The following is a 574,822-nucleotide window of genomic DNA, read 5'->3' on the forward strand; positions in this document are numbered from 1 at the left end:
GCACTTCTTCAATGTCACACAGCTAGTAGGTAGAGGAGTCAGGATTTGAACCCAGGTCTGCATGACTGCAGAATCCAAGCTCTAACAATTACACCATCCTGCCACTTGAGCTTTCTTTCTTTGACCCACAGTAATGGCAGTAGCAGCTGCGGGCTTTCAGCCAGGGCATCTAAAAGACTCCTGCTGGGGAGGTGGGGACACTGAGGAACCCTCCCTCTCTGCCCCCAGCTCTGCTGTTCGGGTGGGCGGAGGAGAGTCTCTGGGCTCCTGCTTCATACAAGCCTCCCACTGAGGAAGAGCCAGCCCCGAACACCTTGTAACAGAGGGCAGGGTGTTTCAACCTTGAAGGAGGAAGCAGGAGGCTCCACTCAAAGAGCTCACAAAAGAAAGCACCCCAGAACTACCTAAGCTCTATTTTCAGGAGGCCAAACTGGGTCTTTCTTCATTTCCACCTTTCCCTTCTTGCCAAAGAGCTAGTGCAGAGCTGAGTGTTCAGGCAGGGAAAGGAGGCAGCACCGCACCCAGGCCCCAGTCCAGAGGGTGTCCCCTCGTTAGAGCCATCAGGCTCAGCACCTGGCTGCCAGGTGGGAGGAGTACTGTCCCACCTTCCTGAGGAGCTGGGACTTGGGGCTCCTCCTGCACCCCCGCACCACATGGTATGGGTGCTGCAGCGGGAAGTGGGGCTGGTGGCATGGCCCCGAACTTCCTTTCCTTCCAGTTCTGACTAAAAATAAACATGGCAAGGACACAGCTCATTCTGTCAGACAGTATGGAGGAGACACCTGTGCACACGTAGCTCCCCCTTCTTGGCACGTGAGACCCAGCCCCCAGTTTTCCCCACATACACCCCTATCTCCCATAGCCTTCCTCTCCTGTGGCTGTCATTGGCTCAGGATCCAGGGTGGGGGTGGGATTTGCTGTTTTCCCCCAAAGTCTCAGGGAACATTCTCATTGGTCTCTTTCAGAAGGGTCCAGGTCAGGGCTGCAGTCTAGAGGAGCGGAAGACCTGATTTCAGAGCTTTCCTCTCCCTTTTACCCCAAGCCATGTGAGGGGGTGGGCAGGGCTGTCAGGACTAGGGTTCCTTCATATGTTTCAATATTGGATTAATGCCCAGAAGCCCAGGAAGCTAAGCTGAGCTGGGGGGGCAGGGGAAGGGAGCATGTACTCTCCGAGTGTCTTATACTTCTCAAGAGGATGACTCTCAATCCTCAGGGTCCCTCCTGCCTCTTGGCCTTTCTGCAGGTCTCCTCCTCGAGTGACTGAGAGAAACCATAGCCAACTAAGTCTCTTATTTGGGTGCTTGGTTCCTGTAGGCAGCATTCCCCACACATACACAGCCTTCCAACAGAGAGGCCCAGGAGGGGTCTACAGTAGGGGTTGAGGGAGGAGCCTGGCATCCTCTGCTGTTCCCCTCTTCCACCCACACCCCACCCCAGTTACCCAGTCTGAGCTCTGCTCAGGGAGAAACACACACACACACACACACACACACACACACACACACACACTTTCCCCGACACGTATGAATATACAAGCGCACACCAGGTCCTGAGGGCATGAGGAGCTGGTGCTGGGGCTGGGGACAGGCACAAAAAAAATATCTCTACCATAGTTCCCTATAACCCAAGGAGATGGTTTCCACCTGAGGCAAGAGCCCACGCCTGAGACCTATTCTGATCTCCCACCTCCACCCCAATCCCATCTAGGCACACAAAAGGCCCCAGATCTCTGCTCGTTCCATCGTACCATGGGGTGCTGAGCAATGGGAGAGAGGAAGAAGTTTGCTGTTGCATCCCCAGCGCTTGGACAGTGCCTGGCACACAGTAGGTGTTTAGCAATGTCTGTTGAATGAGTGAATGAAAGGATGAATAAATGAATGAACAGGAGGCAGTCATGACCCAAGATGGGAAAGGAATCATTAAAGTCATCATTATGGTATTTTTGCAACAGGGCTGGACTGAAAAATGAGAGCGCCAAGGGCAGGCTAATAATTTGGTGCCTCTTCAAACCGACGCTCTTCCAATATTTGTCCAATGTGTATTTGGAGGAGAGGCTGCACAGGGACTGGGCAGGAAGGGGGCCTCCCCAGCTGCAGCCCTCAGCCTCTCCTCCATCCGCCCGAACAATTCAGCTCTGGCTCCGACCTAGCCAGTTAGTTCCACTAAGCTACACCTAAACCTCTGGCTTTCCAGGTCCCCCTCCTCTGCAAGGAGCTTAATGAACAATTGTTGAAGCCTGAGCACCCGTGGGACCTCACCTCTGTGCCCAGCAGCTTATGGAAGTGTTCCTGCCAACCCCCATCCCACTCGAGGCTTGTGCCTGGTAAATACTCTTTTCTCCAACTCATTGAGTGACCAGTGAAGCTTTAGCGCCCCTTAGAGATGGGTGCCCCGGGCAGCTGCCTGGTGGGCTGCCCTCCATTGGATCTCTTCTCTGGGTGACTTTGGAGGGGGGCAGCATGGAGGGGGTCTACTCAGTGCCTCTTCAGCTCCTCATAATCTCCTGCCCCCTCACCTAGGAGGGAAGATCAGGACGGGTAGTGTGTGGAGGAGTCAAACCCCATTGTTTGTAGCTCCTGGCAGGTGAGGGGAGACTGACCAGCAGCTGGAAGGGACTCCCACTCCGTCCCAGTGAGCTCCCCAGACAGGCCTCTGCTCTCTGCCCTGTTCTGCAGTGCAGTGTCCTGGGCCCAGCAAGCGCCGGCAAGCCTGGGCTGGGTGGCATCAGAGGCTCTGAAGTCATGCTGTCTGACTCCCATTCCCCAGGGGATGCCTGGGAAAACCAGATGTCTGGCCAATGAGGCGATCACCGGAGCAAAACCTTTATGTAAATACAGTCACTCACTTCCATGTCCTCCACTCTGCTTGCCCCTGCTTTCCGCACCCAGCACCCCCTTCCCACCGCAGCACACCTGCTCCCGCACCCACAGCCTCCCTGCAGCTGCCTTCCCAGCCCCACCCCCGGACCAGCTTCTGCACCCTCTCCAAGGCCCCTCCTACCTGAGCAGCATAAATAACTCTGAGCACCTGCAGCGATGAATAAATAGTAATGACACGAACGCTTCCTATTTCCTGAGCACTCCCTGTGTGCCAGGCACTGGGCTAAATACTTTATGTATATTATTCCTTTACTCCTCACGGGGGCCCTGAGACATGGGCACCACGTAGCCCTCAGGGGAAGGCTTTGGGGTCAGAGCCCCAACTTTGCCATTTACCAGCCGTGTGCAGGAAAATCACTTAGCCTCTCTGAGCCCTGTTTCCTCATCTGTAAAATGGGGAGATGACAGTACACTTACCACACAGGGCTGTGAGGATATAAAGAAGAAGAGTGGGCCTGGCATATAGTCAGGCTGGCTTGTGCGTTACTATTGTCTTCTTTTTAGATGAGGAAGCCAAGGAGGTTAAATCGTGCCACGTGTGGCTAGAACATGGAGAGTCAGGGTCCCAACCAAGGCCTCCCAGTCCCGTCTGAGCAGCTGCATGTTGGGGCCGGGTCAGATATCTCCCCATCTCTGACTCTGCCCACCCCCAGGGCCACAGGCCCTCGCCTGAGGAAAGGGAACTGGAGCTGAGGAGGTGGAGGGAGCCTCCGTGGCTCCCTAGTGACCGCCAGCGTCCCACAGTGCTCTGGGGAATGTGTGCACACGCCCACCGGGGCCTGGAGGAATCCAGGCCTTAGACCTGAAAGGTAACCCAATCCGCATGGTCCCTCCCCTCCCCCGCAGGGCTGGGTGTTCGAGACGACAGGGGCCCAGTTTCCGGGGAGCAAGTGCACAGCTGGAACGCTCTCCCCTGGCTCCTGGAACCTCACAGCCCGTCCCTGGCCTCTCATACCTCCTCTGACCGTGACAATTTCTACCTTTTCTTTAGCTCCCCATGGTCCAGGCTCCTTGTCCTTGTGCCTTACCCCACCCTGGGGAAGTACTATCTCCTTAGCTGTCCCTTTTCCTGTCCCCAGTCCCCAGACCCAGGGTCACTTCTCATCAGAGTGGACACTCAATGACTGCCCCTGTGTATTCCCCTTCACCTGCCACCTCCACCCCACCACCCCCGCTTCTGTCCACCCAGTGGCCTGCCCAGCTCTGAGCCTGGGGCCCAGCACTTGGGCCGGGGCAGGAGGAAGCTCCTGGTTAATTAGTAATGAGCAATATGTCAACGTGTAATTAGAGGATGCGGCACGTGGCTCAGCTCCGTGGACTCTGCCCTGGGGGAGCGGGCTGAGCTTCTTTCCACAAGCCACTGCGTGCCTCCAGATGCCTCTCCTGCCAGATTCTCCTCTCCCCACCCTCCCAGGTTCACATGGGTCCTGTGGCCAGCTCTCCGGCAGGTGGTCCCCATTTATTCAGCTCTCAGAACCATCCCTACTCAGTCCTGCTCCAGAAGGGGCCCACTCCCTGCAGTTGTGGGGATCCCAAACTCTCGTGGCATCACAATGTCCTGAGGGGTCAGGCTGGTCCCCTATGAGGCCTTGAGTACTTGGAACAAGAAGTCCCCAAAGGAACCCAGAGCAAGTCAAGCCCCACACCTCTCCTGCCTCCCCGATTTGGCTTCTATATTCTGTCCCCTTCCATTCTATTCTCCCCACCTGCCCAGCAGGGGTCCAGTGATGCCACTCCAGGGACTCTCTCCATTCCATCCAGTCCCCTGTCTTCTTCCTCTCTAACTCCTGAGGGGTGACAGGAAGGCAACACCCCTCCCCACAGTCCACACCCCATTGTCCATGGAGAAGCGTGTTGGCCCCCAGTGGCTGTGGCTAGCTGTGGCCTGGGAACGAAAGGGTGTTTGGGTTCTTTGGAGTCCAGTCTGTCCAGGGTGGGAGCTGGGGCTGCAGAATCCCCCCATACACACTGCCAGGCATTTACAGACACCTCTCTAAGGCCAGGAGCTGCCCAGTTTCCCCAGTAGCCTAGTTGGCGCTTATCCCATTACTGTCACCTACCCAATGGACCTGCTTGATCAGGTTCATCCCTGACCCCCCCCCCTTGCAAATATTTTGAGTAATCTCACCAGCTTTTTAGATTTAACACATACTCTACTCACACACTCCTACCAGCACAAAGTATCAATTAACCACAAAGTAACATCAAACCAGATCAACCTTCCCTGGAGCGCATTGCACGTCCTGTGTGCTGGGCAAGGGCTTCCCAAGCCTCGGCCTGCTCAGGCCTCACAGCAGCCCCAAAAGAGGGAAATTTGTTAGCCCCATTTTACAGATGAGGAAACAGAATCTCAGAAAAATTAAGGAATTTCCTGGCTCACCCAGCCAGGAGGGGCTGAGTTAGGAGCCTGATTCTAGAACCCAGCTCCTCATCAGGAGATATTTGGCCCTGATGGCCATTGACAGAGGGCTATAAGTAAGTGAGGTGGGGGTTAGGGACAAGGGAGGGACGTGGCTCCTGTAGGTGCATGAGGAGTGAAGTGGGAGGTGACGGAGTGTCAGGAGCAGGAGAGGGTTCCAGAAAGTAAGGTGAGGAGGGTGTGTGCAGGGTGGATAAGGGGTGAGAAACGGAGGGAGAAAGTGTGTCAGGGTGAAGGAGGTGAGCTAGGGAGGGGTGAGGTGTGAGGGTGAAACGGGAGGGGAGGAGAGTGTCGGTACGTGAGAGGGTGCGTGGGGCAGTGGTACAGGACCAGGGGTATGAGGGGACCGAGGAGGCGAGGGGCAGAAGGGCAGTGTGAGGACACAGTAGGAGTTTGGAGAGTGTCAGGTGCGTGAGGGTGTGTGAGGTGGAGGGTGGGGGAGTAAAGGTATGAAGGGTGAAAGGCAGTGTGAGGACAATTGGGAGGTGGGGGGGAGTGTCAGGTGTGTAGGGGTGTAAGAGGCACGAAGTAGCTGAGAGAAAGTGAGAAGGTATAAAAGGGAGGGAGGATTGTGGGGGTCCCTGAGGGTCCAGAGGCCCTGAGCTGGGGAGAGGAGTGGAGGAGGCGTGTGGGCAGCATTGGGAGGCGTGGGTAGATCTAAGGGACTCTGACAGTTTGGTGTTAGAGCCTGTCCACATCCCCAGCTGCCGCAGCCCCACCAGACCTGGCCTCACTGCCAGGCTCATTTCAGGGATGGGTGGAAATTTCCATTTCAGCAAAATCCATTTGTAAAGCCCTGGAGCTTTGAGCCTCACTCTGCTCTGCCCGCCTGGCTCTGCCTGCCTGGCTCTACCTACCCAGAAGGCCCCGCTCTGTACCCCAGAACTCTCTCTACTCCCCCCCCAGCAGGCAGAGTGTGGGCTCAGGGCCTGGCCTCCCCCTGACCCACCACAACCCACCACTATAGCCTATAGAGGAGCCCACCCCAGCAGAGCATCTTGACATCCTGGGATGCCTGAGAGTCTCGGCTGTGGGGGATTGGTCACTGCCTTGCCCTCAATTTGAGTTCCATTAGCACAGTCTGTGCCCACTGCCCCATTTCCCAGCTTTGAGTGTGTTGTGATGTCATAGGACAGCAGAAGGGTACAGACTCTTCTTTTTTTTTTTTTTTAATAGATCTTTATTGATTTCAGAGAGAGGGAGGGAGAGAAAGAGAGAGAGAGAGAGAGACATCAATGATGAGAGATCACTGATCAGCTGCCTCCTGCACACCCCCGACTGGGGATCGAGCCCGCAACCCAGGCATGTGCCCTGACCGGGAATCGAACTGCGATCTCCTGGATCCTAGGTCAATGCTCAACCTCTGAGCCATGCCCAGCCGGGCCAGACTCTCTTGATAATCCTCTTTAGGCCTTTTAATTTTTAGATGGGGAAGTGGAGGTCCAGCAAGGGAAAGGTACTTGCTTGTCCAGAGCTACAAAACTGGTGGGCGGGCAGAGCCAGCATGACCACACTGCCTAGAGGAAGAATTGCAGGAAAACAGTCCTGCAGACCTAGGTGCAAACCCTGGCTCTGTTGAAGACATGCACCTTCCATGGTGATTTTACTGCTCTGCACCTCAGTTTACTCATGTCCATTTGCTCATGACCATTGTCCCAGGCTGGTGAGAGGATGGTGAGTTGACCACAGCCAGATGCTCCAGTCTGTGGACAGGCAGGAGCAGACACCAGTTGTAGACTCTGGACCTTCACCTTGTTCCACACCTTCCCGAGAACCACAGAAACTGCTGAACCAACAGGGATGACGTGAGGCTCTGGGAAGGAAGATAAGCTGGGGGTTCTGGGATAGAAAGTGAGGGGACAGGTTGGGCCATTTCACTCAGGCCTCTGAGCAAGACTATCCTCCCCCAGTCCAGAAGCAGTGGCCACTCTGGATGCGGGGCAGGGGGCTGAGTTTCTTGGGTTCAAGCCAAAGCTCTACATTGGGAGAAGACTGAGCTCCCCTAGGGCAGGGTCTGCCTTGCTCACTTCTGTATCCTGGCACAGCATGTGGCAGGCAGGGTACACTGCGCTGCCAACAGGAGAGGCAGCTCAGGACAGATCTCAGTATCCAGTATAGGGAAAGCACCCAGGGCCACCTGACCCAGCCTGCTCTCTGCCCAAGTCCTGAATCCTGGGCACACCCTGTAGCACATGCCCGGCACATTGGAGCCAACCTCAGCTCTAGCACATGCCTCAGCACATCCTCCAACTGCTTCCCTCCTCCCTCCAGCCCCCACAGGAATCCCAGGCCCCATCTGCTCCACTTGCCTGCATCTCCCCTGAACAGCTGGACTGCTCCTGAAATCTGGCTTCAGGCTCCATCCAGAAGGAGCTGATGGAGGGAAGAGGGGACTCCTGGGTCCAGCAGACCTGAGCTGGAGCTAGGGAAGTCTCTGCCTGACCTCCACCTGCAGCTGCCAGAATGAACAGGCCTAGCAAGACCCTGGTCCCTACCTCCTACTACCCCTACCCTTGGGCACCCCCTCACCTGTAGAGTGATAACTGTCCCCTCTCTCATGCACTCATAACACACCTTACACAGCCTCCCCAACTACTGCCCAAGGGTCACTCCACTCTCTTGAAGGAAAAGTTTAATCTGAATTTAATATCACTGAATTGTACTCTGAAAAATGGTTAAGATGGTAAATTTTATCTTACGTGTACTTTACCACAATAAAAACAAACCCAAACCATAATCTCCTCATGTGTTTAGCTTGGAACTCTATATGCAAAGGTTCCCAGGGCTTCCTAGCAAGAGCTGTGCTCCAGAACTACACACCCGAGCACAGGCTGCTCCTCCGCCTCCCGCTCTCCTTGGTGGCAGTTGTGGGGTCCTCTGATCTAGGGAAGCAAAACTTCTGAGTCCCAGTTCAGAGTCACCCGGCCCAGGAGGGGCACGGTGGCCATGACCCTTGCCTAAATTCTTCCCTTTTCTCATCTCTTCCCTACTTCCACCTGAACCAGCTTCCTACCCCCTGCAGGCCATCCAACTTCTTTTCCTGTTTTGGGAGAGGGCCTCTGCCTCGCAGGATGCTCTCCATGGTCCTGAACCACAGGTCTGGGGCCGAATCACTTCTTTAACCGTGAGGCCTCTTTCCCCACCTTATGCAAACGGAAGCTCCAGTTACCTTCCCGTTCCTTCTCTCACCTTCAGTTTCTTGCCGGTCCCTGACTTGGGGTTTCTGTATGTTGGGGACCACTTCCTGCCCTGGCCCTAACTGCTCAGCTGTTGCTACCTCCCTCCTGAAAGCTGAGAGAAGGGACTCCTCTCCAGACTTCTGTCCAGTGCTTCTCCAAGAGCAGATTGGGGAGGGGGCTCAGAAGGCCTGTTCAGTCGCCCTAAGAGAGGCTTCACCACCCCCTACCAGCCCCAGCCCCCTCCTGGGTGGATCGGCTCCAGCAGCTGGGGTGAGGGAGGGAGGACTCTTACAGACTGACCCAGCCTGGGAGCCCCTGGGACCGCCCTGGAAGGAAGGAGCTGGGGAAACAGAAAAGAGAGGAAAGCAGTTTCCCGCTGTTATGGCTATTATTTATTTATTCATGTATTTTTTATTAAGGAGTAGATGTCAGCCTAATGAGCGAGGAGCCCAGCCAGCAGAGCTGGGGGTAATTGCGCTCTGTCCATGTGTGCAGAGCCCCTTCTCCAGGCCTCTGGGGACCATCCCCAGCTCAAAGTCCTCCACAGCCTGTCCTTCCTCAGCACTGCTCCCCTCTCCCTTTGCACTGCGTCTACACCCAAGCCATAGGGCCCCTAGCATAAAACCCTCGCCCTACCAGGAGGGGACAGTTCTCTCTCTTCCCCTATTGGGTTTTGTGGACATGAAGCCAGAGCTGGAGCCTCAAAGGCCCCTCTCCTTATCCACAGAGAGCTCCCTTCCCACACCCTGCCTGTGAGTCCCATACCTGGCCATCCCCCTCCCAGCTCTTCCTCCAACCACAGCTCCCAGCCTTGGCCAGGTAGGGGACTAGCTCGGCTCTTACCCCTTAGCCAGGGGTCACCTCAGCCATCATCTGGGACAATATTTAGCTTCAGTTTCAGCTTTCAGTCAACAGCAGGCTTCAGTCCTAGGTACACCCTGAGTCTTAAACCCAATTCCTAAAAGGGGCTAGCCTCAGACCTGGAAAAATCCTTAGGCTCTGGAAATAGAGACAATGGCAGTCTGGTCCCAACTCTGAGGTTCTCCCTGGGAAGCTGGCCTCAGACCCAGATCCAGACCCAGCTCCTGTGGGAGGGTTAGCCTTAATCCCAGTCTGTACTTGTGGAACAGCCTCAGACCCAACCACTAGCCCTGAGCCCAGCCCCAGGGTTCAGGGCAGTGAGGGAGGTGAAAGCTTTTAAATAAGCTTGGTTGGTTAAAGGACTATGGACAGTGAGGGTGGCGGGTAGGGGGATGGAGTTGGGGGCACAACTGGTTGTTCCCTTTGGCTGCGACCACTGCAGCTTTACCCCAGTGGCAGAGGCTGCCCCCTGCTTGTGGCAAGGACTCAATTGAAGGCATCCCTTGGGGGTTCATGGAGAGAAATTGGGGGCTCTAAGGGACCCTCTACCTATGTGAGCACAAGGTCACAAATTCCATCGTGTTTCCCTCCACATCCAACAAAAGCTGAACCAAGGGGAGTGATTTGTTCTGCAAACATCAGCAGAACCCTGCTCTGTGCCAGGAGCTGGGACAGGGAGAGCATCCCCAATAAGCCAGGTCTGTCTAAATGGAGTGGGTGAAGGTGGAACATCTTAGCAGCACCTAACTATTGGCATGTACTTATGCCAAGTTGAATAGCATTATCTTACTGCATCATTACAGCCCTACAAGGTACACACTGTTATTGTTCCCATTTTATTTATTAAATAACATTTTATTATTACAGAAGCAATACATAAGCATTGTGCAAAACTTTTGAAAGACAGAAAGCAAATGTATAGAAATTTAAAAATCGCATTTCTACCATTATTAACACCTTAATGTGTATCCCTCCAGCTCTTTTTCTTACATATAAGAATCTTTTTACCAAAATGTGACCACATTATACACATGGCTTCATGATCTGCTTTTTGTCAGTCAACAATCTTGACCTTTCATCCCTTTGAATTCCCAGATCATACCCAATCTCCCCAAAACATCCTTCCCAGTTGGTTTGTCAGAACCCAATACAGGGCCACACATGGCATCTGACATCAGTGCATTAAGTTGCTTAAGATGGTGCATTCCCCCATTTTTTGGCCACTGACCCACAAAACACCCACTTTTCCTACAGAATATCCCTCCTTCCAGATGCCTGGTGGCTACTTGTGCTAGTTCACTTTCTATAAACTAGAAGTGAGATCTAAAAGCTCAAATGATTCAAGTTCAATGTTTTTGGCCAGAACACATGTGTGGTGATGGCATAAACTTCACTCTGCTTTTCATCAGAAGACATGTAATATCTAATGCATCCACCATGGGAGATGCTCAGCAATGACAGTTATGATTTTCTCCCCACTTTGCTTCTAGAAAATAATGTGTTAGTTACTCTAGTGCCGAACCAATGTCGATTTCCCCATCAACCATTCCCCTAAGGGTGTTTAATGCTAATCCATGATCCTTGTCTGATTATTGATTTTTAAAGATAAGAAAATTTGAGACTGGGATTGGGGAAGAGAGTCACTTAAACTCACACCATCAGCAAATTAAGACTCTGACTAGAAATCAAGGTTTCTGTGTGAGGTGCACATTCAGTACCTGGTACACATTTAAGTGCATGAAAGTCTCTGGGGAAGGGTTTTCCCTTCTTGTAGGCTAGGCTGAGCAGAGGTGGGAAAGTTCTGGGGAGGCCCAACCTGCCTCCTGCGTCTGAGTGCTGATGCCACAGGTAATGCAGGCTCAGCACCTGCTACACCACAGCAGCCATGCTAAGTGCTTTACTTACATTAGCTTCTTTGATCCTCTCCACAATCCTGCAAGGTATGCATGGTTACTACCCCTCCCTGCATTTCACAGGTGAAAAGCAGGAGGCTCAGAGAGGTAAAATACTTGCCTAAGGCCACACAGTTTGCGATCAACAGAGCCAGAATTAGTTCTTCTGACTCCAAATTCCAGGCTCTTTACTGTTACCCTAACCTGGCCTCTCAAACTGGTCTCCTTCCCAGTCCTGAGACCACAGAGTAAAACTAGCAACAGAGGCTTTGAGTGTCCATATGGGCTGGTTCTGACACTGGATCTGTCAGCATCGATGGGTGCAGAGGGTTCCCTGGGGCTCCTCTGCTGGCCTCTACCCTCCAAGTAGCCTTCTGCAGACTGAGAAATTGCCAGAATCTGACCTGGTTACTCTAGCCTCATGCTTAGTTAATCCCTCCAAGCTCCACCCCTCCCACACACACCTACCTCAGAGCCCTTCACACTTGCACAGCAACCCACAGTGCATAAAGCCCTTCCTTTTTCTCGCATTCATGTAGTTGGAGCCCCATAACCATTCTGTGAAAGATAAGGGTATCGTGGGCTCCGTTTTACAAATGCAGACATTGGGCTTTGGGAGGAGAGCTCTGGGCCCAGGGCTGCCTCCTTCTTCCCCTAGCCAGACCTAGGCCCCTGAACCAGGGTAGGGCCTATGGCCTGAGCCCGGCTGGGCCTGGAGCAGGGTCAGCTTTGCATCCTCCAGCAGGGTCTCTGAAATGTCACCAGCATTGAGGGCATCCTGGGAAATGTCAACAAATGCTGATTTGGGTCCCCCAGCAGAGGGTGGAGCCAGCCTTTCCCTGCAGAGCTTCCCTCCACCATCTCCCTGTTCCCAAGAACAGAAGGAAGAGAAGCCAGAGAGCCCTTAGAGCTGGTCCAAGCCCACCAGCTGAAAGATGGAGGGACTGAGACCCAGGCTCACAGAGCAAGCTGCTGGTTTGTTCTCTGGAAACACTGAGGATCAGTGACGGCTCTCTCCACTCAACACTCCCTCACTTCCTATCTTCCCCCGAGCCCTGGAGCCTGCACCCCGTTGAATCAGGACACTGATTTCCAGAAGCCAAGGAGCAGAGGGAGGCTGACAGAAGTTCAGGGCTGTGAGCCTGGCATGAGAGGCTACAGTAAGAACAGCTTGAGCCAGCGCCATGTGGCCTCTGCCCTCGCCACCCCTTCACAGCACTGACACCTGCACCAGGCTCTTCCTGCCGCCCCCACAGAGAGAAAATAAAGGTCCCGCTGAGTGGCAGAACGTGGGCTGAGGCAGCAACGCAGTAGCCTCCACGAGCTCTGGGAGCCTGCCACCCTCTCCAGGTCCTGTGTGGCTGGCGCTCCTGCCGTCTCTCACCTTCTCTGTGGGAGCCCCTGATTCATCATTCCTATACCCCAAAGGGGGGAGGTTGCTTTTTTTGTCCATTCATTTTCACCTGTACTGGGTGCAAAGGACCCCACCTGCCATCTCCAGAGCCCGGTGGAGTCTGGACCCCTTGTTTTCAGCTGCAGAGTCTGCGCCTTCTGCCTCTCGGCCCCCTCACAGTGAGAGCCTGCAGCGAGGGCCGAGTCCTCTGCGCTGTCTGTCTCTGCTGAGGACAGGAGCGGAGCGAGGGGAGGCCCTGGCTGCATGCTTGTCCTCCAGGCCTGCATGTCAGGTGCAGCGTACACAGTCATTGAGGAAATAACTGCTGAGATTGGCCCCGGACTGTGCTTAATAATCTGCACCTCTGCCTTGAAACACTCCGAGGTTGGTCTTGCCCGTAGACTGTAAGCTGCCCGAGGGCAGGCGCCATGTCTTTCTGATTCGCTTCTACATTCTTAGTGATTAACCCAGTACCCACGGGAGGCACCTAATAAATCTCCACGGGAGGAAATCTGCAGCTGGACGACGGGATGGGTGGATGGATACATAGGTGAATGAGTGATCTAGGGAGGCTATTTCTGTCCTCTTATTATAAAGGGAAAGGAGACAGAGAGGAAGGAGACCTGGAAGAGGAGTCCCCGAGTAGAGGCAGGATTTTAATGCAGGGGAAGCTAGCCCGGGAGGCTTGGACTACTGACTGGGGAGTGGGTGATGGGGGTAGGGTAGGAGGCTGGGTGGGGAAGTCTCATGGCTGAGGTCCAGGCTGATGGACCCTCTGCCAGGAGGAAGAACTTTCCTGGAATTATCCCACCTCCAGGTAGAGGAGCAGGAAAGCCTAATTAGTTTTTTCTGCTCCTGGAGTCGGGTCCATAAATCATGGCTCCATTTAAGATGCGGGTCCCCCTCTCTGGAGACCCAGTGTGACATGATACATATTCCCAGTGGCACAGGAGGCTTGCAGCCTTCACGTGCAGGTGCCTGTGCCACCTTTGCCCAGAAGAGAAGACACCATTCGATGGGGCCTGCCAGTCAGCTGCTGTGTTCAAGGTGTGCAGCCCCATGGGAGGAGTGGGGGTGGGGTGGGGTAGGGTGGGGGATGAGGGAAGGAGGCCAGGAAAGACAGTGAGCCTTGCTGGGGCGTGGGGAGCGCAGGAGAGTGGCTAAGGCCCGTGGTCTCCCTTTTGTGAATTCAATCCATTCACCATTTATCAAGTGCTTCCCTGTGCCAAACACTGTGCTGGGCACTGGGGACCCTGGGATGGCTTGGATGCGGGGGAGAGAGAGGGGGAGAGGCAGCTACGGAGACAATAATCACAACACGGGTGATAAGTGCTTGAGAGGGATGATGTACAAAGTGCTCTGGGAGCTCAGAGCACCAGGCCATTAATTCTTTCCCTGGTGGAAATGGATTTTGGAAGTCTTCACAGAGGAGGAGGTGTTTCGGCTGGGTTTGGTCAGCTTGGAGGTTGGAAGAGGGAGAGAAGGGCATCTCAGTTAGAGGTGAGCATGTACAAAGGCAGGGGTATGTATGGGAGAGGAACCAGAAACTTCTGCAAGGGCTGGAGCGGAGGGGAAGCAGGAGGAGAAGCTGGACAGGGAGCCTCGGGCCAGAATTTGCAGGGCCATGAATGGTCCTACTAGAGACTTTGGACTTAATCCAGCCGCGGGCAAAGGGGAGCCATTGAAGAATTTTAAGCAGGGGTGTGACAGGACCAGACTTGTGTTTTAGAAAGCCTTCCCTGGGGGAGACAGAGTGAGCCAGGACTGTGGCCAAGGGGCAGAGAGAAGGGAATAGATTCTGGGGACATTTTGGAAGAAAACGGACAAAACTTTTTCCTTCCTAAGTCATTATTTTGGACCTTGCCTTTCTACTCAGGGTCCGAGATCCCCTGGGGATGGGGGCCGCTCCTTCCTTTCTGTGTCTGGTGCAGGCTTCTGCATTCACCAAGCTGAATTAGAGGGTCTGATTGACGGACAAGAACAGAGCAGCAGAATTGGATCCCAGTGGTGATGGGAGAAGGGGGAGGGGGAGGGGTCCTGCTCTGAGGATGAGCTGATAACCTCACTTCAACTCAGTCCCCAAGCCCTGGAGCCAGGTGAGGCTTAGCCTAGGCCTCTGGGGAAGGCCCATGAGGTCCTCCCCTCTCTCCTGTCCCTTCTCTCTCTCTGTCCTCTCCTCCTCCTCCCCAGAGCCCAAGCTTTCTTGCTGGGAGGCTCTCAGAGCCAGCAGAGCTGTGGATGAAATGGTTCGGTGGCTCCAGCCCAGCTGCTGCCTTGGCAACCAGGCTGCCTGCCAGACCCACAGAAGCAGATCCAGCTTTTCTGCTCCAGAACTACGGTTCCCAGAATGCAAAGCACCTGGGGCCCCAAGAGAAGCTCATCTCCTGGACTGTGTCCAGCTAGAGCTTTCTAACTTGGAGGAAGACATGTATGGGTGCCCCCCCAGGGGAACACAGTACAGAATGTGGGAACCTGGGGGGCCAGAAAGCAGGGATACTTCTGGGGGAGGCCTGGGAACCCTTCCTTTATGGTGCCCCACTGGACATCCCAACAGCTACAGGAAGGTGCAAAGGCTGGGAATGGTCACTAGTCTCAATTTTGCCACCAACCTGTGGTGCTGCTTGAAAACTTTCTCTCAAAAACTGTCCAATATTCTCCAGCAGCCTTCATGGTCTGAGCCTGGATGGCTGCAACACTCCCCTCATTGGTCTCCTTGCCTCCACTTGAGCTTCTCCTTCCTTCTTCATTCTGAAGCCTGAGTAACCTTCTCAAAATGCAATTCTGATTATATCACTGCTGCCTCTGCCTTCCCCGCAGCTGCCTAAACTCTGCAGTGTTTCAACTCTTTGCTCTTAGATAAAGAAGTACTTCCTTACCTCACCCGATAAGGCCTTGCCTGGTCTGGCTTCCACCTACTTTCCAGCCTCCCATTTACCACCCATGCTCAGAACTTAAGGACTTTTACTTCTTTGTAGAATCCATGCTTCCTTTCTACCACAGGGCCTTTGCACATGCTGCTCTCTCTCCAGAACCCCCTTTCCTCCACTGGTATTCTACACAACCTCCTCTACTCAGAGAAATGGCAGTCTCTCAGGAAACTTCCCTGACCTTGACTTGGCCAACTCCCCCTTTTATGGGTTCTCATTGGCACCATGAACCTCTATAAGCACTTGCCACCTTGCTGCATTTACAGTAAAGTGTATGATTATTGGACAGATTGCAGCTCTGTAGATTGGAAGAGGGAAGAGGAAAGTGTGTGCCTTTTTGCCTCCTTAGGGTCTAGCACTGTGCCTGACACACAGCAGATGCTCAGGAGCCACTTACTGAAACAAATGACTCTGTCTGAGCTTCAGTCTTCCTGGCTGAGTGCCCACCTTGTGCCAGCTAATGTGAGTGGTGGTGCCAGGGACATGGCAGTGGACAAGACACACAGGTGTGGTCCCTCCTGCCGTGGAGCTCGCAGCCAAGTGGGGAAGATGCACACTGAATATGTAATGATGAGAGTGCGGAGTATTGTGAACAGTAAAAGATGTAGAGCCATGAGCACAGAGCCAGGGGATCTGGGAAGAACCACTGAGGAAGAGAGGTAGGCGTTATCAGAGAAAAGGTATGGAAGAATGTGAAATAGCCTTGCAGGCAGAAGGAACAGCAGAGTGAGGGTGCTGCGAGGCAAAAGAGTGCAGGGAGTGTTCACCGCATAAAGTAAGGACAGAGTAGCTGGAGCGTAGCGTGGACAGGACATGGTGTCAGCTCCCTCTACATGCCTCTGAGTTTACTAGGCAGATGTGGCATGCTGTCCTGGCCTTTTAAACTGGTTGGCCCTCTTCTTCCATACTTCCTCCTGATCTCAGGCTGGGCGGAGATCCTGCCTGAACACACCCAGGCCATTGCTCAGGCATACTGTCCAGCACCTCTGAGCACCCACTGCTGAGTTTCAGGTGTCCTGTGTGGCTCTGCCTGTCTGCTATGATGGGGATGTGACATTTGGAGTGTGTGTGTGTGTGTGTGTGTGTGTGTGTGCGCGCGCGCGCATGGTGGGGCTATATGCTGGGATAGCAGTCAATCAATCCTGGAGCACACATTGCTGACAAGTCTGGGAGAAGTCCCCTGAAGAGGCAGGGAGCCTGGCCTGGGGCTTGGGGGTGGGTGCACAGCTTGCCTGGGAAATGAGGCATGACTTACCAGCTGCAGAGCCTGCAATGGGTGGGGGAGCAGAGGCCCCTGGGCACAGAGCGGGGACGGCTCCTTCTCCTCACATCTGTTGCTGTCTTCCTCTTCCTTTGGGGTCCTGTGTTGGGTGGGGGAACTGTCCCCAGCAGACTGAGCCCTTCCTTTGAACATGGGTGCTCTCTCACAAATAGCTCCCAGTGTGCGTGTAGACTGAGGTGGCACCTGGCTGGAAATAGTGCTAAATGTTCATTCCACTGCAAGTATTTCAATTACTACCCTTCCGACAAACACACACACACACACACACACACACGCACGCACGCACGCACGCACACACTGAGCAGCCAGATCCCTGGTTCTGCTGGGATCTCCCTGGAGCAGGAGCCCCCAGCTCACCCATTGCCCAGAACAATGTTTCTCAAGGTGTGAACTTCAGAGCCACTGCCTCAGAATCACATGGAATGATTGTGGAAATGCAGGCTGCCAGGGGACCCTGATGTAGTGGTTCACAGAACACATTTGAAAAGCTTTGTCCTGGAGGACACCTAATTCTGTCCAAAAAATTACAGAAGCACTCCCTTTCCCAGGAAGGTCTCCCCAAATCCAGCCAGTGATGTTATCATTGGCCGGCTAACCCTGGACCCTGCACCCTCCCCTCCACCACCAGGCCTCTGCAAGAGGACAAGCCAGCCTTGCCCCCTCAGACCTGTCACATCATGCGGTCAATAAACATTTACAAGGACCTCCTAGGCACTAGGTGCTGCAGTCCTGGGAAGAACAGGGCAGGCATAACCCCTGCCCTCATGGGTCTTCTAACTTAGGGGTGAGAACAAAGGTTAGAAGCAAGTAAATAAATAAACAAGACAATAATGGTGAGTGCTCTGAAGACAGTAAAGCGGAGTTATCTGAGAAAATGCCCAAGGGGGCTGCTCAATTCAGGGGTTCAGGGAAGGAGGCTACCTCAGTGCTGGTGGAAAACAAGGTTCTGGAAATGAAAGAAAAGAAACCCTTCCCCTGCCTTTGCCACTGCTTTTGCCTCTCTTCTTCCTTTCTTCTCTTTGCCTTGGCTTGGCTTTCTGTTTCTCTTTGTCTCATTTCTTCTCTCCTCCTCTGCTTCCCCCCTCCTTCTGCCATTGCCTCCCTCTTCTTCCTGCCCCACCCCCCTCTCTTCTGCTCCCTCCAGAGAAATGGAAGAAACCAGATCCCCTCGCCTCCTGGGCTAGCCAGTGGTAATCGAGCCCTGGGCTTGCTCAGCAGCCGGGCCTGAGAGCAGGGCTAGAGGAGGGAAGCATGGAGGTCAGAGGAGAGCTGGAGAGATGGAAGCAGGGAGGGGTCTGGGGAGGGAGAGGGCACTCCAGGGGCTAGAGGTGGCTGCTGAGCCAGGTAATCTAATCAGGGGTGAGTCATAAAGATCACTCACTCCCGTGCACAAGACCGGCCTAGGAAATCACATTAATTTGAAGAGGGTGTAAAATCCAGGGAGAATTCCCCCTCTCTCCACCATATACATGAAGATAAACTGTCTTCAGCTTCCAATATGATCTTACAACAGCTTGTCAGTGACAAAACAGCCTCAAATCCTCCCATTTATCAAACGGCCAATCCTGTTAGCAGTTTAAAAGAGACATAATTACCTGCGGCCTTTTGTGTGATTCTTTATACTAACGCTGCTTCCTTCTTCCTGGCAGCGTTCCAGAACATGAGCTCAGAATTCGTTCCTGGTGACTGGGGAGATCATCAGAGATGTTAGAGTTGGGGGGAAGGGGCATGGTTGGGACGAGAAGTTCTGCACTGTGTGGGAGTCTCAAGCTAAGATGTGGGCTAGCACCACGGACAGGGCCAGTGCGGCGCCTGGGAGTGGCAGCTTGGGGGGGGGGGGGGCACAAGCCCAACTAGCGTGGGCACCTCAAGGGCTAGGTTCCAGCTGCCTTTACTGAGAAAGCAGTGGAGCCCTGGCCCATGGCGCATCAGTGCTGACAGTGAGGGCAGGGCATAGAACCCAGCATGACCTGTAGATCTGTAATTTGGGTAGAGTTATCCACCTCAGGCACAGCCAGGAGTCCCCTCTCTTGACTCCAGAGGGGCTGACACATTTTAGGTTTTCATGACTTCAGAACCTGCCATGCTGCTACTGGGGAGAACAGTAATGTTCCCAGCTAACATTTACTGAGTGCTCGTATGGGCCAGGCGTTGTATGGGCCACACGGTCCTAATTAACATAAACCGCATGCAATCTTATTATACCATTTTATGGATGAGAAACCAGAAGGTGAGTGAGGTGATGTCACATGCCCAAGGTCACCATGGGGGTTCAGACTCATGGTCTATGAGCTGGGCTGCCTCTAAGTCAGGCTCTGGCCATGATGACCGATCAATCTGTGACTCTGGGTTGGTCTCTCTCCCTCTCTGCACTTCTTGATATTTCCCAGGGAGCCCAGTCAGGGCATGTCTTCGCTCACCCTGCTTTGGGGAGAGGGATAAGAGAAGCACATGATGTGACCTTTCTCTCCATGAGAAATAGGCCATTCTGGAAACTGGCTTCTCTCTGGTCAGGGCTGCTCTACAAGCTCATACCTGCATTCCCCCAGCCCCTCCCTCTCTCTGCTGACCAGGTCCCTCACCTCCACCCATTCTAAGAGGCCACCTCACCCCTCTCCTCTCATTTCCCACTGCCAAGCCTCTACCTGCTCCTAGCCTTCCCCACATGCCTTCCCATATTCCAGAAGGCCTGAAGGAATCCTCTCATGGGAGGAAACCATCACAGTCCATTTGGAAACCATATAACTAGGCAGACAGTGAGACAAACAGCAAGAGACAGACAAAAGATAGACTTAAAATGAGTTTTGAAGCACTGTTGAGTTAATGACCGTAGTCAAACCCTGTTGAGAGAAAAGGCTAGGATTAGTTATCCAGGGCATTGCATAGACTCTCTAGAACTCAGCTTTAACTCAGCTGGCTCCCTCTGCCCACCAGCCCTTCTCCTTCCCTGGGCTGCTGCCCAAATTAGCATCCTCCCCCCCACCCCAACCAGCCTCAGGGCATTCATCACTTGGGTTAGTGATTTATCAAAGACTCCGACAGTCCCTGTTTGGCAAAAATCGATCAGTGAAGAATGGGACCAACCCAGGCCCCCCTGTTCTCCTGAGCCCCCACCTTCAATCTGCCCAAAAGGCACTCCATGGCCCTGAAATCAGCACTGCCCCCCCATCCCCCCCAGCCTTGGATGGGTCTCTAGATCCCTTCCTGTTCTTAGAGAGAAGAGAGAAGGAGGAGGGGGAGGGGAGAGAGAGAGAAGTGAGTTAGTGCTTTCTCTTAGATGTTTATTTTGTTGTTTTTAAGTGAGAAAGTCCCAGCTCTATTAAATGCAATCAATACTTGGCCCAAGAGAAGCTTCCCTTCTCTGAGACATTTGAAATCTGGTCAAATCATTTTGCCCCAATACAAAGTAATTTATCAATTTCAAAGCCTTTCTAATCAGTAGAGGCTGTAGAGTCCCCATTCCTGCCATCTTCTGCTGCAGGACACACACGTGCACACACACACACTGACACTTGTGTGCACAAGCACACACAGCTCTGCACAAACTCCTCTATTCTCTCTGCAGACTCCTCTCCCTCCCTCCCCCCTCCCTCCCTTCTACCTTCCAGGGACTGCAGAATGCCCCCCGCCCAGCTCAGCCTCCAGGCCTGGTGCCATCCTCAGCATCTCCAGCCCAGCCTATGTGCTTCTGGCCCAGAGAGGCTGCAGGCCCCTGCAGGTCTGTGGCACTCAGCCCTGGGGAAGTGGAGGTGGGCACCAGGCCAGCCACAGTGCACTGCTGAGGGCGCCCCTCTTCACCCAGTAGGTAAACATCGGAGCGGGGGAGGGGTTCCTGTTCAAAGACAGAGCCCAGAATGGGAGCCAGGGGGCCCGAAAGGGGCCTGAGGCCACTAACGCCATCCCTTAGGACCTTGGCCCAAGTCTCCAAGGCGCAAGTGGATCAGCTGGCTGGAGAAGGGTTTGCTGGCTGCACCTGGGGGTGATGTCACAACACTCTCCTGCCTCTGAAGCTGCTATTTTTGCCCTCGAGGACAGCCTGGGTCTAAGGGGAGATAGAGACAGCAGTGAAATCACCTTGCAACTCACCCTCCTGCTCCCAGGAAGAGCAGCTAGAGCCTTTGCCTCTCCATTAGATTGGATTTTCGGCAGGTCTTTTGTGGCCGCCAGCTGCAGTGGCCAGATAGGCCACTGACCTTTGAGGGGGGCCACTCACTGAATGGCTGATTCAAATGCTCTCCCTACAATGGACCATGCACATTCCTCTCTCAGAGAGTGACTGAGAAGAGTGACTCAGCGAGCCAGAGGCCTGCCGCGCACGGGAGCTCAGCAGCATAGATAGCATCCGAGCTTTCTGAGACCTCTATTCACAGAACAGTCCATCCAGGGCCTCACCTTGACCTTCAAGGTATAACCTATACACCTCCAATAGGCCTAGGAAAGCATGCCTAGTGTTCCTTAAATACGTGTTCAATCAATGAATGGGCAGAACTCTGTGTCATTTTCCCCCTGCTTTGTGCCTTCTGCCCCTAAATCTCTCACAATTCCTCTAGAGCTAGGACCAAGGACTTGGCATACCTTTGGAGCCCTCATAGTCCTTCATCCAGGGCTCTGCATAGTGTAATATTAAACTAGAATGAGCACAGTACCCTACGGTGTGTGAGGCATTTTAATATTTACTATCTATTCTGCAATAAGGCTGGGGGCAGGTGTTATATTATTTTATACTGGGAGAACCCCAGGTTGAGAGAGGTGAAGGCACTTGCCCCCAGCCACACAGAAACTAAGTAATAAACCTGTGATGCCAATCCAAGTCTAAAATTTTTCCACATCATTCGTTCATTCATCATATAAATATTGAGCATCCTTCTTATGCTAAATGTTAAGCTTTCTTCATGGCAATCTAAAACTAGGCAACTTGACTCCCTTTCTATAGGTTAGGAAGTAGAAACTTCATGGTGAAGTGATTTGCCCAAGGAAGCAAAGTAAGTAAGAGATAGAAGTAGATTAAACTCTGGTCTTCTGATCTCAGATCTGGAGTCTTTTCCATTGTCTATACCACACATAATTTTTATAGCAATATTCATGAAGGGCTTGCTATATGGCAAGCATTATCCCACTTAATCTTCACAACATCTGACATGGTTCTATGATCACCCCCTTCTTACAGATGAAGAGAAACCAAAACTTTAAAATCCCAGTGGTTAGAGCACAGGCCTGTGGACGGAAGGGTCCCGGGTTTGAGTCCAGCCAAGGGCATATACCTTGGTTGCAGGCTCGATCCCCAGCCCCTGTCAGGGCATGTGCGGGAGGCGATCAGTTGCTGTCTCTCTCCCTCTCCTTCTCTCTGTCTCTCTGTCTCTCTCTCTCTCTGTCTCTCTCCCCCTTCATCTCTCTGTGAAAAGCAATGAAAAAAAAATATCCTCGGGTAAGGTTTGAAAAAAAGGCAAAAAAACTCCCATGTCTAGTGGCCAAGCTAGAACTTGAACTCTGTTTCTCTAACTCCAGAATCTGAGCTCTAGGTCATGCTGGCTTTGTGATGATAATAAAATACACTCATTACACATCCAAATAATCAATGTTTATTAGTTGAATGACTGGTCACTGTGGGTATAAGGTTCATAGCACAGCTGGGAAGAGTAGTTGTAAATTCTGGGCTTCCAAGCCGGCATCTGGCCCTTGGTTCACACTATGCCTCACAAACCCCTGTACCTTGTAATAGTTTCTCTCATTTCCTGAGCACTCACTTCACATCAAGGGCTGTGCTGAGGCCCTATGTGCACTCTCTTTGTATCTTCACATAACCTTATGACATAGCTATTATTTTCCCCATTGGAGAAACGAAAGCTCAGAGAGGTTCAGTCTCTTGTCTCTGGCCACACAGTATATCAAAGAGATATCATTGTAAGGGTGCCATCTCTCTCCTTGGTTCTGTAAACCATGTGGGGGCAGCTGCTCTAGTCCTAGCTCCCCACCAGGACCACACGTGGGGATTCTGGACATCATTTCCCTGGAAGTTTAGAAAAAGAGTAGAAATATGGCACCAAGGGCCACATGGCAGCTGGAGGCGGTCCCCAGTGCTGAGTAGAGAGGCACATAGATGAAGGGTTAAAACCCTGCTGGGAGATAGGTGGGACCCAGGAGTCACTGGGGAAGTGGTTGGGTGAGCAGCTGACTCCTGGGAACTACAGTGCCGATTACTGGCTTGGACCCCCCAACCCCACACCCCTAGAGTTGCGAACTGCTCAAGCCTCCTCCAGGAGGGGACCACCCCCCAAAGAATGGCTGCAGCACCAACAGCTTCAGACTTGCCCCTGTTGCTTCCCGCACTGATGGATGAGTGCTCCTCCATAAACTGGAAAAATAGCTAACGTGCTGCTCCCAGATCCTGCTGCCTAGGAGTGGAGGGGGCTCTTCTGGGTTAACCCGAGAACTGGGAGGAACCAATCCCCTGAATAACAATCAGAAGCTCCCAGCCTGGGGGAGGGGTGGAATTACACTTCCTACAGGGTATTCTCCATGTCACCTCTCATCACCATAATATTTACATCAAATGCAAAAGGCCTCCTCGGAATAGAACCCTGAGGTTGTAAATGCCACATCCAAGAATGTCAGCGAATGCAAAAGATCAGGTTCTTTGAGCAGCATCTCTCCCTCCCCACAGGCCACATGGGCTGTGTCTGCTTTAACCCCCAACCCCCAGGGGCAGGCAGGGTGGGCTCCTCAGCAGCCCTGAACCTCTCGCAAGGTGGAGAAAGGCTGGGAGCAGGCAGGGAGCCCATGGACACCCATCTCTGGGTCCAGGCTTGCCAGGCAGCCTTGTCCCTTTCACACAGTCTGAGGAAACCGGCCGGCACATACTCCCTGTGCGGAAAGGGGGGCCAGATCACCACAGGGACAGACAGATAAATTCTCTTCTATGAACCCCAGAGCCTCAGTGATCAGGCCTCAATTTGGTCAGCAACCCAGTGGCCAAGTTCTTGGCCCAGCATGCCCCCATGCCTCTAGCTGCCTCTTTGGGGCCCGGGGAGGCTTTTCTGAGGTCTTTCACCCATCAAACATTTATTGAGCACATACTTAGTGCCAGGCCCTGGGAACACAACCATGCAAACCCTGAAGGGTCTTATGTTCTAGTGGGCAAAACACAATAAACAAGTTAACAAATAAACAACTTCAGATGCTGTTAAGTGCTGAGAAGAAAAGAAATTGGAATGAAGGGATAGAGAGGGGTAGAGGAAAGCCACTGCAGCCTGGATAGTCAGGAAAGCCTCTCCAGGGAGGTGGCATTTCACCTGAGGAATGAGCAGGAGCCTCCCCCATGATCTGGAGGGAAAGTATTCCAAACGGGGAAACAGCAAATGTGAGAGCCCTGTGAAGACAATGAGCATGTCTGCCAGAGAAAGGGGCAGAGTGCCCGGCCGGGCGTGGCTCAGTGGTTAAGCATTGACCTAGGATCCAGGCGATCAGGGTTGGATTCCCGGTCAGGGCACATGCCCGGGTTGTGGGCTGCAGCCGATCAATGACTCTCTCATCATTGATGTTTCTATCTCTCTCTCTCTCCCTCTCCTTTCCTCTCTCTGAAATCAATAAAGATGTATTTAAAAAAAAAAAAAAAGAGAGAAAGGGGCAGAGTGAGTGAGGTTAGAGGTGCGGGGTCTTGGCAGCCATGGAAAGGAAACGGACCTCATGCTGAAAACCCTGGGAAGCCATGGGAGTGGTTTAGGAAGGGGGGACACTCTCTGATTTGCATTTTTAAGTTTTGCTCAGAGAATAAGAGTCTTGGTCTAGTTCTGACTTTACAACTTACTCACTGTGGGATCTTGGGCCAAGTTCCTTTCTGAATTAATAAGCCTTAGTTTCCGTAAGTATTTCTTGGGGAGTCAGAAAGATGACATGAGTTAACGTGCATCGTGTGTTTAGCTCAGGGCTTGGTTTCAGCGGGTGCACAGTTAATGTCCCATATTGTCTCTCCCACTCTGTTTTCCTCTGAGCCCCAGCCTAGGCCCCATCTCTTCCCAGCTGTCACACACTAAGTGTACCCAGGGCCTAGCTGGGGTCCTAGAGCACTTGTGGGCACCACCTCTTGGGATGCAAGAGATCAGGCTACAAGGGGACTCCACAGGGGCTGCATGCTGCTCCTGGAGTGACCAGGATGCCGGGCACATTAGCAGTCAGACACTTAGCATGTCCATGCATTTGCATGTCCTCTGCTGTACCAATAGGGCAGGCACAGCGTCCAGGGGAAAGGTTATCATTGCCACCCAAGGCTGTGCTCCTCTCAGCTCATCTGCATTCCTCCCCAGGTCCTTTGTGCCTGATCTCTGACCCCAGAAATTGCCTTGGGAGGATTAGAGAAAAGGGTGGAAGCAACTGGAGGGAGCACAAGATAAAGGCCTTTGTCATACCATTTGGAAACTCAGCCAAGGCGGAGAGCAGAGAGGGTGACCCTCACTTCTTCCTGGAGCAGGGCTTACACTGCAGCCAGTTCCAGAGTGGGGAAGGGGGCCCTCAGAGAGAGAATCCCCCAACAGCTCTCTGAGGAGCTATGTGTCCACTTGACTGTCCTCAAGGGACAAGGCACTTCTCCCGCCCTCTGTGCACTGGGCTCCACAGAAAGGAGGTGAGGAGGTTAATTAATTACTTGTAGAAAGTTCTTTGGCAGGGAGAGAGGGAGCAAGAGAGCCATCCATCTGGAATCCAGAGGATCCCAACCCAGCGTCAGCAGTGAAGTCCTGTGGGCTACAACAGGGGGCGCAGAGGGCAGGGTGGGGGTTCATGATGGCAGAAGGCAGGCACAGGAAGGGGGTGGGGGTCCCACAGAAGGAAAAGTGTTGTCTGGGCAAGGGTGGCAAGGCCTGGGTTGGCTCAGCCCAGTGCCTGAGGCAAGGGGCAGGAAGGACAAGCCCAGCACAGGCACTTCCTCCCCCTCCTCCCACTGACTGAGTCTGAAGCCAGGGGCTCCCCCACCATGCCTCCACTCCTCTCCCAACCCCTAGTCCTTAAAGATCCTCCCCCCTCATTCTTTTGTGGACCAGTGCACTTAGTTACCCATGAGTGGCCCTCCTATGTTCATCCAGCTTCTCCAAAACTTCTATAGTCCCAATGAAACCCCAAACTATAATCTGAATTTTTCACTCAGGTCCATTTTGCTCAGCATCTCCACCAAACCCAGAGGATTAACATAAGGCGGGCTGGGGACTGCAGAGAAATCCCGTCCAGCAGGAACCCAGAGGGTACTGACCAAGGTGCTGAATAGCACCAGTTCCTCCTACAGAACCTTCACAGTTCTCCCTGTGCACACTTCTGCCCCCATCCGCACCCACATGGCCACCCGGCTGCACCTCCAAGGCTTAAATGTGAGCCAAGTAAGGGCTGATTAGTCAGGTAGCTGATCTCAAGGAGATCAGCTAGGTTACGAGCCTCCTCCTGAAAGCAGCAGTCTCCACCCCTCCCCTCCTGGCCTTAACACTGGCTCCGTCTGTTCCACCAACCCCGTCAAGGACAGCCCCCTGCAATCTGACCACGGTAGCAGCTGGCAGGGCCCAGGGCTGCACTTGACATCCTGATCCAATCACATTCTCAGAGAGAAAGCAGGTTGGGAGTTCCGCATGCTTGCACACACCTGCTCATACCATGCACACACCCTCACACCCTTACACCCTCACACCCTCAACACCCTCAATGTCAGCCGAGACTAAAGAAATGGTCCTCAGATCTCCTGAATTACGGACCCTCTGCCCGTGATGAAAACCAGGCACCCTTTCCCCAGGAAAAATGCACACAACCTTTTGCATGTCCTATCAGGAATGCTTGGGGTAGGGGTGACCCTTTCCCAATTCCTGCCCTCAGCAGCAACTCCTGTTCCCTAAGAAGATGTGTTCCAGGAAAGTGGGAATTTGGCCAAATCACAGGGTGCCCTTTCATGGACTGAATTTTGGGGACTCCCCACGAGCAGTGCCAATGGGGCTGGGCTAAGGGGGCAAGAGGCCTCTGAACTATGTCCAAGGCCACCTTCAGCTCTCAAACTTAAGGACCCAGCAGTTCTCTCACACATGCCTCTTGCTAACCAATGCAGTCCAGGTATCATCCTCCCTGCCATGGTCTAAGCTCTGAGCTCCTGATAACTCATGACACAGTCTGACCAAGTTTTGCCATCCACAGTGTGCACCAAGGAGCATCTCCCCATAGATTCTGGGCTCTGCCTGGCTTCACACTTCCTGTGACTAACCCACTGTTTTGGGCCCAATGCACACCTGCAGATCCTCCACACTCAAGCACTGACAGCAAAGCACACAGAGATTAAGACACACACAAACCATGTGAGAGCATGCAGACACACACAATCATAACAGGATGAAACATGCAAAACTCCAAAAAGCACATGCATGAACACACAAACTATTCATGCACACACAATCAGTCATGCAAACCATATGTACATGCACGCACTCTGACATGTGACCTCCCATTCCCACCTCCTAGAGCATTCTGGCCCTCTGAGCTTTCGTTTCTCTGCTTTGCTCTCTCCCTCCTCCATGCCTTCGCATAGTCTGTTCCCTGTGGTGGAGCCATTCTTTCTTCCTTTTCCCCACCTGATGGGTGCCTAATTAGCCTCGTGAGCCTCTGGGTCAGGGCTTTCCCAGGGCTGCCATAACAAAGTACCACAAATTTGTGTGGCTTATAACAACAGAAATTTATTCTCTCAGCAGTTCTGGAGGCCAGCTGTCCAAAATCAAGGTGTCCACAGGGTTGGTTCCTTTTGGGGGCTCAGAGAGAGAATCTGTTCTATAATTCTCTCTCCTGGCGGTTGCAACACTTGGCATCCCTTGACTTGTAGACACATCACCCCCATCTCTTCCTCTGTAGTCACGTGGCCTTCTTCCTATGTTTGTGTCCAAATTTTCCTCTTATAAAGACATCAGTCTTTGGATAAGGGTCCGCCCTAATCCATTATAATCTCATTGCAACTTGATAACATCAGCAAAGACTCTATTTCCAAATAAGGCCACACTCATAGGGAGTTAGGACTTGAACATTTGTTTTTAGTGAGAGGACACAATTCAACCTTCAACAGATTCTAAGTCATAGTGAATTTTTTCCTTTCTCCATGTGTCCTTCCCTGACCTGTCTCCCTAGACCTGCCAAAGTGAGTGCTCCCACCATGTACTGCTCCATCAGGACACTTAGCTCACATTATGGTTATTGCTTCTTTAATGGCCTCTCCTCCTGGCGCCGAGGGGCTGGAGCAGTCTATTTCTTTACTCATCACTGTGTCCCCAGCACTTGGCACAGTGCCCAGTGACAGGGTCTCAATAAATGCTTGTTGAATAAATTAAGCCACTTATACACATGGTAAAAAATGTGAGTCATATTCACATGCATGAACACATACACTCTACATGTGTGTACAAACATGTAAACCAAGCAGGCACATGAAAAGTATATAGACACACAACTGCCAGGCTCTGAACACAGTCCAGCGGGTTCCAATTGGTTGGTCAGTAATGACTGAGTTTCAAAAAAGTTCAACTCTTTTCTAAGTCCACTGGGAGAGGCATAAAGGGGTCATCTATAGTCTCCTGTCCTCAGGGGACTGACAGGCTAATTGGAAAAACAAGACTAATATATGATGAAAGATACTATAGAATTTAGTTGTAGTTTGTGAGCTGAGGGCTTAGAGGAAAGAGCTCTTATTATGAGCTGGAGTAGTCAAGGGAGGCTCCCTGGGGGAGGTGAAAGTTGAGCTTGGTCCTCCTGTGTGGACAAGATCTAGACAGAAGGAAAGGAGAGGGAAGCAGAGGAGAGGGGAGGGATGGGGGGGGGGGAGGACACAGCATGTGTAAAGGCCAAGGGGCCTGTTCACAGGATCAGTCTGAAGGGAGAAACCCATGAGAGTAGTTGGAGTGTGGAGGGGAGATCTAGATGCTGAGGCCTGCAATGCCAGGCTGAGGATCTCCAGATTCAGGTAGTCAAATCTCTTCCTGCCAGGTACAGGGAGCAATTTCTCCAGAGTCTTGTGACCCAGGCTTCCAGGAGCTGGGGGTAGGCAGGGATGTGCTGTGTATCTCTAACTATGTTAACATGGGGGCAGCCCCTGGCAGGTCTCTTCTCTTCCCTCAGAAGTTGGGAAGCTGTGGGTAGCAGCAGCGCCTCCTGGAAGGAGAGGGTCAAGAGCAATGACTGGTCCCTTCACCCACTCCTTCCCTGGGAGAGGTAAGTGACAAGCTAGCAGAAAGCTTCAGTAACACCTTAGTTGGCAAAGCAGCCCTGTCAGCTACTAATGACAGGGTGGGGGTGGGTGGCCAACGGGTAGAGAGGAAGCCTCTCAGCTCCTTCCCAGCTCTCAGCCCTAACACCAAAGGTCCCCTAAGGGACCATCCACACAGAGAGGAAAGACTCAGCAAGGACGGGGGGTGGGGGGTAGGGGGGTGTTGCAGGGGACAGTAGTGCCTGTCCCCACCAGGGAGGACGGAGAGGTGGTGAGCTCCTTTTTTTGGTACTGTGAGAAATGATAATTTCTTTTTTCATCCAGCAGGGACAGAGAAAGGCTGGTTCTGAAGCTTGGGGAGCAAATACAAGACCTCTATCACCTGCAGCCCTCCTCTCTAACCTTGAACTTGTCATTTCCTAGGGATTTGGGCCAGGAAGTAGTGGTTGTCAATGGAGTTTGAAGAAGCCACTAAGAAGAGAGTGGAGCCTGGCCAGCTGAGCGTCAACCCGTTAACCAAGAGGCCATCAGTTTGATTCCCAGTCAGGGCACATGCCCAGGTTTCGGGCTCCATCCCCTGGGTGGGGGTGGGGGCATGAAGGAGGTGGCCAATTGATGTTTCTCTCTCATCAATGTTTCTATCTCTCTATCCCTCTCCTTTCCCCTCTCTCTAAAATCAATAAAAACTTTTTTTTTTTTTAAAGAAGAGAGAGTAGAGATTACCAGGAAGAGGAGAGGGGCTGGGGGTTCGAGCTTGGGAAATTCAGCCTGAGCACCTTCTTTCTGTAGACACCCCTTCCCTGTCCCTCCACGTGTGGCTCAGAAAGGCCCCCAGTGGGGAGTAGAGAAGAGTAGGACAAGCTCTAAGTTTGGAAGGTTAAGTGATTTTCTTGAACCTGCAGTGATTGGGTTCTGGAAAACCATTCCCCTGGGGCACCTGGGTGAGTCACTGAAGAGCAGCTGGGCAAGCAGGTGGAGCAGGAGACAGCAGCCAGGGAAGGGACGAGCTCTGACTGGCTCCCGGGCGTCATCTACGGCTGCTCCCTCTACAGTGACTGGGGACAACCCTCCTGCAGGAACCCAGAGCATGGTAGGTGGTCCAGCCCAAGTGAGGGCAGGAAATGTGAGAATAGATGACCACCCCTGCTGGAGGGCTGGCCTGCCATGCAGACTCTATGGAGAGAGATGGACAGGAGGCAGCCCACATTTGGACAAAAAGGACAGATCGAGGGGGCAACATGAAGGGGCCAGAGGGCAAGGGAGGGGACTTTGGGGGAACAGGCAAACAGGAGAAAGCTGGGCAAGCTGACATGGGGCCATCTCTCAGGCCACAGGGACTCGGCAGGCCTTTGGCCATGCCCATCCGGGAGCCCAGTCACAGCCTCACAAAGGGGCAATCAGGTCTTTCTTGGCAGCCCCCTGCCCAGCTCTTCACAGAATTTAGTCTGCTAACTTGACAGCATTTACTCAAGTTTGTCCAACCACCAGCCATTGACCATGAACAACCAGGGAGTCTGAGGCTAATTTTCTGTGCTTGCTTTAGGATGGAGGAGGGTACTCCACCCTACTCCCTGGATAACCCTAGATAGAGGAGCTCCTAGAAGAACTCTCCCCTGCGCCCCACAAGCCCAGGAATGTCAGAGCCCACTCTCTGCCCTTTCCTCTCTCAAGAACCAGTCTCCCAAGTCACAGCCAGGACACAGTGAGACTTGGGGGTAGGGAGGCAGTCCTACATGTCGCCTTTGTTCTTCTTTGTTTGGCCCCAGAATGTCCTGCCCTTGCAGCTGCTGGGCCCCACGAGCCTCTGTGAAACCCCATTTCCTCTCCATTCAGTGACACAGTCCCTGCCTCAGACTCTCTGACTTCCGTCCCACATCCTGAGCATTTCTGGGCCAGAACCTCTAGCCACCAAGATCACAGAAGCCTGCTGACCCCGCAGTTCCAAGGAGGCAGGAACGCTAATTGGCATTAACAGAAACCAGGCCAGCAGCTCACAAAAGATCCTCTCTTCCTGACCAGAGCCATGCCTGGGGCACAGCCAGCTTCTGGTGTCTGCTACTGGGGGGAGGGGCCCCTTCTGTTGGAGGGGAAGAGAGGGGACCTCTCACTGGAACTCTCTTCCTGGGGCTCAGATACAGTCAGCAAGAGGCTGGCCCTTCTTGCAGTCTCTCAACACAACTCTTCAGATAGCACAGCTCACCCTAGGGACTTTGTCCCCCCAAAGGCCACCACCCACCCTATATGCTCCTTTTAATTTGATCTCACCTGGAACAGAAAACACTGAAGTCAGACTACCTGCGTTGATGTTGCAGCACCACACTTAATGTGTATGACCTTGGACAAAAAAACAGTGCCTCTGTTTTCTTGTCTATAAAAAAGGTTATCATGAAGATTTCAGCATAGTTCCCAGTATGCAGTAAACACTCACTTAATAAATGGTAATTGCAGTTATATGATTATGATTAGTCTTTCCTGGACTCGGTACCCTCTGTCGAAGGAAGTTCCCACTTCAGGACTTTGACACTGAGCATAGAGATGGAACAGAGCAGGCACCCCAGAGAAATTTGTTGAATAGATGGAAGGACGGGAGGGAAAGAGGGAAGGAAAAAGAAAGTGGATGTATTTATTGCAGGTAAAACCAGTTTTATGAGTAGACAAGAAAGACCCTCATTCAATACTGCATCTAACAGGCTCTCTGCCTTGAATTTCACCAACGTTGATTCATTCCTTTAAAAAAAATCTTTTTAAAATTTATTGATGAGAGAGAGAGAGAGAGACAGGAAGGAAGAGAGGGGGGGAAAAAACATCAGTTTGTTGTTCCACTCATTTATTCGTTCATTGGTTGACTCTTTTATGTGCCCTGACCAGGGATTAAACCCACAACCTTGGTGTATCAGGATGATGTTCAGACCAACTAAGCTACATGTCCAGGGCTGATTCATTCTTTTGAGTAAAGCACCACCTTCTTCCCATTGGTCCTCATTGAGATGCAAACAATCACACTTTAGTTTAAATGAATTATAAGACTGACTGATGAAAAGAGGTAGTTTGAAAGCACTAGAGCCTCAGTGGGGAGGAAGGGAATTTTGACATGGAAGGTGTCAAAGGGATCATACAATTTTGCAGGAGGCTGGCCATAAGAAAATTGAGTGCAGGATGCTGCAATTTCCCTTAGCAACAGTTCAGATGTGACTGAACCTCATATTCAAGAATGTCTTCCTTGTCTCCATCCTAAATCCTTCATGCTATGGATTATAGAACAAAGTGATCATTTATTTCTCCACATTCTGGGCCCAGCACAGAATGTATGACTGTATTTGTTACTGAAGATTTTCTTTCTCTCGAGGTAGGAACTAGCCATATGCAATCTCAATCCTAAAGCGATTTTCATTTGCTGGGAAAATTTGAAGACTCCCTCTTGTCAGTCTGAGGTTAAACACAGAGGGAAATCTAAATGCAATTTTCCTGTTTGAGAAACAGTTACAATATTTTTAAGCAATTGAAGCTTCAAAATTTCAAATTTAGCATGCAGTTAGGCCTCAACCTCAAGAACTACAGACTTTGCAAAGTTTACAAAACAGTGGAATATCTCAGTGGCTTCCTCCCCCACCCCCTTTTTCCCACCCCCACCCCCGCCCCGTTGCTAAGAGAAATTGTCGAGTCTTTAAGTGTTTCACAAACTGAGAGGTTCTGGGAGGCTAGGTGCAGTCTCATTGTTGTTGGCTTTGGGCTGGGGCCTTTTAAAGTAAATGTTACATGGGGGAAAATAAGAGGAAAGATGTTATAGCAAAGCGCCGGAGCAATGATACATTTTTAATAGCATTATATATCAACATTTATTGGCGTTTGGAGTTAACAAACTCTCTGGTCCATCCCCATTGAGCCTCTGCAGTAAATTTAAAGGACTTGTCTTGCCTTAGGCACAGTGAAGATGACCCAACTAGAGTCTTTGTGCCATTGGCAGAGGCAGACTGTTGGATGCTGGGGTAGAGAGCACAGATACAGAGACAAGAGCTGGCCCCTACCCTTCCCTAGTCCATTCGCCAGGCCTGGAGAACCCCGTCTGCTTCATGAGTTTCCCCGGGCCTCCTCACGAACCCATCCACTGCAGCAAGCAGACAGAGGGCCCCAAACACGCGAATCACACTGCCTGCTCCTCCAAGGCTACCAAAGGGGCAGTAGCAGGGGACCCATCTTTGCAGCCACCGCTGATCAGGTCATTACCAGGAACCTGATAGGTGCTCCACAGGCCAGGAACCTCTACTGGGGCCTGGTGAGAGGAGAGAGGTGAGCTGAGTCAATCAGACTTTGTCTTCAGGGAATCTAAATAGGCAAGTATAGGGACTATCATTTGCATGTGCAGCACTCGTTTCACACTTTTCTGGTGATAGCACCCCCATCTTCCTTGGAGAACTCTTCCATTCTACCTCTTTCACTCCCTAGAGTTTAAGTGAGCTGGTCCCAGCCCCAGACTCAGGGATAGAGTCCCAACAGATTTTACCTCCTGATCACAATGATGGGTTCAGGAAGGGGAAGGGAATTAATGAAGGTACCGGTCTGGCTACTGTAACAGAGAGACCCACAGAGCAGTGACTTAAGGTACAAGCTTGTTTCTTTTTCATATAAAAGCCCAGTGGATTCAGTAGCTGTGCTCCGCTGAAGTCCTTTCCCTCTCTCTCTTTCTCTTCCTTCTTTCCTTCTTTTTTCTTTCTTTTTCTTTTTCAAACTACTTTGATTTGGGTTTCTGGCACTGAGCCTCAAGAGTTCTGGCTAATTCATGGCAAGATCAAAAGGTAAATGGCCGTAAGGAACAAAGAAGGCAAAGGGACCATGAAGGGGAAGCCAAAGTCATAAGGAAACAGGACCCTCAAGGCAGAGAAAAGCAGAAGCCACAAGACATAGAAAAGGTACAGAGAGTCAGTGGGTGGTGAGGGGGAGAGGAGGGTGCGCAGGGAAGCAAAGCTGCCTGACCTACCTCCTCCTCGGAGGTCCCTCCTGCCAAGCCACTTCGAGGTTCAAATTACCTTCTGGTTCAGTTGCAATGTGTGGAAAGTTGTATTATTGCTCAAAATAGTGGCTGTCCCTGAGATCCCTCAGTCTGTTCCATGCTTCTATGTCTCTGGATCCATTTTGTTCATCAGATTATTTTGTTCATTAGATTCCACATATGAGCGAGATCATATGGTGCTTGTCTTTCTCTGCCTGGCTTATTTCACTTAGCATAATACTTTCTAGTTCCCTCCATGCTGTGCCAAAGGATAAAAGATCCTTCTTCTTTACAGCTGCATAGTACTCCATGGTGTAAATGTCCCACAGCTTTTTTATCCACTCATCTACTGATGGGCACTTGGGCTGTTTCCAGATCTTAGCTATTGTAAATTGCGTTGCTATGAACATAGGGGTGCATAAGTTCTTTGTGATTGGTGTTTCGGGTTCTTTAAGATATATTCCTAGAAGTGGGATCACTGGGTCAAAAGGCAGCTCCATTTTTAATCTTTTGAGGAAACTCTATACTGTTTTCCATAGTGGCTGCACCAGTCTGCATTCCCACCAGCAGTGTACCAGGGTCCCCCTTTTCTCCACACCCTTGCCAGCACTTGGGTTTCATTGATTTGTTGATGGCAGCCTTTCTGACAGGTGTGAGGTGATACCTCATTGTGGTTTTAATTTGCATCTCTCTGATGATTAGCAACGTTGAGCATTTTTTCATATGTCTCTTGGCCATTGGTGTGTTCGCTTTGGAGAAGTGTCTATTCAGGTCCTTTGCCCGTTTTTTAATTGGATTGTTTGTCTTCCTTTTGTTAAGTTGTATGAGTTCCTTATATATTTTGGATATTAACCCTTTATCCTGTGTCGTTGGCAAATATGTTCTCCCATACAGTGGGTTTCTTTTGTGCAGAAGCTTTTCATTTTGATGCAGTCCCATTTGTTTATTTTCTCCTTAGTTTCCCTTGCCCTAGGAGACGTATCAGCAAACATATTGCTACAAGAGATGTCTGAGATTTTGCTGCCTATGTTTTCCTCTAGGGTTTTTATGGTTTCATGTCTTACATTTAAGGGTGCTCTTTCTGAAGGAGGAATACAATTCCTGCCCATTGATGTCAGGCTTGGTCATGTGATTTGCTTTGGTCAATAAAATGTCAGGGGAAGCCCTGGCCAGTTTGGCTCAGTGGTTAGGGGAAGTTTTTTTGTTTTTTTAAATATATCTTTATTGATTTCAGAGAGAGGAAAGGAGAGGGAGAGAGAGAGACAGAAACATCAATGATGAGAGAGTTATTGATCAAGCCCACAACCGGGCATGTGCCCTGACTGGGAATCGAACCCCGATCGCCTGGATCCCAGGTTGACGCTCAACCGCTGAGCCGCACCCGGCCGGGCAGTTAGGGGAAGTTTTAAGACCCAGTGGGCTCCTCTGTCAGCCTGGGCTCCAGAGGAAAGAAAACATGGAGCAAATCTTCAGCTGACCATGACAGGCATGTAACATAAGGGAGAAATAAGCATTTGTCATAGGCCTCTCAGATTTGGGGATTGTTTGTTACTGTAGCATAACTTAAGCTGCCTGACAGACACAGTGTCTATAAGACCTGTATTTACTACAGCTCCGGCTGGGCTTGAAGTTTTATCGTTCATCTTTTCCTGGGTTTTTAGGCACATATTTCCTTATAGTACAACCTCTCCTTATAGCTAACAGGGAGTAGCCTTGAACAATCACCCTGATATATAGCGACCTTGGAGAGCAATATCCATTAAGCCAGAAATGACAGGCTGGCGCTTCATGACCAAGTACCCCTTATTACCAAGGCCCTTTCCAATTCCTACCCCCCCAATACTTCCTGTAGCCCTAAGAGGACATGGAATAGATCTGCATATTATAAAACTGAGTAATTGAATACTTTAAGTAATTTCATATTTGTAAATTTTACAGAATTTCTCTAAAACAAAATCAGAAATGGGTCACTTTACAGATGCTGACTTTTCAAACTTAAGGCTGTTTTAGGTTAGAGCACATGCCGCACTCGTGAAGATCATGGTGACTGTGACAGAAATTTGTGCAGCACGTTTATATTTCCAAAGCATGTCACATATTTGCTTGCTTGTAGTTCACAATAGACTGCAAATACCCCCACTTTACATACATATAGGGGCACTGGGAATGAGAGGGCTGGAGAGACTACAAATTACAGAGCTGATTCTAAATCTCCTGTCTCCTTGGCCTGCTTCTCCCCTACCTGCTACATTAGTCATAGCAGGACAATGCCTACCTCCATGTCAGGAGCTTGGGAAGGGCAATCAGGGACACCCCTGATTTGAATAAATAGCTGAATGCGTGAAGATGTGACTAAATGAATTGATGGATGGGTGATGAATAAATGGATGAGTAAATGGATGGACAGCTAAATGGGTGGATGGGTGCATCCATGATGAGTAGGTGAGTGGCTGGGTGGATCTCTTTTGTACGGGTGGATGGGTACATGGATGGGTGGAATTTGTGGGGTCCGAGGGAAAGGCCAACAGTGCTCGCTCGGAGTCTGGAAAGTGCACAAACCCTCCTCATACTCTCCCACCCAGAAGGCCCCACACAGTACTTGGCCAATATCTTAACCCTGCCTGCCCAAGTATTTGAATTCTCCCCCCCACCCCAGAAGATGGAATGTTTTACCCACAAGGCTGTCTGTTGCTACTGTCCAACTCCTTAGTCACGTTCACTTTACCTCCCCCTGCCTTAGTTTCCTCATTTGTAAAATGGAGGGGAAAACATCTCCTTCACAGGGTTGTTGCAGGAATACATAACAGATAGAGATCATTTAGTAAAGTGCTTAGCATATTACAAGTTCTCAATAAATAGCAACTATTAGAATTATTATACCCTGGAGTTCAGGATGGTTGCCTGTGGAAATCAAGCTAAGTCCCCACTAAGCCTACCATATTGTGATTACGGCCTTTAGCCTTTTTTCATTAGTGGTTGAATCTGTAATAATACAATAACCTTTATTTTATTACACAGCCCTTGGAAATTGAGGGTTTCATCCATGTCAATTAATTCCTCCGCAGCCCACGTTGGCAGTGACAATCAGAATGTCAAGATGTCTCCGAGGATTCCTGGGAAATCTGAGGCTCTTCAGGAGGAGCCTGCCCAGGTGAGAGACCAGCCAGAGTGAATCCTTAATGCACTTCACAGGAAGGGGGACTCTTTGGAAATGCTAATACAATCAACCTAAAAGGCAAACTTGGAGCTTCCTATGCAGGGTCAGAGGGGCGCTTCAGGTGCTGGGGCGCTCTCCCCGCAAGGAGGCCAAGGGCTCCCTTCCTCACCTGCCTGCGGGGAGCAGCAGCTCATCCTCTGCACTTTGCAGCTGCCAGGCAGGGCCCGCAGGTACTTCCCGTCACAGCCAGGGCTGTGCCCAGACTGGCTCTGGCCACCACGACCCAGGTCTGCTCCAAGGAGACAGCACATTTCTGGGGGAGGCTTAGCCAAGAAATCCCCGTGGAGTGAGGAAGGAAATCTATGTCCGGCTGAATGAGGAAATGCCTAACTCCCAGTGTTTGCTCCTGGGATGCAGCTGGTAGCATCCTCTGGTGCTTCGGTTCAAACCCTGCACCCACTCTCCCTAGCTGCGTGGCCTTGGGTACATTGCTTAACCTTGCCTGCCTTACTTTTCTCATTTGTGAAATGCATATAATAACAATACCGACCTCCTAGGATTGCATGAGGATTTAATGATTTAATAAAACACTGAGAACAATGTCTGGTGCATGGAAAGCACGGTATGTTCTCTGTTATGATTTATTCTTTCTTATATTCCTTCATTCATGCATGCATTAATTCCTCCACCCATTCATTTACTCCTGCACTCATGCGCGCATCTATCCAACATCCCCACTAAACCTCAGATGAGGCCAGGTGAAAAATGAATTATAAATACCAAGGTTAGGTCTGAGAGACAAAGAGCTACTCCGGGGAGCTTGGGGAAGGTATCCTAAGGCTCCACTTTGTGCAGGCAGCATTCCACAAAATCTCCAACAGCATGCCTCTGCTCGTGTGGTTTTCTCTCTTCCGATGCCTCTCTCCCTCTTCTCCCCTCAGAAAACTCTTACTCATCCTTCAACGCCCAGTTCAAGGATCACCTGCATGAAACTTTTCTGTCTCCCAGGTCTAGCTAGTCTCCATCTCTTCAACGAATGTTTGCTTTAATGAGTAAATGATTGATTGAATGAATAAAGGCTCCCAATGCTCTTTGTTTGCATTAATATTATAGCCTGTACCACCTTGTATTGTAATTTGTCACTTGTGCTCTTCCTTCTGCCTGTAACACTCTTTCCCCCACAAGTGGGCCATTCTGATTTATCATTCAGGTCTTGGTTTAGAAGTCACTTCTTCCAGGAAGTTTTCTTTGACTTACCAAATGTAGTCTTGGGGCTTCTCCTGAAAGCTTTCACAGCCCCACACTGGTCACACTGAGGTAATTCCTGATTCATCAGACTATCACCCCTATGGACACCATCTTCCCTGAGGTTAGGGACCAGGTAGTCTTGCTTACCATGGCATTCCCACCACCCAGCACCCAGTAAGTGTGAAGTAAACGTGTCCAGAGGGTTGGGTGTTGCACAACTATGTATGGCAGCCCTGCCCTGGAATGGTGCCCAACACCCAATATTTAGTGAATTCATAGATGGTGGCAAAGCTCAGCAATCCCCAGGTCCCTGGGCCTTGTGTCCTCCATTGCTGCCCCGCTCCTGCCTCCAGCTCTGACAAAGGGCACCTAAAGCCCCTCCTGCTCAAAACATTTATGCATCCCTGGACTGAACCCACAGAAGGCAGAACAGAGGAATGGTTAGAGCAGACCCCATTTCAAATTCCAGCCCACCTCTTATTAGCTGTTTGGCTTTCGGCAGGTTTCTCAGCCTTTCTGAGCTTCACTCCCTCAACTGTTTAAGGATAATACCTCACAAGGGAAGTAGGAGGATTCAGTGGAACAGCACACGTCACGTGCCTGCCACAGGGTAAATGCTCCGTGAACGTTTGCTGATATTATTGTTGCTGTTGTTAATCATCTGCTGAGAGTTAGATGGGAGCTCAGAGCTGATGTAGGACGTGGCATTGATCCATCCATCCCCACCTCACCCCAGCGCCTCAAGGAGGCCCAGAGGAAGATTGGGATTTGTCAGAACCACAGTCCGGCAGCCCCACCAGAACCTTCTGATACCTCACATTGAGTGGGAACTTAGCTTGTTCCCACCTGCACCTGGAGGCCCAGGAACACAGAGTGGAGGCGAGACCAGAGCCTGGGCCTGGGCTGGCTCTGCATCTGTCGGGCCCTGACCAGCAGCGGGAACTTAGGTGAGTTGCTTCGCCTCCGCGAGCTCACTCTCCTGGTCTACAAGATGGGAGTAATCGGAATAGTTTCTGCCGTAATGTGGAGAATCAAAAAGATAATCAGGAAATGCAAGGAGAGCACTTAGGACACTCTGGCTCAGAGTAACAGAGTAGAAACTGTTCTTTATTATTTATTTTATTAGCAAGTCTTAGGCTACATGATCATGGGGAAAGGGAACAGTTAAACTATCCCTGATGGAGGCTGCTTTTCTTCCTAGAAGTCCAGGCTCTGGAGCTTCTGACCTGGGCACACCCTGCCTACTCCCTTCCACACTGCATCCCCTACTCCACCCAGGCAAGCTATCACCTGTCTCTCCTTTTCTGATGACCCCACCAGGGGACACTAATCTCAGAGCCCTCCCTCGAGCATTCCAGGGTCTGTGAATGCAGTTCTTACCCAATGCAAGAGGGAACCACGCTGGGCTGACTTCTGGCACTTGCTCTGTCTCCCAAAGGCCAGCAGAAACCTGCTCGGACCGTGCTGAATGCAACACACTACTAGGTGACTTCTCTGTGCTTGGTTCTACCTCTCTGCAGCCAGAGCTGGTGGCTGGTCCTCCGGGATGTCTAATTGACATGGGTTTTGTTCCTAAGCTGTCATCACCACCCTCACACCAGTGTCATCTAAAGAATTGTTTGTCCCCTAGGTCCCAAAGCAACCTGGAGATGTGAGGGCCCCTCCAATCTGTCATACCTGGGAGGTGGTACCCCACAGTTGGGGGGTTGGAGGGGAGGGGAGGACTCCTGGCCCCACCCCTGGTCCTCACATGTCCCACCAGCTTCTTTTCCAGGAGCAGATCTGCGGGCCCCCACCTCCAGGTGCCCAAAGGCCTGAGGATTTGTCGGAACCGCTGAACCTGACATGTATAACTGCAGGAGACGCCAGTCGTCTCTTCCAGATGCAGGCTAAAAATACAAAGGAGTAAGGGCCCTTGGTAATGGAGACTTTAAGAGCCTGTGACATGCGGCAATGGCTGTGTGGCTGCTAATGAGCTCTGAGCCGGTCGATGCAGGAGCCCCAAGTGAACACGTGGGCCGGGAGCAGGGACCGGGGTGTCACTCAGCATTTGTCCATCCTGGCTCAGAAATCTGAAGTGTCGGTATGGGCCAGGTGCTTAGGGACCAGCTCGAGCAACCCCTTGATGTCTAGATGGGGAGACTGAGGCCAAGTGACAGGAGGTTGGAAGACATATCTAGGAGAGGCAAAAGCCTCAAGGGACCCTGGCCAGACCTCTGCTTCTTTGGCTCCCTGTCTTGCCCCAGCCCTGTGCCCTAGAACCCAACACAGAACCTGCACCGGGAGACCCTGGAAAATGGGTGAGAACTGACCAGCTGAATTAACAAATGAATACATATCTTCCTCACCGCAGGGTGAGCTCCCCACTGATGCGGACTGTAACTTAGTCACCCTGCTGCTCCAGGACGCCTGGCACAGGATAGGCCCTGAAGCCCTGCTTGCTGAATGAAATGAACACCGATCTGCTTCTCGATCTACCCCTTCCCTAGGGTGGAGATAGGAGGTCTGTGAAAACTGCCTGGAGTCTCTTCCGTTGGTCCTGCCACTCAAAGAGCCGAAGGGTAGTCCCATCGACCAGAGAAAAACCAAGACAATACTGCAGACAAGTCTTAAATGCTTAGTAGGCACAGTCCTAAGAATTTAGCACAGATTATCTCTTTAGTCCTCACATCAACCTTATGAGTTAAGTTCGATGATTATACCCATTGTACAGAGGAGAAAGCTGAAGGGCACAAGAGCCTGCATGACTTGCCCTGGGTCACAACTCTAGGAAGAGGTGGGACCAGGATTCAAACCTGGACCAGCCTGCTCCAACCCCTCCTTAACCTTTGCGCCACCCTGCCTCCCCTAAAGTACAGCAGGAGAGGAGAGGAGAGTTGTGGGCCAGAGAAAGCCACACAGAATGGAGGCAAAGATACCTCCAGGGCCCATAAAGTGTTCGATAAATTCTGGGAGAAGAACAGGACGAAATAATAAGCATTTGTCAGAGTCTTTTATAGCATAAGACGTTTTCCCCTGCATTCTCTCATTTGATCTCCTCCACAGGACTGGGAAGAAGGGATTATCATTATCTACATTTTATTGGTGAGGAAAGTCAGGCTCCCACACCACTCCGCTTGGCCTGGGCAGGCTCCATACCTGGGGGCAGGGGGATGGATAGTGGTGCCGTGCTAAGGACTTGCTTCGCATCTCCCGGCATAAACCCTTCCCAAATTGTCATTGGCTCAAAGGGCAAATCTAGGCTGAAGCCCATCTGACATTTCTGAGCTCTCTATAATCACAGGGGAAAGGCCAGCAAGGGCAGAGGCCCCAAGCAAATGCCACTTCCTCCAAGGAGCCTGCCTGGACCTGCCCGCCTCCGGAATTTGACTCTTCTTTGAGCTGCCCATCTCTCCCATTCCCATGGCAGCCCCTCCCAAAGCAGGGCAGCACTTGTTAACTCTGCATCATCACAAAGGTATTAGCCAGCGACCAGTTACCTTGGCTGTGGGAAAGTAAACACGTTACTTGTTTGCCGGTGGTTTGTGACGGCTGTAAGGACAGAAAGTATGTGTGGAATGAAACCACAGCCCCTCACCCTCTCCTGGCCCCTCTGGCTTCCCAGCTCCTCCGTCAGCTCCTTGACCATCAGATCATGTGGCCAACGATGGGCATAAAATGGGTGTGGTGACATCTTTCCTAATGCCCCCCCATGAGAAATGTAAATTCAGATATAATCTGAAGGAAGACTGGGCGGGGCTCCTGTCCTACACCCTGTCTCAGCCGCAGTGAATGGGGGTGTCAGGAAGTGCCTGCCCGTGATTATCTGGAACTTTCTCAGTTCAATACAGGGTCAGTTCTGTATAGCATAAGTCTTACCATCTTTACTTTTTGTACCAATTCAGATGGATGAAAAATATTGGTTTTCACTAACCCTGTAAAAATGAGAACCCAGATTTTATGTGATTGAATTCTGGGGACCCTACTTAGAGCATACATTAAGGTTTTACAGTCCTTGTGATTGTAAAGGGGAGCCAGAGCAGGAATGTGCCTGAGTAGGATTCATGCAAGCACTCAACAAACACCTTTGGACCCCCTGCTGTGTGCCAGGCACTGTGCTAGGCTCAGAGGACACAGGGGTGGGCCAGGCAAACACTTCCTGTTGTCAAGAGGTCCCAGTCCAGCAGGAGACTGGCAAGCAAATGTCACAGGGTGGTAGGTGCTCCTAGGGATGGGAGAAAGTTGCAGCCAAGCACAAGACTCCATGGAAGCCCACAGGAAGCTCCTGACCTGACCAAGGAAAGAGGAAGCTTCCAGGAGGAGGTGGCACCTAGACTTAGCCCTAAAGGATGTACAGGAGGCAGATATCACAGTGCTGATGAACTCCTGAGCTGGAACCTGGGTTCTGCCACTTCTAGCTGGTGACCCTGGGCAAGTCAGCTCTGTGCCTCAGTTTCCTCATGTGTAAAATAGGGGTAATCATGGTAATGGAGCCCAACTGGGGTTGTAAGGATTAAGCGCGTTCATACATATAAAGCACTTAGAATGGTGCCTGGCAAATGGCAGGCACCTACTACATGTCAACTGTGATTATTTTTACCTTGTAGGTTGTTGTGAAGATTAAATAAGATAACATTTGGGAAGCACTTAGCACAGAGTGAGTGCTCTGTAAATGGAAGCTGCTATTATTTTTGTTTGCCAATATTAGCCAGGTGGGCAGGAGGGGTGAGGAGGAGAGGAATCCAAGGCAGAGACAACAGCATATGCAAAGGCCTGGAGGCCAGAGAGAGCCCGGTGCACTGGCCAAGTTTAGGAGTTCAATTAGACTGGCGCATAGCCTGGGTCCCAGGAGTGATGCAGGATGGGGCTGGAGAGGTGGAGCCAGGGGCTGGATCTGGAGGCACCGGGAATAATGAGCCTCCCTTCCCTTACAGACAGCTCTGCTGAGAGTTCCCAGGCTGATGAAGGTTTGTCTGGGGGCAGGGAGTGGAGGGCAAGGCAGCGTGAGGTGGGCTGCTCTGCCTCTCTCCCACCCTGCCCAGTGTCACTGTGCTGGGAGCCGCTGGCTGTCAATTATGCAGCCTCAACGCAAGAGGCTCTCTTTCCTCATGCAATACATGTCACATCCTGGAACGATCAAAACAGCTTTGCTTTGGCAAAATGTCTTGTGCTGTGTGTTTGTTCTTTGGTGTCTGAGTGTAACTCCTGTTGTTCCTGAGACACCTGTGATTTGCTGGTCCCTGACAGCCATTACCCGCTCAAACGCTCTGCCTGCCACACAACCCACCTGGTGGCACCCCCATTCCTTTCTCTGCCATCCCCGGAGCATTGAATGCCTCTCCGAACCACAGGGGCTGAGGCTGGCCCTGAGTCAGACACTGAGGCAAGACAGCCAATTTTAGTAATACTCCCACCATTTGGCAATACCTATTGTGTGCCAGGTGCTTTGAATGCCTTGTTAATCTGCCCAGCACCTCACACTTAGGCCTTATTATCTCTATTTAACTGAGGCACAGAAAGGCGAAGAAATTGGCCCAAGTCCACCCAGTTGATAAGTGGCAGAGGTAGAATTTGAACCCAGATCTCTTGGCCACCACAGCCTGCACATTTGCTACCACACCAGGCTGCCTCTCTCTAGCCCACTTGCTCCACAACCCGATGATGATTCTGAAGGGAGGGGCTTGGAGATGGCTGGGCTTCAACACAGTCAGGAGGTCAACAGGTGAGAGGACAGCTCATCTGACCCCAGGGGGGCCCTGACCTTTCAGTTTCAGATCCTGGGCCCATCCTTGGGTCTGCACTACCCACCCACCAAGTCTCCCTTTGAGTTCATACATGTCAAGCATTCAATTCAAGTTAACTGTTATTATTATTATTATTGGTGCAATTACAGCCTATGTAAGGCTAGAGGTCCCTTTCCTGTCCCCTCTTTTCCCACTTTCTGGGATCTCTGAGAGAGCAGGAGCCATAGGAGGTACATTCTGTGATCAGCTCCTTGAGGGCAGAGCCCTGCCTCTCACTCAGCCTTGTTTTCCCAGCGCCTTGAACCACAGCAGGCACTCGGAAAGTGTCTGCTGAATGATCATATCCACAGCTGCTCAGACTGGGCTGCACTGAGCACTTTGCTTACATGACTCCACTTAATTGTGATAGGGATAATTTAAAGGGGGGATTATTTTCCCTGCAGATGAGGAAACAGAGGCTGTGAAAGATGAAGTGATGTGCCATGCGCCACAGCTAGGAGGTGTGGAGCCCAGATTCACAGCTCAGGGCTGCCTGGCTCTAAGGTTGTGTTCCTTACCACCCACCCCCATTCTCTACTCCCCCTTAACGTAATCAACTAATGAACAATCAATCAATCAATCAATCAATGCCCTCTGCAATCAGCTGCACCTGGCCTGATCCCTCTGGAAGTCTATTAGGACGCTGGAGTCCTCTGCCCATCCTGCCCCCTTCCCTGGCCACGGGCTCAGAGCAAAGCCTCTCCCACCAAGGCTTATTATTTCTAATCTGCCTCAATTCAAAGACATTTCAATCCCAAGTCAAGGAACAGTTCTCACTTTGACTCTCTGACCCCCGCCCCCACCCCCACCTACTCCTCCAACTGGCGCCAATAACTAAAGATAAATCTTTCCTCAGAAATATAATAGTTGCTTTTCCTCTTCCCGAGGGAGCCTCTGCCAGGTAATTAGCATACGCTGACACCTTGATAGACGAAAAGAAAGGCGTGAGATAATCCCCTTTTTCTTTACCCGTTATTGTATGAAGCAGCTTTCAATTTGCCAGCTACCCAATCGGGCACTCAGAGCGCAGCCCACTGAGTGACATGTTACTCTAGCTGATCCCGCCAGCTCTGGTATTCACCACCAACCCCAGGTCACACTTGACGGAGCAAAGTCCCCCCTTTACACTGACACCTCTCTGGTAGGGGGGCGGCTGGGGTTCCCAAGCTCTGGAAATTGCAGGATGACGCCGTCATAGTTGGTTGGGCGCCCCCAAGGGGCAGCCTGAGGCCTTGCCGGGGCTGCATGCCTACAGGGCCACCTTCAAAATCCCTTCCTGCCTCTTTCCTCTCTAGAGGACTGTCCGTCCCTCCATGGATAGATTTATATATATTCTTACATATGTGTGATTTTTTCCCTTGTCCTTTTTGAGGGTGAGTGATAGGGGGATGTATTCCTTCATTCACTTCATTTCTTCATTTAAAAAATAATTTGTAGAGTGTCTACATAACCCTGCCAGGCAGTGTTCCAGGAATTGAAGACAGAAATGAACGAGACCAGCGAGGGTCCCAGCTTCATGGATCCAGTCCAAGGAAGCATGCAAGGAATTATTAATAACCCAGTAAAAGATATTATTTCAGATGGTAACATGCCCTTTTTAGGAAACAAAACAAGTGAGGTGAGAGACCGGGTGAGAGGACTCTCTGAGACAGGTGGCCAGGGAGGGTCTGAGATTTGAACTGATAAATGGATGAAAGCAAATATGCCAGCTATGTGCAAGCTGGGGGGAAAATTCCTGAAAATGGGAACAAGTGCTCGCAACTCACAAACCAGTCTGAGGACCGGTCATCCTGCAGCCTGTCATCCTGCATCCGGTCATCTGGCCCACCCTGACATAGCTTTGATCTTCCCTAATACTAGGGCAGATGGGGCAGGGTGGGACATACAGTTTCTTTCTCCATTTGGTAAGGGAGGGGAGAAATAGCTGCCTGGGTCTTCCAGTCAACCAGCCCACCCACAGGGCTGGGAGCCAGACCCCCACACCTGAGCAGAAACCAAAAACCAGACAGAACCCATCGTCCTGGCAATGGCTGCCCAAGGAAATCTCCAGCCCCCCATCCCTCAAACTCCTTCCACTCCAGGCAGGAGGCTCAGTTCCTCTGTGCCCATCTGTTCCTCCTTTCATTTGGGGCAGATTCCTGACACCCTCACTCTGGGCCCAGGGGCTGGGGTGGCGAGTGGGGGAGGGCCTGCCAGCCAACCTGGGCCAGTGCAGATGCATCTCCTTTCCTCTCAGTTCAGCTAAGATAAGGTAAGAATTTGTTAAAAGGAAATTCATCTAGCAAACAGAGGGAAGACTAAAATAGAAAGAAAAGGGAAGAATGCAGAAGCTGGGAAAGGTGTCCGCAGAGCTGGGACTCACAACTCTAAAGGAATTTGAGCCTCGCCATAGCTCACTTGGCCTTCTCAGAACCAAACATAAGCCACCTGCCGCCACTACCACCACCACCACCACCCTTGTGGCTCAAGACGCAGAATGGCCTTGGTACATCACTCGGATTGCAAGGGGACTTGTTAGCTGTTCTGTTGCGGGTGGGGCAGTGCATAGGCTCAGAGCCCAACTGAGCCATAGGGAGACTCCCTTTCCCCTGCTTCACAGAGATCCTGTCTGCACTCCCAGCTGCCTCAGCCTTTAAGCCTATTCTCTAGACATGAAAACCACTGATTAAAAAAAAAAATTATATATGAATCAGATTGAATGTTTTATGATTTAAAACCTCCACTGAATAAATACTAGGACAGGCAAAAGAGAAAGGCCTGAATACATGGGAGGACAATATGTACTGCCAGCCAGACCTCCCTACAGGGAAGGGCAGGTGGCCACAGCTCTCAGTCCCTCCAGGGACTGGCTGAGCTGCAGAGAATTACTTTGTCCAAGGCCCCGCTCCTTCCTGTGGTCTCCACATTCAAGAATAGACTCATGTGGGACAAGAAGGACAAGCCCTTGGCCCAACTCTGAAGGGTCATTCTAGCCCAGAGAGCCCCATAGGATTGGCCAAGCTTGTCCTTGGACCTGTACCCAGTTCAGCTTCTCCCACTGCCCATGCCTACCTCCTTCCACAGGTGTTGATCCCAAGGGAACACCTTAATAAGGTCCTACACACTAAAGCAAAAACCAAAACAAAAATTCCACTGGCCTCCCATAGTATTTTCATTTAAAGAAAAATTTTAATGAGGGCCAACAAGGCCTTGCATGCATTCCCTGACCTGCCTGCCTTTCTCCCCTTGTGTTACTGAGGTCTTCCCTGGCTACCTTGTCTAAAATTTCAACTTCATATAGCCCTAATATTTTTTCCTTACCATTTATCACTACCTATCATTATATATATATTTAAACCTATTTATCTTGTTTATTTTCTGTCTCCCCACTAAAATATAAGCTCTAGGGAGGCAGGGATTTTTGTCTGTTTTGTTCCTATTGTACCTCCACAGCTTAGCACAGTGTCCAGTACATAGTAAGTGCTCAATAGTTAGTTGTTCAGCAAAATAATAAATAAATCTCCTACCCATTGCTGTCTCACACAGTGCCTGGAACATAATAGGCATGAAATAAATATTAATAGAACAAATGAATGAAAGAATGAATGAAGCTGTGTCCACCAGTGGGTCTCTCTCTAAAATCCTCTTTTTGCTCTTAGGGGCTTCTTCTGTTCCCCTAGTTTCTCGAGTTCTCTCTGGTGATCCCTCCAGGGGTCCAAGATCACAGGGGATCTGGTGACAGAATCACACATGCTCATCCCTCACCACTTAGTAGGCGCCTGATACATTGGACAGTGAATTTCTGTGTTTTCCACTGTATGTGGCACCCGATGTGTACATGCGGCAGGCATGGCAGAGGCAGACCCCAAATGGCTACGCTCAGAGGGTTTCTGCCCTATCACCCAGGATTTGCCGTCTTCCTCCCTCGCCTGAGAATTTCCACTCTTCTCTCATTTGGTAGGTGGAGGTGAGCAGGAGAAAGTCCAGTGGTAGACATCACCGTCCATCCCATGCCCAGGGGTCCCTCTGTGCCCCTACATCTCCAAGCTCCCTGCTGCCTCTCTGCTCATGGGCCTCTGACAAAACCCCAGTCTTTGCTCTTACCTGTACTCCTCACTGCAGAATTCAGCCAAGTCCCCCTCTGAACAGCCTCCGACAGCTCAGGCTGCAGTGTTCGCTCCCTTCCTGACCACCCACTGCATATATCGACTGAATCGTGCTTTCTGGCATTTGCTTCCACCTAGGCTGGCATTTGATTAGGTTCTGGCACAGGTTCTCATCTCACTTGCTTGTCAGATCTCCCCAAATCGACTTTAGTAATAATAATAATGCTCCCTCACATCTGGGAACCCACTGGGCACTCATACAAAGGGCTTCCATTTATTTTCTCTCTCTCTATCCCCACAACCACCTCAGACTGTAGAAAGGGGGGGTGCAATCTTCCTTATTCTACAAATAAGGCAGCCGAGCCTCAGGTAAGCTCACAGCACAAACTCCTCACCCCAATCCACTCCCTCTTTCCAGCTCAGCCAGCGGCACCATTGTCCAAGATCTCCAAGCCAGAAACGGGGGCAACATCACCATCCTTTGCCTCATGCTTTCTCTCACAGCCAGGCAGTTCCCAAACTCTGCAGGTGATACCTAAGTCTCTCTCCAGACCACTCATTGCTCGCCAGCTCTTGTGCTTTGGCCCATGTGAGCTGGCCCCCCACCCTCCCCAGGAGGACTGCAAAGATGTCCCTTCCCATCTCCACGATTTCCCACCCCATTCGTTCTTTACACTTAATCAGAGCAGTCTTTCTCTGATGCATACTCATTCATTCATTCATTCATTCAAAAAATAGTCATTGAGAGCGTAGAGCAATGAACAAAACAAAGCTCTTGGAGGAAACAAGATGGCGGCGTAGGGAACCACTGCGCCCGCTGCGCCCGCCGCCTCCCACAACCACATCAAAATCACAACTAAAATACAGAACCACCAGCACTCAGAGCCTCCTGAAATCTGGCTGAACAGAAGCCCCGCAACCAGGGAGCTGAAGAAGCACCGAGAGCGGTAGGAGGGACGGAGACGCGGGTGGGTCGGGGCTGAATCTCGGAGACGCCGCCCGGGGCCCACACCCGGTGCTGCTGTTGAAGCCCGGGAGGGAATCTCGGCGGGGGGGTTTCTCAGAGGAGTGAGGGGTCCCAGCCCCACAGCAGGCCCCCAGCCCAGGGCTCCAGGGCCGGGAAGAGATGTCCCCACACCTTTGGGCTGTGAAACCAGCGGGGACTGTCCCTGAGGGTCGCGGAGGCTGCGGGAGCCCCAGCAGCTCCTCTAAAGGGCCCGGCACGGACTCACTCGGACGCTCCCTCTGAGCCCAGCGCCGGGCAGCAGCCGGAAAGGAACCTGGGACACTAGGCGGGGGGCACTAACCTGCCTGAAATCCGGGCGAGAGGTGGAGGGGCGGCTTCCTCCCAGGCAGAAGAGCTGGCGGAGGCCATGGCTCCTTTGGCGAGTCCTCCCTGCACACAGCGGGCGGGCAGGCGCCATGTTTGAATCGCCAGCACCTGACTCCCACCTCTGGCCCCGCCCCGTGATTCCCGGAGGCCCCGCCCCTCCCCACCTGCAGCTCATCCGGGCCATTTCCAGGGGCTTTTCTATGCAAGTGGCCTCTCGAGCCTCATGCTTAGGACTTTCCTAAAATCTCTCAAACAAGCAGCAGCGGGCCCCATACGCTTGATAAGCGGCCCCAGGCCTGGCACTAGCAGCAGCCTGCATTGGCTCATAGCTTGGCCTCTGCTGGACACCCCAAAGCCCAGCACAAGTAGCAGCCAACTATGGTTTGCTGTGTAGCTCATGCTGGGTGGCCCTGGGCAAGGCACTGGCACAGGCTGACTTTGCACCTCCTGGGAGGCCTCAGAGAGAGTGCACCTGGTGGTCAGACTCGACCAGGCTGGACTACAACCCTACCACAGCCACGAGTGACACACTCAAGGGGTGCACTTGGTGAACACCAAAGCTCCACTGAAGTAAATCCTGCTCCACAGGGGTGTCTCCAGCACAGCAGCTCTTTGGCTGTAGTTGCAGCTGGTCCTCACAGCTGATTGACCTGGGGGTCAGTTCCTCGTAGGGAAGCCAACAGCAACCAAGACTCAACTACAATAGGACAGTGCACACAGCCCACACAGGGGAGCACCTAGAAGGCCCAGCTCAGGTGACTGGGGAGGCTGAGCAGCTGGACCCTACAGGACACCTACTACACAAAGCCACTCTACAAATTCCAGGAGACATAGCAGCTCCACCTAATACACAGAAACAAACACCTGGAAGCAGCCAAAATGTGGAGGCAAAAAAACATGTCACAAAGGAAAGAACAGAAGAAATCTCTAGAAGAGGAACTAAATGAAATAGATACAAGCAAGCTAACAGATACAGAGTTCAGAATTTTGTTTATAAGGATGTTTAAGCAGACTGTTAGGGAAATAACTGAGAAAATCGATAACATAATAAAGCACCAATTTGAAATGAAGACTTCAGGAACTGAAATGAAGAATAATTTACATGGAATCAACAGTAGAGTAGAGGACGCTGAGAATCAAATCAGCAATTTGGAACATGAGGAAACAAAAAACACCCTACCAGAAGAACAAAAAGAAAAAAGAATCCAGAAATATGAAAATAGTGTAAGGAGCCTCTGACACAACTTCAAGAGGCCCAACGTTCGTATTATTGGGGTGCCAGAAAGGGAAGAAAGAGACCAAGGAATTGAAAACCTATTTGAAAAAATAATTACAGAAAACTTCCCCTACCTGGGGAAAGAAATAGACTTACAAGTCCAGGAAGCACAGAGGGTCCCAAACAAGAGTAATCCAAAGAGGCCCACAGCAAGACACATCATAATTAAAATGCCAAAGGTTAAAGACAAAGAGAGAATCTTAAAAGCAGCAAGAGAAAAGGAATTAGTTACCTATAAGGGAGCACCCATACGACTGTCAGCTGATTTCTCAACAGAGACTTTGCAGGCCAGAAGGGAGTGGCAAGGAATATTCAAAGTGATGAAAAACATGGAACTACAACCAAGATTGCTCTACCCTGCAAAGCTATCATTTAGAATTGAAGGTCAAATAAAGAGCTTCACAAATAAGAAAAAGCTAAAAGAGTTCATCACCACCAGACCAGTGCTACAGGAAAAGTTGAAGGGTCTTCTTTAAGAAGAAGCTAATGAACAAAAGAATCTGACTAACTAAATAGATCCAGAGACATTGACACATGCAACAGATGATCATATCTCAGAGGAAAGAGGGAAGGGGGGTGAAGGGTGGGAAGAGATTAACCAAAGAAGTTATATGCATATATGCATAACCCATGGACACAGTTAATAATGGGGTGAAGGCCTAGGAAGGGGGTGGGAGAGAAGTGGAGGGGATCAGTTGGGGGGGGAAATGGGATACCTGTAATACTCTCAACAATAAAGATAAATTAAAAATTAAAAATAAAAAAATAAAAAAGCTCTTGCCCTCATGAAGCTTATAGTCCAATGAGGAGGTGGAGGACCAGTAAGAAATATCAAATAAATATATAGTATCTAGAGAGCAATAACTGTCATGAAAAGAAAAAAAGCAGAGGAGGGAAACAAGGAGTGCTTAGGCCGGAGAGAGGCTTGTTATTTATGGGGACAGGGAAGGAAGCCCTCACTGAGTAGACCTCTGAAGGAAGTGAGGGAGTGAGCCTCACCACGCCTGGGGCTGTTCCAGGCAGATGGAACAGCAAGGGCAAAGTCCTCAGCTGGGGTTGTGCTTGGCAAGTTCATGCCTGAGGAAGTGCACAGAGACCAGCAAGGCTAGGGAAATAGGAGAGGAAGAGATTTGGCAGGAGGCCTCGCCTTGCAGGGTTTGCAGGCCATTTTAAAGACTGACTTTGACTCTCAGTGAGACGTAGAGTTATTGGACGGTTTGAGCAGGAGAGTGACATGATATGATTTACATTTTAACAGGATCCCTCTAGGTGCGTCATGGAGAATAGACTGTGGGGGGACAAGGGTAGAATCTGGAAGACCAGTTAGGAGGACACTGCGGCAATGCTGATGGCTTGGGCTAGGGTGGTGGCTGTGGAAGTGGTAAAAAGTGGTCAGGCACCAGATGATTTATGAAGGTAGAGCTGACAATATTTACTAAATGAATTGGATGTGGAGCGTGAAAGAGAGGAGTCAGGAATGACGCCAAGGATGACTGCAGATTTGATCTTGTCACTCCACTAGTTTCTCATTGCTCTTATGTTTGTCGAAACTCCTTAACATGTATTATAAGGTCCTTCATAATCTGAACCCCTACTCACCTCCCCATGCTGTGATCTAATCTTCAGCAACAGTGAATAATTTACTGTTTAGCAGTTGTTGAATGGTGACCTCCTGCCAGGCCTGGGCTAAGCCCTGTACAGAAGTCATCTCATTCATTCTCCACAACAATTCAATGAAAGGGGTACTATTTTTAACCCCTTATTATGAACATACCCATTTTGCAGAAGAGGAAACTAAGGCACAGAGAGATTAAATAACTTGGCCAAGATTAAATAACAACTGGTAAATAGCAGATCCAGGATTTGAATCCAAGCATTCGATCCCAAAGCTGTTTCTTTGACCAGCGTGAGAGATTCAAGTTTCAGTTCTATTCTGCCGTGAGCTCATTCTCTTAACCTCTGTGCCTTCCAAGAGGAGTTCCATGTGCCTAGAACATTCTCCCTCCCATCCCTCCCCCACCCCTCTCCCCCACCCTCCACTCCTTTGTCTGGCTGAATTGCCTTCCTCTGGGAAGCCAGTTAGGATGTGGTAGCCCTGCTCCGGGAAACACAGCTGCCTGTATCTGCTGTGTTTCTGCCCACCCTGCCACCTAAGGGCCTGTTTAGGGACCTGCTATATCCCCTACTAGGCATGAGCTTTCTGTGCACAGAGGCCAAGTCTACCTGTCTCCCAGCTGTATCCACAAAGCCTAGAACAGTGTCCGGTACCTAGGCACTCAGTGATTTTCTGTTGATAGATGAATGGTACCGAGTTCAAATTCAGACATTCTACCTCTAAGAAGGGTGTGCTTTGTAGCCACTCTCTAATAAATGCCTAGGTCTTTGCCTTCTCGCTGCTTCGCCTTCTCACAGCCCCTACACAGCTAGCTTCATAGATAATAATAATAGCTAGCATTTATTGAGTGCTTACCTTGGGCCAGGCACAGTACTAAGCACTGTACATGCACTATTCCATGTAATCCTCCCAATGCATGTATGATATAAACATGCTCATTACCTCCATTTTACAGGTGAGAAAAATTGGCTCTCAGAGGTTAAGTTCCCCAAGGTCAAAACAGGGTACTGGGATGCTACACAAATAGTTGCTGAATTGCACTGATGTCATTGGCATTAACCTGTGCCTGCTTTCTCCGTGTCCATGGCTTTCAGCGCAAGGCCTGGCACAGAATGGGCACTGGCTCAACCAGCGAGCAGATCCGCAGTCCAGATTTCAGCGGGAGAGGAAGGTGGTGTGTCTCCCGCCCCCGCCCCCCCCCCAGCTTCCCGAGCTCCCCTTCAAGCCTTTAATAAAAGCCCCGAGAGTGACCGATGGACCCGTGCGATTTCCTCGGGAGAGCAGCAGCATTTACATGGGAACATTCAAACGGGAACAGAATTCTTCCGCGAGGGCACAGGCTTCAGAAGACAGCTGGGGATGGAGAGTTGCTGTTGGGCGGGGGGTGGGGGGTGCGGAGGGACGGGCCGATCCTTTATTTATTTATTTCCCCCTCGGAGCCTTCACCTTTCATTAAAACAGCCTCCGGAGGTAGGTGCAATCAAACATTCATTAGACAAGCAAGGTACGTTTTTTAAAAACTAACAACGCCCCCGTCCCCACCACACACACACGCACAGCCATAATCAATCCGCGAGATGAAAACGGTCCTTCGGGCGAGAAACGCAGGCTGTTTCCCTGCGCGCAGGGCTTCCCGGGCCCCGCGTCTGCCCCCTGGCGACAGCGGCTCTCTCGCCCCGGTTCCTGCGTCCCCGGCCGGCTCCCTCGGCCGACTGCGCTGAAGCGATGACCCCGGGAGCTGGCACTTGTGAGCAGCCGGCCCGCGGAGCTGCCCCTCTGCCCCTCCCCCCGCGCCCCTCGTGTCCCCTGTCCCCGCAGCCAGAGAGCCTGACGCGAGGGGGTCGGCCAGGCCCCGCCACCCCCGGGCAGGCTCGCCGGCGGTCTGAAGCGCACGCAGGGTCTAGCGCGCATCTGTTCGCACGTCCCGACTCGAGGTTCAGAGCTTGGCCCCGGGGGTCGCCTGCACTGGGCACTGCCCCAAAGCCGGGTGGCTGGAGGAATGGGGAATGGAAGGCGGCCGCCTGGGAGGTCCCCCCTCCTCCTCGCCTCAATCACGACCGGCTTCCCGGAGGAGAGGACGGCGGCGGAACGGGGAATGGGGACGGGGAAGCGGCTCACCAGATGGGCAGTGGGAGGTTCTTCCCAGCATATGGAGCCGCGTGGGTGGAAGGAGTCGGGACCGGGCGAGGGGGAGGGGACACAGGGCTGCAGAGACCGTCCCGCAGCGGGAACGCGCACTGAGTGGGGGTGGGCGTGCGAACCGGTCTTAGAGGGGAGGACGTAAGACCCCCCCAAAGATGGGAGGCCGGGGGATGGGGGCGGCCTTGGAGGCGCTCACCCGCGAGCCTGCGGAGGAGGCAGCACGCCCAGCGCCTTGCACAAGGGCGCCCCCTGATGGCGCGTCAGGAGTCAGTCACGCTTTCCATGTTCTTCTCCAATCAATTTAACAGTCAGGCGCTGGGCTGAGACCTCCTTTGGAGGATACTACCGTGCCCATTTTTCAGCAAAGGGGACAGAGACCCAGCGAGATCGTACAGCTCGACGTGAGTAGCAAGAACCGGGGTTCCAACCTATGCATTCATTGACTCAACAGTTATTAGGAAGACCCTACTCTGTGCTGAGGACACTGCAGTACATAGCACAGACAAGTCCCCAGGCCTCGTGGGTCTTATAATCTAGGTGAGGAGACAGCACACAAGTAAACAAATAAATGAACAAAATCATTTCAGCGCTGTGGAGGAAATAAACCAGGGTGTGGAGCTAGGCAGCAACTGTGCTCTGGCTTCCCCCAGCCTGCCTCCCTCTCACTGCTCCCCGGGGACTGGGATTTGTCAGCCTTGGCTTCAAGGCAGGCAGCAAAGGAAGGTGGCTCTGGGGGTGACACTAAGGTGTGTGTGGGGGGTACAGATTCCCTAGGCCAGGAGCTGCTCCGTTCCCTGGCACCCCCTCACATGTACCCACCACGAGCACCTGCAGCCCCAGGCTTTCCCACTGTGGCCAACCAGCTGAATTATTTCCTCATCTCAACCGGATGAGTTTTTAATCTGTCTTTATACAGAAGCCTGGCTGCCTGCGCAGGGATTATTACTGAGTTTTCTGCACATCGATCCTGGCCTCTCCTGACTGTTCTGATCAAGTGAGGCTCTGAGATGGAGGCAGGAGAGGTCTGGGAAGATTTAGGGGCGCACCAGTGCTGGCTGTGGGCAGAGGCCTGCAGTATTCAGGCATCAGATACTCAGGATTTCAGGGGCACTGCCCTGCAAGGTGAGGGTGCAGCCAGGGTGTAGGGGTGTGAGTATGAAGGGGCAAAGCTCACCATTTGAGCTCAGGAGATCGGGCTGCTCCAGCAGTACTGTGTTACTGTCTGCTTAGGCAGTTTTACAGCTCCAAAAGGACAGGTGAAAGGAGATAAGGAGAGGTGAGATGGCCTGGGACAGGGACAAGAGGTCAGGCCAGGAGGCCAGGAAAACAGGGTTCTGGTCCCAGCTCTGCTATTTACAAGCTGTATGCCCTTGGGCAATTACTTCATCTCTCCTCTTCTGTACAATGGGGGTGTTTACTGAGGATATTTAATGAGATTGTGTATGCACCCCGTCTTTACACAGAGAACACTCAATGTCATCTATTGTTATTAATGTCATTGTCTGTAACTGGGAGTAGTAGTACTGGCTCTGCTTCTTGGACAGATCTGTTGTGAAACTCAAGGGACAGAGACACCAGGCCCATGTGAGGACTACTGTTGGTCCACGGCCAGCTCAGTGACGCTAATAAAGGTCTGCGGAGGAGTGAGGCCGACACATATATTCAGTTACTCCTGTGTGGGGTCACTGACATGCTCAGTCTGACAGCTGTTTAGACATGCAGCCTGGATACACCCTTGTTGCCTGCATACCTGGCCTAACAGCAAGGAATGTGGGACAAAAGTACCCATATGTGACTTTTCATCTGCCCTGGTGCCAATGGATACCTGAGAGTGGCCTTTCAAAATGGGGACGGTCTGAGCAGCTAGTTCAGTGCCCTAAGACAAGCCCCAATGCCCTCCACAGCCTGGGTGTGTCTTCTGTCCCCACCTTGTCCCTTACCTCTCCTGCCCTTCTTACCAGAGCTCCCTGTGGCTCCTACAGAATACTGGGCCCCTCTTGCCTCTGCCTTAGACATGCAGTTCCTTCTTCCTGGGACACTTTTCTCTTCAAACTCTAACCTCTTGGGGACAGAGACTTGATCTATTGGTTCATCAAAAGTGAATGATCAGTAAATATTAGTTGAATTGAATTAAATTGAACCCACCCCCATTCTAGCTGACTAATTCTGGTCTCAGCTCAAACCTCACTTCTCAGGAAAAGCCCTCCTGCTGCAGAGGCTGGGAAGAGCCTTTAGTCTCAACTCCTGAAGTCTCTTGCACTTCCCTGGGAAATGGGTGTGTTTGGTGTCTGTTTCCTTTGCTAGACATAACTCCACAAGCCAGGGACAGCTCTTTCTTGTTTACTCCTCTATCATCAGTTACCCAACATGTAGTCGGTGCTCAAGACATATTGTGAACAAGTGAATGAATGGATGGATGGCACTGGGACTCCATGCTCCTGTTTTAGCCCCTCCCACTGACCCTCCTTCCCCATCTGCAGAGAAATGACTTCTGGTATCTCTGACAGGGTCTTTGCTCTCCAACTTCTCTTCCTTCAATCTCCTTCCTCCACAGCCACCCACTCCCAGGCCATGCCCTGGCTCCTGGGGCACCCCACTGGCTGGGCCCCTTCAGCCTCGATTGCCCCTCCCTGATGAAGAGTAGTGCCTGCTCTGAGTTCCTGAGGGCAGGCCTGGCCCTGGGCACCCTGGATCCACCTCCTTTACACCTTACAAAGAACACAGCTCTGGGTCTACAGACACAGTGAGGCTGGACACCTCTCTCCCCTCACCAGCCAGCCAGGCCTAGCAAATGCCGAGTCATTGCTGGCTGCTGCTGCCTGACTCCAGCTCCTCCAGCCTGAGGAGCTGCCAGGAGCAAACCCAGCAGAGCCGCCCCTGGCAGCATCTGAAGCACTTCACAGCTGAAACCAAGGAGTGTCTGCTCCCTGTCTGCAGGCTCCCACCTCTGCAAGGGGAGATGGAGGCCCTGGAACCGGGTATAGGCCCGGGATGCAACTAACAGTGCTGTCCAATCTCAGTGCCACCTCCCTGACCTCTCTCCACTGTCAAAGCCCTCTGGACACATTCTGACAAGCCAGTCTCAGTTTCTCCACAGGACCCTTCCTATTAAAGGAGCTACCAAGGGAATATTTGCAGAGCTGTGCCAAAGCTTTGGTGCCTGTGAATGCTGACTAATAATTAAGTCCCTACAAACTGCCTGTAGATAAGCATAATCCTTCGCATTTATACAGCCCTGAACACATTTCAAAGCTTTTTCACATATATTATCTCATATGATCTCCCACAATAATCCTATTGGGTAGTTGCTGGGAAGGAAATTAATGTCCTTATTTTGTAGAGAAGAAAACCAAGACTCAGAGAGGGAAGAATCTTGTCTAAGGTAACACAGCTTGTGGAGACCAAAGATGGGCCCAGGACATTGGTTCCTAACAGTCCATGGCAATTACTTATCCTCTTGCCCAGGATCCTGGAGTTGCCCATATAGCACAAACCCTCTCAGCTCTTCTGCCCATTCCAATGGCAACAACAAATAGTTGTGAAACATATATATATATAACTTGAATTATGTTATCTCATTCAAACTCCCAACACAGCCTTATGATACTGTCAATACCTATTATTAGCACCCATGTTACAGATTGGGTGCCAAAGCTCAGAGATGTTAAGTAACTTGCCTGGGGTCACACAGGCCATTCTGATCCAAGACAAAATGCTGGTCTGTTTGGACAATCTGACTTTAACCCCTATCCTTAAGGTCTCCCTGGCTTAATTGAGGCTCCTCCTTAAAGTCTGGGATTTTTAGAGATCCTCTTTTCTGTGGCTAGCTGTACTCCCAAGTCACTCATTCATTCACACATCCATTTGGCAAACATTCACTGAAGCCTTTCTTTGTGTTTGATGTGAGGAATAGTACAACGGACAGTGGCCCAATCTTCTGCTCTAAAGTAGGTAGCCCAGGCTGGAGAAACCTGAGAGGGCTTCCTGGAGGAAGGCATCCCCAAGATAAATCTTGAAAGATGAAGGGGGGGCAGACAGCAGAGAAAGAAGGAGGGAAATTTTTTCAAGCACAAAGAGCTAGACAGGACAGCACTTGTTCAGGGACCCCATGAGTGAGACAGTTTGGCTGGAGGTAAGAGAGAGGTGAGGCTTGTACTGTGTTGGAAAGAGCCATGTGGCATGTAGTGACCTGTCAGGCCTGTGTTAAGAATGCTGTGGAGGCTGTGTGGAGGGTGGAGCCGGTACTGGAACACTGTTCACTCTAGTACAAGATCGTTCTCAGTCACTTCTTATTCTAGACCCTTGGATCCAGCCATGCAGGCTGTGGGGATGTGGGAGGGCTACCTTCAAGGGCACTCTTAGCCGAGTTTAGGGGAGACTTTGGAGACTGGGGGTGGGGATGGGAAGGAGTTTGTGGATGGAGTAAGATATGAAAACCAAAGCTTTCCCCCAGTGGTCCTCAAGGAGGTACCCATCTGAGAGCAGGCAGAAGGAAGAGCGTTCTAGACAATGGGAACAGCACCTGCAAAGACAAAGAGGCAAAAGAGATCAAGACTAGCTGTGGAGCTAGAGTTAAATATGGCTGAAACCAGGCTCTGGGCTGGGTGCCATGGGAATGAACTCAGGCCTTAATGGGTAAGAGTCTAGGGGCTCTGTGGATGGCCACCTAGCTTCAAATCTCTGCTCCTAATAGCTATGTGTCCTTGGGCAAATTACTTAATTTCTCTAGTTCTCAGTTTTCTCATCTGTAAAATGGGGGTGTGAAGATTATACAATACACTTAGCATATTATAAATGCAGCCTATATTATCATCACTAGCATTAATACTCTCATTATTAACAGTTCTGCAATGGGAGAGCTAATGTGGATACCACTTTGTAAGGAAGGAATCTCATTTTAAAAAGTAAAAACAAGTTGCAAGGTGTGCTTCTCTGTAATTTCCACATCCACAGATATGTGTGATATTTCATCTGCAACTGTTTTCTCAGAGTGTCATCCCATCCCAAATCAAATGACCTTGGATGTTGGATGTCTTAGGAACATTACAGGAACTGACAGCAGACTCCTGGCTGGGAGCAGTGCAGAGAAGGGAGGGGGTCCCTCTGAGCTGGGCTGGTATGGGGCACTCAGGGATTGAGAGTGGCTCTACCTGCCCCAGTTAAGATGAGCATTAGAATCAGTCAAGTTTTTTTCTGAAGTGAATGCTGTGAGCAGAGTCTGAGACACAGTCCCTGCCTCCAGAAGTTTACAATCTTCTAGATTTACGAATTGATCTCTTAGAATCTAAATTTTTTAAGCTTGGGGATTAAAATTTCCAGGTGTTAACCATGAAACACATGGCTCCAACATGGTGAGACAAGCAAAATCAGGACCCAGAGGGCTGTGTTCCAGAGTCCTGCTTGGGTGGAATCCTACCCCCCACCTATGGAACCTTGGGCCTCAGACAAGTCACCTCTCTGGGCTTTGGTTTCCTCACCTATACTACTACACCGATCATTAGACCTACCCCAGAGCTTGTGTTAAGATTTAACGAAATGATGCATGTGGAGTGCTTGACACAGGGCCTGACACCTGACCAGGGCTCAGAAACTAGCGGTGGTCATTGCTGATAACGAGATGCTTCTCCTTCTGGGCAGCTTGATGACCAGTCTCACTGCTCCAGGTGGGCTGCCCATGGAGGGGGGCAAGAGGCAGGGACTTGGGGATGACATGTGTCTCATCAACCAGACTGCTGTCCCCTTAGGCAATGGTAGGTAGGGGTTCAGGCCCAGAAAGACCAGTGTGCCCACAAAGGTATAAGAACCTTTAACTGCAACATGGGAACAAGTTGTGCCTTGGCCTCAGCGTGAGAACAGGGAAAGAGGTCAGATCTGCAGTAGGGCTGCCTGGACAAAGACCCCTGCCCAGTGCATAGGGTGTGAAGCTAGGGGCAGGCCGAGGTTGTACTGGGAGCAACTGGTGTGCGATCTTGGTGGAGGCAGCAAGCAAGGCCAGTGATTTTCCAGGCCTTCTGAAATACAGAAATGGGAAATTTTAAAAATCAGCACACACACAAAGAAATGTCTTTTGCAGCTGTTTTGGCATTTGGGGAGTCATTTACCAACTTCGAGTTCAACTTAATGAAGTTGGGGGTAGGCAGCTTCCATGGGAGTCCTGCTTCCTAGCAATCTGCAGTCGCCCAGCCGGCAAAGAGGGCTGAGCGGGCGCTCGGCGGGGAGCGGTAACAGTAACACGTTGTGTATTTGTCATCAGAATGGAGCCCCCGGGCACAGGGGTAGTGCCCATTGCTGCTCAATGGTGTATTTGTCATGTGGCCGCTGACACAATCAATTGACCCCCTTACACACCGGTGTTTATTAGCCATTGTATAAATATTTCACCCCTCCCCAGCTGACACATAATCTCTTCTTTGCTGCCTCTGACAAATGAACATTTCTCTGTAGACTCTTAAATGAGTATGTGTCACAGCTATGTCACTGATTAATTTTTTTTACCACCACGAACAACGATGCATAGAAATGTAACTTATATTCATTTCCCGGCTTGAGCCCAGCTGTCTAAAAAATTCCACCGGCAGCTACGACTGACAGACAGCTATCCCTGCACTTGGGCTGCTGGCATGTGGTTGTGTGAGTGCCAGCTTGTTAATTAAGGGCTTTCTCTTCCGGCCTGGCTGCCGAGGAACCAGCCACAAGGACTTTAATCACTGCTGGGGCCGGGAAAGGCCTGCTTCCGAGGGCTCCAGGGGCCTCCTCCCCAACCCAGCCTAACCACACACGTTTTTTCCTGCAAATATTGGCCACCTTTTCCTCTGGGCCTTGGTTTGGGAATGCCCCTGAAGTCACCCCAGGAACACTCATTGCCACCTTAAACTCTTCACCCACTGATCTGTGAGATCATGAGGGGAGGGACTGGGTCTTATTTGCTAAGCGCAGGGTGGATGCTCCAGAAACATTTGCTGACATTAAATCAGTTAAGGTGCAATTATTGAACAATGTACCAGCCACTGGACATGTACTGTTCATTTCATTTTTTCAGTGAATATTCTTGGAGCCCCTACTATGCAGGCCTATAGACCTGGAGCCAGAGGAAAAGGTGACCATCGCTTAGACTGGGGTGGGAAGTCTCTGGAGCCTTCTAAAGCTAGCCCCTCCTGGGCCCTACGGCGATTGAGGTTCTTGTGGCTGCTAGTCAGCAGCTAGGCCAAAGTGAAGTTTAGATGCTAATGGTGGAGGATTAGAGGCTCTCGGGAGGCCTTATTTGTACCCTGGTTTGCAGCTGAGGAAACTAAAAGACAGTTTTTGCCATTAAAGTTGGGCTAAGAGCCTGTGTCATCTGACCCCAGAGCCTGTACACCTACCCATTCTCGGTCAACCTCCCCGACCCACAGTCCTTTCCCTGGGCTGCCTCAGTTTCTCTTCCACTACAGCTCACCTCCCATCCTCTCCTTCCTTCTCCTTCACACTTTCCTCTTCCTGGCAGATTCTCGAGTCACCTTGGGCTTCAGAGCCAGCTCAGCATCCCTGCCCCCACCCTGACCCGTCCATCTGCTGCTTCCCCCTCCTCACCCACCCACCTACCAGCACAGGGCTGAGTCTTCAGCAGGTGTCTAGGCTGCCTCCCCCACCCTCGACCTACATGCACCTGTGTCCCGTGCACCTGTGTCCCTTCCCTGATGTCATATAACCTCTGGCTGGAAGCCAAGTGCACACACCTGGGGACACTTTCAGTAGATTAACTAGCTCACAGCAGCTCTGCCATTGCCCACAAGGCCCTCAAGGGACTGACCTGAGACAAGGAGACCCCTCCCCCTGCACATCCAAGGAACTGATACTCAAAAACACTGATGTATGTGGTAAGGTACAAAGTCTGGAATGGGATTCAATCTGAATCCCAGTTTCTCTGTTTGTCCTCTGTGTGTCCTTGGACAAGTCACTCACTTTCTTCTTGTCTTGTACATTGGGGATGCTGGCACCTATTTCACAAGGTTGTTGTGTGGGTGAAAAGGGCTCCTGTGGAGCAGCACCCAGCATGGTGCCTCACACATAGTAGGTTCACAGTAAATGGCAGTGTTTCCTTTCAAGGAAAGGACTTTCAAGACTCTGTCCCATCTTGACCAATCATCTCCCAGTCAGAGAAAAAAAGCTGATTGAACCTGGCTCCAGAGACACATGTAAGTGCCTGGTAATATCCCAACCTACACTGACCCAGAAGGTAGCCCTCTGTGACCCCATATAGCAGGCGGCTCTGCCTCTCTTCTTCCCTCCTGGCCTGAGTGGTATGGGGGGGGGGGGTTTCCAGGGAATGAGATGAAACTGCTTCCCAGAAGATCTGCTCTCACCTTTAATGAGCATCATCCAAAACAATGACCACATATGAACCTTCAGTCCACACAGCAGTGAATGAAGTACATGTTTATGTGCATTATCTCTGTGAAAAGGCACAAAACCCCTGAGTTATGTATAACAGAGTTCATTCTACTGGTAAAGAAATTAAAACCCAAAGAGGTTAAGGAAATTATAAAAGGTCACACAGAGCCAGGACTTAGTTGAACTTGGGTCTACCTCCTTCCCAATTAAGGGCTCTTAACTACCACCAATGTCACCTTTCTCTGACCTCCGTCCCCACTACACTCACGAAGTTCCCAGGGTGTCCTCCAGGGAGCAGGTACCACTAGCTCTATGATGTCATCGAGGACCTACGCTATGATGTCAAGGCCCCAGTGGGCCTGTCCTGCCCCACCTGTGGGGATTTAGTGGAGCTGAGGGCAAGGTCAGACGAAGGAGAAACCCAGATGACACAGAGCTGGGTTGGGACCAGGATGATAGCAGGCCTGGGGAGGGGGCTAATGCAAGAAAGGGGCCCACACACTGGCCCTTCACTTGGAAGCTAGGATGTGCCATCCCCCATACATTTCCTTGTTCAAAATGGAGCGTGGAGCACCGGAAATCAGGACAAAAGCACCACCCACAGCTCTGGTCCCGATGACTCAGATTCCACCTCCCACAGCCTCCTCCTGTGTGTGTTTCTGAGTGTGTGTGTACCCAAGCATGCGCCTCACTAGTCCGTGAGGCTGTCAGCTGTGCATGCATGTGCGCACATGCATGCACAGGGCTGAGTCCACATGTGCGCACAGCCAAGCGGTGTCATCTGCATACCTGTCTGCAAGCCCAAGGCCTCAGAATATGATGACCAGCGGGGTCAGTGGTAATCATAACGTAAACAGCCAACACGCTTCCTGTGTTCAAAGCGCTTTTCATGCAGTATCACGTGGAATCTTTACAAAGGGGGCCTTAGGAGGTGAGCACTATCGTTATTCCCATCCCACTAATGAAACGGAGGCTCAGAGGAATTCAACTGCTTTTCCGTGGCCACACAGCCAGGAAATGGTGTAATTTTCAGATGCCAAAGTCTGAGCCCAGTAAGATGTGCCTTCCCCCTTGCTCCCTCTAGGGAGTCTGGAGAGAAGACCCCAAGCATTCTTTAGAACCAGAAACCAACCAGGGTCCGGGAAGGAAAGGGAGTCAGAGCCAGAATCTTGGAGGAGGGCAAATAGCAGATAGATGCCTGAGCAGGAGGGGGCAGGGCAGTTGTCTCTCAGAACAGGTGTCAGAGAAGCTGTGACAGCCACTTAGAACCACAGCGGCAAGCCTCCTTTACATGGCTATTTGCATATATTTGCATGTATTTGCATCACCAAATCTGTGGAATCGGCCTTAATGGTTCCTGCCTTGTAGACTGGCAGAAGCTGAAGAGGGTGGGAGTGACAGGAGGGCCTGGGGAATTCGGGGAGGGAGCAGAGGGAAGAGGCAGCGCTGTGGAGGCCAGGGGAGGCTCTGGGCACACTGCCACGAGGCAGTTTCCAGGGGGAAACAGGGAGCTTCTCCCCCAAGTACCCATTCCCTGAGGGCAGCAGGAAAGGGTTAGGGGAATTCAGAAATCAGGAGAGCGGAGGGAGGTTTGGGCCCTGGGTCTGTCTGTGGGCAGCGCCCGAAAGGAAGGCCCAGGCCCAGGCCTGGTTCGGGAGCCCCAAGCCCTGGGCCCTGGGAAATGCTGGCTGGAGGGGAACCGGGCGTCTCGCTCTGCGTTTCACCCCTGGGGCCGCCTACTTGGCCTCCGGAGCTCAGTGGCTCGGTGTTGGGGCGCCATCTAGTGGGCACATTCGGGAAGGCGACCCCTTCCTGTGGGCTCTGGCCCAGGCCCTTCCCCCGGCGGCCTGCGCAAAACTCTGCGCAAAACCCGTGTCCACCTCGCCTCTGCGGAGGAAGCATGTGGTGGAAGCTGGTCCTGCAACCTCCCGTCTGCATGGGCCTTGGGATTGCGACTTTCCCGAGGATCTCCAGCAGGGGCCTCCCTGGGACTCAGGTACAGGCGAGTGATGAAGAGCTTAGGCTTTAAAGTCAGAAAAACAGGGCTGTGCCAGCACTGACAGTGGGACTTCGGCAAGTTAACCTCTGAATCAGTTTCCTCTTCTGTTAAGTAGGGGTGACACTATTTACTTGTGAACATGAAAGGACATAACATGCTAAGAGCTTATTAATAGGGTCAGGACTAGAGAAAAGCAAGTGAGGGGCCTAGGTTGCAAAATTTAAAGACAGGACTCGCAGAGCACAGAGACCTCCTTAAAGTTCGTGCGTGTCCTAGGTTCTTCATTCTTTTCGCCCTAGTCTTGGCCCTGCTTATTAACGCATGACCTGGCACATGAAGGGCACTGCTGATGTTATTTTGTTATCAGCAGGAGCTACTGCTGATGTTATCATACTGTTACTGCTGTGAGGATGTTAAGGCCTTGGGAAGGTGGCACCCTGCCCCCAGGGCCTAGAAGGAAGTAGCACCCAGCTCTCATCTGGCCTGGTCTGGCAAGGGTGTGAAAGGAGACTGAAGGCCAGAGCGGTGAGGGGCCGCTTCACAGTGAGTCAGGAATAGAGAGGAAGTCCCAGGCAGATAGGAGTGGAGGGAGATACTGGGTCACAAGCCTTGTGTGGCTTCTCAGATTCCCTGTGACCAACTGATAGACAAGGATGGGACTCAGGCCCGGTTCACAGATGATCAGTGTGATAGTTGTTGAAGTGACTGTGCTACATCACAGCCCTCTTGGGGTGACCCTAAAGGACAGTGGTGAAGGGAAGTCCCATCCAGCTTGCAGAGCTTTGAACAGTGCACTCGGTCATCAGCTTTGTGTAGAAGTAGAGGTGGCCTGAGGGGTGGATATTCCCTGATTCCTGGGAAGTAGTGAATGGCTTGGCTGGTTGCTCAGGAGCTGGAAGGCACAAAGGGGGTGTGTGGATAGACTTCTGGGAGTGGGCACCTGAGTGTGCAAGCCTCCAGGTCTCAAGTAAACACAGCAAAGCATCCACTGCCAGGAAGCTCTGAACCAGGCAGATAGAATGACTCATCAGGTGGGTGAATCTCCTGTCCCCCCCACAAATGCCTGCACAATAGCCCTTGAACAGAGAGTGGTCACGGTGCCAAGGATGGGGGTGATGTAAGGGCCAAGAGCATCCCCGCTCCCCCATCAAGGCTGAGCTATCTCTGAAGGCTCAGCTGCCTACATGGAGACCTACACAGACCCCTTAGTCCTGCTCTCTTCCTTAGAAGAGCAGCCAAACTCCTGGTGGCAGCTGGATTATACTGAACCCATTCCTTCCACCCTGGAGGGGACAGTGAGTGCTCAGGATTTGGGCCGGTGTTCCTTGTCCACTGTGCCTCCGCAAAGACAGGACAGTAATGGGGTCATCTAAGTCTTTAGCTTTCAGCTCTTACATTTATGTCTTTGGTCTACTTTGACTTAACTTTTGTATATGGCATGCGGTAATTATGGGACAGTGATCAGCAGATTCCTTGGTCAGACTCCATTGTACCTCATCTCCCAGAAGCAGCCTGTTGAATTCTCAGAAGATTCCAGCAGGAGCGCGACACCCTTAGATTTGGGCCCTGAACCCCTAGACATGATGTTTGTTTTGAATTAGCACTGTGTCCCCTGACCCTCAAAACTATAGGAAACAATGTAGAAATGGAAGTGGCCCATCTGGCTCTCAGATTTGCACAATTTTTGCTTCCTGTCCCCAAATCTTTAGGATCTGCCAGTTAGAGGTCCTAGGTCTCAGGGAGAGAGAACTTGCACCAGGGCACACAGCAATGTTTCTACTAAACTGGAAGCTGTGCTGCCACTTGCTCATGCCAGTGGACCAATAGTAAAAAAAAAAAAGCATAACTGCATTGGTCATGGCCATCGATCCCGATTGCCATGAGGAGCCAGGGCTGTAGATAGATGCAGGTAGATACAAGGAAGTCAGGGGAGGGGATGTCTGGACCCAGCCAGGGGGTCACTGGGCATCTCTTAGAACCTCCCACCCAGGAGTAATTGACAACAGACAACCTCACCAATGACAATCCCCAAAGGGCAGGTAACACATGGATCAGATCTCTTGGGATGAAAGTCTTTGCAGATCTGGGCTATTTGCAGTTCAGGCAAATAGCCCAGATCTGCAAAGGGCTAGCTGAGGGTAAGAGAAGGACAGAGATACTATCAATTACAGACTCAAGGCCAGCTGCAGCAGGGCGGGCTGTGGCTTGCTTCATTGCCATCTTGTTTTTATCTTCCTCGAGATCACATCTAGCTCTATCTGGAAAGGGACTGTTTACAGTGGACTGTCCCTCCCTTTTTGAGAAAAAAAGTTATGACATGTTTGAAAAAAACAAAACAAAACCCAAACACACACACACACAAACCCCAGAGGCCCCATGTTGTGGTAGAGAAGTCAGATATAATGGACGGGTGTGAGTGGCATGGGGTGTGGACCAACCACACTGAGAAGCAAACCTTTCTTCTCCAATGCCTTGACTACCTCCTTGCTCTCTGATGCTGACCCTCTACTTTCAGACTTAGATGAAAGACCACACACTGTGCAATGTGGTATCTGGTATTCCAGTGCTACCAAGGGCTGGATGACAAAACCCAGGACCTTGGGGTGAACCCTGACCCTTGGGAGTAGGTTGTGGGTGGCAGCTGTGGGCTACCTCCTTGCAGCTTCCAGAGAAGTCCCACCACGTGAGCACATGCTTTGGCTGCACAGCGTGCTTATGTCTCTCTGTGCAGTGTCTCACTGTGGCCCGTTGGAAGTGCAGGCAGGACGGTAAGGCATTGCTCCACCTTGCCCTGCGTCTTCCCTGCCTGTATTTCCCTTTCCTCACCTTCAGCCCCCTGGGCTTTCACCAGAACCCTGGCCACAAGAGGACCTAAAGAGGACCTGGCTTCTAGAGGACCTAAGAAGAGGACTTCCTTCCTTCCTTCCTTCTTTCCTTCCTTCCTTCCTTCCTTCCTTCCTTCCTTCCTTCCTTCCTTCCTTCCTTCCTTCCTTCCTTCCTTTTAATATATCTTTATTGATTTCAGAGAGAGGAAGGGAGAGGGAGAGAGAGAGAAAACATCAGGGATGAGAGTCATTGATCAGCTGCCTCCTGCACGCCTCCCCACTGGGCATGGAGCCTGCAACCCTGGCATGTGCCCTGACTGGGAATCAATCCGGGATCTCCTGGATCATAGGGCAATGCTCAACCGCTGAGCCACACAGGCCAGGCGACAAGGGGTTTCTGAGCGCTGTCTCTCCCTGTGTGTCCCACACCATGGTCACTGCTGGAGCCTGAATCTACACCAGCACCACTCCTGAAGCCAAAGAAGCAGAGACCTCAGGGAGACAGGGACCAACCAACTATTTTCCAGATGGGGGACCAAGAGGGTAGACATCTGAGAGATGAAGGATGAGCGGGCAGACGGGGACAGGAAGGGAGAGGAGTGCAAAGGGTGGAAAGTTAAGTCTCAGTGAAAGTTATCCCCTATAAATGGGTCACTACAGGGAGCTTTCTGGGAAGGAGTGGCTGGGTCCTGGAGGTCCGAAGTGAAGACAATATCGCCTCCCCCCACTTGAGCGGACACACCCATCAGTGAAGGACTGGGAGAGAGTTCTGAGCCTTGTCAGACTTCCATATTCCTGGGTGTCTGAGCCTCAGATCTGGACCGTGAAATATCAGGAGTGAGTGAGTGTTACTGGGGACCAGGCAGAAGGAACAGTGACTGTGCCCTTTTCCAGTGCAAGGACAGGAGGGGCTGGACTGGGGCTGAGGGAACCCCCTTCTGGCGCAGGTCTCCCACCTTTGGTTACTCCTAATACCCCAGCTCATAAACACTGCAGGCCATGGCACAGGCCATCTCCAGAGCATAGCCTCACACTCCAATGGAGATGTGTGCCCCAGGAGGGACAAGCTCAGTGGCAGTTTGGTGATTTGCAGGCAGGCAGGGCAGGAGGAAGTTCAGCCAGATACTGGGAACAAGCATCTTTAATGTCACTCCTGCACCTGCTCTGCTGTTCACCACCCTGACTTTAGATGTGTGGTGAGTGCACAGGGCTGGGGCAGAAGTCCAGCTCAAAACTGCGGTCTGCTAGTTTCTGGGGCCATCCCAGTCAGTTTTCTATTTCCAGTCAAGGCCCCACTTTTCCTAACATTTTCAAGGCAGAGAAAGGGGCAGAGTAGATGAGGTCCCATCTGTTATAGAGTGTGTGGATATTTTTCTAAGGAGGAGTCTGTAACGGTCATCAGATTCTCATAAAAGTTTAAGACTTGCCTGGGCTGTTCAGTACGGGAGCCACTAGTTACACGTGGTTCTTTAAGTTTAAATTAATTATAACAAAGTAAAATAAAGTAACTCAGCGACTCATCAACCGCATTTCAATGTCTCAATGGCCACATATTGGACAGTAGAGACAGAGAACACGTCTATTATTGCAGAGAGTTCTACTGGACAGCGCTTCCCATTGAGGTTAAAATTTTGTCTAGCTTTATTGAGGTATAATTAACAAATAAAATTGTATGAATTTAAAGAATACAGTGTAATGATTTGATATACACATATGTTGTGCAGTGATGACCACAATGAAATTAGGTAACACATCCATCAGTTCACATAATTACCATTTTCTTGCGTGTGTGGTGAGAACATTTAAGATCTACTCTCTTAGCAAATTTCAAGTGTACAATACAGCATTGTTAACTATAGTCACCACGCTGGAATTAGATCCCTGCCCGTTAGCTTTATGCACAGGGGAACTGAGACCTAAGAAGGGGTAACCTGCTCCAGGCCCCAGGGGAGTCAGTGGTAGCAACAGGTCTAGATGCCCTTCATAAAACGTCTTGCAGTAAAATTGTATAAAAATGTCTTCTCGTAGATACAGCCCACATCAACAGCCTAGGATGGAAGGAGACTGGACTGCAGTTGGGGTGGGGATGGGTGGAAGCGAGGCCTTCTGTGTTTGTTCCTCCCCAGCCTCCAGGATAAAGGAGGCTTCCAGGCCTCAAACTCTGTCCTATCCCCCAAGATGACCTCATCCTCACAAAAAATTTGAGAGGGGCGTTGGGGAGGGGCTGCATGGAGGGAAGCTGGGGTGGTGGGGTGTGTGTGAGGGGGAGAGCTGGCACAATCTACTCACCTGGGAAATTGAGGGTGGGAAGGGGGTGCTGATCCTAACCAAACTCCATGCAGCCACCTTTCTAAAATCCCCATCTTAAACTCTTCTTGGACTGGAGACCAAATCCCAGCCAAGGACTACAAGGGTCTGAATGGCCTGGTCCTGAGGTCCCTTAATCTCAGCTGGCCCCAAACTTCCCCTCTCTTTGCTCTGTCTCTCTTACTCACCTCAGGACCTTTGCACTTGTGGTTTTTCTGCCTAGAATGCCTTCCATCCCACCCTTGATGAACTCCTACCCATCTTTATGATCTCAGCTTAAGCACAGCTTCCTCGAGAAGTCTTCCCAAACCCATAGGCTAAGTCATCTTCCTCTCTGTTATGTTCTGATAGAGCTTCCTTTTAAAACACTCATCTCAGTGTGTAATTATACACCTATTTTGGGGTTTTTTGTAAACGTCTCACTCCCCTAGCACACCACGCTCTCCACAGTCTGCTTCTGCTGAATTGCTATATCTCTAACTCCTTGAGCAGTGGTTGGCCCAGAAGAGATGCTCAATAAAAATATTTTCATATTCTCATGATTGAATGAAAGTGCTTCTTCCTGCAAGAAACATACTCCTCAAAGCCCACCCCTACCTCGACTGCCCATGTCATCAGGGCCATGTGGGTGATGGCTGTGCCCTCTACACCCAGAGAGAGAAGGCAGGAGAAGGAGTGAGACCTGGAGGCCCCAGAGACAATGGAGGTGATCAGGAGTTGCAAGGGTAACAGGAAATTGTATGAGTGACGAAAGTGGTGGAACTCACAAGGTGACAACCGGCGACCTTGGTAGAACTACAATGAGTACAGTGTGGTCTAATTTGACAATAAGAGGCCATGGCATGATTGATTAAAACAAAATCATGGAAGGTACCCTGATGATGGGTTAATAGGCAAGCTGGTCTTAATCCAGAGACACCATGGAAGTGACTGGTAAAAAAAGTAACAAGGGCTGGGAAATATTTATCGAACACTATGGTGCATCGAGCCCTTTTCCACATATCCATGTATTTCCATGGATTAATCTTCACCACAACCCTGTGCGGTAGGCACTATTGTCATCTCTGTTTTGCAGCAAAGGAAATTTAGAGAGATTAAGTAACTTGGCTCAGGTCACATAGCTGGAAGAGGTGGGGTCAGGATTTGACTTTGGAGACTTCGCTCTTAATTACTACACCATCCCATCACCTTTGGGTGAATGAAGTGGTCTCCTGAGTGGCTGTGGTAGGCGAAGGTTGGGGGGGGGGGCAACAAAGAGACAGATGGAAGGGGCCAGTGGAAAATTCCCTCCGCCTCTCCCTCTGCTAACTCCCTTCTGCCCTGTGTGTTGGGGTGAAGGCTGACTAATGTCATGTTCCTTCTTACTCTCCTTCCCTGCAAAGGCCCACAGAGGCTGAATCAAACTGCACAGTGAAGAACATGGGACAGAGAAAGACCGGGCTGGCTATGGGGAGAGGGGTTCTGAGGGGGGAGACAGGGCGTTGAGGGGGGAGACGGAGTGTTAAGGGGAGAGACGAGGTATTGAGGAGAGAGACATCCCAGAAACTGAGGTTTGTGAGCCACACAGAAGTGCTGCTGTAGGCTATGAGGTCTTTTGAGATGAGATGCTGGAGAACCTGTCCATTCTCTTTGGTTTCTGGGCAGGGCCTTATTTTTAAACTGTAATTCCATGCACACCCCAGGTCACGTGAGCCATGCAGTTTATACTGGGATTAGACCAGAGCAGAGACATTAGATGCTGATGGTCAGTAATGCAGTCTCTCTGGCCAAAGGGAACTGGTGGGGCCCAGGGTTAAGGTTTGTAAAGGGTCCCTTCCTAGTGCCCTTTGCCCATCAGGCCCTGAAAGAGTCAGAGACGATAGCCCAAAGCAGGCAAGACAGCCCAGCCCAGATTACCAGCCAGGGCTGTCCCTGGTGTGAGTCCCGGCTCAGCCTCACATGGCTTATCTTGCTGTAGGTGGACTCCTTGGACAGTGAGTATGAAGGAGACCTGGCTAAGGAGCGGGACCCGAGACAGCTGCCGAGAGAAGCCCTTCCAGGGGACCTTAGCCGCCCAGCCAGCCGCACTTTCATTCCTGTGAACTGGCTCACCTCACACACTACCATTCCCCCCGCCATCTCTTCCTAAGATGACTTTAACTCTTTCAGGACATTCGTGACCAGTCTCTGTCCCCAGTTTCTCAGACCAACAGCCTTCCCCTCATCCAAATCATCTTAGGAGGCATACCTCCCCCCAAGGGAACATTGACCTGGTTCTCTACCCCATTCTTAAATATTCAGAGAAAAGATCAATCTCAGAATCCCATACTCCCCTGCCTTGAGGCCCCTGACCTCCCTCCTGACCATTCATTAAGTGACAGGGCTGACATCTGCACCCTCATATAAGGCCTGGTCAGTACTCTCTCCCTTCCCCAGGCTTGCAGGAAGACAGAGGACAGCCTCAACAACTGGATTCCTGGCCCACAGCTCCACAGGGTGGAGTTTCAGAAAGAGCCAGAGACACAAGTTCAGGGTCACAGAGGCTTCAGCCCTTGTCTTCAGAAGCCTGGGAGGGCTCAGCTCCCTGTCTTTGTTCTCACTTATCTCTGTCTTGACCTGTTTCTGCCCTTAAGAAGGCTGAGAATGGAAGAGGGGGTGCGGAAGGAAAGACCCTGCCTCCCTGGCCAGAGCGTGAGGCCCAGGGACACTCCCTCATCTAGCTCCCAATGACCCTAGATTTGAAGAGTTCGTTTTGCTCCACTGTACACAGGCCACCGGCATCCCCTGTGTCTGCCCTGTCTTCTCAGGGACAGATTACAGGGATACACAGAGAGGCACCGACGCAGCAGAGGTACAGAGAGACAGAGACAGGCAGAGGCAGAAAAAGAGATAGGCATGCAAAGAAAATCACGAGAAGATTCAGTAAAGAGAGACAGAAATACATTCAGAGCAAGGCAGGAAGGCAAAGAAGAAAAGACACCCAAACAGAAACACAGAAACAGAGATGGGGGGTGGAGGGGTGGAGAGAGACAGGGACAGGGACAGAAATAAGAGAAGCTGAAAAAGAGTCAGGGAGAAAGAGTAGGAAGATAAAACCCAAGGGCCAGAGGCTCCACCCCGCCCCCGCAAAGGGTTAAGTCTGAGGACTGGAGCTGGGCCCCTCTCCGGAGCTCTGCCCTGATTCTCGGGCTCAGAGGCCCTCAGCTTGGAGTCACTGAACTTGGATGGGGGGGGGGGGGAATCACATTATTTCCACTAACCTCTAGCTATATATAAATTTAGTATTTCCTTCAATTATGACAATAGCAATAAACCAGTGATATCAGTCATAACTATGGTTTTGTTACCAACAGAAATCACATATATTTTTGTATCACATTACAGTATTGCAGGTATTTTGAAATGGCATTTATGCTCATCACCACCTCAAAATTAATTATGTGTTACCAGTCTGCGGCTGGATCTTATGTAAAGCATTAATAGAGAAACGCAGACGGCTTTTTTTTTTTTTTTTTTCAACAAGACGGTGGCAGGAAGCCGCGGTGGTAGCGGCCAGCTCGGCGCAAAAGCGCAAAGCGACGCGCCCCGGCTTCCTGGGGCTGCGGCCCCCTCGGTGGACCCGGGCTGAGGCCGCGGCGAGGCCCGAGGAATAAGAAACGCGCCGCTGGGGCTGCACGTTGATCGGTTCTTGAGGACGTGCGGCTGCGGGAGCGCAGGGGGCGCGGAGTCTCGGTGTCCGGAGGCCCCCGATGAAAACTCTTCTGTGGACCCTGGCTCCAAGGGCAGAGGGCTGAACAAGAGCAGGACCAAAGGCCAGAAGAGGTCACTGCTCCTCAAGAAACCCCTTCAGGCCGATCTCCTTTTAGAGAACACGTCCAAGATCCCCGTCCCCAAAGACATCGTAGCCCACCAGGTACCCGCCGCCAAGAAGCTCGAGGGAAGGCGCAGTTATGGGAGAAGTTGGCAAAGCAGGCGCGCGGCCCCGGGGGTGCGCAGGGCGCAGGCCCGACTCCTCTGCGCTCCTGTGGCCAAAGCCAAGCCCAGGCCCCAGGACACTGCGGAGCGGCCCTTCTACGGTCTCTGGGCCAAAGACAACCCTCCGGGGCGGCCGTGGGCTGGCCAGGACGCATTCTTCCTGGAGCAGACCAAGAAGAGGGGCGTGAAGGGGCCCCCGCCTCTCCACACCGGGCCATCCCAGGCGCCTGCTGTGGAGGAGACACCTTCCTGAGCATCCCATAGCCCATCCTTTGAGGACCACCGGGCCCTGCTGTGGGAAGCCCAAGAGGTCGACCTGCAGCGGCAGAAGGAGGCAGGGAAGCTGGAGGGGCAGCTGGCCCTGCCCACCCCAGAGCAGGCCACCCCCCAGGAGTCGACCTTTGAGGAGATGTGCCAGGCACTTCCAAAAGAGTCAGATGGGGAGGGGGAGCTGGGCGAGGGCCAGGACAAGGGACCCGAGGTGGCCCAAGACCAGGCCGGAGATGACCAGGCCGGAGGAGGCAAGGCCTCAGCCATACCTGCCCACCTGGCCACTGTGGAGAAGAAGAGGGGAGCAGCAGCGTCGGCGGGAAAAGGCTGCCGGGATGCTGCGGGTGCAACAGGCCGCGGTGCGGGCTGCCCGGCTGCGGCACCAGGAGCTGTTCAGGCTGCGTGGGACCGAGGCCCAGGTGGCACAGTGGCTGACGGGGCTGGCACAGCGGCTCGCTGAGGGCAACAAGCCCCGCAGGCTGGGGCAGCTCAAGTATCAGGCCTCAGACATCCAAGTGCAGCTCAGCTCAGAGCTGTCTGACTCGCTCCGGACCTCGAACCCCCGGGCAACATCCTCCGTGACCGGTTCAAGAGCTTCCAGAGGAGAAACATGATCGAGCTCGGGGAGAGAGCCAAGTTCAAGTGCAAGTACAAAGTGAAGCTTGTGGAGAAGCAGACGTTCGGAGAGATCCAGTTGTAGCTGATGCTGGATGCCAGAGCCCTCACCCTTCAATAAACCACCTTCGGACCAAAATGAAATAAAATAAAATAAAAAACACATATGTTCCTATATCACATTGAAATAGTTTGTAACTGTACTGCAATATAATTGGTTTCCTTTGTAATGCTCCATATTTCATTTTATGCATTTTAAAAACATTATTCTGAGACCAGTACTGTAGGTTTTACCAGATTGCCAAAGGGGAACATGACAAGAAAGGTTCGTAACTCCCACACCTGATCTCTTCCCAGGACTCCCCAGCACCCATCCCTGCAAGCTCCCTGTGCCCTGTTCTAATTTACCCAACTCACCTCTCTTGCCCTGTTACTCTGAGTCCTCCAAGAAGAAGCTGCCAAGGTAGGATGAAGCCTGCAAGGATCTGATTAAGGGAATTCCTGTGAGAGAGAAAGGGAGCCAGGGGCTGGGAGAACTATGAAGGAGAGAGGGAAGGAAGGTGGGGAGGAAGCGTCCTGGACCACCATGCAGTAGAAGGAAAGTTCAGCAGGCCCCGGGGGGAATTCTCGAGCCCACGTCTGCTGTCAGAGGATTTCCCTGTCTCCTAGGAATGGGCCTGCCTTGGGATCTCTGCTGAGCTTTATCATGGGCTCATGGGCTGGGAGCAGCCCAGTGGGAAACTGGCCTGAGAGTAGGAGCTGATGAAGTTCAGAGAGAAGCAGCTGAGGCCCTTGGTCAGTTTCCACTCCTGGAGTTGGAGGTCTGTGAGGAACATTCTCCTGGCCCCACAATTGCCCATTCAGAGAAATGTCTCCTTTATCTGTAAAGTGGAGGCGACAAAATTCCCTATCTTAAGGGTTGTTGTGAGTATTAACTGAAGTTTGCAGATCATTGTTTGCACAGGGCCTGAGATAATCATTCGCAATAACTGGTAGCCATTTTAATTATTATTATTACCATTCTCTTTCTCAGAGGGAAGAGCTCCAGGAGACTGAAGGTGAGTTTCAGCTGGGAGAGGTGGGGACCACTTCCCCACACTCCCCTCACCTTCCCCTGAGGCAGGGGTCTTCCCCTAGCTACTGACAGTTCCTGTGTCTGCTGACTCACAGCCAACTTCCTCTCATGCAAACAGGAAAACACAGTTGGCCAGCGGGGGCCCCCCGCCCCCCTCCCCCTAACACTAAAGGCCAGCCCAGCTCCGAGGGGGAAGTGCAGCAGACTCTGGAGTACAGGTTTCAAGGCTGGGGCTCCAGGACAGATGGGGGAGGGGAGAGGAGCCATTTCCCCTCTGGCACCCCTAACCCCCACAGACAAATTTGCAGCAGGAGAATAGGGAGAAGGGGCTTCTCCTAAGGAAGAAAAGGCAGTTTGCTGGTGACTGTGCTCGCATGGTGCCAGCCTATCCTCACATGGGTTTGGGAAAAGAAATGTTGCCTTGCTGACCTTCATGACCTTCATGACCTTCATGACCGTCATCCCTGGGAAGAAGCCTAGGCCAGGACCTTGGGGATGGAGAAGCAGATGGGGGTCTCCTCTGCTGGGCCTCGGTCCCCACGGTCCCTACTCCCCTAGGTCAGATAGCCGGGCTGCTGAAGGGCTTCCCAGCTTGGAAGGCTGCGGTCATCCCTGACCTCTGGATGCCAGCTTCCGTCCCCCCCTTTCATGGGCGGCGAGGGTCCAGCCACCCCCCTGGATGCAGAAGTGCCACGGAGGCTTAGGGCCGGACCCTATTGCCCTTCCCTTCTGGCAGGACGAGGAGGGGGTGCACAGCCGTCGGGCACAGCGCCGTCTTTTTCCCTCGGGTTCTCTCCCTGTCCCCATCTCAGTTCTGGCCTCGGCCTCTTTGTCCAGCCCTCCAGCCCTGCTCTGGCCCCCAGGAGGACACAGTGGGGCAGCCTCGAGATAAGCGCCGCAGTTGGGTAAGGAGCCCAAAGCTTTGGACGGCCGGCGCTTGCACAAGGAGTGGCCGGGGCGCGGCGGGGGGACGGCGGGAGGGGCGGGGCTGGGCTCCGTCGGGGGAGCGCTGCGGGAGGCGGGGCCGGTGCGGCGGGACCCGGAGCCTCGGACAGCCCAGCGGGCACCGGGCAGCGGACGGCGGCCGCGCAGTGAGGTGAGGACCCCCGCGCCCCCGGACCCCTGCAGCCCAGACTCCTCCCCATCACCTCCTCGAGGGCCTCTGTGGGAATCCCAAGCCCCTCGGCGCTGGCGGTCCTCCCCTACCCCTCCCCGCCGCGACCCGCCCCTCCCGCGGGCGCGCGGCCTCTGCCCCCTCCCTCCTCGCCCCCTCCCTGCTCGCAGCCCTCGCCGCCCGCAGCTGCCCGGCCCGCCCCCCGCGCTCCTGCCCCGCGCACCTTCTGGTTCCCCGTCCCGTGCCCTCCGCCCGGCCTGAGTCACCGGGAAGCTGGGCTCTGAGTCAGGGCCCGAGGCGCAGCCCTCCGGCCTTAGCTTGGGGATGGGGCCCAGCCAGAACTGATGCTGGGGCGAGAGGGAGTCCCGGTCACCAGGACTGCGTACTAGAGAAAGACAGAGACAGGAATCTAGAATCAGAGGCGGCCAGAGGCACAGATGCAACTAAAGATCTAGTTGAAGTTGGAGACTGAGACAAGGAGAGACTGACAGAGCAAAACACGGAGAGGGTCAGAGATGGATTTGGAGGTAGAGACTGGGTTAGAGACAGGGCCCAGACCGAGATAAAACTCGGGGGAGGCAGAATCAGAGGTAGGTCCAGGGAGGGGACCAGGGTCAAGGTGAGGCTGGAGACCTGAGCCCAAGGGCATGGGCAGGGAGAAGGAAGGCTTGGAGAGAGCAGAGGTGAGGGGGATGTCATTTCACATCGCTGAGCCGCCTGCAGGGTGGGTGCTGACTTGTGCTCATGCACGCGTGTGAACACACCGCAGGGGAGTGGAGAGTAAGACCCTGGGGTACCCCCAGGCTCTGGTCCCTCATCTCTCTGGCCCAGTTCTCCACCCCATCCCCACTGTGCCCAGGGCCAGGATCCCACATGCTGGGACTAGTTAAGGCTCTCTTGGCAGCCTGACCAAAGCAGGCAGGATGTGTGGGTGGCCAGGCTGGAGGGACAGGAAGGAAGTCTGAGCTGAGACAATAGGTGGAAGGGGAGGAGGAACTGGGAATGACCAGGATTAGGATGGCTAAGCCTGTACCTCAGCTCTGGAAACCAGTGGGAGTGGGATCTGCACCTCCTCCTAGGCCACAGCTGCAGCTGTCCCCACCTTGTGCAGTGGGAGGGTCAGGCCACATCATGGGCCCCCTCCTCTCTACTCCATCTCATCCCTGCAGGGTTCTAGCATCTTGTCCTGTTCTTACTTAGTTGACTGTGCAGTCACTCAGGGGCAGAGCTTGGACCTTGACCCAGGGTGGGCAGGAGCTTGGGGACCAACATTAACATACTTTTTGTGAGCCTGGGGTGAGCCTCTTCCCCTCTCTGGGCCTCAGTTTCCTCATCTGCAAATGAAGGGGTTCTCTTATAATAAGAAAGCCCTTTCCGATGTCCTGGGATAGGTCTGCCTCCAGAGCACAGGCCTCTGATTCCTTTTCTTTGGAGGGAGACTGGAGTCTGGTATCCTCATCCAGGCCTCAAACTTTGAGACAGGGAGGGGGAATCTCAGCCTGAGCCCTCCCTTCACCCTGCCCCTCCCCCCAGCAATGGCCTGAGCCCCCATGGCTGCCCCTCAGGACCTGGACATCGCTGTGTGGCTGGCCACGGTGCACCTGGAGCAGTATGCAGACACGTTCCGGAAGCATGGCCTGGCTACAGCGGGTGCAGCCCAGGGCCTGGGCCACGAGGAGCTGAAGCAGCTGGGCATCAGCGCCACAGGGCACCGGAAACGCATCTTGCGCCTGCTGCAGACGGGCACTGCAGAGGGCTCCCCGGATCCCCAATTGGATAGTGCCATGGAGCCATTACCCAGCCCAGCCCCCCAAGCCCAGCCCCCCAAGCCTGTGCCTAAGCCCAGGACAGTATTTGGTGGGCTCAGTGGCTCCACTGTCACCCAGAGGCCTGGGATGAGCCCAGCCCTCTTGAGACCAGAAGTGCCCAGGAGCCCAGAGTCCAGCCCGAGGTCCCTTCCTCTCCCCACCTCATTCTCTGAGCAGCCTTCAGCCTTGAATGCCGTGGAGATGATGCCCAATGCCATCTACTTTGGCCTGGATTTAAGAGGCAGGGCACAGATAGCTCCTGACAGGTGAGTGGGGACAAGTCCCTGGGGTCCATGCTGGGTAGAGCAGAGAGAAGCAGGGCAGGAGAGCTTGTCCTTCCTTCCCTCTCCCTTAATGACCAGTAGACCTTTCCCTCAGGGCTGCAGACAGCTCCCAGACAGCTGCCCCAACTCCTGCCCTCAGGCCCACCACAGGCACAGGTAGGTGGGTTAACATGGGCTGGGGGGAGAGGGACAGTGCCCTTCAGGACCTCAGACAATCCCACCTGATCTCCTCTTCCCGTCTCCTCCATCTTCCCCAACAGTGCACATCATGGACCCTGGTTGCCTGTACTATGGTGTCCAGCCTGTGGGGGTCTCAGGGGCGCCCAACAGAAGAGAAGGCAGAGCTGAGCACAGGTGAGTAGTCAGTAGGGTGGTGATGACAGGAATTGGGGAAGCTTGAGGAGCTGGTGGTGGCCATGTATCTAGTTATTCATCAGATGTGCATTGAACGCCCACTGCCCTCCAGCCAGTGGGTCTGTATCTGTATCTCAAATACAGGACAAATATGACAGACCTAGTCCCTTCCTCAGGCAGCTTGTGACTCAGTGGTGCAGACTGGAAATAAGTTGACAAATTGACTTATAATTTAAAATGGGAAGCAGTGCTTGCCCTGTCCAGTGTGGCTCAGTTGATTGGAGCATCGTTCCATATACCAAAAAGTGGCGGGTTCGATTCTTGGTCAGGACACATACCCAGGTTGCAGGTTCCATCCCAGGTCAGGCACCTATAGGAGACCACGTGCCCAGGGACACACAAGAGCTGAGCCAAGGCAGGCAAGGACAGAATAGGCTAAGGTGAGAGGAGTGGGAAGAGATGATGTCAGAGAAGTGAAAGGGACCAGATGGGGCAGACCTTGTGTGGACTTTCAATTTTACTCTAAGTGAAATGGGAAGCCACTGGAAGGGTTTGGCGTACATTTTAAGAATCCCTCTGGTTGCTGTGCTGGGAATGATCTGTAGAGGGCAAAAGCGGAAGCTCAGAGACCCATTAGGAGGTTACCACAGTAGCCTAGGTGAGACATCTCTGACTAGGTAGCGGAGATGGTGAGATTGGGTTTTGATTGTATTTTGAAGGCAGACTGTCCTAGTAAATTGAGGTGTGAAAGAAAAAAGAGCAGTTAAGAATGGTTTGAAGGGTTTCAGTCTGAGCCTGCGCTGTCCAGTGTGGTTGCCACTAGCCACATGTGACTACTGACCAAATGTGGCGAGTCTGGAATGAGATATGCCGTGACAGTGAAACAACTACCAAAGTCCAAAGACAGTATTTTTTTAAAAAGCAATACTAGATTAATATAACAGATATAGGTATAAATTATCTTAATTTTTATACTGATTGCATACTAAAATGTTAATGTTTTGGGCATGTTGGGGTAAATAAAAGATATTAAAATTTATTTCACCTGTTTCTTTTTTTAATGTTAGTACTAGGGAATTGTAAATTACATACTATGTGGCTTTCACATTGACTTCCTTTGGACAGTGTTGTTTTGAGCACTGATAGTTCCTGGAGTTGCCATGGTCTGAGATGGGAGGAATGGAGGTTAGATCAAGAGTTTGGTTTTGGATGTGTTGAATTTGAGGTGTATATTATACACCCAAGAGGAGATGACAGGCCACTGGGTATGCAAATCTGAAGTCCGGGGAAGAGGTCCAGCTGGAGATCTAAATTTGTGAGCTGTCAGCACTGAGATGGGTGTGTGTAGCCGTGAGTGTCCATGGAGCAGAGGACCGAGCTCAGTTTCCTGGCACACTTCAATATCAAGAGGTTTGGGAAAAGAGGAAAGATGGGCAAAACAGGCTGAAAATAAATGGCTAGTGAAGAAGGTGTCACTGGAGAGTGAGATGTCGTAGGAGCCGAGGGAAGGACATTTGTATAAGGGGGAGGGAGAGGTCAGCTGTGTCAAATGCTGCCGAGAGTCAAGTACGTTGAGGACTGGGAACTGACCTCTGGAGCTGGCAACATGGAGGTTGATCAGAGTGGGCTCAAGAAAGAATGGAAGGAGAGGAGTTGGAAACGTGTAGACAACATTCTTTAGAAATTTTCCTGCAAAGAAAAGCAAAGGTGGAGTGGTTGTTAATAGTGGAAGTGGAGTCCAGAAAGGGTTTTTTATAGGCTGGAATGTTCTACATGTTTAAAGGTGAATGGATATGATCTGATAGAGAGGGAAAATCAGCTGATGTGGGCGAGGGAAAGGGGAGGAAGTCTGGAGCGGTGTCCTTGCGTAGGTGAAGGGTATGGGACCAAGCACACAGAGGAGAGTCTGGCTTTAGACAGGGGTGTTTATTATATTAACAGGAGGAAAGCAGAGTATGTGTGCAATTGGGTAGATGAGGTGCCTGGAGTCTGGGGGGGTTCTTGTCTGATTGTTTCCATTTCTCAGGGAAGTAGGGAACAACTAGGCAGAGGAATGGTTTGCAACCTATAACCCAGGGGACTTTTAAAACTACAGATGCCTGGGCCCCAATCTCGGGAGTTCAAATTTAAGTGTCTGGTATGGGGCTCATATTTTTAAGTTTTCCAAGTGATTTTGTGTTGCTGAGATTAAGAGCCATTGGAAAATAATAGAAAATAATAGAGGACTTTCTGAGAAGATGGAATAAGCAAGTCCTGAGGATGAGAAAAGGCAGCCCAAGGAAGCACATTCTGGGCTGAGGGAACAGCATGTGCAAAGGCGCTGAGGGAGGGAGGGGAATGTGGCTGATCCGTAGTAAGCGAAGGTACGGGTGATACAAGATGAGATTAAGGGAGTACGAGATGAGCTGTGGGCCTCACTGTCCAAGGTCTTACGGCCCATGGTAAGGAATTTGGATTTATCTTAAGTACAAATGGGAAGTTATTACAGGGTTTCATGCAGGGGAGTGAAATGATCTCATCTGTATTTTTAAAAGAGCAATCTGGTGGTGGTGGGAAAATGGATGTGGGAGGGAGGGCCGGAGTGGAAGCAGGCGACCCGTTAAGCAATTACATCACCCCGGTGAGAATTGAAGCGAACTTGATCCAGGGAGACAAAGTCAAGAACTTTGTGGAGAAAGAACCAATAAAAGTTATTGCAACTGTGACAGGGAGCCATCTACTAATGGCAGAGGAGAGGGACTGGAATTTTTCGTGTGCTCTCAGAAGAAGGTCCATGCTAATCCATGGGGTTCCCAGCCTCCCTATCCCCCCGATTGAAAAGCAGATCCAGGACCTGCCAGGCATTCTACTAGGTGCTATGGGTAGGGTATCCAGGGAACTGGGTCTAATGTGTGTCCCTCTCTGTCTTGGCTCCCACAAGGCTCAGCAGGCAGGATCTGGAGACACGGGAGGATGCTGGCTATGCCAGCCTTGAGTTGCCTGGGGATCCCACCTTCTCACTGCCCACCATGGACACAGAGACCAGTGATGACCTCATTTCGCCCTATGCCAGCTTCTCCTCCATCGCAGACCGCCCAACGCCCCTGCTCAGTGGCTGGCTAGACAAGCTCTCCCCTCAGGGGTAGGGCTGCTGGGAAGGGAAGGGGAGGGAGGCTGGGAGGTGGGGTGGGGGTCAGGTCCCAAGTGCTCCCATGCCCTAGGAGCCCCCCCAAGATGCAGCCTCCACTACTCATTGATCTTAGTTCCTCCCTTCCTTAGAAACTACGTCTTTCAGAGGCGCTTTGTGCAGTTCAATGGGAGGAGTCTGATGTACTTTGGCAATGACAAGGTGGGGGTCCAGAAGATGCTACATGGGACCTGGGGAGAGGGAGAGGGGAAGGGGGAGGGGAACGGGAGGGGGAGGGAGAGGGAGGAATAGCTGAGAGAGGCTCAGGACTGGAAGGCAGAAGCCCCTGGTGGGGGCACAGTCACTACATGACCCATGTCAGCTTCTAAAGAAGCCAGGATAGCAGCTGTACCCCACTGCTGTGGAATGAGTGCTGATCTCGTTAAAAGTTGGTGCTGGCCCCTGGTGTCAGCACACATGACTGAGTTCCTGCCCCTGTGGATAATGGTTGTCTCTCCAGGACCCCTTCCCCAAGGGTGTGATCCCTCTGTCCGCCATTGAGATGACCCGCAGCAGCAAGGACAACAAGTTCCAGGTCATCACCAGCCAGAGGGTGTTTGTGTTCCGCACGGAGAGCGAGAGTGAGGACCAGGGCGCCCTGGGTCAGGGCAGCGGTGGGGAAGCCATGTGCGCACACAGCCCACCGCTCTGCTTCCCTGTCCTCCACCAGCTCAGCGGGACACTTGGTGCTCCACATTGCAATCCTGCCTGAAGGAGCAGCGTCTCCTGGGCCACCTGAGGAGCCCCCAGCAGCCCCGACCTCTCCGCACAGGCATGCTGGAGCTGCGTGGACACAAGGCCAAAGTGTTTGCAGCCTTGAGCCCTGGAGAGTTGGCGCTGTACAAGAGTGAGCAGGTGAGGAGGGCTGGCCAGGAGCCTGGCCTAGCTTATTCGGGCACCTCACTGAACCTCCCCCTGACCCCACCAGGCCTTCTCCCTGGGCATCGGGATCTGCTTCATTGAACTGCAAGGGTGCAGTGTCCGGGAGACCAAGAGTCGCAGCTTCGACCTGCTCACACCCCATCGCTGCTTCAGGTGGGGCCCAGATAGCAGGAGACAAGGCTGGGGAAGGGGTTTTTGAGGGAGGCACAGGATGCAGAGGACTGGAGGCCTCCTCAGTAGGATGTCTGTGGGTGTGCACCGATGGGAGTCCAGGGAGCAGGGTCCAGGCTCTCAGGAGGGTCTAGGCTGGCCTGTGGTGGTTCCCGCAGGAATGGCCAGTGGGATGGGACAAGTGGGGAGGGTGTCCATGCCCACAGACTGGCTGTCCACCCCTCAGCTTCACAGCCGAGTCTGGGGGTGCTCGGCAGAGCTGGGCGGCCGCTCTACAGGAAGCAGTAAGCGAGACCCTGTCTGACTACGAGGTGGCTGAGAAGATCTGGTCTAATCGGGCAAACCTGCACTGTGCGGACTGTGGGGCCTCCCGCCCAGACTGGGCTGCTGTCAACCTGGGAGTGGTCATCTGCAAGCAGTGTGCCGGTGAGGGCTGGAGCCTTTAGCTGAAATGGGGAAAAGGAGGGGATTAGGGCGGGAGGCCTCAGGGTACCCATGCCACATGCCCCTCACATCCTAACAGGTCAGCACCGGGCTCTGGGTTCCGGGATCTCCAAGGTGCAGAGTCTGAAGCTAGACACAAGTGTCTGGAGTAATGAGATAGTGCAGGTGAGGAGGCTGAAGTGGGAGAAAATGGGGGATGGAAGAACATCCCCAAAAGGCCTTGGACCCACCTAGGGACGGGATTGGAATGCCTGGGGACTCTTGAGTTCCCATCACTTGCCTCTGCCCTTGTCATCCTGCAGTTGTTCATTGTCTTGGGAAATGATCGAGCCAACCGCTTCTGGGCAGGGGCCCTACCCCCAGGCGATAGGCTGCATCCAGATACACCCCCAGGCCCTAGGGGAGAGTTCATCTCCCGGAAGTACCGGCTGGGTCTCTTCCGGAAGCCCCACCCTCAGTATCCAGATCACAGCCAGCTTCTCCAGGTAGGAGGGATGGGTTGGGGCTGAAGGGGAGGGGGAAAGCAGTTTCTGAGTTGAAATGCCTAGACTTGTGGGGGAGGAGGCTGTTTTTGGTGACCAGCTGACTGTCCCCAAGACTGTCAGGTTGGGTCTTGGGGCTGACAGAATCCCTGCCCTCCCTGCAGGCACTGTGTGCAGCTGTGACAGGACCCAACCTGCTGAAGAACATGACCCAGCTTCTCTGTGTTGAAACCTCTGAGGGTGAGGAGCCGTGGTCTCCCTTGGCCCTCGATGGCAGCTTCCCTGGTCTCCTGCCCTCAGGTAATCCCCATAAGTGCCTCCTTTCCCTTCCCCCAACTATTCTCAGCCCCAGCCTGCCTTGGTTCTTCTAGGGAGCTGCATTTAGCCCCTGACCAAGTCCATTACAATGACTTAGCTGGTTGGTTTCCCAAACTTCCAGATCCTCTGGGCCTATTTCCTGATGTTATGAAATGACCGATGCTGGGCACTGCCTGGGGTGTGGATCTGGATATTTGAAGTGTTAGTGCTGGTCTACCCCTGACATGGTTAACCCAACTCCCTGGGGGCAGTCTGATCATATAAATGGTCATCTAAAGATGCTGGTGTCCAATGGTTAGGCCACAGGGGCTGAGACACTTACAGATGACCTATGCTCTGAGACCTCCACCCAGGACTGAATGCCTGGTAGGCTGGCTAGTGGGGAGAGGCAGTGGGCAAGGACTGGGTTAGAAGCCTCATCCCACCCTCTTTTCTAATCTGAGTAGTGAGTGGTCCAGCCTAACTGGGCTCTACTGAGTCATGCTGCCAGTGGAGTTCGGTCCCACTGTCTTCCTCAACTCAATCCCTTCCCTAAGGGGCTCAGACCATCCCATTGCACCAGTCTGACCTGACCACTGCTCCTTCCCCTTACAGACTCCTCCCTTGGCGTGTACAATGAGGTGGTGGTGCCTGCCACTTACAGCAGCTTCCTGTACTGTGGTCCCATCAGCAACAAAGCCGGACCCCCACCCCCTCGCAAGGGCCGGGATGGTAAGGGGGGAGCCAAGGGATGGGAAGAGAAGGAGAAACTAGGATGGGTGCAAATGTACCACAGAGGGACAGGGAGGGGAGGGTTGGGATGGGAAAGTGGGGTCGTGCCCAGGAGTGGGCTGGGTGCAGGGGGTAAGAGAACTATGCCAGGGGGCAGCATTGTGCTTTGAAGTCAGACTGTCAGAGTCAAATCCCAACTCTGCTACTGATGAGACTTAGGCAAGCTACTAGAACTCTGAGCCTCAGTTTCCCCATCTGTAAAACAGGAGTGAATATAATTCCCTCCTCATAGGGTTATTGTGAAGATTATGTGAGATCATACATAGCCAGAGGGCTTGGCGTAGAATAGAGATCTGGTGAAGGAGTTCTGACCGTGGAGACCGTCTTCTGCCTGCTGACCATCGGTCTTCCCCTTAGCTCCTTCCCGGCTGTGGTGTGTGCTAGGAGCGGCTCTGGAGATGTTTGTGTCAGAAAGCAGCCCCGAACCCCTCAGCCTCATTCAGCCCCAGGATGTTGTATGTTTGGGTGTGAGCCCTCCACCTACTGACTCAGGTGACCTTGACAGGTAACAGCCCTCCATGCTCACTGAACTCCCTTTTCCTTTCCCAGCCCCAAGCCTGAAGCCCTCTCCTGGGCCCCATTCTCTTCACTGACCTCGCCTTCTCCCCAGGTTCCCCTTTTCCTTTGAGCTCATCCTCATGGGGGGCAGGATCCAGCATTTTGGCACTGATGGAGCTGACAGTCTGGAGGCCTGGGTCAGCGCTGTGGGCAAGGTAAGATAGCAGAGACCCTTCCCTGGCAGCACATGGTTTTCCTGTCCCCACTTGCCCCCATCCTGTCCTCTTTATTCCTGTAGCCACTCCTATCCCTTCCATGAACAGCTAAGGTAGACTGAGCATTTATTCTGTGCCAGGACCTGGGGTAAACACTGCCCATTCAATTTCTCATTTATTTTCACAACAACCCTCAGTGGTAAGGGTGATTAATATTTCACACATAAAGAAACTGAGTCTCGCCCTGCTGGTGCGGCTCAGTGGTTGAGCGTCAACCCATGAACCTGGAGGTCTTGGTTCGATTCCTGATCAGGTCACATGCCGGGGTTTCGGGCCCCATCCCCAGTAGGGGGTGTGCAGGAGGCAGTCGATCGATGATTTTCTCTCGTCATTGGTGTTTCTATCTCCCTCTCCCTTCTTCTCTATGAAATCAATACAAACATATTAAGAAAAAAGAAAAAGAAACTGAATCTCAGAGATTGCACGTGGTCACGGTCACAGAGCTAGAAGGCAGCAGAGCACAGTACCAAAATCAGGCCTCAGTTACCAGAGCTCATGGCCCAAACCTCGCTGGGCCCCTTCATGCCTCCCACTTCTCTTCCCCTAGCCCTCCAGGCAGAGGCAAAGCTGCCTTTATTTTTCCCAGCTTCTCCATTGCCAGGCAAGCCAATCTCTCTCCATCCTGCACCCTCTCCCTGGAATTAAAAGTTCAGATCCTGGAGTCAGACATCCTGGGATCTGAGTCCTCCAACTCTTAGCCTTGTGAGCTTTTCCATAGAGGTAAGACCCTAAGGCTAAGAATTAGAGACATGTGAGGCCCACACTGCCTGGCATCCAGCAAGTCCACCATCTGTGGGCGCTGAAATAGTGATGGTGATAATGATGACAATCACTCCCATCCTTAAGCAGCGCTTCCCTCAGCCCTGGTTCATCTTCAACTCCTCACTTGGTGCTCTCCTGGCAGCTTCTCAGAAAGTCCTGTGCCCTGGCAGCCTGTAGTTCCTCCTAACCCCTTGCAGCTGCTTTTACTCCTAGAATCCCCTAGAATCTGCCATACTCTTCTGAGCTGTTACCCTGTGGGTGACCAGTGGCTTCCCATTGCCAAGGTCCAAGGGCTTCCTCCTGGCCTCCCCAGGTCATCTCTACAGCATCTGACACTCCTCTGACCCCACTCTGCTGGTTCCCCTATAACTCCTCATACCAAGAAATTGTTCCACGTGTCCTTTAAGGGTGCTGTTGTGGCCCTCCCAGCCAAGTCCAAGTCTCCTCTTATTATTATCTACACTTTCTAAAAATTTAGCCCATTCTTTAGGCGGTGGTGCTGCCCAATGTGTGGGCTGCAGACTGTGTCACTTTACTGGCCTGTGGACTCTGTCATGGCCCATGACAGGACAAGTTAAGAACTCGAGAGTCAGCTTTTAGAATCTTTCATAACAACTTGACAGAGTGACTTTATGTGTGGAATCTTATTATAAAAATTGGGGCCTTAGCCTGGCCAGTGTGCCTCAGTGGTTGAGAGTCAATCCATGAACCAAGAGGCCCCTGGTTCAATTCCCAGTCAGGGCACATGCCTGGGTTTCCAGCTAGATCCCCAGTAGGGGGCATGCAAGAGGCAGCTGATAGATGATATTTCTCTTTCATCATCAATGTTTCTATCTTTCTATCCCTGTCCCCTTCCTCTCTCTCTAAAAATCAATAAAAACATGTTTTTTTAATTAAAAAATTGGGGGCTTATATTTTGTATGTACTTCTTTTTTCATTTCACTTTTCTAATAATTCATTTTTATTGTTTTTTATTAAAGTAGTTGTTAGTGACAGTTTGGAAATTTTAAAAAATTAATTTTATTGTTGAGAGTATTATAGATGTCCCCCATTACCCTCCACCACCTGGCTTCCAACCTACCCCAGGCTTTCACTGCTCTATTGTTTGAAAAGCACTGCTTTCAGGTCCACCTCAAATAGTCCCTTCTCCACAAAGCCTCTCCCTGGCCCCTTGGTGTTGGGGGACTTCCCAGGGCATCATGATTCTGTCATTAGAGCATTTTTGGCTACCCATTCCTTCTTACCCTTGCATCCCAGTTAAGGGCATAAGGCGGTCCCACAGGGGTCTTCTCTGTTGGTTGGAGCAAATTGAATTGAACTGAGTTTCTTCCCTGTCTTTCTCCATCATCTCTGTCTTCTCCTTGGGCCTTTCCTCCACTCCCTCCCCACCCCTTTTCATTCCTGTCTTTCTTTTGCTTTCTTTTCGCGTCTTCCTCTGCCTTTCCCTGGCCCTCTCACTTTCCCCCGCCTCCTGTCTTTCCCCACCTTTCTCTCTCCCTATGTTCTCCTCCTGCCTCACAGTGGTTCTCCCCGCTGAGCTGTCACCAGCTGCTGGGCCCTGGGCTGGTGCGGCTGGGCCGCCTGTGGCTGCGGTCCCCCTCCTATACAGCCCTGGCTCCCGGCCACTGGCTGTCAGGGTTTGGACTTCTTCGTGGTGACCACCTCTTCCTGTGTCCAGCACCGGGCCCTGGCCCTGCAGTCCCTGAGGACATGGTACATCTTCGGCGGCTACAGGAGATCAGTGAGCAGGGGTGGGGACAGGGATGAAGGGTGGCCATGGAGGGGGAGAGGAATGGACCTTCATCTGTCCGGGGGTCCCTATGGGAAACACAGTAGATTCAGGTACAAGCTCTGGAGTCAAACTGCCCTTATTTAGATCCCCTACACTCCATCAATTCCTAACTGTGTGATCTTGGACAAATTACTTTACCTCTCTGTGCCTTAGTTTCCTGATCTTTACAGCAGGCACAATAATAGGGTTGTAGTGAGTGTCAGATAAGGCAATGCATGTAAACCACTTATCACAGAACCTGGGAGGAGGAGTCTCTTAAGTGTTCAATAAGTGCTATATGTTATAAATGTTATTATCATTATTTGGAGTCACTTGCTGGTTGGGGACTGGGAGAGGGGACTGAGTACTCTCACTTTCTCCTAAAAGAGGAACAGTGAAGGGTAATGTTTTAGGGCTTTGGAGATAAGAGACCTGAGTTCAAGCTTAGCTTTGCCATTTTATAGCAAGTAATCAGAGGCAAGTTTCTTAACCTCCTTGAGCTTTATGTGTCGCCTGTGAAATGGTAATAATGTGTAACTCACAGGATTCAATGCAGTGCTGTCTGTATGGCTAGCCTGGCACCTACATACCTTAAGTGTTTCATAAATATTAGTCACGATGATGAAAACAATGACGATAATCTCCATGATTCTCCTCTCAGGTGTAGTCTCGGCAGCTGACACCCCAGACAAGAAGGAGCATTTGGTTCTGGTGGAGACAGGAAGGTAAGTGCTTCCCCTACCCTTGACTCTGAGTCCCCCTTTCTAGAGCTCAGCCCACACCCTTTCACCCTGGCCTGCTGGACAGCTGTCCACTTCCTCAAAGTCTCTTCCCACATTCGAGGTCCTATCTGGGTTGGATGTTGCTGCCCCCTGCTGGTGCCTCTGGGAAATCTGGTCCTTGTGATTCTGGGCCTTTCAGAGGATCCTCTGGAGATGGCTCTGACGGGGGCCTCCTGGGTCCCAGGACCCTGTATCTGCAGGGAGAGGGCCGGCTGGACTTCTCAGCATGGAACACAGCCATTGGGGGAGCAGCCGGTGGGGGTGGCACAGGGCTGCAGGAGCAGCAGATGAGTAGAGGTGACATCCCCATCATCGTGGATGCCTGCATCAGTTTTGTCACCCAGCATGGTGAGTGGGTGCTGGCCAATACTGAGCCAGTGAGGGATGGGGAACAAGGGTGGAGCCAGGGGGCAGTGAGCTGCCTATGAGCTTTGCCTCCAGAGCCTGCTGCCTGGCAGCCTCTGCTCAGTGACCTTTGGCAAACTGCTCTGCCTTTCTGAACCTGTTCTTCATCTGTACAATGGGGTTACTACCAGTCCTCATTTTCCAGAATAGTTTTGATAGTAAGATAACACTTCTAAAGCATTTAGCGCAGGACCTAGCGGGTAGTAATTGTTCGAAGGTAGCTGTTTTTGGGATGTGGGCATGGAGAGAAAGTGGCACTGAAATGTGACTAGAGATGGAGAGGCAGGGAGAGCAAAGAGGAGGCAGCTACAGAGCCAGAGCCAAGCTGTGCAGCCAAATCCTTGAAGGTTTGAACACAATTATTCTGTGTGGGAGGTTTTCCAGGCATAAAAGATCAGCTGTGCAAGTGGTTCCCAGAATTCTTTGTGAGCTTTTGGCCTCTGCTTTGTTGTCCAGCCTAAGTAAGGACCAAGTAGAATCTATCTTCCCAGGGAATCCCCACTAGAAGACTGAACTCTTGAGAAGGAAAATCCACAGAAAACTGAGGGCAGTAAAGGGGGGAAAAGCACATCCACGAACCTACAAATAGTTGTGCTTACAACAAGGACAGCAGAGAGTCAGCAGCTAATGACGTTCTCCATGCATTGGCGGTTGCCTCGTGCAATGACTTCCCCCACTCACTAGACCCCTGTTCTCTTCTCAGCCTCCCTTGTGTTCAAAGGAGGAATTAAGTCAGAGGCCCAATGAGAAAGCCCTGGAGAAAGAGAGTGGGTGTTCATGTCTGCTCCACAGTTCCCGCACTGCCACTCTATTCAACAGACACTTGTGGAGCTGCTCCCACGTGCCAGACATGGGGAGATGGCAGCGAACAGGGGACGGCCTGTGAAGCTCAGAGGCTAGTGGGCAACGAGTAAGAAAACAGATGCGATCAGTTTACTTCGAGGTAGTTACAGTCTGTGAGGTTACTGCTGACGCTGAGTGAGTGCCCGCTGAATTAGTGCCCCAGTGGAAATGCAGGGCTAGCTTCCTGACAACCTCTAGTCGCATTTTCACCAACCAATCAATACATGACCATCTTTTATGTGTGTTTCTGTTTAAAGATATTTTATTTAATATGTGTTGGTGATTTGTTAACATTGAACTCATGGCCAAGAAGCGCTATGTCCCCTGCCTGAAGGAAGCTTATCTGACACACGTGTTTTCCCCAGAAGGCGGGTCATGGCCTTCTTGCACTTAGGAACACCAGACACCCATTAGCATTACAATTGGGGGCCATTTTAAATGGAATTACACCCCCACACAAAAGCACGAGAATGCAAAAAACATGGCTGTAAATATACCATGAAAGAGACATTTGTTTACTGTATGAAACTTTATAGGGGAATGTGTCCAACAGGCAACTCAAATTTTCCCCTGCCCTGTGCATGTTCACAAATGACTGAAAAAGTGCCACCGGTATTGATTTGGGGGTTACGAATAAATTTTAGCAGGTAGATGAATTTGCAAATGCAGAATCTTCAGATAAATAGGACCTGTAAAGTGATTTCAGAGAGTGCTGTTTAAAAATAAAAGTGATGAGGAGACAGAGTGATGGGGGCTGCTACCTGGGCTAGTGTGGTTAGGTAAGGACTTGCCAAGATGAAGACTGAGCAGCATCCTGAAAAGCAAGACCGTGGAGGCAGATTTCCTTCTCCATGGTCCCCCACCAGTCCTGTACCATGTAGGGGGACGTTGGGTGGGGTGGGGTGTCTTTGGGCAGCTGTGAGCAGAGGCGCTGGCTCTTCTCAGGGCTCCGGCTGGAGGGCGTGTACCGGAAAGGGGGCGCGCGTGCCCGCAGCCTGCGGCTCCTGGCTGAGTTTCGGCGGGATGCCCGGTCGGTGAAGCTCCGACCAGGGGAGCACTTCGTGGAGGATGTCACTGACACACTCAAACGCTTCTTTCGAGAGCTCGATGACCCCGTGACCTCTGCACGATTGCTGCCTCGCTGGAGGGAGGCTGCCGGTACTCCCACGATCCCTAAGCACTCCTCTGGGCAACCAGGAACTCCACCCACCCCACCAGAATCCCTGAGGCTCTCTTGTGGGATTGAGCAGCCCCCCAACCCCTCCCCCCACTGGAGGACCACCCAGGGACTCAGTTCAGGGCAAGGTGGGAAGAGAGCAGAAACACATCCATCCTGGGTTTTTTTCTCTAAAAATCCCTCCACTCTCCCTTTCCCGATCCTCTCCAACCCTCCCCCATCTAATCCCAGAGCTGCCCCAGAAGAATCAGCGCCTGGAGAAATACAAAGAAGTGATTGGCTTCTTGCCAAGGGTCAACCGCCGCACACTGGCCACCCTCATTGGGCATCTCTATCGGTCAGTATGGCAGACCCCCCACAAGCCCTCTCACTGACCCTTCGTCACTTCTGCCCAACCCCTTCGCTTGCATTCATTCATCCATCCCACAAATAGTTGTTACGTGAAGGTATTATAGCGTAAAGCTTCAGTGTGAACTCTGGAGTCAGATGGATCCAAGCCTCAGTTTCTTCACTTGTAAAAGAAAGAGGATATAATAAATAGTATCTCCCCCATGGTGATATGAGAGTTAAGTGAGACAATCCTTGTAAAATTCTTAACTACAGCAGCTGGCATGCGTGCAGTAAGCACTCAGAAATGGCGAGCAGTCAATATTATTTGGTTTTATTATTCCATGCCAAGCAAAGGAGTAGATGTAGGAGACAAAAAGAGTAGGATTTAGATCTGTCTTTATCTACTGGGGTGACAGGTCTTTAAATGACTCTTGGGTGAACCCCAACTATATTGTACTAATCATGCTGTATCACAGAGACTGGCCAGTTATGACCTGTGGGCCAAATCCAGCCCGCTGCTTGTTAATCAAGTTTTGTACATAAAGTGTAAAGCCATGCCCACTCATTTATATATTTTCAATGGCTCCTTTCACGTGACAACTGCAGAGTTGAGGAGTTGTGCCAGAGACTGTATAAAGCCTAAAATATTTACTATCCGTTCCTTTACATAAGAAGTTTGCTGAACCCTACTATATTTATAATCACCCGTTCCCTGTCTGTCTCTCCCCTAGACTGGGAGCTCCTTGAGGCCAGTATTATATCTTACTCACTGTTGCATTCCAAGTGTTTTAGCTCAGGGCCTGCATACAGTAGGGACTCAATACCTGCTTGCTAAATGAATAGATGTGTTGACAAATGGGTGAGCGCAAACTGCATTCCTCATGACCCTCATGACCCTCTGCAGGGTGCAGAAGTGTGCAGCTCTAAACCAGATGTGCACACGGAACCTGGCCCTGCTGTTTGCACCCAGTGTGTTCCAGACGGATGGGCGTGGGGAACACGAGGTGCGGATACTGCAGGAACTCATCGACGGCTATGTCTCTGTCTTTGATGTAAGCTCTCTCAACCCCTGCCCCACAATCCCTCCTCCTGAATTCTGCATCTTGCTCACCCCACCAAGTCCCCAGCCCTCTGAAGGCCCTTAACATTAAGAACCACCTCCTAGAGCCCTGGGCCCCTCTCACCCATAACCTTGCTCCTAACATCCTTGCCTGATTGGTTCTTAGCTCTTCTAGCCTCTGACCCTCTCGCACAGGTTCTCTGGTGGTTCACATCTCTCCTTGCTCCCCTCCTTTCCCAGTATCCTTCCAACCTCCACCACACACACTCCCTTTGGCTCTTCCACAGATCGACTCTGACCAGGTAGCTCAGATTGACTTGGAGGTCAGTCTCATCACCACCTGGAAGGATGTGCAGGTAATTTGTACTGACCTTGGCTCCAGAGTGGGCCAGGAGGGGACATCAAGATAGGAAGCTGATCTTCTGCTTCTGGACAAGGGGAAACCCAAGGAGGGGAGTGCTTTTGGGGACAGGGGTTTGGTTTAAGATTTGCTTCAGTTATTCCTCTGTGAGGATTCTCCATTACGAATAGTGGCAGAAACCCTTCAGTTCCACGTGTAAGAGATCCAAGGAAGAGTTCGCTAAGTTAGACACAGAGGTGAGAACTATAATAAACACCGTAGTAAATAGCTGAGGACTTATTCTATTCCAGGCACCTGTAGTCTCACGTTAGCATCACACAACTCCATGAAGTAGGTAGTCCCATTTTTCAAATAAAGAAACAGGCTCGGAGGGTCACTTATGCAAGGTCATACTATGGTGAGTGGCAGAGTTGGAACCCAGACAGTCTGACTCCAAACCTATTCTCCCAAGCACAGTGCTGAGCTCTCAGGAAGCACCTATGCAGCCTGAAGATGCGGGCCCGCCACCCCCAAGGGCCCCAGCCATGTTGGGGGTGAGGGTTGGGAGGAGACTTTTTTGGGGGGGGATGCTTATAAGGCAACATGAGGAGTCCTCTGGCCTTCATTCTTTACATCCTCTGTGACCTCCTGACTTCTTTTCCCCTCTTCTCAGCTGTCCCAGGCTGGAGACCTCATTATAGAGGTTTATATAGAACAACAGCTCCCAGACAACTGTGTCACCCTGAAGGTCAGTCCGGAGGGGAGGGGAGGGGAGGGGAGGGGAGGGGAGGGGAGGGGAGGGGAGGGGAGGGGAGGGGAGGGGAGGGGAGGGGAGGGGAGGGGAGGGGATAATATGGGACAGGGGCAATGGCCTGATCAGCAAGGATCCTCTGCTTTCTCTCTGACCCCAGGTATCCCCAACACTGACTGCGGAGGAGCTGACTAACCAGGTACTGGAGATGCGGGGGACAGCAGCTGGGACTGACTTGTGGGTGACATTTGAGATTCTTGAGCACGGGGAGCTTGGTGAGTATGGCCATGTGTGTGCACGTGTGGTGGGCGGGTCAAAGTCACCAATGACTTCCATGTTCCAAATACAGTAGACACTTCCCCATGCATATAATGGGACAATCCACACAGCTGGCTATTCCCTTTCTCAATACTGTCTCCTCTCTTGGTTTTCGTGGACCCCACAAATCCTTGGTTTCCTTTCCATCTTGAAGGAGGCTTCTCTTCCTCCTTTGTCCAGATTCCAAATGTTGAAGTGACCCAGGGCTCAATCCTAACTCTTTTCCTTTCTCTATCTACATTTCTCCTTGGATGAGCTCATCCCTCCCCACAGCTTAAATGCCATTAATAAGCTGACCCCCCACTTTTTATCTCTGTACCAGACCCCTCCTCTGAGCTCCAGACTCACATGTCCAACTGTTTACTTGGCACCTCTGCTTGTACATCCCATACACCTCTCAAATTTATTATTTATTTTTTAAAACAAGGTACCTGCTATCAGGGAAATCTCATTTTTTTATTATTATTTTAAAATATATTTTTATTGGTTTCAGAGGGAGAGGAAGGGAGAGGCAGAGAGAGATAGAAACATCAATGATGAGGAGAGTCATTGATCGGCTGCCTCCTGCACACCCCCTGCTGGGGACCGAGCCCACAACCGGGCATGTACCCTGACGTGGAATCAAACCTTGATCTCCTGGATCATAGGTTGATGCTCAACCACTGAGCCACGCCAGCCGGGCATAAGCCTCTCAAATTTAAAATGTTTAAGACCAAACTCAATTCCCAGCCCCCTCCTCTAACAAAAAGTCCAGGCCATTTCCCAGTTTTCCCTAAGTCAGTCACTGGCACCATCATTCACACAGTTATCAAGGCCAGACACTTGGGAGTCCTCTGGGACTCCTCCCTTTCCTTCATCTTCATACCCAACCCAACCAACTAGTTCTGTAGATCCTATTTAATCTATCATTCCATCTCCACCATGGTCACCACCCTGATCAAAGTCACCATTATGTCTCTGCTCCCCAACATTAACCACTGAAATGCACAGTCCCAGAAAAGAAATAGCTGGGATAGCAGTATTCCATTCTTGCCTCCTAACAATCCATTTTCCACACAGCAGCCAAATGGGCAGCAAGCATAAGTCAATCAGGTCATGCCATTCCAATGGTTAAAACCTTCCAACAGGCTCCCATTGAACTTAAAATTCCTTTGGACTTAAAATTCGGGTTCCTTATTGTGTTCCAAAAGACCCTGTGCACCTGGCCCTTGCTTATTCCTCAGACCTCATCTCACATAGTTCATCCTCTCATCTATTCTCTTTGTCCCAGCCACACCGGCTGTTAGTTCCTCAGACACATCTATCCTGACTCAGGACCTCTGTTCTTGCACTTTGCCATGCCTGAAATCTTCTTCCCCATGACCTTAGCGTGGCTGCTTCCTAATCCTTCAGGCCTCCGAGTCTCATCTACAAACGCTCCCTCAGAAAGGCCTCGCCTGATCACCATATCTCAGTAGCTGTCCTGTTACTCTCTCCTTCAGTTTCTTATTGTTTCTTTCAGAATAATGATTGCCTTTAATTATTTTGTTTACTTACCTGTTTACTGCCTGCTCCCTCACTGGCTGAGGGCTTTGTGAAGGCAGGCCATGTGTTTCATGTTCACCACTGCATCCCCAGGGCCAGCACTGTGCCTGGCATAGGCTCAGTGCTAACACAAATGTCTGTGGGCTGGATGAATGAATGAATGAATGGTAGGACATGAGTTGGGGGCTCCAGGCCATGGATGGATATTCTGGTTGATACCCACCCCACCTTGCCCCTTAGAGCGGCCACTGCATCCCAAGGAAAAGGTCCTGGAGCAGGCCTTACAATGGTGCCAGCTCCCAGAGCCCTGCTCGGCCTCCTTGCTCTTGAGAAAAGTCTCCCTGGCCCAGGCCAGCTGCCTCTTTACAGGTGAGCAACCTTCTTCAGCCCAGAACCTCTAGGCCTCTCCCCCAGAACCCTCCACCTGGTAATGGCCATTTGTACCCAGGTGTCCAGCGGGAGAGCCCAAAGGTGGGGCTCTTGCGGTGTCGAGGGGAACCGCCCCGCTTGCTGGGAAACCGCTTCCAGGAGAGGTTCTTTCTGCTTCGTGGTTGCTCCCTACTGCTGCACAAAGAGAAAAAGGTGGGGCCCTGGGGCTATCGGGGAGGGACCCTGGGAGGCCATGTGTGCAGAGCCAGGACCACACTGACCCTCTCCCTCCACAGCCCATAACCTCATCTATCTCACTTCGTCCCTGGCCCTTTGACCCTGTGATCACATAACCCCAATGCTTCCACGCGATCCTTCTCTCACTTGTCAACCCCACTGCCTCCGTCCATGTTCCCAGAGCTCTAAACCAGAACGGGAGTGGTCTCTGGAAGGTGCCAAGGTCTACCTGGGGATCCGGAAGAAGTTAAAGCCTCCAACGCCGTGAGTTTTCTTCCCCAGCCCACACTCTCAGGCTTTCCTACCACCACCCCTCTGGTTCTTCTGCTCACCCCATCACTGTTGTCCTTTGCCTCCCAGGTGGGGCTTCACATTGATACTGGAGAAGATGCACCTGTGAGTACCTCCCAGCCTGGCTTCTCCTTTGGCCAAACCCTGCTCCCTGTCCTTCATCTCCTCACTTTTCCTGTCCTCCATCCCTATAGCTGTGGCCTCTTTCCTTTCCCTAAATTCTCCTCCTATCACCCCCAGCTACCTGTCCTGCACTGATGAGGATGAGATGTGGGACTGGACCACCAGCATCCTCAAAGCCCAGGTGAGGGGAAGGAGAGAGTGGACGGCTAGGTCTGCAGTCCCAGCTCTAACCCTCAGTACCTCCCATGCCCACCTGTGCCAACCTCTTTCCCTCCCTCCAGTACGATGACCAGCAGCCAGTGGTCTTACGACGCCGTTCCTCCTCTGACCTTGCCCGTCAGAAGTTCGGCACCATGCCTTTGCTACCCATCCGTGGGGATGACAGCGGGGCCACTCTCCTCTCTGCCAATCAGACCCTGGTGAGGTCCCAGCCCACCTCAACCCCTTCCTGATCCCTGCCCACACTGCAGAGGCAATGTTGCACCTGTCAGATTGGTGTCCCCCTCTGCCTTCTCTGTGCCCCCACTCCCCACTTCCTGTTGCCAGGCCTCACTATGTCTCTGTGTCTTTCTCTCCTCGAATCCCCACCCCACCTGTGCGCAGAGGCGACTTCACAATCGGAGGACCCTGTCCATGTTCTTTGTGAGTACTGTGCCTGCTCCAGCTGTGCTCCTGTCAGCGCTGTGTTCTTCTGTGCTGCCTGAGCTGGTGTGCTTTCCGTACTTGTCCCGATGCAGGCCATCTGTGTGTCTGTGTGTGTGTGTGTGTGTAAGAGAGAAAAAGGGTACATGAGAAAGTTCTGGGGCCAGAAAAAGTAAAGAAAATGAGGGATGGCAAGATGTGGTGAGGAAAGGAGGAAGTGGTTACAGGATCTGAGAAAGAAAGAAAGTGGTGACATGAATGCATTTTGGAGTTAGACAGACCAGGGTTCAAGCCCCAGCTCTACCATTTGGCAGCTTAACCCCTCTGTACTTCAGTTCCCTCACCTTCAGTGTAACCCATCGTTCAGAGTTGCTTTGATACCATATCGGCAAAGTATTCTGCAGCACCTGGCTGAGAGCAAGAGCTCAATAAATAATAGTGATAAATAATCCAGCAACTCTAACTCTGCCTCCTGCCAATCCATTCCTATCCAGCCAATGAAGTCATCCCAGGGGTCTGTGGAGGAGCAAGAGGAACTGGAGGAGCCTGTGTATGAGGAGCCAGTGTACGAGGAAGTGGGGGCCTTCCCAGAGCTGACCAAGGACACCCTCACCTCCTTCTCCACCATGAGGGGGCAGACAGCCAAGTCAGAGAGCCCCCCCGCCAGCCAGAGGTCCTCCGATCAGCCCCTTCTCTCCAAGACAGGCCGGGAGGAGAGGCCACCAGAGCCCCCTCCAGGTCCCCCTTCAAAGAACAGCTCCCAGGCATACGCATCCTTGGAGGAGCAGCTGCTCCAGGAGCTCAGCAGCCTCATCCTGAGGAAGGGAGAAACCACCCTAGGCCTGGGCAGCCCCTCTGAGCCCTCCAGCCCCCAGCCCCCAAGCCCCAGCAGCCATCTGACACAGACACCTGGCTTCCCCACCCCACCTCCCTGCACTTCCAGTCTACCCTCCAGCCAGCCCCTCACATGACCAGCAGTCTGAGGGGTAGGTAACCAAAAGACCAAGCTCTCACCTTGGCAGACATTGTTGGGAGCTTCCTCTGCCCTGGCTGGAAAGACTCTAGAATCCAGTGTGGTACTGTGGAAGTAGCATAGGAACTGGGGGCTCCAGAGGCTGTGTCCTGCCCAGAGAGGGGCAGGTCATGGCCCCTCTTTGGGCCTCTGCTCACCTGTCTGTACCTTGAATTAACTGAAAGTAGAGCAGTGAAAGTCACACTGTTTCTCAGGGCTGTAGGCCCCACATATGTTTCCTTCAACAAGGGCAACACCTGCTTTATATATTTGATATGTTGGGGTTCTGTGAGAGATTTGGGGTTTGAAAAGAATGGTCTTACTGCATTAAATTAAAAAAAGGATTTGGAAGCCAGAGATCTGAATGATCTCCAAGTCTGTCCTACTCTGCCTCCTACGTTTGGGGACTACATTGAAGCCCAAGAGTGGAGAGGTCGACTAGAGTTGGGAGCTGGGGCAAAGACAAACCAAAAAGGATGGGTCACTGTTAATAAACCTTGGAACCAAAAGGCTACCATTCTTTTATTCATTTATTTGTTCATTTGTTCACTCAACAAATATGTATTGAACACCCAGTTGTTGCTAGGAGTTGGGGATAGAGTATGAACAAAACAAATGGGGTCCCTGCTTTTATGGAGCTTCCGCTGTAGAGGGGGAACAGAAAACAGAAAATACACTCACAAATTCAGTGCTGTGAAGAAACTAAACCAAAGTGATGTGCTTGTGGAGGCAACCTTTAGGCTGGGTGGATGGGGAAGGCCTCCATGAAGAGTAAGGGTAAGAAGCAAGACATGTGGAGAGCTGAGAGAAGGAGCACTCTAGGAGAGGGAAAGCAGGAGGCATGAAGGCTCTTGGGCTGCCAGTGGGAAGGGACTTGGCATGCTAGAGGAACAGCAAGGAAGCTGGAACACTGTGAGTAGGGAGTAGGAGAAGAGTATAGGCTGATGAGGGGAAAGATGGGCAGGGGCCCAGTTATGCACAGCCTTGTAGACTATGCTAGGGCATTTGTATTTTATTCTGAAGCAACTGAAGAGTTTTAAGGAAGAGAGTGATGAGATCTTATTTCCTTTTTTTTTTTTTTTTTTAAAAGCAATTACTCTGGCTGTTTATGACCAATGGGTTATGGTAGGGGGTGGAGACTGGAGGCAAGAGACCAGATATCAGACTAGGAGACTGATAATGAGGGCTTGGACTAGGTCAATGGTTTTAGAAATTGAGGGAAGTAGATCAACAGAAGATATTTTTTAGAAACAACTTATAGGACTCACTGATGGATGGAATGTGGGGGTAGGAGAAGGGGCACACTGACCCTGGGTTTCTGACTTTCCCAACTGGATGGAGAGTGGTACCATTTAGTATGTTACCTGAGGGAGGTGACTGGAGAAGAATCAGGTTGAAGGATCTATTTTAAAAGTTTGAGGTACTGCCCTGGCCAGTGTGGCTCAGTTGTTTGGAGCACTGTACACCAAAAGGTGCTGAGTTCAATTCCCGGTCATGGCACATAACCAGGTTTCAGGTTGGGCCCCCAATGGGGACCTGTGCAGGAGGCAACGGATGGATGTTTCTCTCTCATATCGATATTTCTCTCTCCCTTCCTCTCTCTAAAATAAATTTTAAAATAAAAAATAAATGTTTGAGGTACCTATTAGATATACAAGCGGAGGTGTCTGTGGGCTTCTAGAAATGTGAATCTGGAGTTTGAGGCCACAGATCACTGCCTTTTCCAAGTCGGTGGTGTGGTGATGGGTGTGGGCCAAGGTAAGGGGGTGAGGAAAGGATGTGTGGAGCCTCAGAAAGCTGTGCGGGGGTGAAGGGCAGACCCTAAAGGTGACTGGGGCATTCTGGGCTGCAAACCCTGCGCTCATCTCCCAGCTCACACCCACTCACTGGTGTCTTCTAGTTTCCCCCGGCCTTGGATGTAACCTGTCTTCTGGGATTGGTTCCTTTCTGGCTCCAGGCGTCTTCCTCACCTCAGCTCACTCTGGCTTTTCCAGTTCAGTGGGAAGTGGGAAAAGGTCTGGGACCAGCCCTGTTTCCCTCGTCAGACGAATCTTCACTCAGGAATCCAGTGACTCAGTTTCCCCGTCACAGATTGAGTTCCTCGCCAGTGTTCACCCTTGGACCCGGGAACTGCAGATCTGCATATGTAAATGAATAATTAGAAATAATTACGGGCTGAGTCAGCAGCTCCATTAGAAATAGAACCCAGGCGTCTTGACTCAGAAACCTGGGGTTCCCCCTACCGCCCAGCGGACGCGGCGTCCACCCAGCGACCCGGACCCTTTCTGGGGAATTGGAAGCTGCAACAGAGGTTCAGCTGCTCCGCGGCACCCGCGCGCCTCGCCGCCCTACGCTCAGCCCGGCCAGACGTGGGCGGGGCGGGGGCGGGGCGGGGGCGGGGTTTCTGCGTGGGCGGGGCTTCCTGGAGTTCCGGAGTCGAGTCGCTGCCGGGGCTGGAACGGAGATGCAGCCGCCCTCCCGGAAAGTGAGCTTGGCCTGGGAATGGGGACTCTCGGCGGGCTGGGGGGAGTGGCGGGGATCAACGGGGCACCGGACTCGCGGTGGGGGACGAGCGGTGGGAAGGGGTCAGAGCCCGACCCAGAAGCACCCGAGGAAACAGCTCAGCCCCGCCCCGCCCGGCCCCGCCTCCTCACCGCTGCCTGCGCGGAGTGTTTTTCAGGTCCCCACGCCAGGGGTCTTCATCCTTTACTTACCTCCTAAGGTGAAGCCGGCTCAGGAGGTGAAGCTTCGCTTTCTGGAGCAGCTGAGCATCCTTCAGACTCGGCAGCAGAGGGAGGCGGATTTGCTGGAGGACATCAGGTAGCCTCCGTCCCCCTCCACATACCCCCATCTTCGCTGTCGCGCCCCGCCTCTCCTCCGGCGTACGTGGGGCGTTGCGGGGGTGGGTGGGGGTGGGGGTACAGGAAGCAGGGATGTGGAGCTCGCCAGACTGCCCATTCACAGCCCTCACCCTAGGCCTGCCTCTCCAGACATACTTCCTCCCACCCCAAACACACGTAAACACACAGGGACCCTCCCTCAACCCTCTTGATTCCACATCAGTCCCTCCACCATCCCCACCCACAGTCACTCTTAGGGCAGAATCCCCCTCCCTCTTCCAGACCTGTTGGAAGGCTGGCGGACACTGTACCCAGGCCCCCATCAATCCTCACTTCCAAGTCCACAGATGGTTCTCCCGGGGTGGGGAGGATCCCGCTGAGGCTATGAGCAATGAGGTGAAGTTGACCTGTCTTCCGGCTGCCTAAGGTGATCTCAAGGACTCTGTAGTCTCATTGCCTTCTGGTGTAGTCTCACTGTAGGCCTGGCTCCCCTCTTCCTCCTGCCCTGGCTGAGGAAAGGATTGGGGGTAGAAGAAAAGAACCAAGCAGTAACACCACCCCACCCTCCTAATCTCCACAGATCCTACAGTAAGCAGAGGGCAGCCATTGAACGGGAGTATGGGCAGGTATGGGACTCTTTTCTCTAGACCTACCCTTTTGTTCTAGCTTCCTTTACACCTTCAGCAATGTTCCTCCACGCATACCCCTGTTCTGGTCAAGAGCCTAGATTCAGGCAGATTTGCATCAAATCCCTGTCGTGCTAACATTTATTAGATGCGTAACCTTAGACAAGTTACTTAACCTTTCTTGGTCTCAATTTCTTTCTCTGTAAAATGGGAATAACAATGATTGTTCCTTCATGTAGGATTGTTGTAAGGGTGGAATAAGTTAGTGCATGTAAAGCGCTTACAAAGTGAGAGGCACATAATACACACCTGGTGAGTGGCATTATTATACTCTGATCCCATATTCTCCCTATTGGGAGGAGTCTTTGAAAGGGAACTGGGTCTATGATGACTTTTCCACCAGGCACTCCAGAAACTGGCTGGGCCATTCTTGAAGAGGGAAGGGCACCGGAGTGGGGAGATTGACAGCAGGTGGGTCCCATGGTGGGGGAGGGCAAGGAACCAGAAGGGATGAGGAGTTCAAGCCGAGGAACCTGTGGGGATGAAGGCCCAGTGAGGGGGGAGGGCACCTGAGCTGACACAGCAGGAGAGGAGCTGACCTAGCAAGGACACTGGAGGTGGGGGTGGAGGACATGAGTGATCCTTGTGGCTGAGTTAATGGGCTGATCGATTGAGGGCTCCCAGACGAGGGGGATGGGAAGGCACTCTGTCTCCCATGGTATTGGTGGTGGGGGGCTGTCTTGTGAAGCTTTGGAGTGCTCCCCTCCTCAACACAGACTTTCTCTGGGGGGAGGCAGGATGGTGTTTGGTGCCTGGCGCTGCCTGCTGGATGCCACCGTAGCTGGGGCCCAAGCCCGTCTCCAGGCTTCTGACCGATACCGTGACCTGGCAGGGGGCACAGGGCGGAGTGCCAAGGAGCTGGTGCTTAGGAAGGTATGGCTCAGTAGATGGGGTGAAGGAAGGGCTTGCTTGGGGCTGGAGGTGGTCTGGGTCAGGACTCTGTGTGTCCATGCCCCTAGGGAGCAGAGAACCTCCAGAGGGCACAGGCTGAGGTGCTGCAGTCTGTCCGGGAGCTGAGCCGAAGTCAGAAGCTGTATGGGCAGCGGGAACGTGTGTGGGCCTTGGCACAGGAGAAGGCTGCTGATGTCCAGGCCAGGTGAGGTCATAGGGAGTTAGTAAGCCTGGGGTGGGGGTTGAGGGAGATAGAGCTAAGGCACCTCTGGTGACCTAATCTTGACTTCTCTCCCTTGCATGCACAGGCTGAACCGAAATGACCATGGGCTCTTCCATACTCGGACCAGTCTCCAGAAACTCAGCACCAAGGTTTGGGGATGCAGGCATGAGTAGGGGTAGGGAAGGGGTGGGTAGAGTAGTATAGTGGTTTGGAACCCAGGGGCATAAGTCTGAGAGACTGGGATGAATTCAGGCTTCCCTACTTCTTGGGTGCATGACCTTGGTTAACTTGATTTCTCTGAGCCTCATTTTCTTCAACTGTAATATGAAAATAGTGCTTTTCTTTTTCATTCCTTTAATATGCACTTATTGAGGACTTCCGTGTACTAAGCACTGTTCTAAACACTGGGATTCACTGGAGAACACTACCAGTGGAGTTCCTGCCCTCACAGCCTGGTCAAGAGAGACAGATAGTAAAACAGTCAGATTAAGTGTAAATAAAACAAGGTGCTATAATACAGGGTAACAAGGGGGTATAATTTAGAGGGATAGCCTCTCTGAACAGGTGGTCTGAGTGTCAAGAAGGAGCCAGGCATGCAAAGATCTAGGGAGGAAATGGTACAAAGGCCCTGAGGCTAGAATAACTTTGTAGGCTCGGAACTCAGAGAAGGCCATTGTGGCCAGAGCACTGTGAGCAAGGGGACAAACACTGTGAAAGAGGTCAGAGAGATTGCAGGGGCCAGCTTCTGTTGGACCTGGTAAACCACGGGAAAGAGCAGCTGGGATTTTATTTTACATGTACCCAGATACCACTGGAGGATATGTAAAATTTTTAGTGTTAGGCGTCTCAGTAATGTTAGAACCCATTCTGGAGCTGGTTGGTCTTGGAAGAACCCCAAAGGTCCAGAGTTCCCTGTTGACACTTATTTTCTCCTCCTAGCTCTCCACACAGTCAGCCCAGTACTCCCAGCAGCTGAAAGCGTCCCGCAATGAGTACCTGCTCAACTTGGTGTCCACCAATGCCCACCTCGAGCACTACTACCAGGAGGAACTGCCGGCCCTGCTCAAGGCCAGTTCCAGCCTAGATCCCCCTGCCTCTCAGTGGGAAAGGATGGGAGGGCCTCCCCCTGCTTCCCACCACCAGCAGGCTGGGTGGTGTTAGGGACCTAGCCTGCTTAGAGTGGGTACAAAATACATACTTGGGTTCTGGTTCTGCTTCTGACTGGTTGCATGACATCGTGCAGAACACTTAACCTCTCTGAAACCTAGTTTCTTCAACAGGAATAACCCCTGCTCTGCCTCCTTTTAAGACTAATGACTTTGGTTAACTTGATTTCTCTGAGAATGAATGTGAAAATACTTTTTAAATGGTTAAGTACTGTGCACACGAGGGCCTGTTATCAGAATAATGTCTTACTCCTTTCCTCTTTCTTAACCTCATGCCCATCACCCATTCAAAACTGCTTTGTGGTAGAGGCCTGGCAGAAGGGTGGTGTCAGTATCTTGGGGTTCTTTCCAGGCCCTGGTCAGTGAGCTGTTGGAACATTTGAGGGACCCCCTGACCTTATTGAGCCGCACTGAGCTGGAAGCAGCAGAGACAGCCCTGGAGCATGCCCGCCGTGGGGCACAGGCAACCTCCCAGGTGAGGGCCGTGTCCTGTAAGAGCTCCCCAGAGATCCTCTTGACTCTTCTCTCCTGAAATAGACCACCCCACTGCGTGTCTGCCCCTTCTCACCTTGTCCTTGGGCTTGGAGAGGGAGCCAGTTCATGACTGACGTGGACTTCTTCTGGCCCCTAGGTAAGCTGGGAGCAGGATCTGAAGCTCTTTCTTCAAGACCCTGGGGTATTTTCCCCCTTACCACCTCAGAAGTTTCAGCCAGCAGGGAATGATCAGGTGAGACCTCCCCGAGTGTTGGAACCGGCCAAATGTGAAGGAGACTGTAGTTTAGGCCCATCCCCGATCCTTCTCATGATATTAACTTAATAACTGTTAAACCGTGGAGAGGGCGTTTCAGACTCCAGTTCATCTCCTTCCCACCAGGAAACAAATTAACACACTTCATTCCACTTTTCTGCCCCTTCACTGCACTATCCTTTTCATTCTACCTCTGTCCCTCAACCTGGATCTCATTCCTGGGACCCTGTGTCTTCACATGAATGCACACCTGTGTCCACGGTCATAGGTGTGTACCCCCACCTTTTTGTCTCTGTCCCTGGAGGTCAGGACAGAGAGAAGAAAAAAGGGAACTGGAGGGAAGGGGAGTAGAGAAGGAGCAGCATCAGGTCCTCCTCACAGCACCCTGTTCATTCAGGTATGTGCCCTGGAGCTGGAGGGGGTTACCGCAGGTGTGACTGGGGAGAGTGACTTGGAGAAAGAGGTTCAGCGCTGGACGAGTCGAGCTGCCCGAGACTACAAGATCCAGAATCACGGGCTTCGGGTGAGGTGGGGGGGTGTAGGTGTCATGGGTGGACAAGAATATCTGAGAGATGGGGTTCCTAGAGTCACTAGGGATGTCCTAGTGCAGGCAAGAGGGGAGGGAAAGGTATTTTAAGCCAACAGTGTGGCAAAGTAGTTAAGAGCACAGCTTTTGGAGCAAGACCCACCTGGGTTCAGATCCTGCTGTGTTGCTTCCTAGTTATGTAACCATGAGTAAGGGAGTGACTTAACCTCTCTGGACTTGTTTCTTCATCATTAAAGCAGGGCTAATAATAGTACCCACCCCATAGGGAAGATCAAGTGATATAATGCATGTGAAGCCACTAGCAAAGTACCAGGTCGATAGTAAGTTGTGTCCCATAGTATCTTCATCCATCCCATTCTCTGCTTCCCATCCAGGTGCTGCAGCGGCTGGAGCAGAGGCGGCAGCAGGCTCCAGAGCGGGAGGCTCTGAGCATAGAGCAGCGGCTGCAGGAAGTGAGGCAGAGCATCCTGCGGGCACAGGTGAGACAGAGCCCTGGGGGTTAGGGTCACTGAGATCCCACCTCCCCAACCAACACCTTCCTCCACTCCTCTGTCTGGTGGTGGGGAGGGGGTAGGCAGGAGGTAGAGGGTAGACACACTTACCTCCCCAAAGCAAGCCCAGCCGTAGACCTAATCCCTCTTCCCCATGTCAGGTGAGCCAGGTGAAGGGGGCTGCCCGGCTGGCCCTGCTGCAGGAGGCTGGCCTGGATGTACAGCACTGGCTGAAGCCAGCCATGACCCAGGCTCAGGATGAGGTGGAGCAGGAGCAACGGCTCAGCGAGGCCCGGCTGTCCCAGAGGGACCTGTCCCCCACGGTGAGTTCCTTCTGCTCCCTCCTACCCCCACACACCCAGGAGGGTCAGACTCCCTAGTGGAGGGCAGGTCCTATAAAATGGGAGTCACAACAGTACCTAAATCAACAGGTTATTCTGAGGCTTAAATGAAATCATTTAAGTATAATTCTTTGCATAGTTTATAGCATAGACTTGTATAGCAACAAACTTGTATTGAGTATAGGATGGTGGTTATGAACTAAGTTTCTGGGGGCAGACTGTAAGTGGTTGAAGTAACAGCCAGTCACTTATTAGCCATGTGATCTTGGAAAGTGACTTAACCTAAAATGAGATTAATCGTTCTATAAAATAACACTGGGTTATGATGAAGATTAAACAAGAGAATATACATAAGATACTTAGCACTGTGCCTGGCACATAGTAAATGCCCAGGACTCTAACTCTGCAGTCATCGTTAGTGTTATCCTGCCCTGTGGTGACTTTTCTTGTGATATCTGGTGAATGGATGGGTGGTACTACCTTGGAGGAGGATCCCGAGTTCTTTAAGGGTAGGATGGAGGAGTGGGAGATACAGTGGTACTTGAGAGTGACACTGATGTCTGTTCTCTGTCCACCCCCCACCCCCCTTCCAGGCTGAGGATGCTGAGCTCTCTGACTTTGAGGATTGTGAGGAGACTGGAGAGCTCTTTGAGGAGCCTGTCCCCCCAGCCCTGGCCACCAGACCCCTCCCCTGCCCCGCACATGTGGTGTTTGGCTATCAGGTGTGGATGGGGGTGGGGACCTCAGATGGGCAGGGATGGGGGATAGCCAAGTCCTGAATCCTTCCTTGTGGGGCCCAGGCAGGGCGTGAGGACGAGCTGACTATCACAGAAGGCGAGTGGCTGGAGGTCATAGAGGAGGGAGATGCTGACGAATGGGTCAAGGTGGGTATGGACCCTGGGCTCTGATCTTGGGGGGTGGGGGCAGTGGGAGGGACTTCCTTGTGGCCCTCAAGGACTCAGCCAGGCAAAGCTAGGAGCCTGAGTGGAGGAGGGCCAGGGTCATGGACGTTATCTGTTTGCTGGGTGAGTAGGCTCGGAACCAGCACGGCGACATAGGCTTTGTTCCTGAGCGGTATCTCAACTTTCCCGACCTCTCCTTCCCTGAGAGTGGCCAGGACAGCAACAATCCCTCGGGGGCAGAGCCCACAGGTAAGAAAGGAAAGTTCTGGGTCAGGGGATACTGGGTATGGAGAAGAGTGACTGAATGGTTGTAACCTAAGGTGTCGTGGTCCTGAGCACGACCATTACCTCCGCCCCTCACCATCTCTCCTGGGTTTCTGTAGCATTCCTGGCCCGAGCCCTGTACAGCTACATAGGACAGAGCACAGAGGAGCTGAGCTTCCCTGAGGGCGCACTCATCCGCCTGCTGCCCCGAGCCCAGGATGGAGTGGATGATGGCTTCTGGAGGGGAGAATTTGGGGGCCATGTTGGGGTCTTCCCCTCCCTGCTGGTGGAGGAGCTGCTTGGTCCCCTAGGGCCACCTGAATCTTCAGACCCTGAACAGGTAAGGCTCATTCTCTCTGGGTCTCCAGGCACCTCTGGGTTGATCCTCCCACCCCACTGACACCCCATGTCTATCTTAATGCTCCCTCCCCTCCTATAGTGGCTTGGGCTTCCCATCTCCTTTGGCTGGGCTGAGAAAAGGGAAACCAAGGCAGTCTTCGTAAGAGTTTGGTGGTGCTGGTTTAGTGCTGGATAGATCTGAGTTCAGATTCCTATTGCATTACCTTGGGCAGTGATTTGACCTCTCTGAGCTTTTTCCTTCATATGTAAAAAAGGAATAATGCCTACTTCAGCACGCCAACTATCTTGATGAGGGACAATGGAGGTAAAGCCCTTAGCACAGAGGCCCACAGGAGGTGCTTTAAAATATAGTACCTATTGTTACAATGCAGCAGGAAGAGCATAGGAGTGGGAGCCTGGAGACCCTGGCTCTAGCCAGGACTTTGCCACTAACTGGCTCTGTGATTTTGGATGGATGTTTTAACCTGAGTCTTGTTCCTAATGTGGAACTCATAAAGATCCCTTTCTCATGGGGGTGTGGTGAGGAATGAATGAATTGATGCATGTGGAGTGCTAGCAGAATGCCTGGGACATAGTGTCAGTACACATTGGCTGTTGAAATGTGTATCAGCTGTGACCACCATCCCGATACAAGCATTTGGCCACTCTTGGTATTGGGGAGTGATGGGATAGGAACTGAAGATGGGATGAGAGGACAAGTTGGTGAAGCCTTCCCACATTCCAGAAGTAACTATGCCCCTTCCTCCTCAGATGCTGCCATCCCCTTCTCCTCCCAGCTTCTCCCCTCCTGCACCCACCTCTGCCTTGGATGGGCCCCCTGCACCTGTCCTCCCTGGCGGTGAGTAGAGGGAACTAAGGGTTCTGGGAGGAGAAGAGGCTGGAAGGAGGAGGAATCTTGGGATGCTTGGCTCTTCTGCCTGCCCTTGGGAACTTCTGCCATCAGGCTCATTGAAGCATGATAGAAGAGCTTGGGCTGTGGAGCCAGGCCTAGTGTTCACACTCCACTCTATGACTTCCTAGTGTGTGATTTGGGGCAGAATGTTCAACCTGTCTGGGTCTTTACAGAGTGGAGTTATGAGTTAAAAAGATGTCTGTAGAGTGCCCAGCATTGTGCCTGGCACGTAGCAAGCATGCTAGCAGTAGCTGTGTTCTCATTATTTTAAAAATTAGCCAGTGTTTTCCCAATACACATTCTCTGTTCTTAAGTGTTTTTGAATTATGCAAACACCTTGGTTTGTGTCATCATTTTCCTTCTTGGAGTGTTCACATTTTCTAAAGTCTTTTGGTACTTGCACTTTCCTCACAGAGCCTCCCTCCATGACCCTGGAGACCTCTGTGAGCACTTTCCGCACCCCCTTCTCTAGCACCGTAGTTCACTTGGAATGATTTAGTAACTCAGTCATTCATTGTGCTTGTTGTGTTTCAGTATTGGGTTCCTGACAGCCACTGAGGGTGGGGTGCTGTGGACCCCACCTCCTCTTCCCTGATACCTTGAGCAAGGCTGATTATACAGCAGGTGCCCCATAAGTGTTGAGGATGGATAAACTGACGTATTTTATGGCCCACGTTGGTGACTATTTGTTAATTCAACAAGTATTTATAGAGTGCCACTGTTTTAAGTGCTGGAGATATAGCAGTGAACAAAACAAAGTCTGAAGACTGACTTGTGGTTCTTGTTTCCAGACCCAGACCAAGACCTGGACTGCCCTGGACCCCTGGACATGATGGCGCCCCGACTCAGGCCGGTAAGGGCCTCTTCCTTGGAGGAGATTATAGAGAAAGGGATCATTCCAACTTGTCCTGTTTTGTCTGTAGGGCTGAGGGAATGAACAGGTATATCCCCAATAGAGGCCTCTGGAGCACTGACTGTGTGTTCCCTACAGGTGCGTCCACCGCCTCCCCCACCAGCTAAAGCCCCGGATCCTGGCCACCCAGACTCCTTCACCTGAAGCCAGGGGCATCACTGCCCCCCAGGATGCTGCTGCTGCCCCTGTCTCCATGCTGTCAGAGACCACCCTTCAATGATCTGGAGTGACACAGCCAAAAGCTGGAATCTCCCCCATTTCTACTCTCACCTCTAGGGGTAGAAACTTCCCCCATCCCACTTACGGGGCTGAAACTCCTTTTCTCCCATTATCTGTCCTCTTGCCGACTCTATGGCTAGAGCTACCTATTTCTTTTCTGCCACCACTCCAGCTCTAGGGTGGTGAACTGCCTGGAAATATCTGGAGCTGGACCCCATTCCCCAAAGTTTTGAGTGGCTCTGGCCCATCTGTGACCCTGGCTCTATGACCCACCCCACTCCAGATGCCATGGCCACTGGGGTTGGGGGCCAGGACGGGGTAGACCTGTCAGAAGGAGTTGGAGCCAGTATGTGAAGCAACTGTAATGGTCTGAGCGGATTTATTGACAGTGAATAAAGGGCATGATGCCCAAGCCAGGGCCTGGGCCTCTTGTGCCAAGAGGGCAGGGGGCCTAAGGTGCTATTGCTTTAGGGGCCCACCAAGGGCAGGGGCCTGCTCCCAGTTGCCGCGCTCTAGCATATGGAGCGAGGTGATGGGGAAGGTGGGTCAGGCAGCCTGTTGGCAGGCAGGGGAAGAGGAAGCTTGAGGGCCAGGGGTGGGAGTTGGGGTCTTCTCCCAAGGTCCCCCAGCCTGAGACCGTGCGACTCCAGGTAGAAGTAGGGCTGGTCCCTCAGCTGGGGGGCAGTGCTGTGCAGTGGAAAGGAGGGGCTTCATAGCCACCCACACCCTGGCTCTGCAAGCTGGTAGTTCTTCAGCAATGAAGAGGAGGCTTGGAGGAGAGGAAGAGTAATAGTGTTGTCTCCTAGTCAAGCGCTATTCCAGCTTTTCCCTGGGGGCTGCAGGACCTTCCCTATCCTCTGGAGCACATGCCTGCTCCCCACACCAAACCAAAGAATATGCATCAAAGGCTAAACCTGGGGTACAGGGAGCCAACCAGTGGGCTTAAGTAGTGTAAGCAGAGGGTGGGAGGATGACATTATCTGACTTGGAGCCCAGGCACACTCACCTCACATACCCTTTGCTCCCCGTGCAGGAGACACCTGAATGAGAGGAGGGGTCAACAGTAGGAGAACAGGATGTGGGTCATATCAGTGCACTCCCATCCCCAGAGTAGGGGGCAATAGGAGCTCAGCCCTTCACAGCCCTGGCCATGTCTTCATACCTGGTGATCTGAGGTGTCCGGTTTGCTTGGCTGTCCATTTGTTTCTTGACTGGTCATCCCTGGGCTTGCGCCCCTCCCTTCAGCCCCCAGCATCGGCTCTGCAGAGGCTCCAGGGTTCCCCCCAAGTGCACAAGGGACCAGGCTGCTGTCCCTGGGTCCTCCATTCTGCACTGGGGGGCTGGTGAGGGCCTGGGGCTGTGGCCTCTCAGGGGGCAGGCTCTCAATGGCTGGCATCCCTGCCCTGGACTGCCCTCCCCCAGACCCTTGACTGCCCCCTGGGTCCTGCCCCCCGCTAGACCCCCAGCTCCTGTCCGTGGGGGAACCATCGTGATGCTCATGCAGCCCATAGCGCTTCTCAATGTGTGTCACCCGGAACCTGGGAGGGGAGGGAACACTGGGGTTTAGGATCACAACTCAGAAGCTGCTTGGCCCTTCCCTCCAACCAGGGACATCCTGGGTTTGATGGCCACTTCCCTCTGGCCTAGGGCAGGGGAGCCCTCTTTAGACTGTGGGGCACATTGTGTACCCCAATTCCTGCTGTAGGTCACAATCCAGGAGAAGACAGCAGTGCCCACCTTTGGAGTTAGGGGCCTGATCATTGGGTCCCCCACCTCCACCTCCCTTGCCCTGGGGCACACTATCCCCACCTTCCCACAGAGAACACAGTGGTCTCCCCAGGCCGGGGGCGGCTCTTTCCTTCCTTGGAGCGTCCCTGACGGACAAGTGGGGGCCTCTTGTTGCGGCTGCAGTGGATGCAAGGGGCTGCAGAGCCCAGGTGCACTGTGTGATGATGGGAGGGGGCTCCATCCTGCAGGCTGGAAGTGGCATCCACACTGGACAGTAGGGAGGAAGGGAGCAGGGGTGACATTTCCATTTCCCTTCTGTTTGTTTCTGTTCTTTCAGTGTGCTCCTTAACCTCCAGATGCCCACTTTCCCTAGGCCCCAACATTCTTTTCTGTCTTTATCTAATAAATTCAGTATTAAGATGGTAGCGATCATGTGTTCTTCCTCCCAGAGATGTTTTCTAAGATGCTTAATCCAAAGGAGTGGCACAAAGGGTGAATGTTAGGCTTGATGATATCCAGATGGGAGGTATGGTTTGAAGGACTTGAGATTTGTGCAGAGCTTCTTTCTTCCTATAGGTTAGCTAGCCTTGCCCTCCCCCCCACCCCAAACATGCAAGGAGACTGGGAGAGAGGATTGTGCTGGAGGAGAAAGTACTCTCCAAGGCAAGCTAAATCATGCCGGCCCTTGTTTCCAGCTCACCTGGACAGCTGTACTGTCCCTTCTCCTTCACTGTCCCCCAGCATCTCCTTCAGGGCCTCAGCATTGGCTGAGGGGAGAAGGAAAAGAAGGAGTCAGTGGAGGTGGAGGTCAAGGCAAGAGAAAGTCGGGGGTGGGGAGCCTACACCCACCTTCGTTTTGGATGATGCAGCGAACAATCCTTTCTACTGTGTCCTCATTCATGTCATCGTCCTCAGCTGAAGGATGAAAGAGGTTGGCAAGGAACTGGGAAATGAGTCAGCTTTGGGGGACATTACCAGGTGCCTTTTGTGGCTTATTGCTCAAGACATACCCATGTGCCTATTTGCCACTGTGCTGGGCATTAGCATTTCAGGGGCCAGGGCAGAAAAGATGAGAAAATCAATGAGAACCCAAGATGATCATCAGTGGGCCCTACCCACCCATGCTGCCCTCTCTAGCCTTGCTTTCGGGGTGGTGTCACCCCACTTGCTGACTCAAGAAAGCATCACTAGGCTTCCTGAAGGCTTGGTTGGGATTTGACCTGGGCCTGTTGGCCAGGAAGGCAGCGGTGTGGGGAGAGGTGTAGGAGGACAGGTGACTGAGCCAGGTTCTAGGCTCCTCACTCACGGGGCTGGAGCTGGGTGTCATCAGGCTCCGAGCCCCTGGATGTGCGGCAGCGGTAGCCCTTCTTCTTGAGCACGTGGCAGATCATGAAGCCTACGAGGCCCATGAGGAAGAAGACCAGCACAAGCAGGAAGAGCATGTACAGCCCATGTTGGGGTGGCTCCAGGTCAGGCTGTGGTTCCGACATGAGGCCCTGGGGGGCGAGCGCGGGCCAGGGTGCCTCCTGGTGTTTGGGGGCTGCAGCTAGGGTTGGGGGAGGGATAGAAATGCGGTCCTCAGGATCTGAAATAGGCAAGCCTAGGAGGTCCGGCCCCACCCACCAGGGAGCTGTCCCGGCCAGGGGTGCTGGTCAGGACCAGGGGTGCCAGACCGCGGCTGCGCAAACCGTCTTCCCTGGTCCCGCTTCCCCGACGCCCACAGCGTTCCCCTTTCCAGTTTGTCCTGCGCTTCCGTCCCTCCCAAGGACACTACGGAGCAAGATGGGACGGAATTCTCAGGCGGCCAGAGCTAGAATCGCGCCTGAGTCAGCGTCCGCACCTCCTTGGCAGCGGCCTGAGCCGGGCCTCGGCAGCCCCTCACCTGCCTGTACTCCACCACCCTTCCCCCCCTTCGGTTCCTCCCATCCTGACCACCTGGCCCACCCGGTACCGGTGGTTTGGTTCTGGCTCCGGCTCCGGCTCCTCCTCGGGTTCCGGCTCCAGGGGCGTCCTAGTCCGGCTCAGGGCCCGGGACGCCCTCCCGGCTCTCATCCCTTGCTTCCTTCCCCTCCCCCCTTCGCCGCACCGGCTCCGGGCTGCGACTGCAGATACCGGTGCCGCGGCAGGCGGGGGGGAGGGAAGGATAGAGAGGGATGCAGGCTGGTTGGGAGCGGCGGCAGGTTCTGGACAACTCTGGCCCGGGAACCGGGAAGAGATGGGGGTCGCCGCCGCAGCCACCCGGGGTTCCTAAATGCCTTCTCCCGTCGCGAGCCGGGGACCAGGAGGCGGAGCGCAGGTGTGCGGGGCGGAGAGCGAGGGCCTTGCGCACTTGTGAGCGCAAGTGTGGTGCGCGCGTGACTGCGCCGGGCCCCCCCCCCCACCCCCGGGGGGAGTGTGCAGCGCCGAGCCTGGGTCCGGGTGGGATGGATTGGCAGTCAGGAGAGCGTTCTTCTCTAGTCTATCCGGCACGCCTGGCGCGGCTCCTGCCCTCAGATGCCCCGGCGGGGTGGTTAGCCAGTCTTCCCAGTGAGCCGGGGGAAGCCAGCTTTCTCCACCCGCGAGGGGCGGCGTGGCCGTAACTCCGGAGCCTCCTAGAGGGGTGACCACGGCCTGCACCCCGTTTGAGGGAGGTGGCTGGACGGGATGGCTCGGCTTCTCGAGGATTTGACCCCCGCCCGGAAGGAAATGGCCCTAGCATTCTAGAACGGACGCTACCTGTCCTCTGCCCAAGCCCAGACGCTCAAGCCCCAGAATCTGAAGGCGAGGCGAGGAAAGGAAACGCTCTCCGCAGGGGGCGTGGTCTGGGCGTGGTCTACGGGAGGCGGGGCCTGGGCTCCAGGTTCCGCAGAGGCAGGCTGCGCGCTGACGCAGCACGTACGACGGGAGGTGGGCCAGGCAGCCGGGCGGGTGGCTGAGGCGCGGGGCCTGGTCCCGCCCGCACCATGGCCAAAACCGTGGCCTATTTCTACGACCCCGACGTGGGCAACTTCCACTACGGTGAGGGAACTGGGTGGTACGCGAGGGGTCTGGACGCTGAGGTTTCGAGGCTGTGGGTACAACGCCAGGGAACTGACGAACTCTTTTCTTCCCCCAGGGGCTGGGCACCCAATGAAGCCTCACCGCTTGGCACTGACCCATAGCCTGGTCTTGCACTACGGTCTCTATAAGAAGATGATCGTGAGTTTCGCCGCCTCTACTGGGGATTGAGGGTGGGGGCGAGCCACGGCCCTAGAGCTAGGTAGGCCGCACTGAATTCACCAAATGAGACCCACCCCAAGAGTGGGGGTGGGGGGAAGGCTGGATAGAAGGAACCAGGAACACCATACCCCCCATATACGGAGTATTGGTTAGTGCATCCACCGACTTAATGGGAGTTACTCTTTCACCTCAGGCCAGCCACCCTTTGACCTCAGGTGGACTAACACTTGGCTTAGAGTTACAGTGGAGTGGGGCTGGTTTGAGGACAGAAGGTGTTTTTCTCCCTAGCACCTTAGGATGCTGGACAGTGCTGTGTCGTCACAGAAGGGAGAGGGCTCTGTATTACTGTATCTGGATGTGAGGTTTACCCTCACTTTCCACCCCTTCTCTGCACCCCTTCTCCACCAACAAGGAGCTGGAGCTCCAGGGAGGACTATAGTCCTATGTATAAATGTGTATGTGTGTGTGGAGGAGAGCAGAAGATACCCTGGGTATCCCCTTCTCAACCTAGAATACCCCTACAGGGGTAATCACTACCCAACCCTTTATCTCCCAGATACACACATGCTGTCTGTCCCCAGCTTGGCATTTGTAGCAGTGATATGCGGTTATAACAGTTAAGCTCAGCCCTCATGCCTTGCAAAGGGAATTAGTCAGTATGAATGAGTGTCCACTGCTTGTGTTGAGGCACACACAAATGAATTGGTCATAGAAAAGATTGAGGTGATGTTAGTGCATGAATCTATGAATTCTCAAAATCTTTTACTGGTATGTACTTGTGTACACTTTCTGGGGAGAGAAAGGTTTTTTGATCTTGCCCAGTTTCCAAAGAAGTGTGTGAATCCCCCCAAAAGATGAATCTCTGGCTTTGCACTTGGGTACTTGGAGTTTTAATTAGAAGATTGTCATATATCCCGTATTTGATTCTAAAATTAAGAACTCAGAGACAGAAAGGGCAGAATCAGAGCCCAGGGGAGGAGATGAGTATGGAGAGAATCAGGAGTCGGAGATCCAGGGAACAGGGCAGGTAGATTGGGGTTTACAGTTGAGAAGGTAGGAAAGGCTGGGCTGGAGGTTGGGAGGAAAAGGCAAGTCCAGTGGTCTTTAGGGGGCTTGATCTTAATAAACCATCTGGCTTATTAAGAGCCTGTCTTCTTCACTGACCTTTGCCTCATAGCATAACAAGGATTGGGGATAAGGGTGCTGGGTGTGGTTTTGGATAGTCCCCAGGGCTGGTTCAGTGTGGGTGGTTTCAGCGCCGTGAAAGGGACTGACCTTGCTTGGGTTCACCTTGTGTTTCCATCCTGAGGTCTTCAAGCCATACCAGGCCTCCCAGCATGACATGTGCCGCTTCCACTCTGAGGACTACATTGACTTCCTGCAGAGAGTCAGCCCCACCAATATGCAAGGCTTCACCAAGAGCCTTAATGCCTTCAACGTGGGCGATGACTGGTGAGAAGACTAGGACTTTTGATGCCAGGAATTTCAAGAACACTTGAGTGAGGTCTTGCAGGCAGTAAGTGGGAAGATTATGAGTCATCATTTGCTCATTGGTTTATTCAACAAATATTTATTAGTCATTTGCTCTAGGCCAGGCCCTGTGCCAAATGGTAGGGATGCAATGATCAACAACAACAGCACAATTTTATTATTATAGTTGTGCTAAGTCCTATGAAGAGGTACGTGACAGTGGATGAGAGTGTATATGAGGGAGAATTACCCAGCTTTGGGAGTCTGGTCAGTGGAGGCTTCCTAGAGGAAGTAATGGAGATTGAGCTGAGATCTGAAGAAAGAGTGAGAGGTAATTAAGTAACAGATGGTTGGGAGGAGAGAGGGTGAGGGGAAGAATGTCATGGGTAGTAGGAATAACCTGTGCTAGGGTCTGTGTGGTAAGATAGAGTATGACTCATTTGAGGAACAGAAAAATGTCTGACCGCAGAATATGAAGAGAAGAGTGATCTGAATTGAGGCTGAAGTGATAGGCAAGGCCTTTAAAAAGTAGACAGCCCTTTGATGAATTGGAGTTTTTACTCCTAGAGTAGAGGAAAGTCTTCTAAAGTGTTTTAAAAAGCAAAAGACTGAGTAGATATGATCAGGTTTACATGATTGGGCTTGTACCATAACATGAAGACTCAGTTTTAAACCCTGTGGGGAAGGGAGTGGACAAGAAAGATAAGTCGTGATCCTTGCTTACATTCTAGTATAATATAGTGACCATAACAGCTACCATTTACTCTTATTTTTAAACTTTTTATTAGGGAAAATTTCAAACATTTCTGAAAGAATAGTACAGCAAACCCCACACATCATATATACATCATTCAGCTGCAACACTTACAAGCAAATGCTAATCTTCATCTGTATCCTCTCATGGTAGATTGTTATTTAAAAAAATTTTTTTTAATCCTCACCCAAGGATGTGTTTTATAACTGATTTTAGAGAGAGAGGAAGGGAGAGAGAAAGAGAAACATCAGCCTGTTGCCTCCTATACACACCCCGATGAGGGATCAAACCCACAACCTAGATGTGTGCCCTTACTAGGGATCGAACCTGCATCCTTTTGGTGCATGTGGACAACCCTCCAACCAACAGAACCACCCGGCCAGGACTCACGTTAGATTATTTTAAAATAATTCCCAGTCCTGGCCAGTGTGCTCAGTTGATTGGGCATCCTCCTGTGCACCAAAAGGTTGCTGGTTCGATTCCCAGTCAGGAGTCAGGGCACATGCCCAGCTCAATCCACAGGAGGGGACGTGCAGGAGGTAGCTGATCCATTTTTCTCTGCCTCTCCCCCAACCCCATCTCTCTAAAAATCAATAAAAATAAAAAACAAAAACAATTCCCAGACGTCACGTTCTCTTATCTATGAATACTTTATGTATCTTCATATGATACTCTTTTTTTTTTTTTTTTAAATATATCTTTATTGGTTTCAGAGAGAGGAAAGGAGAGGGAGAGAGATAGAAACATAAACGATGAGAGTCATTGATCGGCTGCCTCCTGCACACCCCCGACTGGGATTGAGCCACAACCTGGGCATGTGCCCTGACCGGGAATTGAACCCTGATCTCCTGGATCCCAGGTCGACACTCAGCCGCTGGGCTCCATATGATACTCTTTAAAAATGCACAATATTGTCCTTGGTGGGTGGCTCAGTTGATTGGAATATCCTACTGTACAGCAAAAGGTTGTGGGTTTGATTATCGGTCAGGGCATATACCTAGGTTGTAGGTTGAATCCCCGGTCGGGACATGTACCAGAGGCAGTTAATGGGTATTTCTCTCACATCGATGTTTCTCTCTACCACCCCTTCTTCTCCTCTAAAATCAATAAAAACATATTAAAAAATTCACACTGCCGTTATCACACCAAAAAATTAGTAACTCCTTAATATCATCAAATATGTAATCAGTATTTAAATTTTTCCAGCACTCTTATAATTTTTCTTTATCACAATTGATTTATTTAAATTAGGATCTAAACTAGGTTCACACATTACATTTGGTTGATACGTCTCTTAAGACTTCTAATCTGTAACATTTCTTTTCCTTGAATTTAATTCTTGAAGAGACCAGGCTGTTGATCCTGTAGTTTCCTACAACAGCTACCACTTTTTGAGTGCTTACTCTGCCATGCTGAGATTGCTGCTACATCCACGCAATTCTCACACTAACCCTGAGATGTAATAGTCCTTTTCCTGGTGTTGAGCGTACTGAAGTTTGAGGAGATTTAGGTAATTTAGCCTGAGTCATGTAACTGGTCATTGGAGATGGCAGAATTCAGATCCAAAGCCCAGGTTTTTAAATACTGCACTAATCTGTTTCCCTAAAATATCCTACCAATAGAAGTAGCCTGGGGTGGAGAAACAGACGCCAACGCCTCAGGCTGACATTGAGTACCTCCTGGAATGCCTTATGTTCCTGTTTCATCATCTTCAAGACCTTAACACCACCAGGAAGATTCACACCACAAAGCCTTTCTTTTTTAAAAAAAATTTTTTGTGTCTTTATTGATTTCAGAGAGAAGAAGGGAGAAGAGAAGAGAGAGAGAAACATCAGTGATGAGAGAGTCATTGATCAGCTGCCTCCTATACTCCCTCCACTGGGGACGGAGCCCACAACCCAGGCATGTGCCCTGACCAGGAATAGAACTGAGATCTCCTGGATCATAGGTTGATGCTCAACCACTAAGCCATGCCAGCCGGGCCACAAAGCCTTTGTTGACCACGCCAGCCGCAGAGGTCTGTCCTGCACACATTGCACTGTCACTTAGTGTCCAGTCACATGCTGTCTTGGGAGATTTCTTGGTTTTTTTTTGTTGCTGCTGCTGCTATTTCTGAGTTCACTTTATAGGTCTGCAAATGCAGAGTCAGCCCCCAGGCCACAGCTGGGACCCTGTGAAAGCTCTTTGCGCTCTTAGGGAACACTACCACTAGGCCCGTTGGGCTTCATTGGTCATAGTGTCAAACTTAGGTCACAGTTGTGCTTATCTGTGTTTCAGATGAGAATCAGGGACTTTGATTTTAATTAATTTCTGACTGTTTTCAAAGTAATCTAATATAAAAAGCAAAATTGTACTATAAGGCTTTTAATGAAAAAAAAAAAAAAAAAAAAAAAAAGCAGTCCCCAAACTGTCCCTTCCACCCATAGATTCCTCTCCCCAGTGGCAGCCACTTTCAGCTCCTTTAGTTATTTCTTCTGATATCTTTGTATTTCAAAATAATAGTACTAATTTACTACTGTTAGTAATAATCTGTAATACACTTAAGTAATGCCTACTGTTTGTCAGGTACTATTCTAAATGCCTTATAGCCATTAGCTCATTTAGTCTCAACTACCCCTGTGAAGCAGAATCTATGACTCCTTTATTTTTTTATAGATGAGGACACTTAGGCACAAAAAGGTTAAACATCTTGCCCAATCTCACGATTATTAGGTGTTAAAAAGTCAAGGTTTGCCCGGCTGTTGTGGCTCAGTAGTTGAGAATCGATCTGTGATCCAGGAGATCGTGGTTCAATTCCTGGTCAGGGCACGTGCCCAGGTAGCGGGCTCGATCCCCAGTGGGGGACAACATGCAGGAGGCAGCCAGTCAATGACTCTTTCATTATTGATGTTTCCATCTCTCTCTCTCTTCCTCTCCCTCTATCTGAAATCAATAAAGACATATTAAAAAAAAAAAGTCAAGGTTTGAACCTAGGTAGTCTGGCTCCAGAATCTAGACTTAACCATGCCACCATACTATATTGCCTCTTATAACATGCTCATATTGCTATTTCTTCATTTAGCAATTTTCTGTTAAACTCTTAGTATGGGAGATGAGTACTTAGTCTTCCTATATCATCACCCTGGCTCCCCGCCACCCCCAGCTTCACAATATAGTTATATAACAATTTTTTTAAGTAAGTATTCTATATTTATATTTTTCTAAGTTTGAAAAATTCATTTACCATTGAGCCAAATAGTATACTCTGAATTAATGTTTTTCTCGTACAATTTTCATTTTTCTAGAGTTGATAATTGCATTGTTTATTGATTTGCTTACTTGTCTAGGTGTCGATCACGAATCCTTCCCAACTCTTTGAGAAACTATAAAACTCCCTACAATTTTCTTTTTCACAGAGTCAAATGTGTCAGCTGCGCTATTTTCTTGGAGATCTAAAGTGAGGGATTTTTAAAAGCATTTCCTTTTCTGAAGGTCAGGTTTATGAAGGTATAATTTGCACTTAGTAAAATTCACCCTTTTTAGATATATAGTTCTGAGAGTTTTGATAGAAACTCTCAGGGCTTGGTACATGGTTTGGTCCAAAATATTTGTTGAATAAACTTGCAGATAACTTGAGTGTGTAGGAGGTGGAGAACAGATTATTAAAGACTGGAGATTGGAGGGGTTGGGTGGGGGGAGAGGTGTAGGAAGGCCCCAACAGAGGTAAAAGGGCTTCAGCTTGTTCCTCTTCCCTGCAGCCCAGTGTTTCCCGGGCTCTTTGAGTTCTGTTCCCGTTACACAGGCGCATCTCTGCAAGGAGCAACCCAGCTGAACAACAAGGTGACCACAGCCTGGAGTCCCCTTCCCCCTTTCTGTGGCCTACTGGACTCAAGGCCTTCACCCTGACCATGAGCTTCTATCTTTGGGGGTGGTCAGGAGGAGGACTGTGAGTTGGGTGTTTGTTTTTCAGATCTGTGATATTGCCATTAACTGGGCTGGTGGTCTGCACCATGCCAAGAAGTTTGAGGTGAGTGAGGAGGTCATTGGGGGGGGTGGATACAGTGACTACCCAAGGGTTGGTGTTTAGGATGACAATTGGGGGCAGCTGGGTGGAGGAATTGTTCCTTTCTTTACAAGACCACTGTCTTGCCATAGGCCTCTGGCTTCTGCTATGTCAATGACATTGTGATTGGCATCCTGGAGCTGCTCAAGTAAGTAGCCTGGGAGGAGATGAAGGAACTTAATGAAACTCTTAGCTGAGGAGATCTCAGACTGCGTTGGCCCTGACCCTGACCTCCACCCCCATACCAGCTTCTCCCAAGTTCTTCATGCTTTGCTCAGGCTGCCTCTTCCTGTGCTCTGCTGCAGATTCCCTGTTGCCTGCTCACATTTCAACCTTCTCTGCACATCCCTCTCCTGTCCCTGCATCCAGGCTGGAGCCCCAGGGTTGCCCTTAGGGAACTGGTGGTGTTAGGTTTCAGGTGACTTTGGTGGAATTGGGCGGAAGCAGACTCTTTATAATCCCAGACTTGTGTTTGGGAGGAGTGGTTGGGGGGTTTTCTTTCTGGGATTCACCTGTGCCTCAGACCCTGGCTTTTGCCTTCACCCCAGGTACCACCCTCGGGTGCTCTACATTGATATTGACATCCACCATGGTGACGGGGTTCAGGAAGCCTTCTACCTCACTGACCGGGTCATGACAGTGTCCTTCCACAAATATGGAAACTACTTCTTCCCCGGCACAGGTATGGGAATAGAAATGTCTACCCCTTCACACCCCTCAGCTCTTCACCATGACTGCTCCTTCTCAGCCTTCAGGTCTCAGCTCAGATGCCCCTCCTCAAAGAAGCCTCTCCTAACCACCCAGTTAAAGTACTTATCTCCTTCCCCACTACTCTCCCACATCACTGTGCTAGTTTCTCACAGAGTACCCACTGCTATTTGTGTTTATTGTGGTGTTTTGTTTACTGTTTCCCTCCTTGTTATGCTCACCCCCAAAAATATAAGCTTAGTGAGATTTCCTTCATTGTATTAGTTTTCTTTATTGCTGTATCCCCCATGCCTAGTATATAGCTTGGCTCCAAGTGGTCCTCAGAAAGCATTTGTTGAATGAATGCAAGCTACAGAAGTCTCAGTGGCTCTAGGTAGGGTGTGGTACAGGTACTTAAATGGAGGGAGAGGCCCTCAATGTTGGTTGTGGTTGAAGCAGTTGTGTTGTGGATGCCTCCCATGCATGGCTGCCAGCCCCCACTTCCCACTTCCCTGTAGGTGACATGTATGAAGTTGGAGCAGAGAGTGGGCGCTACTACTGCCTCAATGTGCCCCTGCGGGATGGTATTGATGACCAGAGTAAGTACTAAAGTCTTCTCCCTGCTTACTAGACCCCTTGTTTCTTTCCTTGAATTAACCTCTTCTGTCCAGTGTTGTCTACTGTTGTGCCAGGTGTCCTTAAGGATGAATGGCTTTCAGAGGGACCATTAACACCCCCCCCCCCCCCCCCCGGAAATTGTATGCAACACATTATGTGTATGTGCATTTTTCTGGGAAAAGGGTCATTGGCTTTCATCCGTCACTCCAAGAGGTCTGCGACCTCCTCTAGAAGTTCAGAACCATTAGTTTGGTTCCTTGGGTTGCCCCTTTCCTGGGCTATATGCTCTCTCAACCCCCTTTTTCCTTTTGTTCCCTGTCTCCCCATCCCCTTGGGGTGCCAGGTACCCATCTTTGGCCCTCTCCCAGGTTACAAGCACCTTTTCCAGCCGGTTATTAACCAGGTGGTGGACTTCTACCAACCCACGTGCATTGTTCTCCAGGTAATACTGCCCCTGCCTGATCAGGAGGGCTCTGCCTAGGCTTGGGGGAAGAGAGCAGGGAAAAGGAGAGCCTCTAGGTTGGTGAGGAAGGGAAGGGAAGAGAAGGAGGGAAGGACACCTGGGACATTCTGATCAGTTATCTCACCTCAGCTGGCTGGGCTTTTGCTTTATGCAGTGTGGAGCTGACTCTCTGGGCTGTGATCGATTGGGCTGCTTCAACCTCAGCATTCGAGGACATGGGTGAGACTTGCCCTCCTGCGACTCCCCCACATTTTCAAGTGGCCTTGGACCTCAATACAGGGAGAGGGGTAGTTGGAGAATGGGTCTCACCTCTTCTTGGGAATCAAAAATAGCTCCAAATAGTACTTGAACCAGAAAGGTCATCTTGAACAGGGTTGCCCAGCTGGTCATTTATTCACAATAGGTTTTTATTAAGTACCTGTTATGTTCCAGGCATTGTACAAGGAGATGGGGAAACTCCCATGGACTTTACAGTTTAGTGTAGGAAAGAGACAAAACATGAGTAAGCAAACCAAGTAGTTTGTTATAAAGCCTATGAAAGGAAAAGATAGGAAGCTGAGATACAGGATAACAGTGGGGAACCCTACTTTAGATAGCACAACTTGGAAAGGATTTTCTGAGGAGTTGAAATTTGGGCTGAGAACCTGGAGGCTGAAAGGAGCAAGCCATAAGAAGAACAGAGAGAAGTCTGTCCCAGGTGGTGGGCAGGGCCCATGCAGAGGCTCTGAGGCAGGGAAGAGCTGGTGTGCGGAGGAGATGAAGTAAAGCCAGTGAGGCAGGAGCACAGGGAGCAAGCTGGCAGTGGTTTGAGGTGAGGTCTGAGAAGTCGGCGGTGGCGAGGCTAACCTGAGCCTTTAGAACCTGGTAAGGAGTCTAGATTATATTCAAATATGATGGGAAACCATCGAACGATATGAAGCAGGAAGGCCCATGATCCACCTCATGTTTTAAAGTGATTGCTCTGACTGCTGCTTAGAGAAAGGTTTGAGTTGGGGAGACAGGAATGGAAGTGGGAAGTCCAGTTAGGAAGCTGTTGGTGTTGTCTAGGCAGGAGATGTGGTGCCTGGGCTAAGGTGGAGGAGGTGGCAATGGAGAGAAGTAGATGATTTGAGTTCTATCTTGGTGTTAGAAGTGATAGCTCTTGCTGGGGCATGGATGAGAATAGTTGATTACCAGGTAGGGTGCCAGGGTGGGTGTAGAGCAGGAGTGCACTTGATTTTTAAATTTTTATTGAGACACAACAGAAACATAATATAGTACACATATCTCAAGGATATAACTCAAGTGAATTTCACTGCCTAGATCAAGATACAGAACCTATCTAGTTTCCTTGTACCCCTTTCCAGGCGATACCAACAGGTGTGTACTTTGGCTTCGCATAACTACCTTCACCTCCTCTTTTGGTTTCTTTTAACAGGGAATGTGTCGAATATGTCAAGAGCTTCAATATTCCTCTACTGGTGCTAGGTGGTGGGGGCTACACTGTCCGCAATGTCGCCCGGTGCTGGTAAGCACACTCCCTGCTTTTCATTCCCTCCTCTGTCCAGTGAGCTAGGGGCTCCTGAGAGAGGGCCAGATGGGCCCTTCAGGCAACTTGTTCAGTCTGGCCCCTTCTGCTGGTTGGTTTCAGGACATATGAAACATCGCTGCTGGTAGAAGAGGCCATTAGTGAGGAGCTTCCCTACAGTGGTAAGGACCACTTCATGATACCCTGACACCAGGAAGGCCATTCTCACAAGATCCCACAGTGGTTTGGTTTGAAGGCAGAGAGGAAATTGACATTCTCAGAGCTCTGCAGACTAGACCCCTGAGCTCAGAGCAGTGAAAAGATTAGGCAATTATAATGTAGGGATTTTGGATGGGAAGGAAAGAGATTGAGAAGTCTTGGGACCTGTCTTGTCTGAGCCATACCCTCTCCTTCAAATCTGCTTTTCCATCCTAAGAATACTTTGAGTACTTTGCCCCAGACTTCACGCTCCATCCAGATGTCAGCACCCGCATCGAGAATCAGAACTCGCGCCAGGTCAGTAGTTTGGAGAGCTGAGCACAAGGGTCAGGGTGGGGGGTGGGGTGGGGGGCAGGTAGAGGGCCCGGGAGAGCTCCAGGACATGGGAAATTGGAGAAACCAGAGAAGAAGTTTCTCAGCCATCACTCTCACTGCTATCAGCTAGGAGGCAGCCCAGGTTAAAGTAGAGGCAATCAGGGGTAGGAGGAAGAATGCTTATCAGTTGGGGGTCTCAAACTAGGATTCAAAATGGGATTGAAACTAGGACAGGACAGTAGGGGTGAAAGGCAGCTAGAAGGGTGGATGCCCTGAATCACTGGGAACTGCTCACTCTCAGTTCCTCATCCTCAACCAGTATCTGGACCAGATCCGTCAGACAATCTTTGAAAACCTGAAGATGCTGAACCATGCGCCTAGTGTCCAGATTCACGATGTGCCCGCAGACCTCCTGACCTATGACAGGACTGATGAGGCTGATGCAGAGGAAAGGGGTCCTGAGGAGAACTACAGCAGGTCTGGGGCAGGGACAAGAGAGGGGGCTTCTAGCAGGATTGTCAGGGAGGTGAAGAGGGGAAAAGTAAACTGAGACATTAGCTTTATTGTCCCTGGCTTACCTCCTTTATGCCTACTCTTTGGTCTGCTGCCATTTCCCACTCTTTTTTTGCCCTGTTTTTAGTGACATAAGTAACATATATTTATTGTAAATTATTTTTTAAAATTTTCATTAAATATATCTTTATTAATTTTAGAAGAGAGGAAGGGAGAGGGAGAGAGAGATTTGAAACATCAGTGATGAGAGAGTTGTCACTGATTGGCTGCCTCCTGCATGCCCTCGACTGGGGATCGAGTCTGCAACCCAGGCATGTGCCCTGACCAGGAACTGAACTCAATCTCCTGGACCCTAGGTCAATGCTCAACCACTGAGCCATGCCCAGCTGGGCTATTGTAAAAATTTTAAACTGCACCAAAATATGCTAAGTTTGCACAGTCCAAGACCCATTCCACAGAGTAACCACTTTCAGTTTGATTTGTATCTTTTCAGATAGATTTTTTTCTATAGATTACAAATATATTGTTCAATAGGCACAGAGAAACACAAATGCACACACACACTCATTCTCAGAGTTTGTGTAGTTTTTTTGTTTGTGTGTGTTTTAATACAATTTGGGTCATTCTATACGGGTTTCTCTACAACTTACAACTCTTACAAATGGTTCTTTCTTTCTTTTTTTTTTTTTTTACAAAGCAATGTGTGTCTTCCCATGGCAGTATATATAGATCTGCTTCATTATTTTATCAGCTCTATAATATTCCATTGTGTTGATGTAGCCTCATTTAACCAAGTACCATTGATGGACATTTACATATTTCCCATTTTTTCATTATTACAAAGAATGTGACAATGGACCCCCTTACATGTACATCTTTGCATGTTTGTTTGAGTAGATTAGATTCCTAGAATTGTTGCTGCTAGGTCAAAGGCTGTGTGTGCTATATTTTTAAATATTTGCTGACAAATTGCCTTCCAAAAAGTCTGTAACAGTTTATATTCTTGCCAGCATCTTAATTCCAGGTTCTGAGCTGGACAGGTCACTGCCCATATACTGCTCTCTAAGACCCTTTGATTTCTTTCCTCTGTTAATTTTTTCAGGTACGGTAATTGTATTGTGGTGTTTTTTTTAAAAGTCTTTCTTTATCTTTCTGAGATAGATACTAAAATATTTACAGATGCAATGAATTAGGGGAAAAAAAGACTAGGATAGAATTTCTTTTTAATCTCGAAATAGGCTTTTCTGGAAAATGAAGGGGAAAGACAATAGAATCCAGAAGTACAGGAACAGATGCACTTAATGGAGAACAGATTTCCTTACATGACTGAAGGATAACCACAGCTGGACACTTGCAGTACATCTGGTCCTGCTCCCACACAGTGTTAGAGGTTTGAGCTGGCTCTACTGCAGAGTCTGATGGGCTTCTCAGTCCCCTCCAGAAGCTGCTTCTCTTAGAGTTCAAGCTTCCAGAGTTCAGTCCATCCTCTGGACCTGGGCATTACTGCTCGGACTCTTGGGACTACTACAACCTTCCTCCTCCTTGAATGCCCCCCTTATTCCCACTCCTGGTTGAGGAAGTATCTGAATCTCTGGCCTCAGGAATTCCTTTTTGACCCATTATCTTCTTCTCAACTTCTTTGGGTCTCTGAAGCTTACATTCTGGAAATTGACTTTGTCTTAAAAAAAGGTAAAAATCTGTGTTTAAGTTCTTCCTTTTGGCAAAGTGTGACCTTTTTATCTATGGTTCTGGTCTGGTATCTAGGCCTAGTCTCTGCATTGTATTCTCCCCTCTCAACAGCCAACAGAAACCTCAGGCCTCTTCCTCTCCAAGCCCTGCCTCACTGTAAGACTGCCCACTGAGTTCCTGTTCTTTGATGCCTATGTCTCCCGCTTGCATATTATTTGCAGAATAGTGAGATAAGAGTTACCAATTTTTGTGAGCTTGCTAAGCACCAGGCTCAATACTAAGTGTTTTGTAGTGATACATACATATCATCATGGCATCATTCTATTGCCGTCTGACAACCCTAAAAGGTGGCTCTTATCCTGAAATTACCAGAGGAGGATTCTAAGGCTCAAAGAGGTTAAATAACTTTCTGAAGGTTTCACAGCTAGTTTAATATCAGGGCTGACATTCAAACCTGAGTCTCTGACTCCACATTGTGAATCTTTGTGCACTTAGACGTAACTGAGACATTGCCTACTAGGCAAATAGAGCTTTTCCTGACTTAGTTCCCCAGCTTCTCTTTGATGACTTTCTCCCTTCTTAATTATCAGCTGTGAGCAAGATAATTCAGTTATCAGTCATTCATATTCTCCTAGAGAATAATTTTCAAAAAGAAATAAACCAGTATTGAATACTTACTGGGCTGTGTGTCACTTTCACATCCCTCCCCTCTACAAGTTTATAATATCATGTCGCTCTTCTGCTTAAAACTCTCCTTTCTATTGCACTTAAAAGAAGATCCAGATTTCTGACCATGACTTTCAAAAGCCCTGCATGCTCGCCTCACCTACGTCCTTGGTCTCATCTTTTTACTGCTCTCCTCCATGCACACTACTTTCAGACATCCTTGTCTCCTTGCTCTTACTGGAATTCATCAGTCTCCTTTCACCTTTGTAACTTTGGTACTTGGTTCTTTTGCAGCTCCGAATGGTCTTCCTGGTCTTTGCTGGCCAGTTCCCCCCAGACCTTAGGCCTTACCTTATCAGAACAGCCTTCCCCGTAATCCTGTCTGAAATGTTATCCTCCTCCTTCACCGCGCTCAGTCACTCCTCCCTTTATTTCATTTTATTCATAGCACTCTGTCGTCTGAAGTTATCATGTTTATTGATTTACTTTTTTAGTTATTGTTGGTCTCATTTATTAGGTAAGTTTTTGAGGAATGTCAGAAATTCTGTCTGGCTTATTCTCTACTGTGTTGCTGAGACTCATGACAGTGTCTGGCACAGAGTAGTCTCCATCAGTGCTTACCGACTGCATGAATGGAGGAATGACTAGTGATCAGTCTCTACCAACAGGAGGGGAGGAGTGGCTCCCTGACAAAAGGGCTTGGGAAGTGGCTCCAGAGAGGGTGCCTGTGTGGGAAAATACTGGAACTTGGAGAGTGGGGCCCTCACCTCTCTCCCCTTGCTTTGCAGGCCAGAGGCACCCAATGAGTTCTATGATGGAGACCATGACAACGACAAGGAAAGCGATGTGGAGATCTGAGAGCAGCGGGCTTGCTGTGTTCCCAGGGAATTCCTTTTCACCTCTTGATTGGGTGGGAGGGAAAAGGTGTGGGTCCCCCAACTCTGGACCGGTCACCTTCACTGGTTTTACCAATGCTGGGGGACTGTTTGGAGACCACATCTGGTTCTCAAACCAACTATCCCCTTTCTTTTCCCTCCCAAGGCCTGACAATGGTACCTGTTGGGATTGGATAGGGACAAGGATAGCTATCTCTAGTACATCTTGGGCAGTGGGCCCTAGATGCCAGTCCCAGCCCCTCTGGTCCCCTTATTCCTTCCTTGCTTCCCTCCAACCCAGAGACTTTTAGGGATGAAGGAGTAATCTGCCTTGCTTCCAGTGCAGGTGAAGAGTGAGGGATTTTAGGGGGCTATGGCTCCCTAACATCTTAATCCCAGATGATGGGAAGTACGTTTTTGAGTTGGGGGAGGATATGAAAATGTCCTGTTCTAACTTTTGGCTTTATGTCCATTTTACCACTGTTTTTATCCAATAAACCAAGTTGGTATTTTTTGTACCTTTTGCCTTTCTGAGAATAGTCTTACTTCTTGCTAGCTACGTATGTGTGAAGGGAGAGGAAAGGGGGATGATGATGTATATAATAAAAATCATAGTTGACATTCACTCAGTACTTAGCTTATGTTAAGGCCCTGTGTATGTAGTCTACATGGATTATCTTGCTCATATATAGGCAATTAATAGAGCATTCTGGTTAAGAGACAAACCGGGGCAGATTACTAGCTTAAGAGAGGAAGTAGAAGAGGATTTCAGGTTTTTGGACCTGGGTGTTTGGAATGGTGATGCTAGTTGGTGATGAGGCACAGAGAGAAAACATGTCAAGTGCTTACTTAGCACAGTGCCTGACATAGTTTCTCATTATCTTAACTTTCTATGTGAAGAATGATGCTAGTAGTCACAAACATGGACCCTTCCCTGGAGGAGTTTACAGTCCAGTCAGGAGTGAGATAAATGCAGGTGTAGATAGTGGTACAAGAAAGAAGAGTAGTAGATGGGTCACTCTTCCATGCTTTGATCCTGTCTGTTTCTCAGCTCTTTAGTTTAGAAAGTAACTCTTGAACTGTTTTGGACAAACTGAGTTTGAAGTGTGGGCTGGTCAGCTCTATGCAAATTTTCGTCAGGCAATTAGAAAGTGGAACATAAGAGATGAAGGCCAGATTTAGGAGCCAGCCAGCTTGGCAGAGTCCCTGTAATCTTATCAGGCCCTAGACTGAGAGCTACAGGGCTACAGAGTGAGAGTTACTGAATCTGCCCTCCAGAAACATACATTTGAAATCTTTCGCCAGCTGTGGGCAAAATAATTCAGTGGATACTTTGAGGGCCCACTGGGTGCCGCATATTTTTCATTCAAGGAACAGTTGTAGCTGGGAGAACGAATGAAATTACTGAGGGAGAAATCAAACTAGTAGGACAAATAACATACTTTTGGAGAACACCTGTTCTTTTCACTAAGGTTTGGTTTATGTCAGTAGGGAATCCTGGTGAAACATAGGGCTTGGCAGTCAGACTAACCTTGGTTTAAATTTTTATCAATTATGTGTCCTTGGGCAAGTCACTTCAACTCTCAAAGCCCAAATTTCCTGGATGTAAAGTGGTGAGACTAGTGGAATCTATGACTTGGCGTTGTGAGGATTCAGTGAGAAAATACACACACAATGTTTGATATAGTGCCTGGCATACAGCAAGTGCAGGTAAATGGTTATTTATTACTGTTTAGGCACACATTGGCAATAACTAGCTTTTCTGAATTAGAAACACAAGTAGAAAGGAGCAGACCTGGGATTCAAAAGTAGGTAATCTAACTCCAGAGCTTATATTAAGTTCCATCTAGCACTTGACCTAGACTAAGAGCTGTTCTTGGCACATAGCTTTTAATGAAGGATAGCTGTCACTCCCCCCCTCCCCGTGTGCTCCATGGATATTGCACACACGAAAACTATTATGCTAGAAAGAATGGCACTACATTTTTTGCCAAGATAACAGTCTCTCATTCGATTTTTGGTTCCTGTAACGTCCTGGTCTAGGGTATTAGAAAGTCCAGGCTTTACAGCCACGTGGGCCCTGCGTGGGAGTGGGGAGGTCTTCACGGCTTCTCCCGGCAGAGGGCGGTGTTCGCGGTTGCAGCCACAGAGACGCAGCACCTCTCCCTCGTCACCCGCCACGTGGGTCTGAATGGTTAGGCCCGCCGGGCAGGTAGCGAGCTTCCGCGGCTCCCCTCCACCCCCCCTTCATCCATTGGTAGGGGCTGCGGGTCAGGGCGGAAGTGGGGCAGGTGGGCGGGAGCGAGGCGTCACCGTTGTATATTCATGAGGCGCGCGCAGCCCGGCATGCTAATGAGGCGAGGTGGGGCGGGGCGGGGCGGCGGGCTGAGGAGGTGCTGGGCGGCGGCGGCGGCGGCAGCGGCGGCGGCAGCGGCGGCGGCGGCGGCTCAGGGCTCGGATCTACCCGGCCGGAGCCTTGTAGGCTCGGGTCACCAGCCAGCGCGAACCTGAACATGGAGCCGCCCGGCGGGGGCCTGGGACCCGGCCGAGGGTCCCGGGACAAGAAGAAGGGCCGGAGCCCGGACGAGCTGCCGGCGGCGGGCGGCGACGGCGGCAAATCCAAGAAATTTGTGAGTGTCCTTCCCACCCCATTTCCTCAGCCCTGCCGGGTAACCGCCGTCTGGACCCCGGAGATCCCCGCAGTCGGCCCGAGGGATGCACGCCTGTCTTTAGGGAGACGCCCCCGCGCCTCCTTTCCTCGTTTGGCTGGGTCCTGGGCTCCACAGCCCGACCCCCTACCCCTCCAGCACCTCGGGAAGCCCCGGAGTCCCACCCGGCTCTTGCCCCCGCAACCTCGGAGCTTCCTTCACCCCCCAGCCCGCACGCTCTGCCCTTCGCCCCCAGAGCCCGGGCGGGTCTCAGCCCCATCTCTTTCCTCTCAGCTCCACTTCCTTTCTTCTTCCTCTATTACCCGGACACGCCTTCTCTATCTTGGTCCACGGTGCTTTTCTGAGTCCATTTTCTCCTATTTCTTCCCCCTCTTTTTTTGTATTTTATTGGCTTCTCCTAAAGGTCACTTCCTTCCCCAAGACTGATTGCTTTCAACCTGCAAACTTTGCTCCCGCCCGGTCCTCTCTGGGCCCTCAGCCGGGTGTCACCTAATAACCCTTCCTCTCAGGAATGTTACCTGACTTGGGCCCTACCTTCCCTCCTCCCTTGGACGTTTGTCCTTGTGACTGCTGGAATGGGTTCCTGTGGTCGTTGGGCATGACGTTAATTTTCTTCCCAGTGTTTCTCTGTCCAGAGAACCTGTCACTTTACCCTGTTGCTTATCCCTTTTCGGAGGTTAGGACTTCTCATGATTATGCCCTTCTTGACCTAGAATGGTGACAAACCTCCGCCATGGGGAGGAAGTTAGACTGCAAGTCCAAGAAGTTTGAGTGATTGAATTGCTTTCTTTACATTTCCCATGATAACCATCTCCTCAACTCTTCTGCCACCTCCTGTGTCCCAACACTACTGGCATCCCTTTTCCTACCTGTAGAAAAGTATAGCTTTCTTCAGGTGCCCATTACTTCCAATTGGAATCTGAAGGAATATTGATATTCATGTAACCCTGTCATGTTTCATTACCCTGGCTCACACTGAACCTTTTTATCCCTCTCTCCAGGGAGCCATTTGTTTGCTTTTTACTGTAAAAGCTTTGAAAGTTATGGAACACTGTCCAAGAGAGGGAAAGGGTCTTGGATCTTAATAATCATTTGCTAGTTGTAATGCTAGTTATTTAGTCCTCTCTTCCAGGTAATTACACCCCCATCCCAGGAGCTCTTTCTACTAAACTAATGGGTTCTAACTCTTCCCTCTTCCTTTCTCTTTTCTCTTACCTCCAGCCCTTAGCACCCTGACCGATCCATAAATTTGGGGGGGAATTGATAAAGTGATAGAATCAGGAAGAAAATGTTGCTTTGGGACCTAGAGGGTTGAAATGTGAAGAGTACTAAACAGAATTAAAATAGTGACTCATCTCTTCTTGCATATTTCTAGCAAGACAGGTGCTTCTGGATTGCCCTTTCCAGTGACTTACAGGCTGTCAGTAACTGTCTGTTTTCATCTGGTGGAACACCCCCCTCCCTGGAAATGTAAGGTTATTGGTAGTAATGACCTGCCCCCCATGGTAACTAAAGCAGCATTTCTCTCTGTTTCTTTAGGATAAAAAATTGACCCTCTAGGTAGAGCGCTTTCTTTCTAAGACTGAAGATCCAGGGCCCATATTCCTTCTGTTTCAGTATCTTTTTGTTTTGATTTAGTTTCCATGCGAACTGTTTCACCCTCCTCACACAATTCCAGTTATTCCTGCTGATTTATAGTGACCTCTGTGGCTTGTAAATGTTTTTCAAGTCCTTAATAGAATTTTATATGGGCTTTTGTTTTATCTAAACTTGTGTGCTTCAGGATTTGTGAAATCTACTAAGTGTAAGTGGTGCTGAAAAGTGAGATACCTGAGAAAACCACTTCTTTTCACCTGTTTTTTGGAATGTCAGTGAAGTCTTGTATATGCTGAGTGGATTTGGCTCAGAGTTGTTGATATTTGCTTTAGAGAGGGTGGAGCTGAACCAAGTTCCCTTTTTCCTTCTGAGGTGTTGGTCTTAACCCTTAACTTGATAAATTTTAAAAATGTAGCACAGGTAGGGAGGAGAACTGCATTTACTGCAAGGGGTTGGAAAGTTTCCAGGAAAGTAGTGCTGCTTAACCCCTTTATTGCCAACTATAATATACCTCAAGGCATCAGAATATTCTGTCTTCCTCATTGATCTTTTTATGAAAACTGGAAATGAGAGGCTAGGAGGAGCATTGCAATTCACTTCTCTTTGTGTCTGTGTTTGTATATGTGGGTGGGTAGAGTGGGCAAGATTGCTGGTGTGCTTTTGTTACCCATGGCTTAGTCTTTTTGAACTACAGTCTGAAAGTGAACTTAAAGCTGTTTCCCCTCCTCCACCTTTTCTAGAGTGTGTGTCCTCTGGAACTCCATTAAGAATGTACTTTATAAAACTGCACTAGTTTGTTCTTAGTGTGCCTGAAGGTTATTTGTTTGCATCCTAGGGGTTACTAATCCCTTTAGCTGCTACATACCTTTTCAGGCTTATGCGGGTTCTAAGTATAGATCAACTGATGAGTACACAGAGCTCACAAATTGCCTAAAATCTGCACTTCTCTTGGAAGCATCCTGTGTGGAAAGGAGATTGAGTATAACATAAGTTGAAAAAGTGGTTGGGCATCTTTCAGAAATGTGGCTGCGGGAGATGCTGACGTGTGGCTGAAGCCAGGCTGCTTGGTATTCCCCCCTTGATTCTCCATGGGTCTCTCCTGCCCATGAACATATCCCTTCTCCAGCATTATTCTGGTTCCTTTCAGAAGTCCTTAAGATGAAGGAAAAGAAAAATTCCAAAGGAACAGAGTGTTTTCTGACTTTTCAGCAGTGATGAATGTGGGTACCAAATAGACTGTTTCTGAAATATTCAAGGGGAGTAAGTGTAACCAGGATGTTAGGAGGCTGCAAAGTATTCCTGCGTTTTATAGACTCCATGTCTTCTCACACAATCAAGAAATTGATAGAATATTGCTTCCTGATTCATCTAGGAGCATAACTTTATAAAACATGAATTTCAGTGTGGGATTAGAGAAAATAGAAGATAATTTTTAAAATCCTGTTTAATTTTGGATGCTTATGTTGAATTATTACCAGGCTGCAGTTTCTTGCCTTTCTAAGAGCAGAGTGAAAGTGACAGCATAAATGTTTGGTTGTAGACCCGTATCCAAAATGAGAGCACTCGAAGGTGAAGGATGCCAGGAAGGATTTTAAGCAGATTATAGGAAAGGTAGAGAATAGAAAAGTGGAGTTGTTCATGCAGATTTCTGCTTCTCTTCTCTTAAAGGAGATCTTAACTTTAGCACAAAAGGTCACAGAAAACCAAGGAGTGTACAGAGAACTTTATACAAGTCATGTGGTTTTTGTTTTTTGTTTTGAAAGATGATGAACACAGGGATTACTTAGTTTGGAAAAAAGGAGGGGAGCCTAGAGGAATGCTATGGAGAAGCTTGAGATGACAGGATGATACCTTAAAAATGTCTGCTCTTCTTTCTGCCTTGTCTTTAAAAACAGCCCAAGGACCCACTTGGAAATGTTATGTGTTCTTGTCTCAAAGGAAATCCTCCTTCAGGGAATGCCTCAGAATTAAAATCTCTGCCTTGGGAGACTTGGTAAATGTTGGGATACTTTTACAAAAAGAGCTGAAAATGGTATCACCTATAAATTATGTTTGTTATAAAAGCTAAGAGAATGGTAATAAGCAAGAAGTGATTCAATTTTGTTGATGGGAGTCAGACTGATTTCTTGTGTGATAGAATAACTGTTTGATATTCCCTGGGGCCCTTGGTATATTTTATAAATGGATTGCCATGTTATTCTTGGAGAGTGTTATATTTTCAGTGGAATGTAATAGAAGCTTAAAAGAAGGTTATGCCACATATGATTTAGAAGAACAGGTTAAAATCATGTATTAACAAATACTAGGTATTACATAGGGTTTCTATATGCAGGTGGGTTTTCTCCCATTTTATGTTTCACTTAGCCGAAATTATTCAGGCTCCAACTTTTTATTATGTTGAGCCTCCTATACCCAATCACTTTTGTTTGAAAACACTAGGAAAAAATTAACCATTTGCTAACCAGCAAAATGGGTGTTTGCTCCTAGTTAGGGTTAGGTGAGGCAAAGCCAATGCTCTCCTCTTGCCCAACTGCCTACCATCCCCCTCTCTTTGTTTTTATTCCCTCCCTGCTTCTGTAGGGTCTGGTTCGAGTTTCATGAACAAGCCAGGCTTTTGAGGAATCAGGAGCAGTAAAAGCTGTTGATAGTAAAACTTCTTAAAACCTCAAAGCTAAAATTGAGAAGTAAAGAGTATTTTAATCACTATGAACATACTTTACCATTTTCAACCTCTTTTTTAAAAAAAACAAAGATTTTAGAATCAAGGAACCCTTTTTAAGGAAGTAAAAGAATTACTGAAGGAAAAAAGAAATATTGAGATCAGTATTTTAATGAATTTTTCCCACCAGTTACAGGATAACTGGGTGAATCATTGTTCTTTCAACTCTGAGATTCTTACTTCCATTCATTATTAAAGCTTGCTACGAATGGTAGTCTTAAATTTTAGAGTTGGAAGGGACTTTAAATGTCATGGGGCTCAAACGCCTACTCAGTGCAGCAATCTTTTTTATAACTGTAAGTTGGAAACATCAGGGGGCAAAAGGGTGGAAATTGGTTAAATGAATGGAGGAAGAGAAGCAGAAGTTTGGATTCTACATTTCCTTTAGTAAATTTCAGGATCTTGGAATAGCTAGAGTAGTAGAAAGGGATTATATAAGAGGAACAGATATGCTAGAAGCTATGGAACTGAGAGGGAAAAGATTGAAAAAACTGGCTTTCTATGTGGAAGGATTCTTACATAGAAGATGGGAAATTCCATCCTACTTGGTGGTTATAAGTGGTCCTTAGGCAGTAGCTAGTTGGGCATTTTGTTAGGGTAGCAGATACAGGTAGAGTTTATGATATCCTGAATTATTTTTCTGGATTTCTGATTATGTGACTTATTTTCTGTTTTAGGAATAGTACTGTGTGTAAGCATAGGATTTTTACTTTCTTTTAAGATTAACATACTTTACAGACCCAACAAAGGGTGATTTATAAACCTTCTTTTATCCTAAAGGTCACAGAAAACCAAGGAGTATACCTTGGTAGTGGGTCTACATCTTGTATATAGCTGCCCTTTTTTTGTTGCTAGAACTTTAGGATCAAGTAAAAAAGGTAACTCTCACGTTTGATTTTTACTTATTTATTTTTAATCCTCACCTGAGGATATTTTTTCCATTGCTTTTCAGAGAGAGTAAAAGGGAGAGAGAGAGAAACATCAATGTGAGAGAGAGACATGGATCAGTTGCCTCCCGCACGCACCCCGACCAGAGCCAAGGCACTCCAGGACTGGAGCCTGCAACTGAGGTACATGCCCTTGGCTGGAATCAAACCCGAGACCCTTCAGTCCATTGGCCAACGCTCTAACCACTGAGCCAAATTGGCTAGGGCGGTAACCCTCACTTTTAAAAAAAAACTTTTATTGATTTTTAGAGAGAGAAACATTGATGTGAGAAATAGAAGCATGGTTTGGTTGCCTCCCGCATGGGCCCTGACTCGGTCTCGAACCCACAACCTTGGTATATACCTTGACCGGGAATTGAACCTGCCACCTTTTGGTGTATGGGACATTGCTCCAACCAGCTGCACCACCGGGCTAGGACTCTCACACTTTATTCAGGGGTCTTCACCTTTTTGTGTGCCATAGAGCCTTTGGACATCACCCCAGCCCCCCTTTTTTTACAGCTTTATTGATGTTTAATTAACATACAATAAGCTGCATATATTTAGTGCACAGTTTGTGAAACCATTACCACAGTAAAGATAATGAATATATCCATTATCCTCAAAACTTTCCTCCTGTCCTTTGTAATCTCCACCCCCCACCCCCATACTCCCACCTCTAGGTAACCACTGATTTGCTTTCTGTAACTATAGATTAGTTTGTATTTTTTAGAAGTTATGTAAATTTAATCATAGAATATGAACCCTTTTTTCTGGCTTTCAGCATAATATTTGTTGTTACATTCTTTTTTTTATTGCTAAGTAGTAGTATAGTGTATGGATTTACTACAATTCGTTTATTCATTTACCTGTTGATAGGCATTTGGGTTGTTTCCAGGACTTTGTTATGTTTTGTTTTTGCTGTGTGCATTTATGTATATAAACTTTTATCTGGACATAGGCCTTCATTTTTCTTTTGTAAATACTAGGAGTGGAAAGCCTAGGTTATATGGTAGGGCTGTGTTTAACTTTTTTTGTTGTTGTTAATCCTCACCTGAGAATGTTTTTCCATTGCTTTTAGATAGAGTGGAAGGGAGGAAGGGAGGGAGAGGGGGCGGAGGGAGAGAGAGAAGTAGATGTCAGAGAGACACATGGGTTGGTTGCTTCTAGCATGTGCCCTGACTGAAGCGGGGATCAAACCTGCACCCCAGGTAGGTGCCCCTGACTGGGAATCGAACCCAAGACCCTTTGGTGCTCCAGGGGTGCAGGACAGGTGGGGGTGTGGCCTATGTTTAACTTTTTAAAGAAATTGCCTGTTTCCACAGTGGTTGTACCGTTTTACATTCTCACAAGCAATATATGAGTTCCAGTTTCTTGTCTGCTGTATAGTATGGACAGTCTTAAATTTTAGCCATCTAGGTGGGTATACAGTGGTATCTCAGTGTGGCTTTAATTTGCATTTCTCTGATGATGTTGAGCCTCTTTTCATGTGCTTATTTGCTACTTGTATATTTTCCTTGAAGTGTCAGTTCAAAATTTTGCCCATTTAAAATTTTTTATTATAGTATAAATACCAGTTCTTTGTTATATTTAGGTTTTGCAAATATTTTCTTCTTCCTGTGACTTGCCTTTCATTTTCTTAAGTGTATTTAAAGTGTCTAATTAAACACAAAAGTGCCTAATTTTGATGAAGTCCAAATAATTTTTTTCCTTTTTGCTTTTTTTGTCATATTTCAAAAATCTTTGCTAAAATTATGGTCACTAAGATTTTCTTCTTTTCTTTTAAGTTTTATAGACTTAGCTCTTAAATTCTGTTTTCCACTGCAGATGTGTGAGTTATATACCACATATTCTCTTTGGGGTTTAATTTTCACTTGTAGGCAAGACACTACATTTCTGATACTCAGGATCAGGGACCTTTGAGATCCCATTTATCCTTGGAAGCATTTTCATCTTATGTGATGTTAGAAAACGTCTGTTTTCCTGTACTCAGTGTGCTACAGGTTGTATAATGCCAGTCTTCCTATTTATACATATTAATGAGTGTTCAGCATTTTCATAGATAGGAAGACTGATTCATCCCAGACTAGAACAACAGGCAGTAATAATAACAATAACAGTATCATGATAATAACACTTGTTGCATATTACTGTAGCCCTAGCACTGTGCTAAAGAGCTTTAGATTCATCTCATTAATCTCCACATCAACCTTATAAACTAGGGCATTGCTGTTATTTCCATTTTATAGGTAATTAAATTGAAACTCAGTGAGATCAAGCAATGGGATTCAAACCTGGGTCTGGGTATTTAAAAAACAACAACCCATGTTCTTTTTCACCACATTGTACTGACAGTTTACATGAGTCCAGTTTTTGCACCTGGGATATAAAAGAGTATTCACTGCTAAGAATTTCCTAGACAATTTTGATGGTATCTCTTTAGAGTCCTTTGACAAGTGCAGTCCATTAAAACTGGACTCTCCTCTGGTTCAGTTGGTGGGAAAGAAGTATTGGGTCTGGATGTACAAAGTGCAGTGGCTAAATGCTTAACTGCTTTTTGCATTAGTAATTTAGACTTTGAAACCATTGCAAGAATCTTAATTAAACCTGTCTTATCTGAGGCATGAAAAAGTAGCTGTTATAGTGCATGCAAAGCCTATCTTTCCCTTACTCATGAGTTATTAAGAAGTTGTCTAAACTACTATTTTTGAAATGTAACTTATCTTTTTTGTAAGTAGAACTGCTCAAACAGCGTCACCTGTCAGGAATTTTAGTTGTTTAAATTGCTGAGAGTAGCAAGTAGTGTTGACAAAGAGGGTGTGGGGTGGAGGAAGCTGTTGCTAGACTATCTCTATAGCTGTCTTTTCTGTATTTTAGAATTAGTACATGGCATTCCTAAAGACCTCTCTTTGTGGCCCTGATGCTTGTCTGTAAGGATTGCAAATGGCTAACCTCCAGAGTCTCTTCTGAGTCCAAGGACTACAGAAGTTTGTTCTTTAGAGCTGGCAGTTATTTCCCTGTGGATAATAATTAACATTACCACAGAGATCCAGGTACTGGAACTAGGATTTTTCTGTATGACTGGCAAATAGTAAAGAATAGTTTCTCTTGTTTGTCTGAATCTACATGGATCTACCCTAGATCCAAAAGGCTGAAGATCAAGAAGTCATGTGGTTGTCCTATCAGGTTCAGCCCTTGCCTTTTAAAAGATTGTAATCTCAGCCAGGTTTGTAGAAGAATGGGTAGGAACAGCTCTGAGGCCATGAGCATAGACTTTAAAAGATGTAGAAATTCAGAGAATTGAAGGAATTAAGTGGAAAGATTACTGGACTGAGAGTCAGAGGACCTAGGTTTTAGAATCTTAGGCTGCTAGAGGTGGAAAGGATGCTGAAAATTATTTAATTCAAACCCTTTATTTATAGTTTAAGAGATGGGGCCTGGAGAAGTGATCTGTCCAAATATACAACTGGACCTAGGGCTAGAACCCCTCTCTCCCACTCCCACTGCAGTATGCTTTCCACATATTGTGCTTAGTGTGACCTTGCTACTAATTAACCATGTGAATTCTGGGCAAGTCACTCCACTTTCCTTGGTCTTTTCCTGTAAAATTAGAGAGTTTGTGGGCAGTGCTGGTTAGCTTCATAGAAGATTGGGGATATGACAGGTCCTGGAAGGAAATCAAAGGATTGGTGGAGAAGAGGGGAAGGGACTTCATGGGGTGGGGAGCCTTGTGAACAGAGAGGTTCAGAGGTATGAATGTGTGGCTGTAATAAAAGAGAAATGGCATGGTTATAGAAGTCAAGATGATTAGTGGGAGATAAATCATTAAAGAAAGGGGAAGCCACTTGGTAAAAATTATTTTAGTCCTGGAAAGGACTTTTAGGTTCTCTTTCTGTAGAAACGTGCAGAAAGCAGCACTGAAAATTAGCATTTTGTAGCATGTCATCATTAATGTTAATGCAGTTTTTGGCTATGTGAATGTGTCGTGGTGACGGTTAGTAAATCAGCATATACAAGAATTGATTAGTGTTAAGGTTCCAGCAAATCATTTCTGCTACCTAGATGGAGTTTAGAGAGTTAAATTTGTTTAATTTCCAGTCCTTATCTTTTTTAATACATCCTTCTTTTCAGTTTGTCAGATTTTAGATTTAAAAAGATGTGACTTTTCAGCTAGCCAAATTGTGGGCTTAGGTGGGAAATGCTATTGTGTGAACAATCTGAGCCTATCTTTGGGCTCTATTGTTTCTTCTAAACATTCTCTAGTACAGTGTAGTAGTTTTGAATGCATGCTTACTTGAGATGTTCTTTAGTCTTTTGTGAATGCAAAATAAATTATATAGAGGGAGGGACGGAGTGAGGGGAAAAAGGGAGAGAGAGAGAATATCAGTCTTTTTTGGAGGGTCTTATCTCCTATCCAGCTTGTAAGGTGCTTAAGAGCAGTGGTGGTGTTTAGCTCATGTTAGTAATATCCTTTTATATATTTTAGTTTCAATGTTATTTTCAAGGCTCTCTGTTTCTGTGGTCTAATGTAGATTGACAGTTTTGAAAACATTAGTTCTCTCACCAAGTTAACTATGAGGCAGAGAACCACTAATGTAACCATACCTGACCAGAAGAACTCTTTTGAGAAAAGACTATTACTTTTCTCTAGAGAGAGTATCTTACAGTTTATCTTGTGTTTAATGAAGGAACATGTCTATAGGATTAAAAGTCTCTGCATTAATTTCCATAGTAAAGGGCTGCCAACTATTATCATTATAAATGAGAGCAGTATTTGACCCAGTGCTCTAGGGATTGTTAACATACATTTAACTGAATGACTGCTAAGGCTCCATATTATATGAATCTATTAGTGCCACAGTCTTTCATGGCTACAGAAAGGTTTGCATAGAATATGAAATAAAGACAAGGATGAGTCTTCATGTCCTCAGGATTTGTCTGGATCTTCACAAAAAAATGCTAGTGGCAGTAGGAATATCCTATTTTTTTCTTAATCTCATATACACCTGCTCATAGCTATGGCGTTCCTTCAATTCCTTCATTTGGCCATAGAAGCAAAGTGATTTTGGACTGTTCTAAATTATTTCATCATGCTTGCATGACGCCTCCAGAGATATTTTTAGTTTTGATAGTTTTTATGAACGCTCCCCAGGCATAGAGGTTTCCAGTGATTTTTTTGATTCCTTTATTTTAAAGAGCTGGGAGTTGGCCTTACTTGGCAGCTCTTTGTATCTGCAAGGGCTTGTTCGTTACTTCTAGGCCCATGGGTGACGTCTGTTTCCTGTGATTGAAACCACAAGAAGAAGTGGTGAGAAGCCACTGTAGGATCTGCACTATCAGGCAAGCAGCAGGCATTAGGCTGCCCTGAAAAGGAGCAGTAGTAACTAAGCAGTTTCTTAGGGCCTTTGAAGAGACTGAAGAAATGATCTGACCCAGCCTCCTCATCCTCAAATGGGGGGGGGGGGGGCAGTGAGGCCTAGAGGTATTAAATTGCTCAAGATCATGTAATTAGGTGAACTAGCCTTTAGAGTTCACTGACTATTCATTATTCTTTCTCACATTGCATTGCTGCCCCTAAATTTTTTAACTGTGCTCCCCCAGAGTGTTTCCTTAGACAAAGTACTGCTGGAGAAGAGTAAATACTGGTGGGTGTTTAAAAAAATTGAATTTATTGGGGTGACATTAGCTGGTGGGCATTTTGAATATGGGAATTGAATGATGTTGCTTTGCTTTTAGATGCTGTACTAATAATTTTTATACTTTTTTTGAAAAGACATAGATTTTCAAAATAAGAATATCTTAAGAATTCCACATTTCTATTTTTTATTTTAGTATTTGAATATTCTAGTTATTATCTTTATGCACAGATATTTTTACAAATTGCAATTATAGTTTACACTCTTTCTGCTTTTAAAATAGTGTATCATAAACATTTTCCAGCTTTCTAATCTTTGAAAATTGCTACTTTTATTTGAAATGGAAATATAGTTTTATTGTAAAAGTGATCACATTTTTCTAAGAAAATATAAATATATGTAAAAATATAGTGAAACAATCCCCTACCTCATTTTCCAGAAATTATAGGTATTTTAAAATAGTTAGAACCAAAGAGAAAAATACATGATACATGGAAGTCTCTTTGGAGTCTAAGTACTTTGGCATGCAGTTCTATATATGTTTGTGTTAGACATAGTTCCATACAAGTATGATTGCTAGAAGTATCAGAAGGACCTTATTTTAACTCTTGTTTATATTACCGGTATTGGTGGAGGAGTAATGATATTTCATTCATGCTCTCCCCACAACCCAAGATTTTCTCAAAATGAAATTTTATTCTAGATTTGTAAAAGGTCAGAAAATATTTACTGTGGTTTTATAAGATCAAATCTGGCTTTTTGAGTAGTAATGTAATTTTTGGATCAGTTAAGCTATTATCAGTAGGCTGTGATTATTTCTGGGTGTTCAGGAATAATGTGAAAAGAGGGGGAAAAAAGTTGTAACCTAACACTTAGAAATGAAGGGTTTGAGAATGGGATTAAAACAAGGTGGCCTCCTACTTGGTGCCTGTATGTAGAAACAATATCAGCTGCAGGAGCTGAACTTCCTGTCTACCAAACCTTGGGTGTGTGAGACGGGTGTCCACCCTAGAGAAGAGTAGAAATCCTGCTACTGACATCACAACATGGGAGACAGTTGCTACGGAGATTGTGCAACAACATTCCTGAGTCACCGTTTCCAAAGGAATGGACAACACCCGTTTTTAAAGGAGAAATCACCATCTTTTCTAAACACAGGCAGTAAAGAGAGAGGCCTAGTAAGGAAGTAAAGAACAAGTATCAGTATTTGGAGCTTGAGAAATATGTTGAAACTTTGGAAAAATAGGTTGACATTAGTTATTTTCTATATATGTACTCTAAAAGTTTTATCAGAACCTTAAGATGTTTGAAAGGAAGGAAGCTTTGCTTACTTTTCTTTTAACAGATGACAGAATATATGTGCACCTCCTTCCTGAAAACAAAGGAGATGGGCCTGTCTGCCACACCTTTGATACTTGATGGGAAACTAGGACTTCCAGAATCTGAGCACTTTCTCTCCTGGCAGCTTGTTTGGATGGACTAGTAGGAAGAATGCAGTTCCCTGCCTGGCTTCCACCTGTTCTCTGAGCTGGAATAGTGAAACCTGAGAGGACTTTCCTTCTTCTCTGTAGGCTATCAGCTATCTAGGATGCAGGCTGTGCCAGGCCCGGGGCTTCAAGATAAGCTAAGTTGTAGGCAACACGTTCCCCCAAGACTATTAGAGGATTACTGTATTAAAACATATTTTGGACCTCTCAGAGGATTGAATTCTCATATTCAGATCATTTTCCCCTCATTTTAATTATAGTCTGGAAATGTGGTTTATTGGAAAACAGACTCTCACAAATAGTTTTAGACAGTTGTATGGAAAATTGAGTTTGTTATTTTTATTGATAAGGAAATTGTTTCAAATCTATAAGTAAATGATTGAAACAGGAAATGGTTGCTCTTTATATGGCATTTCTAACTTGTGCTTGACATATGTCACTGCCTGGAATTATCAGGAAAAAGATACTGATTCTGGAAAGCAGAGGCAGACTGAAAGAACTCTTTTCATTAGAAATAGAAGATCTTACACTGTCTTCTGCTATGTTCCCTTTGTTGTCTCTTGTGTGAATTCTAACGAGTTTGACTCTGCAGTACTGAGTTTAGCTGTGGTGCTGCCCAGGCAGGGTGAAGCTAAATGAACGAACTGCTAGAGTCTTACTTATTCCTTTAGCACTTTTTCCTCCGTGATTGTGGAGAACATGAGTGTGCTGTCCCCATTCCTGGGGACTGCTGGATAATCTTCAGTTTTCTTTCCCTTAAACACATTTAACTTTATAATGTTAAATTAGCTTTATTTTATTTCATATTTAAAAATCTTAATATAAATTAGCTTTATATTCCCTGTCATTTTGTTCTTCTCTATGAGGCTTCTTTTCCCCTGACACGCTCACTTTCTTTTTATTTTCTTTTTTGAAGTGGCTGCTTTTGTTCTACACAACTCCTGTTTAGTATGTTGGCACCAATAAGTAGTAATGTCAGAATCTATTTGTTTCTCTGTAAATGGTAGATGAGATATTGACTCATTCCTTGTCATTCTTGGGCCATTCTTGAAAATGGGAGGGAACATTCTCTACATTTGAAGGTATCCATTACTTCCTCCTCTGTAGATCTAATTGACTTCTGTATAAGGAGTGGGAATTGAAGGAGACCAGCAAGTTTCATTGGTTTCATCCTCATATATTATTTACCTTTTACAAAGCACTTTGCAAAACAGTGCTTTATATCCATTTCATTATTTATTCTCTAGTCCTATTTACTAGACCTATGAGACAACATAGTCCTAACAGAAAGAAAAGCTTACCCTGCCTTTACTATACTTCAGTGGAAATGTGGCATACTTGATGGCAAAGCTGGCATAGGATTCATGGGAAATTGAATTTAAGTCCATGTCATGATCTCTGTTGCCTCACTACCCTAAGGAACTGAATGTCAGTCCTGTGATACAATAAATAAATGATTTAGAGCCAGACCTTGCTCTCTATTCTGTATGATCCTGAATCACAGATACCTTACCTAGTGCTGCTTGGGTAGGTAGATTAAGATTTGAAAGAAAATTGTTGGCTGCAGTGGCACTTTCCATTTTAACCATAAGTAGCCTGTGTCTTTACTGAGGGTTTATTGCTTTTCAAAGGTAGAAGACTCCCTAGAGGACATGTTTCCCCTAATTGGATATTTTCCCCAAGGACAACTAACAAATATGTCTTGTGGGTTGAAGTGCCAATCAGGGTCCCCTGCTCTCAGCCATAGGGAAACATTACTCTTAAAGGGTTGGTCTGATAGCTTACTGAGCTTTCTGTGATAATCGTACTATACTGTCATAAACCTTGACTTGACACTTTTCCTTAGTTTGATCAATTTGAATGAAGTTATGAGTGCATGAATATACTGTGCTTAGGATGATGCTCCTAAACCTATAGTGATGCTAATTTTAAAAATACTTATTAAATATTGGACACATCAAATGAACAAGACATGTTTTTTTGCCCCCGAACAACTTACAATCTGGTCCACAGAAACAGTTACAATAAATGGTCTGAAGAAGGATCTGACAGAAAATATTTAGAGCCTGGCTTGGGTTAAGTCCTTTAGTTTTTTTTTGCCAAATGATTGACTATGGGTAAGCATATAATTTATATATGAGGAATAGCTTTTTCTTTCTACCATGTTTTCGGAGTGCAGTGCCAACTAGTTAAGTCATCTGGTGTGTATTTTACAAGTCTTGCTGTAGTAATAGCAGCACAATTGCCTTTACGAGTATGAGACCTCACCACTCCATTTTATGATCTCAAGAGGGGTGTCTTTTTTTTTCTTCTTTTTAAAAAAAGTCTGTTTTTATTGCTTTCAAAGAGAGGAAGGGAGAGGGAGAGAGCGCTAGAAACATCAATGATGACAGAGTCATTGATCGGCTGCCTCCTGTACACCCCCTACTGGAGATCAAGCCTGCAACCCGGGCATGTGTCCTGACTGGAATCAAACCGCGACCTCCTGGTTCATGGTTAGACACTCAACCACTGAGCTACACTGGCTGGGCTTGTTTTGTTTTTTAATAAATGAATAATTCAAGTGACTAGCTCAAAATCATACCTGCAGTTCTTTAGGATGCGGGGGGGGGGGGGGGGGGGGAGCCCAAACAGGACTCACAGTTTTTTTAGAGTTCTAGATAAATTCTAGATTTTGTCAGTTTGCTTAATGTATTAATTTCCTACTGTTATGTGACAAACTCAACAGCTTAAAACAAAACCCATTTATTAGCTTATAGTTCCATTGGTCAGAAGTCCAGCATGGACAGGGTGGCTGTGTTCACAGTATCACAGGGCTGAAATCAGGGTGTCAGCTGGGCTAGTTCTCATCTGCAGGCTCTGTGAGGAAATCTCCTTCCAGGCTTAAGCGGGTTATTGGCAGAATGCAATTCCTTGCAGTTACAGGGCTGAGGTCCCTGTTTCTTTGCTGGCTTTCAGCAATTAGAGGCTATCTGTTGTCTTTGACATTTGGCCCCTTTAATACTCAAGCCAGAAATGGCACACTGCTGACTCCTTGTGTCTCTAACTTCTCAAATTTAAAGGGCTCTGATTGGGTCAGGTCCATGTGGATAATTTTCCCTTTCTTGGAAGTCAGTTGTGCCAAATAACTAATCATAGGAGTGGTATCCTATCTTATTTCCAGTCCTGGTGATTATACAGGGTGTGTACATCAGGCTAAGAATCTTGGGAGATGTCTTAGAATTCTACCTACCACACTAAACATTTCACTCACACTCAGCCCATGGAGCAAGGGTAGATGTCAGAAGAGGAAGAGGTAGGAATTGAGTATTCTGAAGCAGTTACTGAATTGCATTATGATTATACTATTATAGGTATTGCAAGGCCCAGGGATCCTGGGCCTCCCAGAATCATCACGGAGTAGGGGCCAGGTGGCATTCATTTGTAGTGTTCTGGTTGTAGTCACTTAGCTAAGAGCTCAAATGTAGTTGTAGTTGTCCCATATGAGAGCCTGAACAAAATCTTAGAAAGAACTGCCATACAGACTTATAGTTGTAGGTGTCTCTTACCCATGTGCTAGCCACATGGCTATGGGATTATCGTCCATGATTAACTGTTCTTGTGAAGCACAGTGGTAGGAGTTAGAAACAGCTTTTGCTGTGTAATGTACTCTGTGTTCAGAATAATGTTTTTGTTGTTGTTTTTAAAAAATATATCTTTATTGATTTCAGAGAGAGGAAAGGAGAGGGAGAGAGAGAGAGATAGAAACATCAATGATGAGAGAGTCATTGATCAGCTGCCTCCTGCATGCCCCCGACTGGGGATCGAGCCTGCAACCGGGGCATGTGCCCTGACCGGGAATCGAACCCCGATCGCCTGGATCCTAGGTTGACGCTCAACCGCTGAGCCACGCCCGGCCAGACCAGAATAATGTTTAATCATATTCTCTTCTTATATCCTTTCTAACCTCTCCGCTACTTAATTACCTTTTGTTTGGCTACATAAGGATCCTATGCCAAGAGATCGTCCTTAATTGTCTGATAATTGTGACCTTTTTCTGACTGGAGGGAAAAGTTAAAGATTCAAGGAGTTGAATAGAGATGAATCAGTCTCTTGGATGAGTTTTTTTTATATCCTTGAGTTTATAATAGGTCCAATTCTGTTACTTGGCAGACAGAGGTTCCCTCTGTTCAAAAGATTGCCAAGTTTAGTCCCATTGGCCCACTTTTTAAAAGTTCAAGTATTAATAGGTACAGCACCGTCACCACTACAACAAATTCAGTTATGGAAAGGAAGTTTTACAGTTCATTTGCGTTTAATATGATAATGATTGAACAGAGTATGTTTCAAACTCATTAAGTCATTTAATTAGTTTGGCCTTATAGGGCATACCTTGGGATCTTTTGACTTTTTTTTTTTTTTTTTAAAACATGTCTTTATTTTATTATTATTTTTTTTAATGGTTAATTTTCTTTTCTTTTTTTAAAATATATCTTTATTGATTTCAGAGAGAGGAAAGGAGAGGGAGAAAGGGAGATAGAAACATCAATGATGAGAGAGTCATTGATTGGCTGCCTCCTTCAGGCCCCAGACTGGGGATCGAGCCTGCAACCTGGGCATGTGCCCTGACCAGGAATCAAACCTCGATCGCCTGGATCCCAAGTTGATGCTCAACCGTTGAGCCACGCCCGGCCCGGCTCTTTTGACTTTTTAATTTTTGTTTTCTTATAGAAACCAAACTAAAGTATCTAGGAGGTTTCTTATTTCCTGTTGATGGTAAGCAAAAGATTTATCTTACCACATATTACATTAGAATGTGGTGACTAAATCAGAGCCTTAAATTACTCTGGAAGTCGAGTTGAGGGGACAGCTTTTTATTTTCATGTTGATTGATGGTCTTATTGTACAGCATACCCAGCCAAGTATATTTATTTTTGATGCTGTTACTTTTGATGCAGTATACCTTTGAGTGATTTGATAAAAATATGATTTGATAATACTGAGAATCTTTTGGAGAAGATGAAGCTCATTTTAATAAATGCAATTTTGTTAAGCTCTTTTTTTGTACCAGCTAGTGACCTTTAGAAATTTATTTACTCATCTAATTCTATTGAATAAAAAGTTCCTGTGGAATAAATGTTGTCCTACTCCTTTTAAAAAAATAAAATATTTATACTTCTATCAATAATTGTTTGCATATAAATGAAAGATTATTATAAAAATTGAGTAACAAGCAAAAATCTAGACTTTGTGTATAAATGACAATGTTGCCATTATTAGATGGAGGTGCCCAGAAGGTAAACTGAATACTGTCTTGGCATCGCAGTCTGACTTTAGATTCTCGAAGTGTTTAAAAGAGTTCCTTCTGAGGATATCAGTGGGCCATAGAGGCCTGGGGAACATAGTGCTCACCACAGTTGAGCATCTGGCAAGGCTTCCGTGAGACCCATGTACTGGACATCCATCAGGAATATGGTCAGGGGAGTGCACAGCTCTGCATTTCCTGTTTCTAAGCTCACGGTGGCCTGCCTTCTGCTCTCCCCAATAAGTCAAAGTAGAAAAGTTCTGTGGGGTGGAACCAGTGTCCTTGACAGACCAGACTGTAGAGCGAGGAAGAGAGGAAAGAAACTATTAACAAGCGGTTTGGACAAGCCAAGAATCTGGGTCAGGCTCAGCAAGTATTGTCAGTTTAAAATGCCAGAACAGGAGTGATTGATGATGATGACAGTCTTTGAGGGTCTCGCTTAAGTCTCAGGGTTCCGTTAATTGTGCTCTTTGGCACAGAGTAGTCATCTGGAATCTTTGTCCTAGAGATTTTCTTTACCTCTTTCATGTGTTAGGTCTCCCGTTTCCTGTATTTCAAATCTTCCACTTTCTTGGGTTGCTCCCTCATTTTGGTGGATCATGTACTATAATAGCTTCCTGAGATACATGGAGGCACTTTTTTTTTTTTAACTTAATATCCGAAAGTGTTTATTCTGAACTCACATTTGACTCATAGTTTGGTTGGGTATATAGAATTCTAGGTTGGAAATTATTTTTCTTCAGATTTTAAAGGCCTTGTTCCATTGCCATCTAGCTTTTTTTTTTGGTTAAAAAATCCAAAGCTTACCTGATTCTTTTGTATATGGTCACTTTTCCTCTCATCTGTCAAATCTTGTAAATGTTCTTTGTATTCCCAGTGTTTTGAAATGTCACCATGATATGCCTTTGTGTGATCTATTTTTGTCCTTTGTTCTAGACACTCATCCTTCAGTACTGGGAAATATTCTTGAATTATTTCTTTGATAACTTGCTCCTCTGTTTTCTCCTATTATTTGGATATTATACCTCCCAAACTGATTTTCTAACTTTTTTATCTTTTCTCTCTCATTTCTTCATCTCTGCCTTTTTGCTCTACTTTTTTAGGAGATTCTTCGATTCTTTCTTCCTGTCCTTCTATTGAACTTTCTCTTGAGTTTCTGTCCTCATATTTTCATCTTCTAAGGGTTCTTTTTTTCTCTGAATGTTTCTTTTTAAAATGGCATTGTGTTCTCTCTTGTGGATATTAGTGATTTAAAAAAATCTTTCTTCTCTTCGCCCTGGCACAGTGGTTAGAGTGTCTGCCCATGCACCAAAGGGTCTTGGGTTCGATTCCAGGTCAAGGGCACTTATCTGGGTTGACAGTTTGCTCCCCGCCCCCTGGTTGGGGCGCAGGAGGCAACCAGTCGATGAGCCTCTCTCACATCAATGTCTCTCTCTCTTTCTCTCTCCCGGTCCCTCCCTCCCTCCCTCCCTCCCTCCCTCCCTCCCTCCCTCCCACTCTTCCACTCTCAGTGGAAAAAATATCCCCTGGTGAGGATTAACAACAACAATCTTTCTTCTCTTTGCATAGAATCTATATAAGTTGCTTTTTCTTTTCCCTCTTATATTAGTAGCTTTCCTCTGATAATCCTGAGTTTTGTCTGCTTTGGGGACTAAAGAACTGATTGGAACGTCTGGATGGCTAGGGCTTGTTGGCTGTGTGCTTTATTGCAGGACAACCTAGGCCAATAGAAATATAAAGTGAGTCACATATGTAATGATATATTTTCCTACTAGCCACAGAAAAAGGCAAAAAGAAAAAAGTGAAAAGAAACGGGAGATTAATTTTAATAATATAATTTGTTTAATTCAATATATCTAAAATATTACTTCAATATGTAAGACATATAAAAATTAGTGAGGTATTTTACATTTTGTGTTTTTTTTATAATCCTCACCCAAGGATATTTTTTCCATTGCTTTTTAGAGAGTGGAAGGGGGGGGGAGAGAGAGAGAGAGAGAGAAACATCGATTGGTTGCCTTCCATGCGCACCCCAACCACTGCGGCTGGGGATCAAGCCTGCAACTGAGGTATGTGCCCTTGGCCAGCATTGAATCCTGGACCCTTCAGTCCATGAGCTGACACTCTAACCACTGAGAAAACCAGCTAGGGCTACACTCTGTTTTTTATATTAAATTATTGAACTCCAGTGTTTATATTCCACTTATAGCACATCTCAATTCAGATGCTAAATTTTCATTAAAAATACTTGCTGTGTATTTAGACTTCATAAAATTTACAAGTGAAAAGTAGATTCATATACCAAGGGTGTTCCAAATATACTTAAGTTTAACAGTAACAATAAATTTAGTTTTTAAATTTAAATTTTGTTAAAATTAGAAATTCCTTCCTCAGTTGCAATAGCCACATTAGAAGTGCTCAGTAGTTACATGTGGCTAGTTGCTACTGAAAAGTTAAGGTCGGTGGTGCATGGACAGGCTAAACAGCCATCTCAGACGGTGGATAAAGAAAAATTGAATTTATTTAAGGGGGGGGGGGAGATATCCAAAGGGAAGGTCTATACAGCACTGAGTTAAAGGGTATTGGGTCCATGATGGCAGCAAAAATTACTTGGGACCGTGAAACAATGAGGAGCATAGAAAAAAGTAACAGAAAAACTTAGGCTGGGCTGCTTTGACTCACTGAGAAGTCAGAGAGAGAAGGGGCCTCTGGAGACAGGTTCAGAGGGTAAGCTGGGGATGAGCTGTCCCTGCCCATTGCTCCCCTGGTTGCAAGTCTTGTGGGGTCCCTTTGGAGGAAAGAAAGGGGAAGGAGATGGTGCTGGTGTGCTCCCCTGGTGGGGAGCGCAAGCTGGGTCCTTTGTCCTGAGAGTATTTATCTCTTTCTCGCCAGTGGAAATCTTAGAGGAGGTTTCAGGGGTGTGTCTCAATACATTAGCTTTCCAGGTGTGCTCTTTTGGGGTTCCAGGGCAGGGGATTATTAGTCAATGTAGCTGGTTCTGAGGCAGCCATGACACAACTTTGGTTTTGCTGCATTTCTGGGCCTGGAGCTGAAATATAACTGAGGCCTTGATGTTATCTTTAGGGAGGAAATGCTCAGGGGGTCTAAACCACATCACCAGCCATATGCAGGGGGAGGACAGGTTACCCTGGGGATTAAGGGTTCTTGTTTTCCCAGTTTTGTCCCTTTGTAGGCATCTGGGGCTTCCTGCCCTGGTGAGTTTCTGTAGCCGAGTTTCTGTACCTGAGTTTTGGTACCTGCGTTTCTGTACCTGGCTGGTCTAACAACTACCACATTGGACCACAGAGCTCTAGGGTGATCTACTTAGACTTATTCAGTAGTTTTAGGTAATTTTTCAGTTCTCCAGAGAAGACTCTTCCAACCTTCTGCCTTAAGAGTAAGGGCAAGGCTGCTGGGGTTTTGAGAAACTAGAAGAGGGAAGGTGCTGGGTGTCTCCGCATATAGTATGCATAGATTAACTTACTTTTTGTTTTGCATAGGATCCCTACCTGTAACTATGCCTTGCATCCCCCAATCTAGAGACCCCCGGTTTTAACCTCTTCTAGGAATAAACTTCCAGACTTCTGCTGGAGTAAAGGAGGACAGTCTCCCAATGTTGGGGGGGAGGGCAGAGGCAGGAAGATCTACAGACTTGCTTCTTAAATAGCTTTCAACCAGTTTTCTTATTTTTAACTTAACTTTTCTCCAACCTCTATTTTTATAGATACCTGGTGTCGCTATTTCATGAGCCTTTTGAGGATCCTTAAGTATACTTTGGATTAGTTATTGACTTTTCCTACTTCTGTTTTAACACTCAGGTGTTTGTTTTTTGTTTCTCACTTGAGGATATGTTTATTAATTTTTAGAGAGAGGAAGAGGGAAGGAGAGAGAGAGAAACATCGATGTGAGAGAGAAACATCAATCAGTTGCTTCCCATACATGCCCCGCCTGGGGATCGCACTCGCAACCTAGGTATGTGCCCTGACCGAGAATCAAACTTGCAGTCTTTTGGTGTACGGGATGATGCTTCAGCCAGCTGAGGCGCTCGACCAGGGCAGGACTCAGCTTTCTTAGGTCTATTGGGTTTATCACTAGTCCTTTCATTTATTCCCCTGCTTCAAAACTTGGTTGCGATTGCGCTTTTCTTATTCTTCCTAACCTTGTAGTCTCCTTCCTTCCATCATTGTTTTCTTTCTAAAAGTTCTTTTTCTATAGATTTATAAGGGTTTCAAGAAGGGGAGAAATTAAATGTTTTGATTCAGTCTACCATCTTTTACCTGGAAGTTCCTATTAATCTGTATTCATGAGCAGATTTTGATATTAAAACATTTTATTCAGTATTTATATGTCCTTTAGTATCTGTATTTGTAGTTAAAGGTCTTAGTGATAGTTTTAGTGGAAAACTCAATAGGAGGGGTGGGAAGATAAAGTATTTTGTGCAGAAAGGCTAGGAGAGTAAGGGATTGGTTTGGGGGCAGAAGAGAATTGACAGACCAATGGTCAGAGTAAAAGCATTTAGAGGTAGGTTGGAATGATTAGAGTCCTTATTAAAAAGCTTGGAAATATGAGGCATGAGGCATAAATATAGCTCCAGTAGCATTTATCTTCCTGGACTCTGCTATTTTTAGTTCTTTTTACTTTTCATATTCTAGGAACCTGTTGTTCCGTATCTCAGAAAATTCACAAAACAACTAATAATAATACTTAAAAAAATTTACTGTTTGCAAACACAGTATACATAGGATCTCTAAGGAAAACACACAGTATTAAATAAATAAACAATACACCCTCAATATACTACGGCAGAAGGTTCCATTTCAGTGATTGAATTGGGCTTGCTTTCCTGGCTTCCTGGGGTTTTCTGAAACAGAATTTTGCCTGTCCTGTGATTCTTTTTGCTGGTAGTTGCTGCCCTCTTTTGGACTAGTTGAGGAATTGCATCTTTTATCCTGCATGCCTTGTTTTTTTGCCGTCCTTACTCAAATTGAGCACTAAAACATGGATTTTTTTTTTAAGAATTAAATCTGTTATTAATGATGCACCAAGGGAAACTGTTATCTTCCTTCTTATGAAAATATGTTTGCTTTTGTCTCTAAAGGCAAGAGTTAGTGGGCATTAAATGTGAACAAGGCAGAAGAATTTGGGGAATGCAATGATTTTGGGCTTTGGAATCTGGAGACTAGAGTTCCTCCCCAGCTCACCCCTAACCATGTGCCCTTGATGATTTACTCCACCTGTCTGAACTTCAGTTTCTTCGGTGATGCAGTGAAGAGGAGGAATAAATTTGAGGGCTGCTCTAGGGATTGTTATTTTAGGAAGGCAGCCCCAGATTATGGTATTTGTTCATAGAAGATGTAATGACTAAGTCTCAGGCTCTGCCCTGAAGGAATTGAGTTTGGAAAGGGATAGAGGAGGCGGACAATCAGAAGACAGTTGTAATCCACTACTAGTGCTGTGTGACAGGCAAGTACCTATTACTGTGGGAACACAAGGAACGGTACCTGTCCAATTAGAGGTGTCACCCTGTAGGGCATCTTGGAGTTAGCCTTGAAAACACAGTCTAGGCTGAGGGAAGCTGCAGCCTGGGGAGACTTGGGTGGTGAGACAGCGTGATCTGTTTGGAACTTGCAGCTAGTTCAAGATGCCTAGAAGAGCTTGAGGGAGAGTTTGTTGAGAGATGAGTTGGAAACAAGCCAGAAATGTTAAATGCCATGCTAAGGAATTTGGATTTTGACCTGAAGGCAGTGGGGAGCTATTGAAGGGGTTTAAATGGCAAAATAGCACTTTAAAAGGTTGGCATTTTAGAAAGATTACTCTTGGGTGTATAGTGTGGAGATGGATTTGGTGTAGTGCAAATGGGACTGAAGGCAGCGAGATCAGTTAGGAGCCTGTTGCAGTTAACTAAGCAGGAGATAATAATGGTGTGAACTTGGGTGGTAGTAGTGGGGATGGATGGAAGAGAAATAAGAGTCTGTAGGCAGAACAGGTTTCTGGTTTCCCTGCAGCTGTGAACAATCCAGCTGGCACTGATTCATTACATCCAGGTTCTGTTACCTATGTTGCATCCATCCAAGAATTGTTTAGGTTTTGCTTGTACCTGAGGGAACATTTTGTGTATGGAGGACAGGTGCTGGAAGCAGTTGCTCTAGGAGCAAATAAGTTTGACCTTGGCAATGGCAACCTAAACTGTTCACACTCAACTCATCCTTTTTGTAGCTTGTGTCATTTCTGTGTGCCAGGCTACTTAGGGTGCTGATAAAAGGAACTGTTAGTCTCCTTGGGTGTTGCTGTCTCTCCTTCATCATCCTTCTACCTTCACTCCCCAGTAGGAAGATCACACCGAGTAAATTTAAATTTCATTGAGGCTGGCTGGGCGTGGCTCAGAGGTTGAACATCCACCTGGGATCCAGGAGATTGCAGTTCGATTCCTGGTTGGGGCACATGCCTGCGTTGCGGGCTCAATCCCCATTGGGGACATGCAGGAGGCTGCTGATCAATGATGACTTTCTCATCATTGATGTTTCTATCTCTCTTTCTCCCTCTCCCTTCCTCTCTCTGAAATCAATAAAGATTTTTTTTAAAAAGTTATAAATTTCGTTGATGCTGAGCAAGGTTTTTATAGTTTCAAGTGATTAGCACTCAGTCAGCGGAAGCTTGACCTCCTTGACCATGGAGAGCAAAGTTAAGATTCACAGTTTAGCCTGGCCAGGCGTGGCTCAGCGGTTGAGCATCGACCTAGGATCCAGGCGATCAGGGTTCGATTCCTGGTCAGGGCACATGCCTGGGTTGCGGGCTTGATCAATGACTCTCTCATCATTGATGTTTCTGTCTCTCTCTTTCCCTCTCCTTTCCTCTCTCTGAAATCAATAAAGATATATTTTAAAAAAATAAAAAAAAAGATTCACAGTTTAACTGGATTTAACTGAACACTGACATGGGGAACATGAACATAATGATAGATATTTCTTGTCTATAAAAAAGTTAGTAAAGTAGTTTTGTGGCAGGGTCAGAAGTTGAGGGAGTTTAGTCAAGAGGTAGTCACTATACTCTTCTATGGACGTTAGCAAAAATAATATGGTTTAAAAATTAAGTGTTAGGGTGAAAAAAAATTCCTGCTTTCCCACACCTGCTTGTTCAGACTTTTTTCCTTAGTAAGATGTAGTATGTGTACAGAAGAGAACATAAAACTTATAATTATAAACCAAACACCTGTGTAACCATCATTCGTGTCAAGAAATAGAATATTGTAAGCACCCCAGAAACCCCCTTGTTTCCTTTTGCAAACACAGTTTTCACCCACCTCAGGTAACCACTTTTTTGATATTTGTGGTAATTATTCCTTTTATAATTTTATATTCTAAATAATATAATTCAGTTTTATATGGTTTTAAACTCAATGTAAATTAAGTAATACATTCATTTTTATGTTTGTGAGTAATTGTAAGTTCATTCACTTTTTTTAATTGATTTTTTAGAGAGAGGAAGGGAGAGAAAGAAAGAGAAAGAAATATCAGTGTGAGAGAGAAACATTGATCAGTTGCCTCCTGCACGCACCCCAACCAAACCCGCAACCTAGGTACATGCCCTGACTGGAAATTGAACCCACCACCTTTTGATGTATGGGACTATGTTCCAAGCAACTGAGTCACACTGGCCAGGGCCATTCACTTTCTTTATGTAATTGATTTCCACTGTACCAATATGCCAGTTTATCCATTTTACTTTTTTTGTTAAAATTTTTTTATTGATTTTTAGAGAGAGAAAAGGGGGAGAGAGAGATCGATTGGCTGCCTCCTGCATGCCCCCTACCAGGGATTGAGCCCACAACCCCGGGCATGTGCCCTGACCAGGAATCAAACCAGCAACCTTTTGGTGCACAGGACAACACCCAACCAATTGAGCCACCCAGGCCAGAGCTGTCCATTCTACTCTTGATGGCTATTTGGATGGTTCTCTGTTTTAGATAATATAGTGTTGCTGTGAGCATTCTCATTATACACATCCTGCTACATATGTGCAAGTTTCTACAGGGTAGATATATAAAAGTTAATTTGTTGAGGTATAGTATATTAACTCTACCAGATAATGCCCATACTGTTTTCCAAAAATGGCCATAGCAGCTTACATTACCACCAACAATGTGTGAGAACTTCCACCGCTGTGTAACTCGACAGACATGAAAATTTTTGCCCGTCTCGGCAAGTGCAAAACGAAATCTCATTGTGGTTTTAGTTTGCATTTCCTTGTTTACCAATAAAGTTGATCACATTTCATAGGTTTATTGGTCATTGGATTCAGAGTCCTTTCAGATCTCCATCTCTTTTTTTTTCTTCTTCAAAGAGCCATATGTTAGTGACCTTAAAATTCCTTACCCCTTTCTTAAGGGAATGTGCTAAGGAATAGTTGGGCAGAAATCTTTTAGCTTGTGGGAAGTAACTTCCAATTCATTTTCTCCTTTTTCCCCCCAACTCATCTGGTGTTTGGGAGGTTTCCTGGTATTTCACTGATCCCTCTTCTCTTTCTTCTCCCTCTTTTTTTCTGTTTCCTAGACTCTGAAGCGGCTCATGGCAGATGAGGTAAGGAAATATTGTTCAGCATGTGCATGTTCTAGCTCATTTTCTACACTATGATATTTACCAGTTACTGTAACTTTGATTTTCTATAACTTGTAATCGTGGTATAAGTTCTGTTCTCAAAGCTTTTTCTGTTCTCAAAGCATCCCAGAGCTTTTTCCTAACTTTTTGCTCATACTTAGCTCATTGCATGCATTTCCCTGGCACACTCATTGGCTCCCAAGGTTACCATTTTCTTTAAACTCCAAGCCTACTTGCAGTCTGGAATGCCACTCATCACTTGAAGCTCCATAATGCTTGCAGATACTTATTATTCTCAAACAGGTAGAGCTGAGAAGTTGCAGCTCTTTTTGATTTGAGCATCTCCAGTTTAGGTTTGAGGAATGGTTCATGAGCATTTTGTTGGCAGAGAGATGGCACATATACCCCTGAAGTACATTGTATTCTTTGCAAAGGGGATTTTGAAGACTATGTATTGAACTTTTCTGCCTATATAACAAGTGCTATGGCATGTACAGAAGAAAGAAAAAGGAATGGTTCCTGGTTTGAAGGCATTGACTCATTCATTCTCTGTGACTTACATCTATTAAAATCTGTGGTCATATTTACTTCTCAAAGGGAAGGATTCTCTGAGGACCTGGCCAGATTTTTTATTGGATAGCTATAGGGAAACAAAGGGCATTTTATTGAGATAGCTCATACATGAGATACTTTCAGTTCTGTGCTGCTAGAAATGACAGGGGAGCACAAGAACCAAGTTTTCTCTTTTTAGAGAGATTCCAAATCTTAATACTCCAATCCTTTTATTTTTGGATAAAGACGAGAGTACAGAGTCAGTAGAGTCTTGGACTGTCCACAAACCAGAGGAATCATGCATGTCTAAGAGGTTAGAGGGTTGGCTATTTGATGTGTGGTTAGTTGTGTAAATGAAAATGGATTGCTGCTAATAATTTTTTCTTTTTCTCAGCTGGAGAGATTTACTAGCATGAGAATTAAGAAGGAGAAGGAAAAGCCCAATTCTTCGCATAGAAATTCTTCATCATATGGGGATGATCCCACAGCACATTCATTGCAAGATATTCCAGATGAACAGGTTTTACTACTTTTTGAACAGATGCTGGTAAGTTTCCCACCCCAAAACGTTTCTTTCTGATAATGCATTTGGGCATGGTGGTCCCTTTTTTGTGCAGTCCCTCTAACTAGCCCTTAATTACAAAGAATTCCAGGTTTAATAGGGAACTTCTTAATAGCAGTCCCATTAACAAGGGCACTAAATATATAAGCACCAGTACATAAGATTGAAATCTGTGAGTTAGGCTGGGAAGTGTCTGATCACGGACCACCTTGGTAATATCCTTTTGCCCAGCAACACTTTAGCCACAAAGATATAGGGTGAGTGGATCAATTCATGGTAGTGTAGAGACTTTAAGTTAGCCAGAGTAGATAAAATGTTGAAACATTCACAGTGAACTCTGTACAAAGAAGAAACTGAGGAATGGAAAGACATCATTTGCCCAAGGTCTTCTATTTAGTGGTGAATCTGAAAAGAGAATTCTGATGCTATAATCACTAGACCTTTAAGATTGTTGCTGAAGTCAGTTTAGTAATGACATATACATGGATGTGGCTTACTTTGTTGTTCTTAGTGAGGAACACTCAGTGAGGGGGACATTCAGTGGATGTCCATTAGTGATAAGTCTTGGAAAGTTTTGAGTACATGCTTTTAAGGTTTCATAAGACCTGTATATTGCCTGGATATATGATCTCAGATTCAGATAGAGATTAGTGCAGACCTAACAATTTAAAGGCATAGGCTTAAAATTCTTAAGATAGGACCTGGTACATAGTAAAGCAGCACTACTGTTATTATTTTTCACTGAACCTCTTAGTTTGTCTCTTAGTAATCCAAGTGCATTAAGAGTCTAAGAGTGCGATCTATTGAGACAATCTCTTGGCCTTGGATTACAAATTTAGATGTCGTCAGGGCCAGGGAGGTAGTATAAGTTAAACAGGCTAGATAGATGATGATAAAAATGAGGGCTGCAGTAACATTTTTATTAGTTCCAGTAGGTTTTGTAGCATTCCAGTTGGGAATACTAGCCCAGTAGTGCCAGCTATTTATATTTTTCAAAAGAAGCCAGAAATCTGTAGTAAAAAACCACACACAATAATTCTTTAATAGTATCAAATATCATAACCAACATTCAGATTTCTCCAATTAGGTTATTTTTTAAAGATAATTTTTATTTATTTATTTATTTATTTATTTATTTATTTATTTATTTATTTATTTATTTATTTAATATATCTTTATTGATTTCAGAGAGAGGAAAGGAGAGGGAGAGAGAGAGATAGAAACATCAGTGATGAGAGAGTCTTTGATCAAGCCCGCAACCCAGGCATGTGCCCTGACCGGGAATCGAACCCCGATCGCCTGGATCCTAGGTCGATGCTGAACCGCTGAGCCACGCCCGGCTGGGCTAAATATAATTTTTTAAAAAATAGGTTTTTATTGATTTCAGAGAGAGGCAGGGAGGAGAGAGATAGAAACATCAGTAATGAAAGAGGGTCATTAATTGGCTCCCTCCTGCACGCCCCCTACTGGGGATCGAGCCTGTAACCCCGGGCGTGTGCCTTGACTGGGAATCAAACTGTGACCTCCTGATTCATGGGTCAATGCTCAACCACTGAGCCACTCCACTCCAGGCTGAAAAATAATTTTTTTATTCAAATCACAATACCATATGAGGTTCATTGTACCTAATACTCCCTTAACTTTCATTTACTCTATAGGTTTTCCTATAGAAACAGTTTGACTTGTAGAGTTTCCCTCAATTTGAAATTTGATGGTTACATTCCTTGATGCTAGGAATCCATATTTTCATTTGAAGTTTCCAAAATTTAAAATGTTGAGCTAGCCAAGTAAAACATACTTTATCTTTGGGCCTGATTCAACCCGAGGGCCAGCAGTTTGAAACTTCTGTGTTCAATTCACCTGTAAAATGAGGGGAAAAGAACCAGGAATTGAGTCAGAAAGTGTCGAATTAATATTGCTATTTGGGGGGAGTGATTCCTACACACAAACACCCCCCCAAACACATGCCAAGAAGAAATAGATTATATCCATTTTTCCCCATGCGTTCCTCATTTCAAATAATATTCTGGACTTTTTAGGGTTAAACTTGTGCTCACAGTGGTGCTGGGCTCAGACCCGTGGTTATACATGTCATAGGCTCAGGTAGAGCCTTTCCCCCAATAACACGCTCTAGGTTATGTCTGTTGAGGGTTTTTTTTCACAGTCTCCAGTTCTTTCTTCATGGGGAAGGAGTTTGTACAGGGACTGAGTGCAGCGGGGGTGATGGGTGCTTAGGCCCTAGAGTGCTGTAGATTTTGCTGGTGTCTGGGTGATGTCAGTCACTCAGTACTTGAGTATGAAGAGATTATTAAGGTCATCATAAGTGCAGAAAACATTATGTGTGCTTTCAATAATACAAAATAAAATTTTCATCTACATTAAGAGTCCATTTTTGTTAGGAAAAAAGTTAAGTGTATATGTATAAAAATGTCTACGAGGATTTATACTAAAATATTAACCACGTTTGTCCCTGAGGAATTTTCGTCATCTGTTATGGCTTAAATCTCTAAGGGTCAGGAAAATTTATTTATTCAATAAGCATTTAATGTGTTGGACTCTTCACTAAGTATACAAAATATTAAATACTGAAAACTTATAAGGAATTTGAGGCCATTTTGTTTTTTCCATTTTCCCCTCCTTCTAGGTGGATATGAATCTGAATGAAGAGAAACAGCAGCCTTTGAGGGAGAAGGACATTATTATCAAGAGGGAGATGGTGTCCCAATACTTGCACACCTCCAAGGCTGTGAGTTCGGGGGCGGGTACCTCTGACATAGAGACAGTGCCCTTATCTCGGACCTGTTTCCTAGAACATTTTGTGTCTGCATCAGTGCTGCCTCATTCTGTTACAGAAGGCTACTCTTTTCACACTTTCACCCAAATTACTCTCACATACTTTTTGTCTGATTCAATTTTCATGAAGTGTACATGGGGAGTGGGATGGGAAATTCTGAGTCTCACAGTTTGTTGGTAAGTGTGATGGGTATCTGCCTTGATATTATTTAAGCTGTATTGACTAATACTAGTCCAATTTGTGATTAGGTCCAGGGTTTACTAATCTCTCTATATGCTCCTGTCTAGGGCATGAGCCAAAAGGAGAGCTCTCGGTCTCCCATGATGTACATTCAGGAGTTGAGGTCAGGCTTGCGGGATATGTCTCTGCTCAGCTGCCTGGAGTCCCTCCGTGTCTCCCTCAACAACAACCCTGTCAGGTGAGAATTCTGAGGTGGTATCAGGAGTGAGCCCAGGGTTAGAGTTCACTGGTGGGGATTGAAGATCCAGGAGTCAGGGAAATATGAGAATGTTCTGGATAGGGAGTAAGGAGTTGCCAGGATAAACTTTGTTTTTGTGCAGACAAATTTATTGATTTGATTTAATATTGCATTGTCTCTGTCTGTTCCTTACAGCTGGGTGCAAACATTTGGTGCTGAGGGCCTGGCCTCCTTGTTAGACATCCTTAAACGACTCCATGATGAGAAAGAGGAGACTCCTGGGTAAGAACTCTGAAGTTTTGACATCTTCTAGGTGGAGGGTGGTAGGGGACTTGGCTATTTTATTTCAAGGAGAAAATAGCAGTTAAATGCAAAGTTATGGACTAGGGGAATATGCTGTTAGCTGAGAATGGGGATTATCCTAGGGGTGACGAGCGGATGAGTGATGATTATAGATATAGGAAAGAGAGAAGGAACTTAAATTTCATGGTGACACAGGAAATATACCACATAAGATTATGAATCTCAACCTAGGGACTTATGTAGGAAATAGGGTCTGATATTTAGTCCAGAGCTCCCGTGATCTGATCTGCGTCCTATCTCATTTGGAAACTTATTATACACTTCATCAGTTTGGAACTAGTTTTATGACTAGTTTCTTCAGGGTTAGAATAATATTGGGAAACCTTGAATTAGCTTACCTTGAAGCCAGCCTCACCCAAAGCAGCTTCTTTACTTCCTGGAATCTTTCCAAAACAAAACCCAGGGCCTATACACCCTGAACACAGACTTCAGACCTTTGAAGTAGTGAGGCAAGCAGTAGTAGATGGGGTGTTATCCTGATAGAATTTAGCACTTAGCCAGAAGGAATTAACGGGAAATTTTAATGTAATACTAAATCTTGGATTTCGAGAGGATTAACCAAAGGTCTTTGGTGGGGATCCTTCTTCAGCTACCTGTTTTTGCCAGTGTTTCAGGGCAAAGTGCCGTGGGGTAGAATTTACTCAGCTACTAGTTGGGGATGTTCCTGAGACCCTTGTTTGCAAGATTGAAAAGTGAAATGGGAGAGGGGTATAGAATAAAGGGACTTCAGTGATTATGTCTTCTATGTGCAGGAGCTACGACAGCCGTAACAAGCATGAGATCATTCGCTGCTTGAAAGCTTTTATGAACAACAAGGTGAGATTTTTTCCATTTTCATTCCAGCCTCCATGATGACCCCTATTCTTTCTCGTCTATTGGCATACTCCACAAAAGTCCTAGGAAAATGAGGTTTAAGATTTCCAGCTTTCCCTTTTAGTATTACAACTTTTTGATTGCCACATATATATGCTTCTTTGGACCCTTTTCCTCCAATTCCCATATTTGTTTCAGAGAGTAGGCTCAATTTTGTTTCTCTTTTTATAGTTTCTTTTGCTAATTCTTGAATTTCTGACTTGTAGTTATTGTTTCTGAAAGGTTTATGTTTGGGTTTTTCCCCCCAGATAGTCATACTGTAGAATCTTTTTTTTTCTTCTAATTTTTTTTTAGTATTTAAACCCAGGGAGCTCATGCTTATTCATTCCTGAGTGCAAATCTGTCTTCCTCACTGTTTAATTTTGTTATAATTAACTTATTCCATTGGGTTGGGAGGGGCATTAAAAAGAAACATAAAAATTCAAGATTTTTACTCTTGGAAGACAGAATTTTGTTTTGTATCTACTAGAAAGTTATCTTGCTATGCTAGTTTCTGTTGAGCTCTATTGGGAAAAGTATTCTACCCCTATATTAGTTTGCTAGGGTTGCTGTAACAAAATACTACAAATTGGGTGTCTTAACAGAAATTTATTGTCTCACAGTTTTGGAGGCTGTAAGTCCAAGAGCAAGGTGTTGGCAGGGTAGGTTCCTTCTGAAAGCTGTGAGGGAAAGTATGTCCCATGCTTGTATCCTAGCTTCTGGCAATATTTGGCATTCCGTGACTTGTAGATACATCACCCCAACCTCTGCCTTCATGTTCACATGGCATCCTCCCTGTGTGCATGTCTATGCCCACATTTCCTTTTTTTATACGATAACAGTGGTTGGATTAAGGACCCACCCTACTCCAATATGACCTTGTTGTAATAACTAATTACATTTGCCAATGGCCCTATGTCCAAATAAAATCACATTCTGAGGTACTGGGAGTTAAAACTGCAAAGTATGAATTTTGGAGGGAAATACCATTCAACCCATAATGGCTCCTGAACTTGTCCCATGTTAGATGCTGTCATCTTTAAGCCTCCCTTTTCTGTTCTTGTCCTACCAGTTTGGAATCAAGACCATGTTAGAGACGGAAGAAGGAATCCTGCTGCTGGTCAGAGCCATGGATCCTGCTGTTCCCAACATGATGATTGATGCAGCTAAGCTGCTTTCTGCTCTTTGTATCCTACCACAGCCAGAGGACATGTATGTGACTGGAATTCTTTCTCTCCTCCATTCTCTCTCTTTTAAAAAAAAAAATGTTTTTATTGATTTTAGAGAGAGATAGGATGGGAGAGGGAGAGATAGAAACATTGATGAGAAAAATATACATCGGCTGCCTCCTGCATGCCCCCTACTGGGGATCGAGCCCACAAGCAGGGCCTGTGCCCTCACCGAGAATCGAACCAGGGTCTTCTTGGTTCATGGGTCGACATTCAACTACTGAGCCACACTGGCCGGGCTCTCCATTCTCTTACCATCTTCCCCAGTCTAGAGGAAAATTGAGTTGCTTGGGTGGCCACTTGGTCTTAAATTCTAGGAAAGACTGTTTCTTCTCAGATGTGAACACTGTGAATCTTAATTCTTAAGGAAGATTGTTAGGTGCTGGGGGCTATCCTGAATGTACCACTGGTTATCAGAGGTATAGCTGGATAGCTCCTAGATCTCCATTAATGTCTGTATTGTCTAGGACAAGGGCTGCTTTTTCCATATTTAAAAAAAATTCAGAAGCAACACAACACTATTTTTGAAGTGCAAATAATACAGAAGTATATAAAGTAAAATTTAACAGCCTTATGCTTTTGGCAAATCCTATTCTGCAGAGATAACCACTGTTAATGGCTTGGTACAGTCTCATAGACCTTTTTCTAGCACAGAAAAATATATTGCATTTCCTAGATTCTAAGATATATACAACTCCAAAAGATGGTATTCTAGAACTAAGGGAAGATGGCTTATGCCTATAAAACCAATTGCACGTATAGGATAGATTTTTATTTTTTGTGGAGGGGTTTAACAAAAGCTAAATCATGTCATTAATTTTTTTTCAGCTTGTTTCTTTTTATTTAGCAGTAGATCTTGGACATCCTTTTATGTGAACCTTTATAGATATCTTTAGTGGCTATTTAGCAGTCTGTAGTATGTATGTCCCATAATTTATTTAACAATTCTTCCATTGCTAGACTTTTAGGTAGACTTTCTTTTTTTAAAGCCTATCTGGCTCTTGCTCTAGGTGATAAGAAATTTTACTGTTACAAATGATGCCATAATGAACATCCTTGTACATATATTCTTTCACATTTATTCATTTATGTTTGATAGATTTCTAGAAATAGGCCAAATGTTATATGCATTCAAAATTGGTATTATTAAATGCCCCCCGCCAAAAGCTGTACCAATTTCTAGTCCATAGAACAGAGGTCTTAATTTTGTATTTATAGATAGGAGTCTGGGGATGGGTTTTAAGGCACATTTTTCTGAAGAGATGATCCTGGCCCTCGTTCCAGGTGATGAGGAGAATAGTGTGAGAAATCCGGAACGCTGATAGTGTTCCGTTTCCTAAGTGATCTGTGTCCCTGCATAATCTTACCTGCTATGCATGTCTGAGTCAGAGCCCCTGGGCAATTTTCTCCCTTTCTTTTCTCCTGGGCAGGAATGAAAGGGTTTTGGAGGCAATGACAGAAAGAGCTGAGATGGATGAGGTGGAACGCTTCCAGCCGCTGCTGGATGGATTAAAAAGTGGGACCTCCATTGCACTCAAGGCATGTATATCCGCTGAAACTGGGCCCAGCAGTAGAATTCAACATGGAAGGACTTAAGTTCATTTGACCTTTTAATAGAGCACATGGTATCGTTCCCAGCTATGTATTTTATATTTCAGAATTTGTTAGGAAAGGAAAATGATTATCCTCCTCTCCAAGCAGGCAGAGATAGAGCTGTTCCTCACTTTGAGATGGGAAAAAGGCATGGTATCTATTTATAAGTTAGGAAAACCAAGGCCTAGAGCAAAGTATACCATCAAATTCTTGGAATTGTTTAGGCCTCTGAGCTCTCCAGGCCTGTGCTCAAACCAGGTCTTATTGCTCCAGCAGAAAGTCATTTTTCTAGTCCTGTACTACATTTTCTAGGTTGTATTTGGGGTCCTCAGAATGCATGTAGAGAGAATGAAATCTTGATATCTAGGAGTTAACACTGACATAGCTGCTGAATGTTTTTATTTTAGGTGGGATGCCTACAGCTGATGAATGCTCTCATCACACCAGCTGAAGAACTTGACTTCCGAGTCCATATCCGAAGTGAACTGATGCGCTTGGGGCTGCATCACGTGTTGCAGGTAAGATGCAGCCCTCCATTAGGAAGGCTGGGATGATTCCTTCGTGCTCTTATAGCCCAGTCATCCCAGGGATAACTTGGGTTTTCAATTTAAAAACCAGGTTGAAAGGCTTGGGTTTTTAGTCAGCATAGGACACTTCTGGGTTCCCTGACTTTTATTTTTGTCATGGACAGGATCTTCGGAAGATTGAAAATGATGACATGAAAGTGCAACTAACTGTGTTTGATGAGCAAGGGGATGAAGATTCCTATGACCTGAAGGGACGGCTTGATGACATTCGAATGGAGATGGAATATCCTTTTACTGACTGGGTCGAAGACAGGAGATATTCAGTTGTAGATCCCTTCATGGAATGGTGTGGGGTGATGACATCAGCTTGCCTGTCTTCTCAGTAGATAAGGCAGGTGTCTTTTGATTGCTGTTGGATTTATTTACCTCAGCATGGACAAGGGAAGTTAGGAAAGGTGAATTGAGGGTTGCTTAGCATGGAAGCATCCCTTAGAATTAGTATAGACCTCCTAGAACACAATAGCTTAGTTCACTAAGACATAGAGTTGGTTTTTAGAGACCATATACAAGCCAGGGAGTGGGCTTATAATTTGCTTCCTTATATGTATTCCTGAGACTGACAGAAGGAATAATTTGGTACCTATTGATACTTGCCACAAGTGACTTTGAGGCAGTTATCTTTTAGTTTCTGTCACTGATTGATCTGCAAGCCAAATACTCGCAGGCCTCTATCTCTGTATAGGACCACCCGCTCACTGGTCTCCTGCTAAAGGAAGTTTATAAAGCTAAAAGTTGCAGGCAATATTTACAGGAAGAACAGCTGTTAGAATAGGAGAGCATCTTGCTACTTTCCCCAAGAGTTGGGCAAGCCACCTGCTATAGCGTCCAAATACTGCTTTCCTTAGCTTCTCCCCTTCCTACTGACGTCAGCGACGTCTTCCAGATTCTCTTAAACACAGTGAAGGATTCAAGGGCAGAGCCGTACTTCCTGTCCATTCTGCAGCACCTGCTCTTGGTCCGGAACGACTATGAGGCCAGGTGAGATGGCATACCTGTGGGAAGTTTCAAATTCTAGCCTAAGTGGAAAGAGCAGAATCCTTAAGTTCAAAGATTGTCTGTAAAGGGAAAAAGAAAAGACAAGGATTAGGTTTCATTTTTAGTCATAGATATAAAGGGAGTTGTCAGTGGTCCCTCTAATCCAGCTGAAAGACATCTCTGTGGAAGAGGTCAGAGTGTACAAGGTGAAATGCCCTTCCTTTTCGGTAGGGCAGAATGAAGATGACAGCAAAGGGAGGGAGACTGAAAGCTCTTTTAGGCTGCCCAGAGTAGGGAGTTAGCAATAGTACTGTCCGTTGACAGGAAGAATCAAGCCTGAGTTTCTGGATTGGGAAAGGATTGGCACTCGGAGGCGGATGGCAAGAAGTTTTGATTATTTGAAATAGATGGGATACCTGATGTGGAAGAGGGGGTTTCTTAGCATGGTAGTGATGCTTCTGTTAGTTTTATGAAAAGGTGTTTTCCAAAACATTTATCCTCGGGTCCCTCTATTGTCAAAGCAGTTACCTTTTCTTGATCCTGAATACTTCCGAAAATTATATTATGGTTTTCCTTCATAACCTTGTTTTATTTCTTCCACAGACCGCAGTACTATAGGTTGATTGAAGAATGTATTTCTCAGATAGTTTTGCACAAGAATGGGGCTGATCCTGACTTCAAGTGCCGGCACCTCCAGATTGATGTTGAGGGATTGATTGGTAAGTGTATTCATCTGTCTGGTTCCTTAAAATATTGCTTCTACCTTTCATTTTGCATCTTTCAGTGAAAATTTCAGAGAAGATATCTTTCTGGTCCCCAGGTATTTCCATTCTGGCCCTTTCTTAGTTGTTAACCAATATCTATGTTAAGAATATATAGGCCTTTAGTTTATTTCTCCATAATTCTAAAAATTTAACCCCTTCTCACACAAGCCCACCTTTTGAAGGGACTTCAGCTATAAGCTAGGGCTTTTGCTGGTCTCAGAGATTCATAAGTAAGACTTGTAGGCATTCTCCATGCCATCCAGCATGGTGGCCCTAATGCGCTCAGGAATTTTATATTGAACTTAACTGAAAGTCTCATTTCTTTATTTAGTGCAGAACATTAAGAAGGGCAATGCAAGTAAACAAAAGGACCAAAGACTGCCCTGTGGTTATATGGAAGGACTTAGATAGTGAGAGGGGAAAATAAGAATTGGGAGCTTTACTTTGTGACTCTTCTTCTTTTCAGATCAAATGATTGATAAAACAAAGGTAGAGAAATCTGAAGCCAAAGCTACAGAGCTGGAAAAAAAGGTGCGTGTGAGAAATTAAAAAAAAATTTTTTTTAATCATGGTATACCATTCATTGTCTGAGGCAGGGATGGGGAATGTCCAGCCCATGGGCCATATATGAAATCATTTGGTCTGGCCCTGCCAAGGCAACTGCAAGTGGAACTTGAAATTCAGTAAATCTAGGAGCTTTTTTTATACCTAATTTTTAAGTTGATAATTTTGTATGGCCCGAGAATGATGCTATAAATATCTAAATGGATATTTTCTGCCCTTGGCAGAAAAAAGGTTCCCCACCCCTGGTAAGGATTCTGGTATTTCTAACATGTGAAACATACCTGAGATATTTTGCAAGCATTCAGCACACAATAGCAGTTCCTGGGGGAAACTTTCTGGTGTAGGTTACCCAGTGGAAAAAGTGATGTGAATGTGATCATGAAGAGCTAGTTAGTGTGAGTTTGCACAGTTCTTGGAGCCCTGGGCAGGACAGGAAAGACAGATGTCACTCATATAATACTGAAGCACCCTGAGATTTACGTGGCACCTCAGGCCTCTTATCCCTGGAACAATAGGAACTGTAATATGTCTGAATTCCCCTTTTTTCTTCAGTTGCTAAGGATGACTTTTGCAGTTGATAGGTTTTGATCCTAGAGACTACTGGGATTATATGCCATGGCTGTCCTGGTTAAATGCCTTTAAAATCTTAAGTTTGTGGGGGAGGGGGGTTTTATATTATAACTCCAAAAATAGATTAACTATGGAAATGGTCCCTAATTCCTCCCTCCTTTATCCATGATTTTCAGGTCAAAATCATGGTGCTCTTTTCCTCCCAGGCAGTCCCTGGGTCAGTGATCTCTGTAGATCAAAGATTGGCACAAAACAGTAAATTGTGGAAATAGCGCTGTGCTTCTTGCTGAGATAGCTTACTGGAGGCCTGCTTCCTTTCTCCTTTAGCTGGACTTAGAGCTAACAGCCCGACATGAGCTACAGGTGGAAATGAAAAAGATGGAAAGTGACTTCGAGCAGAAGCTCCAGGATCTTCAGGGAGAAAAGGATGCACTGGGTTCTGAGAAGCAGCAGGTGGCTACAGAGAAACAGGACCTGGAGGCAGAGGTGTCTCAGCTCACAGGAGAGGTAACGTCCGCACTGGGAAGGCAGAGGGACCGCACTGGGAAGGCAGAGGGACCGGCAGCTGCCATCAGCAACCGCAGGATGAGCCTGTCTTGTAGCAGGAGTCATCTTACTCCTAGGGAGGGTTCAGCTACTAGTAGGTAATCTATTCAGATAGTGTATATTTTTAAAATCTTTTACTTTTTTCATTTGTTTGCTTGTTTTGTTTTGGGGATAAGTAATACATAAGATGGAAAATTTGAAAAATACTGAACAACAGAATAAAATAAGTCGCAGTACTACCAAGAAATAAAGATGATACTCTTCTAATAAATTTAGGAGTAGAAACTAAATAAATTGTTCTCATATTTGTTTGTTTTCTCCTATTTGTCATCTCTGGAGAGATTTGTCCTTATACACTCTCTCTGCAGTTACAAATATTTGAATGATCTGTGATATCTGATAAACTTGATCACTTATGTGATTATATAATTACCTGTATAGTACATGTGTTAATTATGTTACTAGAATATTTGATTTACTTGATCTTTGTATTTTCTAATCAAAGGGAGAGTTTAACATAAATGTTGAAGTTCCCTTTTTAATGCAAAGCGTGCTGAACTAAGAACATGAAGACCTGAACTTGAATTTCACCTTGTCACTAAATAGCTATGTGACTTTAGTTGAATCATTTCATGTCTGTCTCCTTTCACACCCTTCATGTATAAAATGAGAAGTTGGGATTAAGTAATTTCTTAGGTCCCTTCAAGCCACAGTTGTCCCTGAGGTGGGGTGAGAAGTATACTCTCATTGATGTTGTTTTTCTAGGTTGCCAAGCTGTCCAAGGAGCTGGAAGATGCCAAGAAAGAAATGGCTTCTCTCTCCGCTGCTGTTACTGCTGTAGCCCCTCCCAGCAGTGCTACTGTTCCCCCTGCCCCTCCTTTACCTGGCGACTCTGGCACTGTTATTCCACCCCCACCTCCTCTTCCTGGGGGTGGTACCATTCTTCCTCCTCCACCACCTCCTCCGCCTTTACCTGGTGGTGTTTATACCCCCCAATCACCTCCTTTGCCTGGGGAGGCTGCCATTCCCCCACCCCCTCCTTTGCCTGGGGAGGCTGCCATCCCCCCACCCCCTCCTTTGCCTGGGGAGGCTGCCATTCCCCCACCCCCTCCTTTGCCTGGGGAGGCTGCCATCCCCCCACCCCCTCCTTTGCCTGGGTGTTCTGCCATCCCCCCACCTCCTCCTTTGCCTGGGGGTGCTGGCATCCCCCCACCCCCTCCTTTGCCTGGGGGTGCTGGCATCCCCCCACCTCCTCCTCCCTTGCCTGGAGGACCAGGAATGCTGCCTCCCCCTCCCCCTCTTCCTGGTGGTCCAGGAATCCCCCCACCCCCTCCATTTCCTGGAGGCCCTGGTATTCCTCCACCTCCACCTGGAATGGGTATGCCTCCTCCTCCCCCTTTTGGATTTGGAGTTCCTGCAGCCCCAGTTCTGCCATATGGATTAACCCCAAAGAAGCTTTATAAGCCAGAGGTGCAGCTCCGGAGGCCAAACTGGTCCAAGGTGAGAATTTTTGTCCATTTCTTCATCAGTACATCTGCAGAGACCACTTCACTCTCCTACTTTGTACTTCGCGCATGGTTGGCCTTCCCCTTCTTGTGGCTCACATCTTTCTGTGTTTACTGCCCCTCATGCATATGTGTATTCGGCAGGTATTAGCATCTCCTATATGCTAGACATCACTTTGGAGAGTTCTTTGAGCCCAAACTCTGCTACAAAACCTAAACTTAAGTTAGTATTTTTGGCCTTTGAGAATATGAGTGCCAGGGTAACACACAGTTTGACAATAGTTGTTTCACCAATCTGCAAGCTACTGATCATTTTGCTGATCTCAAGTAATGAATTTATGGATACAGCCCCTACCTCCACTCTCTAGTAAATGAGTTGTTCTGGGTATGTTTGCGTAGCACAGTACTGTTCCCACTACGTGTTTGAGACCCCTGTGATTCTGCATCAGCCTTTTGCTTCCAGAAACCAAGTTAAAATAGAGTTTAGGAATTATAAAATGAACAAATTTGGCACAGTTAACCAAACTGATGGGAAAATATTTAATGTAGAACAAGAGCAGATGTGAAAATAAAGCCTAGTGCTTCTAAAACTAGTGGACTTGAGGTTAGGAGGAGGGTACAAAGCATAATTTGAATAATCATCAGCACATGCACTGAAGCATCATCTGATTTCATCGTGAAGAGCACAGCTGCTGTCTGTGTGGAAGGTCAGCCTGATTCTGGTGTGATGGTGCTAATAACTGGCCAGCCATCTCTCGCACCTTAACCGGTTTTCTAGGACGGAAGGTACAGAGCTCAGCTTAGGAACTCTAAACACCTGCCTGTATCCACAGTTTGTCGCTGAGGACCTTTCCCAGGACTGCTTCTGGACCAAGGTGAAGGAGGACCGCTTTGAGAACAGTGAACTTTTTGCCAAACTTACACATGCCTTCTCTGCCCAGACCAAGGGTGAGTCCCTTCCTCTTTCATGCAAAGGGCCAGTGTAGGATTTAGAATATCCTTTGGGTGAGGGTTGAAGAGAGGTGGGGTTTATATTCTGGGGATGCTGAGTTTGGGAAAGAGAACAGTTGCATGTAGGTGGGTATTTTCCCCCCAGGTTTTTTTGATTTTTTTTGCATGCAGGCATTTTACATCATTATAACTTGTGGGGATATGAGAGTAAGGTGAAAGCTCAATCTGGGCCCATTTTGATATGCTCTTGAACCAGTTCTGGTACTGCCTTTGTGGTACTATCTCCAGACCTACATACATAATTGATAAGGGTTGGGCAGAGCCTTTATAGGTCAGGTGGTTCAATGACTATCTACAATAACAACGAACCATGTATGATTCTTTCTCTTTCTTCCATTTTCCCCCCAATATCTGGTGCTTTTCTCCTTCCTGGCCCTTTGCTCCTGCAGCATCAAAAGGTAAGATTGTAGAAGAGCCTTTTATTTGGGTCTCTTGAATGTTAGAGAAAAAATGAAACAGATGTAAAAGAATTTCTCTTTAGAAAACTGAGACTAGAGATCGGGGGGGGGGGGGGGGGGGGGCGGGGTTTGATCTCTCCTTTGTTAGGTTTTTTTTGTGTGTGTGTGTTTTTTTAGAGTATAGGAGGACCAGTAGCTGTGATGTTAACTAACAGGGGAGAAAATTAAGCTACCATATACTTATTCTTTCTTTGGAAGATGAGGGACAAATTAAGTAATAATATCATCATCTTACATTTGTGTTGTCTTTACAATTTTCAAACATTGCTTTACCCTATTTGACCTGCAAAGAAGCCTTATGAGACAGGCAGGATGTGTATTCTCTCCACTCTTAGAATATATGAATTGAATAGTTAGGTAGCTTGCCCAAGGTTATATGACCAGACCCAGGAGTCTTGACTTTTGGTCTGTTTTGTGTGTTTTTTAAAATATAAATTCTTGTCTGCTTTTTTAAAATAAATTCTTGCTTTTTTTCATCTTCATATCTTCACCTTTATTTTAGAATTGCTCATCTTTTTTGCTCTCTTTTTTACTCCCTAATTCTTGTGTTTTTTTGTGCTCCCTTAATATGCCTTGTGATAATTTTATATTTTCACCTTCTCCTAGCTTTTCTGTTTATTTAGAGGTTTATTATGACCCTAGTGATGAAATGCTCCAACTTTGGAGCATTTCCTCCCACCCCCCTGCCCAGTAAATAAGCATTTTTAAAGACAATTATTATTATTTTTTTAAATACTGTAATGGGACCAGACTACACTTTGTTCTAATAAGGAGCCTAAGAGATTGCTAGGTGCCTTTCGTGGCCCTTCGTTACATGTGGGTATCTAGAAGTGTAAGATCACAGTGCTCAGGCCTGTCTTAGCTTTGCCCTAGCTTTCATGGCAAAAATACTTTGTCTTCTAAGAGAACTATCACCTTTCAAACTAAAGTCCAGCTCAGGGAATTACTTCTACCTTCTTAATTAAAAATGCTGTGATAATGATCACTTACACTACTATAGTACATCAACAAAGACTAATTCACAGGGAAAGTCAAAATAAAATGATTTGCTAATTTTCAAGTTCACAGAATCTATCCCTGTGTTGGCCTCTGACACGAGTCCCTTTCTTGTGACTGGTCTGCTAGTGCTACTGCAGGTAACACTGCCTGGGCTCTCTCCTCCCCCCTCCCCTTCTTTTATCATGTACATTTCTCTTTTCATTGATTGTAGTGGGGTTTCCCGCAGCTTAGAGGTTTTCCTTTGCATTAGATTCCTACCGTAAATTGGTCTGTAGTGTTTTAAAATACCCAACCAAGACCTATTGCATCTTTTGTTATTTTCAACCTTGTAATCAAATGTTTTAATGCCCCTTCAGCTCTTAACTTTGGCCCCGGAAACTACTTTCTGTTTATCAAAGATTCTAACTTCCTAACAGCTGTGGCTCCCCCCCCCCCACTTAAATTCTTAGATATCTCTGTATCTTAATCTGAAAAGAGTAAACATGAATTTGTCAATTTCGTTTAGTGACGGTATTGATTTTCATGTAGTAATAATCATCACTAGATTGCTGCTGTTTTGAGGAAGGAAATTTCTGACTGGTCTTTATTTTATTCTAGTCTTTAAATATCTTTACTTTTAGGTAGGACTTTCAGGTGTTAAATTGGCACACTGTCTTAATTTCCCTGTATTTTCATTGCAAAGCACTAGAGAAGGTTTTCTTGAACATTTTAAAATCATGAGCAATTTTCCAGACATCCTAAATCTTAGTCATTTTAAGAAATTCATAGAAGAGATTTTTTTCCTGTCAACTATAGTCATAAGTAAAATCAACTGTTTACCCCTCTAATAGTTATGTGTAACACTCAGATGCAACAAAGCCTTCTTGCTCTCGTCAGCCATGCTACTACATCTATGTTTTCAACCATTTTCCTCCAAGGAACAAACACTTCTCCCTTTACCAGATTGTTTCTTCTTGGGATTTTCAGTGCTTTACTGACTTCAGTATTGTCTGATTTATCTTTCTCGTCTACGTTTTCTTGCTTTCTTTTTCTTTGAGTCACTTTGTAAATCTGTGGTGATACAAGCAGTATTTGAAGGGGCTTGTTCTAAGGTGTGTTTCTTGGGGACAGAATAGTTGCTTTGATATTGTATGCTTGGGCATCAGGTGGCAGATAGAAGTGCTGCATATGGACCCAATGCCATGTGTAACACCCACTGTGATTGGGGTAACTAACTTGTGTTGTCTTTCCTGATGCAGTTTTGAGCTTCCCTCTCTTGGTGCACAGGCTGGCATACTCAATACAGACAGTTCCCAAGTGGCCCCCTTCCTTACAACATGTCCAAAAAAGAACACTTTCATAAAAAAGACTTGTCTTTTTAGAGTTTAGGTTTTTATCAGGTAAGGAATTTCAGGTTCTAGAAACTTCAGAGGCCAGTGTGAAAGCAAGGTTTACTTTGCTTCTGGTACTTTAAACATATCCGTTACAACATTTTAGAACATTGCTGCTTAATTTTTTTCAAGTTAATAACCAGTTTTAGTTACCAAGTCTCTCATTCATAGTCTTAATATTGATGATATAATTAAATGACAGATAAGTACTCACTACTCTATAAATATTCCATCTTCAGATAAAGAAGTAGAGACGTGGGTTAAAAACTTTTTCAAGGCAATGATAGTACATGCCAGAGCCAGGGTTCACACTGCAGACTGTGTGACTCCAAAGTCCTTGCTCTAGCTCTCTGCTTCCCCATGTCTCTTCCTTGAGAGCTTCTGAAAGCGTAGATCCAGACAAAAGCTGGAAGAAGGGATACACTGGCTTCCTCAACCACTTCATTCTTTCAGGCACAGATGTCCTTCAATTGACAGTGACCCTTAGGAGTACAGAAAAGGAGCAGCATTAGTTTAGGGAAAGTGAGCTAACGGATATTTAGGGCTGAAGAGAAGGAGCCGTGCTCTGATTACAGTATATTCAACTGTAGCAAAACTAATCCATTTTGAGACATAGACATGCTTATCTAATTCTAGTAGAAGTCCTGCTTAGATGATTTTAGCCCAGTAGTTGCCAGTCTCAGTGAGGAAGTTATTTGGACACTAGGTTTTCATAATGTTGCATTATTTCCTCTCTCGCTTGCTAAACACAAGTCTGCTATTTGTAAAACATGGCTGTATCCCCCTTATATTTTACTTCTACCTAAAAGCTCCCATATTCCTGCCAGCTTCTCCAGGAATGGACATTAAAGAAAACATCCACCTTATCCTTCACATCTGCCTCCTATAGTTAAAGGCCTTCAGCCACTGCTTCATTAAGGTTCAAGAAGGCACGCACCTTTTTTTAAGAGAAGAGCTAAGAGAGGATGGTCCTCAAATTTATACTACAAGTTCTCATACACATTTTTTTTCTCTCAAGGGTTACCCTCTTATTTCTGAACTCTTGACCTCCTGTAAATCAGGAATTTACTTAGTTGATTTATTCATTGCCAAGAGACTGTTTTGAGTTCAGATTTGATAGGCAGTGCTATAAAATGTCTAGCACTTTCTCACTTTCCTTGTGGTGATCAGTAAGGAGGAGTCTTTTATCATGATCTCTTTGTTGACTCTGCTTTTTTAATTCCTTTTGAACATGCTCAGTAGTTAATTTTTTTCATCATCTAGGGAGCATGGTTTATCTCTGTAGTATGTACAAGATAACTAGTTTTTCATTCTGCTTTCCTTCTAACTCTTTTGTTGATAACATGATCCCATTAAAACTGTTATGTTTGAAACAGCATGGTAAGTGGTAACTGATGTTCTTTTTAGGTTTATTCCTTTCTTTCAAAAACCTTTTGAATTCTTAAGATCCAAGAGCTAATACCTTTAGTAGTTGTGCAGTAGACAATATGTAGCATTAGATGGTCTCTGTTAAAATATGAGGTGCATTATGGGAACTGTGAGCATCAGAACAGTTCTCCAAGTAGTTAATGACAGTGATTTAGAAAGAACTCTGGCTAAAAAGCAAGATCTTGACCAAGAGCTGAGAATTTCATAAACAATAACAGTATTCTAGTTAGGATTTGACTGTGTGGGTCCAGATCCCAAGGTTTATGCTGTTGTCCCACAAGTGAGAACTGTTGGCAGCTATGACTAGGTTTACCTATCTGCTGCTCTCCCAGAACTCTCATGGTTCAGGCTTTAACAGGAGCCTCTAGTGGGGAAGCAATCTCTTTCCCAAAAAAGATCCCAGCATCTTTCCTTTTTCCCTGTGATCCTCTTCTGTCCACTACATGGCACCTACCCAGTTGGAACTTATCAGGAAATGTCCTAGTGAATTTTTACAACCTTTGAAACTTGAACCTCTATAAACAAGATTTTGTAATTGCTGATCATGCTTTGCCTTACTCAGTGAGTCTTTTGGCAGAAAGATGTCTGTTCTGTCAGCTCCTTATGCCTCTCAAGTGTATAGAATTAAGATAAGAGTTGCTATTCAAGTGAACATTTGTCAGGGTTCTTGTCTTTTATTTACTAACTTCTTTTGGATTTGAGTAGGGTCAAGAGAAGTCAAGAGGTTCCGTAATATCAGATAGTACTTGTAATTTATAAGTGGAAATCTACCCCATCACTTGGGGTTACAAGGCGTAGGGAGTAAGTGCCACACCTCACGTCATGGCCTCCTCTCTACAGTGGTGTGAAAGAAGAACTAAACTACCCCTCACAGGCCCCTGTATGCTCCCAGCTTTGCCATCACTATTTGCCTTGAATCCACTGGATATAATATTTTGCCATTTATCTTGATTTATGTCACCACAGGAAGCCCCAGACTCACAAGTCATCCTCACCTCCCATACTTGAATCCCCATGAGATTCTGTGTAACTCCTATTCTGTCTCCTGCCATCCCACCTGAACTCTTGAAACTCATCTTCTGTGCCCTCTGGAATTCATAGTCCATTACTAGCAAAATCCCCTATCTCAGCTTCATCTTGATGCTCTAACAGAGACCTGGCCTTCCCTGGACACCGCTTCCCCTCTTGCGCCTCTTATGTGGGCCCACCCCCCACCGCTGTAAACCTCACTCCTTGGGTCTGGAGATGGGGTAGATGTCCTTTTTATTCTTCATTGCTACTTCCAGATCATCCTACCTTTCTCTTTCCTAAAAAAACCCATAATTTTGAATCTTATGCCATCAAATTATGTCCTCTCTTGGTGCTATCAAGTGTGAACACCCCAATTTACTGCTCATTTCTCAATTAGTGTAGCTCTGGCCACTCTGTGCAATACTCCAGTACTGCCTCTGTCGTAATTCTTAGCAATTTTTATACAAAAGGGTCATGATCCTGCCATTTTCCTAGCTTTGCAATTCCTTGAATTATCCTTTTCCAGTGATCTTGTCCTCGACCCGACGTCACCCATTCTGTCCTATGGTCAGGCGTCAATAACTGCAGCCCTTCCACAATCTCAATTTCACATCACCCACATCCTATTTTTTTTTACCTCGTACTCCAGCTCCACTGGGGCTTATGATTCATTTATCCCACCACCTTTCACTGTCTTTTGCCCCGAAGCTAAAATTCTATGGTTCATCATAATCATTCCCTTGGTGTTTTTTTGTTTTGTTTCTTTCTTTAATTATCTCTCTCATTTTAGCATACTCGACTGACAAGACCACAGTCCTGGTTAATTCCACGTCTCTATTCACCCTGTACATGTAGCTGTGCAAGTGACCATGGCTGGAGAAAAACATACCCTGGTCATCCTTGATGCACTGTCTTTACTTGGCTCTCGGGACAGCAAATGTTCTTACTCTGTCTCCTACCTCACTGGCTATTTTTTCTCCTGGCCCCCCTCTGCTCCGTTTGCAGTTTTGCTTGGCTCTTGTTGCTGCCGGGCAATCAGATATTAAACATTTCTAGTCCATTCAATTTCCTACCCTCCTAAATGATTATTTCACACCTTTTCTCTCCTCAAAGGCCCAACACCTCCCTCATTTTCTGTTTTCTTTCTCCATCACTGAGAAAATTGAAACAATCAGAAGAGGAATTCCATGGACTTCCACTATTACTTTTACCCACTTTCTGTGTCTTCCTCTCTGTTAAATGGTCCTGTCTAAAGCCAGTACCTGGATTATGGTGATATCCTCATGTCAACAAATATATAGACTACACTGAAAATATAAAATTTTAAAAAGCCTCCCTCTTTCCCCCACAGTTACTGTGGTTAATCATATCTAAGAAAGGAATGGGTAAGATCCTTTTCTCCTTTAATTCAGGTGAGAAAATATGGGAAATTGTCAAGTAGAACCTTATTGGAAAATTAAGGGGCAGTGGAATTAAAAGATAAAATTATAGAAATGTCAGGGTATACACAGATTTTTAATGTGTGATTACATGTGGCATATACTGTTCTGCATTTTGCTTAACATGCGTCAGCATCTCTTGATATCATTACATGTAAATCTATGTAGTTATTTCTAATGGATAGTTATGTTCTTTCAAATGAATAATATAAATTTATACAACTGATTCCTTACTGAGAATTTAAGTTCCCAGTTTTTTATATAACAAGCAATGCTGCAGGAAATATCATTTTATAATTATCTCTGCATACTTGTATTTCTACACAGTAAATTTTTAAAAATAAAATTTCTGAGCACAAATTGCTAGGTATAGGATTGTACCAATTTACACTTCCACCAAAAATAAGAATTTATCGTAATGTCTGATGGGGAAAGTGATATCTTGTTTTCATCTGACTACTAATAAGATTGCACTAGAGTTTCCTTTATGTCTTGACTCTTTCCTCATCTGTAAAATGAGATAGATGAACCTAAAGAGACCTGTTAGTTCTAAACTGCTTCTTCTGTTGCTATATTTTTTTTTTCTCTTTTTTCTTGCATAAGCTGTCTCTGATGTTGTCATCATCTCAAATTTTTCTTTTGTTTTGACAGCTTTTTAAAAAGTTCTTGTGTTTTGTTTGTTCTGGTCTGAGTTTCATTCTTATTTTTTTATACACTGGTGGATATTTAAGGGAGAATGTCATCAGATAAAAATAATTAAACTTTGATTCCCTCTAAACTGGAGGAATTTGATGTATCTATCCGCAGTGACTCTTTCTCCTTTTCGCCACCAGATGGCACATGGATCTCTTCTATTTTAGATGTGTCATTGTTACGTCTGTCAGTGACGCAATCACGTTAGAGAGAGGCAACCTCTGTTGTTTTCAAATACAAACTGCTTGGTATGCTGCCCTCTGCCTGTCTGGAAAGTCATTTGGAGGACTGATCAGTAAAATTAAGACAGGAAGCTATACTTGAGCTTTTACAAAAGCATCTTGTCCCGAGCAGCTGGTGTTTTTAATAGGAGCAATTTAGTGTTCTTTTGGGAGTCCTGAGTCTGGAGAATGTTTTTGTTTTTGTTTTAGTCTGATACCTTCATGAAAGCATAGCCTTTCCTATCAGAGTACTTAAATAGAGGATCATATTTTACCAGTTTGATAGTTCATTATACATATGTTTATAACCCCATTATATACATATTCATAATCCCATCTTTGTCTCAGTTTCTACCAAATAGCTACTTCAGGCACATAATAGAACTATCCACTGATTATATACTGGTAATTTCCCAGAGATACTATACTGAATTTATTTCCTTCAGGGAGTTCCCTGGCCTATCCTGCATAGTATTTGCTGGTGCAGAAAGGTTGGTACAGTCAACCCTTTGGTGACATTTGTTGGCTCCTGATTATCCCAAGATAATCTCAGTTTAGAGCCTCTTTGTAGCTATTCAAACTTGTGTGTGCCTGTATTACTATTCTGGACATATGTAGACTGAAACTGTATCTTTTTAAAAAATATATCTGTATTGATTTCAGAGAGAGGATGGGAGAGAGACAGACAGACAGAAACATCAGTGATGAGAGAGTTGTCATTGATCGGCTGCCTCTTGCACTCCCATCTGGGGATCAAGCCTGCAGCCTGGACATGTGCCCCAACTGAAACTGTATCTTTTAAACCCAAGGTACCACCTACCATTACCTGCATATTCCAGACCTGATTTCTTACATGGCATTGTCTGAGACTTAGATCATCTCATAGGGGGTCTGTATTGCCTACATTTCTGTCATCTTGATGCAGTTAGTCCCAGTATTTTTCTACCAGTAATTTCCAACCTGTAGTGCGCATAAGGATTACATGAGGAGCTTGTTAAAGGTCCAGAGAGTCCAAGTTACAAGGACTGAAGAAGGATACAGTTAAGGATTTTTAACAAGCATCCCATGTGATTTTACTATAGATATATTAACCTGGGATGACCCATTGCTTCAGTTTTTATTTCTTTCCCATTTTCTGCTTGCTGTCTTATCCTCCCTGCCATAGTCCAGAAGCTGCTCTCTACTTTTTATTGTGATAACATTTTTATGTCTGTGTCAGAGTAGATATTGTACAAGTGTTATCTTTATTTTTATGGAGGTCATACCAGATCACTTTGGAAACAATTTGACATTGTCTCCTGACTACTGACATTTTGATGGCACTTGTTGCTGCAAAATTCTTTTCTTGCCATTTTCCCAGCTAGGTCTCAATAGACATCTTTGGAGGATGTTTGGAAGGAGTTCTCTGGAGTCTGAAATAGCTGGGACCTACTTAGAGATTGACCAGGCTGGAGAGGATGGATGGAGGGCAGGTGATTAGAGGGCTCTCAGGCTTGTACAACAGAGATGGAGTTGATGAGAAACTGGAGGAAGTCCAGATCATGATGGAGAGTGTTGCGCCTGTGCAGACATAACTCTTGCTTAAGCTTGGTTACTCTCTATCCGTGGAGACCTGGAGTTGGTAGGGATCAGAGACATGATTAGGAGGAGGAATGGGGTTTCCAGGAAATTTCAGAGCAGAGGTAGGCTTTGGGATAAGCAGAAGAGTGATCCAGTGCTCTTTGGCTACAGACTGGAGCCCAAACTGCTGCTGAAGTAAAAAACACGGTTATGAGGATTCCTTACACTCTGGGAGTTGTTGGGTCTGAACTTACTTTTCTGTTGATAGGGGGAAAATCTCCCTCCAAACATAAAGTAGCAGCCAGACTAGTTTTCAGGGTGCACTAAGTGAATCTCCACCACAGATTGTTTTCCTCTGGACTTTTCTTTCAGTCTCTCTATTAGCTGTTTTTTGGCATAGGTAATATAGTGGTGCTTCAGTTTTCAAATGTCTCCGTTGACAAACATTTCGGTTTATCAATGCCATAAACCCAGAAGGAAATGCTTCGGTTTTCGAACATGCCTCGGAAGTAGAACATGCCACATGGCTTCCGCTGAGGGCAAGATCCTGAGGCCCAGCTGTCTGCTGTTGATCCCTCTGTGGATCCCTTGATTTCGAAAGTTTCAGAACTTGGTCTTCTGGGACAGATTACATTCGAAAACCGAGGTAGCACTGGATAGAGAGTTCACAAGTCGAGACAGTTATAAAAAAGCCTCTTCCCACCCTGTTGTCATCCATCTCATCCTTCCCCACCCCTCTCCGAGAGAGGCTACCATTTTTATTACTTTCTTAGTTATCCTTTCAGTGTTTTGTTTTGTTTTTAATGCAATTATAAGCAAATACTAATATAAGATTATTATCCTCCCTTCCTTTACCAAAAGGTAACATACTATCTATACTGTTCTTTACCGTCTATATCCTGAAGAATTTTCATATCAGTACCTAGAAATTTTCCTCATTTAAAAAATTTCTAAAGCATGTATTCCTTTTATAATGAACACTGTGATAAAACTAGTGATGACGTAATCGATCCTCTTTTTGAAACAGTAGCTGCGATGAGCCATTTGATCTGACTGCATCGCAGCATGCATGAGTCCTTTCTTTTTCTCTGTTTTCCCTGAAAACTCTCTTATGTCACAACTAAACAGTTAGTGACCCACACCAATTCTATAAAAATACAGCAACTCATTCTAGAGCCTTTCAGCATTGTGGTATGAGGAAAATACACTTGAAAAGTTCTGCTAAGGGGCCTTCCAGACCTCTTAGCTAGTTCACTGGAATGTTATACCCTGCAGCAGAGCTTTGTATCACTACCAGAGGGCCACTACTTCATAAAGGGGTATAGAGAGGAAAGGGATGACCTACCTAATTTTTTCTTGCTTCTCAGTATTTGTTCTGAAGGTAATTGCTCTAGAACTTAGTACCATTTAACTGTCCCGTGTTACAACTCTGGCCCATCTCCTTCAGAGCAATATGGAAGAACGCTCGTGGTACAGTGCCAGGTAGGAAAGCAGGAAACAATTATGTATAACCTTTACTGCAGTCATGCTTTACAGAAAAGAAATGCAGAAGTAAAAGATTAGAAGGGTATATTACCAGAAAACTATAACAGTTTTTGCTAGATTTTTTTTCTCCAATTTTTCTATAATGTGGTCATCTTATTTTTATGATGGGACGGACAAAGGGATTAAGGAGGAAATTTTCCAGGGTCCAGGATGCTCGAAAAGAGGGGGTTTTCTAGAAGTACTTGGACCTTATAATTAACGTGTGCAGAGTACAAAGCAGGAGCCTTACAAATCAGGTAATAGCGTCTTTTACCTCACTCTCCCTAGTGATGCCAGCCTGCTGATGAATCAGATTCCAACTGAAAAGGCTACTTGTTCTCTCAGCTCCCTGGGGTACAGGAACCCCGTTATACAACAGCAGGGCTTGGTAACCCCATGTATGCAAGGTGGGACGCAGTCATCCCCCCTCCTAGTCCTACAGTAATCCCAGCTGTGTTCTAAGAGGCAGTGCCTCTTTTCTTTTGTACCTATTAGATTGGAATATAAGACACTCTGTATATGTCCCCTTGGCAAGAAAGACTGCTAAAGTCCCTTAAAGAAGAATGTTGTCCCTCTTTGCCTCTTCTGCTTGCATTTTTCTTTTCAGCCACGGGGTGAGCGCAGTTGAGCTATTTTGGCTCAGGTTCCAGATTGTGAGGTCAGAGACTGGGGATTGGAGGAGAGCATCAGGTGACTTTCAGTAACAGTGATGACGGTCCCCCTCATCTCCACCCCTTCTCCCCCTCCTTTCCCCACCCTTTCCTGGCTTCTACCTTAGGAACAAAGAAGGGAAAAAAACAGCAGTGTGACTAAAATCAGCAGCTGCATCTGCAGACTCAGGCTGGGGGCTGGGTGTTTATTCCATCTGTTCTCTTTGCTCAGTTTTTACACTGTTAATTCCCCTCCCAGTCCCCTGAATAAAACAGAGGGTATTCCTAGGATCCTTTGTTACAGAGAATGGCTTAGAAATCTGCAGTATTTAGGTGGGTGTGGGTGAGACAGAACAGACTAAAAATGCCTCAAGCACCTAGAAAAAGATAAGATATTTTGCCTTCTCATTCTTTCTTACTCAAGAATGCCTACTTAATGCCAGGGACTATGGTTGGAGCTTATCACCTATTTCTAATTGTTAAAAAAATGCTGCTTAATAGGTGTTACCTTCATTTTATAACTGAGAAATAGCAGGCACAGAATTAATACGTCCTTTGCTTATTAAGATCTTACAGCAAGTGAAGACCAAGCCAGAATTAGACCCCAGATCTTTTGGACTCAGAATCCAGCATTTAGTGAAAGGGAGTGGCAAGAAGGCAGGCTTGTTTAGAGAAACCTGAGGTGCCTGCGTCTGGGGACTGTCATGGCATTGTTCCAGTATGCTTTGCTTTTCACAGAAATCAGTGTCCTGATTTCTTAAAAAAAAAAAAAAAATAGATCTCAAGGTAAAAAAATGAGATCAAGGGGAACATACAGATTTAAATAGAATTTTTAAACATGTCAGTCAGTTGCAGTGTGTGGACCTTATTTAGATCCTGATCCATTTTTTGAGAATGGAAAGGGCTTTATTCCTAGTACCTTAATTTGATGCCTTTTTTCTTACCCTCTAGCCTACTTTTCCCTTGCATAAACCTGTCCTACTCTTTTGCTGACTTGCGCGGGGCATTGTGTGTCCTTCCAGTTGCTACCCACCCAGATCTCTAAAGCTGATCTCTTCTTTATTACTCCCATATTGAGTCACCTTCCTGGGTGTGCTGGGAATGTGACTGTGAGAAATTCAGTGACTATACTGGCTGAATGAGCCATGCTTTGTGAAGTGCCTGGATTTCTAATACTGCTTTGCCCCCACCCTTTCCGAATCCCAAAGTGTCCCCCTCTTCCTAACTCTTAGCACTTGGTTCTTGTCACTTTGGATTCTGTCTGGCTTTGTTCCTGTCCTTCAGGTTTATCCATTTCTACCCGTTTGCTCCACCCCTCCTTAGCTTGCGCATCCATGTTGGTGTAGTTCTGTGGAATCTGTTTTGGCCAAGAGGCCAGTGGTGGGAATCTGGTTACCTTTGGGCAGAAATAACAGCTGTTCATTTGGCCTGCTGTTTATAGGTTTTTCCCTTCTATGGTGTATACCTACGAATGGGTATGAGGTGCTGAATTTTTCTCTCATGTCTATTACAGCTATGAAGAATATAAAGTAGAAATCCTCCATGTGGGCAGCTTCTTACATTAGCACATGGTAGGGCCCTCTGGTTCGGTCGTCTTCCCAGAATCAGAGAACTCGTGTAGAGCTTAATAGACATGGCTTATTGTATGCTGGGTGGACTTCATGATTCCAGAGCTATGTTGCCCTCACAGAAAGTTTGTTATTTCCTAGGGATCTTACTAAGTGTTCTAATTTTTTAGAGATGTTGGGCAGATTTAGGACTCTTCCGCAAAGGCCTTATTTCTTCAGAGAGGACTACAGTGGTACCAGAGTCCACTTTTTTTTAAACTTCCTATTTTGATTCTGTGCTCGTATGTGTTATATGTACGGCACTTATCTCACTTTCTGGACATTGTGCTGCTTCATTGAAGTGGGGGAAACCACTGGTGACTTGGACCCACAGAATTTTAAACACGTTTGTGCTTTTTCCTCTTTTCTCATGTGTTCTCTTTTAGCCATAAGGCATTTGGCTTACTCAAGGGAGGTGTAGCATAGGATTATGTTCCCTGACGAATGGGGACAAATGCTGAAGGCTTTGTCTTGGGCAGAGGTTGGGTCCTGAGTGAGTGAGTGAGTGAGTGAAAATTAAGGTTAGGTGGAGTTGCTTTGTAGCTCAGCCTGACCCTCAGCCCTGCAGATGTAACTGGCTTTAGCTACCAGAGTCCTTTTTCCTGCCTTACTCACTCCCACCTGCAGTTCTTAAGGACTTAGTTTCCAGGATGTCAGGCTACTCCCCACGCCTCCGTTTCCTGTTTGTGGTCTTCATTGAGAGAAGCCTGCTACAGGAATTCCTGGGGAAGTGATGGCTATAACTGTGGGACTCCGGGGGCCATTAGCTCATTACTGAAGTTGGGGAATACTGTGCGAAGAAGGACCTCCCTTCCGTCCTGTGGGCCCTTAGAAACTGTTACTAATCATAACCAAGCGATAACTTGGACTTGGGATGCTGATTTGGTGCCTTGACTATTCGGTCTTTAGAGACTGAAAATTATTTCTTCTTGTGCCTCAATTTCTATCCTTTGATTTTTAGAATTCAACATAGTATCAAGATTCATGACAAAATGACTGTAGACTCTGTAGAATTGATTGTTTTGACATACTCAAAAGTAACGAAGACAGCAAAATGGGGTCCCTCTGTTGGACAGCAGGGGGTGCCCTTTCCCTGCGCTTTATTGCCTGGCACTCCCTACTGCATTCAGCCATTTTAGACAGATTGTTTTTGTTTCTAGCTAACTCCATTTTGTGTTTGTGACGCAGGAAAAAAAGAGTGCGGCAAGGGAGGAGACTGTCTGGGAGGGAGGGAGGCACTGCCACAGACTCCTTTACTCAGCACTGGTTCACCAGGGACTTACCTTGCTGCAGGCTGCTTGCATCCTGAGCAGTAGATGCAGCAAGTCCCTGCCAGCTTAGCAAAGAACAAGTGGTGACTGGCTACTGGACACCTAACAGTGACAGGGTACTAGTTTCTGAGACAGCAGGTAGGGCATCTCCTGTCTCACTGAGAATCTAAGCCTGGGTTTGGGTGGTTTTTATTACAGAGATGTTTAGGATGGTATTCTCAATTATAGGATTAGCTAAGAAAAAAAGCCCTGCTTTAAAATTTTAATTTTATAATTACTATTTTTCCCCATCACCATGTACCCCTGTACCCTCTTCCACCTCCACCCACCCCCTCTCGCGCACAGAAGAAGAAGCCTTTTCACTTAGTTGTCTGAGAAGAGTTAGATGCCTTGATGACTCCAGGGAAACAATCTGATTTTTAAAAAAGCTTTTATTTTTGAAAATGTAAAAAAACAAACACACATGCACAAGCAATATATACCTGAAGAAAATAGTATGAATATCTGTGTCTCCATCACCCAGTTTAGAAACTTAACTCATGGCCAGTCTTGTTTATCTACCTGCATCAGCTCCCTCCTTGCCACCCCAGTTATTTTAAATTATGTCATTGTTAGTCATGTGATTTAATTCTTAAGTAGTTCAGAATGTGTATAAAAAATAAGGGCTTTTAAAAAATATTGTTAGTTATTAAAGTGTTTAAATTTCTCAAACTATCTTATAGTAGTAATTTTTTATAGTTTGCTCATCTGAATCAGAGACAAATAAAATTTATACATTGCAGTTGGTTGATGTGTCTGTATTTCCCTCTTCAGCTTGTGCTTTCTCATTTTTTTATCTTGCAGTTTATAGACTTAATTTCTTAAGGAAAAAGGGAGGCTTTCTCAGGTTAGACACAGAAGATACAGAGCCAGACTTCTCTTCTGCATTGAGCGGAGCCTCCCATCTTTAGGGTTTGCCCAGAGGTGATGGCAGAGGACGTGAAGGGCAATGCTCTGCAGTCTCCCAAGGGAGAAAGGGCTAGAGTCTCCTACTGGGACACTGGCTTGTTTCTCCTGACATGGTGGCCTGTTACCCACAGTCTTCAGAAGAGTTTGCAGACTGCTCTCAATAGAGAATGTGGTTTAAGCGGACCATGCTCTTTCCTACGAATTAAAGGAGAGCTTTTAAGCATTGGACACCGGATTTACCTGCTGTGTAATAGCTGCATCCCTAGGGTGATTCCAGATTCTCAGCTTGGTCTTCCCACCCCTGTCTCTCTGATCAGACCTAAATAGTTAGCAGCACTTCATAAACTGTTTTCTAGAAAGAAAAAATATAATGTTGGGGGAGGGCACTTTTGAAAATTCTTTCATGGCTTCAGCATTATAGCAACCCTGCTCTTCTCCACGACCTTTCCAGAGATTACCCCTGAGACTGACTTATATGCAGATGATGAGGTGAAAGCTCTTGCTAGATGCTCATTCTCTCCCTTCCTCAACGGGTCAACGACTCTGACTCTCAGCAGTCACAGCAGGCAGTCTGTTCCCTTGCTCCTGGAGAGGGCACAGGTTACAGAAGGGAAATTGCAGGGTCAGACCCTTGGCAAGGCTGGCGGGGCACTTGTGTGAAGTCTGGTCATTGGAGACTACGTTGGCCCTGGGCCAGTTTGGAAGCCGTAGTTCCCATTAGCAAAAGTGCTTGCAATCTGCTGAAGAGGTCAGGGTTGCGGCAGCTAGAAACGTGGGCCCTGGCACTGACTCACTTTTTTACTGAGGAGTCAGCTGCATGATAAGGGTATCTTTTCTGGTAGTGTCAGCAGAGAGTCACAGTCATTTGCAGATAAGATTTTCCTTTGTTTCTCTGTGCTGAGGACCTCTCTGAACCCACTTCTGTATCCTTGCTCTGGGAAAAATGAGGGCTGGAACCCAAGCACTGATAAGGTTATATGTTAAATGCTGTAATAATTGTATGCTGAATTAATGCACCATTTCTATAGCAGGGCTGGGACAGCTGCTAATGGGAGTGTCCTATGGGTTCTGTATTTGACTCTGTTGTTGGTTGTCACTGGGGTCCCTTCCTCCCCCAACCCAGAGCCAGCTGAACCAGAGCCAGCTGTCTAAGGATATGAAACTTATAGGTGGTATCCAGACCCAAGCCTGTCTTCCCTTTCTCAGTTCCCTGGTGGATGACAGCTTAAAAAAATGTACACATAATTACACTATGTCACTACCTTAACAAATCAAACTATTTTATTTTGTCCATGTGCCCTTGAAATCTTTACTTATATTGTATATATAGCATTTATGTTATAATTGGAAGTGTGTATATATTTTTCTTCTTTATTTCAAGTTGAAATGTACAAATCATGTGTATGAGTTAGTGAATTTTCACAAAATTAAAAATGAAATTGATATCCATGTAATCAATATTCAGATCAAGAAACAGAACATTACTAAGAACTGAAAACTCCTTGTATTATCCACTTCCAGTTACAGCCAGTGACTTACACTCCCACCCCTGACCCAGAGTAACCACTATCCTGACTTAACACCATAGTTTCCTTTTACCTGGCTCCCGTTATCCACAACATATTTACTTGTTTGCTCATTCTTATAATACATTAGTACCTTCAGAATTGCTGGGCTCATACCACTTTGAAACAAATCTATTAAAAGAGTTCAGTATTTGTTTACACCAAGCCTGTTTGATTCTTTTTATTAGATAATTCTCAAATCCATCTATTTCTGTTTATCTTCAGCCCTGCTATAACCTTAGGTCATGCCTTCATCTCTTACCTTGAACACTAAACTCTTTTTAAAAAACAGTTTTTATCAGTCTCAATGAGAGTCATTCTCTGTTGTATAGTAATACTTTAAAAAATAATATGCTTTTTGCCTATTTTTATTTATAAATTGAAGGTTTTATCTGTTGCCTCCCTGCTAGAAAAGTGAGGATGATACTTATAATACTACCCTTCCTTTTCCTCTCCTCCAAATTATCATTATTTAATTTTTAGGTCATCTTTTAATATTTACACATTTTATTATTAAATATAATAAATATAGAGAAAGCTACATAGAATGGATGTACAACTTAGTGAATTATTATAAGATGAATGCCCATGTAAACTCCACATGTCAGGAGATAGAAATTTTCCAAGAGGCTCCTAGGAACCCCCATGCTCCTTCCCCTCTAAGAGAACTCACTGTCCTGACTGGTATGGCAATCACTTCTGTATTATTTTGTTTTGCTTTATCACCCAAGTTTATATTCGTGAACACTATAGTTTTGCCTGTGTTTTAAAATGTCTTCTTTGTCTCTCTTAATATATAGGTTCTTCCTCTTTGTCTTTCTTTTCCTTAAGTCATTTGTTGTAAAAACTGTATCATTTGTCCTGTGGAGCTTCCCATGATGTGGATTTTGTAATTGTATTCCCGTAGTGTAGTTTCTATCCTGTATTTACTGTAAATTGGTAATTGGATCTAGGGGCCCCATTTGTCCTTTTGCCAAGAATTCTTCATAATAGGTATCAAGTTCCTCTTCAGAAAGAACATAATGTCTGGTTGTCCCTTCTGTGATGTTAGCAGTTATTGATTTTCAGTGCATAGTCCTATTAGTTTATTAGGGTTGCTAATGGTGATATTCCAAACAAAAGAAATTCTTTATATATTCTAGATATTAATTCTTTGTCACTTAAGTGTATCATAAACATCTTCTCTGAGCCCTGTGGCTTGTCTTTTCCTTTTTTTTTTTTTACAGTGTCTTGATGAACAGAATTTCTTTATGAAAAAGTGCTGAGATTTATCAGTCTTTGCCTTTATGATTAATACATATTGTGTCTTGTTTAAGAAATCTTTTAGTCACCAAGATAATTAGTCCTATAGTTTTGCCTTTCACATTAAGATTTTTAATTGATTTATTTGCATTTGGATACAATTTCTCTTTTTTCATATGGACACTTAGTTCCAGTTCCATTTATTGGGAAGTGTGTTCTTTTCCCAGTCATTTGACATGCTCAGCCTATTATATCAAGAGCCTTTATTCATGGGTCTGTTTTCTAGATTGTACACTTTTTTTGGTCATCTTGTCTATTCCAATGCCAATACCACATGATCTTGATTATTATGATTTTATAATATATATTTATATCTCCTACTTTTTGCTGCTTTCTCATGAGTGTCCTAGCTCTTCTTGGCACCTTGTATTTCCATACAAATTTTAGAATCAACTTGTCAACTTACAAACAGAAACCTGGGCAGGGGGGCGGGGCACATACAGAAACCTGTTGGGATTTTTATTCTACTAACTATATAAATCAATCTGGAAAGAATTGATGTTTTAACATTATCAAGTCTTTTAATCTATGAATCTATAAATCTATATTCACTTGCCATTTTTAATGTTTTTCAGTAAAGCTATATCCCCTCCATAGGAAGGGGGTCTTGCACAACTTTTATTAAATTTATTTCTAGATATTTCATATTTTATGATATTTTTTATTTCTTTTTTGTTTGTTTGCTCATAAATTCTTAGATTTTTTTAGATTTTTTTTATATTGACAATCATCATCTTCAAATGAGAGTGTTATTTCTTCCTAATTCTTAGAATTTTTGTTTCTTTTTCTTGCCTGATTGCACTGGCTCAGACCTCCAGCCAATGTTGTTCAATGAAGTGGTGATAATGAACATTCTTTTCTTCCTCTTCAAAGGGAAAGTTTTTGACATTTTGCTATTAAGCATGGTTTTTGCCTTAAGATTCTGGTAGATACCCTTAGTCTAATTAAGGAAGTTCTACTCTTAGTTTGCTAAGAGTATTTATCATGAATGGATATTGAATTTGATTAGATACTTGTTATGCTGTTAAAATTATATATAATTTTTCTTTAATCTGTAATTGTGGTAAATCATATTAATTGGCTTCTGTTACAGCAATCTTGCATTCCTAAAATAAGGCTGCTTGGGCATGCTCTATTATCCTTTTTATTTTATATGGCTTAGTTCAATTTGCTAGTATTTTGTTTAGGAATTTCATACCTGTGTTTATGAGTGAAAGTAACCCTTGATTTTTTAGATATTATTCTTTCACATTTTGCTAGTAAGATTATGTTAACTTCATAATATAACTTGAAGAATATTTCATTTTTCTACACTATGGAAGAGTTTTTCCATAAGATTAAGGGAGTTATTTAGTCCTTGAATGTTTGAAATATTTGCCTAGCAAAGTCATCTGGGTTTCCCAGGAAATATTTGACTACCAGTTTAATATCTTTCATAGTTATAGGGACTTTCAGGTATTCTCTTGTAGAGTCACTTCTGATAAGTTATATTTTTCTAGAAATTTGTTCACTTCATCTAAATTCTCACATATTTGGTATGAAATTCATTTTAATGCCTGGGGAACTATTAATAATTTTCTTATTAATTTGTAGCTAATTGCATTTGGTTATGCTTTTGTGATTTCAATCTGTAGAAATTTGTAGAGTTTTCCTTTATAGCTCTGAATATTGCTAAATATTCTGAATGTTCTGTGTGCACTTGGAAAGCATGTCTGTGTTCTTCAGTTGCATTAAGTATTCTGTATATCTCGCCCTGGCCTGTGTGGTTCAGTTGGTTGGAGCATCATCCCCTACACTGAAAGGTCTCAGGTTCGATTCCCGGTCAGGGCACATACCTAGGTTTTGGGTTCCATCCCCAGTGGGGGCATATGCAGGAAGCAACCGATCAATGTTTCACTCTCACATTGATGATGTTTCTCTGTCTCCCTCCACTCTCTCCCCCCTCCCCCTTCCTTCTCTCCCCCCCTTCCCTTTCTCTCTCTCCAAAAGCAATTTAAAAAAATGAAAAAAATTTTTTTTAAGTATTCTGTATACCTCCATTATTTCCTATTTGTTAATTGTGTTGTTAAAATTTTCTAAATCCTTTTAGTTTGCTTGTTTTATCAGTTACTGAGAGAAGTACATAGTTTAAAAATCCCACTTTGGGGATTTAGCATTATAATTGTCAGTTTTTGCAGAATTTTTTTCTTTTAATTTTTAATGTGAACATAATTTCAGAGTTATGGAAGGTAAAGTTGCTAGAATAGTACAGAAGTTTCCTACACACACTTTATCGCATTCCTGAGATGTTAACATTTTATCACATTTGCCTTATCCTTCTGTGTGTGTGTGTGTGTGTGTGTGTGTGTGTGTGTGTGAGAGAGAGAGAGAGAGAGAGAGAGAGAGAGAGAGAGAGAGAGATTTTTTTCCTGAACCATATGATGGTATATTACAGACCCAATGCTTCTTTATCTTTTGGTGTGCATTTCCAAATAACAGGTCCATAACTACAGTGTAATTATCAAAATTAGGAAATTAACATTAGTGTAATACTACTTTAAGCTGACCTTTAGATTTTTTTAATTTTTAATATGTCTTTACTGATTTTAGAGAGAGGAAGGGAGAGAGAGAGATAAAAACATCAAGGATGAGAGAGTCGTCATGGATCAGCTGCCTCCTGCATGCCCCCAAATAGGGGTCAAGCCTGCAACCCGGGCATGTGCCCTGACTGGGAATCGAACTGCGATCTCCTGGATCCAAGGTCGATGCTCTACGGCTGAGCCATGCCCAGCTACATTTTGTTAATTGTCACAGTGATGTTCTTCACACAAAAAATCCTGGATCATGCATAGTCTTCACTTGTCCTTTAGTCTTCTTTAATTGGCAATAATTCTTGTTATGATCACCTGCAAAGGCACATCAGAAATATACATATATGTCAGAATCCTCATTACAGTTCTTGGTCTTTATCTTTCATAACCTTGACATTTTTTAATAGTCCAGACCAGTTAGTTTGTAGACTGCCCCTCAGTTTGTAATTACTGAAATATTTGGGTTTAAATCTACCATCTTATTTTGTGTTTTCTATTTGTCCCATCTGTTCTATGTAATATGCTGGTTTCATTCCGTTCAAAATATTTTATAATTTCTTTTGTGATTTCTTACCTGACTCGCGAGTTTTTTGGATATTTACTCAATATCTGGATGGTTGGGAACTTTTTAGTCTCTTTTTACGGATTTCCAGCTTAATACTACTGTGGTCAGAGAACACATTTTGAATTATTTTCATCCTTTGAAATTTGTCAAGTCTTGCTTTTACCCAGCATGTGGTGAATTTTGGTAAGTGTGCAATGTGCATAGGAAAAAAGGGGTGTAATTTGTCATTGAGTGCATTGTTCTAATATATCAATTAGGTCAAGTTTTTTAGATGTGTTCAGATTTTCTATATCCTTTCCAGATTTTTGTCTGCTTGTTTTATTAGTTACTGCACAAAAGGGTTTTAATTCTTCCTTTGCGGTTATAGATTTGTCCTTTTCTTCTTTTAGCTTACGTCAATTTTTACTTTACATGTTGAAACTAAATTATTGGATATATTTAGATTTAGAATGATTATATCTCATGGGTTGACCTTTTATCATTATGAAGTGTGTCTATTCAAAGCAATAGCATTTTTAGTGATGAAATTTTTGTCGTGTATTAGTATAGCTACACCAGCTTTCTGTTGGTTAGTCTGTCTTCTTCCACTATTTCATCTTTTACATTTCTGCATCTTTCTTTAAGGTGTATCCCTTGCAAACAGGACATATTTAGTGTGTGTGCTTTGTAAATTCAGTCTGATAGTCTTAGCCTTTTCACTGCAAAGCATTTAATCCCTTTGAGTTGATATATATCATATTGCTATTTGTTTTCTGTTTAATTTTTTCAACTTACGTCCTTTTTCTGTTCTTGCTTCTTTTGGATTAATTTAAAACTTTATTATTTCACATTTCCCCTATTCATACATTTTTGTAATACATACATTTTTTACTTCCTTTTTGGGGGGTACCTTAGAAGTTACAACATGTATGCTTGACTTATTACAGTCTAATACAAATGGTAACTTACAATCTTCCAGATAATGCTAGAACATTAAAACATTTTAACTCTATTCACTATATACTCTCTTTTTGAGTTATTGATGTCATACATTTTAATTCTACATGTTTTAAACCCCACAAACATTGTTGCTATTATTTTGTAATCGATATTCACTTAAAAATACTTTTGGTGTTTTTCCTTCCTATCTGCATTTCTGTATTTCCTTTTGGTATAATTTTTCTTCTGCTGCCTGAATAAATACTCTTTTTAGTATTTATTTTAGTTCAGGTATACTGGTAATGAGTTCTCTGTTTTTGTCTGGATATATCTTTATTTCACCTATATTTTTGAAGGGTATTTTTTTATTTCCCCCTTAAAAAAAAAGCAAAACTCCACTGTCAGTGTTATTGCTGTTCATTTGAAGTTAATATATTCTACCGGCTGCCACTCTGAGAATTTCTTTCCTCTGGTTAAAGCAGTTTTACTGTGATGATGTGCCATGGTGTGGTTTTCTTTGTATTTATCCTTGAAATTCTCTGAGCTTCTTGATTCTTTGTTGTTGTTGTTAATCCTCACCCAAGGATAATTTTTCCGTTGCTTTTCAGAGAGAGAGAGAGAGAGAGAGATGTGAGAGAGACGACACATCAATTGGTTGCCTCCTGTACATGCCCCAACTGGGGCGGGGAGAACCTGCAACCCAGGTATTATGACTGGAAGTCGAACCCGAGCCCCTTTGGTCCAAGGGGCCGACACTCTAACCACTGAGCCAAACTGGCCAGGGCATCGTCTTGATTCTGTATGTTGAAGTGTTTCTTCACTTTTGGAAAATTCACAGCCATTTTCTCTTATAACATTGCTTCTGTTCAGTTTTTGTTTTTTTAAATTATTGGCTTTTTTTTTTTTGCTTTCAAGTTCAGTGCCAGCGAAGATCACAGCACTCCATTTTTTGTGTATGTGTGGGTTTTTTATTTTTAATATTTTACTCTCTGCGTTTACTTTCTCTGCCTACCTGTCTAAAGCTTCCCTTTGGAACTGAAAACCTGGGACTCCTCCCATGCTCCAAGGCATATTTAATAGTCAATATTTCCTCCTCTCCTTCAGCTCTATTGAGGTATATTTAATACACAAAAATGTGCACATACTTAATGTATGCATTTTGATGAGTTTGGACACATGCATACACCTGTGATATCATCACCATAATCAAGGTAATAAACATATCCATTACCTCCAAAAGATTTATGTCTCCTTGTTTTTGTGGTAAGTACACTTAAACTTGAGATCTACCGTCTTAACAAATTTTTACATGCACATCACCATATTGTTAACTGCTTCTGTCCAATTCTTCTCTTTCTTGGCCTCCAATTACTCATATGTTGGACCTTTTTACATGTCCCTTATACTCTTTTTTGTTGCTTTTCGTCTTTTATCTCTGTGCTTTAGTTTGTATATTTTTTATTGACCTGTCTTCCAATTCACTAACATCTACTGTGTCTCCTGTTAAACCCATTTATCACGCTCTTAACTTCAGTTATAATAATTTTTAATTCTAGAATGTTGATTTTTTTTTTTTTTTTTTTTTTTTAATAAACTAGTTCTCTGGTGAACTTCTCCATCTTCATCTATTTTTTATTTTTCCCTATATATACTTGAACATGGTAACTATAGTTACTTTAAAGTCCTTGTTGGCTAGCTCCAATGTCTGGATCATGCCTGGGTTCTGTTCTTATTTGTTTTTTCCTCTCTAGACAGATAGAGTGGGAGCTGATCACCTTAATCCAGTCAGCGAGTGAGCTGTGCCATTGCTTGTGGTTTTGGAAAGGCTTAATCTACCTCTGTTTCACCCTCTTCCTAGAGTATAGGCTTTCTAGGGCTCCCAGTTGCCAGCCTGTTGTGTTCACCTTTACTCTGAGGATGCAGTCTTTTGGATTCCTAGCTAATGAAGAAAGAGTTTCATGTGAGACTCTCCCCTTTAGGCAGAAACTAGATCTTGACCCCTGTCCATCCTTATTGCACAAAGCCATCAAGTTGAGACAGTGCTCCATTGTTTTACTTACCTCTTGGGAGTAGTTCATCACCATCTTGTCAGCTCTTCTGTGCTTTTTGAGTGATTTTTTTGAAACATTACACCAGCATTTTAAGATGTTTTTCACAGGAGATTTGACTCCATTACTAGAAATGGAAATTCTCATTTCATACTTTATATGGTGATTTTCACAACATTGAACATAAAATTTTATGTAATCAAATCAGTCTGTGTTTTACTTTTTGCCTTCTTGATTTTGTGTTTATTCTTAGGAAAATTTTCATTTTTTTAGAATTGTATTTCTGGGTTTTTTTGTGTGTTTTTTAAAATATATCTTTATTGATTTCAGAGAGAGGAAGGGAGGGGGAGAGAGAGATAGAAACATCAATGATGAGAGAACCATTGATCGGCTGCAGCCCACAACCTGGGCATGTGCCCTGACGGGGAATCAAACCCTGATCGCCTGGATCCTAGGTCGATGCTCAACCGCTGAACCACGCCCGGCTGGGCTGTATTTCTGTTTTTAACATTTAGATGATTAATATATCTGGAATTTATTTTTATGAAAAGCATAAAGTTAGTATCTAACCATTTTACTTCAAAGTTGAGTCAGGTTTTCCAACACTATTGATTAGGCCAGGAGTCAGCAAACTATGGCCACCCCATTTGATTACATATTGTCTATGACTCTCTCATACTACACCAGCAGAGTTGAGTAGTTGCAACAGAAACTATGTAGTCCACAAAGCCTAAGATATTTACTTTCTGGTCTTTAAGAAAAAGTTTACTAACCCTGGATTAGACCATCCTTATCTAAGTTCCTACTTTAGCATGTACTAAATGTTTTATATTTATTTCTGGAATCTCTACATCTTGCTTTATTATTAAGAACTTCATATGTTCTTCTATCATTATCACTCTCTTATAATTATTGTAGCCCCCCATTTACTGTATTTTATTGGCCCCAAAAATACAGTGCGTTTAGTCAGGTTTATTGAAGTATACTTTGCGTATAGTAAAATTTACCCTTATTACGTGTACAGTTATATGAATTTTGACATGTATACAGCCATATAACTATGGCAGTCATGATAGAGAACATTTTCATCACTCTGAAAAGTTCTCTTCTTCCCATTTGTCCATCCCCTCTCCTTACCACCAGGCTCTGGCAACCGCTAGACTTTTGTCTTTTCCAAAATGTTATCTAAATGGAGTCATACACTAAGTAGCCTTTTAAGGCTGTATTCTTTCACCTATCATAATGTAGTTGAGATTTTCCCATGGTGTTGTATGCATGTTCATTCCTTTTTATTGCTGAGTACGTTCCCGTTATATCCATTCACTAGTTGATGGACATTTGGGTTGGATCTAGTTTTTGGGAATTATGAATAAAGTCAGTAGAAACATTTGCATACAAGATTTTGTATGGACATATACGTTTTCAGTTTTCTTGGGCATATACCTAGGAATGGGATTGTTGGGTCATATGCTACAATAAATGTATATTTGACTGTATTAGAAACTGGCAAACTTTTCCAAAGTAGCTTTACTTTTTTTTTTCTTTTCATTTCCACTAGCAATGTATGAGAGTTGTGGGTGTTTTGCATCCTTACCAGCACTTAGTATCATCAGTTTTGCTTTTTAATTTTAGTGATTCTAATGGGTTGGGATTTTAGTTTTAATTCCTAATTAATTTAATTCCTAATACATAGTCCTAAAGACTAATTCTTTTATTGAAATGAAATTCACATAACATAAAATTAACCATTTCAATAACTCAGTGGCATTCATGAAATGAAGTGAGACGTGTGCTCTCGTTTTCTGTTTTCTGGGAGAGATTGTGTGAAATTGGCATTAATTTTTCTTTAAATTTTTGGTATAATTCTCTAGTGAATCCTCCTCGGCCAGGAGATTTTCTTCTCAGGAGCCTTTTTAAATTATGAATTCAGTTTTTAAAAGTGGTTTCAAGTAGTGTCTGAGTTACCTATTTCATCTTGGTTGACTTTTGGTAGTTTTGGGCTTTTGAGGAATTGCCCATTTCTTGTAAGTTGCCCAATTTGTGAGTACAACGTTGTTTGTAGTACAGCAGTCTTACTATCCTTTTAATGTCTGCAGGACCTGAAGGACACTCCATTTCATTCCTGATATTAGTGATATATGTCTTCTTTTATCTTTGTCAGTCTTCCTAGATGTTCATCGATTTTATTGATTTTCATGGCGCAGGATATGGTCTTTCTTGGATATGGATGTGTTCAATGAGCACTTGAAAAAATGTTTATTCTGCTGTTTTTGGGTGAAGTGTCCCCTCTCTCTCTCTCTCTCTCTCTTTCACATACATATATACAGAGGTGGACAAAAGTAGGTTTACAGTTGTTCGTATGGAAAATAATACAATAATTAATAAATAATACTACAAGCATAAACTCTCAGTTTTGCATATTCACAACTGTAAACCTATTTTTGCCCACCCCTGTGCAATGGATGAAACGTGTGTGTGTGTGTGTGTGTGTGTGTATGACGCTGCTGATTGCTTGTATTGTTCACTACTTCCATATCCTGGCTGATTTTTTTGTCCAGTTTACCCATTACTGAGAGTAGGGTGTTAATGTCTCCTTAGCTATGCTGGTTTCTTCATCTCTCAGTTTTGTTTCTTATATTCAAAGCTCTGTCGCTTGGTGCATATGCATAGTGATTTGGCCACTCTGCCTTTTTTTAAAATTAATGTTTGCATGGTATATCTTGTTGGGTCTTTTGTTAACCCACTCAGCCAGTGTTTTGTGTTGGTCTTAGCCCAGTGATACCATCAGCTAGGAATGCCTTGTGGTACTCACCTGGATCCTTCTGGCAACCCCCACCTCCCATCCCCATAGATATTTCCCCCATCAGAACCAGTGTTGTCGCTGGGCCAGACCAGCACTTATAGTTGTGATTGCAAGACATACCTCAGCAACAACCATCAGGGAACTTTAAAAAAATAGGCTTATTGCTCACAGGTCCTGACATGGCACTCCTGGGGCCACATAGTGAAGTGAGAGAGGGCAACCCTGGGGTTCTGCCTTTATTGGGGTTGAGGGATGCCTAGGGTTTCATGGGCTCCCTCTTTATTGGTGAATTTAAAACATAAGAGTGGAAATTAAAGCCTGGGAATGGAAAAGCAGGGTCACTCAAGTGGTTAGTTATCTCGGCCGCCCATGACTTTCTTTTTTTATTTTTTATTAAATTTATTGGGGTGACATTGGTCCTAAAAGAGGAGTTTCATGGGTGGGTGGCCTGGCTCTCTATCTAGTGTAGCTGACAATATGTTTATTTGAATGGATGTCTTTTAAGTGGATGCCTCAGCAATCAAAAGGTTAATGTCAGGCACTTACATTACAATCAGAAAAGCTAATTGTCAGGCACCTACACTAAAGTCAGTCTTTGTTAAGTATTGTATTTAGACCATTTATATTAAAGGTAATTATTGATATGTTAGGGCTTAAGTCAAACATTGTATTTTCTGTTTGTTTCCTTTTTCTTTTTTTCACTTTCCTGTGGTTTCTTTGGAAAAAAAATTTTTTTCAAAGAATAGTTTGTTGATTTTTATAGAGAGAGAAAGTGAGAGAAACATCCATGTGAGAGTGAAACATCTATCGACTGCCTCCTGCACACCTCCAGGTCCTGCCCCCACCAGGGACTGAGCCTGCCCTGACTCGAATCCAACTGGCAGCCCAACCAACCAGGCCATACTGGCCAGGGCTCTTTGAACATTTTTTTAAGATTCCATTTTGACTTATTTATAATGCCCCCCGAGTGTATTGCTTAGGTAAACTCCTCTAGGTATTACATTTACATACATAACTTACACTAGTCTAATGGTATCTGTGGTTTGTGAATTCGAGTGAAGTGCAGAAACTTTATTTCCATTTAGGTCCCTTTTTTCTTCCCAGTTTTTAAATATAATACTTTTACTTTTCTCCTTGCCTAAATTTTTGTGATACAGTGCAGATGTTTTAAGTGTCTGTTTTCATCTGAATACCCATAATTTTCTTTTTTTTATGATCTGTTTTTTCCTACCTTCTGATTTTATCTCTTGATCTCCCCCCATCTATTTCCCATACCAGGTATGCGCCTGTCTTAGGCCTTTGCATTTGTTTTCTGTCTAAAATGCCCCTCCACACACACACACTCCACCTTAGATATTCATGTGGCTTGATCTCTCACTTTCTAAAAGGTATTTTACTCAAATGTCACATTCCCACTAAGACCTTCCCTGGCCAGCCCCCCTAAAGCTGCATTCCCTATCAAATTCCCCTATTCCCTTCCCTACTTGTTTTCTTTTCATAGCACTTATATACTATTTTATCTATGAACTGGCTTATTGTCTATTATTCTTTATTGGAATACAAGTTCTATCAAGGCAGGAATTTTTCTCAGTTTTGTTCACTGTTTAATTCCCATTATGCAGAACAGAGCCAGGCACATGTAGGTACTCAATAAGTACTTATTTAAATAATATTTATGTATTTAGCATTTTCCTTCTTCAAGTTGGGACTATGGGTTAAAAGATGAATACCTATTGCCATATAACTTTTTTTTTTGGTTTGCTTTATTTCTTATTTGTACCAAGTAATAGTTTTCATATGGTTTAACATTTAAATGGTATAAATGGGTTTGTGTTGAAAGTATTTCTTCAACCTTCATACTCAAGCACCCCATGCCTCTTCTCAGAAGCACCTCGCTTTGTCAGTTTCTTGACCCTCCTTGCAGAGATATTCCCGTGTGGCTTTCTAAAAAATTGATACCAAGTTACACTGTAGGACAGAGTATTTTACAACTGTCTGTCCAGAGCAGTTCCTCTTTCCCTGTCTGTCTACTGTTCAACCCTCTTCATTAGCCAGTATAAACCATTTTTTAGTGGATGTTACTGTCATGCTAGCTGCTGAGGGAGTGATAATGAAATATTATTTTGCTCAGGCTCTTGGAAGGTCAAAGTCTAGGTAGGATGGGAAAGTATCCACATGTATAAAGAAACACAGGTTTTAAAAGATCGAGATGATACATATAAAGTGTCACAAAACATTGACTAATTAACATTGAATAATTGTTGACTGAGGTATGGATAGCAAATACCGTGAAAATTAGTTCAGCAAATCAGAGAGTAAGTACATTGATCAGGGAAAGCTTCACAGAAAAGGAAGAATATATTGGCTTTGGAGATATAGAATATCTCTGCAAGGAATGTCTGAGAAGAGTGCCAACGGTGTGTTGTACCTTCTGTGTGTGTGTACACCGTGATAATTCAGCAACAAGATCCAACTAAGAATGTATTTTTATGCCATGAGATTTGCAAAGAGGAATAACAAAGTCTGTGTCTAGTTGAGGAGAGACTGTATGTACTAATAACAAAGTCAGTGAGAGGACTTGCTGTAAAGAAGTATCAGGATCAGTAGGGACTCAGAGAGATCATAGGCATTTGGGAAAACCAAGAAAAACAAATTTTTGTGTGTGAGAAATTTTTATATACTTTTTTATATAGGGGTGGGCAAAAGTAGATTTACAGTTGTGAATACATGAAGTACAGAGAAGAAAAATTTTGTGGGGAACTCATGTTCAAGATGGAGCTTGAAAGATAAATAGGATTTTTAATAGGCACAAAAGGATAACACAGGGGAAGACTCTAATACAGGGATTGGCAAACCTTAGCCCCTCGAGCTGTCCACCTGTTTTTGTGAATAAAGTTTTATTGCAACACAGCCATATCCTGTATGTATTGTCTATGAGTGCTTTCATGCTATAGTGGCAGATGGTAAATATTTTAGGCTTTGCATAAAATGTGGTCTGCAGAGCCTAAAATATTTACCATCTGGTCCTTTACAGAAAGTTTGCTGCTCCTTGCAAGTAGATAAGATGTAGATGGGAAAGCATTATTGATAACTGTTAAATAAATGAAAATGAGATTTTTTTTTATAGTTGGAGGGGTCAGTCAGTAGAAGGCTGGGTGGTTAAAGAGGAGGTTTGCCTTGAAGGAATATAATAGGAGACTATCATTAATAGAGGGGACGTGAGAGGCCTTTCCAGGATAGGACACTAGTTCAATAAGGCGCAGATGTGGCTTGTCCTTAATGATGCTTTTCTGATCTTTCCCTTTGTAGCCAAGAAGGATCAGGAAGGTGGAGAAGAAAAGAAATCTGTACAAAAGAAAAAAGTAAAAGAGTTGAAGGTGTTGGATTCAAAGACGGCCCAGAATCTCTGTGAGTAACTCTGTGATCTGAACTACCTGAAATGTGAAGGTTTTCTTCTAAGAGCTTAATTCTGGTGGATCCAAGATCCCTTGATACAAAACTTCCATTTGTTGAGTCCCTGCTGTATGTCAGGCATTGCACAGTGAATTTTCTATCTCGTTTAATCCCTTCAATAGCTCTGCAAAATTGTTAATATATAGTTTTATGGCAAGTAAATAGAGGCCAAGACTTTTAGGAATTTGCCTAGTCACATAGCTAGGAATTTGAATCTCAGATTTTCTTATTTCAAAGCCCTTACTGTTTCCACTGCATCCACAGGCAGTCTATCACAAATGCTCTAGGTACTGTACATTTCCTTCTTTCTTTTAAGTATTTCCTCTTAAATGCAGGTGCTGGCTTGACTTCAGTTAAATCTAAAATAACTTGTAGTTTAGGATAAATAATGTAACTGAACTGTTCTGAACTTGCTACTTATACTCATGACTCTGATTGGTGGCAGATTTCAGGCCAGAAACAACTCTGCAAAGTCGACATAGGTAGTACTTATTTGATGATCAGAATATATGTTCACTTTTTGTTCCTTTCAACTGTTGATCTCCCTAAGAATATAGGTTTAAGTATTTGCTCAACAGATATTTGAGGGTCTGCCATGTTGCAGGCTCTTTTAGGCACATACTAGGGATGTGTTCCAGAGATGAAAGGGTATATAGTCCGTAAAACCCACTCACAATCTCACAATATAGCAGTTGTCTCGTTTTTCCAAATGAGAAAACTAAGGTCAGTGGTTGTGACTTGGTCAAGGTCACACAAGTAATAAGTACACATACCCACAAGTGAAGTCTGATATAATGAGAACAATAAGCCTGTACATTATTCTTGGCTATAAATCTTACATCACTGTTAAGAAATATTACTGAATAGTATCTGTGGGTAAGTCCTTTTATGGAGACTGAAGTAATGTGACATAATTCCTCTTCTCAAGGTTTATCTCTGGGGACATAAAACATGAGTAATTATTATTTTAGGAAATGATACAGGACGGTGGGGTAGTGCAATGTTATTTCCAATTGAGTGATATCGATATGGAAAACAGAATTTAGGAAGAGAATTGAGATTAGTTTAGGGTAGCATGGTCTAGGAGATGTAATTTAGTAATTAAGTGTCTTTCATGTGCTGGGGATATAAAACTGAGTGAGACATAGTCCCTACACTCATGAACCATACTTTGGGTGGAGACAGAAAAGTAAATAACAGTAATAGCTCAGAGTGATGACTGCTGTTATGGAGGGGTACTAGGATGCTTATGAGAGCACTAGGAAAGGGGGCATCTAAATCAAGTGGGGGGAGTATTAGAGGGAGCACATCCTAGAGATCATTCTAAAGGACGTTCTGCTTAAACTGAGTTGAAAGAACTATCAACAGAAGTAAGTGAAGGATGAGGGCTGGCTTGCTCGGGCAGAGCCGTCAGCACGTATGAAGGCACAGATGCGTGAGGTAAGGTCACACACTTCAGGAGCTGCAAGTTCCTCAGTACAGCTGAGTGAAGGGCACACGTGGGGGGGGGGGAGCTCTCAAGGAATAGAGGCTGGGTCATAAAAATCCTGGTAGGCTTAGCCCTGGCCCGTGTTGGCCAGTGGTTAGAGCGTCTGCCCCCACACTGAATGGTGGGGGGTTGGATTCCAGGTCAAGGGCATGTACCTGGGTTGCAGGTTGATCCCCAGGCTGGTTGTGTATGTAGGAGGCAGCTAATTGATGTGTCTCTCTCACATCGATGTTCCCCTCTCTCTCTTTTTCTCTCCGCCCCCTCCTTCCACTCTAAAAATCAGTAGAAAAAATATCCTTGGGTGAGGCTTAACAACAAAAAAATTCTGGTAGGTTTAGGCTAAGAAGTATATCTTTTATCCTGAAAGTCACTGAAGGGATTTTAATCAGGAAGGTGAATGATACAACCTTGTGTAATTTTTGGAAGGCTACTTCGGCAATGATTTTGAGGCTGCAGTGTAAGGTAGGGGAAGACTGTAGGCAGAGATGAGTTATGTTACTGCTTTAAACTAGGCCAGAGATGATCAGGGCCTGGAAGATAAGATGGAACTTAGTGATTGACTGAGGGGTTAAAGGAGATGTTTTCTTAGGTTTATGTCACTCTCTAGGGGATGGTATGGACCATTTACTGAAATGGGAAAACCCAGCAGGAGCAGTTCTGCCTTTCTTGGGAGAAGTGGTAGGTGGTAGATATGATGAGAGGTAGCAGGTAGAAATGATTAACTTAATTTTAAGGTAGAATTTAAGGCACCTGTGGGACTCCTCCAAGAGGATGGGTGTATTAGGCACTTGGGTATAGGAGTCAGGAGGAAGGTCTGGCTGGAGATAGGAATTTAGGAGATAACACATGAGTCGTAATTGAAGCCATGAGTTTGCTTTGAAGGGCATTAATATTTAAGGGGCACAGAGCAAGGATAATGGGCCAGGTACAGAAGGCCACCAGGGCAGAAAGCCGCAGATGCCTAGCAACGGACAGTTGTAGGTGGGACCTCATCCTCAGGGTGACCTTCCCTCCTCTAGCATGTCGCTGGTCATTCAGTTTGGACCCCTGACCATTCCTCCCAAGAGATAACATCGAGGCCTCAGTTGTATTTTAGCTCCAGGCCCAGAAAAGCAGCAAAACCAGACAAGGAACACCAAGGCTAACATCAGGACCAGCTGCATTGAATAATGACCCACTGCCCTGGCACTAACCAATCAATCAGTCTCCACTGTAGTACAATCCTGAAATGATACACTTGCAAAGCTGCTGAATATTCTATTGAAATCTTCCCCTTGACCTCCCTTAAAATCTCCACCCTTAAAATCATTAGGACAGAGGACCCAGCGGCTCTCCCTCCTGGGAGCACACCGGCGCCTTTTCCTTCCCCCTCTCTCCCTCCCCCTTCCCCAGGTGCAGCACCTTGACCTTCCTGATTTCTAAGCTCCAAAGGCCCTTCCTTTGCCTCTATAACTTGTTTCCTAAGCCTATTTCTTCTATGAATTACCTGTCCTACCTCTGTGATTTTATAAATAAATGCTATCTTATAGTTTGAAAAAAAATATTTAAGGGGCAAATAATAAAAGGAGGAGGCCTCAAAGAAAAGGGGCTAGCAAGGAGCAGCAAGAAAAATGTTATGAAATAGTCCTAAGAAGTGGGAATTATCCACAGTGTCAGGTGAAGACAAGAGTCAAGTAAAACCAGGACTGGACAAATATGTTTTGGGTCTGGCATTAGGAAAGTCAGTAGCCAAGGCAAGAGTAATTTCAGTATAGCATAGGAGTTAAGAACAGAGGCTCTGGAATCTACTTGTATTTAAGTTCTGACTCCAACCCTTACTAGCAGTAGGGCTTTGGATGGGTAGCTCAACTTCTTGAAGTATTAGTTTCCTTTTCTGTCAAATGGGACTAAGAATACAAACTTACAGAGGTATTAGGAATAGGATTAAGTGAGATCATGTATGTAGATTGTGTTTAAGGCACTGTTTCTCATATGGAGTGGACATTCAGTAAATGATTGTCATCTTTTCATTGACTTTGTGGGGACAGAAGAATAAGTGAAAGCTGTGGAAGTAGGAGACAATAGACATATTTTTAGAGTGTTAAAAAGTGAAGGAAAGAAAGAAGTTGGTAAACAGAGAAGTATATTGGTCAGGGAGGGGTTGTTTTTGTTTTTTTAAAGATGAGAGAAACTTGAGTATGTATATATGTTAAAGGAGAAGGTCCTTAGGGCCCCCTGTTCTATTGAAACATAAGGAAAGGATGAGTCCATGCGTATAGATGCGGATAAGCTTACAGAAGTGTTCGCACAAGGTTTCTTCTAGATGATTCCAAAATAGTCCTTACCCAAGCCTTTTCTTGTCTACCTCCATCTGAGGGCCCCTAATGCTCAGTTTGCAGGTGGCATAAGAGAAAGCTGAGCAAGTAATCTCATCAATCGTTTCAATTTTTTTCAGTTAAGACAAGCAAGGTCTTAGAACAGATGCTGAAGGGGTAGGACAATTAGGAGAATGGGGACATTTTGGTGGAGCTGCAAAGACAGCCAGGAGGGCATGGACTGGGGACCTAGGAGGATTACTAGACAGCACTGAGGCCCCACCTATCATTGGTGCCATCACAAATTCATAGATTCTGACCTGCAGTGTTTACTAGCGTGTTCATCAGCCCAGGTAAAAGAATAGAGAAATCAGATTAACCAGGGACTGGAAGGAGAAGGAAACAAGGAACAGAAATGAGTTAATAGAAATGGGAATAATAGTAGAGAGCAAAGTGATAGACTATAGAGTCTAGGTTAAATAGAGAAAGCAAAGAGGAATTGATGGAATTGATTCATTCAGAGAAAATGGAATAATCAGCCCTCTTCAGAGACAGAATGAGAGAGTGAGAGTGGGGGGAGGGCGACAGAAGGCTCTCCCATTTAGAGATTAGTGAGTGAGAGAGCTAGAAGGATAGGATGTGTTTGTTAGGAAATGGGATATGGCCATTAAGAATCTGAGCATTTCTAGGCAGCAGTCACTTTGAGGATGGAATCATGAGAGTAGGGAACTAAAATAGAGTGGGGCAAACGTCTTTGATGTATATAGATAGAGAAGATCAAAGACTTCCTGGGAGCAAAGGCAGGCCTCACAGTGTTTGTAGAATGTGGTGCCTGGAACAATGGGGCTGGTATGTGGCACCAATGTAGGGATTAATGAGAGAGAAACTGGGAGGTGGGAACCTTAAACACTGGGTGGACTCAGGAACTTGGAATCTAACTATGTAGGCAGTGTGGAGGTGGTGGAGGTTTCGGATAGAGACTTTAAAAGAGCACCCACTGATAGGAAAATTGTCCAGCAGAGGTTTGTAGGGTGGGCTGGAAGGAGGAAGAGACTGAGAACATGTCTTTATATCTTGTTTTCCGGCAGCCATCTTTCTGGGTTCCTTCCGCATGCCCTATCAAGAGATTAAGAATGTCATCCTGGAGGTGAATGAGGCTGTTCTCACTGAGTCTATGATCCAGGTAAGGCGACAGGTGGCCGTGCTGGAGCTGGCTCTGCATCGCTGTGCACCAGCCTCGTCTCCTCTCTGCGTGGAGGGTGAGGCTCCTCCTCTGGATTGTTGACTTAAAGAATGCTAGCTTTGCCCGGCTGGTATGGCCCAGTGGTTGAGTGTCAGCCCACGAACCAAGAGGTCACAGACTCAGTTGCCAGTCAGGGCACATGCCCAGGTTGTGGGCTCAATCCTGGAGTGGTGGTGTGGGGGGCATGCACGACACAGCCAGTTGATGTTGCTGTTTCTCTCTCATCAATGTTTCTATCTCCCTCGTCCTTATTCTCTCTCTAAAATCAATAAAAACATATTTAAAAAAAAATAAAAATGCTAGCTTTGGGTAAGCTTCCATCTCTGGTGGTCAGGTTGTTTCTGGTATATTTTTCAACAGTCCTGCCATCGCACTAGCTGCCTCTCCCCCACCCCCCATGGCCATGTTTCCTTCTTAGTGGTTCTTGGGCAGAGTGAGGGCCTGACAGGAGGCTCAAGTTGTCATCTCATCCCCCTCGCACTGAGACAGTCCCTTCTCTCTTTCAGAACCTCATTAAGCAGATGCCAGAGCCAGAGCAGTTAAAAATGCTTTCTGAACTGAAGGACGAATATGATGATCTGGCGGAGTCGGAGCAGTTTGGCGTGGTGGTGAGTGAACCTATCTTTCTCTCTCTCTCTCCTCGCTTCTTTGGAACTCCGATCCTCCCATAGGCAACTCAAACCTGTAGGTTTTTCTTACTTTTCTGCCTTTGCTGGCTGTGATGGAGCTGCTTGTCTTCCTCCCAGATGGGCACTGTGCCCCGCCTGCGGCCTCGCCTCAATGCCATCCTCTTCAGGCTACAGTTCGGTGAGCAAGTGGAGAACATCAAGCCAGAGATTGTTTCCGTGACTGCCGCGTGTGAGGAGGTGCGGAAGAGCGAGAACTTCTCTAACCTTCTGGAGATCACCCTGCTTGTCGGCAACTTTATGAATGCTGGTTCCAGGAATGCTGGGGCTTTCGGCTTCAACATCAGCTTCCTCTGCAAGGTGAGCCAGAGGGTTAGAGGGGGCAACAGAAGGGAAGGCTGCTGGCCTCTATTAGCACAATGTGGCAAACTGCTATTAGCCTGAGGTGATCTTGGGACTAACAATTTCTCCTTTTACCCAAGCTTCGAGACACCAAGTCCACAGATCAGAAGATGACATTGTTGCACTTCCTGGCTGAGTTGTGTGAGAATGACTATCCCGATGTCCTCAAGTTTCCAGATGAGCTTGCCCATGTGGAGAAAGCCAGCCGAGGTGGGCAGGTTGGGTGAAGCTAGAAAGTGCTTCCAAGCCCCACAAATCTCTGCATGGGGAAGGAAATAAGAGTGTAGATTTTAGATTATTTTCAGTTCAGACTGTTTTAAGTGGGAAAGAGAGAGGTATAGGCTTGATGTCTAAGCCACAGGGAGGAGGGTCAGACAGAAGAGAGGTCCTCATGTGTACAAGGGGAAGCACTCTTTCCTGGGGAAACACCAAACACAGCTGTAGAAAGACAGGTGGTGTTAGTCTAGAACAACATTTATTCTCATTCAGAAAAAAGAGACTAGATTAGCTTAACAAAAACTAGGCCTCACCATCCTGGAATTAGGCAAACAAAAAGCAGCATTCGGTAGAAATGGGAACAGATTTCTTTCCTGTCTCTTTATTTATGTGTATGTTTCCTTCCTCCAAATCCTATTCTTTAAAATAAATGAAATCAGGATCGCAGGGGATTTCATAGATTTTTGTTGAATTAAATGAAGCCTCTCCTCTCTTCTCTGTACGGTACAGCTTGCAGAGGGAGGCTGGAGGCTCAGTCATCAAGTAATTTATAGTTTCACTGGAAAAATGTGAGAAACAACTAGAAAGTACATAAGAGAACTAGAATAATTAAGCACCCACTGTACGTACAGACTGGAGCTGTGCCCTGGGGGGCGGAAGCTGAAGGTCTTAAGACATAACTTAGTAAGTTCTCCCTACCCTTGTGTTTCCTTTAGTTTCTGCTGAAAACTTGCAAAAGAATCTAGATCAGATGAAGAAACAGATTTCTGATGTGGAGCGTGATGTTCAGAATTTCCCAGCTGCCACAGATGAGAAAGACAAGTTTGTTGAAAAAATGACTATATCCTTTCTTGAAAGTAGGGAATTGCCCCCTAGAAAGGGATGGAACTTTGGGGGAGGGGGGGTGCTGCCAACAGGATAGATCAGGTGATATACAATTTTTCCCTCTTAAAAAATTTCTTTTTCATTAAATACATAGTTTTTGAAAGCATTCCATTGTTATAGCAGGGGAGGCAAACCATGCAGATAAACTAAAAGTCCCCCTTGATCCTTTGCCATCTGCCTGGTTTCACTGTCACTGGACTTCTTTCTGATTTGCACTTCATGAATTTATTTTATACAAAAATTGTGTGCATTGTATTGCTTTTTGCCCACAATCTGTCTTAGCCCTGTTTCCACAGCACTGTATGCGGAACAGCCCCTTTTTAGCTGCCACCTCCTATTCTGTAGTTGTACCATAGTTGATGGTTTACCATGCCCCTCTGTGGGTATATAGATTGCTTCTGGCTTTTGCCTCAAGATAAACAGCGCTGTACTGAACATCCTTGTGCATGTCAGCACGCATCTTTGTCTTCCTCTGGGCTGAGAAGTGGGTCTGCTTCTTAGCCCTGGTCCTTGACTCCATGGCTGCACAACTTTGTGAAGGATGCGCAGGAACAGTACAACAAGCTGCGGATGATGCACTCTAACATGGAGAACCTCTATAAGGAGCTGGGCGACTACTTCCTCTTTGACCCCAAGAAGGTGTCTGTGGAAGAATTCTTTATGGATCTGCACAACTTTAAGAATATGTTTGTGGTGAGCAAGGAATACCTGCCGACTGACTCTTGAGAACATTTTTCACTTTCCACGGGTTCGTGTTGGTTGCTGGTGGGTGTGCATATGTGTGAGTGTGTGCATGCCCCTGGTTCATTTTCTCCACAGCAAGCAGTCAAGGAGAACCAGAAGCGGCGGGAGACGGAGGAAAAGATGCGGCGAGCAAAACTGGCCAAGGAGAAGGCAGAGAAGGAGCGGCTGGAGAAGCAACAGAAGAGAGAGCAGCTCATAGACATGAATGCAGGTAAGAAGTGGAAGAGAAAGCCTGAGGGGTTAGACAGGAACATTTGGAAAGCTTCTCTGTCTAGAATCTGGAGGCCAGAGAGAACAGCTCATGTCTGAGCTCAGCTCCTGGCAAGTGATTGCTGGCAGCCTTCTCCCTCCAAGATCCTGATGCTGGACTTTCACCCTGGCGCAGTTACATGCACAGGCCAACTCTCCGTGCTCACCTCCTCTTCTCGCCTTTGCTGGTTTCTGCATTGTGTCTCATCTCCCCCGTGATTTAATATTGCTGTAACACGTACTCTTTCCTTCTGCCTGTCCAAAGCGCCTCTGGCCTATTTTCATACCCTCTGCTAAATCTTTTGTTCTTTTCCCCACAATGTTTTCCTGGCCCTGCTTCTGTCTTTTAATGGTGGCTTGCCCTCCCTTTCTGCTTATTTCACTCAGTACTGTGTCCCAAGTACTTCAGCATAATCGTATACACCTTTCAGATTATAAGTGGATTGAATTTATGGAAAGGGGGCAGAGGAGCTGGCCACCCTCTTCTGTCTTCAGCAAAATCTCTATTTTACTACCAGAAGCATGTCTTTGTTGAAACATATGGCCTCAATTACTGACTCTCTGTTTCCTGTCTCCGCTTCTTTCCTGCTGCTGATTCCCTGCCCCCCTCTGGCTGCTCCAGCGGAAATACAGCACACATTGTGCACGGCACTGAGCTGATGCCACCCTTCTTGAACCTGAGAGGCCATCTAAGTGAAGGGGTTCCAGGGCTGCCGGGTTTGGCAAGAATGAGAGTGCTTTGCTGAGCACAAGAGGCAAGGGCTGCTCTAACTAACACCTTTTGCTCTAGGGACTTTGTTTGGCATTTCCTGTTGTTGTAATGTCAGGGACCTGAAGCAGCAGGAACATTTCACTTTTTCTTCATACTTTTCTGGGAAGCAATTTCCTGCTCTTACCCCAGTTGTGTATAAGCCATGAACTATTCTAGTAATGCTGTTTAAGCCTACAGCAAATATTCTTCCCCTTCCCCTATTCTCAGGCACCTGGGGTTTGCCCCCAGGTACTGTCTAGGACGCAGTAGGGCAAGGTAGAGTTCAACTGACTTGGGATGAAGGCAGTACCTTGTCATCAGGTGACACAGCTGACCTTGTCCTGGCCCTGGGATGCCCAAGGCTAGCAAATGAGGTTGGAATGTAGGTCAGCTGCATTGATGATGTTCAGCCAGCAGGTGGCGCTCAGAGCAGTGAGCCCAGCCTTGAAGCTGGCAGCCTCCAGGCTCCTTGGGATTTCAGAGTTTCAGATTTCACCACCCTAAGCTGTTACCATGGAAACAGAGCCAGGCTGGAACAAGGATTCTACATTAACTCTTTGTATTCCAATCAGGATGCTTCTCTTAGATGCCTAGCCGGCATCCAGACAATGCAGCCACTGGGGGCAGTACTTCAGTGAAATGCACTCTTGATCAGTTCTCTCTCATCTTTTCTCCACCCTGCTCTGAAACTGGAACCAGGTGCTGCATGCAAGGTTTATGTAAATTGGAGTGAAGCACTTTAGGCTAAAGAGAGAGTGATATAGTTCCTTGCTCATTTCATAACCCCATCTCTATCCATATTGTGGTGTCGGAGTGGGACAGTCCTGCAGTTCTCTGTGCTCATCCTGATTGGGATGGGAAGGAGAGGGTACCTCAGGAAAACATCCTAAGGTTTGTAGCAGTTAGTAGGCAATGAAACCTTTTGTCTGAACCATTTTCAAACAGACACAAGTAAACATGGGCTGAGGCTTGAGGTTGAGCCTTCTGTCTGCTCTGAGCCCCAAGCCATCCTGGGCAAGGGGAAGCCAAGCAGACACCAGGCAGAAGCCATGCATTTTGTGTGGGGCTCAGCACATGCACTCTGCTCAGCCTGAAAAGCTTACATCTCCATCTTTGCTCCTAACAGAAGGTGATGAAACAGGTGTGATGGACAGTCTTCTGGAAGCCCTGCAGTCTGGCGCAGCGTTCCGACGGAAGAGAGGACCTCGTCAGGGTAAGCAAGCAAATGGAGCCTTCCCCCGGTGAAGGGGGTGGGGCCCCTACTTCTGGTCCTGCTTTTCTTGGGCTGACGAGCAGGTAACGATGCTCTGAGAGTTTAGAAACTTCCTCACAGTAGTCCCTGCATCTGGAGTGGATTGTGTAGACCTCTTCCTCCCATATTAGAAAGTACTGGCTTGGAGAACTAGGGCTTGAGGGACTGACTGCAGATCAGTTACATCTGATGATTTTTGCATTTCTCCCCACCCTTGCAGCAGTAACCTGGAGCAGGCGAACCATGATTCAGGACACAGAGATTTGGGTGGGCGTTTGAGTGTATGAACAGAATTGACCCAAATACAAAGTTAATGTATACAAAGAAGTTAGGAAATACGAAGAAAGAATAAGTGAGGAGTCCTTACTTTCAAGTTCACAAGCGAAAGAGATAGAGACTAATAAAAAGCATAAAGTCCTGTGGGGAGAAGGTTAGGCATCATTTCCCCCAGATATAGAGGAGCATCTCAATGGCAGGATTGTGCTGTGTCTGAGAACTACCTTTCCCTTGGGTGCAGTTGCCTTCCCCATTTTACTCCCCTACAGTCTCCTCTCCCAACCTTCAGAGCACTTAAGTGGATTACACTGAGCCAGAGCCTCTCAGAAGAATTATGGGGATAGGAGGACAAGTGACCCAGGCATTAGTATGAGGATCAGCGGATAAGTTTCCTTTGAAGGAAGTGTACAGCGGCCTACTGACTAGTCCAGAAGATAAAGCCAAGGCTACCCCTCATGTGTTATTGACCTGCACCACTGTGTCAGTAAAGTTTGTGACTAGGAGTGATAGCTGCTTTCATAGGTTGAAGGGTGGGAATTACGGAAGAGGCATCATGAAGGGCTTCTACTTCTGAGTGTTAGAGCTATGGACCCTAGTCCCTGGCTGGTACATTTGTAGGCCTGTTTGATGACCTTTACTTTCAGGTTATTGTAAAGAGGAAGAGTTGTGCCTTGGCCAGTACTGAGCTGTTAACACAGTGGAATCTGTAGGGCTTATCATACTGGTCATAGCCTGGAAAGGGACCTGAGGATCAAGGATATAGAGCATACTAGCTCATAAACTATGTCCTGGCCCAAATGTTGTAGGTCACTGTGAGTTTCATCTGTAATGACAGACTGCCTGTTTCTACCCATACTGGGAATATCCAGAGGGAAATTCCCTTCTGTGACATCAGAACCTTCCCTAAACTGGAGGGTCTCTGTTACGACTCTTACCTACGCTCTGGCATCCTCTGAGTACAGGCTCCCTAGAGGGGAAGAGGGACAAAGCATTCAGTCCTCTAGATCAGTGATTGGGTAGAGAATGCAGCTGGTAGTATTTCTTTTATGGTAGTGTTTAGTCTTTAGAGGTCCTGTGACATGGTTTCCCATCCACCATATAAGGTGATGTGGCCTTCCATTTAGCATTTCTAGCCAAACGAAAGCACATTGCTCACTGTTTTCCTCTGTCCTCTCAGCTAAGCACCAGCCTGCATCAGACTTTTAGTGGGGAATTCCCTTCAAGCCTCTTCCTGTGGAGCTGCTCCAATCCCAGGTGCTTCCTCTACACAGGCAGCCAGACAGCTTCCCTCTGCTGGGGAGCCCACTCCTCCCGAGCGGGAAACCAGGACTCCCGTGCAGAGGAAGCAGGGATCCTGTCGGAACATAACTTCAGCAACGGACCAGAATTAGTCAAAGTATTGTTTCCCAGTGGAAGGGGAATTGGAGGAGACTCATAATAGGATAGAGATGCAAAAAGAGGGTGAAAAGGAGAAGTACATGCCGTTTAAATTGGCTCCATCCTGTAATCTTATCTTTCTGGGCTTTGAGTTCACTGAACACACCTGAACATATCTGGGAGCATCTCTCAGGGAGACATTTCTAGTTACTCTGGTAAGCTCTTTAGACCTGGGTGCATTCACATCATATAAAGTGATGTGGCCTTCCAGTAAATGTAGACAGAAGGCATCAATGTAGAGTGCAAAGAGCACAGGACTAGGATCAAAAACCCCAAGTCAAGTCTAACTCAGATGCTGTCTAGGTTACCTTAGACAAGTTTCCGGGACTCAGTTTTTTCATATATAAAATGAGAATTGGACTGAAATGGCCTCTAGGGCCCTTTCCAGCTTTAATATCTTTTACTTGTGTGACAATAGGATTAAGAGAATAGGAAAGGTTGGGCCCAGAAGGCCCCATTCTCAAACTCTACAGGCTCTGGTGGCTGTGGGTTTCCCTGGGTGTCTGCTGGACTTAGCTGGTGCTTGGTTGCCTCTGGCAGTTCCTCCTGGCCAATTGCTTTGAGCCAAAAAACAAGTATAGCCAAGCAGATCTGCCTTACAGCCCTCCTCAGCCGCACAGAGGCAGCTGTCCCCATTCAAAGACACTAGCCTTCTCCCTCAGATTTAAAGGAATGTTACAAAAAAATCTTTGGTCTCTGGAGACCTGAGGGAGTGACCAGTATACAAAGACCCATTGAGCAGCTGGAAGAGCAGAGTTACTATCAGGCTGGCTCATTAAAAGTGACACGTAAACTGCTGGGATCTGCAGGGTGCTGGAGAACAGTGGTTTGAGTGTCAGGGGAGAAGAATCCATGTGATTGTATCACTGCTACTATTTCAGGCTGATGATTGAGTCTCCTTGTGGTTTTAATGACTCAACTTTATCTCCATGTCTGAACTGTAGCCTCTTATACAGGCCATCTGCTCATAGGATGAAAGTCCAGGGAAGGAAGAAATTCATCTCCCTTTCCTTCCCTCTGCTACTTCCCTGCTTCCCTGAAGACTCCACCTACACTAACAGAGCCTTAGAGCTGGGAAAGCCTCTAAGCCCTCTAGTGATTAGCACCTCACCTCATAGGCAAAGGGAATTAAGGCCCAGATAAGGCCTTGCCCAAATCTACAGAGCTGGCTAATGGTAGAGCCAGAGCTATAGCCCACTTTCTTGAAGCCAAGTTCAGGCCTACTTCCACTAAGCCTGCACAACTGGACGGCAGATGACAGCGACCCTTCTGTGTAGGCAGAAACAGTCTCTCATACCTCCCAGCAAGGAGAGCCCTGGACATGGGGAAATTGCTTCAGGGAGTTTTCTGATGACCACCTGTCTGTAGAAGGTTGAGAGAATTTCCCAGCCCTCTCTCATTCTCCTTCTACTTCTGTAAAAATAGGACAGGAATTATAATTAGGAGACAAGACAATAATGAGTTCTGTAGGATGGTAATGATTGCCCCGCCCCGCCTGGCCTAGTTTCCTGTTCCCTAAGGAAGCTTATTAACAAGAGTGCTTCCTCTTTAGTAGTAGTTCCCCGCCGGTGTTATAAATTCTTTCCAAACCATTAACCTTTTTCTGATTCATCTATGCTAGTGTTATATGGTTGATTTTGCTGGTGTTTTTATCCTAGCCCACCCCTAACTTATGGGAACCTGTCCTCAGCTTTGACCGATGTCTCAAGATTGTTCCCTTTTCCCCATAGTCTGTGGGACTGCTCTCTCATGGCTTAATGATCCTGCCTGATCCCATGCAGTCAAAATGTGTATCTGCTTCTGTGGCTACTTTTCAGTGGTCTTAAAAAGTACCCATGTTAGGGAAAGGAGGGAGAGAGATCAGTTTTTCTGGATTGTTCAAGCTCTTCAGCTTAACTGTGACCCTGAAGACACAGTGGAAGCTGGGGTTCGTCGATTCTGTTCCCAGTTCCCACAAGAGCTCTCATTTCTAATGCTGACCTTAGGTTACATACGTGTCCATCCCTAGAGTACCTTCTCTCTAGATTTGAAAGGGCACTTTGGGTCTTCTCCCCACCTACCATCCACTCCTAATTTTTATGGAATCTGTAATGCACCAGAAGCTTTCTGAATCTAGAAAAATCTGGAAACACTGCTTGATTAGGTACAACTGGTATCTTAGATTAGAGGAAGAAACCAGAGCTAGAAGAGGCCTAAGACATGTGCCACTTGAACTCCAACACCTCCCTTGTTGCTGAGCACAGGTGTCCCTGAAGGCCAGGGTTCTGGAGTCAATGTTATTTCCAGCACATACACAGTCCTCACGACTCTCTCACACACACAGTTGCAGATTTTCTTAACTCCTGTAGAATAAATTCAAAGGAGCAGTTGGAAGAAGAGAGTTACTATCGGCTGGCTCATTAAAAGTGAGCTATTACTGCCCAGCTGGCGTGGCTCAGCAGTTGAGCATCGACCTAGGATCCAGGAGATCGTGGTTCGATTCCCGGTCAGGGCACATGCCTGGGTTTTGGGCTCGATCCCCAATCGGGGGCGTGCAGGAGGCAGCCGATCAATGACTCTCTCATCATTGATGTTTCTCTCTCTCTTCCCCTCTCCCTTCCTCTTTCTGAAATCAATAAAAAAACATAAAACAAACAAAAACAACAAAATAAAATAACCATTAAAAACAAAAAAGGGAACTATTACTGCTCCTCTAGACACAAGAAGTAGGGACGAGAGAAGGGAGTATTTCAGGAAAGAGTGGAAACTAAGCGGGTCTGAGGAAGAATGTGCTGGCGGGACTAAGAAGGAAGACAGGAGGAGCGTATACATGAAGACCATGCTAGTCACATTCCAGTACATGTCTCTCTTGCCCTGCCAGTCACTGAGGCCTTGATTTATGTTCATAATCCAAGGAGAGGTTCACGAGAAAGCCCCAGAGTCTAGGTCACTCTCCTTCCACCTGTAACCAGATGCGCCTTGTGCCTGAGTCAGCGCCTTCACTATTCTTTCTCTTGTTAGACAGCCCCTCGTGCCTCTGGGCGGAGGAGGAGACCTGTAAGTTGGTAACCTGCGGGCATGCTGTGTGCTCTCTGCTGACCTGTAGGTAGCCTTTGCCGTGTGAACACAGTGGCGCTGGGCCACATTTCTGCAGAGAAGCTGACAGCCCTGGTGATGACTTGGGCCCCCTAAGCCTGTCTGGCTTCTGCGCTCCCCAAAGCTTTCTGCTGGTCTAAAGAAGGCAGAGCTGTTCTGGGTGCTTTGTTCACTGGCTCCTCTGGACCCCTTCCTTCCTCCCTCCCTCCCGGGGGGCGGCACACAGCTGCCCGCGCTCAGGAATGCGGTAGGAATGAAGGCTGCATTTGGGAGAGCCCGGCTTCATCTGCCCCTGCTCCTTTAAGACTGAGACACTGCTTTCTCCACTCAGCTTTCCCATGACCCAGCAAGCTCTTTTTTTTAAATTGAGATATAAACCACACGCCTGAAGTCCACCCTTTAAAGTATACAATTCAGTGTTTCTTAGTATGCTCCCAAGGTTGTGCAACCATCACCACTGTCTAATTTTAAAACATTTTCATCCCCCAAAAGGAAGCTCCATCCCGTTAGCAGTCACACCTCATCCCCCCTCCCCCAGCCCCTGGCAACAGCTAATCTGCTTTCTACCTCTATGGATCTGCCCATTTCAGACATTTTATAGAAATGGAATTAGAGCGTCTGTGGCCTTTTGTGTCTGCCTCCGTCCCCCCAGGCAGGCAGCTCTTGGTGTACATGTGCTCTCTCCATGCTGCTCCCGGGGCGTGGGAAGAGGCGGATGGCATGAGATGGGCATGGTCCAAGAAACTGCCTTCTTGTTGAGGGTTTGGAGCCGTAAGTCTGGGTCCCATTCATGAGTATGAGTCTCGGGATGGCTTCCAGCAGTGAGGACAGAAACTCAGGGGTTTACTGGGTCTCCTCTTGCTGTTAGCATGATCCCTGGAGCTTCCAGTCCCTCAGCCACGGGACCAAGATTTCTTTGTAGGGGCCATCCTTGACCCTAGCTCTGCCTTCCCCGACTTACCTTTTATTACCCATTACCCCTCCCCCAACACACACGCATTCGAATTGTATCACAGCTGCTACCCTTGAGGAGGTGGAGAGAGCCAGGTGTGTGGACATGTGGGGAGAGGGAGGGAGGGTTGGTGGGACTCGTGGGAGTGTGACATGCATGTGATGTCAGCGCGTGGCTGCTGCTCCTTTTTGCAGGAGTCCCCCTGGCCGCCTGCTGAAGGCCTTCTCTGCTTGGGACAGCCCTCCTGGGGCAGACGGAAAGTGGTTTTGGCCTAAGAACTGCGGACAAAACAACTGTTTACTAAGCTCGTGGCTATTTCATTCCACCAACATTGCGATGAGAGCGCCGGTTTTGAGTACTTAGCTCTCTTTAAGCTACATAGCTAACACTTGAACCCTGTTGTGTCTGTCTAGCTGTATTCAAACCTCTGTGCTGTTTTCACACAGGAAAGCAAGAGCACGGCTTGCTCTCTTGCCTGCAGGATACTCTCTTATATTCTCGACACCCCCACCCAAGGGTATACTCCACATCATTTTAGGTCTCTGCCCCTCCTTCAAAATAAGGGCCTCTGTGAACCAGACAGGACAGCAGCGTTTGCATGGCGTCTTGCTAAATGTCTGCCCCAGAGTTCAGAGGGGCCTTCTGTGGACAAGCTCTCCTATGCTTTCTCTTGCAGCCAACAGGAAGGCCGGGTGTGCAGTCACATCTCTGCTGGCCTCGGAGCTGACCAAGGACGATGCCATGACTGCTGTTGCTGCAAAGGTGCCCAAGACCAGTGATGGAGTCCCCACAATCCTGGAGGAACCCATGGAGTTGATTGGCCGTGCAAGCTAATCTGGGTCCTGCGGCCATGGCAGCTCCTCAGTGGAGCCCCAGACTGTCCAGCCCTGCAGCCTGTGCCTAAAGGGTCATGGAGATATCCCTGTGGGGTGGCCGCTCCCATCGCCCTGACCCTGTCTTTCTCTCTGGCCTGCTGCTCTATGTACATCACACACGGCTTCAGCTGCCTGGAGGCCAGAAGGAAAGGGCAGTATGGGGGAGGCCTGAGCCCACCCAACCAGCCCTGGCTGTTGCATTACCAAAGCAGGCTCGGTGTTTGCTGCCTTAACCCCAAGTGTCTCCTCTCTGTTACTCTGAGGCCTGTCTCAGACAAGGCCCTGCCTGCTTTCTCAGCCCCTGGCTTTCCAGTGGGCTTCCCATAGGTCAATCTTGCTGGCTTTGAGCTTTTCTTTTGTGGTTTCTCTGGCCCTGAGAACAGCATGGGGCTTGTGAACCTTGGGCTATATCCCAACTTTCATTGCTGTCCCTCCCTCTCTGCTCTTTCTTCTCCTGGCTGTTGTTATTTATTACTAGTGGTGTGGCTTTGGGAGCTGCTTCTAAGGAAGTGGGGAGCAAATGCCACCCTTACTCCACCTTCCTGAGAAAGGCCTCCCCAAACAAAAAGGATCTGAACCACTTTTATCTGTTCCACTGTGGCCTAGGCCAGAGCCTGTGGGCAGGCAGGCTGGGCATAGAGACATTGTGGGACCTGCCGCAGCCTGCTGCCATGCTTTGTGCCCTTGCCTCTCTGGACGCTCTGCACCAGCCCCTGGCTACTGAGCCATGGTCCCTCCTCGTGCCCTCCCCAGAGCTTTGGTGCATCTCATCTGGAGTGCGGGCTATATTGTGACCATCCTAACACCTCACCCTCTGTCTCCAAGGAAGTGGGAGGTGGAGCCTCCTGGCTGAGAAATTGTTTAGCAAATGGATCTATTTTTGTATGAGATTTTTTTTTTTTTAAAGAAAAATAACTCTTCCTTCCCCCTTTCTCCTCCATAATGTAAGAAGCTTTGATGGCAGGTTCCAGAGTCCTTGGGCCGCAGGCCTAATGCTGAACAGACCCCTGGACCTCCACCTCGGCTCTCAAGCCTTCTGGGCCCTTGAGGCCAGTGCAGATTCTCGCCCAGCGTCCAACCCTGGCAGAGGAGGAAGCTCTTCTGTGGTTGAACTGAACCACGCCTAAGAGTAATGGGAGCTCTGAGACCACAGAGTTTTTATAAATTTAATATATTTATCAAGCCAAATGTGCAGATGCTAACTGGACACTGGGGAAGTGGGCACAGGAGTGCACCCACACTTCGTACCCCTGCTCCCGCTGAACAGTGGGCAGGCCAAACTGTTCAGTGGCCCCAGCCACGGGAAGCTCAGACTCTGGCTCAAGGTGACACTGTGCCCACCCCGTGTTCCTTTCATCTTCCCACCCCGGTAGGGAGACAGAATAGCACTCTCAAGGCTGGGCCCAGATTATGGATGGCTGTTAGCGCAGGGGGAGCTTAGGGGAGACTAAAGGCTCTTGCACCGAGGCCTTGACGCCAAGAAGAAGGTTCTGGTTGCTGGAGCCTGTGTGAAGGGGCAACAGCAGCTCTTTCTGCTATTCTCGGAAGACTGGTATGAGGGCCCTGCTGCTCCCTAGGTCTCCTTCCTCTCCCTGCTGACATCTGGGGCTTTGACCCTTTCTTTTTTAATCTACTTTTGCTAAGATGCATTTAATAAAAAATTTTAAAAAGGGACAAAATGCAAACCTATTTCCCTCGCCTCTCGGGCTTCTGGGATGTCATCACCTCCAGTTTGTTGGGTTTGTTTCCAACTGTTAATAAAGCATTGAAACTACTGCCGGCAGCCTCCTGTGTGCATTCCTGAGCGAGTTCTTTTCACTCACCCAGGCCCCTCCCTCTTGTCCTGCCTCAAATCCCTGGTTGACCTGGCAGATCATTGTCAAAAAGCTCAAGGTGTCCGTGTGCTAGAAACTATGGTTGAGGCCTAGAGATGTTTAATACATGATGGCTTCTGCCCCGCCACTTGCCCCCCATAAAGGAGCAGGGCCCCAGTTCAGGCCCCCTGCCCTTCCTCATTGCTGCCTCTTGGCTTGGAACCCTTTTTTCTTATCCGCACCTGAGGATATTTTTTCCATTGCTTTTCAGAGAGAGTGAAGGGAGAGAGAGAGAGAGAGAGAGAGGGAGAGAGAGAGAAACATCGATGTGAGAGAGACATTGATTGGTTGCTGCCCCCACCGCCCGGCAGGGGTGGCAGATTGAGCCTGCAATGGAGGCACGTGCCCTTGGCCAGAATCGAACCCGGGACCCTTCAGTCGGGGCCGACACTCTAACCGCTGGAGCCAAAGTGGCTAGGGCAGAGCCCTTTTTTAAAATCCAGTTCTAGCTCCCCAGCTCTCCATGCCCCCAGGTGTCAGTCACAGTTTCCTGGCAGTACCTGTGTCTCTCCCTGACTCCCATTCTCCCATCCCCCGCTCCTCTTTGGTGGCCACAGACCACATTCCAGACCAGAGGAGCTTACTCTGGGTGGAAACCTGAGCCTGCCCACCAGAGGTCAGAAGCCAGAGGTCGTGCTCCAGATGACTTGCTGCTCTGCGTCATACTTGTTTGAGCACGTTGTGACCTGCACAAAGAAACCTTACAATCTATGAGCAGGCTCGGAATAGGCAGGGAGGGGCCTGCAGAGGACCGCAAACCCATTTGGGCAAGCTCTGGAACTGGAAATAAAAGCCTTTTAAATAGCCCTGGAGCCTGGGCAGCTGCCTCCCCAGTAGGGCTGGGGGCGTGGGGGTGGGCTGCCCACTTCCTCTCTCCCTATGCGCAGAGGCCAGGCGGTTCTGGCTCCGAGCTATATAGGCACACATACCAATTAGGGGACCAACCGCAGCTGCTCACGCTCTGCTTTGCGAGCCGGCTGCCTAGCCTAGAATAGAACCCAGGCGCCCGGCTCCCCGCCCTCTGCAGCCTGGCTTCCAGAAACGAAAACCCGCTTCCATCTCAGCAGCCGCGCGCACCACCCTCCCTCCCACGCAGGAAAGCCGCCCCTAGATGCTTAGTTGGAAGGCTTGGTTTCCATGACAACAGACTTAAGGAGCTGGCAAAAGGCATGAACCAGCTCTGAGAGGCTCCACGCAGAGGAAGCCCAGAGACAGCCTCCTCCCTCCCGGCGGTTGGGCATATACCCTCGCCCATCCTCTCGTTAGCCCCAGTGGGTCAGCCTTCACGTCCTTCCGGCCCTCGGGGTCTCCCCTCCCTGTTTCTAGCAGCTTCTCAGGCTGCAGCAACCTCGGAATCCCACTGTGCCTCCGGGAGGCGGGCGGAGGAGGCGGGGAGCTGGGAGAGCTGAGGAGGGGATGGAAAAGCAGGGAGAAGAAGAGGGAGGGAGAGAGGGAGAGGGGTCCTGGGGTGGGCTATCTCATTTCCTGCCTACCCTTTTCAGTCCCTTTCACCACCCTCACCAACTCCCGGGCAAGAAAGCGATGAGCCCTCCAATTTTCTTGGCTTTGCTGCGAAGAGACGAGTGGAAAGGTGAATTTCAAGAAGGGAAACCGAGGCCCAAGATATAGACCGGGCCTTCAGGGAAGCGGCTCTGGCATTCCCTCCCACTCCCGCGGTGTTCCCAAACCCCCTAGGCAGCGGAGGGGGGCGGGCAGGCAAAGGAGAGTCCCCCCTCCTCCATCGAAGCCCGCTAGGGCGCTGGCGGTGGTAGTTTCAGAGGAGAAGGGGTGGGCACTAAGGAGACCTTCCCCGCCCCCTCTCCAACGCATTTTGCCCGGCGCCAACCCGCGTCCGCCCCCGCGCCGGGGTCTCCTCTTCTGCCTGGAGACTGGCGCTTAGAGCGGTAACGGAGGGAGCCGCGAGCATCCAGCTGCACGCTCGATTGCACACTGACACGCCACGCTCAGATGTCCCCTCCCCCCGGCGGACCCGCCAGCCGATTACACACACGGTCTACAGATCCGCCAGCGCGCTCGCGGTCAATCGCGCACTATTACACATGCGCAACGCTGTTGCATCCACACACTCTTGACAGTCATGCACAGACTCACAACCAAGATGCAAACATCGCAATCGCCTCCCGACCCCACTCCTCTTCCAGCTTGGACCCCTCAGCTCGTCGCTTCATCCAAACTCCTCGGGAGCCTCCCTCCATCTCTTACCCAGAAACGTTCAATCTTTCAGAAGAAACCTTTTTATTATTTTTTTCAAAGAAAAAAAGCCATATAAATATTAGAGTATAAAACTTGCGTGAGACACAGGAAAGGGGTGGGGAGCTACGTGACTATGCAAAGAGAAGCGCTTATAGGAGTCAGTACCGGGGAGGGGGTCGCCGCAGTGCGTGGACACAGCACGAAACACAGCACGGGCCACCGCAGGCAGATTCAAGGACAGACGGCTGCGCGGAGCCCGCCGCCCGCTGCCCACTCGCCATCACGGAAAAGCACACCGCACTACACTACTGGCTATTTATTCTACACCAGCCAAAAGAGGGAGGGGGTCTCTACACTACTCTAAGGACTAGGGTGGGGTTCTCGCGCAGCCCCGCTGGATGAACGGGACTGGGGGTGGGGGACAGAAGTGGGTAGGCAGAGGAAGGTTTATGCACAAGGAGGCACTGGGGACTTTAACCAGGCTCTGGCCACTAGGGGGCGGACTGAGGACCTGGGCAGCGGCCTTCACAGAGAAGAAATGGCACCTGTCAAGGTGAAGGACCGAGGCTTGGGAAATGCAGGGGCCCCGTGGAGAAGCCTGATCCTGGGCTGCGACTTTCTGTCCACTTGGTCCCTGCTCTAGCCCCTTGCCTCCCCAACCCAGGGACCAACAATGGCCCTCCCTTCCTGCTGGGGGCACCTCCCTTTCCACTAGTGGCACCTCTGGAGTACCCAGCACCCACAGAGGCCCCTCTGACCTCTCCAGGGAACCCAGTCCCAAACCTGTTCAAACCTTCCTTGGACTGTAAGGTCGGTTTAAATCCGTTGGTGCTGCTAACTCAGCCCAAAGCTGGCTGCTTGGGTGGAGCCCTGCACGTGGTAGATGAGGGTCCAACCTGGAGCTTGGTTTATGGCTGGAATATGGGGATCTGTTCAGTACCCTGGGGACATACAGAGCCTCCTGCAAGACCCTGTTAACTGATGGGTCAGGGTTTGTCCACCCCCCATCCACATATGCACCCTTCCCTTCTTTATCTTACCACTGGATACTGTCTCGGAACATGCAACGGAGTCTCTTGTTTGGGGAGGGCAGTCGCAGCATGCAGTGGAAACATCAAACAATGAGAAACGAAACAACACAAAGCACTGGTCCCTAGAGCATTGGGAAGAGGCACGGTAGCAAAGTGCCCTCCCTAAATCCAGCAAGCATCGGTACCATGGAATGGTGACTATGTCTCCCAAAACTTGAGCTTAGTCTCAGGGTCTGGAAGGAGGTGAAGGGACTGGCACCAAACCATGCTTTGGGGGAGATCTGAGAATTGGAGAGGCCAAGTGGCCATGATGGCCTTTCAACTCTTCAGAACTATGAGCCTTTTTAGGTCACCAGGTACCTCAACACCCCAACCACCCTACTCAAGGAAAAGGAGCTGTTGAAGGAGTGGGGTGGGGTGAATAGGTAGGAGGGAGGCAGGGGACGGGTGGGCCTGACTGGATTTGGAAGATGGAGGAGCTCAGCTACAACTAAAGCAGGTGTGATAAATGGTGTCTGCACTGACCCCACCACCCCCACGGGCACAGCAATTGATTGGATGGGGGTTCCCAGCAGAACTCCCTTTGCATATTCAATCCCCTGGAGCAGAGAGGGGGCTGTTGACTGGGCACTTGTTTGTTTCCCAAGGGGAGCATGGCCTGGGCCCCACCAGGATCCTGGGAGCGAGCCCTGAAAACCCCGTCCTGGGTCCAGGTAGGGGGAGGCTGGGCTGGTTGGGGGAGGCGGCCCTGCGGCTGTGGCTCCGGCCCGGCCCCCGCGTTACTTCTTCTCCTTCTTGCCAGACTTCTTCTTATTGCCGTTGCCACCTGCCGGAGCCTTGCCATCCCGTTTGCCCGCGCCGTTGGTCAGTGTGGCATTGCTGCCCGGGATGTAGACGTTCTGGCGGTAGTCAGGCACGTGCTGCAGGGTAAACTGGGGCCCGTAGCGGGCACTCAAGCCCATGGTGCCAGCGCCCCCTCCCAGGGTGGAGCTCCCGTCAGCGGCTTCTGCAGAGACAGAGGAAAGTCAGGGGCTAAACCTTGGGTCCCCGACAGTGACAGTCGCTCTCTTATAGCACAAGCAGTTCAGTAATCCTGCAAAGCACCCGGTCCCGCCCCCGCCGAGCACTGGGAGACCATCTACCCCAGTGGGTGGAGGTCAGGGGCTCTGGGCCCACAGGCCGGGTTTGCTTCCCAGCTCCGTTACCTATTCACCTAAGGCAAGGGCTTAAGATATGCTCGCTGCTATTTCTCTCAGGCTGAGGCTCTGGCTCTCAGATCCTGCCCTGGCCTTTCTCTGGCTTCCACACTACACTGTCGGCTCCTGGGGGCCTTCAGCCATGGTTTGTGCGCCCTCCTTTCCTTCTCCAACCAGTGCCTGGCACAGAGCTGGCATTTAGAGGTCCTGCTATTGGCCAGGAGCGGATGCTCCTCCAGGCATTCCTTTCAGAGCAGCAACTGACGTCTGCTCGGTGCCAAGCACTTTGCTAGATGGTGCTCAGGTGTGATGGCTTCTCACCTCAGCGCCACAACCCCGAGAGGTTTGTGGTGTAGTCCCGCTCTACACTTTAGGGGAGCAAGGCTCAGAGAAAGTAAACGACTAGGCCACGGCCATACCAGCCAGCACTGGTTAGAGCAGGGGTGAGGCCTACATGTATGTGAGCGTATGTAGGGTATGTAGGGCATGCACTGCCAGCAGCAGCAGCGTGGCCCTCAAAATCCTCTCAGGGTAGAGGAGGGGAGAGAAGATAGGCAGGAGCAGTCTTCTGTGAGGCTGAGCAGGTGGTGATCCGGGGACAGACAGGCTCAATGTCAGAGCCAGGTGACATCAGACAGTGAGTGTCCTGCCCAACTTCCTGCTGTACAGAAGATGCAGGGGTCCCGAGAAGTACAAACTCTGGCCCTGGCTCGGCATCAGCTGGGAGCTTGTTGGAAATGCAGACTCCGAATCTGCATTTTAACAAGATCTCCAGGTGATCTGTACTCTCCTTAAAGGCAGAGCCCTGGGCTTGGTGAGGCTTAAAGGGGACAGCGCGTGCCCAGTGCCCGGGCACTTGCCCGCTGAGTGTCAGCGCGGCGCTCCCATCACCATCTTCATACGGTGCGTCATCGCTGAGTGTGCGGGAGGGGGGAGGAACCAGGAGTTTTGATGGTGTTGGCTGAGTTCACAAGGGTATCGGAGTCCTCTGGCAGCCGGAGGGTTAAAGCCCAGGCGTGCCCAGCCCAGCCCCAGCCAGGCTGACAGGAGCTTTCCTCTCAGCCCCCTTCTGCCCCCACCCCGGACCCTGGGAGTGGGTAGAGAGGGTGACTAAAGCTGGAGAGGCTGAGTAATCCTGGGACACCAACCAGGGATTGAGAAATAGGGAGACAGGAAACGTTTTCAAAGAATGGCACAGGATGGGGGAGGGGATAAGAGAAGGGAAGGAGGGATGAGCCAGGGTCTCTTGTCTCCTCCCTCTGGCTCTCTGGTTTCCGCAGCCTCCGTCTCAATCCCCAGTCCCTGGGGCAGAGGGCGTTCTGGGGGCTGGGAGAGGGGTTGGGAGAGGGGTTGGGAGGGGGGAGCGGCTGTCCACTTCCTTCTCGCCTTCTTCCCCCCCCCCCCCCCCCCCCCCGCCCCCAGCCCTTTCGTTGCACTAACAGTTCTCTGTTTCCCCTAATTGACTCCAGGAGGGAGCTGGGACCCCCACTGTGGCCCCTCCCCTCCCACGTTCCCTCTTCCAGCCTGGGGGGAGGGGGCCAGGTCGGGCTTCAGGAGCTGGATTCCTGAGTGATTTAAGGGCCAGAGGGGACGCTTTGGAACTCGGAAGAGCAAGAGCGCGCTGGGGGGAGGAGGGGGAGAAGGGAATGAGGGCGAAAAAAGAGCCCACTGGGAGAAACGGGGGAGAGAGAGGCAGAAACAGAAGGAAAGAAGGGGCTTGACCGGGTAACTGGAAGCCAGGCCCATCCACATCCTAGGCCCACCCAAGATCTCTGAAGACACCAGAATGGGTGAAAATGACAAAGCCAGCCACTGCCACCTTGTCCCGGAAGCCTGGCTAAAGTCACCCTGGCCCTGTGGGGTGCAGTGGAGCTGAGCTGGACCAGAGGAAGAAGAATCCTAACAGAAAGAGGCTGACCCTTCAGTTCTGTCTGCTCAGCTCTGCCACTAAGGAGCTGTGGGACCTTGACAGAGGCTCTGCATGATTCAGGCCTCAGTTTCCCATCTGTGAATCTGAGGGAGGTGTTGGATTGCAGGCTGACCTTCTATAGAATCAATTCTCCAATGGCCCCTCTTTCTTCCCCCATAAGACCCACACTGGGCAGGGACCAGGATCTTCCTGGTCAAGAGAAACAGACTTGGAAGAGCAGCAGGAAGGAAGCTGGGCATCCTCTGGTTTGGAGGAGGTAGGAGTGGTGCTGGCCTCTCTGGTGCCAGTATCTCCTGGGGAAACAGCTCCAGGCACCATAACCTCCCCTTGCCTCCTGCCCTCCCACCCCAGGGCTGAGTGCAGCAACTCTAGAGCAGCCCAGGGAGGCCTGGTCAAGCTCGACCTCAGCCAGTTGAACTGCAAACCGCAGGCTCCTTGAGAGCACACCTCCTCCTGAAATGTTTATTTAAGAGGCCTCCCAAGTGTACTTACTCTCTCCCCCCTACTTACTCCCCCTCAGCAGCCCCACAGGCCTGGCTGGGCTGGACTCCAGGAACCTCTCTGGCTCCAGGGCAAGGAGGCGGGTGTGAAAGTGAGAGTAGGGCCTGACCCTGCCACCTCCACCCTCAGGGCCTGCTCCCCAGAGCCCAGGCTTACACCCAGGTCAGGCCCTGTGTGGGCCAGAGGCAGGAGCCCTGAGAGGGAGGCCAGCCTGCGTTGACCCAGGGGACCTTTGGGGAGGGTTTGGGGCCATAAATACTCCATTTCTGTTTTTAAAATCTGGATTTAGGATACAAAGCCCACTTCCTGGCCTTAGGGCCACTTCAAGGCCACTGGCGCTAAATATACCTGACTCTCTGTTTAGTTTACTTCCCTCAAGAACCGACTTGGCCTCTCCCCAAACCCAGCATCGGGCCTCTCTGGGCTCCGCTCCACCCTCCATCCAGGAAGGCTTGTCGCCTCTACCACTTCTCCCTACCCAAGCACAGTCTTGGCCCCCCTCGGCCTCACAGACATCTGGGGGAAGCCTGCAAGGTTTAGCAAATAAAAACACAGGGTGCCCAGTTAAATATGAATTTCAGGCCAACGACGAACAGCTTTCTAGTGGTGTATGTCCCAGTACTAACGCTTGGGACCTACTTATGCTAAAGCATTATTTGTTGTTTATCTGCGGTTAAAATTTAACTGATCATCTTGTGTTTTATCTGGCAGCCCTAACCTGGGAGAATAGTGCAGGGCAGTGAGATTTCGGCCTCTAGACCTAGTCAGCTAAGAGGGAAACCGAGGCTGGATCTGTAGCAGAAAGAACATAAACTTGGGAGCCAGGCAGGGTTAGAATCTGCAGCCTCAGAGATCTTAGTTCTCCGGAATCTTAGTTCTCAGGAATCTTAGTTTTCTCTGGTCTGTCAAATGGAAGTAATCAGACCTGCCTTGCAGAGCTGCTAAGAGGGCTCATTGACACGAGGCCCATATGGTTTGTCCGGCATGTGCCTGGGCTGATACACGGGCATGGTTATGGTGACTATTGTTCTGATTTTACCTGGTTCTCTGCCCACCAGCCCTCCATACTGGAGGGCAGGGCACTCAGTTACTATGTAAGGCCAATGCCTTAATCCTACACCAGCTCCCATAGAAGCCGAGGATTCGCTGCTCCAGAAGCTAGTTCTTATTAATAGGCATTATTCTAATTCTGCCTTCTATCTGCTCCTATGGATCAATAAAGATAATAATCCGTTTTAGCCAGTACATATTGTGCCCTTACTCTCATCAATTCTGTGCTGAGGCCCTCATAACATCACAATGAGAGCTGTTATTATTGTACCCATTTTAGGGTGAGTGAAACTGAGGCCCAGAGGACTCACAGTTACACAGGCAGAATTTGAGTCCATGTTGACCTGCCTCCAAAGCCTGTGCTCTTAAGTACTAATGATATTATTCTACTCCCCCTGTTCAGAGTCCTTGTGAGTTTTTAGAGACAATAACCATCAACTGAATCGCTATTTCATGTGAAGTTCTTCATTAGCCAAGTGGGAAAACTCAAATCCTGCTCCGAAGGTGGGTTAGCAAAAGAGAAGGGGTCTCACATATCAAAAGTGTGTTCTCTCTGCTGGGAATACCCCCCCCCCCCCATCCTGGATTGAGGGCCTATGCGCCAGACCCAGTGCTTCGTGCTTTGTGGTACCATCTCATTTAATCCTCACGACAGCCCTTTGAGGTCTCTGCCCCCATTTTCTAAGCTGAGGAAACTGAGGTTTAGAGAAATTAAGCACATTGATCAAAGTCACAAAGATCGTAAGTGGCAGAGCTGGGACTGGACCCATGCTGTTCCCTTTCAGGGCCAGACTCTCAAGCACTACTTCCCACATCTCCTCCATGAATCTTTCCTTGTTCACCCCCCTCTGGGCACCCCAGGACCCCCCGTCCCTCAGCAGTTCCTTAGCCTGGCTCGATGTTCCGGAGTAATGAGTCCTCTAGAACCAGCAGGCTGATGGCCAGTCTCAGGGCACGGTGCTGTGGGATGCCCCGGAACCCGGGCCTCCCACCCCGACACACACACTGGCACAACTTACCGCTGGCCGAGGCCAAGATCATGGCTTGCAGCATCTCTGTGTCAAACTGGTTGTTGGGCCAGGTGCCGGTTTCATCGCCATTTTGGGAGCTGGAGAGAGAGAGGGATGGTAAGCACAGTGTCCAAGGCCAGCCTAGCTCATGGCCCTCCTGTCCTCTCCCAGGGCTCCCAAACCTAGTACCCTATCCCCCCACTACACCCAAGCCCTGCTCCCTTTCAGCAAAGTAGGGGGTAATTTACACAGTCCTTCAGAAGCCCCTGTTCTCTGGGATGCCAGCTCACATCCTCTGCCTTGATCAAATAAACAGTCTGTCGGGGGACACCTAAGCCCCGAGCTCCAGCTCTGTGTGGCAAGACTGTGCCTGCTTCCTACTGCGGCGCCTCATTAGCCCTTCAGGTGCTCTAAGCAGTGAGAAAAGCACAGGGTGATTCATAATCGTGAGAAACGCTAACCGTTAGAGAGCCCTAAGGAATTCCAACCCAACTTGGGTTTTTCCGATAGTGACTATTTCCATGCTTTTCTGGAATTTTCAAGGATCAAATCATTTCCGTTTTTGAGGAGAGGGGGAAGCACCCTGACACACACAGTCTATTAGGCGACCCTTGGCACCGCCTGGCACACCGAAGTTCCTCAATAAATATTTGTTGCCTGAATGAATGGGAAGAGGCCCGTGGAGAGTGTCAGGTCACTATGAGGACTTGGCACCAGTGGAGGGGAGACCTTGACGGCATGAGTGTGTATGTGTGAGTGAGTGTGTGAGTGTGTGTGTGTGTGTGTGTGTGGAGAGGGATAAAACAAATGAGCAAAATACTAACAAATGATAAATCTAGGTAAAAAGGGTATTCAGATGTTCAGCATACTATTCTTTCAACTTTTTGAGAGGTTTGAAACATTTCAAAGTAAAAAATTGAGGGCTCAAATTCAGTTACCTAGGAGAGGGCGTGGTGCTGGGGAGGGAGCTTTCCTGGCGGGGGAGTAACGTGCCGAGGCTGGGGAGGCCCGGCTGGGGGAGGCCAGGCCTGTTGAAGGACGAAGGAAAAGCCAGTGTGGCTGCCACCAGGGAGGTGGTATCAGGGGCTGGACCTGCAGAGCAGACACTAGAGATGTGGGCTCATCCTAAGAGCTCTGGGAAGCCACTGAGGTGTTTAAAGGGGGGGTTGTCATGATCAATTTAAGTATTTAAATCACTCTTGCTCCTGTGAGAGGGTTGCGGTTAGCTTTGGGAGGACAGGAGCTCAGTGATGGGGCCTCAGCCACCTCTGTCACCAGAAGTCCTGACTTGCAGCCTGAGAGCTCTCTGCGGGCCTGCCTGGGGGCGCAGGGCTGAGGCAGGTGGGCTCAGGCCTAGGTGAAGGGCCTAATGGGGACAGAGTGGGGACAGCAGATGGTGGGGGCAGCCAGGAGAAGAGCTTTGGGGCTGTGAGGTAGACAACAGGGTCAGATGCCAGGTTAGGAGGTGCCCTGTGGAGGTGGGTAGTGGTGCTGAGGGAATAAAGGTAAGTAGAAGGGGATGGGCCAGGCTGCAAGGAGAAATCTGGGGAAACAGTTAAAGGTTGGAGGCCAAGCACCTGGTCAGCCTGCCAGCTCTGTGAAGCTGGGCAGGGGCTGAGTGAAGCAAGGGGGGGGGGGCTTCTTTTGGAACCAGTTCCTGAGAGCTTCCTATTTCTGGACTCTAGGCTTACTGGGACACACATATATAACACATATGGTCTGTTTCAGCCTCAGGACCGCCTGCGGTAAGTGTTATGATTATCCCTATTTTCCGGCAGGTGAAATCGGGACTCAGAGAGGTTGAGAAACTTTCCCAGAGTCACACAGCTGGTAAATGGCAGAGCTGCAACCTGAATTAGGCCCAGTGTGACTCCAAAGCCTGTGATCTTATAGACAACATGCTCGGCTTCAGCAGGGAGGGCCTCGGCCCCCAGCAGTAGGTATAGGGGCCCTTCCAGGGTTTGGGAAACAATGGAAAATGAAAGTAGAGGGGAGACCACATCTAACTGACCCTTCTCCAAGGACCCACTGTGTCAGTGCCCATGACAGGCCCTAGGACTTAAGTGATGATAGATCTAGTCCTTGCCCTAAGGAGCTTGCGTCTTGGTGCTGGGTGTGTGCTGAGGAGCATCCCAGAGGCTGGGCTTTAATAAAATGCTTCCTGTATCAGCCTAGATTTCACCGATAAAATTTAAATGCATGTATATATTTTCAATGTAGTAAAAGCCTATCAGCATTTAAAAACATACATATATAGGGTTGGGCAAAAGTAGGTTTACAGTCATTTCTATGGAAAATAATACAATAATTAATAAATAATAATGCAACAATAAACTGCGTTTCACGAACTCACAACTGTAAACCTACTTTTGCCCCACCCTCTATGAGGGGCTATTATGCAATAAATGATTTTTCAAGAATTTGCTATAGACACGGGGGAACTTTTGTGATATATTGCAAAGACCAAAAAAAGCTACAATACTAATGAACAGTAGGACCTTAATTGCTACAAAGGAAAAAAAACTGGTGAGAAATATACTGGTTCACTGGGAATGAAAGTTCTCAGTATTCTGGGAACAAATTCATAAACAGTTTATTTAAGTGATCAGATTTTTTTAAAAAGGGGAAGCCTATGCTCCTTGGCTGCACACACACACACACAAAAGGTTTAGGAAGATGCAGATGAAAATGCTAAAAGAGTTTAAGAGAGTTGAGATACTCAACCAAATACAACAAGGCGAGCTTAATTTGGATAAGCATGCAAACGAATTAACAGAGAGATATGTAATTGGGAAAATGTGAATACAAACTGGATATTTAGTGATATTAGTTTATTAATTTATTACTTATATATTATTTTTTAGTTAATATTATTTTTAGTGTTTACATGTTTTAAAATGTCTGTGAAATATAGTGAAGACTGAGATAAAATTATATGATGTCTGAGATTGCTCAAAATAAATCAAGGTGGGGGTGGAGATAGAAGTAAAACAAGAAAGGGAATTAGTTGGAGTTGAGTAGTGGGATCCTAGAAGTTCATTTTATTATTTTTCTGGGCTTTTAATTTGAAATTTTCCATATTAAAAAAATGTTAGTGGTTGTTTCACTGGGTTGTGAAATTGTAAGTACTTTTTCAAAATTTGTTCTCTATTTCTCATGTTTCTATAATGAGCATGTACTATTTTAAGAACAGAAAACAACAATTTGCTACTTGTTTGTTGAATGACTGCCCAAACTGAGGGAGAGCAGGGACAGTGTCTCTCAGAGGAGGGTGGGGAGTGGGGAAGGGTTGTGTGAAACTATCAAAGAGAACAGAATGGGGACCAGGGGAAGCTGCATGGAGACTGTCTCCTCTGTGCAGAGGCTGGGGACAGGTGCAGGCTGGGGCCTGGTTACAGCCTGAGACGGGAGAACTGGCTTGCAGGATTCAGACCTTGAGACAACAGCTGTTGGGGTCAGACGCCAAAAGAATGACCTGAGAGGGGACAGTGGTGGGGAGGAGGAGCACCTGGCAAGCAAGAACTTCAGAACTGGAGCCTGTTCCCTTTGTCTAGGCAGCGTGACCCAGTGCTGGCTTGAACTCTGACCAGGTTTACTGAAGAAGTCAACACTAGCTCTGTTTTGAACCTGGTATGCCAGTAGCCAAGATGGTGGGGAGGGAGTGGGGCAGAAAAGCAGTGGAGGGCTGGAACCAGGGTTAGATTGAGTAAGAGAAATCTCCCCCATCACGCCCTCACTCCAATTTACTCATTGGAAGGGCAGCACAGAAAAAAACTTCGTGTCATTCTGTTGATCCTGAGATGCCTCACCACAGGGCCTTTGCATATGCTTCCCCCCCCCCCTCTACCTGCAATGCTCTTAGCTCTCCTTCAGCTAGTTAATTCATAATCATCCTTTAGATTCCAGCACAGCCTCATTTCCTTCTGGGCATCTTCCTGCTCCCTGACCAAGTCAAATCCCTGTTTTATGCTCTCACTACCATGTACTGCTCTTCATGGCACTTAAGATAGCTTCAATCTTACATTTATGTTTTTGTGATGATTTGATTAATACTTGTCCCCCTCAACACCGTGAACTCCTGAGGACAGGGAGTGTGTCTTTATATCCTGTATTAGAGTGCTACCTGGTCTGCAGTAGGTCTTACTATTAATTGAATGAAGGGGAGTTGCAGTTGCTGGACTGGGCTCCTAACACTTACTTTGTCTGGGCCACTTTGGAGCTGGATCAGAACTGCTTGTCTGATCCCGCTCAGGTTGAGGATGGGAGAGGTTGAGGATGGGAGAGCTCTTGAGCCATCTCCATCTCCCCCAGAGCTCCCGCATGTATGTCAGGCGACCCGGTCTCTCATTTGATGAACAGGGACGTGAGGCAGGGGAGAGCTGCTCAGCCCAGAGCAGCTGGTGGGGCTTCCAGGTTCAGCAATGACTTTTGCTTCAGGGCTAGTCTATGGCCTGGGGTGCAGGTGACGAAAACAGACACAAATTGCCCTGTACTTCTTTCTCATCACTTCAGCTCAGTGTCACTTCCTCCTGTGCCTCCTCTAACCCTCTCCACCACTACACTCACATCACCCTCTTCCTCTCTGAACTTGCTATGATTTGAGCCTAGACATTTTTGTGTGTGATCTGTTGTCAATTTTCCGTCTCCCCTGCTGGCACGAAAGCCTATGAGTTCAAGGATCATGCCTGCCTCTTCACTATGATAGGCCAGTGTTTAGCATGGGGACTGGCTCATCGTAGATGCTCAATAAATATTTTTTGAATGACTACATGAATGACCTAATGGATAACCTATGGGAAGGCTGGCAAGGCCAGTGGGGAGAAAGGAGACAGCTGGGTTCAGGACAGGGTAAGGGCAGTCCAACCATCTGGTTCATTGCCTTTTAGGGGCCTTCTAGGAAGTGCCTTGAGATCCTGATACCAGCGATAGGACTGACCTGTCCAGGAGCTGGAGTCTCCACCCTACACCAAGGTCTCCTGCGTTCCTGGGGCAGTGAGGTCTCAGAATCTATAGCATCTGGAAATGTGGGCAGCAAGGGTCTCACCAGCCAGGAGGCAGGAAAGGCAGTCCAAGCTCTGCCCCCCTCTCTCTCCAGGGATCCTTGGACTCCTCCTGGCTCCTGACTTCTACCAGGGAGGCCTGGCCCAGAGCCCACCCCACTCCCCTCAGACCAACTGAAGGTCTTTCCGCTGAAGTTTCCCTCCTCCCCCACCCGCAGGGGGTTCCTGTCTCAGCAGGAATTCATACCAGATTGAAATGAGCAGCTGGGGCAGCCTGGACTGGAGGGTGTGTGTTGGAAAGCCTTGATCAAAGGCTCTGTGTGTGAGGGGCAGGGGGAGGGAGAGAGGTGGGGACGCATGTGTGTGCTGGCTTGCCCACAAGTACAAAGAAATGAGAGACAGACAGAGACACCAAATAAAAGACAGGATAAAAGAGAGACAGAGAGATAAATAAAGAGAAACAGAGGAAGACACTCAATGAGGCAGAAAGGGACAGACAACAGACTTAGAGGGATATAGAGACAGAGACACAAAGAGGCGGAGAATAGAGAGGAAAGCAGAAATAGTGAGACTGAGAAACAAAGCCTGGGGACAGAGGAACACAAGGACACTAGCAAAGGATGAAAGAAAAAGAGACAGAGCAGAGACCAAGGATGGAGACGGAGGCAGAGACAGAGAAAAGGAGAAACAGACTGAGACTAGGAAGTCACATTTATTCACTGATTCCATGTTTATTGAGCACCTGGCCAGGGCGGGCGGGCGCAGTGCGAGGCACAGATCAACAAGTAGATACAAGACGGGGAGGCGGCAATAAAGACAGAAACGGAGATGGAGACCAAGAAAAGGGACAGGCAGGGGATGTAAACTGACACAGACTGAGGGAAGGGTGCAGAGACAAGAAGGTGGCAGAGACAAAAGCCCTGCAGGCTGAGAGGGCAGGACCAGTGGAGGCCCCAGGGTGCCCGGAGGAGGGACAGGACCTGGGAGACCTGCCCAAGAGCTCTCCCTCCTCAGCCCCACCTCCAGCTGTGCTGCCTCCCTTCCCCCACAGCTGCCTGACCTCCCTCCTCTGCCTCTGCTCTATCCTGCAGGCTCCCAGGGAGGCTCTGACTACTGACAGCTCCTCTCCTCCTCCTGCCCCAGGTCTCTCTGCCTGAACCTCAGGTCAGGATGGAGCCCAGCTCAATCCAGAGTGGGGGATGCAGGCAGTAAGTGGGTTAATAAGCTTCCTCTCCACGCAGAGACCACCTTAAACCCATCTTTTGGTGTCACAGAGCCCCCAGGAGATAGGACAAGGTCCCTATGTGGGAGAAGGGAGGGGGTGAGTGTGTGAATTGAGCTTCCAAAATAGCCTCTTCCCTCTGGGGTCTGTATAACTGCCCCCAATACACCAAAACCTCCCTGAAACCTGGAGCTGAGGGAAGAAGCCATTGGTAGCAAATGCTGAGCCCTCCCCCACCTCCTCCCACGTCATCACCAAGAAAATGCCGCAGAGAAGAGGGTGGGCTGGAGAGGCAGTCACCTACCCGCTGGTGCCAGGTCTCTGGGCCTGAGAGAAACGCCAGTCCGTGTTGGGTGGGGCTTGCTGTGGAGAAAACAGAGGGAAACGGGCTGAGTACCCTGGAGAAGTCAGAATGTCACCCGACCCCTGGGGATGGGTGGGGGTGGGGGCGCACACAGAGAAGAAACTGGTGTCAGATGGGGGAGGGGTAGACTCATCTTCAAAGACAAAATCTACTACAGGTCTCAGAAGGTACCGGAGACAAAGAGCTGAAATAACATTTATCTGACCACAGTGAGCAAACCCAGAGCCCTTGGCTAAAGAAACAGCGCCTTCCTCCCCGCCCCCAGACGCAGAACTTCTGCGCTGCAACTCAACAGCTCAAGTGTCTTCTGCAGAACCCGGGGAGGGGTGCACAGAAGGCCCCCAATGTGGCAGAAGAGGCTTTTAGATGAGAATCCCACCAGCCCTAGAAAGAATTTATTCAGCTCCTCAGCTGGGAACAAAGCATCCTCTGCAGCAAGATGGCTGCTGCTCTGGGTAACCCTTTTCGCGCCAGGTTGTGCTGTAACACACTCAGAGGGACACCTCCTCCAGGCACTTGGCAATCAAGGATCTCTTCTCACAGCTAAATACATTATTAATTTAGGAGTCATGCCAGACTGGGCCTTTGTAGGGCATCCAAGCCCCAGGACCCTCTCACCCCCATACGCTGTGCCAGACAATGACTGTGTCTAAGGAGGCGAGAACAAGGCTGCTCTGTCCGGGGCAGAAAACTGCTGGATGGAGCCAGCAGAGATCAAGCTCCCACAGCCCCAGGCAGAGCCAACCAAGTCTCTGGGGCTCCCAAGGGGGCTGATCTGTAGCCGTCCCCCACCTGGATGAAGGCGTCGGACTCTGGCCAGCCAGTTCGCTCCTGAGTCCTCCCAGCCTTTCCTGGGGGGTGTTATCCAGTAGCACTCTCATGGAGCACTCCTTGAGCCATCTCCTCACCAGTTCTGGGGTGTGCTAGTAATTAAGTCTCACACTCACTCCCAGGAGCAGAAGGAGGTGTGAGCATCTCTGGTTACACTGGGGAGAAGGAAGGCCCAAGGCTGCCAAATGACTCACTGTAAGCCTCACAGGTGGCAGTGACATGAGCAGAAGCCAGAAACATAGCATCCCAGGTGCAACAGGAGGCACCAGCCCCGTTCTGGAGCTGCCGTGGGGAAGGGCACAGGGGTGTCCAGCCCTCAGCCACTGTATTGTAGCTATAGCAGGATCTACATGGAGACGCAGATACCCTGACAGGTTGGAGGAGAGGAGCTAGCTGGGCAAAATTCAAAACCTGCAAAAGGACGCTGGGTCCAAGTTTGTTCAGTTAGGGCTGCCCAGGGATAAGGGGTCCCAGGAGACTTTTCTCCACTTGTAAGACCCTCCTCTGGCCCATCCCCACAGATGCAAACCGTCCCTGCTGTCCTCCACTTTTCAGTTTCCTAGCTCTTCTGGTGTTAGGCAGATCTAGGTAGGTCTTTCTCTATCACTTACCATGAGAACTTGAGCAAGTCACTTGACCTCTGTGAAACTCAGTCATGAGGTGGGGATGCTAGTACCTATCCAACGAAAGCATTGGGAAGAGCAAATGATTTGTGGTTCTCCGAGGAGCTGTGTAGTGAGATTCTCTCCCACCGCTATCAGAGTCACATGGGGCTGTTGTTTCTGATTCAGTGAGGGTAGGGTGGGGCATAGATATATTTTGAATGAAAGCTCCTGGGGTTGTGGCAACTTGTGCTTTTTCCTATTATAGTTTCCCCATAAATGAGGGTACCCTGGCACCTGGCAGAGGCTGTGGCCCTCCATCAGCCAGAGGAGGATGGATGTGCCAAAACCTCAGGTACTTTGGTCACCCCCAAAGCCAAGATCCTAGATCGCTGAACACACTGTGGTCACGACGGAGCCAAAAACCGATCTCTGCACGTCCAGAGCCCGGGGACGCCAGGCTCCCACTTCCGGCAAGAGGACGGGGCTGCGGGTGGCACTGAGGTCCCATGCTGCGGGTACTATAGCGGCCTGCTCACCGGCCCAGGCTGGGCCCTGCCGCCCCTGGGACCTCTGGTCGCCCACCTGGCCGAGGCTTCTGCGCTGGAGGCTCCGCTGTCCTCGGCTCTGAGTTCCCGGCCGCCCACCCGCGCCTGGAGCGCCAGGACTCGCTCCCACGCTCCAGGCGCCTCGGCCCGCCTCAGGCCCACCGGGAGACGACCGGGTCCCGCCTGGGGCCGGGGTGGGAGGAGGCTCCCGAGGCCTCGCGGGCTGAGAGCGGCCAGGACCTGGTACTGTCACCAGGGCGCGCAGTCAGCGGTGAGTACCTCTGAGCCGGTGCGGGGTGGAGGGAAGCTGCGCGGGTCGCAGGGCCGCCGGTGAGCGTGACCTCGCCGCTAGTGCGGGCAGTGAACGGGGGCGCGCGCAAGCCCAGGCGCGAGGGCGTGCGCGCATGAGAGGCGTGGCGCGCCCCTGCGCTGTGGCCCGCGGCTGAGCTCTGCGGGGGGACACGCGGGAGCGAGCCCTGCGCGCGCACCTCTGTCCTCTACAGATGCGTTTGCTTGAAGGGGGAATAAGGAGGGTTGAGAATAACAGCGAAGTCCCAGATCCAGGGAGCTGGGAGGAACTTTAGAGGAATCCTAAAGGGCAGCGGAGCGTGCGGGCGCCAGCCCAGGAGGCTGGCTGTGGGCGTGGGTGTGCGACAGCCTCCACCCTGGACTCCGGGTCCCCGCGGAAATCACTGGCAAGATCGCCGGGCCCCAGACTTTTCTGAGTTTAGGGGGCAGGGGCGGTCCTATCACCCTCGGACACAAGCACCACCGCACCTCCCGGGGCTCAGAGCCCCATCCCTGTTTGGCCACACCTTTGGTCCCGCGCAATCGGTTCACGTGGTCCCAGCAATCGGGTGAGACCTAGCTAGCAGCAGAGGCCACGCGAGAGGGGTGGACACAAGTTCAAAGCCCCTGTAGGGATGGATGGCTTCTTCCCCAGGGGTCGCGCCGAGCCCCTCACCTGGCTCGGCTCCCGCAGCGTGTTAGCGCGGGACCGGAAGGCGTCAGGCTCCAGCGCCAGAGCCGAGGGCTGCTGGACGCTGAGGGGCCTTAGGAAAGTGAAGTCACTGCCGTCCGAAGCTGGTGAAAAGCACGTCCTGTAGCAATGGCTCTGCGAGTCTGCGGGCCGCAGCGTCACCTCCATGTACTTGAGCGTGCCGTCTGAGCTCACCTGCAGGTTGGGGCTCGACTGCTTATAGTAGTCCCTGGAAGGTGAGTCCTGCCGCCTGCAACACTGGCCCCCACCCCCATCCCCATCTGCGTGTCCCCGAAGGCACTTAGCTGACAGAAAGGTGAAGGTGACTAAGGATAACAGGCTGATGGCTGCGAGAGCCACAATGAGGTAAAGGGTAAGGTCTGAACGCTCAGGAGGGTGTGTGAAGAAGTCGCTGGATTTGGGCATTTCCTCGGGGTCCTCGTCCTCCAGAACCAGCAGCACTGTGGCTGTAGAGGAGAGTGAAGGGTCACCATTGTCCCTCACCAGGACCACCACCTGCTGGGTGTCAGAATCATCCTCCAGTAAGGCCCGGGCAGTGCGCACCTCACCAGTGTGTGCAGACACCAGGAACAGTCCTGGGGCTGTGGACTGTGGCAACAGTGAGTAAGAGAGCCATGCATTGTGGCCTGCGTCAGCATCCACGGCTGTCACCTTGGTGACCAAGGAGCCAGGAGGTGCAGATCGAGGGAGACGCTGGGGGACTGAGAGTTCCCAGCCGGGTCTTGGGTGCAGCACAGCTGGGGCATTGTCATTCTGGTCCAGGACAAACACATGCAGAGATGTGTTGGCATGCAACGGGGGAGAACCAGAGTCCCGCACCCCCACCACAATCTGCATCATCTGCAGCAATTCGTAGTCAAAGGTGCGCTGAGCAAAGACCCGCCCGTCTTCAGGGTTGACATACACAAAAGAGGAGGCTGGGGCTCCCTGAATCTGATTTCCTACAATGGAGTAGGTGAGACGGGCATTATCCCCAGCGTCTGGATCAGAGGCAGCCACAGTGCAGAGGAGGGAGCCCGGAGGCCGATTTTCTGGGATGTAAGCAGTATAGAGCTGCTGGGTGAAGTAGGGGGCATTGTCATTAACATCTGAAATGTTGAGCCTGATGGTGAGATGTGCATGCAGGGGAGGTGAGCCCGCATCCCTGGCCAGCAGGTCAATGATATAGTGGGATGTGGCCTCACGATCCAAGGGCTGGCTGGTTAGCAGTGAGTAGTGATTCTCAGAGGGCTTGATCTGAAATGGCAGGTCTGGAGAGATACCAAGGCTCACTTCACCGTTTCTCCCTGAGTCTCGGTCTCGCACATTAAACAACCCCACTACTGTGCCCACTGGTGTGCTTTCCATGACAGGGTTGACCAAAGAGGCCAGTAGTACCTCTGGGGCATTGTCGTTGGCATCCCCCACATCCACTTGAATCACACAGTGGCCTTCCATGGCTGGCTGTCCTTGGTCACGGGCCCTTGCGTGAATTTCATAGAAACTTGACTCCTCAAAATCTATGGGACCCAACACATGGATTGCTCCACTGCTAGGATCTAGGCCAAAGAGACTCCGCACTTCCTCAGATGTATGGTCTCCAAAAGAATAGTCTAGTTGGCCATTGGTGCCTTCGTCCGGATCAGTGGCATTGAGGCGGAGCAGCAACGTACCCGTGGGTACATTCTCTGTGAGTCCCACACGAAGAACCGAGGACTGGAAGGTTGGAGCATTATCATTGATGTCCAGCACAGTGACAGAGATAAGGGTGGTCCCTGAGAGGGCTGGGACACCCCCATCCACAGCAGTGAGCACCAACTGATGTTTTGCCTGAGCTTCTCGGTCCAGCTGCTGCTCTAGCACCAGCTCTGGGAACAGCTTCCCATCTTTTAGGGTCTTCACATTCAGAGAGAAGTGGTTGTTGGGACTCAGAGTGTAGAAGCTCACGGTATTGGTGCCCACATCTGGATCCTGGGCACTATCCAGTGGGAATCGTGCCCCAAATGCAGCTGATTCTGAGATGTGTATCTCTCGCTCAGGGATGGCAAAGCTAGGAGAGTTGTCATTGAGATCCAGGATCTCTACCTCGACACGGATTAGTTCCAGTGGGTGTTCGGTCACCACCTGCACTGGCAACAGGCAGCTGGTGCTGGATCCACACAGGCTCTCTCGGTCAATCTTTTGATCTACTGCCAGAGCACCACTCGTCAAGCTCAGGGAAAAATAGCGCCCATTTTCCTCAGAGCCCAACTGCAGCCGGCGGCTCAACAGATCTGTCACCTTTAAGCCTAGATCCTGAGCAACATTCCCCACCAGCGTCCCCGGCTCAGACTCCTCCACCACTGAGTAACGAAGCTGCCCAGACACCCAGCCCCAGCAGCACAAGGACAACATGCACAGCACTTGCCATTTCCCAGCGAGCTGTGGGGGGTTCTTGGGCCCCATGACCCAGAAGTCCCTCCTGGACACTGACTCTGTGCTGTCCTGTCTCCCAGGTAGACCCAGGGCTTGGAATGTAGCAGCTGAATTCTCTTGTGTCTCCTTCCAGCTTCTTAAAAACTGCTCCGAGGTTTGTCTGCCTGCAGCAGTTCTTCTTAGTCACTGACTCGCGGGGGTGGGTGGGGGGGGAAGGGGAATTAAATCTGAGTGGAGCTGGGGAGCTGGGGGAGGAGAGGCGGGCAGGAAGAGCAGATCCCCCACCTCGGCTCTGAGTCTGATTGGCCAAAAAGTCTGTCTGCTTTCAACCAATTAGGAAGTCTTCTCAGCCCTGGAAACCTTAGGAACAGGCTGCCAATCTGTCACAGAAGCCTCCTACCTCCCCACTCATTTCGTGCTGCAGGTTGATTCAGCCCCCTTGGCAGCAAAATTTGACAGCTCAGATGGTGCTCAACAGGAAAGACAAAGCGGTACAAAGCTTCTCAGTGTTCTGTCCCAGCAACTTTCCCCATGACTTCAGAAGCTTCCACTACTTTGCTCAAACCAACAAAAGTTTGTCCTTCTGGGGGAAGACAAGCCCATGTGTCCCCCTCCCGCCCCCATCCTGCCAGACATTGCTAAGATGAGAAGAGAGGTTTGTTAAGATCGTGTGGAGTCTTGCTCTGACTTTCCAGCAATGCTTTAAGGAATCTCAGTGTCAACTGACGACAACAGCACTCAGCTTTCCTGAGATCCCAGACTTGAGCTGTGGAATGAGCATGACAGCTTATGGTAGGGGAAACATTTCTGGGACTGATCCAGGTCACATAGGAGGGTGACTAGAAACTAAGCATAGCCTCTAGGCTTTATGGTTTCACCAATTCAGAAGAACTCCACTTTGAGACCCCCCAGAGTAGCTATCTCTATGAGTGCCTCATCTGTAAACCAGATTTCTGACATTAAGTGATTTCACTTTATGCTTTTACCCCAAAGAGGTAATGCTCCCCTGCCCGCAATCTACTGCATCTAGCTGAAATCCTGGTGGGGATGTGACTAAGAGTCCTGAAGATCTGGACTAGCAGGTCTCTCCTTCCACCTTGATGGCTCTACTCCCTTGGCTCTTTCCTCTGTGCTCTTTCCCATGTTTCAAGCAGAGAGTTTCCCTTCAGAGTGGGTAAGGGAGTACTTGATACTGTGAGGCAAAGATATGTTTCCCTCAGTCCATTGGGAAATGGCAATCTAGAGTTAAGGTAGTCCAGAATCTGGTCCCCCCATTCAGGAAGAGTAGAGAAAGCAGCCACCTGGGTTTAGGTGATGCTCGGTGCACCCTACCCCTGTGAGCTGTAGCCTACCATGCTCCCACATTCTGGAAGCACGCTTCCACAGCACCCTGGCTCTTGATCACTTACTTTCATTTCTTACTCTCAGATAAGGTCATAACCCAAACCCAAGTACTAACCTGCGACAAGTCCCTGGCTAATTCACAAGAGGCTTCTAAAGCACAGCATCTACCACATAGTTACCACTCACAAAAATGGTGACACCACTACGGGCTCTTACAGAAAAGCCAATACTCTCCGGGACACGGCCCAGCCATATGCCTGGATCAGAATAACCCTCAAGCATTGGCCGAGCCTGCAAAGATCTCACCTCTAGCCCATAGAGAAGATCAGAGGGTGGGCAGCTTGGGCGAACAGGCTCCCCTGCCATAGGCGCACTGGGCGACTTCACCATCATGAAGCTATCGCTCCGAGTGGGTGCAGAAGCCAAGGGTGTACAGCCATGAGAGTGGCCGCCCACATCAACAAACTTGATAGGATCATCTGACCCTAGCTGGATTCGGAGGATCCCATTGGAAGGAGGAAGCCCCTCCCTCCTTCGAGAGCGGGTGAGACATGCACAGGTGCCAGCAGGAAAGCAGGTCACTCCACAGGCAGCCCCACGCAGACACTTAGAGAGCAGTGCCACAAAGGAGCCAAAGGAGACAAAGCAAATTGCCACTAGTGATACAGCCAAGTAGAGGGTCAGGCGGGATTCTCCTTCCCTTGGAGCTGAAGATTCTCGAAGATCAGGGACAACTGGATGAGCGTCTTCCTCCAAGGACACTAAGAGAGTAACAGAGGTAGAAAGCGGTGGGGTCCCACTATCCTTTACCACAATGACCAGCTTCTGTGGTGGGAGATCAGCTGGAATGGGAACAGCTGTCCGCACCTCCCCAGCATAGCGAGAGACTGCAAACAGGCTGGGGTCTGGGGCCTCCAGGAGCTGATATGAAACCCAAGCATTGTAACCTGAATCCAAGTCCACAGCGGTCACCTTTGTGACTAGGTGACCAGCACCAACTGATGGAGGCAGTGCTTGGGGGCATAAGGAACCAGGCCGGGCCCTAGGGCGGAGCACAGCTGGGGCATTGTCGTTGAGGTCCAGCACGAATAGACGAACTGTCACGGTGCTACTAAGGGGTGGGTTGCCCCGATCCCGGGCCTGCACCTCAAACTGCAGTGTCTGTGTTTGCTCATAGTCAAAGGATCGAGTCGCATGAACGGCTCCCGTCTGGGGGTTCAGAGAGATGAAAGAGGAAGCTGACACGTCTCGATTTCTGGGCTCTAGGAGAGAGTAGGAGATGAGTGCATTCAAGCCAGAGTCTGGATCAGAGGCTGCAAGGGAGCAAAGCAGGTCTCCTGGGCGGTTGTTCTCAGGAACAAACACCTCGTGTGACCTCTGGAAGAAAGAAGGCGGGTTATCATTCACATCTGAAATGTTGAGGAAAATAGTCCTTTGGGTACTCAGAGGAGGGTTCCCAGCGTCAGAAGCAGTAACCATGATGTCATAGCTGGATTTGGCCTCTCTGTCCAAGGGCCCAGCCGTCACCAGGGAGAACTGGTTCCTGAAGGCCGACTTGAGGGCAAATGGCAAGTGGTCAGGAATACGGAGGCTCACGTCTCCATTGGACCCCGAGTCGGGGTCCTGCACACTGATGAGTGCCACCACAGTGCCAGGCTCTGCGCTCTCTGGGAGAGTCCCAAGCTCTGAGGTCACCGTGATGTGGGGGGCGTTGTCATTTACATCCAGGAGATCCACTCGAAGGCTGCAATGTTGCTCCATGGCTGGAGAACCCCCATCACGAGCCCGAACATCAAATTCATAGTAATTCTCATTCTCAAAGTCTAGGGGCCCCTGAAGGGTAAGCTTTCCAGTAGTGGGGTGCAGGCTAAAGAGGTTTCTCACACGATCAGGGGTGTGACCACTGAAAGAAAAGGTGACATTACCACTGGGACCCAGGTCCGGGTCAGAGGCATTGAGCTGGATGAGCAGCATGCCGGCGGGCGCGCTCTCCAGCACGCTGATCCTGTAGCTGGATTGCTGGAAGGCTGGGGCGTTGTCGTTCACGTCCAGCACTGATACCCGGAGCTCCGCGGTGCCAGATCTTGGAGGGTTACCTCCATCCACAGCAGTCAGCACCAGGCGGTAGTCTGATTGTTTCTCCCGATCCAAAGGCTTCTCCAGGAGCAGCTCCGGGACCAGGCTGCCGTCGCTGCGTTTCTTGACATCCAGTGCAAAGTGCTCATTGGAGCTTAGTCTGTAGCTGCTGATGGAGTTGCTCCCCACATCTGCATCCTGAGCCTTTTCCAAGGGAAACCGCTGTCCTGGAGGAGCTGCCTCCCCAATTTCCAAGTCCAGCTGCTGCCGAGGAAATCGGGGGGCGTGATCATTCACATCCACGATTTCTACCTCCGCTCGGTACATTTCCAAAGGCCCTTCGGTTACAAACTCCAGGGGCACGATGCAGTTGGCACTGAGCCCGCACAGTGCCTCTCGATCAATTGGATTCTTGATGAGCAGGGCTCCGCTGTCCAAATCCACACGGAAGTGTCTTTGGTTCACCTCTCCGGCTACCTGCAGCCTGCGAGCGGACAGACTCTCTGTATCCAGCAGGAAATCTTGGGCGACATTCCCCACAAAAGTCCCCTCCTGTGACTCCTCTGGGACCGGGTAGCGGATCTGCCCACAAACGTAGCCCGGGTAGCAAAAGAGGAACAAAAGGGTAGCCCCCGGGCAGATTTCTGCCCAGCTTCTCACCTTGGGGAGCATCGCTGCCGCCTGCCAGTTCTCTACCTGGTCCCGAGAAGCAGCAGCAGCCCACCCGCCCCGAGCGGCCACAGCAGCTGGAGACACCTGCCTCCCCTCGCCCGCGCCAGCTCTGGCGCGGCTGGGCCGGCGCCGCAAGGGTTACGCGCCGTTTTTTGCTGGTGGCGGGGTAGATTTGTCTGCCTTCTGCCACCCGATTGGCAGGCAGCGGCTCCCGGGCTCAGCCAATAGGCCGGGCAGAGAACATCCCAACAGCAGCAGGGTTAATGCGTCGCAGCATTGGAGAAAAACACACACACACCCCCCAAAACAAAAAACACCCATCTTTTCGCCTTCCTCCCTCTCAACAGCATTTCTTTCCACGGGTTATTATTACCTCTGTGGTGAGGCAGACAACATATATGTGTTTGTTTTTTTTCCCCTCGAACACACCAACTTTCCCCGCCCCTTTTCCGCGGGGAAAACAGCGACAGCCAGAGCCTTAGCAACCTGCCGCCCAGAGAGGAGTAGCCATTCGCGACTGGTCACTTTGTTCCAGCCAGGGCTGTCATCCACCAATATTCTAAATGAGTAGCTTCCGCTCTGTCCAATTGTATTAGAGCAACAGCTAATTAGAAGCACTGCCATATACAGAAAACTCTGCCTCTCTCAGATTATTCAGAAACGTATCCATCTCTTTGCAAAAAGGCTCACACATTAATGTAGCCAATTAAATTCATGCAGTACACATTTTTGTTGTAACAGGAGGCGCGGCGGAAACCAAACCTCTTTTATTCAGATGCTCGCTAGTGATATACTAAATTACCATTCACTGATTTCAAGGACAGTATGGAAGGAGATGAAGCAGAGTGGAGGAAGCCAGGAATGGGAGATGCTCCAAATCAGTGAAGAATCAGTTGTGTCTGGGAGGTGCTAAGGACTAGACCTCATTACCTGGCAGAATGCTAACGTTCACAGGTTTAATAGCGCCCGTGAATGATTGAGATCAAGCTACCAACAGCACTGTGCCTACAAATCCCCTTTATTTGACACCACGGTATGCCTGATATGTTGTTAATTACCAACAGAGGCGGTTTCAAAAGAGCAAGCTTTTCACTTAGCCCCCAGGGGGCCTCTTGGAGCTGGAGACTTGATGTTACTCCACCCAGACCCTGATCCAGACCCTCCCAGGAGCCTGGCTACCACCTTGCACAAACACAGAAACACAGCTCATTTCACACTGCAGTTACCTGCAAACTGTAACCTGAGTGGCAAACACACCAGAGCACAAAGAGAAAAATTCATATGTCTGATCTGGACTTAATTCTGAACTCATTCGAATCCTCACCTAGGTTTCCAGTGGATGCCAAAACCAGTGGCAAAACCTGGGTTTCTTAACCTCCCTATATTTTTTTCCAAACCCTTGATCCTCAGGAGTATCCTTTGGCCATGGTGAGGCCAGCAACCAACATTCTGGTCTCAAAGGAAGGGATCTGCTTTCTGTGTTCTTTTACAAAACCACCTAAACCTCCTCCCATGGGGATGATGGAGGTGTAAATCAGTCTGACCTACTAGGTGTTTATGCCAGGATTCGCTTCAATGAGTGGCACCATCCAGTGGCATCCACCCAGGTGCCTCAACTGGAACAGGTACAGTCATCCTTGACTCAGTCCTCTCCCTGACTACCTATATCATGCCAGTCAACAAGTCCTGATGATTTCACTATGGTAATTTTCCTCTATGTATACTACCACTCGGGTGGTTCAAACATTTATCAATCTTTTCCTTAAATATCATAGTAGCCTTCTAACTGTTCTCTTTGTTTCCGGTCTCAATATCCCCAATCCATCTCACTCGTGGCTGCTAGAATAATCTCTCTAAAACAAACAAACAAATAAACAAACCTGATGACATCATATATATATCAGTTCAAAATTCTGCAATGACTATCACCAATACAGAATAAAATAAAAACTCCTTGGCCTGGCCTAAAGGTAATTCCAGATCTAATTCCTGCCTACTTGCTTCACTTTACCTCTTGCAAAAACTGTTTTACAAACATACTTTAAAGTTCAGCAATAATGTAATATCGTTATTCCTCAGCATGGAATTTCTTGTAAGATCCCCTCTCTGCCCCTTTCCCCTTTACTATTTAACAAACTACTGCTCAATCTTTAGTTCTCAACTCAAGCATCACCACCTCTGTGAAGCCTTCCTGATTTCCCCAGGCTGGCTTAGGTGTTTCTTTCCCTCTGCTCCCATTACTTCTTGTATTATCTTGGTTTGTTTGTTTGTTTTGCATGTCTGTCTCCTATGGTACTCTGTGTACCATAATGGCAGGACTGTGTCTTTTCACCTTTTACAGTGTCTGGCACATAGGTGAGTGGTGAATTACTGATATTATCATTTATTAGTTTAACAAATATTTATTGAGTACTTGCACTTTATATGAGTACTCATATGTTGAGTACAGACACTTTATATGCATTACTTTTCACTCTCAACAATTTTGAAAGGAGGTATTATCTTTATTTTATAGATGAGGGCACAGGAGTTCAGAGAGATTAGGAGACTTGTCTAAAGCTAAACAACTAGTATGTGCAGAACTAGGATTCCCCCCACTCCTGCCCCTGGCCTGTCTGGAAAGAAATAAAGCCTCGTTCTATAACATCTTAAATGATTTTCTACTGGTTTGTCATCTCTATAGCATAAACTGGACCTTTGCTGATGGCTTTTAATATCCAAGAACTAAACCTCTTATAGGTCTCAATCCCTTATATTTGCAAGTCCACACCAAAACAAACAGGCATATAGTCCGTATTACTAGAATCGGAGCATTATAAAGCCTTAATCCTACACATCCTTGACTTGACCTTTTTTATGCCAGGTATGTGATTCTCCCAACTCTAGATTTTTAAAACAGCTTTGTTGAGCTATAATTCACATACTATACAGTTCATCCATTTAAAGTGTACAAGTCAATGGTTTTTAAAGTATATTCACATACACTAAACAATGCAGCCGTTACCACATTCTAATTATAGACCATTTTTGTCAGCCCCCAAAAGAGACCCCATACCCATTGCCCAGCTCTAGATTTTTAAAGAATAGTTGCCTGGTTACTAGTGGTTTAGGAAGATTGTCTCTTTAGATGTCTGAAATATCATCTTATGTCTTCCTTACAATGCTCTTCTGGAGCTATTCTATGTAATACTTTAAGTTTGGGAAATAACATCATAGAATTTTTAAAATTTTGGCCTGGCCCAGTAAGGCTGGCTCCTGGTTCTGTAAACACCAGAATAACACTTTGCTTCATAAATATGCTACTTGATAGGCTGGCAGGTTCTAGGGCAGTGGTTTCCAAACTTTCCTTCACATTGGAATTACTTAGGGATCTTTAAAAATTACTGATCCCTGTGTCTCTCCCCCAGAGATTGTGCTTTGGGATGTGGCCTGGGCTTCAGAATTTTTAAAAGGTCCCTCGGTAATTCTAGTGTGCAACCAAGTTTGGGAACATTGCGCTAGGGAAGGGGCCAGTTGTTTTCCAGTGTGACCGGAAGAGTAGCAGCTGCTTCTCTCTGGCTCTCATCCTTCCTTAGCCTTTCCATATACGTAACTACTTTGTCATCTTCTGCAGTCTCCGGATTTGCTCATTTCTAAGGTGTGTTTAAGATTTGGGGTGGGTGCCCTGGCCAGGCAGCTCAATTGGTCAAAGCACTGTCCCTGCGCACTGAGGTTGCAGGTTCAATCCTGGGTCAGGGCACATATAAGAATCAACCAATGGATGCATAAATAAGTGGAATGACAAATGGATGTTTCTCTCTCTTTCTTTCTTTAAAATCAATAAATCAAAATAAAATAATATTTTAAAAACATATTTGGGGTGCGTAAAGAACTAGTAGAAATAATAATAGTAACAGCTAAGAATTTGATAACACTTATGATACACCAGGCAGTGTGCACACATTCGGTCATGCACTAATCTTGTAAGACCCTTGTTATTTCCTTTTTGCATATGAGAAACAGGCCAAGAAAGATGAACTTGGCCAAGGACTCCTAGTTGATAAGTGGTGCAGCCTCATTTGTTTAACTGCCAAATAAGAGGTTCATCGCAATTACATACTTGTTAGTAACAAAACTGTGGCTCTCCCACCATCAGAGGTGTGTATAAGTTTCACTCCAAGACAAACGCCTTGCAGTCATCTACACATCATCCTGAATAAATGAAAGCTTTACTTTTCCCAGGATATGAATTTACCTACTTTTCACATTATGTGTATATTTAAGAAAAACCTACTTTTCACATTATGTGTATATTTAAGTGCTGGTAGGATAGGGAATTACATGGGGGTATAAAAAATTTTCATTTTGTACTTTCCGTTGTTTTGGATTGTCTGGATTATTTTCGAAGCAAATAATTACTTTTACTTTTATAATTAATGGTGGTTACCCTTGGGCTTGGGGATTACAGTTAGTTTTAATTTTTCTTTATAAATTTCTCTATTTTCCAATTTTTCTATAATGCACATGGATCACTATTATAACATGAAAATAGTTTATAAGTAATGCACACATCATTTCCAGTAGTGTACTTGAAATAAAATTTAAAGGATACCTAGAATTTTATTTCTTTCCTAGAAAATCACCTAGGAATGAGGCGCAGCATCTGTGAGGGCAAAGGAAAATTACCAGCAAACCATGAGCTGTAATGCAGATGTGGCGATCACTTGAAAGATGGCCAAATGAGGTAATTTTTATATTCCTAGCAGCCGCCGCTGGTCAGAGGTATACAGCAGCGTGTTCCCAGTGCAAATGACACCAGGCTAAACTCGGAGCACTGAGATATCGGGTTATAGTTTAACAGCCCCTTAGCAAGGCTGGTTAGCAAGTGCTGAGGGTGTGAGTTGTGTCCACAGAGGAGTCAATGAACTCCATGCTGTGAGTGACCACAAATCACACTCTGGTCGCGGGCATTCCCTTTGCAAAGACATCTTCATCACTAAAAACCAAACCAAACCAAACAAGCCTCCGTGCCTTCCTGAACGCGGCGCAGGAATCCAAAAGCGTTCCCATGGGCCCGGGCCGACCTGCTGAGCCTTACCTGTCCGGGAGGGGAGCTCTCGGCGCCCAGCACCTGCCTATAGAACACGGGGTCGCAGCTCCGCAGCGTGTTCTGGCGGCTGGCCAGGGGGCTGGCGGCCCCGGGCGTCCGCAGCGCCGGGTCGCCGCGGCGCGAGTCGGCCGTGAGGTACACCTGGTGGTACAGGTGCGGCGGCGGCAGGCCTCCCCGCACGGCGTCCGCGTGCAGGGAGGGCCCCGGCGTGCGGTACAGGGAGCTCACCGGGGCTCGGTATAAGTCCCTGGACTGTTTCCACTTGTACACTTTGAATATGATCACTCCCAACACTGTAACTGCGAACCCCACGGAGACCAGGATCAGAGCGAGCAGTAAATAAAAGGTGAGGCTTTTATTCTGCTCTCCAGGGGCGGAGCCCGAGGGGAACTCAGCCCGGGCTTCTGGGGAGTCCTCGGTGACTGACACAGTCAGGGTGGCGGTGGTGGACAGCGCCGGCTCCCCGTTGTCTTTGATCAAGACCGTGAGCGTCTGCCTGGGCGAGTCTGAGTCCTGGACCGGGCGGGCCGTGCTGACTTGACCCGAGTAAAGCCCCACCGCAAAAAGGCTCTGGTTGGGGGCTCCCAGGAGGCTGTAGGAGAGCCAGGCGTTGTATCCCGCATCAGGGTCCCAGCCTACCACCCGCGTGATCGCGTGGCCCGCAGCGGTGCCTCGGGGCAGCATCTCCACCGAGCTCCGGCCCGGCCGGGGGTACAGGACCTGGGGGGCGTTGTCATTGCGATCAGTGACAAATACGTTCACGCTGATGTTGGTGGTCAGGACCGGGGTGCCCCCGTCGCTGACGTGAGCTGTTAATTCGAACTCCCGCCGATCCTCATAGTCCAGGGGCACTAAGGATGACACGACGCCACTGTCGCGATTAATCGTGAAATAGCGACCCACGAGCCCGGCCTCAGCTCCTCGCTCCAACAGAAAGAAGGAAAGGCGAGCGTTCTGCGGGGCGTCGGGGTCCCAGACACTTAGATTTAGTATGGGAACCCCGGGGAGGTTATTTTCCTCCACGTAAACGTCGTAGGAAGATTGGGAAGATTGTGGAGGGTTGTCGTTGATGTCGGACACTTGCACCCGCACCGTCGTGAGGGCCGAGAGGGAGGGGGCCCCAGCGTCTCGGGCAGCGATGCTGAGGTTGTATTCTGGCACAGTCTCCCGATCCAGGGGCGCGCTGGTTTTCAAAGTAAAGTAGTTCTTGAGGGAAGAAGTGAGGCTGAAGGGGAGACCTGGCGGAACCTCGCAAGTCACCAGCCCATTCTCCCCAGCGTCCAGATCCGTCACGCTGAGCAAAGCGATGACGGTTCCCAGAGGGGCGTCCTCGGGGACCGGGCTGTACACGGAAGTGACGGTGATCTCCGGGGCATTGTCATTCACGTCCGCAACCTCGACCAAAACTTTGCAATGTGCTCCTTCGGGATTGGCGCCCTTGTCTTTGGCCTGTATGTAAATCTCGTGGAGTTTCGTGTCTTCGAAGTCCAGGCGACCCTTAATTGTCAGCACCCCGGTTACGAGGTCTAAGGAGAATAGTTCCCGCACGCCGGCGCGATTGTGGCTGCCGAAGGAATAAATGATTTCACCGTTGGGGCCTTCGTCCAGGTCGGTGGCACGCACTTGCACCACGCGAGTCCCGGGGGGCGCATCCTCGGGGACGCGCGCCCGGTACAAGGACTGATTGAAGGAGGGCGCGTTGTCATTCGCGTCCAGCACGGCGACGCGGATGGGAAGGGTGGCGGAGCGAGCCGGGGTTCCTCCGTCCAGCGCCGTGAGCACCAGCTGGAGGCTCGGTTCTCGCTCGCGGTCCAGGGCGCGCTCCAGCACCAGCTCCGCGTACTTGGTGCTGTCCTCCCGCGTCTGCACTCGAAGGGCAAAGTACTCGTTTCGGCTCAGCTCGTAGGTCTGTAAAGAGTTGCTTCCCACGTCGGGATCGTGCGCGCTCTCCAGCGGAAAGCGCGTGCCCGGCGCCACGGCCTCGCTAATCTCCAATTTCATTTCCCGGGTAGGGAAAGCGGGATTGTTGTCGTTGATGTCCTGAATCACCACTTCCGCTCTGAACAGTTCAAGTGGGGTCTCCACCAACAACTCCAGAGTTACGGTGCAGGAGGGCAGGGTCCCACAAAGCTCCTCGCGGTCCAGGCGGTCGTTCACGAACATCTCTCCGGTCTCCCGGTTCACCTCAAAGAATCTTCGGCTAGCGCCCGACACCACCCGGAGCCTGCGGGCTGACAGGCTGCCGAGATCCAAGCCAAGGTCCGTGACCACGTTGCCCACCGCGAACCCCTTCTCTCTTTCCTCCAGGATCTCATAGCGAATGACGGCGGAAGCCTTGTGCAAGGCGCCGAGCAGAAGCAGAACTCCCACCACTCTCCCGGTGCTTACCAGTCCGCTCCTCCAGGCCTCTGGGACCATCTCACTCAAAGGCAGCTCCTCTTAGCGGGGTCCAGAGCGTCCCGGCGCTTTCGCTGAGAAACTTTCAGCGGGTTAGCGCTTGAGCGCTGGGCGCCGAGTCGGACATGGCTTTCTGGGTGCCGCTGATTTGCTCGCCGGCTGTTCAGTCTCTGCCTCATCCCGGGGCGCCGAGAGGGGACGGGCCGGGGCCAGATCTCCGGCGTCTTCATTGGCCGACAGCGGCACGCAGAGTCCCAGCCAATAACTGCACGAAGAATGCGCTAGCGCGCGGCTCTCGGAGCGGGACAGGGCCGCGCGCCAGGAACTTCACTTTTCTTCGGCGTCTTTCCAGAGTTTACGGCCAGCGCGCCTTGGCAGCATCCGTACATCGGAAACCTAACTCAGCCTGGAAAGCCAATTGCAGCGCGAGGAAGCTGGCCGTTCGGCAAGTCTTCAAGCCAAACCCAGGCCTATTAAAGGGTTTAATGGCTCTTTAAGAAGGGGGGCGGATCAAACCGAACCGAGAACGATACAATGAAAAGATACAGTGCCGTCTCGCAAAACACCAACAAATCTGGTTTGTCGGAGGACTGGGTAAAACCGATTTAGCCGGAGTCTACTAGTAAGGAGTAATTGAGCATTTCCGTGGAGATGTTAATAACTGCAGTTTTCTCTCTTACCAAATGAGACTAGGATTCTCTGTCACTTCCTCAGTAAAGCAAAACAGGACCTACCACTATCTGTTTGGTTTAACTCTGTTTTATAAAATTTAGAAACTCAATGCAGATTTCTTTTTAAACTGGATATTGTTTAGCTCTCATTTCCTAAGAACCAGGGAGCAGTGTAAAATTTCCTACCGTTTTCCCCAATGAGCATAATCTCAATCATAGGGCATAATCTCAAACCTTTCCCTTTGCTTGATCAATGTGTTTCCCAAGACCTTGGGTTCATGTGCCACAAAGAAAAATTGCATTGCTAATAAAAGATTGCACCCCTCCCCCAAAAGAAGGGGCAGGCTTATTTACCACTTGAGACCTTTATAAAACGATTGTGACATGGCTACAAGGCTCCATAAATTCTTTAGAGAAATACAAAGCCTTTACCCACAGAATAAAGAACCTCAAGTTTTCTGTATTTAAGAGCGTAGTTACTAAACAAACAAAATAGCAATAATTAAGGTAATGAATGAGAGGGTCCAGTGTGAGTAAGTCAGAGCTGAGTTGTACATCCTTGGAAGAAACTATCCTCTAAGGGTTCCTAGGTTCCTATCTATTAAATGAATCAGGCAGGTAAAATGCCTGGCACACAGAGTAAGCCTCAATTAATGATGCAAATCACCCCATTAGAAGAAAAGTTTTAGAGCCTCACATACTATTTCTGTATAACTGTCCGGAACATTACTTTGATTGCATACAGTTCTTTCTGAAGTGCAACTGAACCTTGAGGCAGGGAGGTAGGGAAGTAGGCAGACAGGTTAGGTAGGTAGATAGGAAGGAAGTATATATAGAATATTTATTGAAGAGATGAAAAGCCCTATTTGACCTGTTTCTCCATGTCCTCCATACTTTAATTCATCTCTTAAAACCTCCAGTTTTGAATACTCAAGTATGACAATTGGCTAGACCACAAGAAGTCTGAGAGGCATTAAAAGGTAGAATATATCCTATAGAATATATTTAGAATTTAGAATATAGTCCAGTCACTTGCTACTCAAAGTGTGAGCCAAGGAATGATCACCTGGGATTTTGTTAGAAATGTAGAAATGCTCCACTTCAGACCTACTGAACCAGAATTTGTATTTAATAAAACACCTGGGTGATTGGAATGCATATTAAAGTTTGAGAAGAACTGATCTAGTGGGTTATTCAGAGATAAACTGATTTGTCAATCATTGTTTCCATTCACTGTCACTTAATTGACAATATGTCTTTTCAAAACTAGTTTTAAAAGCTGAAGTAGTTTTCCCATTCACAAGACCCATAGTTTTCCTAAGAGCTCTTCATAAGCCGGCAGAATCCTCTTGGATCTGTTCTTCATAGGAGCCAGAATGATTTTAACATTTTAATTGGATCATGAGTCCCCAGCTCAAAAATCCTCAGTAGCATCTCACTGCCCTTGAAATAATATACCAAATCCTTTGCATAGTATCCAAGTTCTCATGTCTTCTTCTCTTGATATTCCATAATGCTGCTTTCAGCATGGTCATCAGTCAAGCTCTTTTGTGCCCCAGGGCCTTCACATAGGCTGTTCTCCTAGGAAAGCTCCTTTCCCTTCCCACCTTCGTTTTGCTAATTCCTACAGATCTTTCAGGTCTCAGTTTAAATGTTATTTCCTAACAGAGGTTTTCCCTTAGGCCCCATTTAAAACTAGGATCCTTTGTTATGCTCTGTCAGAGCACCTTATATTTTCCTTTGTTGAACCTAGCACAATTAAAATTTTTGTAATTATTTTTTTGTTTTAGCATAATGTCTGCCACTTCCACTAAAAAAAAAAATAATAAAAAAAAAAAGCTGCGGGAGGGCAGAGACCATGCCTGTTTTGATGATCACTTGTATCCCTGGTGTTTAGTACAGTAGGCACTTAATGCTTCTTCCCCTCCTGGCTTTACTGAGGTATAATTGACAAATATAATTGTATAAGTTTCAGGTATACAAATGATTTAATATATGTATATATAATGAAATGATTACAATATAGTTAACACATTCATCACCTCACCTAGTTACAATTTTATGTGTGTGTTAAGCACATTTAAGATCTGTCTCTAAGCACATTTCAAGTATATACAGTGGTACCTCGGCTTTCCAACGTAATCCGTTCCGGGAGACCGGGCGAGTTCTGAAACGTTCGGAAACCGAGGGATCCCAGCCGACAGCTGGGCCTCAGGGTCTTGCCCTCGGCGGAAGCCGTGGCCTGTTCCACTTCCGAGGCGGGTTCAAAAACCGAAGCATTTCCTTCCGGGTTCACGGCGCTGGCGACCAGAAATGTTCGTCCACGGAGACGTTGGAAAACCGAGGTGCCGCCGTACTACAGGACTGCAATCTTAGTTTCCACGCTGTACATTAGATTCCCAGAACTTACTCATCTTGTAACTGAAAGTTTGTACCCTCTGACTAACATTTCCCTATATTTAATGTTTATTAATATAGCAGTCATCATGCTAATGGCATAGTAATCGTAAAATGTACTAAGGATTATATATATATATATATATTCATTTATGTGCATCCATATGCATTTTTGGAAGATATAGTCACTCTTTCAAGCTACCAGATGGCCTAACGAAACTAGTTCTTAAATACCTTGCTGACCGGTCATGAGTATACACGTGTTTCCGTGTCCAAATGTTGCTGACCAGTCACGAGTTAACTTGTGTTTCCATTCCCAAATGTCGTTGACTGGTCATGAGATAACTTGTGTCTGCAATTCACTGCTTGGCACCGACTTAGGTCATCCCTGGTTTTCCTCTTTGTTACGCATGCCTTTTTCTCAACTCGCCAGTCAGTATTTCCAGAGATGTAATGACCGATACATCTAATTCTTTCCATCCATCTTTTATTACGGAAAAAGTTTTAAAAGATCATGTTTTACAAAAAATAGTCACCAGCAGTAAAAATAAATCCCACTAGGGTGTGTAAAGTATGTTCTTCTAGGGGAAAGCTTAGTGAAACACGATATGTATGTAAAACTTGTTTAGTACCATTGCATGTAGATACATGTTATACAATATATCATACTCAAAAAATATTAAAATAATAAAATATAAATAAAATATTTTAAAATATAAAAATATATGCAGTATGTTTAATTTTGACATATGGTAATATAAATATAAGATATAACAAAATAAAGTACATTTAAGTTTATTCAGATGCTTTCATTTAATATTCAAGGGCAGAAAAGTAGCTGGCCACACAGGCAAGTTCTGGCTTGAAATAGCCAGTCAGCAAGATTAACAAAATAATTTGAAAGGGAAAACATAATTTGCCAAAGAACCAAGTAAGGTGTGCTAATACAATTCACTGGAGAGAAACAAAGATGGCATACCTTGCTGTGTCACCTATATCGAGGGGCAATGGAAGCACCAGTGTATAAGACCAGTACAGTTTTCCAGACTCTATCTTCTTTTTTCTCTGTTTTATGATTTTAAGAGAGCCTCTGATCAATGAGATGCACAAACAATATAATTTTTAAATAGAAAGTAAATGTATTATAGTGGCCAAGAGTGAGGTTTTAGTGTCCAAAAGACTCAAGTTCCAATACTAGATATTACACTTAGTAGCAATGTAACCATGAAGCCTTTATTTTTAACTTCTCTTTTATTTCCTTGATCTGTAAAATGGGAATAATAACAGTACTCCTTCACATAACCACAGGCACCTTAATCTCTTATTTTAATCTTTTAACAGCTTTATACTTACCATAGAGTTCACCTAGACAAGAAATGATTTTTAGAAAATTTATTCAGGTAAGCAACCAATACCACAATCCAGTCTTAGCATACTCCTATCACCCCAAAAGTTCCCTTATCCTGTCTGCAGTCAACCCTTGCTCTTACCCCCAGCCTCAGGCAACTGCTTATCTATTTCCTATGTAGTTTTATCTTTTCTAGAAATTTCATTAAAACGAGATTATAAAATACATAGTCTTTTGTATCTGGCTTCTTTCACTTAGCTTAATGTTCAAACCAACTCTTAACTACACCCTCGAACCTGTTCTTTCTTGAAACTTTTTTGTCTGATAAGAGGTACCGCTAGCCCAGTCAAAAATTCCTACAGTCATTCTTAACATCTTTTTCTACATCTCCACATTCCACTCATTACCAGTTCACGCCATTGCTTACTACCTCCAAGATATATTGGAATCTTTCCATTACTCTCCCTTTCTACCGTGCTACGTGAGTAAAAACCACCTTAAATATGTCATAGCTTCCTCTCTGGTCTTCTTATCTCCTCTTTTGTTTTCCCTAAATTCTATTTCACATGGAGAAACCTGAAGGATCTTTCAAAACTATAATAAATTAAATGATACACTCTCCTTGATAAACATAGTGCTTGGTACCAGGACTGGTTACATAATTTGTGGGGTTAATGCAAAATGAAAATAGAGGGCTCCTCGTTTAAAAATCACTAAGAATTTCCAGATGGTGACAGTAGAGCATTAACCCAAGTGCAGGGACCTTCTAAGAATAGGGGCAGTGTGACTGCATGGGCCACATGCCGATGATGCTGGCCTCCCCTAGCACAGAGGAAGCTCTTCATAAATATTACCTAATATTATCATTTTAAAAATATGTTTTCATTGATTTGAGAGAGAGAAGAAGGGAGAGGGATAGAGGGACAGAAACATCAATGGCAGAGAAACATCCACCGGCTGCCTTCTGCATGGCCCCTACTGGGGATCCAGCCCGAAACCCAGACATGTGCCCTGACCGGGAATCAAACCAGTGACCTCTTGGTTCATGGGTTGATGCTCAATCACTGAGACACACCAGCTGGGCCCAAATATTATTTTTTAATATTAGGTGATTACCTAAGATTTATTCCCAGAGGGTCAGTAATATCAAAAAAGTCTACTCATGATACTGTTAAGTTATTGCATTCAAGGAAAAATATATGCATTATCTTCTTAAAACCCTAAATATCATCTAATAATCTCTCAGCTAAATTTAATTTGCCTATTTGAGGAATATCCTAAGGTCAAATTAAGGGGTCATTTGAGGAGGAATGGTGTTAAAAACAGATAACCAACAGATCAATCAAACATGTATCACAATTTAGACAGGTGAGAGATTCAAGGATTTTTGTGAGGAAGCTGGATGGTTTAGCCTTAATATTTATCTGAAGTTTATTTGTGCAGAAAATGTTTTGCATACTTGGATTTTAAAAGATGATCTATGAATATCAAGATTAAGTTTTTATAAGACCTCCATTTTATCTACCCTTACAATAGGAAGAAATTATCTCATCAAAATATTTCAGAAGTACAATCTGATTTTAGAGGTAAAAAGTTTAAGAAAAAAATGTTTGCCTCTTCTCCCACCTGAGTGCTGTTCTCTTCTTGTCTTGACCACGTTAGTTCTTTTATTGCTTATTATATCACAAAGCTTAAGTATGTCAGGAGACTGCCTGCAAAAGACTGCTATATTTGTCCACATGAAAGTCTCCCAAGAGACCTAAATTCTCCTTAGAGAGATAGAACTTATTCAATTTTTCCCAAGCATGCTGTTATTATATTGTTATCTAAATTATGATCAGGTCTCACCAATGGGTAGCCCTGTATGGTTAAATTGTTTATTTTTTCTAAATTAAGTACTTCACTTCAATATATAATGATAACTTTGGCTGAAAAAGAAGTATGGTTTTCTGATCATTAAAACCTTCTGGCAATACAGAAGCTGGTATATGATGATGCTATTTCAAATCACTGGGGCAAAGATAAAGTTTTTAATATATGGTATTTGGACAATTGGATAGCCACTAAAAAAAAAAAAAAAAGATAAAGTTAGTTCCATACCTCAACAAATACAAGAATAAAATCCATATAGATCAGGGATCTAAAAATAAAAACCAAAAAAACCCATACAAGTCCTAGAAGAAAATTGATGAATTTTTCTATATTCTGAGTGTACAGCAAGGTTTTCTAACTATGATTCCAAAGTTAAATGCAATACAAGAAAAGGCTGCTCCATTTGATTACATAAAAATAAAGAGGGGGAAGGGTTGCATGACAAAAAATAACATAAACAAAGGTGAAAAGCAAATTAAATGCAAAAAATATTTGCTACTTGAATCTTGGACAAAGAGCTAATATCTCTAAATATGTAAATAACTTTAAATTTTTTAGGATGAAACACTTAAAAAGCTAATAGGAAAATGAAAATAGGACATGAACAGATAATTTTTTTTACAATCCTCACCCAAGGATATTTTTCCCATTGCTTCTCAGAGAAAGTGGAAGGGGGAGGGGGGGGAAGAGTGAGAGAAAGAGAGAGACAGAGATCAATGTGAGAGAAACACATCAGTCCAGGGGCTGACACTCTAACCACTGAGCCAAACAGGCTAGGGCTGAACAGACAATTTTTTTTTTTTAAATATATCTTTATTGATTTCAGAGAGAGAAAAGGAGAGGGAGAGAGAGAGAAAAACATCAATGATGAGAGAGTCATTGATCGAGCCCACAACCCGGGCATGTGCCCTGACCGGGAATCGAACACTGATTGCCTGGATCCTAGATCGAGGCTCAACCACTGAGCCACGCCCAGCCGGGCTGAACAGACAATTTTTAAAGGAGATAAACTGGCTCTTAAACATATGAAAAGGTGTTTAACTTCAATCATAATGTAAGAAATTTTAATTAAAACTATTTTGAGCCCGGCCAGGCGTGGCTCAGCTGTTGAGTGTCGACCTGGGATCCAGGCGATCGGGGTTTGATTTCCGGTCAGGGCACATGCCTGGGTTGCGGGCTCGATCAATGACTCTCTCATCATTGATGTTTCTATCTCTCTCTCTCCCTCTCCTTTCCTCTCTCTGAAATCAATAAAGATATATTTAAAAAAAAAAACAAAAAAACTATTTTGAGTTTAATGATCTGATTGGCAAAAATGTAAAAGCTTGATGCATACTCTGTAGGTAAGGACTTGGAAAACTAGCATTCTCATTTATTGGCTGGGATGCAAAATGATGCAACCCATTATGGAGTTAAATAGTTATATTTGACAAAACTACATATGCATTTAGCCTATGACCTAAAAATCAGAGTTTTAGGAATTTACCCTAAATATACACCATAAAAATTATGAAAATACGTAAGTACCAAGTTATTCATTACAAAATTATATGTAATTGCAAAAAAGATTGGAAACTACCTAAACGACAAACTATAGATTGGTTTAATAGACTGATATGTATACACATGGAGTTTTCTGAAGCTACATATTAAAAAAACAACAACAAAGATCTTTATAAATTGATATAAAAGATTTCCAGGATATATTCTTAGTGCAAAAAGCGAAGTGAAGATTTTTGCTTTTGACCATGTGGTACTAGCCATACTACTATAAATAATTAGAAGATTGATGAAAATATGGGAAAATGTTTTTAGAACATTTGCTCAAAAGGAGTGCAAAACTGAGTGAAGAGAAGCAAATGTGGTGAGTCCTGGGATCTTTGTTGTTGTTTTATTTTGCCTGGAGGCAATTTTCAGAAAATAGGGCAGTAAAGGAAAAATCCCAGAATAACACAGTGGCCTTACTGAATTGAGGAGTAGAAATTAGAACATGGAGAGACTAAGGCAGCCAGAATTTGTGGGACAGAACACCAGAGAGAATGGAGCTACACAAAGAACTCCAGATATTTAGATAAGGATTCCCTTGAGTCTTTGGCTGAATGATAATCTGAGCATACATAGACTGACATTCTTTTGAAGCTGGGCAAAGAACAACTGTCAAGGGAACTATGAGATGAAGAATTCCTGGAGCTCCCACAGGGATGGGAAATATTTGAATTCCATTTAGCCAGAATATAGTGACTCTGCTGAACACTCAGATAAATTTTTAAAAGTTACAACTTAGCAATAGGTCTAAACTAGCTCAAGGCAAAAGCTTCTATGGACCTGCCCTAACAAAGCTTAAAAACAAGCCCTGAAAAGATCAACCTGTTCTGCAAATAACTTAAAAACATTCAATACTTCTTAAAGACAATAAAATCCAAACATTCAACAATGTAACATTTACAATGTCTGCCATCCAATAAAAACATTACTAGATATGCAAATAAGCAAAAATTGTGACCTAAAACCAGGAAGAAAATCAGCACTAGAAATGACAGAGGTGATGAAATTAGCAGACAAGAACTTTAAAACAGCTATTGTAAATGTTATCAAGGATTTAAAGGAAAACATGACAATAATGAGAGAAATGGAGTGAAATGAAAGGATGAAATTGAAATTCTAGAGGTGAACAATATGTGAAATGAAAACTTCACTAGATGAGATTAGCAGTAGCCTAGACACTGAGAAAGAAAAGATCGCTGAACTTTCAGACAGATAGTAACTGTTTTCAACAATAGAGACTATCCAGACTGAAATACATTTTTAAAATGAACAGAGATACAGCAACCTGGGAAATTATCAAGTGGTCTAACATAAGTGACACTGAGGTTCCATAATTGTATGTGAGCATACATTTTTGAATAAATATAACCCCAAACTTCCTAAACTTAAAGAAAATTATGGACCTACAGAATCACGAAGCTCAATGAATCTTAAGTAGGATAAACATAAAGGAAAATACACCAAGGTCCATCATAATCAAATTTCTGAAGGCCACTGATGATAAAATTTTAGAAGCAGTTGGAAGAAAAGCAACATTAAATAACAGGGAAACAAAGATAACAAAGGTTATAGACTTCTAATCAGAAGCAATGCAGAGAGAAGAGAGAGAGGAACAATATCTTTAAAGTGCTGAAAGAAAAACATTGTCAGCCTAGAATTTTATATCCAGCAAAAGTATCTCTCAGAAAATGAAGGTAAAATCATTTTACTCAGACAAACAAAATGAAAGAAAATTTGCAACCAGCCAATCCATATTGGAAGAAACATTAAAGGAAGTTCTTTAGTCTGAAGGAAAATGACACCAGATGGAAACTTGGATCTATGTAAAGAAATTAGTGACAAAAATGATAAAAATGTAGGTTATATATCAAAGACCTTTCTTTCACTTTTTAATTTCTTTGGAAGACAATTGATTAGTTACAGCAAAAATAACATATTGTGGGGCTTGAAATATATGCAGAAGTAAAATGTGTGAAAATAATAGCACAGAAAAACAAAAGGGAAATAGAAGTCTATTGTTAAAGTGTACTTCATTATATATGAAGTTCTATACCTTATGCGAATTATATTTATGGTGATCAGTAAAAGGTACATAGTATAAACCCTAGAACAAATAGTTAAAAATTGAAGAGGATATCTAATAAACTAATATCAGAAACAAATAGACTATTAAACAATACTTGATTGATCTAAAATAAGGTAAGAAAATATGAACAATATTAAAAATCTGATGGGACAAGAAGAAAACAAAGAGCAAGAGGGTGGACATAACCTAATCAATATTACATTAAATGTAAGTGGTCTGAACATTCTAACTAAAGGTAAGAGATGAATAAAAAGACCCAAGCTTATCCTGTCTACAGAAAATGCATTTTATATATAAAGAAAGGAAAAATATATGTCACATAAACACTAATTATTAGAAAGCTGAGTGGCTATATTAATATCAGAAGAAAGTAGACGCTCAGACAAGATATATTAGCAGAGATAAAGAGAGATATTTCAAGATGACAAAAAGGTTCAATTTACCAAGTATCAAGAAGATTTAACAATGTTAAATGCCTATTTATCCAAACAAAATTACCAAAGGCAAAGAGGGATGTTATGCAATGATAAAAGGTCAATCCACCAGGAAGACATAGCCATCTTCAATAAGTATATACCAAATAACAGAACTTCAAAACACATGAAACAAAAACTGATATAATTGGCACGACCAGGCATGGCTCAGCGGTTGAGCATCGACCTAAGATCCAGGAGATGGCCATTGGATTCCCAGTCAGGGCACATGCCCGGGTTGTGGGCTCGATCCCCAGTCGGGGGCGTGCAGGAGGCAGCTGATCAATGACGACTCTCTCATCATTGATGTTTCTATCTCTCTTTCTCCTTCTCTCTTTCTCTCTCTGAATTCAATAAAGACATATTTGAAAAAAAAAAGAAAAAGAAAACATGGTAGAAGGATGGAAATAATAAAAATGAGAGTGAAAATTAATGAAATGTTCAAATAATAGAGAGAAAAATCAATGAAACCAAAAACTGTTACTCTAATAACAAAATGAGACAAAGAAATTATAGGAAAAGTAAACTACAGACCAATATCCTTCATAAGCATGCACGCAAAAATATTTTACATAATATTAGCATATTGAATCCGGCTATATTGCTAGCTATATATTGCTAGATACAAGGCTAGAATATGACAACCAAGTTGGGTATATTATAAAATTGCAAAGTTGATCAAACATTTTGAAAACTTAATCTGTGTAATTTACCATGTTAAGAAGTAAAATTGAAAAGTTATATGGTCATTTCAATAGATGCAAAAAAGCATTTCACAAAATTAACACTCATTCATGATAAAAACACTTAACAAACTAGAAATAAAGGAAACATCCTCAATCTGCTAAAATGTATCTATGGAAACTTAATGGTGGAAGACTAAATGCTTACCCTCAGAAAAGACTAGAAACAAGGCAAGAATACCCACTCTCATTTCTATTTCTACTTGATTTTGCTCTGGAAGTTCTAACCAATGCAACAGGGCAAGTAAAAGAAAGACAAGGCATACAGATTGGAAAGGAAAAAATAAAAGTCTTTTTTTTTTTTTTTTGCAGAAAACATGTTTCTGTATGTAGAGAATCCTAAAGAATCTAAAACAAAAAACCTACTAGTACTCATAAGTCAATTTATTAAGGGCCCAGGATAGAAGATCAATATATCCAATGTTACCTCAATAAATTCAATTAAAAAATCAATTGTATTTTTGTATACTTGTGTTGATCAATTAGAAAAAGAAAATATTAAATGCTACTCAGAATAGTAGAAAACAAAAAATAATAAGCAGCGAATTTATCAAAACATACAGAAAATCGGCACACTGAAAAACACAAAACATTGCTTAGAGAAAGTAAAGAATACTTAAATAAATGAAGAGATATACCATGTTCATGGTCAAAAATTCAATAATATCATTAATTTTTCCCATATTGAAGTTATAGAGTCAATGCAACCCTAATCAATATCCAGAAGTCTCTTTTGCCCTTAAAGAAAGTGACAGCATGATACCAAAATTTACATGAAAATTAAAGGATCTAGAATAGGAAAACCAATTTTGGAAAAGGAAAACAAAGTTGGAGAACTAACATTACATGATGTTGAGACTTAATTATAATGCTACAGTATATGTGTATTAGAATAGAGATTCCACAAAAAGACACAGATTTATGGTTGAATGATTTTTGAGGAAGGTGCCAAGATTTCTTAATGGGGAAGGATAATCTTCTCAGCAAATTTTCTAAAGGCACAGCTTGATATCCCTTTGGGAAAATATGAATCTTTACATTATACACAAGCATCAACTCAAAATGGATCATGTACCAAATTATAAATGGTAAAACTATAAAAATTCTAGAAGAAAATATAGGAGAAAATCAACAGAACTTTGCAATAGCCAAAGACTTATTAAATAGGATATAAGAAATAAAAGCTATAAAAGATATAAATGAATAAATTGAGCTTTATCAAAATCACAACTTCTGCTCTTCAAAAGACACTAATAAGAAAAGGAAAAGTCAAGCCAGTCTTTAAAACAAGTCATAATATCCACAAAACACATATACGATATAAAAAATACATTTTGGATGTGAATTCTAAAACTCTCATAACTCAGTTTTAATAAGATAAATAACTTGAAAGTGAACAAAAGATCTGAACAGATTTCAAGAAGAAGATATACAAATAGCCAATAAGCACATGAAAAAATGTTCAATATCTTTAGTCAATGAGAACACACAAATTAAAACCCCAATGAGATAGTACTACACATCCCCTAGAATGATTAAAATTAAAAAGTTGTGGAAGATGTGGATCAAACAACACTCTCATGTACTGCTGATGGAAATGTAAAGTGATATTACCACTTTATAAAAGAGTATTGCAGCCCGGCTGGCGTGGCTCAGAGGTTGAGCGTTAACCTATGGAGATCGAGGGCTCGATTCCTGGCTGGGGTTTCGAGCTCCATCCCCAGTGGGGAGAGTGCAGGAGGCAGCCAGTCAATGACTCGCTCATCTTTGACGTTTCTATCTTTCTCCCTCTCCTTTCCTCTCTCTGAAATCAAAAAAGATATATATTTTTAAAAACACAAGACAGTTTTGCAGCTTCTTGTAAAGCTAAATATATATACTTCCCATATTATATGACCCAGAAATCGTGCTTTTAGGTATTTATCCAAGAACTAAAAAACTATGCCCACAAAAAGAGTCTTACATAAATGTTCATATCGCCTTAATTCAGAAAAACACCAAGCTGAGAACAATCCAAATATCCACCTACAGGTGAATGACTAAACAAACTGTGACATAGCTGTACAATGCAGCACCGCTCTGCCATAAAAAGGAACAAGCTACTAATACATGCAACAATGTGAATGGATTTCAAAAATATATTCAGCAAAAGAAGCAAACACAAAAGAGCACATGTTGTAGGATTCTATTTAGATGAAATTCTGGAAGAGGCAAAACTAATTTATAGTGACAGGAAGCAGATCAGTACTTGCCTGGAGTCAGGGACATAGGAAATTGATTGTGAAGGGGCATGAGAGAACTTTTAAAGGTTATAGAAATGTTCTGTGTCTTTATTATAGTGGTGGTTACACAGGTGCAAACATTTGTCAAAATTCATTGAGCTGTGTAATTTTAAAAGGTACATTTTATTATATATAAATTATACTGCAATAAAATCAATTAAATTTTTTTTTAAAAAGCAAAGTGCAAAAGGCTAAAGACAGGCATTCCTCTCTTTGCGTGGTAGTGCAGGACTGTAGAAATGACCGTGCAAGCTGAAACTGTAAAGTGATCCTAATCAATGGGGAGATTATGATGGCTCCATGACCTTTAAAAATTTTTATGAGCCCGCTGGCTTGGCTCAGTGGTTGGGCATCAACCTATGATCTAGGAGATCGAGGTTTGATTCCCCGTCAGGGCTCATGCCCGGGTTGCGGGCTCGATCCCCAGCAGGGAGTGTGCAGGAGGCAGCTGATCAATGACTCTCGTCATTATTTTTCTATTTCTCCCTCTTCCTTCCTCTCTCTCTGAAATCAAGAAAAATATATTTAAAAAAAACTTCATGAAAACATTAAAAACTCTCTTCTAGGGAAATAAAAATAATAATAAAATATATATTTAGTACATTGTAATCTAAAATATTAGAACCACTGAGAACTAAAGGGTTTTATTTCTTTGTAAAAAACTTATTAAGAGGAGGGTTTGGCTTCTTCTCATCCCATAATTTACAACATGGAACAAGCGTTCTTTCTATCCCTTGGCAAACTGTCATACTCCTTTCTGTTTGGATCAACTTCCATCCAACATGTCCTTTGAGCTTTCAATGGCATGAAACATTTCTGAGTTACTCGAATGGGCAATTTTTTGCTCGTGTCATTTTTTCTATGACATCTTCATCCGTTTGGTCGCAGCCGCTTTCCCCACTCGTGTTAAGTTCACCTTCACCAAGCTCCTTCGGCCGCGTGTCTCGCGACTCGAAGGCAGCAGTGTCCACACCCCATGGTCAGCTTTTTCTTGGGTAACTCCATTTACCTTTAACTCAAATTCCGCTGACAGCACCATCGCTTTTGTTTCTTGACGCGCTTCCTTCTCGCTGGCCAACTCCCCCTGTGCATTTCTGTAAAATGTCGCGTGGGTTTATCACTGGGGGACAGGAAGGCAATACAACTGCATGCTCTGCTGTCCCTGCATGAACTCGGCGACAGACGCAGGGCAACCAAACACAAACGGACTGAAAGGAGCCATGAGATTTGGTGCACATGTTTATTAGCAAAGGAATCTGAGGGCTGAAGGGCTAACAACGAAATTTGTACTTTATGTCGTTACTCGGTTAACATACCACCGCAACTGAAGTTTGAACTGTTTTTAGGAGACTGGTATTATTTTAACTGTGCAACTGAAATTTATGTACATTGTAATTGTTCAAAGCCAGCACTGCCTGGATAGTACATTACTTTTTTGTTGTTGTTAATACTCACCTGAGGATATTTTTTCCATTGCTTTTCAGAGAGAGAGAGAGAGAGGGAGAAACATTGCTGTGAGAGAGACACATCGATTGCTTGCCTCCCACACGTGCCTCGGCCAGGGCTGGGAGAACCTGCAACCCAGGTATGTGCCCTTAACCGGGAATCGAACCCGAGACCCTTCTTCAGTCATGGGCCGATGCTCTAACCACTGAGCCAAACCAGCCAGGGCAGTATGTTACCTTTTGTGAAAGAAACAAGAAATAAGAAAATATAAATATATGTGATTTTTTTGTGTGTTTTGCAAAAAGAAACACAAGAAGGATAAACTAGAAACTAATGAACTATATTATCTATGTTAGGTCCTATGAATGAGGCAGAAGAGATAGGGAAGGAGCGACAATTTTCTGAGTATACTAAAAAAAATTGTTTGATTTTAATTATGTTAATGTTTTACATATTCAAAAAAGAATACTAGTCAACAGTGTTGAAAAACTCTAAAATTGCATACAACAGAAATTAATAACCTTAACTTTATTTCAAATAACATAACCATCCTGCAAGTGACTTTGAACACCGTACTTTAACTATAGACCTCAGTTTAAAGACAATGCAAGCAAATCTTGAGTTCTGTAGGCTTTTCACCTTGGTATGGGTATAGCAATTCTAAAACTCCTTTCTGTGTATTTTAGGACTGAGTAAATACATTCATTATGTTGGGAGCTAGAGTTCTCACTTTTGGAAAAGAAAATACAAAGGTGGGAAGGAGGGAGGCTGCGAAGAAACTGAATTGGAGGTACTAATATGAACCCATGCTGCCCTGGCCAATGTGGCTCCATGGTTAGAGCTCCGGCCCATGCACTGAAGGGCCTCGGGTTTGATTCCCGGTTAAGTGCATGTACGTGGGTTCCAGGTTTGATCCCCAGCCCCAGTGTGCAGTAGGGAACCAATCGATGTGGCTCTTTCACATCGATGTTTCCCTCTCTCTCTCTCTCTCTCTCTCTCTCTCTCCATCCCTCCTTCCCCTCCACTCTCTCTGAAAAAAAAAAATCAATGGATAAAATACCCTCAGGCGAGGATTAACAACAACAAGAAAAAATGAGCCCAGGCTTTTGAAGGTGTGTGTGTATAGCTGTAGATGGAGTGTGTTTGTGTGTGTTCCCCAGCTCTGTCTGCTGAAAAGACCTAGAAACAATGACAGCCCATTAGCTATACCTACACCTAGCACCCAGAGCTTAGTTTCTAAGTACTATTTCCTACTAAAAAGAAGCAGACTTTTTGGATAAATGGCTCATTTCATGACTGGAGCAGGGAATGTGTAAGATAATCCTGTAACATCTTATATCAGAAAGTAAGAAAGTGCTCAAGAAAATGATAGAGGCATAACAAAATGACACAGGAACCACCTTGAAGAAGTTCTTCCTCACAAAACAGTTTGGGATAAAAATAAATCTAAAAAATAAAGTAAATATATCTAGAACAATTTGGTATCAAAACAAATAGTGGCAATAATGGAATATAATTCACTGGAGAAAAACACATGAGTCACAAGTGAATAAATAATTAACAAGGGAAAAGCTCTTTTATGATATAATGGCAACTAATAGATGTAGAAGAAATAATTATAAATGGAGTTAGAAAATCATCTCCCCTTGAGTGTGGGCTGAACCAAGTGGGTGGAACTAAATACAGCAAAAGTGATGGTATGCCACTTTCTAAATTAGGTTTACAAAAAGATTGTGGCTTCGATCTTGTTTTCTCTCTCTAGCTCTTTCCATTACTTTCCCTAATGAAAGCCAGATGTTATATTTTGAGCTGCCCATGGAGAGCCCCACATGGCAAGGAACTGAGGTAAACCTCCAGCAAACAGCAAGAAACTAGGGCCCTCATTCCAACAACTGTGGGGAACTGAATCTCACCAATAACTATGTGAGAGAGGTTAGAAGTGGCTCCTCCCTCAGTTGAGCCTTCAGATAAGACAACACCCTAGCTGACACCTTGATTGCAGCTTTGTGAGAAGCTTTGTGGCAGAGACACTCAGATTCCTGAGCCACAAAACCTATGAGATAATAAATTGTTGTTTTAAGCCTTACTCAGAGTCCTCACCCACAAAATGTATGAGATGATTGTTGTTTTAAGCCACTAAGTTTTAGGGTAATTTGTTACACAACAATGGATAACTTATATTCTACTAAAGGTGCCTAGTTTCCATATAATCACAAGGAAGCATTAAACAAACCAAAATTAAGGGCTTTCTAAAAGATAAGTGGCTTATAGCCTTTTTAAAAATACCAGTGTGCCCTGGCCAGTTTGACTCAGTGGTTAGAGCATTGGCCCTCAGACAGAAGGGTCATGGGTTCGATTCCCAGTGAAGGGCATGTACCTCAGTTGCGAATATGATTCCCGGCCCTGATCAGGCACATGCGGGAGGCAACCAATTGATGTGTCTCTTTCACATCAATGTCTGTCTGTCTCTCTCCCTGCCTTCCTCCCTCCTTCCCTCCTCCCTCTCTTCCACTAATCAATAGAAAAAATATCCTCTGGTGAGGATTAAAAAATATATATCAGTGTTATAAAAGACAGAGAAAGGCTAAAGAACTGTTTCAGATTAAAGTTAACTAAAGAGATATGACAACTAAACACAATGCATGATTCTGGACTTGAAAAAATTACTGTAAAGTATTAGTAAAATTTGAGTGTAGGCTATAAATAATCATATTGTACCAATGTTAAATTTTCTGATTTTCATTACTGAAATTTTGTTATATGAAAGAATATCCTTGTTCTTAAGAAATACACAATGAGCCCAGCCGGGCGTGGCTCAGCGGTTGAGCATCGACCTTGGATCCAGGTGATCAGGGTTCGATTCCCGGTCAGGGCACATGCCCGGGTTGTGGGCCTGATCAATGACTCTCTCATCATTGATGTTTCTGTCTTTCTCTCTCCCTCTCCTTTCCTGTCTCTGAAATCAATAAAGATATATTAAAAAAAAAAGAAATACACAATGAAGTGTTTAGAATTGAAGAGGCATGATGTCTACAACTTATTCTCAAATAGTTCATAAAAATAACAACATGTGTATACACACACAAAAATACATAAACATATGTGTAAATATACAAATATATAAGAAAATGATGATAAAGAGAATGAAAAAGAAATTATAAAGGAAATGTAGCAAAATACAAAATATTAACAATAGATGAATCTGGGTGAAGGGTATATAGTTCTTTGTATAATTTTTGCAACCCTTCTGTAAATTTGAAGTGTTTTCAAAATAGAAAGTTAAAAAGAGCACTTGCTGTGAGGGCATCTATCAAAATTACAAATCTATTTACTGTTTGACCCAGCAACTTCACTTCTGGGAATTCATCCCACAGATTTACTGCGTATGTATAAAATAATGTAGATACAAGGCTACTGAGTGCAGTTGTTTGTAATAATCAATGATTGGAAACAACCCAAGTACCAATTTATTAATCAGGAGACTGTAATATCACAGTGGAATATGAAGCAGCTTTTTAAAAAAATAGCTTTTTATGTATTGATATGAAAAGATTTTTAAAGGATACATTGTAGAGTGAAGAAAGCAAGATATAGAACAGTGTTACCTTTTTTTGTCAGAAAAGGGGGGAAACAAAAACATATATCCTTATTTGCCCAAATTTGCATAAAGAAATGCTGAAAGGATACTTAATAAATAAATAAAATGTTTACATATTGGAGGTAGGAGGAAACAGAGGTGGAATAGGAGTTGGATGGGAATGAGAATGAGACAATATATATCTATTATATTGTTTTGATTTCTGAATCATGTAAATGTGTTTCCTATCCTAAAATAAAATAAATAAAAGAAAATTACTAAGATTGAGGTGGATGGCAGACCTATAAGGACTCAAATGAAAAGATGTCCCTGAGATATTATTAACTGGGAAAAGCAAGTTGCAGAACAGTACATATACTATAAAATGATCCCTATTGTACATAAAAAGCACACATAGTTACATATGCAAAAATGCTTGGAATAATCAGATATTAACTTATCTTGGGGATGAGTCTGGAGGCAAGATGAGGGTGTAGGGAGGAATCTGATGTTTTATTTTCTTAAATCCCTCTTTTAAATTGAAGTATTGCTTATATACAGTGAATTCAATGAGTTTCCGCAAATGCATACATCCATATCATTCACCTATCAAAATATGGAAAATTTCTATCCCCCCCAAGGGGAAAAGAAGTTCTACCATCATTTGGTAGATATGGTAGAAGTTCTACCACACTATTGCTTAATTCCTGATAATTCATTCAAGAAATATTTAGTTAGAGCTTAACAATATCAAGCACTGTCCCAGGCCTTAAAAATATAGCATGAAAAAAAATAAATAAATCTTTGCCATTAAGGAGCTCATGTTCTTGTTGGGGAGACAAAGCTAATACATTGATGAAGAACCCAATATATATCAGAGGAAAGTCAGAGAACAAAAAGTAGTATCTTTTTAACATGGTTACTGAAGACTCTCTATAGGATGTTTAAGATATGTATGGGTACACAACCTCCCAGCAATTTTATTATTATTCTTATGTATCTTTTTTTTTCTTTTCTTTTAGCGAAAGCAAACATTTATTAAAGGAGAGACAAAAGATCCCACCACAGCAAGAGAGGCCCTGAACAGGCAGCTCTAATTCCTACGCATCTTTTATCCTCAACATTCCTTATCTATACTTTTACTGTTTGTAAGCCAAAAATAGATGGTAAAGAAAAACTGGGCTTAAAAGTTTCCATGGAAAACATACGAACAAGTAAAAGAAAACTAAATAACAAATTAAAACAGCCTGACAAGTTTTAACCCAAACAGAATTCCAGCGGCAGAAAAGAACTGGGCACCAGGACCAGTTTATTTAACATGAAATAAAACATGGGTAGCTCTGCCATGAGCCCATAAACATCCCAGTGTAGAGCTATCTGGAAGTTTATCATGCTTAGCCTGGTAAGGATCTACCCATCTGAATGGATTATTACAATGGAAGAAATTAGAGTAAAAGAATGCTGACCATATGTCCAACCACACTCTTAATATCTGCACTTAGATGTTTCTCAGAATCTCAAACTTAACATGTTTACAACTCAACACCTGATTTCTCTGAAATCTGCCCTTCGCTAGTCTTCCACATCTTACAAAATGGTACCTCAACTGGTCCATCCAGTTCCGCAATTTAGAAACCTGGAAATGACTCAATCCTTCCTCTCTTTCATCCACTGTACTTATTGAGTCAACAGCATTTTATTGAGGATTTACCACTTTCCAGGAAACGATCTTGCCAGATGCTGAGGAATATAATAAACAAAATAGTCCCGGCCCTCGCGGAGTTTACATTCGAGCCATTCCATTATTGTCATGCTAAATCTATTTCTTAACTGTATGTCTAATCCATCCATTTATTTCTATACCCACTGCCTTCCTTTTCATCCATTCCAGTTGTTTCTTACCAGGAACATTGCCATAGTCTCCCATCTGATCTCCCTACCTCCACTTATAACCCTCATAAATCAAGTCACCTAACAGCAGCCAGAGTAACGTTTTAAAAATTCAAATCCTATCTTGCCACTGCCTTGTTTAAACCTTTCAATAGCTTCTAAGTACAAGGGTACCTAGAATAAGATCCAGAGTATCTGATATGTTTACAAGGCTCTACTCATTTTTCATTTTGAGCCTCTCTAGCCCTTTCCAGGTGCTCACCTTTTCTTTTTTTAGGACCTTCACACATGCTATTCCCTCTGCCTAACATTTTCTTCTTTAATCTCCTTGTTGCCTAGCTCACTTCTACTCACCCTTCAGATCTCACTCTAAATATCCTTCCTGAAAGAAGCCTTCCCTGGCCCTTTGGACTGTGGTAGGCCTCCCTGCTACATACACTCTTAGCATCCTTGTTTTTCTTCATGGTGGCATTTATCAGGCTCATAAAAGATCATATTTTAGAATAGGGACCCATTAAGGCAGAAATCATATCTGCCGTGCTCATTGCTGCATCCTTGACACCTAGGACAGTGCCTTGCATAAGGCAGGCAATTAATCAATATTTGTTACATAAATGCATGAAAGAACCACTCACTACTAGACTTGGGGCAGGCTCTTGTTTTTGGGTTGGCTCTTTGAGCCTATACATGGCAGAGAATGGTAGCCTGAACTTATGCAGAGGTGGTTTAAGCTTATGCTGTGTCCTCTCACATGACAGTCTCATACAGTATAAGAATAGAGTACCCTGCACCTCTTGTTTTTCAAAAGCATATGGAAAATACAAAAACCTATTAGTTTTTCTATAAACTAGCAAGGAACAATCAGAAAATAAAATAAAAACACAATTTACAGTAACATTCAAAACCATCAGGTATGTGGAAATAATTTAATGAAAGACATTCAAGACATCTACACTGAAATCAAAACATTTCTGAGAGACGTTAAAGAAGACCTAAGTACATGGAAATATATAACATGCTCATGGATTGGAAGGCTCAGTATTGTTAAGATGACCCTTCCCGCAATGGATGGATTGATTCAGTGCAATCCCATTCACAATCCCAGCAGGCTTTTCCCCTCTGGAAAGTGATGAGATTAATTTATTTGGAAAGACAAAGAACCAAGAGTAGTCAAAGCGATGTTGAAAAAGAAAAAAGTTGGAAGACTTACCTACCTGACTTCAAAACTTACTATAAAGCTACAACAGTCAAGACAGAAGGATAGACAAACAGGTCAATGGCACATGGCAGAGAGTCTAGGAATAGACTCACATGTATCAAACGATTTTCAACAAGCGTGCCAAAGCTTGTTGAAAAGGAAAATCTTTTCGACAAACGATGCTAAAAAAACTGGGCGTCCACATGGGAAAATAGAGCCTTGAGCTTTACCTCACTGAATTGCTACCTCATCCCACATGTAAAAGTCAATTTTAAATAAAGTAAATAGAAGAGTCAGTAGGTGTCAGAAAAATGCCTTCTGCTTACCAGGAATATTCACCGCCTCCCCTAATACACTGCTAGAGCAAGTGTTACACAAGATAAAGCCAATATATGCAAGTGGCACATTTGTGGAGATGCTTGCCTATTCTTGGTTTCCACGCTTTAGCAAACTCTTCAGGTGAGCATCAGAATCCATGCTGAAGATGCCAAATTATTTGATTTGCTGAATTCCTTTTAGAGACCAGCATCCAGGTAGTATTTATAATAAAAATAGCATAGCTTAGACGGACAACAAAATCCATGCCAATAAGGTACCCTGCCATGACTAACCAATCACACATACTTTTATGCATCCTACTACTAACATTCTCTCTCTCTTGACTTACCAATAATTCTCCTTTCACTCTTTTCTGTTTCCATATTATCCACTTTACCTAATTTCCTTTTCCTTTTTGGTTATATTCAAGCTTCTAAATCACTTACAGTGACATATAATGGGAAATTTTATATGCAAATATAATATAATTTTTGAAGTGTTTATAAACTGCTAGTTCAGTGAAAACCTATGCTAACATTATCGGGATCCTTTCGTATGATCACCTGATTACAGGAAAGGTCCCTAGCCAGCATGCTGCTAGTTCAAATTCACTTAAAGCATTTGAATTAGCCACAGTGGAGTAGCAGATATGGCCACTGTGTCCCATGTTGAGATCTGAGGTGAAGACTTAGGCAATGGAGGAGGGTTGTTCTCAGCCATGTGGACCACGTAGAAGGCCTGGTGGAAAACTGGCATATTGTTGTTGATGTCACCAATGTGTAGGGTGACGCTTCTGCTGGAGGAGAGGGGTAGCTTGCTTCTGTCAGTGGTCACGATGGTGACACTGTACTCCAGGGTTTACTCCAGATCCAGGGCCTCATCAATTATTCATGGAAGATTATATCCTGAAAGGTGCATTTTCTTGTATTTCTCCATTTTCTCCCAAATCTGGATCCTGTGTTTTAAACAGGGCGATGACTGGCCAAGGTGCAGAATCTTCAGTAATCATAATGGAAACAGAAGTAAAAACCTGGGACTTTGTTATTATCACTTAGAATTTTGATCTCAGCTACACTGGGCAGCCAGTTCCACCCTGCTCCTTGCTTCTGAAACCATGGAATATTTTTAATGTCTTCATAGTCCAATATATTTTAAGTTTTTCTTTCTCTACTGTGGTGATCAAGGCTAAACTGGATATGGGTACTCTGGGCTGCAAAGGCATAACTTATTTTCACTCTGAGGCCCTCATCCAGGTCAGTGACCCCACCATGGTGACACGGAAGCAGGGCATGGCTTCTCAAAGACTGACCCTGTATACATCCTGGCTAAAACGAGGGGCGGGGGTGTTGTAGCTGCATTGCTTCCAGGAAGTCCTCATCATCTAAGGCTGTCAGGGCTAAGTGATGAGAGCTTTGCTTTTCCAGGTCTAGTAGCTTCTCTAACATAAGTTCAGTGTGCTTGTTCTCACTGTTGTTTTCTTTTCCTTTGAAGGCAAATGTAGAGTTGCTCTGAAGGTGGTGATTTTGTAAAAGAATTGCTTCCAACATCAGGATCTTCTGTAGATTCTACTGCAAATCTTGCTCCAGGCTGGGCCAAGTCACATATTTAACTCAGTAACACTCCGCTGAACCATGGGGTATTATCATTTACATCTTGAATATTTACATTAATGTGAAAAACAATTAAAGGATTTTCAACATATTTTCAACTGTTTCTAAACATATGATACAAACTCTAGCATGTAGGCATATCTGCTCCAGGTCAATCCTGTTACTCACAAGTGAGTCTCCGCTTTCTTCACTCAGTGTGAAGTGCTCTTTTTCTTAATAACCCACAGCTTCCAAGTGGGTAAGTCTTGGCCACCAAGCCCCAGATCTTTGGCAAGGTCTGATTAGGAAAGTGATCCAGTGGAAACCTATGGAAACTCCTCATTTACCTCTGTTTTCACCTTGGCTGCTAGCGGTGCTCTGAGTCCCTACTCTAGAGCTGCAGCCTGAAGAAATCAGATGCTAAGGTTCTGAAGAGTTGAGAGCAATGAGAAATGTAGATATTTCTCACTGCAATTTGCAAGCTGAAAGGCTAGTACAATCTCATTCATGTGATTAAATATTCCTGGGAATTTGTATCCTCAGTGACTCCAGTATATGAAGTCAAAGCGGTGACATTTTAAAAATTTCCCTCTGATGTTTAAGAGTATTTTAGGCTGAGTCTCTCTTTTTATTTATTTATTTATTTATTTATTTTGGGGGGGGGGGGACAGGGGATGTTTTTTTCCTTTCATATAACACAGTCTCAGGCTGAACTACTGGCTAAACTTCCAGTTGCAAATATATAGAAAGCTTCTAAGAAGTGTCACCATATTGAAATCTTATGGATTTAAAAATTTTGACAAATCCCTAGTTTCTTAGCTTTGTACAGATAGGTCAGAGAGCTGGCTCTTATTATGAGTTCACTATAGAGGAAAAGCATGTGTAAAATAATTGGTTTTTCAGTATGATCCCCCCCACCAGAGACCACTTTCTAATCATCGAACTCAAGCCTTCTATTGAGTTTTAAGAAGGTGTGTAAACCACTGTATGAAATGCTTGAGACTTAAAGATGAACTAAGATGTTATACTTGTCCTCAGTATTAACAGAGTAGATCTTTTAATGGCTTCTCTAGGAGAAGCTTTTACATCTGATTGCTTTTACATCTAGATAAATTATTTTATTTGACTCTATGGTCCATCTAATGACAACTTCTTCACACTTTCTGCCCAGAGCCCTTCCCATTTGGTATACAAAAAACACCCTCTAGCGAAGATTTTTTTCCAATTATCTTTACCATCGGTTATCTTTTCCCATCAGTATTTTAAGAATGTGACCTTAATACCTGTTCATAACTTTTTGTTGTTGCTGTTCATCCTCACCTGAGGATTTTTTTCCATTGATTTTTTTAGAGAGAGTGGAAGGGAGAGGGAGAGACAGAGAGAGAGACACATTGATTTGTTGCCTCCCACATGCACCCCAACTGGGGCGGGGGATCGAGCCCGCAACTGAGCTATGTGCACTTGACCTGAACCAAACCCTAGACTCTTCAGTCCACAGGCTGACATTCTAACCACTGAGCAAAACTGGCCAGGGCTTGATAACTTTCATCAGGTATGGTTTCCTAAAAAGGAACTCTAAGTGTAACATTAGAGAGTAAATATATATATGTGTGTATATATATTATTATATTATATTATTAATTATATTATATAGAGAGTAAATATACATATATATAAATTTGATAAACATCCCTTCATAATTATGTGTTTGCTTCAAAATTTAAAAATAACTTTATTAAGGTATAATTGACATACAAAGAACTACACATAGTTAATGTGGAGGTGTTTATCTTTTAAAACCTGATATCTTCCATGAGGAAAAAGCGGACTTTTCACCTATCTATTCAATTCATGACCACAGCTGTACTGTCACATGTAAATGAGAAACTGTGACATGACCCACTAATTTTTATTCGATTTCTCATTGACTTGACAATGGTCTATAGTCTCAACAAGCTGTACAGTCTCAGCAAGGATCCTAGGCTATTTATTGATGCCTCAAGGAGCACAGTCCTCTTCTAGAATGGAGTAGGGAAAGAATGTCTGCTGATAGGTTACATTCCAAATTTAGGTGTTATAAAATAGTGGAGCTTAAGTTACAGCTGAACGCTTTGATAAATTTATTAGATTAAGTGAACACATACACATCTCTCATAACCATAGAAAGATAAGCAAAGTTCTTGGTGTAATTTCATTACTGGAACCAGAAGAAATACAAACATCGAAACCAGTCAAAAATATCAATCAACAAATATCCTAATTATCAATCCTAAATTATCAACAAATATCCTAAAGCCAAGATTTATATTTTGTATAGCCATTAGCTTAAACTCACACAGTCTAACTCAAATTAACTCCAACTTTCAGGTTTTGGCAATCCATCATCCAGGTAAGTCATCCTAGCAATCCTATTGGGGTAAACTGGTCCTTTGAATAACAGGATCCTTATTTAGGTTACACTATGGTTCAGAGAGAGAGAAATTAACACTCATTAAATGGTCTCTTCCAAAAGAATCTTTACCCCTCTTTTATGACCTCAAACAGGGGCTTTTCAATCAAGAATGTTTCTAGGAACTTAAGATTTTAAAACTAGCTTTCATAACAATTTTAGAACATTTTTACTTCCACCCACGGGTCATCCCATTGCACCATCCAGAGAAGCACACAGATCATTATTACTCCTCCCAACAGAATGTTAAGCATGCTGACATTAAAAGCATGACTTCTGTTTTTCTACCAATGATGTAAAAAAATGGCTACTGCTAATTAAGTACATATTATGTATGAAGCACGTTATGAACCAGTGATATGTTATCACTAGTCCTCACCGCAGTTTCTCAAATTATATATTGTTTTATATATTGTTATCCCTATTTTGCTGAAGCTGAAAAAAATTAAATAACTTGTCAAAGGTCACACAGTTAGGAGTTACCTTGTTGAAAAGCTGCTATTTTTCTATCATACTACATTTTAGAATACTGATAACAGGTAATCCCTAGAGCACATACATTTGTTCATTCATTCACTCAACAACCATTTAGTGAAGTTTATTTAGCTCAAACTGGAAGCACAGTTAAGATGACTGATATCTGAGATGGGTCATGATCATTCATTGCCCTAGCTCTTAATGATTATCACTAAATTGGGTTAAATGAACAGAAATCAGCATATTTGGACAATACTAGGTTAACTTCCCACATAATTTCAGTTGTGTGTTCCATCTTTCCTTTGGAATTGACCACCATATGAAAACTGGCCTTGAGATAAACATTTTGATAGCTTTGACAAAACAACAGGGGGGACAGTGCCCTCTATTCCCCTTGGTACTACTTAGAAAGCTCTACTTACTAAGCTCCATTTGGAACTTCATGTCAACCCAAAGTCTGCATATTTAGATATGCTCAAAACTTCCTTTAAAAAGCATCACATGCAAGTAGAACAACACTGTATTTGAGGACTTTTTGGTCTTGGTTGTCAAGAAGCATAACGTGGCATGTGAACCTCAGTAGCAGTAACTGTCTCATTTTAGGGCCATTTGATTCTCTCTCTTTCTCTAAATGGTTTTCAATCTCTTTTATAAATCGAGGTTTTAGTTAACTATTGTATTTTTGAAAGTTGATACACAACAAATATAGAAAATAACAAGGATGCTATTCCCTACCTTATACCAGAATTCACCCAAAGGAACCAGGCTTCTCACAGTCCCAGCAATGCTTCCTCATGAATAATGTACTTTAAATAAGCATACGGTTTTTTAGGGAAACATTTAGAACCTGAATTTTCCAGAAAATTTTCCACAAGTGTGAAAGTTGTGGGAAATTTAACATAAAAGAGAATTACAGCAACCTCAACAAAGTACCAAAAAGTGTGCTCAAAACACAATGTGTTAACTCTCAGTGTTCCACAAATTCATCACTAAAATCATCAATGTGGATAAAATGGGCAAAAGAAATATATAGCCTAGAAACACATACAGACATTGTATTCCCGAAACCTACAATGGGGGTGAACAAAAACATCTGTTCAGTATTTCCTTATGAGAACACTTATACTGTTTGCATATTTCAGCTAGTAAGTTTTAAGTAAGAACTAAGTTCGCCACATTTGGAAGTTCAAGAACGATCTGAAATCATGAAGTGGCTTCCACACTGAGACAGTAGAAATGTTTGCGTCCCTAAAGACCGGAAGGAATCATTGCACTTCAAAAGAAATGAAATGCACTTTCTGAAATTTTTAGCCATTTAAGGTGTAGTTGAAGTCACTCTATTCATAAAATTTTATTTAAAATATCATTTATCACTTTCATCGAATTAGATTTATCTCCTCTAGAAGAATTTGAGTTCTTAACAGATAAATTGGCATCAGATGTTCATATAAAACTGTTGCACGGCCAATGGGAAATAAGACCAACTAAAAGCAGGAAGAGTTTTATAGTTCCTAAGTTAAATTAGAGAAACTAGACAGTATTAACAAGTACTCTATAAAGTGGATACAAAATTTTATATATAACACATACAAATATATAAAACTTGTTATAAATAGGCCTGAGGGAAAGCGGCAGGGTTGTCATCGGTGTCTACTGTGTATCCCTAACTTTATTAGTGCCTGCTATAAATTCCAAATATATACTCATTACCTATAATAAGAGATATTTTGCTCAAAGCTCAGGGAAGAGTATTTGATATGGACTCACCTGAATGAATGCATGATTATCTTTAGAAAATACTGAATCGCCTGATAGCAAAGGAGGCTCGCTTTTCTCACAGCTCTCCTGGCTGATGAGCGTGTCCGCGTAGTTGGGCTGCGGGAAGATCAGGTGGCTCTTCCCTGAGTCCGCCGTGAGCGAGACCTCGTGGGAATAGGTCTGCAGGAAAGCCCGCACCCCGTCCACACCCACGAAGTGCGAGGCGGGCACGCCCGCCAACTCATCTCCGGGAGCCTGGAGCAGACGTGATTTGTGCCAGCGCCTCAGCCTGAGCGCCAGCAGCAGGATGACAAAGACTAGAAAGACGCAGGAGACTGTGGCCACCGCCACCACCAAGTAGAGTGTGAGGCCAGAGTCGTTGGGGCTGGCAGGAGACTCAAGGCTGCTAAGGTCGGCCAGGACCTCTGGGATGCTGTCGGCTACAGCCACAGTGAGCGTGACAGTGGCCGAGAGAGGGGGCTGGCCGTGGTCTTGGACCGCCACCACCAGGCTCTGCTTGAGCGCGTCTCTGTCCAGCAGCGCCCGCGCAGTGCGCACCTCGCCCGTGTGCAGCCCCACCGCGAACAGCCCCGGCTCGCTGGCCTTGAGCAGGCGGTAGGACAGCCAGGCGTTCTGGCCTGAGTCTCTGTCCACCGCCACCACCTTGGTCACCAGGTAGCCGGGCTCTGCGGAGCGGGGTGCCAGCTCCACGCCGGTGGAGCCATCAGTGGGGAGGGCAGGGTACAAGATCTCTGGTGCGTTGTCGTTTTGGTCCAGCACAAACAGGCTCAGTGACACATTGCTGCTGAGCGGAGGGTCCCCGCTGTCATGCGCCATCACTTGGAGCTGCAGGTCTCGGAACTGCTCATAGTCGAAGGAGCACAGCGCGTACAGGACGCCTGTGTCCGAGTTGATGGAGATGTAGGAGGACAGGGGAGCTCCCTGGATGGTGTCGTCTACCAGGGAGTAAGTGACTTGGGCGTTTTCTCCATAGTCAGGGTCGTAGGCGGTCAGGGAGACTATGGAGGCTCCCCTGGGGTTGTTCTCTGGGATATAGGCAGAGTAGGCGGCATGAGAGAAGGCAGGCGGGTTGTCGTTGGTGTCTGCGACATTCAGTAAGACGTGAGTTTTGGTGGACAGGGGCGGACTTCCTCTGTCAGTGGCGGTCACCGTGATGTTGTAGCTAGGGACCAGTTCCCGGTCTAGGAGTGTGTCTGTCACTAAACTATAGTAATTTCCATAAGACTTTTCTAATTTAAAGGGCAGATTCTCTTGGATGAAACAGATCACTCGCCCGTTTTCCCCAGAGTCTTGATCATTTACATTTAAAAGGGCGATTAACGTCCCTCTGGGGGAGTTCTCCAGAATGGAGCTGGAGTGAGAGGTGACAAGTACTTCAGGGGCGTTGTCATTCACATCCAAAACCGTGATAAGGACCTTGGCTCGCGCCGAGTATCCTGCATTATCCGTTGCTTGCACTTCCATCTCATAGAATCCTGATTCCTCGTGGTTCAGCTCCCCTATGGTTGAAATTGTCCCTAAATTACTATTTAGCTCGAAAAGTTGGGCCGCCCGGTCGTCCACATACCGGAAGGAATACGTCACTTCCGCGTTGGCTCCTTCGTCAGGGTCGGTGGCGTTGACCAGCAGCAGCGTGGCGCCCACGGCCACGTTCTCCGGGACGCTCACGCGGTACTCGGGCTGCGCAAACGCCGGGGCATTGTCGTTCGCATCGAGGACCGTCACGCGGACGTGCGCGGTGCCGCTGCGCGCTGGGTCGCCGCCGTCCGAGGCCCAGAGAACCAGGCGGTGAACCGCCTTTTCCTCGCGGTCCAGGGCGCGCTCCAGCACCAACTCCGGGTACTTGTTCCCGTCCGCGCCGCTCTGCACCTCCAGGGAGAAGTGAGTATTGTTGCTGAGCTCGTAGCTCTGGAGAGAGTTCTTCCCGATATCCGGATCCCAAGCGTGGGGAAGGGGGAACCGCATCCCGGTGGCTGCGTTTTCACTCACTTTTATTTCTAAGTCACCTTCCCGGAAGTAGGGGGCATTATCATTAATGTCCCTCACTTCTACCACCACCCCGTATATTTTCACTTTATCTTCCATCAGGATCTCCAGATTTAGTTGGCACTTTATGGCCCCGGTACAGAGCTCCTCCCGGTCTATCCTGCCCGCGGTCACCAGGCTGCCGCTCCGCGGGTTCAGAGCGAAAAGTTGCGCCCTACCTCCGGAGACGATGCGGACTCCGCGCTCCGCCAGCTCCCGGGCCTCCAGCCCCAGATCCTTGGCGACGTTGCCCACGAAGGAGCCTTTTTCCAGCTCCTCAGGAACTGAATAGTGGATTTGGGAGCATCCAGTTTCCCACGGAATCCCCAGGAGAACTCCCAACAGGACCAGCCCTTTGCAGTCCCGGTGCAGTCGCGCAGAAATCATTGTCACTTTTCTGGATTATTTCCAATTTTTCCTTTGATCGCCGAGGTCAGGACCGCCACGCCTGTCCTTAAGAATCCGTCAGCTGGGGGACCCGAGCTCCAGAGCTCCTCCGTTCAGTTTCCTCACAGCCCGGGAGGCGATGGTTAGTTTCTATCCGTGCTTTGTGCTCCAGGCGCGTGCACCGCAAGCAGGATCGCGCTGCTTTTCTCTCCCTGATTGGTGAACAGCGGCGCTCAGAGTCCTAACCAATTACTGCACAATCTTGAACTCCGGGAAAAGATTTTTGGTGTTTAGACCTCAAATAGCTCCACCTACTGTTCTTCAAATAGGGATGGAAGTGGAGCCGATTAAAACTACAGTATATTTGTTTTCATCGAAACTTCAGAGAGCTTCTTTTCATTTCCCTAAAATTTTTCACACAGAGCCACTCTCTTGAGATTATTTTCTGTAGCGGTAGGCATATTCTGATATTCCCATGAGCTTTTAAATGAACTTGAAATTTCTATACACAGTAATTTAATCTTTAACTTTAGTTCACCGGCTTTGACATCACCAATATCCCCCCAACATACCTATTATGGGACATCTCCCTAGGAGTTTTCCATGTTGAGAAATCATATAATAATTTAAAATTCCTCACTCAGCTATAATTGCGGGCAAATTTTTTCATAGAGTCTTAAATTTGCCTAAATGGAAGAACTATTTTAACAAGCTATTGACACTTCAATTTAAAAACCAAGTTTTCACAATAATATGGAAACCTGAAAATAAGAAATGTGATTGTACACATTATGAGGATCGCCAGAAGTTTATAGAAGACACATTAACATTTAACATTTTTAGAACAAAATAGAAGCATTCCAACTTGCATTTACTGGAAATGAGGGTAGTGCTCTATAATCTAACATATTATATTTCAAAAGAATGTACAGGAAAATTAGTAATCCAAAGAATAATATAAACTTACCTTTTTCTGAGTAACAAACCTAATTCCAATCACTTAAAATTATTGGCAATACCTTAGGAAGCCCATTAAAATATACAAAAAAATTATCACTTTTGTGCTTTTATGAATGTAAATATTTATATTCCGAGGATAAGCACATTGGTCAAGCCAACCACAAAATAATATTTTTTAAACTGGGAAGAAATATACGGGTATCTTTGAGAAAAGATAGGGCATAAGTCTGACCTACTCACTGGGATTCAAAGAATCCCTAGCAAATGTACCTGAATATTAGAGCACTACTTTTCCTTTTTTAAAAAAGCCTTTTCTCATGCATTTCCTCTCTTTGTAGTTAAGAGAGTAAAGAAAATCAAAGCAAACCGTTTGCAGATGAAAGGCATTCATTGAAACTCACGTGACTAGAAGCAACAGAGTTCGAGCTTAACTTGCTATTCTCTTCGGTGACACTTACTACCAAAGATGCTTCATTAGAAAGATCCTGTGGAGGGGCAGTTTCCGGCGTCAGAGAGAGAAAATTAAACCTTGTTGTCTGAGAATCGGAGGCAACATACAGATTGTAGGAGTACGGCAAAGTTCCCTCGTTGTAGTTGGGAGAAACCCCTGGTCCAGTCTTAGTACAAAGACCAGGCTGAAAGCAGCCCCAGGTACCCGGGCTGGAGGAGCGTCGCAGGCGCAAGGCAATGGCCAGAATCACCGCGAGGAGGAAGAGCACGGAGATCAAGGCCAAGGCCACCACCAGGTAAAACTGCAGCTCGGCCTGGGGGTCAGATGGCGTGGGGTGGTCGCTAAGGTCTGGCAGTGCCTCTTGTAGGCTGTCCGCAAAGACCAGGTGCAGCGTGGCGGTGGCCGAGAGGGGCGGCTGTCCCCCGTCACGCACAGCGACCAGCAGGCGCTGGCGGGCAGCGTCCCTGTCGCCCAAAGCTCTGGCCGTGCGCACCTCGCCCGTGCGCAGCCCCAGGCTGAACAGCCCCGGCTCGCTCGCCTGCAGCACGTGGTAGGACAGCCAGGCGTTGTGTCCAGAGTCAGCGTCCACCGCCACCACCTTGGTGACCAGGTAGCCTGGCTGCGCGGCGCGCGGCACCGTGTCGAAGAGCGCAGAGCCGTCGGGCCCCAGCGCGGGGTACAGCACCCGCGGCGCGTTGTCGTTGCGGTCGCCCACCAGCACGCGCAGGCTCACGTTGGCGCTGAGCGCGGGCGAGCCCTGGTCGCGGGCCTGCAGCGTCAGCTCGAAGGCGCGCAGCTGCTCGTGGTCGAAGGCGCGCTGCGCGAACACCACGCCGCTCTGCGCGCTCACGGACACGTAGGACGACAGCGCGCGGGGCTCCAGGTCGCTGGCCACGATGGAGTAGGCCACCTGGCCGTTGGGTCCCAGGTCGGGGTCGGAGGCGCTGACTTGGGCAATGGAGACCCCGGGCGGGTTGTTTTCTGGCACGTGGACCAGGTAGGCTGACTGTTGGAAAACCGGAGCGTTGTCATTGACGTCCCCGATGTGTAGGGTGACGCTTCTGCTGGAGGAGAGGGGCGGTTTGCCCCTGTCAGTGGCTGTGATGGTGACATTGTACTCTGGGGTCTGTTCCCGGTCCAGGGCTGCATCTGTTACAAGCTTGTAGTAATTACTGGCGGAAGATTGAATTCTAAAAGGCACTTTCTCTTTTATGAGGCATGTGACCTCCCCGTTTTCTCCGGAATCTTTATCATGTGTTTTGAACAAAGCAATCACCGTCCCGGGCTCTGAGTCCTCGGTTATGGAACTAGACACCGAAGTGAACACCACCTCTGGAGCGTTGTCATTCTCATCTAGAATTTCTAGTATAATCTTGCACTCCGTGGTCATGCCTCCACCGTCCTTGGCTTCTATGATTATGGTATAACTGCTACTGATTTCGAAGTCCATAGGGTCTTTGGATTTAATTTCTCCACTTTGATGGTCTAGCATAAACATATTTCCAACATCTCCCAGTGTTTTGAAGGAGTAGGTGATCTCCGCATTGATGCCCTCATCTAGGTCGGTGGCGCTCACCTTTAGCACAGAGGTGCCTGAGGGCAAGTTCTCTCGCAGGCTAACTTTGTACACATCCTGACTGAACACTGGGGGGTTGTCGTTGGCGTCAGTGACCTCCACCCTGATTTGAGTGGTGCCAGTTCGGACTGGGTCACCCCCATCTACAGCCGTCAGGACCAGGAGATGGGAGCTCTGTTGTTCCCGGTCCAGGGGCTTCTCTAACATTAACTCGGGGGCATTCTTGCCTTCAAGCTTATCGTTCATCATCAGAGAGAAGTGCTCATTATAGCTGAGTTGGTAACTCTGGAGAGAATTAGGCCCTACATCTGCATCTATAGCAGATTCCAAGACAAACCTAGTTCCTGGAATTGCAAATTCGTTGATTTGTAAAACAATGCTATTTGAGGGGAAGTGAGGTGAATTGTCATTTATATCTTCTATCACCACGTTTATGTGAAAAACATTTAGAGGGTTCTCTGCTACGATCTCTAAGGGCACGACACACACAGGGTTTTGAGGGCAGAGCGATTCCCGATCTATCCTGTCGCTCACAAGTAAATTCCCATTCTCCGTGTTTATGGTAAAGTATTGTTTCTCGGCACCAACTCTGAGGTTGCGGGTCAATAAATCCCGTACGCGCAGCCCCAGGTCCTTAGCGAGGTTCCCCACTACAGAGCCCCTGCCCATTTCTTCTGGAACCGAGTAGCGGATCTGCTCCGAGAGCGCCCCGCAGAACAAAGGCAGCAGGAAGGGAAAGAGTACTTGCCGCCGCCGCCGGGCACTGCTCGTCAGCTTCGCCCTATTTCCCATCCTTCTGGGCCCAGCTGCAGCCTCCGGCGTTGAGAAGACGCTGTCTTTACAAACTGTGTTTAAAGTATCTACTTCCACCGCGTAGAAAACTCAAGGCTCCCAGTGTGAAGGCATCCCAGTCGGTGTTCCGGGATCAGATTTGCCGAGCAGTGCGCCGGAGTCCGGGCCCCTCTCTTCTCTCTACTTGCTTTTGTGACTGCGCGGAAAGCGCCCTGAGGATCCTGGACTCCAGCTCTCGCAGCACATTGGCCAACAGCGGCGCTCAGAGCCTGTTTAGAAAACTGCAGGCAGAAGCCTTGCAAACAATGGGATTCGGCATTCCGACAGCTATGTCGGACTGATGTCTAGGAAAGGAGGCAATTTGTGAGTTTTGGATGTGTCTGTTTTCCCGTGTTTACTACCAAAGCAAGTTCCTTAGAGATGGGATCCTACAGAAGAGCCATAAACCCAGGAATGAGAACAGTGTGTCTTTTTCTGACCAGAGGCAGTGCAGATACTGGAAGAACAAAGCAAAGTCTTCTCTCCGGACTTAGAACAAAGACCACGTGCGAAAATAGCCCCACCAAGTGGTGTGGGGGAATTGCGACAGCCATGAAATGACACCTAGGATTAGAATCAGTCTTATGTGCGAATTTCCCTCCTCCATTTATCAGAGGAAACTGGAGGAGAGCTCAAAGCTATACAGAGTGTTCTCAGGATAAAGATGGCCAATGCCATCAAGTCTTCCTTGTTACTTACAAAAGAGAATTTATGGAAGAGATTATGGTTTTACCCTTACATTGTAAACAATATAAAAGTATACCCTAGTATGTTACCACAGGAATTTAATGACATGAAATGTGAGGGTGTCTTATTTCTGTCCTTTTATTTAATTGGACCATATGTTGCGCCTTCACAGAACTGTTATTACTACCTCTGAGTCAAAATAACCTTCTTAATCTCAAGTTTCAAAGCCAACCTTTTCTTTGTATTTTCCAAGATCTTGGTTGCCAGCTCCTAACTAGTTTAGACCACATTTTCAAAAATATGGAGCACCTCCCTCTCCCAGCAAAACACCTCATATCCCTCTTATTCATCTAATTTCAGTTTAAGTAAAACGCGTTAAATCTTTTTTCAGTTTGGAATTCCATAAGCATAATTCTATCCTTAGATGCTTGGAGCACACCAACATTTTCTTGACTTCAAGGCAAATTCAGGCATCTGTTGCAAGACTTCCCTCTCCTACAGTTGCAATTCTTGTCGCCCAAACATTAGATACTCTGTGTACAGTTAATTACATCAAGGCCAATTCCTAAGTGAGGAAGGAAAACTTGAAGGGAACATGACTGTTCAAGGAATTTGGACCAAACATCTAGAAGTGGTGCGAGAGTGAGGAGCTGAATTGATTACGGAGATGAGTCCTGTGATCAGATAGCCTAGATAGGGCTCCTCTCCTCACCTGACTTTCCTAGACCTTGCTTCAGATAACACGTGGGTTAGTAGGCAACTCTTAGGGCCTCAATAGCGAGTTGGTTATAAATATAAGAATTGAGTATACTTATATATAATACAAAATGAGTTTAAGAAGGAAATAAAGAGGGAATCCACGACTCATTGGCATAATGAAAACAAACACCAGTTAAGTCAGTCTCTAATAAAGTCTAAATACCCATTCCCTCTCATATAGTCACACGCTATTCCATATGAATAAATCCGAAAAACATAAACAGGTTGAACAGATTTGAAAGTAACTTTTTGAGAAGCACTGGATCTAAATTAAGTCTTTCTGTGACTTTACATTTTTTAAAATCCTGAACACACACACTAAAGTACAAGTAAAAGAGTAAAAGGGAGTAACACCAGCTCAATAATTATTTCTTCAGAATCATCTCATCTAGTGACTTCACTGTAGAAACAGAAAACACGTCTAGAACAAAAGAAAAAAAATGTGTCCCATGTTTCCTCTCACAGGGGAGTCTAGTAATTAAAAAGGCAGTCAACATGTCTGTTTTGATGGAATAAGTAAATGAGACAAAGTTGAAATAATCAACAGGATCTAAACATATCACCAGCCATCAGAAATGAAAATATAATTGTTTTGTGCTCAGAGAAAAGCTTACATGTGTAAATGTGGACCTATGTGTGACCATGTAGTGATAGATATGAGTCTCCCATACCAGAGAGAGTAGGCTATTCCATCAGCAGGGTCAAATCTGAGCAGTAGGAGTGAAGTAAACAATGGTAGAATATAGTCAGAATCATGGAGGCAATGCGAAGTTAAAATAGGGAAATAAATAGTGTTTGTGAATCATAACCAGTTTACACTGATAGCCACAGACACCGATAGAAAAACATTATTAAAATTCAACTTATTATAAAGCAAGCTGGACCTTTGGATTAAAAAGAAAATATACCAGGAATAATAATAATAATAAAACCCACTTTCACAAAACCTTTCTGAAAAATGATAGTAATCTGATTAAAGGTAAAATACACAAACTCACGTGCATTGCTGTAAATCTGTATGAACTGAACATGCACCCCTCCCCCCAGCAGTTTTTATAATAGGTTTACCCAAAAAAAGCCACTTAATAGACTTGTGCAGAGACACTAGTATTTGGGAGGCAGGAAAAAAAAATCTCACCTGATTACTTGTAGGGTTACATTTGCCTAAACCGGTAACTGAATCTTCAACTATCAAGAGAGGCTCGCTTTTCTCACAGCTCTCCTGGCTGAGCAGCGTGTCCGCGTAGTTGGGCTGCGGGAAGATCAGGTGGCTCTGCCGCGAGTCCGCGGTGAGGGAGACCTCGTGGGAATAGGTCTGCAGGAAAGCCCGCACCCCGTCCACGCCCACGAAGTGCGAGGCGGGCACGCCCACCAACCCGCCTCCCGAAGCCTGGAGCAGGCGCGATGTGTGCCAGCGCCTCAGCCTGAGTGCCAGCAGCACGATGACAAAGGCGAGAAAGACGCAGGAGACCGCGGCCACTGCCACCACCAGGTACAGCGTGAGGCCTGAATCATCGGGGTTGGTGGGAGACTCCAGGCTGCCTAGGTCGGCCAGGACCTCTGGGATGCTGTCGGCTACAGCCACAGTGAGTGTGACGGTGGCCGAGAGAGGGGGCTGGCCGTGGTCTTGGACAGCCACCACCAGGCTCTGCTTGAGCGCGTCTCTGTCCAGCAGCGCCCGCGCAGTGCGCACCTCGCCCGTGTGCAGCCCCACCGCGAAGAGCCCCGGCTCGCTGGCCTTGAGCAGGCGGTAGGACAGCCAGGCGTTCTGGCCTGAGTCTCTGTCCACCGCCACCACCTTGGTCACCAGATAGCCGGGCTCTGCGGAGCGGGGTGCCAGCTCCACGCCAGTGGAGCCATCAGTGGGGAGTGCGGGGTACAGGATCTCCGGTGCGTTGTCGTTTTGGTCCAGCACAAATATGCTCAGGGACATGTTGCTGCTTAGTGGAGGGTCCCCACTGTCCTGTGCTATCACTTGTAGCTGCAGGTCTCGGAACTGCTCATAGTCAAAGGAGCACAGCGCATACAGGACACCGGTGTCTGAGTTGATGGAGATGTAGGAGGACAGGGGAGCTCCCTGGATGGTGTCCTGGACCAGGGAGTAAGTGACCCTGGCATTTTCTTCACTGTCCCAATCAAGTGCGGTCACTGAGAACAAGGAGGCCCCCCTAGGGTTGTTTTCAGGAATGTAGGCAGAATAAGAGGAGTGAGCGAAAGTGGGAGGGTTATCGTTGTCATCTGCTACATTCAATGAAACCTGAGCTTGTGTAGACAAGCGTGGACTTCCGCGATCTGTAGCTGTCACTGTTATATTGTAGCTCTGGACCTGCTCTCTGTCCAGCGCTCTGTTTGTTATCAACTTGTAATAATTTCCATAAGTCTTTTCTAAATTAAAAGGCAGATTATTAGGAATGAAACAAGAGACTTGGCCATTTTCTCCAGAGTCTTGATCCTGCACATTTAGAAGAGCAATTACTGTACCTGGAGGGGAGTTTTCCAGCACCGAGTTAGCAGAAGACATGATAGTTATCTCTGGAGCATTATCGTTCACATCCACAACTGTGATCAACACCTTAGCCGTGGTCCAGAGACCCCCACCATCTTGGCCTTGAATTTCCATCTCATAGAACCTGTATTTCTCAAAATCCAGAGACCCCTGAATGGAGACTTCTCCAGTTCGAGGATCCAACCGGAATACTTCAGAAGCTTTCCTTTCCGTGTTCCGGAATGAATACACCACTTCCCCGTTGGTTCCCTCATCTGGATCAGTTGCGTTTACCATGAGCACCCTAGATCCAGAGCTGAGGTTCTCGGGAACACTCGCGCGATAAACAGGCTGAGTAAACTTTGGGACATGGTCATTCACGTCGAGGACCACCACGCGAATGGGAACCGTGCCCTGGCGGATGGGGTCCCCCCCATCCAAGGCTGTGAGGAGCAGTAGGTGAGCAGCCTCCCTCTCCCGGTCCAGGTTCCCCTCCAGCACGAGCTCAGGATTTTTGGCCCCATCAGTTCTGCCTCCAACTTGCAAGGAAAAGTAACTATTGGGGTTGAGTTGGTAGCCCTGAAGGGAATTCCTTCCTACATCTGGATCCCTAGCGTTAGGAAGGCGAAATCGCGACCCGGGAGTCGCGTGCTCACCGACTTTTATCTCTACTTCCCCCTCCTGGAAGCTGGGGGCATTATCATTAATATCCGTTATCTCCACTTCCACTCCGTAAATCTTCAGGGTATCTTCCACAAGTATCTCCATATTTAAGAAACAGGCGGACCTCGTCTCACAGAGCTCCTCCCGATCTATCCTACCTGCGGTGACCAAGCTGCCACTTCGCGGATGCAGAGCGAAAAGCTGCGTCTTTCCTCTGGAGACGATGCGGACGCGGCGCTCCGCCAGCTCCCAGGGCTCCAGCCCCAGGTCCTTGGAAATATTGCCCACGAAGAAGCCTTTGTCTGTCTCTTCTGGCACCGAGTATCGGATCTGTCCGGCCCCAAATTCCCGCAGCGTCCCCAGGAAAATGTACAGTAGGACCAGCCCGCTGCGGTCCAGGCGTAATAGCTGCTTCGCCATGGCAGTGGCTGAGCCGAAATTCCGCGGTTTCTTGAGCCGGTTTGTCCTGACTCAGCCTATGTATCTACGAAGTCCCGGGCCGACTGCATCCAGAATATCATTAGAGAGCGAAGAGAAGTCCGTACTTTTAAGTTTCCAGCACCAGAATCTGTGAGTATCTATCCCACTCGGCTTTGTGTTACAGAGGTAGGGGGAGGGAGCGACTGTAGCTCGCAGCTTCCCAGCCCCTGGTTGGTGAACAGCGGCGCCTAGAGTCCAAACTTATTATTGCAACGAGTAAGAAAACCCAACGAACGTGCCAGTTTCCTAAGTTAATTACACCCACCTCTTCGAGAATCCTTCGCAAAGCATATGTAAAACTTAAATTGCAGACAACAAAGAGTTATATAATGTGATGTTAAAAGTTTACCAAGAGCACTTTTGGAAAGAGTAATTATGTTTTAAAAAAAAGTTTTCAAATATTACTAGAACTGAAAACTTGCAGGTTAGATTTGATTCCTATTAACTTTTACCAACTGAAGCGAACAGAATTTGTGGATGAGGAGCTGGCATGGTCCTAACAAAATCATCAGATGGGATGCATGATTATAATGCTTACCAATGTTTCTTTATTGAGAAAAATAAAGATGAAACGTTTGAGAAAGTTTGGATTACATTAGGGTTATTTAAAATACCATGATATAAAGTATACCTGTATTCCACATCCTTAAGTAGAAGGTATTCTATTTCATAAAGATTTCATCTGAGACTTCTCCATTTACCTTAAAATGCATTTGACTATTAAGATCCCAGCATTGTAAACTTTAGTCTTAACAGTGATACCCATAGATCTGACCAAAGGTTTATTCTAGAAACTCTATCAAGAGATTGAACCTAGGATCTTGAAATAAAAGCACTATATTGATATATATTGGCATATTGGACTACAAAAAGCATTATTTTAACTACTTACCTGTTTAAAAGTCTTCTTATTTGCTTCAACACTAGGAGTTAGAATGCTAGCCAATAGCGCTAAAGAGCTATCTTTGTTGAGAGTATCTTGTTTGGCTGGACAATGGTCCGCAGATGTGAGATAATTAAATTCCTGGTTAGTTTGATCCCCAGGCACACACAGATTATAGGCATAAGGCAAAGTCCCCTCGCTGTAGTTGGGGGGAATCTCTGGTCTAGATTTGGAGCAGAGAGCAGACCCAAAGCAGGCCCCAGTGGTGGGGCTGGAAGAGCTTCGAAGGCGCAGAGCAATGGCTAGGATCACCGCGAGGAGGAAGAGCACGGAGATCAAGGCCAAGGCTACCACCAGATAAAATTGCAGCTCGGCCTGGGGGTCAGATGGCGTGGGGTGGTCGCTGAGGTCGGGCAATGCTTCTTGTAGGCTGTCAGCGAAGACCAGGAGCAGCGTGGCTGTGGCCGAGAGGGGCGGCTGTCCCCCATCACGCACAGCGACCAACAGGCGCTGGCGGGCAGCGTCCCTGTCGCCCAAAGCTCTGGCCGTGCGCACCTCGCCCGTGCGCAGCCCCAGGCTGAACAGCCCCGGCTCGCTCGCCTGCAGCACGTGGTAGGACAGCCAGGCGTTGTGTCCAGAGTCAGCGTCCACCGCCACCACCTTGGTGACCAGGTAGCCTGGCTGCGCGGCGCGCGGCACCGTGTCGAAGAGCGCAGAGCCGTCGGGCCCCAGCGCGGGGTACAGCACCCGCGGCGCGTTGTCGTTGCGGTCGCCCACCAGCACGCGCAGGCTCACGTTGGCGCTGAGCGCGGGCGAGCCCTGGTCGCGGGCCTGCAGCGTCAGCTCGAAGGCGCGCAGCTGCTCGTGGTCGAAGGCGCGCTGCGCGAACACCACGCCGCTCTGCGCGCTCACCGACACGTAGGACGACAGCGCGCGGGGCTCCAGGTCGCTGGCCACGATGGAGTAGGACACCTGGCCGTTGGGTCCCAGGTCGGGGTCGGAGGCGCTGACCTGAGCGATGGAGACCCCGGGCGGGTTGTTTTCTGGCACGTGGACCAGGTAGGCTGACTGTTGGAAAACCGGAGCGTTGTCATTGACGTCGGTGATGTGCAGGGTGATGGTGGTGCTGGAGGAGAGGGGCGGTTTGCCCCTGTCGGTGGCTGTGATGGTGACATTGTACTCTGGGGTCTGTTCTCGGTCTAGGGCGCCATCTGTTACTAGCTTGTAGTAATTATTAGAAGAAGAATGAATCTTAAATGGAACGTTTCTACTTAAATTACATGTGACTTCTCCATTTTCCCTGGAATCCCAGTCTCGTGTTTTGAAGAGGGCCACAACCATTCCTGGACGGGAATCCTCCAAAATCTCATCAGAGAGAGAAGTGATGATTATTTCTGGGCTGTTGTCGTTTTCGTCTAGAACTTCTATAATTACTTTACATTGTGTAGAGAGAGATCCTCGGTCCTTTGCTTCTACATCCATTATATATCTTTCTACTTCTTCAAAATCCAGGGGTTGATGAGTTATAATGATTCCTGTTGCAGAATCCAGAGAGAACACGTGCTGGGCTTTATCAGCCACACCAAGGAAGGAGTAGGCGACCTCTGCGTTGACGCCTTCGTCTTGGTCACTGGCACTCACCCTCAGCACAGAGGTGCCTGGGGGCACGTCTTCTGGAATGCTGACCTTGTACACATCTTGGCTGAACACAGGGGGGTTATCATTGGCATCCACCACCAGGATTCGGATGCGAGCAGTGCCACTTCGTGGTGGTTTCCCACCATCTAAGGCTGTTAGTACCAAGTGGTGCATGCTCTGCATTTCTCGGTCCAAGGGCTTCTCCAATATTAATTCTGGATATTTGCCACCATCGGGGTTGTCTTTCACCATTAATGAGAAATATTCATTAGAACTTAGTTGGTACTTGCTCAGTGAATTCATACTAATATCAGGATCTTTTGCAGAGTCAAGAACTGTCCCCATTCCTGGGCTGACAGATTCACTGATTTCTAAGTTTATTTCATCTTTATGGAATTGAGGAGCATGGTCATTAATATCCTCAACAGCCACAATGATATGAAAAATATTTAAGGGATTTTCCACCACAGCTTCCAACTGCAACTCACATCTTCTTCGCTCTTTGCAAATCTGCTCACGGTCTATCCGGTCCTTCACCAGTAAGTCCCCGCTCTCCGCGTCTATACTGAAAAGCGGCTGCTCCGCGCTAACTCGCAGCTTCCGAGAGGACACATCCAGGACACTGAGCCCTAGATCCTTGGCGAGGCTCCCCACCACCGAGCCCTTGGCCAGCTCCTCGGGAATCGCGTAGCGGATGGGCTCGCAGAGCGCGCGGTAGAACAAAGGCAGCAGGAATGGAAACAGTACCTGCAGCCCGCCAGCCCCGCGGCTCCGTGCGCAGCTCCCTCCCATTGCGCGCTCGAGTTCTCGCTGGGTCTTTCCAGTTGGAGAAAGTGCACACAATCGCACTGGAAGAGCATTCAGCCCAGGACGGGCGGAGTCCCCAGTCTAGGGGCTGGGAATCCGCTCGTGCTGGGAGAGTCCGCACAGCCGGGAGCCCTAGTGTGTAAGAGGGTTTCCTTCCGCGACTGTGCGGGTGGCTGCGCAGGAAAATCCCAGGCTAGGGGCTGAGGGATCCCGGGCGCCTGCGCTTGCCCTGCACTGGCCGACAGCGGCGCCCAGAGGCCTCCTGTGGAACCGCAGCCGTTTTTCTCCATTTCAGGAAATCTTTCTCTTTGAATGCCAAGGTAACAGCTAAAATACTCGAATCTTACTCCTCAGTGATCCCGTTTTTATCATGAAACATATTTTTCACATGGTCAAAACTATATCTTTATATATTTTAAAAATTTACATATATTTGAATGGATAAAAGTATTTCTTTCAAAAGTCAAAAAGGCATGAAAGACTATGAAGTGAAAAGTAGGTCTCTATCCCATGGTCCACTGCTACCCAGTTCTTCCGTTCCAAAGGCAATCATTGCTTTTCCTTTTAAGAGTAATTATCCGCAAAGGGAAATACTGAAGAGATGCAAAAACCTTTTTTTGTCTTCAGTCCTACCTTACATTTGGCTAGAAAGTACTGATCCATCCCCCCATATTTAGGAACTAGAGATGCAACCATTGCCATATTGATTACAATACTTAAAGGTGTCCTGTGTTGCTTTAAAGTAATTATATCTTTAAAAACATTTGCTTATAATAGCTGCCATGTCAGAGTAGTTATTTTTAAAACTGTATTTTTCAAAATAAAAGAATTGAGATGGATGCATACTAATTTTTACTCTTATGGACAGAAATTTTAAGTGACAGTTTCAATGATTTAAAAGTTAATAACTATGACCCTAAAGGGTGTGTTCTCCTTCCACAAACTTATCATTGAACAAATGTTGAATGACATGAAAAAAGTAATGTTCTCATAAGTATTTTGAGACACATTAGGGCACTCTTTGCCTTTATGCTACCATATTAATTTAGAAGAATATTAGAAATAATAGTAAGAGATCAAACCATCCTATTTGGGTTCAGCAGTGACTCCACTGATAATTTGTTTAGAATAATTTTGTGTACTTCTCTGCTTATATTCGGATAAGATATCCTGCAGAAATAACATTTCTTTCTTGACTTAAAGTTTATTTTGACTCAACTTCAGAGTTTTCAGAGTTTCAGGTGGATCTTTCTTCCACTACATTAAGGAGCCACTGAAACACTCTTGGCACAAATCCCTTGCTCCTGTTCTTGGGAACATTTGTTCTTGGGAACAAATCTGTCTCCCCAATCTGTATTTTTTTCAGCCTCATAGATTGGAGAGTTTAACAAAAAACACAGAGAGAGCAGAACATAAAATCTGCTTAGTTTAACCTTCTATACGTCCTCTAGAAACCCGATTCAGCAAGGAAACGTAAAATTAAAATGCTATGTCTTCCCACAACAGTATGAAATTAGAATCACAGGCAAGAAGAATGCTGCAGTGTTACCAGGTATGATTGCACTTGGAAAAATTTAAGCACACATTGTTTATAACTTCTTATAGAATACTGATGACAATTTTAAATCGCTAGGAAGTAAATTCAACTGCAACTTGTCATTACAAGGTATAGTTTGAAAAATATAACCACAAAGGTGTACTTCTGCCCTTCTCCTTGGGAAGACCAACACTGAGTGACCTTGTGTTTATGTTCCCAGTGATGCTAATGCATTTGTTCTGACCCTTACCTATGTTTACCAGACCTGCCTTCAAAACCAGAGCTAAGATTTCAGCATGTGGCCAAAGGACAGCACACAAAACTATAAAATATAAGGTTCTGCAAAGCTAATCGTAACAACCTTATGACAACAGACCTTCATTGCCATTACATAAATACTTACCAGAGAAAGTAAAGACATATCAGTCTTAATAACTGACAAGTTATACTCTGGAATATTTTAGCAAGAAGCAAATTAAACAAGGAAAAAGTGAAAGAATAAAGATTAAAAATTCCCATCACCATGCTGCAAACTTAAAAACAAAGCCAATCATAATTTTTTAAATTAAAGGAAAGGAGTAAAACTAGAACTCACTGGAACCAAAGGGGTATCTTCTATGGGAAACTTCGAATCATCTAACAAAGACAAAGGATCCTTTTTCTCACAGCTCTCCTGGCTGATGAGCGTGTCCGCGTAGTTGGGCTGCGGGAAGATCAGGTGGCTCTTCCTCGAGTCCGCGGTGAGGGAGACCTCGTGGGAATAGGTCTGCAGGAAAGCCCGCACCCCGTCCACGCCCACAAAGTGCGAGGCAGGCACTCCCACCAACCCGCCTCCCGAAGCCTGGAGTAGGCGTGACTTGTGCCAACGCCGCAGTCTGAGTGCCAGCAACACAATGACAAAGGCGAAAAAGACACAGGAGACAGCAGCCACTGCCACCACCAGGTACAGCGTGAGGCTAGAGTCATCAGGGTTGGCGGAGGGCTCAAGATTTCCCAGGCCAGCCAGAACATCTGGGATGCTGTCAGCCACGGCCACAGTGAGCGTGACAGTGGCCGAGAGAGGGGGCTGGCCGTGGTCTTGGACAGCCACCACCAGGCTCTGCTTGAGCGCATCTCTGTCCAGCAGCGCCCGCGCAGTGCGCACCTCGCCCGTGTGCAGCCCCACCGCGAAGAGCCCTGGCTCGCTGGCCTTGAGCAGGCGGTAGAACAGCCAGGCGTTCTGGCCTGAGTCTCTGTCTACTGCCACCACCTTGGTCACCAGGTATCCGGGTTCTGCAGAGCGGGGTGCCAGCTCCACACCAGTGGAACCATCTGTGGGGAGCGAGGGGTACAGGATCTCTGGAGCATTGTCATTCTGGTCCAGCACAAACAGACTCAGTGACACGTTGCTGCTGAGTGGTGGGTCCCCACTATCAGTCGCTGTCACCTGCATCTGTAGGTCACGAAACTGCTCATAGTCGAAGGATCGAAGTGCATACAGGACTCCGGTGTCAGAGTTGATGGAGACATAGGAGGACAGAGGTGCCCCCTGGATGGTGTCTTCAGTGAGGGAGTAAATAACCTGAGCATTCTCTTTGCTGTCTGGGTCTAGTGCAGTCACAGAGAAGATGGAGGCACCTCTTGGGTTGTTCTCTGGGATATAGGTAAAATAGGATATGTGAGAGAAGGTGGGTGGGTTGTCATTGATATCTGCCACTTGCAGGGTGAAGTGAGTTTCTGTTGATCGGGGTGGACTTCCTCCGTCTGTTGCTGTTACAGTAATATTGTAAGAGGATACCTGTTCCCTGTCAAGAGCCTGGTATGTCACCAATCTATAATAACTGTCAATGGACTTTTCTAGCTTAAACGGTAGATTTCCTGATATGGAACAGGTGACCTGTCCATTCTGCCCAGAGTCTAGATCATGCACGTTTAAAAGAGCTACAACAGTCCCCAGAGGTGAATCTTCCTTTAGGGGACTAAACAGAGATGTGATGGTCACTTCTGGACTGTTGTCATTTACATCTTCTACTGTAATCAACACTTTTGCAGTTGCAAGATATGCTCCTCCATCTTCTGCTTGTATTTCTATTTCATAGAAACCTGTCTCTTCATAATCTAGATTTTCTGATATTTTTATTTCTCCGGTATTTTTGTTTAGTTGGAATTTCAGCAATTGTGTATCAGGTAGTTTTCGGAATGAATATGTCACTTCTCCATTGGTTCCTTCGTCCCTGTCGGTGGCATTGACTGTCAGCAGCTGTGTGCCCACAGGCAAGTTCTCCGGAACACTCACTCGGTATTCGGGCAAAGTGAAGACAGGTGCGTTGTCATTTGTATCGAAGACAGTGACACTGATGAGGACAGTGCTAGAGCGGACAGGGTCGCCCCCGTCGGAGGCAGTGAGGACCAGCTGGTGCTGTGCCTCTTCCTCGCGATCCAGGGCGCGCTCCAGCACCAGCTCCGGGTACTTGACGCCACTGGCGCGGCTCTGCACTGCCAGCGAGAAGTGCCTATTGGGGCTGAGCCCATAGCTCTGTAGGGAGTTCACGCCCACATCCGGGTCCACGGCTTCCGGGAGAGGGAAGCGCATTCCCGGAGCGACATTTTCATTAATTTTTACGTCTAGATTTTCTGCTTGGAATTTGGGGGCATTATCGTTGATATCAGTTACTTCTACTTCTATCCCGAAAAGTTTCACCCTGTCTTCCACAAGAACGTTAAAACTCACCAGGCAGCGCGCGCTCTGGGCGCAGAGCTCCTCCCGGTCTATCCTGCCCGCGGTCACCAGGCTGCCGCTCCGCGCGCTCAGAGCGAAGAGCTGCGTCCTGCTCCTGGAGACTATGCGGACGCCGCGCTCCGCCAGCTCCCGGGGCTCCAGCCCCAGGTCCTTGGAGATGTTGCCCACGAAGGAGCCTTTGTCCAGCTCCTCAGGCACCGAGTAGCGGATCTGCCGGGCCCCAGCCTCCCAGGGCACACCGAGGAAAAGGCAGAGCAGAGCCAGCGCGCCGCGGTCCCAGCTGTTCCTCTGAGCGGCCATTGTTGTCTCGTCACGGAATCCTGGCAAAGTCCTCGCTGGGCACGTTGCGTGTTTTGACCGGTTCCTTTTTCTTTCTCCGGCAGCAAGGAGTCTCTGTAGTCTGAGCACCTTAAATTCTGGAGTGAGTGTCGCTGCAGCCCCGGAGCCGCTTTGTAGGAACGGGGACGCTTTGGTGTAGTTGCAGCCCTGAGAATCCGGCTGGAGCGCGGGCTGCGCCTCTCTCCTAGTAGGTGAACAGCGGCGCTCAGAGTCCTCAGATGTTACTGCACCCACTAGGTATGCCAGACAAAACAAACGCTACTCTTTGTTGATTTTATTTTATTTTACATTACTTCTTTAGCTTCTCGGCTGATATCATTAAATCAACTATTAGTAGGTTTCTTTAATGGATAGAATAAAGTGGACTGAAAGTACTATAAAATATTAAATGAAAATAGTACCTTAAAAACATATTTCAACACTTATTTTCCCAACAGAAATATATCCACTTTAAGAGGTAAGTAATGCTTATTTTATTTTCTATTAACTTCTAGATATATTCAGAAAAGTCTTACAATTTTATCTGAAATTTAGGTTTAAATGGTCCAATTATGTTTATACATTCATATAGGGACTATAAGAGATATACCCCTAACAATTCACTTAGAATCTTTTTATTTTAGATTTAATTAACTAATTAAGTTTGTTTAGCATTAAAATGGTATAAAAGGTTTTCAAAATATTCTTTTCTAAATCAGTTTCATTGACCTTCAATGAATCTTTTTAATGTATTTTTATTTTAGGCATATGTTATTAGAAGTTGGTTTGACCTATTTAAGTGAATTGAGCAGGTAATCACAAACTTAGAGGAACATGTCTGTGTTGTAATTGGAAGACATATATGTACAAGAACTTCAAGTGCTACAATTTTCAAAAACGAAGTGAGAAATAGTAATGTAGGTTTAAAAGAAAGTGGTTATGTCAAATGACCTGTTTTCATCAGGGCATTGATGCCAATTTAAATAACCTTTTCTTTTAGCACTTTGTATGGAAGGCCAAAGTAAAGTGTACACATATGTTCAATTGTATGTGCCCATCAACCCAGCAGCAGTTCTCACTTCAAAGGTGAAGGGTTTAGAGGTTAACTTCTTTTATACAGAAAACACATTGCTCAGAAGTGTTTATGTCACTATGCCCCAAGTATGTAACTCTTCAAAGATTTTATGTTTTGTCTTCAAAGATTTTATATCAGACAATCCAAGACAGAGAATGCAAAAGGCAAGACCATTTCATTTGCTTTCTTGGAAATTCTTGATCTTGCAATGTAGAGGAAACAAGATTGGAAAAGAGTACAACTGGAACTCCAAGAAAAGATAAGTAAATATAAGAAGAAAGCTAGAAGAACCAAAGTTGAAGAAAAAAATTCCTCTAGGGTACTTAGTATTAAGTTTTGGGGACCATAGAAACTTTGGCCATGGAAACAAAATTGTGACTCCTCTCCCAAGAAAAATACATCATATATCTATAGCTTCACATATAATTTCAGGAATTCATGGACCTGCTCACCGTGCCTCTCAAATGCTTACAGTTTTAAATATTATTAAAATAGTGAAGACATCTAAATGCACCTGTAAGATTGTTTGCAATAAATGTGTTGTGTGTTTTTTTTTGGAAGGAGCTCATGCTTTGATATTTAACAAGTGCCTGGATATTATAAACTTTAAAAACATAAGTAGGATATAGAAAATTTAATTTGTCATAGTAGATTTGGATAGATTATTATTTAGTTATTTGGTAAGAAACCAAGACTACTGCCTGTTTTGCTAATCTGAGCTTGACAAGATATATCACCAATTGAGAGACATTCTTTCTGAATTATAGAGCAAACAACTTATGAACCAAGTAAATCTTGAAAAATATAATCAGCCAAAAGTGAACACTGAGAACAAGAGGTCTTGGGGCTAATCCCAAGTTTGGATTTTCTAAAAATGATTCTAGATATAAAAATGAAGTAGTATGCCTGAAATATGAGAAACTAGTAGACTATTACAGGAGACACAGAAATGAAACTCACCGGTGTTAGGGTCTCAGGATGTGAAGTCAAATCATTCCCACTCTGGAGTGGAATTAAGGCCCCAGAAGAATCACCGCAAATTATGTCTTGAATTTCCGAATGCAAGGGCTCACTACATTTTAGGAAATTAAACTCTGTCTTTCCAGCCTGGGCAACGCACAGATTGTAGGAATAGGGCAGTGTTCCCTCACTGTAGTTGGAGGGAACCACAGGTCCAGACTTGGAGCAGACACCAGGCTGAAAGCAGCCCCAAGCCGACGGGCTGGAGGAACGACGAAGGTGCAAGGAGACAGCCAAAATGACTGACAGCAAGAAAAGCACGGAGATCAAGGCCAACGCCACCACCAGATAAAACTGCAGCTCAGCCTGGGGGTCAGAGGGTGTGTGATGGTCACTGAGATCGGGCAGGGCCTCTTGTAGGCTGTCAGCGAAGACCAGGAGCAGCGTGGCTGTGGCCGAGAGGGGCGGCTGTCCTCCATCGCGCACAGCAACCAGCAGGCGCTGGCGGGCAGCGTCCCTGTCGCCCAAAGCTCTGGCCGTGCGCACCTCGCCCGTGCGCAGCCCCAGGCTGAACAGCCCGGGCTCGCTCGCCTGCAGCACGTGGTAGGACAGCCAGGCGTTGTGTCCAGAGTCAGCGTCCACCGCCACCACCTTGGTGACCAGGTAGCCTGGCTGCGCGGCGCGCGGCACCGTGTCGAAGAGCGCAGAGCCGTCGGGCCCCAGCGCGGGGTACAGCACCCGCGGCGCGTTGTCGTTGCGGTCGCCCACCAGCACGCGCAGGCTCACGTTGGCGCTGAGCGCGGGCGAGCCCTGGTCGCGGGCCTGCAGCGTCAGCTCGAAGGCGCGCAGCTGCTCGTGGTCGAAGGCGCGCTGCGCGAACACCACGCCGCTCTGCGCGCTCACGGACACGTAGGACGACAGCGCGCGGGGCTCCAGGTCGCTGGCCACGATGGAGTAGGCCACCTGGCCGTTGGGTCCCAGGTCAGGGTCGGAGGCGCTGACTTGGGCTATGGAGACCCCGGGCGGGTTGTTTTCTGGCACGTGGACCAGGTAGGCTGACTGTTGGAAAATCGGCGCGTTGTCGTTGACGTCGGTGATGTGCAGGGTGATGGTGGTGCTGGAGGAGAGGGGCGGTTTGCCCCTGTCGGTGGCTGTGATGGTGACGTTGTACTCTGGGGTCTGTTCTCTATCTAAGGCCCCATCTGTCACCAGTTTGTAGTAATTATTAGAAGAAGAGTAAATCTTGAAAGGTACATCTCTTTGTATATTACATGTGACTTCTCCATTTCCTCCGAAATCCGGGTCCCGTGTTTTGAAGAGGGCCACAACCAATCCTGGACGGGAATCCTCCAAAATCTCATCAGAGAGAGAAGTGATGATGATTTCTGGGCTGTTGTCGTTTTCGTCTAGGATTTCTATGATTACTTTACATTGGGAAGAGAGACCACCTCCGTCCTTTGCTTCCACTTCCATGGTATATCTTTCCATATCCTCAAAATCCAATGACTGGCTATTCGTAATGATGCCCGTTTTCTCATCCAGTGAGAACATGTGCCTCGTACTCTGAGCAGTGCTCCTGAAGTAGTAGTTTATTTCCGCGTTGACGCCCTCGTCCTGATCCGTGGCTGTCACTTGCAACACGGAGGACCCAGGGGACAGATTTTCACTTACACTGACTCTATATTCCTCTTTGCTGAACACAGGGGGGTTATCATTGGTGTCTTTGACGAAAATTTCTATTCTAATCGTGGCGCTTCGTGGGGGTTCCCCTCCGTCCAAGGCGGTCAATATCAAGTGATGAGACCGCTGCTCCTCCCGGTCCAGGGGTTTCTCCAAAGATAACTCTGGGTATTTGCCACCATCGGAATTAACTCTAACCATTAACTTGAAATAAGGGTTAGGATTTAACTGATAATCTTTAATGGAGTTCATGTTTATATCGGGGTCAGTGGCAGGGTCAAGGGATATTCGTGCACCTACGGATGCAGATTCGAGAATTTCTAAATGTATGTCCTTTTTATCGAATTGAGGGTCATGGTCATTAGTATCCTCAACAGCCACAATGATATGAAAAATATTTAAGGGATTTTCCACCACAGCTTCCAACTGCAACTCACATCTTCTTCGCTCTTTGCAAATCTGCTCACGGTCTATCCGGTCCTTCACCAGTAAGTCCCCGCTCTCCGCGTCTATACTGAAAAGCAGCTGCTCCGCGCTAACTCGCAGCTTCCGAGAGGACACATCCAGGACACTGAGCCCTAGATCCTTGGCGAGGCTCCCCACCACCGAGCCCTTGGCCAGCTCCTCGGGAATCGCGTAGCGGATGGGCTCGCAGAGCGCGCGGTAGAACAAAGGCAGCAGGAATGGAAACAGTACCTGCAGCCCGCCAGCCCCGCGGCTCCGTGCGCAGCTCCCTCCCATTGCGCGCTCGAGTTCTCGCTGGGTCCCAGTCTTTCTGGAAAGCCGGAGAAACTGCAAACCACAGCGTTCCTGAAAGAGCATTCGGCCCTGGACAGACCGAGCTGGGAATCCGTTTGTGCCGGGGAGAATCTGAACGGCCGGGAGCCCCACTGCGTAAGCGGGTTTCCGTGTCTGTGCGGGTGGCTGCGCAGGAAATCCCAGGCTAGAGGCTGAAGAATCCCGGGCGCCTGCGCTTGCCCTGCACTGGCCGACAGCGGCGCCCAGAGGCCCCATGTAGGATTGCAGTCTGACATTTTTCGTCTTGAATCCAATTTATCTCCATAAGATACATCTCTCCCTTCAAAAATGCAGTTATATAATAGCCCCAAATTTTGGTTTACATAGGATGCCTATATACTTAGTGTTTTCATGAAATGTATAATGGGAGACTTCAAATTTATGCTAAAGTAGGGAGCATTATTACTGAATCTTCATATACCCATCACCCAAATGCAACAATGAACAACACAAGACTGTTTGTTTAGTATATATTGCCTTCCCTCATTGTTTTGCAGCAAATCCAAGATATTTTAATGAACTTCTTTTAAGATGAAATATTAAGAGGATAGAGAATTTTGTCTTTCAGCGTATTAGGTTATATAATCTGTTACATATGCAAAAGCCCTACCAGTTTAAGAAAACTATAATTTACCATTTTCCACACTCTGCCCAGTCATCCCTCCAGTGAGCCTTGTGATCTGTTTTTAAAGGCAGTGACATTTATTCTAGAGAATAGGAGTTACCTACCATGACACAGAGCCTTCATCAATATCTGTTATTACCCTTTTTTTCAAATTAATACATATCTTAATATTTGTGAATACTAAGTACTAAAGATCACTCTCCAGGACAGAGACTTTAACCAAAAGACTTCCTTACTTCATGGTTAAAAATGTGACCATGAATGATGGCCTATTTCTTTCCTACTAGCTTAGGAATAGAGAATATTTGAAATAATTATAATGTCTTTCTGTCATAATAGATTCCCAGACATATTAGCCTTTGTATTCAGGGTGTTTAGAATAGCATTTTGAGTCAACTTCAAAGTTCATTTTCAAAGCCTTCTAGATAGAGTATCATTTATTATTTGAAGTGACCGTACGTTTAAAATCAAATTAAATAACATATTATTTTCCTGATAGCTAAAAGCCAGTAAAGTATTGTTAGAACCTCCCTAGCAGTTCCTGAGAATATTTTCCTAAATCATCTCCCACAACCAGATTTATTTCCAGCCTCAGAGGTAGAAGAACTGAGCCATTAAAAACATAGTCGAATAATTATTTCCCTTGTTTTCTCCTCTCAGAGTGTTCAGTCTCAGAAACATCTCCTGAGCAAGCATGAAGTATAGGAAAGAAGAGTGTCAGGCTATCAATACTTTGACCTTAGAGCATGAGGAAATTAAAACCTTGAGAATATGAAAACACGCATGTTAAAATTTTCACCATTAAAAGAATAAAATATGCTTTAGTAGGGGGTTGGAAATGCATGATAACTGAAGTTTGAATATTCCTCAGAAATTATCTTTAAATACCAACAATCTCTACACACGTTAGATCTGAAAAACACCACCTCAGAGGCGTATTGTCCTGTCATAGAAACAGAAGAACAGAAGCAGTAAATCTGGGCTTTGAGTCATTTCTCCCAGAGGATGCATTTGCCTTTTCATTAATGTTCCCTTACTAAATAGTATAAACTGTAGGAATGTATTTTGAGTACGTATTCCCCAGCGTGGCCATTGGAAATAACAGTAAGTTTCAGGAATGGAAAACCAGACCTAAAATTAGTAGTGAACCCAGATAACTAATAAAGCAACCCCATAAAAAACACCTCATTAACCAGGAGATCATGGTTGGATTCCAGGTCAGGGCACATGCACTGGTTTTGGGCTCAATCCCCAGTAGGGGGCCTGCAGGAGGCTTCGGATCAATGACTCATCATTGATGTTTCTATCTCTCTCTCTGAAATCAATAAAAAAAAGTTAAAAAAACAACAACTCATGATAATGCCAGATCATGAGAGCAGCCTAAAAAGGAAGGTTTTGTTGACCCAGTAAATTATAATGAGAAAATGAAAATTATATCAGCGTTGTAACCAATAAATGCCTTCTATAGATGTTGGGGGGAAATTGGACCCAGTGAAAACTTAAATAATGAAAAATATGTTAATAACAACATACCTTAAGTGCAAACACTTGGAGAGAAAAGCAATTATAATAGAAAGTAAAGGAAAAAACTGAACTCACTGGAACCAAAGGGGTGTCTTCTATAGGAAACCTGGAATCATCTGAAAGACACAAAGGATCCTTTTTCTCACAGCTCTCTTGGCTGATGAGCGTGTCGGCATAGTTGGGCTGTGGGAAGATCAGGTGACTCCTCCTAGAGTCTGCAGTGAGGGAGACCTCATGGGAATAGGTCTGCAGGAAAGCCTGCACCCCATCCATGCCCACAAAGTGAGAAGCCTGCATGCCAGCCAATCCACCTCCTGAAGCCTGGAGCAGATGGGATGTGTGCCAATGCCTAAGCCTGAGCGTCAGTAAAATGATCACAAAGGCAAGGAAGACACAGGAGACCACAGCCACAGCCACTACCAGGTACAGTGTGAGATCCGAGGCCTCAGGGTTTGAAGGCATCTCAAGACTGCCCAAGTCAGCCAACACATCTGGGATGCTGTCAGCCACAGCCACAGTGAGCGTGACGGTGGCTGAGAGAGGGGGCTGGCCATGGTCTTGGACCGCCACCACCAGGCTCTGCTTGAGCGCATCTCTGTCCAGCAGCGCCCGCGCAGTGCGCACCTCGCCCGTGTGCAGCCCCACCGCGAACAGCCCTGGCTCGCTGGCCTTGAGCAGGCGGTAGGACAGCCAGGCGTTCTGGCCTGAGTCTCTGTCCACTGCCACCACCTTGGTCACCAGGTATCCGGGTTCTGCGGAGCGGGGTGCCAGCTCCACACCAGTGGAACCATCGGTGGGGATGGCAGGGTACAAGATCTCTGGCACATTGTCATTCTGGTCCAACAAGAACAAGCTCAGTGACACGTTGCTACTGAGTGGTGGGTCCCCGTTGTCACTTGCCATAACTTGCATTTGAAGATCTCGAAATTGCTCATAGTCAAAAGAGCGGAGTGCGTAAAGCACACCAGTATCTGTGTTGATGGAGACATAGGAGGAGAGAGGCGCTCCTTGGATGGTGTCTTCGGCCAAGGAGTAAATAACTCGGGCATTCTCATTGCTGTCAGGGTCATGGGCTGTCACAGAGAAGATGGAGGTGCCTCTAAGGTTGTTCTCAGGGAGATAGCCCGAGTAGGAGGTTTGAGAGAAGGAGGGTGGATTGTCGTTGATGTCGGCCACGTGCAGAGTGATGTGAATTTCTGTGGACAGGGGCGGTGTTCCTCTGTCTGTTGCAGTCACTGTGATGTTATATTCAGAGGTTTTTTCTCGGTCAAGGGTTTGGGTTGTCAACAATCTATAATAATCTTCTACTGAGTTTTCTAATTGAAAAGGTAGGCTCTCCAGGATGGAACAAACAACTTGACCATCCTTCCCGGAGTCTCGGTCATGAGCATTGAAAAGAACAATTACTGTTCCTCTGGGAGCATCTTCCCTCACTGGACTAAACAGAGATGTAACGATCACTTCCGGCCTATTGTCATTTACGTCTTCCACAGAGATGAGCACTTTTGTCCATGCCTTCAACCCTCCACCATCTTCCGCTTGTATTTCCATTTCATAAAATGCACATTCCTCATAATCTAGACTCCTTGCTGTTGATATTTCCCCAGTGTTTTCATTGAGCTGGAATAACGGAGATTGTTTTCCACTAATTTTCCAGAATTTATAGGCCACTTCTCCATTGACTCCCTCATCAGGGTCACTAGCTCTTACAGTAAGCAGCTGGGTGCCAGGGGGCACGTTCTCTGGGACAGTCACTCGGTAAATCGGTTGAGAAAACACCGGCGCATTGTCATTCATATCCAACACTGTCACTTTGATGTGCGCGGTGCTGGAGCGAGGTGGTTCCCCGCCGTCGGAGGCCACGAGGACCAGGTGGTGCGCAGCCTCTTCCTCGCGGTCCAGCGCGCGCTCCAGCACCAGCCCCGGGTTTATGGTTCCATCATCTCCGGTTTGTAAGTCCAGGGAGAAGTGGTGATTGGGGCTGAGCTGGTAGCTCTGCAGGGAATTCAAGCCCACATCCGGGTCAACAGCCTCTGGGAGTGGATAACGTATGCCTGGCGCAGTGATTTCATTAATTTTTATTTCCAGATTTTCGGCCTGGAATTTTGGGGCATTGTCGTTTATATCAGTTACTTCTATTTCTATTCCATAAAGTTGTACTCTGTCTTCAACCAGAACTTTAAAGTTAAACAGGCAGCGCGCGCCCTGGGCGCAGAGCTCCTCCCGGTCTATCCTGCCCGCGGTCACCAGGCTGCCGCTCCGCGCGCTCAGAGCAAAGAGCTGCGTCCTACCTCTGGAGATGATGCGGACGCCGCGCTCCGCCAGCTCCCGGGGCTCCAGCCCCAGGTCCTTGGAGATGTTGCCCACGATATAGCCCTTCACTGTCTCTTCAGGCACAGAGTAGCGGATCTGGCTGGCCGGGACCTCCCACAGCCTCCCCAGGAAAAGGCAGAGCAGGGCCAGCGCTCTGTGGCGCGGGCTAGTCGTTGGAGCCGCCATTGCTGCGTCGCCCCGGATTTTTTTCAGACCGCTTTCTTTGCACGCTGACTCCGCAGCTTCTTTATTCCTCCTGCAAATTCTGGCGATCTTTTTCCTCAGGCGAAAACCGGAGTGCCCCAGGTTAAGAGGCTGAATTTTGCTCCAGCCCCCGAGTTGGTAAGTGGAAGCTGCGGGCTTTGTGTGGTTGGCAGGTTGCAATATCCCGATGGAGCGCCAACCGGGCTCTTCTCAGCTGGTGAACAGCGGCGCCCAGAGTCCTACGCCGGTACTACACCCACTGAGACGTGCAGCACGGCACCTTTATCACAGACGATTGACGAAAAGCACTACTCTCTTCTAATTATGATTTTAGATTTCTCGAATTGTTTCTTACATTCATATTTCAAAAGCAGTAATCTTTGTGGATATCTTAGTGGAATGAAGTGGGATGATTTTTATTAAGTGTATTATTAAATCGCCATTTTTCTTAATATCAAACTAACCCTAATTCATGGTAAAAATGGGCTTTTTCTCTATTTTCAACTTTAGACATATATGTATCTTATGTAATTTATATTGAGTCAATATACAGAGATATATCTTTTGCTCTGAAGTTATTTTATAAGGTTAATTATTTTGATAGTAAAATTCCTTGAGTAAGGTTTCCTTAAAATTTTATTTGCAAAACAATTTTAATTAGGCAATAGTAATAGACTTTCTCACCTACTAGTACTAAATTTAAAATGCACTGGTTTTTAAATTTTACATATTTGTGATTGTAAAACATGTTTTTTCAATTTTTTGTTTGTTTTCTATGTGAATACCTAATGTATTTGGAAGATTCAGATGAACATATACCGAAAAGCAGGTTTTCATTTCAATTCTTTCATCAAGAAATCAGGCAACTTCCAAGTAGTCTTAAACTTCTAAGAGTCACTGAAACTTATGTAATAATTTGGGTAAAAGAACATGAGACATAGACAAATTGTTACCACTAGAAAGTAAAAAGTAAGTGACGTTAGCAGAAATTTCTTCAGCAGTTTGTAAAGACACCATCTACTGAAGCATTTCCTAAGGGAAACCAAACAAGAGACTGGTACTCAATGGCAGCTTTGTATACACATGAAATTAGAAGTTTTTGTTTTTAAAATGGGAAATTTAGCATTCTCCTTTCCTCCTACAGAAACAATGATGATGAGAAAACTTGTAGTCCCTGACATTTCAGACTATAAATAATAAGACCCATCCAGTGACTTTCCCCCTCTATTTAAAAAAATACAGGTCAGAGATGAGAGTGACAGCGGCACTGGCATTTCCTTTTCTTTTATAGTCTCTCCCAATAACGATATAAGAAAGAGGAAGATTTTGCCTTCAAGAAAACTTGAAGGAACTTAGATAATGATTTGGACCTTCTGGTGAGCTCACTGAGCCCCCCCCCACACACACACAACACACACACACACACACAGATTATTCTTCTTACAATTTTGAGGGATTCAAAGAATCATGACTAGGTAGATATAAGGAACTAGGCATGAGGACTCAACATAAGGAAGGGACAGAAACAGGACCAGTGAAAGCAGTGAAGGAAAATACCTACTAGTAGTTTCTAAGGATCGCCTACTCTAATGTTTACTGATAATAAAAATTTTTAATGTTAAATAAGAAATGAGACCATTAGTGGGTAAACTTCAATAGCTTTGAAAACGAGATAAGACATTGGCACAATATTTTTGCTGGGGAAAAAGAGCACACTCTCACTGCTTTGAAAATCCAAACTTGGTAAGACAACTCTATTTTATGGCGGATAACTACTCCCAATTCAACACTCCCCTTGAAGAATGGAAATGCAGCTTTCTGACAGGATATACTATCCCCAAGGCAACTCACTAGACTTGGAAATGTAATCTATTTTCATATAAATTTGGGAAATTGGGTAAATGATGAAAAGGACTAGACGCTTAAATGGAACTCACCGCTGTTAGTGTTTCAGGATGGGAGGTCGACTCACCGGAATTACAAAGTGGAAATAAGGCCCCAGATGAATCACCACAAAGTATGTCTTGTCCTGAACTCAACTGCTCCTTACAGGTTAGAAAATTAAACTCTGTCTTTCCAGCTTGGGTAACGCACAGATTGTAGGAATAAGGCAAAGTCCCTTCACTGTAGAGAGGGGGAACCACAGGTCCAGACTTGACACAGAGACCAGGCTGAAAGCAGCCCCAGGTGGTGGGGCTGGAGGAGCGTCGCAGGCGCAGGGCCACCGCCAGAATCACCGCGAGGAGGAAGAGCACGGAGATCAAGGCCAAGGCCACCACCAGGTAAAACTGCAGCTCGGCCTGGGGGTCAGAGGGTGCTGGACGGTCACTGAGATCGGGCAGCGCCTCTTGTAGGCTGTCAGCGAAGACCAGGAGCAGCGTGGCGGTGGCCGAGAGGGGCGGCTGTCCCCCGTCACGCACAGCGACCAGCAGGCGCTGGCGGGCAGCGTCCCTGTCGCCCAAAGCTCTGGCCGTGCGCACCTCGCCCGTGCGCAGCCCCAGGCTGAACAGCCCCGGCTCGCTCGCCTGCAGCACGTGGTAGGACAGCCAGGCGTTGTGTCCAGAGTCAGCGTCCACCGCCACCACCTTGGTGACCAGGTAGCCTGGCTGCGCGGCGCGCGGCACCGTGTCGAAGAGCGCAGAGCCGTCGGGCCCCAGCGCGGGGTACAGCACCCGCGGCGCGTTGTCGTTGCGGTCGCCCACCAGCACGCGCAGGCTCACGTTGGCGCTGAGCGCGGGCGAGCCCTGGTCGCGGGCCTGCAGCGTCAGCTCGAAGGCGCGCAGCTGCTCGTGGTCGAAGGCGCGCTGCGCGAACACCACGCCGCTCTGCGCGCTCACGGACACGTAGGACGACAGCGCGCGGGGCTCCAGGTCGCTGGCCACGATGGAGTAGGCCACCTGGCCGTTGGGTCCCAGGTCGGGGTCGGAGGCGCTGACTTGGGCAATGGAGACCCCGGGCGGGTTGTTTTCTGGCACGTGGACCAGGTAGGCTGACTGTTGGAAAACCGGAGCGTTGTCATTGACGTCGGTGATGTGCAGGGTGATGGTGGTGCTGGAGGAGAGGGGCGGTTTGCCCCTGTCGGTGGCTGTGATGGTGACATTGTACTCCGGGGTCTGCTCCCGGTCCAGCGTTCCATCTGTTACCAATTTATATGAACTTTTGGAGGAGGAGATTATCTGAAAAGGGACTTTATCTTCTAATCGACAATTCACCTCCCCATTCTCCCCGGAATCTCGATCGTGTATTTTGATTAAAGCAATTAGCGTTCCAGGCACTGCATTTTCCAGAATCATTTCTACTGGAGAATGGAATGTAATTTCTGGACTGTTGTCATTTTCATCTTGAATTTTAATTTCAACTGTACATTGTGCAACCAGTCCTCCACCGTCCCTCCCTTCCACTATTATAGAATATTCCTTGATTTCTTCGTAATCCAGAGCCCTTAAAGTGGTAATTTCCCCACTCTTTGGATGTAGATGGAAGACTTGCCCGGTCCTGTAGAAGGAATAAGTTATTTCCGAGTTGACACCTTCGTCCATGTCGGTGGCCAACACCTGCAGCACAGTGGTGCCTGGGGGCACGTTTTCTGGAAGGCTGACTCTGTACAGGTCCTGCTTGAATACAGGGGGGTTATCATTGGCATCGGTGACCTGGATCCGGAGCTCAGCAGTACCGCTTAGGGGTGGGTCTCCGCCGTCCAAGGCAGTGAGGATTAACCGATGGTAATTCTGTTGCTCCCGGTCTAAGGGTTTCTCCAGGATCAGTTCCGGGTATTTACTACCATCCTGTTTCTCCTTATTTATCAAGGAGAAACTAGGGCTGAGAGAAAGTTTGTAACTCTGCAGAGAGTTCAAGCCAGTGTCTCCATCTTCCGCTGCTTCTAATATATACCGCGTGCCGGGCAGTGTGGACTCACTGATTTGCAGGTCAAAGGAATCTTGCATGAATTTCGGGGGGTGATCATTAATATCCTCGATCTCCACGCTCACGTGGTAAAAGTCCAACGGGTTTTCAGCAACAGCCTCAAGTTCCAGAGCGCAGACGGGCTTCCTCCCGCACAGCTGCTCGCGGTCCAGCCTGCGGCTCACCAGCAGCTCGCCGCGCTCCGCGCTCACGGCGAAGTGAGGCTCCTCAGAGCTGACGCGCAGCTTTCGAGTCGGTAACTCGTGGACCCCGAGTCCCAGGTCGGCGGCGAGGTTCCCCACCACCGAGCCCCGGGCCAGTTCCTCAGGAATCCTGTAGCGCAGCGGCTCCGATAGCGCCGCGGGGCAGGACAGCGACAAAGACAGCAGGACGCCAAGGAGCGCGGGCCGCCGCTCGGCCCAGCCCGCGTCCCCAGCGCCGCCCCCCATCCCCCCTGCTCCCCGCAGCTCGCTCACCCGCCCGAACACGCCGGGGGACAGGTAACCTCAGCGTTGCGGACGCCCGGAGCTCCGAGCGCCCTTCACTTGCTGCATGGGGTCCCGGTTCCTTCTTTCCCAGAGGCGGCGGCGGGGAAAGGCCGCTCCAGCGAGGCTGAGGGGGAAAGCGAGCTGCGGCTGCGCGAGGCGACCGCCGCCCGAGCTCTCCGCCCTGGCCAACAGCGGCGCCCAGAGTCCGCACCGGGGAACTGCAGCCTCTGCGGCTTCAGGCCGCCCAGCTAATTATAATCGTGTGCTGGACCGAATAAGTTGGTTTTTTTTGTTAATATAATTCCATCTTGAAATATAAGGCCTTCTTTAAGGTATATTTACTCTTGTTTCCAAATTATGAGGCATATCATGTTGGCTTTTTATGCAAACCTACATATACAGGATGGGGCAAAAGTGGTTTACAGTTGTGAGTACATAAAACACAGAGTTTATTCTTGTTTTAATTATTGTATTATTTTCCATATGAGCAACTGTAAACCTACTTTTGCCCCACTCTGTATTGGTCATTCATTTCACCATTCTACACACATACATTGGACTCTTGCCTTCTGCTAAGTTCTGCCCTGTTTGTGGTCATGTAACAATGGGTAAGACACAAGTATTGCCTTTAGAGAGTTTATCATCTACTGATCTCACAAATTTCGTTCTCTTTATTAGTTATAACATGTGAAATAATTTCTGACTTTCTTTTATTGATTCCTATGTTTTGCTCCAACATTTCTATGTAATTAATGCTGTTTCATATAGCATATATTAAGAGAACATCAATGCTGTTGAAATTACTAGTAAAGTTGTGCGATTTTGCGCTAATCCTCCAACATCTCCTCTTCTAGATAATATCAATACTCTGTTTATAAAAATGCCTTTTTTTTTTAAATCTTCTGACTACTTCAGGGAGTATTCATTCCATAAAAACTGTCCCTATGACGTAGCCAAGACATGATTTATTCTACCCTCTTTTTCATATCTCAAAATTACTTGGCTTATGTCATACCCAATGTAATATGTAAGTTCATTCTTATAAGTTACTGAAGAAATGTTTATCTATTCTTCAATATAAAATCACAAAGGGATATTCCAGTAGGCTGCATTACTTCCTTATCTATGTACCTATCTTGTACTGAATTAATGACTTTGAAATGGAAGGAACTGAGCTCACAAGAAGTTTATTTAAATAAATTTACTGAATATAGGCACATTTTTCTAATTTTTTACTTCATTCAAAAAAAAATTTTGACAATTAGTGAGTGTTCTGACCAAGAGTAAGAATTTGCTTTTCTATCAGGGCAACTTTCCATATACTTTTTTAAAATTGCAAAGTGTCAGTAATATTGTTGTCCCTTTAAATGACTGTGTATCCAAACACTACAGAAAATATAAAAATATTTTGCAAAATATGTAAAATAAGAGGGAATACTGCATTATCCTTGAGAAATGTCTTTTTTTATTACTAACAAATGATTTATTGTATTTCCTACTTTCACCTGATGACAAATCAGGGGTTAGTATCATTAAAATGCTATATCAAGGAATATAGAAGGCATACACATAGTCTAGATGGAATCATTTTTAGTTGATTGTGTTGTTCAGAATTTGTGTACATGAAACTTCTATTCTTTAAATCAACATTCTCAAACTCCCTTGCCATGAGTACACAGTATATTTCACATGGCTGCACCATCAAAACAATTCATTGGAACTCTACTGAAACATGGTCTTCTTTATTTTACAAAACTCTCTTTCAACAGTTTAAAATGACATTTTATTTCACACCTGATTTTGTTTTGTTTAGAGGGAGGAGCAGTGGTTATTTTAGACTTTAGATTCAATGTCTCCTTTGTTATGAGCCTGGGTAAACATCCACACACAAACTCAACATTTAGGGACCAGTCGAACCTACCACCAGGATCCACCATTTAAAATGTATTTTAGATTTTGAAATATAAGAAGCACTGAAGTTTTGAAGGGTACTAATGTAGACATAGGGCTCAGAAAAGAGGTTAAAAATTAAGGAATCTTTCAGAGCTTAGTTTTAGGTTCAAACCCTGAACACATGCTAAAATTCTGTGATGTATTTTATTTCTACTAAGATAATCCAAGGATTTAGGAGTCTCAATACCTTCCTCTCAGTTCTAATTTAGGGATATATGTATTCCTATATATAAAACAAACTTCCCTTCGGTCATTGGGCAACTACTTCTTAAATGAATGAATGGTGACAATTATAGTAAAATATGGAAGGCTTTAAAAAGTTGAGAGTTCACATTTAAACAATCATGTCCAATCCTTTGGAAAGCAAATGAAACAAACTATGATAATTAGAGCTCAATTTTATAGTATAACCACTAAAATAAGCCCTAAATTTTGTGGTATACCTTACAAATATTTTAAACTTTCTTCACAATACATGTTTCAAAACACATAAATTTATAATAAATATGATTCCTCTGAGAAATAAATGTAAATAAGAACTGGACTCACCTGAACAGAAGCAGCTTCACCCTCACCTTCCTGAAAATCTACGGCTGCTAACAAGGAATCTTTTTTCTCACAGCTGTCATGGCTGATGAGTGTGTCTGCATAGTTGGGCTGTGGGAAGATCAGGTGGCTCTTCCCTGAGTCTGCAGTGAGGGAGACCTCGTGGGAATAGGTCTGCAGGAAAGCCTGTACTCCTTCCACACCCACAAAGCCTGAGGCGGGCAGGCCCATCAACCCTCTGCCTGAAGCCTGAAGCATCCTAGACTTGTGCCATCCCCATAGTCTGAGCACCAGCAGAACAACCACAAAGGCAAGGAAGACACAGGAGACAATGGCCACGGCCACCACCAGGTACAATGTGAGGTCCGAATCATCAGAGTTGGCAGGGTTCTTGATGTTGCCCAAGTCAGCCAGGACATCTGGGATGCTGTCAGCCACAGCCACAGTGAGTCTGACGGTGGCTGAGAGAGGGGGCTGGCCGTGATCCTGAACAGCCACCACCAGGCTCTGCTTGAGCGCATCTCTGTCCATCAGTGCCCGTGCAGTGCGCACCTCGCCCGTGTGCAGCCCCACCGCGAAGAGCCCTGGCTCACTGGCCTTGAGCAGGCGGTAGGACAGCCAGGCGTTCTGGCCTGAGTCTCTGTCCACCGCCACCACCTTGGTCACCAGGTAGCCAGCCTCTGCTGAGCGTGGTGCTAGCTCCATACCAGTGGAACCATCGTTGGGGAGCGAGGGATACAGAATTTCAGGCATGTTGTCATTCTGGTCAAGAATGAACAGACTCAATGACACATTGCTGCTGAGTGGAGGGTCCCCGTTGTCCCTGGCCGTCACTAGTAGCTGTAAGTCTCGGATCTGCTCATAGTCGAAGGAGCGCAGTGCGTACAGCACACCTGTGTCAGAGTTGATGGAGACATAAGAAGAAAGAGGTGCCCCCATGATGGTGTCCTCGGTCACAGAGTAAGTGACTTGGGCATTCTTGCCACTGTCAGGGTCCTGGGCGGTCACAGAGGAGATGGAGGCCCCTCTGGGGTTGTTCTCAGGTATATAGGCTGAGTAAGAGGCATGAGGAAAAGTGGGCGGATGGTCGTTGGTATCTGCCACTTCCAGGGCAATATAAGTTTCAGTAGATAAAGGTGGGGTTCCTAGATCCGAGGCCATCACTGTGATATTGTACATGGACGTCTCTTCTCGGTCCAAATACTTCCATGTCACTAACCTATAATAATTATCTATTGATTTTTCTAATTGAAAAGGCAAATTAGCATGTATGTAGCAGACAACTTGACCATTCTTCCCGGAGTCTCGGTCATGCACATTCAAGAAGGCAACTACTGTTCCAGGAAGAGTATTTTCCAAGACTGGGCTGAACAGAGATGTAACTATCACTTCCGGCCTATTGTCATTTACGTCTTCCACAGAGATGAGCACTTTGGACCTCCCCATAAGAGCCCCAACATCTTCCGCTTGTATTTCCATTTCATAAAATGCACATTCCTCATAATCTAGACTCCTTGCTGTTGATATTTCCCCAGTGTTTTCATTGAGCTGGAATAACGGAGATTGTTTTCCACTAATTTTCCAGAATTTATAGGCCACTTCTCCATTGACTCCCTCATCAGGGTCACTAGCTCTTACAGTAAGCAGCTGGGTGCCAGGGGGCACGTTCTCTGGGACAGTCACTCGGTAAATCGGTTGAGAAAACACCGGTGCATTGTCATTGATATCCAACACTGTCACTTTGATGTGCGCGGTGCTGGAACGAGGTGGTTCCCCACCGTCGGAGGCCACGAGGACCAGGTGGAGCACAGCCTCTTCCTCGCGGTCCAGGGCGCGCTCCAGCACCAGCCCCGGGTTTATGGTTCCGTCGTCTCCGGTTTGCACGTCCAGGGAGAAGTGGTGATTGGGGCTGAGCTGGTAGCTCTGAAGGGAATTCAAGCCCACATCCGGGTCAACAGCCTCTGGGAGTGGATAACGTGTGCCTGGCGCAGCGATTTCATTAATTTTTATTTCCAGATTTTCGGCCTGGAATTTTGGGTTATTATCATTGATGTCAGTGATTTCTATTTCTATCCCAAAAAGTTTTCCTCTATCCTCAACCAAGATGTTGATATTTACAAGACAGCGCGCGCTCTGCGCGCAGAGCTCCTCCCGGTCTATCCTGCCCGCGGTCACCAGGCTGCCGCTCCGCGCGCTCAGAGCGAAGAGCTGCGTCCTACCTCTGGAGACGATGCGGACGCCGCGCTCCGCCAGCTCCCGGGGCTCCAGCCCCAGGTCCTTGGAGATGTTGCCCACGAAGGAGCCTCTGTCGCTCTCTTCTGGCACGGAGTAGTGAATCTGTCCCCTCCCGACCTTCCACAGCATACCCAGCAGCGCGCACAGCAGGACCAGCTCCCGGCTTCCTGCGCGATTGTTCCAAGTGGCCATTGTTCTTTCGCTATGGAATCCTCTCCGAATCTTCGCTGGGCATGTGTGTCTTGTTTACCTTTCTGCTGCAGCTACAGAGATCATCCTGTGGAAAGCTGGAATGTTCCAAATGTAGGACGGAGTCCCCCGCAGCCCTGCAGTTGATTTGTGGCATTTGCAGGTCTTTGTGAGGTGGGAGCCCAGCGTATCCGGATGGCGTTTGGTTACATTTATCTCCAAGATGGGTGAACAGCGGCGCTCAGAGCCCTGAACAGTTACTGCATCCATTTAGATTTGTAATACTGTTTGCTAGATTACTGAGGAAAATAAAATACTACTAGTTTTTCATAGTTTGTTTGGAATTTATTGACATTTTCCCTGAATTCATGTTTTAAAAGTAATTGCCAAGAAGCGTGGAATGAAGTAAGGTTAAAGTCCTACAAAGTACTATACAATGATCAGATGTATGGTTTAGCATCACATTAAATGACTCATATTTCTGCAATACATTTACTCGTTCAAAAACAAATTAATTTTTTCTTTATTATGCTTTAAGCTTTATTGTAAATGCCTTCAACATCTATTATCAAATAAGTAAGAATTCCAGTTGTCACTGGCAATCAATTCACTCAGACTAAAAGAGGCCTATTGAGATGACCAACTCAGAGTTGTTTTACTTGTTTTGAACTAATTAATCATTATCGTAAGATTCCTGTAGGTATTTGCTTTTTAATCTTCTTTTTAAAATGTCATTTTAAATTACACACTGATAATGCTTCAAATTAATATTGTAAAATATTAACAATTTAGGTTCTACTTTCAAGTTTTATCAGAGATTATACTGATTTGCTTCTTTATTTAAATTATTTATACTTTTCCTATTTGAAAACACTTGAAAGGTACAAATGAATTTACAATAAAAAGTAAATGTCCATTCCATTCTTCCACGAATGAGAGATTACATTTTAAAGCTGTCAATTAAGTTCTTAAGTAGACATATTCTAAAGTTGCTTTTACCTATGTGAGTACTTTGATCAAAAGAACCACAAAAAGTAAGGAACACGTAATTATCCCCAAGGAGTAAAAAAGTGCCAGTACAAACAAATGTCTCCTCAGCAGTTTGTAAAGTGGCCATTAATTGAAGCAGTTGCTAAGGGAAATCTAGCAAAAGGCTGAAACAATGTGTTACCGTCTTGTGTATATACTTGGTTACACATCAGATTAGCAAATTTGTCTAACATTTTAAGAATTCAACTATATATTTCTCCTAGAGATAGTAGGACAACTAGGAGACACCTAGCTATATTAGTTTAAGGTTGCAAAAAAAGACAGTTAAAACACTATCTTCTCTTGGATGGAAGAGCCTATAGAATGAGCTTCGATACATATTAATCCTGAAAAGCCTATGCTGCAAGGAGGGAGAACATGCTTTTATCTTCCAAGGAGCATAATGGACCTACTGCTAAGTCAAAGGAGTTTTACACACACACACACACACACACACACTACATTGCATAGAGTTACAATGGGTCCATCTACATAAAAATCAGGTTAAGATATATTATTCTAGGAGCTTTTGAAACAAAAGGGGAAGTAAATATAGAGACAAAACATCAGATTAGTATGGAAACCATAACAGTTAAATGAGTCAAGAAAAATATCTTATTTTAGAGGGTTTTTTTGGTGTATGTTTTTTTGTTTGTTTTTTGTTTTTGTTTTGTTTTTTCCTTAAAGGCTTATTTAAATTACTGCCTACTTTTACATTGACAGTATGTCCAAGCTGAAAAAAATCATGAATTTAGTGACAGGAAGAAAAATTTAGGGAAAAATCTCATAAGCTTTTATGAGAGAGCCTATAGCCTTGTGTAATGTTTCCCTTGTAGATAAACCCACACCTTCAATCCTTCCTAAATCTGAGCCTGGCAAGACATCGCTAAAAGACACGTAAGTGCTTCTACTTCAACAATGGTATGACAGCTTATTGACTAGCTACAAACTTTTCTAAGGACAACTTTTAGATTTGAAAATGGTACGTTTTCCTGTGACTACGGAGAACTAACTGGGTAGACTATAAGAGGCAGGTTATGCTTAAAGGAAACTCACCTGTTGGGAGGTCGACTCACCAGAATTACAAAGTGGAAATAAGGCCCCAGATGAATCACCACAAAGTATGTCTTGTCCTGAACTCAACTGCTCCTTACAGGTTAGGAAATTAAACTCTGTCTTTCCAGCTTGGGTAACGCACAGATTGTAGGAATAAGGCAAAGTCCCTTCACTGTAGAGAGGGGGAACCACAGGTCCAGACTTGACACAGAGACCAGGCTGAAAGCAGCCCCAGGTGGTGGGGCTGGAGGAGCGTCGCAGGCGCAGGGCCACCGCCAGAATCACCGCGAGGAGGAAAAGCACGGAGATCAAGGCCAAGGCCACCACCAGGTAAAACTGCAGCTCGGCCTGGGGGTCAGAGGGTGCTGGACGGTCACTGAGATCGGGCAGAGCCTCTTGTAGGCTGTCAGCGAAGACCAGGAGCAGCGTGGCGGTGGCCGAGAGGGGCGGCTGTCCCCCATCACGCACAGCGACCAGCAGGCGCTGGCGGGCAGCGTCCCTGTCGCCCAAAGCTCTGGCCGTGCGCACCTCGCCCGTGCGCAGCCCCAGGCTGAACAGCCCCGGCTCGCTCGCCTGCAGCACGTGGTAGGACAGCCAGGCGTTGTGTCCAGAGTCAGCGTCCACCGCCACCACCTTGGTGACCAGGTAGCCTGGCTGCGCGGCGCGCGGCACCGTGTCGAAGAGCGCAGAGCCGTCGGGCCCCAGCGCGGGGTACAGCACCCGCGGCGCGTTGTCGTTGCGGTCGCCCACCAGCACGCGCAGGCTCACGTTGGCGCTGAGCGCGGGCGAGCCCTGGTCGCGGGCCTGCAGCGTCAGCTCGAAGGCGCGCAGCTGCTCGTGGTCGAAGGCGCGCTGCGCGAACACCACGCCGCTCTGCGCGCTCACGGACACGTAGGACGACAGCGCCCGGGGCTCCAGGTCGCTGGCCACGATGGAGTAGGCCACCTGGCCGTTGGGTCCCAGGTCGGGGTCGGAGGCGCTGACTTGGGCTATGGAGACCCCGGGCGGGTTGTTTTCTGGCACGTGGACCAGGTAGGCTGACTGTTGGAAAACCGGAGCGTTGTCATTGACGTCGGTGATATGCAGGGTGATGGTGGTGCTGGAGGAGAGGGGAGGCTTGCCCCTGTCGGTGGCTATGATGGTGACATTGTATTCAGGGATCTGCTCGCGGTCTAGAGCTCTGTCTGTCACTAATTTATACGTGTTTCTTGAAGAAGTTAACAGTTTAAATGGAACATCACCTTCTAATTTACAAGTAACTTCTCCATTGTCACCAGAATCCTTATCACGGATTTTAAGTAAAGCAATGTATGTTCCCAGACTGGTGTTCTCCATAATACGATCCGTTAGAGACTGGAATGTCACTTCTGGGACATTGTCATTTACGTCTAGGACCTCTATCTCCACAGTACATTGGGCAATCATTCCTCCACCATCCCTCGCTTCCAAAACTATGGAATATTCTTTGACGTCCTCAAAATCTAACGTATTTCGAGTAGTAATTTCCCCAGTAGTAAAATTCAGGTCAAACTGGGTGGCCTGGCCTGCTTCAGTGAAAAAGAAGGTGATCTGCGCGTTGACACCCTCATCCTGGTCGGTGGCCGTCACTCGAAGCACCGTGGTGCCTGGGGTCACGTTTTCTGGAAGGCCCACCCTGTATAACTCTTGGCTGAACACTGGAGGGTTATCATTGGCATCAGTCACTAGGACCCGAATCTGCGCAGTGCTGCTCAGGGGTGGATCCCCGCAGTCCACGGCAATCAAGGTCAAGTGGTAGGACTTCTGCTCCTCCCAATCTAAAGGCATCTTCAGTACCAGCTCAGGGTATTTACTACCGTCTAACTTCTCCTTGTTCACGAGTGAGAAATGATCATTGGGACTGAGCTGATAATTCTGTAGTGAGTTGGTGCCAATATCTGCATCATGGGCAGATCCTAAGATAAACCGTGTCTCAGGCTTTGTGGACTCACTGATTTGCAGGTCAAAGGAATCTTGCATGAATTTCGGGGGGTGATCATTAATATCCTCGATCTCCACGCTCACGTGGTAAAAGTCCAACGGGTTTTCAGCAACAGCCTCAAGTTCCAGAGCGCAGACGGGCTTCCTCCCGCACAGCTGCTCGCGGTCCAGCCTGCGGCTCACCAGCAGCTCGCCGCGCTCCGCGCTCACGGCGAAGTGAGGCTCCTCAGAGCTGACGCGCAGCTTTCGAGTCGGTAACTCGCGGACCCCGAGTCCCAGGTCGGCGGCGAGGTTCCCCACCACCGAGCCCCGGGCCAGTTCCTCGGGAATCCTGTAGCGCAGCGGCTCCGACAGCGCCGCGGGGCAGGACAGCGACAAAGACAGCAGGACGCCAAGGAGCGCGGGCCGCCGCTCGGCCCAGCCCGCGTCCCCAGCGCCGCCCCCCATCCCCCCTGCTCCCCGCAGCTCGCTCACCCGCCCGAACACGCCGGGGGACAGGTAACCTCAGCGTTGCGGACGCCCGGAGCTCCGAGCGCCCTTCACTTGCTGCGTGGGGTCCCGGTTCCTTCTTTCCCAGAGGCGGCGGCGGGGAAAGGCCGCTCCAGCGAGGCTGAGGGGGAAAGCGAGCTGCGGCTGCGCGAGGCGACCGCCGCCCGAGCTCTCCGCCCTGGCCAACAGCGGCGCCCAGAGTCCGCACCGGGGAACTGCAGCCTCTGCGGCTTCAGGCCGCCCAGCTACAGTAATTAAAATTGTGTGCCCGATGGAACAATTTTTATGTCTATGTATTTAATGATGTTTAATTTGTACCATTAGAAACGTCATTATCCCAACTTTCCAGGCTTTAGGGAAATCAGATTTAGTACATAAGCTCTATATCTTAACATAATTATCCCCAATCTTCAAATCCGCACTGGTAATAAGAAAGGTGACTATAACACACACTTGGTCTAAACGATCTGAGAGTACAGTAATTTTGAATACTTCTTAATTAGCAATACATTGGATAAATTTTTATGCTTCTTCCTTTGTTTCTTTTTTTCCTTGTTTTTCTTTACATTTTGGGTGCCTCCATACTCATTCGGTTTAACTTTTTCAGAGAGCATCAGTAATGCTGAAATTGTCTTTAAAAGGGCACAATATATACTTACCTCCAAATACCTCTCTTCTTCCAAGATCATTTCAGTGATTTATTTTAATAATATTACCTGATTTTAACTTCTAGTATCTCAGTGAAGGAAATAATGTAGCCAGAAAAGAGTAAGCCTATCCCTCCCCTTCCCATCGCACAATTATTTTTCTACTTATGAAATGTAACATCATTCCTCAAAGTTACCAGGGGAATAATATTTCACCTTGCAACACAAAGTCACTAACTATGTAGTCTGTTACACTGAGGCATGGTTCCCACTTCTGTACTTACATAACATCCCATGATGACTTCCAATGAAGGAAATAGGGCCTAGAAAGTTTTTTGCTCTAGCTCATTGAGTGTAGTGACAATTCCTCCCGTTTGTTTAAAAACATTTTAAAGCATCTAATAAACTGGATAGGGGAATTTTCTTTTACAACATACCTGGTAACCACATTTCTGCCTCACAAAGTGTCAGTAACATTGTCTGCTCCCCAAGTGATTGTACATCTGAACACTGCAGAATATATGAAATATACTCACATGATTACATGTTTTCTTTATATGGAAAATACTAGCAAACACAACACTATGCTAGAAAAAGATGTTTAAACTCAAAAGGTTCCAGCAAACAAGATGATCTTGTCATCAACCCCTTCCAGATGCTAATCAACTGATGTATTAAGCTGTACTGAAGTTTTATACTTAGAGTAGTGCTTTTCAACTGGTGTGCTCCGGCAGGCACACTGGTGTGCTACAAGAATTTTTAAAACATGCGATACCTGACTATTCAGGGGCACTGACCTCTTTCCCCTTAGATTGTCAAATAAAAAATGACAATAGCCAATGCAACAATAGCCATTCAATGTGAATGAATAGAAATTATACCTATATTTTTGTCAGCTCAGCAAAAAAATATTTTTTGGTGTGCTGCAGAATTTAAGTAATTAGTTTATGTGTTCCATGAGGTGTGAAAGGTTGAAAATCACTGACCTAGACAATAGAAGTAGTTAGTCCCAGATTAGGTCAATTCTGACTGAATTTTCAGCAGACCCAATAAGTAAAGTCCAACTTGAGTATGTGAGAGGTGGGTTTCAGAAAGCCAGCACCCCACTGTCCTACTTGGAGAGCCTACAGTCACACTTCACGTGGTTCAACCACTAAAACTGCACATAGGAATTTTGTAGTAAAACATATAACTGCCTATTTTTATTTTTTTAATATATCTTTATTGATTTCAGAGAAGGAGAGGGAGAGAGACAGAAACATCAATGATGAGAAACTCATTGATAGAGCCTGCAACCCGGGCATGTGCCCTGACCAGGAATCGAACCCCGATCACCTGGATCCTAGGTCGACACTAAACCGATGAGCCACACCCGGCGAGGCTAACTGCCTATTTTTAAAATGCCACTCATTATACTTAAAAAGACATTTTATTTGTCATCATACTTCATTGGTTTTGAACAATGCCCTTCAGTATGGCATTAGACTCCATGTTTGTCATTGATGTAGACCTTAGTGAAGCTTGGCACACACATTTTTTCCTTCTGGCATTTTCCCAACCTTCCACCAGGACCCAACTCTCATAGGATGCATATGCTTTAAATAGGTCAGGAAGCAAGTGAGGTTCTTCAAGGCGATCAAGTTGAGGTACATGGAGGCAGAAGTGAGACAGAAAAAAAACCTCCAGACTGAAACAATCTGCAAGAGCCTTACATAGATCCGATCTAGAGAGACTCCTGAGAAGTCCCTTGCTAACCTAATAGGAACCAGAAAGACAATTCATTCTCATTTACAAACTGAATGAATTAAGAACATCAAGTGGAAAATAGGTGGGAGGTATACAAATGGGATAGTCCACTTATTCGCAATCTTGTCCACAGGCATTCACTATGGAAATGATTCCAAGTCCTGCGGCATTAAGAGTTCCATGCTAAAGTATCACCACTGATATAACCCACTTGACATGCTTTAACTTTTAAAAGTTTTTTCGCCCCACCTTCAAAACACTGCCTTTGTAAGACAATAAAGATATTTATACAAAACATAATTCTTCGAGAATATAAAGGTAAGTGAATGACTGAACTCACCTGAATACTTTGGGCTTCATCCTTACACTCATGAAAATCTACGGCTGCTAACAAGGGATCTTTTTTCTCACAGCTGTCGTGGCTGATGAGCGTGTCCGCGTAGTTGGGCTGAGGGAAGATCAGGTGGCTCTTCCCTGAGTCCGCGGTGAGGGAGACCTCGTGGGAATAGGTCTGCAGGAAAGCCCGTACTCCTTCCACACCCACAAAGTGAGAAGCCTGCATGCCAGCCAATCCACCTCCTGAAGCCTGGAGCAGACGGGATGTGTGCCAGCGCCTCAGCCTGAGTGCCAGCAGGATGATCACAAAGGCGAGAAAGACGCAGGAGACCGCGGCCACTGCCACCACCAGGTACAGAGTGAGGCCTGAGGTGTCAGAGTTGTTTGGGACGTCCAGGCTGCCCAGGTCAGCCAGGACATCTGGGATGCTGTCAGCCACTGCTACTGTGAGCGTGACAGTGGCCGAGAGAGGAGGCTGGCCGTGGTCTTGGACAGCCACCACCAGGCTCTGCTTGAGCGCGTCTCTGTCCAGCAGCGCCCGCGCAGTGCGCACCTCGCCCGTGTGCAGCCCCACCGCGAAGAGCCCCGGCTCGCTGGCCTTGAGCAGGCGGTAGGACAGCCAGGCGTTCTGGCCTGAGTCTCTGTCCACCGCCACCACCTTGGTCACCAGGTAGCCGGGCTCTGCGGAGCGGGGTGCCAGCTCCACGCCAGTGGAACCATCTGTGGGGAGCGATGGGTACAGGATCTCTGGAGCATTGTCGTTCTGGTCCAGCACAAACAGACTCAGTGACACATTGCTGCTGAGCGGTGGGTCCCCGCTGTCATGTGCAGTCACTCTCAATTGCAAGTCACGGAACTGCTCATAGTCGAAGGAGTGCAAAGCATACAGGACACCAGTGTCAGAGTTGATGGAGACATAGGAGGACAGAGGTGCCCCCTGGATGGTGTCTTCATCCAGGGAGTAGGTGACCCGGGCGTTCTCATCACTGTCTGGGTCGTGTGCAGTCACAGTGAAGATGGAAGCACCTCTGGGGTTGTTCTCAGGGACATAGACAGAGTAGGAGGAGTGGGGAAAGGAAGGTGGGTTGTCATTGGTGTCTGCCACCTTCATGGAGATGTGAGTTTCTGTGGACAAGGGCGGGGTTCCACCATCTGAGGTTTTCAGTGTGATGTTGTACACAGAGAGTATTTCTCGGTCTAGATTTTTTGCTGTCACCAACTGGTAATAATTGTCTATTGATCTTTCTAACTTGAAAGGTAGATTTTCTGAAATAGTGCAGGTCACTTCACCATTCTTCCCAGAATCTCGGTCTTGAAAATAGAAAAGAGCAATTACTGTTCCAGGAGGTGTGTCTTCAGGGATTGAGCTGGTTACAGACGTTATAGTCACCTCTGGGGCATTGTCATTCACATCTAAAATGGTGATCAGTACTTTAGCCCTGGTCATCCTACCAGGACCATCCTGAGCCTGAACTTCCATTTCATAGTAGCTGGATTCTTCATAATCTAGGCCTTGTAAAGTTGATAATTCTCCTGTGTGGGAGTTGAGCTGGAATATCTGTAGAATTTTTGGAGTCATTTTCCAAAACGAGTATGTCACCTCCCCATTGACTCCCTCATCTAGGTCGACAGCACTCACTGTGAGCAGGCTTGTGCCCACCGGCACATTCTCAGGGACAGTTACTTGGTACTGGGGCAAAGAGAAGAGTGGCGCATGATCATTCACGTCCACCACTGCCACCCGGATTCGGGCGGTGCCAGATAAGGGCGGGTCACCCCCGTCGGAGGCCGTGAGGAGGAGCTGGTGAACCGTCTCTTCCTCGCGGTCCAGCGCCCGCTCCAGCACCAATTCCGGATATTTCATTCCGTCGTCTCCGGTGTGCACAGCCAGGGAGAAGTGGCGATTGGGGCTGAGCTGGTAGCTCTGGAGGGAGTTCGCGCCCACATCCGGATCCCTAGCCTCTTTCAACGGAAACCGCACTCCGGGAGCGGTATTTTCCATTATTTTTACATTCATTTCTTCCGTCAAGAACCTAGGAGCATTGTCATTAATATCCATTATTTCCACTTCTATAGGGTAAAGGTTCATTTTATCTTCTATCAGGATGTTAAAACTCACCAGGCAGCGCGCGCCCTGGGCGCAGAGCTCCTCCCGGTCGATCCTGCCCGCGGTCACCAGGCTGCCGCTCCGCGGGCTCAGGGCGAAGAGCTGCGTCCTACCTCTGGAGACGATGCGGACACGGCGCTCCGCCAGCTCCCGGGGCTCCAGCCCCAGGTCCTCGGCGATGGGACCCACAAAAGCCCCTTTGTCTGTCTCCTCTGGCACAGAATAGAGAATGTGTTCCGCCCAAGCTTCGCTCCGCGTCCCCAGGAGGGCGCAGAGCAGGAGGAATCCTCTGTAATCCCGGCCCCTCCCCGGAGGCGCCATTGTCCCGCAGGCCCTCGGACCCGGGGCTGCCTCCTGCGGTGTGCCCCGAGGCTAGCGCGTCCTTGTGGAGCCTCCGTATTCCCAAAAGGCGCCCAGATGCGGTAGAACAGAGGGCTGAGTTTGATGCTTCTCGGGCAAGAGTTGTCCGGAGCCGGCGTTTCCTCGCGCCGTGAAGCTCGGTAGTTCCGGGGAATCCTTGTCTCCTGGCTGGTGAACAGCGGCGCCCAGAGTCCCTCCTGTGTCACTGCACCACACCGAAGCAAAAGAATCCATTCCTCAGAAAACCTGCTTCATCCTTCAAAATTCTTCCGTTTATACTTCTTTAATCCATATACCTCCGATATCATGTAAAACTCAACCTTAAGAAACTGTGAACTGATGTGACAAGGTTCACGGATGAGTGTTTATTAGTCCCCGGTGATTTTGGAAAATTCCTTGGTTTGCACTGCAACTTTGAAATGACTCCTGGGCACTTGCCTTACACTTTATTGCGCATAGAGAAAGTCAGCCATCGCAGGTATAAAAAAGCAGGACTTATTTTATTATTTTAAAAAATTTATCCTCATTGTGGAAAGTATTACAAATGTTCCCCCCTTTCCCTCGTTGATCCCCTCCTCCCTATACCCCTCCACCCCCAGGCCTTCACCACACTATTGCACGACTTGTTTTTAAAAAGGCAGGTGTACACATAAGAAAGGTGTTATATAGTAACTGTTTACATCAGAGTAAAGCAAATTTAAATTAATTCAATACTATTGAACACATACTAACATGCTATGCTCTAGACACCACTATGTAAAACTCAGAGAGTCAAAGTTTTCTTTAAATTATGAAAAGGCAATTTAATAAAACTTTTGATTTGAGGAAACTCTGGAGATGGTTTAGTCCAATACCTTCATTTTAATAATTTTAAAGAATAGAGGGAATTGCCTTGTCCTGGACTATGTAGTAGTTGAACCAGTGTCAGGCTACAGATATCCTCGCTCCCACTCTCCTGAGAATAAAAGAGGAATCATTGTTGGCTTAGCTGATGCTTTATGCGGAACAAGTGCTTTAGAGATAAGAAGCCAAGCAGCAACAACAAGCTATGGAAGCAACTGGTTTTGTAGAGGCAGAAATAAGCACAGTTTCTGCCGGTTGTGGATTCATAAGAAAGGGGGTGTTGGCTTGACTGCTCCCTTTCATTATGCAATTCAAAAATCATCCTACCCTATTCCAGAATAGCTGAAGAAGGCGGGTCTCTAGACAGCCTTTGAGCATACATGCAAGACTGTCCTGAGAGGATCCTTAGAGGTACTCATTTCTCCACAGATGTTAATGAAACAAAACTCAGTTGTTGATGGATGTGAGGTTACCCTGAGCTGGTAGAAATAAAACAAAATTCCTTCCACATAGTTGCAGGAGAAAAGAGAGCAACCTGTTTTGGAATGAAGACCTAGGAAGACATAACCGTGTTTTGTAAATTATTTTAAGCCCTAGGGAAGTAGCTAGCAGCACCAGGAGGAGGAGCCAGAGGTAACATTGAAAATGCTTAGCTTAGTTGGTGTTCTCTGATGGCACTGCTCCAAAATATAGGGAACACTTTGAATGAAATGCTGTTTCAATTTATCAAAATAATTCATAGTCATGTTTGTTTTCACCAAGCAGATAAAACAACTTTTTGTTCAAAGGAACCAATATGAGTATTACAGATTAATTCCATAAACAGAAGTTAAATTCTATTTGTTTAGTCGTAATTTTGAATTTCTTGTTCACGTAAGCAAAGCATATGGTCATCAAAAACCATGACTACTTGCAGACATTTGCAAACAAAGCTTTCATGTCTGGATACTATGGCTCCCAATGCCACGATTGTTTTTTCTATCTGATACTTCAAAACTCATCGTGTCATCTCACATTTGTTTCATATTATACTATTTCTTAAATGCCTCAATTAGCATTACTTCTGGGCCCCTTCTTTGGAGTAAAATAAGTAAGATCTAGACAAATGAGGTTATAAACATATTCTGAACATGAAGAGTACTTTAGGGAGTAAATGACTGCATCACCTCTAGCATCAAGTTTTCTAAGTTATTTTACAACATAAAATCAAACATTAAGGATCTCTACTAGAGCACCATAATATGTTCAAATATAACATAACCTACTATATAAAGTCAAAAGAATTTTACAGTTTTAAAGGGAATATATTATTATTGATGTAGTTTGGGGGCAGAATCTTGATCTTCTTCTGTTTATTTGCATTAAAAAAATTATATGGAAAATCTCTTTGATGTCCCAGGCATTGAGTTATCTTGTCCCATTTCTTTACGGAACTTTATCAAAGTTGAAGAACCATTTGTTTGGAGTTCTGTATGGGTTGCCATTCCCAGGCAAAGGTATGGGTATTTTCCAATGATTCTGAGATTTTATTCGTTCCCCTTTGACAACTGTCACTTCAACAGAAGTTTGATCAGAAACGGGTGGTTTTCACAGATGATAAAATAGCCCAATGATTTGGATTTGGTAGACTTTTTCCTGATGCTTCAAAATTCAGTATATGCTCAAAATCTGAGACTGTCTATATTATTAATAATAACCGCATGGTATGCAGGCCAAAGAGCCCCATTCAATCAGAACCCAGCAAATTCCATGGTTGCCAGGACTGAACACTTGGTGAGTCCACATGAATGAGTTACTACTGTGAGGGTACAGTCTGATAGTTTTTCTGTCAGTAAAATATTTTGTCTAAATGAAATGGTCACAGGTGACTCAGATAAGAGAATAAAATAAACCAGCCTACTGCCCTGGCCAAGCAGCTCAATTGGTTAGAGCATCCTCCCAATACACCAAGGTTTAGTGAGCAGAGAAGACAATAACAGAAGCCACTGAAACCAGTTACCCATGAAACCAGTTAATGAGCACTGCTTACAACAATGAAGGTTCAAGATGTAGTTTAAATCATCCAGAACTGGTTATATAATAAAATAACATTTACACTCTCAGAGTGTGTGAAATAAGTCATAATATTTGTATAAGATACTACCTGACTCTCTTGACCAATACCCAATATTCAAGTTCTTTAAAATTGTTATTTACTATTAAATTCTGATTAAAACCATCAAAGAATTATATAAAAAATTTCCAAGCACATCAGATTTGAAAATGTGTATGACTAGAGTCTCTTGGTTAGTAATAGACTTTGGAATGTTGACATAAATAACTCTACAATTGCTGAAGTGTCATTACCAAAATACTGATTTCCAAAATCCTATATTACCCTTAGCAGCTAATTTAAGGACATCAACTCAATCCGTTTTTATGAAGTTTGACAATTTCAGGTTACAAAAGAGGTTCTCATTCATTTTCAAAGTATGTTTTCAATTATTTATTTTACATGTGCAAATGCTTCTTTTAGGTGCACAAGTGACCAATCTATCATTTATCAGATCACAGAATACTCCAGCTCAGAACTGGAACAGACCTTGACTATCATGTAGTTCGACTTACCAGATTATATTATCCCCAGTATTTTATTAATTCCATGGCCATCAACTTACTCCTAACTTCTTAGCAATCCATTTTGTGATAAAACAACTTTGATATTTCAAAACTTTTCTTTTCTTTTTCCTATTCATCAAACCCTAGTTTCAATCACACCTTTGGGCCATGATGAATTAGCCTAATTATCCTTTCAAATGACAACCCTCCTTTCCTTAAATATTTGAACAGAGCCTTATTTTATCTAGGTTAAATATGCTAATTATTTAAATTCTTATTTGAACATTATTAAGTCTTTATCCTGCCATTCACTGGTCACTCCTCTATTTTTAGAGATATATCCTGTAAGTGGACAGTAATGAGCATATTTTAAAATTCATTTTCATTTTTTAAAATTTATTTAGGGAGAGAGGAAGGGGGAGAGAGAGAGAGAGAAAGAGAGAAAGAGAGAGAGAGAGATCAATTTGTTGTTGCACTTATTTATGCGTTCATTGGTTGATTCTTGTATGTGCTCTCACGGGGGATCAAACCCACAACCTTGGCTATGGGGATGACACTCTAACCAACTGACCTGGCAGGCCAGGGCTCATTTTCATTTTTAAATACTTTCAAGCACACAGATTGAAGAAAACATTGTAGTAGGCATAAAGCATCAGATGCAGATATTTGTTAGCAAGCCAATAATTATAATAGTGGCAACGTCAACAAATACTTGTTCACTATACTGTTTTTAGTTGGAAAAAACTTTCATTTATTTATTTTATTATATTTTACTTCCCCATAATTTCTGTGAGGTACATAAGACAAGTCTTTTCAATATGTTTTATTTTGAGGACTGTAGATATTGTGACTGGCGCAAGATGAATAACAGATAATTCCAAGGATATTATTCAGGTATCCAAACACCAAATATCAGGTCTTCTCAATTACTTTAGTTTTTATATAAATAATTTTTGATTCCTACGTAGTAAAGGGGGAAATATCTTTCACAGATCTCCATAATTTTAGAAAATACTCCCTATTAATTGAAACTGGGGGGGGAAACAAGATACTGATATTCTTTAACAAAGATTGCAATTCAGTTTCTGCATTAGAACAAGAATCTCAGAAATGTCACCTAATGGAAAAGAAAAACCTAAGAAATGAGATGTATGTAACCAAAGACACAAAGAGCTTGCCAGGCGGAGAAAAGTAAAATAAAATCCTGGGCATACATTATTAAGACTATTTTGGTAAAATTTCAGAAAACTAATATTCAATAGAGCTCTACTGACAAAGAAAAAACAAGACCAATGTGATTCACTTCAAAACACTAAGAAAACTAAGCACTGATCAAATAGAATTTTTAAATTTCCTGTTCAAATAAAATGAATAAAAGCAATAATCTCACCTGAACAAACGAATCTTCCTCTTTACAAAACCCTGAATCTTCCTGAAGCAAAAGAGGCTCGCTTTTCTCACAGCTCTCCTGGCTGATGAGCGTGTCCGCGTAGTTGGGCTGCGGGAAGATCAGGTGGCTCTTCCCTGAGTCCGCGGTGAGGGAGACCTCGTGGGAATAGGTCTGCAGGAAAGCCCGCACCCCGTCCACGCCCACGAAGTGCGAAGCTGGCACGCCCACCACCCCGCCTCCTGAAGCCTGGAGCAGACGGGATGTGTGCCAGCGCCTCAGCCTGAGTGCCAGCAGGATGATCACAAAGGCGAGAAAGACGCAGGAGATCGTGGCCAGCGCCACCACCAGGTACAGCGTGAGGCCTGAGGCATCAGAATTGTGCGGAACCTCCAGGCTGCCCAGGTCTTCGAGGACCTCTGGGATGCTGTCAGCCACTGCTACTGTGAGCGTGACAGTGGCCGAGAGAGGGGGCTGGCCGTGGTCTTGGACAGCCACCACCAGGCTCTGCTTGAGCGCGTCTCTGTCCAGCAGCGCCCGCGCAGTGCGCACCTCGCCCGTGTGCAGCCCCACCGCGAAGAGCCCCGGCTCGCTGGCCTTGAGCAGGCGGTAGGACAGCCAGGCGTTCTGGCCTGAGTCTCTGTCCACCGCCACCACCTTGGTCACCAGGTAGCCAGGCTCTGCGGAGCGGGGTGTCAGCTCCACGCCAGTGGAACCATCTGTGGGGAGCGATGGGTACAGGATCTCTGGAGCATTGTCGTTCTGGTCCAGCACAAACAGACTCAGTGACACATTGCTGCTGAGCGGTGGGTCCCCGCTGTCATGTGCAGTCACTCTCAATTGCAAGTCACGGAACTGCTCATAGTCGAAGGAGTGCAAAGCATACAGGACACCAGTGTCAGAGTTGATGGAGACATAGGAGGACAGAGGTGCCCCCTGGATGGTGTCTTCATCCAGGGAGTAGGTGACCCGGGCGTTCTCATCACTGTCTGGGTCGTGTGCAGTCACAGTGAAGATGGAAGCACCTCTGGGGTTGTTCTCAGGCACATAGACAGAGTAGGAGGAGTGGGGAAAGGAAGGTGGGTTGTCGTTGGTGTCTGCCACATGTAGGGAGATCAAAGTTTCTGTAGACAGAGGTGGCACTCCTTTGTCTGTGGCTATCACAGTGATGTTGTACAGCGATACCTGTTCTCGATCTAGAACTGCATTGGTCACTAATCGATAATAATTGTCTACTGATTTTTGCAGCTCAAATGGCAGACTTCTTGAGATGGAACACGTTACCAGGCCATTCAGTCCAGAGTCACGGTCATATACTTGAAAAAGAGCAATTACTGTTCCTGGAGGCGTACTTTCCACGACCGACTTGCTTCCGGATGTGACTACCACTTCTGGTACGTTATCATTCACATCCAAGACAGTAATTAAGACTTTTGCTCTGTCTTGTAGACCTGGCCGATCCCGGGCTTCAACATCCAACTCATAAAAGCTGGAGTCCTCATAGTCTAGATTCGCAGAAGTTGATATTTCTCCAGTGAAAACATTCAAGCAGAAAATCTTTGAGATCTTTTCTGTTATCCTCACAAAGGAATATGTTACTTCTGCATGGACTCCTTCGTCCTGGTCGGTGGCATTTACTGACAACAGTGACGTACCTATTGGCAGATCTTCGGGAACACTCACAAGGTAGATGGGCTGAGTAAACTCCGGAGCATGGTCATTCGCATCTAGGACAGTCACCAGAATTCGCACCACCCCTGAACGGACAGGGTCGCCGCCATCCATGGCAGTAAGAACCAAGCGGTGAGTGGACTCTCCCTCCCGGTCCAGAGCGCGCTCCAGCACCAGCTCTGGGTATTTGGGCCCATGGGAGTCACCTGGCACATCCACCGAGAAGTGACTGCTCCCGCTGAGCTTGAAGCCCTGAAGAGAGTTCATTCCCACATCTGGGTCAGAGACCTCCACTAGTGGAAAACGAGAGGATGGGGCTGCGTTTTCGAGAATTTTCACTTCCAATTCTTCCCTTAAGAATCTGGGTGTATTGTCATTAATGTCCACTATTTCCACTTCTACGGGATAAAGATTCAGTTTGTCCTCAATGAGGATGTTAAAACTCACCAGACAGCGCGCGCTCTGGGCGCAGAGCTCCTCCCGGTCTATCCTGCCCGCGGTCACCAGGCTGCCGCTTTGCGCATTGAGAGCAAAGAGCTGCGTCCTGCCTCTGGAGACGATGCGGCCTCCGCGCTCCGCCAGCTCCTGGGGCTCCAGTCCGAGATCTTTGGCGATGTTGCCCACGAAGGAGCCTTTGTCCAGCTCCTCAGGAATGGAGTAATGGATTGGTCCGGCCGGGACCCCGGCCCCCCACAGCGTCCTCTGCAGCACAAAGAGCAGGACTAACCGGCTGTGGCGCCAGCGCCTTTGCAGAGCCGCCATTGCTGGCTCCGCACGGACTCCCCCGGGGTTATGAGTAGGGGGAACAGGTTCGCATTGCTCTTGGGCTTCTCAGAATTAGAGTTCAAGGTCCATAAACAAGAAGAGATCCGATGCGAAGCGTTTTCGGCCAGAATTTTCGCGCAGCTGCAGGGCTTTTTATCCGATCTGCTTTGAGCTTGGAGGATCTAACTGGAGTTCTCAGTTTTCCTTACCCGGGTTAGTGAACAGCGACGCTTAGAGTCCTAACTTAATACTGCATCGTGCTTTTCTTTTTCTTTCTTTTTCTTTCTTTTTCTTTTTCTGTTTTTGTGAAACCACCAGAGGACCTGAATTCTGCTAAATCTGCATAGATGGCACTCAAAATTTCTCTCCCCAAGAATAAGACGCATTTGTAAAAATAAAAGAACTCATTTTAATAATTTTATATGCTCCCTTGAATTTACCATTCATTTTTGTGGTGACATCTCTTACAGCCTTGGAGAACAGGAATATTACACTTTTCTGTAAATCTTGAGTTATCACATCCCACTGTCATTTATATTTGTCCCATTTTCAATAAGGGAACCAACAGCCACAGACATATTTGAACCAATCCACTTCGTGACAAAGTGTTGCCATTTTAAAATTTCATTATCTATTTTAATTAACATATAGATTAAGAACTGCCCTAATTTAGCCAATACCTGTGTATACTTCTTAAAACATGCAAATGAAGTGAAAATATATGGGCTACAATGAAAAAACAGTTTTATATTTATATTATATGTAAATCACAATTTAGGATTGACTGCATTGAAATTAAGAAAACTGCTTAATTGTCTGGATTTATGTTTATATGTAGATAATGTGTCTCAATGAGAGTGTGGGATACGAATGCATTAAAAATGTTACAGGATATATTGTTTTTGAATTAATAAAAATTTCAAGTCTATTGCAAGGTGACTTTGTATGAAAGAACAATTGCCACACAGAGAAGCAAACAAAGAATTTCAAACACCCTCCTTTATGTCCCCCAAAATCAATAAAACACAAAATCAAGATATATTCAGCCTGTATACATTTTACCTCTAAAATATTGAATTGAAACCTAATTATACTTATGGGACGAAAGGGTTTTGAAGTAACTCACCTGTTCCAAATTGACCGAATCAGAAGTCATTTGGGGATTATCATTACTGGTACTTTCAAACCAAGAGGCTTCATTACACAGAAGATCTTGTGGTGGAGCATTTTCAGGGTTTATATTGAGAAATTTAAACTCAGTCTTTGAGGAGTGTGAGGCAGCACATAAATTGTAGGAATAGGGCAGAGTCCCTTCGCAGTAGTTGGGGAAAACCCCAGGTCCAGTCTTGGAGCAGACACCACTAGTCTGAAAGCAACTCCAGGCAGTGGGGCCGGAGGAGCGTCTCAGGCTCACGGCCACCGCCACAATCACCGCGAGGAGGAAGAGCACGGAGATCAAGGCCAAGGCCACCACCAGGTAAAACTGCAGCTCGGCCTGGGGGTCAGAGGGTGCTGGACGGTCGCTGAAATCGGGCAGAGCCTCTTGTAGGCTGTCAGCGAAGACCAGGAGCAGCGTGGCGGTGGCCGAGAGGGGCGGCTGTCCCCCATCACGCACAGCGACCAACAGGCGCTGGCGGGCAGCGTCCCTGTCGCCCAAAGCTCTGGCCGTGCGCACCTCGCCCGTGCGCAGCCCCAGGCTGAACAGCCCCGGCTCGCTCGCCTGCAGCACGTGGTAGGACAGCCAGGCGTTGTGTCCAGAGTCAGCGTCCACCGCCACCACCTTGGTGACCAGGTAGCCTGGCTGCGCGGCGCGCGGCACCGTGTCGAAGAGCGCAGAGCCGTCGGGCCCCAGCGCGGGGTACAGCACCCGCGGCGCGTTGTCGTTGCGGTCGCCCACCAGCACGCGCAGGCTCACGTTGGCGCTGAGCGCGGGCGAGCCCTGGTCGCGGGCCTGCAGCGTCAGCTCGAAGGCGCGCAGCTGCTCGTGGTCTAAGGCGCGCTGCGCGAACACCACGCCGCTCTGCGCGCTCACGGACACGTAGGACGACAGCGCGCGGGGCTCCAGGTCGCTGGCCACGATGGAGTAGGCCACCTGGCCGTTGGGTCCCAGGTCGGGGTCGGAGGCGCTGACCTGCGCTATGGAGGCACCGGGTGGGTTGTTTTCTGCCACGTGGACCACATAAGAGGCCTGGTGGAAAACAGGAGCGTTGTCGTTGACATCAGCAATGTTCAAGGTGACACTTCTGTTGGAGGAGAGGGGAGGTTTGCCCTTGTCGGTGGCTGTGATGGTAATGTTGTATTCCTTAGTCTGCTCTCGATCTAGGGCTCCATTTGTCACCAACTTGTATGTGTTTTTTGTATCTTGAACTATTTTAAATGGGACGTTTCCATTTAGTTGGCATAGGATTTCCCCATTAAATCCAGAATCCAGATCATGTGTTTTGATCAGGGCAACAACAGTCCCCAGCTCTACATCTTCTTGTACATGTTTAGATTCAGAATCCAGGGTTATCTCAGGAGCATTGTCATTTTCATCCAAAATATCTATCTGTATTTTACAATGTGCTGTGTGACGTCCACCATCCTTTGCTTCCACCCCAATTGTATAGCGCTCTCTCTCTTCAAAGTCCAGTCCTCCACTAGTGGAGAGTTCCCCTGTTTTACTGTTCAGCTGGAATAGTTGTCTCACTGCCTTTTCAATGTTGATGAAAGTGTAGGTGATCTCCGCATTGATGCCCTCATCCAAGTCAGTGGCCATCACTCTTAGCACAGAGGAGCCAACTGGCAGGTTCTCTGGAACACTGACCCGGTACACATCCTGGGTGAACACTGGGGGGTTATCATTTGCATCTGCCACAACCACTCTGATCTGGGTTGTGCAGCTTCTGGCAGGCTCACCCCCATCCACAGCGGTGAGGACAAGGTGGTGGCAGGACTGCTTTTCCCTGTCCAGGGGAGCCTTTACGACCAGTTCTGGGTACCTACTGCCATCAGGGTTCTCCTTCTGGATCAAGGAGAAGTGTGGGTCGGGGCTGAGGTAGTACTGCTGCAGGGAATTGACCCCTACATCTGAGTCTTGTGCGGATTCCAAGGCAAAGGTGGCTCCAGTTAGGGCCAGTTCACTGATTTCCAGTTCAGTGATATTTCTGCTGAAGGTCGGTGAGTTGTCGTTGACATCCTGAATCACCACAGCTATATGAAAAAAGTTCAAAGGCTTTTCAGCAACCATTTCGAATTCCAGAACACACGTCGACTTCTTGCCACAAATCTGCTCTCGGTCTACGCGGTCGCTCACAAGTAAGTCCCCGTTCTCGGCGCTCACTGTAAAGAATTTCTTCTCGGCACTAACCCGCAGGTTCCGAGTTGGCAAATCTCTCACGCCAAGCCCCAGATCCTTGGCGAGGTTCCCCACCAGCGAGCCCCTGGCCAGCTCCTCCGGAATAGTGTAGCGGATGGGCTCCGGGAGCGCCGGGCAGAACAAAGGCAGCAGGAGGAGAAAATACATTCGCTTCCGCGCAGCGGGGCCTTGGGGTCCCCAGCCGTGTCCCATCGCGCTTTCTGAGCCTGTATCTTACCGATTCTGAAGAGCAGCGACCGCTAAACGATCCCAAGAGTTTTCTGAGCAAGAGCGACTCCTGGATTTGACCGGGCGGACAGGTCCTCTGATAGAGATCTCCGCTGCGAGGGTGGAGAAGGAGCGCAGTTTTCCCGATTCCTCCCCTGACGGCGACTCCCCGGCGTCAGGAGGAGCTGACGCCGCGCTCAGCACTAGCCGACAGCGGCACCGCGCGTCTCGGCTGCAGAACTGCAGGAGCGGTTGCTAAATCAGCTCCAAATACCGAGCCGCCTGGAAGACAATTCCACTGTGTCCTGGTAGACACTCTTTCTTCCCTTTTTACAAGGATATAACATTTTAAATACTATGTCTTCGGTCTGGCTCTCATTTCTTTGAACGTGAACTTTACTCATCCAAAGTAAGTGATTTTTACTGTCAAAGAGCAGAGGTACCTTGCTGAACATATTTATTGGCATAGTCGTGCATTTCGTTTCTTTGTCATAAAGTGGTCATAACAACATCTTCCCTGCTTACCTTAGTAGAACTGAGGACCAAATAAAATAATATATAGAAAATAATACAAGTGTAAGACAATGTTGGTGGTGGCAGACTGTAAATTCTTTAACAATTTGATATGTATTTTTATTCCATTCTATTTTCTTTTCTTTTAACTTATAAAAGTAATAAATACCATAGCTTTTAGTTTTACCCTATGTTTCAATTTCTTCTATCTTTATCATCTTCTTCCCAAGATAATTGATAGATATCAAGGAGATTGGTTGCCTTTACAAAATAAGTGTGGTAAGAAGCAAGATACTCTATTTTCCTTATGTTCCAAGTGTCTACTTTTAATTAAATGACTATGATTTTTAAATTATTCTACTCATTTTATTTTATTACCATCATCTTTATTTGCATTGTTTCTTCTCAAGTATCTTAACAGTGGTGAGTTATCTGGATTATGGGGGTGAAGTATGAGTCCTTATGATTATATATCCCAAAGAGAGTAATCTATGTTGACCACTGTACCTTGGTCCCAGGTTATAATCTAATCATTACCGGCACTCTTTCCTTGTCAATAAGCATGGCAATTTCCATGTTTCTGACAGATGTCTTACAGCTTCCATTCCATTTCCAAACTAAAAATATTCATAAAGAAAGTGTTTTAAATTTACATAATACACTGTCATTCTAAAATTTGACAGGTGTGTAGCAATGTCGAACTCAGAGAGGAATACTTACTATTAGAGCATCTTAAACTGCTCATTGTATTCAGGATTCTAGACAGAAACTCTTTGGCTTCTCTATACAAACATAAAAGACATTACTGACTCAAGACTTTGTTCCAAAACATGACTGAGCAAGTGCCTTTCCACCCCTGTGTGAACACTTCAATTAGTAAAGGAAAGTTATCTTTTCAGAACACATATGAAACTAAAGATCCAAACACTTGAAAGAGTATAGAGTATATATAATATATACACTCAGAGTGTGTGAATCAAGCATTTTATTATTTAAAGTATATGCAATATATACTCATAAAATTTAAGACCCATAGATCAATATTTTATTTTTTAAAAAATCTATTAATTTAAAGTTGAAATGATTTTACAAACACAAATCTAAAGTCTATTGAAATTTATAAAGTCTATAGAAGTTTAAATGGTATTTTCCCATTGCATAAAAAAGTTAACTCAGGACACATACCCAACTCTATAACCTCTTTTTAAAAAAAATTCAAAAGTGAGTTTTTATGTAGAAGTGAATGATATCAGCATCTATCATACAGATTCTCTTGTTACTCTTTGGATGCATTCACTATTCAGTGAGTCTGTACATTTTACTTTGAGGTCAGAATTGTCCATATATAAATATAATTGGATCCCCTTCAAATAAATGCTTGAAAAGTATTTAAAAATAAAAACCAAGTGGTCCTAGGTTCCCAAATGTATCAATAAACTTTTGATATGGTCAAGTAATGTATCCTACTATCCCATTAATAATACTTTACACACACACACACACACCCATTATTCATACTTTGTGGCTAATGTTCAAGTTGTTGAAAGCACAAAATTTGAAAGATTGAAAAATCTTTTTAAAAGAAGCTTCTGAAAATCATCTTTAGGAAATCAGATGCCAAAAGTGAATTGGGTAGTTCTTCCATTACACAACATATGCTCATGAAATTTGAGACCCATAGACCAGCATTTTATTAAGAAAAATCTATTAATTTAAGATAAACACGGCCCTGAGAAATGAGTTTTAAAATTTGAAACCATTTTAAAGTTGAGTTGATTTTCCAAACATAAATCTTAGACTCTGGTAATAAAGCAGAATTGTATGCAAACACTGAGGTAGATATTGATTCTGAAAAGTGAAAGGGTTACCTGTAACCAGAAAATGCCAGGTGTGTGGCATATTTGAATTTAATGACTGTAGCAGTATCTAAATCTTTGGAGATTTTATGTATGTATTTTATTTATTTATTTATTTATTTATTTATTTATTTATTTATTATTTTAAATACTCACCCCAGGATATTTTATCCATTGCTTTTCAGAGAGAGTAGAGGGAGAGATGATAGAGATAGAGATAAAGACGATAGATGATAGATAGATAGATAGATAGATAGATAGATAGATAGATAGATAGATAGATGATAGATAGATAGGAAAGCATCTATGTGAGAGAGACACATTGATTGGTTGCCTTCACACTCCCCTGGACCAGGGCCGGGATCCAGCCTGCAACTGAGGTATATGCCTTTGGCTGAAATTGAATCCAGGACCCTTCAGTCCAAGAGCCGATGCTTGCTCTAACCACTGAGCAAAATTGGCTAGGGCTCTTTGGAGATTTTAAACTGCATCACAGAATAAAGCACAATTCTAAGGCCCCTCACTGATTTCTTCTCTCAAAGAATTGCCCTACATCCAATAATTTCATGGTTTAACCCACTTTCCAGATTTCAGGATGCCACAGACATTATCACCAATATAAGTTTAATCTTTTTTTCCTGATATTTCTCATGCAGATTTTTTCTGTGTTCTTCCAGTGATTTATCCAAATATGTAAATTATTTCCTTATGCAAACAGCAGATATGCTAACACACAATATCTTTTCTAAAACATATTTGCTATTGGTGTTTAGGCAAATATTCAAAAGAGAACAATATATCTAACAATTTGGACTAATCAAACAACTCATCTATTAAGATAATAACAATTCTGAGTATAAGAAAGTCTTTGAGTAAAGTGATTATGTTTTAAAGTACTTGTTTAAAAAATAATAAAGTACTAATTTCATTTAAGTCTATGGATATCAGCCAGATTTTCTAAAATGTCCACATATTAAAAAATAAGACACTATATGCAAAATATAATTTGGAAATAAATGGAGAAAGCTAATTTCTAAATAAAGCAAATAATAACTCACTATTTACATAATTAACCTATTTGAATGCAGAAGAAAAATAACTGAGGAACAAATGAACAAAATGCTTCAAGCATCCCCACTGGAAACGAAAACTCACCTGAGCAACTTCTAGTTCTTCGTTTGCATTTATCTTCTCAGATATCAGAAGAGGCTCGCTTTTCTCACAGCTCTCCTGGCTGATGAGCGTGTCCGCGTAGTTGGGCTGCGGGAAGATCAGGTGGCTCTTCCCTGAGTCCGCGGTGAGGGAGACCTCGTGGGAATAGGTCTGCAGGAAAGCCCGCACCCCGTCCACGCCCACGAAGTGCGAGGCCTGCACGCCCACCATCCCGCCTCCTGAAGCCTGGAGCAGGCGCGATGTGTGCCAGCGCCTCAGCCTGAGCGCCAGCAGCACGATGACAAAGGCGAGAAAGACGCAGGAGACCGCGGCCACTGCCACCACCAGGTACAGCGTGAGGTCCGAGGCGTCAGGGCCTGCGGAGGGCTCAAGGCTACCCAGGTCAGCCAGGACCTCTGGGATGCTGTCAGCCACGGCCACAGTGAGTGTGACAGTGGCCGAGAGAGGGGGCTGGCCGTGGTCTTGAACAGCCACCACCAGGCTCTGCTTGAGCGCGTCTCTGTCCAGCAGCGCCCGCGCAGTGCGCACCTCGCCCGTGTGCAGCCCCACCGCGAAGAGCCCCGGCTCGCTGGCCTTGAGCAGGCGGTAGGACAGCCAGGCGTTCTGGCCTGAGTCTCTGTCCACCGCCACCACCTTGGTCACCAGGTAGCCGGGCTCTGCGGAGCGGGGTGCCAGCTCCACGCCAGTGGAACCATCAGTGGGGAGCGAGGGGTACAGGATTTCAGGAGTGTTGTCATTCTGGTCCAACACAAACAGGCTCAGTGACACATTACTGCTAAGTGGAGGGTCTCCACTGTCGCTGGCTGTCACCCACAGCTTCAGGTCTCTAACCTGCTCATAGTCAAAAGAGCTCAGTGCGTACACAACTCCAGTGTCAGAGTTTATGGAGACATAGGAGGAGAGAGGCGTTCCCTGAAATGTGTCCTTGGCTAGAGAATAAGTGACCTGAGCATTGTTGCCACTGTCAGGGTCGTGGGCAGTCACAGAGAAGATTGAGATGCCTCTGGGGTTGTTTTCTGGAACGTAGGTGGAGTATGAGGTGTGAGAGAATATGGGAGGATTGTCATTGATGTCTGCCACTTTCAGGGAGATGTGGTTTTCTGTAGACAGGGGTGGGTTTCCGCGGTCAATGACAGTTATTGTGATGTTATAATCTGAGACCTCTTCCCTGTCCAGCGTTTGCGTTGTCAATAAGTGATAGTAATTATCAACTGACTTTTCTAATTTAAAGGGCAAGTTCCTGGAGATAGAGCATGCGATCTCCCCATTCTCTCCAGAATCACCATCATGTACACTAAACAACGCAATTACAGTCCCAGGAAGACAATCTTCAGAGACAGAGCTGGCGAGGGAGGTGAGGATCATTTCCGGGACATTGTCATTCACGTCCTGCACTGTGACCACCACCTTAGCACTGGCGAGAAGAGCACCTCCATCCTGAGCTACCACTTCCATGAGGTAGAACTTGGATTCTTCGTAATCCAATGATCGCACTGTTGAAATTTCGCCGAGGTTGGGATCAAGCCGGAAAGTCTGTGAAACGCTGTCCTCTTCATTGCGAAAGGAGTAGGTCAGCTTCCCGTTCATTCCCTCATCTGGGTCCGTGGCGGTCAGTGTGAGCAGCCGAGTGCCCACGGGGACGCTCTCTGGAACGCTCACTCTGTACTCGGATCGGCTGAACCGGGGCGCGTTGTCGTTCGCGTCCAGGACCGTCACGCGGATGTGCGTGGTGCTAGAGAGCACGGGGTCTCCGCCGTCCAAAGCCGTGAGAAGGAGGTCGTGACCCGCCACTTTCTCCCGGTCCAAGGGCTCTTCCAGGACCAGCTCCGGATATTTTTGTCCATCGCTTCCACTTTTCTCATCCAGAGAGAAGTGCGCGTTGGAGCTGAGCTGGTAGCTCTGGAGGGAGTTCACGCCCACATCCGCATCTCGAGCGAAGGGAAGCACCAACCGCGTCCCTGTAGCTGCGTTTTCATTAATTTTTACTTTGACTTCTTCATCCCGGAAACGCGGGAAGTTATCATTAATATCGATTATCTCTACTTCTACTCCATAAATTTTCATTTTACTCTCAACCAAGATGTTAAAACTCACCAGGCAGGGCGCGCTCTGGGCGCAGAGCTCCTCCCGGTCTATCCTGCCCGCGGTCACCAGGCTGCCGCTTCCCAGGTTCAGAGCAAAAAGCTGCGTCCTACCTCTGGAGACGATGCGGACTCCGCGCTCCGCCAGCTCCTGAGGCTCCAGCCCGAGATCTTTGGCGATGTTGCCCACGAAGGAGCCTTTGTCCAGCTCCTCCCGCACCGAGTAGCGGATCTGCCCGGCCCTGGCTCCCCGCTGCGTCCCCAAGAACAGAAAGAGCAGGAGCAGCTGTGTGCAGCCCCAGCCCTTCAGTGGGTCCGCCATTGCCTTCTCTCTGATCAGTTTCTCTTAGTCCTGGTTCAGCCTGCTATTTCCCTATTTCTTTAAAGCCAAAGGGTGCGCATTCCTTGCTGGAAATGGGAGAGGAGCGCGGGTGAAAGGCTTTTCCCGGGAGCTTGTCTGGTCCGTGCGAGTTTAGTGTGGAAGGAGCCCAGAGTCGGGTCGCAGCAGCAGCAGCTTCCTTCCCACTTTGGTGAACAGCGACGCTCAGAGGCCTAACCGGTTACTACACCAATTCATTTTTATTTCAGAAGTATTTAATTATATTTTATTTCTAATATTTTTGCTGTATCCTTCACATATTACTGAGTGATATTGTTTATATTGAATTAAGGTTTAATTTTGAAATAGCAAGACCCACAAAGCCCTGAAATCAATATAATTATTAGATTATTTTTACTTTAGAAAAGTTTTATTTAATGTGTCATTGAGCCCATGTCCTTTATTTACTTCTTACCTAAATTGAGTCCATTAAATTAGAACATTGTAATTATTACTTTTGTAGGTTTTAAGATTTCATCTTTGTATTACGATATATTTATGAAAATGTGCCCATTTGTAGATTAACAATGCCAAGGAAACAACTCTAGCTCTCAATGCACTTTTGATAAAAGGCCTACTGATTCATGCAAATTGTATTAGGTGTCATATATGCAGAAAGAATTAAGGGTTCATTTTGTTACTTGTAAGGTCTTTGAGAAAGTTTCCTGTTTTTCACACTAAAAATATGGCAGCTACACTATATTAGACTGAGAGTTTGAGTTGGGTTAGCTATGCATTACTTATATTTTCCTATTACCATGTCTAAATTGGAGTTGGACATTATACAGTGACTGTATGGGGGAAAATCCTATAGTGACTTTAGGGCTTTAGTTCATCACCAATGCAGAAAAATATGTCTATAACTTAACAGTGAGCGGGTATCCAGTGGACTTTCTATGTTGAGGCAGATATTTAATGTTATCAAGTTTATATGGTAGCAAAACCTATGGTAGCAAAACCTCAAGTTTATATGGTAGCAAAAGTCTGTCCCACCCATGCTCTGCTGTTGACAAGCCATGGCATTGGAGAACATTCTTCCTTTCTTTGGTGCCCAGTTTCCCCACACTAGTAAGATGGGGAGCTCTTTTTATTCTTAAGTACTATAATTTGAACAGCAAGTAAAACTGAAATTGGAATATTAAAAGCCCTGAATGTGAAATAAATAATTTAAGATGTCAAGAGTAATAAATCTTCAGAGGGAAGAATTGTAAAGATGAGGAAAAGTATTTCAAGAGTAAAAGCCTTGTAATTATGAACAAATAAATCCCACACATTAAATAGAAAACCACATCAAGATTTAGTTAGATAAAATTAAGATAATTAGGGCAGGAAATTGCCTAAATTCAATCCACAAGACAAATATGAAATGCAGACTCCTATCTCAGATAGGTGATTTGTTAAGAAACATTAGAACCCAAAGTGAAAATAATTAAATTAAAACTCACCTTTAAAGTAGTATCAGAGGCAAATGAGCCCTCAGCATCTCCGTGATTTGTAGTTGGTACCCAAGAGGCATCTTCGCAGAGGAGATCCCGAGGGGGAGCCACTTCCGGGGTTACATTGAGGAAATTAAACTCTGTCTTAGCTGATTGTGAGGCAACGCACAGATTATAGGAATAGGGCAAAGTCCCCTCACTGTAATTGGGAAGAGTAGCAGGTCCAGACTTAGAACTGAGACCAGGCTGAAAGCAGCCCCAGGTGGTGGGGCTGGAGGAGCGTCGCAGGCGCAGGGCCACCGCCAGAATCACCGCGAGGAGGAAGAGCACGGAGATCAAGGCCAAGGCCACCACCAGGTAAAACTGCAGCTCGGCCTGGGGGTCAGAAGGTTCTGGACGGTCACTGAGATCGGGCAGCGCCTCTTGTAGGCTGTCAGCGAAGACCAGGAGCAGCGTGGCGGTGGCCGAGAGGGGCGGCTGTCCCCCGTCACGCACAGCGACCAGCAGGCGCTGGCGGGCAGCGTCCCTGTCGCCCAAAGCTCTGGCCGTGCGCACCTCGCCCGTGCGCAGCCCCAGGCTGAACAGCCCCGGCTCGCTCGCCTGCAGCACGTGGTAGGACAGCCAGGCGTTGTGTCCAGAGTCAGCGTCCACCGCCACCACCTTGGTGACCAGGTAGCCTGGCTGCGCGGCGCGCGGCACCGTGTCGAAGAGCGCAGAGCCGTCGGGCCCCAGCGCGGGGTACAGCACCCGCGGCGCGTTGTCGTTGCGGTCGCCCACCAGCACGCGCAGGCTCACGTTGGCGCTGAGCGCGGGCGAGCCCTGGTCGCGGGCCTGCAGCGTCAGCTCGAAGGCGCGCAGCTGCTCGTGGTCGAAGGCGCGCTGCGCGAACACCACGCCGCTCTGCGCGCTCACGGACACGTAGGACGACAGCGCCCGGGGCTCCAGGTCGCTGGCCACGATGGAGTAGGCCACCTGGCCGTTGGGTCCCAGGTCGGGGTCTGAGGCGCTGACTTGGGCTATGGAGACCCCGGGTGGGTTGTTTTCTGGCACGTGGACCAGGTAGGCTGACTGTTGGAAAACCGGAGCGTTGTCATTGACGTCGGTGATGTGCAGGGTGATGGTGGTGCTGGAGGAGAGGGGCGGCTTGCCCCTGTCGGTGGCCATTATAGTGACGTTGTATTCAGGGATCGCCTCCCGGTTCAGAGCCCCGTCTGTCACTAGCTTGTAATAGTTCTTTGAGTAAGATTTCAATGTAAACTCTGTCTTTCCCAGTATGCGGCAGTGAACTTCTCCATTTTCTCCAGAGTCCCTATCTCTTGTCTTTATCAAGGCGACCACTGTTCCTGGTGGTGAATCCTCTGGAAGGGGAGTAAACACTGAGGTCACAACCACTTCAGGTGCACAATCGTTCTCGTCGAGGATGTCGACTTGGATGCTGCAATGGGCTGCTAGATCTCCAGGATCTTTGGCTTCTATACCGAGAGTGTAACTATTAGCCATTTCGAAATCAAAATGATCCTTTGTTGTGATTTCTCCTGTTCTTTTATCTAAGTTAAAAAACCGTTCCACTTGCTCGTCCACGTTATGAAAGGCGTAGGTGACCTGCGCATTAATGCCCTCGTCCTGGTCGGTGGCCGTCACTTGAAGCACGGAGGAGCCTGGGGCCATGCCCTCCTTCAGGCTGACCCTGTACACGTCTTGGCTGAACACCGGGGGATTATCATTGGCATCGGTGACTTGGACCTGGATTTGGGTGGTGCCACTTAGGGGTGGGTCTCCACCATCCACAGCTGTGAGGACCAGTTGATGGAAATTCTGCTCTTCTCTGTCCAGAGAGTGTTTCAGAATCAGCTCGGGATATTTACGTCCGTCTGGAGTCTGTTTCTCTGCGAGATCAAAGTACTGATTGTCATTCAGGTGATATCTTTGCAGGGAATTAGGACCAGCATCCAAATCCAGGGCCGGGTCTAGTGGAAATGTTTTACCTGGCTTAGTGGATTCCACAATTTTTAAATCAATCTTACTCTGTTTGAATAATGGACTATTGTCATTTATATCCTGCACTACTACTGCTACGTGGAAAATATTCAGTGGCTTTTCAGTGACAGCATCAAAATCCAGAATACACAGAGGCTTCTTTCCGCAAATCTGCTCTCGGTCTATTCTGTCGCTTACAAGTAAGTCCCCGCTGTCAGGGGCTACAGTGAAATACTCCTTCTCTGCGCTAACCCGCAGCCTCCGGGCCGGCAAGTCCCGGACTCCGAGCCCCAGGTCCTTGGCGAGGTTTCCCACCACCGAGTTCTTGGCCAGCTCCTCGGGCACTGAATAGCGGATTTGGTCCGGGAGGGCCCCGCGGAACAGAGACAGCAGGAAGGGCAACAACAGTACCTGGCGCCGCCGCGCCGCGCCGCTCCCCGCGCGCGGCCTCATCGTGGCTCCCTCCGCTGCGGCTCGGCGGCTCGGCCCCGGCAAAAATAAGCCCTCCGTGGACGGCAAAAATCCGGGGAGGGGGCTTTCCGGCTTCTGTTTTTGTAACCGGATCTACTGGCTGCCTCCGTGCGGTCGGTTTGAGCAGGAAGTTACCCTCCGAGAGGCTCCCAAGTGCGGCTCCCAGATCTTTTTGCTCTTCTTTTGACCTACAGCGACGCCCAGGGGTTTTTCCGTGAAACTGCTCCAAGGGCCTGTAAATGTTTTGCAAAGAACTTTTTTGCTCTTGCGGATTTAGAGTGTGTGTTTGTTTAAATAGCTGTATATTCACATAGTTCCAAATTAAAAAGGTATATACAGCATGTTCCATAGACTCTCCCTCTTTGCTTTCAACAACACATTTCTCCCGGGAGAAAGGAGTGTTCCTTTTTTTATGGACTATTCCACAGATGTGTTTTGTATAGTGAAGCAAAATTTTATAAATGTCCTCCCCTGCTTTCATACATGTATGGAAGTATATGTATGAAATTTTTTGAAGTCTGCACACTTACCTTTTATTTCTTTGTCTATTTTAATTAATGATCCCAATACTCATGATGTGAGAGCAGGTTGTTTCCAAAGTGAAGATCTAAGAGAGCCATCCTCTACCATGTGTCAATCAAATTACTTCAAGGCTTCGACTTGGTCGTCTTTGTTGGACTCTGGAGCCACTTTCTTTGCTTTTTGGACTTAGCTCTTTGGTTTAGAAGGAAGGGAGACAATATGCCATGCTCTGCAGCTTGCTTTGTTTACTCACTATATCTTGAAGATCATTTCATATCAGTACTTAAAGAGGTTTCCCATTTATTTCTTACAGCTATGTAGCAGCCCACCATATGGTTGTACAAACATTTATTTAACCAGAAATATTTTCTAAAATAAATCCAGTACTCATTCAAACAAAATCTATTTTCCACATGCTATTAGGTTATAAGTGATCTACTGCTGCTCTCCTAGTCATTTAAAATATGTACTATTCTGATTCTGGAATGTATTCCTAATACCACCATCCAAATATGTTTGATGCAGTTTGAGGCCAATTGATATTTCCAAATGATATTTTAAAGCTTCAGTATTGCAAATAATCTCTCCTCTGATATGATTTCTCTCTCAATATTTACTTGTTACTTCCTCTTTCTTCTCCTCATGTCAGCTGGTTGTATGGTATCACATTTTTATTTGTTCTATGTCTTGAACCACAACTTCCACAAAGACAAAAACACCTATAAACTGAAACTCTCCTTCTTAAATTGAATTGAGACATAGTCCACAATCTAGTGCTACAACTTCCAGGTATCCAAATGCCACTACTTTGTGTATTTCTAGACATTCCTGGATTCCAAATTAGCTAAAAGAACTACATGAAGGCATAAGGAACAAAAGCTGCACATCCCTTGCACACAAAGCATTTCCCCCTGTATCAAATCATTGCAGAGCAATGAAGTGACAGGGCTGCCTGAGGGCAATTTGCAGGGACAAGGATGAGGCCTACTTACTAAGTAGCACAAATCATATCAGTTCAGACATCAAGTTACCTGACTTTTATAAGAGGCTCCCATGATAAAAAGGGAAAGATTTTTCAAAGTTCTGTTTCCTTAGAAATAGAGAAAGGTCTCATAGTGATGCTATAATAGGTAATTTAGATATTATTAAAATGAATCCTACAACCTAATGAAATCAGTGAAATAAAATGGGCAATATTTTTGTTAATTACAGATGTGCACCAAAGGAATCACACATAGTCACTGCTAGTACAGCTCGGAAACTGCAACAACAAAATATTTAAAATATGCCAGTCCAACTGAGAGCTATCACTGTTAAAGTTATATCTAAATGTTAAATAGTTCCCCCAGTATTTATAAACTGCCATGGTTCAATTATATTGGAAAATACCCTTTCAAATAAAAAACATAAAATTCAAGCACAATATACCAGGGTGTAAAAAGAGGAAATTAAAATACTCAGCCCAGACACAACAATAACTTCATAAGAGAGAATGCTTGAATGTGAATTTTCACAACTGCCTTCTATTTTGCACTTTGATACCCAAGGAAATAACTAGTTAGGTCGATAACTAAGACTTAAAGGAAAATGGTATTTAAAGAAGTGAGACAGAGATATAAAATTAAGAAACTATTGCTAAAACTATTATTGGATGAAGGCTACAAAGGATAAGTTAAAAACAAAACAAAAACCTTTTAGGCGCAGAAACCATTACTAATCATCATTGAAGGGGCATCTTCCCCTCCCCTGTAAAGCAGTAGAATATTTTAAAAAGCATTTTTACGTGATTTGGCATGCATCTTATACCATCAGAGCTTATACACTCAAAGACACCGCTGCCTGCCTATGTTTCAGTGTGGCAAGACTGACTTACCTGGGGAAGACCAGGATCTCCTTTTGTTTCAAGTAAATCCTGAGTTATCAAGAGAGGCTCGCTTTTCTCACAGCTCTCCTGGCTGAGCAGCGTGTCCGCGTAGTTGGGCTGCGGGAAGATCAGGTGGCTCTGCCGCGAGTCCGCGGTGAGGGAGACCTCGTGGGAATAGGTCTGCAGGAAAGCCCGCACCCCGTCCACGCCCACGAAGTGCGAGGCCTGCACGCCCACCAACCCGCCTCCCGAAGCCTGGAGCAGGCGCGATGTGTGCCAGCGCCTCAGCCTGAGCGCCAGCAGCACGATGACAAAGGCGAGAAAGACGCAGGAGACCGCGGCCACTGCCACCACCAGGTACAGTGTGAGGTCCGAGGCCTCCGGGGTCGAAGCGATCTCAAGACTGCCCAAGTCAGCCAACACATCTGGGATGCTGTCAGCCACAGCCACAGTGAGCGTGACAGTGGCCGAGAGAGGGGGCTGGCCGTGGTCTTGGACAGCCACCACCAGGCTCTGCTTGAGCGCGTCTCTGTCCAGCAGCGCCCGCGCAGTGCGCACCTCGCCCGTGTGCAGCCCCACCGCGAAGAGCCCCGGCTCGCTGGCCTTGAGCAGGCGGTAGGACAGCCAGGCGTTCTGGCCTGAGTCTCTGTCCACCGCCACCACCTTGGTCACCAGGTAGCCGGGCTCTGCGGAGCGGGGCGCCAGCTCTACCCCGGTGGAACCATCAGTGGGGAGAGAGGGGTACAGGATCTCCGGTGCATTGTCGTTCTGGTCCAGAACAAACAAGCTTAGAGACACGTTGCTACTAAGTGGAGGGTCCCCGCTGTCGCTGGCTGTTACCAGTAGTTGTAGGTCTCTAACCTGCTCATAGTCGAAGGAGCGCAGTGCATACAGGACACCGGTATCAGAGTTGAGAGAGACATAGGAGGAGAGAGGCTCCCCCTGGAGTGTGCCCTCAGCCAGGGAGTAGGTGACTCTGGCATTCTCCATGCTGTCAGGGTCCTGGGCGGTCACGGATAAAATGGAGGCTCCTCTGGGGTTGTTTTCAGGTAGGTAGGCAGAGTAAGCAGCATGAGGGAAGGCAGGGGGATTGTCATTGATGTCGGCCACCTTCAGTGAGATGTGGGCTTCTGTAGACAGCGGTGGAGTTCCATGGTCCGTGGCCGTGATCGTGATGCTATAGTCAGAGGTTTCTTCCCTATCCAGAGCTCTGTGTGTCAGCAGCCGATAATAATTTCCGTAGGTCTTTTCAAGCGTGAAGGGCAGATTATTTGGAACAGAACAGGTGACAAGGCCATTCTCTCCTGAATCGCTATCATGCACATTGAAAAGGGCAATTACAGTGCCTGGGGAAGAAGTCTCTAGGATAGAGCTGGTGAGAGATGTAACCATGACTTCTGGAGCATTGTCATTTACATCCAGAACTGTCACCAGCACCTTACTTCTGGCTCGGAGACCAGGACCATCGTGAGCTTCTACATCTATATCGTAGAATCCGGAGTCCTCATAATCTAGATCTTCCAGTATTGTTATGTCCCCAGTCACAGGATTCAACTGGAAGAGCTGGGATATTTTATCTCTTACTTTCCGGAAAGAATATGTCACTTCTCCGTTGGCTCCTTCATCTGGGTCAGTGGCTTTCACCGTGAGGATGCGGGAGCCCACCGGCACGTTCTCGCGGACGCTCACGTGGTACTCGGGCTGAGTGAATAGGGGGGCATTGTCGTTGGTATCCACAAGTGCCACGTGAATCCTGGTAGTGCCAGAGTGAGCCGGGTCGCCTCCGTCGAAGGCGGTGAGAAGCAGGTGGTGGACCGCCTGTTCCTCGCGGTCCAGGGCGCGCGCCAGCACCAGCTCAGGGTACTTTATCCCGTCCGCTCCGCTCTGCACGTCCAGGGAGAAGTGAGCGCTCGAGCTGAGCTGGTAGCCCTGCAGGGAGTTTGCCCCTACATCCGGATCAAAAGCTTCAGGAAGAGGGAATCTTGTCCCAGGATTTTCATTTTCAACGACTTTTATTTCCCTTTGCTCTGTCCCAAAGTTGGGCGCGTTATCATTCACATCGATTATTTCCACCTCTACTCCAAATATCTTCATGTTGTCCTCCAGGAGAATCTCCAGGCTTACCACACACTTTGGAGATCTGTCGCAGAGCTCCTCCCGGTCTATCCTGCCCGCGGTCACCAGGCTGCCGCTCCGCGCGCTCAGAGCGAAGAGCTGCGTCCTGCTCCTGGAGACGATGCGGACGCCGCGCTCCGCCAGCTCCCGGGGCTCCAGCCCCAGATCCTTGGCGATGTCGCCCACGAAGGAGCCTGCCTCCAGCTCCTCAGGCACCGAGTAGCGGATCTGTTCGGCTCGGATTTCCCACAGGGCACCCAGGAGAAGGCAAATCCCAAACAGCCGGCTGCGGTCTGGACGACAGGGAGGAGCCGCCATTGCTGCGCCGCCGCGCAGAAGGTGCGCTCAGGTTTTCCCTCGGTGGAGGCCTGAGGAGCCCCAGGATCTTCACGGTCCAAGACACTGTATTTTCCCCGCCAGCTGTTGGAGCTCTGGGGTCCAGTTTGGAGGTTTTGTAAAGCCCCTGGGTCAGTGCTGTGTGGTGCGGAAATGTCGTGGCTCGGCTTGAATTCCTGGTTGGCTTTTCCCCGATAGGTGGACAGCGACACCCAGAGTCCCGACCTGGTATTGCAGCCTGCTCTTGGTAAAGCTTCACCTGCGCGTGTACTTTGTTTCCTGATCCTATTTCTCCCAAAAGAATCAAGGTCAAACTCCCGTTGTTTCATTTGCAATGAAAATAAACACTCGAAAGCTTCCTGTACAATAAGCCTTATAAAGTAATTAATTTTTCAGAGAATATATTATTTTTTTTTTTACTAAGAATTTTTTTTTATCTCTTTTAAGTTTTTGCATTATTTATTCACATAGTCCATTTTCAGGACAGTGTATTGTGTAAGAGACACATTTGTCCATCTTGGAAACAAAAATGGGCTTGAATAATGGGAAAATAGGTGAAAAGCCAGTGTCCGGGGAGTTGAAAATCTGGGCTCTAGTCACAACCTATGCAGAAACAAGTTTCCTCACTTGAATGGATCTTTTAGAATCTGGGGCACCTTTTTAGTTCCTTTGTAAGAAACTATCTACTATTCAAGAGCTGGTCTTATGCCTGTGTCAATGGGATTAGCAAATATAGTGATAGGTTTGGGAAGAGAATTTGCTCATTAATTTTCTAGACTGAAGTTTCTAGGCCAAGGGCTGTGTGTGACTATCACCCTCACAATGTGTCCTCAAACTCTAGAGCACTGCCTCTCATAGAGTACGAAGCAAGTAGTTCTTCAGTGTTTAATGAATGAGTCACGAGTGCAACAGCGAAACCCAAAACAATGGATAAATAACTCTGATCTTAAAAACAATGAAAAAGATAAGAAGACAGAAGCACTGTAAAGAGCAGACAATATTTCAGTGACCTTTTTTTCACATAAGGACCCATCCAGAAGGCACTATTTTACCATTATTTCTAAGTTTACTTTAACTTTGATTTTAGAAATAACCAATGAAAGGAAACATTTTAATAGTTGTATATATATTGTCATTGCATATTTCATAGTTTTCTCTTTCAAGGAAACTTAGAGTAATTTACTAATTTGAGAAAACTTGAGATAAAGCAGCAAGTACCCAGTTCTTTAGGTTATTCCTCACGTAATAATTAATTTCTAGAAATTACTCATAAAGTTTAACCAGACACAAAAGTCCATCAGCTATGCAGAGTTTTTAAATCTTCAGTCTTTGTAGAGTAGATTAAAGGTATTTTTCACAGTTCTCAAAGGACCCACAAATTGCTGGGGACTGGGAGGGAAAATGAGATATTTTTTAAAAATTGACTCTTCTCAGAAACCTCTACCAAAAAACGAAATATGGAAAAGGCTTTATATACAAAACTGTTCATTACATTTCTTATTATAATAGCGACAAAGCAGAATGGGTATAAAAATAAATTATTAAGGAAGGATTAAGAAAATTATTCTTGAATGAGGTTATGAAATGGGACAAAGTTGACCCAAAGGTAGTGATTCAGATGTAAGATCTGACAGTATTTGCTACCTGTGATAAGGCGAAGAAGTGCTAAGAGACTTAAGGATTGGAAAGCTATATTAAAAATACACATTGCACCCCGGCCAGTGTGGCTCAGTTGGTTGAGCACCCTCCCCTGTACCGAAAGATTGTTGGTTTGGTTCTGGGTCAGGGCACATACCCAGGTTGTGGGTTCGATCCCTGGTCTGGTGCATACAGGAGGCAACCTATGGATGTTTCCCTCTCACATCAATGTTTCTCTCTCTCCCTCTCTCTTTCTGTTTCTCTCAAATCAATAAAAGCATATTTTAAAAATAAAAAATACACTGCAGCAATATATATATATATATATTGCAGCCAGATATATATATATAACTAAGATGTGTTTGATGAGATAAACATAAAATTTAACTTAGGCAGAAAAAACTACCAGTACATTTATAAAGAGTAAAGCTTGAAACAAATAGTATCACACATCAACCAAGAAAGGGTAGTGCTATTGCTAAAAGTAGTGACAGCCAAGAAGAGCTCCCTTTAGCAAGATTTGCTGACTACACAGAAACACCAACCACACAGCTTGAGAAGTAGTAATCAGGCAACTGCCAAGAGTACTGAGCACTCAAGCGTCCCTCCCCACCCAGCCAGTGCACCCCCTCTTCCACTCCCACTACTAGAACTCTGAACAACGGCCGGCCGAAACTCACTGCGCACGCTGAGAATCAAGTACAATATGTACACTTTAAGTAGGTTTGCACAAACTCACGTGGCAGGAAAAAGAAGAGTCATAAGCGATTTGGGGGTCTTCGTTATTGGCACATATATCCGCAGAAGGATCTTCGCACAGGAGGTCCCGAGGGGGAGGGGGAGCCACTTCCGGGGTCAGGTTAGAAAAGTTAAATTTGGTCATTGCTGAACTCGAGGCAACGCACAGATTGTAGGAATAGGGCAAAGTCCCCTCACCGCAGTTAGTGGGAACCACGGGGCCAGTCTTGGAGCAGAGACCAGGCTGAAAGCAGCCCCAGGTGGTGGGGCTGGAGGAGCGTCGCAGGCGCAGGGCCACCGCCAGAATCACCGCGAGGAGGAAGAGCACGGAGATCAAGGCCAAGGCCACCACCAGGTAAAACTGCAGCTCGGCCTGGGGGTCAGAAGGTTCTGGACGGTCACTGAGATCGGGCAGAGCCTCTTGTAGGCTGTCAGCGAAGACCAGGAGCAGCGTGGCTGTGGCCGAGAGGGGCGGCTGTCCCCCGTCACGCACAGCGACCAGCAGGCGCTGGCGGGCAGCGTCCCTGTCGCCCAAAGCTCTGGCCGTGCGCACCTCGCCCGTGCGCAGCCCCAGGCTGAACAGCCCCGGCTCGCTCGCCTGCAGCACGTGGTAGGACAGCCAGGCGTTGTGTCCAGAGTCAGCGTCCACCGCCACCACCTTGGTGACCAGGTAGCCTGGCTGCGCGGCGCGCGGCACCGTGTCGAAGAGCGCAGAGCCGTCGGGCCCCAGCGCGGGGTACAGCACCCGCGGCGCGTTGTCGTTGCGGTCGCCCACCAGCACGCGCAGGCTCACGTTGGCGCTGAGCGCGGGCGAGCCCTGGTCGCGGGCCTGCAGCGTCAGCTCGAAGGCGCGCAGCTGCTCGTGGTCGAAGGCGCGCTGCGCGAACACCACGCCGCTCTGCGCGCTCACGGACACGTAGGACGACAGCGCCCGGGGCTCCAGGTCGCTGGCCACGATGGAGTAGGCCACCTGGCCGTTGGGTCCCAGGTCGGGGTCGGAGGCGCTGACCTGCGCTATGGAGGCACCGGGTGGGTTGTTCTCGGCCACGTGGACCACGTAGGAGGCCTGGTGGAAAACTGGAGTGTTGTCGTTGATGTCACCGATGTGTAGGGTGATGCTTGTACTGGATGATAGGGATGGCTTGCCCTTGTCGGTAGCTGTGACGGTGACATTGTACTCTGCTATTTGCTCCCGGTCTAAAGCTCTGTCAATCACCAGCTTGTAATAATTCTTGGAGGTGGATTCTAATTTGAAGGGAATTTCTTCCTGAATATAGCATGTCACCAAACCGTTTTGCCCAGAATCCTGGTCTCGCACTTTAATGAGGGCAATTACAGTTCCAAGTTCTGAGTCCTCCGGAATCTTGTTAGAAAAGGACATGAATGTCACCTCTGGGGCATTGTCATTCTCATCGACAATTTCAATATGAACACTGCAGTGAGCTGTGTGCACTCCTCCATCCTTGGCTTCTACAGCCAACATATACATACTTGTCTCTTCAAAGTCCAAGGTGCCATTTGTTGTGATGTCACCAGTATTTGGATTGAGACTGAAGAGGAGGCTGGTGCTTGCTGGGGCGTTGAGGAAGGCGTAGGTGATCTGTGCATTAGTACCCTCATCCTGGTCAGTGGCCTTCACGCGCAGTACAAAGGTTCCCTGGGGCTTGTTTTCTTGGAGTCTAACTCTGTATGTGTCCTGGCTGAACACTGGAGCATTATCATTGGCATCGGTGACCAAGATCTGGATCTGGGTGGTGCCACTTAGAGGAGGGTCCCCTCCATCTATGGCAGTGAGGATTAAGCGGTGGGAGCTCTGCTGTTCTCTGTCCAGAGGTTTTTCCAGCAGTAATTCTGGGTATTTACTTCCATCGGGACTTTCCTTCGTTGACAGAGAGAAGTGCTCATTGGGGTTGATGGTGTAAACCTTCAGTGAGTTACTTTCTACATCTGCATCTTGTGCAGAATCCAGTGGGAATTTTACCCCTGGTAAGGCTGACTCACAGATCTCTAAGTCAATGCCTTTTGCAATGAAACGTGGTGCGTTGTCGTTAATGTCTTGGATTGCAACAATCACGTGGAACACATGCATGGGGTTTTCAGCGACCATTTCAAATTCCAGCGCACACTCAGATTTCCTCCCACAAATCTTCTCTCGGTCGATCCTACCACTCACTAACAAATCCCCACTCTCCGCACTCACGCTGAAAAATTCCTCTGCACTAACCCGCAGTTTTCGAGCTGACATCTCCTGGACACTGAGCCTCAGATCCTTGGCAAGGCTCCCCACCCTCGATCCCTTGGCCAGCTCCTCTGGAATCACGTATTGGATCTGCTGGGAAATGGCCCCGCACAACAAAGACAGCGAGAAGAGAAACAGTACCTGGCTTTTCATCGTTTCAGCTTGCCTGGAGCTCGCTTGCGTTTCTTGAACTCAGTGGAGAAGCTTCTTCTTAAGATGTCTCCGGGATGTTTTAAAAATCAAATGACAGCACCCTGGACATGTGGGGCTTGAGGGTAGGACTTGCTAGGCGCTTGCGGGCCCCAGGGGCGGCTTCCCAGCTCTGCAGCGCGCAGGACGAGCCGGAGGCGCGGCGCCGGCAGCTGGGCGGGCCGCAGAACCCCTTTCTTCCCTTTGGTCAACAGCGGCGCCCGGAGGCTGCCTGGGAAAACTGCATATGCCTAGCTATTCATCCTCAAAGGGTAAGCTCTCAATCTGAGCGCTTTGTCTTTTTATTTGTTGGAAATAATCAAATATTCAAGTTTTCTCTTTAAATGTGACATTTTTCTAGTGTGTTTTTTTTTTTTGTCATCTCATAAGAGTTGCCACCATTTTACATCATTTTTCTTTCCATTAAAATATTTCATAAGGCATATAGCTATATTTTTTTCAGTTCAGGGGGCAAAAAAATCTTCAGTAATTTCACTGTATTTATAAAATTGGCTTGACTATATGGGTGTAACAAGATAAGTTACTGGCTTTTCACCCACGTTTTAGGAGTCTTGATCCTTACATTTCTGTAAATCTATAATTTCCCTTATTTAGTATTTTAACTCCCCCCATATATTCTTTATCAATTCTGTAATAATTTTCAAAGATATAGTCTTTGCAAAAAAGAGTGAGTCAAGCTTCTAGATTTATTTTAATGGATTGCTCATCTTTTAAAAACACAATCTTCCTGTTATGTACAGCAGAAAATGATATTTTGCCACAGAGAGCCATTTAGTGTTTGGGCACACATACATGCATTTACAAAGCTGAATTTTGTGTAAACCACATTTCTTTTTATGAAACCAGTGCTTCTTCATTATAGGAACATGTATGCAGTGCCCATTTCCACCTCCAGCCAATGCATACCATTAGTAAGTGAAATGAGTTTGACTTGGTCACTAGTTTTAATCATCGAGAGGCACTGAGAGTCCTTACACACTCCATTTCAGAACTTACCTGGAATCCTTGAACAGGTAACTAAAACAAACGCACTACCAAAGAGATACCAACTCAACAATTTGTTTCACAGTTTCACAGTCTAACTCATATTCATCTTACACTCCAGTAGAAACAGACTGCTAGCTGTTTTCCTAAGTCATCCTTTACCTTGTTTTCCCTACTTCATACTTCCTCTTCCTTTTATTAAACTCCCTCCTCCCTTTCTCTTGTAATGAATTCTCGCCCATCTTTAAAAAAAAAAAACTTTTTTAGGGAAAATGGGATGTCTGAAACCTTTCATTATCTATACATGTAGGTGGAAGTTGCACTGCCTTGGTGTCCTCTTTGCATCTCCACAATACATATGTAGGTTTTGTTTTATATGGCATGCTTAGAAAATTCTCTTTGAACATCTAAAGTTCTCCATTTACTATTACTATATTTTTTCTTCTTACAAGGAAAGCGATATTAATATTATAAAGATTTTTTCTAAAAAAGATATTCCAAAGGTTATATATTGCCCCCCCCCCTCCCCGCAGTGTATTTGCATACTTGAGCGAGAATACACCCTTTTCTGCTTTCGGTTATTTTCTTCAAGCCCTGTTGTCACACTTTTGAATTTACCTCTTCCTAATATATTGAGGGAGACATCTGTCCCTTTGCTTGAGCTCCAATGAAATATATTTTGGTCTAATTTTGGTTGACTCTCTGATGTGACTTTACGGGTGAAAGCAATTTCATAAATTTCAAAATGGGCCAACAATTCCTATTTCATTACCGTAGTGCATAGCCTGGGAATGTCCCGCAAAGGCCAACACATATCTCCTTATGTTTCTTTACCCTTCTCGAAGGACAGGAAGTACCACTCCAAAGTGCATAGCATCCAGGCAAGTGAACTCTCCATCTTCAGGCAAACAGCTTAGGTCAATATGAACAGCCCTCTCCTCACACACACGCTTTTGGTGTACACAATAGGGACTACAGGCCAAGTAAAACAACTTGACCAACTACATTTTTTATCCTACAATTTTTCTGTTATTGAGATAAAGGGTGTGGTCTGGCTTGGAAAGAGTTAAGCATTATTTTATGGGGCCCTAAAATAACTAACTAAATACATACATTTACTTGTTTGTGTCAGTCAGGATAGGCTAGGTAGGCTGGAGTGACAAACAAACTTCAAACCAAGGGATTTAAAATGAAAAAGGTCTATTTGTCACAGGTATAGGTCAGTGTTGGGTAGACCACAGGGCTCTTCTCTCGTCGTAGTGTTTCAAGGACTCAAGCAGAAGAAGCAGTCACAATTTCAGAGAGTATCTTAGAGATATGGAAATTCTCATGAAGGCAACTAGAGCTTCCTCCAAAAAGAGACAGACCTACTTCCATTTACAAGGCATTGGGCAGAAGTAGTTACCTAGCCCCACTCAATTACATTAGGCCAGGAAGGTAGCCCTACCATAGGCCCAGAAGGAGAGAGGAACAAATACTTAAAACAACAGGACTAAGCTTTATAATGACCACATGGCATAATTGTTCTTTATAATATTAAAAAAGAAATAAACTCACCTGAAGTAGCTTGGGGTCTCCTTTAGCTTCGAGTAAATCTTGAGCTACCAAGAGAGGCTCGCTTTTCTCACAGCTCTCCTGGCTGATGAGCGTGTCCGCGTAGTTGGGCTGCGGGAAGATCAGGTGGCTCTTCCCTGAGTCTGCGGTGAGGGAGACCTCATGGGAATAGGTCTGCAGGAAAGCCCGCACCCCTTCCACGCCCACGAAGTGCGAGGCTGGCACGCCCACCATCCCGCCTCCCGAAGCCTGGAGCAGGCGCGATGTGTGCCAGCGCCTCAGCCTGAGCGCCAGCAGCACAATGACAAAGGCGAGAAAGACGCAGGAGACCGCGGCCACTGCCACCACCAGGTACAGTGTGAGGTCTGAGGCCTCTGGGGTCGAAGTGATCTCAAGACTGCCCAAGTCAGCCAACACATCTGGGATATTGTTAGCCACAGCCACTGTGAGGGTAACGGTGGCTGAGAGAGGGGGCTGGCCGTGGTCTTGGACAGCCACCACCAGGCTCTGCTTGAGCGCGTCTCTGTCCAGCAGCGCCCGCGCAGTGCGCACCTCGCCCGTGTGCAGCCCCACCGCGAAGAGCCCCGGCTCGCTGGCCTTGAGCAGGCGGTAGGACAGCCAGGCGTTCTGGCCTGAGTCTCTGTCCACCGCCACCACCTTGGTCACCAGGTAGCCGGGTTCTGCTGAGCGGGGCGCCAGCTCCACGCCCGTGGAACCATCCGTGGGGAGTGAGGGGTAGAGGACTTCAGGCGCATTGTCATTCTGGTCCAGCACAAACAGGCTTAGAGACACGTTGCTGCTAAGAGGAGGGTCCCCGCTGTCACTAGCTGTTACCAGTAGCTTCAGGTCTCTAACCTGCTCATAGTCGAAGGATCGAAGAGCATAGAGGACTCCAGTGTCAGAGTTGATGGAGACATAAGTGGAGAGAGGTGCCCCCTGGACCATATCCTCAGTCAGTGCATAAGTGATGTGGGCATTCTCGATGCTGTCAGGGTCCTGGGCGGTCACAGAGAAGATGGGGGCTCCCCTGGGGTTGTTTTCTGGAACCCAGGCGGAGTAGGAGGCATGAGTGAAGGCAGGTGGGTTGTCATTGATATCTGCCACATGCAGGGTGATGTGAGTGTCTGTAGACAGCGGTGGACTTCCCCCATCTGTTGCTCTCAGAGTGATGTTATATTCAGAAACCTGTTCCCGGTCCAGGGATCTGGCTGTCACTAAACGATAATATTGGTCTATTGATTTTTCCAAATTAAATGGCATATTTCCCAGCACAAAAATTGTGACTTGCCCATTCTGACCAGAATCCCGGTCATGCACATTGACAAGGGCGACTTCTCTCCCTGGAGTAGCCTCTTCTGAGACTGATCCTGTGAAAGAAGTGATTGTAATTTCTGGGGCGTTGTCATTCACATCCAGAACTGTGACTAGAATCTTAGCTTTTGACAGGAGACCTGGTCCATCTTGTGCTTCAATTTTAATTTCATAGAACATAGCATCCTCATAATCTAGACTTTTTAATAGGGATATATCTCCAGTCACTGAGTTGAGATTAAAAATCTGAGCAATTTTCCCAGGCATTTTATCTAGTATATAGGAGACTTGAGCATTGAATCCCTCATCAGGGTCAGTGGCATTCACAGTGAGCAGTCGGGTGCCCACTGGCAAGTTCTCCTGGACACTGACTCGATACTCAGGCTGAGTAAATACTGGTGGGTTGTCGTTCGCATCCAGAACTATCACTTGGATGCACAAGTTGCCAGAGTGAACAGGGTCCCCACCATCAGAAGCAATGAGGACAAGCTGGTGAACAGTCTTTTCCTCACGGTCCAGAGCCTTCTCCAGCACCAGCTCTGGGTACTTGGCCCCATCAGAGACAATCATCACAGCCAGGGAGAAGTAGTCATTGGGCTTGAGCCGGTAGCTTTGCAGAGAGTTTATACCCACATCTGGGTCAAATGCAGTCTTAAGTGGAAATCGAGTTCCAGGAACCGTTAGTTCACCAATTTTTATTTCCAATTCCTCCGTTAGAAAATCAGGAGCATTATCATTAATGTCCTTAATTTCTATTTCTACTTCAAAAATTTTCAATTTGTCTTCAACCAGGATGTTAAGTTTTACTAGACAGCGCGGGCTCTGGGCGCAGAGCTCCTCCCGGTCTATCCTGCCCGCGGTCACCAGGCTGCCGCTCCGCGCGCTCAGAGCAAAGAGCTGCGTCCTACCTCTGGAGATGATGCGGACTCCGCGCTCCGCCAGCTCCCGGGGCTCCAGCCCCAGGTCCTTGGAGATGTTGCCCACGAAGGAGCCTTTGTCCAGCTCCTCAGGCACCGAGTAGCGGATCTGCCCGGATCCAGTCTTGCACAGAGTCCCCAGGAGCGCGCACAGCAGGGCCAGTCCTCCGCCGTTTCTGATCAGATAACTGGTCATTTCCTTTTCGGTGAATTATTTTTTTTCTGTATCTGGTTCCAACTTCCCACGACGGAATCCACACTTATTTTCTCAGTGAGCTAAGTCCTTCGTGGGCCTAAATCACAGGTCACAGAGCTGGTTGACCGACAGGGAGAGGGTAGCAGCCCCGGATCTTCTGAGCCTGGTTTGCCGACTCTTTGCTTTTTAGGAACGAGGAAATGGTGGACTAGCTCCCCAGTTGCATTTCCCTCCTTGAGTGGTCAGCAGCGACGCTCAGAGGCCTAACCGTTTACTGCACCCTCTCAGACAAACGCAAGTTTGTATTTTTAAAGTTCCCCAGCACCCAAAATCCTTTTTAGCAGAGGTAAGGGGATTGGTGTTTATTTAACATAATTGAAATGCTTTATGTTAAAGGATGTAGCCTCAAGTTATTCCCACGGGAAGCCATGTACTAGCCTTAATGCCACCAATATTGCCTCAAACATGCTGGAGTTACTGTTCTCAAATGTTCAGTTTAGGAACCACACAGAAACAACAGCCATATTTATAAATTATACCTCTTGAAGTTTTTCCTTAATAGCCTGACATCTTAGCTTTAATATTTTTTATTTAACCAATTCATTAAAAGTGTAACTGGGTGTCAGACAACATCTGGGGATTTCAGATGAAAAATATCAACAAGCCACTTCCTTCACAGAGATTATGAGGGTGTAAAAGCAAATGAGAAATGACAATGTGCTTTCATCCTGGCCTTGGAGGTTAGCAAAGGCTTTCCCAAGAAACCTGAGGGGGGTGGATGGGGAAAGGCCTGGAAGTGAGGGAACAGCGTGGCTGTGAATGGCAAATCACAGGACTTTGGGTACTGACAGGAGTTCATTTTGCTCAAATCTAGAGTGCAAGGGGGTTTTTAAAGACCCAAATTGAAACTAGTAGAGATAAAGGGTTGTTTTATGTTCCAGAACCCCTTTTTCTGTATTTGTTTTCCTCTCCAAGCACAAAATGGAAATACAATACTGTTGTCATTTCAATTATAATGCATTATGTACCCAGGTATAATGCATTTATTCTTGGGATGAGTTACTACAAAAGAAACTGTCTTTCATTTTCCTCAGTTCATAATTTATTAATTATTTACAAGATGTTATAAGGTATTATTCCATGGTGAGTTACAATTTTATCTCACAGAGAATTATATGATAGTAATAAACACAATGGAATACATGGTCTCAGATCAATTTTCCCTCAGATGCCCTTAAATATAATAATCACAGCACCTTAAAGAATGATGATACCATTAAGTACAAGACTCAGTTCGTACATGATTACTTCCAATAAAAAATCATCCCAGTTCCATAGAATATTAGTGTATTCTTTGTTCTCTGTTAAATATATGACCAACATACTAAAAGCCAACACAGAAAGAGGAGTGGGGAAGGAAAGCTGTGGCTGTGAGGGGACTGAGGCTCAGGGAGGGATTAGCAATGTTTTGGGGGGTTTTATGTGTACTTTTATTTACTGAATCCTTCCCCTGTGTCTTACCTGGGCCCCAAAATGGACTCCATGTTAAGAAAGACCATTTGAGGTGGGGCCATCCATGGTGGGATTGGAAATGTTTTAAACAGCTGCTATGAATAGGAAAGTTTGAAAAGAGAGATGTATAAGGAGGATTTTAGGGGCAACTACTGACATAGTCTCTAAATCCCTTGAGGATATATATTATGTTTAAAGATAAAAAGGCAATATGGTTATCAGGTATGAGAAAAGTAAAAACACCAAAGAGAAACATATTTACTATCACAGTACCTATTTGTTATAGAGCAAACAATAACTGAACAATTTCTTCAAGGAGCACATAGTCCTCTAGAGGCGAATGAGATTTTTAACTCAACAGAGATACCATGACGTAGCTTCCTAAAGCATGGTGAAGCACCGGGATTTCTAGATTTCCATCTTCTAAATAGGGAAGGCCAAGCAAATCACGTAAAATAAAGAACCTCACTGCCAGACTGAAGGAAAAATAAGATCGAGTGCAAGAAACTAACCAAATAAAGTGTTTCATTCTTCATAAACAAATTCAAATATAAAGCATAAAATCCTTAATTTTTAAAGCACTTGAGTAAACATAAAATCAACCTTCGTATTCTTAAGAGAGAAAGGATTGTTGACCCAGGTAGATGAGCTGATTTATTCAAGGATGGGAGAGAAAGTATAAGAAACCAGAAGCCCCAGCTCCCGATGCTGGTTTGGTGAGTTACAGGTCACCTTCTCCCCCAACCCCTGCCTTACACTTACAGCACCAGGATCCTGGCGCCTCCCCCTTACAGTGCGAACACTTAGAAGTAACAAGAAGCCACCCACTAGCACTCGTTTCCTAAACATTGAATATATTCTCAAGGAAATGTGCGAAATAGAAGAAGTAAGGTAAACAGTGAAGGAAGCTAAATAAATGGGCAATTTTATTTCTTTTAGTGAGCGCTCAGGAGTATATTGTGAAGAGAGTTTACCTGAGGAAATGTTTCTTCTCCTTTATCTTCAAGTAAAGACTGCGGTGCTGATAGAAAATCCTTTTTCTCACAGCTCTCCTGGCTGAGCAGCGTGTCCGCGTAGTTGGGCTGCGGGAAGATCAGGTGGCTCTGCCGCGAGTCCGCGGTGAGGGAGACCTCGTGGGAATAGGTCTGCAGGAAAGCCCGCACCCCTTCCACACCAACAAAGTGCGAGGCGGGCACGCCCGCCACCCCGCCTCCTGAAGCCTGGAGCAGACGGGATGTGTGCCAGCGCCTCAGCCTGAGCGCCAACAAGATGATCACAAAGGCGAGAAAGACGCAGGAGACCGCGGCCACTGCCACCACCAGGTACAGAGTGAGGTCCGGGGCGTGAGGATCCGTGGAAGGTTCGAGGCTACCGAGGTCGGCCAGGACATCTGGGATGCTGTCAGCCACGGCCACTGTGAGCGTGACAGTGGCCGAGAGAGGGGGCTGCCCGTGGTCCTGAACAGCCACCACCAGGCTCTGCTTGAGCGCGTCTCTGTCCAGCAGCGCCCGCGCAGTGCGCACCTCGCCCGTGTGCAGCCCCACCGCGAAGAGCCCCGGCTCGCTGGCCTTGAGCAGGCGGTAGGACAGCCAGGCGTTCTGGCCTGAGTCTCTGTCCACCGCCACCACCTTGGTCACCAGGTAGCCGGGCTCTGCGGAGCGGGGCGCCAGCTCCACGCCAGTGGAACCGTCGGTGGGGAGGGTGGGGTACAGGATCTCTGGTGAGTTGTCGTTCTGGTCCAGCACAAACAGGCTTAAAGACACGTTGCTACTGAGCGGTGGGTTCCCACTGTCCTGTGCTGTCACCCACAGCTGAAGTTCATGGAACTGCTCATAGTCAAAGGAGCGCAGAGCGTAGAGGACACCGGTGTCAGAGTGGATGGAGATGTAGGAGGACAGGGGCGCCCCCTGAAGGGTGTACTCAGTCAAGGAATACGTTACATGGGCATTGTGGTCGCTGTCCGGGTCATGGGCAGTCACAGAAATGAGGGAGGCGCCTCTGGGGTTGTTTTCAGGAATGTAGGCAGAGTAGGAAGTGCGAAGGAAGGTAGGTGGGTTGTCGTTGATGTCTGTCACCTGCAGCAAAATGTGAGCATCCGTGGACAGAGATGGATTCCCTCCATCTTTAGCAGTCACAGTGATGTTGTAAGAGGAAAACTGTTCTCTGTCAAGGGATCTGGTTGTAACCAGTCGGTAGTAATTGTCCACTGACCTTTCTAACTTGAAAGGAAGGTTCTCTGGGAGTGAACATGTGATAAGTGCATTCTGCCCAGAGTCTCTGTCATGTACATTGAAAAGTGCAATTATGGTTCCTGGAGGAGAGTCTTCAGAGACTGAGCTAGTAGCAGTGGTCATGTAAAATTCTGGGGCATTGTCATTCACGTCGAGAACTGTGACAATAACCTTCGTTCTGGTCAGAAGGCCTGGACCATCCTGAGCTTCAATATCAATTTCATGGAGTTTGGCATCCTCAAAATCTAGGCTTTTTATGATTGTTATATCTCCAGATGCCGACTTAAGCTCAAATACCTCTGAGGATTTTCCAGGGGTTTTCTCTTGAAAATAGGCCACTTGAGCATTGTATCCCTCATCTGAGTCAGTGGCAGTCACTGTGAGTATCCGGGTGCCAACGGGCATATTCTCTGGAACACTTACATGGTACTCGGGCTGTGTAAAAACAGGCGCGTTGTCATTCGCATCCAGGACCGTTACGCGGATGCGGGAGGTGCCAGACCGGACCGGGTCGCCCCCGTCCAAAGCCAGGAGAACCAGGTGGTGAACAGCCTCGTGCTCGCGGTCCAGGGCTCGCTCCAGCACCAGCTCCGGGTACTTGTTCCCATCCGCCCCGCTTCGCACATCCAGGGAGAAGTGGTCATTTGGGTTAAGTTCATACTTCTGGAGGGTGTTCTCTCCTACGTCCGCATCATGAGCACTCTTTAGAGGAATCCTGAATCCTGGCATATTTGTTTCACTGATTTTTAGTTCCAGTTCCTCTACTCCAAAGCGAGGGGCATTATCATTAATATCTCTTATTTCCACTTCTACTGAATAAATAGACAATTTGTCTTCCACAAGAATGTTAAAATTCACCAGACAGCGCGCGCTCTGCGCGCAGAGCTCCTCCCGGTCTATCCTGCCCGCGGTCACCAGGCTGCCGCTCCGCGCGCTCAGGGCGAAGAGCTGCGTCCTACCTCTGGAGACGATGCGGACGCCGCGCTCCGCCAGCTCCCAGGGCTCCAGCCCCAGGTCCTTGGAGATGTTGCCCACGAAGGAGCCTTTGTCGATCTCTTCTGGAACAGAGTAAAGCATCTGCCCAGCTCCAGCCTCCCACAGGGCCGCGGAAAGGAGACACAGCAGGACCAGCCTTCTGCGTTGCGGGAACTTTTGCAGAACTGCCATTTCTTCTGCTGCAGTCCTTTCTCCGAGGCGACTTCCAGCATCCAGTGCGGGATTCCAGTCTTTATATCCCAAGGTCTGGGGTCACCAGCATTCACGCGACCCAGCGCACCGTGGAGAGAACTAGTGGGCTGCTGAACTGATTTTTTTAGCCGCCCGGAAGCTTGCGGGCAAACGCCCAGCCCTTTGTGCTGTGGCAGCGATAGTGCCGGATCCGGTGTCTTTCGAGCTTTTACGTCTTGGGTGGTCAACAGCGACGCTCAGAGGCCTAAGTAATATCTGCACCCTATCAGGCGAACCCAAGTTACTTGTTTATGTTAGCTTTGTGACTTTCAAGTGTCTTCAAAGAATCTTACAGTTCTAAGATACCTTGGAAGGAACTCTTTCAAGTCAGGAGTCTTTCTCTCAGAATTAAAAAGAATGGTGTAAACGAACGTGACCCTGATAGTAGTTGCTAGGAGGGTGTTATTGAAGTTCAAGGCATTAATCAAGGTTGCCGCTGACCTTGCTCCAAACATTTTCAACTTATTTCATACTCAGAGACAATAAGATCAATTATAAACCATTAGCTACAGTATTTCCTAAGGTTATATATTTTGAATTTCTGTGCTTGATGGCTTAGCATTTAACTTCAAGACCTTTATTTAAAATACTGAATTATCAGACACTTATTTGGGTGCCTATCAAGTGCCTGATTGATGCTGGAGCTAGAAATGGTGAACCTGACTAAGTCAGTCCTTGCTCTCAGGAGGCTCACAGGATAGTGGAAGACAGAGGAAAGTAAACAGCATATTATAACAGAGTATAACTGCTGTGATGGTGGGAAACACCAGGCAATGAGGGGATTCATAAGCAGGGTATCTAGCCTAGATTAGAGGGTACTTTTCCAGGACATAATTGAAACTGAATCCTAAAGGGTAGGATTGGGTCAAGAAAGAGCCTGGGTAGTGTTCTAGAACCTCAGTGCAAATGCTTGGAGGTCAGAGGCAGCATGGAGCATTAAGGAAACAAGGAAGGGGCTTTGCCACATGGAGAATTAGTCACTGAAAGTAGCTAGAGCTTGCTGAGTTCTTTTTCTGATGTTTAGTGTTTTCTAAGCATATAAAACACAATGCAGTGGATGTCTTCTTACTCCTGTTCCATTTTTATGTACTTAAGAATAATGCATTTGTTATTCAAAAATTAATTCTGAAACATTTCAAACATACAGGCAAGCATAGAAAGTAATGTGATGAAAATCTGTGTACATACCATTTAACGTTTATGAAAGCTTAATATTTTGCCAACTTGAGATCAGTTTCTAAACATTTTATTGTGAATAGTTTCAGATTTATAGAAAGGTGACAAAAATAGTACAAAGGATTCCCATATACCTGTCATCCACATTATCCCAAATGTTAACATTTTGATGTCATGCTGTCTTTCTCCCCCCCCCCCATCTCTCTGAACTATCTCAGAGTATATTGCAGACATGATGCTCCTTTATGTCCTTTACCACTTCAGTGTGTAGTTCTTAGAATAAATAACATTCCCTCATTACCCAAATATGATAAAAGTCAGCAAATGGGCACTGATATAGTTCTATTATCTTACCTACAAATGTTAGTCAAATTTTGCCAGTTGCCACAATAATGCCTTTTTATAGCAAAAAGAAAAAAAAAATCTAGTCTAGGATCAAATCCAGGACCACACATGACATTTAATGATTTCTCTTTAGTTTCACTTAATCTGAGACAGTTCCTCAGCCTTTTCTTTTATTTCATGATTTTATTCTTTCAAAGAGTCATGGCCAGTTATTTAGTAGAATTGACTGTTTCATTTCCCCCAAGTGAAACTGTGCACTCATTAAACACTAGCCTCCAATTATTCTTGACCCTCTAACCCTGGCAACCACCATTTTACTTTCTGTCTCTATAAATTTGACTACTCTAAGAATTCTATAATAAAAGGAATCACACAGTACTCGGCCTTTTGTGGTTAGCTTATTTCACTTAGCATAATGTCCTCAAGGTTCATCCATGTTGTAGCATGTGTTAAAGTCCTTTCTTTTTTAAAGCTGAATATTTACAAATCACATTTTGTTTATCTATTCATCACTCAGTGGACACCTGGATTGCTTCTACTTTTTGGATATTGTGAATAATGCTGCTACGAACAGTTTTTAAATATCTGTTCAAGTCCCTGCTTTTGTTTCTTTTGGGTATATATGGAGAAGTAGAATAACTGAATCATATGATAATTCTGTTTCTTATTTTGGGGAATCACCATACCATTTTTATAGCAACAGCAGCATTTTACATTCCCATCAGCAATGCACGAATGTGCCAATACTCCATATGGTCACTAACACTTGTTATTTTCTCTTTTTATTTTTAATAATAGCCATCCTATGATTTTGATTTGTATTTCCCTAATGTTTAGTGATCTAGAGCATCATTTCATGTTCTTCTTGGCCATTTGTATGTCTTATTTGGAGAACTGTCTATTCAAGTCCGTTGTCCATTTTAAAACCAGGTTGGTTGTTTTTCGTTACAAGTTATAGGCATTCTTTACATATTCCAGATATCAGTCCTTATCAGATATATGACTTGCAAATGTTTTCTCCCATTCTGTGAGCTGATTTTTCACTCTGTAGATATTGTCCTTTGATGCACAAGTTTTTAATTTGATAAAGTCCTATTTATCTATTTTTCTTTTGTTACCTGGGCTTTTAGTGTCACATCTAAGAAATCATTGCCAAATCCAATGTCATGAAGATTTTCCACTATGTTTTCTTTTAGGAGTTTTATAGTTTTAGCTCTTGTGTTTAGGTCCTTGATCCATCTTGAGTAAATTTTTGTATACGGTGTAAGGTAAAGGCCCAACTTCATGTTTTTTGCAGGTGGACATCCAGTTTTCTCAAAACCATTTGTGGAAAAGATTGTCCTTTCCTTATTGAACAGTCCTGGCACCCTTATTGAAAATCATTTGATCATATATATATGTGACAGTTTATTTCTGGTGTCTCTATTCTACACCATATATGTCTGTCTTCATGCTAGTATCATACTGTTCTGATTATTGGACCATTGAATTAAGTTTTGAAATCAGGAAATGTGAGACCCCCAACTGTGTTCTTCTTTCACAAGATTGTTTTGGCTAGTCAAGGTCCCTTGATACTCCATATGAATTTTAGGATGGATTTTTTTTTTCTGTTTCTGCAAAAAAGGTCATTGGGATTTTGAAAGGGATTGCATTGAATCTGTAGATGGCTTTGTGTAGATTACATATAAGTTTTTAATAGATACTGTTTTATCAGGTTTAAGAAAGTTACCTTCAGTTCCTAGTTAACAAAAAGATTTTAATCATGCATTGAATGTTCTTAAGAATTTTATTATGCCTATGTTGAAATAAATACATGGCTTTTAATCTTTAATCTCTTAATATGAAGTTTTACATTATTAGAACAATGGATATTATTAAGATATCCTTGTATCCCCAACATAAACTATGTCATAAGCTATAAATATTATTTAAAAAATAAGTTATAATATTATTTTAAAATATGTAGTGAGCAGGATTTGATAATACCTTAATTGAGATTTTGAATCAATATTCTTAATGATATTGGACATTTCTAATCTCTCTTAAGTCTGTTTGCCTTTTGGCTTCTCCTGTTGAACTTTTTCCATTTTCACTTTTATCCAATTCTCTGAGAACACTGATGAAATTTTATTGGAAACAATTTATATCAACTGACCATACTTTCTAGTAGGGCCTCAAATTTGTTTTTAAAAACCTTTCCATAGACGTTGTTTATTTCTCATCCAAGGATATTTTTTCTCCATTGCTTTTTCAGAGAGAGTGGAAGGGGGCGATAACTGATGTGAGAGAGACACATCCATTGATTGCTTCCAACATGGTGGGGATCGAGCCAGAATGGAACGGGGTTGGGACCCTTCACCCGAGAGCCAACGCTCTAACCACTGAGCAAAACAGCCAGGACTCACCAATGCTGTTTTGATGCTTGAGTCTCATTAAATAACTACTCAACAGCCTTCATTGCAATTTTCTAAAGATTTATCTTTTTGTCTTTGACAATATCTGGTTTTACTCAATATGTTACTTCCCATTCATGCTTCTTGATTCATAACAAGTTATTTTTTCCCCAGTCTTCCTTGCTTTTCTTTCTTTTTCTCCTTTTCCAGGCCTTTGTTTTTTATCACAATTTTGGATTTTTCTTCAGAATGTTTAAAAAGATTTTTAGTCATGGCATCTGCCTAGCCGATGTTAGTCCCAACTTGGACTTGACAAAATTTTCATTTTCTCTCCACTTGTATGACCTTTATTGTTTGCTTCCATTGTTTCATCATCAGAACCCTCCTTTGTTTGCATTTCAATAACTTATACTTCTATCTTTGTTATTTTTCCGCTGTGTTTTCTGCTTTGTTTCTTTTTTGTTTGCGTTTGGTATTTTTTGGTTTTGTTTTGTTTCTTAAGTGGCAAGTTAAATTCATTTATTTTAAGTCATTTGTTTTTAAAAAATACATATTGCATTTGTCTATAAATTTATCACTAATACTGTTTTAGCTGCATTCCACAATTTTAATAAATATTTTAATTTTTGTTTATTTCTAAATAGTTTTCATTTCCACTGTGGTTTTTAAAATCCAAGAATAATTTAGGGGTATAGATTTAAGTATCCAAACTTTCTTGTTTTCTTTTACTATTTTTATCTTTTACTATTTTTAAATGTTTGAGTTCTGATTTTCCCCCCAGTTTTATTGAGGTACGATTGACAAATAAAATTGTAAAATATTTAAAGTATACAACATGATGACTTGATATATGTATATATTTGGAAAAGATCCCTCCAGAGTTAATTAACACATCTATCACCTCACATATTTATCTTTTTAATGAGACCATTTAAATTCTACTCTGAGCAAATTTTAATTTTACAACACAGCATCATCAACTATAGTCTCTACCATGTTATACATTAGACCTCAGGCCTTATTCATCTTATAACTGTAAGTTTATACCTTTTTACCAACCTCTCCTCATTTCCCCCATCCCCCCAACTTTGTGATTTAAGTATGTTATCAGGTACATATATTATTGGTGCTTGGGAATTTGCTGTGCCTTTTTGGTGATGCCTATGCAATCAATTGTTATAGATTTTCCATATGCTCATGTAGAGAATGGCTAGTCCATGTTGTATGTGTATAGAATTCTATATAGATCTATTAGATCACTCTTATAGATTCTATTGTTCAAATCTTCTATATGCTTAGCAATTTTCTGCCTGTGAGGTCTATAGTTTCTTATGGAATTGGGTTAAAATCTCCTGGTATTATTTCTGAAGCTATATTGTTCAGTGATGGGAGCTCATAATTTTTATAACCTTTAGCCTGTTCTTTTTATAATTATGAGCAGCTCATTTTTAAAAAATCACTATTAATGTTGTTGCCTAAACACTACTTTGTTGTTATATTAATATTGACATGGCTGCTTTGTTTTGTGAATGTGTGTGAGTTACATTGAAATACTGAAAATAAAGATATATACTGTATATCCTTGTTTTAAGCATGTATCTTGTTGGCAGAATATAGATGGACTTTAAAAATCATCCAACTTGCCCGGCCGGGTGTGGCTCAGCGGTTGAGCATCAACCTAGGATCCAGGTGATCGGGGTTTGATTCCCAGTCAGGGCACATGCCCGGTTTGCGGGCTGCGGCCGATCAATGACTCTCTCATCATTGATGTTTCTATCTCTCTCTCCCCCTCTCCTCTCCTCTCTCTGAAATCAATAAAGATATATATTTTTTAAAAAATCATCCAACTTGATAATCTATTTTAATAGGTAAACCACTGAGCTCATTTATATATACAGAAACAATATTTTAAGAACTGAGAAAAGTTTAAATTATAAGTTATGTTATTGAGAGTATGCTCTTGGTACCAAACAGAAATAAAAATAAAAATCCACACTTAGACATTCAGCAGGAATGAGGGAAAATTTTAAAAGCCATCAGAGAGAATACAGATATTTCCTAAAAAAGAATGACAATTTGTTGACAGAAAACTTCTCATTAACAACAATAAATTCCAGAAGACAACATGTTTCAACATTTTGGTTTGTACTTTTATTTTAAGTGGAAGAGCCTCCTCCCACCCCCAACTTCCTCTGCCTCTCTTCCTCACTCCTGGGTTCAGTGTTTTGATACCGCAGGTCACACCTGAGATATTTTCAGTGTTCATTTTCTAAAATCAGCCATCTGTATCCACCACTCTCCCTTGGTCTTGGCTTGCAACAAGTTATGACCAAAGGAATCGGTAGGCAGCATTTTTATGCAATTTCCCCTTTTTAACTAGCTGAGGGACCTAATTGCTTATTTTGCATTTAAGTAGTAAACCTGGCCAAGTCCCTTGTTTAGCCTGAAGGACTTTTGTCTCTGTAGCGCAGCTGGAACAATCTCCTGACCTTCATCTAAATCCAAGATTAGAACTCTCACAGCTTTAGCCTGGCTCAGCACTTTCTCTTTCACCTTTCGTCCATTTAGATATTTATCTTTTATTTGTGCCTTACTATGTTTTTGCTTTCCTTTTTATATTTTATGTATCTCTGTAATTTATTGGAGCAGAATAAGTAAATTGAAGCATGGACTTACTCCCCTATGATGTATTTCTTTTGAAGGGTTAACACATACATTAAAATGGGACATAGCCCTGGCTGGTGTGCTCAGTGGTTAGAGCGCTGGCCTGCTCACCAAAGGGTCCAGAGTTCGGTTCCCAGTCAAAAGCATGTACCTAGGTTGCAGGTTCTATCCCGGGGGGGGGGGGGCAACCAATGTCTCTCTCTCACTCTCTCTCTCTCCCCCTCTCTCCCTCCCTTACACTCTCTCTAAAAAAATCAATGGAAAAAATATCCTTGGGTGAAGATTAACAAAACAAACAAAGCACACTAGTCCTCACATGCATAGTCAATTTGCTATCATCCATTTTATTACCGCAAGTGTTGGATGTCTTCTTAGCCTTCATAAAATACCTCAAGATAAAGTATTAAACAAAGGACTAAGATAGCCAACAATAACTTAAGTCTGCAGTTTACATCGATTTCCATCATTTTGTACTAACACAACTAAAATTACTATTTTAAAAATCTTTACCCCTTGAAATGTCCCCCCAAAAATAGCACCCTCGCACCTGACAGATGACACCTACATCATATTTAGGAATAAATTAGGAGGTGTTTGTAATTTAAGGGAATTTGAAAACACTATTAGTAACATAAATATTGGTGTGTCTTTTCTAGTCAAACCCCACCCTTGCCAGATAAGGCATGTAAACCAAGACCAAAGAAAAGCTATTTGGCAAGAGGCACACAAGAAAATGTTAGAAGCCAGATCTCCTTGTTTCTGAGGCGGTGCTCCCTTCATGACTGAGGTAGCACCTCGCGCGCACTTTTCATCCCAATCACCTACAGTCTCCTCTTCAATGTAAGAACAATTATAGATACACTGGGTATAAACATTTAATAGTGATTTTCCAGGATTTGGAAATGGAAATCTACAAAGATATATGGGAAATAGAAGAAATGTTGGTAGTAAAGAGGGAAAGCAAGTAAGTAAACTCAGGGGTTATTTTTATCTAGGTAAATTTGCTACAAAAAGTTTACCTGAGAAAATGTTTCCTTTTTGTCTTCAAGTAAAGACTGCGGTGCTGATAGAAAATCCTTTTTCTCACAGCTCTCCTGGCTGATGAGCGTGTCCGCGTAGTTGGGCTGCGGGAAGATCAGGTGGCTCTGCCGCGAGTCCGCGGTGAGGGAGACCTCGTGGGAATAGGTCTGCAGGAAAGCCCGCACCCCTTCCACACCAACAAAGTGCGAGGCGGGCACGCCCGCCACCCCGCCTCCTGAAGCCTGGAGCAGGCGTGATGTGTGCCAGCGCCTCAGCCTGAGCGCCAGCAGCAGTATGACAAAGGCGAGAAAGACGCAGGAGACCGCGGCCACTGCCACCACCAGGTACAGAGTGAGGCTGGAGTCATCGGGATTAGCGGAGGGCTCCAGATTTCCCAGGTCAGCCAGCACATCTGGGATGCTGTCAGCCACGGCCACTGTGAGCGTGACAGTGGCCGAGAGAGGGGGCTGGCCGTGGTCTTGGACAGCCACCACCAGGCTCTGCTTGAGCGCATCTCTGTCCAGCAGCGCCCGCGCAGTGCGCACCTCGCCCGTGTGCAGCCCCACCGCGAAGAGCCCCGGCTCGCTGGCCTTGAGCAGGCGGTAGGACAGCCAGGCGTTCTGGCCTGAGTCTCTGTCCACCGCCACCACCTTGGTCACCAGATAGCCGGGCTCTGCGGAGCGGGGCGCCAGCTCTACGCCAGTGGAATCGTCGGTGGGGAGAGTGGGATACAGGATTTTGGGCGCATTGTCGTTCTGATCCAGCAGGAATATGCTCAGGGACACGTTGCTGCTGAGCGGCGGGTCCCCGCTGTCATGAGCAGTCACTGTCAGTTGCAGGTCCAGAAACTGCTCATAGTCAAAAGATCGCAGCGCGTACAGCACGCCGGTGTCTGCGTTAATGGAAACGTAGGAGGACAGAGGTGCCCCCTGGATGGTGTCCTCTGCCAGGGAGTAAGTAACTCGGGCATTCTCATCGCTGTCAGGGTCCTGGGCTGTCACAGAGAAGATGGAGGCTCCTCTGAGGTTGTTTTCCGGTATGTAGGTGGAGTAAGAGCCCTGGGTGAAGGCAGGGGGGTTGTCGTTGATATCTGTCACTTGCAATGAAATGCACACTTCCGTAGACAGAGTCGGAATTCCCTGATCTGTTGCTGTAACTGTGATGTTGTACCTGGAGGTCAGTTCTCTGTCCAGAGTTCTTTCTGTCACTAAACGGTAATAACTATCATCTAACTTTTCTAATTTAAAGGGTAGATTTTCAGGAATGGAACATGTAGTACGACCATTGTCTCCAGAGTCCTGGTCATGCACACTGATAAGAGCAATTATGGTTGCAGGAGGAAAGTTTTCTGGGACTGCAGTGGTGACAGAAGTGATGGTCACTTCTGGGGCATTATCATTTATGTCCAGAACTTTGATCAGCGCCTTAGTTCGAGACATGAGGCCTGCACCATCCTGAGCTTGAATCTCCACTGGATAAATTTTGTATTCTTCGAAATCCAAGGGTTCTTTATTTGATATTTCTCCCGTGTAAGAATCCAACTGAAATATTTGCGCCACTTTTTGGTCTATATTATGAAAGGAGTATGTTACTTCCCCATTGGCACCTTCATCTGGGTCAGTGGCTTTTACTGTGAGCAGCTGAGTGCCCAGCGGCACGTTCTCCGGGACACTCACATGGTACTGTGCTTGGGTAAATGCTGGAGGGTTGTCATTTGCATCCACCACCTGAACACGAATGCGGAGGGCTCCTGCATGGACTGGGTTGCCCCCGTCAGAGGCTGTGAGGAGGAGGTGGTGGAGAGCTTCTTCTTCCCTATCCAGGGGCTTCTGCAGCACCATCTCTGGTTGTTGGGACCCGTCAGCTCCTTGTTGCACATCCAGGGAGAAATGTGGGTTGGAGCTGAGCTGGTAGCTCTGGAGTGAATTAATACCCACATCAAGGTCTTGCCCAAAAGGCAGAGGAATCCTTGTACCTGGAGTGGTTAGTTCATTCATTTTAAATTCCACTTCCTCTAACTGGAATTGGGGAATGTTATCATTAATATCCATTATTTCCACTTCGACAGGGAAAAGCTTCATCTTATCCTCTACCAAGATGTTAAAACTCACCAGGCAGCGTGCGCTCTGGGCGCAGAGCTCCTCCCGGTCTATCCTGCCCGCGGTCACCAGGCTGCCGCTTCTCCGATTCAGAGCGAAGAGCTGCGTCCTGCCTCTGGAGACGATGCGGACTCCGCGCTCCGCCAGCTCCTGGGGTTGTAGCCCCATGTCTTTGGCAATGTCGCCCACGAAGAAACCTTCGTCTGTCTCCTCTGGCACCGAGTAGCGGATCTTCCCAGCCCTGGCTTCCAGCAACAGCTCCAGAAAAAGGAACCACAGGACCAGCCTGCTGTAGCCGGGCAGCTTCACCCAAATCGCCATTGCTTTCTCGCTTCGCAGTTTTCTCTCAGTCCGGTACCAAGGGTATTGTTCCTCTGCTCTTCTGAGCCTAAATTAACTGAATTTTCTGAAGAATTCAGAACGGAAAGTGGTCCAGGAGTAGGGTCTGCGCAGCCTCAGGGAAGCTGTTTGCAATCTGGCTGTGATGGAGGTTCTAAGAAGCATTTTTTTTTTTTTTTTTGGTGGGGTTTGTGCGCGAGCTTGCTGCCTGTATCTCCCAGGCTGGTGAACAGTGGCGCCTAGAGTCAAAACCAGTTACTGCACGCTTATAAAATAAACTTTCTCTTCTCATTAACCTGATCTATCTATCTATCTTTAAGTCTTAGATCTATTTGTCAAGGAAACAGTTAGGCATTGTACAATATATGTATGAAAAGGAGAAAGTATTATGCTCATTTAATTAATCATATCTAAATGTTGCTAAACTGCAATATGCAGTAGAAACCCATTGTTCCCAAGCTACCTGCATTCCCTGTGTGCTATTCAGGGACTATCACAAAGGGGCCAAAAATCATTGCTCTCCACTCTGTGCTATATATTGACCAGTTGATAATTTCTTAAGCCACACAGAAGAGCAACTGCCCTGTGAGGATGAAAAAATCAAAGAGAAAAACAAACTTTTAGAATATAAGCCAGACTTTATTGGACTGTCCCAATTAATCTGCACTGTGCTTCGAATATTTATCAGAAACCTTGGCATTATTTTTAAATCCTCACCCAAGGATTATTTTTCCATTGCTTTTCAGAGAGAGTGGAAGGAGGGAAGAGAGAGAGAGAAACATTGATGTGAGACACATCAATTGATTGCCTCCTATATGAGCCCAACTGGGCTGGGGATAAGCCTGCAACTGAGGTAAGTGCTCTTGGCTGGAATCAAATCCAGGACCCTTCAGTCCACGGTGGACGCTCTAACCACTAAAGCAAAACTGTCCAGGGCAGAAACCTTGGCATTTCTGAAGGATATTTATATATATATATATATATTAAAATATATCTTTATTGATTTCAGAGAGAGGAAGGGGGGGAGAGAGAGAGAGAGAGAGAGAGAAACATCAATGATGAGAGAGTATGAGAGAGTCATCACTGATCAGCTGCCTCCTGCATGTCCCTGACTGGGGATTGAGCCTGCAACCTGGGCATGTGCCCTAACCTGGAATCGAACAGCAATCTTCTGGACCCTAGGTCGATGCTCAACCGCTGAGTGATGCCGGCCAGGTGGAAGGATATATTTTAACCCAGACTCATTTTTTTGTCTTTTTCTGAAGTGTCTATATAGATTTTTTAATGTGGATTTTAAAAGATCTTTAATATGGGTTCTTTAAAAGACTTTTAGTTCACCCAAAGGTAATGTATTTTGAATAAAATAACATTGGGCTCTTGGAATTTCACTGGAAAAATGTCACATGAATGTCTAAGTTAGATTTCGAATTTAAGAAGCACAAGAGGTAGTTATATTCTTCAAAACTGAAAAGAAAAAGGCCACATCTGCATCTCTATTTTTAGACAGGCTATTAGGATAACATGTATTCTCCTACAAGCACACTCAGTTATTTCTCCAAGAGAAGTTGGTGTTCTTAAATAGCAGAATTTTTAGACTCGGTTGTCTTCCTTCATTTACTTATTGCAAAATTAGTAAAAGGTTACTAACTAAAATGTCTTAGGCTTAGGTGATTTATTTATCTTTAGCCATCCCAGAGGTTGACATTTTCAGAAACAAATTGCGCCAGAGGTTGACAGCCAACCCTTGGACACATGGCTGAGAAGAGCATGGAAAGTGAGGAAACAAAAGAAACAATCAAAGGCCACAAGAAAATTTCTTGGAAGGAGAATTTCTGGTCCTGTATAACAAAATCTACAGTTTCTCTGCTTCTCAAAGGCAAGTATATGGAGCTCAAGGGCAGAAGCTTAAAGATGTAATGAACCTCCTTCAATATTGCAAGGAAAGAACTCTTCGGCAGGAAACACAATTTTTCAGAACATACATTAATAGGCACACATCTTTCCCCAAATGAACTGTCCAGGTTAATGAGACAAATCAAAATATACATAAAAACTAGCAATTAAACTTGTAGAGTCCCCCTCTACAAGAAAAAACAAGCAGAATTGATTTATAATAGGGTGTTTATGAAATAAAAGTGTTAAAACTCACACGTATACATTTGAATCCAATGTAATATTTAAAGCTTCATTCCTGGCACTACAGAGAATATCCGGTTGAAGGATGTTTCTTGAGTTAACTTAATTTTAAGATTTGGCAATATCTGAAGCCACACATAGATTGTAGGATTAAGACAAATGACTCTCGCCAAAGTGAGAGCAACTCCAAATCCAGGCTTGGACCAGAGACCAGGCTGAAAGCAGGGCTGGAGGCTTGTTGTAGGCGCAGGATGATGGCCAGTCACTGGAGGAGGGAGGGCACTGAGATCAGGCCAAGGCCAGGTATAACTGTAGCTCTGCCTGCCTGGAGGCAGGTGCCAAGCTATCGTTGAGGGCTGGCTGCAACTCTTGCAAACAGCAAAGACCAGGTGAAGCATGACATCTGTCACCATTATGGAGGCCAACCTGGAGAGTAGCATCTCTGTCACCCGTAGAGCCACAATGCACATCCCCCTCTTGTATATCCCTAGGTTGAAGAGTTGGAGTTGGTGGTCTGAAACATGTGCTAGCACAGCCAGGCAATATTATGCCCAAGTAGGTGTCCTCCTTGGTGAACAGGTAGCCAGGCCACACAGTGCATGGTGCCACATTAAAGAGGGCTATCACTTCTAGCTGCAGATCCTGGCATAGCATCCTCTGAGTGTTTTCACCATGGTGCTCCACCAGTACAGACATGCTCATGATGTCCCTGAACCCAGTTGAACTCTGGTCATGAGCCCGTAGGGTCAGCTCAAAGGTAGGCTGCAGTAAACACCATTGTGCTCTTCACTCACCCACATGCCAGACTATAGAACCAGCAGCTCTGCCCACGGTGGCTGTTCAGGAATAAACAGGAGGCACTTAGGGCCCCAAATCCGAGTTGAAAGCACTAACATACGTGATGGAGGCTCTGAGGGGTGTTCCCAGTCTCCTGAATCATGCAGGAGGCCTGCTGGAAAACCAGAATGTTTTTGTTCATGTGGGTTATATGCAGGGTGATATTTATGCTGGAGGAGAACAGCTTATCCTTGTCCATGACTCTGATGGTGACATTGTACTTCAGGGTCTGCTCCCAGTTTAGAATTCCTTCTGCCAGTAGCTCACAAAGAATTACACAGTCATTTTTAGAGGTGAATTGTTTGCTGTGTGTTTATTACTCTCTGTAGTCTCTTTCACTTCTCCAATTAAGCAAGGTCTCTGAGTCCTGTATTATTGGTTCGGGCAATCACATTTCTTGCCTCTAATAGAACTACACCAGCTGAAAGCCACCTGCACTGCACTATAGTTCTCAACTTCTATTTCAGCCAGGTTTTGGAAATGGTTCCTTAAACTGCCTCCAGTCTTCTCTTCTACCCCATGATTTAGCTGTCAGTCTTTAAAGTCAAAGATGGTGCTGTCGTTGAGCGTTAGATATATTCTGTATGCCCTGAGAGATTGTGTGGAAAGTGTAGAACGAACTCCACCTTAAGGGTGTCATCTAGGTCAGGGGGGATCGATCACCTGCAGAATGCAGAGAGGCGGTGGAGGGCAGGTACTCCTGCAGGCAGACTCTGCTGTACTCCTTGCAGCTCCGTATGAGAGGACTGGCATTGGCATCCAAGACCCGCATTTTGCCCTGAGCTGTTCTGTCCAATCCCCTCCACTAAGTGGTAGCAGCTCGGCTCTTCTGGTCCAGATTTCTCCAGTAGCAACCAGAGTATTTACTCCCCTAATGCTCTTTTACTTCTAGGGGCAGGGGAGATAGTTACTGAAACGGGTCTGATTAATTCGCAGAGAATTACTTGCAGTATTCAAATCTACTGCGGTTTAGGAGTAAACCTGGCTTCTGTTAAGATAGTTTCTAGAATTTCCAAAACAAAATGTCTGCCCTAAAAGCCATGTTATTTATATCCAGGATGAATACGAGTCTATGAAAAGCATTTCTAGGATTTCCAGTGAAGGTTTGAGGTTCAAGGGGCCTAGGGACTTCCTTTGGCATTTCCACTAGACCTACCCTGTCATTCTCGACTTCGTCCCTGCTCTCTTCGCCCGGCCGGAGGTGAAGAAAGGCTTCTGGTACTCACCCATGGTTCTGGCCACCGAGACGCAGGGCTTTGGCGAGCTTCCCCACTCCTAAACCTCTGGCCATTGCTTCCGGATCTCCTAGTGGGTCTGCTGCGTGATTCGGGGGCTGGGAAAGGACAGCGGGAAAGGAGACAGCGGGAAAGGAGACAGCGCTTCCCGCGCTCTGCTCCGTGCGCCTTCCCTGTGGGGGGGGCTTCTTGCTGCGTCGTCTCAACGCTGCTTCTCAGATCCCAACACCTCGCCAAGGTTGCTCCCGGATTACAAAGGCGTGCTGGGAAGAAGAGTCGGCGCCTCACTCAGGATGGTTAAACATCCCCACGTTAGATTGCAGGAGGGACGGCACGCAGAGCTCGCCCCGGACGTGTTCTCCAAAGTCTGCGGGGATCGCTGCGTCATTGTCGCCAGTGACTGGCCTCGCTTCGCTCCACCCACGGACTGGCCGACAGCGGCACCCAGAGGCCCGAGGTCTGCTTTCATTTCTGAAAGTCCTCGCAGGAGACCGCATTTGTTTCATTTCCAGGGTTTATTTTAGAATACCAGTTGGTTTAGTACAAAGGCTGCAAGCCATTATTTCTTGTTGACAAAATAGGATTACTATTGCCTTTCACAAAATTTAAATCAAACGTTTTAACTTATTAAAATGCATATTGACTTAAAATAAGAATTCTTACAGAATGTTCCCTCTTGACACTTCCTTTTAAAGACGATATACTATTTAAGCTTCTTTTTCTTAAAAAACTTTTTACTCAAGAAATTATCCATTGTAAAAAGAATTTTACATTACAAAAAAATCCTCACTGCAAATTCTAGTGTAAAAGACATTTTCTCTATAAAAAGGTAGAAAATCCTGATAAAAATTTTAAATCACCAGTACTTGCATTATATAATTACTGATTTAAAGAATTTATATTCTATGCCTATTCATACTTTTTAAATACATATATACTTTTTTTCTTTTTTATTGTGGTAAAATATACCTGACTTAGAATTTACCATCGTAACCATTTTAAGTGTACATTTCAGTGGTATTAAATACATTCATAATGTTGTGCAACCATCATTACCATCCATTTCCATAATTCTTTTCATCTTGTAAAACTGAAACCTACATCCATTAAATGTTAACTCTGCATTCTCCCTTCTCTCCATTCCCTGGCAAACACCATTCCACTTTCTGTTTCTATGACTTTGACTACTCACAATACCTAACATAAGTAGAATCAAACAGTACTTGTTTTTTGTGTGATTGGCTTATTTCACATAGCATAGCAAAGTTCATCCATGTTAGAGCATATGTCAGAATTTCCTTCCTTTTTAAGACTGAATAATATTCCATTGCATGTAAATACAATATTTTGCTTATCCGTTCATCTGTTGATGGGCATTTATGTTGCTTAAAACTTTTAGCTACTGTTAATAATGCTGCTAAGAACATGGGTGTACAAATAACTCTTCAAGACTGCTTTCAGTTCTTTTGGGTATACACCAACATGTGGAAATTGCTGGATCATATGGTAATTCTGTTTTCAAGCTTTTGAGGAACCACCACACTGTTTTCCACAGTGGCCATGCCATTTTACATTCCCACCAACAGGGCACAAGGGTTTCAATTACTCCACATCCTTGTCAACATTTGTTATTTTCTGGTGTTTTTTTCCCCCCCAACAGTAGCCATCCTAATGGGTGTGAGGTGGTATTTCATTGTCGTTTTGATTTGCATTTTCCCAATGATTAGTGATGTTGAGGAGCACCTTTTCATGTGCTTATTTGGCCTTTTGTATACTTATGGAATTATATATATACTATTATAATCCTCCAAGTAATTAGTTCTTTCATGGATACTACTGGTTGCTTCTATAGGCTGAATATTTGTGTCTTTGTCCCTCCCCACCAAATTCATATGTTGAAACCTAATACCCAATGTGATAGTATTTGGAGGTAAAGCATTTGGGAGGTGATTAGGTCATGAGGGTGGAGTCCTCATGAACAGTATGAATGCCCTTTTAAAAAAGGTTGCAGAGAGCCCCCATACAACTCCCACCATGTAAGGTTACAGTGAAAAGACTACTGTCTATGAATATGGAAGTCTGCCCTCACCAGACACCAAATCTGCCAGTGTCTATCTTGGACTTCTCAGACTCCAGAATTGGGAAATAAATTTCTGTTGTTTACAAGTCACTTGGTTTATAGTATTTTGTTATAGCAGCCCAAATGGACTAAGACAGTTGTCTATGCCCTCTCCTTCCTTCTAACACCTTATTTTTAGTTTAGGGGCCCATTCTCTGAGTACTTAAGGAGAAGCTGAACCTATTCATAGCTGAGGTAGGTTCTGAGAGACCGAAACCAATAATGATAATCTCATTCCACTTGTCAGCGTTTAGTTAGGAATATAGGCTTAAAATAATGAGCTTAGGGCATGGTTTCTCAGCCTTGATATTACTTTGAGACAGATAACTCTCTGTTGTGGGGGATAAGTATACTGTATATTGTAGAATATATAGCAGCATTCCTGGCCTCTACCCACTAGATGCCATTAGACCCCACCCCCACAGTTGTAACAATCAAGGAAGTATTCAGACACTACCAAATATCACCTCTTCCCCACCATCAAAATGGTGACTATTATTGAGCCAGGGATAGGTACATGACCTAAGTTAGTCCAACCTGATTGAAAGACAGACTGTGGTTGGGAGTAACCACTCTCTAAACTTACCACGGACAAAGAAGGAAGTTCCCCAGTTACTGCTGGCAGGTTTCTTGTGACCACAGACTTTGGAAGTTTATAAGGAGATGAGGGCAAACTTGAAAAAAAATAGAAAAAATATAAATAAATGGTCATTCTCCAAACTTAGGAAAAGAAAACCAATTTGTGCCAAGCCATGATTCTCTCTTACTTAGAGGCAACCATACTTCTAGAACTGCACTGTCCAATACAGTAACCACCAGCCACATGGCCACTTGAAATGTGGCTAGTCCAAACTGAGATGTACTGTAAGTGTAAAATACGCACCAGATTTTGAAGAATTAGTACAAAATAAGAATGTAAAATATATCAGTCACAATTTCTATATTGCTTATATGTTGAAATGCTATTTTTGATGCTTAGATTAAATAAAATGGCATTGAAATTAATTTCACTTGTTTCTTTTTGCCATTTTAATGTGGCTACTAGATAATTTAATATACCATATTTGGCTTTCATCTGAGGTTCACATTAAATTTTTATTGGACAGAGCTGCTATAGACTACCTGGTTTTTCAGATAACTGATTTTCTTATTGTTTATATCAGTGTAAATTAGGTTGGTCTTTTTCTTCTCACAAAAAACATCATACTTGATATCGAAGACTATGTGTTAAATTCAAAAGCAGACAATATGTTTCAGGATTGAAGGAGGCAGATACCTTAGGGGAAACTTCAGTTAATCCTTTTAATTATTTCTGACCATCTTCCATTTAAAGGTTTGCTAACTAAAATACTTAATAATTTTGGCAAATAAGAATTGCATAGAATTTAAGTTACTTTCTCTGATGAGGATATTGGAGCATAAAAAAAACAACTCAGGCAATTGAAATGCAAAACAATATATGGATTATTTTCCATATATAAGTATAACCTCACATTTTGTATAGTTAAATAAAGCATTATGCAGAGGATAGCATGTTAAAACTCACCTCTATCAAATAAGTAAAATCAGGTATAATTAAGGGAGAAATACAATAAAATTTTTATCTTTGAAAAGAGAAAATAGATCATACTGGAAATTATAGATAAATCAGCTAACTTTCTTCAACACATTATAGAACAAAGAGAATTAATGTACAGTTATCTTAAGGAGCATAATTTCAACTTCAAACTTAACATAAAAAAAACCCAAACTGGTGACAGGCCATTTTCATTTCCTCCCATAATACACAGTCTACCTAAACCAAAGAGGACACATTCACACACACTATTAGCAAACCTCTCTGCTCCTAACAATTAGTACTGTCCTTGACTAGAGAGGAAATGTATATGAAGTGACTCTATCTCATTTTAAAGTAACATAGAATGTATTTTCTCTCACAGATTATTATAGGGGTTAGACTTATATTTATGTTCCTTCTAGATGGGTCAATTGGTTCATTCAAACTTTTTTTTGAACATCTCCCATGTTTTGGTACTAGGTACTGGGACATGATGAACGGGACAGAAGACTCCTCATTATCATGGAGCTTCCAATCTGGGTGAGGGAGACAATAAGTACATAAAGAAATAAAGTGAATTTTGGAAATGTTAATTACATTTTAAGAGCTTTCTCTTGAATTTAGATGTAGTTGTCAATATTTTAGAGAATAGAAATTAAATTTTTAATGACCTCGGTGCTCTACCAAACTGACCCCATTAAAAAAATAAATGGAAATAAGTAGAAATAAGTGGAAATTGTTGCATAATTAGTGGATTACATAATACATAATTGTATTTTTACATAATTATGTAAAAATAATTACATATTTTTTTGTGGATTGGCTTAAATACTACAGGCACACGTTGATGAATACTCGATTATGTACAGAAGAGACAAGCAGAAAACAGTAATCAAAACAGTAGAAGTGGAATGAACAAAAATCCTAACAAATTTAAAAATTACTGGCAGGTGAGTGGCAGGGAAGTAATACTTCAATTGTATTCTACCTCAAGCTGACCATTTGTCAGGCAACTCTGTCTTAATCAAACATTTGCCTCTAGAAGAACACTTACTTCTTTGTTTACACTTATATCTACATCAAACATATTAAAAAGAGGAATCACCCTTGTTCCCTTGAGGTTCTTCAGAACAGAAACAGACCCTGAGGCACGGGTCCACGCCAGTCATTTTCATAACCAACGTTATGACTTAGAATTATACTGTGGGCAGCATGTCCTCCTCACGCCACTGATCTGGGCACTTGGAAATGCACTGCATGGTTAATTATAACTGTATATGCCCTGGAGAGCATCCGAGATGTTAACAGAAGCAGAGAAGCTTCCCGCAAGGATGCCCTGTGTGCGACAAGCACCCGGAAGCCGAGGAGCTGCCCGGCCCCACGGCGATCCAGTCAAAGTTCTGGCTCACGGCGGGCGAGGGGCGGGGGCGGGAGGGTCCAGGTCTTCCTCAGAACCCTGTCCAAATACATATTTCCAAACCAATAGCTCTTTAAGAAGTTATTCCCATCGCGTACAGCCAAGTTCTCGCGAGAAGACAGTCTGACGCCGGCTGGCGTAATTGCGTGTTGCGCCTGCGCGCTCTCAGGCAGCCCGCACTTCCGCCTGAGTCGTGCTGTCACTCACAGCCGTCTCCCGCCCCGCGCGGTGACGTAGCACTTTCTTTTCTGCTTGGTGTGCAAGCCCCGGACGGAGGTGTGTGGAGCTGCGGAGCTGCCCAGTCTGGCGCTCAGAGCTGCGATTCTCGGCGAGATTTCGCGCTGGCCGCGCTCGGCCATTTCACTGGTAATCAGTCCCGGGTTGCTTTGCCGAGTCGGGAAGAACAAAGGAATCAGGAAAGAGACTGTCGGCTCCCGGCCGCCTTGCTCCGAGAGGCTTCCAGTCCGGAGAAGCTGGATTTACAATCGTCACTGGATTGTAAGTATCCGAGGCGAAGAGAGATCACTGCGCCCCGCTTTTTGACTATCTTTGATCCGGGGAAGTTTGTGGATTGGGAGTGTGTGCTGGGGCATTAACTTTCTGTGCTGCAAATCATTCTGAAAAGCCACCATTTGCTTTCCTGCTCGCTAGCTCTCTGCATTGTCCTGCAGCGGCATCTAGAGGTTGGAACTTGGCATTGCAGCTCATATATTTAAATGGACCTAACTGAGCAAGCCAGTGTCAGTAACAACTGGTATTCAGAAACAGCATATTTAAAGACTTGGTGCTTAATTCAAAATTAAGAAAAATAGACGCTTAGCTGCTGTACTACTTAAATATTTCAATTCATAACAAACTGGTCTAACTGTTGCAGTAGCTGGAACTTTTTAGTGCAACAAGTGGTTATTAGAGAAGTGAGTCACAAAGAAAGATGAGTAAGAGCAAGGATGATGCTCCTCACGAACTAGAGAGCCAGTTCATCTTACGTCTGCCTCCGGAATATGCCTCTACTGTGAGGCGGGCAGTACAGTCTGGCCATGTCAATCTGAAGGACAGACTGACAATAGAGTTGCACCCGGATGGGCGCCACGGAATCGTCAGAGTGGATCGGGTCCCACTGGCCGCAAAACTGGTAGATTTGCCGTGTGTGATGGAAAGTTTGAAAACCATTGATAAAAAGACTTTTTACAAGACAGCCGATATCTGTCAGATGCTTGTCTCCACAGTTGACGGCGATCTCTACCCTCCAGTGGAGGAACCAGTTGCTGCCGCTGCGGCTGCTGCAGCTGCTGCAGCTGATCCCAAAGCAAGCAAAAAAAAGGACAAGGACAAAGAGAAGAAGTTTATATGGAACCATGGAATCACCCTGCCTCTAAAAAATGTCAGGAAGAGAAGGTTCCGGAAGACAGCAAAGAAGAAATATATCGAATCTCCGGACGTGGAGAAGGAAGTGAAGCGTTTGCTGAGTACAGATGCCGAAGCTGTCAGTACTCGTTGGGAAATAATTGCTGAGGATGAAACAAAAGAAACAGAAAATCAAGGCCTCGATATCTCTTCTCCAGGAATGTCAGGCCACAGGCAGGGCCACGACTCGTTAGAACATGATGAGCTCCGGGAGATATTCAATGACCTCAGCAGCAGCAGTGAAGATGAGGATGAGGCCCAGCATCAAGATGAGGAAGATATAAACATCATGGACACAGAGGAAGATCTGGAAAGACAGCTACAGGACAAGCTGAATACATCAGATGAACAGCACCCAGAAAATGAGGGAACCAATCAGCTGGTGATGGGAATTCAGAAACAGATCGATAACATGAAAGGAAAGCTCCAGGAGACCCAGGACAGGGCAAAGCGACAGGAAGATCTCATCATGAAAGTGGAAAACCTGGCTCTCAAAAACAGATTTCAGGCTGTGCTGGATGAACTCAAACAAAAGGAAGACCGGGAAAAGGAGCAGCTCAGCTCCTTGCAAGAAGAGCTAGAATCACTTCTAGAAAAGTAAGAAGAGTTTTGATGCTTAATTTCATCCCATAGAGTGGTCAGCATTAGAAGAAAGTTTTTGGCTTCATCACCTGGACTAGATATAACTTTGCAGTAATTGCCATTTCCTCTGCTGCTTTTTACTGAATTTGTCTTATAGACAACTATAAATGTGAATTTCTATTTCATTTGTCTCTCAGAATTTTGCTAGGTGTTTATCCTGTAGGAAGTAGGAATGTATGATAGATAAATGTAGGAAAGTTGTAAGATTAGTGGAATGAACAGTTCAACCTTAGTAATCACAACTTCACTGCAGGACTTTGCTGCTATTTTTCCATTTGCCAAAAGCTGCTATTGCTAGTCTGTGGTGCCATCTGAGGTCAATAAGAAGAGTAGTCTAGAGCAGTGAAGCTAGTTTATATTTTCCCATGCAGTGCCTAATTTTTTCCCCATGCAGTGGCTAATTTTCAAGCTCTTTTTCTATATGTAGGGTTGCAAATCATTTTATACAGTTGTTTTAACAATAAATAAAAACTAGTTTTCACCTCATAATGTGTCTTGCTCTTTTAGGGGTAGTGGGTGTTGGATCCTCTTGTGAGGTGGTTTGCTGGTGGGGTTTAACAACTGAGCAATTTGATCCTGTTTTGTAGGGAAAGAAGCAGTTATGTGGGGTTTTAAGGAAAAGATAAACACAGTAGGTGCAAACAAATTGAGAAATGTCATCTTTGTATTCTGTTAAGTTTCTAATCCATCTGCTCCACTTGGAGGTTAAGAAACACTAGGTACAAAACCTTCCTAAACTACCCTAATTTTTGTACATGAAGGTCTTTTTTATGCTTTGTGTGTGTTGTTTGTTTTTAAAAATATGTTGTTACTGATTTTTAGAGAGAAAGGAAGGGAGAAAGAAACATTGATCAGCTGCCTCCTGCATGCCCCCCACTAGGGATCAAGTGAAACGCAGGCACGGGCCCTGACCAGGAATCAAACTGGTGACCCTTTGATGCACTGGACCATGTCCAACCAGCAGCCACATTGGCCAGGGCACTTTGTGTGATTTTTAAAAGCGCTACACTCATCTGCTTAATATATTAGAAACAAAACAAAGGGAGGGCTTTCAGGTACTGTTGAAGGAATCATTTCATTGTGTTGGATTAAGATTATATTTCTAAATATTTTCAACTTAATTTCTGTAATTTAATAATCTGACAGCCAAGGTGATTTGTCCATGTCAGTTCATCAAAGTTGCTCATAAAGGAAGTCAATACATAGTCTGATACTTCAAAATTTCTTAAACATAATTTTCATATTTTTTATATGTGCTTAAGATTCTAATCTAATGCCTCACACTTGAGCTATTTGGAAGAATCAGTGTTAAAATTTACAAAATGCAGAGTTGCCTGCAATTCATTTCTGATAGTTTATAAAGAAAATCTTTGGTTTGAAAATATTAGCCTCCTGAAGCAAAATTTAAAGCCCATTTTAGTTGGGTATTTGACAAGAAACTGGTGAAATGGTAAATAAGTTTTCTAGACTTCTCTAGTCTACAGTCATACATGCAGATATTTGGAGACCTCACAAGGATGATTTTTCTCTCATGTTATCTGATCATTTTTCTTTTACTAAAATGTTTTCATAATTTTGAGATTTCAGTGTAGAATATGGATGCTTAAGTACGGTTTCTCTCAGTATCTAGGTTTTGGATTATTTCTTAAGGTTTGCAAATAATAAGAGGCAAGTTTTCTTAATACATCAGGGTGGTTGGTAACAAATTCTCCTGTTTTAGTACATTGGATATTTTGCTATAAGACTGACACCTGAAAAGCTCTCACTTTATTTGGCTTTACAGTAGATCATTTATCAAAACAATTTATTCCTATGAAGACCTTACCACTAGCGATGGTTTGTTTCTATTAATAATGGCAAGGAGAGATGCTGCTTGCAAAAAACAAAAAGTGATTTCATTACCCCCATTTCAGTTGTAAGCTCTGCTGATTTTCAAATCCATATTTCTAAGCCTGATGTCTTCTGAACTTTAGATTTAATATAGTCAGCTGTGTACTGGAAACACTCATAAGTGTTCCCTCAGGCAATTCAACTTGACATGTTCAAAATGGAGCTCATTATTTCTCCCTTTTCTTGAAAGCCTACTCTTCCTCCTGTGTTTCATGACTCAGTAAAATTAAATGGCACTACCACCCATCCCAGTTGCTGAAGCCAGAAATTTAACCCATAATCTTTGACTACTCCCTCTTACTACTGATTGTACTTTCCAAAAAGCTCTTCAGCCACTCCATTCCCACTGCTACTGTCTTAATATAAACCATTATTATCCTTTGCCTAGCAAATGGCAGTAGTAGCTTCCTAACTGTGTGTGTGTGTTTACGTAAGTTCATCATCCAACTTAAGTTTTTTGACCTGGCCACCAAAGTGATGTTTCCAGGATATATTTGATCATGTCACTCCCGTGCTTAAAACCATTCAGTGGTTCATCATTATTTCAGGCTTAAGTTTATATTTTTTAAAAGGATACACAAGATTATGAGTGCTCCAATTACCTTTTCAGCCTCATCTCACCATATCCTCTCACTGTTTTCAACTCCTCCTGAGCTTATTTACATTTTCCCAAGGAGTTTAATTATACTCCTCTTCCTCTCCTGAGCCTTAGAGCCTTTTAACAAGCTTTTCACTCTGCCTAGAACACTCTCCCCTTTATTTGGCCACATCCTACTTAACCCTCAGTCTCAACCTGAGTGTCACTGACTCCAGCAGGTCTCTTTATATTTTGGTTAATCCTCACCTGAGGATATTTTTTCCATTGCTTTTCAGAGAGAGTGGAAGGGAGGGGGGCGTAGAGAGAGATAGACAATGATTGGTTGCCTCCCTAGGCCCCAACCAGGGCCAGGGAATGAACCTGCAGCCCAGGTACATGCCCTTGACTGGGAATAGAACTTGTGGGCCTTTGGTGCTAGGGCGATGCTCTAACCATTGAGCCACAGCAGCGAGGGACAGCAAGTCTTTCTTCATCTCCATCTAGGTTAAGCAATTCTATCATGGCTTTGCCTATACTCTGTGTTTCCCTCTTATTCAACAAATATTTATTGTGCGAAGCAATACCAGACACTGTATATGAAGTCCTGAACTAAACATTTAGTGTCTATAATCTCTTGCACTCTATATTAGTCTACTGGGATAAATGATCTGCTATGTGCTTATCACACTAAAATATAAGTTACTGTTGCTCATACGCCCCACTAGGCTGTAAATTCACTGAGCAGGCACTTTGGCTTTGTTAGTCACTAAACTTATTAAATAGTAAAGAAATTAAAATCTCAAGGTCAGGAGATATAGTACCTAGGTCTGTATCCTAGCTCAGTGACCTATTGTATTGTCTTGGGCAAGTAACAGTCTGTTTGTTTCAATTTTCTAAAATGGAGGTGATAATATTACCTACCTCAGGGCTGTTTAGTTATTGGCTGTTGGCTATTGAGTTGATACATATAAAGGACTTAGAACAATGCCTGGAATATAGTAAACAATAAAAAGAAAACTATTATTGCCTATTTACTAAGGCCTGAACATAACGGATTAAATAATTAGTTGACTTAAAGAATTATCAAAATAGTAGAAAAATGTATAAAGAAACAGCTGTTTAAAATGTGATTGACTGGTTTCAAATTAAAGGCTCTAAATCAAAGTTTATAAATTAGAGCAGAAAAAAGGTTTGCTTCAAATATATCTGCAGCATAAATAAGCTGACTCAACTTATTGTAACTTTATTGTTTTATATTTTATTTATGGCTTAGCTTTGCATTAATATTAATTACTCCACAATGAAGAGTAATTATCTGTTACATAAGCTTCAACAAAAGAAAGACTTAACCAAAGAAGATTGGGATCCGTTTCCCTTTAAATAAATCCGAAGTTATCAAAAAAAGATCCACTTTCTCATAGCTCCCTTGGCTAATGAGTGTGGATGTGGTTGGGCTACAGTTTTCAGTATTTCTAGGTTCACGAACAAAAGTTATGAAGAAATTTTTTAAAATTAATGTTTTAAAATATTACAGAAATAAAAAAGACTCACGGAAAAAATTTAAACAATGCAGAAATTTTACAAAAAATAAAAAGTCCCTTTCACCTTAACTTTCTAGGGTAAACTTAACATTTTGATATGTATCATTCTAGGTCTTTATTTGGTTATATAATTAATTACATACATATATGTAGTTCTGTAAAGCAAAGAAAAATATATGATTCTGTTAGAGACATGATTCTAAACCTTTTCTCACTCAAAAATACATTATGAGTATCCTTATCAGCTTGTATAGATCTCCCCCCCCCCCCAGTGATATAGATATTTTCTTAATTTTATCCACTCCCCTATGGCTGGTCACTTAGGTTGTTCCATTTTAAATGTGCTATTACACAGAATGCTGCAATAAACATTCAGGCCAATATGGCCTCTGTTTTGTATCATATCTATAGATTAGGTAAATGGAATCAGTATTCAGTTTTAAATGTCATGAAGCCTAACATTTCAAATCTAGAGATCAAATGTTTGAGATGAAAAATTTGGATAAATTGTAACAATTCATGTCTCTGAAGGACTGTGTCTTAAACTCTGGTTTTTATCTTTTATTATCCAGTAAGAACTCTATGTGAAAATATAGACAAAGGCTGCTCACCAGTTAGAAGCCATACAGGCCTTCTTTCTGTACCTCAAATGTCCCACCACAGAGCTTTATTTAGCACTTACATTTCCCCTTTCCTAGAACAGTCTCCAGATATTTTCATGGCCAGCTTTTTTTGTCATTCAGGCCTCAGCTCAAACCTCACTTTCTCTAGTGGTCCTGTCAGTCTAATTGCTAGGGAACATGTGATTTGGCTAGGCATTCTCCAAGAAAAGCCCAGGTCACACTGTCTACGACAATAAAATCTATCTGTTGACTGACTCTACCCATACACGGTCTTCTTTTTCTCAAGAATCTTCACTGAAAAGTTGGGAGTTCCTTTGCCATTATTTTCTGATATGTATGCTTGGAAGGACATGTGCTTAAAATTGAAACAGGAACATCATCATTTTGGTTAGTTAGAATCAGGAAAAAATAGTTTCTAAGATTGCTTATTGTCTTGAGCAGTGTTTAATGTATGCTGGGGTCTGTTCTCTTCAAGTACAGCTGTTTAGTGGAACTTGATCTCCATCTCTACTATTTGTGCATCAGCTGTATCTGACAATTCAATGAGGATACAGACCATTTCCCTATTAATGCCCTTTTGATCCCTGGCCTTTACTAATTTGGTTTCTCCAAAACATATATGAACTTAATGCAAAAGCAGTTGATGATTTATTGGAGTAGACTGCATCTCTTGTGTTTGTAAAAACTCGGTGTGTTTTTAAAAACAATGAACCAGATATAATTAACTTAAAACCAGTGGTCATTATTAAAATATTTAATGTGCTTCTGGATAACTTGAGAGGGCCTCCACAATAAATATTAAAATATACCTTTTTCTCCCTGTCTTTCTTGAGGGTCATATCAAAACATTAAGACATCCCTCAAATATGACATGAAGGATTTATAAATCTTTTTCTAGTCTAAAATGGCAGATTGTTCTTACATATCTCTTCTTTATCAAAACTCCTGCCAAATAACAGTAACCCCCAAAGTTAAGAGAATAAGAGATGAGACATCAAATTATAGATGTCAAACCATTTTCAGAAGGCCAAAGCAAATGAATAAATGATAAATTAATTGAGAGATCAGAGAATGTCACATGCTAAATGTCTGCAACAGGGTATACCAAAGAGAAACAAACCCACTTGATATAGAACCTGTGAGGCTCAATTTTTGCAGGCAGAAGTATCCACGGAAGGGGGAAAGGCATGAGGCTGGAAACTTGTGATTCACTAAAGTCTGTGCTCAGAGCTGTTGGATATCCAAGATCCCTATCGCACCCTAGGGATCTAGGTGACTCTTCCTTCCCCATCCCACGGATGGAAAGTTTATTTTCTTTTATTATTTATTTATTTATTTAGAAATATATCTTTATTGATTTCAGAGAGAGGAAGGGGGAGGGAGAGAGAAACAAACATCAGTGTTGAGAGAGTCATTGATCAGCTGCCTCCTGCACATCCCCAGGGTATGGAGCCCAAAACCCAGGCGTGTGCCCTGACCTGAATCGAACCGCATTCTCCTGGATCATGGATGGATGCTCAACCACTGAGCCACACCTGGCTGGGCTATTTTATTTTTATGTATGTATGTATGTATGTATGCATTTTGTAAAGTGTATTTTCTAGGTAAATTGAAGCAACGGCTCAAAGTCAGAGAAAGGCACAGATGAAGGTTGGGGTGTATGGCAGCAAATAAGGGAATTATGTGAAAATCTATATCCTTTACTGCAGGAATGTCACCCCTCCTCCCTCATCTTGGCTTTATCAAAGCAGTATCCGTAGAATACCCCTTCTCCATCCACACAAACCACACACACGCCCACACACGGAGTTAATCAGAAGAATATTCTCTGAAGAAACGTGTGTTCCCGAGAAAACAAATTTAAGTACTGACATCTAGGCCTTCTCCAAGAAAAGCCCAGGTCACACTGTCTACGACAATAAAATCTACCTGTTGACTAACTCTACCCATACACGGTCTGCTTTTCAGTGCTCATTTGACAGCCAAAGATAACCAGACAAGGAAAGCTTTCTAGATGAAAGAGAAAATCATTTCAGTATACTTTCTGCCCCTTCCCCCACTTTGTTTTTAACCCCCAAAGTAAAATCCCAACTAGACCTTGGAATGCAAACCGTAAGAGGATACATTCTAACGCTGGATTTATGAGCATCTGGGAAGGAAAAGCGTGTCCTAACGGCGGGACCCTCGCTGATGTCCCAAACCTCATCTTAACTTGGAAGGTAGTGTGTTGTCATTTATATCCCGAACTTACGCAGCTGCTGCACAAAACACGAGGGCTCCTCAGGAACCTCGAAACTTAGCGAGGAACCACACAGCCCTTTACTATCAAGTTGCTTAGCAGTACATAAATACCATTTTTTTCCAAGCTGATTGTAAAGTGCCATGACCTACCTCTAGAAATGATGAGAACTCAGTCCCAGGGCTCTAATCCCAGGTCCTGGCGACGTTGCCACGAAATAGGTCTTCTCCAGCTCCCGCAGGCCCGGAGCAGCGCGTCCGCGGGCCTCGGGCCGCCTCCCGCGTCCCAGGGAGCGGGGCCACCAGAGGCCCTGCGGCGCCAGTCCCCCTGTGGAGCGGCCAGGCTAATCCCAGAGACTATCAAAGGTTTTCCAGTCAAAAGCAGCCACCGATTGTTATGTAAAAACCCCCCAGCGGTTTGTTTGTCTTCCCTAGTTAAACCTTTGGGTAGGCTGACCCTTTGGCTCCAGGCTCTTTCTCCCAGAGACACCTGGGGAGGCGGGGGTCTGGCCCAATAGGGCAGTATCCCCCCGCCCCTGCCCCTAGAAGGGCGGCGCCCGGGGTCTCCCAGTCCCCGCACGAATGGGTCGTGTAGCTTACGGTTGCTGTGCCCATTCAAAGTGTCTACGTATTCGGTCCGCGGCCCCCGCGCGCAGGCGCCGGGGTGGCCGTTGCGGGGGCGCGGCCGGCAGGGCGCGCTGCAGAGCCTCGCGCGCGGCGGGGGCGGGGGCGCAGGCGGAGGGCCCGGAGTTACCCGGGGCGAGGGGAGGCGGCCCGCGGCCTGGCCTGGGGTTGAGGGGCTTTTCCCGCGGCTGAGGGATAGCCAAGAGTAGGCGGCGGGACCTCAGACGCCCGGCGCAGCTCCAGGGCCTTTCCACGGAGACCGAGACCCGAGGTCGGGTGGAGCGGTCATGAGATCCAACCCCGCCTTCCAGGCGGCCATCGACCTGACCGCGGGGGCGCTGGGCGGCACGGCCTGCGTGCTGACCGGGCAGCCCTTCGACACGGTGAAGGTGAAGATGCAGACGTTCCCCGGCCTCTACAAGGGCTTCACCGACTGCTGCCTGCAGACCTACTCGCAAGTGGGCCTGCGCGGCTTCTACAGGGGGACCGGCCCCGCGCTCCTGGCCTACGTCGCCGAGAACTCCGTCCTCTTCATGTGCTACGGCTTCTGCCAGCAGTTGGTGAAGAAAGTGGTGGGACTGGACCGGCAGGCAAAGCTGAGTGACCTGCAGACGGCCACGGCCGGTTCCATGGCGTCGGCGTTTGCGGCGCTCGCCCTGTGCCCCACCGAGCTTGTGAAGTGCCGGCTGCAGGCCATGCACGAGATGGAGAAGTCGGGCCGCATCGCCCAGAGCCACCGCACGGTCTGGTCCGTCGTGAAGAGCATCCTGAGGAAGGATGGCCCCTTGGGCTTCTACGAGGGCCTCTCCAGCACCCTCCTTCAAGAAGTACCGGGCTATTTCTTCTTTTTCGGTGGCTATGAACTGAGCCGATCGTTTTTGGCCTCCGGGAGATCGAAGGATGAGCTGGGCCCGGCCCATCTGATGTTAAGTGGCGGGGTTGCTGGGATTTGCCTTTGGCTTGTCATATACCCAGTGGATTGTATCAAATCCAGAATTCAGGTTCTTTCCATGTCAGGAAAACAGGCGGGGTTTGTCGGAACTCTTTTAAGGATTGTGGAAAGGGAGGGGATAGCAGCCTTGTATTCGGGACTGACCGCTACTTTGATCCGAGCGTTGCCTGCCAACGGGTCGCTGTTTCTGGTCTATGAGTACAGCAGGCGGAGCATGATGAGCCACCTGGAGGCATCCTGAGGGGTCCCGGGGAGCCTGCACTCGGGTGCGCACCGTTGAGGGCTATGGTTTATCTCAGGGTTCCACGGAGTACTGGACTAATGTAGAATTATTGTTTACTGCATGGGAATTTTGTTTCTGTCTTCTACCTTAGGTCTTAAACTTTATGGAAGAACCTCTGTTGTTCATCATATAATTTCTGTCCATAACTGTGTTGAAATAGAAGAGTTGCTGCTTTTGTGTTTTTGTGCGATGTACTGGGGGAGTGGGTGGCCCTAGCTACCTAGTTTGAAAGGCTAAGTATAGTTATATCACAGCTTTTGCAGTTTAGCTGGTTATGTGTTGTGAGTGAAACACAGTTTGGTTCCCTGCTTAATTTCACAGCACCCGAAAAAGGGAGTTAACTGTGTCTCATGAAGTTGGTTATAAATGATTGCTTAACTCATTCAAGAGGTAGGTTCTCTTGAAAACTGTACACTGTACTAGGCAATTAAAGTTAAAAAAAAGTTTTTGTGTGGTAATTGGAAACCAAGATACCCATCTAGATTTTTAAGAAGACAATATACTGCTGTGTGTTCCACATTCTTAAGTTTCAGAGTTGGCATCTTGAATTTTTCTAAGATGCTCTACTCTTAAAATAGTGCCATCCACTTTCAAAGTGGGGTCATATTCTACATTCTTAGGTGTGGCCTAGAGCATCAGACTTTTGAGAAGTAGCATAGCCTTCATCTGTACCAATTTCCCTTCTCTCCCAAAGAGCTTCTCCTCTGTGGGACTTTAGATTGAGGAAGGGGCTGAGGGGAATGGGTTGTGCTGCTATATTTTGATGAAGACTCATGTAGATGACAACAGTGTTTAGCTTCTAGTTTCTGGGTCCTGGCCTGGGTACAATTACAGGGTGTTCTCTGGGCCCATATAGGGGTTGTTGATCCACTGTCTGCCTCCACCAGTCAGAAACCCTTCCAGGGAACAGAGTGCCAAAGCCAAGAAGTTTGGTGTTCAAGTAACAATACTTGTGGATGAAGTCCTCTCCTCTCAGGCAGAACTAGACAGAATTTAGTGTTGGCACTCCACAGTGAGGAATGTCAAAGCTGACCCATCCTTAAGTTTACCTTGAGGTCTATAACTCCTTGTCATGTTTATACAGTGTTGGAACCTTCTAAATTTGGTAATGACCATCAGTGAATTTTAATAACTGTGTGACTTTATAAAGCAACAAAACATAAGAAAAGTGATTTTATTAAACTATACCATATGTATGTATATATGCACAAACGAAAAAACACACATAGTTTATCTGATCCCACACACTTGGTGATGAGTACTATATGGCCCATGGTAAGAGAATCATTCTTGCCACCACTAAAATAAGCCTTATCATTCCTTGCTGGTCCAAGATGAGCAGAGTCTTCAGTAAGAAATGTTCTTAAATAGCACGTAAAGCTAAAAGCAAGCAGGCTACCATAATATAAATAATGGCCCACAGCATGCGTGTGTATGACTGTCAGCAGAACATAAATCTTGTGTAAAATCTCCAGTTTCCTTTAGCTTTTGCGATCTATGAAGCCTCTGATATTTGGGTACAGCTTGTACTATTTCAGATCTGTATTCCAGAGAGAAATATGGTAATTTGAAATATTGTATTTAAAGAAATTTGAGCGTTCTATCATTAAATTATTTACCTAAATAAAAATAGTGCCAGAGGCAAGAGGGTCAGGGAAGCAAGATGTTGACAAATGGGGGGGGCCGAGGAAAGCATTTGGGGAAGGGGTGCCTGGTGTGCTCAAGAGTGGTGGCTCGTCTTCATTTGCTTTTTCTTTAAAAGAAAACCATTTTCTTACTTTACTTTTTATTTTTTTATACATTTAAGTTATAGATATTCCATATTTAAGTGGTCAGTAGCTACTTAGTTGGGCTTGATCCACGCAGGCCTGGATTAAAGCAGAGGAGAGAACAGGACTGGCTTCCTACAGGAAGTGAATCTCTTCAGAGTCAGCCTGCCCAGCACCTGTGAGCTTATCTCAGCCCTGTTGTAAGCAGGGCTTTACACATGTTTTTGAGTAAAGGTTTAACTAAACATCTTCAGTAGAAATAGTTTGAGGCAAGTAGGAGTGAGTGGAATTGGGGAATGGAAGCCTAACTCAGGAGAATTTTTTTCCACTCTGTTTGCTGAATTCATGGTTTGATATATATAGGTACAACTTGTACCATTTCAGATCTGTATTCCAGACAAAAATATGGTAACGTAAGATATTATGTTTAAAGAAACTTGAGTGTTCTATCATTAAATTATTTACCTAAATAAAAATATTTATTTAACTCACACCACTTATAATGTACTGTATTGACCTTATATTGAGATATGAATGGTATCTGGTTTCTGTTCCCAAGGATCTTATGGTCTATATGTTTGTTTTACAGTTAGAAGAGTCATATTCTAGAAGAAAATTCAGAATCCAGCTTGTGTGTGCCTGTGTGTGTGTGCATGTGTGTGAAATCAGTGATGGACTCTCTGAACTTAAGAAACTCTTTCCCTTAATTGTGTTTTTGTATTTGTATCATGGTTTCTTTGTATTTTTTAAATTAGTGTCATGGTAGTTTTGTATTTTTTTCAGCCTTACTGAAATATAATTGACAAGTAACATTGTGAAGTGTAAGTTGTACAGTGTGGTAACTGGATATACATATATATTGTGAAATGACACCACAATAAGGTTAGTTAACTGCTAAAGAGAAAACCACAGGCCCAAAGTGGCATCACTTGTGCTAAAGCCCATGACACCAAACCAAGATTTAATACCTTACCTAATTGCTGTTTTAACCTCTCCCAGAACATAATTTTCTTAGTCAATGAGTCTGAAATTTTCTGGTCAACACCAATGAGGTAATCTGTCATGTGGGCCCTCTTCATTTCTTCCACCCACCCCACCCCACATAGAAAGAAGCCATCTGCATAATAAAATGGCAAGGGCCATTCCCTTCCCTGCAAAAGAAGATGTCTTTGTTTAAAGAAATGTGAGTATTTTTATCATGAAATTATTTACCTAAATAAAAATATTTATTTAATTCACACCATTTACAATGCACTGTATTGACCTCTGGGCATTCAGACATAAATGATATCTGGATTCTGTTCTCAAAAATAAGTCTTTCTTTTTTTGCTAATAACTCCCATCACACCCTCCTGCCTATATAAACCTTCCATTTTGTTCACCCTCTCTGAACATTGTTCTAGTTGCTAGATGGGATGCTACCCTATTCATGAATCGCTTAATAAAGCCAGTTAGATCTTCAAATTTACTCACTTGAATTTTGTTTTTTTTTAACATACCACATCCATCACCTCATAGTGTTACCTTTTTTATTGAGGTATAATTGATATATAACATCCACTTATTTATTACTTTGTATGGTGAGATGGTATTTACTTCTACGAGTTAAATTGCTCAAATCCATTTTACTGATGCCTCACCTTATTTTAAACTTCACTTCTACGTGGCATAATTTACCCCTCAACTTTGAAAACTCTTTTTATTTATTTATTTTTAACTTTTTTTTTTTTTTTTAATCTATGTTTATTGTTGAAAGTATTACAGGTGTCCCATCCCCCCCCCCAATTGGCCACCTCCACCTCCCTCCCACCCCCTCCCCAGGCCTTCACCCCATTATTGACTGTGTCCATGGGTTATGCATTTATGCATATAACTTCTTTGGTTAATCTCTTTCCACCCTCCACACCCTTCCCTCTTTCCTCTGAAATATGATCGTCTGTTGCCTGCATCGATGTCTCTGCATCTATTTTGTTCGTCAGATTCTTTTGTTCATTAGCTTCTTCTTAAAGAAGACCCTCCAACATTTCCTGTAGTACTGGTCTGGTGGTGATGAACTCCTTTAGCTTTTTCTTAATCTGTGAAGCTCTTTATCTGACCTTCAGTTCTAAATGATAGCTTTTCTGGGTAGAGCAATCTTGGTTGAGGTTCCATGTTTTTCATCACTTTAAATATTTCCTGCCACTCCCTTCTGGCCTGCAAAGTCTCTGTTGAGAAATCAGCTGACAGTCATATGGGTGCTCCCTTGTAGGTAACTAATTGCTTTTCTCTTGCTGCTTTTAAGATTCTCTCTTTGTCTTTAACCTTTGGCAGTTTAGTGATGATGTGTCTTGCTGTGGGCCTCTTTGGGTTCCCCTTGTATGGGACTCTCTGTGCTTCCTGGACTTGTAAGTCTATTTCTTTACCCAGGTAGGGGAAGTTTTCTGTCATTATTTTTTCAAATAGGTTTTCCAATTTCTTGTTCTCTGTCTTCTCCTTCTGGCACCCCAATAATACAAATGTTGGGCCTCTTGAAGTTGACCCACAGGCTCCTTATAATATCTTTATATTTCTGGATTCTTTTTTCTTTTTGCTCGTCTGGTTGAGGTGCTTTTGTTTCCTCATGTTCCAAATTGCTGATTTGATTCTCAGCATCCTCTACTTTACTGTTGACTCCCTGTAAATTATTCTTCATTTCAATTCGTGTAACCTTCATTTCAAATTGGTACTTTATTATGTCATCGATTTTCTCAGTTATTTCCCTAATAGTCTGCTTAAACATCCTTATAAACAAAATTCTGAACTCTGTATTTGTTAGCTTGTTGGATCTATTTCATTTAATTCCTCTTCTAGAGATTTCTTTTGTTCTTTCCTTTGTGACATGTTTCTTTGCCTCCACATTTTGGCTGCTTCCAGGTGTTTGTTTTTATGTGTTAGGTAGAGCTGCTATGTCTTCTGGAACTTGTAGAGTGACTTTGTGTAGTAGGTGTCCTGTAGTGTCCAATGGCTCAGCCTCCCCAGTGACCTGAACTGGGCCTTCTAGGTGCTCCCCTGTGTGGGCTGTGTGCACTATCCTGTTGTAGTTGAGCCTTGGCTGCTGTTGGCATCCCTGGGAGGAATTGACCCCCAGGCCAATCGGCTGTGAGGACCAGCTGCAACTACAGCCAAAGATATGTTGTACTGGAGACACCCCTATGGAGCAGGATTTACTTCAGTGGACTTTTGGTGTTCATGAAGTGTGCCCCTTGAGTGTGTCACTCGTGGCTGTGGTAGGGTTGTAATCCAGTGTGGTCGAGTCTGCCCACCAGGTGCACTATCTCCAGGGCCTCCTGGGAGGTGCAAAGTCAGCCTCTGGCAGTGCCTTGCCCAGGGCCACCCAGCACGAGCTACAGAGCAAACCGTAGTTGGCTGCTACTTGTGCTGGGCTTGGAGGTGTCCAGGAGAGGCCAAGCTATGAACCAATGCAGCTGCCGCTAGTGCCAGGCCTGGGGCTGCTTATCAAGTGTATGGGGCCCGCTGCTGCTTGTTTGAGAGATTTTAGGAAAGTCCTAATCATGAGGCTCGAGAGGCCACTTGCACAGAAAAGCCCCTGGAAATGGCCCGGACGAGCCTGCAGGTGGGGAGGGGAGGGGCCTCCGGGAATCACGGGGCGGGGCCAAAGGTGAGAGTCAGGTGCTGTCGATTCAAACATGGCGCCTGCCTGCCGTCTGTGTGAGGAAAGGACTCGCCACAGGAGCCATGGCCTCCGCCAGCCCTTCTGCCTGGGAGGAAGCCGCCCCTCCAGCTCTCACACCAACTTCAGGCAGGTTAGTTCCTCCCCGAGTGTCCCAGGTCCTTTCAAGCTGCTGCCCGGCGCTGGGCTCAGAGGGAGCGTCCGAGTGAGTCCGTGCCGGGCCCTTTAGGAGGAGCTGCTGGGGCTCCCGTAGCCTCTGCTACCCACAGGGACAGTCCCCGCTGGTTTCCACAGCCCAAGTTTGTGGGGACTTCTCTTCCCGACCTGGAGCCCTGGGCGGGGGGGCCTGCTGTGGGGCTGGGACCCGTCACTCCCCTGGAAACCTCCACCGCCGAGATTCCCTCCCAGGTTTAACCCACAGCACCGGCTGTGGGCCTGTGGCCAGGTCTCTGGGATTCAGCCCCGGTCCACCCGTGTCTCCGCCCCTCCTACCGGTCTCCGTGCTTCTTCAGCTCCCTGGTTGTAGAGCTTCTGTTCAGCCAGATCTCAGGAGGCTCTGAGTGATGGTTCTGTACTTTAGTTGTGATTTTGATGTGGTTGTGGGAGGCGGCGGGTATAGCTGCTGCCTACGCCGCCATCTCGATGTGTCTCTGAAAAATCTTTTCTGATATTTATTCCATTGTTTGGTCTATGGTCAGGGCCAGATGATCTGCATGCTGCAGTGAAATTGTAGCTAGAAATTCATTCTCTGTTCTAGCTTTCATAGGATACCAAGCTATAGCAGTTGCTAAGTATATGTGACATCTCAGAAAGATCATATTTAGCAGTGTAGTACCAAACCTGTAATTTTATTTAATTGTACAAGAAAATACCCTCAAGTTGCTGAACTTAGAAGGAGGTTCTTTTTTTTCTGGCCCAAAGCTCTAAGGGGGTGATAATTATTTCTAGGTAGTTGTTGTGTACATAAAATAGCCACAGGAGGTATTTTACTCAAGGCCAGTAAGTAGCCTTCTGTCCATAGCCTTCATTTCCAACTTGAGCAACATCTGAGCTTTGAAATCCCTGTTTTCAAAGTCTTTAACCCCCTGGTCTCTCTGATCTCATCCAGACCCACATGGAATGTCCCAGAAGTCTTCTCTGAGAGACTTTTTACAGAATAAATCATTTCAGCATTGGAACTATGATCTAAGTCTGGGACCTGCCTTGTGAGCTCCACCATCCAGTGTTCCCAGCTCCCTTCTAACGCCAGCACTTAAATACTAGCTCCTTGTCAATGGACTAATATCTTCCTGCCACCCAACTCTTCAAGGTTGGTGGTGGTCATCAGCACTGATGCTCTGCTCATTGCATCAGGCTTAACGTCTCTTTCAAAACCAGTTCAGAACATTTGGTATTAGTGACTTTAGTCTTCTTGGGATGGAAAATTTCACAGGTGGGTAAGGAGTTTTGTAGAAAATTGACCGCTCTTAACAATCATGCACATTCTGTGGGTGAAAAAAAAAATGGCCCCAGAAAGGATATTAGTTCCTCCAGATAACTGTTAGATAACTAACTGTGCATATACTGAATATTTCTACTCCAGCCTAAAGAAGTCTCACTGGATCCTCCTCAGCAGACATTAACTAGGCCATCTTTCCACATATCTTGCTTGCTAATTATATACAAATTGCTCTTTTTTAAAAAAAAAAAATGTGTTTATTGATGTGAGAGAGAAAGGGAGGGAGGGAGAGAAAGAGGAGAAACATTGATGTGAGAGAAAAACATCAATCAATTGCCTCCCAAACACACCACCACCAGGGATTCAACTGACCTGGGTATGTGCCCTGACAGGGAATCTAAGCGGCAACCTTTGGGTGCACAGGATGACGCTCAACCAGCTGAGCCACACCAGCCAGGGCCGAATGACTCTTCTGTGCATTCAGAGGAAGGGCACCTTTCTCCTTTGGAGAAATGGCAGATGGACTCTTCTCTACTCAGGCTCAGGTTCCTGATCTAGGTTCTTGGAAATGTTTCCCATAAAAAGCCATGCCCCATCTTCCTGGCACCAGACATGGGAATCTTCTCAGACTCAGGTGCCCATTTGGTCACGAAGAGGCCACACAGCGGGGTGAGCCTCCCGTTTCAAGTCTGGAGACTGCCAAGGCACCATCACTGTCTTATGTAAGTAATTGTAGCACACTGGCCTTTATTTTTCTACTTTGTGCTTCTATTTTTATGTTTGCTTCTCCAGTTTGCTTTATTGTCTAGGGTAAACCTTAGAAGTCTCTCTCTCTCTCTCTCTCTCTCTCTCTCTCTCTCTCTCTCTCACACACACACACACACACACACACACACACACAGAGAGAGATCTGCTCTCTTGGCAACTTTCAAATATACAACACAGCACAATGCAGCATTGTTAACTATAGTCACCAGGCAATACATTACATCCCCAGGACTCACCCTTTCCACATCTTTAAGGTTATGGATGAGTCAAAGTCCCTGATTTTAACAGTCAAATTTATTATTTATTAATGCTTTATTCTATGGTGTCTTTTTAAAGAAATTATTTCTGTGCCCAAGATCTAAACTTTATTTACCTATATTTCTCACTAAGCACTTTAAAGATTTTGTTTCTGTTTTGGGGTGTTTATTTTGTTTGTTTGTTTGTTTGTTTTTTGACATTTAAGTCTTAGATGCATTTGGAGTTTATTTATTTATTTTTTTGACTAATAATGTTTTATTAATATTAGTTTTTACAAAATTTTTTCTACCATGTGTTTTTTATTTTTTTATTTTATTTATTTATTTTTAAAAAATTTATTATTGTTTAAAATATTACAGATGTCCCTTTTTCTCCCCAATGATCTGTTCCACCCTGTTCCTTCCCCCTCCCCAGTCCCTCTCCCCACCATTGTCTGTGTCCTTGGGTTGTGTATATATGCATATAAATTCTTTGGTTACTCACTCCCCCTCCACTCACCCGCCTTCCTCCATCCCTCTGACATTCATCAGTCTCATCTATGCTTCCATGTCATTGAATCTATTCTGTTCATCAGTTTATTAAATTCTTTAGATTCCACGTATAAGCAAGATCATGTGATATTTGTCTTTCGCTGCCTGGCTTATTTCACTTAGCATAATATTCTCCAGGTCCATCCATACTGTCCCAAAGGGTAAAAGATTCTTCTTCTTTACAGCTGCGTAGTATTCCATGGTGTAAATGTCCCACAGCTTTTTTGTCCACTCATCTACTGATGGGCACTTGGGTTGTTTCCAGATCTTAGCTATTGTAAACTGTGCTGCTATGAACATCGGGGTACATATATCCTTTCTGATGAATGTTTCAGGATTCTTAGGATACATTCCTAGGAGTGGAATCACTGGGTCAAACGGCAGCTCCATTTTTAATTTTTTGAGGAACCTCCATACTGTTTTCCGTAGTGGTTGCACCAGTCTGCATTCCCACCAGCAGTGTACTAGTGTTCCCCTTTCTCCACACCCTCGCCAGCACATGTTGTTTGTTGATTTGTTGATGGCAGCCATTGGAGTTTATTTTTAAATTAAGACTCAGTTTAATTTTTTCTGTATGAATAACTATTTTTAATTGAACATCTCATCTTTCCTCCATTGATCTGTGTTATAGACTGAATGTTTGAGCCCCCTCCCCTCCAAATTCATATATTGAAGCCCTAACCCCCAATATGATGGTGTTAGGAGTGAAGCCTTTGGGAGGCAACCAGGCCTGGAGGAAATTATAAGGATGGGGCTCCATGATGAGGTTAGTGCCTTTATAAGAAGAGGAAGAAACATCAGAGTTGCTGCTCTCAGCCTTGTGATGACACAGAGAGAGCCCCACAGTCTGCAAGCCAGGAAAAAGGCCCTCATCGAGAACCCAATGTGCTGGCACCTTGATCTTGGATTTCCCAGCCTCCAGAACTGTGAGAAAAAAATATCTGTTGTTTAAGCCACTAGTCTATCATATTTTATTAGGGTAGCCTGAGCAGACAGACAATCTGACTTGCCATCTCTCTAATATTCAAACGTTCCATATATATGTAAGTCTATTTTGACCTCTCTGTTACATTTGTCAAATTTTCTGCCTATGCACCAATAGCAGACTATCTTGATTAATTTAGATGTATAACAAGTTTTAGTAATTAGTAGGGCAAGTTTTTTCTTCCTGCTCTTTTTTCTTAAAAAGTTTCCTAGCTATTATTGACATTTTATGATTTCATATGAATTTTAAAGTAATGTTCAATTTCTGTTGTAGTGTTTAAAGTAATGTTCTGAGTGAGAAGAGAATTGATAACTTTAAAAATTTGAATCTTCCAATTCATGAGCATCATATATTTCTTCATTAATGTAAGTCATTTTAATGTCTTTTTATAAAGTCATATAATTTCCCCATAGAGGTTTTACACTTTATTACGCTTGTTCCTAGGTACTTGATTTTTTTTATCATTGTAAATTGAATCTTTATTTTAAATGTCAATTTCTGTTTGTTGATGGTTTATAAAATAAAGTTATTTTATATTGATTTTTCAAATTCTGCAACTAGTTTTTAATCCTCTCCCAAGGACATGCTTAAAGGAGGGAAGCGGGGTTGGGAGTGGGAGAGAGAGAGAGGGAGAGAGAAACATCGATGTGAGATAGAAACATCGATCAGCTGTTCTCTCACCACAACCGGGGATCAAACCCACAACCCAGGCACATGCCTGGACTGGGAACCAAACCGGCAACCCTTTGGTGCATAGGACCATGCTCAACCAATTGAGCCACTCTGGCAACCTTACTTTTTTTAAAAAAATGTTTTTATTCATTTTTAGAGAGAGAGGAAGGGAGAGAGAGAGGAACACTGATGACAGAGAAACATCATCGTTCAGCTGCCCCCTGCTGAGGATCAAGCCCACAACCAAGGCATGTGCCCTGACTGGGATCAAACCATGACCTCTTGATGCTTGGGTTGATAATCAGCCACTGAGCCACACCAGCTGGGCGCAGCCTTACATTTTAAAAATTATAATATTTTATCTGTAGATACTTTTGGGTTTTCTATGAATTCAATATCAACTGCAAATAATAACAACTTTGTTTCTTCTTCTGCAGTCTACACAACTTGTATTTCTTTGCCTTATCATGCTGGCCAAAACCTCAGTATAATATGAAATAGATGTAACAGTGGGCATTTGTTTGTGATCTCAGAGGAAAACTTTGAACATTTCATAATTCATGTGTTTTGCATTAAGTGTTTTCATATCATTTAAAGATTAAGGAAATTTCCTTCCACTCCTAGCCTGAGAAGATTATTTCCCTCATCATAGACAGAATTTTAACAAATATGTTTTATGTGTTTATAAAGATAATTGTGTGATTTTTCTCCTTTAGTTTATGTCAATGAGTGATGTTGACTCTTTTTTTTAAACTAAAAGAGTTTTCACATTCACAATACAAATGGAAATTGCGCTTTTTGGTCCCACTACTCCCTTCCAAAACTATTTTCTCTTTGATAGGAAAAGGGAGTGAATCTTCCTGGTCTTGCTGTTAGAAAACACAGAGTCACACTACCACAGTCTCCTGGTGAAGTAGAACAAGTAGTATAAAACTGATAGAAAGAGGCTCCCCTCTCTCCTTACCTGTCTGGTTGAGCCATTCCTGGCTGAATGAGGCACCATCATGGGCAGGAGGGCTCATCATTGTGGACCCAGGCACCATTGGCCTGTGCCCTCCCATAGGCGACCTTATTCCAGGAGCACTAAGCATTTGTTCAGAGTAGTAGGAAAGGTGAGCAGAAGGTCCATGCTAGAACCAGGTCCCACTGGCATCATCCCAGGAGGAGAATGGCCCATCATTGGCATATGGGAGGGCCTTCTTGTATCGGGTGCTGGCCTCATACCAGGGCAAGGAGGACCTGGGAGACTGGGAGGAGGTGGGAATCATTGCCCCTGCCAAAGGGGGAGCAGAGAATGGAGTAGGAGGCATATATTTTTTTGCTGAAATGCTGCAGTTGTTTTGTCAGTGAGGCTCTGAGCCTGCTCTTCCAACCATTTCTGATAGTGATCTTCACATTCCCTTTGTGTTTCCTGCCACTGCAATGTGTCTTTCTCACCAATGGAGAGTAATGGGTGAGGTATGTATTGCAGTAGTCACAATAAAACTTAGGTATGTGGCCTGTAGATCCTTGGCCACTCTGTTTGAGATTGGCTTTTAATTTTCCTTTCTTTATATCAGGGTTATGATAAACAAATAACAATTTTAAGGACTGCTCTCCTTCTCTATCCTATGGAAATGTTTGCATAAGATTGGAATTATTTCTTTCTTGAATTTTTGGTAGTACTCATGGCCAGATGTTCCTGAAGTTTAAACTTACTTAACAGTTATCATACTTCAGTTTATCTAATCTTGATGAATCAATTTGATTATATTTCTAGCAATTTGTTTTCCAACTAAGTGTTTTAGCTTCTTGTCAAAGACTTGTATATATTTTGTTTTACTTTTTTACTGTCTCTACAATATTTGAATTGCTGTTTCCCTTTCAATTTATTCTGTTGTTTTTTTGTGCCTTCCGTGTAGTTTTCTTGTACATTGCCAGAGATTTGTCAATTTTTATTAATATTTCAAAGAATCAGCTTTTGTGTATTTGGCTTCTCTTTCTTGGATACTTGTTTACTATTTGATTAATTTCTTCCTTGTCTTCCTTTGGGTTTATTGTCTATTATTTTCCTCATTCTTGAGAAGGATAGTTAATTCATTAATCTTTAGTCTTTCTCTTTTTCTAATAAATTCAAGGCTATTAACTTTTCTAAGGCTTAATTGCATCCTACTTGTTTTGTTATATCGAAATAGTTCAGTTCAAAATAGCTTCTAATATGGAGCACAGCCCTATGGAAATTTGAGGTGTGCATTAAAGTAGGACATGTCAGTGCCCATCAGAATAACTCCCTTGCAGGTTTGGAAGGTAATTGGAATCAACAAGCAGAAATATCCCCATGTGCTCACTTGAGGTGACCACCTGGGTTCATGAAATAAGTGGACAATGGGGGTCTGCAGCAATGCAGAGATGGGTGGAATCTAGACATATCCCTCATGCACCCTCTGAAGCACAAAATGCCAGTGGGAACTGTTCTGTCTACCAACAAAGAGGCAGAGACTGCAGATGACTATTTGGCAGATTTCCTTGTCTGAAAGCCTTGAACACAGCTGGCAAGTCAGGCTGATGCTGGTAGCCCTGGGGGGCTACAAATGGGTCCTGACAGGAAAAGAAACTAATTCTGGACTGGCCTTAGCTTACCTGGTGGTAGATACAGATGCCAACAGTATAAGGAAAGAGACAGAACAGAAGATAATGCATTGATTTGGGTGGCTGACTGACATTTCCTCAGACCTAGAAACCCATTTTATGGCCCTCACATACTGTCCAGCAATAGGCAGACAGATATCTTCCTCAGCTAATAGTTTGCTAGAGAATTGGACTGGGCAATTAAAACACTGGTTGTCAAAAACGGGGTAATAAAAGCACAAAAGGTTGACTTACACGCCTTCTAGAGTGTGTGCACACACTGAGCATGAACATTAGGGGGTTAAAAGGATGTTCTCATGGTATAGATTTGTCTTGTGTTTCTGGTGAATCTGAGGGAAGGGTTTGGAGAAGGTGCTAGTATAATTTTGACCCCACTGGACCTCAACTTTTTTTGTCCCTACCTGATGCAGTGGTCATAGGACCAAAGTTGCAATTATAAAGGCTGAAAGCAAGGATGATTCTGAAGCGGAAACTGTACTAATGTTTTAAATGCTTTTGTTAGAATTCTTAAGGGCCTTACTGGGCAGGATGTGCCTTCACCCCATATGGAAAAATTGGGATTAACAGTGCAGCTATATTGCCTGGTGGTAAAGATAGCCCATTAGTTCTGTACTTGTGTAACAGGAGTGGACTGAGAGGGAGGCACTTGCTAGACTAGTATTGCTGCCTTCAATCTAGACCAGCATAGTGGCTGAACCTAATGTCCCTTCCAAAGGTAGAAATGTTTGGGATTAAATGGAGAGAGGAAAAAATAATATCTATGGGTAAAGCAATGAATGGGTTATGTAATAAGGGAAATCCAATATTCTATTAACACCTTGAAAGAGGCGTAGACCAAGAAATGAAACTCAAACTTTCTTATTACCCTCTAATCTTATTTCTTTTTATTCTATGACATATGGGCCAAACCATTAGCCACTGCTCATGAATAAATGCTGTTATAGGTTGAATGGTGTCCTTCCTGAAAAAGATATATTGGCATACTAACCCCAGTACCTCAGAATGTAACCTTATTTGAAGAGAGGGTCTTAACAGAGGTAAACAAATTAAGATGAGCTCATTAGGATGGACCCTAATCCAATATGGTTTATGTCTTTATGAAAAGGGGAATTTGGACACAGAAACAGACACACATAGAGGGAAGACTATGTGAAGATATGCAAGGAAAAGGTAACTACCTACAAGCCAAGGAAAGGGTCCTGGAACAGATTCTCCTAGCCTTCACGAGAAACCAACCTGGTTAGACGCTTAATATCAGATCTCTAGACTCAAGAACTGTGAGAAGATAAATTTCTATTATTTAAGCCACCCAGTTGTGGTACTTTGTTATGGCAGTCTTAGAAAATGAATACACATGCACATCTATACCTCTGGCCATCTTTCTTTCCAGGAAAACTGAACAGTCAGATGTACCCCTTGAAGTTCTTTCTTATTAGGAGGAGCTCCCCTTCAAGTCAGACCTGAGGATATAATACTCTAACAGTCTCCTTATGGCTTGTGCCAGATTTCTGTCTGGAGATATTTCTAAATAATCTCTTCAAATTCTTCCTCTTCAGTAATTGATGCAGGAAACTCCCAATGAGACCATTGATGTAGGTTGAAAGAGAGGTGGTAATGTAGGAGCAGTAGGCACCTTGTCAGTGTAAACCATCCATTCATGACACATACTTATGCTCTTCAGACCTGCTCATGTATAATCATGTATTACTACTTCCACTTGAAGATAAAGTGCTGCTATACATTAAGCCAATTTTATGGTTTGATGAATCAGGTAACATCTAGTAAATAAAAGGCATCTCAGATCACATGTTCATTTAGTGTCTGATAGTCACGGGTTAGTCTCTACCATGGTCCAATAGCAAACTAGAACCTATGTTACCAAGTTGGGATCTCTAGGAAGCAGACTCTGAGACAGAGTTAGAGTGTAAGGTGTTTGCTAGGGAGTTCTCTGGGATTATTACCTATGGAATGGAGGTGATGGAGAAAGGATTCAGTAGTAGACACTCAACAATGCAACAAGGGAACAAAGTTTCTCATTTGTTTGTTTATTTGTTTTTGCTGCAACATTGTATGACTCAGGAAAACAGTCACTAGAAGTGTTATGAGAACTATGTATTCACTAGACCTTTCACAATTGTGGGAAAGAGGGCATCAGAGGATTAGAGAGTCTCTAATCATTATATCCCAAAACAGCAGTATGAATGGGCAGGTTTGAGTTTGCAAGGAAATTCAAACAGCTGTGCATGTCTAGCCACCAAGGTGGGACCAAGAAGAGTGAGCTCATAGAAATGTTGCCACCTCTGAGGGAAAGTTAAACTCTTGGTTATTGGCTCAGGGCTGATGTTTGGAACTTATGAACAGTTCTGGATCTGTTTGTCAATCTGCTACTTCCATATACTTTTGAGATTAAGAGCGTCTTAATTTCTGCATTCCAAATCTCATGCAGGTTCCTCTTTTGTCCAATTATAACTTATAGTCATAAAGCAAAGATAACTCTGGAAAATGATCTAAATCTCTTGTAACACAATCCAGCACAACCATCATTACCTTTAGCTTTCATCCACATGGTCACAAGGTCTCTGTTTTCAACTTGAAGTGCTGTGTTGAAATTGAAGGAGGAGCAAAGTACAAAAGGTTACATTACCTTCTGATGAAAACATCCTTTTTTTTTGATAACTTTGCACATTTTTACTTATAGCAACATCTTATTGACCAAGGCAATTATTTGTAAACTACACTAGCTACAAAAATACTGAAGATACATCTCTCAACAGTAAAGATCAATAACCTGAAAATTTCTAAGTTATTTTAATAAGGAAGAAGGGCAGAATAGATATCAGGTAGGCCAATCTCAGGGTCTGCCACAGTAGGCCAGAAAGGAAATTCCAGTAAGTACCAAAGTCAATGACCACACACATTGCATATAGTGGAAATTAATTAGAAACAATAACAAAACTAATTTCAAATACATTTACTTGCATACTGAAAATACACTTTACTTCAGTCCAAGGAAACTTTACAATGGAAATGAGACAATATATATAAGTGAACCACTGCAGAAATAATACATATCAAAAGTTGTGTGATATAAGTGAAAGGGTACTGGGAGCAATAGGTATCACTGCAGAGGTTTATGTAGAAAATGGAAACTATAATTTATTAGCTAGGGATCACTTCAAAGATGAGACACTGATAAAACAATTTCATATTTACAACATTTTAAAGATTTTTCCTCCAGTATGAATTTTTTCATGCATAGTAAGAAATGAGATACACCTAAAGGCATTCTCACATTGATTATATTCATTGGGTTTCTCTCTAATGTGTATTTTCACATGTCTTTAAAATGTAAAGGAAGACTAAAAGATTTTCCACATTCTTTACACTTCTGTCTCCCAGTATGAGTTCTCATTTGCTGACTGAGGAATAAGAAAGACTTGAAGGCTTTCCCACATTCTTGAGATTTATATGGTTTCTCTTCAGTATGTGTTCTCGCATGTGCACTCAAGCATTAGGAATTATACTTTCCACATTTCTTACACTTATATGTTTTCTCTCCAATGTGAATTTTCACATGGCTTTGAAAAAAACTAGATATAAGACTCTTCTACACTCCAAATATGAATAGAATTTATCTCCAGTATGAATTGTTATATGTTTCCTAAGGGATGATGAATAGCTGAAGGCATTCTATACATTCACAGTGTTTCTCTCCAATGTGCATTACCACATGTATGATAAAACCTGAAGAACAAAAGAAATATTTGTGACATTGCTTTACAATTATAGAACCTCTCTCCAGTGTCTGTATTCATGTGGTTATTAAAGGAGGAGGGGAAACTGTAGACTTTCCCATATTCCTTACATGCATAGAGCTCCTTTCTGATATGTTTTCTCACTTGTAGAGTAAGTTTTGAGGAATAAGGGAAGGTTTTCCCACACTCCTTCCATAAGGCTTCTTTCCAATGTGAGGTCTTAGATGTACAGTAAGTAAGGTGGAAGAAATAAAGGATTTCTCACATTCTTTTACATTCGTGGGGTATATTTTCAACATAAGTTCTCACATGTGCTCTAAAGAATGGACAATTGATTCTCCAATACTTTTTATATGCATATAATTTCCAGTGAGAATTTTTGCATTTTCTGAGGGATGAAAGCAAATGGAAGGCTTCTTCACATTTTTTACATTATATGAATATAAGTATTATCTCTACCATGAGTTCTTACATGTAAAGCAATAGATGAACGAATAAAGGCTTTACTACATTTTGTATATTCATAATATTTTTCTCCATGTGAATTTTCATGAGTCCTAAGATACAAAGAACAGCTGAAGGGTTCTTTACATTCCTTACATTGATAAGGTTTGTGTCCAGTGTGTGGTCCCATATGTGTCTTAATAAGTGCATAATTAATGAAAGTTTTTTTGCAGCCAATGAATCGATAGAATTTCTCTTCAGTATGAGTTCTCTTGTTCACAATTAAATTTGGAATCTGGCTGAAGGTTTTCCCACAATGATTATCCTCATTATATTTCTCTCCAGTATGGATTATCTTATACACAGTAGATATTAAGGTCTTTCTGAAATATTTTCCAATTTGATTATATTCATAGAGGTTCTCTACCATATGACTTCTTACTGTGTCTTACTCTAATTTTTTGTGCCATGGATAAAGATTACAACATAGGTAGTTTTTTTGTTGTTTTTTTTTCACATTGTAGGTAAAGTAGTATAATACTAATTTAAGGTATATTGTGATAAGTAAAGGCTATATATTTTTATCCTTAAGGGGAACATCCCCCAAAATGTTATAGGTAAAAGTCAATTTGGATATAAAATGGAATACCAAAATGTACACAAGTAAGCCAAAAGAAGAGAAGAAATGAGAAACAAAAGAATGAAAACAGTATGATTAAAAATGCAATAGACACAATTGTATAAATAATTATATTAAATATACATGAAATAAATTCTCCAATTAAAAGGCAGACATTATAAAATTGAATAAAAAAAAGCAAGATCAAACTCTATATAGTTTTAAAAAGGTGCACTTAAAAGATAGAGGATAAAAGTAAAAAGATTTTAAAAAGAGATATCATATAAACTCTAAAGTGTAAGAAATATGGGTTACTATTAATGTCAGATTGAAAGTATTATTAGAGACCAAAAGGGATGTTTCATAATGATTAGTGTCAATTCATCAAGAAGATAAAATAATCCTATGTGCATATCAAATAAAAGAACTTCAAATACATATGGTTCTTTAAAAATGCTAGAAATAAAAGGGGAAATTTAAAAAATCACAATCATAGTTGAAGAATTTAACATTTTTCTTTTAGTAGTTAATAGAACATACAGGAAAATGGTAAGAATAAAAAAGATTTAAACAACATTATCAAGCAACTTGGTTTAATTGATATTTATAGAACACTACAAGCATTCATTTCAAATTCACAAGAAAACTCACCAAGATAACCCATATGTTAGATAACAAAAACAAAACAGCAAAACTCAATAATTTCAAAGGACTTAAATCATATAGACTATGTTCTCAAACCCAAACAATTATTTTGGATATGAAAAATGATATCCCTGGATATTAGGAAAACTGAACAACACACTTCTAGTTAACCAATGGGTCAAAGAAGAAATCAACAGGGAAATTACATATACATTAAAACTGAATGGTAATAAAACCACAATATCAAAATTCATGAAATGCAGCTTAAATAATTAATACACAGGAAAAAATGGACAGTTTTAATTTATATTTTCATATATTTAATCTATATTAGAAAAGAGGGGCCCAGAGTCAACGATCTAAACTTTCAGAGAAACTACACAAAGAAAACTAAAACCAAACTAGGTATAAGAAAAGAAATAAAAACATAAGCATGGAAATCAAGGAAACAAAACAGAAATCAATAGAAAAATAACAAAGACAAAGAATGGTTTTCAAAAAATATTAATAAAATTATACATACATTTGTAAAAATGCCGATAAAGACAAAAGGAGAGAAAACCTATTTTACCAATATCCAGAATGAAAGAGGGGCATAATATAAGTACATAGAAAAAATGATAAAGGGATATTATCAATAACTTCAAGCCAGTAACTATAACACTGTAGACAAAACAGGCAAATTACTTAAAAGACACAGGCAACCAACTACATAAAAGAAAATAGAAAATTGGAATTGCAGCATACCTAAACTGTTAAGTCTGCAATTCAAAATCTTCCTGCAAAAATGTTAGCCATAGCTGGCTTCTGTGATAAATTCTATCAAGTACATAAAGAAGAAATAATAAATATCTTAAACAAACTCATCAAAGAGAAAACGAGGAAACAACTGCCAACTCATTTTATGATTCCAGTATAGCCCTGAAACTAAACCTGAGAAGGGCATAACATGAAAAATTACATATCACAAATTATGTTTCAGAAACATAAATACAAAAATTCTCAACGTAGTAGCAAGTTGAGTTTACCTAATATATAATATTTTTCACACCGATGCATGCCACCTGGAAGAAAAACATACAAACAATTTGCCTGGCCACAGTCCCACCGGTGCTCTTCCATTCCCAGTCTTCAGGACTCCAGTTCATCAGATCTGCTGGGTATCTTCATTCTTCCACTGTTGCTGCTGCTATCCCATATTAGAATGGAGAGGAACTTGATTCATATTTCACTGTTCAGATTCTAAATGTGACCACCATCACTACTGCTGTGATGCTCATTTGAACTTGAAAGTTGGAAGCAACCAACAGGACCAGGACTAGGGCAAGGTAGATGTCTCAGGAGCAAAATTAATGGGTAACCCAAAAACTTGATAGTAAAGACAGACACTATTTAATGCAGTATTCTAAAAAAAAAAAAATCAAACTTAATTAAAAAAAAAAAAAGATGAACAGAATTTCAACATTTAATTAAAGACACCATCTAATCTTATACTTACACAACGTGGCCTCACCCTAATTCCAGCCCTGTCACCCTGGTATCAACTTTATTGTTTCCTGATCTCACTGGGGGATAAAAGACCATGCCTATGTTACACTTCTCTCTCCTGGGCTGTTCCTTCAAGATCACAAGGGCTACCAAACTTCTAGATCAAGTAATGCTGCATTGCTATGTTTACAAAAAGAAAACTCCTTTAGTTTGCAAATATGATCTCTGCTAGAATGTTACTAATGTCAATTTTATTACATATATTTATGCATTAAAGGAACAAATGCCTTTACAATATGGGAAAGAAATGGAAAAGTAATATTACTCTGTTAGATATATCTGTGCATGCAGTTCATCTCTACCATCTATTAAAGTTACTCCCCTAGACATGCACACATATACACAAACACACACATAGACAAACACTCTGAGTGCAGCTGTGAAGTTCAAAAATTGTTTGAGGTATTTATTACCATTCATGTATAGTGATAGATTCTTATTGGTTTTTCATGGTTATGCTCATAAACTGAAAGTAATGCTCTTTTCAAGATATTCAGATCAATCCATGAAAGACATAAGTATTAATCCAATCAATACCTTTAATTCTACACTTTACCAATAAAGTATTTGTAAAGTAAGATAGGAAAGCAGTAGTGGATGCTGACACATTCTGGTCTCTGGGCCAGTTTCAAAACATGCATCTCCTTATCATGGGAAGGTTGTTAGGAATTTCTGATCCTCTCACCAGGCATATTCTACCAAAACACACAGATTGCTGATATGCTTATGAAGATTTTCAGGACTCATATTTAGTCAATTTGCTTTCTCAAGTAAAATTTTTGGCCCTCCTATTTTCCTGTCTGAGAGAGACCAGCGTTCTGGATTGCTGTATAAACATCGTAGTCATTTTGTAAGGATACCACTAATTCAGGTTTAAACGTATAACTGACATTTATCAGCTTACCTTCTTGTTTATTCCCCAAAACTCAATTGTTTGGGTTGCTACCGTCCAGGAATATTTCTTTGAAAGTTCAATTATCTGTATATGTTTGTATTAGCCAAAATGCATGAAGATCTGAACTCAGCCACAGTAACTCAGAGTACTGTCCTTGGATAACACCTAAAGGAAAGTAAAACCACTTTTCTGACAAGCATCTCAAACATCTTAAATAGACAACCTGAAACAGAGTCTGGCAACTGTGTAAAACCACCATACTTATGAGGAGGAGAGATGTGTCAGTTTGGAATGCATTTGTCTGTCATCAACAGAAAACTCAATTACAGTTGCTTAATCACAGAGGGGTTTATTTATATTATGCAGCCTGGGAGAAGGTAGTGTAGAGCTGTTGCAGCAGTTTAACAATGCTATAAAAATTCAGGGGCTTTCTACCAACAACCTCTTTACAATGATTTATATATTCTGTAAGGCAATATACACTTTTCTCCACCATGCTCATTACTTTCTTCTGTGTCTTTGCTATCAGAGTTGTTAACATCCATATTTCAACTAACAGTCTGTCCAAAACAACCTAGGCTTTTAAAAAAATCATGCTCTTTAAAGTTCTTCCAGCCTCTGTCTATTTCCCAATTCCAAAGCAACTTCTATGTTTTTACTTATGTTACAGCAGCACTCCACTTCCAGGTATCACCTCTGTATCAGTCAGGGTTTAACCAAAGAAACAGAACCAGCAGGAGATATATATTAAGAAATTTATTGCAAAGAAGTGATTTATTCAGTTGTAGGAGCTGGCTAGGCAAGTCTAAAATCTGAGGGGCAGGCAATTAAAAAGGGCAGGCTGCAACTCTGGGCACAAGCAGAAGCTGCTACCCACAGTCATAATGTCTTCTTCATCTCAGGGAGGGCTCAGCTTTGCTTTTAAGCCCTTTCAACTGATTGAATCAGGCCCACCCAGATCATTTAGGATATTCTCCCTATTTTAAGGTTAGCTATTAGCAACCTTAATTCCATCTGAACCTTAAGTCTCTTTTGCAATATAACATAACATGTTCACAGGTGCCAGGGAATAGAATGTGGACATCTAAAGGTGGGAATTATTCTACCTACCACACCATCCTATAGCATCTGCCAAGTTAAGAGGCTCCTGGAGACAGAGGAGTCCTGACAGTAGAGCTGATTATTTCTTCAAACTATTCATCGCCCTCATTAACATGTCCTTTAATAACTTTTCTTTAACTAATATTAATTCTACAATGTATTTTCTCAGATTCCTTATCAACCAGAACAATGTCATCATCCAAAGGCAAGTAGATAGACATTGGCCTGCTGTGCCATCAAAAGCTCCTCTAGGCCCAGAATTTGGAGCTCCCTTGAGAATTTCTCTGCAATACAATTTCAGGCAATGCATTACTTAGTCCTAGAGTCTATTGACCTTTAGAGCTTATAGGAACAAGTTAAACACAGTCAATCTGAGTATCAGTAAAACTGTCCAGGACTCTTATCAGGATCATAACTTCAGTTAAGTATAAGGAAGATTCCATGAGTTTTTTAAACATTAGAGGAGAAAGAAATATTTTCATATATGTTAGTGTGAAAGTCTAGTCATTACAAATGTGATTTTGATATAAACAGCATGAAATTATACATGTTGCCTACTGATTAAACAAACAAAAAATGCAAATAGAGTTTGAAATTAGCTGGACATGGGTGAATACAAATTGATTCTACCCCAAACAAAAAATGGGTTATAAAAAAGTCATAGCTGTGTAAATAATGAAAACTAAAAAAAAATTTTGCCAATTAAAAATTGAAGTAGGTAGAAAGGAATCAGATATTCTTAGGTGGTGTCATATAGTGAGATGAGTACTTTTAATATTAGAATCATGTTTATTCCAGGAGGTTAACTTTTATATTATCTTTTACAAATGAGTACTAAAATTTCAATCAGAAACATGAAAATTTCTGGTACTTTTTTACTAATAATACAATAATTGGAGAAATAATTATAGGACAACAAGGCAGAGAATAACTACTAAGGAAAATAGTAGAGAGAAAGAAAAACAGGTAGAACTACAGGCTACTTACTAGTGGTTAAAAAGAGAAAGGAAAAGCAAAGGAGACAATACTAAGGTTGCACGTGGGCAAGTGTCAGAAACCTACAGTGCTATGCAGTGTTGCAGTCCCCTCCGACTTCCTCCCAAAGTCCTGGCCTAGAATATTGGGGATAATCGGCTTCAGGAACTTGAAGTCATTACTCCCGGAGTCTCCCGTCAGACACACCTCGTACTGGTAGCTCTGGGACAGGGTCCCCGCGCCGCTGACGTCCACCAGGGGGCCCGGAAAGCGGCCCTCGGGCGCCGCGCAGCCCCCCGCCCAGGCGGCCCCGCTCCGCCGGCACAGCCGCACCGCCACGAGCGCCAGCACCGAGAACAGGAAGAGCGACGACACGGCCGCCAGCGCGACCACCAGGTAGACGGTGAGCGGGTCGGCCGGGGCCGCGTCGGCCGCCGCGTCGCGCGCGGGCAGGTAGGGCTGCGAGAAGCCGTCCACCAGCAGCACGTGCAGCGTGACGCTGGCCGACAGCGGCGGCTCGCCGTTGTCCTTGACCAGCACCAGCAGCCGGTGGCGGGGCGCGTCGCGCTCGCTCAGCGGCCGCGCCGTGCGCACCTCGCCGTTGTGCGCCCACACGCCGAACAGCCCGGGCTCCGTGGCCCTGAGCAGCTGGTAGGACAGCCAGGCGTTCTGGCCCGAGTCGCCGTCCACCGCCACCACCTTGCCCACCAGGTAGCCGGGCTCGGCCGCCCTGGGCACCAGCTCGGTGCAGGGCGCAGAGCCGTTCTGCGGCGGGTACAGCACGAAGGGCGCGTTGTCGTTGGCGTCCAGCACGCGCACGCGCACCAGCGCCTGGCCGCTCAGCGCCGGCGCCCCGCGGTCGGTGGCGCGCACGCGGAACTCGAAGGCCTGCAGGGCCTCGTAGTCCAGCGCCCGCAGGGCGAACAGGTGGCCGTTGTCGGCGTTGACCGACACGAGCGAGGCCAGCGGCAGGCCGGGGTCCGGGGGCGGCAGCAGCGAGTAGGTGAGCTGGGCGTTGGCGCCCGCGTCGGCGTCGGTGGCGCTGACGCTGCCGATGTGCAGGGCGGGGCTGTTGTTCTCGCGGATGAAGAGGGTGTAGGAGGTTTGGGTGAAGGCGGGGGCGTTGTCGTTGACGTCGGAGACCAGCACGGTTATGTGGTGCTGGGTTGTCAGCCTTGGGGTCCCCATGTCGGTGACGGTGATGGTGACGTTGTACTCGGCTCTGCTCTCTCTGTCCAGGGCCCCATTTGTTACCAGGGTGTAGAAATTCTCGTCAGTTGGTTGCAGGAGGAAGGGAAGATCATCTTGGATGGAGCAAGTCATCTTTCCGTTGTTCCCTGAGTCTCGGTCTCGAATCTTAAACAGGGCCACTTCTGTTTCTGGGGAATTTTCAGGAATGGGGCTGGTAAGTGATGAAATAGTTAGTTCCGGGGAGTTATCATTAACATCCAGCACCTCAATGGAGACTGAGCACTTTCCAGAAAGTCCCCCGCCATCTGAGGCATCTATATCCAGCTCATAGGAGGATCGTGTCTCAAAATCTAGTTTTTTGATTAGTCGAACTTCTCCTGAAAGGCTGTTTACTTCAAAAGTTGTGCTTATTTCCTGAGAGCTATAAGAAAGGGAGTATGAGATCTCTCCGTTTGTCCCAGTGTCTAAATCTCTAGCAGAAACCTTGACAACTAGGGAACCTGCAGGGCTGTTCTCTGGGACCTGCACCTGGTAGAGCGGCTGCGCAAACTCAGGGGCGTTGTCATTGACGTCCAAGACCAAGATGTGGACCTGGGCGGTGCCAGACAGGGGTGGAGAGCCGCCGTCCAGCGCTGTGAGGGTTAGTCTGAGCTGGGCCTGCTCCTCACGGTCCAGTTCTTTGTCCAGCACCAGCTGGGGGAATTTCCTGCCGTCCCCCCTATCCCGGGTGGAAACATGGAAATGCGAATTGGGGTTGATGCTGTAGTTTTGGATGTTGTTGTTGCCCACGTCCAAATCCTGGGCTTTTTTCAGAGGAAACACGGTCCCAGGAGGGCTAGTCTCTGGGATTTTCAGCGTCATTTCTCTTTCAGGGAACTCAGGAGAATGATCATTTATGTCTCTCACCAGTAGCTCAGCTCGAAATACTCCCAGTGGTTTTTTCAGTAACACTTGGAAATGCATTACACATGGATCAGTGGGGCCGCACAGCTCCTCCCGGTCCAGTTTCTCATTTAGTATCAAGTCCCCGGTCTGCAGATCAAGCTGCAGCCGGGGTTCGTTATCCTCAGTGACCACCCGGGCTCCCCGCGCAGCCAGCTCTCCTGCCCCCAGCCCCAGGTCCTTGGCTAGGTTGGCCACAAAGGAGCCGCTCTCCGCTTCCTCCAACACCGCGTAGCGGCGGGACTCCCAGCCCGCCAGAGCCCCTCCCACCAAAAGAAAGAGAACCAGGACTTGCCTTTGTTTAGGAAAGCGCTCCCCTCGGACCTCCATCTTTATTCCACAAACACCGGGCCCAGCTCGACCTTAGGGAGCAAAGGGGCTGAGACAGTGCTGGATCTCAGCCGGTAACCTGTCCGGAAATGTGGGCTAGCAGCATTCTCTGGAGACGCGCTAGTCCTCAGCTCGCTTTCAGGCTTTTCTCCTCCGCTAGAGATCCGAGGTTGAGTTAGTTGAATTTCCTGGGCCTTTTTTTTTTTTTTTACACCTTAGCCTGCAGCGCCACCATGCGTTGTCTTCGAAAAGAACTGCTACGTGTAATAATCTAGTAATCACAATACTCTATCTAGTAATACCAGTAATCTGTTAGGAGTTTGGAAATGTTTTCTGGATATGATGTAATCAGAAAACCATGCAATTAAAATTATTTATTCCTTCATTCAAAAATGTAGTACTGAAATCTATGTACTAAATTCTGAAATACATTAGTAAACAACCCAGACTTGGTTTCTATCTTCTAGAACCTGTAGTCTGGTTGGGGTGTACTGAAAGGTGAAAGAACACAATAATAATTGGTCATCTTGTAAAAATAAGAGTAAAGCTATGTGACTTCTTAAAATTCTCTCAGCAAAAAAGGACAAATTCCTCCAGATTTTCTTTCAAATTCTAGGCAGCCTATGTGCCAGAACTGTGGTTCTCGCTGGTTGAATCACATCAAGGAAAAAGCTAGTACTTAATTGCAGTTTACATATCCTTTCTATCTAAAGTCAGAGAGTTACGATTTTACAAAACTTTTAAACTATGGGAAAATGCACATGAGAGCACTTCTGTAGCTCTCAGCCTGCCTCATCTTCTTAGCGTTGACCACCATTTGATCCAGCATACATGTTCATGTTTACTTATTTCTTTTCTGTGTCACACTTGAGTTCAAGAACTTTGTTTTGTTTACTTCGATATTCCTCAACAGCTAGTCCCTGGCACAGGGCAGATGCTCAACAAATATTTGTTGAATAGATCAAGGAATAAATTACAATTAATTTTAAATTTTTGACAGATGGATTCTCCTTCTAACATAAAAGCCCACTTTTTTGCTGGGATCTTAATTCATTATATGAGACACCATGTTCCCAAGAAGCTATGCTCTTTTGAATAGTAATTTAAATAATTCAGAGTGGTCTAAAGTGTTTTTCATTAAATGGGAAAATGCCCTGACTCACCCCTAAACAAAATGATATATTATAAAAAAGAAAGAACATAACAACCAAGCTATAATGATTCTACAAATAAGGTATACATTTTTAAAAAACATATTTTACATTGGCAGTGTTATTTCACATTAATGCTATTCATAACACTAATGATATTAAAAACTATTTCTTACATACAACTTTCTAAGAATTTCTACTCAACACTCCATAAACCGTACAATTTGGAAATATCCATAAATTCTCAAAATTATGTAGTCTAACAAAAGTTTGTGCTAGTCCCTTAAAGACTACTAATATTCCACCACATTTTGACCAAAATATTGTTACATTGACAATTGGTACATATGACAACCACAAATTTTTAATTAAAAAAAATTTTAATTTATTGATTTGAGAAAGAGAGAAAGGAAGTGAGAGAGAAAGGAAAACATCAGTTTGTTGTTCCACTTATTTATGCATTCATTGGTTGATCTTGTATGTGCCCTGACCAGGGATCAAACCCACAACCTTGGCATATGGGGATGATGCTCTAAAACAACTGAGCAGTCCAGCCAGGGCAACGACCACAGTTTTCAAAATGTCAAATTATTTTAAGTTTTAACCCATACAATAATATCTAAACATTCTTTGGACAAGTGGAAAAACCCACCTAGCTGTCTTAATTAGAGGGAAATTTGTTAAAATAGCACTTTTTCCCAAAAACTCAAGCGAGAAAGACTTGGAAAGACTGGAAAATGTACAATGAGGTTGCTCCTTAGGCATCTCCTTCCTTCTTGTCTCTAAGTGGATTGATTTTCTATGCTTCTTTCCATCTTTTTAGGCAACATATCATTTTCTGGTTAAATTCCTAACAAATAGACTATTTTATATCTGCTTTCCAAAGTCATTTTTTAAACAGAGAGAATCAGATTGTCACAGCTTGGAATGTCTACCACCTTGTCAGACTGTCTGAAATTACAAAAAGAGATGGGTCATTAAAATAAACATGGCTGCAACTGTAGACATCTACTGAAGAGAGAAGTTTCCAGAAAGAGATGGGGTGGTATCTATTATTTAAATATTTGGAAATAATCTAATACTCTTTCCATATGGTGACAGATTATTTGAGTTTGGGTGGTGGGCACACAATGCAATGTACAGATCATGCATCATAGAAATGTACACTTGAAATCTATATAATCTTATTAACCAAAGTAACTCTAATATATTTAATTAAAAATTAATAGTCCTATATATCATAGATTGAAGGTTGATATAAAGAGGTGACAATCTTTCAAGTATGGGAGAAATTGTAGTTTTTTCTATTTAATACCACTGTGAAACAAAAACATGCATTTTTTTGCAGACATAAAATTTTAAGACAGGTAGGCATAATATATTAAACTGAAGATATAGTAATAACTTATTATATTTGTGTCATGCCTGTCTCCTAAGAAATCACAACATCAAAAATTTTTTAAATGTTTCTGGAAAACAAACAGAACGGCACTGAGGTTATATCTTCAAATCAATAGTGGTTGATTATGAAAGCTGATAAATTGAACAAATATTCATGACATTTTAGGAATGGAGTACAGTTGCATCTTTTGTCTTAAAATAGAAATGATAAAAAGAGAGTAAACATGAGTATATAATTAAGGTTTCTAATCTCCTTAACTAGGAAAAGGAAATCAAATTCTGTATGGACCAAAAAAGGTAATGGAGACTTAGTATATTTAGATAGAAATAACCTTCATCTTGAATGCTCTGAAAAATTACCAAATTCCTAATTGAATCCAAAACCACTTACATAATCTGAGTTTCCCTCCATAACATTCACAGATCCTGGGTGGTTGGAGGAGACAGACTTCAGGAACTTGAACTCGCTGGTGGTACCCGAGCCTCCGTTCAGACACACCTCGTACTGGTAGCTCTGGGACAGGGTCCCCGCGCCGCTGACGTCCACCAGGGGGCCCGGAAAGCGGCCCTCGGGCGCCGCGCAGCCCCCCGCCCAGGCGGCCCCGCTCCGCCGGCACAGCCGCACCGCCACGAGCGCCAGCACCGAGAACAGGAAGAGCGACGACACGGCCGCCAGCGCGACCACCAGGTAGACGGTGAGCGGGTCGGCCGGGGCCGCGTCGGCCGCCGCGTCGCGCGCGGGCAGGTAGGGCTGCGAGAAGCCGTCCACCAGCAGCACGTGCAGCGTGACGCTGGCCGACAGCGGCGGCTCGCCGTTGTCCTTGACCAGCACCAGCAGCCGGTGGCGGGGCGCGTCACGCTCGCTCAGCGGCCGCGCCGTGCGCACCTCGCCGTTGTGCGCCCACACGCCGAACAGCCCGGGCTCCGTGGCCCTGAGCAGCTGGTAGGACAGCCAGGCGTTCTGGCCCGAGTCGCCGTCCACCGCCACCACCTTGCCCACCAGGTAGCCGGGCTCGGCCGCCCTGGGCACCAGCTCGGTGCAGGGCGCAGAGCCGTTCTGCGGCGGGTACAGCACGAAGGGCGCGTTGTCGTTGGCGTCCAGCACGCGCACGCGCACCAGCGCCTGGCCGCTCAGCGCCGGCGCCCCGCGGTCGGTGGCGCGCACGCGGAACTCGAAGGCCTGCAGGGCCTCGTAGTCCAGCGCCCGCAGGGCGAACAGGTGGCCGTTGTCGGCGTTGATCGACACGAGCGAGGCCAGCGGCAGGCCGGGGTCCGGGGGCGGCAGCAGCGAGTAGGTGAGCTGGGCGTTGGCGCCCGCGTCGGCGTCGGTGGCGCTGACGCTGCCGATGTGCAGGGCGGGGCTGTTGTTCTCGGGGACGAGGAGGGTGTAGGAGGTTTGGGTGAAGGCGGGGGCGTTGTCGTTGACGTCGGAGACCAGCACGGTTATGTGGTGCTGGGTTGTCAGCCTGGGGGTCCCCATGTCGGTGACGGTGATGGTGACGTTGTACTCGGCTCTGCTCTCTCTGTCTAGAGGTCCTTCTGTTACGAGCTTGTAGAAATTTTCAACAGAAGGTTTCAGCGTGAAAGGAAGATCTTCCTGGATGGAACAAACCATCCTTCCGTTTTCCCCAGAGTCTGGGTCTTGAACACTGAACAGAGCTACGATAGTTTCCGGGGAATTTTCTGGGATGGAGCTTGTAAGTGAAGCCACTGTCAGTTCTGGGCTGTTGTCATTTACATCCACCACCTGTATTATGACAGTGCATTTTCCAGAAAGACCTGCCCCATCAGACGCCTTAATATCCACCTCATATGACACAATTTTTTCAAAATCTAGCTTCCTAATTATTGTAATTTCTCCTGTGCGTTCATTAAGTGCAAATGTTTTCATAATTTCTTCATCATCATAAAAAAATGAGTAGAACACTTCACCATTTATTCCCATATCTAAATCTCTAGCGGATACAGTGACAACAAGGGATCCCAGAGGACTGTTTTCCAGGACCTGCACACGGTAGAGTGGCTGCACAAACTCAGGGGCGTTGTCATTGATATCCAAAACATCAATGAGGACCAGGGCAGAGCCAGACTTGGGAGGAAGTCCGCCATCCACTGCCATGAGCGTTAACCTCAGCTCAGGCTGCTCCTCTCGATCTAGAGCTTTGTCCAGAACCAGCACTGGGTACTTTCTGCCCTCACTGCCATTTCTGGTAAGAACGTGGAAATGGGAGTTGGGGTGGATGGTATAGTTTTGAACGTCATTAATGCCTACATCCAGATCTTGTGCATTTTTCAGGGAAAACATAGTCCCTGGAAGAGTATTTTCCATGATTTTCAAAATCATTTCGGCTTTTGGGAACACAGGTGAATTGTCATTTATGTCACGGACCAAAAGCTTAAACCTATATACTTCCAAAGGTTCTTCCATTAACACCTGGAATTGCAGCACACAAGGCTCAGTGGGACCGCACAGTTCTTCCCGATCCAATTTCTCATTTACTTGTAAATCTCCGGTCTGAAGGTTCAGTTGAAAGTGGTTTTTGTTGTTGTTAAAAATGATCCGAGCCCTCCGCCGAGACAGCTCCCTTACCTCCAGCCCTAAGTCCTTTGCTAGATTGGCCACAAAAGAACCGCTCTCTGTTTCTTCTGCGACACTATAACCTTCCCGCTCCGCACAAGTCTGAGCCAGCAAAACAAAGAGAAGCAGGACTTGCCTTAGTGTAGGAAAGCGCTCCTCCTCAGCCTCCATTTCTCCAGCGCCAGGGGTCTTTAGGATCGGGTGCCTGCTGGGTCCGTAGGCAGTCTGCCCTGGGAGTGAATCCTTTCCGCAGGGTAACTCCGGTAAGGATCTTGTCTTGGTTAGATCTGTGTGATGACTGCTAGAACAGAAACCTTCCGCAGGTCTGTTTTTCACAGCCTTAGCTTACAGCGCCACCATGTGTTGTACTTAAACCTAGTTTGCTGGAGATGCTACAAAATGTATTCCACTTATTTGGATTTATGCACATACAAACACACACAAAACAACCACCACAGATTATATATAGGGTGGTTTATAAATAAAACTAACTTCTATTTTCCTGTGAGATTGTGAATGTGGTAATGGTGCCAATCTCTTTGGGAAATGATGCAAGAACAAATCTAACTATACTTATTTATTCAACAAAACTTACTGATTTCATAGTATATGTCAGGCAGTATACTAAGTGCTGGGAATACAGATATGTTCTCTGTTCTGGAGTTTACAACAAAATGTCTACTATACTGCATAGTCTGTATTCTGGGGAGATTGAGTAGAACAAGGTGTGTAGCTATCAGTCTATTCCTAAAGAAGTCAAACTCTTAACACACTGCCAGCATAGTAGAGGAAGTGATTCATTTACATACTTCAGGAGTATAAACTTAAGTGACAGACCAGCTAGAACTGGTTTATTATGCAAACTAGATAGCTTAAGGGATTGTGGATAACTTATTTATAAATATTGCCTAAGGAGAATGTCTCAGTATCTCTGTAAGCATTGTTGTATTGACTGTTACATTACTTAAAACAATTTGTAAAGAGCATCAAGATACATTCCTAAAACTAAGATTCACTGAGATCTTGAAAAGTAGAAAAGTCAAGATCACAAAGATAAAGGGCTGAAGTTATAGTAAAAACTAAAGTGCATAAGAAAGTAAGTTAGTTGGGTTCATCTGAGACAGCAGGTTAAACTTATTTCCAAGTACAAAAGATCACTATTTTTAGCAAGCAAGCCCCATAGCTCTTGTGGATAGCTCAAAGTCCTGTCACCTAGCATGGAACTAAAGTTCTTTTACGCCTAAGGATGGAAAAAATATCTTGGGGTCAGGGACCTGGAGTCTCCCCAGTTGTACCAAATTTTAGCCAGTATTCTAATATTGTTTAAATAATAGACAGTATCACATATTCTGGCACTCCTATTTCCTGGCTAACTGGGAAAAGAGCTTGGGCCAAGTGTTAACATTGTGTTGAATATTGGTTTAATTCTATTAAGGTACAAATCACTCAAACTGACATTCTATTTTAGAATGCTTTCTTCTATGTAGTGAAACAAATTTAGTTAAGTAAACTTTCAAAGTATGAGAACATGCTGGTTACAGTTATAGCTGATAATTTTTCTCATAGATCTTGGTCATGGATCCAACTTCTTTACTGTGAAATTAAATAGGCAAGAAAATGTGTCTTTAATGTTCATGCATTTTTAAAAATTTAATCAATAGAAGCTGGTATCTATGTCAGTGAGCAAATGGACCAAAATTAGTTTTTCATTCCCATCTGTCTCTCTCATTTTTCTCTTCTAAGGAGAAAATTTTAAGCCTGTAGACTTGGCAGGAACCTTAACATTTTCATGAGGTTTTCTAGTAATAGAGTATATGTCAATCAAATACTCTATTACTCTTAATGAAATCATGGATCAACCCATATAATCTATAAATTGTATTATTTGTAGATCCTGAAAGTTTTACATTAAGTGATAAAATAATTATGTTCACATGAAACCCAGTAAATAATTTTTAAAAGAAATAGATACTAAGGAGGGTATGATGATCCTGAGAAAAGGTGTAGACACCCAAACAATAACAATTTAAGTGTTACTTTTAAAAACTGGCCCTGGGCCCTGACCAGTTTTGCTCAGTGGTTAGAGTGTCAGCCTTTAGACTAAAGAGTCCCAGGTTTGATTCCGGCCAAGGTCACATACCTGGGTTGCAGGAGCATTTGGGAGGCAAGCAAATCACATCGATGTTTCTCTCTCTCCCCCTTCCATTCTCTCTGAAAAGCATTGGAAAAAATATCCTCAGGTGAGGATTTTTTTTAAATTAAAAATTGGTCCTGGGACACACAAAATAATGGAGAGAAACCTATTAGCAAGATATGCCATAAAACCCTTTGTGGCATTTTTTTTTCTGTTGAAAGACTTCACCAATTATTTATGACATTAAGTTTTATAAGAAAATTCCCTAGTATAGATTAGTTATCTCTAAGCTTGTACATTTTCCCCCCATTCATTGGTTGAGTTAATATTAGAGCACACAACAAAAGCCTTGGGTTGCTGGTACATAGTCTAGGTGAGTACACAGGACTGCATGTATCTTTCTTGTCTCTTTTGGTTTCCAGTAATCTCCCCCACCATGGGTTAAATATAAAAGTTTTATTATTAGGAAACTGGAGTCTTTATTGTAGAACCCAAGGACAGTTAGACATTGGGACTTGGGAGACACTGGAATCAGAAACTGATAGGCCTAGAATCAAGTAGTTGTCTGGGTCTCTACTGTCAGGTTTCTGCTCCCTCCACTTAGGAATTCTCACCATCACTCCTCCCTTCCCTACCCCTCCCTCCTCCGATCCTTCCTCTCTCCCCACAGGTAACTGGGCTGCCGGCCAAAAGAGGAATAAACGTGGTTACCTCAGCCCATGTTTAACATTTATTTCCTAGCTACAAGTAATCAAGGAAAAAAATAGATGAACTACATCTTAATTGCCAATTTAAGGGCTTGGAGAATGTGACTAGCTTAGCTTTAATTGGGAGTCTATTGCTGGACTAATAAAAATAGTTAGGAAAAGTAAAGAAAAATAGAACAAGCATCTCAGTAGTGATTCTCCCTCTTGGGTCATACAGGGAAGTTCTCCAACGAGAAGTATGGTTGGATATATCCCTTAATCTAAACAAGATTAGAATTTATTTTAATACACCACCACCTACCAGCAACTAGAACAACTGTAAACCTACTTCTGCTCCATTCTGTATTTAAATAAATTATTTGAGGTTGCATTTTGGAAGAAAGACTAAACAAATTCTAGCTCCCTCAGTTTTCCCCCACTTAATATAAAGAGGAGCAGAAAGTAGGTATTGACATTTCAGAGCTCCTAGTGAACTTCCCCAAGAGAAAGAATTTTACATTACAATGAATAAATTTTACAAAGAAGTAGCACTGATTCTAAAAGTTTTGCGTAATAATGAAATCCCTAATTGAACCCAAAGCCATTCAGAAAGGTGTGGCTTTCCTCTCTTTCAGGATTTTGGGGCGGGAGGTGGGGGATAACTGGTTTAAGGAACTTGAACTCGTTGGTCCCCGAGCCTCCAGTCAGGCACACCTCGTACTGGTAGCTCTGGGACAGGGTCCCCGCGCCGCTGACGTCCACCAGGGGGCCCGGAAAGCGGCCCTCGGGCGCCGCGCAGCCCCCCGCCCAGGCGGCCCCGCTCCGCCGGCACAGCCGCACCGCCACGAGCGCCAGCACCGAGAACAGGAGGAGCGACGACACGGCCGCCAGCGCGACCACCAGGTAGACGGTGAGCGGGTCGGCCGGGGCCGCGTCGGCCGCCGCGTCGCGCGCGGGCAGGTAGGGCTGCGAGAAGCCGTCCACCAGCAGCACGTGCAGCGTGACGCTGGCCGACAGCGGCGGCTCGCCGTTGTCCTTGACCAGCACCAGCAGCCGGTGGCGGGGCGCGTCGCGCTCGCTCAGCGGCCGCGCCGTGCGCACCTCGCCGTTGTGCGCCCACACGCCGAACAGCCCGGGCTCCGTGGCCCTGAGCAGCTGGTAGGACAGCCAGGCGTTCTGGCCCGAGTCGCCGTCCACCGCCACCACCTTGCCCACCAGGTAGCCGGGCTCGGCCGCCCTGGGCACCAGCTCGGTGCAGGGCGCAGAGCCGTTCTGCGGCGGGTACAGCACGAAGGGCGCGTTGTCGTTGGCGTCCAGCACGCGCACGCGCACCAGCGCCTGGCCGCTCAGCGCCGGCGCCCCGCGGTCGGTGGCGCGCACGCGGAACTCGAAGGCCTGCAGGGCCTCGTAGTCCAGCGCCCGCAGGGCGAACAGGTGGCCGTTGTCGGCGTTGACCGACACGAGCGAGGCCAGCGGCAGGCCGGGGTCCGGGGGCGGCAGCAGCGAGTAGGTGAGCTGGGCGTTGGCGCCCGCGTCGGCGTCGGTGGCGCTGACGCTGCCGATGTGCAGGGCGGGGCTGTTGTTCTCGGGGACGAAGAGGGTGTAGGAGGTTTGGGTGAAGGCGGGGGCGTTGTCGTTGACGTCGGAGACCAGCACGGTTATGTGGTGCTGGGTTGTCAGCCTGGGGGTCCCCATGTCGGTGACGGTGATGGTGACGTTATACTCGGCTCTGCTCTCTCTGTCCAGTGGTTTTTCGGTCACCAGAGTGAAGAAATTCTTGAACGTTGGTTTCAGGATAAAAGGGAGATCATCTTGAATTGAGCAAACCATCCTTCCGTTGTCTCCAGAGTCTTGGTCTCGTAAGCTAAAAACAGCGACCACCATTTCAGGGGATGAATTTTCTGGTATGGGGCTGGTAAGAGAAGTTATGACTATTTCCGGTGGGTTGTCATTCACATCTACAACCCGAACTAAAATTGCTGATTTCCCCGAGAGACTCCCACCATCAATGGCCTGAATATTTATTGTATAAGACTGAATTAACTCAAAATCCAGAGGCGCTTTTAAATGGACTTCACCAGTAACTGGATGGATTTCAAATGTTTTCCGTATGTCTCTGGAGACGTGCGAAAATGAGTAAATTAGTTCTCCATTTATTCCTGCGTCTAAATCTGTAGCAGACACCTTGACCACTAAGGAGTCCAGAGGGCTGTTTTCTGGTACTTGAACCTCATAGACAGGCCTGTCGAACTCTGGGGCATTGTCATTGATATCTAAAACCAGCACACGCACCACTGCAGTTCCAGATCTGGGCGGAGACCCACCATCCACTGCTGTTAGCGTCAATCTAACCTCAGGCTCCTTTTCTCTATCCAGAGATTGGTCCAGTACCAGCTCTGGGTAATGTCTGCCCTCCTCACTGTCTTGTAATTTAAGGTGGAAATGAGGATTGGGACTTAAGGTGTAGTTTTGGACACCATTCTTTCCTACATCCAAATCCTGAGCACTCTCCATTTGGAATGAGGTTCCTGGAGCAGTAACTTCTGAGATTTTCAGAAGCATATCTTTATCTAGGAACGTGGGAGTGTGATCATTTATGTCTTTGACCCAAAGCTCAGCTCGAAAAAATTGCAAAGGATTTTCAAGTAACACCTGGAAATGCAATATACATGGCTCCTTGAGATCGCAAAGTGCCTCCCGGTCCAGTTCCTCATTTAAAAGCAAGTTGCCGGTCTGCTGATCCAACCACAAGTATGATTTATAATCGTCAAAGATGACTCTGGCGCCCCGTGCAGCCAGGTCTTCCACACCAGAACCTATGTCATTCACCACGTTCGCTACAAAGGATCCTGTCTCCATTTCCTCTGCCACAGGATAGCGCCTGGTCTCTGAACACACCAAAGACCCTCCCAGGAAAACAAAGAAAAGCAGCACTTGCCTTATGTGCTGAGGACTCCCCTCTCCCAGCTCCATGGCTCCTTAGCCAAACGCCTTTCTTCAGAAATGTTTCAGCTGAATCTGAAACAGCTCCAGGAGTTGCTCCTCTCTGTCAGGCCGCACCTTTGGTAATCTATAGATTTATAATCCTGTCGTGCTGGTTTTGTTGGCTGCCTAGCTTTCTTCTGAAAGCCCCTTTTTCCTCCCTGCTGCTTTAGCGCTATCAGTTCCACTGCTTAACGGAAGCCAGTGGCTCCTGGTGTAACAAAAAGTTCCCTGTATTATCCTGCAGCGCCACCAAGCGACTCCGCAGACTCTCAGGTTTTAAACAGAGTCAAATAAGTTTCAGACAAAATATTAATCTACCTTGTGTGTTTACTGATAGGTTTAAATGATATTTTCTCCTATATTCCTATTTTCTTTTCCAAGTTGCGTTCTTTGCGATATGGGATGCTGTCGTTCTTCAGTCCTTAACACAGTAAAACACAATCAGCTAGAGCTGTCGTGGCTATAAAAAGCACATTTAAGATAAAGCTCCAACCTCAAGGAAGTTATGCTCTCTCATCTTCAAGTAAGTTATAAAGACAATATACAAAACAACTAAAAATAATTAATATGGCTCTTTTATGTAATAGACTTAGTGAGCAAAAGGTTTGCAGAAAAACTAGAGGTCCTAGTTGTCCCTAGCAGTCAGCAAATACTCTAAGACAGTAAGAGTAAGGCTGTGCTCTGGAAACTGAACCTGGTATATGCAAATCGTTGTTTGGGGGAAACTGACATTTCAGGCTGGGTAAAGGGTACCATTTATTTAGGGATAGTCCATAGGAGACTCATCTGGCAGCAGTAGAAAGTAAATACTCAACAGTACTGAATAAAATAGGTCTACTTTCTGAACATTAAAAAATGTTGAACAAACTAAGACCCCAGTTTAGTTGTGGAACTGAATTCCATTTTGCAGACCCAGGTCTTCCAGAAGCATAATTCTAAATGTGTTATTCATCCATTCAATAATTTGTTCAGCAAATATTGATTGACCATATATTTTGTGCTAGACATGGTGATAAGTGTAGAGAATGGAGTGGTAAACAGACAGGCATAGTTTCTGTCCTGAACTATGGAAGCAGAAAAGTGACCACACATTAAAAATAGAGCATACTGGATGCCATGGTAGCCAAAGCTGATGCTATTATAAGAGCAAAGATGAGGGCTATCTAACCAGAATTTGGATGTACAGGAAAGACTTTTCTGGAGAAAGGACACTAAATTGGTACATGAAAAATGAATATGAACAATCCAAACAAAAATTCAGTGTGGGGTAAAATTTCCAGGAAACCGAAAAACGTGATATCCAAAATGAGCGAAGTGTTTTGGAAGAACTGAAATGGGATCAATATGGTTGAGCCATACAGCAAAAGGAGAGAAAATGTGAGAGTTGAGACTGGGAAGATGAGCAGATATTTTGTGAGCCATGCCAAGGTATTTGGACTCTGTCTGCATCAGTGGAAATGCAAGATTATTAAGGGTAAGTTTTAATAGAAAAATGGCATGACCATGTTTTTACTTTTCGGAAGATCATCCTATTTCAGAGTTGAGCAAAAATTAGAGAGGAGTAAGACTAGAGGCAGGAGACCGATTAGAAGTTGTTGCAGTAACACAGGTAAGAGATGAGACTGGCCTCAACCAGAAATGCAGTATTTAGAATAATCAAGATAAAATATATTGGATGTGGTGATAGATTAGTCATAGAGGCACTGGAATAAGGAATGAAAGTAAATATACTTTTTTCCAGGCTTAGGGAACTGAGTAAGTGGTAGTGCTATTAAGTGATAAAGTAAATATGGGAAGAGGAAATGAGAGAAATGGGTATGTAGCTGGAGAAGATGTTTTGGTTTGAGGAAGGGAAATTTTTAACTTAAAACATGTTGAGTTTGAGGTGTCCATAGAGGAGCCATATAAATAGTTAAGTAAATGAGCTTCCATTACATAAATGCAGGTGAGAAAAGAGGTTTAGGCTGCAGAGACAAATTTAGAATTTATTGGTATAAATGGTGATTGAAGACCTTCGAGAAGGAATATAAGCTGGATTAAGAAAAGTATGTTTGAATTTGGGATTTCAGCTCTTAGAGACCACCATCTCCAGGAAGTGGCCATAGTCATAGGTGGCTAGACTAGACTAAAAGTGGGTGTCACTAGAGATGAAGGAGGTGAGAAACAGGTCAAACTCCTGTATTCAGAATTGTGGCAAGGTATGGACAGAGGCAAACTATAACAAGTTATATTGGAGAATAAAATGTCTTTACAGCAATTCTCTCTCATGATCTTGATTCATTTAAATCTAAACTGATATCCAGTTGATTTGATTCTCTCATTTGATGACTCTTATGTGCAAAGACTATTTAGGCAGGACAGTTTGCGAATTTCTTTCAGCACATTGAGGATATCTTATCTTCTTTTAGCTTCTATTATTACTGTTGAGAAATTGTCAACATGGAACATAGCTGTCAGTCTAACAGTCTTGTGTTTAAAGGTTAAATATCTTTTCCCTATGTTTTTTCCTTTTTTAAAAGGAAAATGGCTTTCTGAAATTTCACAATGATGTTTCTAGGCATGGTTATCTCTTATTTATCCTGCTAGGTTTATCTCTTGAATCTGCATTGGTGTGTTCATCAGTTCTGGAAATTTTCCAGCAATTATTTTTTCAAATAATTGATCTTTCTGTAATTCTGGTTAAATATATGTTAAATCTTTTTATTCCGTCCTATGTTTCTAACCATCCTCTCCATATTTTTCATCTTATTAACTCTCTGAGCGGCATTCTACATAAATTATTCTCTGGCCTCTTTCACCCTATGAATTCTTCATTTGGGTGTATGTAATTTTCTATTGAAACTTTTAGTCAGTTTTAAATTTTGATTATCATATTTTTCAGTTTTAGGAGTTCTATTCTGTTCTCTTCTAACCTTACAAATTTATTGTTTCTTGTTGTCTGTACATCTTCAAGTATAACTTTTATTTCTACTTGATTGCTTCTTTTTGGAAAAAAAAGTCTTTATTGATCTCAGAGGAAGGGAGAGGGAGAGAGAGAAACATCAATGATGAGAGTCATTGATCAACTGCCTCCTGCAAGTCCCTTTCTGGGGATCGTGCCAGCGACCCAGGCATGTGCCCTGACCCGAGTTAAACCTCTATCCCCTGAATTATAGGTAGATGCTCAACCACTGAGCCATGCCAGCCAGGCTATAACTTTTATTTCAATTAAAGTGGTTTACATGTTATAAACTGTGCCTGATAGTTAAAATATCTGAAGTTTTTACAAATTTATTTCTGTGTTCTGTTTTTTTTTTTCCTGCTGGCTGTCACTCATAGTGTCATGTTTCTTTGTGTATGCAGTTATTTTTGTGTCCAAGTTAAGAACAAAATTATTTATATAAATAATTCTAGGCTTAGAATGAATAAACCTTTTTCATAGAAGCTCTACATTTGGTTCCATCAGGATCTGTCAGTGACCACCTTAAATCAAGTTAATTGCCCAAAATCAAGTCCAAAGCTGATATTCCACACAAGGGCTCACCCACCCATTTGTAAAAATGTAGCTCTTAGGGATTCATATTTATTAATATAAGGGTCTTCTATAAACTTCTCAATTTGTTATGCTTTGATTTTCTCCCTCATTATATAAACTGTCCACTTACAGGTTGGAGACATCAAAATAGAGGCTCACATTTCCCAAGATTCCAAATGTTCCCAGGGAAAAAGTGGATTTGGGGCTCACTTATCTCTATAGGTTACCTTTAAATAGTAACCGTGACCTGACAATATATGAGTCCTATCAGATAATTGTTTTCAGTGGAAGTGTTGGTCTATATAATCTATACTATTCTTATTAAAAATGTAAAGTATCGAGGATATTGTTATGTCTCAAAATTAAAAGTGAACTCTTAGCTTCCATGAGGTATGGGCAATTGATCTTCTCAAGAGCATAGAGAAAAAATATTTATTCTTAGCCACTGATCAATACTAAACCCCATAATGCTGCAATCAATTTAAACAATCTCTTAGAAGAGACTATTTCTGTCATGCACATTGGTATAGTTCTCTCTTCTTTCTGCACCCTTACTCTCCTATATATAAACACATATCTTCTTTCCTACATCTGTTCCTTCTCTCTTCCATTATGTTTGTTTATATATTTGTATTTTCTACAAATATGATATTTATTATATGGATATATGGCACTATACTTTTATGTCTTTCTTCCTTTTAAAACATTTGGGATTTATCCATGTGGTGGTATGTACACCTGGTTCACTCCTTTTGCTCACTGCATAATACTCCTTCACAACCAGGTTCTACATTTTATTGACTGATTGCTTTACTGATGGGTGACTTATGTAGGTGGACCGGTACTGTTTGCTTTTCCAAGATGGACATTCTCATGCACATCATTCTGTAAAGCCAGGTAAGAGTGTTTTGGCTTATATGCACCAGAGTAGAATTGCTGGATCATAGGATATGTACATACTAATTTTCACTAAATACTACAGACAATCTCTCAAAATAAGCAGTACATGCTATTTCCTATTGTTCCACTTTATAGTATCCATTGAACTGTCCACTTATAGATTGGAGACATTATAATTTGTAATACCATGAGGCATCTATAAACCATAAATACAGGCCTCATTTCCTCTTTGTGACTATCTGAGAGAGGCCACAAAGTATTAAGGATTTTTTATATTTACTCTTAAAAATCAGTAGGAAAGTGAACCTAATCTATTTCATTAGTTTGAATTTTCATTTCAATTTCTTAAGAAGTTTTTAATCTGTACTCTTCCGGTGGAGGATTATTTTCCTCAGGATGATACCATAAACTACATTCTAGTTACATAATAAACAATATAAGATAACACAAACTAAAACTGGCAAACATGGTATATTTGCAGAAAACAAAATAGGAATATCAAGTACCAAAACATTATAAGACTCTTCTCCCCAAACAGCATCATCATCAACAACAAAGAAAAATTATTTAAGATACCAATAATTTCTAATGTGGTCACTTTTACTTTGTCAAAAAGTAAAGTCTTAAAAAACCCTTATAACAAAAAACAAATGAAAGAAACCCTAGTACTAAATACGGCGAGGTAGCATTTTTAACATTTATGATGAAATTTTTGAGGAGAAAGTGTGATAAAATCCAATATACTTCCCGCCCAGATTCAGTAGCATTTAACATTTTTGCTTTATCTATACTTTAATGAAATGTCTAGAAGTAAATGACATGTACCCCGGAATTCTCTCTTAAGACGTCAGTTGGCAATTCCAAATAATCAACATTGTCTTGCATAACAACAGCGCCATTACCACAACAAAACTTAGCAGTAACTTCGTTAAGATGCCATTTTTTCAACTTTTTAAAATAAATTTAAGAAACATCAACTTGTTCCATTTAAGAATTTTTTTAAAATCCTTACTTTTAATCCATTGCTTTTCCAGAGAGAGGGTGGGAGGGAGGGAGGGAGAGAGAGAGAGAGAGAGAGAGAGAGAGAGAGAGAGAGAGAGAGAGAGAGAGAGAAACATCGATTGGTTGCCTCCCACAGGTTGGTGGGGCACAGGGAGTACCTGCAACCCAGGTATGTGCTTCTTGATGGGAAATTGAACCCAAGACCCTTAGGTCCGCGGGCGACTCTCTAACCACTAAACCAAACCGGCCAGGGCTGTTCCACTTACTTATGCATCATTGGGTGAGTCTTGTATGTGCCTGACAGGGAACCAAACCTACAAACTTGTATCAGGACGACGCTCTAATCATCTGAGCAACCAGGCAAGAGCCAATATACCATTTTTGAAAGAAATAAATGAAAAAAAAAAAACACCAGAAAACACAAATTATGTTTATTTATTTATAGCCATTAATAAAGATTTTTAACGCAACTGCAAGAGCATGAGGAATAATGCATGCAACTACTGTACAACCCAAATCCACTACAAGTCAGCAACGTATCCCCAGGTTGCCAAGGGTAAGGAAAGATTAAATGTTTAAAATAACTTTTTATTGGATACCGAATCCAAAGCTATTCCTAAAGTTCTCACTTTCCTCTGCATTCTTACCAGTGTCGTGGACTGGAAGATTGGGAATGATCGGCTTCAGAAATTTAAACTCACCAGTCCCAGGGTCTCCCGTCAGACACACCTCGTACTGGTAGCTCTGGGACAGGGTCCCCGCGCCGCTGACGTCCACCAGGGGGCCCGGAAAGCGGCCCTCGGGCGCCGCGCAGCCCCCCGCCCAGGCGGCCCCGCTCCGCCGGCACAGCCGCACCGCCACGAGCGCCAGCACCGAGAACAGGAAGAGCGACGACACGGCCGCCAGCGCGACCACCAGGTAGACGGTGAGCGGGTCGGCCGGGGCCGCGTCGGCCGCCGCGTCGCGCGCGGGCAGGTAGGGCTGCGAGAAGCCGTCCACCAGCAGCACGTGCAGCGTGACGCTGGCCGACAGCGGCGGCTCGCCGTTGTCCTTGACCAGCACCAGCAGCCGGTGGCGGGGCGCGTCGCGCTCGCTCAGCGGCCGCGCCGTGCGCACCTCGCCGTTGTGCGCCCACACGCCGAACAGCCCGGGCTCCGTGGCCCTGAGCAGCTGGTAGGACAGCCAGGCGTTCTGGCCCGAGTCGCCGTCCACCGCCACCACCTTGCCCACCAGGTAGCCGGGCTCGGCCGCCCTGGGCACCAGCTCGGTGCAGGGCGCAGAGCCGTTCTGCGGCGGGTACAGCACGAAGGGCGCGTTGTCGTTGGCGTCCAGCACGCGCACGCGCACCAGCGCCTGGCCGCTCAGCGCCGGCGCCCCGCGGTCGGTGGCGCGCACGCGGAACTCGAAGGCCTGCAGGGCCTCGTAGTCCAGCGCCCGCAGGGCGAACAGGTGGCCGTTGTCGGCGTTGACCGACACGAGCGAGGCCAGCGGCAGGCCGGGGTCCGGGGGCGGCAGCAGCGAGTAGGTGAGCTGGGCGTTGGCGCCCGCGTCGGCGTCGGTGGCGCTGACGCTGCCGATGTGCAGGGCGGGGCTGTTGTTCTCGGGGACGAAGAGGGTGTAGGAGGTTTGGGTGAAGGCGGGGGCGTTGTCGTTGACGTCGGAGACCAGCAGGGTTATGTGGTGCTGGGTTGCCAGCCTGGGCGTCCCCATGTCGGTGACGGTGATGGTGACGTTGTACTCGGATCTCATCTCTCTGTCCAGTGGTTTTTCGGTGACCAAAGTGAAGAAATTCTTGAATGTTGGTTTCAGGATAAAAGGGAGATCATCTTGAATTGAGCAAACCATCCTTCCGTTGTCTCCAGAGTCTTGGTCTCGAATACTAAAAACAGCGACAAGGGTCTGTGGCGCGTTTTCTGGTACTCTGTTTGTAATTGATGACATGGTCACTTCTGGTGCATTATCGTTTATATCCATTACTTTAATCAGAAGAGTGCATTTTTCTGAAAGACCCCCACCATCTGTTGCCTGAACATTTACAATGTAGGACTGTATTACTTCAAAATCCAAGCTAGATATCAAACGTATTTCACCAGATGTTGGGTTGATTTCAAATGTTTTACGAATGTCTTCAGATGCATGTAAAAATATGTAAGATATTTTCCCATAATTTCCTGCATCCAAGTCCTTAGCAGAGATGGTAATTATCCAGGAGCCAATGGCTGTGTCCTCCGGGACCTGTACCTCATATTGCCTCTGAGAAAACTCAGGGGAGTTGTCATTTATGTCCAAGACCTTGATGAGAACCAAAGTTGTTCCAGACCTGGGTGGGGACCCACCATCCAGTGCTACAAGTGTTAATCTGAGCTCAGGCTCCTTTTCGTGATCTAACATTCTGTCCAGGACCAGTTCTGGGTATATCTTTCCATCACCACTGTCTTGAATTTTAATGTAGAAATGAGAATTGGGGCTAATTGTGTAGTTTTGGAGACTGTTGCTTCCTATGTCCAAATCTTGGGCACTCTCCATTAGGAATGTGGTTCCAAGAGTGGTACTTTCTGATATTTTCAAAAGTATTTCCTTGTCCAGGAATGTAGGGGAGTGATCATTTATATCTTTGATGTGCAGCTCAGCCCTAAAAAACTCTAAAGGGTTTTGCAATAACACCTGAAAATGCAACACACAGGGCTCGGTGGAGCCACACAGCTCTTCTCGGTCTAGTTTCTCATTTAGGAGCAAATCTCCAGTCAACAAACTGAGGTGTAAATGCTTTTCATTATCATCAGAAACTATCCTGGCCTCCCGTGAGGACAGCTCCTCCACCCCAAGCCCCAGATCCCTTGCCAGATTGGCTACGAAAGATCCAATTTCTGTTTCCTCTGCCACAGAATAGCGCATAGATCCAGGACCCGCCTCAGAAAATCCCAGCAAAACAAAGAGAATCAGGACTTGCCTTTTCCGCAGAGTGAGCACTCCTCTGATCTCCATGGTTCCTTCAAGCAGCCTCTTTTGTGGACAAATTTAAGTTTAGCCCTAATTTTGGAAGCCGATGCTCTGATTTTCTTTTATAGGTAAACCTCAGAGGGCGTATAGTCCTTCAGCAGCTCTGAAAGTGAAGCTCCTTAATGCCTTTCTTTTGAAAGGGTTGTATGTTCTCTGTTCTCTTGAATAATGGAGCCCACAATGTGGTCCATGCACTGTTTTCATCTTATCCTGCAGCGCCACCATGTGTCTCTATGAATCTTTTTTCAGTACTTTTTTTTTTTTATCTTTGAAAAAGTAATTCATGAATACATCTGGAGTATTTTAAAGCAAATCCCAGACATCATATTTTTACCTCTAAATACTTCATAAAGTATCTGTAATAGATAAGGACTTTAAAAATATAACTACCATACCACTATCACAATCAACACATTTAGGAATAATTCCTGGATATAATTAATACTCAATCTGTGTTTTGTTCCCCCAGTTTTTTCCAACAATGTTTTTAATTGTTGGTTTGTTTGAATTGGGATCCAAACAAGGTCTGTATAGTACAATTATTATCACTGTTTTGAATGCTTGACATGAAGAATCCACAAAAATTTCTTGAACTGAAGAAATGGTATTTTATTCAGGCCATATCTGTACTAATTGCTAATTTATTCTCTCCTCAACTCTTGTAAATACTTGATTTCAGTCAATTATAGTTAGTAACATCATTACTTTTTTCATATATATAAAATACACATGTAAGGAAATGGCATATAACAATAATCCTTGTATTTATGGAGCTCACAGGCTAGAAAATGTGGTGGTAATTAAAATATGTCACAATATATGTATAGATAAAGAGTAATATAGAAAGACCTAGAAGGGACATCTTAGACCTAGGAGGCAGTATAGCATAGTGATTAAGAACATGGATTTTGAAACCAAAATGTCTGCATTACAATTCTAGTCTGCCACTTACTATCTGCAGTATTCAGCAACTTATGTATCTCTGTTTCCTGAGTTGTGAAATATGGGTAATAATAGTATTTAGCTCCTAGGATTCTTATAGTCTGGCATGCTAAGAAGCTATAACTCTTTCTTTCTTTCTTTCTTTCTTTCTTTCTTTCTTTCTTTCTTTCTTTCTTTCTTTCCTTTCTTTCTTTCTTTCTTTCTTTCGTTATTTTAAAGGGCATTTAAAAAATATATATATCTTTATTGATTTCAGAGAGAGGAAAGGAGAGGGAAAGAGAGAGATAGAAACATCAATGATGAGAGAGTCACTGATCGAGCCCACAACCCGGGCATGTGTCCTGACCGGGAATCGAACCCCCGATCGCCTGGATCCTAGGTTGATGCTCAACTGCTGAGCCATGCCCGGCCGGGCAACACTTTATATCTCTTTAAGCCAGTGGTCCTCCATCATTTCCACACTAAGTGCAGTAAAGTTAGGAAGTAATATCAATACTTAACTGATTGAATAATATCATACAGGTTTTTGTTGCAGCTTTCATTTAGAGGGGAAAGAACTTGCTCCTAGTTCCACCTCTCAAAATGGAAAAAATTAGAATTTAACCCTTTGCGGTCATATTAAATTTGGACATGGGTGTCGTACTGGTTAGAATTAATTTCCATTGAAAGAGCAGTGATACATAACATGCAAGATTATGAAGGATAAACAAGAGAAATTATGAACTGATACATGAATGAATAAAGATTCCTACGGTTCCTTGCTGTGGTGGCTGAGAGCAGACATAGGACCGCAAAGGGTTAATTAGCTTGCATGGAAAGACTTTTCCCTCCATTTTCCTTCCTTCCTTCTTTCCTTCCTTCCCTCCTTCCATTAATCCTCACCCAAGGATATTTTTTCCATTGATTTTTATTTTTATTTTTCAATAATTATTTTTAAAATATATCTTTTTTGATTTCAGAGAGAGGGAGGAGAGAGAGAGATAGAAACATCAATGATGAGAGAGTCATTGATTGCCTCCTTGCACGCCCCCAACTGGGGATTAAACCCACAACCCAGGCATGTGCCCTGACTGGGAATCAAACCGAGATCTCCTGGATCCTAGGCTGACACTCAACCACTGAGCCACTGCCAACGGGGCTCCATTGATTTTTAGAGAGATAGGGAGAGAGGGAGGGGAGAAGGGAGAGAGAGAGAAATATTAATGGGAGAGAGACACATACATTGGTTGCCTCCCACACATGGCTAACCAGTGGGGATGGAACCTGCAATCCAGGTATGTGCCCTTGATTTGGAAATGAACCTGCAGCTCTTAGGTGTGGGGACCAATGCTCTAAGCATTGAGCGTCACCGGCCAGGGCTCCCTCCATTTTTCTCAAATTCAAAGAATAATGAGCTCACACAGTTCAAAAGCACTGGCAGTGAAATCTTAGCTTTCAAGAAGTTTAAACAGATTATTTTGTACATGCTAGAGCAAGAGATTGTACTTCCTGACAATATTACCAGACTAATAACCAGCCCCTCTACAGTTAAGATAAAGTTTAAAAATATCCTCAAGATGTAGCTTCTGGCATTCATTCTAGTCTGTGGCACTAGAAGCAACAGAATCAATCATTTTACTCACCCTCACTAACCTCTTTCCAATGAGTACTCTCTCTCCCTCTCTCTCCCTCTCCCTCCCTCCCTCCCTCCCTCCCTCCCTCCCTCCCTCCCTCCCTCCCTCACACACACACATTTCTTTTCCTCCTATACACTGACTCATTTTTGTCCATCTATACTTTCCACAACATATAGGCTTTAGATTTTTTGATGAAATTTATTGGAAAACTCGTCTTCAAACAATGAAGTTTTTCTTCTGTAATGTAGTCAGATCATTAAAGGAAAGAGTGGTTGGTTGGTTCCTGCACAGCATGAGACAAACCTTCCTTCTACAATGGTTGAATTTTGAAAAATGAGAATCTTGGAGGATTATCTTTTGATGCCTTTCAATGTTCTACTTATATCAACATATATATCTGAGTAAAATAGATTTGAAACTTCGGATTGCTACCCATTAGTAGGTCACTAAGTCAACTTATGATGACCACATTTGAAAAACAAAATAAAATGGAATAACGTAGGCAATTTTAGATTTCATCAACAAGAAAGCTGAGCATTATTGAAAAACATTTCTTTGTATGTTACAGAATATATCCAACATAATTTTTCTATTGGCTGTCATTTTTTAAGTTTAAAAATCAGTGCCCACTTTGTGTGTGTGTGTGTGTGTGTGTGTGTGTGTGTGTGTGCATGTACACAGAAGGCAAAAAATATACACAGTAGCACGTGAGTCCACTTTATGCTATAGGAAGCATTATTCAGGTGCCTTCTGTCAACTGCATTGCGTTATAGCTTTGCAATATTCAAGAGACACCTGGAAAGTTATGACTTCATATTCCTAGATCCTGCGAGTGGTCACAATATTAATGCACCTTCACAATCACACTCCAGGATGTATAATGAAGAGATGCTGAGAAAATGGCCTTCTGGCCCTTTCAACAAGTTGATTACATTCATGCTTGTATCATAGGACACGATTTTTCAAGTGTATGTTCAATAAACATTTTAAAATGTTAACTAAAATGCAGTGAACTTAAACAAAAATGGCATTGTAAAATAGCAATCATGATTAAACGTGCAGCGTGACGCTGGCCGACAGCGGCGGCTCGCCGTTGTCCTTGACCAGCACCAGCAGCCGGTGGCGGGGCGCGTCGCGCTCGCTCAGCGGCCGCGCCGTGCGCACCTCGCCGTTGTGCGCCCACACGCCGAACAGCCCGGGCTCCGTGGCCCTGAGCAGCTGGTAGGACAGCCAGGCGTTCTGGCCCGAGTCGCCGTCCACCGCCACCACCTTGCCCACCAGGTAGCCGGGCTCGGCCGCCCTGGGCACCAGCTCGGTGCAGGGCGCAGAGCCGTTCTGCGGCGGGTACAGCACGAAGGGCGCGTTGTCGTTGGCGTCCAGCACGCGCACGCGCACCAGCGCCTGGCCGCTCAGCGCCGGCGCCCCGCGGTCGGTGGCGCGCACGCGGAACTCGAAGGCCTGCAGGGCCTCGTAGTCCAGCGCCCGCAGGGCGAACAGGTGGCCGTTGTCGGCGTTGACCGACACGAGCGAGGCCAGCGGCAGGCCGGGGTCCGGGGGCGGCAGCAGCGAGTAGGTGAGCTGGGCGTTGGCGCCCGCGTCGGCGTCGGTGGCGCTGACGCTGCCGATGTGCAGGGCGGGGCTGTTGTTCTCCGGGACGAAGAGGGTGTAGGAGGTTTGGGTGAAGGCGGGGGCGTTGTCGTTGACGTCGGAGACCAGCACGGTTATGTGGTGCTGGGTTGTCAGCCTGGGCGTCCCCATGTCGGTGACGGTGATGGTGACGTTGTACTCGGCTCTGCTCTCTCTGTCCAGCGCTCCTGCTGTCATTAGAATGTAAAAATTCTCCACAGACAGTCTCAAAATGAATGGCAGATTATCTTGAATGTAGCAAACCAGTTTCCCATTTTCTCCAGAGTTTCGGTCTTTTATCCTAAAAACAGCCAGTATCGTCTCAGGAGAGTTCTCAGGAAAGGGGTTGGAAAGTGATGACACGGTCCGTTCAGAGGCATTATCATTGGTGTCCAATACCTCAACCAAAACCGTACATCTTCCAGAAAGGTCCCCACCATCAACTGCCTGTATGTTTATTTTGTAAGACTTCACACTAGCTCATAATCAAGCAACATTTGTCCAGAAGGGTTGATTTGAAAGGTTGTTCGAACATCTTCAGAGGCATCAAAAAGCGAATAGGACATGTTTGCATAGACTCCAGCGTCTACATCTCCTGCAGTGACTTTAGCGATAAGGGAAACTACAGGGCTGTTCTCTGGAGCCTGGGTGTGGTAGGTTGGCTGAGAAAACTGCGGGGCATTGTCATTGACGTCCAGGGTCACAATCGGTAAAGTGGAGATCCCAGACCTGGGTGGAGACCCGCCATCGAGCGCCACCGTGAGTGTTAACCTGAGCTCTTGCTGCTTCTCCCTGTCTAGCGCCTTGTCCAGCACTAGCTCGGGACATATCATGCCTTCATCACTGTCACTAATTTTAATGTGGAAAAAGGGGTTGGGGTTGACAGTGTAGTTCTGGATACCGTTAAGTCCTCCATCTGAATCCTGTGCTCTCTTGAGTGGAAGTGTTGTCCCTTCAGCTGTATTTTCTACGATTTTTAAGACTGTCTCTTTGTCCTGAAACACTGGTGAATGATCATTTATATCCCTGACCCTCAGTTCAGCCCGGTAAATCTGAAAGTGGTTATTCATTAAAATTTGGAAATACAGCATACAGGGCTCCGTGGAGCCACACAGCTTCTCCCAGTCCAGTATCTCATTTGTAAGCAACTCCCCAGTTTGAGAATCCAGGAGCAAGTGTTGTTTGTTATCATCAAAAACCACCCCGGCTCCCCTTGCAGCCAGCTCCTGGTTCCCTAGCCCCAGATCCTTTGCCAGATTGACCACAAAGGATCCTCTCTGTTTCCTCTGTCACTGAATATAGTCCAAACCTGAGTCCTGCCAAGGATACTCTCCAAAACAGAAAAAGAGAGACAGGACTTGCCTTTGTCTTGGGCAGTGCAACCCTCCAGCCTCCATAGCTTCTTCTGAATGCATATTTTGTCAATATTAGTCACAATCACAGCTCCCAGCACAAAGAAACAGCAGTTGCAAACAGCAGACCTACACCATGTAGTAGCAGGGGCCTGGGGTTTTGGTGTTTGTTCGCAGTCTTGAAGAGCTATGGCTTTTCTCTCAGCCTGCTTGCCGCATCCTTCCTTTTCTTGTTAGTGACTTCTGCAGCATTCTTAGTTCAATTCTTTATTTGGTCTCTTTAGCCTGCAGCATCTCTGCCTGGCCTCCAACAGACTCAAATGGCTGTACCCAAAGTGTGTTGGGTGTATATTTATAAATTTCTTCTTTAGTGGATCATTTAAATATCTCATTTTTCTTTTGTTTGTTTTGTAAAGTACAATGCTGAGATAGAGAACTGTTTGGGTTGTTGAGATTTTCCACTGCTTCATGGGGAGAGTAAAAAATCCAACAGTTGCAAAAAGAATGCTTCTGGCAGTTAACTCTGTGAACCTCATTGTGCTATATTTAGTTCTGTGCTGGGCCTTTCACTCCTGAAACTACCCCTGGGGAAATGTCAGGAACTAAAGGGAAATTGTGGTGACTTCTGAGACCACCAAAATAATAGGTTTTCCTTTTCCAGAAACATTGGGGATAGGAACACAAAGAACTGACCAAAGAAACTTGTTTCACAACTTCAACAGATTTCTTCAAAACCTGATTACATCGCCTAAAGAGACATCACTCTATAATCTATAAGGGAGCATTAAAGTTGTCCCTTCTCTGTGCTCCCCTAAAATCTTGTATAACTGTCCTGTAAATATTATTGCTTCCTGTGTCATGCCAATCCGTCCCTCCTTAAGGATGGAAACTATTTCTTTGTCATCTTTGGGTTGCATATCAGACACTCACTATGTGCTCGCTGTATTCAAGCGTGCATAAACAAACCCTTGAGTAGGGTAAACACAATTTTCAGTGTTTTTAAATATTTGCTGCCTAAAAATTGTATTCCTTTACTTATTCTTTGAAATTTTGTTCCCTTTCTTTAATATGTCTTGTTTTTCTTACATTAGCTTTAAAATTACTTGCAGAATTTAAAAAAGGACTGACCTTTATTTTAAGGGCCCTCTTAATTAGAGTCTATTGGGCTCTAATTTCTCTTCACCAAAGAAAGGAAGGTAAAGTAGACCACACTAATCTCTATCCTAATACCACTGAAACTAAGAACAGATTATAACACCTGCCTCATACAGAATTTTATTCAAAGGCCTAGTATCTAGAAAGAAGCTCTATTTTTTTTCAATAATAAGTAAGAGACACAGAATAAATTCAGGTATGTTAACAAGGGAAAGGCTAGCTACTGCCAGAAAACACTCTGTTGAATGTAAAAGCCACACTATATAAACCTCTGCTTGATGATTTCTACTGGGGTTTCTTTTTAAAGTGAATAGGACTGCATTGTTAGCCATTAAAAACTTAATAAGGGTCTCTGTTTTTTTCATACAGAATTAAAAGAAAAAATTATTAAATATTTCTATATGCTGCTGTGAAATGCCTGAACCTTGCTTTTTTGGTCTCCAGACCTAAACATATATATACGCATTTAATATCTTACAATGCTGTTTCTTATTTTCAGATAAAGCTGATTCGACATTTAATCATATCATAACAGAAATATTATATACTAAATTGGCAGGCACTAATACAGGGAAAATAAAACTTCTTTTTTAAAAAGTAACAATTTCAGAAAATTGGTATAATAAAAAGTGAGGATGACAAACCAAAAAATATATCAGCTTCAAAAGGAAAATAGAAGTATCAGAAAATAAATATACAGATAACAAGCAGAGTATTTCAATAATTGAAGTTCTAGAAAAGGAGAATTAAACTGAAAAATGTATTTAAATAAAAAGTCAATAATGGCATTTGTAGGGTGGGAAAATTTAATGATATCCATTTTTAAGGTAAAGCCTATTTCATCCACTGGGATTCTAATGAGAAATACATCACTGGGCTAAAGAATGAGGGAAAGAAAATTTCTGAAGTTCAGCACAAATTGGAAATTGAGGATGAACTAAATGGAGAAAATTAAACAGCACCCTATTGGTGGTGAGCAAAAACAACTTAGTTGACAAAATGTATTCGAAGTTACATTATTAAATAGGTTCCTATCAATAATTCCCAAAGCTATTCCAAAAGCAGGGATTTTCTTCCACTTACACGCCATAATCCAGAATTCAAGATTGGGGATAACCGGTTTTAGGAACTTTAACTCACTGGTCCCTGAACCTCCCCTGAGACACCTCAGTATCCTCAGTTTGCCAAGAAAAATAAAAGATTAAATGTTTAAAATAAAAATCTTTATTGGATGTTGAATCCAAAGCTATTCCTAAAGTTCTCACTTTCCTCTGCATTCTTACCAGTGTCGTGGACTGGAAGATTGGGAATGATCGGCTTCAGAAATTTAAACTCATCTGTCCCCGAGCCTCCCGTCAGACACACCTCGTACTGGTAGCTCTGGGACAGGGTCCCCGCGCCGCTGACGTCCACCAGGGGGCCCGGAAAGCGGCCCTCGGGCGCCGCGCAGCCCCCCGCCCAGGCGGCCCCGCTCCGCCGGCACAGCCGCACCGCCACGAGCGCCAGCACCGAGAACAGGAAGAGCGACGACACGGCCGCCAGCGCGACCACCAGGTAGACGGTGAGCGGGTCGGCCGGGGCCGCGTCGGCCGCCGCGTCGCGCGCGGGCAGGTAGGGCTGCGAGAAGCCGTCCACCAGCAGCACGTGCAGCGTGACGCTGGCCGACAGCGGCGGCTCGCCGTTGTCCTTGACCAGCACCAGCAGCCGGTGGCGGGGCGCGTCGCGCTCGCTCAGCGGCCGCGCCGTGCGCACCTCGCCGTTGTGCGCCCACACGCCGAACAGCCCGGGCTCCGTGGCCCTGAGCAGCTGGTAGGACAGCCAGGCGTTCTGGCCCGAGTCGCCGTCCACCGCCACCACCTTGCCCACCAGGTAGCCGGGCTCGGCCGCCCTGGGCACCAGCTCGGTGCAGGGCGCAGAGCCGTTCTGCGGCGGGTACAGCACGAAGGGCGCGTTGTCGTTGGCGTCCAGCACGCGCACGCGCACCAGCGCCTGGCCGCTCAGCGCCGGCGCCCCGCGGTCGGTGGCGCGCACGCGGAACTCGAAGGCCTGCAGGGCCTCGTAGTCCAGCGCCCGCAGGGCGAACAGGTGGCCGTTGTCGGCGTTGACCGACACGAGCGAGGCCAGCGGCAGGCCGGGGTCCGGGGGCGGCAGCAGCGAGTAGGTGAGCTGGGCGTTGGCGCCCGCGTCGGCGTCGGTGGCGCTGACGCTGCCGATGTGCAGGGCGGGGCTGTTGTTCTCGCGGATGAAGAGGGTGTAGGAGGTTTGGGTGAAGGCGGGGGCGTTGTCGTTGACGTCGGAGACCAGCACGGTTATGTGGTGCTGGGTTGTCAGCCTGGGCGTCCCCATGTCGGTGACGGTGATGGTGACGTTGTACTCGGCTCTTTCTTCTCTGTCTAATGCCCTCTTTGTTACCAACGTGTAAAAGTTCTTGACTGAAGGTTTTAGAAGAAAAGGAAGGTCCTCCTGGATGGAGGAAATAGTTTTCCCATTGTCCCCAGAGTCAGGATCGGAAACACTGAAAACAGCAACTACAATCTCAGGCGAGTTCTCTGGGATGGGGCTGGTCAGTGCAGACACGGTCACTTCTGGGGCATTATCATTGACATCCACCACCAGCAGGAGAAGAGTGCATTTTCCTGAAAGACCTCCCCCATCAGTGGCCTTGATGTCCACTTCATAAGACCGAACTGTTTCAAAATCTACCTGTTTTCTCAGTCGAATTTCTCCTGTCATCGGATTTACCTCCAAAGTTTTGCTAATATCATCTGAAGGCTGAAAGAACGAGTATACTATTCTTCCATTGATTCCACTGTCTATGTCGCTGGCAGAGACGGTGACAACCAGGCAGCCTGCGTTGCTGTTCTCAGGAATATGCACCTTGTAGAGTGGCTGCCCAAACTCAGGGGCATTATCGTTGACGTCCACCACTTCAATGCGCACCTGGGCGCTCCCATGCAGAGGCGGAGAGCCGCCGTCCAGCGCTGTCAGGGTTAATGTGATTTCAGGCTTCTCCTCCCGATCCAGCTCTTTGTCCAAAACCAGCTTTGGGTATTTTCTGCCATCGCTGCGATTGTGGGTTAGAACTTGAAAGTGAGGGTTGGGGCTGATTTTATAGTTCTGAACATTGTTGCTTCCTACGTCCAAGTCCAGAGCATTACTCAGGGGAAATGCTGTTCCTAGAGGACTGTTTTCTGGTATTTTTAGAATCATTTCTCTTTCACTGAACACAGGAGAATGATCATTTATGTCTTCCACCCTTAGTTCAGCCTGAAATATCTCTAAGGGATTTTCCATTAGCACTTGGAAATGTAGTACACAAGGCTCAGTGGAACCGCATAGCTCCTCCCGGTCTAGTTTTTCATTTATGAGCAAATTCCCGGTCTGAACCTTGAGCTGCAAATGGTCTTTGTGCCCCTGAGAAATGATCCGGGCCCCGCGGGTGGACATCTCTGTCAACCCCAATCCCAGGTCTTTTCCTAGATTTGCCACAAAGAATCCTCTCTCTGTTTCTTCCACTACAGAATAAGGCCCTAAATCGGCGCCCACCCCAGGCATGCTCAGCAAAACAAAGAAAACAAGGACTTGCCTTTGTCTCCAGTTGCGCATCCTTCCAATCTCCATTGCTCTTTTCTGAAAATTTGGTTCACAGGAGCTTCCTGTATGTACACCCAAGATCCTAGCAGCCTGTCCCCGCAGCCCAGAATGGCAGAACTATGCCGAAAACAGAGTTTTAAGGAGGTTTCACACTCACTTTTGCTCTGGCTGAGAATGCTGTTCTTCAGCTTCCGGGCAGTGTGAAGCTGTGTGACTGGATGCGGGAGAGGCGCAGGCAATTCCGTTTTCCATCATTTAACCTGCAGCGCCACCACGCGTTCTCACTAAGTCTTACACTTTCTGGTTTAACATTGGATACAAAATTCTCCCAATGTATGGAACAAATCGCGCAAATTGCGTTCTGTAACATTAACCACTGAGTTCTGTTTTCGCGTGGTTTTTGTCTGTTCATACAGAACTTTTTGTGTGGTTTTGGTGTGTTCAGATAGAACTCTGTGTTGTTGCACAGGAGGAGTACAAAGGGCAAACTGTCACATGTTACTGCTTAAAGCTGTTGAGGGATAATGATTAAATAAAATAATTACATTTAAGCTGAAAATGACATAGATTTAGGAGCAAACTTTTTCCAAATAACAATGTAACAGTTTCACATGTACAGATTTTTCATGGTATATATTGTAGAATTACAAATAAGTGGATACTGCAGGATTGCAACCAGTAATGGTTCTAAGGAGAGTGTTTAACTAATACCTTATTAAAGAGTAGGTCACTTCTTCTTTCCAACATCTAAGCCTGAAAGCTGTGAGGTTTTGCAATTTTCAAATTATTGGAAAAACATTTCCCAAATAGGAAGGTCTCAAGGTTATGCCTTGGGATTTTTTTTTAATTATCATGACACAAATAATTTGTTTTATTCTTTTTAAAAACTGCTTTAATGAGATATCATTTGCATACCATGCAATTTACCCATTTACAGTGTATAATTCAGTGGTTTTTAGTATATTCACAGAGTAATGAATCCATCACCACAGTCAATTTTAGAACATTTTCATTATCTCAAAACCCCATACTCTTCAGCTATCACCCTCCTTCCCCCCATCCTTCCTGCCTCAAGCCCTAATCAACCATTAATGTACTTTCTGACTTCTTTGTTCTGGACTTTCATATAAATGGAATAAAACAATATGTGGACTTTTGTGACTGGCTGCTTTCACTCAGCATGTTTTATTAAAATGTGTTTTTATTGATTTTTTAAAGAGAGAGGAAGTCAGAGGGGGAGAGAGAAACATCATTGTGAGAGCCCGAAACCTTTTGGCACAGGGTGACGCTCAACAAACTGAGCCACATGGGCCAGGGCTCACTTAGCATGTTTTCAAGGTTCATCCAAGTTGTGGCATGTGTCAATACTTCATTCTCATGACAGGATAATAGTCCACTGTATAGATACATCACCTTTAGTTATCCATGCCTCTGTTGATGGACATTTGAGTTGTTTCCACTTTTTAAATATAGAATGCAATTTATTACTTCTTGTGGTTTGTATCACAATGAATAATGCTGCTATAAACTTTCATATGCAAGTGTTTGTGTGGACATATAGTTTCATTTCTCTAGGAGTAGAATTGCTAGGTCATATAACATATCTGTTTAATTGAGGAACTGCCAGATTGTTTTCCAAAGCAGCTGCACCATTTTACATTCCCACCAGCAGTGCATCAGCATTCCAGTTTTCCCACATCCTCCCAACTCTTGCTGTTATCTGACATTTTGATTCCGCTATCTTAGTGGGTGTGAAGTTGTATCTCATTATGATTTTTATTTGCATTTCTTTGATGAGTAATGATACTAAACATATTTCCATGTGCTCATTGGCCACTGCATATCTTCCTTGGAGGAATGTCTATTCAGATCTTCACCCATTTTTAAACTGGGCCATCTGTCTCTTTATAAAACAGATAGAAGTCTCTTATCAGATTTGTATTCTTTTGCTCCATTTTTCCATTTATAATATTTGAATTGAATTTCAGTGAAGATTTATGATATCTTTATTCATTTGGTGTTTTTGTTAGTGATTTTTAGAAGTTTGTTAATTACCTTGTCTGGGGTTAAAGCACCTAATCAATAAGGCCTAAACTGGTATAAAAACCTGTGTGTCTTCCTTTGGCCACAAGTGGTACTACTAGACTGGTAATTTTCCTCCAAGCAGCCAATCTGTGGTAGGCAGAATAATGGTCACTCACCCAAAGATGTCCACACCCTAATTCCCCAAATCTGTAAATATGTTATATTACATAGCAAAAGAGACTTTGCAGATATAAATAAGTAGAGGACCTTATAAACAGAAGATTACCCTGGATTATGTGGGTGGAACAGAACCTTTCCTGGTTACGGTTCAAAGGGAGATGTGACTACAAAAGAATAGTCAAAGATATAATGCTGCTGGCTTTGAAGGTGGAATGATGGCGTCATGAGTCAAGTAATGTAGGCAGCATCAAGAAGCTAGGAAAGACAAAGAAATGGATTCTCCTCTAGCGCCACCAAAAAGGGATGCATTTCTGCTGACACCTTGATTTTTTTAGCCCAGTAAAACACATAGTTGAGGTCTGACCTATAGAACTATAAGGTAATACATTTCTATTGGTTTTTGTTTGTTTGTTTGTTTTGGCTAATCCTCACCCAAGGATAAATTATTTCCACTGATTTTCAGAGAGATTAGAAGGGAGGGAGGGAGGGGAGAGAGAGAGCATACACACAAAACATCAATGTGACAGAGACACATGGATCGTCCCCCCCCCCAAGGCACTCCAGCCAGGCCCAGATCAAACCTGCAATCCAGGTACATGTCCTTGACTGAGAATCAAACCCTCTACCCTTCAGTCCATGGGCCAGCATTCTAACTATTGACCCACACATATGCCAGGGCCATTTTTATTGTTTTAAGCAACTACATTTGTGGTAGTTTTTATAGCAGCAATAGAAATCTAATACATAATACAAACATAGATCCTCATGCACTCAGTAGCTGAATCAACAGAAATTTATCAATCTACAAGAATAGTATTATCACAGAAAATGCTGAAGAAAGTTGTTTATGATCCCTGACATTTTTTCAGCCAACTTTTTAAAAGGAGTTGATGAAAACTATGGTTAATTTTAACACAAAATAACTGGAACCTATCATTTTTCCCTATTACATTTCCAGAATCTCTAAATTATTTAGTGATAAAAATTCCTCCACAACATTGCATATACTTTTCTAAAATTATTTTATCTAGGATTGATAACAGAATACAACTGCTTTAAAATAAATGCTATGCTAAAATGGATACAGTATATTTAGTCTGAATAAGGGACTTACAAAGACATATATATAATAAAGCAAATTTCAACTTTCTGAAAGAAGTGAAAATATATTTTAGGGATGATAGAAAAAGACTAAAGGGATAGTATAAGAAATACAACCATACGATACTTCTAGTCCCTATTCAGAGCATTCATTTCTGAATAGTAAATGTGATGATATGTTGAGAATGTACAGGAAGATATTTGGGCTGATTCATTTATAATGAAGATCAATTGTGGTGCCTGATCTACCTTAGGTCAGTGCTTCTATAAGAATTTTGTTTATTGGTCAAGAGCAGTGTGGCCATCGGTATAGAAACAAATACAAACTATGGACCAAAAGTTACATTTCTACATAGTTCAGTTCATGGGATAGATGGACTTCACTTTCTTAGGAAGACAATGCTACCAGTTAATACCTGCCATTTTATATAGCACATGGGTTAAAAACTGGGGTACTCAATTCAAGTAGACTTAGAATAGATTTCAGATATTTCCTTTTATTACTCAGACTTGTAAGCAAGTTACTTAACCTTTGTTAGCTTCAGTTTCTCATATGTAAAAGGGGACACTAAGCCAACTCCCTTAAGGTTTGGCATATTGAGGATTCAAAAGATAATTAATGTAAAGCACTTTTAACTAAACTGGAATTCAAGAAATAAGAGCTTAAAACAGATCAGTTAGCTCACACTATACACTTAAGATCTGTGCATTTTACTTAATATGCAATGTTTTAATGAAAGTTCTTAATGTTGAAGCATTAAGATTGGATTTCCTGGAGGCCACAAAACTAAAATGGTGGTAGCTTAAACGAGATAGAAGTTCCTTTATTTCTCAAGTAAAAATAAAAAGTTCAGAAGCAGGCAGTCCAGGTATAACATAATGAGTCTGTGATCATCAGGGACCCTTCTCTCCTTAAGTTTATTCTATACTGCCTGTCTTCATCCATTACTTCCATTCTTATTGTTGCCTCATGGCCCACCAGGGTGGACTGTGTTCCAGCCATGGCTCACGCATTCTAAGCAGCAAGAACTAGTTAGAGCAGGATGAAAAGAAACCCCTTCAGACCTGAGTCACCTCCCTTTAGACAGCTTTCTAGGAGTCTTCCACAACATTTGTATATGCATCTCCTTCACTAAAACCTAGTCAAATGCTCCCAGGTAGCTGCCAAGGAAGTTGGCAACATGTATTCTTGTGAAGCAAACTAATGCCCCAAGTGGAATTTGGGATCTGTTAGAAAGCAGAAAAGATGAATGGGTGTTAGCTTGCCACTGCATTTTTCTGTCACAGGTGCCCATTGTTTCTCAAATGGGAAAACCCAAATTTGCTGCTATGCTATTTCATCTCACTGGATAAATACTGTGTGGCTCCCCACCCCCACCTTTGAACATCAATGAAACTAAATGGAAAGCAATTTTAATAATTAAATTAAAACCAGCACTAATATATTAATGAAAGGAAGCACAATTAGTATAACATTTTAAGAAAAAAACCAATATGAGCAGTAAGTACTAGTAGGGCAGAATAAAACAGGAGCCAAATTCTCCTGGTGCCAGTTCTCTGTGCTTCCCGGTTAGGCGTGCCTCGGCGGGAGTGTTAGTGCCTTACTCCTCCTACATAACTAATGGGTTAAAGTTTAATAACTCAATCTCAAGAAAACAGAGGCAATTATATAGAATTAACTTTTCACTGTTCCCCCCCCCCCCCAATATATTCAAAGCTATTCCAGAACAAGGGTTTGTACATTATTGACTTCATCAGTCTTTTGACAGGCAAGTTTTAGGACCACTTATCTTTTATAATAATGAAGAAAAGATAAGATACCATTCTTTAAAATAAAGGAATAATATAAGAAAAATTGCTTGGTATAATTTAGAAATTCATAATAGGTTGTCAGAAAAACCATCACCTGGAGCTTACCACTTTTAAAGATTTGTAATAAGAGATTATTGTCACTTATTACTAAAAGTCATTCCTGAAGTTGGGGTTTTCCTCTTTTTCTGGCCCAGGGTAATGTCCCTGGGAATTGGGCACAATAGGCTTCAGAAACTTGAACTCGTTGGTCCTCGAGCCTCCCGTCAGACACACCTCGTACTGGTAGCTCTGGGACAGGGTCCCCGCGCCGCTGACGTCCACCAGGGGGCCCGGAAAGCGGCCCTCGGGCGCCGCGCAGCCCCCCGCCCAGGCGGCCCCGCTCCGCCGGCACAGCCGCACCGCCACGAGCGCCAGCACCGAGAACAGGAAGAGCGACGACACGGCCGCCAGCGCGACCACCAGGTAGACGGTGAGCGGGTCGGCCGGGGCCGCGTCGGCCGCCGCGTCGCGCGCGGGCAGGTAGGGCTGCGAGAAGCCGTCCACCAGCAGCACGTGCAGCGTGACGCTGGCCGACAGCGGCGGCTCGCCGTTGTCCTTGACCAGCACCAGCAGCCGGTGGCGGGGCGCGTCGCGCTCGCTCAGCGGCCGCGCCGTGCGCACCTCGCCGTTGTGCGCCCACACGCCGAACAGCCCGGGCTCCGTGGCCCTGAGCAGCTGGTAGGACAGCCAGGCGTTCTGGCCCGAGTCGCCGTCCACCGCCACCACCTTGCCCACCAGGTAGCCGGGCTCGGCCGCCCTGGGCACCAGCTCGGTGCAGGGCGCAGAGCCGTTCTGCGGCGGGTACAGCACGAAGGGCGCGTTGTCGTTGGCGTCCAGCACGCGCACGCGCACCAGCGCCTGGCCGCTCAGCGCCGGCGCCCCGCGGTCGGTGGCGCGCACGCGGAACTCGAAGGCCTGCAGGGCCTCGTAGTCCAGCGCCCGCAGGGCGAACAGGTGGCCGTTGTCGGCGTTGACCGACACGAGCGAGGCCAGCGGCAGGCCGGGGTCCGGGGGCGGCAGCAGCGAGTAGGTGAGCTGGGCGTTGGCGCCCGCGTCGGCGTCGGTGGCGCTGACGCTGCCGATGTGCAGGGCGGGGCTGTTGTTCTCGGGGACGAAGAGGGTGTAGGAGGTTTGGGTGAAGGCGGGGGCGTTGTCGTTGACGTCGGAGACCAGCACGGTTATGTGGTGCTGGGTTGTCAGCCTGGGCGTCCCCATGTCGGTGACGGTGATGGTGACGTTGTACTGGGCCTGGCTCTCTCTGTCCAGCGGGCTGTCTGTTACTAGGGTGTAAAAGTTTTCCAAGGAAGATTTTAGGAGAAAGGGTAGGTTGTCCGGAATGGAACAACTTATTTTCCCGTTTTCTTCCGAATCAAGATCGGAAACACTGAAAACTGCAACCACATTCTCAGGCGAATTCTCAGGGATCTGCCTGCTAAGTGCAGACATGGTGACTTCTGGCGCGTTGTCGTTCACATCCGAGACTTGAATCAGAACGGTGCATTTTCCAGACAAGCTTCCAGCATCTTTGGCTTCGATATTGACCTCATAGGACTGAACTGCTTCGAAATCAAGTTGTTTTTTCAGTCGAATGTCTCCGGTCACGGGGTTGAGCTCAAAGGTGTTTCTAATCTCCTCTGGAGCCTGGAAAAGTGAATAGGAAACCTCTCCATTGACTCCTTTGTCTACATCCGTAGCAGAGACCTTGACAATCAGGAAACCTATGGGACTGTCCTCAGGGACCTGAGCCTGATAGAAGGGCTGCTCAAATTCAGGGGCGTTATCGTTGACATCCAGGACTTCCACGTAGACTTGAGCGGTGCCGGACTGGGGTGGAGAGCCGCCGTCCAGGGCGGTGAGTGTTAACCTGAGCTCAGGCTCCTCCTCGCGATCCAGGGCTCTGTCCAGCACCAGCTCTGGATATTTCCTGCCGTCGCTGCGTTCTCGGGTGAGGACCCGAAAGTAGGAGTTGGGACTGATCATATAGTTCTCAATATTATTTTGGCCTACATCTACGTCCTGCGCCTTCTTCAGAGGAAATGCAGTCCCGGGAGGGCTGCTCTCCGATATTTTCAGCACCATATCTCTCTCCACAAACACCGGAGCATGGTCGTTTATGTCTATTACTTGTAGCTCAGCTTGAAAAAATTCTAAGGGATTCGCTAGCAATACCTGGAAACGCAGCACACAGGGCTCTGTGTGACCACACAGTTCCTCGCGGTCCAGCTTCTCATTTAGCCACAAATCCCCCGTCGCCTGATCGAGCTGCAGATGCAGTTTGTTCCCTTTGGAAATGACCCTAGCCCCCCGCCTGGAGAGTTCCCTCTGCCCCAGACCCAGGTCCTTTGCTAAACTGGTTACCAAAGAGCGCCCCTCAGTCTCCTCCTGCACAGCATAGCGCCTGGGTTCAGCGCCCGCCTGAGATAAGCCCAAGGAGAGAAAGAAGAAAAGGACTTGCCTTTGTCTGCAAATGAGCTTCCTGCCGGCGCCCATCATCCGTGCTTGGTACAGCCTCCCGCGAGGCTGGTTCCGCTGAGCTGTGAACTCAGTACCTGAGACTGTGGTGATTGCACAGCATACCTCAGGAATATTCCAGCGAGCTAGTCCTTTTGAGAGGACCCAGCCCTTCTTCGGTGGCACCCTAGCTTCCCAGTGGGCTTCCGGGCTCTGCTGGGTGTTTTGTTTGCTAACGGGGCCGCAGCGGCGGATCCGGTTAGTACCTCCTTATCCTGCAGCGCCACCACGCGGCCTCTCAGGATATTACACTTGCCAGGACGAACGCGGACGCGCTACCTTTAACTCCTGCCTGCGTTGTACAGATTACAACAGACTTTACCAGCCCTGGACCTTACGGTGCAGACAGTAGTCTGAGGACCATTAGTAGGGACTTTTTACCCTTTAGTAATGCTGAGTTTGCAGCAAAAACATTTATGTAACAGCCCGGCTGAGAAGAAAGAATAGATGCAGGAAAATATTTAAAATATATAATTGGAGTAACATAGAAATCTTTCAGAATATACTTTTATTGCCATGGACTGTGGGAATAATTATTAGCTATTCAGGAACCTTGTACAAATTATTTAACTTCTGCCTCAGTTTTCTCATCTGTAAAGTGGAGATTATAATAGTACCTACTACATGGGGTTGCTGTGACTTCTCCCCTTACAGATAAGGAATCCGAGGCAGAGAGAGATTAACCTTATAAACACGCACACACGGCATGTAATTTGATGCTACCAGGTAGCTGAGTTTGCACGAGTCCATTGCCACGACTAGAAGAACACCCAATAGTCACGTGGTAGAAGAATGCATGAGCAAAACTAGCTCAGAGAGAAGTTACCATGTTAAATGATGAAACAAGGAGAGGCTGGAGAGTTCATCTAATAGAGGTGTAACCTGTGACAGCAGTGGTGATTCTGTATTCAGAAGGATGTCCTATTTTTGATAACTCCACTTCTCTTCTTACAGTGTCTTTTTATTATTAAAAAAAAAAAAACCCTTTTATTTTGAAAAACTTCAAAACCATAAAGAAGGAGAATAGTATGATGAACGTCCAGGTACTCATAACTGGCTTCAACAATTATAAATATTTTGCCATAATTGTTTATCTCCCTAACATTCTCATGTCCCAGACAAACTAAATTTTTACCCATAAATACTTCACTGTATACCTCTAACATTTTATAACCTAAAAAACCAACTACAGTGCTATACCATGCTTAAGAAATTAGGTTACTATTATTTAATATGAATCTATATTCAACCTTTCTCAAATTCTTTCACAGTTGCTTGAATCAAAATTCAAACAAGATTCACCACACATTACATTTATTTCATTGTGGAAAATTCCCTCCTCCCCTTTTCTATATCATCTATTTGTTCAAAGAGGGAAAAAAAAAAAACAACTGGATAATTTTACCCCAACACTTTGAAAACAAGTTATAATTTTACTGCTGTGAGTTTTTTTGTCCTTAGACTATATCCTATTAGTAATACACAGTAAGGGCACTATTTTAAGAGTTACCAGCACTAATTTATAATATATTCTGAATACATCTATGCAAAAATTATCTGGACAATGTTTTAGAAAAAGCCGTTACAGATTATTATGACAAACAAAGCTTCTCCTTAACCCCCCAGCATCTCTAAGTAATTTAATTGTAATTTGTTTCTTTTTAATATTACATATATATTTAAAACTAATCTTTTTCTTACGCTTTCCTGATCCAGCACTGTAGCATATTGAATTAGCTTTTAAAAATTCTTTGAAATTAAAGGAAGGAAATGTGTTTTAAAAGATAAGTAAGGACTATTGTAGAAACATTACTACAATGTGAGGAAATTAATAAACTACAGAAATCAAAATTATGTAATATTTGTATTCAGGGTCATTAATATTTTCTGTGAAATGAAGGTCATATGTTCAGATAACAAGGAAAAAAAAGCACAAAGTGATCTTTCCATTTTTTTATTTGAGATTTGATTAGGTCAGAGATTTAATAATAATAATTAAATAATTCAGAAAAACTGGGTTATAAGTTTATAAGAAAATACCACATGCCAATATATACACTATTGTTTTCAATTATAGAAAAGACTAAACAGGAATATGAATAAGAGAAAAATATTTTTTCTCCTTAATTATGGAGAAACTAGCAATGTGATATCTAATGATAGAAAAGAGTATAACATCATAGCAAAGTCCAAGTGGCAGAAAGATTTAGCAAGGATAGCTCTGCCATTCATTATCAGTTGGTGATCTTACTGAATTTACAGAACCTCTGTGAACATCTGTTTGGTCATTTCAATAAAACCTTCTCTCATAGGTTTACTTCTAAGATTAAAAATGTTAAAATAGTGCATGGTATATAGTAAGTACTTTTTAAAAAGCTTTAAAAGATACTGCATAATCTGTGCTTCTAAAACTTAGGATAGGTATACATCTTCAACACTGAAATCAACTCAGAAAATTAAAAAGCAATAAAGTTTGAAGACAATGAAATTTACAACATCTCAAACAAAGTTTATCATGTAATAGACTGAGCACAATGTATAACTGTTAGAGATGAAATAGACACATGCATTCCATGCTTCGTAGAGGCTTAGGGATAAAGCCGTCCCCTTTTCTGTGTAAAGAAATTTACACTGTGACTTTTTAAATGCCTGAAATAATGTGAAACCCCTATCCACAGACAACACATGATAAATTTCCTAGGAATGTATTCACTGACACATTCCTCCCATTTATTCTTGATTTTTTATCAGAAACCCAAATCATTCCGAAATGCTGGATATTCTTCCACTTCCCTCCCTGTCCTCTGGGGCTGCAGATCAGAAATAATTGGCTTCAGGAACTTGAACTCGTTGGTCCCCGAGCCTCCCGTCAGGCACACCTCGTACTGGTAGCTCTGGGACAGGGTCCCCGCGCCGCTGACGTCCACCAGGGGGCCCGGAAAGCGGCCCTCGGGCGCCGCGCAGCCCCCCGCCCAGGCGGCCCCGCTCCGCCGGCACAGCCGCACCGCCACGAGCGCCAGCACCGAGAACAGGAAGAGCGACGACACGGCCGCCAGCGCGACCACCAGGTAGACGGTGAGCGGGTCGGCCGGGGCCGCGTCGGCCGCCGCGTCGCGCGCGGGCAGGTAGGGCTGCGAGAAGCCGTCCACCAGCAGCACGTGCAGCGTGACGCTGGCCGACAGCGGCGGCTCGCCGTTGTCCTTGACCAGCACCAGCAGCCGGTGGCGGGGCGCGTCGCGCTCGCTCAGCAGCCGCGCCGTGCGCACCTCGCCGTTGTGCGCCCACACGCCGAACAGCCCGGGCTCCGTGGCCCTGAGCAGCTGGTAGGACAGCCAGGCGTTCTGGCCCGAGTCGCCGTCCACCGCCACCACCTTGCCCACCAGGTAGCCGGGCTCGGCCGCCCTGGGCACCAGCTCGGTGCAGGGCGCAGAGCCGTTCTGCGGCGGGTACAGCACGAAGGGCGCGTTGTCGTTGGCGTCCAGCACGCGCACGCGCACCAGCGCCTGGCCGCTCAGCGCCGGCGCCCCGCGGTCGGTGGCGCGCACGCGGAACTCGAAGGCCTGCAGGGCCTCGTAGTCCAGCGCCCGCAGGGCGAACAGGTGGCCGTTGTCGGCGTTGACCGACACGAGCGAGGCCAGCGGCAGGCCGGGGTCCGGGGGCGGCAGCAGCGAGTAGGTGAGCTGGGCGTTGGCGCCCGCGTCGGCGTCGGTGGCGCTGACGCTGCCGATGTGCAGGGCGGGGCTGTTGTTCTCGGGGACGAAGAGGGTGTAGGAGGTTTGGGTGAAGGCGGGGGCGTTGTCGTTGACGTCGGAGACCAGCACGGTTATGTGGTGCTGGGTTGTCAGCCTGGGCGTCCCCATGTCGGTGACGGTGATGGTGACGTTGTACTCGGATCTCATTTCTCTGTCCAGCGGTCTCTCTGTTACCAGGGTGTAGAAATTTTCTACTGATGGCTTCAGGACGAAGGGGAGACCGTCTTGGATGGAGCACAGCATCTTTGCATTGTTACCTGAATCTTTGTCTCTAATTCTAAAAACAGCCAGGATAGTCTCGGCTGAGTTTTCTGCAACTGAGCTAGTAAGTGATGACATGAGCAGTTCCGGCGGATTATCGTTTATATCTGTCACCTGAACCACCACCGTACATTTTGCAGAGAGCCCTCCGCCATCCTTGGCCTGAATAGTTAATGTGTAAGATTGCATTTCCTCATAGTTTAATTCGGCTTTAAGATGAAGGCTGCCAGATGTTGAATTGATTTGAAACGTTTGAAGAATTCTTTCAGTGGCATAAAAAAATGCATAAACTATTTCCCCATTACTTCCCGTGTCCAAATCTCTAGCGGACACGGAGACAACCAGGGAGCCGACGGGGCTGTTCTCCGGCACCTGCACCTTGTAGAGCGACTGTACAAATTCAGGGACGTTGTCATTTACGTCCAGAACCTGGATGCGCACCAGGGCGCTCCCGGATCTGGGCGGAGAGCCGCCATCCATGGCAGTGAGTGTTAAACTGAGCTCAGGCACCTCTTCTCGATCTAGCAATCGATCCAGTACTAATTCCGGATAGATATTCCCCTCCCCACTATCATGCACATTAATATGGAAATAGGCATTGGCGCTGATGGTGTAGTTTTTCAAGTTGTTGGTTCCAACATCTGAGTCCTGTGCCCTTTCTAGGAGAAATGCCGCCCCTGGAGTGGTGCTTTCTAATATTTTCAAAGGAATCTCTCTCTCTAGAAACACTGGAGAATGGTCGTTGATGTCTCTGACCCAGAGTTCAGCACGGAAAATCTGAAAAGGCTTTTCCAGTAACAACTGGAAAGGCAGAGCGCAGGGCTCCGTGGGACCACACAGTTCCTCTCGGTCTAATTTCTCATTTAGAAGTAAATCGCCAGTAAGCGGATTGAGTAGTAAAAATTGTGTGTTCTGATCCGAAACGATTCTAGATCCCCGAGCTGACAGTTCCCCCACCCCCAGCCCCAGGTCATTTGCTAGGTTGGCCAGAAAGGTGCCTCTCTCGGTTTCCTCCGCCACAAAATACCGAAGCGGTTCCGCGCCAGCCCAAGACACTCCCAGAAATACACAAAGAAATAGGACTTGCCTTTCCCGCACCGCGCGCTCCACGCTGGCCTCCATTCCTCCTTTCATCAGTCTTTCAAAACCACCTTCGCTCGGTCCCACGCAGCTTTCAGAAATGGCAGCAACAGAATCCTTAGAAGTGATCTTATAATGGCAATGCTTGTGGGGAGGGTTCCCCACCTTTCCCCAACTCCTGTTAGCACCGTTTCCTTTCCTCTACCTTTCTGGCTGGCCAGATTTTCCCCTTGCACTGGAATCTGCAACATCCTTTGTAAAGTCTTCTCTCCCTCTCTCTAGCCAGCAGCGCCACCTTGCGTTTTGTGGATGTTTTTCCCGTTTTCAAGGATAGAACAAAAAGATAGGGGGTTAAAAAAAATAGCAGCAGCAGTGATTTTATGTTCCCCGGGACCTTTGCTGTTTCATTCCATCTTTTTCCTCAAATGGTCACAATAATGCTAGTACTTACATCGTCCTCTCCTTTTATAATCTGAAGTCATAGGAAAATAAATAGGTTGTTTTCCTTAATCTGGGGGCGTGAAATTAAACTCTGAATCCCCATCAGGAGAAAAAATTTAAAAACACATACCTTCTGCTTTTAAAACTGATAGTAAAGACGATATAAGAAAATGAAGTCTTCATCAAAAAGTCAACCTTTATTTTTTTAACTGCTTAAGAATAATTCCGTTCATACTGCAGAGTAACAGGTCTTTTTTCGGTTCCTTGTGAATTAAGTAATCCTTCTGGTTTCAAGGTCTTCACTCTTTACCCGTGATATTTTCTGGAACACATTCTGTACCCCAACCTTCACCCACTTTAGGTAATAATGACTTAAATTACTGTTCATATATAATTTCAATGGCTAGCATCTCCAAGGGTATGCAATAAATACTCTTTAAATTAGCAATAGCAAGTGGATCATTCTTACCTTTGTGAAAGTGCTCCTAGTATTTCAATTTTAGCTATGAGGGTTGATCTCGACTTGGGGTAAATGTTCCTTTTTTGGATTAAGCAAGTTTTCTTCCTTTTCTTTATTCTTTCATATTTTAAAATAATTTTTGACATTTGTTGAAATTGTACCTTCATTCTTTAGCTCTTTAATTCTCAAGTTCTTGCTATAATGATAGTGAACCATGACGTATTATTGCTTTAATGCAAAAGTGGATTTGATGTGTCAACATTGCTTTAGGACTTTTCTGGCCCACGTTACTCTGTGTATGTACCTGTGTGTGTTTGACATCTATGGTTTTGGTGTTAAACTATCAGGCCTCATAGAATGGATATGGAACATTTCCATCTATTTTAAAAATATATATTTTATTGATTTTCTTTAGAGAGAGAGGAAGGAGAGGAGAGAGAGACATTGATGTGAGAGGGAAACATCGATTGGCTGCCCCTACCAGAGATTGAACCCACAACCCGGGCATGTGCCCTGACCCCCTGACAGGGAATCGAACTGGCAACCTTTCAGTGCACCAGGCAACACCTAACCAACTGAGCCACACCAGCCAGAGCTCCATTTATTTTTATGCAACAGAATAGTTTTTATATTCATATCATCTGTTTCTACATGCTTAATTACAACTTGCCTTTAAAATGGGTTGGGGTTTGTGGGTTCACTGGTGGTAAATCTGTGACTCTTTTCCATTTTACTTTGGTTATTACTCTATACAGGCTGTTTTCTTTGAAGTAATTTGTATTTTATTTTTTGAAACCATTCATTTAAAAAACACTTAATAAATTTATTATGCTTTCGTTATATTATTTCTTTTTAGATACAGCCCTATTCTTATTAATGTTTAGTATTTTAAATCCTTATTCATAGGGAGACTTACATTTATTTTACTTATCTTTTAAAATGCTTTTTTTCAAAATAATATCTAATCTTGGTTCAAAAATTAAATAGTACTAAGAGGCTTATAATAAAATACAGTAGTTTTCTGCCCATTCCCTCCTCAGTTTCTTAGTTCCCTTTCCAATAGGCAGCCATTTTTAGCTCTTTCAGTTATTTCTTCTGCCATTAACCTGTATTCTGCTATATTTTATTTAATTCATTTTAGATGTTATCAGTTGACCCTTTATTATGTTGGATTCGGTTTTAGCTCTTGTACACTTCCAAGGATCTTTGATGCCTTCTTTCACTCTCAGTATCATTGAGAGCATTGTTGTGTACTAATTACTTTTTCTCACTTTTTTCTTGAAGTTAATAATTGCTTTGATTTTTCATTTACTTAATTTTCTTTATATATATCACTTATTCTTCCCATACTTCCAACTGCCTCTCAGTACAATTTTCCACATGATCATTCCAATATCTCCTGAAATATCAATTTTCTACATCTACATCTGCTGCACAGATATCACTCTGGGACTTTCCTTTGTTGTCATTCTTACAATTTTTCTTTGACTTTTATTCTGGTTGTCTCCTTTTTCTAGGGTTTTGTTTCTTCTTTTTTGTTGTTTATTCTGTGGCCTTAATAGATCACATCATCCAATAGTTTCATCCAATTGATATATGTTGGGGGAGTTGATGATATCCTTCAAAACGCCTGTCTCATATAGCTCCAAACTGGATTAGTCTATATTTGAGACACAACTGTCATCCTGGGATCATCCTTCAACATCATCTGGAGATTCATTTCACCTCTGTTCTGTTTTGGATCTTCTTTTTTCTATTTCTTCAGACTTCCTCTCTCTTAGGTTACTCTCTCATTTTAATATCTTCCAGTAGTTTCCAGAGAATGGTGTATGAGAGTTAAATTATGTTGTGACCTTAAGATAAATTATTTTTATATTACCCTCATACTTGATTAGAAGTTTGATTATAAGGTATTAGATTGGAAATAACTTTTCTTCAGAATTTTTAAATATTTTGTCAATGAGCTCCCTAAACCAATGTGTTTGTTAAGAAGTCTAAAGTGAATCTTATTTTATATCTTCATATGTGACCTGTATTTTTATTTCTTGTTGTAGTATGTTGTCACTGTCCAAAGCATTTCAAATTTAACACCAATGTGTCTTGGTTTGAGGTTATTTTCATCCATTGTACAGGAAAATTGGTAAACTTTTTCAACTAGGAAACTAATTTCCTCCAGCTCTTATAAATTTTCTTGAATTACTTTATTGACATTTTTTTTTTCTTTTTTTTGGAATTATTACAATTCAGATGTTGGACCTCTGGTATAGACTCTAATTTCTTTTCTTTCTTTCTTTCTTTTTAAAATCATCTCTAGGAGAGGACCTGGAGACCTATGTCTTTTTGAAAAATATGTGTTTTTTGTTGTGGTGGTGGTAGTTGTTTTTAGAGAGAGAGTAAGGGAAATGGGGAGATAGAAACATCCATGACAGAGAAACATCATCCATCAGCTGCCTCCTGCACGCCCTCTGGTGGGGATCAAGCCCATAACCTGGGCATGTGCCTTGACCAGGAATGGAACCAGTGACCTCTTGGTGCATGGGCTGGTGCTCAACCACTGAACCACACCAGCCAGACTCTAATTTCTTTATTTTTCTGGGTTTTTTCCCCCTCTCCAGTTTGCTATTTTTAAATATTTTTGCAATATTACCTGGGATATTTTCTTAACTCTATCTTCAAGCCTTTCTATTTAGATTTTCATTTATTAAGTTCATATTTTCCTTTTTTTCTTTTTAAATATATCTTTATTGATTTCAGAGAGAGGAAAGGAGAGGGAGAAATAGAAACATCAATGATGAGAGTCATTGATCGAGCCCACAACCGGGGCATGTGCCCTGACCAGGAATCGAACCCCGATCGCCTGGATCCTAGGTCGAGGCTCAACCACTGAGCCATGCCCGGCCGGGCATACGTTCATATTTTCCAAGGGCCCTATTTCTGTAGTTATTTCTTAGGTGCAATCACTTATTTTGTCACCTGATATTAATAACAAGTGTTTTTTTTTTTTTAAATCTTTGTTTTACCTGTTCTCAATAAACCTTAATTTCTAAAATATGCATGTCTCACAATTTCTCTCTTCATTCTTTGGTTCTTAGTTTAAATATCACTTTATTAAAAGCTTACTATATTAGCAAGAATTACATTCTATATAACTTCTATATATAAATATGTTCTATATAATTTCAGTCTGGAACTATAAACCCATAACAACAATGGCTTACACAAAAAATAATTTCATTTTTCTCTCATAAAAGAAAACTAGTAGCTGAATTGCACTTCATACCTGAGACCCAGTCTAGTTCCATCTTGTTGCTTACCATCTGCAGGACTTGTCCTTAACCTCATAGTCCTAGATAGCTGTCTAATATCCAGCCACTATATTTCTATCCAGACCAACGAGTAGGAGAAAGAAAGGCTGTGCCTTCCTTTTTAAAGACTACTTGCATAAAGCGTTCCACGGCACTTGTGCTCATATCTCTTTGGATATAACTTATTTAAAAGATCACTTACTCCCAGCCACAAGAGCAGTTGGGAAATATAATCTATAGCCCACATATCCGCATGGGCAGCTAAAAAATTGGAGGTGTATTAGTAATAAATAAGGGGAGGAGACATATATTTGAGTATAATTAGTAGTGTATATCATACCCATTCAGACCACACTTGTAGCCTCCATTGCCCATTAGAAGCAAACGGTCAAATTAATAGTCTGATTTAATTAGTTACTAGCAGAGCATATTTAATTTCTTCATATTGGTGGTGTGTTTTGTAGCTCAAAGAATTCTTTTTTTACAGAAAGTTTAGCCCCCCCCAAAGCAATAAAGTAATGAATTCATTTGCTGGGACACGAACCTTTGAACCAATAATGCTTCCCATGCTATGGTATCTGTCATCCATTCCTACTTCCTTTTTTTTTTGTTTTTGTTATCCTCACCTGAGGATATTTTTTCCATTGCTTTACAGATAAAGTGGAAAGAAGAGAGGGAGGGGGAGAGAGAGAAACATGGATGTGAGAGAGAGACATCAACTGGCTGCCTCCTGCACATGCTCCTAATGGGGGCGGGGATCAAACCTGCAACCCAAATATGTGTCCTTGACTGGGAATCAAACTTGATACCCTTCAGTGTGCAGGCTGACACTCTAATCACTGATCCACATTGGCCAGGGCTATTCCTACTTCCTTTTATGAACTTTTTAAAAATTCAGGGCCTGGAAAGATTAAAACTTGATTTTACAGACTCCTTTGAATTAGTATTCTCTATGTAAATTAGAGTTTACCAATGACATTCCTTCACATGAGCCTTAGGCAAAGATGATGAAATAACAGACTGAAATTCATTAATTAATTTACTCAACACTCATTCATCTATATTTACTTCAACACATTTTTTTCTAGGTGCAATAGGAAAATAGCCCTCTCTGTGAAGAGATTATACTTTAGTGGGGAAGGGAGATCATTGATTTGTCTGGGCATATTACCCCATGGATGGAACACTGGATTAAATGAACTCAAAGAAAAAATAGCCTAATATATCATTGAAACTATGGCAAAATTTAATCTTCATATTGACAAGACATTAGGCAGAGCTCATTTCTGAAACTTATGGTATAGTTAATTCAGAAGAAAACAATAAAAATGATGGACAAGACTTTTTTAAAAATAACTTTGAAAAGATCAAAGAGCTAAAAACATAATGGAAATAGCTCAATTTTTTATGAAAGCCTGAAATAGAGGGTAAACAGTGTATAAGGACAACAAAACTTATGCCCTCAGACTGTTTGAAAATATTTGCCCTTGGGCTTTAATTTGAGGCTATATGGGATTAAAGAAATATAAATCAAGGTTCAGGGCCAACCAAAGGTGTCACATTTTATAGGAAGAGCCTCCCCATTTTAAGGAACCCCATAGGGCTACATCCATAATATAAACACAGTATAACATCAACAAATCTAAACCTGACCCCCCCCCCCCTTCCAACTCCAGGGAATTATATAGAAGGATCTCTGGTGTTAAGTTGAGCAGAAGACAAAGAAAAGAAACCGTGCCTGGTATTAAAAAAAAAAAAAGAAAAGAAACCATGCCTGGGAAATTCTGCCTATAGATTGGTCCTCATGTGTGTTTGTATTTTGAATATTCATAAAGTGAGCTGCAAGGGACCTCAAGCCATAAACTTGGTTTGTGGTGGTCCCATACTGATAGTGTTTCGAGAATCCTGGCTGAAATGAATGAAAATCTGTTTTGAAAGATGGAACATACAACCTAGGCTTTGAGGATACCATACAAATAAATATTTAAGGGTAATTAACAATATAAGGCACACAAAGAAACAAATAAGACATGAATGAGAAGAATCAGAAACAATGCAGCAGAAATTGACCCACACAAACTTCACATATTGGAAGTATTAGATTTAAAAACCATTTATACTTACTAGATATAAATAAATACATACTTGAAAATATCTGCATAAAACAGATTGAAAGGGTACACTGAGTTCCAGGGGAAAAAATAATACAAAATTATCAAAATCAAGATAAAACCTGAGAAATATAATGAAGTTCAAGCATAGGAAATAAGTCACCTACAGACAAAGAAAATAGGTTTCAGACTTATCCTCATCAACATTCAATACTAGAACACAATGGAAATGTCCATCAGGTTCTGAAGGAAAGAAATTATGGCTCAATAACTTTATACCTAGCCAAGATGTTGCTCAAATACAAAGGTAACTGCAGAAAACAGAAAAGAATTTATAAAATATTTCATTAGCACTTATGAGTGCTTATTGGGCGGGGGGGGGGGGGGACTCCTTTGGTATGAAATTTAGCCAACTTATAGAACAGTATAGAGAAACTAATGTAATATTTGATGTCAACTAATCTCTGAGGAAAAGTTGACTCAAGAATTCTATACCCAGCTAAATTGTACTCCTCAAGTATGTGAGAATTCAAGAAATACAGCACTTATAAATTCTCCTTTAAAGAACTACATATGATTAAATCCAGCAAAACAAGGGATGAAAAAATATAAATGATTGAGGTAAGGGGAAACTGGGGTAAAATGACAGTACAGACTGCATTTCATTCCAGTTTGAGCACACCAGTTTATCTCAATTCCCTCCTAAAACTTCATCTAAGCAATAGAGAGCAAAGGTTTAAAATAAATAGATCTGTAAAGACAAAAAGATTTGGAGAAGAGTAATCAGGGAGACAAGTCAAGAAATGCCTTCAAAAGACCAGCAGAGCAAATAATCCCTAACTTAAATTCCATACCAAACAAAATTAAAATTTGGTTTTATAACATCTGAAATTTTCAGATGTTCAAATTCTCAATAAATTTATTACCAAATATTCTTCAGAATTCAAGGGAGTAAATTTTAAAAAACAGGAAGACGTAAAATCCAGAAAATGAAATTAAACTCAGGTGAGAAACAATAGAAATTCCCAGAATGATAGGTAAAGCAAGTTCCAAACTGCCAGCTATGCAATAGGTCTACAGAGCAAATAGTATACATTTCAGCAGGAGTCTAAATAGCTCCAGGATGACTCCAAGAAAAGATAATGGAATGGAAATATTTCTTGATGAGTTTAATAATACAGTGAGGAACTTTGGACTTTAGATAGTATGGGGAAAAGTTAAAAATATGTACATGGAAAAGTAAAGTGAAAATGAGGCAATTTTTACTTGAGGTAAAGAAAAGAAACAAAATATCAGTACACCATGAGGTTAGGGTGTAAGCAATATCTACATAGTCATAATTATATAAACACTATTAAAACTGAATTTTGTATGATATTGCTAGGAGAGAGGATGGGGTAGGAGAAATGTGTGTGTGGGGGGGGGGGTTGGGCATGTGCATACACATTCCCCTAAAGAAGTAAATAATATCTAAAACTAAAATTTGAATAAAAGCATTCTATAAACATATTATTTAGAAATATGGAAGTAAATATTATGGAAAAACAGTTAAATGCTTCAAAAGTTGTTACCTCTGTACAGACTTGAATAAAATAGAAACATTTGTAGCACTGTGTGACAAATTAAATTTCTAAAGCATAAAATGTCGAAACAGTTATGGGAACTATTCTTATATACATTGTGAATGTTGTTAATGTTGATAAGTTAACTATATATAACAGAAAGTGTAAAGTGAGGCGAGGAGAAAAGGATGAAAGTGTAAGGAGGCCTGACTTGCTCATTGTAAAGCTGGCAGTTATGTTACTGTGATCATCTTGTTTTTAACCTTTAGGGATTAATTAAGCTTAAGCAAGTTCTATAGTTTCATATTATTTTGTCTCATTATATGCAAATAAAATATGATAGTTTTAATCATAAAGCTAGCCATTTATTATGGGTCCATTTTATAACATTGTTTCCATTGATTAACCTTTTTATATGAATTCATAGAAATGCTTTTAGAATGATGTTGACTTAATATTAATGGTAACTATTTCTGAGGGCTGGAATAATAATGTTAATTTGCTTTCCTTTTTCTTATTGAATATGTTTGAATGATGTGACTGTATATTAAAAGAATGAGAATTATTATTTACATACTCAAAACCATTTATTATAAACAAAGTAATCATGAGTCTACCAATATTTTTCTACTTCTTTCTATTTAACAGGAATTGAATCCTTTAAAGTTATAGTAGGTGGTCTAATTAAATGCTATCAATTTTGAAAGAAAATACTCAACTTAGAAAACATCCAGCTAAAATATTAGTTCACTTAAAAATACACAACAGTTTTTTTGAAACAACATTACAGGGATCCAATAATTTACGAGATCACAAAATTTTTTGCATAAGTGAAAATGATTATTAAAACTGAAAGCCATCATTTAAAATACTTAGACTCATGCTGATAATCATAAAACACAATTCTCCTAATCATAACAAGATATCAATGAACAAGCTCAAATATCAGGAATCTGAAAACATTTGTGATTTCCAAAAATCTTAAAATCCTGAGATACGTCATTGCTCTGCTATTGTATGATCATGCAAATGTGGGGGAAAACCCGACGGAACAACAAAAGCACCTAGAGATTCAGAATGTGAAATACTTCAACAGGTTGCAATAACTATAAATATGGCAATAATGATGAATGTGTGAACATGTAAGCCCTTTCTGTGAATGAAAGGGTTGGGAAGTAATACATTAGTGAATATTATCATTTATCAAGTCTTGTCAAGATGAGATTCCTAACTGAACTCAAAATTATTTCTAAGGTTAGTGTTATCCTCGGTGCCTCTACCAGCCCATTCACCCATAAAGTTGGAGAAGTTGGTCTGAGGAACCTGAATTCCCTGGCCCCTAAGTCTCCGTTAAGACACACCTCATACTGGTCCCCATGCTACTGAAATCCAAAAGGAACATCCAGGCCATACTTGAAGGTGGGATTTTTGTCCATGACGATCTCAAACTCTGTTATCTGGGGAAATTAGAGATGTTACCAGAGACACTGCATCATGATGAGATTCCTAATTGAATCCGAAGTTATTCCGGAAGATGGCATTTTCCTGTATTTCTTTGCTAGTGTCTTGGGGTGGGAGGTTGGGGATAATCGGCTTCAGGAACTTGAAGTCATTACTCCCCGAGCCTCCCGTCAGACACACCTCGTACTGGTAGCTCTGGGACAGGGTCCCCGCGCCGCTGACGTCCACCAGGGGGCCCGGAAAGCGGCCCTCGGGCGCCGCGCAGCCCCCCGCCCAGGCGGCCCCGCTCCGCCGGCACAGCCGCACCGCCACGAGCGCCAGCACCGAGAACAGGAAGAGGGACGACACGGCCGCCAGCGCGACCACCAGGTAGACGGTGAGCGGGTCGGCCGGGGCCGCGTCGGCCGCCGCGTCGCGCGCGGGCAGGTAGGGCTGCGAGAAGCCGTCCACCAGCAGCACGTGCAGCGTGACGCTGGCCGACAGCGGCGGCTCGCCGTTGTCCTTGACCAGCACCAGCAGCCGGTGGCGGGGCGCGTCGCGCTCGCTCAGCGGCCGCGCCGTGCGCACCTCGCCGTTGTGCGCCCACACGCCGAACAGCCCGGGCTCCGTGGCCCTGAGCAGCTGGTAGGACAGCCAGGCGTTCTGGCCCGAGTCGCCGTCCACCGCCACCACCTTGCCCACCAGGTAGCCGGGCTCGGCCGCCCTGGGCACCAGCTCGGTGCAGGGCGCAGAGCCGTTCTGCGGCGGGTACAGCACGAAGGGCGCGTTGTCGTTGGCGTCCAGCACGCGCACGCGCACCAGCGCCTGGCCGCTCAGCGCCGGCGCCCCGCGGTCGGTGGCGCGCACGCGGAACTCGAAGGCCTGCAGGGCCTCGTAGTCCAGCGCCCGCAGGGCGAACAGGTGGCCGTTGTCGGCGTTGACCGACACGAGCGAGGCCAGCGGCAGGCCGGGGTCCGGGGGCGGCAGCAGCGAGTAGGTGAGCTGGGCGTTGGCGCCCGCGTCGGCGTCGGTGGCGCTGACGCTGCCGATGTGCAGGGCGGGGCTGTTGTTCTCCGGGACGAGGAGGGTGTAGGAGGTTTGGGTGAAGGCGGGGGCGTTGTCGTTGACGTCGGAGACCAGCACGGTTATGTGGTGCTGGGTTGTCAGCCTGGGCGTCCCCATGTCGGTGACGGTGATGGTGACGTTGTACTCGGCCTGGTTCTCTCTGTCCAGCGCTCCTTCTGTTACCAAGGTGTAGAAATTCTCTACCGATGGTCTCAGAAGAAAGGGGAGATTATCGTCTATAGAACAAATAACCTGTTGGTTATGTCCAGAATCTGCATCTGATACACTGAAAACTGCCACTATCATCTCTGGCAGGTTTTCAGGGATGGGGCTGATGAGGGACGACATAGTCAGTTCAGGAGCATTGTCATTCACGTCCAGGACATTGATGACTATCGAGCATTTTCCTGATAGTCCCCCGCCGTCTGTCGCCTCAACATCCACGTGATAAGATTGAAATTCCTCAAAATCCAACGACTTTCTCAATCGAATTTCTCCTGTGATTGCGTTAATTTCAAAGGGTTGGTTAAGGTTATCGATTTGAAATAGGGCATAAGATACCTCCCCAAAGGATCCTGCATCTAAATCTGTCGCTGAAACGGTGATAACCAGAGAGCCGAGGGAATTATTTTCAGGAACTTGCACCTCATAGAGTTCCTGAGCAAACTCGGGGGCGTTGTCATTGATGTCCAAGACCCGGATGTGAATCTCGGTGGTCCCGGACCGGGGCGGAGACCCGCCGTCCAGCGCGGTGAGGGTCAGCCTGAGCTCCGGCTGCTGCTCGCGGTCCAGCGCTTTGTCCAGCACCAGCTCTGGGAACTTCCTGCCGTCGCTGCGGTTGCGGGTGAGAACGTGGAAGTGAGAGTTGGAGCTGACTGTGTAGCTCTGGAGGCTGTTGCTACCCACGTCTAAATCCTGTGCCATTTTCAAAGGAAATGTCTTTCCTGGAGTAGTAATCTCTGATATTTTTAGTAGCATTTCTCTGGCGGGGAACTCCGGGGCGTGGTCATTTATATCTCCGACTCGCAAGGCAGCCTGGAAAAACTGCAGGGGATTTTCCAGTAACACCTGGAAAGGCAGCACACACGGCTCAGTGGAGCCGCACAGCTCCTCCCGGTCCAGTTTTTCATTTAGCAGCAAATCATAGGTCTGTGCGTCAAGCTGCAAATGCTGTCTGTTCCCCTTGAAAACAACCCGGGCTCCCCGCGCGGCCAGCTCTCCGGGACTGAGTCCCAGGTCCTTTGTCAAGCTGGTCACAAATGTGCCACTTTCTGTCTCCTCCAATACAGAATACTGAATCAATTCTGATCCCACCTCCCACAGAAGCATCAATAGAATTAAAGTTGCCACTTGCCTTTTCTTGCGATGTGCTTCTGTTTGCGCCATTTCTATTGTTATGTCTGATTCCAGGGGGCAAATCCGTTCTCACTCCCAACCACCACGTCCACCGTTGACCCTCCAAAATGTCTTTGCTAACGAATTTCTAATTCGTTCTTTTAACTTGCTTGGCGATGACTGCCTTCCTGAACACGTCTTGGCTTTAGCTTAAATGTGTTCTGTATTTTTTTCTTGGGTTTCTCGGTGAAATGGCGACCACTGAATCAGCAGAGCTTGGATTTACTCTCTTAGCCTGCACTGCCACCACGCGTTCAAATTAATAACTTCATGAGGTGCTTGCAGCTCAATACCATTTCCAAAATCTGAGCGTTATAAAGACTTTTAGGTCGAGTCAGCATTTCTCAAACTGGAGTGTGTGAACCACTTGTATAAAGGATTGCCTGGGAGTCTTGGTTTTTTCCCCCCCCAAGTCAATTCGGGGCTTCTGTCTGGATCTTGAAACAAATTCTCTGGTGGTGCTAATGGCGATCTGCACTTCAGTTTTTCCCCTTTCATGCACGCTAAATTTAATTAAGAATTACTCCCTCAGGTAACGTAAACTACTTGTGATCAACTTTTATTCTTTAGCCGTGCAATTTATCTCTGATGAGCAGTGTAATTTGTGAACCCAAGAAATACACTATTTAAGTGTCCCAACAAACATATCAACAAACTACACAAAAGTAAAAGTTGGTTAGCAACACTGACGGTAAAATAAGCAATCATTTCTCTAAATTACATGACTTACAAAATGGCAGGAACAACAGACTGACCTTGGTTTGTGGTTACACTTGCACAGTTAAGGGAACAATTAGGCTATTAGGAAGAAAATTGAGGCCAAGGAGTACTTATGATGGAAGTGTCTTATCAAATTAAATTATTCTTAAAAGGAACTAGGAGCAATCAAGTATCTGTCATAAGTAAACATTTTAGGATTCCACTTTATTTTTGTGTGGGTATTATTTGGTCATGATTTTATTGGACTTGTTCATTTCACTTTAAAAATAAAATCTCCCTCCTATATTAATTAATCAAGATCCAAGTATATTACCCTGTTGCAAGAACATAATGCAATGTAGAAAGCATTCAAGACTCACTTCTACCATCCTCTCGCAACAAGGATGATGCTAGGTCCTATAATTATAGAGCAAATTAGATAGTGTGAAAGGTGAATTACATTTGAGTGGGTACCATGGAGTTCAATGATAATTCATCCTGGCTACATCCATTCCTATCTCACCAGTTTCTGCTCAGATAAATAGGAAAATGTATCTCTAAATACCTGGAAATACATTAAATGGGTCAGTGCACATATAAGAACTCAGATAGAACACCAAATAGAATTCATTTCAGATTGATTTCATATTTAAGGAGAGGTAAAATCAATTGAGTTCAAGCAAAACTCACTTCAGGTAAAAGCCAAAATGATGGGAGATTTAAAATGAGGATATTTTTCCAAAATATTTCAAGTCTAGGTAAAATAAGTAAAGCTAAATAAAATCTAAACTCTGTACAGATGGAATAATTTTGTAGTTGAAAAGCACCTCTATCTACCTACCTAGAAGGACAGAAATAAGATCAGTGTGACCAGCTTCCATGGTTTACTTGTTAAGTGTTACTGAGAATAGACTTCCTTGAGGATATCAATAACAAAATAAACTGATGAAGTAAGCCAACAACTGTAACCATCTTGGATGGGTTAAATTTCTTCTCTGAAACAAAGCTATTTCCAGCTCAATCCTCAATGCTTCCTTCTTTCAGTGGGCATTCTAATTCCAGCTTAATGGCACCCCTGGCACCCAGAGTCCTTCATTCACTCTCTCTACCTATAGCACCACCAGGCATCCTCAAATACAGCTTACTTGATTCTTTTCCGTTTTAAAGCAAATTTTATTAGTGCAGTATGTGTAAAACTCAATTTAGGTCATTGAAATGCCATTGAAAATGTTGGTTGTTATAATAGAAAGAAGATAATAGCTAACATACCCCCCCAAAATATCAGTTGGATATGTGAAGAAGTTGCCTTTTTCTGGAAAGTGGATTTCATTAGATTCCTTCAGGAGAATGCTCCTCATTTTTGTTCTTTTTTGCTCTGATTTGATTTCTAGAGTAGAGGTGAGTTAACTTTGCTTTTATAAACGTCTCACAAGGAATAATTCATTTAAAAATTTAATTATGAAAACAGTTCAACATATAACAAGGTAAACATCATAAACTTCCATCTACATATCGCCCAGTTTCACAGCACTCTGTCTTTTTCATCTATACATTTCCTTCTGCTCTCAGCCTGCCACTCAGTGTTTTCTAGAGTAGAAGTGAGTTGACTCATAGGTTGAGGCTCAGCCATGCCAGCCTGGCTCAAATGCACTAATCTTAATGGTAGCATTTTAACAAATGGATCCATCCAGGTAGCCCACACCTCTTTCAAGATATAGAACATTTTCAGCATTCACTGGGAATCATCTTAATCACATTTTCCAGCTTACTTTAGTAATTAAGTGGCAAAACTTGGTCTCTTTTGGACGCAAGATGGGAAAACAAACAATGTAAAAAAGCACCATATCCCATGCCTCACGTACTCTAAAGTCCACTGACAAATAGTTTCAACATGAATTCATGTGGATTATTACCAGTGAGTTGAATCGTACTTTAACTGATGAAACATTGTAAAATATATTAAACTTAATTTTGTTTAGTTAGCTTATAATTATTACATACCTGATCAAGTTGATTTCCATTTTTATGCTATATGTGTTTGTTTTCCTTTCATTCCATCAAACATTTAAAAATTTCTCAAGTTTATTTAAAGTGAAAGTCAAGGATGAATTGAATCTCTTAAAAATCTTTTTAAATTTAGTTATATACAGGGAAAAACAATAATGCAGGGAAATATATATTTTCTTAAAGAAACCTCTCAATTAATGGGAGAAATGCTGCAGAAATTTTTGAAAATATGAAGGATTTGATGTGAAACACATCTGAAATCAGAAATGGTTGAGAAGGAAGATTTTTGTCAGTCTTGCTAGATGTTTGTCAATTTTGTTGATTTTTTTCAAAGAACCAGCTTTTTATTTCATTGATTTTCTCTATTATTATTTTTGAATGTCATTGATTTCCTCTATTACTTTCATTATTTCCTTCTTCCTGCTTACTGTGGGTTTATTTTCCTCTCCCTTTTCTATATTCTTGAAGTGAGAGCTTAGATGACTAATTTGAGACTTCTCTTTTTGAATATATGCATTTAGTACTATAAATTTCCCTCTCTGTGTTGTATTAGCTGTATCTTGTAAATTTTGATATGTTGTTTTTTCATTTCGAATTCAGTTCAAAGTGTTTTTCATTTCACTTGAGACTTTGTTTTGATCCATGGGTTAGTTAGAAGCATGTTGTTTAGTTTCCAAGTATTTGAATTTTTCCCATTATTTTTATGTTATTTATTTTTATTTTGATGCCATTGTGGTTGGAGAACCCACACTGTGTGATTTCAATTATTTTAGGTTGGTTTAAGTTTGTGTTATGACCTTGTTTATGTGTTCTATCTTGCATGTGTTCTGTGAGCATTTGAAAAGAATGTGCATTTTACCCTGGCTGGCGTGGCTCAGTTGGTTGGGCATTGTCCTGTGTACCAAAAGGTTGCTGGTTTAATTCCAAGTCAGGGCACATGCCCGGGTTGTGAGCTTGATTGCTGGTGGGGGTTGTGCAGCAGGCAGCCGATCCATATTTCACCACTGATGTTTCTCTCTCCCTCCTTCTTCCTTCCTCTCTCTCTAAAAGTCAATAGAAATATTTTTATTATTTTTTAAATATATCTTTATTGATTTCAGAGAGAGGAAGGGAGAGGGAGAGAAAGAGAGAAACATCAATGATAAGAGAGTCATCATTGATCGGCTGCCTCCTGCATGCCCCTGACCGGGGATGGAGCCCACAACTGGGCATGTGCCCTGACTGGGAATCGAACTGTGATCTCCTGGATCCTAGGTCAATGTTCAACCGCTGAGCCACACCCAGCTGGGCCAATACAAATATTTTTAAATAAAGCAAGAAAAGAATGGGCATTCTGGTACTGAAAAGGTGTTCTAGAAATATAGATCAGACCCCATGTTGTTGAGTTCCTCTGTATCCTTACTGACTTCTCTGTCGAGTTGTTCTATCATTTGTTGAGATTGTTGAAGTCTGCAACTTGACTTGTGGATCTGTCCAATTCTCTTTTAAGTTCTATCAGGTTTTGCTTCACATATTTTGCAACTCTATTGTTTGGTGTATATTGGTTGCTCCATACATAACTCATCACAGTTTACTGGTGTTGTCACTTTACCAGTTCATGAAAGGGGTGGAAAACTTACCTGCCTGTACAACTTTTTACCTTCCCCCAAAATGTTTTTTAAAAATTTATCTTTATTGTTGAAAGTATTACAGGTGTCCCATTTTTTTCCCTGCAATTGACCCTCTCCACCTTGCTCCCACCCCCTCCCCAGGCCTTCACCCCGTTACTGACTGTGTCCATTGGCTTATGCTTATATGCATATAACTTCTTTGATTAATCTCTTCCCACCCTCCACCCCCCTTCCCTCTTTCCTCTGAAATATGATCATCTGTTGCATGCATCAATATCTCTGGATCTATTTAGTTCATCAGATTCTTTTGTTCATTAGCTTCTTCTTAAAGAAAACCCTTCAATATTTCCTGTAGTGCTGGTCTGGTGGTGATGAACACCTTTAGCTTTTTTTTATCTGTGAAGCTCTTTATCTGACCTTCAGTTCTAAATGATAGCTTTGCTGGGTAGAGCAATCTTGGTTGTAGTTCCATGTTTTTCATCACTTTGAATATTTCTTGCCATTCCCTTCTGGCCTGCAAGGTTTCTGTTGAGAAATCAGCTGACAGTTGTATGGGTGCTCCCTTGTAGGTAACTAACTGCTTTCCTCTTGCTGCTTTTAAGATTCTCTCTTTGTCTTTAACATTTGGCATTTTAATTATGATGTGTCTTGCTGTGGGCCTCTTTGAGTTCCTCTTGTTTGGGACCCTCTGTGCTTCCTGGACTTGTAAGTCGATTTCTTTCCTCAGGTAGGGGAAGTTTTCTGTAATTATTTTTTCAAATAGGTTTTCAATTTCTTGGTCTCTTTCTTCTCCTTCTGGCATCCCGATAATACGAATGTTGGGTTTTGAAGTTGTCCCAGAGGCTCCTTATACTATCTTCATATTTCTGGATTCTTTTTTCTTTTTGCTCTTCTGGTTGGGTGTTTTTTGTTTCCTCATGTTCCAAATTGCTGATTTGATTCTCAGTGTCCTCTACTGTTGATTCCCTGTAAATTATTCTTCATTTCAGTTTGTGTAGCCTTCATTTCAAATTGGTACTTTATTATGTCATCGATTTTCTGTTATTTTCATAAAACTCTTACTAATATGGTTGAGCATCCTTATAAGCAAAATTATGAACTCTGTTTATGTTAGCTTGCTTGGATCTATTTCATTTAGTTCCTCTTCTACAGATTTCTTCTGTTCTTTTCTTTGTGACATGTTTCTTTGCCTCCACATTTTGGCTGCTTCCTGGTGTTAGTTTCTATGTATTAGGTAGAGCTGCTATGTTTCCTGGAATTTGTAGAGTGGCTTTGTGTAGTAGGTGTCCTGTAGGGTTCAGTGGCTTAGCCTCCCCAGTCACCTGAGCTGGGCCTTCTAGTTGCTCCCCTGTGTGGGCTGTGTGCACTGTCCTGTTGTAGTTGAGCCTTGGTTGCTGTTGGCATCACTGGGAGGAATTGACCCCCAGGCCCATCAGCTGTGAGGACCAGCTGCAACTATAGCCAAAGATATGCTGTGCTGGAGACACCCCTATGGAGCAGGATTTACTTCAGTGGAGCTTTGGTGTTCACCAAGTGCACCCCTTGAGTGTGTCACTTGTGGACGTGGTAGGGTTGTAATCCAGCGTGGTCAAGTCTGACCACCAGGTGCACTGTATCTGGGGCTTCCCGGGAGGTGCAAAGTCAGCCTCTGCCAGTGCCTTGCCCAGGGCCACTCAACATGAGCTACAGAGCAAACCGTAGTTGGCTGCTACTTGTGCTGGGCTTGGAGGTGTCCAGGAGAGGCCAAGCTATGAACCAATGCAGGCTGCCACTGGTGCCAGGCCTGGGGCCACTTGTCAAGCTATATGGGACCCACTGCTGCTTGGTTGAGAGGTTTTAGGAAAGTCCTAAGGATAGGGCTCGAAAGGCCACTTGCACAGAAAAGCCACTGGAAATGGCCTGGATGAGCTTGCAGATAGGGAGGGGCAGGACCTCTGGGAATCACGGGGCGGGGCCAAAGGTGTGAGTCAGGTGCTGGCAATTCAAATATGGCGCCTGCTGCTGGCTGTGTGAGGATGACTCGCTGCAGGAGCAATGGCCTCTGCCAGCTCTTCTGCCTGGGAGAAAGCTGCCCCTCCACCTCTCGCCCGGATTCCAGGCAGGTTAGTTCCTCCCCGAGTGTCCCAGGTCCTTTCAATCTGCTGCTGGGTGCTGGGGCTCAGAGGGAGTGCATCTGAGTGAGTCCAGGGGTGGGCCCTTTAAGAGGAAAGCCTGGGGCTCCCGCATCCTCTGCTACCCTCAGCCACAGTCCCCGTTGTTTTTCACAGCCTGAAGTTGTGGGGACAACTCTTCCCCGCCCTGGAACCCTGGGCTGGGGGGCCTGTTGCAGGGCTGAGACCCCTCGCTACTCTGGGAAACCTCCCCTGCCGAGATGTCCCTGTGGGTTTAAACTGCAGCACCAGTTGTGGGCCCGCAGCGAGTCTCCGAGATTCAGCCCTGATCCGCCCACGTCTCTGCCCCTCCTCCCGGTCTCGGTGCTCCTTCAGTTCCCTGGCTGTGGGGCTTCTGTTCAGCCAGATTTCAGGAGGTTCTAAGTGATGGTGGTTCTGTATTTTAGTTGTAATTTTGCTGTGGTTGCAGGAGGGGGTGGATGCAGCTGTTACCTACGTCACCATCTTGTTTCCTCTCCTCAATAATTTTGGATTCAATCATCAAACATAATTTCCAAAACTCAAGAGAAAAAGGAAAGTCTATTGAATTTGCCAATATTTTTGTTTACTGTGTTTTTTCTTTTTTCCTGATGTTCCAGTTTTTAAAATGAATTCCTTTCTGTTTGGAGAACTTCCTTTATCCATTCTTTTAGGGTATGTCTACAGGCAACAAATTCTCTTCTGGAAGGATATTTTCACTGAATATAGGATTCTGGGTTAACAGTTGTTTCCTTTCAGCACTTGAAAAAATATTATGTCACTTTCCTCTGACCACCATGGCTTCTAATGAGAAATCTACTGTCATTCAAATTGTTATTGGCTAATGGATAATGCGTCATTTTCCTCTTTCACTGCTTTCAAGATTTTTCCTTCTCTTTGGTTTTCAGAAATTTAACTATGGTATCATTTGGTGTGGATTTTTATGGCTTATCTTGTTTTGAATTTCTTAGGCTTTTTGAATCTCTGAGTCTGTGTCTTTTGCCAAATTTGGGAAGCTTTCCCCTTTCCTTCTGGGATTCCAATGACAAAATGACAAAATGTTAGATCTTTTGTTATTGTCCCATAGGTCCCCAAGGCTCTGTTATATTTTACAGTCTATTTTCTCTCTGTTGTTCAGAGTGGGTAATTTTTATTGTTCTGTCTTTTAGTTCACTGATTTTTGTTTGTCATCTCTATTTTACTGTTGGACTCGTCCACTGACTTTTTCATTTCAGTGATTGTGTTTTTAATTTCTAATATCCATTGGCATTTCTTTACATCTTTTATTTCTTTGTTGCAGCTTTACATTTCTTTGCTGAGACTGTTTTTCATGTTTCAAGCATATTTGTAATTGCTTGTGAAGCATTTTTCGAAGCTCATTTTAAAATCTTTGTCAGATAATTCTTACATCTCTGTCATCTTGATGTTGCCATCTATTAACTTTCACTTTGATATCTTTCCAGTTCTTAATATGACCCAGATAGTACCTTCCTAGGTGTGCATCTACCCAGAAGAACTCTTGCCCAAGTGCATGAGGAGATCTATTCCATAATGCTTATAGTAGCATTGTTCATAGCAACAAAACTCTTAGAGCAACCCCAAAATCCATCAACAGTAAAATGAATGTAAAGGTAAAGGTGTATTCAATGGGATACTATAGATCACTCTAATGAAAGAACTACATTAACATGGATGAATTCAATATCTAATGATGGAAAAAGCCCACAGATGATCCATACTACATTAATCCACTTATATAAATTTTAAAACAGACAAAGCTAAACAATATATCATTAAAGAATATATGCATATTGCTGCAACTATAAAAAAGAACAAATAATTAATTAAAAATTCAGGATATTTGATTTTCATGAGGATAAAATATTTGTAATGATGGAAGCACAGAGGGATTTCCAAGGTCTTTGCATTGTTCTAATTCTTAAGCTGGATGATAGTTATATGGCTGAACATTTTATTATTTTTAAGCTTCACACATACATTGTATACACTTTTTGAATGTTTAGTAGATTTAAAACTAGACAAACACTTCAAAAACAAAAAAGCAATGTATCTGGGGTCAGGCTGCCTGATTTCAAATTCTGATTCCATCACTTACTAAGTAACTTGGCAAGATACTTTAACTCTGTATGTCCTAGTTTGTCCATCTCTAAAATGGGGATGCCAGTTGTACCATTATTCTGAGAATTAGATGAGATATATGTAAAAAACAACAACTAGAAAACAGTCAAGTATATACACAGTGGGTAATAACCATAATAATACATTGTATATAACATATAATAATTTTATTAATAATTATTTCCCCTCAAGACCTACCTTTAAAAACTTTAAAGTTCATTTCTAAAGAAATGAAAGGAGTTTTTCTGGAGAGCACTAAGATATTTAGTGGAGGTTTTGGAATCCCAGCACAAAACCTTTTGTATCCTGGCATTTGAGGAGCCACATTCTGAAGAGTTCCCTGCCCATTCATTACAATGCACCCTAAAGTAAAATCTGGTATTTTATAAACCTCGCCCTGAACTGATTCATACAGAGCACCGTCACAACTTCCACTCAGACAGAAACTTGGGTGCAGACTGCCCTAGCCTACAAAAGCAGAAAAGACATAGAGCAGTAACCTTGACTGTATAAAAGCAAAGGTTCATTTGCAAGAGGTTTGAAAGTGTGAGAAACATAACAGAAACAATAAGAATTCTATTATTTTCTCTCATATGTAAAATCAGGGGGAACTAGTGGAACAAGAAATGGAGATTTCAGTTTGTGCAGAGAAGGGAAAACAGTGAGACAGTTATGTGAAGGATGGATGAGAGAAGTGTGCTAGGTACTAAACAATAATAGCAGGAAAGTAATTGTTTAAAGTTTATCAAAAGGTTACAAACATTCTTTAGTGATAAGGAAGCAAATATAAAAAGAACTAGAAAAGAAAAAGGTTTAAAATGGAATAAGAAGAAAAGCAGATACACAATACCAGGTGTTGACAAAAATGTAGAGGACCTGGTACATCTAAACACTGCTGATAACAGTGTAAATTGGTACAACTACACTGGAAAACTATTTGAAAATATCCACTAAAAGTAACCATCTACTTACTACTAAATGAGTGGCAATTTTACCCTTAAGTATATACCCAACAGACTACATGTACATATTTGCCAAAAAGATATGTACAAGAATGTTCAGAGCAGTATTATTCAAACAGCCAACTTTGCACCAACCCAAATATCCATGTACAGTAGAATGGCTAATAAATTATGAAATATTCATATACTAGGATACTATACAGAAATGAGAATTAAAACCTAAAATTAAAAGCAATATTATGGATAAATGTCATAATGTTGAGTGAAAGAAGTAAGACACAAAAGAGTAAATACTATTTCATTTTTAAAAATTTAAAATAGGCAAAACTAAACTATAATATTGGAAGTCTGGATATTTGTTATACTTGACCTTGTAGTGATTTTTAAGGGATAGTTTGTGTGGCATCTGGGATGCTAGGAATGTTCCATTTCTTCATCAAGATGTTGATACTAAGTATGTTCACTTTCTGTAAATACACTGAGCTGAAATTAAGGATTTGTTCACTTTTGTATATGTTATAATCCATAAAAAAGTTTGTTTAAAAAATGTTTGCCAGTGGGGTGAGAGCTAGGAAAGAAGAGTAGATAGAAGATTGTCACTTTCATCATGTTTTCTCACATATTAATCAAAGATATGTTTTCCTTTGCAAACAAATTTAAAAAACATGTAAAGACACTTTTTAACTTTTGCTATTAAACATCAAATATACTTAGAGTGTGATGAAAGGATGGACCAAACACAGAGAAAAGTAATACTTGATTTTATTAAGACGGTTCATCACAACAAATGCCAACAAGAGGAGAAAACATTACAGGAAAATCACCAGCATGCAGGGATTTGAAGTGCTATTATGCAAATAATGCAAGAGCTAGATTCGAGTTTTCCAAAGTTGGACAAGATAAAGTGCAGTGGACAAATACATTGCAAAAGGGAAATCCAGGGGATACTTAAAGTGGGGATTTTTGTCCATGACGCTCTCAAACTCTGTATCTGGGGAAATTAGAGATGTTACAAAAGACACTGCATCATGATGAGATTCCTAATTGAATCCGAAGTTATTCCGGAAGGTGGCATTTTCCTCGGTTTCTTTGCTAGTGTCTTGGGGCGGGAGGTTGGGAATGATCGGCTTCAGAAATTTAAACTCATCTGTCCCAGTACCTCCCATCAGACACACCTCGTACTGGTAGCTCTGGGACAGGGTCCCCGCGCCGCTGACGTCCACCAGGGGGCCCGGAAAGCGGCCCTCGGGCGCCGCGCAGCCCCCCGCCCAGGCGGCCCCGCTCCGCCGGCACAGCCGCACCGCCACGAGCGCCAGCACCGAGAACAGGAAGAGCGACGACACGGCCGCCAGCGCGACCACCAGGTAGACGGTGAGCGGGTCGGCCGGGGCCGCGTCGGCCGCCGCGTCGCGCGCGGGCAGGTAGGGCTGCGAGAAGCCGTCCACCAGCAGCACGTGCAGCGTGACGCTGGCCGACAGCGGCGGCTCGCCGTTGTCCTTGACCAGCACCAGCAGCCGGTGGCGGGGCGCGTCGCGCTCGCTCAGCGGCCGCGCCGTGCGCACCTCGCCGTTGTGCGCCCACACGCCGAACAGCCCGGGCTCCGTGGCCCTGAGCAGCTGGTAGGACAGCCAGGCGTTCTGGCCCGAGTCGCCGTCCACCGCCACCACCTTGCCCACCAGGTAGCCGGGCTCGGCCGCCCTGGGCACCAGCTCGGTGCAGGGCGCAGAGCCGTTCTGCGGCGGGTACAGCACGAAGGGCGCGTTGTCGTTGGCGTCCAGCACGCGCACGCGCACCAGCGCCTGGCCGCTCAGCGCCGGCGCCCCGCGGTCGGTGGCGCGCACGCGGAACTCGAAGGCCTGCAGGGCCTCGTAGTCCAGCGCCCGCAGGGCGAACAGGTGGCCGTTGTCGGCGTTGACCGACACGAGCGAGGCCAGCGGCAGGCCGGGGTCCGGGGGCGGCAGCAGCGAGTAGGTGAGCTGGGCGTTGGCGCCCGCGTCGGCGTCGGTGGCGCTGACGCTGCCGATGTGCAGGGCGGGGCTGTTGTTCTCGGGGACGAGGAGGGTGTAGGAGGTTTGGGTGAAGGCGGGGGCGTTGTCGTTGACGTCGGAGACCAGCACGGTTATGTGGTGCTGGGTTGTCAGCCTGGGGGTCCCCAGGTCGGTAACTGTAATAGTGACGTTGTACTTGGCTCTGCTCTCCCTGTCCAGCGGTCTCTCTGTCACTAGGGTGTAAAAGTTCTTGAATGTGGGTTTCAAGAGAAAAGGGATATCGTCCTGGATGGAACAAACCATCCTTCCGTTGTCCCCAGAGTCTGGATCAGAAACACTGAAAACAGCAACCACAGTCTCTGGGGAGTTTTCTGGGGTAGAGCTGGCGACTTTCGACATGGTCAGTTCAGGGGCGTTGTCATTCACATCCACCACTTGTATAGCTACAGAGCATTTTCCTGACAGGCCACCACCATCTGTGGCTGCAATTTCTACATTATAAAATTGAATTGCCTCGAAATCCAATGACTTTTTCAGACGAATTTCCCCTGTTATCTCGTCTATTTCAAATGGTTGAGTAACTTCATCGCCTTGGAATAGAGTGTAAACTACATTCCCATATGTTCCGGCATCTAAATCTCGTGCAGAGACAGTAACAACTAAGGAGTTTAGGGTGCTGTTCTCGGGCACCTGTGCCTCATAGAGAGACTGTAAGAACTCAGGGGCATTATCATTGATGTCCACGACTTCAATGCGGAGGGCAGCGGTCCCTGACCTGGGCGGAGTCCCACCATCTAGGGCTGTGAGGGTTAAACTGAGCTCAGGCTGCTCCTCCCGGTCCAGCACTTTGTCTAGCACCAGCTCTGGGTATTTTCTGCCATCCCCACGACTATGAGCAACAACATGAAAATGGGAGCTGGGGCTGATTGTGTAGTTCTGAACAGTGTTGCTACCTATGTCCAAGTCCTGAGCTATTTTCAAAGGAAATACAGTCCCTGGCTGGACGCTCTCTGGGATTTTTAGGAGCATTTCCCTGTCTAGGAACTCTGGGGAATGATCATTTATATCCGTGAGCTGCAGATCAGCTTGAAAAAACTGCACTGGCTTTTCCAGTAATAGTTGGAATTGCAGCACACAGGGTTCTGTGGCCCCGCACAGCACCTCCCGGTCTAGTTTTTCATGTAGAAGCAAATTCCCGGTCTTTAGGTCGAACTGCAAGAGCTGTTTGTTTCCTTTGTAATGGATTCGCGCTCCCCGAGTGGCCAGTTCCCCCACCCTGAGCCCCAGGTCTTTTGCCAGGTTGGCTACAAAGGAGCCACTTTCTGTTTCCTCTGGCATGGAATACCTAATTGCTTCAGAGCCAGCCTCCCACAAAAACGACAATATAACAAGAAAGACAACTTGCCTTTTCTGTGGCGTTTTCGCTGGCGCAGTCTCCATTGTTCAGACCCAGTTCAAGAAGGTGCAGTTTCTTCACCTCGGTGTACAATCAACCCAGATGACCTCGTTAAGTAACCTCAAATCAGATCTTTCTGATTGACTCGCACTAGACCAATGCCCTCTCTGAAGACCTCTGCCTCTAGATCTTACCTAAAATGCTTCCTTGTTTTAGGAAGCGGAGTTCTGATTCCCAGCTTTTTGGCGTCTGGAGGATCCACAGAGCCCTTCATTCAAATTCCTAGCCTGCAGCGCCACCAGGCGTCCGTATTTACTATTGCAAATAGTATTTGCCATTTCATTCCATATTATAACTCTGTGTATCAGTATCCTTTTAAGTCACAGAAATGCTCCCGATTGTACCTCCAATTCTTAGTTATTGGAAACTCTAACTAAGCATTTGCTGAGTTAATATTAAGGGAAATAATCTTTCAGAATAAACTAAAATATATTAGCATTCTTCATAAAATACCTTTTGAGCATGTGAAGAAACTTTCTCTTGAAGGTTTTTTGATTATATTCAAGAAATAAGTAATAATGGATGTTTGCAAAAGTTTAAAATTTTACAAAAATTACTTTTTTAATTTATTGATTTTAAATGGGGGGGAGAGAGGGGGGGGAGAGAGAGATGTCCATTTGTTGCCCTACTTACTTATGCATTCATTGGTTGCTTCTTATATGTAACCTGACTGGAGATCAAAACTGCAACCTTGGCTTATCTGGACAATGATTTAACCAACTGAGTTACCTGGCCAGGGCCTATAAAAATTACTTTTATCTTTAAATATAATATACATCAGAAAAGGTTACAAATCATAAGTGTACAGTTCAAAGAATCTTTGTGAATTGAATGCACTCCCATAAGCAGACACTAAATTAAAACTAAAATGTTACCAAAACCCTACAGGACTCCTTCTTTCATTGTCTGGTCACTACACTCCCCGCTAAAGGTAAGCACTGTCCTAGCTTCTATTACCATAAAATTTTTTGGTCTTTTTTTGAACACTTATACAAATGGAGTTATAAAGTATTACTCTTTTGTGTTTACCTTCTTTCATGCAACATTGTGTTCATAAAATTTACCTGTTGCATATTGTTCTGATTTCTTTAACTCTCATTGCTTTATACCATTCTATTCTATGGCTATACCATGATTTGTTTATGGTGGCCATTAGGGTTTTCCAGTTTGGGGATATTTAGAGCAGTGCTATTATGAACATTCTTGTGCATGTCATTTGGTGTCTATGTGTACATTTATGTTTAATATATTCTTAAGAGTTAGATTGCTCTACATTAAGATGTACACATATATTTAGCTTTAGCAGATATTGTAAAACAGTTTTCGAATGTGGTTTTACCAAAACCAGCAAAAAATGAGAGTTCCAGTTGCTCCATATCCTTATCAACATTTGATATTGTCTTTTAATATTAGCCACTCTGGTCAGTGTGTGGTGATACCATATTGTACCTTTAGTAATTCCCCAATGATTAATTGAATTGAGCCCATTTCCACATGTTTATTGGCCGTTAGGATACATTCTTGTGAAGTACTTGAAAATCTTTTGTATATTTCTCTATTTAGGATATTTGCCTTTTTTTCTGATCCATCTTTAGCAGTTCTGAATATATTCTGGATATAAATATTTTTTCAGAAATATGTGATGCAAATATCTTCTACTTAGCTTGGATTTTAACTCTTATTGTATCTTTGAACAAAACTTCTTAAACTTTAATTTAGTCTAATTTGTAATATTTCTCACTTGCTATGGTTAGGACTCTTTGTTTTCCCTTTGAATCTTTGCATACCCCAATGTCATAAAAATATTCTTGTGTGGTGCTTGTGAAAAATTAATTACTTGAATTTTCACATTTAGAGCTATAATCTTTTGAAGTTAATTTTTTCCTATGAATGAAATTAGGGTCAAAATTTTTTTTTCCCATATAAACATCAAAATGACTGCATCATCCAAATGATCTGTTCCCCATTGTTTTTGAAGTGTCATTTTGTAATAAATCAGGTAACCATAGTTCTTTTTAAGACTCTTTTTTCCCTATTTTTCTGTTTATTCTGCAATATATTATCTCAATTACTATAGTTTTATAACAGGTTTATTATCTGATGGGTAGGTCCTACAGTTTTATTCTTTTTCTTCAAGACTGCTTTGATTATTATTTCCCTTTGTATTTCCATGTAAACTTTAGATTCAGCTTGTCACAAAGAAATCTGCTGAAATTTGGTTTAGGATTTTTCACATCTATAGATTAATTAGGGAGAATGGACATAATTCCCAACGTTGAGTCTTCCAACTATTGAACATTATATACATCCTTCTACTTAAGATATTTGGCCTTCATTTGCTATTTTTGTTTTGCAACAATAGCATTGTCCTATTTTTCATAAGGTACGTATTTTGTGGAAGCTATTTGAATAATGTTTACTACTAAATTTTAATCATTGAATTGCAAACTGTTGATCTAGTCTATATCAGTCTGACAGTGATCCTTAGGTGGTAAAGAATGCCCATGCTTTATCAATATACAGAGTAATTCATAGAGTAACACATAGAGTATTTCACAAATTTACTACATAAATTCATAAAGGCAGGTCTGGGTATTTGTTTGGTTGATTATACAAATTGAACTTTCCTGTCATAAACCAAAAAGTGAACTTGGATTTTCACAATGTTGAAATATATTAGTGAAAATGTCAATCAGATTTGTTGTTATCATACATAAAAGCTACTTCATTTAAATAGCTAATAATAAATGGAGTAGTTATAAAAGTTGACTACCATATTTATGTCATAAGTATTTGTGTTTAATTTTGTTCTCATTTTTATCACTTTCTAATTTAAATTTTTAGATTGGATGAAGGCTAAAAAGCTGTTTCAAGAATAACTTAAACAGTAAGTCACTTTCCTTTTTTATTTTATTATGTCCTTAGGTAAAAAGTAATTCAGGGAAAAGTGCAAGTAATTAAATTCTAGTAGGATGACACTTGAAATTTCAAAATAAATATTTAGATTATAAGGTAAGCTTTTTAATTGTTCATATTGTGCCAAAAGTTCAACTAAGTGTCTTATATTCATATAAACTTAGGCCTGGCCGGGTGTGGCTCAGCGGTTGAGCGTCGATCTGGGATCCAGGCGATAGGGGTCCGATTCCCGGGCAGGGCACATGCCTGGATTGCGGGCTCGATCAATGACTCTCTCATCATTGATGTTTGTATCTCTCTCTCTCCCTCTCCTTTCCTCTCTCTGAAATCAATAAAGATATATTAAAAAAATAAATAAACATATAAATTTAGTTGGAAATCACATGATCAGCTTACTTGGCTTACTGAACACAATGGAAAACAATAATAATTTAGTTAAGTTCATTTCTTACCACATTTAATTTCTGTTTCTATTCTTATTGTCCTAAAGGACAAAATAATGCTTATTTCTTACCAATAAAAGTTCAACATAATTGATAAATTTACACAAAATACCTGAGAGCTACATTGAAGAACAAAACAGAAGATAACTTGGACATCAAAAATAAATTGTTATTTTGTTCATAAAGGCTGTCCATGTCTGCAAAGTAAATTAAAGTGAAAATCTGGTATCGCCTGGATCATCAGACTTGACCAGAATAACTGAAACTCCGAAAAAATTACCTGACTCTTTTGAGGGGTAGGGAGAAGCTGCAGAAAAACCAAGAGAAACATACATTAAACGACACTTGAACTTCTATGCATAGAGCAAAAGGAAGGACAGGGAAGCACAGGATGCCCTCCACAGCTCAAATCCTATGAAAGGATTTAAGTTTTATTTAAGGTTCTGAGATTATTTTTTAAAAGGATTTTGCCAAACAATGACTTAGTTTTATTTAGTCAAAGTGATTCCAAATTATATAAGATTTTTTCTTTAATTATTATTTACAATAGAGAATAATTTTTTAAAATTGTAGCATTAGTGAGTACTTATGGAGCACGTACAATTTGCAAGACAAGTAGCAATCAAATAAATAAGAAAATCTCTAACATATATGGTGTTCACAATGGGAAGTCACAATTTTAGTGTGTTAACCCTTTGGGGTCATATTAAATTTGGACATTGGTGTCGTACTGGTCGGAATTAATTTCCATTGAAAGAGCAGTAATACATAACATGCAAGATTATAAAGGATAAACAAGATTTATGAACTGATACATGAATGAATACAGTTAAGATTCGTACGGTTCCTTGCTGTGGTGGCTGAGAGCAGACATATGACCGGAACGGTAAAAAAGCTTTGGTGGCTGAGAGTAGACAAACGACCGCAAAGGGTTAATATTTTAATGAAGTGCATGTTTATGTACAGTTTGGGAGAAGCAAGTATGCAAAGTTGTATGCTCATAGTAATTCAGGGGACATAGCCTGGTAGAGCAGTCAACAAGAAAGGCCTAAATAGCTATAAAAAATTTAAAACACTCTGGTCGCACAAAGATAAAGGTATATGGTAAAGACAACGACCGCAAATATATAGAAATGCAAGATTACATAAAAGCTTTAAAATGTTTCATTAAAAATACATTAATTAAGAAGTTGACTTAAACGAAACTTCTTACATTACTTGAGTAATTTATAGTTATGGAAAGATTAGTCTCTAAAAGAATGTCAAATAGAAAGAAAATACATACTCAGTGTTTAGTGTAGCTAGAAAGGCAAAATCCAATAAATATTCACAAAAGGAAGAAACTTCGCATGATCAGGGGCATGCATTGGTTTGGAATACATACTTATAGAACAATACAATTTCTTAAAGAAATGCATTGCAGTGGCAGTTAGGTTTGCCAAAATTAAGGAGAAGTTCAGTTAATCAATACTTAACTAAATACAAAGCTATTCCTGCAATTGGCATTTTCTTTCATTTCTTTCTCAGTATCCTGAACCAAGAGGTTAGGGAATATTGGCTTCAGGAATTTGAACTCACCAGTCCCAGGGTCTCCCGTCAGACACACCTCGTACTGGTAGCTCTGGGACAGGGTCCCCGCGCCGCTGACGTCCACCAGGGGGCCCGGAAAGCGGCCCTCGGGCGCCGCGCAGCCCCCCGCCCAGGCGGCCCCGCTCCGCCGGCACAGCCGCACCGCCACGAGCGCCAGCACCGAGAACAGGAAGAGCGACGACACGGCCGCCAGCGCGACCACCAGGTAGACGGTGAGCGGGTCGGCCGGGGCCGCGTCGGCCGCCGCGTCGCGCGCGGGCAGGTAGGGCTGCGAGAAGCCGTCCACCAGCAGCACGTGCAGCGTGACGCTGGCCGACAGCGGCGGCTCGCCGTTGTCCTTGACCAGCACCAGCAGCCGGTGGCGGGGCGCGTCGCGCTCGCTCAGCGGCCGCGCCGTGCGCACCTCGCCGTTGTGCGCCCACACGCCGAACAGCCCGGGCTCCGTGGCCCTGAGCAGCTGGTAGGACAGCCAGGCGTTCTGGCCCGAGTCGCCGTCCACCGCCACCACCTTGCCCACCAGGTAGCCGGGCTCGGCCGCCCTGGGCACCAGCTCGGTGCAGGGCGCAGAGCCGTTCTGCGGCGGGTACAGCACGAAGGGCGCGTTGTCGTTGGCGTCCAGCACGCGCACGCGCACCAGCGCCTGGCCGCTCAGCGCCGGCGCCCCGCGGTCGGTGGCGCGCACGCGGAACTCGAAGGCCTGCAGGGCCTCGTAGTCCAGCGCCTGCAGGGCGAACAGGTGGCCGTTGTCGGCGTTGACCGACACGAGCGAGGCCAGCGGCAGGCCGGGGTCCGGGGGCGGCAGCAGCGAGTAGGTGAGCTGGGCGTTGGCGCCCGCGTCGGCGTCGGTGGCGCTGACGCTGCCGATGTGCAGGGCGGGGCTGTTGTTCTCGGGGACGAAGAGGGTGTAGGAGGTTTGGGTGAAGGCGGGGGCGTTGTCGTTGACGTCGGAGACCAGCACGGTTATGTGGTGCTGGGTTGTCAGCCTGGGCGTCCCCATGTCGGTGACGGTGATGGTGATGTTGTACTCGGATCTCATCTCTCTGTCCAGTGGGCTCTCTGTTACCAGGGTGTAGAAATTCTTGAAAGTAGGTTTTAGAATGAATGGCAGATCATCTGGAACAGAGCAAACCATCCTTCCATTGTCCCCAGAGTCTCTGTCTCGAATTCGGAAGATGGAGACCACGGTCTCGGGAGCATTTTCTGGGATGGAGCTGGTGAGTGAAGATACGGTCAGTTCAGGGGCGTTGTCATTCACATCTACCACCTGTATGACTACAGTGCCTTTTCCAGAAAGGCCTCCACCATCTGTAGCCTCAATTTCCACATGGTAAGATTTAATTTGTTCAAAATCCAATTTCTTTTTCAATCGGATTTCTCCTGTGACTTCATTTATTGTGAACGTTTCCTTAATTTCGTCTGATGCTTGGAACAAGCCATAGGAAACTCTCCCGAAGTTTCCAGCATCTATATCCCTAGCTAAGACAGTAAAGATTGGGGAGTCTAAGGGACTGTCTTCCAGGACCTGCACCTCATATGGGGTGTGCACAAACTCAGGAGCATTGTCATTGACGTCCATGATCAGGACTCTGACGGCGAGGGTGCCAGACCTCGGGGGAGACCCGCCATCCAGCGCCGTGAGGCTCAAGCTGAACTCAGGCTGCTCCTCTCGATCCAGCGCTTTGTCCTGCACCAAATCTGGGTATTTCTTACCGTCACTATGATTTCGAGTAAGAACGTGAAAATGTGAATCAGGGCTGAGAGTGTATTTTTGAAGACCATTGCTGCCCACATCCAAATCCTGAGCTAATTTCAACGGAAAAATAGTCCCTGGCTGGCTGTTTTCCGGTATTTTCAAGAGCATCTCCCCAGTCGGGAATACTGGGGAGTGGTCATTTACGTCCTGGACTGATAATTCTCCTTCAAAAAATTGGACTGGCATTTCCAGCAACAATTGGAAATGCAATACACACGGTTCAATAGGGCCACACAGCTCTTCCCGGTCTAGTTTCTCCTTCAAAAGCAAATCTCCAGTCTGACGATCCAGCAGCAGGCGCTGCTTGTCATCGTCAGACACCACCCGGGCCGACCGGGCGGCCAGTTCCCTAATTCCCAGGCCCAGGTCCTCGCTCAGATGGGCCACAAAGGAGCCGCTCTCTGTCTCTTCCAGCACAGAATAACGAATAGGCTCGGGGCGAGCCTGAGACAAGAACACCATTAAAATAAAGGCCCTCACTTGCCTGTTTGGTTGAATTCTCTCTGGCGTCTCCATGTTGGAGCCCGGGTGCTTACATCCAGTCCCTTCAGCAATCAAGAAAGATTCACGATCTTCAATTCTGATTTCTTGCTTGGTGGAATCCTCACAAATTTGTTCAGTATATCTCTCCCCGAGCTCGTTGGTAACCCAGTACCGCTGGGAAAGCTTCTTCCGTGTGATTTTGATTCTGTCTTGGAACAAAGGAGTACGCAAGCTTTTTAGGGCTTACTCACAATCTTAGCCTGCAGCGCCACCCTGCGTCTTGATTGAGAAAATATTCTCAAGTCAAAGTATATTTTGGAAGTGTCCAAAAGTAATCCATTTTTGAAGTGTATAGAAATTTTACAAAGTTGTTATGCCATTAAATTGCATGATTTATCAGTTTATTCTATTACATTGCATGAGCTAAAATAATTGTGAGCACAAAGCAAGAGTGTATCTCCGTCTCCCCACAGCCTAATCCATGGGACTTCAAAGAACTCCATTTCCCTTTTGCATAATCTAACTAGGGGAGATAAGCTCTTATAAAATTACTGTTTATAGGAATTATATCTATTTGTTTCCAATTATGTGAGGAATTTCTGAAGATCCAAAACTGTTAGGGTGTCCTGTACCACATGTCTCAGGAGACTGTTTTTCAAAGGACAGGTTCTATCCTTCTGCACTGGTGTGCAAATAGTAATACAGTTGAAAGAAGAGGCATCTTGTTTTGTTATAAGTTCTTTTACAGTTTGAAGTCACATTAAATTTAGAAGGAAGTCAAGTAGTATTAGAATTAAATTCTTAGAACTGGAGAGGAAATGAAAGGAGGTTTTTCAGATAAGCAACAAGCTTGGAGGGTGATAGGACTGGATTATTCTACTTTGCTATTATCAGGATAATATCAAGACAAAATCAAGTGAGTAAAAATTAGAATTTTCTTAAGAGAAAGGCTTTAAGTTTAAGCTTATTTAGCTAAGAGGTACCTATATTTCATAATGAGTTTGCATCTTGCCATATTCATCCTTTGTGTCCCAGATTGACCTTGACTAGGTGATTCGGGGGGAAACAAGAGGCCCAGATTTAAAATATTTTAATCTGTGAGCAGCAGTGCTTCAGGCCTTGTCTACTCACATATGGTGAAGAGAACAGACTTGTTTATAAAATGGATTCCAGCACAGTAAGTGCTGGAATCAAAGGAGTACGCGAGCTTTTTATGGATACAGTAAGTTAACTGAGACTTCACCAGTTTATTGGTTACAATTAGTATACAGAATGGAGTACCACTTATCTTGGCACATATGGAATTCCCCCTCCTTAAATATATTATAATTTAATTAATTATTTCACTTAATAAATTATAATTAATGTTGAATAAATTATTTTAAAGCCTATCAGTAATCTTACACTCTAATAGAAATTATTAGGAAAAATTATTTTTGAAAGAAGTCTGGGTTATAATAGTCATTCAATAAATATCAGTTGAATAAATAATACACTCTAATGATTATGTTTCTACCTATACAAGAAGATTATGGTCAGATCATACATTCAGTCATGAACATGTCTAAAACTGAATAGAAAATTCTGAGACATGAGGGTATAATACATGCTAAGCACTATTCAATTAAATTTACTTTGATTCTAGTTCTAGTAATTACTTCTTGTAAGAGATATAGCAGTGGCAGTAATATTAATATACTTTAAAGTATTTCATATTTAAGACAAATCAGAGGGTATACAATATATATTAACATTAAGTGAAATAAAAACATATTCTGAAAAAAATATTATTTTTAATATAAATGAAAAACAAATCTGGGAAAATCAAAGAGCAAATTGTCCATAATATAGTAACCAAGTTCTAGTTAGATTCAGGTTAAAGAAATCAGAACAAATATGTGCCATTATATTCCAGATATTATTCTAAGCATTTTACATATATTAATTCATTTTATCCCCTCAAAGCCCTATAAGGTGGGCATTTTATTAGCTACATTTTATAGATGAAGAAATTGAGGCACAGGGAGTTTAAATCATCTGCTCAAATAAAATAGAAACAGACTCATAGATACAGAGCACAGGCTGACAGCTATCAGAGGGGAGGGGGTTAGGGGCTGGGTGAAAATTGTTAAGAGATTAAGGAAAAAAACAATAACAACACACACAAAAAACTCATATATAACCTGCTCATAGTCACACATCATCTGCAATGGCAGAGCTAGGATTTAAACTGTTACAATGTGGCTCCAGGATCCATTCTTTTATCTACCTAAGTGGAAATGGAGAGTTGAACAACTTTTTAGATCATTTAAATCCAAACTTGAGCCTGGCCATGGGTACATAGATATCATAGGTGAAATATATTTGTATTCAAGTTTTCAATTAATATAAGAACCTTTCAAATGTCTTGTTTCCCTTTAGAGATATGAACCAGCAAAGAGAGGTGCTTACAAAACTTAGAAATTGGAAGGAAAACTGATAGTATCTTGTTGATGTCATTAATTAGGTTAAAAAATTTTAAGAGTGACTCCCTGTCATCTTAAATATTGGAGAAAAAATATCTTTGTATAGATCTTTTGAAATGATAGTAGGGTATAAAGTTAAAATCAAGAAGAGTGGCTTAAGAAATTGTGATGAAATCTAAGACAATTTCTAGTAATTGTCTATAGTACATACTAAATAAAAAGATAGTATTTCTATTTTCAATGTGACAAACTATTCAAATATCTCATGTCTTACCTATCATACATCTTTAAAATCAGGAAGTATGAGTCCTCCAACTTTGTTCTTTTTCAAGATTGTTTTGGCTATTCTGAGTCCTTTGCATTTCCATATGAATTTCAGGGTCAATTTGCCAATTTTTGTTAAAAAAAAAAAAAAAAAAAGCCAGCTAGGATGTTGATAGAGATTGTGTTGAATTTGTTGACCAATTTGGAGGGTATCACCATTTTAACAATATTAAGCCTTCCAGTCTGTGAACACTTTTCATTTACTTAGGTCTTCTTTAATTTCTTTCAATGATGTGTACATTGAAATAAATTCAAAATTGATGTGTACACCAAACACTACTAGTGTTTTGTAATACTACCATTTCTTGCAAAATGTAGTGTTTAGTGTACAAGTCTTACACTTACTTTGTTAAATATTGATTTTTGTGCTGAACTCATTTATCAATTTTACTAAGTTTTTTTGTGGATTCCTTTGAATTTTCTTTATAATTGTGTCATCTGCAAACATACTTTTACTTCTTCATTTCCAACCTAAATTATTTTATTTCTTTTTCTTGCCTAATTGCACTGGCTAGAACTTCTAATGCAATGTTAAATGGAAGCAGTGAGAAGAAACATCCTTGGTTTGTTCCTGACCTCAGGGGGGAAAGTTTTCAGTCTTTCACCATTGAATATGAAGTTAGCTGTAGGTTTTTATAGTTGCCCTATATCAGGTTGAGTACATATGCTATGATTCCTATTTGTTGAGGGGTTTTTTAAACATGAATTTTGTTAAAATATATATATATATATTCTCCATTTATTGAGACAGTTTGTATGGTTTTGTACTTTTCTGTTAATATGGTGAGTTTCATTGGTTGACTTTCATATATTAAACCAACCTTGCTTTTCTGGGACAAAACCCACTTGGTCATGGGGTATAATCCTTTTTGTATGTTGCTGGAGTCAGTTAGCTAATATTTTGCTGAGGATTTTTGCATCTATATTCATAAAGGATATTGGTATTTAGTTTTCTTGTGTTATCTTTGTCTGGTTTAGGCATCAGGGTAATACTGGCTTCATTAAATGAATTGGGAACTGGTCTCTGCTCCTCTTTTTTAAAAAAAAATAAGTTTGTGCCTGGCCGGGCATGGTGTTGACCTAGGATCCAGGCGATAGGGGTTCAATTCCCTATCAGGGCACTTGCCCGGGTTGTGGGCTCCATCCCCAGTCGGGGGCATGCAGGAGGCAGCCTATCAATGATTCTTTCATCATTGATGTTTCTATCTCTCTCTCCCTCTGCCTTCCTCTCTCTTGAAATCAATAAAGATATATTTTTTAAAAACACACACACAAAAAAAGTTTGTGAAGGATTGGTGTAAATTCTTTAAACATCTGACAGAATTCACCAAGGAAGCCATCTAGTCCTGGGCTTTTATGTGTGGAAAGTTTTTTGATTGCTGATTAAATCTTCTGAATAGGATGAGACATTCGGGGTGAAGAAATCCATTTCCCCGGAGATAAAGAAATTTAAGAAAAAAAAACCCCACACAACTCAAAATGACAGTATTTAGAGAATACAATTTAAATTTTTGATAAACTGCAAAGTGTTCTATAAGTTGAGTTTCTCATGAAAGTCTTTCCTTGTGCATAGCCCATATAAGTTAGAGACAATGGCTTCAGACATCTGAACTCTTTTGTCTCTTATATTCCAGCCAGAAACCTCTCACAAGAATAGATCTGGAACTAAGTCCCAATGATGTTGATATCCTCAAAATGCTTAGAAAATGGCCTGTAAGCAGCAGTACATTGAAGGTTCGCTGTTCACCCTCCACATCTAAGCATCATTGAACAGCTGAGTGAAATCAGTAAACAGGAGGATGGAGAACCTGCCAGCTTTAGACTTCTGTGGGTGGTTCAAGGAATGGCAGGTAGGGCTGGGATGGGTCTTAGACCAGGTGTAGAATGACCATACCAAATAGAGGTGGCTTCTAGTTGTCCTTAATAATAGGACCAGCTTGTGTATAGCTGTGCCTGTCACATAGGAGCCTAGATATGCTTCCAGGTTGTGAGCCCCTACGCTAAACATCAAGTAGTCTCTCCAAGACCTTGAATCATTGATAAAATATTCACGAGTTCTAACTCAAGTCACCATCCAGGTTGCCACATTGTTCTACTTGGCACCAACTCAGTGCACAAAATAGTGTTGCTTTGCAGAGGGCTTTTTTTTTCTTTTTTTTCTTTTTTCCTGTCATCCAGCAAGTTGTGTGTTATCCAGGACTACCATGTGCAGTACTATCATGCATATTAATCAAGACAATGATTTTTTTCCTGTAGGTAATCCACATGTATTACTTCAGTTACAACTCCATTTTCCTCAAAATCAACTTGTTTACTCTGAAGATTGAAAAGTAAAAAATGTCTCCATTAGCTCGTATGCCTACAGCCTTCACAGACATATAACAACCAAGTAGAGGATGACGGTCCCTGTGATTTTTGCCTCATAGAGCAAATGCAGAGTGGTGCCACCCATGGGAGACTGAGGCCCAGCTCAAACTCATTGTTAGGTGTTCATCCAGAACTTCTACCTGTGTGTGTGGCAAAGTTGAGCCAAGCTCCTCAATTAAGGCTTGGATTTGCAGAGCCTGGGGCTTTTCTTTCTTTCCACAATACTACCAAAACCAGGTATGAGGGAAACCTCCAATAGGAGATGAATTTTCAACAAAATATCACCAAGCATATAAGGAAAACTAACAGCTGAAAAATGGACTCAACAGATAAAAGAATGTACACATAAAAATAGAGATTCAGAACAATATAGAAAGAACTTAAAAGATATTTCATTTCCTGAAATAAAAAAGAAATAGTAATTGTGGAAAAAAGCAAATTACTGTGAGAACCTGCCAAATGGAAATTTTGAAGAAGAAAACTATAGTTACTCAAACAAAAAAATCAGTATATTGGGTAAATCTCAAGTTAGGACCTAGAAAGTCTCAGAACATCAAGAATAAAGAAAAAAATCTAAAGAGAGTAAGGAGCTTTACAACTAAAGAATGAGAACTAGACTGATACCACTTTTCATCAACAGTGTGAAATACCAAGAGAACAGAAGGAAAATGACTTTAAAAGTCCACCATCAGCCTAACAATTGGCTAAGATTATGGGTATTAAACATAAAAGTTACTCTGAATTATGACTATAGATTTTCAGCTTTAAAACTTATAACAATTACTCTAAGAAGCAGAAGACTCCCAGAACAAAATAGTGGAATGTATAAAATCATTTTCATATTTTTAAAAATATTTGGCTTAAAATATTTGGCTTTAAAAATATATGGCTTCATTTGCAAGGAAGCCAAAAAGCAAGACTTCACTAGTTTTCATGAGTGATGTCTGAATATAGTTCAGTCTTTTAACAGTCTACATAAAAGTTTAAAATTCATTTTCATCTCTTTGCTTTTCAGTGTTAAAAACAAGATTGTGAATGTCAAGAAAATGTTTGTTTATGAATAGATGATTTCAGAGAGGAAATAGACAAGTGTATGCTATCTAGAATTATGTTTTGAAAATAAATAGCTGGCTGTTTTAAAGTTTATTAAAGCCTTTGGTATCTTGAAAATTTCACTTAATTTTCATACCATGAAGACTAACCAAAGCTCAATAGAAAACCAGTTAGAAGCCAGGGATATGGCATATTGGCCAAAAAGGAACCACCGTCTATAATTTTTAAAAAATATATATCTTTATTGATTTCAGAGGGAGGAGAGGAGAGGGAGAGAGATAGAAACATCAATGATGAGAGAGTCATTGATCGGCTGCCTAGCCTGCAACCTGGGCATGTGCCCTGACCGGGAATCGAACCCCGATCGCCTGGATCCTGGGTCGACTCTCAACCGCTGAGCCACGCCCGGCCGGGCTCCCTCTATAATTTCCACAAGTGAATACTTCCCGGGCTCTGACACTACCTGGAACCCAGCCAAGCAAAGAGAAGCCTTGATCAGAATTATGTGCCTTTTCCCTCTCTTCATGGAAATTCAGCTAAGTATGAAAAGGGGAAGACATCTCATCGAAAGAGCCACATTAAAACATCTCTATAAAAAATGCATGAAAAAAAATATTCTCTTTCCTCTGATTATTAAGGATTCATGTATTCCATTCTCAGAACCCAGCCAGTGTTGCTTAGTGGTCGAGCATCGACCTATGAACCAGGAAGTCACAGTTCCATTCCCAGTCAGAGTTGCGGGCTTGATCCCCAGTAGGGGGCGTGCAGGAGGCAGCGGATCAACGATTCTCTTACCGTTAATGTTTCTCTCTCTCCCTCTCCCTTCCTCTCTGTAAAATCAATAAAAACATATTTTTTAAAATTCTGTTACATAAAATGATACTATTTATAACTACACTTTAATGTGTGAAGCCATATCAAAATTAAATTCTTTTTCTTTTTTTGGAATATTGAAAATACTAATTGTTCAAGTTTGAGAAACTTCAGTTCCCTTTCTTGTAGTAAGTATTCAATTCCTGGAAAGTTCTAGCCCTCTGGATGAGAAAATGCATATAAGGAGAATATTTCGTTCTTCCTAATTCTCTAATTGGGGCCTAAACATTTTATTACTTAAAAATAAGTTTTTCTATATTACTCCAAATTGCCATGAAATTTGATGTTCTGGTTGCCTCCAGATTTTATTCTTAGTTGTAACTAATTTAGCCTTTCACAATGATTTTGCTCACTCCTTTTTAGAACTTCCTATCTTGTACATTTTCTTCTAAGTATTCTATAGGGGGCAGATGTGGATGGACAGTGTTTAATCCCAGAAGGACCATACATAATCTAAAATTATGTCAGGTTGAAATCGGAAGGAAGGAAGGAAGGAAGGAAGACAGGAAACAAAGAAAAGATTTCTCTCATATGTTACCATATAAATGCAAAGTAGATATTATTTTTTTAAAATTAAGATTGAATGGGACACCAATTTTACCACAAACCATTTCTAGATAATGTACACATGTACTATCTTGAAATTTTTAAAAGGGCCCTTAAGGTTGATAACATTTATATCTCAGAATTTACAAACTAAATTGTCATTCCACCGGATGCCTTACTAAACAATGTCTTCATACCAATGGCAAAGCACAATCAGTTGTTCAAAATGCCTTATGTTTAATTTTTCCTAACACATGAGTACACTTTAGAGAAATCTAAGAGTAATTTGCCATATTAGCCTATATTTAGTCCACTTTTCGCCAACATAAGCATATACAATATTGAAATATTAATTGCAAATGTAAAAACAGAAAATGAATTAAATATATTACTTTCTTTTGGGTACTATACCCTTAAAATCACGCTGTGCCTTGAAGACGGTACGTATGAAAGAAACATTCTTACCTATCCACAAACTTAACCATAGAAAAGCTGCTTTAGGAATATTACGAAGAACACTATCTGACTGCGCTATGGCCCTAGAATACGAAACGAGTTCCTTAAAATAAGCCTACTGCAAATCACCATTAAAACATAATGAATTTATTTTTACTCACCTATTAGAAAAAGAAAAGGAGGGGTTAAGACTGCATTGGTAAGGAAGAAAACAGGTGAAAAAGGGAGAATATACAAACATTAACTAACTTGATAGAAACTAAAATCAATATATAAACAAAATGACTATCAACTAAAGATTCCTGATTTTTTTCAAAAAGCATTCATAGCCAAATAACTATTTTTTTTCTTCTTCTGTGAATGAACCCTAAGGTATTTCTGCAACTGGAGTTTTGCACTACTCTTGCCCAATGTCCTGAACCAGACCATTGGGGAGAATCGGTTTGAGGAACTTGAACTCGTTGGTCCCCGAGCCTCCCGTCAGACACACCTCGTACTGGTAGCTCTGGGACAGGGTCCCCGCGCCGCTGACGTCCACCAGGGGGCCCGGAAAGCGGCCCTCGGGCGCCGCGCAGCCCCCCGCCCAGGCGGCCCCGCTCCGCCGGCACAGCCGCACCGCCACGAGCGCCAGCACCGAGAACAGGAAGAGCGACGACACGGCCGCCAGCGCGACCACCAGGTAGACGGTGAGCGGGTCGGCCGGGGCCGCGTCGGCCGCCGCGTCGCGCGCGGGCAGGTAGGGCTGCGAGAAGCCGTCCACCAGCAGCACGTGCAGCGTGACGCTGGCCGACAGCGGCGGCTCGCCGTTGTCCTTGACCAGCACCAGCAGCCGGTGGCGGGGCGCGTCGCGCTCGCTCAGCGGCCGCGCCGTGCGCACCTCGCCGTTGTGCGCCCACACGCCGAACAGCCCGGGCTCCGTGGCCCTGAGCAGCTGGTAGGACAGCCAGGCGTTCTGGCCCGAGTCGCCGTCCACCGCCACCACCTTGCCCACCAGGTAGCCGGGCTCGGCCGCCCTGGGCACCAGCTCGGTGCAGGGCGCAGAGCCGTTCTGCGGCGGGTACAGCACGAAGGGCGCGTTGTCGTTGGCGTCCAGCACGCGCACGCGCACCAGCGCCTGGCCGCTCAGCGCCGGCGCCCCGCGGTCGGTGGCGCGCACGCGGAACTCGAAGGCCTGCAGGGCCTCGTAGTCCAGCGCCCGCAGGGCGAACAGGTGGCCGTTGTCGGCGTTGACCGACACGAGCGAGGCCAGCGGCAGGCCGGGGTCCGGGGGCGGCAGCAGCGAGTAGGTGAGCTGGGCGTTGGCGCCCGCGTCGGCGTCGGTGGCGCTGACGCTGCCGATGTGCAGGGCGGGGCTGTTGTTCTCGGGGACGAAGAGGGTGTAGGAGGTTTGGGTGAAGGCGGGGGCGTTGTCGTTGACGTCGGAGACCAGCACGGTTATGTGGTGCTGGGTTGTCAGCCTGGGCGTCCCCATGTCGGTGACGGTGATGGTGACGTTGTACTCGGATCTCATCTCTCGGTCCAGCGCTCCTTCCGACACTAGGGTGTAAAAGTTTTCTACAGATGGTTTCAGGACGAAGGGGAGATTGTTCTCTATGGAACACATCACTCTCCCATTGTCTCCTGAGTCTAGATCGGAAACACTGAAAACGGCCACCACAGTCTCTGGGGAGTTTTCAGGGATCGGGCTGGTAATTGAGGACAAGGTCAGTTCTGGCGGGTTGTCGTTGACATCAACTACCTGAACTATTACTGTTGATTTTCCTGTAAGGCCTCCACCATCCTTGGCTTCTATGTCGACTTCATAACTATTAATTGCCTCAAAATTCAAATATTTGATTAGTTGGATATCACCAGTAACTGGGTTTAGTTGAAGAGTTTTGCGAATTTCTTCAGAAGCATGAAAAAATGCGTATGATATTGTCCCAAAATTTCCTGTATCTAAATCAAAAGCTGAGACAGTGACAATAACAGAGTTAACGGGGCTGCTCTCTAGAACTTCAACCTCATAGAGTGTGTAAATTCTGGGGCGTTGTCATTTATGTCTAAGACCAGGATGTGGATCTGAACGGTCCCAGACCTGGGCGGGGACCCACCATCCATCGCCGTGAGCGTTAAACTGAACTGTGGCTGCTCCTCACGGTCCAGCGCTTGGTCCAGCACTAATTCTGGGAACTTCCTTCCATCTCTACGACTGTTTGTAAGAACGTGGAAATGGGAATTAGGAGTGATGGTGTAGTTTTGGAGACTGTTTCGTCCCACATCCAAGTCCTCAGCATTTCCCAGGGGAATTATTGTTCCTGGTGGAGTGCTTTCTAGGATTTTCAGCTGCATTTCATTTTCAAAGAATACTGGAGAATGGTCATTCACATCTATGACCTGGAGTTCGTTTGGAATAAACTGCAAAGGGTTTTGCAGTAAAATCTGAAAATGCAGTATGCATGGCTCTGTGGGGCCGCATAGCTCCTCCCGGTCCAATTTCTCATGCAGGAGCAAATCACCAGTCTGATGGTTGAGCTGAAAATGCTGTTTGTTCCCTTTAGACACAACTTGGGCCCCCCTCGCAGCCAGTTCCCCTACACTCAGCCCCAGATCCTTTGTTAGGTTGGCTATCAAAAAGCCCCTCTCCTTCTCCTCAGCCACAGAGTAGCGTCTCGATTCGGACCCAGCCAGAAACCCACTCAGAAAAACAAAGAGAAACAGGACTTGCCTTTGTCTAAGAAATCGCTCCCCTCCGGCCTCCATTGCACTTTCTGCCATGTTCTTCCAAGAAATATTGCCAAGCTGAGCCTCCGACAGCTCTGGGAAACGCAGCCTTCTGCCTCCCAACCTTTGGAGAAGGTCTAGCAAATAATCCCTTCCAGGGCTCAGATTTGCTTGCTTAAAAATGCGTCCAGGCTCACAGCCCCTGGTGTACGGTACCGGCTCTGTGCGTTACTGAAGTACGCACAGCGCTGGCCGGTGGTTTAATTCTCCTTCTTAGTCAACAGCGCCACCATGCGTTCGCTCGCAGTTTCAAACTCTCGGAGAAGGTGCTTGTTTGGGGGCTTTTGTTGTTTTGATATTTCTAATTGCTTATTCCCTTTACTAAAATCAGGAGGAGTTTCCTGTGTTATTTGAGTTTACAAAACACAACCTAGGGAAATTAAATGTGCTCTTATCTAAGAGACGTTACTGTTCCCAAGAGCGTGCTCATTTATGTGATTTTGCGGAAGTGGACACTATCTGTTATTACACAAATTTGAAAAGATTTTGCTCTAAATTACGACATGATTCACTATCATATTTGTGTTTTCCAAATTCTGTAAAATGTGCACAAGTTGCTTTTATAGTCAGGAAGAAATGCTATGAAAAGATAAAATCATGCAAGGTGATAAAAATTATAATAGATCATGTCGGGGTATATCCAGAGGCCACAAATGCCTCATCCCTTCTACATTTTAACATTCACTCAATGAATACAGAGCTTTCTCCTCTTCTTATAGCACAGTAATTTTACAATTATTGGTTTCATCAATATAACTGTATTTCATCTGTGGAAACAGATAACTTGTTGAGTTTGTAGAAGTTAGGCATGTAGTGGTAACAAGGCAGACATATACCTTACACAGTTTTCCATCTAATGAGTGAAGACTTTGAACAGATGTTCAAACAGTGTAAAAATTGTTATATAGGAAAGTACTGAGTGTACTTGAAAGTATTGGATAGGGGACCTAATTTAATGGGGGGGGGGGCATGATTTGAGAAAATTTTCCCAAAGATGTGCCATTTAATCTGGAACATGAAGGATGAGAAGTTTACCAGACTAAGACTGTAAAATGGAAAGATTCCATATATGAGAAAGCGATATGTAAAGGCCCTGGGACAGTAAAGCAAAGCTATTCTAGACAATAAAGGAAGGTCAGTCTCAACTTACTATCTCAAGAGTAAGTGGGAAGAGAAGGCTGGAGAGGTAAACTGGAGCCAAATAATGGGTGTTTGGATTTTATTCTAAGAATAAAAGGAAGCTATTGCAAGGTTTCAGGCAGAGAAATGAAACCGCAAATGTCAGGTGTTCAACCTAGCTCCTTCACAATGATCAGGAATACTACATGAAGACTCACCTACTAAGTTTAGTCTCAGTATTAGTGATATGTAAAATCAGCAATTACACTTCTATATCTTTCTTATATCTTATCTGACCATAACTGCAAGCTATTGAAATAGCTATTATCATTGGGGAAGGGGGACAGAAATTATGTGACTTATCCAAGATCCTACAGGTAATAAGTTGGTTAATCAGAGACTTTGGATACCAAGATAGTGCTTTACACCACCCCTAATCTCAAAATAAGAGCTTTAAAATTCATCTAATAATTTTAATAGCATAGCTCAAGCGTTAAATGATATAAATATTAAAAGTAGGCTGAAGAACATTAAAAAGTAAAATTTTAATGTATGGATGAAAAATTGAACTGCAAGAATAGAGAAAGTTGGATGAATCCTTTAGAGAATTATAAGAGAAATTTTAAATTATAAAATACAAAACACAATTTCCCCATTTGTATTCCTTAAGCGGTGGGCAGGAGGAGAGAGTGAAATTAAGCAGGAAGAGAAAAGGGAAAAATATGTTAAAGGAAAAGAGACACCAGGGAGTGATAACTGCATAGTGTTTGAGTAATAGTGGTCACTTCGATTAATAACCTATATATATTATATATAAATTCATTATACATCAGAGCACGCTTAATTCCAGCAAAAAATTGTCCTGTATTTATTTATTTTCAATTTTTATTTTTTAAATCCTCAGCTGAGGATATTTTTTCCATTGCTTTTCAGAGAGGGTAGAATGGAGAGGAAGAGAGAGAGAGAGGAATATCGATGTGAGAGAGACACATCCATTGGCTGCCTCCTGTATGCACCAGGGCCAGGGTGGGGATCGAGCCTGCAACTGAGGCATATGCCCTTGGCCCCAGAATCGAACCTGGGACTATTCAGTCCATGGGCCGATGCTCTAGCCACTGAGCCAAACTGGCTAGAGGTATGTATTTATTGATTTGAGAGAGGAAGGGAAAAGGGGAGAGAGAGAAAGAGAGAAACATCAGTGAGAGAGAAACATCAACCCACTGCCTCCTGCAGGCCCCCTACTAGGGATCGAGCCTGAAACTCAGTCGTGTGCCCTGACTGAATGGAACTAGTGACCTCTTGAGCCACACCAGCCAGGGCTGTCCTGGGGGTATTTAAATATTAATATGTGTCACAGGTGAAATAAAGACACTTCTTTCTTTCTGTCAATCAGTCATTCAAAAATTTTATTAAGACCCTATAATCTTCCAGTCATTGTGCTAACCATGCAATAAATGGGGAGCTATTGGAAACTGAAAGGGGAAAAGAGAAGCAGTCAGTGCAAAAAAGAAAAAGAAAAAAGAAAAAAGAATGGGCAGACAGACCAAGATAAATATTTTCCCATAAGCTTATTTTCAATTGAATCATAAATGCTCAACACATTTCTGAAAAATGCAATGCCAAACTACATTTGAAATTTCTGAACTTTGTTTAAGGACAAAGACACACATTCTCTCAAACTTTTTGGATTTTAATTAAGTGCTCAAAAGTAATAGACAGTTTTTAATAACTAAAACTGAGATTTTTTTAAAGTGGGCATTGAAATAGAAGTTAAAATTGTTTTTGAAATAGCAAGAAGAGTTAGCATGTCTTTGAAGATGACTGGACAGGCGCTATGCATTTAACTACATTTTGGAATATTAGTGGTTGATTAATTGAACACTTTTAATGTGAATGGTTTGTGGAATCCAACAGTCAAGGTTCTCCGAATGTTTAAAGAATCATAACTTCCATGTATGGACACTTTGCCATAGTATATACTTAGAAAAATGTGAGAGGGTGCTTTGTTTTTCATGAATATACCTATATTAATGGTTTAGCCAATGTGACTTCACAGGACAAAAGTTACACTAGCCTAAGAGAATATAAAACATATATGCTGGGCTTGAAACAAGAATAACCCCATGTAGTGAAAGCAAACATTTAAAAAATGTAGGGCTGCAAAATTACCTGGGGAAGGGGAGTTTAGAAAAAGGTGCTCTAACTTAAAAATTCAGACTTTTGGAAAAACAAAATTTACTTTCACAGTTTAAATGGAATTAAGGTACAGGGAGACTAGTCACCAATGAGAATACAAAGAAAATTCGTATTCGTTATACCACAAAGCAACACGTTCAGAAACAACAGTAACATGCACTGAATTGAAACGAGATACATTTCAAATAAAAAGAAACAACCTCAATGGGCAAAGCACTAAGCAGGGATTTTTCACTAATCAACTGAGACTAGGGTCAGCAGACCGCTACTAATTCTTAACTGAATTCAAAGCTATCCTTGCAACTGGGGTTTGCCTCACTAACCCTCTCCTCACCTTGAGCAAGGAAGTTAGGAAGAATTGGTTTGAGGAACTTGAACTCGTTGGTCCCCGAGCCTCCCGTCAGGCACACCTCGTACTGGTAGCTCTGGGACAGGGTCCCCGCGCCGCTGACGTCCACCAGGGGGCCCGGAAAGCGGCCCTCGGGCGCCGCGCAGCCCCCCGCCCAGGCGGCCCCGCTCCGCCGGCACAGCCGCACCGCCACGAGCGCCAGCACCGAGAACAGGAAGAGCGACGACACGGCCGCCAGCGCGACCACCAGGTAGACGGTGAGCGGGTCGGCCGGGGCCGCGTCGGCCGCCGCGTCGCGCGCGGGCAGGTAGGGCTGCGAGAAGCCGTCCACCAGCAGCACGTGCAGCGTGACGCTGGCCGACAGCGGCGGCTCGCCGTTGTCCTTGACCAGCACCAGCAGCCGGTGGCGGGGCGCGTCGCGCTCGCTCAGCGGCCGCGCCGTGCGCACCTCGCCGTTGTGCGCCCACACGCCGAACAGCCCGGGCTCCGTGGCCCTGAGCAGCTGGTAGGACAGCCAGGCGTTCTGGCCCGAGTCGCCGTCCACCGCCACCACCTTGCCCACCAGGTAGCCGGGCTCGGCCGCCCTGGGCACCAGCTCGGTGCAGGGCGCAGAGCCGTTCTGCGGCGGGTACAGCACGAAGGGCGCGTTGTCGTTGGCGTCCAGCACGCGCACGCGCACCAGCGCCTGGCCGCTCAGCGCCGGCGCCCCGCGGTCGGTGGCGCGCACGCGGAACTCGAAGGCCTGCAGGGCCTCGTAGTCCAGCGCCCGCAGGGCGAACAGGTGGCCGTTGTCGGCGTTGACCGACACGAGTGAGGCCAGCGGCAGGCCGGGGTCCGGGGGCGGCAGCAGCGAGTAGGTGAGCTGGGCGTTGGCGCCCGCGTCGGCGTCGGTGGCGCTGACGCTGCCGATGTGCAGGGCGGGGCTGTTGTTCTCGGGGACGAAGAGGGTGTAGGAGGTTTGGGTGAAGGCGGGGGCGTTGTCGTTGACGTCGGAGACCAGCACGGTTATGTGGTGCTGGGTTGTCAGCCTGGGCGTCCCCATGTCGGTGACGGTGATGGTCACGTTGTACTCGGATCTCATCTCTCGGTCCAGGGCTGTGTTTGTCACTAGTGTGTAAAAATTCTCAACAGAGGGTTTAAGGATAAATGGCAGATCATCTTGGACGGAGCACACCATCCTTCCATTGTCTCCCGAGTCAGGATCTGAAACACTGAATACAGCGATTATGGTCTCCTGCAAGTTTTCTGGGATTTCATTGATAAGCGTTGACATGGTCAGTTCCGGAGGGTTGTCATTCAAATCCACCACCTGGACAAACACCACACAGCTTCCAAAAAGACCCCCACCATCTGTCGCCTGAATATTTAATGTATAAGTCTGAATAGATTCGAAATCCAGCTTCTGCGTTAAAAGGAGTTGTCCCGATTTTGCATTTATTTGAAAAGTTTTGCGAACATCTTCATTAGCTTGGGAAAATACGTAAGATATTTCTCCGTAGGCTCCAATGTCTAAATCTCTAGCCGAGACGATAGCAACCTGGGATCCAATAGGGCTGTTTTCCAGGACCTGAACTTCATAGAGAAGCTTTGCAAACTCCGGGGCGTTATCGTTGATGTCCAAGACCTCAACGCGGACCAGGGTGGTGCCAGACCGGGGTGGAGTCCCACCATCCAACGCCGTGAGAGTCAAGGTGATTTCAGACTGTGCCTCGCGGTCCAGCGCTTTGTCCAGCACCAGCTGTGGTAATACAATGCCCTCGGGACTGTCTTGTAATTTAAGATGGAAGTGGGAATTGGGGCTGACTGTGTAACTTTGGAGACTGTTGCTTCCCACATCTAAGTCCTGGGCACAGTCTATTAAGAAGGCAGTTCCGGGAGTGATACTTTCTGGGATTTTCAAAATTATTTCTTTGTCTAGGAAAACCGGGGAATGATCATTTATGTCTCTAATCCGTAGCTCGGCCTGAAAAAACTGCAAGGGATTTTCCAGTAACACCTGGAAAGGTAGCACACAGGGCTCGGTAGGGCCACACACCTCCTCCCGGTCCAGTTTCTCATCTAACAACAGATCCCCAGTCTGCCTATCCAAGTGCAAACGCATTTTTTTCCCTTTGGAAACGACGCGCGCCCCTCGCGCAGCTAGCTCCTCTACCTCCAGCCCCAGATCTTTTAACAAATTGGCCACAAAGGAACCACTCTCCATTTCCTCGGCTACTGAATAGTGTCTAGGCTCGGAACCAGCCTGAGCTATGCCCAGCAAAACAAAGAATATCAAGACTTGCCTTTGTTTCAGAAAGCGTTCCTTTCCTTCTCTGGCCTCCATCGCCTTCTGGTCTCCCAGCAAACCTGACCCAGCTCGGGCTTGCGTTGTTGCTGACTCTGTCTCCCAGTATGTCCCCAACACGGGGATAAGTGGAGACGCCTAGGGCCCTGGATTTCCCAGAGCCACCGCCCTGGAAAGCCTCCCCTTCCGGCTTGATTCTTTAGCTGTGCGTCTAGCTAAAGAGAAGGCGGACTGGCTCGTTCTTCCTTCTACTTCTAATGCTGCAGCGCCACCCTGCGTCTTTTCTGAGTGTTTATTTTCTCCAAAAACATTAAGAAAATCCCAGTCCTTTCTTTCAGACTGATGGCAATCTAAATGGAATATTTTCAAGTGGTATCTCCCAGTGTACCGAAGTCTTATCTGCATTTCGAAGGGCTTTTTCATTACATCCACACGACACGACAAACAGACAAATTTCTCTTCCAGCTTCCTCACAGATTCAAGCAGTTCTTTTTAAACTGGGGAAGAATATCAACTTCGTAAACTGGGGGGAGTAACTTCAGTCCTAGGATGAATGAAGGCTTTGACTAGTCAGTTTCCAGTTCTAATTCAGAGCTTGGGTAAGTGTGCATCTCAGTGGTAGTTAGGTTACCATCCTCACACGCAAGCCAAAGGAACAGTATAGAGGCCCAGAAAAACACAGAATTCACATAAGAACATTCTCATGGACACTGAAATATTCTTCTTACTCACATTTCTCTCCTGCACTCTCCCACTTCACATTTTCCTGAAATTTGTTGCATTTGATCCACAAGAAGATCTCCTAACATCTGAATAATAATTCTTGTGAATGTGTCAATATTTTAAATTTCCTTTCTAACAGATAAGAACATTTTTTGACATAACTTCAATTATTGCATCTAGCAATGTTAATAGTTTCATAATATCAAATACCCAGTAAATATTGAAAATTTTCCAATTATCTTTTTAAATTTAAAGATAATTTGCTAACTCAAGTGCCAAACAAGCTATATATGTTGCAGTTTATTGTTGGGTCTTTACAGTTTAGTCATTTTGTGTTTTAAAAATATATATATGTGATAAAAAGAGTTATCAATCAAAAAAGCCATGGAGAAAACTTGAATGCATATTGCTTAGTGAAAGAAGCCAGTCTGAAAAGGCTACATACACATTATTGCAACTACCTGACATTCTGAAAATGGAACAAGTACAGGCATATTAAAAAGATTATTGGTTTTGGGGGGTGAACAAGAGGTAAAACAGGGGACTTGGGGGGCACTGGAACTTTGCTTTTTGATACTGTAATAATTGATACATAACACTATACACTTGTCAAAACCCACAGAATGTACAACACAAAGAGTGAACCCTAATGCAGGCTGTAGTTAATAATAATGGATCAATATTGATTCATCAGTAATAATAAATGTACCACACTAATGCAAGATGTTAATACTGGGGGAACTGTGAGTGGGAGAAAGTGGGTATATGGGAACTCTCTGTACTATCTGCTCAGTTCTCTGTAAAACCTAACTGTTCTAAAAAATAAAGTCTAGTAATTAAATATTTGTGTTAAGAAATGTTTAAAATATACTGTATGGGAAAGTTAAAAAGAACTATACCAACATAATTCTACCCTAACTGAACATTTAAAAGTTATATTTTGTAATATTTATTCTATCTATATATTTTATTCCACACACACCTTTTTTTGCTGACCCATTGGGAAGTAACTTGAAGACATCACAACACTTCACCTCTAAATATTTCATCAGGCATCTCCCAAGTATAAGAGTGTTATCCCACACAATTGTAATGCCACTATCACACTTAACAAAATTAACAATAATTCCAGAATATTATAAAAAATCCAGTTCCTATGAAATCTCATTATGTTTCTATTATCCTTCCCTGATTTCCTTCAACTTGAAAAGAATTCATATTCACTCTTGAGGTGTTTTTCTTTGTTGTTGTTATTGTGGGGTTTTTTATTTGTTTTACAAATGTGCTTACTTTCTTAACTACCTATTATAAGAAATGCCTTAGAAAATTTGTTTTTTAACCAAGTTTCATTATTGTATTGGGTGTTACATCTGTTTATTCTAGAAAAGTCTCCCATCTTTATGATATTTGATGTTTTGAAGTACTCCGGTCAGTTATCTTGCAGGATGTCCTACATTATGAACTTGACTGACTGTTTCCTCGTGGTGTCATTACACCTGTACCTCTTATCCTCTATATTTCCAGAAAACTGGAATGGATGATTTAGTAAATGTAATAATGCATACCATGTTTTAAAGTTCTCATTTATTTACTTTATTTTGGTTTAAAAATTGAGCAATCACAGATTCCCTTTCTTTATTTTTAAATTGATGTTTTGGAGAGAGGGAGGGAGAGGGAGAGACAGACAGACAGACATCAATGTGAGAGAGAACATTGATTAGTTGCCTCCCAAACACGCCCCAACCAGGTATGTGCCCACAACCTGGGTTTGTTACCCATGATGCTCAACCAACTGAGCCACACCAGCCAAGGTACAGGTTCCCTTTCTTAGCATTTAGAAATAAATTCATACTTGTATTCTGTTGATGTTATTTTTGCTTTTCATGATTACTTTTATATTAATATGATCATTCAAAATATTCTAATTCATTGACATTCAGCATTTAACACACTTTATCCAGGTGAATGAAACCCAAGACCCAAATCTTTAAAAACAGCTCTTTACACAGGCTGCAAAACTTAATTAAGATCAAATAGAGATATACTGATGATCATGTACATCACAAAGGAAAATAATGACTGGTATATCACTGGAAATTTTACATTTAACCAAGCACATGATTATTTAGTTATGATCGGTTCTCTGAATTAAAGCAGTTATGGTGAATTTGGGGATAACATAAAGGAGAGGAAAGTAGGAAATAAAAAGGAAATTACAAAATCTAGCACCTCTCACAAGTTTAAGAATTAAAAACTTAATATCTAAGATGTTTCAGAGAAAAAATACTGAAGAACACATTAGGTTTTGTGCAAAAACATTAAGTCTCCCATGTTGGATTCATAGGTGTCCTCACAATTCATAAGGTTCCACCTTTCAGTTTCAACGCTACTCATCCATCTAGAAAGAAACGGAAGTTTCTCCAGAGATGACTGAAGCAGTGCTAATATTTTATATTTGTCGATGGTTTCCAGGTTTCAATGTATTATATCCACTGTGGTATTTTAAATCAGTTAAATTCTTAAACCTTGATGAGAGCTGAAATTCCTTTTTGAGTGCCCTTTACCAATGATTTCATTTCCTTAACCTTTCCTTAATTTCCTTTCCTTAATCTCCTTTAATAACTAATCATATATATTAGAATTAGAAGCTACAAAAAAAAAGAAGCTACAATATTACAAGCTAAATAAAATATATATTTATAATTTCATTATAACGAGGGACTCTATTATACAATGAAGAATTATGTCATTACAGTAGGTTTAATTTTTTACGTTTGACTTTTCCTATACTGCCCAATCAGAGAAGTTATTTTAGAAGTCACTTTTATAATTATATTTTCAATAAAATTCAACATATTAAAATATCATACAAATGAAAAATTTTATATATAGATCAGAAAAATATTTTCAAATATATCAAAGAAAATGAAAGCAAGTCATCATGAACTTAACACAAAACAAAAAGATCAACCATTTAAAAAGAAAATAAGAACACATTGCAAAAGGATATCATAGGATATCAAAGGATATCATAATTAGGGTTGCCTCTCTTTTTTAGACTATAGGGTCATTTTATTCTCTTTACAGCCATGAGATGTAAATTACAAGAACTAATAGAAAAAGTAGCCAAAAGGATTTATGGGACTATTTTTCCTTATCAAAGATAATGGCAGTGTGGAGACACTATCCATACTGCTAGCTCTTTTTCAAAAGACAGTAATCTTCAGCCCTCCCGTGGTCTTCAGCTTAGAAACTGGCTGCACACTCCGCAATCAGATGGCAAAAGGAAAAGGGATTTTTCAGTGACCTAGCATTGAGGCCCTGCAGGAATTATACAAGCAATATTCTAGCATGGGAGGGGTGTGCTCTAGCATCTTTTATCAGCTTAGGGTCGAAATTTGGGCTGTGGTAACACTCAAACTATTTACTTTTGCCTTATTAAGAATACAAACAAATACTTCTTTCTGTAATCTATAAAGATATACAGTGGTATCTTGGTTTTAGAATGTAATCCATTCTGGGAGACCATTCAAGTTCTGAAACATTGGAAAACTGAGGTTTCCCAGCCGACAGTTGGGCCTCAGGATCTTGCCCTCAGTGGAAGCCCATGGCCTGTTCAACTCCCGAGGCATGTTGGAAACCGAAGCATTTACTCCCAGGTTTACGGCGTTCATAACCCGAAATGTTCGTCAACGGAGACATTCGAAAACCAAGGCACCTCTGTACATTTCACAACGTTCAAGCAAGCAGGATTTCAAAGTAAAGGTAATTCTTGTAGGCATTTATTCTTGCCCCTATTGCAAACTGCAGCTAATGGCTTTGAAAGAGACACTTGCATAAGAATCTTGGCATTTTTAGTTTAAGGAGAATCATCCTTGTCTATTGGTACAAACTGTTTCCTTGAACAAAAATCTTGACCTGACATCACCATGGGCTCTAGCCTGATTTGAGTATATATAGATTGTTTTGCCAGTCCGTATTACATGACATTTCCTTTTAATGCATTGGAGATGCTGGACTATTAATTGCCAAAGAATGAATTATTTTTTATGTTTAATAAAAAAGGAAACAGTAAATATTAATAAATACAAATTTAGCATTGCAGTGAATGAACTACACAGCAACTCTGTAAATTATGCCTCAAATAATTTCCCCCTGTACAGTTGACCCTTGAACAGTGTATGTTTAAACTGCATAGGTCCACTTATATGGGGTTTTTTCCCAATAAATACCTGTATTGTTCTTGATCTGCTGTTAGGAGTCTGTGGATGTGGAGAGCCAACTGTATGCATTGATCTACACATTTAATACAGGAAACTTGAGCATCTTCATTCAGACTTTGCTATCTTTAGGGGTCCTGAAACTGATCCCCTGCAGATACTAAGGGAAAACTTAAGTTTCAGGGCAGTCAAAAGTTATATGGGGATTTTGACTGGGGGAGGGTCGGAACCCCAAACCCCTGCATTGTTCAAGGGTCAACTGCAGTTTTATATCTGTATTTGATTTTGTGTTACCTTAACGACTTTTTTCAGTATAAAGTAACTACATAATATTAGCCATCTCAAATAAATAGTTACTTAAATCTAATAGATGGAGACCAGTAATGCCGAAAAGTAGACTATTACAATTTATCAGCCATTACCTATGAAATGTGAAGCAAAAGAGGACTTTAAAATAAATAGCCTGACCTTCCCTGGAAAGTTATGAAGACTATCCTTTTATGTATAGAACTGCGATGAGTTTGCTTGTCAAGCTTCTGGATATCTGCTAGGACAGTCCACACAGAGTTTTAGAGGTAACTTACCTTTGGAAGATTTAAAAAAAAATAGGTATGAGCAGAAAAAAATGCATTTCTTTTCTGTATTTAACAATAAAGAGGAGACTGGCTTCTAAACCAAGACCATTGTGAAGTAAATAAAGATAAAAATAGCTAAGCTATCAATATTTGTTGACTATAAATTAGCAATCCTCTATGTTTCAGAAGAAAACACTACTGAAGTTAGAGCCATAAAATTACAACTCTAATGTTATTCACAAAGGGAATGTTTTCCTCTATTTTTTAACCAGATCCCAAAAGCAAGAATACCAAAGATGACACTTGTCTCTACGTAGTGTCTTGTTTTCAGCTTCTAGGAACCTAATTTCATTGGCAGTAAAGTGATGTTGCATGTATCTCTCTCATCTCTGTACTGCATTAGGTTGGCAGAATATGGACTATTTTTTAACATTCAATGAAAAAAAATTCTGGGAGGGTCAAGGCAATTTTTTTATTCCAGAACTCTGAGATTATAATCCTTAAAGAGATGAAGTCTGTTCCAGGTTGAGCAGATAGGTGTCAAAATGACCAATTCTATGGACTTGTCATCCAACGTTCTCCACATGAAGATATTTCTGAAACTATTTCCAAAGTTAATCACCTGAGAATTTGCCACGTAGCCGTGAAACTGCCTGGTAATTTTCTGGCATTGGATATTTATAATGCACAGATATCAGTAGTATCTAAAATATCCAGTGAGTACTTTCCAGAGATTGGAGAAATCAGTCAGCTGGGAGAATCCAGCCCTTTCTTATTTACTGAGACTAAAACTTCAGTCAAGACTTCGATAACCAGGTTGCTGAGGGGCACGTATCTCAAGGGTTGTCACTGATTGTCATGATTTGGACCTTAGGAGGTCCCAGGCGAGGGCTGATATCTACCATTCCTTTCTGTGAGAGTCAAACTTACCTCGGTGGTTCTTCATCCAGCGATTTCCCCTCACAAATGGGCAAATTATTTACCCCACGATTGCATCGCTCATTATTGTGAAAATGGAAATTAAGTGATTGTGTAGTTTTCCAATGAAAAATTCACCCAAATCTCACGCGTGTCCCCGGTGCACAGTCTGCAACGTTCAGAAGAATTCTTCAAAGGGCGAAGATCTCAGACTCAGGGGTTTTTCTCAGAAAACAAAAGTTTACAGAACAGACTTGTAAAGGCAGAGCGCCTCCGAGGCTGGTTTCCCAGCCGGGAGCAAAGGCTCTTCTGGGGTTGCAGCTAAAGCGTCCTTTGAGCTCGTTGGAAAGCACCCGGCCCTCGCGGGTCCGCCCGCGGCTGCGCAGACGGCGCGCTCCCCGCCGCCGCCCCCGCTGCAGCCGCCCCGACCCGCGCGGCCCTGCCCGCCCGGGGCCACGGCCGCTGCGCCCGGCAGGGAAAACGCACCCCTTGCCTTTTCCGCCAGGTTTCCTCACGCGGTTTCCTGCGCATCCTCGGAGCGCGCCGTCTTGGTAAAAGACGCCTTCGGAAGCCTTGGAGGAGGGACAGCGTCTACTTCTGTCCAGTCCCACTCATTGGCCGAAAGGCCTAACCCGGGGGCCCGCGGCCGAGGATTTCCGAGCCCCGGCCACCGGCCCCTCCAGATCCCGCCTTTCCCAAGATGGAGAGCGCGGCGGCCGCGGGCTCCGCCCCCCGCCCCGAGCCCGCAGCCCCGCCAGGCGTCCGCGCCGCAGCCCCGCGCCTCCCGCGCCTTCCCGGAGACGCCGTCCAAGTCTGGCCGCCCACTCCTCACCTCCTGACCCGTGAAATTACTCCTAGGGTTTTTATTTAGCCCATGTGAACAAAACAACTGTTCATTAGCATACGGCCTTATTACCATATTATCAATTATTTGATTACCGTAAGATCAGAGCTGTACAGTTTCCTCTGAGAGTGACTTGAATTGGATCTTCCGCTTCGGGTGGGCCAGTCGTTCGGCCATGCATCCGCTGAGCTTATAAGTCCATCGGCAGGGGTTTATTTCAGATCATATTCAGGCGCTGGCAATATAAAATTGAATAAAGCCTGGCGCCCACACCCCAGGGGGTTGCGTCCTAGAGGGAGACCCAAGTAAAGCGACAACTGCTGTAGTGAGGGGTAAGTGCGAAGGCTGAGATTTGCGCAGGCGCTGTGAGGTTCTTAAAAGGGCTATTTAAGAAAGAACAGAAATGGGGTATCAGGAAAGATTCCCAGAGGAGGTGAAGGTGGAGCGAAGTTGAATTTTATGGTACCAACTTAAACACAGACCCATTGAAATTATTTTCTACTACAGAATTGTTTCTGATTTTGCAGGAAATTAAATTTTCTCCAAAGATGGGAACATCATGGCATATGTAGAATGCAGCCTGAGGTGAAAATTAAAGACTATGGATGGGCCCTTTTTTCCAGTTTGAATTAGGCTCATATACCTAATACTCAATTTTTAAAAAATTCTCACCCAAGGACACACTTTTATTGATTTGTGAGAGAAAGGGAAAGGGGGGGGGGAGGGAGGGAGGGGGAGAGGGAGAAACATTGATGTGAGAGAGAAACATCCATCAGTTGCCTTCCATACTTGACTGGACTGGGGATCGAACCTGCAACCTTTTGGTGCATGGGAGGACACTTCCAGCCAACTGAGCCACCCGGGCAGGGCTCTAATACTCAATTTATAGGCGAGTCCTGCAGGTTGAGTATGTGCATGTGTGAGCAATTTGTTCTGTTAACAGTATTTTTGGGAGGTGATTTAAAATGATCATTAAGAGCACAGGCTTACTCAAGTCCTGGCTCTGCTACTTCATATATGTAATATTTAAAAAGTTACCTAATCTCTCCAAACTTCAGTTTCCTCATCTGAAAAAAGAGGATCTAATGATGTTATCTTCTTCATGAAGTTGCAATGATTAAGTGGAACAGTGCTTATGAAATGTTCAGTCTAGTGTCTGGAACATTTTGGTGTTTCAGAAGTCTAACTATTATTAGTGGTTATATTTAAAAAGCGGAATTTCTCTACATAGTCCTGTTAACTTCTACAAACAAATGCTAAGTCTAAATGACCCCTAAAAGGAAACCCTTGTACATTAGGGTGAGAATGTAAATTGGTGCAGCCATTATGGAAAACAGTATGGAGGTTTCTCAAAAAATTAAAAATAGAATTACCACATAACCCAACTGGTTATAATCCCACTTCGGGGTATATAATCAAAGAACATTAAATCATCATCATGAGGAGATCTCTGCACCCTCATGTTTATTGCAGCATTATTCACAATAGCCAAGATGAGGAAAAACCTGTGTCCATGGAAAGATGAATGGATAAATGAAATGTTAAATGCATATATAATGGAATATTATTCAGCTATAAAAAAGAAGGAAATCCTGCCATTTGTGACAATGTGGATGAAACTTAAAGGCATTATGCTAAGTGAAATAAGTCAAACAGAGAAAGACAAATACTGTATAATCTCACTTATGTGTGGAATATTAAAATAATGAACTCATAGAAACAGAGAGTAGAATGGTGGTTGTCAGGGCCTGGGGGTGGGGGAAATGGAGAGATGTTAGTCAAAGGGTATAAACTTTTAGTTACATGATAATTAAGTCCTAAGGATCTAATGGCATGGTGGCTATAGTTAACAATACTGTATTATATACTTGAAAGTTGCTAAGAAAGTAAACCTTAATTGTTCTCCCTACGCCAAAAAAAAAAAAAAAAAAAAGTAATTATGTGAGGTGTAAACAAAATCCTTTCAATTATTTCAATCAGACTTTGATGGGAAGGAGGAGAGAGCTATCGTTTGCTTCAGCGGTTGAGCATCAGCCTAGTATCCAGGAGACAGCAGTTCGATTCTCAGTCAGGGCACATGTCCGGGTTGTGGGCTCGATCCTCAGTCAGGGGCATGCAGGAGGTAGCTGATCAATGACTCTCTCATCATTGATGTTTCTCTCTCTCTCTCTCTCTCTCTCTCTCTCTCTCTCTCTCTCTCTCTCTCTCTCTCCCTTCCTCTCTCTGAAATCACTAAAGATATATTTTAAAAATGTAATTTAAGTTAAGTCCTTTCCAACTACAAGTTCATTAGGAAACAAAATTTTGCTTCCTGAGTTTTTTATTTTTATTTTGAAGAATTTTGTAAATTCATAGCATTAGGTGATAGTTGAACATTAGAACTCCAAAACAAATAATGGCAGCATAGGGCTGAATTTTAGAAATCATCTAGTCTTGTATAACTATTTTGAGGGATCTGAGAGTTAAAGAGGGGTATGGCTTGCCCTAGTTAAGGTAGCAAGTTATTTCAGAGCTGAGGCTAAAACCCTGAATAGACTAATGATTCTCTGTTTCTGGAAGGGATGCAAAAGTAACAGCAGCAGAAGGACAACTTTCTAGCCCAGACAAATTTAACCCAAGGATGATTCTATTTTATTTTTGAACTTGCTTTATTGGAATAGAGTGTCTTCTACATTTACATTGAACTAACTTTTAATAAATTGGGTTGTTAGAAGTCACAGAGGGAAGTAGCAGTTGTTATAAAAAAAATGGAAAGGGATGAGTGCCAGACTTCATACATCTTGGCAAGTTTGAGAAAACATCTCAATATGTTTACATAAACTAATTCAGGTATGTAAACCTTTGGATATAGTGCTTTGTCAATATAAATAGGTTTTGCATTATAAAAATAAATAAATAAATAAATAACTCCTATATTACATTCTATCGTCTTCCCCATTAACTAACTAAAAAATACAGCACATTCTTATTTACATAAAAATCTAAAAATGTTAAGCATATAGTAAATTATGGGAATTTTACTTCCTTCCTCCTTTGGGTTTATTTTGTTTTTCTTTGTCTAGGTTCTTGAGTGGGAGCTTAGATTATTGACTTGAGACTTGTCCTCTATCCCACTGTATGCATTTAGTACTGTAAAATTCCCTTCTAGTACAATTTTAGCTGTGTCTCACAAATTTGGATATGTTGTATTTTCATTTTCATTCAATGCAGTGAATTTTTAAATTTCCTTTGAGATTTTTCTCCTTAACCCATGGACTATTTAGATGTGTGTTATTTAGTTTTCAAGTGTTTTGGAGATTTTCCATCTCATCTTTCATTATTGATTTCTAATTTTCTTCCACTGAGGTTGAAGGGCACCTTCTATATCATTTTAATTCTTTAAAATTTATTTAGATTTGTTTTACAGCCTATAAAATATAATCTATTTTGGTTTATGTTCTGTGATCACTTGAAAAGAGTGATCTCATTAGGTGGAGTGTTCTATAAATGTCTATTAGATTTTGTTGGTGTATAGTATTGTTGAGTTCTTGCTGAGTTTCTGTCTAGTTGTCTGTCAGCTGTTGAGAGAGAAGTGGTGAAGGCCCCAAACTATAATGGATTTGTCTATTTCTCCTTCAGCTCTATCAGTTTTAGCTATCAGTTTTATGCATATACATTTAGGATTGCTGTGTCTTCTTGGTGAATTGACTCTTTTGTCATTATATAATATTCCTCTCTGTCTCTGGTAATTTTCTTTCTCTGTAGTGTACATTACCTGATATTAATATGGCCATTTCTGCTTTCTCTTGATTAACATTTGCAATATATTTCTCCCATCCTTTTACTTTCAACTTGCCTGTTATGTTTGAAGTGACTTTTTAATAGAGTTTATTACATATTTGAGTAATGTTTTTAAATCTATTCTGACAACCTGTCTTTTAACTGTTGTATTTTGACCATTTACATTTAATGTAATTATTCATATGTTAGGGCTTAAGTCTACCATATTATTTTTTGTTTTCTGTTTGTTCTGTTTTCTGTTTTCTTTTTTTCTCTCCCTTCCTACAGGTTACTTGAACATTTTTAAACATTCAATTTTATATATCTATAGTGTGTTTTAGTATATTGCTGTATGTAGCTTTTTATTTTTATTTTTATCTTTTTAATTTTTCTTTATTGTTGAAAGTATTACAGTTGGCCCCCTCCACCTTGCTCCCTTCACCCCGTTATTGACTGTGTCCATAGGTTATGCATATATGCATATAACTTCCTTGATTAATCTCTTCCCACCCTCCACCCCCTTTCCCTCTTCCCTCTGAAATATGATCGTCTGTTGCATGCATCAGTGTCTCTGGATCTATTTAGTTCATCAGATTCTTTTGTTCATTAGCTTCTTCTTAAAGAAGACCCTCCAATATTTCATGTAGTGCTGGTCTGGTGGTGATGAACTCCTTTAGCTTTTTCTTATCTGTGATGCTCTTTATCTGACCTTCAGTTCTAAATGATAGTTTTGCTGGGTAGAGCAATCTTGGTTGTAGTTCCATGTTTTTCATCACTTTGAATATTTCTTGTCACTCCCTTCTAGCCTGCAAGGTTTCTGTTGAGAAATTAGCTGACAGTCATATAGGTACTCCCTTATAGGTAACTAACTGCTTTTCTCTTGCTGCTTTTAAGATTCTCTCTTTGTCTTTAACCTTTGGCATTTTAATTATGATGTGTCTTGCTGTGGGCCTCTTTGGATTCCTCTTGTTTGGGACCCTCTGTGCTTCCTGGACTTGTAAGTCAATTTCTTTCCCCAGTGCAATTGTTTTTTCAAATAGGTTTTCAATTTCTTGGTCTCTTTCTTCCCCTTCTGGCACCCCAATAATACGAATGTTGGGCCATTGGAAGTTGTCCCAGAGGCTCCTTATACTATCTTCATATTTCTGGATTCTTTTTTCTTTTTGCTCTTCTGGTTGGGTGTGTTTTACTTCCTCGTGTTCCAAATTGCTGATTTGATTCTCAGCATCCTCTACTTTACTGTTGATTTCCTATAAATAATTCTTCATTTCAGTTCATGTAGCCTTCATTTCAAATTGGCACTTTATTATGTCATCGATTTTCTCAGTTGTTTTCATAATACTCTTACTAATGGTTGAGCATCCTTATAAACAAAATTCTGAACTCTGTATCTGATAACTTGTTTGGATCTATTTCATTTAGTTCCTCTTCTAGAGATTTCTTCTATTCTTTCCTTTGTGACATGTTTCTTTGCCTCCACATTTTGGCTGCTTCCTGGTGTTTGTTTCTATGTATTAGGTAGAGCTGCTATGTCTCCTGGAATTTGTAGAGTGGCTTTGTGTAGTAGGTGTCCTGTAGGGTTCAGTGGCTCAGCCTCTCCAGTCACTTGAGCTGGGCCTTCTAAGTGCTCCCCTGTGTGGGCTATGTGCACTGTCCTGTTGTAGTTGAGCCTTGGTTGCTGTTGGTGTCACTGGGAGGAATTGACCCCCAGGCCAATCAGCTATGAGGACAGCTGCAACTACAGCCAAAGAGCTGCTGTGCTGGAGACTCCCCTATGGAGCAGGATTTACTTCAGTGGAGGTTTGGTGTTCACCAAGTGCACCCCTTGAGTGTGTCACTTGTGGATGTGGTAGGGTTGTAATCCAGCGTGGTCGAGTCTGACCACCAGGTGCACTGTCTCTGGGGCCTCCCGGGAGGTGCAAAGTCAGCCTCTGCCAGTGCCTTGCCCAGGGCCACCCAGCATGAGCTACTCAGCAAACCGTAGTTGGCTGCTACTTGTGCTGGGCTTGGAGGTGTCCAGGAGAGGCCAAGCTATGAGCCAATGCAGGCTGCCGCTTGTGCCAGGCCTGGGGCCACTTATCAAGCCATAAGGGGCACGCTGCTGCTTATTTGAGAGCTTTTAGGAAAGTCCTAAGCATGAGGCTCTAGAGGCCACTTGCACAGAAAAGCCACTGGAAATGGCCTGGATGAGCTGCAGGTGGGGAGGGGCGGGGCCTCCGGGAATCACTGGGGTGGGGCCAAAGGTGTGAGTCAGGTGCTGGCGATTCAAACATGGCGCCTGCCGGCTGGCTGTGTGCAGGGAGGACTCGCCAAAGGAGCCATGGCCTCCGCCAGCTCTTCTGCCTGGGAGGAAGCCGCCCCTCTGCCTCTCGCCCGGATCTCAGGCAGGTTAGTTCCTCCCCGAGTGTCCCAGGTCCTTTCAGGCTGCCGCCCGGCGCTGGGCTCAGAGGGAGCGCATTTGAGTGAGTCCGTGCCGGGCCCTTTGAGAGGAGCTTCTGAGGCTCCCGCAGCCTCTGCGACCCTCAGGGACAGTCCTCACTGGTTTCACAGCCTGAAATTGAGGGGACATCTCTTCCTGGCCATGGAGCCCTGGGCTGGGGGCCTGCTGTGGGGTTGAGACCTCTCGCTCCTCGGGGAAACCTCCACCCCAAGATGTTCCTCCGGGGTTTAAACACTGGCACCAGGTGTGGGCCTGTGGCCGCGTCTCCAGGATTCAGCCCCGATCCGCCCGCGTCTCCGCCCCTCCTCCCGGTCTCGGTGCTTCTTCAGTTCCCTGGTTGTAGGGCTTCTGTTCAGCTGGATTTCAGGAGGTTCTGAGTGACGGTTGTTCTGTATTTTAGTTGTAATTTTGATGTGGTTGTGGGAGGTGGCAGGTGCAGCTGTTAACTACGCCACCATCTTGTTTCTCTCTGGTCATGTCATTTTTATCCTTCATTCTATTAATGTGGTGTATCACACTCATTTGCATATGTTGAGCCATCCTTACATCCCAGAGATAAATCCCATTTGGTGTTCTGTATGATTCTTTTTAATGTGCTGTTAAACTTGGTTAGCTAGTACTCTGTTTAGGATTTTTGCATCTATGATCATCAGGTCAGGGATACTGACTTGTAGTTTTCTTGTGATGTCTGTCTGGCTTTGGTATCAGGTTGATGCTGACTTCATAAAATGAGTTTGGAAATGGTATCTCCTATTTTTTGGAAGAGTTTAATAAGGGTTGGTATTAATTCTTCTTTAAGTGTTTGGTAGAATTCATTCATGAACCATCTGGTCTTGGCTTTTATTTGTTGGGAGGTCCATAATCTATGATTATTCCAGGGCTGGTCATGGAATAAGATATCTGCAGCCCATCTAATTTGCCATCTTACAAGAACCAGAATCATTATTATCTTTCTCATTGCTCCTTTCTGGCTTTCCCTCCATTCTCTTCTTCTGGAACTTCTATTGGGTCTATGTTAAGATTTTTCAACCTATCTTCCAGGTCTTATGTGGCAGTTTTAAAACCTGATTCCAAGGTTTTTTGACACTCCTCTATTAAAAATGTAGGACCTATGCTTAAATCTTGTCTCTGACTGCTTGACTAAAGTCAAGAAATATGATAGAGGTAGTATTTGCTCTTGGACCCCAGCCACCAGGTTGTAAAAGAGAACAGACTATAGAGAGAGGCCACATGCAAGTTCTCTGGATGACTGCCAGCATCAGTCATGACAGGGAAGTCACCTCCAGATGATACCAGCTCATAACCACCGTGTCACCCCAGTCTTTGAGGCTTTCTACCTGAGGCCTCAAACACGATAGTGCAAACAATCCGTCCTCACTGTGCCCCCATTGAATCCCTGACCTATAGAGTCCACAAGCATAATAAAATGGCTGTGTTATGACACTAAGTTTTGGGGTGGCTTGTCATTTGGGGGTAAATTTCATTTTTAAAATTTCTGATAGGTTATGTTTATATCCATCTGTTTTTTTATTTCAGTCTCTTATTTTTTAATTCTTTCATAACAATAGATAACTATAATATTTTTTACTACTCTTTCATAATTTGTATCTTTTTGTTGTGTGCTACTGATGAGTTTCTTAGTTATATACCAGTTTACTAGCTTGTTCTTCGATAGCTCCAAGCCTAAATTTTATCCCATCTGCTGAGGTTCCTTACATGACTGTATTTCATTTTTTAAATTTCTAATAGACTATGTTCATATCCATCTATTTTTTTATTTCAGTCTCTCATTTTTTTTTATTCTTTCATATTTATTGTCTATTTTGTGGGCAGAACTCCTGAATTCATCTCTACAATTATCTTTAAGTTTTATTTATTCAAAATGTTGTCTTCTTTTCACTTGGTCTCCCCACCTATGTTCATCTACTAGGCCACCCACATATGCTCTGGAATCAGGCCTTAAACAGAAAACAACTATAACAGAAAAATACACAGACATGACAGAAAGAGCAGTATATTTATTTATTTTGGAGAATTAAATAAAACCAGACCAATTCCATTTCTTATATATCTGTATGTCTAATTTCAGTATATAAATCTATTTTAAATAACTTTTCTATTATGTGTACCTTATAAATATATAAACATGTCTACATAATTAAATTTTTCATAGTTTAATATCTATTTAATAGTTTTATGACTGTATGGAAATTTAAAATCAAGTTAATGTAATTTTCATTTAAAGTTAAAACATCATTATAAATAAACCTCACCAAGATTAAAGAAACTTTGCTTGTTAAGATAATCTAACATATAGTGTTACAAAGAAATACTAAATTTGATCAAAATGTGTTTATGTGGATAATTCCAGTCCTCAAAATCTGCTCTTCATTCTAGATAAAAGGGTTCGCTGAGCAACAAAATAATGATAATACTATTATAACCAAACTAATAGAGTAAATATCCATGAGTCCATATACTAGAAATAAAAGAAATAACTAACTAAATAATAAATAGGGGAGAAGTAACACGTTTTCCTTACAGAAAAGTTTCAATTAATGTGAAAGAAATCAGGGAAATAGAAAATTGCCATTGGAATGGCACAGTACTAATTACCACAGGAAATATCCAGCATTGGATATTAAAATTAGTGAGCAAAAGCTTAAGCAGAAACATGATATTTGCATAGTTTCAAAGTGTCTCTTCCCACAAATTTATTAATTACAAAGGGAAAAATAGTCACTTTACAGTGAAGAAACTTGGCAGATATTATCCTAACCAAGTGATCAAGATTAAGACTACTGAACTGTTCACTTAAAAACAGTCAACGTGGCAAATTTTATGTTGTGTTTTTACCACAGTTAAAAGGGATTAGTATCACCAATTAATATGACATATTTACATCATGTGCCCTTGATATGCAGCACCGAGAAGGACACAATATCACTCCTGTGGCATTTTCCCCAATAATGCGTAACATCAATCTAATCATTAGAAAACAAAGACAATCTTAAGTTGAGGGACATGCTCAGTTAACTAAACTTATTGTGGTAACCCACTTCACAATATATGTAAATCAAGTCATTATTCCGTATACCTTAAACTTACACAGTTCTATATGTCAATCACATCTCAATAAAACAGAAAAAAATTGAGGGACATAGTGCAGATAACTGACTAGTACTCTTCAAAAGTCTCAATGTCATGAAAGACAAGGAAAGGTTAAGGAACTATCATGGGGGTAGAAACTAAAGAGACAAAACTAAATGCAGTGTGGGATCCTGGATTAGATCTTTGAAAAGAAAAAGGACATCAATGAAAAAACTGGTAAAATCTGAATAAAGTCTGTAGTTTAGTTAATAGAATTGTACCAAGGTTAATTTCTTAATTTTGATAACTGTGCTATGGTTAGGTAAGGTGTTAACATTAAGAGAAGCTAGGTGAAGGGTATATGAGAACTCCATACTATTCTCAGTTTTATATCTAAAATTATCTCATAATAAAAAGTTTCAAAAGAGTTTAAATTCTTAAAACTTCCAGTGGAAATGTAGATCTATGTGTATTTCAAAGTGGCATAGGTAATTGAAGCAATTTGTCCAAACTACTGAGATATTTTTTATTAAATATTTATCAGGTTCTTTTTATACAGGAGCACTTCCACGCATTTGAATAAATGCAAATAGTTCTAATGTCACTTGAAATTTAGGGGAGAGTAAGTGTCCTAATTATTTCCATTCTTTGTTTTAACTTGCTGATGGAAACCTGGACTTAATCTCAGCTGGTATATAGTTCTCTCCAAATACAAATGATTCACATCATACTCAGCAAATTGATACAGAGAAGTTCTTAGTTTTTAATCATCAGGTACAATTGAAAATTTCTTGGGAACTTTAAGTCTGAATAAAAATGAGATTAGATCATCATTTATTCCAGTAGTTCTCAATCTGAAGTCAGTGGCAAAATTTTCACTGGTCTAAGGTGAAAATGAAAAAATAATGGAAAAATACATTTTTCATAAAACTGTGTTGTTTTTTTAATTCAAAGGATAGTTCCTTTATGAGATTATTGTCTTACCATTTATATTAAAATATCATTTTCTTTATAAAATAATGGTATGAAATGATAGGTTTAAAATTTTTTAATTTAATGTTCATACATGGAAAAGTAAAAAGTTGACAGATCTACATCTCCTGTTCATTTTGTGTGTGTGTGTGTGTGAACTTTACTGCTGTTTGAAATTCAGTCTTAAGATCACTGATCTACACCATTTTCTTATCATTGACATCAAGCCAGGCTCTATTAATTGTACTCACATCGATAAATGTAATAAAATACAATTATGTAATCAAATGCAGTTAATACAGTGGCTTTTAGTTAATCGTGTTTTAACTAATTACTACTTACCCATAAAAGTTAATTCTATGTCCTTTCTTTCTTAAAGCCTCTGATTTCAACCTGCCTTTCCCAAACCTAACCCAGATACCCTGGAACACAAACCTGTTCTGTTTTGTGCAAGAAAGACCTTTACTCCAATGAGCAGAATTATATCTCAATTTATGGAAGGTATTTGATATTGATAAGAAAGATAATTTGTTGATATTCTGCATTTGCTTCACCTATTCTCAAAATATTAAGGAAAATATTAAAGTTAGGATAAGTTATATCAACTCTGCCCTAAGCATCTCCAATATTTTTAAAATAACTTAGCACTAATTTTTAGTATATCCTGGCCACTAGGTCAACCACCAGGTGGTACCATTAGGTATTATAATTCCAAGAATAAGGCTCATATCAATAAATATGATCTGGTATAGTTCAGAAATATTTTAAGAAGTACTGTTCTACCCTTGGAATTCCAGGTACAAATATTGTGCCCTCCTGTGCAGGACATATTCTTGTGGGTCTGAGTTTACACACATTTGTATAAAATAAGGCACAGAATTAGAATTAAAACCCATTAAAGCAGAATCTTTTTTTTTCCTTTTTTTTTCTTTTAAATATTGATTTCTTTAATTTTAGAATGAAAGAACTTAAAGTAGTTTATGAAGGCAAACAGTGATGATTAAGAAGAAGCCCAACTTGTGTCCCTACTCCATTTCATTTTATGAATGATTTGCTAGGAAATAACTCCTTTGCTCGGTTTCCAGGTCATTCCTTTAAAATGTTCAGAGGGGGAAATGGCTTAAAATCTAACCTGGTAATATATGAAAATGTATTTTCTTAAGGTCAATTAATTGGTATTAATGAATTCTTTTTCTTTTAATTTTGTAGTTGTTCAATTGCACTTGTTAGCTACAACAAGCTTAATTTATTATTTTTCTCATCCACTCTTCATTCCTCATTCAAATAACTGCTCTCTGATAAGGAGTGGGATAGACATCTGTGTATAAAGAGAGATTTGGGACTTGCCTAAGGCCTCAACCATTAAGAAATCTACATCTAACTTAACTTTTTTCTTTTTCTTTTCTTTTTAAATTAAATCTATTGGGGGTGCCTGGACAGCTGGTGTGGCTCAGCAGTTGAGCATTGACCTATGAGATCCAGCAGATCAAGGTTCAATTCCCAGTCAGGGCACATGCCCAGGTTGCAGGCTCAATTCCCAGCAAGGGGGGTGCAGGAGGCAGTTGATCGATGACTCGCTCATCATTGATGTTTCTATCTCTCTCTCCCTCTCTCTTCCTCTCTCTGAAATCTATAAAGACATATTTTTAAAAAATCTATTGGGTTGACATTGGTTAAAAGATTATATAAGTTTCAAGTATACAATTCTATGATGCATGATCTGTATATTACATTTTGTGCCCACCACTCAATGTCATCTTCTGTCACCATATATTTGGCCCTCTTTATCCTTTACTACCCCTACCTCTTTCCCTCGGTAAGCACGATACTGTTGTCTGCATCTATGAGTTTCAGTCTTATATCCTACATATAAGTGAAATCATATGGATCTTGGCTTTTTTTGACTGACTTATTTTGCTTAGCATAATATGCTCAAGGTCTAGCCATGTCACAAATGGCAGTATTTCATCTTTTCTTAGGGTTGAGTAGTGTTCCACTGGAGAACATTCCTGAACTGGGTTTCTTTAACCTTATATCTGCCGTATACGCACATTTGCAAATAAGTCAAATCCTTTATTTTCTGTACCCTTCCTCCCACCTGATTATCTGTGAGGACCACCATTCACCAGGCCTCTGCGTGATGATGAATCAGCATGCAAGATGTTGATTCCAAGATATCTCCACTCATCAAGGGACAAAAATCTAGAAATTTCTGAATAATGATAAACTGCATTTCTGTTTCTCAAACCCAGTTGCTTCCTGATACTACATCAAAACTAGAAGCTAGTTTTCTCCCTTATACATGCACACCTTTCTACTGGAAAATAATTTAAAGGTAAAACAAAAGGATATCTTTATGGAACTAAGCATTTCTAGGGTCACCACTAATGAACTTCCAGGTGAGACATGAATATTGGGTGCATACAGCTCATGAATATGAGCTACATATAGTCATTAGGTACTCGGGCACGACCCTCTGACCCTCGAGACCTATTCCTATCAGAATCTGCTGGTAAACTGGAGCCAGCCTCTGGTTTTACCTCTCCAGTGCCATTGGGGAAGGGAAAGTTGGGCATAAAGCGCTTAAGAAACCGGAACTCACTAGTGCCAGTGCCTGTGGCTGAGCTCATTTCGTAGGGACAAGGCTGGGATAAAGATCCATTGGCTCCTCGTACCAGGTGGTTAGGGAAATTACAGTCATCATAGAAATGCTCTTGAATTGTGATCTTTTCTCTATATTTAATTTTCTGGTAGATGTGTATAATGGAGATCACTGTGACAGACAGGAGAAAGAGAAAGGAAAGCACAGCCAGAGAAATGACCAAATATTTAGTGGATGGGTTTACCATAGTAGTTTGCTTGGATGGGTCCCGGAACTGCAGAAAGGGCTCGGAAAAGCCATCTACCAGCAGGATGTTGAGTGAAGCAGTAGTGGAAAGAGCTGGTTGGCCATGATCCTGAACAAGAATGATCAGTCTCTGAACCATGGGGTCTCTCTCAGATATCTGCCTCAGGGTACGGATTTCCCCATTTTGTTGTTGAACAGAGAATAACCCAGAGTCACTGGCCTTAAGTAGATGATATGAAAGCCAAGAATTCTGACCTGAGTCACCATCCACAGCCACCACCTTAGTCACCAGGTAGCCTGCCTCTGCAGATCTGGGCACCAGATCATTGCAGGGCAAGGTGCCATTCTGCAGTGGGTACAAGATCATTGGGCGATTGTCATTGTCATCCAGGACAACCACTCGGACCATAACCTGGTTACTCAGTGACGGGAAACCCCCATCAGTTGCCTTTATCACAAACTGAAAATCTTGAATGGCCTCATAATCCATGGTTCTCAGTGCATAGAGCTTCCCATTGTCCGAATTTATGGAGATGTAAGCAAAGACCGATAGATCTCCACTTTTTGGAGGCAGCAGAGAATATGTTACTTGGGCATTCTCACCCAGATCTAAATCCTCAGCATGGACTTTGCCAATAAAAACTGCAGGGCTGTTGTTTTCCCGAACAGTCAAGATGTAGGAGTCTTCCCGAAACACTGGGGGATTGTCGTTAATGTCAGATATTAGCACCTCTATTACAGTCTCTGTGGACAGACTGGGTGGTCCAGTATCCATGGCAACAAGGGTGATATTATAGCCCGAGACCTCCTCCCGATCCAGGCCTCTGTCAGTGACCAGCGAGTAAGCATTCCGGAATGTAGGTTTCACTGCAAAGGGAACGTCCTCTCTGAGGAAGCAGGTGATTTTCCCGCCCACTCGAACGTCCCGGTCTCGGAGAGAAAAAAGGGCCACTACAGTTTGTAGTGGGGAGTCCTCGGGGAGGGGGCTGGACACAGAGGAGACCGTCACTTCAGGAGGATTGTCATTCACATCCACCACTTCCACCAGGACTTTGCTGTGGGCAGAGAGGCCTCCTCCGTCGGTAGCTTGAATGTCAATGTCGTATGTTTCAATCGCTTCAAAATCTAGGGGACCTCTCAGTCGAACCTCTCCATTTTCAGAGTCAATCTGAAATGTCTGGAGAATTGCTTCTGAGTTTTGAGCTAAGGAGTAGGTTATCTTCTTGTTGGAGCCCTCGTCTAGGTCCGTGGCAGTCACAGTGACCACCAAAGAACCATTGGCGCTGTTTTCGGGTACCTGGGCGCGGTACACCAGCCTGGAGAACTGGGGCACGTGGTCGTTGACGTCCAGGACCTCCACGCGGATGTGGGCGGTGCCAGACTTGGGCGGGGACCCGCCGTCCACCGCGGTGATTGTCAAGTTGACTTGAGGCTGCTCCTCTCTGTCCAGCGGTTTATCCAGCACCAGCTCGGCGTATTTCGGGCCGTGGCTGCGGAAGCGGGTGTGCAGGTGGAAATAGGCGTTGGCGCTCAAGGTGTAGTTTTGGAGACCGTTGAGGCCCACGTCCAGATCCTGGGCGCCCTGCAGAGGAAAACGCGAGCCCAGGGGGGTGCTCTCCGGGATCTTTAAAAGCGGCTCCTTGTTTGGGAAAATCGGGGCATTGTCATTGATATCAAATACCCTGACCTCGGCGCGGAAGGACTGCAGGGGCTCCACCAGGACGATTTCAAAGTGCAGAACGCACGGGTCGGCTTTGCCACAGAGTGACTCCCGATCCAGTTTCTCCTTCACGAACAGATCCCCGGTCCTGCGGTGGAGCCGGAAGTGCAGCCGGTTGCCCTCGGAAACCAGCCGCGCCCCGCGCGCAGCCAGCTTCCCCACCTCCAGCCCCAGGTCCTTCGCCACGTTAGCCACAAACGAACCGCTCTCCATCTCCTCCGCCACCGAATAGCGGATGGTCCCCGCACCCGCCGCAGAAATGCACAGGAAAAGGACAAGAGACCCCACTTGCCTGCTTTGCAAGAGTTTTCTGCGCGCAACAGCCATCCGTTCTCAGGAGCGCACTCTCTGCAGCAGCCGCCACCTGTTGCGGATAAACTTTCACTTTTCCGCCTACAGGTTCTTGCAACCGGAGCTCTCGGCTTTGCTACCCTCAGTTTGCTACCCGAGCCCGGTGAGCTGTTTTGCACTTGAAAGAAAATGTGCACTCCCCAGACTATCGAATGTATTAATAGGTATGTTCTCATTCCAGAGAGTTAGGCAGAGGTTGAAAGTTTGTTGCCAAAGCAACGGCAGGCTCGCCTTGTAATTCCCTTTCAGAAGAAAAGTCCTTGGGAATTGAGAAGCCAATGGGGATTCTCGCTCCAGCTGAAGTCACCTTTCTGAGAGCCGGCTGGGGCCGCGGCAGCAACCTGAAAACCGAGGAGTAAGCTACTCCTTACGCTCCACACAGTCCGCCCAGAGACCAAGGGAGAGGCGAAAAGATCTTGCAGTGCCTTCTGGATCCCCAGCCAAATGGATGGGGGTGGGGGACGATGGCTCGGATGAAGTTATCAGTAAGACAATGAAAGGGGACAGACAGACGTTATCTTTCAGGACCCTGGGACCCTGAAAGGGGAATTGGCCAACTGGCCTCTTGATTTGCACAAAACCATTCTTTTCCCCAGAACACTCAAACGCTTAGGAAGCAGCTGGCTTGCCACTTAAATGACTCTATGGCAGTATTTATTGTGTATGATTTCTATATATACTGGCACTGTGTTAAGTGATTTACATTTATGATCTAATTTAATCCTTGCAATAACTCTATGACATACACATTATCATTTTTTTTTACAGACAGAGAAACTGGGACTGGAGAGATTTTGTCACTCCCCAAGATCCTCTACCTAGTAAATATTAGAGAAGGAACTCATTTCATTATTATCTGACTGTAAAATCTATGCTCTTAATCTGTACACTATTCTGCTTGCCAAAAATATATAGTGGATAAGTTAAATGAAGGCAAATATTTGGTTTTGGATTTTAAAGTAAATGGAACAATAGACTATGTACATATAGGGTGTTCCCCAAAAATATATACACACACTTTAAATAATTATAAAGGCAGTGTTTATTAAAATACATTTCATTTTCAAAATTGAACTATCAGCTGTTAAAGTGTGTATACATTTCTTGGGATACCCTGTATATTGTGAATGACTCGAAATTTGGCAGATATTTTTGGAGAGTTTCCTTTATAATTATAGGATGCTTGAGAATGATAAGGCACCTCAGAAATATGAGGTCCAATCTCCCCCTCCTTTTTTTAAAAAAAGAAAAAACTAAGGCACAGATGCTGAAATCACTTGCCCAGTTTGTACAGCTACTCATGGCAGTATAAGAACTGGACTCTCTCTTCTGACACTCTGTCTCATGCTCATTAGCAAAAGCATTTGGTGATTCCCCATTTGTGCTCAGTATTTCATATGCTAGATGCTATAGAAACAGTTACTGCCACTTAAGAGAAGTCTAATCTACATCCAAGTGAGAAAAAGGTGAATGAAAATAGTGTTAAAGGTGAATATATAATGTTTATGGTATCCTTACAGGAAGAAATTAATAGGTCCCCCAGTCTCCATTAGCTGTCTTAACATCTGACTCAAGTGTGCACTTCTAAACAGTTTAATTTTGCTTCTTTAAAAAAACTATATAAACTGTACAGAAAGTAATCTTTTATTATGGCAAATATAACACAGTAAGCAATCTTTTGAATCTAATTTCTTTCCTTCTTTTTTTAGCCCAATATGAGATTGATGTTGCTGTGTTTAGTTCTGGTTCATTCATTTCCATTGCTGTTCCAGTGTATTGTCAATGCCCTTCAGCCACAGACCACCAAGAACACACCTGTAGTTGAACAAAGTTGTATTTTCTGACTTTTTTTTTTAATTTATCTTTATTGTTGAGAGTATTACAGGTGTCCCATTTTTTCTCCCCAATTGACCCCCTCCAATTCACTCCCACACCTTCCCCAGGCCTTCACTCCATTTTTGTCTGTGTCCATGGCTTATGCATATATGCATATAACTTCTTTGGTTAATCTCTTCCCACCCTCCACCCCTTCCCTCTTCGCTCTGAAATATGATCGTCTGTTGCATGCATCCATGTCTCTGGGTCCATTTAGTTCATCAGGTTCTTTTGTTCATTAGCTTCTTCTTCAACATTTCCTGTAGTGCTGGTCTGGTGGTGATGAACTCCTTTAGCTTTTTCTTTCTGTGAAGCTCTTTATCTGACCTTCAATTCTAAATGATAGCTTTGCTGGGTAGAGCAATATTGGTTGTAGTTCCATGTTTTTCATCACTTTGAATATTTCTTTCCCCTCCCTTCTGGCCTGCAAGGTTTCTGTTGAGAAATCAGCTGAGAGTCGTATGGGTGCTCCCTTGTAGGTAACTAATTGCTTTTCTCTTGCTGCTTTTAAGATTGTTTCTTTGTCTTTAACCTTAGGCATTTTAATTATGATATGTCTTGCTGTGGGTCTCTTTGGGTTCTTCTTGTTTGGGACCCTCTGTGCTTCCTGGACTTGCAAGTCTGTTTCCTTCCCCAGGTAGGGGAAGTTTTCTGTAATTCCTTTTTCAAACAGGTTTTCAATTTCTTGGTCTCTTTCTTCCCCTTCTGGCACCCCAATAATACGAATGTTGGGCCTCTTGAAGTTGTCCCAGAGGCTCCTTATACTATCTTCATATTTCTGGATTCTTTTTTCTTTTTGTTCTTCTGGTTGGGTGTTTTTTGTTTCCTCATGTTCCAAATTGTTGATTTGATTCTCAGCAGCCTCTACTCTACTGTTGATTCACTGTAAGTTATTCATTTCAGTTTGTGTAGCCTTCATTTCAAATTGGTACTTTATTATGTTATTGATTTTCTCAGTTATTTCCCTAATAGTCTGTTTAAACATCCTTATAAACAAAATTCTGAACTCTCTATCTGTTAGCTTGCTTGGATCTATTTCATTTAGTTCCTCTTCCAGAGATTTCTTCTGTTCTTTCCTTTGTGACATGTTTCTTTGCCTCCACGTTTTGACTGCTTCCAGGTGTTTATTTCTATGTAATAGGTAGAGCTGCTATGTCTCCTGGAATTTGTAGAGTGGCTTTGTGTAGTAGGTGTCCTGAGGGCCCAGTGGCTCAGCCTCCCTAGTCACCTGAGCTGGACTTTCTAGGTGCTCCCCTGTGTGGGCTGTGTGCTCTGTCCTGTTGTAGTTGAGCTTTGATTGCTGTTGGCGTCACTGGGAGGAACTGACCCCCAGATCAATCAGCTGTGAGGAACAGCTGCAACTACAGCCAGAGAGCTGCTGTGCTGGATTCACTCCTATCAAGCAGGATTTACTTAATGGGGCTTTGGTGTTCACCAAGTGCACCCCTTGAGTGTTTCAGTTGTGGATGTGCTAGGGTTGTAATCCAGTGTGGTCGAGTCTGACCACCAGGTGCACTGTCTCTGGGGCCTCCAGGGAGGTGCAAAGTCAGCCTCTGCCAGTGCCTTACTCAGGACCACCCAGCATGAGCTACACAGCAAACCGTAGTTGGCTGCTACTTGTGCTGAGCTTGGAGGTGTCCAGGAGAGGCCAAGCTATGAGCCAATGCAGGCTGCAGCTGGTGTCAGGCCTGGGGCTGCTTATCAAGCCATGTGGAGCCTGCTGCTGCTCGTTTGAGAGCTTTTAGGAAAGTCCTAAGCATGAGACTTGAGAGGCCACTTGCATAGAAAAGCCCCTGGAAATGGCCTGGATGAGCCTCAGGTGGGGAGGGGCGGGGCCTCGGGGAATCACGGGGCGGGGCCAAAGGTGTGAGTCAGGTGCTGGTGATTCAAATATGGCGCCTCCCTGCCGGCTGTGTGGGGGAGGACTCACCAAAGGAGCCATGGCCTCTGCCAGCTCTTCTGCCTGGGAAGAAGCCGCCCCTCCAGCTCTCGCCGGGATCTCAGGCAGGTTATTTCCTCCCCGAGTGTCCCAGGTCCTTTCAGGCTGCTGCCGGGCACTGGGCTCAGAGGGAGCGCGTCCGAGTGAGTCTGTGCCGGGCCCTTTAGAGGAGCTGCTGGGGCTCCCGCAGCCTCCTCGACCCTCAGCCACAGTCCCCGCTGGTTTCACAGCCCAGAGTTGTGGGACGTCTCTTCCCAGTCCTGGAGCCCTGGGTTGGGGGCCCCAAGTGGGCCTGGGACCCCTCACTCCTCCAGGAAACCTCCGTCAGGGAGATGTCCCTCCCGGGCTTAAATCGCAGCACCAGGTGTGGGCCCGCAGCCGGGTCTCCAGGATTCAGCCCGACCCACCCGCGTCTCTGCCCCTCCTCCTGGTCTTGGTGCTCCTTCAGTTCCCTGGTTGTGGGGCTTTTGTTCAGCCAGATCTCAGGAGGCTCTGAGTGATGGTGGTTCTGTATTTTAGCTGTAATTTTGATGTGGTTGCGGGAGGTGGTGGGTGCAGCTGTTCCCTGCGCCGCCATCTTGTTTCTCCCTATTTTCTGACTTTTTGCAACAAGGAAGACTGATCACCACAGAGACTCATGGAGCACCTTACAAAGAGGGTGTTAGGAAGGAGTTATGGTATTTAGTCTTCTGCAATGTGATTTGGGGGTGGTTTGAAGCAGGACTTTGCCCTGGATTGAATGCTGTCAGAAGCAGAATCAATTTTGTGATTGTGTATATTAATAATTCTTACGTAGAAGGTGAGAAAAATGAGAGGAGGTGAAAACTGTGCTTCATAAACAAGCTGGGATTGGTAATTCATATTAGCCAGGATAGAGATTTGATCATTTTTGTGGATTAGACAATTTTTTTTGGTCTGTTTAGACATGAATATGGCATGCTCTTGTTTTTCTCTTGACCCATCACATGCAAAGAGTGGTCTTCTCTAATGCTGGCCTATGAAACTGTTTTTGTTCAACAGTAGAACACCATAGCCTAGGTCAGAGTATCAGGCCAGCTCCTAGCTGTCAGGGACCTTTGTCTTTTGAAGTATAAATGCAGCAAAACCACTTGCTCATTCTATTGTTCTGTTCATAACAGCATGTCATTGTATGTGTCACTTCGTGCACATGTGTGCACACTTTGAGAGAGGGAGGGAGCATATGCCGAGAAGCGGCATTGGCATCATAGGGTATGTTCTTTTCAGCTTGACCTGATATAGCCAAACTGCTTTCTAAGAGGTTGTACGAATTACACTTTCATCAGCAATGTAACTGTCAATTGTTCAAATCTTACCAACACCTAGCATCACTAAATGGTAAAAACTTTAACCATTCTTGCTATCTCATTGTGGGCTTAATTTGCATTTCTCTGCTTATTAATTACTAATGAGATAGGGCACTGTTTAATATCTTTTTAGTCATCTGATATCCTCTGGGTAGGTGGGGGAGGGTTGTTTAGTTCTCCTGCCCATTTTTGTTTTTTTTAAATATCTCTTTATTGATTTCAGAGAGAGGAAGGGAGAGGGAGAGAGAAAGATAGAAACATCAATGATGAGAGAGTCATTGGGGATTGAGCCCAGAACCCAGGCGTATGCCCTGACCAGGAATCGAACCGCGATCTCGTGGATCCTAGGTCGATGCTCAGTGGCTGAGCCAAGCCCGGCTGGGTGCTCCTGCCCATTTTTTACATTGGATTGTTTGCCTTTTTCCTATTGATCTTTAATAGTTCTTCATATACTTTGAATATGAGCCCTGAGTATCTCTTTATATGTAAGAAAAAGAGACATGTTAATCCTTAGTCAATACATGTCTACAAAGTTTTTGTTAAAAAAGGAGACATTTCTCCCAATGATTTATACATTATGTAGAAGCATATGAAATCTTAGGAAGTCTTTTTTGTTGAGATATAATGGACATATAACATTATCTTAGTTTCAGAAATATGACATAATGATTCAATATTTGTATATATTGTGAAATGATCCCTCAATAAGTCTAGTTAACATCCATCACCATACATAGTTGTAACTTTTTTTTTCTTGTGATGAGAGCTTTTCAGATCTACTCTCTTAGGAATTTTCAAATATACAATACAGTACTATTAACTATAGTCACCACCTAAGAAGTTTTAATACAATCAATTTCCAAATAATTTATCCGAAACACCATAATTTTAAAAAAATACAGCCCGGCTGGGCGTGGCTCAGCAGTTGAGCGTCGACCTAGGATCCTGGCGATCAGGGTTCTATTCCCGGTCAGGGCACATGCCCGGGTTTCGGGCTCGATCCCCAGTGATTCTCTCATCACTGATGTTTCTGTCTGTCTGTCTCTCTCCTTTCCTCTCTCTGAAATCCATAAAGATATATTTTAAAAAGTTGTTTAAAAAAATACATTTTGTGAATTGAAATACAAGAAATGCTGCTCTTCAACTGGTTTTCTCTGAATCTTAATCTGTTTGGTTAGTCGCGAGGGCATGTAGTAATACCCTCTTGATGGAGTTAAATTCCAAAATATTTTCTTTTTCTCTGCAAACCTTGGGAACTTTAAGCATGGTGGTATTTTTGAAAAGTCTTCATCCCTTCTGGTGAAGTTAGAACAGGGGCCTATGGAATAAATCTACAGCTTCTAGGTTGTGATGTCAGGGTCTTGACTCAAAATCTAGATACTGGGAAGAGGCACAAGCATATCATGAGTTTTTGGGAGAGCAAACAATCCACTCCAAAATAGATCTAAGTACTGACTTTTAAGCTTCTAAAAATATTATTTTTAAATAATTTAAAATCATGTGTGCTTACAATGCCTACTACTTACCCATTGGTTTTGCTTGACCAAACTTTAGTCAGGCTTCTCTTCTCTGAATAGGCCCCTGAACTTTAATTTGTCCCCCAAATTAAACAATCACTAAAATGCAGAACATCTCCATCAAATGGCTCATTCTGAGAATTGGCCAGCCATGGAAAAAAATTTTCTTGTGAAAGCACCTCGATTATGCCATCTGCTCACTCTACCCCCTTGCCCTGCTCCTACTCCCACACAGTTTCTGCTAGCCTTTTTACCCATCCCTTTTTTTAAAAAAAACAACTTCTTTTTTCTGGTTGATTTTGAGACATTTGCAGGTTTTGTGGTCAGAGTGTTCTGCTCCTGCAATAGACTTTTTGAATAGAGCTTCTCCTTACATATGTCCAGATTTGCTTATATTTGACATAGTAAATAACAATAAATGACCATATGCCCTTCACCTAGATTCCCCAATTTTGCTACATTTGTATACTCTCTCTGTGTGTGTGTATGTGTGTGTGTGTAACATATTATACATTATAAACATAGAGATTACGACTTCAATATATCTTTCTGAGGGACACAATTCAATCCACTCTGCTAATGTCCCATTGGTCAAAGCAACTTACTTGGACAAGCACAAAGTCAAAGAGTGGGGAAGTATTTACTCAATGTGAGATCAATGTAAATAACATGACCAAACTCAGCATCAATGGGACAGAGCAGTATACTCCTCCATTCAAGTGGAGGGGAAGAGTGACTATTTTTGAATAATAAATGTGAGGACTTATACAGTAAGTCCTCACTTAATGTTGATAGGTTCTGCAACTTTAAGCAAAGCAAGGTATAAGGAAACCAATTTTACTACAGGCTAATTGATATAAATAAGAGTTAAGTTTCTGCGGCAGCTCATTAACATTATAATGAAATGATGTTGAACTAAAAACTATTTTAGCATTGATGTAAAATGTGTCATTTATGTTTATTTATTTATCTTTACATCATAGATTTAAGTGCTTCAAGACTGTTCTGCTAAAAATTTTGTCACTATTTTCAACTTTTATCAGAAAAAATACCCTAATTAGAATATTTGAGAATCTCCCCATTGTTTTTTCTATTATGGTACCAAACTTCAAGTAGTCTTAGAGTTTTAAAACTTATGATATTTATTGTTAGAGCCCTATTTATAAGCATATTAGTATCTGTAATGTCCTCTAGTTTTCTTTTGTATATACTCCTTATGTCTTAAAAAAGCTGTCTATTTCTAGGAGCAGATGTATTTTAAAACATTTTCACACCTGTGGTTTTTATTTCACTACTATTTTAGAATTCTATTATTTCATTGTCTTTTCATGCATTTTAGGTTTCTAATTCGTTTTGGCAGAAACATAAGGTTTTGGGGATCTAGAAGTCTTTCTTAGGCAGCTCAATTTGTCGCAGCTGCTCTTGACCAACCATCTGTTGCTTTAAAAGACAATGCCTCTTATTGTTTACCATCTGCATGTGCGTGTAATGTTTCTGTCTTCCACAGTAACTTAAGAAGCCAAAATATAAACCAAACCACCAGATTTATATGACTCTTATTTTAAACAGATGGCTTTTGTGCCCTTATTCAGGCTTCTTTGTTTCCCATGTTGACTCTGGTCACATAGATTATAGGTGTCTTACCCTGAAATCTGACAAGTATTTGGGAAACTTCCCAATTTAATCAAATAGAGCCTGGGTTAGAGTGATAATTCTTTTCCTCATTAAACTCTGACCAATTTCTTTCTTTTATAATTAAAATAACCCCAATTCAGTGCCTAAATTTCATTAAAATTAATAGTTAAAACTAATGTTTTATACCTTAAAACAAAAATGATAACCATATTTTCTGTGTTACAATTCATAGAAGAGCAAATGAGAAAATATATAAGAATACTAAATATTAACTGGGTTAATACACGTCTACACAGCTGACAAAGTCAACTGTGTTTCCTAGATAGGTCTATTGCTTTCTGAGATTGATCAGTTTGTTTGTGAAAGAAATTCATTTTACTCTCAATTTGTTAGAATTGGTTTTACATTGTAACTCATACATCAGAACATATAGTAAGACTGGCTATATAGCAGTCACTAGTTTCAAAAGATAGGAACAATGATATTAAACTAATTAGGAAGAAGAGGTTACCATGAGATACATAGAAACTTATGGTCAGTTGGAATTTTGACTTCATAGCTTCTAAAAAAAGTACCCAACTTTCCATAGTATTTTTATAACATTTCAATGGGCACTGCATTACTTCTTGTTCCTGTTTTTGTTTTGTTTGTTTTGCTGTTATATATCAAAGAATCTCTACTTACTCAGCAACCTAAGGGTCTCCTCATCTGAAGTTAAATTTACATATGTCACAGTGACTTAATCATCACTGTGTAAAAGTACACGATGTAAAACAATGAAAAAATACACAGGGTAAAAATAATAAATACACCATAAATTTCCGATATTTTCAGTTCTCTGATGGTTTATATACTAGTCCTGGAAGAAAAAGAAACATGAGTTTTCCTTCTATAATTCCAGTGACCTCTTACCACTTCTTAAATATAATTACACTTTTTTTTCCCTTCTGGAAGCTGAAATCAGAGCAGTACTTTCAGCTAAACTTCTTTGAATGTGTTCGACTAACAAGATAGAGCTTCAATAGCATTTCTTTCAGTAAAATCTACTCTATGAATATTTTAGTAAATATTTCTAAATGCCTGTATATGCAAATACTTCTCAAATACCAATATGATAACAAGATGTGTTGGAAGAAATGCTTGGGGAAAATGAAACATATTTGTAAATTATTTTCTCGGGTAGAAGTGAGAGTTCGCTCTGAAAAATTCTTAGTTTCCCCTATATCTCTCTATGGCTTTTAAAAATAGGCAGGTCTCCCAAAACCTACACCCTGAGGTCCGAGATCTCAAACCCCTTCAATTTGTTTCTTCAGAGTTTAGGGTTTCAACCCAAAGTCCTTTTTGAACTTTATCAAACGCACTTTCCTCATCTACCACCAGGTGGCAGGTGGATCCACTCTTTGGAGCGCCACCCCGGCCCCGCCCTACCGGAAGTTGTCATGTAAAGGAAATCTCTGGCCACGCCTGGAGTTCAGCACCCCAGATGCGGACAGCGACACCGCCCCAGTTTAGTCCCATGACTCGCTGCAGAGATTTTCACCTGACAAAGCAACTAGCCAATACCAGCGGGTTCCAAGGGCCGCGTGACAGACTAATTTACAATGCCAGATCTGGAGGGGGGTAAGAACCCCTGGATTCGGGACATTTAGGCTGGCGGGGAAACCAGCTGATATTAAATAATATCCCATACTGCAAAATTCTGATTTTTCCTCTTTCCCTACCCGCCGGATTCTAAGTGCATTCTTGTAAATGCTGTCTTGCTGTGCGCCAGACAGTAGATTAACCAACCTCGGTGTGTTGGTTTATTCCGACAAATTGCGTGAGACAGCAAAGGCGGTACAAAAGTCTGAGTGAGTGATGGCGACCAGCCCCTCCTCTTGCGCCAGCTGCCCGTCAGCTTTCCTGAGAAACCGGCGTGGGGGCGGACTGCTTTTGCTGCCCTGTTTTCCATTGAATTAGTATCGGACACGCAGGCAGCAGTGAAATTACTGTTTGAGGCAAAGATATTGATTGGGCTGAAGCACAAACGTGGTCTAGAAGTGACGGTTTAGTTGTCATTTGCCAGTTGCCTAGCAACAAATCAGACAAAAAGAGCACGTTTGCGGGTTTTAATTCGCGTCTTAGAACGGCAGAAACCCAAGAGCAAATGAAAATGGGCTTGGGACAGCATAACATATTCACTGGGACTAGGGCTTAGAACCAGAGTCTAATTAAATCTCGGTGATTGGGCAGCAGATAGGGCTAAAGGGAAACTAGTGGCTACTTAAGATAGGCAAATAGGCTAAATTAAACCGAGTTTCAGCTGTAATTTATCTGTGTTAAACGGATTGCTTTCTGTTTCCCACTTTGTTTTGGCGGCGATAATTCAGGTCTTTAACCAGCAGAGGGAGAGTCAACTGCATTTTTCGAACCTGAGACACTCCCTCCTCCACCCAGCCCCCACCGGTCCCTGGCCCCGGGGAAATTAATTTTATAGGCTCTTCAAATGCAGACCTACCCAGGAAGAGGTGGTAGAAAGAGCGCTGCGCACAGAACTTGGCAGAGTGCCCGCCCTGCTAGCCTTGGGCCTGTGGCTGCTCTCCTGACTCCTCGCTTGGGGCTGCTGAGGGAATTGCAGTGGTTGTCGCTCCCAGGAGGGGGCAGGGATGAAAAGCAGCCCCACCCTCAGAAGCCGTGGAAATTTGGGATCCCTAGCTTCAGAGAATTGAGGGGGGCCAGAGGCAGCCTAGTTAGACAATGAATGTCACCTGTGAAGATCTGAAAGCGAAAAGAAGCAGTTTACTTCTCAGGGCCAGTAGCTCAGTATTCTGGAACATCCACAAAAAAGGCTCTGCTCTGACTTTGCTACTCTAGGAACAAAAATGTGTGTAGGGGGAGAGGAGAGGAAAGACTAAGCCTGACTGAGTTATCTTTAAAACAGACCAAGCAAAGCAAGCCAGTCAGGGGGAGAGACAATGAGAGAAAACCTGCCAGAAAGCAGGGCAGAGCAATAAAGCATGCTGTACAAAGTTAATTTATTGTAGGGTGGAGCCCTCTTGCATTCAGCACTGGCACACCTCTAGCTCTGGGGTTTTGCCTGGTAAGATTTTGCATAATCTCCTCGGGCAGACAGCCAGAAATCCCATTAATTGGGCACACCCTTTCTCCTTCATAAATGTATATCTCAGAATTCATCTAACTCCGTTTCATAGAAGTAAAATTAATTTTTTTCTGGAGGCCATTAAATTAAATTGTATGCAGTATTGCATTTTCTCTCCCTCAATCATTAAATTTCTGTAAAGCTTGTGTTTAAAGGACACCATTTCATTAATAAATTCAATTCATGGGAGTATGAGTCTCACAGAAGTTGATAATGATAAGGTGTCTTAATAGTATAGATCAACTCTTTTCAGAAAACACTTGAGTCACAGTTTCATGATTGATTTATCTTAGGTAAACTGCACTTTGATGGTGCTGTGTTGCACACTTGTGTTTCTGTAGCTTTCCCTCTGTACATGAGCACTTGAAAAATAAATTTTCTATGCATATACAAAACTTCAGTTATGTTACACCAAGATCCAAGTAAATGCTTAAAATAGACTAACATAATCTCCCCATGGGAGCCAGAATTATCTTTTAAAAACCAAAGTACTGCGCTGCTGGGCGTGGCTTAGCAGGTGAGCATTGACCTAGGATCCAGGAGATTGAGGTTTGATTCCGGGTCGAGACACATGGCCGGGTTTTGGACTCAATCCTCAGTTGGGGCTGTGCAGAAGGCAGCTGATCAATAACAAGTCTCTCATCATTGTTGTTTCTATTTCTTTCTCCTCTCCCTTCCTCTCTCTGAAACCAATAAATATTTTTTTTAAAAAACACAAAAAACCAAAATACTAAGTCAGTGAAGAAGCACTTAATAAAAGAGAATATCCAAATATCCACTAAGCATATAAAATGTTTTCAACATAATTATCAAAGAAATGTAATTTTGAACCACAATGAAATACCTTTACCCACTCAAGAGAATAATTTAATTAATATTAAAGGCTGACATTTTTAAGTGTTGGAAAGGATGGGGCAACTTCAACTATCACACACTGCTGATGGAGTGTAAATTGGTATACTCACCCTGGAAAACTGGCAGTATTTACTAAATTTCAATATATGCATACCCCAAGACTCAGTAATTGCATTCTTAGGTGTTACCCAATAGAAATGCTTATATGTGTATACAAAAAGTCATGTACGAGAATGTTGATCATAGCTCAAACTTGAAAGCCATTCAAATGTACCTCAGTAGTAGAATGGATGAATAGATTGTTATTACCACATATAGAAACATACACAGCAATGACAATTTTTAAAAAACTATTACTGTGTGAAACTGTATAAATCTCACAAACGTAATGTTCAGCAGAAGAAAATCATATATAAGAGAAAACATTTTGCATGATTCCATTTATATAAACTCAATAATTGGAGAAACTAAGATGATAAAAGTCAGAATAGTGGTTGCCTTTAGTGGAGATCAAGACTAGAAGGGGGCAGGTGGGAGGAATGAGTGGTATTGGTAATATTCTATTTTTTTATCTGGTTGTTGGTTACACAGGTAACCACTCTCTAAAAATCTATTGAGCTCTATATAAACTTTATAACTATATAAAACTGTGATTTGCAAATGTTAAGTGTGTTATACTGCAATAAAAAGCATACTTTGAAAAGACACAAGACAGATTGTCATACCCATGTTTAAATCATTCATTGTCTTCCCATTATAAGGAAAGTACAATCTAAATTCCTTGATATAGCCTACAAGGCCCTGCATGAACCAATCCTACCTAAATTTCCAATCTCTTATTAACCACTTTCTCTCTCCGTCACCCCACTTAATTACTCTGATCTTTCATCAGTTTCTAGAACATCTCTATCTCTTTTCAATATTAGACCCTTGGGCTGTTTTCTCTGCCTGGAATGTATTATCACCAGCTCTTTTCATGACACACTCCTTTTGATCCTTCAATTCTTAAATTAGTGTCACCTTTTTAGAGAAGTTTTCTTGGACTTTCTTATCTAATATCCCTGTGTTGTTTTTATATCTGCTGTAACAAATTACCACAAATTTAGGGGCTTTAAACAACATAAATTTACTGTCTTAGACTTCTGAAGGTCAGAGTCTGAAATGGGTCTCACTGGTCTACAATGAAAGAAGGTATATCAGCAGGAGTTCTCTCCTTATGTAGGCCCTTAGGGAGAATCCATTTCCCTACCCCACCCAGCTTTTATTTTTGTATTTTTGTATTTTTTTACTTTTTCTATAACCCAGTTACTGTCTTTTTAAAATTTATCTTTATTGTTGAGAGTATTACAGGTTGTTGGGAACCGGTGACGTGTCTGGACATGGTCTACGCCACCTGAGGGTCTGGAGTCAGGGACTCGACCCTCCCCACAATTACCCTTGATATTGAGAGCCCACTACTTGTCTGGACATGGTCCACGTAACCTGAAGCCCTGGAGCCAAGGACTCAACCCTCCCCATAAGTTCCCGTTAGGAGCTGAAATAAAGATAATTACCAAGGTCTGAGCTCATGCAGGAGGCAGGGTGTTTACTCTAAAAGAGCGTTTATGCAGCCTTGAAGGAACTACTTTGTATCACCCTCACCTCATTACTAATTGTTTGTTACTTACTATATAATAAAAGCTTTGAAGCCATTTGGTGCTGCACCTCATTGGAGGGCAGCCCTCCTGATCCCATAACTTTGTCTCTTTAATTCCCACCGTTCCAACTCAGGTTTGTTCGTTTTTCAGGGTGATTCCTGACAACAGATGTCTTATTTTCCCCCTCAACTGACCCCTCCACATCGCTCCCACCCCCTCCCCAGGTCTTCACCCCATCATTGTCTGTGTCCATGGGTTATGCATATATGCATATAACTTCTTTGGTTAATCTCTTCCCAACCTCCACCCCCCTTCCCTCTTACCTCTGAAATATGATTGTTGCCTGCATCAATGTCTCTGGATCTATTTAGTGCATCAGATTCTTTTGTTCATTGGCTTCTTCTTAAAGAAGACCCTTCAGCATTTCCTGTAGTGGTGGTGATGAACTCCTTTAGCTTTTCCTTCTCTGAGAAGCTCTTTATCTGACCTTCAATTCTAAATGATAGCTTTGCAGGGTAGAGCAATATTGGTTGTAGGTTCTTGTTTTTCATCACTTTGAATCTTTCTTGCCACTCCCTTCTGGCCTGCAAGGTTTCAGTTGAGAAATCAGCTGACAGTCGTATGGGTGCTCCCTTGTAGGTAACTAACTGCCTTTCTCTTGCTGCTTTTAAGATTCTCTCTTTGTCTTTAACCTATAGCATTTTAATTATGATGTGTCTTGGTGTGAGCCTCTTTGGGTTCCTCTTGTTTGGGACCCTCTGAGCTTCCTGGACTTGTAAGTCTATTTCTTTTCCCAGGTGGGGAAGTTTTCTGTAATTATTTTTTCAAATAGGTTTTTAATTTCTTGGTCTCTTTTCTCTCCTTCTGGCACCCCAAAAATACAAATGTTGGGCCTCTTGAAGTTGTCCCAGAGGCTCCTTATGCTATCTTCATATTTCTGGATTCTTTTTTCTTTTTGCTCTTCTGGTTGGGTGTTTTTTGTTTCTTCACGTTCCAAATTACTGATTTGATTCTCAGCATCCTCTACTCTGCTATTGATTCCATATAAATTATTCTTCATTTCAGTTCGTGTAGCCTTCATTTCAAATTGGTATTTTATTATGTCATTGATTTTCTCAATTATTTTCGTCATACTCTTACTAATATCCTTGAGCATCCTTATAACCATTATTCTGAACTCTGTGTCTGTTAGCTTGCTTGGATCTATTTCATTTAGTTCCTCTTCTAGAGATTTCTTCTGTTCTTTTCTTTGTGACATGTTTCTTTGCTTCCACATTTTGGCTGCTTCCAGGTGTTTGTTTCTATGTATTAGGTGGAGCTGCTGTGTCACCTGGAATTTGTAGAGTGGCTTTGTGTAGTAGGTGTTCTGTAGGGTCCAGTGGCTCAGCCTCCCCAGTCACCTGAGCTAGGCCTTCTAGGTGCTCCCCTGTGTGGGCTGTGTGCACTGTCCTGCTGTAGTTGAGCCTTGGTTGCTGTTGGTGTCACTGGGAGGAATTGATCCCCAGGCCAATCAGCTGTGAGGACCAGCTGCCACTACAGCCAAAGAGCTGCTGTGCTGGAGACACCCCTATGGAGCAGGATTTACTTCAGTGGGGCTTTGGTGTTCACCAAGTGTGCCCCTTGAGTGTGTCATTTGAGGATTTGGTAGGACTGTAATCCAGCGTGGTCAAGTCTGAGCACCAGGTGCACTGTCTCTGGGGCCTCCTGGGAGGTGCAAAGTCAGCCTCTGCCAGTGCCTTTCCCAGCCCACCCAGCATGAGCTACACAGCAAACTGTAGTTGGCTGCTACTTGTGCTGGCCTTGGAGGTGTCCAGGAGAGGCCAAGCTATGAGCCAGTGCAGGCTGCCGCTAGTGCCAGGCCTGGGGCCGTTTATCAAGCTTTATGGGACCCACTGCTGCTTGTTTGAGAGATTTTAGGAAAGTCCTAAGCATGAGGCTCCAGAGCCATTAGCACAGAAAGGCCACTGGAAATGGCCTGGATGAGCTGCAGGTGGGGAGGGGCGGGGCCTCCGGGAATCAGGGGGCGGGGCCAAAGGTGTGAGTCAGGTGCTGGCGATTCAAACATGGCGCCTGCCGGCTGGCTGTGTGCGGGGAGGACTCGCCAAAGGAGCCATGGCCTCCGCCAGCCCTTCTGCCTGGGAGGAAGCCACCCCTCCAGCTCTCGCCCGGATCTCAGGCAGGTTAGTTCCTCCCCGAGTGTCCCAGGTCCTTTCAGGCTGCTGCCCGGCGCTGGGCTCAGAGGGAGCGTCCGAGTGAGTCCGTGCCGGGCCCTTTAGAGGAGCTGCTGGGGCTCCCGCAGCCTCCCTGACCCTCAGCTACAGTCCCCGCTGGTTTCACAGCCCGGAGTTGTGGGGACGTCTCTTCCTGGCCCTGGAGCCCTGGGCTGGGGGCCTGCTGTGGGGCCGGGACCCCTCGCTCCTCTGGGGCACCTGAGATGTCCCTCCTGGGTTTCAACCTTGGACCCGGTGTGGGCGGGCGGCGAGTTTCTGATTCAGCCCTGATCCCCCCCCCCCCCCCCCCGTTTCCGCCCCTCCTCCCGGTCTCGGTGCTTCTTCAGCTCCCTGGTTGTAGGGCTTCTGTTCAGCCAGATTTCAGGAGGTTCTGAGTGGTGGTTCTATATTTTAGTTGTAATTTTGATGTGGTTGTGGGAGGCGGCAGGTGCAGCTGTTACCTGCGCGGCCACCTTGTTTCTCTCTTGGCTTTTATCTTTTCCTCTCATATAAAAATATATATTGTGTCTTGGCAGGAGGAGACTTTCTGGGCAATTGTAGCATTTTCAAGCTCTTCGTCATACTAACTTACTGTAAAAAAAATCATGCCTACAGGTAAAGGCTCACATATATATCTTCATCTTTTTATTGTATTTTGTTTTTGTTAACCCTTATCCAAGGATATTTTTTCCATTGATTTTTTTAGAGAGAATGGAAGGGAGGGGGAGAGACAGAGACACATCGATGTGAGAGACACATTGATTGGTTGCCTCCCCCACGTGCCGCAACTGGGGCTGGGGGATCAAGCCTGCAACCGAGGTACGTGGCCTTGACCAGAATTGAACTCAAGGCCCTTTATTCCTCAGGCCAATGTTCTAACCACTGAGCAAAACCAGCTAGGGATTTTTATTGTATTTAAAAGGATAGTTTATAAGTTACCTCCTCCTAGAAAAGAGCATATCACAGGGCTCATACTGATGAAGAAAAGATAATCTAGGATGAAAAGTTGGGATTTTTTGTTGCAGTCATGTGAGAAAAATATGGTGCCTGGGGCTCTGAGGATGACCCAGGATGTCGCTACAAAGACAGGCATAATCAGATAATAACTGTCTCTGTTTTACCAGGTTATAATATCAGATACCAAACTTGTGGTTTTTTTTTTTTCTTTTTAAATGCTTGGTGATTCATTCATTTATTCAGCAAATATTTATTGATCACCTATTAAGTGTCAGGCACTCTCTAGACTCTCAGTGCACAGTATGAATAATACAAAGTCCCTGCCTTTAGAGATCTTGTAGATAGATACATAATATTCTGTGAGATAGGGCAAGTGGTATAAAAAAGACAGGCAATAATGAGAAACCGATGGAGGCTTTTGAATGGAGATTTTATTTATATTATAAAAAGATAAATCTGGTTGCTGTATGGGTGAAAAGGGAGACCAGTTAGAAGGCCATTGTACTAATACAGACAAGATAATGGTAGTTTGAACTAAGGTGATAGTGCTGGAGTTCATAAAAGACGGTTGGATTTGGGACAAATTTTAAAGATAAAATTGACATGATTTGATGATGGATTTGGATATAGAATGTTAAATAATAACAAAAGAAAGAATGGCCCTCAGTTTTTTCAGGGTATCTTGTGATTTGTGGTGCCACTTACAGATATGGGGAAAGTCAGGGTTAGTTTTAGGATGAAAAAATCAAGAATTTTGAACACGTTAAATCTGAAATTCATGTTAAACATCTCAGTTATGTTGATTGGGGAATTGAATATTTGAGTCTGAAGACTTCGGGGAGATAGCATATATAGACATATGAATTTTAGAATAAAGATTAGAAAAACTATAATTAAGCAATAAAACTAAATGTGATCATCTGCAGAATCAGTGAAGATAGAGAAAATGGCCAATCCTAGGGCAGGTCAACATTTAGCATGCTACAAAATGGGAGAAGCCAGCAAAAGAGACTGAGGGGGAGTAGTCAGTGTGGTAGAAGGAAATCAGGAGAGAATGTGCCCTGAAAGTCACGTGGAGAAACTGTGTCAAAAATATGGAAAGAAATACTGCTGAGAGTTTAGGAAGATGAAACTTGAGATGGAAAGATGGAGGTCCTTTGTTGAATTTCCTATTTTATCAAATCCAATGGCTTTCAAAGCATTTTCTGGGACCCCCACATAATGCATTGATATTTGTAACCTAGTTCTTTGTATTACTTGTGTTTCTATCATGATGAGGCTGTTTTCAATAAATGCCATTGTGATCATTAGGCCTCTTAATCTTGCACATTGACCACTCCACATAGCTCCTAAGTCCTTCACATGGGCCCAATAAACAAGTTTTAGAATGCAATCACTAAATAACCTGTTCCAGCTCTTTTTCACAGAAGTCTAAAATCAGGGGACCTTTTTTCTAAAAATTGCTTCATTTCACCTAACACTCAATCAGCACTATAGTCATTCAGTTACTAAATGTTATGGAGCACCTTCTATGTGTTTGGTCTATCCTAGGGTCAGGAAATATCATGTTGAATGAGATGGGCACCATTCCACCCTCACAAAGCTTGGATTCTATAGGCAATATAAGCAACCAAACTGTTACAAGAAATGTGTTACAGACTATCATAGAAGAATACAGGGTGCTAGAGTAACCCAAAACTGCAGGTTGGGGTGGGGATGGGGGTGAAAGGCTAAGGAAGGCTAGGCTCTGGAACATGAGGAGTTATGCAGGAAGGGAAACAGTGACCTAGCAACAGAGAAAAGCACAGACACAGGGTTAGAGGCAATGAAGGAACTGAAGAATAGTGCATTTGAGGAATGCCGTGAAAAAGGGAATAAACTTTATTATCGTTTTCCTCTCCTTTAGGGTGACCTGCCTCAATACTTTTTAGAGACTTTCAAACTACCTTAAGAATTGATTATTTATTATTATGGATAACATATGGATAAATATGAATAATCTGAATTATCCATACTATGGATAACCAAATTTTATTTTTTAACTTTAAAGGGTGTTCATTTTTATGCAGTAATCAATATTCATTAGTTAGTTAATATACAATAGCTAATACAGATAAGCATTATGGATTTCATTAATTCTTTGAAAGATTTTTCAGCTAATTTTAGGAATATTTTTAAAGTACTACTCTCCTGCTCTTCCAAGATTGCCTCACCAGCCCACTTGCTCATTAATTCGCTCTCCTGAGGCTCTGGGGATTACTTGTACATGCTTCTCCTTATCCAAATTCTACAATAAGAGCCACGATAAGCACAATAATTTATTAATAAATATGTATGAAATGATGCCTCGTTTCTAATATGCTCTGATTTTGACACTGAAAGAAATGAAATTTATTTCTAAATTTTAATGAACTCAGACTAACACGTAACTGATGATTCACCCTCTTATTATTACTGGACTTCTGGGTGTGAAAGAGGAAGCTGGAACTAGGTGATTAGATATTTTTCTTGTATTATATTGCCATAACTTTTAAATAAATTATCACTAAGGCTATGTCTAGCATTCATTCTTTTTGTTTTGTTTTGTTTTATTTATCTTTATTGTTGAGAGTATTACAGGTGTCCCATTTTTCCCTCCAATTGACCCCCTCCACTTCGCTCCCAGCCCTTCCCCAGGCCTTTACCCCGTTATTAACTGTGTCCATGGGTTATGCATATATGCATATAACTTCTTTGGTTAATCTCTTCCCACCCTCCACCCCTTTTCCCTCTTTCCTCTGAAATATGATCGTCTGTTGCATGTGTCAATGTCTCTGGATCTATTTAGTTTGTCAGATTCTATTGTTCATTAGCTTCTTCTTAAAGAAGATCCTTCAACTTTTCCTGTAGTGCTGGTCTGGTGGTGATGAACTCCTTCAGCTTTTCCTTGTTTGAGAAGCTCTTTATCTGACCTTTAATTCTAAATGATAGCTTTGCTGGGTAGAGCAATCTTGGTTGTAGTTCCATGTTTTTCATCACTTTGAATATTTCTTGTCACTCCCTTCTAGCCTGCAAGGTTTCTGTTGAGAAATCAGCTGACAGTCGTATGGGTGCTCCCTTGTAGGTAACTAACTGCTTTTCTCTTTCTGCTTTTAAGATTCTCTCTTTGTCTTTAACCTTTGGCATTTTAATTATGATGTGTCTTGCTGTGGGCCTCTTTGGGTTCTTCTTGTTTGGGACCCTCTGTGCTTTGTAAGTCTATTTCTTTTCGCAGGTAGGGGAAGTTTTCTGTCATTATTTTTTCAAATAGGTTTTCAATTTCTTGGCCTCTATCTTCTACTTCTGGCACCCCAAAAATACGAATGTTGGGCCTCTTGAAGTTGTTCCAGAGGCTCCTGATACTATCTTCATATTTCTGGATTCTTTTTTCTTTTTGCTCTTCTGGTTGGGTGTTTTTTGTTTCCTCGTGTTCCAAATTGCTTATTTGATTCTCAGTGTCCTTTACTCTACTGTAGATTCCCTGCAAATTATTCTTCATTTCAGTTCGTGTAGCCTTCATTTCAAATTGGTACTTTATTATGTTATTGATTTTCTCAGTTATTTCCCTAATAGTCTGCTTAAACATCCTTATAAACAAAATTCTGAACTCTGTATCTGTTAGCTTGCTTGGATCTATTTCATTTAGTCCCTCTTCTAGAGATTTCTTCTATTCTTTCCTTTGTGATGTTTCTTTGCCTCTACATTTTGGGTGCTTCTGGGTGTTTGTTTCTATGTATTAGGTAGAGCTGCTATGTCTCCTGGAACTTGTAGAGTGGCTTGTGTAGCAGGTGTCCTGTAGGGTCCAGTGGCTCAGCCTCCCCAGTCACCTGAGGTGGGCCTTCTAGGTGCTCCCCTGTGTGGGCTGTGTGCACTGTCCTGCTGTAGTTGAGCCTTGGTTGCTGTTGGCGTCCCTGGGAGGAATTGACCCCCCAGGCCAATCGGCTGTGAGGACCAGCTGCCACTACAGCCAAAGAGCTGCTGTGCTGGAGACACCCCTATGGATCAGGATTTACTTCAGTGGAGCTTTGGTATTCACCAAGTGCTCCCCCTGAGTGTCACTCCTGCATGTGGCAGGGTTGTAATCCAGCGTGGTCGAGTCTGACCACCAGGTGCACTGTCTCTGGGGCTTCCCGGGAGGTGCAAAGTCAGCCTGTGCCAGTGTCTTGCCCAGGGCCACCCAGCATGAGCTACACAGCAAACCGTAGTTGGCTGCTACTTGTGCTGGGCTTGGAGGAGCCCAGTAGAGGCCAAGCGATGAGCCAATGCAGGCTGCCTCTAGTGCCAGGGCTGGAGCCGCTTATCAAGCTATATGGGGCTAGCTGCTGCTTATTTGAAAGCTTTTAGGAAAGTCCTAAGCATGAGGCTCGAGAGGCCACTTGCATAGAAAAGCCCCTGGAAATGGCCTGGATGAGCTGCAGGTGGGAAGGGGCAGGGCCTCCGGGAGTCACCGGGGTGGGGCCAAAGGTGAGAGTCAGGTGCTGGCGATTCAAATATGGTGCCTGCCTACCAGCCATGTGGAGGGACAACTCGCCAAAGGAGCAGTGGCCTCAGCCAGCCCTTCTGCCTGGGAGGAAGCCGCCCCTCCAGCTCTTGCCCGGATCTCAAGCAGGTTAGTTCCTCCCCGAGTGTCCCAGGTCCTTTCAGGCTGCTGCCCGGCGCTGGGCTCAGAGGGAGCGTCCGAGTGAGTCCGTGCACGGGCCCTTTGAGAGGAGCTGCTGGGGCTCCCGCAGCCTCCGCGACCCTCAGGGACAGTCCCCGCTGCTTTCACAGCCTGAGGTTTCGGGGACGTCTCTTCCCGGCCCTGGGGCCCTAGGCTGTGGGGGCCTGCTGTGGGGCTGGGACCCCTCGCTCCTCTGGGAAAGCTCCCCACCGAGATTTCCTCCCTGGTTTAACCTGCAGTACCGGGTGTGGGCCCGCGGCCGCGTCTCCGATTCAGTCCCGATCTGACCGAGTCTCTGCCCCTCCTACCTGTCTCAGTGCTTCTTCAGTTCCCTGGTTATAGGGCTTTTGTTCAGCCAGATCTCAGGAGGTTCTGAGTGACGGTGGTTCTGTATTTTAGTTGTAATTGGTGAGGTTGTGGGAGGCGGCTGGTTGCAGCTGTTACCTACGCCCCCTTCTTGTTTCTCCCTCTAGCATTCATTCTTATAACTCTCTATTAGCCACAGTCCGTGCACAGCTAGATAAAATAATCATTATTTGCCTACAGATGAACTTGAATTATTGCAAATAGGTTTTATATCATCTTTTGGTTGGTCTAATTTTAGTGGCACTTATTCTAATTCTTTGAATACTGGTAATTAGTAAATGGTATGTAGGTATGGTTACTTGCTACTGATAATCTCTGATTAGCCAGATTTTCCTTTCTGGGCATGCCGGATTGATTTTACAACAGATGAAACATCATTTATCTACTTTGATAGAAATTTATTAACAGCTACTTTATCAACATAGAAGCCTTCAACTAAAGATTTGAGAGTATCTTTCCAAAGATTTGAAAAATACAAATTTCTTACATGAGAATGCACTTAGGCAGAGTGGACTTAGCTATTAGACCCCATGATAATAGCAGAGGGCTGTTGCTAATAACAAAAAATATCACCTCTACCTTTCAGAAAACAGCTCTCTGGCACCAGATATAATAAAAAGCTGAGTGGCAACAAAAATCCTGCTTTCATAGAGTTTATCTTCTTGGGGATGAGATGGGAGGAAGAGAAAATAAGCAAAGTAAATAAGTTAGATGGTGAATAGCTCTATAAAGAAAAGAAAATGGGGAAAGAGGATGGGGGTACTGTAGAGGGGGAGGCCACACAGAAAAGGTAACACCTGAGTAAAACCAGAAAAGGTGAAGGAGCTAGACGTGGACACGTGAGAACATTCCAGAGACAGCGAGCAGTGTAGCAAAGTAAGAGGTAGGGTAATAGCATATAAAAAGCTAGAGGGGAGTAGCTTGTGTGCTGCCTTGTAGGTGATTATCAGACCTTTGGCTTTTACGTGGGAGAGTTGGAGAGACTTTAGAGGAGTGATGAAAACCAAGTGTTTCAGCCTGATCATTGGGACTATTGAGCTAACAGTCTGAAGAAGAGGGCAAGAGAAAGGCACTGAGGCCAATTAGGAGGTTATTGTAATAGCCTGTGAAAGATTATGGTCTGTTGGACCAGAGTGGTAAAAGTGGTTGTAATTAGAGTTGGCTGGATTCTGCGTAAAGTTTGAGGATTGAAAAGAATAGGATTTGCTGATGGATTAGATGTGATAAACAAAAAGAGAGAGAAGTCAAAGATAACTGTGTGACTTGGCCTGAACAACTGGAAGGATGAGTTGCCGTTAACTGGCACAGGGAAGCGGTGACGTGGGGCAGAGGGATCAAGAACTTGCATTTGGACATGTTAAATCTGGTATGTCTATTATCCATGTAGAAATGTTGCGTAGGCAGCTGGATATACAAGTCTGGCCCACTAGAAAGATGTTGGATCTTAAGATAAAATTGGGAGTAGTCAGTGAATAAATGGCTTATAAATCTATGGGACTGGATGAAATAACCAAGGAAATAAGAGGAGACAAAGGAGATAAGAGGTGTAAGAACCAATCCTTGTAGCCCTCCAACATTCAGAGGTGTGGTGATGAGACACTAACCAAGAAGATACAAGAACTAACCAAGTGATAAGGGAGAAAAACCAGTAATATGTAAAAACCATGTAAAGAAAGCGTTTCAAAGAAGAGGGGATTAACTGTGGTCAATGTTGCAGAAAGGTCAAGTAAGATGGGAACTGAGAATTAGAGCATTTTAGTGAAACAGTCGATGAAAGCATGAATAGAGTGGACTCCAGAGAGAATGGAACATTTACTTAGTAGGGTTGTTTCCAGTAATATTGGTGGTGTAATTCTGAAACTATTTTGTATATACTGTAAGACAGAAAAAAATGAGTAAATATTAAGTGCTATTTGGAGCCAGGGTTTTCACTGAAGGGGAAGGGAAATGTAAGAACCATGTGCCACTGGATTTTCATTGGAAGTGTTAGAATATACTCATGGATGCAAGTCCACTGAAAGAGCCCAGAAAAACACATCTAGTAGCAGTGAACACATAAATCAACTAGATTTGGGGTTCTAAATACTATCTCTCACTAAAAGAAACCAGAAATCCATAAAGACCTGTTCGCAGTCTGGGGCAAGAAAACTATAAAATAAGCCTGAAGTATTATGTTTCTAGAAAGCAAGGAATTCTCAAAGAATGGGGGGGGGGGAGGGCACAGAGCTTACTTGAAAGGAATAGCACTGGCCAAACTAAAGAGAGGTTGAACACCTAAAATAATAATTACGTAATGTATTGAAACACCTTGAATAAAAATAAGTCTGTTTTGCCCTGGCAGGGTTGCTCAGTTGGTTAGGGAGCTGTCCTGATAGACCAAGGTTGTGCGTTAGATACAAGAATCAACCAATGAATACATAAATAAGTGGAAAAGCAAATCGATGTTTCTCTCTCTTTCTTCCTCTCTCTAAAACTAATAAAAACAGTTTTTAAAAAATAAGTATATTTTTCTACATTCATACTCAAAAGAGAGAAAGGTAATAGGGGAAACTCTTCTGTCCAGAAAAAATAGCTAATAAATGAAGAAGGAATAATAGAATTAGAAAATTAACATTTGATAATCCCCAACATAATAAACAAACAACCTAAGTGGATGTTAAAACCATTGGGTGAAAACATTTAGGGAACATAATCACAAGTCCTCAGAGAATCATCCCACAAATTACCTACTAATTTCAAGGTGAAACTATAGCTCTAAAAGGAGAGATGTGGCAGTCATTGCCTTAACCAAGCAACCAAGCTTACAATCATCAACAGTGGGACAACCTGATATTATATATCTTCTGATGAGAGGACATATATATGCAGGGGTACTACATATACACATATATAGTATGTTTACCAAAAATGTTTAACTTCAGTGTAATCATGAGGGGACAGAATTAGACAAGTCCAGAATGGGAAACTCTATAGGATAACTAGTTAGGACTCCCCCCCCCCCCCGTCAATTATAGGAAAAACAAGGTGGGGGAACAATTCTAGCTTGAAAGAGACTGAACATCAATAACAACCAAATGCAATGAGTGAAACACAATTGGATCATCAGTTAAAAAAACCCCACAACTATAGCCTGGAGTGGCTCAGCAGTTGAGCATTGAGCTAAAATCCAGGAGATCACGGTTTGATTCCCGGTCAGGGTACATGCCAGGGTTGTAGGCTTGATCCCCAGTTGGGGCGTGCAGGAGGCAGCTGATCAATGACTCTCTCATCATTGATGTTCCTCCCTCTCTCCCTCTCCCTCTCCCTCTCCCTCTCCCTCTCCCTCTCCCTCTCCCTCTCCCTCTCCCTCTCCCTCTCCCTCTCCCTCTCCCTCTCCCTCTCCCTCCCTCTCCCTCTCCCTCCCTCTCTCTGAAATAAATAGATACTGTTTTAAAAAAGAAAAGAAAACTATACATTTGAGGGGCAATAATGAAATTTGAATATGGACTATATATAAGGTAGAATCATTGAAATATTAATTTCCTTATGTGTGAAAATGTCGTCATGATTATGTAGGAGAATGTCCTTATATTTAGGAGATGCATGCTGCATTATTTAGCAGTGCTGTGTCATGATTTTTAAAACTTACTTTCAAATTGGAGGCAGTAGCCAGATAGTCTGGTACTTGATATTAGGGAAGTGTTGCAGGCAGGTATTGATAACTCGAAGTCTATCTCTGACTTGGGTGAGGTGGGTAGAGTGTGGGCTTATTGGAATGGAGAGACTAGACTATTAGAGGAAATATCAATATGTATATTGATCACCAAGAATTATGACTGGAATAGTACTGAAGAGAATGATGAAGAACCAGCAGTTAAAAATCTTCAAGAAATGAGGATGAGTGACATGGGGTCAGTGGATGACTGCCACAGGGAGAGTTAGGGGGTGATAAAATTTGCTGACATGAGATTCTAAGCTGAATGTTGTTAGGCAGAAGAGGAGAGTGACCTGAAAGTGGCAATGAGGAGCAAAGAAGAGAATTTCTTCCTTCTAGGCCCAGGAGTATTAGTGCTAAGGAGAAACCACAGCTACATTTTAAGAAAAATAAAGGAGAGGACATTTCTTAGTAAGAAGGTGAGTTTTCAGGAAAGAGGTCGAGTATATAAGGGATTTTGCTGACTAACCAGAGAGCACAGTGGAAGGGTTTCAGGAGTTAAAGAGGGTGGAAATAACACAAGAAAAAGAAATCCACAGAACAACATAGGAGTTACTCTCTCAGTCAAAGGAGTTGTTGGGGGAGTTTTGAATTTGACATAAACTGTAAAGTTAATTCTGCTAATCCCAATGGCAGATAGTGTTGGTAAGGCTATGACTTGGGGGTGAGGATAGGGAACTTGTCAGAAACATTCAGAATTATGAGGCTTTCATTTAGCTAAAATCGATAGCTTCTTTTAAGGCTACACAGAAACCAATGCAGATTTGGAGGCCAGAGACAAGAGGCAGTTGACATCTGGCATGAGAGTTTCCTTCAGCTGCTTCGAATATTATTCATTGCCGAAGGAATCAAAATTCTGGCTTTCTACCCATTTTGAAGACAAATCTAATCCTGAAGCCCATGCTTCTCAGGGGATCAGAACATTAGAACTGTCGTTGCCTGTCAATACTACAAATTCATCTTACTTGGGGCAATGGCCTGTGACAACCAAACAACAACAAGGATGTCTGAAAAGGTGCACTGAGCTGAAGAGTGCTGGTGTTGTCCCTGTGCCTAGGAAGGGTGCTCCTGAAATATGGAGAGTTTAGTTAGAGCCTCCCAGACGAATTTTTTAAAGTTTAAAAGTTGGCTACTTTCTATCACCAAGATCAGAAACACAGTGGCCTAATCAGTAACTGTAGACATTTTGAAACATCCTAATATTTAAAAGGAAATTAAAAGGAAGTCTTGCTTACTATCATTGCTAAAAATCACAAATAGACGCACACATGCTGAGTCACTGTAATAATTTTCTAGTCTCAGTTCGCTGAATCTCTGCAGATCCAATCTGGCATCAAATAACAGCCATTCTTCTATGCCACCCTGGTCACTGGGAGCTGATGAGGAGGCAGATAGCACCTCAGCTACAGAGAAAGAGAAAGAAGTGCTTTCAAGTGACATTTTGTTTTGGAAAAAGTCTGCAAAAGTGTAAGTCTGATCAGTTTTTTCTCAGCAACACTAAGCAATATTGGAGACTTTGACCATGGCATCTTTTCTTAAATCAACTTACTTAAGTAGGAATTAGGATGCCTGAGTTTGCCTCTAATCATGTCCCTTACAGTTACAAGTCACTAACTCACTTACAGTTTCCCCATCTATGCAAGTGAGAAATAAAAGTGCCCAAAAGTGTCCAAGGGGATTTCGGAGACATTGCTGACTCCAGACCAGGGTATTTCAACCTCCAAGGTGGAGAGAATGCTCACATCTTCCATTCCAGGCCTTAGCTAACAGGCAAAAGATACAAACTGCTGCTCTCAAAAAAGAGACCTCACTTATGCAAAGAGGGTAGCCAGAGGCAGATGCCAGATTCAAAGTGGGACCCTATAAGTAATGTCTACAAAAGGAATTAGGGTCTTAGAAGGACACAGTGCACCGAGAGGGATGGACAGCCTTTTGTAAGTAGCGTACTAAGGTGGTGATGGGGATTTACCTCACCTGATACCATTTCACCTCAAGTCAATCCTGATGCCAATTTACCTAAATAATTCAGCTAAAATTAGCATTTTCTAGAGCACTGGTTCTTTTTAAAAAATATATCTTTATTTCGGAGAGAGGAAGGGAGAGAGAGAGAGAAACATCAATGATGAGAGAGTCATTGATCGGCTGCCTCCTGCATGCCCCCTGCTGGGGATCAAGCCCAAAACCCGGGCATGTGCCCCACTGGGAATCAAACTGCAGTCACCTGGATCATAGGTTGACGCTCAACCGCTGTGCCACGCTGGGCGGGGCTAGAGCACTGGTTCTTAATCCTCACTATGAATTAGGCGATTCTGACCTGGGGAGTTTTTAAAAATAGGAATGCCCAGGCCACAACCCCAAAGATTGTGATTCATTTTGCCTATGGTTGAGCCTAGACATTATCAGATAAACAAATAATACAGAGAGAACAAATAATATTTTAGTATAAATATGTCCCAGCTAGTGCATGGGAATTATTGCATGAGACATACTTATACTAAAATATTATTTGCTATTTTTCTGAAATTTAAATTTAACTGGCTGCCTGTATTTTTATTTGCTAAATATGGCAATTCTGCCCAAGGCTCTAGGTTTAGACGGGTTAACAACCACTGTTCTTTGTATGCAGATCATACAGGTTGGACTGGATTTATTTAATGTTTTCTGAATAATTTTGCATCTTTTAAAAAATATATTTTTTGCCTGGCTGGGAGTGGCTCAGCGATTGAGCATCGACCTGGGATCCAGGCGATCGGGGTTCGATTCCCGATTGGGGCACATGCCCAGGTTGTGGGTTCGATCAATAACTCTCTCATCATTGATGTTTCTATCTCTCTCTCTCCCTCTCCCTTCCTCTCTCTGAAATCAATAAAGATATATTTATATATATATATATATTTTTTTTTCCTATTTCTAGACAATTCAAGAATTCACTTTTAGCCTGTGTGTTTCTAAGGGACTATTAAATATCTATAATTTTCATATTCCTAATAAACATTTTAATCTATTAGGTTTCATGTGCTTCTTCCAATTCAACCCTTTTGAGTGCTTATTTCCTTTTTGCTGTTTGCTGTTATTGTTTGCAGGTGAAATAAGAAATATCTGGGATTTGCTTTAATACCCCAGGGGGAAAAGTAATGAGAAAAATAAAACAGAGTGGGCAAAATGATAATAATTGTTCAAAGCTAAATGGTGGCTACATGGGGGTTCATTGTACTATTCATTCTAATTTGTTATTTGAAATTTTTGATACAGTTTTTAAAGTATAAAAAGTAAATAGATGTAACAGACATTCCTAAGGAGTGAAGGACCGGGTAGAGTCTGGAAAGATCAAGTTACTAGAGCTCCCCAAGGATGGAAGGAGTGGAGAAGTGTCATCTCACATCTTTGTAATGATTAGAAATTATTATTTTAAAAAAATATGTAATAATTTAATAGGTGACAAATGGTATCTAATTGTTTTCTTTTTTAACCTTTGATTAGTAATGCGGTTGAACATTTTCTCAAATATTTTAAAATTCTCTGGTCTGTTCATATCTCTTAGAGACTGGGCATTTTTATCAACGTGTATGGTTTCTTTCTACAAAAATGATTATTCTTTTTTTTTTTAATTTATTTTTATTGTTGAGAGTATTACAGGTGTCCCATTTTTCCCCCCAACTGACCACTTCCACTTCGCTCCCACCCCTCCCCAAGCCTTCACCCCGTTATTGACTGTGTCCATGGGTTATGCATATATGCATATAACTTCTTTGGTTAATCTCTTCCCACCTTCCACCCCCCTTCCCTCTTCCCTCTCCCCTCTGAGATATGACTGTGTTGCATGTGTCAATGTCTCTGGATCTACTTAGCTTGTCAGATTCTTTTGTTCATTAGCTTCTTAAAGAAGACCCTTCAACTTTTCCTGTAGTGCTGGTCTGGTGGTGATGAACTCCTTTAGCTTTTTCTTATCTGTGAAGCTCTTTATCTGACCTTCAATTCTAAATGATAGCTTTGCTGGGTAGAGCAATCTTGGTTGTAGTTCCATGTTTTTCATCACTTTGAATATGTCTTGCCACTCCCTTCTGGCCTGCAAGGTTTCTGTTGAGAAATCAGCTGACGGTGGTATGGGTGCTCCCTTGTAGGTAACTAACTGCTTTTCTCTTGCTGCTTTTAAGATTCTCTCTTTGTCTTTAACCTTTGGCATTTTAATTATGCTGTGTCTTGGTGTGGGCCTCTTTGGGTTCCTCTTGTTTGGGACCCTCTGTGCTTCCTGGACTTGTAAGTTGATTTCTTTTCCCAGGTAGGGGAAGTTTTCTATAATTATTTTTTCAAATAGGTTTTCAATTTCTTGGTCTCTTTCTTCCCCTTCTGGCACCTCCAAAATATGAATGTTGGGCCTCTTGAAGTTGTCCCAGAGGCTCCTTATACTATTTTCATATTTCTGGATTCTTTTATCTTTTTGCTCTTCTGATTGAGTGTTTTTTGTTTCCTCGTGTTCCAAATTACTGATTTGATTCTCAGCATCCTCTACTCTACTGTTGATTCCATGTAAATTATTCTTCATTTCAGTTCGTGTAGCCTTCATTTCAAATTGGTATTTTATTATGTTATCGATTTTCTCAGTTATTTCCCTAATAGCCTGCTTAAACATCCTTATAAACAAAATTCTGAACTCTGTATCTGTTAGCTTGCTTGGATCTATTTCATTTAGTTCCTCTTCTAGAGATTTCTTCTGTTCTTTCCTTTGTGACATATTTCTTTGCCTCCACATTTTGGCTGCTTCCAGGTGTTTGTTTCTGTGTATTAGGTAGAGCTGCTATGTCTCCTGGAATTTGTAGAGTGGCTTTGTGTAATAGGTGTCCTGAGGGGCCAGAGACTCAGCCTCCCCAGTGACCTGAGCTGGGCCTTCTAGGTGCTCCCCTGTTGTGCTCTGTCCTGTTGTAGTTGAGCCTTGGTTGCTGTTGGTGTCCCTGGGAGGAATTGACCCCCCGGCCAATCAGCTGTGAGGACCAGCTGCAACTACAGCCAAAGAGCTGCTGTGCTGGAGACACTCCTGTGGAGCAGGATTTACTTAATGGGGCTTTGATGTTCACCAAGTGTGCCCCTTCAGTGTGTCACTCGTGGATGTGGTAGGGCTGTAATCCAGTGTGGTCGATCGAGTCTGACCACCAGGTGCGCTGTCTCTGGGACCTCCTGGGAGGTGCAAAGTCAGCCTGTGCCAGTGCCTTGCCCAGGGCCCCCCAGCATGAGCTACACAGCAAACTGTAGTTGGCTGCTACTTGTGCTGGGCTTGGAGGAGCCCAGGAGAGGCCAAGTTATGAGCCAGTGCAGGTTGCCACTAGTGCTAGGCCTGGGGCTGCTTATCAAGCTGTATGGGGCACTCTGCTGCTTGTTTGAGAGATTTTAGGAAAGTCCTAAACATGAGGCTCTAGAGGCCACTTACACAGAAAAGCCACTGAAATGGCCTGGATGAGCTGCAGGTGGGGAGGGGCGGGGCCTCAGGGAATCACGGGGCGGGGCCAAAGGTTGAGTCAGGTGCTGGAGATTCAAATATGGTGTCTGCCTGCTGGCTGAGTGTGGGGAGGACTTGCCAAAGGAGCCATGGCCTCTGCCAGCTCTTCTGCCTGGGAGAAAGCTGCCCCTCCACCTCGCGCCCTGATTTCAGCCAGGTTAGTTCCTCCCCGAGTGTCCCGGGTCCTTTCAAGCTGCTGCCCGGCGCTGGGCTCAGAGGGAGTGTGTCCAAGTGAGTCCGTGCGTGGCCCTTTAGGAGGAGCTGCCTGGGGCTCCCGCAGCCTCCGCGACCCTCAGGGATAGTCCCCGCTGGTTTCACAGCTCAGAATTGCGGGGGTGTCTCTTCCTGGCCCTGGAGCCCTGGGGCCCTGGGCTGGGGGCCTGCTGTGGGGCTGGGACCCCTCGCTTCTCCGGGAAACCCCCACTGCCGAGATGTCCCTCCCTGTATTAAACTGCAGCACCTGGTGTGGGCCCGCAGCGCTTCTCCGATTCGGTCCCGATCCGACTCGAGTCTGCGCCCCTCCTCCCCGTCTCGGTGCTTCTTCAGTTCCCTGGTTGTAGGGCTTCTGTTCAGCCAGATATCAGGAGGCTCTGAGTGATGGTTGTTCTGTATTTTAGTTGTAATTTTGATGTGGTTGGGAGAGGCGGCGGGTGCAGCTGTTCCCTACGCCGCCATCTTGTTTCTCTCCTATTCTTTATTATATTTCCTGTTAATATTTTTGACAGTCTATTTGCCTTTTAAGCTATGAACATAAAATGAATGTGTGTGGTCAAGTCTCTTCTAATTTTTGTGCTTCAATTTACTGCCTCTAAGCTTAGAAGGTTCTTCTCCCCAAGGTGTTTCATAGGCAGGCGTTTTTGTTTTACTCTGGTTCTATGGTTTAATTCATATTTAACCCTTTAGTCCAAATGGCATTTATGTTTTATTGCATGGTATGGGTGAAAACCCTTTCGTCTGCCTTCAACCCATCTATAGCTCCAAGTTTCCTTCTCTTGACCCTGCCTTCTCACTCCACAGGCAAGCAAAGAGAGAGGGAATGAAGTGAAAAAGAAATACAAAATTGGGTGATTTTTGTTTTTATAATTAGAAGGGCATAGTTATCTCTGCAAGTGACCAACTTTTTCTGGACACTTTCCCTTTCTCTCCAGCAGTCTATAATGTGCACGTTTTCTCAAAATTAAAATAAAAGGTCTTTGAAAGTATCCAGTAGAAACCTGAAATGTAAGGTGGAAAATCAACTTAACTTACTGTTAAAGCAAATATGAGAAAAGAATGCATTCAGCACGTCCCATGGGAAATGCATTGAATTGGAAAAATTACATTTTAACCCAATTCAGTATTATGCAGAGTCACTTTATGTAAATAGTTTTCATTTTTTGCAGTGGTTTGACTTTCTGAGTTGTTGAGAGTTTTAACTATAAGTTCACTTTCATGGGAGATGAGCAGATGAGAAAAGCTTTAATAAAGGTAGTAGGGGAAGGAGGAAGGAGAGCAGAGGAAAGAGGAGGAGTGAGAACATTGGTGAGGAGGAGTAGAAAGAATGGGGGGCTCGTGGGAAAGCAGATGAGTTGGAGAGTTGGGAGGAAAGGAAAGAAAGGAAAGGAAAGAAAAAGAAATTGATTTCCACTCATTCAAAAGGGGCTCAGGTGCTATGTTGTCAACTTTTAAAAAATCGCTCATGTTTATTAAGTGCTTCCTCTGTGCCTGACCCTGTTCTAAGGTCTTTATAGATATTCTTTTAAATCAGTTCTCTCTCCTGGTGTATGATTAGACATTAGTGTCAAAATTCACTTTCCTGTTATTATTAACACATGTTACCAAGTCTTTTAATAAATCTAAGACCCACATGGGGCAGGCTCCCGGTCTGCTACCTGGGGAGTTAGTGAAACTTATGAACAATGGTGTGTGGGCTCCTTTTCAGGAAAATGAAAGACAAAATCTTGCATGCTCTAGTTTGGTCTCAAGTCACTATGAAGACTGAAGGGTACAACTCTAGAAGCGAAGAAGTTGGCCCACTATACTCAATGGTTTCTAAGCTCCTGATCTAGCAAGCCCTTTGGGACACAGTCTTAATGCACTATGTTCCTTCCACTGAAATGTCAAGTCTGCATTTATTACGGTAATTATCCACTGCACGAATATATGGACTGAACATTGATCGTGAGCTCACACACTGTAATCTATATAATATCTACTGAGCCAAATAACACCATCAATTTTTCACACTGTTTTAAAGCCAAATTTGCTGCTCAGATACTTAAAGGCGTCTTGTATTCTGGTAAATAATTGACACCTGTTTTTTGCCAGTCTCAATAACCAGTGTTGTGGCTTGCCTACCCTTGGGGTTCTTACAATAGCAAGATGTCCTCAATAATAACCATCAGAAAACTTTAGGGGGGGTTATTACTTACAAATCCTGAAAGTTACACAGCACACCTGGGGCCACACATGGAAGTTGCAGTGGGGAGAGAAGGGGGGAGGGGGGGAGAGAACGCATGAAGCATAAGCCTGGGATTCTGCTTTTATTGGGGATGCAGGTGAGGGCCTAGGGTTTTGTGGGCTCACTATTGGTAAATTTAAAGTACAAGAAGACTAGACAAAAAGTTGAAGTCCTAGCTAGGGAGGGAGAGGAGAGACACATATATGCATACTTATGTGTTTGGATAAGACTGGATTGCTACAGTGTTTTCTAAAATGAGACAGCATTTATTAAAATGAAAAATTACAGTCCTTTTAACCCAACAATTCTACTATTGAGACTGCCCCTAGAACACATAAAAGCAGCAAAGGATGTATAGACAAAAGCAATGCAGCATTGTTAGTAGGGGGAAAAAGGGGAAACACCCTAAGTGTCTACCTACAGGAGCATGATCCCATTGTCAGTGGTAAACCCATACTGTAGGATGTTATGTTACTAAAATTAAATCACTAATTTTTAATCTATAACTTCTGACCTGGAATAATGTCTGTTATATTCTGTTGTGTAAACAAAGAATAATATACATATAAAAAATAATAACAAAGTGCAAGAAGAGAAAAAGCAAGCAGGCCAAATGGTCAGTTATCAAAATCAACCAAGATCTCAGAAAATAGGAGCCTGGGTGCTGGGAGGGATGGGGGCGTGGCCTGGTTCTGCATCTAGTCCAGTGGCTGGCAGTGTGTTTATTGAGAGCCACCTTTGAAGTGGATGCCTTGCCAAGCAAAGCTTAAGTCAGGCACTTGCATTACAAAAAGAAAAGCCAACTGTCAGGGCTCACACTACAACCGTGTGTCAGACCAGAATTATAATCTTCTGATAGAAGAGATGGAAAAACTGTGCAATTTGTGGTAATTAAAGAAATACAAATTAAACCACAATGCTTTATCATATTTGCAAAAATGAGAATGACTGATAATATCCATTGTTAGGCAAGGTGTAGAAATTCTCATAAACTGTTAGTAAGAGTATAATGTATTTCCAGGGGCCAATTTTGTAATATGTATACAAAAAGTTTAATGTGCTTTTTTTTTTTTACTTAGTATTTCCACTATTTGGAGCTTATCCTGAAGGAATATGGGGTTAATATGTCAAGTATGGTTTATAAAAATTATTTATTGTAACACTGTTAATAGTAGTAAAAGTTTGGAAAACTTTTAATATCTATTAACAGGGACTAGTTAAATAAATTATAGTATAACCATATCATGGTGTGCGGAAAAGACTCAGGCCATACACTGGAGGAGACAAAAGGATACCTTTATTTAATGCATGCAGACCCAGAGGAGGCAGTCTCCAAATTCTGGGCCCCGAACAATGGTCTTGGGTCAGTTTTATAGGGTTGTAGGCCGGGCCTGCTTTTGGCGTGAAAGCAGTGGGCGGGGTTACAGAA

General features: G+C 45.1%; 16 protein-coding genes and 3 pseudogenes across 58 annotated transcripts; 7 read left to right on the forward strand and 12 right to left on the reverse strand.

The window, feature by feature from the left end:
* The first annotated feature begins 66,195 nt into the window (after window positions 1–66,195).
* On the forward strand, window positions 66,196–75,115 carry LOC308555641 (ribosome biogenesis protein NOP53 pseudogene; annotated as a pseudogene). Its single transcript has 3 exons — window positions 66,196–66,306; window positions 72,101–72,220; window positions 73,646–75,115. The product of its transcript is annotated as a ribosome biogenesis protein NOP53 pseudogene (transcript).
* A 1,956-nt stretch (window positions 75,116–77,071) lies between these two features.
* On the forward strand, window positions 77,072–99,874 carry ARAP3 (ArfGAP with RhoGAP domain, ankyrin repeat and PH domain 3). Of its 2 annotated transcripts, none has more exons than XM_081134792.1 (33): window positions 77,072–77,153; window positions 78,737–79,245; window positions 79,358–79,419; window positions 79,524–79,617; window positions 82,538–82,738; window positions 82,876–82,945; window positions 83,244–83,364; window positions 83,454–83,638; window positions 83,712–83,818; window positions 84,063–84,262; window positions 84,360–84,445; window positions 84,583–84,765; window positions 84,927–85,062; window positions 85,675–85,791; window positions 86,209–86,356; window positions 86,462–86,564; window positions 88,908–89,127; window positions 89,819–89,882; window positions 90,124–90,287; window positions 92,133–92,345; window positions 92,596–92,701; window positions 93,599–93,746; window positions 94,042–94,110; window positions 94,768–94,842; window positions 95,006–95,120; window positions 96,928–97,056; window positions 97,136–97,269; window positions 97,475–97,557; window positions 97,654–97,689; window positions 97,825–97,888; window positions 97,989–98,126; window positions 98,311–98,349; window positions 98,844–99,874. In XM_081134792.1, the coding sequence occupies exons 2-33, from the start codon at window positions 78,956–78,958 to the stop codon at window positions 99,318–99,320; spliced, it is 4,377 nt and encodes a 1,458-aa protein (XP_080990918.1). In that variant the 5' UTR covers window positions 77,072–77,153; window positions 78,737–78,955; the 3' UTR covers window positions 99,321–99,874. The 2 variants fall into 2 exon arrangements, with proteins under 2 accessions (XP_080990918.1, XP_080990917.1); XM_081134791.1 differs by having other exon boundaries at window positions 77,090–77,153; window positions 78,705–79,245.
* A 1,905-nt stretch (window positions 99,875–101,779) lies between these two features.
* On the forward strand, window positions 101,780–111,288 carry FCHSD1 (FCH and double SH3 domains 1). Of its 4 annotated transcripts, none has more exons than XM_081134848.1 (20): window positions 101,780–101,846; window positions 102,084–102,181; window positions 102,782–102,827; window positions 103,231–103,298; window positions 103,604–103,760; window positions 103,847–103,983; window positions 104,087–104,150; window positions 104,941–105,069; window positions 105,520–105,642; window positions 105,799–105,894; window positions 106,313–106,438; window positions 106,837–106,941; window positions 107,115–107,276; window positions 107,888–108,016; window positions 108,095–108,178; window positions 108,328–108,445; window positions 108,580–108,800; window positions 109,571–109,658; window positions 110,504–110,565; window positions 110,704–111,288. In XM_081134848.1, exons 1-20 carry the CDS (start codon window positions 101,826–101,828, stop codon window positions 110,767–110,769), a joined length of 2,100 nt encoding a protein of 699 aa, XP_080990974.1. In that variant the 5' UTR covers window positions 101,780–101,825; the 3' UTR covers window positions 110,770–111,288. The 4 variants fall into 4 exon arrangements, with proteins under 4 accessions (XP_080990974.1, XP_080990975.1, XP_080990977.1 ...); XM_081134849.1 differs by having other exon boundaries at window positions 103,625–103,760; XM_081134851.1 differs by lacking the exons at window positions 101,780–101,846; window positions 103,231–103,298 and having other exon boundaries at window positions 102,103–102,181; window positions 103,625–103,760.
* Window positions 111,195–115,321, reverse strand: RELL2 (RELT like 2). 3 transcript variants are annotated; one of them, XM_081134885.1, is made up of 8 exons: window positions 114,524–115,321; window positions 113,879–114,118; window positions 113,422–113,487; window positions 113,273–113,339; window positions 112,654–112,839; window positions 112,007–112,382; window positions 111,851–111,884; window positions 111,195–111,613 (listed from the first exon to the last, which is right to left on the reverse strand). In XM_081134885.1, exons 2-7 carry the CDS (start codon window positions 114,060–114,062, stop codon window positions 111,852–111,854), a joined length of 912 nt encoding a protein of 303 aa, XP_080991011.1. In that variant the 5' UTR covers window positions 114,063–114,118; window positions 114,524–115,321; the 3' UTR covers window positions 111,195–111,613; window position 111,851. The 3 variants fall into 3 exon arrangements, with proteins under 3 accessions (XP_080991011.1, XP_080991012.1, XP_080991013.1); XM_081134886.1 differs by having other exon boundaries at window positions 111,197–111,613; window positions 114,517–115,321; XM_081134887.1 differs by having other exon boundaries at window positions 111,208–111,714; window positions 114,524–114,852.
* On the forward strand, window positions 114,955–130,111 carry HDAC3 (histone deacetylase 3). 2 transcript variants are annotated; one of them, XM_081134881.1, is made up of 15 exons: window positions 114,955–115,569; window positions 115,667–115,749; window positions 117,080–117,222; window positions 121,732–121,813; window positions 121,944–122,000; window positions 122,129–122,184; window positions 122,585–122,718; window positions 123,242–123,322; window positions 123,710–123,783; window positions 123,959–124,023; window positions 125,222–125,311; window positions 125,435–125,493; window positions 125,748–125,827; window positions 126,165–126,322; window positions 129,502–130,111. In XM_081134881.1, exons 1-15 carry the CDS (start codon window positions 115,515–115,517, stop codon window positions 129,569–129,571), a joined length of 1,287 nt encoding a protein of 428 aa, XP_080991007.1. In that variant the 5' UTR covers window positions 114,955–115,514; the 3' UTR covers window positions 129,572–130,111. The 2 variants fall into 2 exon arrangements, with proteins under 2 accessions (XP_080991007.1, XP_080991006.1); XM_081134880.1 differs by lacking the exon at window positions 122,129–122,184 and adding an exon at window positions 122,342–122,454 and having other exon boundaries at window positions 115,440–115,569.
* Window positions 130,112–131,976: 1,865 nt separating this feature from the next.
* On the forward strand, window positions 131,977–222,329 carry DIAPH1 (diaphanous related formin 1). Of its 2 annotated transcripts, XM_081134794.1 has the most exons (27): window positions 131,977–132,218; window positions 158,455–158,481; window positions 159,446–159,598; window positions 162,258–162,359; window positions 162,695–162,825; window positions 163,021–163,107; window positions 163,941–164,004; window positions 165,113–165,252; window positions 166,700–166,808; window positions 167,270–167,380; window positions 167,554–167,672; window positions 168,311–168,427; window positions 169,028–169,143; window positions 169,655–169,719; window positions 170,650–170,829; window positions 171,634–172,368; window positions 173,207–173,321; window positions 203,644–203,742; window positions 208,659–208,753; window positions 209,320–209,421; window positions 209,560–209,799; window positions 209,922–210,051; window positions 210,774–210,898; window positions 211,471–211,635; window positions 211,762–211,897; window positions 213,813–213,899; window positions 220,355–222,329. In XM_081134794.1, exons 1-27 carry the CDS (start codon window positions 132,102–132,104, stop codon window positions 220,510–220,512), a joined length of 3,825 nt encoding a protein of 1,274 aa, XP_080990920.1. In that variant the 5' UTR covers window positions 131,977–132,101; the 3' UTR covers window positions 220,513–222,329. The 2 variants fall into 2 exon arrangements, with proteins under 2 accessions (XP_080990920.1, XP_080990921.1); XM_081134795.1 differs by lacking the exon at window positions 158,455–158,481 and having other exon boundaries at window positions 132,003–132,218.
* Window positions 222,330–224,666: 2,337 nt separating this feature from the next.
* On the reverse strand, window positions 224,667–380,880 carry LOC308555970 (protocadherin gamma-C4; the record flags this gene model as incomplete). 27 transcript variants are annotated; one of them, XM_081134832.1, is made up of 5 exons in its annotated part: window positions 224,667–226,678; window positions 231,369–231,457; window positions 237,886–237,944; window positions 348,743–350,619; window positions 351,122–351,196. In XM_081134832.1, the coding sequence occupies 4 exons, from the start codon at window positions 350,399–350,401 to the stop codon at window positions 226,452–226,454; spliced, it is 2,034 nt and encodes a 677-aa protein (XP_080990958.1). In that variant the 3' UTR covers window positions 224,667–226,451. The 27 variants fall into 27 exon arrangements, with proteins under 27 accessions (XP_080990958.1, XP_080990946.1, XP_080990941.1 ...); XM_081134820.1 differs by lacking the exons at window positions 348,743–350,619; window positions 351,122–351,196 and adding an exon at window positions 378,373–380,880; XM_081134815.1 differs by lacking the exons at window positions 348,743–350,619; window positions 351,122–351,196 and adding an exon at window positions 368,292–370,815.
* Window positions 338,825–341,443, reverse strand: LOC308555972 (protocadherin gamma-B3-like; the record flags this gene model as incomplete). The annotated part of the gene is given in 2 exon segments (XM_081134844.1): window positions 338,825–338,839; window positions 338,842–341,443. Coding segments are annotated over 2 exon segments (2,454 nt in total). The 5' UTR covers window positions 341,281–341,443.
* Window positions 353,554–356,088, reverse strand: LOC308555974 (protocadherin gamma-A4-like; the record flags this gene model as incomplete). The annotated part of the gene is given in 2 exon segments (XM_081134846.1): window positions 353,554–353,567; window positions 353,570–356,088. Coding segments are annotated over 2 exon segments (2,445 nt in total). The 5' UTR covers window positions 356,001–356,088.
* Window positions 380,881–390,349: 9,469 nt separating the features above from the next.
* TAF7 (TATA-box binding protein associated factor 7) lies at window positions 390,350–392,648 on the forward strand. Its single transcript, XM_081134884.1, has one exon. The coding sequence runs from the start codon at window positions 391,045–391,047 to the stop codon at window positions 392,116–392,118; it is 1,074 nt and encodes a 357-aa protein (XP_080991010.1). The 5' UTR covers window positions 390,350–391,044; the 3' UTR covers window positions 392,119–392,648.
* Window positions 392,649–399,939: 7,291 nt separating this feature from the next.
* Window positions 399,940–400,845, forward strand: LOC308555990 (mitochondrial ornithine transporter 2 pseudogene; annotated as a pseudogene). The gene has a single exon. The product of its transcript is annotated as a mitochondrial ornithine transporter 2 pseudogene (transcript).
* Window positions 400,846–410,111: 9,266 nt separating this feature from the next.
* On the reverse strand, window positions 410,112–416,150 carry LOC308555643 (U1 small nuclear ribonucleoprotein C pseudogene; annotated as a pseudogene). The gene is made up of 3 exons: window positions 416,132–416,150; window positions 411,921–412,455; window positions 410,112–410,146 (listed from the first exon to the last, which is right to left on the reverse strand). The product of its transcript is annotated as a U1 small nuclear ribonucleoprotein C pseudogene (transcript).
* Window positions 416,151–423,540: 7,390 nt separating this feature from the next.
* LOC308555644 (uncharacterized protein) lies at window positions 423,541–431,416 on the reverse strand. The gene is given in 3 exon segments (XM_081134026.1): window positions 423,541–426,034; window positions 426,037–426,223; window positions 428,952–431,416. Coding segments are annotated over 3 exon segments (4,959 nt in total). The 5' UTR covers window positions 431,331–431,416; the 3' UTR covers window positions 423,541–423,641.
* Window positions 431,417–434,484: 3,068 nt separating this feature from the next.
* On the reverse strand, window positions 434,485–445,449 carry LOC308555645 (protocadherin beta-14-like). Its single transcript, XM_081134027.1, has 2 exons — window positions 442,974–445,449; window positions 434,485–436,957 (listed from the first exon to the last, which is right to left on the reverse strand). The coding sequence occupies exons 1-2, from the start codon at window positions 445,363–445,365 to the stop codon at window positions 434,565–434,567; spliced, it is 4,785 nt and encodes a 1,594-aa protein (XP_080990153.1). The 5' UTR covers window positions 445,366–445,449; the 3' UTR covers window positions 434,485–434,564.
* Window positions 445,450–448,134: 2,685 nt separating this feature from the next.
* LOC308555646 (protocadherin beta-10-like) lies at window positions 448,135–451,054 on the reverse strand (the record flags this gene model as incomplete). Its single annotated transcript, XM_081134028.1, is given in 4 exon segments — window positions 448,135–450,041; window positions 450,044–450,845; window positions 450,847–450,894; window positions 451,050–451,054. Coding segments are annotated over 4 exon segments (1,908 nt in total). The 3' UTR covers window positions 448,135–448,988.
* A 2,158-nt stretch (window positions 451,055–453,212) lies between these two features.
* On the reverse strand, window positions 453,213–480,384 carry LOC308555977 (protocadherin beta-6-like). Of its 2 annotated transcripts, XM_081134853.1 has the most exons (2): window positions 477,922–480,280; window positions 453,213–453,408 (listed from the first exon to the last, which is right to left on the reverse strand). In XM_081134853.1, exons 1-2 carry the CDS (start codon window positions 480,194–480,196, stop codon window positions 453,296–453,298), a joined length of 2,388 nt encoding a protein of 795 aa, XP_080990979.1. In that variant the 5' UTR covers window positions 480,197–480,280; the 3' UTR covers window positions 453,213–453,295. The 2 variants fall into 2 exon arrangements, with proteins under 2 accessions (XP_080990979.1, XP_080990978.1); XM_081134852.1 differs by lacking the exon at window positions 453,213–453,408 and having other exon boundaries at window positions 476,884–480,384.
* On the reverse strand, window positions 460,869–468,582 carry LOC308555573 (uncharacterized protein). The gene is made up of 2 exons (XM_081134001.1): window positions 466,082–468,582; window positions 460,869–463,505 (listed from the first exon to the last, which is right to left on the reverse strand). Exons 1-2 carry the CDS (start codon window positions 468,478–468,480, stop codon window positions 460,931–460,933), a joined length of 4,974 nt encoding a protein of 1,657 aa, XP_080990127.1. The 5' UTR covers window positions 468,481–468,582; the 3' UTR covers window positions 460,869–460,930.
* Window positions 480,385–490,502: 10,118 nt separating the features above from the next.
* LOC308555962 (protocadherin beta-4-like) lies at window positions 490,503–517,300 on the reverse strand. Of its 5 annotated transcripts, none has more exons than XM_081134789.1 (3): window positions 511,105–511,303; window positions 500,051–500,314; window positions 490,503–492,813 (listed from the first exon to the last, which is right to left on the reverse strand). In XM_081134789.1, exons 1-3 carry the CDS (start codon window positions 511,219–511,221, stop codon window positions 490,792–490,794), a joined length of 2,403 nt encoding a protein of 800 aa, XP_080990915.1. In that variant the 5' UTR covers window positions 511,222–511,303; the 3' UTR covers window positions 490,503–490,791. The 5 variants fall into 5 exon arrangements, with proteins under 5 accessions (XP_080990915.1, XP_080990914.1, XP_080990913.1 ...); XM_081134787.1 differs by lacking the exons at window positions 490,503–492,813; window positions 500,051–500,314; window positions 511,105–511,303 and adding exons at window positions 496,954–499,355; window positions 500,382–500,589; window positions 514,877–517,300; XM_081134788.1 differs by lacking the exon at window positions 500,051–500,314 and having other exon boundaries at window positions 510,841–511,303.
* A 19,857-nt stretch (window positions 517,301–537,157) lies between these two features.
* Window positions 537,158–539,611, reverse strand: PCDHB1 (protocadherin beta 1; the record flags this gene model as incomplete). Its single annotated transcript, XM_081134845.1, has 1 exon — window positions 537,158–539,611. One exon carries the CDS (start codon window positions 539,609–539,611, stop codon window positions 537,158–537,160), a length of 2,454 nt encoding a protein of 817 aa, XP_080990971.1.
* Between the last annotated feature and the right edge of the window lie 35,211 nt (window positions 539,612–574,822).

The sequence above is a fragment of the Miniopterus schreibersii genome (genome assembly GCF_964146895.1).
Source record: "Miniopterus schreibersii genome assembly, chromosome: 4".
Taxonomy (NCBI): Eukaryota; Metazoa; Chordata; class Mammalia; order Chiroptera; family Miniopteridae; genus Miniopterus; species Miniopterus schreibersii.

Excerpts from the sequence above, each read along its gene's own strand:
- HDAC3 (XM_081134880.1), top strand. The coding sequence starts at position 115,515 with ATGGCCAAAACCGTGGCCTATTTCTACGACCCCGACGTGGGCAACTTC. Across the intron at positions 115,570-115,666 it reads CGTGGGCAACTTCCACTACG|GGGCTGGGCACCCAATGAAG; the intron begins GTGAGGGAACTG and ends TTCTTCCCCCAG. Across the intron at positions 125,828-126,164 it reads AGAATCAGAACTCGCGCCAG|TATCTGGACCAGATCCGTCA; the intron begins GTCAGTAGTTTG and ends ATCCTCAACCAG.
- FCHSD1 (XM_081134848.1), top strand. The coding sequence starts at position 101,826 with ATGCAGCCGCCCTCCCGGAAA. Across the intron at positions 102,828-103,230 it reads TTGAACGGGAGTATGGGCAG|GCACTCCAGAAACTGGCTGG; the intron begins GTATGGGACTCT and ends CTTTTCCACCAG. Across the intron at positions 105,643-105,798 it reads GGGCACAGGCAACCTCCCAG|GTAAGCTGGGAGCAGGATCT; the intron begins GTGAGGGCCGTG and ends TCTGGCCCCTAG.
- LOC308555573 (XM_081134001.1), bottom strand. The coding sequence starts at position 468,480 with ATGAAAGGAGGAATGGAGGCCAGCGTGGAGCGCGCGGTGCGGGAAAGG. Across the intron at positions 463,506-466,081 it reads CGGAATGATTTGGGTTTCTG|CAAACAAAACACCCAGCAGA; the intron begins ATAAAAAATCAA and ends CGGCCCCGTTAG.
- RELL2 (XM_081134885.1), bottom strand. The coding sequence starts at position 114,062 with ATGTCGGAACCACAGCCTGACCTGGAGCCACCCCAACATGGGCTGTAC. Across the intron at positions 112,840-113,272 it reads GGGACAGTACAGCTGTCCAG|TGTGGATGCCACTTCCAGCC; the intron begins GTGAGCTGGAAA and ends CCTACTGTCCAG. Across the intron at positions 112,383-112,653 it reads ACTGTGTTCTCTGTGGGAAG|GTTCCGGGTGACACACATTG; the intron begins GTGGGGATAGTG and ends CTCCCCTCCCAG.
- DIAPH1 (XM_081134794.1), top strand. The coding sequence starts at position 132,102 with ATGGAGCCGCCCGGCGGGGGCCTGGGACCCGGCCGAGGGTCCCGGGAC. Across the intron at positions 159,599-162,257 it reads TACTTTTTGAACAGATGCTG|GTGGATATGAATCTGAATGA; the intron begins GTAAGTTTCCCA and ends CCCTCCTTCTAG. Across the intron at positions 209,422-209,559 it reads CGGAGCAGTTTGGCGTGGTG|ATGGGCACTGTGCCCCGCCT; the intron begins GTGAGTGAACCT and ends TCTTCCTCCCAG.
- LOC308555977 (XM_081134853.1), bottom strand. The coding sequence starts at position 480,196 with ATGGCGCAAACAGAAGCACATCGCAAGAAAAGGCAAGTGGCAACTTTA. Across the intron at positions 453,409-477,921 it reads TCTGACGGGAGGCTCGGGGA|ATGAGTTTAAATTTCTGAAG; the intron begins GTAATGACTTCA and ends GCTCGGGGACAG.
- ARAP3 (XM_081134791.1), top strand. The coding sequence starts at position 78,722 with ATGGCTGCCCCTCAGGACCTGGACATCGCTGTGTGGCTGGCCACGGTG. Across the intron at positions 94,843-95,005 it reads ACAACTGTGTCACCCTGAAG|GTATCCCCAACACTGACTGC; the intron begins GTCAGTCCGGAG and ends CTCTGACCCCAG. Across the intron at positions 97,558-97,653 it reads AAGTTAAAGCCTCCAACGCC|GTGGGGCTTCACATTGATAC; the intron begins GTGAGTTTTCTT and ends TTTGCCTCCCAG.
- LOC308555645 (XM_081134027.1), bottom strand. The coding sequence starts at position 445,365 with ATGGAGATCAGAGGAGTGCTCACTCTGCGGAAAAGGCAAGTCCTGATT. Across the intron at positions 436,958-442,973 it reads TAGCTTTGGATTCGGTATCC|GAGCCATGGAGCTGGGAGAG; the intron begins AATAAAAAGTTA and ends CGTTTGGCTAAG.
- TAF7 (XM_081134884.1), top strand. The coding sequence starts at position 391,045 with ATGAGTAAGAGCAAGGATGATGCTCCTCACGAACTAGAGAGCCAGTTC.
- LOC308555962 (XM_081134786.1), bottom strand. The coding sequence starts at position 517,214 with ATGGAGGCCAGAGAAGGAAAGGAACGCTTTCTGAAACAAAGGCAAGTC. Across the intron at positions 500,590-514,876 it reads TCCTAACTTCCTTGCTCAAG|ACAGAATCAAAATCACACGG; the intron begins GTGAGGAGAGGG and ends CTTTGTTCCAAG.